A 492,554-nucleotide genomic window follows, 5' to 3' on the forward strand; every position below is an offset into this window, starting at 1 on the left:
ATTTATACAGCACAATATATGAGAAAGGCAAAGAAAGCATGATTTTTTATTGTTTTATCAATTGAACTTACTGTTGTCTGATTACAGAGACTATTTCTCATTTACTTTTGCTGCATTAAACTTCTTACCGTTGCATCTGATGCATTTGTTGTGTTACTTTCTTGAGAGATTCCTCCAACTTTACTGTCTGTGAGATAATCAAAGATTTAAACAAAATCTATTTGTGGGATATACAATTTAATTTTCATACAACAAGTAATCTAAAGTGTTGAAAGGCTGTTTTCTATGGGTTATAATCTTAGATATCATTGCTATTCCAGATTTACTGGGGCAAGACTATAGCTGTTATATGGATCCATTGAACAGTCAGGCTGAAAAAGTTATGATTCTTTTTGGCAGTTACAGACTTACTTTGATTACCTTTTGTTAAGAAGTGTGTTGGTAATATTGGGTAAATGAACACTAAGAAAAGTGCTTAAAAATAGTGTAAATAGTGTGCTTTTATTTTTCTTCCTCTTTTCAATATCTGATATAAAAGTTATGGTGCATTTCATATGGAATTGATACCAATGGAAAAGATACCAATAACTTTACAAAATACCAAATACCATGTTCCCATATTTCTCATTTACGATTCAAAATTTATTCAGTTCTTTGGGGTATCTATTTGTAATAAGCTTATGTGAAAAGTATTTCCTATTCCTTTATAGACACAACCAAAAATACCTCCATTGAAGTATCTTATGAGCTTGCAAAACTGAAGAACACTAAGGTCAAGAACATGAGGTGAGCTCCCTAGTATATGTATTTTTTTTACAGTCTTTTATTACATGATCATACATTATATTTTATGGAGGATGTAAAAACCTACTCGATAGCCTCAATACTGCATCTGTATTTTATCCTTAATTTCCACTGTGTGACCTCAGTTCTTCACTACTTCACACTATTCATGCTTTGCTTTGAAGCAAGTTATGAATTCGCTTGTTAACTTTTCATGCTTCTCACAATATTATTTGAATTCTTTAATAACATTATCTGATACACCTTTATAAAATCATATTGTTTGTGGGAGGCGTGAAACTCTGCAGAACAGATTAAAGAAAAAATCTAACTTACATAAGACCTGATTTTTGTATTTTTCCTTTTTCTTTTTCCTGATGACAGCTAGGTTTGATTAAGAAAGTGACCAGCAGTGATGTCAGGAACAACGTACTTTACCCTGTCACTCTGTAGGACTGGAACATTTTAAGGCCAGTATGTCTTAAAGAAGGTGAATAACTATTTAGTTTTCAATATCTTTGGGTCCTAGAACAACATGGGGTCTAGACTTGCCAGAAATACTGACGTCAAGTGCCCACACCATCTCCAGTATCCATACAACTCACATAAACGGCAACATAGATGCTTCTACCAAGGTCATCAGAGCTGTTGGTTGACAGTGACAAGGATGACATACCAGATATAGTAAGAAAGGGGACAACAAACAAGACAGCCAAGCATGAAAACCTGGTTGTCAATTTCCTTATGCAGTACTTCACCTTTCCCAAAGGCCAAGACCTTCAAAGTGGAAGGTGGCAGGAAGAAGCACTTGTGTGAAAGGGTAGATTTGTGCTTCCTCATCTCCCCGGGGGTCATTGCCATTTGCCAGACCGTTTTTACTGTGAATCATTCTTGCTCCATCCTGTTTCCACTCACCTTCATCTCAAAGCCAGGGGCAGGAAGACTCAGACAGAGATTATAACCCTGAGTGTGAGCATCTACTCCCACTCTCATCCCGTGTGCCTCTGCCAGCTGCGATCTAGCCTTCCCCAGCTCCTCCAGACTCCCTCCCAGTAGCCCTGAAAGAGGGAGCATGGCTAACTGAAACTCACAGGAAGGAGATGGGTATAGCATTGCACAGGCAAACTCCTCTCTTCCTTGCTCATCTCAGCCTCACTGTCAAACCATTTCTCCACCAAAACAGACTCACCAGTTCTAGCCATAGCTGCACATAGGGTGTTTAAGACAACCAACCTCTTCTGACCCTGATCCAATGCAAGCAGTTTTAAAATACTAACATAGAAATACAATGGACAAAAGAACAAGAAAAACACCCAAAACAGTGTGGCATTGAAATAGCAACCAGCTATAACTTCAGCTGTTTCTGTACTGTCACCTAAACACCTTCCTTAGGTGAAGCTGCATCCTTGAGTACTTTACAGTATGAATATCTTAAGAGTAAATAACTTAGAAACTTACCATCAAAAAGTATCAAAGCTCTGCACAGATTCTTTGGAGATAACATTTCTATTTATGAAAAATTCTGTTAAGAGCTTTATTTTACTTTGCCTACAGGTTTTAGTTTTACCACCCAGAATCAGTACAATAGATTAAAAGAGGGCATAAAATCAGGATTCCTCCATGGCCTGGCTTTGAAAGCAGAAGGACAGGACCTTGAAAGAACTAGCTACTACACGGTACACTAGCTCTGATCCCAAAATGCAGTAATGGAAAACAGCGGAGAATGAGACACAAAGCCCTTAAATTTCCAAGCTGTTCCATCCATGAGAACCATATCAGATGCTCTCCTCACCCACTAAATGGCCAGTTGGCCAGCTGTATGAGTTTGCCTCTGTGATTTCATACACAGGACACCTACTGATGGGTTGGTTCACCAGTATTGCCAAGTAGCTTTAAGTAATATACCTGGACATGTCCTTAGAAATGAATGAAACAGCCAACTATTCTATCAAATATTTATAAGTAGCTGAGAAATTAAAAAGTCGTTTTCTTTCTAACCTACAGAGGAAAAGGCATAGTCACAAATTCAGTACCTGTTCTGAACAAAATAATTAATTTGATTCGTCTTCCTATTGAGCATTCCCTAATTCAGGGTACTAGCCTTAGTCTTGTTCTCCCTTGCTCAAGCTTCTCATTCAGTTGGTCAGCCCTAGTCTTCTTTTCCTCTAGGTTTATCATCTGAGTACCAATCTCTCACCACCTTTTCCATTTTTTCCTCCGTACAGTGAATTGGCTTCTCCTCTCCCTGTCCTTTGACTCTCCATTGATTCTCAGTCACCCCACAACTAAAATCTGTTTTATTAAATAATAGTAACCATAATTAATAAAGTCCTCACAGATTTTAAACAATTAAAAGCTGGTATTTATAGTGACAGAAATAAGGTAATCCTGATAAATTATTTTAAGTATTCCACTAAAAGGTGAATATATTTTCAAAAAATAAACCAAAATAACAAGGCAAGCATAAGCAACAAAAATAAGAAAATCACAATTAGAGTTACCTTTTGTCTGTGGTATGCTAATAAATGTTTACGATGTTTTTCTTGAAATTCTGAAACCTAAAAATAAATAGAGTTATATTAAGCTTCATCTAATTACATTTATGCAACCTCACCAAAAATTGGTGGAGAAGATCTACTTCACAGCATTACCTTTTTTTCTATATTTTAGTAAGTATTTAATATATCTTCTTTAAATCCTGTCCAACAAAACATTTGAAGCTAATATCACTGATAGTCTTATAAAGTTTATTTAATCTAGTATGACCTACGCTAGTGTTGGTAGATTTATTTCACTGAATTTATATTTTAACACTACGTTCAATAACAAGGCGAAGACATTGGAAAACCAGTTTAGCTGCAGTGTTTCTTATTCATTAGTGCTAAGCAAACACATAAAATTAATGGCAACATAAAAAGTAATGTGTCTTACTGGCAATTATAACTTGCCTTGTAAAAATATCCCGTTAATTAAAAAATAATTGTTAGACACACTGTCTTGTGGTGTGTAAGCACTTCTTGTGTCCAAATGAGGATCATAAACCATGACAGCTTAAAAGTAAAAACATACAAGGTGGGCAAGACAAGAGCTTGAAGAACAAATTACAACAGGCAATAACTTACGAATAAATCTTTTTTCTTACGTGTAGGAAAACTGACAGAAAATGGTGGGGATAGAGAAGAAGAAGAAGAAGAAGAAGAAGAAGAAGAAGAAGAAGAAGAAGAAGAAGAAGAAGAAGAAGAACCAAGAAGAAACAGTCAGAGAAGATAAATCCATAGTGGAGTATCTAACTGAAATGGTTAATTTTTATTCACTGTAGAAGAGCCTGGGACGTTCCCATTGGATACACATCTAAGGATCAGAAGTGTCTGATCTGATGTAAGAAACAGCCACTCAGAAAGTAATGGCTCTGAGCTGCCTCCCACCACCTAGAAATGAGGTCTTGGCTCTATAGAGGAGAAATCTGTGAAAATGTCAATTCGGTGCACAGTATCAGTCAAAAAAAGTAAATCAGATCTTAGAAGTGGCTAAAATAGGAATAGAATATGGAACATCGTTATTCCACTTTAAAAAATGCATGTTACTATATCCTGAGTCTGCTTAACATCTAAGAAAGGATATAGTAGGTCTGGAAATAGTTAAGATTAATCAGACTAATCAGAGGTATGTAAGAGCTTCAGTAAAAGAATGACCACGTAGAGAATGAGTCTTAATGGCTGAAATAAAGACAGTTGAAGAAGGGATGTCTTAGCAGTCTAAAACTAACAATTAGCAGAGGAGTGCATGGGAATGGTTACTTTTTCCTCTAGAATGGGATTCAAGACTACCAAATGAAACTAGCATGTAGCAGGTTAAAACCTGAAAAAGGAAATCATCATCACACTGTGTATAACCTGTGGACCTCCTTTCTATAGTATGTGACAGATGCTGAATATTCAGAAAACAACTTGACAATTACTTGGGAAAAAATATCCACCAAAGGCTTTTAAATGCAAAGGCCCCACCTTGAGAAATCCCAGTGCCACAAACTGTTGAAAGCAAGGAGGCTGTACTGAAGACATATAACTACATGCCAGCCTTAGGAAAGCACCCACTGCTGTCACAGAATATTAGATTAGATAAACTTTTGCCCTAACAGAGCACAAACTGCTCTTATGTCTTTTGATGCTGGTAGAAGTTCTGAAGATACCTTAATGCCTTAATTACACTTCAATATGTTTCCTATAGGTTATCTCAGGCTGCAGAAAACCCTTAGTCTTTTGAGATCATGTCCTCTTTTTCCTTTCTTTGACACAAGGCCAGGCTGGATGGGGCTTTGAGCAGCTTGGTCTAGTGGGAGGTGTTCCTGCCCATGGCAGGGGGGTTGGAACTAGATGATCTTTAAGCTCCCTTCCAACCCAAACCATGCTATGATTCTATGCTATGTTGTGACATTGCAGAAGTTTGTATTCATGTGTGATTGGTGGTATAGCTGTCTGGGTTTGTTCAGTTTACAGAATAATTGCTGATCATCATACGTACTCTTATAAAGTGTCTATGGAAGGACAGAGGATGACTTCTTGTTTACCTTGTGTCACCTATGCATCTCAGGAGGAAGAGTGCTGAGGCAAGAGACTACGCTCAGCTTTGGAGTAGTTTGTGAAGCATAGAGAAGAGAAGAGCAAATGTGAATCCATAATCCCCATTGAAGAGAGCAGGTGATCTCCCCTGGGTTACTTTTCTGCTGGATAAGCAAGCTCACCACAGCATCAAACAAGTACCAGCCCAAGGGAGGTGAGAATACACAATGAAGGTTGCAGGTGGGTTGAGGGAGAATGAACTAATACAGTTCAACCTGGAGTGGTTGAAACTGCCACTGAATGCTCAGTTAGAGGGACAAGGAGAAGTCCCAAATGTATGTTACTATATCCTGAGTCTGATATAGATATATAGATATATATCTCTTCAGTCCAAGCTGAAGAGATGCAAAAAATGAGGAGGCAATGGGAATTTATATATATTCATTTAATCCAGTCAGCCACTAAAGCTCTGGACTGGAAACTAAGCCTGAAGGAAGGCATCCTGCCTGGAGTTTACAGAAGGCAGGGAGGAAATTTACCTTGAAATCTTTTATTGCATCTCTCTGAAAAAAGCAGACCTGTTTTGGTTTGGTTTGGGGGTTTTTTTGTTACTTTTTAGGAGTTAGGCTGTTCGTATTTTTAATAATGCCTAACCTTTGAGATCAGGGATCTTTGGTAACTTGCTTGCTTCGATTTAAAAAAAAAAAAGAAAAAAAAAGAGAGAGAGAGAGAGCGCATTCAGCTCAGGGCTTTAGCCAGCTCAGGTTTTCACTGTGTAACTTTTTATTGCTATAATTAGGGCACACTGTCTGGGCAGGTTTAAGGTTCTGGCAGATCTAATTTTTCATTGTATGGCATTGAAAGTGATTTTACATCATTAAAATAACTAGACTAGTGGTCCTTGAAGAGAGTTTGAAAACATGAACAGTGACCGTGATGAATAATTTATGCTTTCTTAAGAACTTTGAAACTGTGGAACTAAGGAAGTAAAGATCGTAACGGGCATAAATTCATTTTCAAGCATTCACTCATATATTTTTCCCATTTATATAAAAAATCAGTTCAAATTGCTGATTATTTTATAGAGTTAAAAAGTTATAAGGCAGATTCACCTGTGTTATTTCTTTTGAATATTTCTTGCATAACGTATCTATTCCCATGAACAGTGATTGAATATCAGGATTTGTCTACCAAGAAAAGAAAGTATACCAATGTTAGCATTTTCATTTGCAAGCTGTATTAAATAAAGCATTTTGTCAAGTGTTCCTTAAATTGATTGGTGTATACAAATAAAAAACGGATAGATCAAGAGTAGGATGATACAGAAATTGAAAACAAGCCCAGTTCTATTTAATGCCCTTATAACCATCTGAAAGGCTTTGTGCTTTTGTTTAAATATATTACACACATATATACTTATTGTAACTAAGACAATAAAAATTTCCAGAGGACATTCAAGGAAGATGTTGTGGTCCCCTGGAAGAGGCATTACCTTCAGACCAACAGCCAGGTTTCTGGCAGTCCCTTTCTGGGCTTTTTGGTTCTCACCATGCCCAGACACATGGATGCACCACATAAACAGTTTTGTTTCAAATTCCTTTTTCAGAAGGGTTCCAATGCTGACTGGGTTCCCTTTATCTCTCCTGCCTGTTGGGCAGCAGAATGCTTAAGAAAAAGGCCCCAAAATGCTAGTTGAATGTTTCAAGTATTTTAATGAGAGATCATGATGTGGCCTCACAAACAGCCATTTGTGTTTTTAGAAATTGCTGAGTAAATGCTCTGTAGCTAAGCTATCATTTTAATTCAAGAATATGTTTTTTATAGTGAGAAAGAAATGCTACAAAATATAAAGTGAATTTCGGAATGATAGTAACATTTGGACACCTATCCAAATCTACAAATCAATGTAGATAACTTAGTTCAGTGTTACTTCAATCCAGACTACAATTTAGTTCAGTGTTACTTTAATCCAGACTACATGTATTCCTAATTTATTAATAAGAAAAACAAACAAAATACAACCCCAAAATAGTTACTCTAGTTACAGTACTAAGTTAAAATAGCTATATTACTAAGAACTAACAATGATCACATTTCAATAAAAAGACCCCACATCTACCTGTAAACTGTAAACTGTAAGGTTCTCTTTCACATATTGCAATTGTATAATTAGAATATAATATAATTACAAATAAGGTAGGTTTATATCGAGCTGAAAGTTGAATAAAAAAGCAAAACCAATCCCAACACATTTAGACAATAAAAGAAAATTGTCCCAGAAAAAAGGCATTCTTCATGTAAGGAACCACCTTCCAAAATCCAATCAAAAAAACTGAAACTGTTTCAGGCAAAATGTAAATTAATCCCAGAAGTACTAAAGAATCTCAAAAAAGTTTAAAAAATTGAAAAATTAAAGAAAGGTGAATTATTGAAAGAAATACAAGTAGGACACCTGTGAATGAAGCAAGTCTTCTAGGTTACTAAGAAAATAGAAAGATAAGTGCTATCGCTTAAATTAAAAATATTGCATTGCAATCAAAAAGAATTAGGCTTTCATCCATTTGGAAATTCACAAACGTATAGAGAGACAATATTTTTACCTGCTCCAAAAATTGTATAACACTAGTATAGTCAAATATCCAAGACTAAATAACAGCTGCATTTGCCAAACTTATTTTCAACATGTGCTTATAATTATACATATTTTAGCAATAAGAGAATTGAGTCTCGTATGTATGAAAAATAATCATGTGAAGAGCTAAATCAATAACCTGGATTTGCAACAGGTTGATATCTTTTGTTCCCCATATTCTGACATCAGGTACTTCGATGTCCTGCACAGCAATTCAGCTGAACAAAGATGCACTGTTTGGTTACTGTAGAACTGTGCACGTGGCTGGCAAAGGCACTTCTGTATATTGAAGAGCTGTACTTGCACTTCTCTCACCAGGGGAACTAAAATGCTTTTCCTTGCTTTCCCCATCTACTAATTTTTATAGAGCTCACCGGAGGAAATTACTTGCATTTGAAACTTCCTCTGCTTTTTTGAATTTTGTTGACATTAGCCAAAGCGTTCAAAAATTTCCACAGGGTGAACTGGCAGACCGAGAAAGAGAAAAGCAGATAGACAGCACAGTCTAGTCTCTCCACAGTTTTTAAGTAAAGAGAATACAAACAAGACAATCATCTAGAAAAAGTAATGTATTCTTAAAAAAACATTTGACATCCTTAAAATTTATTCATTGGAGGCAAGATCTGGAAACCTATTTAGGGTCCTAACAAAGTTTTAAGAACCTATCAGATCTGAGAAAAATAAAAACCCACCAGGTTTGTTGCTCTTTAAAATAAAGGTTTGTGGAACACTGTTTATATTTTATCTGTTGCATGGAGGAGTAGCAGATGTTAACGTGATATTCTGAAATAATGAACAGTGAGATTCTGATTTATCATAGCACTTAACGATCCTCTGGGAAAAAGCAAGTGGGGAGTGTGCGACATAGAAGGAAGATACAAAGGTGACAAGCATGCATTACTGTAAAAACGAGAATATTTAATGTGTAGATGTTGATTGCCCCAATATGCAATTTAATGAGGAGTTTTAACACATTTATAGGACCTCCTACTCATTGGCAATTCTTCCATAGCAGCAAGCTCATAAAGGTTACCAGGTATATTTCTACTCAGGTCCCTGAATTATAGAGCCTTGACTTTTTCATATGCATCTTTAATTATCATTCCAATCATTTTATCTGTTCTTAATCAAGGCAAAGCAATCAACATTAAGGTTTTTTTTTTTAAAGAATATGGTAATTTGCTTCCTTCCAGGCCTCCAGAGCAGTGGCAGGTTCTAATGAAACATCTAATATTTTTGTTAGTATCCCAGTCATTGCACTCCTTCAGTATTTTCGTAGCAAATTACCAAGTTCTATTGAAATGCTGCAATTTAAGACTGATCTACCTTCAAAATTAGCTTTGTTTTGAGCAAGTTGTTGGACAAGATGACCTTCAGAGGTCCCTGACAACCCAAATTATTATGTGACTGAAGTTAATAACAAAACTTGCGGCCAGGGTAGGCTGATATTGAAAGCTTATTAAAATACTTCCTTTAGAAGTTTTATGAGGTGCTTTTGGATTTTTTTCTTTGATTACTGTGTGCATTGTTCCTTTGTATTATGTTCACATTCTGTTGTTTTGTTGTAAATTTTTATTTTTGGTAGCATTGTCTTCTTCACTCTGTTTCAGTTCTCCAAGATTCCATGTTTACAAATATGATATATAGTGTAACAGTTTTTTTACTTTTTTATATACAGTATGTAGATGTAGCGATTTCTGTATTTAGAGATACATCAGCTGAGTTTTAAACATATCTAGAGAAATCATGCCCTCCTTCAAGGTCACCGCTTCAGAGTTAGTTACAAATTGTCCTCTGTTTCATATACATGATTCCCTTAAAGCCTTGTAGGACTTGATGCGTTAGCTGTATTGAATACTTTCAGTATTTTTCTTCTATCATTGTAAGGCAGGCTTGTCTTGTAGGTAGGCATCAGTCTAGGAAAATGTAAATGTTTTCACAACCCATTTATAAAATCAGCTAAGGAGAAGAAGGTTCCTGGGAGAAATGGGAAAATTAAATCTTTATAATGATTTCTCAAGAAAGGGAATTAAAAGTTATTCATTCTCTAGTGAATACCAAGAATTCCCAACAGTACTTCAGATCCTCTCTTAATCACAGGGCCATGAGGAAAATAGTTAAGCTTAAGAGAAAACGGGGAAATAAACCCAATACACTTGAAAACACTGATGCGTCACCATGCAGATTTTCGATTCAGTCCATTACATGAAATAATTCATTACAGTCCACTTTTTCTGATGTACAAATGCCAAAGTCAATAAACATTTTTCCACATTTTGAAAGTAGTCACTGATGCTACACAGTAGCAGTCATGTTTCTTGAAAAGGTTGGAGTGATTTAGCAGAATATGAAAACCTAAAGAGTCTCTGTAGGCTTTTATTTGAAGAAATCCATAAAACTAAAAGCTGTATATTACATAAGCATCTAAGTATACCAACCTATCTTCAGTAAATATTCATGTCACAGTTGGCAAACAAAAGAGAAGTGTTTTGTAATGTAGATAATTTAGATGTTAAGCAAACTACAGATTAATGTAATACAACAATACTAAAGCTTCATTTACCTGTTTTGAAAGGAATAATGTACGACAAGGAGTTCTACAGATCAAACATTCATCTTTTTTGCCTGTAAGGTAAAGACACATTTAAAGTATACATGAAACTCAATAGATACCGAATACATTTTTAATAGAATTTTGTGCCTACACCTCTGGAGCTTGTGGAAGGAATCTGAAGGTTATACAAGAAACGCAAATAAACATGAATAAAGAATTTGCTTCTATAACCATTACACACAGTTGCACAGGGAAAATGTCTGTGAATGTCATCAGGTATAACTCCTGCAAATAAGCATTCATGTAAATGATTTTATGAATATCATTAGTGTCACTGAATGCAGGTGACTTTTAGTTCCTTTGATTTAAATAGGACTACTTGCCTGGTTTAATTAAATGTATGCTTAAGTGCACTAATGAGTTAGAGTCGACCAGATATATGACTTTTTAGATTGGGGCCCAGTCTGGCTCTCGATAAAATATATGAAACCTTAACTTCAAAGAATTAATAATTTTACCTTGTGAATTTTCCCAGTGAAAAATTCATCACATCCCTTTATCATTTTTTAAAATGTGTCTTTGATTACTTGCAAACATATTAGTGAATATTTCTAGTAAATACATATGACTATAACATTTATAATTGATAATTTTGCTAGCTGTTTCCTTTCTAAGGATTCTAAGGATCAATGTTTATAAATAGAGTATTATTACTAATAAAGAGTAAATATATTTTAAACCTAATATCAGGTTTAATGACTATTATGACTATTATTGAATTAACAGCAGAAAAATATATAATGTCTCAGGTTTTTTTTTGCCAAACAATATTAAAAGCAGAAAGGAAAGCTGTTGTTCAGGTTCTAGGAGCCTGTAAATTCTATTTAGAGGTTGCATTTTATGATCCTCTTTCCTCAACAGCAACCCTGTGAAAATTTTTAGTCAAAAGCTTTTAATTCTGAAATACAGGTTGATCATTTATTCTGTGTGCCCTTACAAAGACCAAGTCATTTAGCATGACCTCAAAGGGAAAACATTGATATTTGTTTGCTATTTTTTTCTTTTGAAAAGCAACTTCCTTATTGCACTGTCTTTTCCACAGATCTTCCTCTAAGCACATAACAGCAGTCCCAGAATATGACTCAGGAACTGCATACAACATATAAGAACAATGTTTTAAAACATCACCTCCAATCCTCCTAATGCTGCTGAAAATGTTCTAGTGTTTCAGTGACAATACTGAGATTCAAAATATCCTAAGACCATTAGCAAAACCTGCCCTAAACAAATCCCATGTTTTGAAAATTGCTCTTTCACTAAAAAAAAAGTATGCTATTTCCAAAATTAGACAGAACAGAATGCCATCTTATTTTGTTTTACAATGCAATCATGGATCCTAAACATCCAGATTCAACTTCTATTGGAGCCACCAGTTTTCTGTATCCAAGGCTTGTTCTCAAAGCCATATTGCCCCAGCCAGATTCTTCTGGAGACAGACACAGATGGTTTTATTATTTAAAGAAAACCAATAGCAAGAATTGAAAAGGTTTATCAATAACATTAGGCTGACTAAAAGGAAAGCTCAGGCCTTTCTTTTTTCCACAGAGTGAGTCAGAAATGCTAACAGTTAAGGTAAATGTGTGCACGCTGACACTGCCTGCCTCACTGAAGCAGAAGGCCAAGCTGCTTGTGCCTGCAGCAGCCATTACCTTTCTGGAGGCAGATCTCACAGATAACATGGCCGCAGCTTGTCAGGCTGAACCGTGGGGTGGGCTTGTGGGGCTCACAGAAACAGACGTTGCAAAAGACTGGGACGGCCATGGGGCGGAGGGGCAGGAGGGTCTGGCAGGGAGCAGGCGGCTGAAGCAGATGCCAACCCTCCTTGCCGCCCCTTGGGGTGAGGCCTACAGGTCTCCCTCCGCCATGTTCCACCGCTCTGAGGCAGCGCCAGGCCCTGAGGGGAGGGTTGGCAGCCCCCCACCACCACCACCCAGGGGGCCTGAGGGCAGCAAAGTTTCACCCTGACACCCCCAAAAAAAGGAGATTTTCTGGCATGTCAGTACTAAACTGGAGAGTGCAGCCACACAAGGGATCCTCTCTGAGATTTCCCCCTCCCTTCTTCACACGTGGGCAACTGAACTGGAACAACCACCAGGGCTCTGGTGGGTGCTTCACCACGAGCCCTGTCCTCCTCACAGAGGTGGCCGGCCGTGCAGCAGGGGCTGCCATTGGGACAGCAGGTGTGTGGAAACGGCAGTGGCTTTTCACTCTTTTAAAAGCAGGAATTTGGGAAGGTTGTTAATTTACTGTCACGGGCTTGTTGTTGCTTCTTGTGGTGGGGAAAAAAGTGCAAAATAAGGAGTTTTGATTTTCATTTTTTACATTGAAAAAGCCTCAGGGCTTGCTAATTTCCCTCAATGAAAATTTTAAGGGAAAATTCCCTTACAGACCTACTTGCTGTGCAAGCTGTAGCTCTGAGTATGACAGAGCCACAGACTGCATAGGAGGAGCTTTTAACTACATAAAGACTACTGCCCCCAAAGTTCTTCCCAAAAGAGCTGTGATTCAGATTCTGCTTTATAGAGTTAATTAAAAATCTTGAAGGTGACTGAAAACATTTCATCAAAGCAAAGATACATTATTATTATTATTATTATTATTATTATTATTATTATTATTATTATTATTATTATTATTATTATTATTATTATTATTATTATTACAGATAAAGAATGAAGTGCTCTCAAGCTATAGTCAAGGCTCCAAGTCTCACTGCTGGTTTGAGTATGGACCTAATTAATACTGAGGAGCATAAATTCTGACATGGTGCCTGCCCTTTTGGTTTAAAAGCTTAAGTGTATTGTAAGCGAGATGAGTTAAGTTTGTCATTGCAATGTGTTTAGGAGCCTTACACTAAATATCAGATAAAGTCTGAACCACAGCCTTGTAGCAACCCTTTATTAAACTTTCTTCTTAGACTTCATATGCCATATGGTTGTAACACATCTTTTCTTCTTTCCCACCATGAAAGATGTTATTACAAGACATGTTGTAAGTGTTCTATAAAAGTGAATTTAATAACACTTATTTACTGCCATTTCTAGTGACAATTCTAAAGTCTTCAAATTTCAAAATATAGGACACACCTCAGTGAGTAGCTTTATGAGATTTTATTTTGATTGATTTGGTCGTAGAACATTGCTTTTTGTCTCTACTTTGTATCAACTTCATGGATTCTCACATACTCACAGCTGTATTTTCTTTCCCGTACTGTAAACCTAAGTGAACTTAAAGGGCAATGTCATTTCTTTGCTAAGGAAAACAAAAGGTGAGAAGATAGAAAAAAAGAAAGAAAGCCGTGCCTTTAAAACAATAATTGGCCTACAGATATTTCAGCTTTCACTAGCTTTTAGACTAGCAAAAGGTCTGGAAAGACAAGTAGGAAGCCAAACCACAATATTCTGCTATCACAGTGCTCTCTAAAAACTTTTTCAGTTTTCATGCTTTTACATGTTAACAAAGTGCTGACATGGGTCATGTTATAACCACCTCCAGCTCCTTTTTACACTACTGCTGCTTTGTCAAGCTAATTATCTGAATTTTTAACCACTGCTTTTTACTTGTAATTGCATGATACCATAGCTACCTTGCTAGTTATACATAAACTAGCTAAATTAAGGCATAAAGATATATTCAACCAAGCTGCAATAAGTGAAATGGAAATACATGATTAAGGAAAAAACTGTTAAGTTCCTTAGACAGTCATGTTACAGTTGCTGAATAATTAAAAATAATTTTCCAACACAGAAACAGACTGAAGAATTTAGTGTAGGTATAACTTAAAATAAAATATATAGGCACAAATTCAGTGTTTACCAAGAAACCTGTAATTCGGTTTACTTTGGTATACTTCATAAAGACTATAATTTACATAAACAACTGTGGCAGAGGTCTGATCTCAGCTCCATAGCCTAATGTTTAGGGCTTATCTGGAAGTAAAAAGTAAGTACAATTCCAAATTGTTTGTCTGGGTCTCTCTCTTCCATGGTAATTGCTGCAGCCACTGATCATAATCTTAAGGGTGGGCTCCACTGCCACTTAAACTTTTAATGTTTTAAAAGAAAACAATCACAATTATATTTGAAGAAAAAGTAGGTATTATTGCACATACATAGGGTGAGGCCAAGACACTTTCACCAAATTAAGCACTGCAGAGGATATAGATGTTTCTCTGCCTAATATCTGACTCCTAGTCAGTCTCAAACACTGAACTGTTCGTGATAATACTGAATAAGATTACTAAGCAAGTAGAGAAATTTAAAATATTCAGAAACTTTTTTCAGATTTCTATTTTAGATTTAACAATCCTGAGTTGAACTTAAATGCAGCCTTAGTCACTGAGCCCTTCTTCTAGATTTAGCTTTACATCTGTAGAGGGAAAAAACTTAATAAAAGATGGGATTCACGGAGTAAAATGTAAGGGGATGCCAGAGCTTGTGACATAGATGGAGAAACCAGAGTTAGAGTAAGAATCAGAGTAGAAGATGAGAGAACTTGAGAGCTATATACAACCAATTTTCTCATAGATGCAGGGTTTCTTTCCTAGGTGTTAATATGGTGTGCAATTTTTGAATCTGTGCATTTACTTTTTAAGACTTAAACAAGCTTCTTAGATATGAAGAAATCTCTGAGAGATTTGATTTGCCAGATTCCAATGGAGATGAGGATTAGTGTTTGTACAATAGCCCACCACAAAATATTGCTGTTGGTTTCTTCGCTCGTCTTCCGAAATTTTTCTTCACGCTCCTAAAGAAAAAAGGAAAAACATAATTATTACGTTTTAGCATCTGTATGTTTCATGCTGCTATCCAGGTAACTAGACAGGCATCCCTCTTCTGCATAGCAGTGAGCAAACATTTTTTTCATGTTGTAACAATGACAGTTTGTTCTTATCCATAAGGTGGATATCTTTACAAATCAAAACTGAGAAGCAGACACACTGTACCCTGAAACAGAAAGACAAACAGAGCTTTCCCTTGTTCACGAAATATATATATATTACATAATTTAAATATTAATTATATTATTTATATATTATATAAATATATATATATATTAGCACAGGCTTAAGCCTTTTTAGGTTTACAGTCACTTCCATATTGCAGTCAAGAAACTTTTTGCAGCCAAATGTATTTCAAACACTGTCTGACTGCCTGCATACATATAGAAATGTGAAGACAATGGGGGTACAGTTGTTTGAAGGAGGGCTTTATTTCTAACTGCATGGAGATATGTAAATATGCACTCAGTCATTTCCTTACCCACTCCAATAAAGCTTATGCACACAGACCAGCCTGGAAACAACAGCTGGCAACATCACCAACAATGGTACCTGCCACCTGCTCAGCTGCTGTTACTGACTCTGAGCAAGAAAACTATATTTAGAAATTCCTGTTTAAAATGACACCTGTTGCTATAAGCATGAGTTCACAGTGATTAATTAGTTTTTATGTTACAGTGTAACAATATTTTGCACGGTAATGTAGGCAATATTTGTTAAATACCAATAGATTTTTATGAGATAATTAAAAATAACACTGCAATTAAATAATAAAACTCATAATACTTTATAAATCAATAAGCCTATGTACAACATTTTTAACAGTTCCATTAGGGAACATACATACTCTTTCATAGTTTTGTTCTTTGGATATGTGATGAACTTGCTCAATTAGATGTTCTAGTCTAAAGTTAACTTCATTCACTTTGTCTTTGGCTCGAACAACAGATTCATCCAAAAAATGTTCTCCAACTCTAATGTCCAAATGGATACGCTGCAAACAGAAAAAATATTCTCATTACTGTGTCTTCTGTGTTTTCAAAATTCCTTAGAAAAAAAGAAACAACAGATAATTTCCCTTTAAGCTCATTACAGGAAAAGAGCTTATAGAAATCCTTCCTAAAATGAGAATCAGGTGGGATATTTAAAGTGTTTCTTAATTTTATCTTTAAATTAATTATAAAAATTTAAAGTCTTTACTACTGTTAGGTCATTATTTTATGCTAGTGTTGATTCAACCACCACGCAAATGTTTCCTGTTCTTTGTCCAAACTAGTTTATAAAATGAGCACCATTAGGACTGCTCATCATATTTCACATTCATCCTAATATTGCAGAAACTACATTCTTTAGTAGTATTGCAGACAGCTTTTTATAGATGCGTTTCTAGGCTTCCTCCAATAACGGTTAGGAATATAAGACTGGAAGGAAACCAGCTGCATCATTATTTGCAGTTTATATTAGGCATTAAAGAAGGACCACCCATAAGGTATCTTTTTCTTTCTCCACACATGGTTTATCTGGTATGAAATACCTCCCAATATCCTATAAACTATTGTGTGATTTATATCAAAAATGCCTCAAACCTGCCAAGCAATAGACCTATAGAAAGAATTGCAATATTGCGATTATTTTGGCATGAATGAAAAACTTTACTAAAACTAATAGGAAAAGTTTCCCTAGAAGCCAATTTGTACCTAAGAGAAAATCAAGTTTTAGCCAAACAGATAATCTGCGGAAATCCTAGAGCTTGGTATTACCATGATAGAAATTTGGTCTACTCAGACATCAACCATAAATGAAGAACACATCTCCTTTTATCTCTCTTAGAGTTAGCTTACCGAACATGCAGGCATACATCTCACAACCCTATGGTAGCCTTTGTCCTTTAATGTATTAAACTTTGGTTTGAAGCGGTTCAGATAATGACCACTGCATCTGGTTCTTACAGAATACCACTTAAAGATTTAACTTACCTAAAGAATCTTTTTCCTTTTGTGATCTTTATTTCTGCAGCTATAACTATAAAGAGTTTAAGAGTGCTCTTAAGCTAAACAAATCACCCTATTTAATATTTGTTTTATTAATGTTATCCTTCCCTATGCCTGTTCACTTTTAACTAGGATGACCAGAACTGTACATCATGCATGCATAATGTAAAATTATATTAATGCATCTCCATCTATACCAGATATAAACCTCCTGGTGTATCCTCAGAATCACATTCATGGTGTGTAGTTAGCTATGACTAACAAATGCTTTATCCCCCTTACCCTCTCTAGTTGATGAGCTCCACAAATTTTTTTACCATTAGAATCTAAGTGCTTTTGCAATGTGTATGATTAATTTTCCACTCATTTCCATAAATCAATCCATAATAACACCTACTTATTCCAGTGTAATAGTCCCACTTCAGTACTGTTAACTCTTCTCTGTTCTGTGGCATATACATGTTTCCAAAGCATACATGTAGGATGAAATTTGGCCTACCTCGCTGAATGCATTCACAAGATATTTATATCTAGCTGGTTATATAACTCTTTTGCAGTCAACTGGGAAAAAAAAGCACCTCCGGAGAGTAATTCTTACCTGTCCAACTGTCTTTTGAGAAGCAGCATATAGATAATATTTTCAAAACAGTGTTTATGAAATTGTTTGTTGAAATAGATTAGAGCCATGATATCACCTCCAATGACTTTTTTTTTTTTTCAAGATCTGCATTAAGACCAGCTTCGTTGGTGGCACACAATATCAAGTATGCTAATATATTCTTAATTTGAATATCTTTCAAAAATTAAAATGTTAAATTTTGTTTAGGAATTCAATCTAAATTCATGAAGACATGGAATATCTTCATGATAAGTGTTTGTGTTAGTCAATCTTATGCATTTATCTTCTTGAACCAAATAGTTGTTCTCATTGATCAGAATCTTTCACATTCAAAGCACTGTACAAACATTAAATCACTGTATAGTTATTAGTCGCCTCTTTATTCTTGACTTCTTAAATATCAGAACAGACTCTTTTTGTCTCTTCATCGTCATAATTTTAGGTTTGTCTTCTTTAATTACTTGGAAATGTTGAATTATCTGCTTAAATTTAGACCAACTTCTAATCTAGTTTGCAATCTCTGCATTTTTAAACAATTAATACTAAAAAAACAAAGAATATTTAAGAAATACACCTACCAGTTTACTTCCTGAGAATGCTACAAATCTTGTGGAGTTAGACTGTAAACAGATAATATGCTCCCCAGATAGATGGGATGTAAAAGAAAATGTTCCTTGTGGCCCATACAATTTTGACAGTAGCACCTGAAATTTAGATATTATATATGTTGGGTATGTACATCATAAATATCAATAAAACAATCAAAAAACAGTACTGTAAATTGGATGTAAAAAGTAATCAATTAACCTCCTGATATCATTAAATTTATCCGAATTTCATAATAGATTTAGAGAAAAATAAACAATTTTAACTCACAGTGAATATCGAAATGCTATAGATTTCTGTAACGTACAAAACCCAGTACTCTCTAAAGCATTTAAAGTTTGAAAGGTAAAACCTTGTCTAGGCACAAAAATAAGTGGTCCATTGCTGAGAAAGCTGAGGACCTCATGGCAACGCAGGCAGTTGCTATGCGTGATGGCTATATGCAACTTTATCATAATCTTGATTTTTGCAGGTTAGTTTATCATCAGCCTTCCTTTCTGCTGCTCAAGTAAATTCTGTACTATTTTACTTAATTAGTGACTTTCCATTTTTTTAATCTAACCTGTTTTCTCAGTTGTCACCTGCTATTCTTAATGACTCAGTTTCCCAAATCCAGTAGTAATGCAAAAATTGTGCACACACATCATTATCAAACATTGTAATTTGTATTTACTTTGAAAGATATCACAAGGTTCTCATACCTTTAAGCATCAAAACACTGAACTAGCCAGTAGACTGTAGATTTACTTTTTCCCCAAAAGTGTTTATTATTTTTAGATAGTGCTGCCTCTCAGTCCCAAAAGTCAACTCGTAAATCCTACAGAAACATTCGTAAAGCATATTTACCTCAGCAGAAGGAGTCGTGACAGTCACAAACATTCCCAATCCAGGAGCAGATTCAAGAAATTCCTGTTTATGTATATCCCAGCGTTGTACTTTGTAATTCCCTGAATCAAAATATAGATAAAAATCTGCTAAATAAAACATAGCTTAATATTAAACGTCTTCATTGATTTTTCAGCAAAAAAATATCAAGATAAATGATTAAAAATAAAACAATATATGTATTTCATGTGCTTAGGATTAAAATTTCTCAGGGGGCACTTTATAACAGTGTGAAATGCAATAAGTTTTTACTACACTAGAAAATGTTCTAGAATACTACAAAAATGCTTGATTAACAAAGGATACTTTCTGATTACTCCTAATGCCCTGGCAAGATTAGCATACAGAAGGCATGTTGAGACCTCCAAAAGCATGTGTGCTGTATTCAAACTACATTTTTAGGATTGTCTTTCATGTTTATCACATTATTTATGAAAAAGATGATTATATATTATTTTTTACTACCCCTTCTGAACTTACGTTTACACTCTTGTAGATTATTTTAATGTGTTTGTGATATCCCAGGTGAAATGGAACTTTAGGACATTTTGAGTTGCTTCTTTCCAAACCAGTGCTAATCAAAAAAGTAACTCTCTCATTCATATGGGGAAAACCATGTTACAGATCTTTTGGTATGAATGAGTAAATCAGTCAGAATGTACAGAAGCACACATTGAAGCAGCAATTCCACTGTTGTAGAATTAGAAGATATTCTTTATCTTTGTCTAGTCAGTTAAGCACTCTGGAAACCTGCATTTCTTTATGTGATGGATACAAACAATGTGTGAGAACATTTTTTATTTCTTTTCAGTCTGCCCTCTTTCTTATCACCATGGTTTTACCATATTTATCAATCATAGATTTTCCTGCTACATTGCAAGCTATCTTTATTGTTGCATAGGTTAGATCATCACATAGCATTGATAGGTACCTACCAATTACCAATGTGTCCGTGGGAACGTCTTCAATTATACATTTCTCTTCTCTTTCTCCACTGTGAAAATATAAAGCAAGTGAAAAAGAAATCCAAAAGTTCATAAGAAATCCTATTAATTGGCTTTTCATGGTTTTTACGTATCCCAGTTGTACTGCTTTTGAAGGTAACCATTTACAAATGTATGTAGTCCTGTGGTCGTTCCTTGTTTGCTGCTTATCAGTGTATTTTTCAGGGAGAAAAAAAAACAAACCTGTGAGAAAAGGCAGCTGGTGGTTACACTTTTATAACTAACTACAGTATGTTCTGCAGAATGAGATAACATGAAAAAGATAACTTGTAAAATCTTTCTTCTTTCCCAGCATCTAGATTAAAATTTTATTTTATACACATATAAGAATATGAAACTGGAAAGGACCTCTCAGGTACTTGAAATCAGTTCCCTAGATTACTCTAAGCAACCACATTGGCTATTTCTTTCCATAAACTGCTCAATTTTCAACTTAAATGAACTTGTTATCTTATATTTCACATTTATTCTGTGTGATTATTCCAGAATTTTGCTCCTCTTTTATTAAGAAATCTTGTAATTTCCAACCTAAATCATTGGACATATGTATATACACTTGTACAAAACCCATAGAGACTGCATAAAACTGCTGAAAGAATTACAAAGAAGAAGAGAGTCTGAAACACTAATTAATATGACACAGCAGGAAAAAAATAATAAAATTAACATTTTCTGAATAAGACCTTTTTACATAAGAATGTCTTTCTCTTACATACTGCCTAATAAATTCTCTAAAGAAGGTTATAGTCTAAATTAAATAATGATAAAGGGGTTTATTATCACCCTTTGTATTAATATAGACCAAACAATCTATATGCCTGACAATGAGCTCAGTTACCACTCAAGTGTTCCTTGTCCTGTAAATTGAGATCACCATGTCTGAAAGGTTTGCCTCAATGTGAGAGGATATGTCGTCATTTTGCAGCAGGGAGGACCTACCTATGGGATCTTTCCAAAGGTGGAACCACCTTTGTGCTCATTTTCCCCTTCAGAAGCTTGCTACACTCCTGTTGTAAAACTCTGTAGTTTGATCACTGCCTCTCTCCAACCCCGCCAATGTTCCTCAGCAGCCCCTGGCATTTGCAGATGAAATTGTTCAGTCCTGTCCTTGAATGTGTCTTTGATGAACCTCTTAGTTCACTTCAGAGTTCTGTCATCTTGGCTTCAGGGTATGGGATATAAGCTACCGTATGCACACACATGCCATACAGTCAGTACATGGTGCCATAGACAGGGAAAACACTGTCTCCTTGCTGGAATTTTACCAGCATTTATTTTGCTTGAAAAGGTGGTAGTTGGATTTTATTTTATGTTCTGGTTTTATATAATTGTCAAGTGTTCAGCTGCATAAGTTGCATCCTGAACACTATGCACACACTGAAGGATCATGACTAGCCCTTTTCCCTTATTTTCCAACATCTCCGCTGAAGTCTTCTTTTAATTTCCTCATAGAACGTCCCATTTGCATTTACTGTTATTTGGTGACACTTATTTATTAGTAAATAAAACTGTTGGTCTTCCTATCCATTTCTGAGCAGCCCTTCTGAGAATCCACTTTAGCAGGAGATGCATTCTGCTAGTGCTGTTAGCTCTAGCTAGAATTGGCTCCATCATAACACAAGAACATGTATTTTCCTAGTATCAAGGAAGAAGGATGGACAGCAGATTGTGAGCTACTTAAACAATCATCCTTTCAGCTTTTCATTGGCTACTTGAGGTTTCCAAAATTCCATGTACCAGTGGTAGAAGACAAGGAGTACAAGGGGATGCCACTTTACCCTTCACCTGCCCAAACCAGTTGGGACAAACACATTACTTCTGTACTTTTGGCTAGCAAATGGTAACGTAGTAGGGCTGCTGGACTTCAAACAAACAAAAATAAGTCAGCCTCCAGGTGACCAGGTTGTCATGCAGCACATTGAGAGGTTTTTGTCTCAGGCATTCACAGTACCTGTAAGTTACCATGGATACAATTTCTGCGTACTACACCCTATTAAACAGGATCTGTCTGACTTCAGAATTGCTGTATCATGCCTTAGAGTTATTTTCTGAGCATGTTAAATATTGCCATGAACTAGGAGGAGTAACTTTATTATGTTGGATCATTCATGACAGATAAGATATTCCCTATGTACTTCAATTACCTGGGACTGGGAATATCATTAAATGTACTTTTTTGTCTTCAGTACCATGAGGTACTCTCAGGTCTTTTGCTCGCACTCCAGTTATAACCTGATGGGGACAGTGCTTATTCGGTGATCAGAAAGGCTGGCATATGCTTTCTCTCCCATTCTAGAAGTTAGGCACACATTAGTTTCCATGACCATGCTTAAGTTAGGCAGTGTGGCTAGGGTATCAGAGCTGTTTTTCAATGAATCCAAGACTGTTCCTCCCCAAAATGATCTTTAACAGCAGACTCTTTGCCATTTGCTATTTTGACAGTTGCCTACAACATTTCATAGCAGGCTTGGTGGACGAGATTCGGTCAGTTGGAGTTGGCCCACTTACACAATACGCTTATAGAGCTGGCCATCTGATACAGCTTCTCCTCAGTTGTGGGAAGGCATATTTACTTAGCAACATAGAACAAGGCTTCAAACTGTAGTTATTAAGTTTGCTTCACACACACACCCTGGGCATCCACCCTAGTCATCTTGGAGTATTTGGTGGCATTAAATGCCTGCCCTCTCCTTTAGTCCACCTAAGGCTCACATAACCACCCTTTATGCTGTGGTACCAGGGACAGGTTTTCAGTTTAGTTCAGATCAGTTCAGTTCAGTTCAATTCGTAGATTGCATCAGTCCTTCCTGTATCCTGACTTATCTATAAAAAGGACCCTTTTTTTCCTAGTCCTTAACCACCAAGGTACTCTATTGGATATCTGCAGATAAGCCAAAGACCATAGAAAAGCATAAATATATACACAACTTTAGCTGTCATTCCTACCTACTAGGAGGTAATAGGAAGAGCTTTCATATGTTCACAGCTAACTGTCCTGAAATTCCCAAAGGTACTGAACTAGTTTTTCGCAGTAATGAGGTACCCAATTCAGCTATAGGAATTGAATTTTGTGTTCACAGTTTTTTTAGTTCAAGTCTATGGTGACTTTTTTGCCGCTATACTTACCTTTAACAGTGTCTTCCGTTCTGCAAGAATCAAGGCATCAAAGCTCATTCTTCATATAAAATGTTCTTGCAAAAAAAAAATTTCTTTACAAATCCATTTCAAGTTTCCTCCCAAGGTGTTTCCTGAGATTAGTTTAACCTAGAAATTAATTTACCTGTTTCCTTCCCTAAATCTCATGTATTTAGGACCACAGCATTGTGGCTGTAAGGGAAAAGGAAGGAGGAGCTTCTTTGTGTTTCTTCGCTGTCCCAAAATTTTTAAGACAAATCCAAGACTGTGCTGAAAGTAGAAGCTACAAAGGCCTAGTAATGACCACACAGGGATCATGTACCTCACTAATCGGTTTAATAAAGATACGTTATGAGAAATATGCTCCATCATTACAATGTGCTTCAGTAGAACTCACTGTATCCACACTCTTGCCAAAAAATGTCTCTATCCATGGTGTTTGCAAAAGGAATACCTGGAACTATATTTATGGCCAAACATTATACTGCCACAAAGGCATCCTTAAAGTGTGCCATATTTACCAAGGTCTCCTGAAGTCACTTAGAAAAAAACCCATATCCAAATAACTAACTAGATAGGAAACTTCTGCTTGAAGGAACCTGCAGTGAATATTCATGCATGGTAGCACTCTAAAATAGTAAAATTATTTATCAATAACTGGAGTTTCCTGTAGTGTGTTGCCTTTATACATATTCACTTCGCCTTCTCCTCCACCTCTCCCTCTCATCCCTTGTCCTTCAGTGTCCATTAGGAAACTTTTCACTTCAGGAGTTTGAGTAAACACTGAGACTGCTCCACTACCAAATCACATCTTGTAGGACTGAAACCCTAGATTTGAGTCATGTATACAATCACAGAGGCAGATGCCTTTCTACTGGACCTAGCCCTTTAGTTGTTCTGGACATTTGAAGGAGCAAAACTGTAGTGTTTAGAGAATTTCCAGGAAGGTTCCTCCAAGGATATCTTATGATTTGTGGGTTTATTTTCCCTAAGTCATAATTTTAACTTGCATCTGTTTTCTGCCCTTGACCTTTATTGAGTTTAGACTGTCACCAGTTGATCAATCAATTTGAAATTAGTTCCTGTCCTCAGAGAATATTTAAATACATACTTCAATAGATGCCTAGGTTTCTATGATGGTGATAACCGTATAACTATATAGTATATATACTCAGGTCCAGAGGAGGGCCGCAAAAGTGACGAGAGGGATGGAGCACCTCTCCTATGAGGACAGGCTGAGAGAGTTGGTGCTGTTCAGCCTGGAGAAGAGAAGGCTCCAGGGAGACCTTACTGCGGCCTTTCAGTACTTAAAGGGGGCCTACAGGAAAGATGGGGACAAACATTTTAACAGGGCCTGTTGTGATAGGATAAGGGGTAATGGCTTTAAACTAAAAGAGGGTAGATATAAGGAAGACATTTTTGACAATGAGGGTAGTGAAACGCTGTGGATCATGTTGCCCAGAGAGGTGGTAGATGCCCCATCCTTGGAAACATTCAAGGTCAGGTTGGAATTGACTCTGAGCAACCTGATCTAGTTGAAGATGTCCCTCCTCTTTGTAGGGGAGGCTGGACTAGATGACCTTTAAAGGTCTCTTCCAACCCAAACTGTTCTATGTTTCTAAATAAGTTTAGCAGAAAAGAAAATACAGAATGACTAAAAATTAATATAAAAAAATAAAGGAAAAAAACCTGAAAAGGTGGAGAAATTAACTAAACACAAAAGATGAAAATGGTAGTGTAATAACAGTATTTCCATTATAGAATGGAAACAGTGGAACCTGAAAAAAACAGGTGTAATAAAAAGAGTAAGTGAAACAATTTTAAAAAATGGGCAACAGTGGGAATCTGAAGAGTGCAAGGAGTAGAAATTCCTATACTTAGCTCTAACTGTGTGTTTATCAGCATTTGCAGGACCAACTTAGTCTAGCCTGATAAAATTTCAAATATCCTTGGGTCTTTGAAAGATTTATCTCCTGGAAAAAAAATATAGAGAACATTTTAAATGTTTCAACGCTACAAGAATACAGTGTGCTCCTTTAAGTACATAATAAATTTTCTGTTATTTGGCATATTCCAAAAAGAACCTACTCAACACCAACATCTCCTGTTCAATATCTGTGCTGAATATTTGTAAAATTGCAGTGTGCGGTAAAAATTTTGTGGGCTGACTGTAAACATGTTCTATTGAACAGTGTTATTCCAAAATCCTTTTCCTAGTAGATAGCCGCAAGTCTTTATAAACCACGTTACACTCATTTTATAATTTTTTGTTATTGTTATACTTATTTTTGTTATACAAATTTTGTTTTTTGTTATACTTATGAAATAAGTTATTTGAGCATTAAAACTTGCAGTCAGCAACAATTTCTGACATACTGTGTTTTGTTATATCTGTGTATACCTCAGTTTTGTATAATATTAAAACATTGGTCAGTTTTCTCTGTAAAAAGTTTACAATGACACAAATAGCAGCAAACACATTTAAACAAACACAGACACATTTACTGCCTGTATAAAGACAATGATATAATTTATGTTATGGTCAACAGTGTTAATTTTGAGATAGTTGTCTCATGAGGGACACACACCAGCAGTCAGTAAGTTTTTAAATCTCAGCTAACATTTTTAATTAAGTTCAGAGGTTTTCTACTAGCATCCACACTTCTGATTTTTTCTAGTAATTCTGTTGGCCAAGTGTCCTCATGACATATATTATTCTCACTTCTGAGAAAAAGAGAAAAAGAAAGACATTTTCATGTATTCATAAGTCTCAGGAAAAGTTTACTCAGTTATATTATTTTTTTAACCACACTGCAAACATCTGGTCACTCTGATTTATGTAAGCAGTTTCTGAAGAAATGCATCTTAAACAAGTTTAGAAAGACAACAAAAATGCCAATAAATTATAAAAACATAATTTAGAGAAAAAATTAATGTCTAGGTATAAATAGCTGTAGATCAACAAATTACATTATTTAAGAACGCTACTAGTTTAGATTTTGCGATTGAAAGATTTTTACATGCATGAAGTATAAACTTTCCAAATGTCATATTTTCTACCACTAGAGGGTACTCCAAGAACTTACAGTATATTTATAGCAAGGATTTATTTGGGGTTTTTTGGTCTGTAAATAATCAAACACTGTTGTCACACTAAACCTTAGGAATTTAATCGCCCCCAAAATCTTGATATTAAAAAACAACTTTCAAAACCAGTATAATATACCTTTTCAGCACAATAATGCAGCATACCCAAATTATAAGGAACATTGACTCATATGTAGTTTAGATTTAGTCAAACTTATCCTACTTTTAAATTATCTAAATTATTATCCTTTCTTTATTTCAGACACAATTCTCTGGTTCACAGCCTGTTTCTTCATCCAGATTTGGACAAGGCATTCCATTATTGGCAGGCTGAAGAAGTACAAAACGAGTTCTGATCTTGGTCCCTGTTTTTCTGCAAAGACCTCTACAGAGACCCCAGGAAGACCATTGTGAAACCTCACAGTCCAGTGGTGTTTCTGCAATATACAGTAAAAAGAAAGGTAACGTCACATAAATTGTTGCTTAAGGCAAGTAAATAGTTGGCAAAGCATTAAGGAATGATGATCAAATAGTGTCCTTTCTTATATAATAATACATGTGATATTAATAAAATCCATACGTTGTCTCATAAATAAAAATGTCTGTTTTCAGCTCCTAAGCTCATCACCACTGATATTATTATCATTATTATTACTGCAGTCTAGAGACTCTCTGAGGTACTATGTCAGTAGGGCAGCATGTTATTTATTGAATTGAAAATATAGAATTCCAATCAAAGAAAACTATGCTTAAAATAATTGCATTCAAAAGATTGCATTAGAAAACATTTACTGTTTTATAATTTTATAACTCATTTGCCTTTTCATTGCTTACTAAGAACACTGGGATTAAAGCTTTTCTCTGGTTTATTTAGGTACACTTATATTTCTTTGCAGATAGATATTGTTCCTGTAGTTGTTCATATCGAATTCCATTTGACTTTTGTTCCAATTTGCTTCAGAAATACAGAAAAGTTCAATTATTTTTATCATTAAATCATCTTGCTTTTGTTTGGTATGTACACTACAGTTCCCTTCGACAATAAAGATATCCTGTCACTAGAAGCTTTTAAATACTAAAAGCATTTTCAATATAGTTTTAATTTACTTCAAGAAAAGAAGTCAGCAACTCTAAAGTACTTTTCATAATGTATACTTCCCTTGAAAATATCTTTCATAAAAATATAGGTGATTATTCCTTAGCAGGTTAAATTAAAATATTGCTTGTCACAGGAAATTGCATCAAAACTGTGTATTACAGCATTTGTGAGTAAAATGTGTGCACAAAACCAGCTTTATATGCTGTACTAAATTTGTGACCTCTGGTATCAATTTCTGGTATTACAGTGGAGCTCACCACTTCCGTTGTGATCATTCATTCCCATGTTTCTAGTGGGAAGGAAGGACACGGTCTGGTAATTAAATCTGTCCTTTTGATTCTGGAATAGGTTTTGAAGAGACTGATTTACTGGTTAATATACAATAAAGTGGGTATATATGATTTAAAATTATTTTTTAAATATCATACTTTAAATGCATTGTTTTAAATCTATATCCTAAAAAGGGCCAAATATTCCTTTCAAATGTTGTGGGAAAGGCATATGTCTGAAAATGAGGTAAGTAGCATTCACTTTGCATCTGTCTTGTTTACTAAGAGAAATACATTAAACAAATTGATAAAGAAATGCACTTATTAAAGTATAAATCATGCATAGTGAGGTGACTAGCACAGAGCTAGAGGCATACTGTCTTCAGACTTGTTCTGGAGAAGCTCTTCTTAGAACATGGCAGCTATTCTAGGAATACATTGGGGATTTAGCCTATTGCTGTCTCTAAAAGAGTATTTAGGATGTCAGTCTTCTTATTCTTAACGCTTCCTCTTACACTTTGTAAAAATCCACTGGAAAAGTATACAGATAAAATCTCAGTGGACACTGTCCAACTGCTGTCTTTCCCTTAGAGCAAATATAGAATTTGTTAATTTGTAGATTCGAAAATTACCCTTAAGATTGACTTGAGTCAGTAGTTTGTATGTCTTCCTACCTAAACAAGGTTATTAACTAATGTTTTTAAGAAAAGAAAAATGAGAGAGAACATTATTTTTATTGTCAGGATGTGTGTTTCTGTCCAGATATGTCCAAATCAATTGAATTATATTAGTTTTTATTGCACATAAATACCAAGCCCTCTAACACAGAAAGAGACAACAATAATAGTTCTTTTGCTCCATTGTCATGTAAAAACTTAAGGATGAGTATTTATTTCAAAGTTGCAAAGAAACTGGGAACTCTCATTCTGGTCAAATGTTGTTTGTTTCTTATAAAATTCAGTGATCTATGCTATGTTAATGCTTGAGTAACCCTCACTGTGGATATAACCCAAACCTTTGAACCATAGCTCAGATATGAAATCTCTTCCTTAGTCTTCCAGGGATTCTCTTTTACTTCAACTGGTTTTATTTCCTGTGTGTGAGTCTGGAAACTATTCCTATGCAGATGGGAGAATATTCTGCCTGATCACCTGTTTCATCCATATCACCTGCCAGATTTCCACATATTTTCTGAATGAATGGAAATAACAGAATTAAGCATAGCAAAGTACTAATCGCTTACCTGAGACAGAGTCTATTATTTCATTGCTTTTAGCTGGAAGATTAAGATAAGGTGCAGGAAGACCCAGCTGGTTTTTCTTTAATTTCACCATCGTTACTTGAGCGATAGGTGGCAAAATTTTGAGTTTGGGATAATAAAATGAGTTTGCTGGGTGACTTGGAGAGGAACAAGTGATCTGTGAAATAAAAAGGGGAACCTTAAAGAAACTACATCATATTAGTAAGAAGATAACTGTAAAATCATGTTTACATATCATGCTAATACTTTTTGGCAAGTGAAATGCATATGACTAGTTTCTGTGAACCTCAGTTCGCACAGCTACTGCTGGTAATCCCAAAATTTTTATGCAGAATGCTTTGAGACTGGGTACGATGAGTTGTGCCAGTTTTTGCATAGAGGACTGCGGTGGGAGGTACCGAAAACAGAGTAATGTATGGAATGGTTTGATGGGAAGTGGATGTTACTACAAGAAAGAATGCGAGAGTATTAAATAATAATATTCAGTATGCTATAGCAGCTGTCATACGGATATAGGAGGCCAAATGTATCGTTCTCCAGCTTCTCTGTTCCCTTTCTCATTACTCATTACACAGCATTTGGCTCTAGAAATACTGACTTAAAGAAAGGTCTGACTGAATGCTTATAGTATTCAAAACATTTGAATCAAAATGTTCTGTTCCCCACCACCCTTAAAGGACAAAAGCAAAGTATGAGGCATTTAGAATACCGAGCAAGCATAAGAGATTGAAAGTGGGGTCACTGCAGTAACAATGGAGAAGTTCTCTGCTTTCCCTTAGCTCCTTTCCCTCAAATGTAACAGTTTCAGGTTTCAGAAATGCTTTTAACTGAAAACTCCTCCCCACATCAGTATTCACTACTACGAATTTTCCTGTTTAGGTACATATTTAGTAACGCCAGGACTTTTTTGAATATTTTTATTTTCCTGGTGTTTTAAGAATTGTTAAAAATAATATGAAAATAGCCGGCTTTTACAGAAAATATTTTAAATTTAGAGCCAAATTTTCATGAACTGTGTGCATTTACCTAATAAATTTGAAAGATACAGAAAATAAACAAAAACAGTGGTGTTACCAGCTATGTAATGAATCCATATAGAGAGGATATATAGAGGACTGCATCAGCAGTCTCAAATACTGAAATGTTTCACAGAAGTCTATTGTGTAGTCATATGATAGTTATCTTTTAAAGGGAGGACTCAAAACACACAGGTATGAAGTGCTAAAATATGTATATACACCTACCTCTGTAACTGTGTCCTGTGGAATAGTGGCAAAGTTTGGGGAGGAAAATGTGAAACCACTATCAGTTCCGGCATCATATGGAAATAGATCTATTGATACTTCTTCCATCCAGCGGTCTCCTTCACAGAGATTTAGGCTGTCAATACCCACAAACCAGTCAGGGCTTGGAACAATTCGTACAACAAATGAAACCTAATGAAACAAAATGATCCATCAGGATTGCATCACGTACTTTGATATGCTCCAGTCCTGCTCATATTAATTTTAACTTGAAATTTTTGAAAGAATTGTCATTATGCTCTTCTACTTTATAGAACCTGTACAGTGCTCCCTGCAATGTGACATGCTTTTTAGTAACTCTTTACATTATATTGTTCCTACAAGTGAGAACTCAAACATTTAATTTTGGGTGCTAGTGACATAAAATAAACTTTTAAAATTAATATGTACATTTACTTACTAAGGGATGTCTTGAATGCACTTCTAATTCAGTGGAGGTTTGTCCTGTACCACTGGAAATGGCAGGAGCAGAGAAGATTCCATGTACACTCTGAATTTTCTCTCCAGCTTCTTCTATTTCTTTCATTAATACCCATGCTTCACCCTTTTCAGCAAAATCACGTACACCATTGCTGGCATATTCATTTTTTTTCCACATGCTGTAGTCAGAACTATGAGTAACACCTATTTGAGTGAATACATGGCATGACATAAAAGTCTGGTTTAGATTCTCCCTATTTCTTCAATTTCTCTGCTTTATTTCTGAGGTTAACAAAAATGTGTATAAAACTGAGTGAACACTAAAACATTTGGCTTATCACTGTTTATTTCAGCTGCAGCCAATTGAAAACAGAAGTCAATTGAAAACAGTTGTAGATTTTTGAAAGTATTGTGGATACTTCAATTTCTGCATTTCGATTTTAGTAACTTTGGCTATTTTTTTCCTTTTTCATTATTTATCTTAAAATTGACTATTCAGGAAAAAAAAAGATCACAGCGGTCGAGCGGTTTATCTGTTCTTAAAACTGTACATACTTCACTTACCTAGCATTGATGACCACTGTGCTGGGGGCCTATAAAGTGGATACTGCTTAGGAAAAGCAGTCTGACTCCATTTCCCGGTGAAGATTATGCTGTATTTAGCAAGTTCCTCTGCTGTGCAAATAGAATCATCACCCACAGGCAAGGTGCTGGCATAACCTAGTATTGTTACAAGTAATGTCCAGATAACTTTACAGGAGCAGTAGACGACCATCAGGTTTTCCATTCCCTTCCACACAAAAAGAAAAAAATACATTAACCATATTAGTCACTCTAAACTCCAAATTGAATAACAGTTACCTAATAAAATGTAAAGTACCGTAAATTATAACCATAAAGAAAGCATATATCTGAAACACTAAAAATTGTTATGCTTCTAAAAACATTATTATAATGCTTTCAGATTTGATATTTCCGTGCTATATACTACAAATCTGTAATTCTATCTGGGACAAGTGTTTCTAATGAAAATAAAAATATCTTAACCTTGTCCATAATGCTACCTCTGAGAAAAATCTGTTTCTGATTTTCTTTTGAAATCTTATTAGAGTCACATCTTGAATTAATTAGGGTAGCAACTGTTTCTGTGGAAAACATTAGTGGCATATTTATTCTTCTAAAGATTAAATTGCAGGTTACTTTGCCAAAAGAAATGATTTATTTTAAATTTGTGTTCTACAAAGGCTGTTTTATGGCATAACATTTAAGTCAAATACATTTCATATTTATATAAATTATTTTGCTGTCATAACTTGTGCATTAAAAATACATTGTAATTGCTTCAGATTGTTTAAGCTACGCAGTTGGTAAAAACCAACATATTTAAAAAGTTGCTGTCATAGATTGTGCAAATTTTGCTTTTAAATTAATATGGAAATTGCATCAGACTGTTGAACTTCAGCAATTGTTTAAAATAACAGCCTTAAAAACTTATTTTTAAATGCTTTTGTTCTTTGAGAAAACTACACAAATATAACTAAAATGCTATTAATATATTAATTTGTAAAAAGAGCTGTGAATACTCACTAAATATTTCCTCTGGAGCACTGGTAGGGGGAGAGCACCTGCTTTTGCTGGCAGCTGAGTTGGTCTGCAAGAGAAGACAGTAGGAGTCTTGCTATTTATGCCTGAAGAGGGTCCCTTTGGTCCAACAATTATTGTAATCTTTAGACTTTCCAGGTTTACAAAAAGCATGCCATCTTCTTGTTTCCAGTTTTTTTGGGTGGAATATCAGAGGTTTCCTATCTGTCAACTGGTTCAGGTTCCTATCAGAAGACTGTGACGCTGAATAGACGAAATGCTTTAAAAAAATACCTTGAATTCTTAGTAACAGTTCGAGTTTTCTGGTGCCTTTACAGTTCTCTGCTCTTATTAATGCCTCCAAGCTATACAAATGAACTGATTCCAACGCTGAAATAGTTCTAGTGAATACACTTTAAATGAGAAGCATGTTTTCTTGTAAGTTTTATTGTCTGACAGATGCTCCTTCCAAACATTTACAGAAAGCTTGCTGACTCTCACACACCATATGTATGTGTTCAAATAAAAGGGGTGAGGCAGCTAAAAAAGTCAAGAGGAAAAAAAAGTTACATTTCATAATTGCACATACTCACACAGACTGTCTCCTGCAAATATGAATTAATTTAAAGTAGTACAGTGTATATTTTTGTGTTCTACAGTACCGTATGCTGGATGATGAAAGGGCTCTGTAACATTGTGGTTTCTTTGGAAAGAGTGGTTTTGGGAAGCTCTGAGACTTTTCTTAGCTGTCTTCAGAGTAAAAACCCCAAATAAAAATCTTATTATTACAGTTAAATCATACATGCTCTGTAGCACAGTACAAATGCTTACTTCACTAAAATTATTAAAATTGTCTATGAAAAATTATGCATAATACAGTGACACAATTAAGAAATAATATGTATTTTAAATTATTTTCTCCACCACCTTTCAAACAGGGGAAATCAAGGGCTTTGTGCCATACCTATAACATTAACAAATGCTATTGTGGCTGATCAGCAATGGAAGTTAAGTTCAAAAGTTTACAGTGAACCATGAAGAAAGTCTTTCATAGAGTCTTCTTTTGCAATTGTGAGGAATGTCACTTAAGTACTTCCACAGATCTCTACTATGATGGTACAGCATATGGAAAAGAAACCCCAAGTTATTTTTCAGATTAAACTCCCAGGCCATCATAGGTATATAGTTTAAGCGACACGCTATTGTCCACCACGAGGGGGTTACCAAACAATCATTTTGAGCTCTGTGGCACTTTCTCTGGAAACTTATCCTTCCCTTCTGCCCTGCACCCCATGGTAAATCAACAAGAAAAGCCAAGAGATGAATAAACTGGGATGTCTGAATGGAATTTCCATCGATTATTCTCCTGGCAAAATGGAATCTATTGCAAGTTTCAACATTTAGCACCCATAACCGCAGTTCCTGCATATCTGGACAGATTATGGGAATTCTGCAGCAGGTTAGGCCATCTAGACATCGACACACCCTTTATTTCCAAGACCTCTTCCTCCATCCTATGTTAATGCAATGTTTTCTGTAATTTATTTCTGTTCCAGGAGCCAGACTCCACTAAGAAAAAGAGTAAAGAGACTGCATGGGTATATTTATACCAGTGCTTTGAGTGTTTGTTGAAGGATGATATTTGAATTACATCCAGCTTACTCCCTCCTATGCACAGAATTCCAGATCCATAGGTTCCTTAGAGAATTGAGTCTACTTATGACAGGAGTGGGTGATCTTTCCAGCCCATGCAGCCCTCTAGAAAAACTACACAAAGGTCCCACAAGTTTTAAAGTATATTGCTCAGAGCACTGTTAAAATTACTTCAGGCTTGCTTATTTATTATTAAATAGCTTTAAACTTCAGCAGGTTTTGTTGTTTATCATCACAACTACTGAACCAGCTAACTTCACATATTGAAACATACTGTGGCACTTCCAGGGCAACACTTAAAACGAGAACAAAGCAATGAGCTCTGGATCTAGCACAGAACCATTTAATGTATCAGACTAGCCTTTTCCTTTCGAAGAAAAATTACTGCCAAAAAGCACATCACCAGACTAGATCATTCTGGTTCCATGACTACATGTTATGAATGTATCCAGGAACAGGACAATACATGCAGGCTGCATAATTTGGCACAGCTATTATAAGAAAAACTTAGTAAATGATAAAAGAAACTGAACCGTTGGAAGTCATTAACTTGGGAAGTCATTTGAGGTTTCTAAGTACAGAGCAGAGAAACAAATATGAAAATCACAAAAGTTATATTTGATTCTCCCTTGGAATAAGAGTGCGTGATGCTGTACACTGAGCATCCAAGAAGTTTCGCAGTTCTACAATTCTGTTTAATCAGTTTATCCTTCTTCTAGAGCTCCATTACTCCAGTTTCTTGAGGTTATCATGCTCTTCAACATCAGATATGCAGTTAAGGGAATACAAACGAGTCTATATCTTTTACTTCACTACCTTACCAGTGTGGTAATGAGAGACTTTGAAGCATTTTCATTTGAAAAATCGAAAATGGATTATTTTCCCAAAGGCTACAGATACTTACAGGGAAACTGGATTATAGTCCTTATTCTTGTTCTCTGATCCTGGTCCAGAATGGAGGTTTTCTTCCTTGTGATTCCTACACTGGACCTTTCCCTGTTTTCAATGAGGACGCTGCTATGACAGATTTCTCAGGAAAGATTAAAATCTTCAGGACCTACAGCCTAATTCTTTTCTTTGTTGTATTCATAATTAAATTCTTAGCAAAATACAGTGACAGTAAATTTTATTTAATTATCTTCTCTTCTGTCCTCTCCCCACCCTCCTCCAATCCCATGGTGGAAGGGCGCGGGGAAAGAGAGATAAACATACCTAGTAATGTTGTCAGAAAATACTAACTTGGGGACTCCCAATCTTATTTATTTAAATAGAAACTGTGTTAAGCATAATCAGTGTCTGACATTGTGAAGGACATCAAAACACCAAATTTAGTATCTCATAGATGGGAAGAAAAAAAAAAAACCACAAGCAGAAAAAAAACCCAGATTTCCACTCAATGGATTACTTTCATGGCTGAGAAGCCACAGATGCCAAATTTCTGTGGGTCAGCAGCTGGAGAAAAAAAATGCTGTGGGATCAGAACCTATGCTTGCTTTCCTCCTTCAGTTTGTATGTCCTATTAGAAAGCAGCTGAAAACTCATGGAAAATTGGAAACCATTTAGAAACCACTTTACCTGTGTATAAAATTGGACTAATTCTTTCTTTTTTACAGCAAAATAATTTTTTTTTTCAAGTTTGTGTCTCTTCAGGTACACTTATTTAGGAGTAGGCATACAAAGCCTTTTTTACTTAAGCATCAATCCCAAAATGTACCTTCTGTTTAATTTTATTTGCAGAAGCGTGCAACTTCTGGTGTTTCGTGTCAATAAGAGAACAGTCTTACAGTTCCTGCAGGCTTTACCAAGATTCACAGGAGGAAATCTGGAAAGTATAAAACAAAAATGGTGTCCAGATACTTTTGGCTTTTAAATAACAGTCATAACTGTGTCTAAAATACTCTGTATTTTTTACTAACCAAAAATAATTAATAGAACAAGAAAATGAGGAAAAAGGCCCTACTTAAAAATGTAGGAGTACAGTCAATACCGTGTTGATTCTTGAATCATTTACACCACACAGAAATGCTTATATGAACATGTTTAGGCTATCACACAGGAATATAGCACATTGAAAGGGTGTAAATTCCATTATGATTAGTCAGAGAATAATTTAGCCCTTTCTCTGACAAGCAACAAGATTGGCATTATTAGTCATGATTTTTCTATTAAACCATAAGAGAAAGGAGATTTAACTAAAATGATTCATCTGAAGTTAGTTTGCCCACCTTTATTCAAAACAGAAGCTCCAGAAATTTTGTATCTGTAGTCCTGAACTATTAGCAAACACTAAATTTTTTCTAAAACAATTTCCATTTTGCTGGTAAAGAGTGTATCTGCAACTTTGATATTCAGAGGCTGTTTAATATGCTTATGACTGGCTAGCATCTCTTTGTCTACCAAGAAAAACATAACATTGTGTTACTTAAGAAGGATTATACACCCATACTTTCTCTCCTCTAGTTACCATGGATACACATACGATTATGGACACTCAGCAATGCCAAAAGGTTTACATTCAGGCAAAACCCTCTGAGCTCTAAATTGTAAAATCTTAGTGCCAGAGTGGCAAGCAGCAGAATATTTTATCATAGAGAAACTGTGGCGTTGGTTTAGAAGGTCTTATAAAATAGAGCACTTACATAAGAGAATAAAGCATTCCCAGTATTGGATGGTACAACAGTAGTGAAGGCAGCTTTAATCTTTATTTATCTGTTGGGATAAAAATTTATCTTGCAGATTAAAGTACCTAAAATAAGTGTATACATTTCATATGTAAACTGCCACTATATAATGGAGGTCTAGGCATTATAATCAATAGAATCTACAGAACTGTTCACCTCACCCTTTAATCCATACCTATATTTGACTAAATGAATAACTGATGAGTAGCTCTCTGGTCTCCATGAACTGTATTGATAAGCTTGACATTGACCAGACACCTAGCTCTCATGTAATCATCATCTACACATAAGTAACTGATTCAGGCATCTCTATCTTTTGCTGAATCTGAAGCCAAGTGGACTTTATTAGATGTTCTCACTGGTGACTATAATCAATATATATATTCCTGCTAGTAGGAAATTGCAAATTCACTCTGTATTTTGAGTTTAGAAATTCCCTTTGTAATGGTGTTGGCTTTGGGATTGGGGAGGGGGAGTGATTTGTTGGTTTTTTTTTCTAATTCAGGGCTCACTGAGAATTCAAGCCAAAATAAGGAAAAGGATAAGGAAAAATCAGTTTTATTGACAACAATGACAGAGATCAGCAACAAAAAGCTCTTCTTTCATCTGAATTTTAGTCACTTCTAGTACTGAAAAACCTAGTATGTAGGCCAGCACTGGATAAACAAATCAAGGTCCTCTATGACAGGGACCAGAGATTATGCTTCTCTTTGGGCTTCTTCCCCTGCCCACAGCTTAGGTTCCCCAAAAACTGTGCAACAATAGCAACTATATCTTTTCTGTTTTCCAAAACAATTTGCAAGATACTAAAATCCCACCCTTTTCTGCATCCCACCTTATTTTCATCTCCTTTAAACAAGTAAAAGATGGCTACACAGTGAGACAAACTGAAGAACTGACCCAGTTAATAGCAAATCTTTCTAAGTTACCTTTCAGTAAAATTAGTTCCTTCAATTGACTCACTGTTTGACACAAGAAACATAGCAGAACAAGCAGCTCCCAACAGAGAAGAGGGTGGGAGCACCCATGTCAGTGGCAATACAGGGTTTAATTTACATGAAAGTGGCAGTGCAACCATAGATTACACGTAGGTTAGTGAGACTAGGGATTGTATCTGTCAGTGCATCCATTGCTTGGGAGTCACCCGTTTCACCACAGTCCTTCAGGCATGCTATCTTTCTATCCACCAAAACTCACAGAGCTGCGGAAAAATCCTAGCTTCCTTGACCCATTCATCAGTCTGCTATTCTGAGCTGTGGGATGAGGGTCAGCTTTCAGAGCACTGTGCTAATCTGTGGACTGTCTGCACCAGCAGTATTAGCTCACTGGGCTGTATAGCATGCATGACTTTTAAATTTACTTCAGATATTTGCAGGAAAAGCTCTAACTGAAACAAAAACTGCCATGAAGAGAATCTAACACATAGTGTACTACAGCTTCATTATGGTACAAGACAGGATATTTTCGTGGTATTGTGCACACACAGAATGTAAAAAAAAAGTGTTTTAATTACCGTATTGCTTCATTCCATCATTCTGTGTAGAATCATCCATCAGCCTGTGTAGAAATCCCCATGGTCATTTCAATATGGTAGTTTTCAAGTTTACTGTACTTGTAAACACACCAGTTTTAGATTTTTGTTCCACCATTTCCCATGTGGAGAGGTTTTCTGTTGGGCTTTGTTCCTCTCGCATCCTTTTTTTGCTAATGGAATTGTCTTTATTTTTATCCCTTTTTAATAAATTCAACTTTTTAATAAATTCAAGTTTTCTATTACATCATGGAGAATATTTAAGATAGCTGTCTATACAAAGGATTAAGAAGAACAGAACGGAAAACTGGATGAGGAAAATGGGGGGAAAACTACAGCAGGATAATTAAAAGAATAAAAATTAGTTCTCATTTTGTGGAAAATATGGCTTGCATCTTCCAACAAATCAAATCTTCCTGTTATATCTTTCACTTCATTTGTAAAGTGAAATGAACCTGTACCATTAACATTTGGACTTCTTGTTTACCATTGAATTTCCACTGCAGAAACATTTATACACTAAATAATTTTACTCATACCACTACAAAGGCTACTTTTCAAAGTGTTGACATTCTTAAGACCAATTTGATGCTTTCTTTGCCTTGTTGAAAAGTCAGTCCTTCATCTCTCTGGCAACCACCAAATTACATTTCTAAGGTAGTGACTATCAAGGCCACTCTTTGCTTGTATTATTTCCTGCTTCACAGTCAGTTTTGTTGATTTCTCTTGTATTTTTTTCAAAGATCTTAAATATATTAAATGATAGCTATGGAGTTATTATAGTTACATCTTTAATTCATGAGAATAATGAAGTACTGTAAAAAATCAATCTATCTTTTCTGGGAAGACATCCATATATCACAGTCTGCACATAGCTCTATTTCAGTAAAAGTTCCATTATTTGCCACCATAGCACAATATCTTCTTCCCACTCCAGTACTGGTGAGGAGCCAATACAGACTGAAGGGTAACAGTGGAATGAGGAGTTGTGGTCCACTGGCAGAGTAAGATCACACTTTTGTAACCAAGATATATTTTTCGTCTTCCCCAGTGGAAATTATATGGGAAAATCAGGACAACTCTCTTGTTTAAGTATATATTTATGCCATTATTCCTCAGTTGGTTATAAATATGATCTAGTCACACTAAGAAAAACTAGGAATTTCCAATTTAATGACAGCTGATAAAAAAAGGTTATGTCACTCAAGAGCATAAGAAGATCTTAGATGTAGTAAAGATGTCAGGCACTTGCAGCACTGCATTCAGCATTCATTAGACCTCACCTAGAATGTTGTATCCAGTATTGTGCCCCCCCTTACGCTCCATACAAGAAAGACATTGATAAACTTGAGTCAGTTCAACAGATAGCCACCAAGTAAGTTTTGTTCAGCCTGGAGAAGGGAAGACTTTCAAGGGAACCTGATGTCAGCCTCCCAGTGCCTATAAGAAAGTCATCAAGAAGATGGAGCTAGACTCTTCACAGTGCTGAATGTTGGGTGGACAAGTGACAGGGCGTATAAATTGAAGGAAGAGAGGTTCAAACTGGATATAAAGAAAAACATTTTCGCCATCATAACAGTCAAGCAGTGGAGCAGTTGGCCCAAAGATGCAGTGCAGTCTCTGTCCTTGGAGTCTTTAAGACAAGACTGCATAAAGCCCTGAGCAACCTGATCTGATCTCAAAGCTGACCCTGCTTTGGGTAGGAGATTGAACTAGAGACCTCCTGATGTCCCTTATAACCTGAACTGTCCTATGATCTTATGAAGAAAATCTGTTTCTGATTTTATTCCAATGCTTCAAGTAACAGCAAAAAATTTTCACATGTCTAATAATCTCTCCACATTTGTGATTTCTCATTCATAAGTAATACTGGGAATGTAAACGTAAAATTAAGGTTTGTAAAGGGGAGACTGCAGGGCTGATTTCTTTGGATGACCTGAATATGCATCTACACTGTACAATGGAATTCAGTGCAGAACTCCTGAGTTAGCATCAACAAATTTCTCTCCAAAACTAGAGATACTAAAGTTAAATGAACGTGGTGAACATGGAGCTAATTACTTGACTGAGAGATGGGATCATTAATTCAGAAACAGGGTTGTGCAAACACAGTTATGTTGCTTTTGAGTTCTGAGAAAAGCTCCATGCAGCTATGTCTATACATTGATCAATGACAGCAGTTTCCACAGAAGTGTTCATGGGCTTGTGGAGGATCTCTGGATGAAACACAAGTAATACTGTAGAGAACTAAATGCATGCCCACAGAGTTTATTATGGGAAACTTCAAGTCTTTTGTGGCCCTGCTCACAATAAGTAATATTACAAGGCCCTTTTTTTACAGCATTTTATAAATGTTGTGAAGTCAACCCCTATCAAATGGATATTCTTAATTATCAATACTCCTATCATTATGCTTAAGGGATCAAATAGTCAGCCATCCTCATTTAAGACATTTGGAACTGGGAGGTTATCACAGAGACATTGGGCTGCACATATAAATAATTGTTTTGTAACTTGCCTATAAATATGACTCAATGCACATAAAGAAACTTTCAACAGAATTACAAACTCTGACAGCAGAAAAAGAAGTAACTTTCAGGACATACATACCCAAGAGCACAAAAGGTCTTTAAGCTAGTACAGAGCTGAAGAAACAAGACCATTACATTACATATAAGGCATTATTGTTTCTGACCACAGGGCAGTAGCTCTTGTCTACAGCAAAAAATTTACTCTTCTCCAGAAATAATGAATGAAATAAAATGTTCTATTCACCCTTTAGTTCTCAACAAGAGCAAGAGGAGTGCAAAATGAAAGATTTTTTTTCTAAATCACTAATTTTTCCAGTATTGCAGAAAGTTAAATTATATAAAAAAAAAGGGTTGCTATTTTGAAATTGTAAGAAAGCTGATGTTTAAATAATGGATTGTATCATTTCTTGAAATTGTTACTGCTGTTTCAGATCTCTGCATTATTAATAATCACAAGTGCCTGAGTGTTAATTTTATTTATTAATTATTACAGTGAAAAAGTGAATTCAACAATGAGATGACAAATTTAACTTTTCTCCATTACATTCTGCGTTAACTACAAATTATGGATAAATTTATATCAATTTATATTTCAGGAAGCTGTACTGTTCATTTACTTCTTTTACTTCTAAAATTAAATCAATGTCAAGTATCATGCTAGGCTGCACTGTACTGCTAGAAATGCTTGAATGGATTTTTAATTCTGAAACACTGGTATAAATACGAATTAACATCAACAGAAACACTCTACGATTATGCCAATGTGAACATAATCGGAATCTGACCTATTCTTTTAAAAGATGTAAAGCTCATACTGTAATTTCTTTTGTCAATAGAAAAGCCATTACCCAGACCACATTTTAATTAACAACCCTGAATTCTGTTTGCAGATTCAATTAAGGAAAGATATTATTCTTCACTTCTTGTCCTAACCTGTTCTTCAAAGTTACAATGCAGTTTACTGAATACATTATCAGTTATGGGTTCTGAGAAACTGCTCTGGCGGGTGTTTGGACAACATTTTATAATTATGAATAAAATGCATTTTTAGAAGGGAAAAGGATTGCATTGAAATATTACAGATACCCTTAAAACTAAGAGTAAATAAGCTCAGAACTGGGGAGAAACTCCAGTGATTATTTACATTCTTCTCTTTTTCAGTCCCCACATTTAGTTTGCTGTATGAACAGGGATAGCCCTTTTTGATCATTATTATATGACACACTTCTAACAGTCTCCAGAATCACTCCAAGAGAAAAAGCCAGACCGGTCAAAATCAGAAATTTAAAAGCATTGATTTACTCATCTAAATGACAGGCTCAATATTCTGTAATGAAACACTCAAAAAAAAGCAAAGGAAACTAAACACTAATCTTGGATGTATACAGAATGTAAAATCATGTTCTTTAATGATAATTTTTGACTCAGTAAATCTATGTACTAAGCACAAACATTCATTCCTAAATGTTTTGTGAATAATATTTAGTCAATTTATTTTATAGAATCATAGAAACACCAGTTGGGAAGGACCTCTGGAGATCTCTTGTCCATCCTCTTATTTAAAGCAGGGCTGACACCTAGCTAGGTCAGGCTGCCTATGTCTTTGTCTAACTGAGTTAGGAAAAGCACCAGGCGTGGACATTGCCACCAGCTCCAAGGATAACCAGTTGTAGTGCTGCACCACACTCCTTGTGGAAAAGTTTTTCCTCCTCCAGTTGAACCTCCCAAGGTGCAATCTGTGGCTGTTGCCCCTTACTACACCATCTACCATTACCAAGCCGAGTTTTGGCTTTGCTGTCTTTGACAGGAAGCATCCTTCAAGTGATTGGAGGCTGCTATTAGATTGCCCTTGACCTCCTCTTCACTGGACTAAACAAGCTCAGACCCCTCAGCCTCTCCTCATACATCATGTATTTTAGTCTAGCTTGTCTTGATAGCCTTCCACTAAATCCTCTCCAGTCTCTCAACATCCCTCTCAATTTGGGAATCTCAGAACTGAATACAGTATTCAGTGTCGCCTCACCAATGTTGAGCACAAGGCATAACAACTTCCCTCGGTCCGCTGTCCTTGCAACTCCTGATGTAGCCCAGTATGCATTTTGCTTTATTCACGATGAGAGCACACTGCTTGCTCTCATTCAGCTTGGCATCCATAGTAATCCCCAGGTTCTTTTCACTGTTGCTGCTATTCAACCAGTCAGTTCCTATCCTGAGTTGACATGTGGGGTTATTTTGCCCCAGGGGCAGAACTATGGACTCCTTGTTGAAGTTTTGATGTTGGCTGCCTCCTCAAGATTATGAAGGTCTGCCTGGAGAGCAGATTCATTGTTTGTCTTGTTGGCCTCTCTGCTGATTTAGTATTGTCATTGAATTTGTAAAGGGTACCCTGTTTCATCAAGTGCTATATGTTTATGGCACAGTGTAGTATGATATAAAGGCTTTTACCTTTTTTCAAGTGTGGATACTCTGCCTTTCTGGAAGTCCTGAACTCTTTCTCTGGGACTTCTCCTTTTAACAAACCTTTGATAGTTACCAATACTCTGTTCACTTCTTTTCTGTTGCATCTCCTACTTTTTCTGTTCGCTATTTTGAAAACTACGTCAGCATTTGCTTTCCCTGCTGTTCTAATGCAGAAGCAGATGTCTTTATCTTAATAGTGATTTTGACACTTCTCTTGGCTAAGTAACTTTTGGCAAATTAGATACTCTGATGCTAACAGTGAAAGAACTCTCAGAAGCATCAATCTGCCAAATTTTGGATCATCCCCAGCAACAATATCAGTGTTTTTCCTTTAATAATTATCCCTGTGTTGTAAAAACTGCTATAAATACAAACCGGCACGTCCTTGCATTTACAGGTAGTTATATCTTTCCCAATTCTTAGCATGAGATGCTTACAATGATGATGGGAGCGTCTGACCTGCCTTTTTCCACCATAATAAAATAAAATAGCATATTTCTGAAAACAACAGTTTGTAAAATCTACTGTGAATGGCATAATAATTTTTTAAGGTAAGTCTGGACATGTTACATCACAAACCCCAAAACATTATCACAGGAATCCCATAATTTCACAATATCAAATTCTTTGTGTGACACCTCAACAAAGTCACATCAAATATGGCAAATCAATCAGAATTATACTTCTTGCCAACCTTTACTCTCTTACACCAATCCATTGGCATCTCAGCTAGCTGGCGTGATATAACAGATGTTAACAACGCAGAGTGTGGTACAGCTTTGCTCAGAAGAGACCACGCAGGTCGGATGTGAGTTACAGTGCATCTGCAAAGCATGTGGCATCCGGATTGCAGTTTGTGTTCCGTAACACTGTCAGTTATCCCAAAACAGGAAGGGAAGGAGGTTCAAAAATGCATAAAGCTTTATGCTCAGTTTACAGAGGGATCAATGTCTTTTGTTGAGGGTTTGGTCCTATAGTTTATGCATTTATTTTCCTGGATTGTATTAGGATTGCTTGAGGATATAGGACGGCAGAGAACTTGCCTCACTGTATGGGGGACCACATGTCTATGAATTTGTTAATGTTGAACCACAGATTTTATACAGAAATGATGTCTTAAACAGAATAGCAAGAATACTTTGTTTGCAGTGTCCTTTATATGATAGGTGCTTTCTTGGAAAACTGAAATGTTTGATTTTCTCATCTGGAGATAGAAAAGCAGGCAAAAATTGAGGGAAACAGAAAACAGTATTAAAGTATACTCTCAAATCTCTTGTACTAACTAGAGACTAGTTGTCATCACTAATTAGATCAACTTTAGGAGTTTAAAAAGCAAGCTTATTTTTCCATGGTTTCTAGTCCATTATAGTAGCTATTTGTCTCTGTCTACCAGCAGGACTGGCCAAATAACTCACACCAAGGATAATTTACTAATATTTCTGTAGTCATTTCCATATAAGGAAGAGAGGCCCTCCGTCCCAGAAAGCTTATAGATAAACATTTGCCTTTATGAGGTTTTGATGTGACTCTGAGGAAGTCTGAGCCTTGAGGTAATACTAACCAAGCTTATCTGTAGAATGAGCATACCCCAAAACACTGAAGTAATTCTAATCTCTATGTTTTCTTAGAGCACAGACAACCCCTTAAAAATAGAGCAAATGCAGAACTTCTGGATGATGGAGATAAATAGAAGTTTTGAAAACAAATCTTCCCCCTGCTTTCTATCTCCTTTCAGAATGAGCCTCTCCTTCCAGATGCTCTGGAGCCCAGCAATTTGCACTGCCTTCCTGGGTCGCAGCAACCTTCACACAGTCTCCCTCTGGGTCTCTAGGAATGTATCCTCTCCTTGACCTCTGAGACTTGGCTGTAGATCTGCTCCTTTGCAACAAGGAAGCCATGTGCTTTTGTCAGGAGTCTTTCAGTCTGCATGCAGACATTGTAATCTTCTCCTTTCCCTCCCCCCCGTCTACCTGACACAGACTGACACGTCCAGGAAAAGCAGAGGCAGCCTTTCACACTACTCTTCTGTCACACCCTTTTAAAACAAACAAGAAGGAAAAAGAAAATTCAAGATAAAATCCTAAAATAATAAAATACAAGATTAATTCCAATCTGTGCAGATGAAAAACAAAGCATAACATTAGAAAGTTTCTACTTCCCAGTGAAAGTGGTGGCTATTACTGAATATAGGTTTTTGTAGGAAGGTGACATTATTATGAGTCGAAGTTCTCACCTGAAGCAGGGACAGTCTCTGGGATGTGCCACTGTTGGATCCTAGTGGAGAAAATAAACGAGAAACAGGAAGTGAACCCCTTCAGTAATACAATTGGCTCTCCCATAAACATACTTCACCTTTTTTGTAAGCTCTTCTTTTCAGCAGTGTTCATTGGCTCTCTCAGATTTCAAAATATCTGACAGGTAGGATAATCTACACAAAACTGATGAATTCCAAACCTTCTTTTCTGCAGTTTAACAGCTTAATTTTCTCTTAATCATGAAAGTAATTGCCATTGCTGGGGTTCACCATGGCCTGTGGATGCATCAGTCCATACCCTACTGCTCACTGCTTCATCTTGCCATGTGTTTCTTGTTGTCTATAAATTCAACAGGTAAATTAGATTCATCATGTCTTCACGGCATTTTCTTGTAGAAAGGCTTTTTCATTTTGAAAGGATGTTTCCTTCAGATACATTGCAAATTCTTTCTGAAGCTCCCTTGAAAATCCATTCTACTCTACTATTTTTTACCCATCGTAGCAAATACCTTGGCAGACACCAAGTTGTTCATGTTCATGCCCAAAATGTCAAAGACGACTGTGTTTTTCTATAGACACTTTCCATATGCCATTGATAGTGATTTTTCACTAAACCCCACTATTGTACTGCCATTATGAAGCCATTGCTAGCATTTAGGATATATGTCGGGTTGTATCAGCCTTTAATGAAACACATTTCCAATTCCAAGTTTTGCATTATGACAGCCATTCATAAGCTCCATACATTTCTGAAAAGATAAAGACTATTTATTAAAAGGTAAAATAAATCCCCATAAGTAAATGGTTGTAAGATCTGTAGATATCTTCATTTCGCTTCCCAGTCTTTCCATTTCTCAAGTGAAATCGAAGACAGAAGTTTCAGAGATCAGAATGGAGAACACATAAAATGTCCCACCTTTTATACCTACCCACTCAGTATTCAGAAAAGGGAGACAGTGTTTCTCTAGATAAACTAGAACAGAAGTCTATGTTAGAAGAACACAAAAATTATATGTGGTCTTTTAAATTTTAATTTTTTTTACTGCATCCAAGGTAACAGGTATCTAGATAAGCAGTCTAGGGAGACTTGCTGTTGATAAGTAGCCTTCTTTTTCCCAGGTGTTGAGAGATCCACACTTCTGCATAGCAAAAGAGTCAATACGGCTAATAAAAAGAAACAGAGTGATTTTTTTAAAAAAAAAAAATCTTGCCCACAAATCTGGAAGCCTTCACAAATTTAAAACTGGAGGGGAAGAGACACCATGTGAATAATTTCTAGTAAATGTTGTAAAATTAACAAAAGTAAACTGCAAGTATCCTCATCAATTGTAAAGGAAAAGTATATTTATTTTAGTTAAAAATATTTTCTTACACAGGGTAATGTGAAATATTAGGTTTGGACCTTGTAACTTACCTGCCAAGCTATACTAATAATGTAAATGGAAATGTGTTATAAGCATGGTAGTACTTATACTAGAAGGACAGCTGAGGTTTTCCACATATACAGTACTGAGAGAAAAGACAAGTAGTATGCTTTTATAGGCCTACCTTCTTCAAGTTATCCATCAGACTAGCAGACTCTGGAGGGACATATTAGGATATCACAAATCCTTTTGGCAGTAACATCTGGAAAATCTCTAGAAGTATCTTAATTTTCTAGAGTGAAAAAAGGCTCTCTGGAGTCCTTCACAGCATTTGGTACAAGTCATCAAGGCTCTAAGTTTTCAGTCAGAGACAAAGAGTGGGAAAGGGTATGGATTAAGACATCTTTTCACTCGAGAACAAAATACTCAAAACTTACTATTGTTTTCTCATAACGGGGGTCCTAAAAAATATAAATAAATACATAAAATCCAGATACAAAGAAGTATTTTTTTTTCATCTAAAATCCATATAGGTTTTTCATGTTGCATTACTAACCTCTGACCCTATTCAATTCATTTGGGTGTTTTCAGTATCTGTTGTTTATATCCTGTATTTTTAATTCTGATGTAATATTTCAGGGCATGAAAAGGCTATTAGGCTAACAACGAACCTTCTTTTTTTCCAGCATTCCTTTGCTGACCTCTCTTGAGTAATGCCCATGTGTATTTGTTACTTAAGTATGTCAGCATTACCAAAGCACAAGTAAAAAAGGGAAGAAATCTAGATAGCTTAGAAAATCTTGTACATCTGCAGTTGTCAGATGGACTGTTTTTCTTTGTGATTTTTTTCATATGCAGAGTGATGAAAGTTCTTTTCATAGTTGGAAAAATTAAAATATTTAGGTTAGAAATATCAGTTCGTAGAGCACCTTTTATCTGTCCATGATATTTCTCTGGAAAATACGAGAGTGACAAAATTAATTCATTCGAAAGACTGACACAGCAGTTAGTGGATTTATTAATTCCAGGAGAGCTTTGAAATGTTTACCCATCTGAAAATCTCAATCATATTTGTTCTTTGAAATTTTAATCTCTCTTTCACCTTATTGTATGGAAATGCATTTAATTTCATAAACGTTTTTTGTTTTACTCATATACTTAGTAACATTGAAATGAGACATTTCTTCCTTCATTCTCTCATCATATGGAAAATTCATGAAAATGTGAGAGCAATACAGTGGATGGAAAATTATTGCTTTCTTTCATAAACTTGGCCGAGAGAGATTTGGAATATTTACTAAAATAATCCCAAAATACAGCAATGTTTTCAAAGTTGGACAGGTGCTAAGTATTTTGTTTTGTTAAGTTGTCTAACATTTCATAAATCAAGTATATCCCTTCTCAAGCTAGTTTTAGGTGTTTCTATCCAGCTTTTCAATGCGCTACTACAAAACAATCTTACCATACTTTTCAGATGACCAAATCTGTTTATTAATTTTAACTTTTCAAACAAGGACATCAATATTCTACACCTTTGAAGACAGGAACCCAATTACTTATACAATTATTGGCTTGGTTCTAAGATTCAAAGAGTAAATCTACACTAACTTTTTAGCTCAGGTGTGGTCTTTTTAAGAAAATTTCCTGATCATTTCCATTTACCATGCTTTCATCCATACTGTGGAATGGTCTTGGAGCCCCACACAAACTGGATTTTTGAATGAAAGAGACAGGAGGTGGACTTTGACAAGGATTCAAGCCCCCTGAACTGTGCAAATGCCAGATCCTTAGTACAGACTGTTTCATTTTATTAATCTGCTTGTGTTGGTCTGTGCTACTTGCTAATGTGGACAGAGTTTCTATTTGGACTTAGACTTCGTAGACACTCAAAAGATGCAGAACCAAATTCTAAAGTGATTTAGGCAATTAAATGTCATTAAAATGTATATAGGACTTATGGATGTGATATTCTTTGGGAGTTACAAAAATTTTATTATTTGCTTATCTGCATCTCTAAATGCCTAAATATCTTTGAAAATCATAACCTTAAGTTTCTGTGCTGCAGTTCCACTTTCTTAAAGTGGGGATAAATAATAATGCCCAGTTTGACAGAATCTTATGAGGATAAACATATTAAAAATTGTGAGCTGCTCAAATCATGGAATTAGAAGTGCGCTTTCATATCACAGATCAAGGTTAAACAAAGGCTAAAGCTCTGCATGCATGATTTGCAAATGCAGTTATGCTAATAGCATGATGATCTTAATTAGATGATCAGCTGCGTATCTGACTTTTGATAATAAGTCCTAATGTGACTTGCTAATCAACGTCAGATATGGGAATAGAATGTAGAATTTCTGACTAGTGATTCCATGCACTAATTACTAAACCAGGCTGTCTCCTTAATGTCATCCTTCATTTCAAAATGTTCCATCTCCTGCTTCTACTCATATCATGTATTATTTGAACAGCTTTTTGTAGATCCACAGGCTGTTAAGACTGGAAGAATCCACTATAATCTTATTATCCAGCTTCCAAATAATATGCACCAAAGAATTTCTTGCTATTTCATATTGGGAAATTATTATTTGTTCTTTTTACCATAAATTAACATTATCAGTCTTCCTTTTTGACTGGGCTGCAGAATATTTTTTTCAAATGCATCTAATTTTGATTTCAATATTCCAAATGATGATGAATTTGTCACTTTCCATGGGAAGGAATGTCAATTATTAATTGCCCTCAGTATAGTGAGATGTTCGAAAATAAGGTCAGATTCATCCTGTTTTTAAAAGTTACATTTAATTGACAGTTTAAATGTTTCTGACTTCTGCTTTTAGCCATAGTTGTATCTTGCTATGCCTTTAACTGCTAAATTAAAGATTCCTACATCTCAGATCATAGATTGCTGTATAAAGGAGGCTATGAAAGAAAATTACTCACTTTAATCACATCGCTTAATTCACTGTGGGAAGTAACTCAGCTAAGAAAATAATAGAATTATTTTAGCTTCATCTGTTTGTTTGTGGGGATTTTTTCATTTAGCCATATTATAGACAAGTCTTAAAAAGGAACTGTTACAAAAACGGATTTTAAAGTAAAATGGAAAGATTTGCCTGGAATCACTGTTCTTTCCAATGGACAATCCCTGTACTCTATACCTGAAGAGCAGGGGAAAAAAAGGAAAAAAACCTTTTTTTTTTCCTGAAAGCAAAGTGTGTAGTTGTCAGCTATTTCTTTGGGTTTTGTCAATACATCAGAAAATCATCTTAACAACTGGGATTCCCATTAATTAACCCACTGGAATAAATACAGCTGTCAAAGCAAAATAGGGTATTGTGGAATTTCCATACACAATAAATCATTACCCCTTCAGTGCGTGAATGTTAGAATTAATAAAACTGAAGAAGTACATGAAGCTGACATGACAGTACACTGAATCTAAGCTTGTTTATATAAAAGTGTCACATGAAATAGCACCAAAATTTTATATTAGAATGATGCTTGTGTATAAAATTGCTATAAATTGAAAATATTTATATAAAACTGAGGAATAAGAACTTAACTTACAGAAAAGACAGAAGAAGGTAGTTTTCCTTCTAAATGCATAGTACTAAATGCAATGGTACATGTGCAATAGGTGTAAAGAACAAAATCTATGAAAAAATATGTTATACCTGTATTTAAGTTTATCACTACAAAATTAAAAGTTAATAGATTGTGGCCTACTTGTAACATGATGTGTTATTTTTCATCTTATGCAAAATTTTACTGGGGGGAAGGGGAAAACAGCAAGATGTTTCTCATTAAAAAAAGTGCATATTTGCTGCTGCAGCTGCAGCTTTGGCTTCATTTCATAGTTTGAGCTCTCAAAGGGCACAGAAAGGAACAGTAATAGCCACTATGGCCCCAAACTTATCACCTCCTAAATACAAACGGAAAATTTAGACAGAAATAAAATTATACTTGGTTTCTCTGCTGGTAGAAAACTTACACTAAAGAAAAAATATATGTTAAGTTACATAGTTAAACCATTGCTAGTGAACCAAATTATAGAAAAGAAAATAATAACATTTCAGTAATTTTGAAAATGTCTGATTTCCTTTTTCTCCCTTTGTAATGCACTTTTGCAGTCAGTTTCCTTTTCACCAGGAAAACCTGTATGATAAAGAACCGTGCAAGCAGAAGTTCAGCTCGCACAGAGGAAAAAATCCGCCATGTAATTCTTTTGAATATGTACACATGTATACCAAAATATTCCATCTAGATAGCAGTAATATTCACAGTATAAATTATGGAATAATATAAGAACATTAATTTATCATGAACTTTCAACTCCTCACCTTTGCTCAGCTCATGAATCTATTCCTCCTGGGATGAGTGGAACAGTACCAGACAGTCAGAAATCCGCCAAAAGTGGGAGTTGTATGACACTGAACAAGAAGTTGATTTGCAAAATGAAAATAACTGGCAAAAAAAAAATCTATAGGGAAGTTCTGAAAAGTAAGGGGAGGGAAGGTTTCTGCCTTTCTTTTCCCAAATGCAAGATTTGTTTCTTAGCATTTTTTCCTAATTAAAACACATGAAATAAAATACATTTTAAATGCCTGGCAAAACAAAATACTACAAACACTGGGGTGGATAATGGAAAAGAATGAACCAGAGATAAACAGCCTTAATTACAGCTCTTAACTGTATACTGGAAAGTGCTCAGCATTAGAAGATTAGTTTATAAATTTGAATGGCATGGAATGAAATCATATATGAAATAATAAATGAGCAACTGGAAAACAATAAATTCAGAAGACTCTGGAAACAAAAATTTTAATAATTTAAATAAAAAAAGGTCAACACATTTTTTTATTTAGATAGAGGAAAATCACTTTTTGTCCTGTATTAACTCATCTCATAATTCCAGTGATTAATATTCTGGAGAAGGAACATCTTTGTTAAATTTTCATTATGCTACAGTGTGAAAACTAGCCATATACATCCTATTATTATCCTTGCAGTACACCCTCATCCAAACCAGAGACCTGAATTGTGTTCCTAATATTTACAAGATTAAAAATAAAACATACTTTAAATTTATATCTGCTTACACCTGAAAAAAGATGACCAATTTTAAAATTCTACCTTCTAGAAAATCCCCAAAAGGCAGATGCATTTCTGTAGGAATTAAACAGAATTAGTTTGTACATAATTAAAACTCTGAAACCATTGCTTACTTACCAAATTTGACCTTGGTGCTTAGTGATAACGAAAGAGGTAATATCTCCTTTGTCCATCCATTATAAATACACATCAAATATTGCAGAGGGAGCATCTGGTTTTAAGAGGCACTTAGTTTGGAATGACAGACTCAGACATGTAATATACTAAAGTGATACATTTTGATTTCTATTACTGGCCTTCACAATTATCATCAGTATCTCTACAGTGTGTTTTTCCTATTCTGCCAAACAAACCATATTTCTGTTAATTATATGACTAAATTAGTCATTCCAAACTTAATACCTCCTAAAGCCATCAGCAGATGTTCCCTTTATAATCATTGATGTCATTCTATAAATGATTGAAAAGGAGATGTTAAATAGAGTGCTATGCGTAAATGCTAACTTTGGCGTTCTTCTTGTCTAACTTCAGCTAACAGCGCAGCATCTGGCCTGCCTCAGTCAAACGGGCTGTCTCCATAGACAGTGACACTTCCAAAAGGAAATTCATCCTGTTTAAAAACACACAGAAGAAGCAACCCTGTCTCACTGTCTCTAGCAGCCTGATAATTTAGCCCAAGCGAAATTTCTACCTTTTACACTGCAAACTGGTGAGACTGATGCCATGTTTTAGCTGAATACGGTGGCAGACTGCAGGTCAGATTCAGTTCTTGGTTTCAGCTGATCTTGTTTTATGTTTCAGTAAGATCAGAAACCTCCCCAGTCCTGCAGGAGAAAAGGTGTCTCTGCATGGTAATACTTGTCTCAGCCACTTCCACAGGTGGCTTCCCAATTAAATGCAACAGCCATTGCAACAGTCATTGCAACACACAACAGTCTCAGACACGAAGTCCGAGATAAATATTCTTAGACTGCTGATGCTTATTTTGAAGTCAAATTCAACAGTAATGAAGTTATCTCACTTATGAAATCAATATAAGTATTTAATGCAATATTTTTAAAACATGTAGGACACAAATGGAGCAGAGAGGCAATCGGATGAAAAGGGATTTACTTGGACTTTCAGTTGCATCCTTTAAGAATACATGTCTTTTTATTCTCTTCCTTGCTGCTCTATCAATCTGTACCACAATTTACTACTGAATGAGTCTGCAGGAGAAAAAAAAATTACTGTTTTCCCTCTAAATAGCTATCAGCATGTTCTTTCTCTATAAATCCTAGTGAGATCCCCGGTGGTGGCATAACTGTTAACAAATACAGAAAGTGATATGGAATAGCTCCATTTCCCCAGCATATTAAAACTACTACAGTTGTCAGCATTTAATGTCTCTGATATCCTTAACCCCCTACAAGTTGTAGAATTAGCTAAAGCTTTGCCTCCAGGTATCCCATCAGGATGCTCCAATACAGAGATTTACATTCAGTGTAACTCTCTAGGAGTAAAATATCTTTTTTGACATACTTAATGCGTCATAATAACTGCAAATTTATTGTATCAAGCATTAACCACTTTCTCCTTCATACATGCCTGGAGCAAGGAAGAAACATCACTATTACCATAAGTATGCTACACTGAATGAACAAATATGCAGAAGCCTTACTGCAGACTTCAATCATTTACATTCTTTTTAAATGATATAATTTTAAAATATGTTCTTTTTAGAGTCATAAATGAAAATGGAACAGATGGTTAGAGCTTAATTTAGAGTAATTTGTCTATTAAAATACACAGCATTGCCAGTGAGTCTTCATTATAACACTAACTCATTACAAGGGAGTTGTAATTTATGGGGTAGACGGAAAGGTATTGGACCTTTAGGAAAAGTTTACAATCTTAGAGGATTCACTCAGAGAAGTGAACACAGATGAGCATTTCACTATAAGATTTTTGAGGAAAAAATGGGAAAAGCAAGAAAGACTTGAGTTAAGATGTATTTGAACGCAGACTTCCCAGTGTTCCTCAACAGAAAGGATATTACCATACACAAACAAAAGGACCTTCTTTATATAATTTTATCCCTGGATTTCTTGGTGTGAACTGACTTTTAACTGTTTATCAACGTAGAAAATTAGTGTTTCACACTACAATGATGAAGACATTTTTATAAGTAACATCTTAGAAGTATTCTGAATAAGCAAATGATGCACACTGGAATTAATTATTGTATTGTTCTCGGTGTTAAAAACTTATTTTAAAGCTTTTTCTTTTTAGTGCAAAAGCCCAATAAGGCTGTTAATGTTTTCATTCTCTATTAGAATTAATTTTATGTTAATTATCTATCTTTAGGGAAAAGGAATGAAAGACAGGGAGGTGAAAAACATACACGGGATATAACAATTTGAGTTAAAGCTAAAGGTAATATGAGGGACTTTAAAGGGACATAGAATATAGAAAGCGTAAGTTTCTTTCAGAGAAAATTAACTGCCAATATAGTCAAACTGACATCAAGTGAAATAAATCCTCTGGGTTTTCATATACCTTTCCCATATCAATTTTTTTTTTATTCCAGGAATATCCTTGTGTTATTGTGATCAAAGTACCAGCAATTTTTGTTTAATACTTAGTTGTTCAAAAAATGGTGAGTAAACACGTAGTTACAAACACAATGATGTAGAAAATAATACAAAATCAATTATGATGCTCGTATTGCGTAACTCTACACACATATACACATATTCATATAAATATATATGTGTGTGTATGTATGTATATAACTTCTTATATGGAACTGTCATGTTCATGTCTGGTTGTGGACCAGCAGCAATAAGACAACACTGACAATGATTAAAAATATTAAAAACTGCAGTATCGTGTAAATGCTATAAATATTTAACTGTGATAAAATGTTACAATAATTGATTAGGGATGGTGCTGGGGCCACAAGTTCCTATCTCCTTGCAAGCCTGAGGAAAAGCAAAACCATAACTCACACCTCCTAAATGAGGGCCATAATCACAAACTCCTGGGTAGTTTAGTATTTTCCATCTTTCCTGTTGAAAGATACTTAATCAAACAATGCAAGATTCACTGGGACTAAGACAAGTATGGTTCTCTATCTAGTGGTTAGAGAATTATTTTAATGTGTCATTTAAATTTAATGTGTCATGAAAATTTATTACATCAACCATTAACCATTTTCTCTGTCATACTTGCCTGGAGAAAGGAGGAAACTAAAGTTTAGGACAGAAAAGTCCTAAACTCTGGTCTGCTCCCAGCATTAGTTAAGTATTTTTTCCACTATTGTATAACGTTAGAGAAATATCCACATATCCAAAGGCAATTTCTGATTGAGATATTTTAGAAGCAGGTTACGGACAAAGACCTGATGTGCAATGTCTCATTTTCTGGTCTTACATGAATGTTTTTTATTTGATGCAAGTATTCTGCTTTCCAAAATGATTTATAAATTAAAGCTATGCTCAGTTTAAAGTTCACACACAACTATTACTAGCATGAAATGGAAAAAATAAAGTAAAAATCCATACTACAAGGCTACAAATTTGTTTAAAAACAAAACCTAACTAAATTTCAAATAATGGTAGTTTCAATTGGTAAAAAGAGCCTCATCTCCTGGATTGTATAAAACCAGAAAAAGGAAGGAACAATATAACATTGTATGATTTCCTCTTCTCAAATTACTCTAAAGCTTGCCAAATATGTACCTTCTCAAGCCTGCTCCAAAAACATGAGTGTCTAATATTCCCCATAGTTTCTATCAAATGTATAAATATTTGTAGATATGTTTTATCTTTTTTCAAATATCCAGCCAATTACTGAAATTTAAGTCATGTGTGGTGACATTTGGTACTACAGTAAGAAAAACCATTTGAAAAATTTTATATGTAGTGTGGACTTTTAATTTTTATGTAGAAATGAGCAAATAAACACAAACCCCAAATGCCAGAACTTGATGAACTAAGAAAAAAGGCCGTTTAAGATTGTTAGGAATAAAATTTCAAGTCACTTCTTGGTATGCGTATGCTATTTTAATAAGATAAGAACTAATTTTTGAAAGTATATAAAAATGAAAAGAGTCAGAAATCTAGTCATATAGCCTAATGTAATCATTTTAGAGTTAGCATCATAACTCCTAGGTGGTCACCAAAAACACCCCTTCCACCCTGATTTTTTAGAGAAGCAGCAGTTGTTTCCTTTTATTTTAAGTTGGGCATATTTTATATGCAAGTCTCTCTCACAGTCCAGTTCTGTTTTCCCCTGTGGACTACAAAGGGAGCTTAAGGTAACTAGCTGAAAATTAAACATCTAACAGTTGGGTTCCAAAGTTCTGTGTAAGTAATCCCACTCTAACTATTTTTAAAATGTGGTTGTATTATACATCTTCCTTGCAGTATATTTAAAAGCTAGCTTTGAACGAGCCACCTTATTCCATTAAGTCCAATGCAAGCTATTCCACTCTACCTATCCTCTCCACTCTAGGAAACTATCATGTTCATCTAGTCCTCTCACTTGTACACACAGGGATCTGACTTTCTGCACGGTGATGCCTGTATGTGTTCCATGCTTACCTGGAAAACAATGTCTTCCACCCTAAATTTGAACTCCACTGACCTTGGCTAGCATCTATTGGACATTGTTATGTAGTCCTCCTTTAGAGGAAATATATATATACACATATATATACCCTGGTATCACATGCTTTTGCAGGTACTTAAAGACTAAATTCAAGTAACATCTTCAAGCAGTAATCTTGCAATAAGCTGAACAATAAGCTGTAGTTGTAGCTATTCTAATATTCACCAAGATTTTAACACATATAAAAAGTCTTCGTATGCTATCAATACCACAACGAGACATAGTCTTCCTTTAATAGTCTCATGAAATATAATTTCTTCCTTCTTAAGAAAATCTTTCTAGATCAAAGATCATGTTGGATGTTTGTCAAATATCACTTGCTGTTTCAATTGAGCAGATTCAATGATCTTTTTGGAGCCTGTTATTTCCCACATTAGAGTTCATTTCCTAGAAGGTAGTTCTGTATGTAGGGAGAAATAATTAGCATTAAGGGTATTAGACTACTTCCAGAAAGAATGAAAATATTACCAATACTGGTCAATAATGCTTCCTGAAAAATATATTCTGTGAAACAAACTTGACACCGTTGTATAATAAGACTAAATCTAGTAAAAAATTCAACTGTGTTAGGTTTAAATGCATTTAGGCTTATTTCAGATCTATACCTGTCTTCAATGAATGTCTTCTAAGCACACTGAGATCCTCAGATGAGAAAGACTCTATTCCATAAGTGGAAAAATACTTTGACATTATCTCAAACTTTGCATAATTCCCAAAAAAACCTATAATAGTTTGGCAGCTAAGAATATTTTATGTGATCTATTACATTGCCTGCAATAGAAATCTTGGCACTGTGGCTTCAGGGAGGGTTGCAAAGATGGCCTTGGTTGTCCCGATATTGAACCCAACCATTGAAAATCTACAAGGCTACAGAGGTACATGCTGAATGCCAGGATTGACACTCTCCAAGGATCCCCTCTGCACAGAGTAGATTTAGAATCAAAAAGTAGCTTCAGGATGAACAATGAAAGGATTAGTACCAGCCCTTAATGCTAAAAATAGTAATGCTGTGAGTGGACATAAAACCAAACCTATTTGTTTACCTATTAAATAATCCTCCCCAAAAAACATAGCATCCTATGTATTTCTGCTTTCCAAAGGTATCTGAAAATAAATCCAAATACAGACGGGTTCTGAAGGATGGAAATGGAAATTCCCTCCTCTTATGTTTGGCCTCTCTGGAGGATTCATTGTGCCAGGACTACTAATAGTGCAGCGCTCAGCACCCTTTCAGTGCGTCTTGAAAAGGCAGGGCTTCATTTAGGTCCAGGCTTGCAAGCAACTGTAAATAAAATGCTCTGCTGTTTCCTCTAAAGAGTAACAACACTCTAAAGAGTGACCATAATACAGAAATGTACCACAATTGGTTTCTGAAGAAATAATAGACTTTTATAAGTTCGATAGAAATTTGCTTTTCTGTATATTACTGGTAAAAATGATGGCTCCGGATAATTAAATGAAGTGTGTGTAAATATTCAGAAAGGTATTATAAACTGGAAAATTTTCACCTAGCCAAAACAGAGAGTTTGTTTGTTTGTTTGAATAGCAAATACACCATAGGATTTACTTTCAAAATCTCTTAGAAAATGGTCAGGGTAATGTCTTGTAGAAAGCATTTGAAAGTAAGACCAGTAAAGCACTTATTTACTCAAGTATTACTTTCCAACTGCTAAGCAATTTCAAAGCTACATTTTTCTTATCATTCTGCTCCATAGTTTGTATCTTAAAACATTCAGCTTACAAAAGCCTTCCTTTACAGAGACAGACATTAAGATTCATAGGAGCACATAACTGTGTAACGGATGGGTGAATATTTGTTTGGTCTACAGCTAAAATTAACATCTCTGCCTCCAATTTTAGTTATGAAATAATGGATGCCAGGGTGCAGCGGAGCCAGCAGATCCCTTAGGCTGAGCAGTGAGAGCAGCAGAGGGTCTCCACAGGGGCCCACAAGGCAGGGGTCACCCCACTGCCAGGGAGCAGGGCAGGCTGGGGGACAGCTGGGGGGCATCTCCAAGGCCAGTGCATCAGGCATCTCCCTGGGTACAGGGACAGGCTAAGGCCAGGCTGGGACATCAGCCAACAGGTCCAGGCCAGCTCAGTAGGACCAGGGTGGTGAGGGCAGGGCTTTGGCAGAGCTTGAAACTTGCATCCTACAGAATCGCTGGGGCAGGGACTTGATGGCCCTGGGTTGAGCGGAATTGGGATCCTGGGACCACGGATGGGGTATGGGTTGGGGGCCCAGATGTGGCTGCTCAGGGCCATTAACATTTGCTGGTGTCCTCAAGGTCCTGACAATGTAGATCAATTTTTAAAAATGAATAATGCAATAGAAAAATGGAAAAAGCAAAATGCAGTTAGCAAGAGGAAGGCTTTAAGTGTTGGAAGTCACCTGGACAGAAATTTTTCTTTGTCCTTGAAACCACTTCCTGTTCTTTTTCTTAACCAGAGTTTAAAAATTAAGTTCTAAACACAAGACTACAACCCAAAACTTTGAGCTGAGCACGAAAAGTATCATTAGCTGCACAAATCACTCCAGATAAAGCCACCTATTCTCTTTGTGCTCAAAAATTGGTATAGCCCATTAACTTACTTACTTGCTTTGCAAACTTACTTACATTGAACAGATTAATAGCTGCTGCTCCAGGATTTTTAAGTAACATCTTGGCCATTTGAAGCGAGACTCAGTGCCATTGACTCGATCCAGTGACCGTGAAAATACATTTTCCTCACAGCTTCTGCCAAAGCCTTCAAGCATCAACCTACATACTTTCTATGACAATTGATGTTTCTCTGTAATGTACATCACTCTAAAACATTTTACAGTGCCCTGCATCAGCCCTGAAGAACAAAGATAATTGAGAAAGCCAATATAAAAAGTACGTACATTCTAAAAATACTTCACATCTTCAATGACTGCGCCCAATACACAACCCATACATATTACTCTGAGGGATGATATTAATGTTAAAGTTTTATGTTACAATCAACAACAAATACATCAGAAAACTTTGATTTATGTACTCAATATTGGACATAAAATTTTAAAGGTGAAGGCTTTTACTTATATTTGGAGGAAATTCATTTAAATTACAACATAATTTGAAAGTCTTAACTCATTCCCCAGGAGAAGAGCTGCAGTCACACTTCACTCACCTCAGTACAAAGTTTGTGCATAGGTAATTAACTCTTAAATGCTTCTGGAGAAAAAAAGAAATTAGCATTATTTTTCCTCTTCTGCATAGGCTGTAAGACCACCACTGAGATCCTGGCAGCACAACAGTATAAAAATTTGGGGGTTGTTCAAGTGTCAGAAAATTAATTGAAACACTTATTAGCAGCTTTTGCACATGCAATTTAGTACTTTCATAACTGCGCTAGCTGTCCAAGTCATAACTGGAAGGAAAAACCTAGTAAAGGGAATCATTTAGGTTTGGAAACTTGCAAATCCCATCACTGTGAGATAGGTGGTCTGATTCATGTACCTTTTTCAAGCTATTGCAGAATATAGACAAGGTCAGTGGGGGCAACAAGTAGCTTCTTGTTTTGTTTAAGTCTTATTTTTTTTTCCGTAGGAGCAGTGACATTCCCTAGACATCTCTGTTTTTTAATAAAATGCCAGTTGCCAGGCTTGTTCTGAAGTGTTCAAAGTTTGAGAGAGCTGAAATGTCTCTGCACCTGCCTTATGTCTGCAGTGTGGTGAGGCTGATGACCTAAACATTTTCTGATTCATCTTCGTTGTTAGGCAGCCCTGACATAGACTAAAAATGGCAAGCCTCTGGAAAGCAGAGTATTTCTTTGAGGTGTACTTCATCTAGAATCAGATAGATTGGATAGAGTATCTAGCTCTTTGCTACCTGGACTCTAAGCCAAATTTATTAATTGGATGAGAAATAACCCACCTACTTCTGAGACACCAAAATATCATGTTAAAGACAGGTACTTTATCAGCCTCTGTCGTGGTTTTGGCCAAATTGCCCAATGGCCGGCGACAGATGCTCCCCCCCAGCCTCTCGTGCACGGGGAGGAGGGGGAGAGATAAAGAGACATTTATGAGTTTAGAAGAAACTAAACTAATGAAATATTAAGAATAGAATAAAAAAGGAAAACAATGAAATAAATACACTATATACAAAACCGTATTAAGTTCCCAGGATGACATCACCGGCAGGCACTGGAGAAGTCTCAGGCTGGACTCAGCGATGAGTGGGAACCGGGTTCCAGAGTTGGAGTCAGGAACACACCAATTGGGATCAAAGGCAGATGAACAGACAGAGTCCTCCTCAGACGTCAGCCATTGAAGGAAGAGAGTTGACCCTTTGATCCCTCAGTTTTTATACTGAGCATGGGGCAGATGGGATGGAATACACCTGTTGGTCAATTTTGGGTCATCTGTCCTGTCTGCTCCTCCCTGCAGGTGGGACCCCTCTATGCTTTTCTGCTTCTAACGCTCTAACGGGGCAAATAAAATTTGCTGAGATTGGTTGTTATAGTAATGAGTATAATCAAGAGCTTCTCTGCATACCATTCCTTGGCACAAACTGTCTGCACTCTGAGCAAACCACTTCAGACACAACATGCTGTTAATTTCAGAGAGTCAGAAGAGGCCTAGCTAAGAAATAAAATTACTGAATAGAAAGTTGGTTCTGTTTTACCTCCAACCAGGACAGCCTCTGAGTGAGCAATGCTGCTGAATGGTTTCTTTGACCATAGTTTGCTGCGTGTGCAGCATATTTTACACAGTATTAAAGAGGATGTGGCTGAGCAGGAGGGGAGACGACCTGTTTATCTTAACCTGTCTATACACACTGGATCAGAATGACCTCCCAGGAAGGAGAAGCAGATTTCTACTTCCCTGAAGACAAATGACCACACTGAGCCTGGAGAATATTTTAGAATGAAGGTAGGGAAAGATGTGGGAAACTCAGAGGTGATAGAAAGAAGATTTTCCTAGAAACACAAAACTGTCTGGAGTATATGGTATTTAACACAAAATATTCTAACTTTTGGACACCGTGTATTCTCCCAAAACAGATACGTATCAATTCCCCTAAAGAGGGTGGGCAGGATAAGTAGTGCCCACTACCAGAAACCTCATGAACCACCTGGTGCATAACTGAATGCATCCTTAGCACAGCAAAAAGAGTGGAAACATTCCAGGTCTCATTCTGCTTCAGATTCTTTTTCAGAAACATCAACACGCAAGAGAAAAAAATATTATAGCCTGCTTAAGTTCATAACAAAAGAAAAAGGATCCAAACCCTCTGAATATCTTGAGCTGCAAGGTACATTATGCTGCACATTACCATGTGAGAGTGACTGAGTGCCCAACACTCCTCAAGACACTGTTTTTCAGATGGGGAAAAAATTGTCTTACTACGTAGACAGAATTGGAAGAGAGAAACTTCAGCACTGGAAATAGAGGAAGACTCTGCTTGCAAAAAGTAATAAGAGTATGAGCAAAGTTTAGCAGAAAAAAAAAAAGTAATCTGTGGAAATGTAAGAGGGAGAGGAACTGGTTAGGTAGCAGCTCTTCAGAAATAAAGCTTAGGAGTTATTGCAGACTACAAATCATGTGATAGTCAATAATACACAGTTGTAAAATAATAGTAAACATCATGTTAGAACACATAGAGAGACATAAAATATTATTTAACCTCTCCACCCGCTGAAAAGGCCTCAGTTGGTGTATTACATCCCGGTTTAGACATATTTGTTCACGAAAGCTATAGATTGGCAAGACTGCATGGTTAGGTGCATCTGATGCCACACTACTTCTAATTCCTGACATAGCTGTTTGGCCTTAGTTTGACTGGACACAGAGCTACACTGATGTGCTTCTAGGGACTCAGAGCCCAAAACCAAAGAAAACGTAGCTAATATGTTACATGTGTGAATTTTCTTCTGATCACAGTTACCTATAGCAGACTGCATGGAACAGAAATTCAACATAAAGTTTTCCATAATAGCTGCCTTCAGTTCTTGACTTGCAAGACTGTGCAGCTTATCAAAATATTTGTCCTGCAGATAAGAACCTACCCTGGACAGCATATTGCCATTCGCTCTTCTCACAGAATCAGTGATTTTTTCCTCTGTACCTTGCAATACTAACAGTTCATGAATAGCATCCAGGTCTACAGTAACCTCGCCAAAAAATTATTCATGAAAAGATCATCATAACAACAGATCCAATTCAAGTATTTCTAAACCTCTTTGCTTTGCTAGGGCTCAAGGTCAAGAAACAAACATTCAAGTGCACTAAAAGTCTGTGCAGAAGAGCACTGAGGAACTGAAGGTCAGCAAGTGCTTATCTCCTGTGAGACATAATCCAAAAAGCCACAAGTCTCTCTATTCAGATTCAATTCCATCTTTCTTGAATTCTTATAATCAAGCTCAAGCCTATCTTTTTTACATCCCTAGATACAGTATTCTTGCCCATTGGCAAATTTCAGACATTATCTCAGCTTTTCAGATGACATTTCCACAGATTATTATGCTGCAAAGCCTTCAACTTCCAGTGTTCATGGTCTCTTGTGAATATTGTCCAACAGTAAATCCCTTCTAACAACCTCTGAGGAATTGGAAATATCAATAGAATAGCCTGGAGCAGGTTCTGGAAAATTTCTAAAGTGTCTGAAAATATGGCTCACGAAAAAAAAAAAACAACCAGAAAAGCAAAAAACAAACAAATCTCCCTGCCCCCATCAGCTGTTCATCTTGTTGGAATACTGATAGATATTTATTTCCACAAAGGGAAATGAAAAAAAAAATCCAACCTCATTTATGGACCACAGGCTGATGAATATCACATAAAGACTAATGACTGAAAAGCTAAATAAATGCTTTAATTACAACAGGGTTACAACTTTAGCTATTAATCCAGTCACATAAATATTGACTTCCAGCTGCCTACTGCAGACTAAAACTTCTTGATGTATATCCAGACTCCTTACAGTTTCTTTTATTTCCTTTTAAATACTGCATTTTCTGTGTCTTTTTTCAAGTGTTTGATAAATTGTTGGGACTACGGGTTACCGGAATGTAGATGATGTGAACCATATTGACACTGCATATACTTAACCATCACAATCCTCCCAACCTGATAGTCATCAAAGGGTTTCATGTCTGTGCTGTTATTAGTGGGAGTCACACAATTATTTATGTCTTCAAAGTGATGGTGCCCTAGTAATTCTTAATATACATTACCTTTTATATTTCTCCTGCACAAAGCCAAGTGATATCCGAGACTCTTCCTGGTCCTTTTGTGAGTCCCTCTGTCTGGCTGCCACTATCGTACTGTGGTTTTCAGTCTTGTAGAGACATTACAGAGTATTGATAACATTATCTCACATTCTATTGCACTCTCCATATCCTGGCAAGTTTGCACTACACTGCATTTCCACCATAAATTGCTTTTTTTGAGTAACTTTTATTCTAACCTCACAGCACAAAAGTCTTAAAAGCATGTATTTCAACCATTCAGGTATACTTGGTAGAGCTTTTTTATAGTCATTTGTTAATGACTCTGATATAAGACTCTAACTCAAATTATATAGTTATTCCAGGTGCATTTTCTGAGCATACTAGGTATCTACTACTAACAGCTTTGGCCTGCTAGTTTTAGATGAGTATTTTTCCCAATTTGCTGTTGAAATTTACACTTCCACTTTAATCACCCTGCAGGATAGTAGCATGATACTGATGATAATGATTTCTTTTTTCTTTAAAATATCTGGGGTTTGAGTGCTTGACAATTTACTTGAAGGATTTCTCACTAGTTCTAGATAGCTGTGCTGAAAATGTCAAGGGTTGAAATGACGCCTTTTTTGTAGGCAGCTACATCCATCTTTATTAGCTACAACAACATTGAAGACATTCTGTGTTCTTGTAGTTTTACAGACTATGTGAGGAACTATTTCTAGCTTCATCTTGCTTCTAGGTGTACCATTTCCTTGGTTTCCTTGTCTGTTGGTTCATGGGCTTCTTACCAAGAGTCTGTATTTGTCCACTGGCTCCTGAATGAGTTTATTGTAGAGGAACACTTGGCCTCACTTCTCCAGCCTAATGTTGCTGTTTACTGGTGTTCTTGGCATTAAATTGCACCTGGCTCCATAAACCAGTGGCAATTGAATTTAGTCATTGGTCTAACAGCATAGTTGCAAACATAGAAACGGAATCATTGGCATTCTTCTGGAAAACTTCATCCTCAGTGTCTCTTAGTCTTCTAAAGTTACACTGAAGTTGTCCTTCCCTTTGCTAGAAATCTTTACAGCCTTGGTGATTGTTACTTATTTTTTCCTTCTTGAGATAGTGTGACTTTAGGGGATAAGGTGATTCTCTTTCCCACACATTGTGCTTTATTGCCTAAAGACAGGGCATTTTTCTTTCTGCCTTTCTGCACATTGTTTTCCACATAATGTGCACCATGACAAATATACCTGTTTCCTTTCTTGAATCCCATGATTTGAACCCTTGCATTTTTAATTTATTATCCATGTAATTATGTTGGTGTTAATATTTTTTTTTATTGATTTATTGTCTTGACCCTTTTACTGGGGCTTACATTTAATGTCATGTAGTCTGGAATGACATCTCTTCTGTACAATCCTATCCCTAGTTAAGTATTTTTAATATATTCAAAGTCACATGTGGATATTGGATTTCTCAGTGGTGAGAAATCCTTTTTTAGCTTCTTGGTTGTAGATGTGAAGCCAGCATTCCTTTATACTCTTTATGTGTGTGTTGTTAAAATAGTGTGATCTTAGATCCAGTTCAAATAAAGATGAGGGACCTTTCTGCCACTTTGGAGCATTCCTTGCAGAGATACTAATTACCTGATACCATACCAACAGGGTATTAGATGACTGGGCCTGCAGGCTCCCCTGTGCTGCATCCACACTGGGGGTCACATTTGAAAAGTCACTGATTTGGACATGGAGCCTAGACTTGAGAGCAGCTTTGGAGAATTCCTTTAACTGTAGTATAGATGTATATAGTTAAAGATGTATCTATAGGTATGGATGCCTGAAATTAAAGTTAATTTCTTTCCCAGCAATTTAGGTATTTTTCCAGATAATGACATGTTGCTGACTTGTCCTTTTCCTATTTTCCTTCATTTTCCTGCCTTAATCCCTCACTGTCTCTGTACGGACACCAGTCCTTCTTCCCCATTTCTTTCATGCTTGTAGAAGGATTTTATCTAAACTTCATCATTCCCTGTGATTTGATACTTTCCATGATAATTCTTAGCTTTGTTTTCAGTGCTGATTTGTTTCTGTTTACTATATCTTCCTTTCTGCTGATGCTTTTGCTAGATTGAGCTCTGTTACAGTGCTTCATTTACTGTTTGCTAGCTAATAATGAACATAATTAAATCCTTGTAAAACTAAAAATAAGCCTGATATATGTAGGTAGCTAAAGATGAGTAAGATTAATTGCATCTAACCTATCAACTCAACTGTAATCTACAACAAATGCTATCAGGACTACTTTTGCACAGGCTCTTGACTATTTTTCTGGTTTTTATAATAAATTGCTCCCAGAGATTTGGGGTTTCTTCCTATTGTAAGTGTAAGCACTGAAGTCTTATAAAATGCCTGTATACCATGACCTTCTACATCAAGGCTTCTCATAGCCTGGGCTGCATAAAATGAAGCTTCACCAGCAGGTCATGGGAGGGAGGTGATTCTACCCTTCTACTCTGCTCTCGTGACACCCCAGCTGGTGTCCAGCTGTGGGGTTCCCAGTACAAGAGAGGCATGGATCTGGTAGAATGTCCAGGGAAGGGCCATGAAAATGGTCAGAGGGCTGGAATACACCTCATGTGAAGGAAGACTGAGAGAGCTGGAGTTGTTTAGTTTGAAGAAGGGTCCAGTGAGACCTTATTCCAGCCTTCCAATATATAAAGGGGCTTATCAGAAAGAAAGTAAAAAAGAAAAACTTTTTTACTAGGGCCTGTAGTGACAGGAAAAGGGGCAATGGTTTTAAAATGAAAGAGGGTAGATGTTCATTGGATATAAGGAAGAATTTTTTTACAATGAGGGTGGTGGGACACTGGAACAGGTGGATGTTGTGGATGCTCCATCATTGGAAATGTTCAAAGTCAGATTGGATGGTGCTTTGAGCAGCCTGATCTAGTGAAATATATCCTTGCCCAAAGTAGGGGGGAGTGGACTAGATGATATTTGAAGGTCCCTTCCAACCCAACCCATTCTATGATTCTGTGATTCTCTGTCACTTTTTGAAGAGGTTAACAACTTGTCTGATCCTCTGAGTGCTTACCTTTTACACCTCCATTCAATCCAAACAGTCATCAGGAATACTTTTGTCTTTTTGAGGGGTTTCTTTACTATAAAGTGTAGATTTGTTGGAAACAAAACTTTGTTAGTGATGTTGGTAATGCTAATTGAATAAATTTTTATTAGAAGTTGTTTCTGGTGCCCAGAATGAAATTCATAATAGACAGGAAAGTTGTTGTCAAAAGACTCATTTCACCTGTGGTACATCCAATCAAAGCTTACCTGATTTCAGTTAGGGACTTGATTCAGGAGCTACTTGAAGTGGTCATTCTACCACCAGGACCACAGTTAATGTAAAGTGGTATTCTCATTTCCCCTAACTGCAGCTCTTCCACATTGCATAAATAAACGTTTAGTGGAGCAGCAAATTGGCCAAGTGCTTGTCATACTCAGTGTAAGTTTCTTAACCATAGCTCTTTTAAATAAAGTGAGGAGAATGTATGTTTCTTGGACTTAGAACTTTCTGTATTGCATTTCTGTATTTCCAAAACATCTTCAGTAAGTTGTTTCCAATTTACCATTACCTCATTTTCAGAGTATTACAATGCCATTTAAAATTCAAAATAAGAGAAAGTTAGAGACTGCAAAAATTCAGGAACAGCTGAGACAACTGTAGAGGAAACAAGTATTATGCCTAGTAGAAACATGCTAAACCCCACTGATTTCTCCATCAAAGTTACATGCATGATAAATGTTTCATACAACATTGGTTCTTCACGGATATATCAGTAGTTTATTCCTCTGTACCCTAGTCTTAAGGAAATAGAGTAACACTTCACTGTTTTCAGTTATGGCTGCCACAGATCAAGAAGGCTGAAGCTGAGATAGAGATTATATAGAGGACAGTAACAATAATAATCAGAAATACAGTGTAGCTGCTAGTCTTATTCTTGTCCTGTTTTACGTTTAACCACTCAAAAAGTAGAAGCGTCCTGGTTTGAGATAGAACAAAACCAATTTTCCTTTTCGGTAATTTTAAGTTTCAGTTAAGTCTCTTCTAACTGAATGCACTCTCTGAAATTAACAGTATGTTTTTCAGACAGTGCCTGCTTCTAGCAGATAATGTCTGATGTTTATAGTGAATACTAAGGAATGGTATGCAGAGAGGCTCTTGCCTGTACTTACTGCTGTAACAACCAAGTTCCACTAATTTTGTTACATACCAAGTTGGAGGGTCAGAAGCAGAAGAGTGTAAAGGAGTCGCACCTGTGGGGAGGAGTGGACACAAACTGACCAATGGGGCATTCCATCCCATCTGCATCATGCTCATTTTAAAAGCTGAAGGATCAAAGGGGTCACCCTCTTTCTTCAATGTCTGGCATCCAAGGAGTACTCTGTCCATTCTTCTGCCTTTTGATCCCAATCTGTGTGTCCTTGAATCCAGTTCCCATCTGCCACTGAGTCCAGTCCCAGTGCTGGCTGGTGACATGATCATCATCCCGGGAGCTCGATATTGGTTTTACATATATTTGTATATATTTCATTATTTTCTTATTACTATTATTATTTTTTCTTTTTATTGTTAATATTTCATTAAAGCTGATTTTAGGGGTTTTCCAATCCATAAGACTCTCCTCTCCCTCCCTTATTCTCTCTCCCTTCCCCTTCTGGGAAGGGAGAGGGGTTAACAGAAAACATCTGTCATTCGTTTAGTGGCCAGCCCAGCCTAAACCTTGACAGGAAGCAATAACTAAAAGATTTCCAAACACCTAAATATTAATTGTAGACATCACTAAAATTCATATGCAAATCTTGAACAGTACTTGTTCCAGGGGTACAAAACACACTGTGTCAGTCTTTCTCTTTTCTCATCTTTCCAACCCATATAAGAATGCATCTTTTTGATCTTTTTATATGTCAAAGAGGCAACATGTTGTATTACTTAAGCTTGACCTCTCTTTTTATAGAATAGTAGTATTAGTGGGCATAAGAAAAAGTTCTTGACAGAATTATCTTGACTACAATTTTTTATATAAAATATATAAAAGGAAATACAGAGATCTTCTTGAGCACCCATATAATAACACACTGTGAAGAAACATAAAGGCAAAGGATGTACAGCACTATTAAGAAATGCATTAAAATGGCATTTTTCTTTATACACACTTGATATACACACTTGATATTATTGATATAGTTGATGCCAGAAAAAAACTCATTAATACATTTGGTAAGAACCTACAAGTTTAGAAGGGTAGTAGAAGATAATAGGAATTTAAGAGTGTGACAGGGTTCCTTAAATCTAACGCAATCTCAGAAAGGGGTACCTTATGTAGTTGTGTCAACTTCATACTTAGGTCAATTTTATTTAAATATATAGTCCAATATGCATACTACAAATCTTTAAACATGTGTATCTTTCATACTTCTCATGATACATATTTTTTAACAGTATACCACAGTGTTTTAAAGAGGCTGTAATCTCAATAAAGCAAATTTAAAGTGAAATACATAATCTGATCAGGATATATGATAGAAATATTTCCTGTGAAAGACTTGAGGAAGAGGAGGAAAAGGCAAGGACATAAATTATTACATGATGTCCAACACCCAAGCACAAGAACCGAAAAAAAAGCAATTGCTTGAATTGTTCCATTTTGCAATCGTTCCATTTTGGAACTCACAAGTGCATAGAGCAGTTACTATCAGTGATTCTGGTAAGGAAAATGTAGCACCAGCAGTCTCCAACACATGTCAAATTGAACACCAATTGCAAAAGGCAGCCAATTTCACAAACTAGCTTAGATACTGGAATATCTAAGTCATACCATTATCATTAGTGGGTTAAGATTACTTAAAATCTGGTTGCAAATTATTAACTCTGTTCTATATTTTATAGTAAGAAATTTTTAAATGTTTGAAAAATTTGTCTGATAGTAAAGCTGGCTCTTACTGATCTGGCACATATTAGACTTTTCATTTCTTTAAGCGTGGCACTCCCTAAAGCTAAGTCATCACAGCACTCTTGTACAGTTTTGTATTTGACACAATATTCAGGAGATAGAGGAAGTTCACCCACTTCTATGCACAGAAACTTCTAGGTTTGGTCATGGTCATTACCAGTTTGGAAGAGACATCTTCCTGTGAATAACATTAGTCACAGGCTCCTTAGCAGACGGTAACATACGAGACCTTATAACAATATAGCATTTATATGTTGTCCAAACAAGAGACACATTTGTATGGAAAAGGAGGAAAAGTTATTATAAAATAGTTCTTTCATTTCACTTATAGGGAAAATCTTTACTGAGGTCTGAGTTTTCTTTCATTTTGTCTGTTTCATCCCTTCCTCCATTCAAAAAATATTTGAACAAGATCATTAGGCTTAAAGATGTTTTTTTCAGCATTACTGACTGGACAATAATGGAAAATGATTTCACGCCGTGCTATGAATAGAATGAATCACAGCATCCTAGTATTTCAAGATGGAAAAGACTTCTTAATTGATGTGCTCCATCCTTTTGATCAAGAGACTACTCTTTGTAAAGCAAGGTCAGATTCTTGGATATTATATTGAACTGTTTAAAGTGTAGTACTTACATTTTTTTTTTAACATTATCTCCTAAGGCTTTATTTAGTCAAAAATAAATGGGAGTCTTAGTATCAAAGATGACATTTATGCTATGTCAATAAATAAGAACCAGAATACTACTAAGAAAAATGAGACATTTGTTTATTTACACACTCCTTTTGCTATACAATGCAAAGCAATGCAAAGTTTATGAGTAAAACATTAAAACAAAGTACATCTTTCTTTTGAATTTTGTTTGGTAGAACAGAAGGGAAAGGTCTCCAACCCTTGTGCTTTCAGTTCTGTTAAGCAGATGTGTTTACTCATGATCTCCCACTTCAAAGATTTTTCCTACAATATTTATTTATATAAATTGCTGAAAGTTTTCTAGCTGCCTTGTACTTAGAGCTACTGCAAAATACATTTTTAAACATCATAGGAAAGATGAGATGAATCATTTTCATTTTTGCTAGTTCCAAAGTATGTCATAATGACTTTAACAGTGCAAGAATCTCTGGATTACCTCTGGCAAGGGAAGGGGGTGGAGGAGGGAAGATGCTGAGGTTTTTTCTCTGTATTAACAACAGTGGAATCATCTGGAGTTCATCAAGTATAGGTCTGTTTCTAGTATCAGTATTTTGAAACATGCATATACGGTATGAGGCTACTCAATTGGACAAGCATTTTTTTTCTCATCTCAACCTCATTAACTGAATAAAATAGACTGCTAAGACCTTCACAATTTTTTCCCTATAGCTGCCATATCCACATGACTTTTCCATCCACAGATTCTTTCTTATGGCATCTGTCAGTATCAGTAGGCAACAGCCTTTCAAATTTCATGAGATACTACTTGGCAAAGGAATGGGACAATATTGTCCATTGTTCAAAATTGACAAAATATGTTTGCCACATAAAACCATTCTGTTGTTCATATATATCAACTCATCCAAGGGAAATGCTGGTATAAAATATTTTCAGCCAAACTGTAGCCCATTGTGTACAAAATAAAAATAAACTTGTGGTGGAACATAGCTAGTACCATAGTGCTGGGAATCAGAATTATTAAATATTCCTCTAATCAGTTTGTCCTGTTAAAATCGTTTTGTTGGGAAAATATTGCAACTAAATGGAGGATTTTCAAGGCTTTCTTGAAACCCTGTAGATTTCACAGTACTGGAAGAAAGCAAATACTTTGCAGTGGTAGCCAGGGCCTCTCTACACTACTGACACAGTAACATGGATCATTCTGAAGCTATGCTGCTGTCCGCATTGCACACATCTGGCCTGAATTCTGATTTAAAGAAAACATTAAAAGCAAAGCAGAGTCCTTACTCTGCACCACTCCATGAGGCTCAGAAGCCTTTTTTCCCCTCCTTTTACCATCCAGCTTTCCCATCAGTTTCTTTCAGCACAATGGCCAGGTGATGTCTTGAGGAAGAGTTTTGTTACCTTCTCCAGTTAAAAACATGAAGAATCTGCCCCAGAAAACTCTTCTTTGTACATATAGGTCCTGAAGAATTTCCATTAACTGACTATAAACTATGCCAAATTTTCCTGCCCTGAACACTAAGAAAGGAACAAATCTTTGGCTGACATCATCAATGTCATTTTCAAGGACTGGGACTCACAGAAAGGCTGACGTGGGAAAGCACCTTTGGAGATGATCTAGTCCAACCTCCCTGCTCAAGGCAGGATCAGCTAAAGTATATTGCTTGTGGGCATGTCCAGTTTGATCATTAATTTCTCCACAACCTCTCTGGACAACCTTTTCCAGTGTTTAACTATTCTCACAATTAAAAAAAAAAAATCTTACATTTAAACAGAATTTCCTGTATTTCCATTTGTGCTCATTGCCTCTTTTCCTTTCGCTGTGCAGCACTGAAAAGGGTCTGGCTCCACCTTCTTTACATCATCTCATCAGGTATTTATACACATTGATAAGATCCCCCAGTGAGCCTTCTCTTCTCCAGGATGAACTAAACCAGCTCACACAGCATCTCCTCGAGTGCTCAATGCTTCAATCCCTAAAAATTTTTGTTCATCTTTGCTGGACTTGCTCCAATAGGTCCATGTCTCTCTTTACTGGGGAGTGCGGTACTGGAATCTGTACTCCAGATGTGTCTCACCAGTGTTGAACAGAGAGGAAGAATCACCTTTCTTAACCTGCTGGCAATGGTCTTCCTAACACAGCTCTTACCGAGGTCCCTTTCTGCAAATCTGCTTTCCAGATGGTTAGCCATGCAGTCACGCTTGAAGTAGTCGGGATCTCCCCTGGCAGTATCATTGGTGCCCATGTGGAAGAGCAGCAGGATTTAATAATCCAAGGGTCCATTCAAGCCTAGGCAGCCTCTCTACAATGTCCCAGATCTGAACTCCTAATAACCAGCAAACCTTCCTAGACAGCAGGTCTGGTCATCATATGGGGCCTCCATCCCCTAAAGCAGGGAGCTGCCTACTGCTATCACTTGCTGCCTTCTCCTGGTGCTCCTGCATGACTCAGGCTCATAAGATTTGGTTGCTTTGTTGGAGTGAACTTCTAGTCCCTCACCTGAAGCCAGGGCACTGAACATATTCTGTAGTTGCAGATCTGCAAGTGGAGCACAAGCTACCTTCCTGATGCCAGAAGTCATCAGCTTCTAGCTTTCATCATCGTGGGAGTCTCCATTTCCCAACCTGATGAACACAGATTCTTCCTTTGGTGTACCTGGGGATTCAGGCTATTGTCTCTGCAGGATCTCTGAGAAGATCTGATCAATCCCTTTCTTGTCATCTCTGATGCTGTGCCATCTGCTGACCTCCTCCAATGGTTCTTTTACCTGAAGACACAGCGCCTCCACCAGTGCACAGCTCCTGCAGGCAACAAGACCATCTCCCCTTGCCTCAGGAAGACTGGAGCTTGTGATTTCTGCCTCCTATGTTTTACTTGAGGTAAAGTGGGTGTATAACATGTCAACTTCAAGACAGAGATGTTCTGCAAAATACAAATCTGCTGATGGTGCTGCACATCACGTAATGGTAACAGGATCTCCGTGGTGTAGCAATTTCAATTCATGTGTTCACTCACAAGAGCAAAATGGTTATTAAACTTAGCTTACCTAATAAGCAACACTGTCTGAACACATCACCCCCAGTCACAAGCAGGCATCCCATGATCTAGTAAGAACTGCCAATCACATTTTTGTATTTTCCATTTTTTTAAACCAGCTGCCTTGATTGCCTGCAGCCTTCCTCACAGATGTAGCTGTCACCTTCTCTGACCTCTGCTCTATGGTATTTCTCTGTTTATAGAGTCTAGGCACTGTGAATGTAAGCATCTTCTTAGATGTTTCGTATAACTTTATTGCATCCATATCCTCTTTTTTTTTATGTCTCATTGATCCCTGATCACATTTCTAACCTTAGATGAAACCGCATGTCTCATCTTAATTTCCGTTTCCCCAGACTGGCAGTTAAATAGGGTTGGGGTGAGACTTTTTTCTGTGTTTTTAATTCTCTGAAGTATTTTAAGATATGGATTATGAGAAGGAAAAAACAGTATGTTAAATACATCTGTTATCTATCCTTTTCACTCAGACTTGTAGTTTGAATGTAATCTTATATTTTGTTGATTATAAAAACCCATGATTTTATTAGTCATTGTAGTTCTGCTAACCTCAAGCACTGTGAGTAAAACCCCAAAAGTCATACGGTGAAGCTTAAAACCATGAAATCTAAAAATATATACACGAGGACATTCCATTTCCTGGGTTAAAGCCTTTAGGGTATATTGAGGTCAAATTTTCAAACTTTTTTTGCAAACAGGAAGACAATAAATAAATCCCTTTTAACAAAATTTTATCTATCCACTTCCTTTTAGGAGCACGGGCAATGAGAATCATACTAGTCATAGTATCATAATAAAAGCTGGCAATATTGACATTTTCTTGCTAGCAGGGTGAACAGTTTGCTGGTTTTGCTGCATGCTGATTTTTATTTTTTTTGCCAAGGCTTTGTTTATTTTAAGTTTGATGGACATTAGGTCATGTTCCAAAGGTAGAGAATAAACCTAGAGACAGAAGGAAAAATGAAAAGAAATACCTTCTCTGGTAGTAGAGATATTTATCTATGGAGACGATGCTCAACAGTATAGCCTTTCAATGGCAAAAAAGCTGAGACTGGTAAGGCTTCTGGAGAAGCAAGAGGGTGAAAAAAAGGACAGGGAGGGAAAAAGCTAACATGAAGTAGTGGAGTGTCATTTTAGAAGGTATTACTGGTAGAAAATCATCTCCGCATTTCATTTTCCACCATCTCAAGCTTTAGCCATCATCATTTGTTAATATAATTGGATAGTCAAGTTACGTACTTTGATGTTTTTGGCAGTTTTGCTGTCTCAAACACGACTTTCACAAGCTACATGGTCTCCCTGCACTTGAATGATGACTAACCAAATGGCTGTCATCCAATCAAGGAATGGAAATGATTATGAATCATGTGGGGATGTATACACACACATAATGAAAGTTATGTTGCTTCTGTAAGGCCAGACTCTCTTGAGTTACAGCAAGATCCCCCTCTTTATAAGGGGGAACAGAATTACAGGTATACTTCAGCTATTGTCATTCTGAACACGCAGTGACTGTTATACACTATCCATACTTAAGCAAAGAAAGTGGGTAACAAAAAAAGGAGAGTCTTCAGCACAAAGGCTCAAACATTTTATGAAGATTCAGATCTGCAAAAAGCAGCTGGAAGATATGCCATCCTTCTGGATACCTTGGGTATCCAGATATGTGGGCAAACACATATCTTAATTACAAGTTACAAAATACTCTTGGACATCTTCATTCCTCTCTAATGTTGCTTTGATTGAATCTATTTTTCAAGGGGTATCTTGCCTATGCTGCTTCTCTTAAATAACATCCAACTCAGAGAATCACCAGGTATAAAGGAAAAAAGTAGTCTATTTGAGCTAGAGCCACAAAGTTATTTACGAGCTGCAATAACGAAGCATCATAAATCTAATTTTTTTGGCCAAGCTACATTCACAACCCTGTATTAGGTGACCAGACTCCCAAAGTGGTGCCAGGGAAGTATTAGACATCTCAAAATGAGATTCAAAGCAGTGAAGTCTCTGGGGATGGAACCATCTAGAACTGAGTAAAAAGGAATACCGAAGGACACATCCTAAACTTTGCCTCTTTTTTAAACCAGCAGAAAAGTACCCCCCGAGTTAGGGATCTTTTCCTGAATATAGTTATCTACCACCTCTCTTTCAAAAAGATGAGCAGAATTATTCTTTTCTTTTTATGCTTAATGGGACCAAATTACCCCACCATTACTCCTCCTTCCACCTCACACTGTAAGCCCCAGTACAAATCTGATTAGTTTCCTCAACCAGGATATGGAAGAGACGGGCTTAAATTCCCTTCTCTGTCTGAGGACATTTCAAACCACATCCTCCAGCTTCTCTGGAGGGCATCTTCAGCACAAGACAGTTATGAACCAGTTACATTCTCCATTCCTCTGGTTGAAAATGCTCTATTGCTCAAGAATAAACAAACAAATCAAGATGCATTGGAACAGCCAAAGCAAAAAAAGAGTGATTCTTCATCCTGGTGTTCAGGACCATCACAGGAAGGGAACATTGTCAGGCTTCTTTTTCAGTCCCGGTGTCAAAGTCTGCTTCTGCATTTTACCCAGTGCTTGCTTCAGGTAAAACATATTTTCCATTATGAATTCACATTATATTTGCCATATAAACAAAGGATCCATTCAGTTTTCATTCATTACTCATTTTCTATATAAGGAAACAGGCACAAGTACAGCAACATGTCACTTCCTTGCAGAAATAGCATGGAAAAAACATAGAATTCCTCTACATCTAACTCACTCTTGCTATCAGTGAGCCAATATTTGAAAATAGGCAATAAAAATATCCATTAACAACTGACAGAATATAGCTCAGTTCCTACAACAAAGACCCACACATGGTTTTAAGGGATTGCTCCCTTCTTTTTTAACCACCTCTTTGTAATACATACCAAGCTGCCATACACCATAAAATTAGGCTTAAATACAGTGTTTAAGAATAAAGAATTTGCAAAACACTAAAATTCAGGCACACATTTTACCAAAGTAAGCAGTTTTATCTTTTTCTTTTAATGTACTCAAGGATATTTTCATAAATGTAAGCTAGCATCTTCAGAATCTAGGGATATATTGCGTTTTATTTCTAATTCAAATTTGGAATATAAAACAACAAATCTAAGAACAAAAAACTTACTAGATTTTTTCAGACTAAATAAAACCTTGAATTAGATGATTAAGGCTGGAAACAGACATTCTGACCTCAGCATAATTAAAATACCCTGCAAGTTATATAGTGAAAGACTGCTGGCTCTAGGTAGTGCTAGTTAAACGTGTTCTGTTCTTTCCATAAAATCATAATTTAATTTTCTGTATATGGTTTCAATTTGTTCAACTGTCTGTATAAATTACCAGTATTACATTTTGTTTTTCCTGGGGAAAATATAGTTGAATTTCACATCAAGAAAAGTTGATTTTTTTTATTCTTTTCAATTTGTTACCCCACCCTGCTCAACAGAGCTGCAGTTTTTCCTTTTGTATTTCCAAGTCAATGCCATCCAAATACAGGCTTCTCTTTGTTGCCATTTTTGTGTGTAGCAATGTCTCCTAGGAGCAGTAATAATCCTCGTTAGCCCTTGCACAACCCCTAATCAAAAGGAGCAAATTGTTTAGGCTTATACTTCTTGGCTCTCACTCTCTTCTTCATAAAATTTCAAAGTATCTCAAAGATCAGGAGATGAGCAGGTCTTTGCTTGTTAGTGTGCCCTTAGTTCCTCACATCCTAATCTCCTCCTTCCATAGGATACTGAGAATTCTTGCCCTAAACCCCCCAAATTCTTGAGTAAATCCAATGACATGAATGAGACTCCTGAGGTGCTGGAAGTTAAATATCTGCTTAAGTGCTCTGCTGGATAATGGCTGGAACATTCAGCATTATGTGGGACTAAGATCTAGGTGATTTCCTATACTTTTTATACCTCGAGAAAATGGCCAAATTGCTTCATGTAACAGCACAGAGATCAGCAGAAGGGTCTTCTGCCTGAACCAGGAAGTTTAGGATGAAGAAGGAAATATCATCAGCATTTTTCAAGAGTTAATTTCAGAATTTAAAAAATAAAATTAAAAAAAGCATGTGCTATATCATGTCTAGTTAGTAACAGGTCCAAATCAGAGACTTCTCATAATTTTAGGTATTTAAACTGTATAAGGAAATTAATGCTAACTCCAAAGTTTTGTATAGAAGTGCTCATGAAGTGCGAGGGTTTAGTTTGGAAATATTCCCATGTTACACTCTTTCATTAAATAAATAAACACCTTTGATTTAAAAAATTTGCCTTAGTCCGCCAGCTGTTCATTTTCATAGAATTGGATGCGATGTGCCAGCCCGTGGTCTCAGGATACACTAAAGAAAAGGTGCTGAAGATACAAATGCAAAGCCCTTAGGCCACTAACCATCAGTTAGAAAGTGTTAAAGGATTGTCAGTAGAATGAAGCCAGAAACTTTTAATTCAATTCACACTGACATCAACTGTCTGTATCTTTCACTCGGTTCGCTGCTTTGTAAGAGAGGTATAGCAGTACCTATCTCTATTCAGCATGGGATTTCAGGGCAAAATCACTATAAAAAGGGGACAGGCGGGAAAAGAAACAAGGCTTCCCGTAAACAAACTTAATAACCTGAGAAATATGGCGAGAAAAACTTGGCACATGAGGAAACAGCATCTAGAGACCTGATCCTGCCAACATGGAGGACCTGCTTTTCCACTTCCTTATGCTTTATAATGTCATGCTTATGTGAAGAAATTAGAAATTGCTTTACTCATGCTGGTAGCATTTTGCACTCACTTTTCACAGAGGTAAATGATGGCTCATGATTGAATGGAGAATGAGGTGTTCATCATCGGGCTTTTGCTTCTGCTTTGAAAAACAGAAAGTGTTTGAAAATTTCCCTATCTCACCAAGAGGCCAGGCAATGACTAAATATCTGTGTTCTTAATCCCTTTCATGTAGGTATGTAGATACATGTATGAGTGTGTGTATATATGTATGTGTGTGTGTATATATTTATGGAAAGAGAGAGAAAAGACAAGTTATTTCTGACCAAGGACTTCATCATCTGTCAAGTAGAAGAACACTCATTTGGCAGTGATTCAAAGCCAGGTTACACCATGTATGACCTCTTAATTTTTGAAATGCCCCTTCATAAGGTCTCTACAACTTGAGTCTCCAAACTGTACCTCTCTCAACTAACCATTCTGCTAGGTATTTTGCAAATAATTACCTGACCTGCAGATCCTTGCAGAGGAAAGGACTGAGACAGTCACATCTGTGGGTATTACAAAGTGACTTATAGAGGAACAAAGACATGTTTGAGTCATGTTAAAAATTATTGTTAGCTGACCTATTTAAATCTTTGAAAATTCTCCCCTCTCTTGGATTTTTTTTCAATACAAAAGTAATTCAATGCATATTTGCAATAGTATGATTACAAAAAGTAAATAAATAACTAATCTCTAATGGCCACTGCTGAAGTAATTCTTATCTGAACTGATTTACTTCTTCCAAGCCAGCCCCCAGGTACCTTGACAAAATATTTGTTCTGCACTAACAAGCTTCTGCCTCTGAACAGTAGTTCAGAAAGTAGAGTGCATTATTACAGCACAGGGAAACATTACAAACTAATGGAGATTCTTTACCCATGAATTAAATATAATGAGTCGATTCCATCCCTAATATAAACCCCTGAATGCTAGGATTAATTTGATCATGTGTTTATTTGTTGAGGAATCTAGGCAATAAGAAAAAAAGAGGGTAATGCCCAACTTGGTGTCAATAGCATATCACTAGAGATTGTCCACAACAGTTTACTTTTGAGAATTTATTACCCCAGCAACTCTGCCAAGACTGAGCAGAGCAGAGATTATGTGCTACAGATGCATACATTAGACTAAAGACTAGTAAAATTTATGTCCCTGGGGTGCCATTCTTACACCTACTGAGATTATTGACCACGGGGACAGGACGGTACTTTGTGGCCTAGTCACAAACTGGCCTTGTGCTATTGTTCCAGGTGGCTCCTATTCTCTCACCATGTAACTGTCGTCCTTTCAGCTAGCTGCTACAGCCTGTGCTGGACAAGAGACCTGCAGTACACTAAATTAACCCTGTGCTGATTACTGTGATGTTTTACACAAGTTGCATTGAGAAGGCATCAGACGTTTCCCATTCGGTTTATAACTTGTCAACATACAGATCATGTAGAGGACTTTGTAAACACTGAAAGCAACTGTTGTCCAAATCTGATGGCTAATGACTTTCCCAGCTGTTGGCTGGAAGTCAAGGGTAGTTTGAACAGCACTTAGCACAACGTGTATAGAGAACAAACACCACCCAGAAACTCCCTGGTAACTTATCAAACAGCTTATCCAGATATACAGCTGTTTCAGAAACACACATTTGCAGAATGCTTGATTATATTGCTTGTACCTTTCTCTGTATACAAAATCTACCAGTCTAAGTCTTAAAGAAATTTAAAGGAATTACTTATTTAAAGGAAACCGAAGGACTGTACATAGTTTTCACATCTCCCAGTTACCACTGAACTGTGGTTTGTTTGTGAAAATCCCACAGCAAGTTCTTGTAACTGACAGCTGATAAAACTGTGGATTATCAAATACTGAGCGAATGATTTCACAAGTCAAGGAAAGTGTCACAGAGTTCAAGCCTGCAAAACATGCCCTGCTTTTGCGTCCAACTAGAAAACATGTACTTAGTGATAAAAAGCCTGAGAAGTACCAATGATGACTTCCTGAGCTCATAAAATTGGTGCAAGATGGAGTGAACTGACAGAGTTCAATGTCTTTGCAGGAAGTCAGAATCATTCACTGGCTTGGAGGTTACTGTAAATCCATAACGAAGATCCAGATGACCTGTTGGTGGAGTTTTCTTTGCTTCTCTATCTATAAATACAACACTTTGTGAAATGTCTGCTGTGCAAAGCAGATACACGTTTTCTCCTCAACTCTTTCTTCCCAAAGCATCAGACATCCTACAAGATATTTCAATTCTGTAACTCTGTGTGAAACATCCATCTCCAAAAAAAATCAAGAGGCCCAAAAACATTGGTTTTATTTTTAAAAGATATTGTGCTATTTTTTTCTAGTGACTTTTGCAATAAAGGGAACAGGAAGAGGGTGAGCACAGGGGTCAGAAAGGTAAAAGTTGTGCATATTTGTTTCTAGTCAATGTTGTGAAACCGTTCCCCACCCCCTCCAAACTACCACAAATCAACTCTCAACTAATTGCACAACAGTGCTTGTTTTGAACTGGAAAGATCTCTTTCAGATAAGCAGAGAAAGATACCAGAAGATGTAAAACTAATCAAGACAAACAGAAATGGAGCGATACATGTCTAAGCAACAACAACCAAAGCTCTCACCCCATGTGCATGAAGCTGGTGTTAAGTGACAGAAGCAAAGGATTGCAAAGACAGCTTCCATTTCATGCAGCGGTTTTGAGTATACACCAGAAACTTTAGGGTATATGCTAATAAAGAGTGTCTTTTAGATCAATCTTAGAAAAGATTATATTCAGAAAGTAGATATGCAAATCTTAAGTTCAGAACAATGAGTTGTGAGTGAAAAGGAGAAAAAAATAAACAAAAAAAGGCCAAAAAAAAATCCCAAGGAATCAGTTTACAAGAAAAAAAAAAAAAACAGAAGAAAAATAAAAATATTCCAATGTGCAAAAGAAGAGTGAGTTCAGAATAAAACTCAGTTGTTTGCATATTTTATTCCAAAAGTTCTAGCTATCTCCACCCATGTACTAATGTGCTTTCCAGGTAAAATATATCTGCACAACAATACCTCTAATAGACTTCATGGAGCCAGCTGAACTCCCTTCCCTGTCATAGGCACCACTAAAGTCAGAAATCTAGATGTGTAACATATGGCCAGAAACTGGATTTTTCTGCTTCTTGGTGCCCAGGCAGATTAAGAGAAATAGAACAGGATATTAGATATTTCAACTTTCCATTTAAGCTAAATTATATTTCTTTTTAAATAAGCTCTTTGGATTCTTTCGGGGACTAGTGTCATCAAATAGGGTAAAACAAAGCTAGAAGAGCATTAACCACAACACAACCCCCCCAGACAGACATCACAGAAATGACCATTTGCTGGTCCAGCCGCATTGACTAGACTCATTGCCAGAACAAGCTGCAGTAGCCTGACAACTCATCTCACACAGTAAAACCTCCGCACAATGATTCTCCCTTACAGTAAAACTTTCATTCAAAGTGAACTATTTTTCACCATCGGTTATAAAAGGGGAAATACTTCTTTGTCCTTACAATCTTCCAAACATGGGCTGATATCACAATAGCTCGAAAGACAATGACCAAAATCAGAGGAGGCAAATAAACTCACTGGATTGTTTCCTTCCCAATTTATTTTGAAGCAGATAAAGGTATTTGGTTACACCTGTCCTTTTAGCTGTAAGGCAGTAAGGTGTAAGGGCGGCCTTAAGGTGAGGATCAAGGCCAAATTCCTCCAAGTAGTGGAGGAAGTTTATTGGTATTATTTATGTATTTACAGGTACATACATACATTTTTATGCACGTTTATATATTGCTAAAGTGTCCTCAGAGCCTACTGTGAAAGAGCCCATCTAGTGCACCCAGGAAATTAAATTCAGGTACCTGGTATTTTGAGATGCTCTCACTTTTACCTGCTCTGTCCTTGCTGGGTTTACATGCACAAGTCCTACTTGCCTTTGCAAGAATGCCACCAGGAAGATCAGGGAGCCCAGCTTTAATCCAGGCTGCCTACAAGGGCAACAGGTACTTCTGCACCAGCGTCCTACAGTGCCCTGTGTGAGCACAGTTACACCAGGTGTCGCCCTCTCTACCCAGCCCTGTCCTCCAACAGTACCCTGTCCACTTGCACACTCCTCCGACCACCCTCTGCACCCCTCTGAACCTCAGCTGTGGTGTCCTAATGCAGAGCTCTGGACATAGCTCATAGATTTTAAATCATTCCCAGGCCAAATGAACTAAGATACAGTGTAGAAGTTCTTGCTATATTTACTGCTGCTTTGGAAATTTCCATTTGAATAAGATTTTCATCAAAGAAAACTTCAATAGGCTTGATAAATTTTACTGATAAAATCTAGTATGTTAAAACATCTTTGCATGCCAGACTTTGTTAGGTTATACTTTGTTCCTTCTCCATTTCTGATAGCCTGTAAGAAAGCATACATGTCCTTTTGTAACTCTTTCCATGTTCCAAAAACTGCGACTAAAAAATTGTAAAACTGACAACTTTTCTTACTTGAAGTAAGTGTGACGATGGCAATGGATGGATCAGATAGATACAAATCTACTTTCTGCAGAGCACAGCTGTAAGAGTAGAGACCTAAAACCACAGAATCAGTGCAACAACAGCAGTAGTCTTTTTAAATCTCGGACATGTAATACTAGTTCACGGCAAGCAGCTAAGGTTCATGTGACCCATTAGTCTTTGAATGATTTTCTTCTTCTGGGCTTTTGAAGAGCTTCAATTCATTGCTGCCTCCACAGCCAGTTTTTGTTGTTGTTGCTGGGGGCTTTTTTCAGTAAGAGCATCCTGTCATGAGCTCTTTGCTCATTTTATTGAAGGGTATTTTTTGTAGATCATCTCATGGAAAAACTCCATTTAATATTTTTAAATCATCCTTGGGAAGAATCTCTTTTGCCCTGAGGACACATCACTGGAGTTAGGAAAAAGAGCTCCAGAGTTATAGCTACATCCAGAGTCCCACACACTGCATTCTCCTATGGGGTCCACATTACAAAAACCACAGAAAAGCCATTCACTGATATGTTTTTAATTATGTATATTTTTTACTTTACTTTGTGGTTTTCTTGTAGCTTTTACTTATGTGACATCACTTTTTCTTTTTTACATTAAAAGCCAAGGGCAGAAGGGGGAGCAGCCCCAATCTGCCAGAAACACTGGGAAGGATTTTTCAGATTAAGACAAGATTTTGCAACTGTTTTTCTATGCAGTTCCTAATGATGAAACGTATTACTCCGCCTCCCTCCCAGACTTATGTCTCTTCGGACATCTGTGCATCTGTACACTTCCCAGCACAGCCAGTTCTAATAGCATTAGACACGTTAACAAACAGATTGAATGATGTGTTGTCTTTAGGAGCTGATTATGTGATGCCTGAAAAAAGAGAGCTTTTAGGATGTTATGTTAAATTTTACTTACAAAGTAACCCGAATCAAAAATCCTACTTGCAAACTTTCTATTACTATATTTTTGCTGTGCAAAGGGAAGGAAACTCAGGATAGGTGGCACAGGAAGTACATCACAGTGTCTTTACCCTGAGCTGCTCCTGCACTTACTCCTCCTTTTACCTGCCTTCTTGCTGACAAAGGAGTTTGTCAGACACGTTTGATTCACATGTAATAAAAGCCTGAATAGTTGCGGTTGCAAGGAAATGTTAAAAGTCTGTAAATACCAAGTGTGGTTCCCATCACACATAAAAGAAAACAAACTGAACTCTATCTGGAAAATATCTTTCTCACTGTGCTTGAAAAAGGAACATCATGTCACAATGATTCACTGTTACATGCTGATTTTGAGCGAATACATGGAGAGTGCAGAAGCAAAACTCTATTATCTACGTACCATAGCATTGAAAAGGCGAGGGGCAGGCTATGCTATTAAGGCCTGCATTCGGTGCCCCAGGACCTACAAAGGGCGTTTCGGTCCACGCGCTGACTGCATGCCTTCCATTACACTTAGTGTGGGGCCCAGCATGTCCCCCAGCTATTTCATCATATCTGCCATTGCGAAGTTCTCCGAGCCAACAAACTCGGGTTTTTTCCTACTCTTTGTGATACAACATGAACTTTCCTTGTTTGGTTTATGTTCCAAGAGACAAATGATGGGGAAAACATTTCTGAAGTTCTTTCATTTGTCAATGACAAATGCAGAGATTTATATGAAAGACCAGAAAAATGGAAATATTGACTCTGATCCTTCAGTTCAGATGAAAAGTGCTACCTAGGTGAAAAGTGTCATTATTGTTATGAATCAACTGCACACACGTCACAGACATAACAAAGTAATGTTTATTGCTGGTAACCTTTGTAGTAATCATAGTTTCCAATGAGGACTCTTTAGTTAACGATCAAACTCTACGGGTGAGATTTCAAGAATTGTCTCAGTAAATTTGGTGCCAGCTCAGATGGAAAATTGCTGAGAAATGGGTGCCTAACTCCCACAGGGCCTTTGAAAAAAGGCTCATCTTGCATTAATTGGAAGTGGGGAGGAAACAGAAATTCAATATAGTATCACAACAAGAGGATGAGAAAGAAAATGGCATATTGAGCAACTTTGAAGAAAAGGTTCTGTGTCACTGAAGGACAAGTTATTGCAGAATCTTGTTATTTACTGGCATTGTACTTTACTTCACCGCCAGGAGACAGCAGAAATTAAAAAAGATGTCCTGCAATGTCTCAGATCCTTCCTTTCAGTTCTCCAGAGCCCTTAGTGGCAAACTCCATTCAACCACAACCCTATCTCCAGCATTATTCAGCATCTATAGAGAGTAAAGAGGAGTGACAGACAGATACCATGAGGATGGGACCAGAAGGACAGCAGTACACACTGCTGTTTGAGTTTCTCTCTGCCTCACATCACAATGTCATTGTCTATATTTTTCAGTATATACCTGGAGGGAAAGCAGCTAAAACTGTTGACTATAGAGAAGATCATCTCATCAGACGCTGATGAGATACATTTCAAGCAAAACAAATACTTTCCACAGCATCACCTAATATTTAGTCACCCATCCTCAGGTTGTTAAGTAACTCTTCAGGCCTTCTGTGCTTCTGGAAGTTCATTTAATGACAGCATAAAAGCCTGTGATTTACATCTGAAATGTGATCGAATACTGCAGGAGAGCAGATACTGACCCTCGCTTAGAGAGGAAAGCTTTTTTACTCCCCCGTAAGCTTTCCTATCATAGCTCTATCCCTGAAACCTCTTTGTTGTTTTTTTTTTTTAAACAGTTGAGACAGCAGCAGAAGTCACCACAGGAGCCACATGAGGCTTTCATCATCTGCGCTTACTCCCTGAGCTGCAATCCATAGACTGAATGTTATCTTGACGCCTAAAGTCCTCCCTAGGTTTCACTCTAATTAGCAGTTCCTTCCCTCCCCACTAATGGCTGTCCAAGGACATCTGCTTTTCAGTGGAAACACCAGTGAATGGGGGCACCGCTTCCTAGGGAGGACTAGAGACTGTTCAGGGATTGTGCACAGCTAGGAACTTACGCCAACAAGAACTCAAACAGCAACACAACTGTTACAGCAAACATGTTTCCTTGAGTAGATGAAGGGCTGAGTGAGAGTCTTACTGCTCTATATAGTTTTGAATACTTAGTGGGACAGATGCCACAATGAAAGAGGATGCCCAAAGAAGCAGGAGCTGGGGCAGAGTCTTTCATGTGACTCACTTGTACTTAATAAATGGGAATAAAGAATGGTGGGCATAAGCCCATGAATAAGGGTCTGCACTTAGACTGCGCTTACTTCTTAGTCAAAAATTCATCTATGACAATGAGATACAGGTTCTTTATTGCACTCCAAAGACCCTTTGCGCTTCTGAGAAGATAAAGGGCCTGAAATATAGTGAAAGTAGGCCCTGTAGTAGCAATTCAGACACCACTGTAACATTTTAGGTCATTTAAATTACTTTTACTAATTTGCACAAAGTCCATAATAAACTGCATCCTCAATTCTTGTTCTGCATCCATATGTTACACAAATATAAATTTATCACAAAAAATTATTTTTTTAATGATTTACTTTTCTCATCTTCCTGAGGTATTTCATGAGTCTCCAAATTAAATTTGTGGTAGAGCAGTGGGCTAACAAGGATTGTGCCCAGTTTATGTCAGGAAACAGCTGGCTGCAAGACAAAATATTTCATGGGAATGTTTGTAACTCTGTGGGTACCAACCCTCACAATTATTCTTGACCTTTCGCCTGGACACAGCTCCTCAACACACTCTAGCAAACGCTGCAGCTTTGCACAAGAAGAGCTGAAAAACCTAACAATGACCAACAGGCTTTTCTGAGTGTGTTTTTTTTCAGTACTTCATTTCTCGATCTTTTCTTTCCTCCTATTTTAAGTTGGTTTTGTTGAACTTCCAGGTTTTCCCCTTGGTAGGAGCCTGCAGTGGAAGTGCTCTGGTGCCAGAGAGTGGAGAGAGATGACGATGTGCAGCACCTTCTTGAGACTGACAGACTGCAATTAAAAGACAAAATCATTAGTTTCCATAGAGTCCCAATCCTAGCATTTAGATCAGGTAGAAAGATTTTTCCATTGCTGGAATTCAAAGAACAGGTAAATATCAATTGTTTTGCAACAGGGCTCCATTTTATTTTAAGAACAAGCACTCGTTTAAGTTGAAGACAGGTGGTAGTCAAAGAAAACGATCCTCCCTTCCAAGTATAGTATTAGGTTTTGACCTAGGTTTTGACTTAGAGATTACAAGATGGCGGCAGAGCTGCAAAGTGATGAAAGGATGGCAGCACTGCAAAACCAGAGAGCTGCTGTGTCAGCTACATGATTTCCATTTTTTTATCTCTGCTGCAGTAACGTAATGACACCAAGGTGGAAAATGCTGAGCTTGACCTTGCTCTGAGCATATGCAATCCAAACGCTTGTGGGCTGCTGCAGCCTATGCAAAGGGAAATGTTTCAGGCTTACAAGGAGACTGTAACCATACTGTAAACCCCAGATGGCCTTATCTGGATAAGGGCAAGTTTTCAGCTGGAAAATAAACCTGGAGCATTTGTGAATTACTGCACAGATAGTGAATCTGGGACCCTAAAGGGACACCCCTGTTTCCCCAATATTTCCTGTTTGAAAAAGGTCTCTGGAAAGATCTCTGGTGTAAGAAAACAAAATTGGTCTGGGAGAAAGCAGTGGAAAAAACAAAGCTAAAATTTTTTTCAGTAGGAATATCAGGAGTCTCAAGAAACCTCAAACCACTGTTTTTTATTTTAGCTGCATCTACTGATACATATTGACTGCAGGGAACGGTTTCTAAGCACTTTCCAAAAGTTTAACTGTCTATACATTTATACAGAATATACCAACATTCTGTAGTAAGGCAAGATTGGCAGCTAAATTTGAATGACTAGATCAAGGATTTGAGATCCAACATTTGCAACAATCTGACTGGGGCACTGAAAAGAAAAAAAACCTGTTTATTTTGCAAATAGTTCTTATTTCTAGAGCCAAAAATTATGTAAAAGAGTTAGATTAGTAACCAAGAGCCCAAACAAGCTTATTCAGCTTCTTTTACTGCTTGTGTCGATGACACTCTCTTTTGTCTTCATCCAGTAGTGGGAAGCGCTTTATCATCTTCTGGTTTGGAAAAAGACCCAAACAGCTAATGTAAAAAAAATATATTCTCCAGTAGCTGCAGCATGATTAATTTTCCACCCCACGAGATCACTGTGAGTTTGAAAGCACCCTAGAGCTTTATTTGCTACATTATAGTCATCAAGGATCATAAAGCATCTTCTTCCTTCCGCACCACTAGCACTTCAGAGAGCCAGTATGGTTGAATGGAATGAGCGAAGGGTTGAAAACCAGGAAATTTTTATTATAAACCTAAAACAGCTTGTGACTTGTCTTTGGCCTTGGTTAAATAATGCTGGACTCAGTTCTCTGAAGCAATACAGTCCTCTACTCCAGCTAAAGAAATTATAGACTCTGGCACATATGACACCCAGACACTGATATCTGCATTAAAAAACGAGGATAATAATACCGGTGTTTTTTCATCAGGTACTTTGGGGTTTATTGGTGAAGAGCACAAGGGAACTGCACAACATTTTAATTAAGGTCCATAAATCATTTTCAAAATAGAAATTACTTATTATAGCAATTCCCCATCATTCTCCACAGATAAGCACATGGAGGAAATCCTGCACATTACTTTTCCCTATTGCTATACTGAATGTTGACTTGGGGACTTCTCCGTTTTCCACATCATTGGGACAGTCCAATCCCAGCAGTAGTGAATGAAAAAACTGGAGTTTAGGCTGCCCCCCAACCCCCTGCAGCAGTAACCCTCCATACCTTACAGATATGGTGGTGCCTTAGAGGTATGGTGATACTTAGAGGTACCTAAGCCACCCAAAACAATAGCAGCCCTGATCACTGAAAAAATTTATAAGCTTACCCAAAAGAAGTTCAGCTCTTCCATTAATCTACAATTCTTCATCTCCTGTGGTGTAAAGGCAGCTGGCCAAATGGAAACACACTGTGGGCAAGACTGACCCCTGGGACAGAGAGGGAAAGGCTGAGGGACGGTAGGTAGGGCCATGAGCATTACCTTTACTGCTGCCACCATGGAAATAAGCCAGAGAAAAGAGTATGCGTCCAGATTGCATCATCATGATGGTACTACTCTTGAACAGACTCTAAGGATGATCCTTAGAGAAACAGTTCCTACTGGAGAATGTATAGAAGGGGGAACTTCAGGGAGAATGTACAGGGTCTATACACAGAGCTACTGTTTAGTGGATCCTTGCAACTTTCATATGCATTTAGAGAGGTGCAGTTTGGAGCAAGACAACAGATTTACTGCCCTCCATCACTGTGGACACAGACACACAGAAGCCATCGGATCTACTCACAAAAGCAAAAATTAGACAAGACTTTTCAATCTCAAGATCCCAGTGTTGACCTGGGTCAGTTCTAACCACAGTTGTGTTAGAAAGAAATAGATACGCAGATATATTCAGGACATGACCTTCAGCATTATTTTTAAGAAAATGTGTTTCTCTTTACCATCTTCTGGTTCTGCGTTTAATTAATTATATTTTAGACATTCTGTGAGGTGACACCTAAAAAAAACTTGTACAAATCATTTTCTTCATGTTTTCTAGGGTGGTTTTGTTTACATAATTAAAAGAAAAAAGTATGTCATCTGAAGTTAAGGTTCATCTCCATCTTTTTAAAATGCTATTATACAGAATTTTCTCCCATTTATTTTTACTCACACAATTTTTCCCATCCTATCCTTCCAGCTCCATGCTTCTCCACATGAATATTCTAGATGCCAGCAGAGATCTGTTTGGCTGCACGACTTTCAGTGAAAATGCAAAATAAAAACCAGCACTGTATGGAATATAAAGCACAATTTTAGCAGTGAGCATTTCTGAGGTATATTTCTCCCAGTGTGCTTTCTTATCAAAAATATTTCATTGGGTTAAATGTTGCATTAATCTTCATTTCACATATTGGATGCATCTTGCTGATGGCCTATAGTTGCGTAGCTCCCTGCTATACAAAGTCATCCCTTCAATTTACTTTTTGTTCACTTTGTTCATTTTCTGAGGTGATGAATTTAACACCTCATACCATTTTCTTCCTGCCTCTTGTTGTTCTCTTAAGGATATCAATGCAAGCCACAACCCGTGAGTGTTTATGTTCAGTGTCACCCCAGCACTGCCAGCTGAAGACAGCATTGCACCATTTAAATAGATTAATTTTCTTGAGATGGACTTTGCTACTAGTCTCTTTTCCAGCTGGACAGAATAATCAGGTTGTCTCACCCCAGCCAACAGAGAGTTTAATCCTGAAGCCCTCGATCTTCCATAAATCTGTCTGCAGAGAGCCACTGCTAGAAATTCTTTGTCGTTTATGTCATATCTTGTAAAATCTGTTGAGCCTACTTCGAGCATGTGTCTGGTTTGACTTTTCCTGAAGAACAGCCTCTCTCTAGAGGGAAAGTCTGAAGCGGAGCATTTATCTTTCCGTGCATTCAGATAGGCCGTTGTGAAAGTCTCTTTCTCATGGGGATATTTTCCAATGAGTCAGACTTGCTTTCTCTGGATTGACAAGTTCTGACAGCAAAGTATTAATACTATCTTGCAATATTAGTCAACTGGACTCCAACCGAGAGCTGAATAAAAAGACAGACCTTCATTCTGAAGCTGATTCCCAGGCAAGGCTCCCATTAAAGAAAAACAGGACCTTTTCCTGAGTAATCAAGAGGGACTAAGAAGAGTAGGCAGGATTTCAGGTGTCTTTGAGTGTACAGGAACTGGCATTTGGGCCCAAAAATTTTCTCCATAAAATAACCCTAAAACTTATTTGTGTTTAAAATATATGACAAGAAAAAGCACAAATGCCCTCTTTTTGATAATCTTGAGCAGTCAAAAAATCAATAATTCATTCCACTTCATAATCAAAGGCAGTTCACAACAAAAAGAGTTGGCAAAAAAAAAAATCTGAAACATCCTTTTCCTTATTTTTATCATTGCAGCTCAACACAGATAAATGAAACAGCTGAGCTAAAAGCTATAAAAGCAGCACTTCCTTCAGAGTGAAAATTGAAAAGAAAAACACAAGAAATGATCTTAATTGCTAATCCCCATTCATGCTGGATCTTTACCAGGTCCATACTAATGTCTTCTTGTTCTAAATAATTTCTGTCTTTCCTATCAACTTCTTCCTTTATGAGAACTTTCAGCATCTATGCATACGCCATATGCACTTCTGCATTTCAGATGCAGTTCTAGTATTTAAATAGGACAATACAGTGTCCAATTATTCAAAAAAGCAATTCTTAGAATCACAAAATCTCCATTAAATATTACAGCCCTTGTTTCTCACTAGAAGAACTGGAGCTTCATTAAAGAGAATCAACAAATGAATTCTTCAAATCCGAGAGCGAGATTATTCTTCCCAAAAGAATGAAAGTGAGGGAAAAAGAGAAAGAAAGAGAGAAAAAGAGGACATGAGAAAGAGAGAGAAAATTAGCAAACTCACTGGAACAATCTGCCCACACTTGAGCTCATTTCATTGAGTCCACCCAAAAAATAGTCACAACAGTTATGCTGTCTTTAGACTTGACATTGCTACTGTAAGAAAATTATGGTTGCGGGTCCCAAGAAGGAGAACTGGAGTTCAAATTCTTGCCAGCGAGCCAAGAAATTTAGACTGATGCAATGATTATCTGCAAGAAGCATACCTCAGGGGGAGGATTCGAGGAACATGACAGGGGAAAGGGCCACCCAGGGTCTGTTGCCATCCAGAAGTGCCTTTCTGCCTTCAGAGGGGCATGGAGCAGATCCCAAATCCATGGTACGGATCAGCAGGCTGTGGTTATGTTCTTTTCTTGGGATGTTCAGAAAGGATGATTCAGAATGGATGATTGAGCAGAGGGTTACAACAGCTCAGAAAAAGTTGTGGATTTCAGAGACTGCCAGCCAGACGTATGATATGGAAGTGACCTTTCCTTTGCACAGGATGAACACTCACATCTGTCTCACAAATTCACGTGGTCCCCTTTCCTCCTGCACACGAACACTTCCCAGTCTTGTTTATTTAGCCTTACAGCATTCCTCTCCATTTCTACATAGATTTTCCTTGGGCAACTAAGGCAGAGATATTAAAGGTTGCAGGAGGGAAGGGAAAGGGAGAACTGTTCAGTACCAAAGCATTGTTATTGGATCTTCAGAAGCGCCTAGATGCACGAGAAACACAAGAACCTGGGTGCAGAGGTGCTTATAAATGCTCCCTGCATGCCTACTGCACCGTGAAGTGCTTAACGCCTTTCCAAAACATGGCTTTCAAATATTTCTGTCAGCATGGTGAAGTGGAGACTGTCAGAGCAAGAAATCCAAAGTCTCATGCTGGCATTGACCATTGGTTCCTTTCTTTCTTTCCGCTTTTCTTTCTCTCATTTTGTCTCTCTCAGTGACCTTAAAATAATGTAGAACCAAGTAAAACAGAACCATATCTTTTGCTGGAAGAGGAGTAAAAGAATGGAAATTGACTCAGTATGTTCTGTAACAACTCACAGTTGAGATTCATGGAAGTTAAAATCAGACAAATTCAGACCAAAAATAAAGCTATGCCTTTTTTTTTTTTTTCAACAGTGAAGATGATTAATCACTGGCATAGCTTAAAGATGTCTGCAAGATTTTCCATCACTAGCAACTTATAAATAACATTGGCTGGCTTTTAAAAAGAAATGCTCAAGTTCAAGTAAAAATTAATTCAGGGAAGACCTATGACCTCTGCTACATGGGATCAGGTGGTCACAGTAGTCTTTTTTAGCTTTACAATCTATTAATTAGATCTTTCTGCTCCCTTCTCTGGGATCACCCTTTCAATTCCACTCCTTCTCAGCATCACAGGTAATTAATTCTTGAGTTCCTGTAGATTTTTCTTCTCAGGCACCCAGACAGGAGGCAGGTCTATTAAAAAATACCATTAACCCCTGCAAAGCTCATTTAGCTGCTTCCATTTCTCATGTGCATGCCACCTGCTCATCAGATGGCAGTGCAACATCTAGAGGTAAAGCCCAAATCCTAGACCAGCAATGCAAGTCCTGGAAAATCCTTGCGGGTATCGGGGCACCACCCACATTGTGGAGTACATTTGCAGTGACAATGACAGCCAAATGCGGTTGTAGCCCATTCTCAAGCTCAAATTCATCTTCCACATATAAATGTGAGAACTATGTATGGTTGTCACTTCAAAGTGCTCTTGAAGAAGCCAGCCTGAGCATGGATGGTAATTTATTCATAGAGCCTAGACAAATTAGGCACAGGCCAGTCCACCAGTAGGTATATGAATTCCGACTCTTCATAAGCACAGTATGGTTATTTTCAAGATGTCCTATAAGCAGCCTGGCACTAACACGAATAAGAAACACTTCAGCCCAGTATGTTTGATTGCGATCATCTATTCTTCACTTAAAGACAGAACCTTTGTGTAATTCTCACCGACTGTCCCCCGTAATCACAAATCTATTCATTCTGGAGTTTTGCAAGAGACTAGCTCAGACCCCATTGCCCTTAGCAAAAAGCTTTTGCTTTCAATCAAGTTTTAAATGGCTCAGGAATATCTGCCTTGTGATTTTTTTTTCTCAAGATGCCATATTTTAGTTTGCAATTACCATCACTCAACATTCCTTGCCACTCCATGAAAAGTATAAACTTGAGCCACCTTTTCCATTGGGCTGCACACAGGTACCCCATTCTCCCTAGAGTGCCTCTACATTTCGTTGCAGAAGTAGCTAAAGGATAGTACAGAAACACCCAGGTCTAAACTAACTTCTTCAGATTCTGTTGGTACCCTAGGGCAGCAGCATGGACTTCAGCGCACACAACCTTTTTCTGTACTGTGACTATAGATTAAGAACATGTTAGTCATCATTCAACACAAGTCGAGATAAGACTAAACTGATAATTCTACATGCATTACTCAGCCCCTGGGACAGGCAAATGGTTTAAATGATTTTGGGGTTTTGTAAACGTCATTTAAAGAGACAGCAGCAGTTGATAGTGTTATCCTTATTTACAGGGATACTTTTTACAAACGATGCATTAATAATGCACTTTTTCTTATGACCTTTTCACAGTAAGGGAAATTTTATTGGTGACTCAAACCTACAGCAGGTCATGAGGCCAGAAAGTAAATTAAAAGCTTCTCCCGGTATGAAAAATATTAGACATGATATTTTATATAATACTATTGCCCTACTGTTGGTTGCTTGGCATCAGAGGTAGACGCTAAGTGCTGCCAGGTCAAAATGCCTCCAGCAGGGCAAAATTAATCTCACTTAACTATATATATCTACATTTGAATGCCCATATCAGAGCCAGTCACCTTCAGTTTCTTTTATGTCACTACACAATTTTAAGTCTGAGTTCACCTGCCTTATTTCAGATGTCTACTGTAGGGTGAGATGAATCACAACCTAGAAGTGTCCATTTCTCCTCACTGGCAATAAAAAAGCCATTACAACTGGTTCAGCTGTAGACATCTGCACTGCAAACCTTTCCTGTTTATCAGCTTGTGTGGCTGCTGTCTCCAGCAATTGTAATTTTAATAGGTTGAGAGGACATGTGTCAAAATATCATTATTGAATAGCATTAATAAAATTAGGTAGGCAGCTAGTGTCAGTCACAGAGCAGATGTTTAAGTGCTGCAAAAATGCCTCGACTTTCTGAAGGATGTAGTTGTAGGTGGCCTAGAAAAAAAAATGAAGGTGTTTTTTATGCAGATTCCTATTTCCATGCATCAGTGTATGACACGCACTGGCTTAAATGCTGAGCTTGGAAGAATAGCCAGTCCTACAGAAGAACCGCAAAGAATTCCCAAATACGATTGTTATATTCACAGAGGTGTGGATTGCACACTGGGTACATTTATTGAAAATAAATAATTTTTTTTAACTTGGACTAAATTAAGATTATAAGAGATCTCTCCACACTGATTAAAATAATACATTTATCTATTGATTACTAAGCTATTGATTATTGTGAGAATGCGTAATATAAAAAACTTCAAAGCCTTTGAATCTTTATGTCAAATGAGTAGCTTTGAATAGTTTCCCTGGAAATATCTATTCAGTCATTGAAACTGCTGCGTTTTTGCACAGGTAGGAAACCAAAGAATTTTAGTGCTGTTTTTACTAAGCAATTATCTTTTTGACATGTTTTCTGAACTTGTATCTACTTTAATATAACAATCTACCACGGCAAACTGTTTTCCCAGCTTATAAAACTGCAATTCTTCGAAGCTGATAGCAGCTGTTTTGTTGCTGTCATACCATATAATATGGGTAAGGTCACTCCCTCTAGCAACCCTGTAAACCAAATTACAGAAATCAGTCTGGTGCCAAATTCCAAAAACAGAGATACCACATTATTGTGAACTGTGGTATCCAGAGTTTTAGGTATTTCTTATTAAAATGAATGGAAAGTTTATTTCAATGAGGGTTGGATCAATTCCTAATTACACGTTGACAAATGCTTCCCATATGCCAATTCCGGTGTTAGAACTGAACTGCTGTTGATTAGATGTCCTTATAATGTACTCTTCACTCCTGTGGCCAGTGAAACAATTAATTTCTGTTGTCAAAATTAAATTTAATTAAAACTACTTTTACTATTGAGCACCAGATAATTCACCCTGATATTTAACTAGATAGCAGTCTCACTTCCACTTCTACCAGCACAATTTTCCACATGTTGTAAGAGTGAAAAATTACTGGTACAATTTTTACACTAACTGCACTATCAAATTGTCTATCAAATTGCTTTGTAGAAACAGCAAGACTATAGCAATCCTGATTACAGTTCTTTGGATTCAAGAACATGATACATGGCCTTTTTCTATATCATATTTCTTCCCTTGTCAATAAGAGTAAAGGTTCTGAAAAATCTCGGACTGGACTACAGGTACGTGGTTATGTTTCATGACCACTTGAAAACATGAATCTGGATTCATCTCTTTCCAAAAGAAGCATGAGTCTTCCTTCTGATTTTAATGTAAGGTAGGTGAAGACATCAAGGAGATAAACACAAGAAATACTAAGAAAGCTCACAGATTTTAGATCATAAAGAATCTCTGTTTGATGTTACTGTGGAAAATGGCCACTTCATACCTGGACCTTATATTGGTCTGGAACTTTCTAAGAAATTCTTTTTTTATATATATTTCACGTTCTACTATGGGACTGGTCCCATGTATCAATGTGTGTGCGCATGCATGTGTGTGTGTGAGTATGTTTCCGTCATTTTTCTTACAGCTGTTTTTTGATGGTTAATCTTTTTTTTTCACCAATGAAACATTGTTCTCTTTTTTTCATTTTTGTCTCTCTGCATTTAATTTGTCTTCTGGGTTGGGGGCCACTGCTGGCTGAGGATCTATCCTCCTTGTAACTGAGACACAGCTATTTCTGTTCCTTAGCTCCAGCTGTGCCAGAGGATTTATTTGTGTGTGGCTATTTGTTTCTGGGCATTGGATTAGACTACTAAAGGAGCAGTTTGGGAGGTAAGGAATGCTGGGAACGGCTTTGTGTTAGCTCTGCCGAGCTCCACAGCCTGGTTTCCAAAGTCTTCCTTTTACCTAACTCAGATTTTCCAAAGCTAGCTGTTGATGACATGGGACACCACTTTTAGGAGATGTCTTTGCTCTGCCCATTTCATAGTAATCTTTCAGGCACTTCCTCTCATGTGCCTGCCTTGACTCTACATGGAGCAAAGGGTGAAGGTGACCTCTGCAAAATTTCACTCAAAGCTCAAACGGCACTACATAATCAATGGAATTAAGAGTATTTACATCAGGCGAGAGATTGCCCCATGTTGCTTCTAAGTATACGACAAAGAATTATGTTCGTTGACAGTACAATACCTTCATGTGGAAATGGAGAGGCTCTCATGAAAAAGAATAAAAAGTAAGGCTACAATTTAAGACTATTTGATTCAAAAAGCAGTCAGAATAACTTCAAAAACAGCTGCTCAGGACTTTAAAATTATTTTACCATCATCCATATAGTCTGGAGGAAATAAGAAGGTGTGAATTTAACTACCATAAGGGACCACAAGGTGGGCCCAGCAAGAATAGAGCTTGTGAGGACTGTAATGAAGAATAATATATACAAATTAATCAGCAAGTGTCACTCTGGCACAATAATCAAACACCAAATACCCACAGCACCTGGAGGGCAGTCCCACTGAAAAGAAAAAAATACATGAATAAGACCTTAATGAAATAAAGACTATGACATAGGCTATATTCAGTAGAGAATTTCAATTCTTTGGCATTCTTGGTAGAGGAAATTAGAGTGTTGCTCCAAGTGTTTCATAAAGCCAGCAAGTATGATCACGTGTAAAATCTAATACCTCCTTTCTACAGTTTTAAATCTTCTCTAGTTGGAAAATGAACAGTGTGATCTAGCAACCTTTTTCCTTCCTAAGGACAATGATCCCACATCACTAATGTTATGTCAATGCACTTCACAGTATATACATTTTGGTTTGCAAAGAAATGAACATTTAGCTATTTTTCTAATAGTATTATCAGCAGTGTTGCAAATGTATCAAGTGAGCTGGAGTGAAGAATGACCATAAGATAAGGCATGCATAGCGTGGAAACTAAATTAAACAAAGCAGGAAAGATTACATATGGTTCTAAGTAATGTTATTCTGCTTAATCCTCAAATAGAGTCACTAAATTACACTTCCAGATTTAGTTATGATATTTACAAATGACTTAACTGTACATTTAAAGAGGGGAAACTGGCTACAAAAGGGGGCAGGCTCATAATTTAAGGTCATAGTGGTGCCAGCACAGAGCAAATGCTTATTACTGGTGTATTTTTGGTCATGGGGAATTCTCTTTCCCTAAGAACAAATCCCAGAAAAGCATATTTTTATTACATATTCCAAATCTGGCATTCAGGCTTTATGTAAATATACAAGACAGAGGACCTTTCTTTTTAAAATGCTAGGAACTAGAGGCACAGCTGAGATTTGTTGGAGAATATTTCCTTTCAAATCATTTGTATGAGCAACACAAAAACTAAAATATTTAAAAAAATAGGTAAAGAAGAATGAACAGGAAAGTATTGTATGAAATACATGGCAACTTGCTGGAGGCTACATAAAATCACTTTTGTCTTCCTCCCCTAAACATAGCACCTCTAAGTATAAAAACAAAGAAGTTCAAAATAAGGTTAGCAGTTTTGTTTTTTATAACTGAAAACAGAAGGTGCATTTTTTTAAGATTGTATCATTCTTGAGTTCAGTTGCCCAATTGCTCTCAGAAATGCTCTCTCATCTTTTGATATCTATTGTCCTTTAATTTTCTTTCTCTGGAGTACCTTTCATCTAACATCTGTCTCCTTTTTCTTGGTAGAGAACCACAGTGCAGACCCAGACTTTGGAAGAGCTGTAAAGAAATAAAATCCCCAAAAACTCGGAGGTAGTACTGTGACTTACAGAAAATTAAACAGAGTTAATTTTGGCAGGAGCTAAATAAAGGCTATGTCATACAGTGAACTAAGCTGGGCAACACTCATAAAGGCTTTGGAGAGCAACTCGAGTCCAAAGAGCTCAGGTTAGTTTAATACAAGTTTTATTTTAGCAAGAATTTGGTGGGTAAAGAAAGAAAAGCGACAGCAGCAGCTCTTGGTGGTAGTGTTAGACTCTCCGGGTACAAACTATGATAATTTGAACTTACCTAGGTTTTGGGGATCTCTCTCCACCACATACGCTTTGCCAAAGAGGCACTGGCTACCACCCACCATATATTATATACTTAAAAAGATATACCGTCACATTGTGGTACCTGAAATCAGCCCCAAACAGATCCTTGCAGTTTGGTGGGAGATTGCCTAGGTGACAGCAAGAGCAGAAGCTCCTGAAGGCTTTATTCTTATATATCTTACTTGCATTCATTACTCCCATAGGAGAAAAAAAATAAATGTGCCTTGTGCTTCTGAGATTCATTTCTAACGATTCTTATAATCAGACAGCTTAAAGATGGAGAAGTTTCATCCCCGTGAATCAGCAGTGAAATACATGACGATGAAGTTGGAAACAAGTCCCATAGAGAACACAGAAACCAGTCTCCTCCCCTAACTGTCATTTAGGATTTCCCCCGGCACCCAGCTGTGCAAGCTGAGAGCAAAATTCAGCAAAAGTTCACTTCCTGAGTGTTAGTTTTCAGGATCATCCTCCAAAACTAACTTGGTAAGCTGAGCCTGCCTCGCCTCTCTCAGAAACTCTACTCTGAACCATCTCCCTCCTCCTTTTCCAAGATGAAAAATCTCACTTCTCACTCTTTTTTATATTTTTATTCTGAATTCCATCCCCCCCTTCCTTTTTTTTTAAAATCTGTTAATATTTCTATCAAGTACGCATGCGGCAATGCCCCAGTCCCCTCTCCTGCATTCAGTGGGATGAGTCCCTACACAAAACCCAGCTGTGCAAAGCACAACCCTCCCCTAGGAACAGCTTTTGGAGGTCACAATCTTAATTATGTTCCTAAACTTAATCCTTCTAGAATGTATACAAACTTCTGATTCTTACAACGCCTTTTAAAATGCCATAAAAAAATCACATATCATGAGTATTCATTATTGTCTTCCGCTTGCTTCTGTGTCTCCAGTAGAGACAACACATGACAGATTAATCACAGAGATCTGGAATTTGGAGAGCTTTGCCTAAAAGCTTTTCACACCTCTCTGTCCACGTTGGGTTAGCATTGGCTACTCACACCTTGCCCAGATCTAAAGGTTGGCACTTCTTGCCTCCCACCACTATTTTTGCTGCCAGAGCGAGGTATGTGGTATCACAGCTGCCACGCCACAGAGTCTGTGGGTCTCTGAGAGCAACAGATTTTTCTTTTCAGGCCAACAGATAAATGTTTTGTAGCTGGTAAGCAAGCACTCTGCTTTAATGCTCCAAATCTAATAACCAGAAGCTTTTTCCTCTCTGTTCCATGGAAGATGCTGTCTTTGTTCATATAATTACATCTTAATGAAATCATAAACACAGGGAGGATAAGCTTCCCCTGGTGTTTAGGACCAACCTTAAGATCAAGTCCAGATCTGCCAACTAGTTATTAAACAACACCACAGTGTGTCACGCTGATGCCCTCTCCAGCCACAACAGCAGCTCAGCGGAACTTTTGGCATGCAGAGGAGCCATCTCCACCCTCTTCCAGCTACCCATTTCTGCATTGCATCTGGGACTGGAGCATCTCCTGCCCCACAGCGATCACAAAATCCCCTGTTCTTCTCTTTGAAGCCTTCTTTTGCTTTCTCTACAACCCACAAAAAGAGGAAAGATCCCGTATGTAGCAATCGCTAGAAGAGGTCTGGAAAGGCCATGTTTTACAGCTGTATTCAAGAAACAAGAAGCCTATTCCATAGGTTACACAATACAGTAGAGAGAGGGAAGGGTATCCAGCGTTCCAGACTGGTCAAAGATACAGAACTAGTACTTAAATCTCAAATTCTTCTTTCTGAAAAATGACTGAGATAAAAAGTGATAATATAGGGTTCCCCCAAACTACTGTTTTTAAAAGAAGATGAAGAGGTCTGGGCTTTTCCTTAGCTAACAGCATTTTCATATGTATTGAAAAAATGAATCACTAAACAAACTATGCCAACCAAGTGCTGAGGTGTTTCTGGAATTGCATCATTTCTGTGAAGGCTGCAGCCTCAAATCCGGACAGTGAAAACCAAAAAGGCGAGTCTCCAGGCCTGTGTGCACACTTCATTTTTTGGTGGCTTTGCTGAGGAGGAAATTTCTCTATGCATGACCTTCTGGCTCACAAGCAGAAGCGATTCGCTTAGCTCATTGCGTTACAGAGTGAAGAAGTCAGTCAAAACGCTTGAGGTCTTTCCCAAAGGCATTGCATGACCTTGGGTAATTCCCTTCAAGACTGTTTGAAGATCTGATATTAAACAGCAGCATCCACATTCAGCAGCATCCACATTTAGTAAAATAAATAAGATGCTTTTATGCTAGCAGCTGGTGGGCAGCCTCACCTTCCAATGAAAATCTGAAGACCTTAATGAAGTGTGCTGGAGCCACAAGCCCAATTCTGCTTCCATAAAAAAAGAAAGCACACCTCGTTAGATGCCAATATAACCTTTCAAGTGCCCAAATTCAGAATCATGAGGTTTCTTTTCTTAGTACTTCTATTTTACCCTGTAAAATGGTGGCATTACATTTACCCATCAGACAAAACATTTTGATGGAAACTTCTAGAACTTTCATCTGAAGAGCCCCATCAGGGCTCACAGCTCGGAAATAATTGCAGATATTAAACCACATATTTTGCTTATGAATTTCAGTGTATAGGGCTTCTACAAACAGCATTGACAAGCCATAAGCAGTCACAGTCAGTCATGCAGGAAGGAGAAATGGAAATTTTGGAAATGGGCTTTTAGGGTGGGGAAGGTTCAGGAAGGGGAATTCATATCAGTGAAAAACAGAGACTATGCAGCACCTACCCATGGAAAATTACCCTACAGAGACCTCAATAATTTCAATTCAGTTATACAAAGCTCAGCACAGCTGTCACATAGGGAGAAACGTCTGCCCATACCTCATATGGTCCTCATACCATTTTCAAGTCTGTATTTTCCACTGATTACTCTGATTAGGAAGCCCACCTGTGCATAGGCAATGGTTCAGCTGGGTAGTTCCTTAGCTATTAGCTCCTGAACTGCTTAGTTTCTTAAGCAGAGAAGTTACAATGTCATGAAGATTATGAGTCACATTTCTATGCCCACATTCCTGCAGTTATCACTTTTTAAGGATGCTCATTGCTAAGCCAATGCAAATTGAAATGAAATTACAGACTGACAGAAGAAAAATAAAGAATGCAAATGTGTCAGTCCTGAGGAAACACAAGCAGTCAAGATCATGTCATAGGCTGTTGCAATCCAGAGAGTTTTCCTCAGAATAATACACTTAATTTCTGTTAATTCACAGTGGAAAAATTTCCTCTCCTTACATTTTGCTATGTGTCTTATTACATTTGGGAGGTTATCTATCAATTTATTAGTAATACCAGAAATTTGTGTTAGTGGTTTACTGTGCTGTTTCTGCCCACAAAGAGGTCAGGTCTCCATCTTTTAATAGCTCCATGTTTTTACCTTTTTGTCTCAACAAGCCTCCTACAAACTCCAACTGCATGTGGTTACAAAGGAACATGAAATCTAGTGGGAAGAGATCCATTTGTTCATACATCTTGCAGTCTCACAGTCATCTGCTTCAGTATGAAGCTGTAGGTATGTTTATATTATCTCTAGCAGTTGTAATACATTCATGCTAACCAACTCTCCCTAGTTTCCCTTTTTCTCTGTGTTAAATCCTACAATTCTGACCTTCACTGTAAATAAAACAGTTTTTTTCCAATAAGAAAATTATTACATTCTGTGTGACCAAAACTAATGAATATTTCCACATACAATTTTTAGAGTTTGGTTCCTTCTCCTTGATGTAACCTTGAGTCTGAATTTCCATGGTTTATATTATTAAGTTTGGATATAAAACCCCTATAATTTCTTTCCTGTTTAGTACTTGATGTATGTTCTCAAAATTAATCCCATCTTAGAAAAGCTTTTTGTCCTAGAATGTGGACAAATAAATCACTGTATTCTTAGATAATGGAAATTGTTGGTGATTAAATTCAATTTGATGGGGTATGAGTGAAATTTCTCTGACTAGTTATCAACAGTATCTTGATTTTAGGTTTGGCTTTATCGTTATATCTCCTACACTTACAGCTGCCTGTACTTTCCTTTAGCAGTTCTCCATATTTCATTTTGTAGATTGTTTTCTGCAGGCTTATGAATATATGGGTATTTGGCAGAGATTTTATAACCTATAATCAGAACTGAAAATTATAGTGATCCCATTTGTGTTTTTATAGCTTAAGAATGTGTCAGATTTTCCATTTTAAACTTTTTACTGTAAAGAATCTACAACTGGTCTTTCTTTACTGCCAAATATTTCTGCAAAATTTTCAATAAGAATAAATGTTATTTATTAATTTGAATTTTTTCTCAGGACTTTTGGCAGTGAGTGTGAGGAGATAGCATCTCCTGAAAATCAAAGAAAAAAAATATCTCTTTATTCAGTGACCACATTTTACCCCCAAAAAAGTTAGATGGGTCTCTTTTTAAGGACCTGTAGTATTAAAGCAGTAGTGGATAGAGGGATTACTGGAGAATGACTGGAACTATTTCCTTCCAGTGGAAACATAATATGTTCCTTCAAGATAGTGCCAAGATTTTTCTGCCAGATGAACAAGAGAATGGATAAGAGAATCAGCTCTCTATTCTGATCGCACAGCCTTATTTATTTTTACACTTATTTATCAAACAGATCTTCTCACACCCCACAACATCCTCTAGATGAGAGGATTGTAGATGCAAAAATCAGAAAGTGCTCTGCTAGGGTTGGGGAGGTGATAGGAGGAGAATTCTGAAGAGAAACCAAGGTGACACTGGCCAGTAGACACACTCACACCAGCTGCCTCCTTGACTTTTCCCACTAACCTGACTAAAAGCTAAGATCCCTGCTCTGCAGGCCATTACATCTCCACAAGTTGCATGCAAAATGTCCTATTTTCTCTTCTCTTTCTGCCTTCAGCAGGAGCAAAAAAACTGTACAAATACAGTAAAATTTGTCTCTCCAGCTTCATAAACCTATTGGTGACAGGGAGTGCACACAAATCTATTCTAGAAAACAGCAGACTGAGTAACTCTTAGCATCTCTCACCTCTTCACTTGAATTTTAGCTATTCTCAACTTCCGGACCTTTGTCCTGCCTGAGGTAGCATAATCTAATTTCCTTTAAGTTTCAGCTGCCTATTCTATCACCATCTCCTATGGGACCTTGGGCAAACAGTATAATCCATATTTCCAGGGAAGCAGGGAAATCACAGCACCCTCAGGGAGCTGGGAGACTGGCAATTTGTTCCGGTTTCTTGAGCTCACCCCTGAACTCTTTGGCCCTGACTAAATCTAGGCTTTGAGGATATCAGCGGTGGATCTCAAACACAGAGCAGCAACTAGCTGCCAAAAAGCTTTGCTATGTCTTCATTGTCTCCATACAAATGGGAGATTGCAACAATTTGATTGCAAGATCTCAGTGCTATGGAAATCGGTTGTACTGTAGAAAGAAAGAGTTCTGTAGAGGAAGTAGTGTGGGAAGAAAGAGAGATCCAGTTCCCTTTTGGGGATGCAGACCTCTTGGGTCTGTAAATAAATCAGAAATCTTGTGAGAATAGTCCTGGTTCTGAGGCTCTCTGTGCTTTCATTTCCACTAATGTATGGAAATTGTACAAAACGGGATTTTGTCTCCTGATATTTGGACACATCCAGCTCTGGTTCCTGTGTAGTGGGAAAGATTTCTTGCTGAGCTGGCTTTTTTGCCAATTACCTTGCATAAAATGCTGAGGAATAGAAGAACTCATCTTTTGACATACTTAGCTCATATATTTTACGTAAGTTTTAAAAAGGAAACAATAATTACGAAGATGACGAGATATCTTATGCCAGCTTTTCCACTACGAACGACATCCTGCTGTCAGTATTTCCATTCACTCTCATTGACTATAACCAAAGGCAATGAGCATAAACACTGGAAGCATAGTCTCGCCTTCGGTGGATTTTCTCCAAACCTCAATACGGCATGTCTGACGTGAACGCATATGGAACATCTATTGCCTTTGAACTAAAACCTACGGCGAGAGGTTCTTCAGAAATGCAGACGGTGAAGCTGCCAGCAATGTGAATGAGAGCTGGAAGTAAAGAATGAGAAAACTTTATAACCTCTCTCCTCTGTGTTCCCGGGTGATTCCCTGGCTGTCGTGTACAATCCTCAGCATCAAAGCCGGGTGGCAGAGATGAGAAGCAAACTGGGCAAGGCAAAAATCCCTGTCCTAACGGGCACGGCCCTGCGAGTTTTATTTCACACCTGCAGTCCCTCTGATGTCATTGGGTGAACTCACATCGCCTAAAACTCATCCATACAGCCAAGGGCCAGCTCTGGATCTTTTCCAACAAGTAAGCCATGCTTTAGACAGGAAAGAGGACTCAGTGGTAGGTTGGCACCACAACACACTTTGTCAAAAGCTGGCTGGCCAAGAGAGCCATGGAGGAGCTTGCCTGGGGTGAGTAAAGGGCTGTTTTTAAGAAGTTGTCTCTACCCTACAAAGTCAGCACTGACTCACTGGTTTCCCAGCGTTTTGCATTCATTGAGCAAACTAGAAGTCCTGAACCCAGTGCACAGACCCACAGGCGGCATTGCTTTCCCTCCCTGGGCAAAGAGCTCGCTCCTGAATAAAGCGTTGTAGTCACAGGAGTCATTTTTTGCCTGCAAACTTTACATTGGAAACACTCATGAAATGACTCAAGCTAAACAGAGAGAGTTCATAAGCTTTTGGGGGTAGCATATTCCATATTTTCCCTGCAGTTTATTGGCAAATTAATTCTAATGCATTCAAATTACATCATGAAGTGTAATGTAGAAATATTTCATGAAGGTTACCTTAATAGAGTGTGAAAACCTGATGAACGGTAATTCAGAGGGAACTGCTTGGCCCATCTCCTATTTACTTGGAAACATTACTGCCTTAAAAAAAAACCCTTCAATACTTTACTTGTTTTTATGGCTCAAAAACCTTTAATTTGAAGATTTTTATGACTGCCTTACAATACACATCGATTTTAAAAGTGTTTTAAAGTAGAACGGATCATTTACTGCCAACTGTGCTTTAGGCATATCATTGATTAGTCCAAGTGTGATAAAACAACCTTGTTTTTATTCATACTTTAAGAGAATAATAAAACCTGCATACTTGGAAATACTGAAGCAATATCTTGGCCCAGAGCTATTTAAGTATGAATTATTCAGATCTAGTTTATTTTTTTTCTTTTAAATTCATGAATCCTCAGAATGGTTTTGTAAAGTGTATCAGTGAAACCACATTTCTAATTATTAAAGGGGGGCGGATCAGAATGCATCATATATGTAAAGGGGTCATTTTTTATTTGTATTCTTTTGCAAGCCACTGTGAATCTCCTTGGAAATTAGTTATTCAATATTCACATTATATTTTAACTTGTGGCCCATTTAGATAGAATACAGATAGCTACTTTCTTCAAATAACTTTTGCAAACAAACTGATTCTCACATCCTGTAACACTGGAACTTCCTAAATATACCCATTGAGGGATTTCACAGACAACTGACTGGGAGCCCATTGCCCGGAACTGGTTTGGAGTAATCGGAGGAAATTACAGAAATAGAAAGCATGTTTTTGTATCTTCAGCAGAAAAGGCTCATGTAACAATGATAGGGTGTCTATCTGGATATTACACTGCTGCGAGTGGGACTTTTTCCTTAACTGCTGCAAAATGTCACAGACAGAAATATCTTTTGCAAGTGAAAACACCAACACATTAATCCTACTTTTGCAATCCTTCCATCCTGTGTAACCTAACAATGCTTTCTGCGTGCACCATGGTCTGAACCGAGACAGCGGAAAGAATGAGACTGAGATAATTCTTTTTCTTGTTCCATCACTGAATTTCAGTAGGACCTCAGCAAATCACTTCACCTCAGTGCACCTCCAGTCCCTTCACACACACACAAGGCTTTGTTTTATTTGGAGCATAAATTCTTCAGTCTAGAAAACACTATGTATTTGTATAGTAATTGTATACAGTACCCTGTACTTGGTAAATACTGAATTAATAAAGATTTTTTTTCTTATACAATCACAGAAAACTATATGGGTTGGAAAGGACCCTGGAAATCATCTAGCCCAAAAACCAGTTCAGAACGGGTCCAGCTAGAGCAGCCTACACAGTGACTTGTTGAGTCTTGCATTTCTCCAAAGGTAGAGTTTCCAAAACCTCTCTAGGTCCATGCTCCTGAAGTGATCAACCTCATGGTGAAAACCTTTCTCCTTTTATCTAATCAGAACTTCTTCTGTTTTAACTTATGTCCATTGCCACAGGACTCCAAGAAGTCTTGATTTGTCCTCTCTATATGCTTGATTAGGTTGCTGGACACAGCAGTAAGATCTCCCTTTCCCGTCTCAGTTTCTGCTCGTACTTCATGTTCTCCAGCCCCTTGACCATCCTGGGGACTCCCCACTCACTCTGGTATGCCCATGCCTTTCTTATACTCAGGATCTCAAAACTACACAGAACTCCAGATACTGCTTCACACGTAAGATGATGTTCTCAAAATCTTCTGATGTTTTACCTGTAGGTTTTCGTCTCCTTTAAAGATATTTATAAACAATACCTCAGAATTGAGTACAACTACTGTAGCTGTACACCAAGAATGATACTGTATATATGTGGCTACCATACCCATAGATAAAATCCTAAGAATACACCAAGTCCTCCACAGTAAAACAGAGGAAACAGAATGATTAAGAGTTACTGGAAGAAGGGAAAAGCCTCAGGTAGCAAGCAATGGCTTTAGATGCTGATTGTCTCCACCAACTTGAAAGGAACACCTCCCAGACAGCCACAGCAGATAAAACAGTCTTGTAGGATGGAAACCAAAATTAAGAAGAGTTGCCAGATACTCAAAAAATGAAAATTTTCTATGCCACTAACCACAAAGTGCCACTGTATACCATCCAGTCTTACAAATAATAACATTTCAGACAAAAATATATCATGGAATGGCTTTAGCAGACTGTGTGGAGCCTCAAATGGATCTATGCCAAGATTTGCAATGCTCACAGTTCTTCCTAGGACTTTCAAATTTATCTAAATATTTGTTACACCTAGATTTTTTTTAAGTCTGAAAAATGCCAAGCAACTCAGCACAGAGATTGTAACCATAAAATCTGCAAAGAAGCCAATCCCTTAACTTGGCTTCAGTGCCACATGTGATTGTACTCTCCAGATATATCTGTCATGCTGGGTTTAGCATAAAATTAGCCCGGCGGAATTGTGTCATTTCTCAGTTTTACTCCATAGCCAGGTGGGTTAGAGGACTTGTCTGAGATGGACGACATGCGCGTTTAAGTAAGTTAAGTTCTTTTCACTGCATGGCTCTGTCTCTAGACTAAGGTGATTCTTCTGTACATGCCTGCAAGCAAATGTCTGGAAGTCTGTGAAATCTTCAGTACGAAAGATAGGTGTTACAAAAGTATCAATCAACAACCAAATGGGTCTTCAAGGTGCTGAGAGTAGAAGCTTTAATGTGACTTACATTCTTCTGCGAATCTAGTGCCAGATGATAATCTTTAAACAGGCATTACCATCCTCAATACAGAACTGCATGTTTTAAAGAATTCCCAGCGCCTGGTTCAACTCATCAAAATCTATTCACCTCAAATTCTACATAAGTATAGTCCCATCACCATTATGGAACTTCTCTGCACAGTTTGAGGTAAACCAAGCCATATGTTTGAATATTTGCACCAAGGGAGTCAAACAACAGCGGTATTCTCACCTCATTGACATTTTCCTAGTTTTATTTGGCTCATGAAACATTAAAATGCTGGAATTGGAAAGTTAAAAGTATTTTAAGCTGCTGGGCATGATGAAAAGCAATGCCTTTGAGTAGCAGTTTCACGAATCTGTTGGGGAGTGATTAGACGTTAATAGCAGCTTCGTATACTTAATAAAGTTTGCATAGCCAATTTGAACTTTATAAAGTGTGGCATTGTTCTGGAGTGTGGCCCTGGCGTGGACTTTACGAAGCATGCGGGAGGCAGTACAGACTTTATGAAGTCCACATTGAAGATAAGTATCAAACTAAGCAGGAAAAGCACAACTAAGCCCTAATATGTCACTTGGAAACTCATGCCCATCTGCTCCCTGAAAGCTCCCATTTCACTGACGCCATACGATTGCACTCAAAACACAAGTCTTGAGCATATTTTACTAGTTTGTGAAATTATTTTAATCTTCAAGTGTTCAGAATCTTAAGTAAATTATAGTTGTACTAGATAAAAAAAAAAAAACAACAAAGAAACTGGAAAACAGGTATGAAATACACTAGTAGAAAAAAAATCCATCAGCATAGTAATATGTGGTCACTCGTATGGGTCTTTCCATAATAAGCTGTACAATATGGGAAAAAACATGACTGGCAAAACTGTTTTTCTGTGAGTTTTTCCTGCAGCCCTCCTTCTTCTGGCAAAAATTATAAATTGAAAACCAGACACCCATTATGGGACAACTGATAATTTGCAGAAGGAAGGTTTATAGAGCACAACAGAGGAAATATCTCTCAGGTGTAAGCCCTGATCAGTGCAATAAAAAGCCATGGACCTTCTAGGTCTTCCTCTAATTACCAGATTTTTTTCTTCATAATGGCACAACTCCAGCAGGACAGAGGAAGAGGAAAAGTAAAAAGGAGGAGGTGTGAACATCCCACCTCTTAGATCAGCCAAGAGCCTCTCAGTTGCTCTCAGAGGAGGCAAGAGGTAGGTCTTTGGACCCCAGAGGATGAAGAACGAATTGAACTTGGGTGTCTCACTTCCCAGGCAAGTGTTTTCTGACCTCAAGATATTTCATAGTATTAGAAAAAATAAATTTCAGCTTCTGAATGAGAACATTTTAAGGGTAAGTCTTCTGCTCTGGTCATTGGATGCAAATTTACCTTCAGAAGTACTGAGGCTGTTCTTGAGACAAGCATCTTGTAAAAAGTATACAGACAGGGCAGGTATCAACTGCAAAAGAACTGAGATATCCAAAACTCTTGGGCAGCGTGCCTGTCTTCAGGTACTGGAGAATGGATGAAGGCACCTCACTGCAGCTCAAAGCAAGGCATGTGGGGAGATAGGATTCAAGGTGCAACTTCTCTCTCAGTTTGTTCTTGGGTCTTGGCTTACATTGTTGGTTGTTGCTGAGGTCACCTGAAGGCACCCAAATCCCCACAAATTCACACTGTAAAGGGAACTGAAGCATCCAAACATGACTTCTGCCAGCCCTGTGCAAGGAGATCAGGCACCTAAGAGAGCACTCTCGTGCTTAAATGTTAGATAAATACACCCCTTCCTGACGTCTTGACCCCTTTCGGTCAGCAGGGCCTGACCATCATGTCTTTACCTCCAGTGAGGGCCTGCACTGGTTCTGAGTGGCTGTGCTCTAAGTTTCAAATAGGGCAAAATTCCATTTATTCAAAAGGAAACCCTGCTTAAAGAAGGGCTCTTATAAAAGTCACATGAATAAGACTGCTTATTCGCTCTTCCTCCTCACACCCTTATGATTCACTGTGCAAATCAAAATTTAATTTTGCGACTTTCCTTCAAAACATTACAAATGTTTTTATATCTCATTATAAATATAAACTATATTGAGTTTGGCTTGCAGTGTAGATAGAGAATGAAAGTCCCTTTTTCAAAAAAAATTTCTCAATGCAAGGATTGCCTGTGAGATACAGAAAGCAGATGGTTTATTAACAAACAGACACAAAAAATTAACAGCTCTAAACATGGTATGGATTTCTTTCCCTGCTCATCAAGCTATCAATTAGATTATCTTAACTCACTTTTGAAGACAACTGACCATTCAGATCCACATTTTGATTAATTATTTAACAAAAGCTCTTCATTTACCAATTAATCGTTTCAGAATTACAGTTTTAGTTGTCTTGCATGCAACAGTTTGGCAGGTTTTGGGTTAATACATTGTGGATCTTTTCCTTTTTAATCAAAAATTATTAAAGTATGGCATTACAATGTAGACGACACAATCTTTCCAGCTACCAAATCTATGAGCTAAGATGATTTTATCTAGTTTAAATCAGTATGAAATTGATTAAATGACCTGGCAAATCCTGTCATTCAGCTTGACAGAGGAAAACCCAATGCAATGTTTCAACAGCTGCTTCATTGCTCGTCCATTACTTAACAACTAAAATACAGCAGTTTGTGTATGACTAGGCAATATACAGATATTGTTTTAGAGCGTCATTATGAGTCTGGTAAATAGGTTTAGACTAAGGATATGTAAACAAACTCTGTGTAATTTTCTGTAGCAGTGTTCAAAGGGCTTATGATTGGCAGCATAACCGAATGTATTGACCAAAAGAGCTGTGGACATCTGGCTTTCTAGCCCTACAGATGAAAGACCATATGTTATAAAAAAATATAGTGTGAGAGGGGAAAAAATAGCTCTAGGCTAAATACATGAACAGGGGTCAAAACTAACAGAAATCCAACCCAGTCACCAACGTTGCTCCAACAAGGGGTGAATGATGTAGGGCTGTTGGGCAATGCAGAAATGTTGTTGACTTGTTGACCAACATATAGTTGAGCTGACAGCTGAATATCTCTGAAAACCTCAGGGATCTCACTGCTTCACCTTCCCTGATGCTGAGAAGAACGGTTTACATTACAAATGCCTACAGCTTACTGAAGTGCCTTATGTCCGTACTTTCATCTGTTTCACCAAGTTCCAACTGAGTATAGTGTAACTGTTTAAGATCAAATTAGGGCATATTACAATTTTCAACATCAATCCCAGTTTTCCCATATTTAGAGTTCTGGAAACAATGCATCCATTCAAATTTATTTCAAGTGAGCTATGAAGGGACCAAAGCCATAATTTACTGTTTGATGCCCTTTTTCCAAATGCTAATGTCGAAGTTGTGGTCATAAACTTAAAATCATTTGCTTGTGCTGTTTCCTCTTTGAGCTCACAAAAAGACATATGAATTTGATAGGCCCAGCTTACAGTGTGGGCTGTTAAAACAGCAATACCTTTACAGGTTTATGAAAAAAAAAAGTTATTTCTAAATGTAAAATAGAAAATAAAGATGTTCCTTTACATAACACCCAGTGCTACACAGTGGCTTATATTTAATTTTTGTCAGTGATCAATGAAAAAGAACATATATTGAAAATCGTACATGAAAATTGTGCTCAACAAGTGAGGGAAACAGATTAGAGATCTTTACTCTATTCTTATAGTCAGTATAATACATTCCAGAGACTAAATAAACAAAATTCACACCAAGTTGGCTGGCATTTTCAAAGGTGCTAACTCAGCATGCTGCTGCAAGTTTCTGCTGAATTGAGCACTTTTTATTCTTTGAAACAAACATCTGTGATTCAGTGTGATAGATTTTAATACAGTTAGACAATACAACAAGATGTGTTTTAGAGAAAAACATCAGTATGAATGAATGGTTCTTGGTAGCTCCACAATACCCACTTTTAAATTATATTGAATAATAGATTTTTCTCCAGATTACTCCTGTCAACTAAGAATAATCTTTTGTATTGTTAAGTGAAGTCAACAGAGCAGATAAAAGGCTATTTTTCCCCAAAACACAGTACCAACAATTTTAAATTGGAATTTTTACATAGTATACTAAACTACAGCATTTGTGCATGTCAGTGGTTTAAGGTGACTCAATGCACTGAATTAAAAGGTGTTAAGGCACAATACGCAGTCCAGCCAAGCACACTACAAATCACAGAATCATTCACTTCTATTGTTTGTTTTCACAGTCTCACTAGGTAAAGTTAGTCAAAGCGGTTCCTAACAGGAGCAAGGGGGAAAAAAAAAAAGAAAAAAAAAAAGTAAATTCATTCCAGGACCAGGAAAAGGATGTTATTCCCCATCTCCCAAGACAATTAGCAAATATGACCCCCAAGCCTGAACCAGCTTTTCCTAATCTAATTAATCCCAACCACCAGCTAGGTGTGGTCTTTTACAATTCTTCCCCCAGATTTCATGAAGGATTTTATGCAATACGGGCCCCAAATCAGACAACTGCTTTGATTTCAAGGAGCATAGGCTGTAAACAGAGCATACGGTCATTGCTCCTTGCAATCCCAGACCTAGCATCCTCAAGGAAGCGTGAAAGTTCTCTAGATACTTGCAAAAGACCATTGCATAACATTTAATTTCACGTTCAGTAATCATTTCGTCACTTGGTTCAGATGATAAAGTGGATACAGATGTTCATTAGCAACAAAAACATATGCAAACAAGGAAGCAATCCAAGAAGCTGCTAGCAACTGAAAAGTCCAAGGCTGACCGTCGCATGTTGCAGACTCAAAAACACCTATCATTAGGCCAAAAAAGAAGTCTGACCCCTCCACCATCTATAGGAGTTCAAATTAGGTTTTTCTCATCCTACCCACACTTCAAGGATAAGGCCATTTTATGCAAGATATATTTAAGCCTCAATGGTCTAAGCATGCAGAAGAGTTTGCAACTTTCCAGCCAACCAAGATTTGCTCCTACAAGTCCTTCCATACAAACAGTCCTCCCTATCACACCTTTACCCAAAAATCTCCACTGGCTGAGAGGGAGAGGCTCACAGCCTGGCTTTGCGGATCTTATTTCTGTCGGCAGCAATGGGTAATAAGAAAGATTCCACCTGGGGTCTTTTCCAGAGGTAATTTCTCTCCCAGCTTCCCAATGGAGGAGGAAAACACAAAGAAGATCATCTGCAGGGAGCGACAGCTTCTATTTGTCACGTCAAACATCCCAGACTCTACCCTTGTCCTCTGGAGGGAATCATTCACAGGGAGATTAGTCAAAAGGATTAGCATGCAGCTGGATTACACACACAGAGACCTCAGTCAACTAATAAACTAGCACCTTTATGCATTTTTTGCTTTTTAACCTCTTGGTTCCCGGACTTCTGATACTCATCCATTTAAGTACCACCATGTATCGGGAGATGCTGAATACACAACTGATGAAGATACGTTTGTGGCTAATCTGGCATATTTGAGTCATTTCTCATCAGCCACAAGATGTCAGTGTTGCTGAATGTTATTATTCTTACCTGCAAAGAAGCATCTATAGATGCTGAAGATGGCTGTCAATACTGGGCTTTATTCCGTAAGTCCAACAAAAAAACCCAAGAAATAACACACAATCAAAGCCAATAAAAGACTGCATGGCAAAGTGCAAATTGGTATAAACCATAGTAAGTAAAACTTGAACTACATGGTTATTGCTTCCACCTTCTCCCAACATGCAAATCCTTGTGTCTTTACACAAGTCCCAACTCATACAACACTTGAGCTTGGTAGACAGTTCTTGCACAGCGGCATCACTCGGAAAGTGGTAACCAGGGATGACACCAGAGCTGTTTCACCATGAAGAAATTAGTCCACCCCACCAGAAATGAGGCTGTCCAGGAACTCTGACTCTCCCAACTCTTACTAAATATTATATCTGAAATCAAAGAGCATGCTAATCACTGTCTCCCCATTTTACTCTTGGTATGTACTTCCATGCTCCTTTGGCTCTGGCAGCAAACTCTGCCCACACGGCTACATCATGGAGATCTTTCTGTGCGCAGACTTGTTTCTTCTCTGTACCATTTCCCCAGTTATATGAGCACACATTTTTGTAAAGCCAAACTACAAACCAGTTTACTGGACTACCTGGTTTTAGAACACCCTTTCCTCTTCCCAGCCCTTCCCAGAAGGCCAAGGTCAGTCAGAAGGGGAACTTTTGAACTCATATTGTTGTGGACTCAATGTATTGTGAAACTGCACCTCGGATTTCCTCTGCAGACCTACCAACCCCTATGTCGATTATTTTTCTGCTTCCTTCTTGGTTGCAGGAGATTTGTTCCACCAAACACTGACTTGACTTCCACTTCTAAGTATAGCAGAGCACCGGTACAATTAGCATGAGAATTCCTGTTTACATTATTTGCTGCCATTCTTGCCCTCTGAACTTGTTTACTTTTGAAATCGCAGGAAGCATGACTTTGGTGGGAGTGGAGACAGGACTGTTCACCATGAAAAAATTAGATGAATAGAGGTAGGTGAATTTATACACACTTGCAGTTATAAAAATATGCAATGGAAACACGGTTATTTGAGTTGGGAAGTTAAGCAGATAGTTTAATACATTTGATCCGTCTATACTTTCTTCTCAAAAAATATGAATATATCTCCCAATAGTAAATCCAAATATTTCAGTTATGAGGGACATATTTAGGGGAAAAGAAGGTTTTACTATTTCTTACAACCTTTTCCCAGCTGCCTTCCCTGCCCCTCTTTTTATCCCCCCAAAACAACCTGTTCTTTGAAAAATACTGCCGTAAGCAAAGCAATAAAAATAAACCTCGGGGAAAGTCCTTCCTGTTTCCAAACCTTCCCTCCACTTGTGCTGAACACCTCAACTAGGAAAATCCATTCCCAGTTTAATAAAAATCATTCTTCATGAAGACAACCCCTGACAGCTCCTCCCTGTTCCATTAAGCAGTCTGGTTGTAGTGACCATAAAGCCCTATATTTATCTCCGTCCCATCTTTGCGTTGTGTGGAAGGCACCGTCTTCTCTGCCGAAGTCAGAGACTCTGATTGCTTGACACATTCCCGCCTCCCCTGTTAGTGACAGCAGGCACAAACGTGCCAATATTCACAGGTCTCAAGTCGCTGGCGTGCCCGGCTGCTGTGCAGAGGCGCGGGCTGACTCCTCGCTGCGTGCACAGTGACCATTTGTCTGCACTTTCCGGCTGCCTGGAAATCTGGTAGATTAATGCCCAAAGTGGCAGAGTTGGCAGGAGCGCAGTGGAGAGATTCTCAGAAAAGCCTGACGGTTTCTGTTGAACTAGCTAGCCTCGTTAAAAAGTTGCATTTGCTGGGGTCATCTCAGGATGAGGATGACTGGGATTTATTTTTTCTTTCCTGGGGTCCCGCTCGGTTAAGTTTGTCTTCATGCAAATTCTAAAATTTCCAAGCTATTTACCAAAACTACGTAGACTTGCTGAGACTCTGAGCTACAAACTCTCAGGGAGATGGTTGTTAGCTTTTAATATAATTCCTGGAAAAGTTAAAGAGGTGACTGAAGCAGGGTTATTTGATCCACCTCATACGTATGTAGCTAATCAAGGTATTGTGCTTCAAATAACTACAGCAGTCTAAGAGGTAAAGGTTGGGATGGCATGGGAAAGGATTTCATCAGCCCTAAATTAATAAAGACAAGGGTGGAAATACAAGACTTAGAAACTAGAGAGTGGAGGAGTATCTTATTTCAGGCACTCTAGTGTAAAGGTGAAACTGCCTCATTAGTGTGAGCTCTGGCATAAGCCAGTTCTGGCATCAGCGCTCTGGCCTAAGGGTATGCCTTTTTCACCTGCTTTTGTTTTTCCTCCCCCCCTAACAAACTAGGGATTTGGCTGGTGGGAGGTAGGGTGAGGCATTTTTTTTTTCTTTTTCATTTTTGAATGGGGACTTAAGGACAGAAAAATACAATTCTTATTTTAAATTATAAAAGGGTGAACTTCAGCTGTATTGCTTAATTCAGTTTCACATGCAATAACCTTTCAAATGGTGCTTGAAAGTCAAGTCAAATTTCAATATAAATGATATTGCTAGGTTAATATTAACGTATGAGACACTGCCCTTTATGTTTCACTATCATCCCTTCGAATGTGTTGAACAGTAATTTTAATAGAATCATAAAAATCTTCAATTTCCTCTGTAGATTTAACCAATGCCAAGAGCAGTAGAAGAGTTATGCTTCTGTCTCATTTGTAAGGTTTGCGATTATTTTAACATCTCAGTTTTTGCAGGTCTTGTGCACTTAGACCCTAAGCCTGTTACTTCGTTGCTTAGAAATACCTTCCCAGTAAGAACTGCTCAAACTCTTTTGTTCTCACTTGCTTCTTCTAACAAGGATGTTAGAATTGGAAGCTACAAGTGAAAAAAAAAAAAAAAAAAAGGGAAGGATGGAAACGCCCTGATGCCAATGTGCTTCATAACTTGACTTCAGTGAATATTCAGTGCTGTGAATTAAACAAGGACACTGGAAAGTTATTTAAATATGTATCAGATGCTGATACATCGTCGGGTTTTAATGTGAGAAATTTAAGCCCACAAAGTAATTTCTTGAGAAACATTCAAATGACAGAAAACAGTGGGGAGAGCAAAGATGCAATCTCAGCTTAAAATACAGCCTTTCAACACACAGATCTGTTGCTGCAAGAGGGAAAATGTGTCACCACAAGAACCGTGGGGGCAAAGAGGGAGCAGGAAGGCTGCAGGAGAAGTGTCACCCCGCACCCGCGGAGACCACCTTTGGTGGCCCCAGCACCCCATTGCCTATGCAGCCACCTCGCTCTGGCACAAACGACTGTGCAAAGCGGTGGAAAATCAGTCACCATGCCAGCTGGGAGCTGGGGATGCAGCCGTTTCTGTACTGGATGAACTAGCAGTGGTGGATCAGGTGTGAAGAGCCTGACTCATCCTTTCCCGCAATGCGGCAAACTTGGCCATGAGCAACCGCTTTGTCTCCCCGGCCAAATGCAGCCCTCACCCAGCACAAACCAGCATCCAGGGTCTGTCGTACCACCCTGCCTTCCTACGCCCCACGCTTCCCAGCCTTCCCGCCCCATGAATCACCCACTCCAGAGGTAGATGTAGGGTTTTGAGCCGCCACCTCACCGATGCTTTCCTTGCCCGATTCGAAAGAGGAATCACTCGTACTGGCTGAGTGCCTTCAGAAACGATAAATGCTGCACAAAGGAATATAGATTTCCGTTTTTTAATTATTCTGCATTCAGGCTGTGAGCAAAACATGACTGCTCGGACAGAGGCAGCTTGCTTAGCACTTCATAATGCACAAATATATGGATTCACTTTTTAAAAATTTTGGTTGGGTTTTCTTTTTTGCCTTGACATGTCTGGGGAAAAGCTTTCATCAAAAGCTGCTCTGCTGTTTCTTAAGGAAAAAATATTGTTTTGGCCATGCAAAAAGGCAAAATGAAATATTTCAGTTCACCCCAATGCTTTGGGGGTCTTGAAATATGACAGGAGCATCATTTCAGGGATAGCAGAGGCATTTTGCTGCTGTTATGAATATTTGCCCAAACTTGGCCAAAACAGGCACTTCATCTTACATGGTTTCAGTCAACTCGTTAAGGTTTAAAAGCGCAACTTCCAAAAAACTGTGGAAGTGTAGCTCCAGTCCCAGTATGCAGGAGCAGAACTGGAGGTCCTCAGGCTTCTTCTTCTAGATATTGCAATCTGCCCTCAAAAAATGGATTTATTAGGCATTAAGCAGTTTCACATGTATTGTGGGACAAGTCTTGCATAGACGGCCACTGGCAGTTCATCTTATCTTTTCACATGCCTTACTACAGACAGCAGTTGCATGATTTCCGTGGATCTTTGCTTTGAACGTGTAAAGCACCATAGCAATACTGAAGGGTCTGAAATAGAGGATCATAACTGTCTTATCCTGGTGCCTTTTTGACACAGAAGTGTCTGGCTCCATTCAGTATCTGTATGATAGATCTAATACTACCTCTTTACAAGGCCACTGTGAACAGAAATGTAATAATTTGAGGGAATTGTTAGATACTGTAACAATGAAAAGGACAGAAGGAAGCCTAGGATGGAACTAATAATCCCGTATTAGTTACTAAACAAAGCCAGAGGCCACGCTTAATAACGGGATTAAAATATCGGCGATCACATCATCTGAGAGTTCAGCATGATGCAAAAGAATCAAACTGGGATTACAAGAAAAATCTTTAATTATGGTCTTTCTTAATTTTAAACACCTGATTTACCCTTAACATTCACAGACTGTAGGATTTTTTCTTGCACTTATACATTAGCTATGCAATGCGTCCTCTCTAAATTTGCAGCATTTTGATCTAAAACAGCCTGAATATTTGGAAATGATTGATTTATTGAGAGCCTAATGATTGAGTTCTTTTCTGATTATGGACTAATATTTTAATTTCCTAAGAATTTCCTTTAACGTTTTGCAAGGCAACCAATGATTTTGTACAATTGCATATCCTTACATTACCATTAGCTACAGTTAACCTTACCCTGGGCTTATTTTTAGTGGAAAATGTCCCAAGACTTTACCATTCAAGCATCAGTCATTCCATGAGACTAACCCACAAGAATAATCTGGATCATCCTTTTTTCAGAAGACCACATGCATAATGTCAGTAGGACATAACACTTTGAATCCAGAGAACACTAAAGTGTGTTTCTGAATTGAGGCCTGGATAACACATCAGTTATGGTTATTTGCAAGTCACATTTCAATATCCAGCTTTTCAGGCTGTGTGTTTTTGTAGTTGCAACTTTCCACCTCCCCCGCACTGATTTAAGTGATGTTATTCTTGGCTAATAGTAATTGTGGGAAAATTGAATTCCATCTGTTTCCACCAAAAGCAGAAAATAGAATGTGAGAATCAATAGAAGACTGCACTTGTTATACACATTTGTCACAATCAGTGACTTTGCTAACGAAACATGTCCGCAGGTATGATTTGCAAAATAAATAGCAAGTCACAGCATCTGATCACCAGCTGGCTTATTTTAAAGTCAGAGCCTCTTCTGACAGCTATGGACCACGAGCTTTCAGACATTGCACGGCCCCTCCAGACTCGTTCAAGGGGAAAGACGTCTTTCACCGTGCAAATGGACGGATGAGGATTTTAGTACAAGTATAGGTCTGGCTGTGCATTCATCATCAAAGTTTTGGGTTTACATCTGTTAGTTTCTCCATCTTAAATGATCGCTTTCTCATATTCATGCTGATTACTCCATATCCCTTGTAATTTCATACGCAGTTACTGTGCGTCACCAGAGATTTCTATATGACTAATATCAGCATCATTTCAGGTTTTCTCCCTAGTTAATGTTGTCAGAATTGAAATCTCTGTGGTTCCCCTTGGCTGAGCTGTCTCGTTCATGGTCATGACCAAACCACAGAGAGGCAAACACTCAGCACTTTAATAAGTCCTAGCAAGCCTGTGCTTCATGTACAGGCACAACACCACTATTTCTTCGAATCCATGTTCTATCCATAGACTAGATAGGACATACCTACATGTCTTGCCTGCATGTTTTTATCACAACCATAAGCTGGGTGGGTCATTTCAGGAGTCCTTCAGCAAGAACTGCCAGATTCCTTCCCAGAGTATTGTGTGTATAGTGTGTACTTTATCACTGTTTGCAACACCTTTGCCTAATCCTGCTACTGTCTCTGTGTAATAGAGCATATTTTTGCAGATGGTGCTGTGACACAGCCAGTGTCAGCTCACAGTCTCTTGCTGTGTCAACAAAACCCAGTTTTGTGGTGGTAGCAGAGCATCTCCTCCAGGCACCATCTCCCTACCCACATAGGCAGGGCACTCTCCGCAGCCTGTCCCACCCCCAAATAATGCACAGCTCTGGAGTGCAGGAAGGTAGGATGCATCTCCCACCATCCCAAGCTGCTCTGTAGCTTGGGATCTTCTCAGCACTGCACAAACGTCACCTTCAGGCCAGAGGCAGAGGGTGAAGCTGGGCTCACCTGCACCCACTGACACCAAGAGAAGGACAAAGGCCACCCCAGTCGCCCTAGCCAGGATTTCCTCCCAGGAATAACAGGCATAGCTTGTGAATTTAAAAGACGATTTGGGGGTTCCTCAGTCCTTATGAGACTTACAATCAAGTAACTATAAAGGTTTTCATAAAATGTGGATGCTCAACCTTAAAAACTCCAGTGCCTTGAGCTTCAAAGTTAATGCTTGTTGTTTGCCAAAATACATAGGAAAAAGGTGTGTTTGACCGCTGCACAGCAACAGTAAAAAGAAAAGTCATTAAAAAGGAGCATTGTTGGATGAATAATGCCATTATGTTAGTTAACAGTACACCTTCATCTGGAACTCTGTTTGCCATACCTGGACTTGAATTTTAGCAGAGCATATATGCAGTAAAACCTGGAAAGTCCAAAGTGGTTAATTACAATGTTCAGCAGTCTAAAAAGACTCCCATAGGCAGAGAGATTTAAGGCAGTATAACAGCCTTCAATTTAGAGCGAAGCAAGTAAAAGGTGACAGAACAGAGGAGTGTAACAAAAAGAACAACTTGGGAAAAATAGGGTAAAATCAGGTGTTTCAGTTTTCCTAGAGGCTTCCATATAGGTCAATGCAGTTATAAAATAAAAATTCTTAAATGAGTCCAAGCAATATTTTCTACAGTGCCTAACTGCTACGAAAATTTGGAGGAAACAAGGAGTCAACAGCTTTAAAAGAGGGCAGACACTTAAATTTATATCTGCAATTATCCTAACTGAAATAAAACATATGGAGATCGATCTGTGGCAGGGTACAGAACAAAAGCCAGTTGCTGAATTCCAAGCTCCGTATGATATGACAGTAAGGTCAGGCTCTTATAATGCCATAATAAGCCATAGTTCCAAGTTTTTCCAAGTTTTACTTTTCAAAATTAAGGGGGGTTACAAATGTTTGTAACCTATGCAGTAGTATAATATTCATACAGGTTACAGAAAGAACTGCAGGTATTATTCCTCTCTCGGTCAATGCAGAGTCACTCCCTGCCTTTTCCAGCAGGAAAGGGCCAGCTTAGGAACAGGGACAGCATGTGGCTCCAGTCAAACTGAACGTAATGGGAAATGGAAAACACTGAATGGGGCAAAAGTTCATGAGCTTGGTGCCAGTAATTGGATACTTCTAAGCTTGTTTGGGTTTTGTTGAAATTTTTTTTAAGAAAAAAAAAAAACAGCGAAATTAATCATATCTGGGAGGAAAATTAAGCTCTCCGAGGATGAAAGCATGAGTCAACTGAAGAGCCAAGATCTGAAGGTAAAAGCTGTGACAGACTGATATCCTGCATTAATCAAGCAGATGCAGAGAGATGTACCGTACTGACCGGCCTGTTATCTGCTTCCTGTCTCCAGAGGCAAGATGTCCTGACCACATGTGCCCTAGCACAGGCTGAACTCTAAACCAAACCCCACAAGAAAGATCACCAACATCTATCTTGAGAACAACAACCGAGGCCAGGACATCTCGAGCTGAACATGTGAGCCCCTACAGCCAGACGGAAAGGTAAATGTCACAGCAGGGCTGAAACAAAGCCACATCCTCTGTACTTTTAGCACAGAAGGCGGCAAACCTAATACATACATATCCATATATATAGCTATATGCACACACATAGATACCGAGCATTATGAACCCATTGAAAGGGTCAGCATTTTCTCAGGTGAGATTTCATTGCCTGCATGTTCTTCCTTTTAACAGCTACTGTAGATTCATATTAAAGCTTTTTTTTTTTTGAAATATTGCAAAAGATAGAACGACCCCACCCTTTGTTTAAAAGTTGCCGTGAGGGATTTTTTGAAACATCCTGGTTTTACAGATTTGGTGTCTATTCTTCCTACATGACTTTCTGACCTTTGAATCTTTAGGTGCACTCAGGTCTGATTTCCAGGTCACTTCTCATGACCAGAAGGAGCAGAAGCCAACTTGATTTTTAGAAACCAATGTTTTCATCAAATGAGCTGCTCACAGGAGCTAAAGTTTCAAGAATGGTCATTAAATAATGCAAGATTCGTAACTAGAATAATCTCTCAACAGTACCTCATCTGATTAAGTTACTTTAATCACTTTGATCCTGTCACACACAGCTTTCAGTGCATCTTGCTGGCGATCCAATCTGTGCACACAAACCCACCACCCTACCCATTACACTTTCTGCTGTTTCCCCACAAACACAAACCATTTCACTCACTGAAGGTCTAGAAAGGCCGTGTCTTCTGTTTCATTTCTGTGCTAGCCCAAAGGAATATAATCACAGGAAAGAAATTCATAGAATCATCATCCCTGTCTTTCACGTGTATATACACACACACATATCTTTCTATCCAGAAGGAAAAACAGGTTCCCCTTCTCTGTGCAACTAAAGCTTGATATCTTTTTTTACTATCATCTGCTTCCAGCTGCCTGGCTTCCCAGTCCAGTTTGCAGCAATATTTAGCCTTTCTGACCGCAGGCAGGTAAGTTCCCAGCATCTGCTGCAGCAAAACTCCGATGGTCTGATTGCGAATTGTGTGTGATTGTGTCATCAGGATGTTGGGACTGCTCTGGTTAGTAAAAAAAGACTTATATCAATCCAAGAAGCATCCAGACGAGCCAGTATATAAATAGACGGACTGATAGATAAATAGATGCATAGATAAGTAATGAGAGATTAAATTATGTACTTACACCTAAATGATGTGTATATATATTGATACTAAAAACACTCTGAAATGGAGGTGTGCTGGTTCATAAGGTCCTTCAAAACAGTTTTATTCTGGCCCAATAAAGCTGAATACTGACTTGGCACCCATGACAGCCATGTTCCAGTCTCCCAACCTGAATTAATTAAAAAGCTGCTCTCTAGAAATTTTCATGATAAAAATATTATCACCACCACAAGCAGCGCAGTGGGATGGCTGATAGACCATGCTGCTACACTAAACAAGACCAGTGAAGATAAAGAAAAGTGATGCAAGAGGCTTAATATTCTTAACTATTATGGCACGGGCTGTTGGTGTAGATAGGTGAGGGTTTGGCACTCAGCATCTTTTGAAAGCTTCATGCAACAGCTTGCACTTGCAAACTGTTGTCAGTGGTGCTGCCCATCATGCCACGAGCTGAACAGACTTTGTGTGATGTGAACCTCCTTGCAGGAGAAGCCCTGCTGGCTCCGGGAAATCACCTCTCAAGGGGCACTTTGCTACGCCTCTCTTCTTCAGCAAGTGTAACGGAAATAATTCACAAAGTTAACACTAATACCGAATTTCAGAGGTACATCAACAAGATATCAACGATGCTCAGCAACGAGGTTTGTGCTGCAATGTGTAGCTGAGTGTCCTGATCAAAGCAGCTCCGACTTTGAGTAATTTGTGAAGGACAAAACTGGTTCTGGCTCGTTCTTGCAAGAGCATCTCAGCACACAGCCTAGCCACAAAATGACATTTCCCATACTGTGATATTTGTCAGCTGAGCAATCTTCAGAAATCCCTGATTTTCAAGGGGAAAATGTGGCAGATTGTTTGTTAAACTCAAGTTACTAAAAGTGGTAAACGACTCTTTTTTTTACTACCTCTCCCTGATACATGCAGCTGAACACACAAATCACTGAGTTCACTGGAAGTCTGGAAAAACTCACAGTTCCGGAGTTAATCATTAATATTGTGGGGTTACAAGGAGGTATTTTTAAGATTGCCACAGCATGTGGGAAATTCCCATGTGCATTCCCTGCAGGTTTTCAAGAAATAGCCTTTTCTATTTGGCTCAGATGCTTTTGTAATTGTTTACATAAATTGAATATGAAGTATCAAGGTCAGATATTTTCCAGAAAGCCAAGGAAAACAATTTGCCATTCTGTTGTATGAGAAAACACTAGAACAATTCCAGCATTAGCCAACTTCCTTTTCTTTCTCTTGCTTTATGTGGTATTACACTATATGGAAGAAAACACTGAAACTCTGCTTACTTGAAAGAGTGTGCAATCTGCTGAATGCAGAAATCCCAAACAGAGAGGTAGCAACAAGTTTAACCTCACGTACTCAAAGCAAGGCTATTTTTGCTATTTTCCCTCATTTTATTTTCCAGATACCCAGCACAAGCTGCAGTATCATCTCAGTTCCAAGCAAAAGTTCTGGAACCCTAAAAAATTATATTCATGCAATTTTTGAATGGGTAGCTACCTCCCAGTTAACATTACCAGTGGAGAGAATAGCCAACAATTTCTTTGTTTTTTCCTCTCAAATTAATAACGTTCCTACCAAATCAAACCATTATCTGCTGACATTTTTTCCCAAAAAAAATTCACTCAGATGATGATGCTTGGTTTGCCTAACCCCAAGGGCTTCAGAGGTTTTTTTGAGTGCTGTGTAACTGGAAGTCATATAGTCCTTCAGCTGCTTTGGGAAGAGAAGCCCTTTTCCATCCTAACCCTACTTAACTGGGATAGAAACCTACCGTAAAACACCCTGGCTGTGACCCCTAGTGGGTGTTTTGCTACCATCAATGGAGGTTCCAGGATTAAAGTAGCGTAATACAAGCCAAAAATGTCAGTATTTCTTCCATGAGGGGAGAATCCTCTTGACCAACCCCCGTAATACATACATCACAAATTTTGTAGGGCCATTTAGCCGAAGTTTGCATCATAGCTGGCTCTTCTGACTTGCCCTCATGCTCAAAGGCTCACACTGGGAAGTCACTTCTGTAGATGCACTGCTTGACATCTTTAAGATTGGTACCTCTGTGTATTTTTACCATTTTCCTGTCACCTGCTTTTCCCATTTAAAATTTAGCACTTCTTAGGGAACCAGAGTTTAGCAAAGGTGTTGAAGCTCCTCTAGTCTGTATGGCCCATCCAAACACCAGATCACATCCAAGACTGGGCATTTACCAAAGACTGTTTTAACAAAGGCTCCTGGAAAATCCTTGCTGTAACGAGCAACACATCCCTTGCAAAACAAGTATCAGGATGAGAAAATGCAGCCACTGAAACATAGGTTTGGGACAATGCTTTCAGGAAGGACACAGATCAATTAGCCTGCGACCAGGAGGAAACAACAAAAACGAGGGAAGTTTTAAATGCCATAAATTATGAGGAAAGATTAAAAGGATGGGATTTGTTTAGTCTGGAAAGGAGAAAACTATGAGGAATCATGATAGCAGTCTACAGACAGATGGACTTGTAGCTGTAGAAGAAAGGAAATTAACATCCCCTGTGCTCCCTGGGAGCCTGGAAAGAAGCAACGGTATCACGCTGGCTTTGACAGGGACATGAACAAGGCAGTAGGAAAGCAGTTTCTAACATTAAACCAACATAAGCCCTGAAAGCATTTCCTAGGGATGTTGCGGGACCTCTGTCACTGGAGGTTTTTGAAAACATGTGAGGCAAACATATGCCAGGATTAGTTAGCGTGAAGCCAATCCCACCTCTGTGAGAAGATGGACCGGGTGACCTCCCGAGAGCTCTCCCAGCCCTATTTTCAATTATTCTGTTCTTCTTTTCTTAAGATGTGTGGAGTGGGGTGTAATTGCTTGTCACAATCCATTTATAAAAAGCAATTGTCTTACGAAATTCCAATAGGATACCCCAAGAAGGCACATTACAAGTAAATGCTGAATCTTACCTCATTTCTTTACACAATGGCCTTGACACCACAGACTCCATTGTCTGGTCCTGTTTTTCCTCTGGCTGTCACAGGTTGGCTTCAAGACTTTTAAAAGCACATTTAGAAACTCTGGTAAAAAATAAGTCTCTGTCTCAATGAATAATTAAAAACAAAACTCCAGATGTATTTAGAAATAGAAAACATGGGTAACTAATGCTGTAATTGATGGTAAGACATTAGGAAGGAAAGGCACACAGGCTAGGATATATCCTCCAGTTGTGTACTGCACTCGAAGATAACTAAATACACAAATGAATTCAGTAATTTGGTTTTCATGCACCAAAAATATCTCTGGAAAGAATACAAGTATACTGCTCATACGTACTCCCAACATTCTCAGTAATGTAGGTCTAAAACCACTGCAGTATTTTTAACTCTATTCCATTAGGAATCAGCTAGCTAAGCATCACTGCAGAGCTGAGCCCAGATTTACACATCAAGTCAAATGTTAGCCTGAAGCCTTCCCAAGGTTGGGTGGGCCATGGCAAGGCCCACCTAAGGACTCCAAGTGTTTTTTGCCCACAGCTGGGATCATAAAGGTGTTCTCTGAGAATATTTTACCTAAGAGCAAACAAATCCACCCCATAGCTCAACATTAAGTGCTCTAGCCACACTGCCAAAGTCGCAGAAGGCAAGGCAAGGTGTACAAATCACAGAATCACATATCCATGGGACCTGATGAGATGCATCCACAGGTCCTGAGGGAACCAGGGGAAGAACTTGTTAGGCCACTATCCATCACATTTGAGAAGTCGTGGCAGTCCGGTGAAGTTCCCACTGACTGGAAAAGGGGAAATATAACCCCCATTTTTAAAATGGGAAAAAAGGAAGACCGAGAGAACTACAGGCCAGTCGGTCTCACCTCTGTGCCCAGAAAGATCATGGAGTAGACCCTCCTGGAAAGCATGCTAAGGCACACAGAAAATAAGGAGGTGACTGGTAACAGCCAACACGGCTTCACTAAGGGCAAGTCATGCCTGACAAACTTGGTGGCCTTCTATGATGGCATTACAGAGTTGGTGGATAAGGGAAGAACAACTGACATCACCTACTTTGATTTGTGCAAAGCATTTGACACTGTCCCATACAACATCCTTGTCTCAAAATCGGAGAGATGTGGACTTGATGGATGGACTGGTCAGTGGATAAGGAATTGGCTGGCTGGTCGCACTCAAAGAGTTGCGGTCAATGGCTCGATGTCCAAGTGGAGACCAGTAACGAGTCGTGTTCCTCAGTGGTTGGTATTGGAACTGACACTGTTTAACATCTTTGTTGGCAACATGGACAGTGGGACTGAGTGCACCCTCAGCAAGTAGTGATAGGATGGGAGGTAATGGCTTCAAACTGTAAGAGAGGAGACTTAGATTAGACATTAGGAAGAAATTATTTACTGTGAGGGTGGTGAGACACTGGAACAGGTTGCCCAGAGAAGCTGTGGATGCCCCATCCCTGGAGGTGTTCAAGGCCAGGCTGGATGGGGCTTTGAGCAGCCTGGTCTAGTGGGAGGTGTCCCTGCCCAGGGCAGGGGGGTTGGAACTAGATGATCTTTAAGCTCCCTTCCAACCCGAACCATTCTATGATTCTATGATTTCATGCAGGCCTGGAGCGCTTGGTAAAAGGTCAGAAAACCACAACAAAAACATTTCAGAATGTTTTTCATTACTTCCTCCCACCTAAAAATGTTCCTCTGTTTTTGAGGCTATGATCTTTTCAGAAACTTGCACAGACTAAAGTCTTTCTTATTCCAGGTACACATCTCTTTTTTTTTTTAAACATCAGCTCCCTCATTTTTCAGAAATTCAGCTGGCAATTCAGTTTATTTTTGAGCTACTAAGTTATTGTACAAAGTCTACTAAAAACATCTGAGACAACCATACTGTTGTTTGCATGCAATGTCTGAATTATGTGCCTTTTCCTTTCTTTTTTAAGGGTTTTGCTGCTTCACATCTCCATTTAGATTTCTTGTGACTGTTTGGATATGTGTTGCATCCTGTAGACACTGTTCTCGCTTACAGGCTTTGGAAGATCAAAGAGTTATTTCTAGACTTTGAAGCTCACCACTTTAAAATCTACCTTCCAAATTACTAAAAGAGTTTTTTTTCAACATCCTGGCTTCCTATGCTACCTTTTTAAGCTTCCCTCCCTGACTCTACTTTAATCTCACCATCGATTAAATGCAATTGATGAAATGTGGTGCCTGTCCCTCTGCTTGGCCGCTGAAAACATCCTGCAGGAACTCTGCAATGCAAAAGCAGGTGGGGAGAAGAGGAGTTTCTCTAGGCTGTAGCACACAACATTCCCCAGCACCATTTCTATATGCCATGGTGCCTCCACAACCTCCTTATCCAGTAGAAAATTTTGAATGGTGCTACAAAGGTTTCTGAAAGAGAACGTTTTCATTCCGGGAGATGATTAACAGGTGGAAATGTAGTTTGCCACACTGATTGCCTACTTAGTGTCAACTCCAAGCGGAAGTCTCTTGTGAAGCTCAGTCTCAGACATCTTGCATTATAATTGATCTTACAGCGTGTTTTTTAACTTGGTGCAACCCATCACGGTTGGACTCTTTCACAGCCTGTGTGGTGACACAGGCTCACGTTTAGCCATCCATAACTTTAAGATAGCCTGAGAAGCCACGTGTGTTTCTGCTGTTTTAAGTGGACTGCTATTTAAACTTAAAAAAAATAATAATCACAACATCAGAATAACAATGGGAACATTTTAAACTAATGAAAGGACATGTTCTGATCATAACTCATTAACTTTAGAGTGAAAGTGCTACTATCCAATAATCCTAATTACAAGTAATAACTTCTTTCTCCTTGGAACCAAGAATTTCAATTCACTGCAAATTCAAAGCAATTTAACAATAAGACTGACAGCGAGAACAACAGAGGAGCCACATCTATTTAGACAACATAAAACAGCACTTGCTTTACAGCAGTGTTTTGTGACTGACTGAACAACTGGGAAAACTCGGCAGGGCTGCTTTTTGAAGGAAAAGGCGGATATACGTAAATTCATTTGGGCATGACATGCTGATAGTGAACGCAACAGCAACACAATTATCTGTCTTCAAAAGACAATATGGAAGGCACGTTTCTTTATTCATGTGATACCATTAAAAATAAACAAACGAACAAAGTGAAAAAGGCATGTGGGCTGCAGTATTATCCCACCACGTAACACTCACTTCTAGAGAGGCCTTCTGCAAGGACAGGAGTCCCCCAGGCTCTGCTGCAGAGGACGCAGCCCCGCGCTGCCGGGAAAAGCTCTTCTGCAGAATAATTAGACAACAAAACCAACTGTGAAAAGCTTTGGGAGTCTGAGTCCCCCGTCCTCATCCTTCACAGTAAATAAAGGGTAAGTGATTGCCTTCTTATGAAAACAACCTTCCCCTCCACATCAGAGAATGGCAAAGGGAATTACAGAATCCTGCGAATTCGTACAGATCTCACGGCACAATGCTGTGGCAAGGCAAGCCTGGAGGATTACGAGAGGGTAATTAGTCTCCGCAATAGTTTCTCTTTGTGTTGCTTTGCTCTAAGGATGCTGTACGGATTGCTCTCCTCTCAGTTCCCACAGCAAATTACCTCCTGCAGCCTGTGAGCCATCTCATCAGAGGCTTTTGGGATACCCTGGAAGAAAGCGGCTCAAGGCTGAGGTCTGCTAGGAACCTGGAGACGTGCGACCCGGGGCGTGTGTAAGTCTTCATGTGCATATTGCAAAACAAATGTCAAAAAGTTTTCAGTATTCCCAGACAAACACAGAACGGCCTTAAAAAAAAAAAAAAAAAAAAAAAAAAGAGTGTGAATAAATGCTTATGCTTTACTGTTTCTTCTCAATCAGGATGAGAGGACAGGCCTCTTCATGTCCCTGCTGATGCATCAAGGATCCCCACTTTTCCCTGTTCTCACTTTAACGCTGCACTCCACCCACCTCCCCATCTTGCTCCGAACCAAAGAGGACCAGCTGACATTTCCTCCGAGACCACAAATATTATACCAAGCACAGCACGCAGGATCACAGACCATTATGGAACCAGATTTTGCAATCCTTTTTGCTCCACTTCCTCCCTTGAAATTAAAGCCTCATGTGTCAGTGTCACACTACTGCAGCCAGAAGCCCTCTCCTCCTCCAGCCCACTTTCTTCTGCTCCGGCTGAAGACTGACACCACGGCTCATCGCCATCAAGGACACAGCTCCCTGCAGCAGTAGGTCTGAACACTGTAAGGGGAGGTTGTTTTTTTTCCTCTGTATCCCCAGTGCTAAACAGCAGAATGAATTCAATCCAGAACACAGCACTCTTCCCACAGCTTTTTCTGGGAATATGGTAGAGTTATTGATTTCCTCCGTTTCCTGGAAGACTTATTTCCTGTGATGAGTTTGAAAGCAAATTTAGAAAATAGAGTTGGCTGTATATTTTGTTGTATAAAACACGAATACTCTTGTGTCTGGGGATGGCAGCTGAGGGGGTTTTGAGGCAGGTTTCAGCCTAAGCAATGTCAGTCTTTGAAAACATTTAAATTACACTCTCCACAGTAGTTGGGATTAAATAGTCTTATTTTCTCAGGCTTTTCCCTTAGATTAATAGACTGCCAAGTGGAAAAAGCACAAAGGTGCTCATAGCACCTCATTTCATGCCATTTAAACGCCCTTGCTATTTAAGTCTTCCTAGAGCCCCTCCTGTAGCCAAAAGAGACCGCTATGAGCGGGCAGCCAGCTCTCCCTGGGCAGTGCAGTGGAAGCTTGCACCACTTTTTAGATGCCTGACAAGAGATCTTGCTTTTGGAAGGCTAATGTTACACGAGAGTAAAGGGGTGTTTTCACTGTAGCCTTAGCATCAGCTCGTACCCAAGTGCTTTTTCTGCTCTCATCCTCTCCTGTTTGACACAAGACATCTTGTACTCAGTCCTGCTGTGCCTTCAGCCCTTCCTGTCTGGCTTACTGGGATGAGAAGGGTCCCAGGTTCTGGTGGGCCATAAGTTGGAACAACTCTCAGAAATTAAAAAAAAAAAAAAACCAAAGCCAAACCAAACTCGTTCCATGAAGGCCAAAATGCTGCAATGTGGAAAGGGCTAGCAAACCAAAACCACACAAAACTCAGGCTGGTCTGTCACGGTACTTCATGTTTATGTTTTTGAGATATTTCAGTGACATACCAATATTTCATTTCTTTTTGTTTCCAGAAGGCATGTGGCCATTTCAGAATATCAATTTTGAAATGTCACTGTCTTTCAAACAGACCAATTTGCTGAAGCTTAGCCTTTCCTGCCAGTACTTTCCACTTCAAACAGTTGGCAGGTCCTGATGAAATAATACTTAGGTAAAAAAAAAAAAAAAACACAACACATTTCTGACTAGTTCTGATAACCTTGCAGAGCACACTGCAGCATGGATGTAAGCTACATCAGTCAAGTGCAAATGTTGCCTTGGTTTCTTCCCACAGCTTCCCAAATGAAAATATCAAATCTCTGTCAGTCCGTCCAGACGGCTGGGAAAGTGAGCAGATGACTTTGGGGCCCTTACCCCCCTGGTGAGTTCAAATAAACCACACAATAAAACAGCCAGGCTGGTTATGTTTCAATTTACTCTTTCTCAAAATATTGAGCATATAGAAAGCTGGTGCTCAAGATGGTGGCTTGAGAGGTCAAGTGAATCTTATTTAATCATGGTTTAGATTCTTTCTTGAAAGACATAGTCACTGGTAGGGTATCTTAACAGTCCTTCCTTTGGATGACAAGATTTTCTTAAGAAGATTTTTCTTCAAAAAACAAGCATTCATGTTCACGTTCACTCTTCTGCATACCGCACCTCACCCTTCCCCAGACCTTTCTGGCAGCTCTGTCCTCCCACTTGCCCGCATGTGGCTGAGCATGTTTCTGCTTTGGAGGGAGTGATACCCTCCCTGGCTGCTGCCAAAACTAAAAGCAGTTCCTGATACTAATTCAAGTTCTTGGAAGAGTGCATTATGCCCATTTGCAGCTAATTGTCAGGTTAGAGATTCATGATGGCAACTGATTCCAAAATAATACGAGAGGCAGGCACAGATGCACACATCTTCAGCAAGCCTATTTATGTGGCACAAGCCCTAACCCGACTCCAAGCTACCAATGGACGGGAGCTGCCATCCTGAAATCATTCTCGCAAATGTTAAGGGCGCAAGATAACAGCTCAGTCTGGGTGGCAGAGAGTTCAGAGGTTTGCACACCTTGGGGATGTTCTACTGCCTGTGCGCAGAACGGACACGGCGGCTGGGCTCTCTGCACCCCCACCTTAAGCCTGTGTGTAAGCGTGTGTTTATCTGCAAGCATAAAGATTTTTAAAATGCTTTCATTGGCTTGCACTGGGAGGTAGACGGCAGGATTAATAGCTGTTCTTCAAAGCTATAAACTGCATGGTGTGTTTGCTCAGACTTTGAGCCATGAGTTACTGCTGTAATTAAATCCAGAAGGAGAGACCATAATAACATTCTGACTTGATTTCCAGTGGCAGAGCACTGATTAAGAGAGCTACATAATAAATGCGAGGCATTTCAGAATCACACTGTTGATGTTATCTGTAATTTTTTTATAATTAGAAAAGCCTAAAGAAAATTGTATATTATAATTACATGCATTATTAATCCTACTCTCTTATAATATGAATTCTTCTATGATTACAGGTTGCAGCAAGCTTTTTGTAATTTTTTTAAAGAGGTCCAGTGTTTTGGTTTACAAAAGCCCTTGTAAACAACAGATAAATTGTACCATATTATTTCAAACCCATGCAAAAGCAGAGAAAGTTCGAGTTGATGACTCGAAAATCCAAAAGGGAACAAACAGCTTAGGGGTAATCGTTTTCCTGTTTAAAGTCTGTGGCACAATGGAAAGAACATTATGATTAAATACCAACGGTTTATAGTTCATTCAGCTCCTTTTGAGTAAAATGACCTGAGCACAGGGTTTTGTTCTTGAATAAAATTGTATTTACCATCCTATGTGACTATTTAGTGTACGTCTTTTCAACTCTCTTCACTTAAATAAGAAGGGAGTTAGCAGAAGATAGACAGACATCCTTGATTCACTGAGAAAAGTGACCGCAACATAAATAAAGGTCTGTATTTCCAGAGAAAGCAGAAACTCTCTAAAGTCAGGTTAGTTACGACAACCTCTCAGTCAAATTCACAACTGGTTACTCTTACAAGCAGTCCCACTGGATTCAGAGGGGTTGATTTCTCATATGAGCAACGTGTCAGCAAAGTGTGTAAAGGTTTAATCACTTGGACTAAATTTCTTCAGGTCCGATTTAGCCTAATTCGTTATGCTTGATGTAACAGATAAGGGCCAGACACCGCTACTCTTTTTGCCATTCTCCATGCCAACACTTTAGAGACATATTTGAAAGCTCATTTTTGAAGGTACCAAAAAGCACTGTAACATGAAAATTAACGGTAGATTAATAACTAAGTTGAGTCTTTCATCACCTATTTTCTATCCATAGTTTAATTACAGGTGCAAAACTCGTAGGATAAATAGTAAGATGGTAGGATGCACTGATAACGGTAAGATGCACTGATAGCCCATTAAGTGCCTGGCAGAGCATCTCTAAGGCTTCATGCGCTCGCATCAGGCAGCAGGCAGATCTCATACACTACTTGAGCTGAAGTGTTTGACGCATGTTTGGGTAAACTTCAACATATCTGTTAACGTCTGAGTCGCATTTTAACTACTTTGATGAACAAACTCCACATCCAAAAAGAAACACGAAAACTTTTACCAAATAGTAAAGCCAAAGCAAAGTACCTTCATCACCCTCATGAAGACAGAGATAACAGGAGCCTCCTGTAGTTAACCACAGACCGATCCTGAAACTTCAGCAATGAGAATATGAAGCTGCCAGAGCGTGGAAGTGGAAAACTGCAAACGCAAATAGGCAATTCTCTCATTTCTGACCCCACAACATCAGTAATCACTAAACCTCAGCAAGAACTGCCATTATGCAGAACGGATCCCAAGATCACTTCTTCCCAGAACTGAAATCCACATGCCAAGACCACCAACATCGTGGGACCACCCAATACCAGCTTTTGCCAGCCAGAACCATACAACTCCCATTTGGCTCGTGGAAATACGGCTACATTAATGCCTGGTAAAGAGTATTTGGAGAATTGTTAAAAGGAGGTTCTGAACATGTTCCAGTCACTGAATGTTGATTCTGGCAGGCACAAACTGAGTCATGGCTGGTCCCACACTGAGTCGTTGCACTGCAGTCTGGGGCTCCCTCCAGATGGTTACAGATGCCTCTGAATGGGGACCAGCTGGTTAATGTTTTCTTGCCTTGGTTACGTGCAGAAAAAACCATTTGCATCTTGGTTACTTTTGACGGAAAGTGGTTTTGTTTACTTCACTGTAGGTTCAATAAAGGGTGTTTTTTAGCTGGAGACAAAAGGGTTATTCTGGCAAGTTATGGAAATGTTTTGCAGATTTGCCTGTGATTTAAATGCTTGGTCCAATCTTGACTGAACTCTCTTAAGACAGACATAAATACCCCAAGTGGTACTGTCACACTAAATGCATTGGTTGTCTTGTTCACTTATTGGTTGCATTTTGCCGTAACACACGTTGACTGGCAACAAGCTTTGATTTCAAGACTTCTGGAGAGACTCCAACCTAGAAGAGCATTAGTCACCATCTGAATTTTGTCTTCACCAGCTTTGCATGGTATTTCAAGATGTTTACCTTGAAGAACAGATTCTTCTAGTCATAATTCTTGCAGACAGGAGATTTCCTTCTTTAATTTTTGTAATTATTCATAATTAAAAGGGATGAAGAAGCAATATGAAGGAGAAATCTTCTCGCTCCCCAACTGCCCAAGATTATATCAGAACAGAGGTTCACCTACCTGAAGCAACACTGATTACACTGGAACCTGGCATGGCATCTGATCTTACCTTCAAAGTTTCAATGCCAGATCTCATCTCCAGAATATAGCTGACTTTTATCTTCATTATAAAGTAATCCACCAAAGAAGATCTTTCAGTTTTTCCCTTTGTTGTGGGAAGAATTTACCTTTGTCTGACCTGCCAGATGCCGCTCTATCAAAACTCCCTTTATATAGGATTCCTCCATCCAAGAACGTTGAAGCATAGAGTTCTTCTTTATGGATTAACTGGGGTAACCCAACTCACCTGACCAGATTTAAATGCCAACTGATGACCAATCAATTAGATTTCCTTTCCTTAATTAAATGATTTTTTAAATATTACTATTAGGAAATTATTAATTTCTTAACACATTATTTGAAATGTTAAATATTAATATTTTCCTTGCTTGTCCACAAAAGATCAGGTATCTCATGCCCTAAAGTACTTCTTATTCCCCTTTGACGATGAGGTCAAGACACGCAGCATCAGGAGTGCAGACGTTTATTTTTGGTCAGAGGCATCCTTGGTGAATCTGGATTTGCATATTTGAACCTCGAGACATAGAAAAACAGGCCTGTTTTGAGCACAAAGAATAGGTTCCACAGTAACAAACAGTTAATTTCAACAGGAAGAAATGATTTCTTGTGAAGTGTTATCATTAACAACAACGTAAAAATAACCACAGATTACCTTACTTGTGTTAGGAAGCTTGCTTTGCTGGTACCCTAAACATGGAAGTGCAATATAAATTGTGTACATTTTCTTTTTATACTAACTGCTTTCTCTGCCGTAAAAAGAGTCTCTGACTGCTAAAGTAAATTGATTCCATGTGCCAACACCCACATAAAACTAGTGAATATACTCGTAGATGCACTGTCCATTTATGGAAACCCGTATCACTTACTGCTCTGGGAATAAGTCCGATGGGGTGATGCAAGACCATCTTATATAGCGCACAAGCAATTACTGCTGGAACAAGAACTCATTTTATACAAAGCTGTATTTATCCTTAGTTTGAAACGACACTGCTTCAAATTATCCCGAGTGACTCTATAGAGACTATGTTCAGGCAGTTAACTCATTAACATTGCAGTCTCCAGATGGGCAAAGAGAGATCACACAGATTTATACGTTTAATGAATAGCCAAATACAGCAGCTCCTTTAAAATTTCATCTAAATATTTTCTAACATAGCTAAGAGGTCACTCTGATATATTTCAGTGTACCGCTTACAAAATCTATACTGCCTTTGAAAGCAATCCATGGGCTAGTTTGTCGTTAAAGGTGCTGTAATACTTGCTGAATACAGTTGGCCACATTAATTGCCAAATTATGGTAAAACCTGACATCCCCTGAGTTTGAATAAACTTTGCTTCATGTGTTTAAGCTTCAAATGTGGCTAATACCTATGGTTCATCTGCATGTGGTTGTATTTCAGCTGCTGGCCTGAGTGTCCGAAGCTAAATCAAGTCTGATAGACTGAGATGTGACACTACATTCCTACTTAAGAGACTGTGGAGCTCCTCTTAAGAGAAGCCCAGAAAATATTTACTTCTGCAGTATCCCAAATTCTAAGGAAAAGGTGAATATATAGGATTTAACTGAGCCCTTTTGTAGCCATTTGTTTTGAAAATTAAAAAAAAAAAAAAAAAAAAAAAGATAAATCAGAATAGGAACATTAAAATACTTACAAATGCTGGAGTTTTCATCACTTGGAGGACCAGAACAGGGTACAAACATACTATCTAGAGAGCTTCCCAATTCTTGCATCAAATTCCTACACCAACAAAACAGTACTTACGCAGGAAGGCACTGTGCCCGTAAACAGACAGTTGTACCATGCAAGGCCACCACTTCTCAAGCTGTATTCTCATATGGTGCCCCAGTGCCTTCATTTAAGCCTTTTCGCAGAATAAAGCACACAGAATTTGGCCCGTAATTCGCTGTAGTACCCCAAATTGCTTCAGCAGAGATACAACCTGTAAACACCTACAGGACTAAAACCAGAGCTTTTCACTGCAACATAGCAAGATTCACTGCTCAGAGACTGAAGACAAGGAAAATCAAAATAATTATCATCATTATAAACATGTGTCTTCAAACAGCTGGAACAAGTTTCCCAGTGGTGGTAAACTCTGCCTCCTCCTGCGCCCTAGCGAAGACAGATATTGGTCAGAAATCAAACAGAAGTTACGGAGAAAGGATTCACTGGGTGGGGGTTGATGGCCAGGGTTCTGATTTTTTATGATTTGATTATGTGTTTTGGACCAAAAATCCATGAATCTAAATCTTTTCAAGTGTCAAGATTTTGATTAATTCATCCCTCTCCTCTCTTTATGACACTTTTAAGCAACTTGCGGGGCTCTTGCCTGATACTTTTATCTCTCCTAAGAGAAGTCTGCTGTTTCACAGAGAAAAATGCGCGAGGTAATTGACTCACATGTTATTGAAGCCTCTCTGCTTGCAGATGGATGCCGGCTCATATGTTGCCATGTTAACAGGAGTTACATGAAACATGGCCTCATCACTCTTTAGAAACTCCTGGAATAAAGAGGTTGCTTCAGCTACACGATGCTGATTTTTTGTGATCGCTGCACATCCCATCTGCATTGCTTTCTGACTCCAAGAGACCTATTGTGAACGCGAAGATCAGAGAGAGAGAAAAGGGAAACTAGCGCCTTGTTTAACTTCCAGCCTGATGCCAATACTCTTCTTATTGCAAGACAGAATAATCAAGGACCCAAAGCAAATTAATTCTCTATTCAAACATTCCTATCAGAAATTATGTATGGCAGAGTTCCCTGAAAATCATCAGCATATGGGGAATTTCTTCAGAGGTTTACAGCTCCCCAGGCTCTCTCAGATAAAGACAACATATTTAGAGAAGGGAATAGCAAGTAAAAGAGAGTGACAAACAGCATCATGTTGCCTTAACAGAATACATACCATCCAAATGATGGCATCTTTGATCAGTTGGAGCCAAGCCCTCCCATAACAGGGTCTGACAACTGCCCTCCCCCCGCTCACCTCAGGTATTTAATTACACATAAGTGAATAGCAATAAACGAACTGAATTATGCAAAGCAGTACCCTCTCAGGAAGGAGATAACGACACAGACATGAGAATTTCTCCCAGTAAGTCACTTACATCTCTAGATTTGCACAGAGCCATCAAACAATAGCCCGGGAAGGAATCAAAGATGCCTTTATTTGAAGGCAGCATTGGCGTAGGTCGTTCCCGACAGATGTTTGTTCAATCTGCTCCTAAAGACCACACAATCGTAAGAACTTCACAACCTCTACAGGCAACCCATTCCAGTGCTGTAATACCCTTGACCTTTGAGAGGTTTTCCTAACGCCCAGTTTAAATCTCCCTTATATTAATTTAAGCACATTACTGTTTGTCTTAACCATCACAAACACAGAAGACCTTCTCCCCCTTTGAAATGGCCCTTTATGCACCTGAAGGCTGTCGTCAGGCCTTGCTTCAGCCATTTTTTCCGCCACTACATAAGCCCCGCTCTTCCAATTTTTACTCATGGATCAGAGATTAAAAAAAGAAAAAAAAGAAAAAAAAAAGGGCAAAACCCCCACAACCTTTATTTATCAGAAGAGGACACTGAACTCTGTCCTGTCTATACACAACTCCTTTAAAAGTCCATTGATCAAAACTGGCCACAGTATTCCCACGCGGAGCAGAGCAGAGACCACTCCTGTCTGAACCTGGCAGCGGGATGTTTGTCTTTCTCACAGCAGCATGCCATCGCCTGCTTCCAGTTAATTTTTGATCGGTTATAGCAAAAGATACTTTTCTGGAGAACTGCTTTCCCACTAGTCGTTGCCCAGCCTGTTTGCTTAGCAAAGTGTTCTGGCTAAGAGTACTTTGCACTCATCCCCTGCTGAATTTGACCCTGGTTTTTTCAGACATTTCTTTAATATATCACGTAAATGTAACACCTTCCTCCAATATGCTTGCAGGCCTTCTCAGCTTTATGCCTGCTGCTAAGTTACCAAGCTAATTTTTATTTTTTTTTTTAAATCAAGCTATGTGACTTTTGTTCCTAATCCAGTCCACAAGGGTTTGATTTGAAGTAAAAGAAATTAAAATAAATGGTTTAACATAACTTATTTTTGACCAACCTGTGTTGACTACTATTCATCTTCCAATTTTATTTGTAAATGTTACAGACAATTTGTTATGGTTGATTTTTTTTCGTTTTTCATCTAGAACTGTTGTTAATCTGACTGGACTATAATTCCCAAGCTACTCTGGGAAAAAAAAATATTTTTTCTCCTTCTCCAGTATTCTTCAAGCTTTTTGTAATTATCTGCAGACAGCTTTCATTCTCCATTGAGCAGCAGACCAATCCCTCCTTTGATCTTCCTCATTCTATTAATGATTTTTACAGAATTATTTCTGGTTATCTTTGAGGTCTCATTTTGTGCCTCAGCCTTTCTGGTTTTATCCCTGAATGCTTGTGCTGTTCTTTCAGATTTATTCTTAGAAATCTGACCTCTTCTTTTTTTCTGTGTTTTTCTGTCTGTTGTTAAAGTTACAGAAAAACACTTCTTCACCAACCCAGCTTGGCACTTACTGAATTTCCTATTCTTTCAATGGCGCAGTCTGAATTGTGCCCTTAGCTTACTCTGAGGAACTGACAACTTTATTTTATCTTCTCTTAGCTTTACCACCAAATTTCATTTTATTGACATCTGCCTTCTTGAAACCCATTGCTTTTATCTTGATCTCTCTCACTTTCCCTTTCTGACACAGAAGTCTGGAGGCAATTTAAAAAAACAAAATTAGAAATCATCCGGTAAGTACAGCAGTCCCCCAATATTTAAGGGTAGGAAAGTAAAATCTACAGAGGAACAAAACGTAGCACGTCAGCTGCCAAGTAGGAAGAAACAGCAGTCAGGAGAGGAAGCTCTACGAGAAATGGGAATCTACCAGTACGTGCTTATGTAGTGTCAAAGCAACCCATAGCTTCAGAGAGCCTTAGAGTCTGTTTCTATCCAAAAAAGTGAGAAATTTTCTGATCCTCACTGAACGTGAGCCATGCTCTCACAATCATAAAGTTCTGTTCTTCTGAGTACCCTCAAAAATCAAAGTAATAATCTCAGCAGTGCAGCCAATACAAAAAGCCCGAGCACGATGCTTTTCCTTGAGCAGTGGCACTGTATTCCAACACACCCATTTGCATCCACAGCTTTCAATTTCTTCTGTGGACAAAGCATAAATTTTTAATCTTGAACTTCTTAAGACTCATTTCTGCAATAAAGCACTTCTCTGTGCCCCAGCACAGAAAGGGAGCTCATCTGGATCTCTTCTGAGGTGCCATGCACAAGTGGACGCGGGAGATTTTAAGCACTTTCTTGAAGACACAGGTCCCCTGATGACCCATTTAACCCCAAATGGAATCACTTCAGAAAACATAGCAATCAGTCCAAATAAGCCTTTGACTCGCAAGCATTTATCCACTACCCAGAGGGAGATATTTGAACAACTGTGGTTTTGAAACAGCATCCCCCCCAGTGCTTTAAATAACTCAGCAAGACCTCTCATTATAGAAATCAGCACTGACACCAACACCTTCTTCTGCACTACTTACTCCATACCAGCCTTTCTTTCCTGGACCTGCTGCCACTTCTCCATGGACAGAAAGTGATAGACGTTCACCATCTTCACAAGGGAGTAGGACCTGCAATCTGCCTGGCAGCTAAGCAACTCCTCATTGACATTTCATTCCTAGAAAGACAAGGCCCAGATGTGTAACAACCCTCTGGCTATTCTGCATATCCCCCTCTGCCTGTGGGATTGACCCTGGTGGCTTGCGTGTAGTTGCCTCTCCTCCTGATGCTGCCGAGAGAGAACCAACACCCCTTTTCAGCTGGTGGGGAAGGAACATGACTTTTGGAGGCTGTCAAGGACTGGGCATTGCGTGTGGCAGCTGATGTCCGTGGAGATGACGTCCGCCAGCAGAGCTGACTGCAGCATGCACTGTACTCCAGCAACGTACTAAACACACGTAGAGGTATTTCTGGGGGTGCCCTCATCCCCACAGTAGATGGATGCCTGTTTCAGGCCTTCCCCTCATAACACAAGGTTTATGACATTTGAGAAAGAGAAGAAAATAGGGACAAGGGGTGTTTTGGATGCCTGTAAAAAATTAAGAATAATCAAGTAGGAAAGAACCAAACAGCGTCAGCCTTTCTCTTCAGTATGCCTAAAAACCTATCAAGAGGAAATGTCTCTTTTTTTTGCTTTTTTGTGTAGTTAGACATTTCACTCTCTGGCCTGTGGAATACAGGCAACAGCTGCCCTTTTGGCTGGACAGATGAGCCCCAAAACACTGTAGGCACACCAATGGCCAGTTATTTCTGGGCAGGAGTCCAGGGGCTGATCTCAGTCCCCAGCCTTCTGCAGGTCTTGGGAGCAGCCTCTGTAGGCAAGCACAAGCTTCTTTCTCTCCTTTCGGGGTGATTATCAGCAAGAGCCACTCTCAAAATGCATCTCTCTCAACATTTGAAGAGGCAGCAGAATACCCTCAATGGAAAATCCCCACATCTGAAAGATCCTGTGCCTGGAAGCTGGCCAGGGCTTGCTGGCCTGCGGACCAGATTGCGAGATTCAGCTTTGCAGCCAAGAATTTTCCCCGCTGGACCAAAGAAATGCAGGAGTCCATTTCCAAGCAGCAGCAAGCAGAAAAAAAAAAGTGCACGGGGTGAGACGAGTCCCGGCAGTCCACAGCAGGCGAATGTAAGCTGATATTTTACATCTCTAGCCCCCGTCTGCTGTGTGGTCCAGCAGCATCAGTGCGCCCGTGTACGTTTCCCGGGAAGGGGACGGTAAGAAACAGCGGATGTTAAGAAGACAACAAACCTGAAGCCTTCCAGGGAGAGCTGCCTGCGCTGACCACAGGAAAATATCAAGGGAAGAACTGGGTTAAACCCCTCTTCCTCCTTCTCAGCAGCGCATACCACTGAATCCACTGACTCTGTCCCAGCACCTACGCACCAAATGGTCTCTTGAACAAAGTCCAGCCAGGGGAGATGGTGACTCCCTTTACTCGGTTATCTCTGGATAAATTACTGAGTTGAGACTTGGGTATAAATCCTAAACTAACCTGAGGTAGCTCAAGCCCCATCTTCCACAAACTGTGGAGTATTTGCCTGTGGGACTCTCTTAAATCCCTGAAAAATAGCATAAGCAGAAACAACTTGGAAGCAACTTTTCCTACCCCACCCCCTTTGCTTAACGTGCTTGTCAAGAGCACAGTCCTGTGTAATGCAGGGGGATTAGATCCTGTAGGCATCTGTTGCGGAGAGCCTGCTGAATAACTGCCTGTTTACAGTACTGACGTTGAACCCAGCCTGCGGCATCGGTGGGCTGCCTTGGCGGGGCCGAGGGATCGCTGCTCCACCAAAACTTCATAAACTCGTTCTTCTCGTTACCGCTCACTCCCCACAGCAGCTCTCATTCCAGCTGGGGAAGGAGCGTGCTGAAAAACTAATGAGGAGATTTAAATATCTGATTAAAAGATAGGTAGACAGAGGGAGGATGAGGGAGAAGGAGGATGATATGTTTTGGAGGGAGAACAGGCTTACGGATGCCTCTGGCTCTGTCACCTGGTAGCTGTAACTTGTCTCTGCAGTAAAGATGGGTCCAAACATCTCCTCTACATTAGAGGAGACCAGGTTCATGTCTGGATCTTGCTACTGTCCTCTATTTTCACGAGAGGTCAAAACTTCTCTTCCTGGCCTCTGCTGCTCGAACTTTCATTTAATATTTTCTCCCACTTATTTTTGACACATTTGTAGTGGACAATGCCAGGGGAAATTATGCTTACCATAACAGCATCTCTCACAGTTTACTGGGCCAGACCCCTGTGTAAGTTTTCATTAGTAATTAAACCAGTCTCATCACTACTTTAGGGGAACGAATCGATTGACCAGATTTGCAGGTACAACTTTGTGTGCCTGCAGGCTTCCATCGGTCACTGCATTGACTGCCTTCTGCTCAGAAAACTTTTCATCCATTAAAGCTGATCACATCTTTTCCCCTCCTTTGCTGAGAAAAGACAGGGTAATTAAAAAAAAATAACTAGTAGTCTGAAATAAATTAATGCTACAATAATGAAATAAAATTATATTAAAGGCAGAGTCTCATGTAGAAGGGCATGAGAACTGAGTGTTCAGAGTGCCACGCCGTTCCCAGTGGGCCTCCCCACTGGGTAAGCTCTATAATCAATGACACATGCCATTTCTGCAGAAGACAGCCCAAAGGCACGCTGGGGTGAATTAGAGAGACAATTTCAACCCTATCCCGATTTTCCTGCTTTTATGAGTTTAAATCTGATCTTTAATGTTGTTGGAACACAATTTTTGTGGTTTAATTAGATATAGCGACAATAAGTCAATAGACCAGTCTAACATTTTCTGGTCTCCAGCCTACAAACAGTGAAGCACCGAGTGCGTGGCAGAACTAGGAGTCTATCTACACATCTTAAAAGCCTTTCAAGCCTGCAGTTTAACTCACTCTTCCATGTGTACCAATCTGCTAAATTTCCCTATACGTGCTATTATTTTCAGACACCACCTTCTAAAGCTTGAAATAACATCTATATGTTTTTGTTCTAAACCCACGTCTAACAGTGTGCGGTTTGATAGTTTAAATCTTCTCTTCCATTTGTCAAGCCTGCATTAATTTGCAGGGGAGGCATGATTCAATCTGAACCTTATTGATAAAACCAACTAATGGCTGGAATTTACATAGAAATAATACAGGCATCAAAAGCTATCCAGGAGTTTGAAGCATCAGAAATAATCACAGTGCATTGAATAAGATCATATGAATAATTCAAGAGCTTCAGCATCAGTTTTGGATTCCTGTAAGATCACTGTTCTTTTTTCCAGAATGGTAAGCTTAAAAAAAATAAAGAAAAAAAGAAAAAAAATCACTTCGAGCCTTGTACGTTTATTTAGCTCATCTTAAAAAAATATTACCCCCCAGTAGCTTCCCATGACTGATAAGAGTAAATGTAGGTGGGTCAGATCAAAACCAGTACTTTTTCAAGATAAATTTTTCTAAAATACCTACTAACCACAAAGGCAGCGAATCTTCTGATGAGAAATAAAAAATAGGTATCAACCTTAAATACATTTTTTTTTTTTAATTTTTAACAATTTGCCCTAAATATTTCTGTCCTGCTCTACTATTAACCACTGTCACTAATGTGGGCCAAGGGCAGAGCGCCGGGCTAGCCCAGGGCACCCTCTGCCTACTATAAATACCCTTTTTCAAACGATCTCATGCAGTTCCTTCTGGGATGCAGCCTGCGTGGGAGCTACGCCAAAATACTTGTGGCAGCACCTGTGCCCAGGGGCTCTGCACTGCCCCTGCCCTCACTGGCTCGGTCATGTCCTCTCCCCTGGCCCAGCTGCTAAACAAATTTGAGCATCTCACACCTGAATTTCCACATGGCTCTATGGGCCACTTTTATTCTCTGTTGACCATTTTTATTCCCTATAGCCCTTTCCTCGGTGCTTCAGCCCTCGTTTTCCCAGTACTCAGCAGGCTGCTCCAGCCCTTGCATTGCACGGAAAGGGTGGCCCAGATTGCAGGAATTAGCTGCCCTTGGAAGAGGGGTATAGGGCAGGCCCAGGTTTCAGCCACGTCTCTAAATGTATTTATTATAAGAGATACAGCAGGATCTTGTTTGAATAGACAGTAGACAGGAAATTAACAGTTAAGGCTGAAACTCTAGTCCTTCATTCCTGTGATTAAAAGAAAACAGATATCATGCTGAAAGAGAAAGACAATTTCAGCTTTCATGTAGCACTGTCCTTCAAACGGTGCTTCACATCAGGCATTATTTCTCTGCAGAATTTAGCCATTAATTTCCTTCATTTAAAGTAAAAAGCATCCACAGAAGATTATAAAACGCTCTGTATTCCCAAACAGACAGATCATAATGGCTCATCCTGAATACGCCATTCTGTCCTTCCACACAGATATTAAATGGCTGAGATAAATCGTGGCTTGGGGGTTTAGAGAGGCATCATGTCAGTGATAGCAATGGATTACAAACTTCCTCCTTTAGACAGCAAACACCCAATTACCAGCATCATCTTCCTTCATGCTTTGAATAGTGAAGGAGGGGTTGGCATGCATAATTTTTCATTTCTCAATAGATGGAGGCTGATAGGGTAATGCAAGTTGCAACTGAACACATTGATATCCAAAGTCATTCATAAACCAAACGCCACATTGCGCAACCCGTGGGGACGTTACGGTGAGAGCAAGGAGTCTGCTCCATTTTTATGTCCCTGTATAGTGTGGGCATGCGTGGGGAGGCACGCAAACACTCTCGACGTTGCGCCATGAGCAAATACAACGCTTGTAATAAAAATATGTTCTTCAACATAGCACATACAATAACATGTTCTGATCTCATAGCTGACCCTGTTTTGAGCAGGAGGTCGGACTAGAGGCCTCCAGAGGATCCTTCCAACCTGAATTATCCTATAAAATGGCAGGGAATGGCTTATATCAGGCGGCTGAAATCAGCTGGGTCTTTAACGTTCGTTCTCTCCATAGCTCAGGTAAATAGAGAGTTCAGAAAAGGTAATTATACTGAGCAATAACAATTATATGCTAATTACCTAATGAGAAATTAAATGTTTATGAGGAAAGAGGGGGGGGTGTCAAAAAGCTCTGGGAGTCCTTGGTGTTTCCTTTTGGCCACATACAATAGCAAGGGTCTTTGAACAATGACCCTGGTGAACGGTCTTCTTCCAGGACAAACGAAAGGCAATACATGTCTTAATATCCAAAGAGACATGCCACCCTGAGCCTCTTGCCACAGCAAAGCTCCTTGACCCCTTTTCTTTCAGGGAAGGGTGCTGGAGGACCCAAATCTTTACTTTCCTATGTATTTTTTAAGCCAAACCCATTACATTAATTAGCAACACGCTGCATGCTACCATCATCCCTGCTGGGCCAGCTCTCTGCACAGTCTCACCAAGTTTGCAACACCACCAAACTGGATTGAGGGGTTGTCATGTTGGAGGACAGGGCTCTATTGAGAAGGACCTGGACAGGATGATGGGAACCTTGTCGAGTTCAACACAGCAAAGACCAAGTCCTGCATCTGGGATGGGGTAACCCCATACGGCAGTAGAGCATGGGGACTGGCTGGTACTGTAACTAGGGCTATGAAGTGCTCTTCTTTGGAAATAACCAGAATTTGACTGGGCAGAAGGAGGATGGCCCAGCTGTAAGCAGAAGTCAGACCAGATATCTTCCAAGCAAAATAATTCAGTGAATTCAACCCTTGACCTGCCCAAGAGCTCCAAGCATGGCAGAAGTCTCCTAACTGAAGTATTACAAGCTCTTCCTTGCTGGGTGATATTAGGCTTTTCAGTTCAAGCTTAAAAAATGTTCTTTAGAAACTTGCTAGCAATAAAACACAAGAGAGCTAGCTGGAAACAATAACTAAACATAAATGATTAAAAAAAGATTGATCCCACTTGCAAGCATTTAAATATGCCAGCTGCTAAATTACAACATTGGCACAGACCTGGGTGCCTGTGCCCATTTTAAACAGCGCTCGATGAGATCTGTGTGGATAGCAGGCTGCCCGTGCTGGCCCTCATCCTGTGAGCAGATCAGCATGCTTGAACCCTCAATGACCAGAAGAACATTGAAGTGAACCTCCCGTGACTTCACAGGGTCTCAGGATGAGACAAGTATACATTGGGATGACATGGACCACGGGATCACGACTTTAGACAGCCTGGTGCAGTTAGAGGCGCCTGCAAAATCTTTTTAAAGTTTCTGCTTAAGGAAAGCCACCCAAAACTTAGGAAGACGGGAATAGAGAGCAAGTGGCATCTGGAAGAGGTTGGTTAGCAGGTGGGCACATCTCTAATGCTGCAGCTGTAACCTACGCACATCAGTCACTCTATTGGAAGTAAATCCCACACTCAACTCTGGCTACGTCTCCCAACAGTTCCCCGGTCCCATTTTTCACTGCGCAGAAGTAGTCTCTATTTTGTTAAGTATTAAGGCACATCCCTGGACCCTTTACAGGCACACATTCCCAAGAACAAACATAGGATAAAGCTGCAGACAGGAAGGAAGCAATCACATACGTACATTAGCCCCTGTGAATAGGGGCCGCACATATAGGTTGATTTGATCCCATACTCCACCTGCTCCATTTGCAGGCTGAATCATTCCAGCATGAAAAAGAGCACTAGAAAGGGGACAGGGGCTCATATGAGGGGCCTCCGCTTCCAATTAGGGCTCAAGGCATTCACTGATTAATAGCTGAGACCATAGCACAAGATTTCTGTACGCCCACCCTGCCAGCTGGAAACAAAGGAATGATGGGCGCATACAGCCCGTCCTCGGGAATCATCTCATGTCCCTTTCGCCATCACTTCTGCTCACAGGCATGTATCCGGCTGCATGTCATATGCATCTCCTGCTTTTGTTAGTCATTTCATTTGTAGGCAGGGGATCACGTCTGTTGCTCCCTTAATTATGGAAAAGTTGTCTGTGCACAATTTAAACAAGCCCCCGTTCTGCTCTTTATCAATATTGAACACGCTTCCTGTCTCTTCGATGCTCCAGCTCGCAGCCACACAACATTTGTTCATAGCTGCAGGCTATGTTAGCGAGACTTTGATAGAGCAACAAAAGAGTTCCTCGTTCAAACAAACAGCACTAGTGAATCGACCCGAGTGTTGCAAACGCTGTCAGGATCGCAGCCGACTGGAGCTGCACCGGCTCGCGGCTGGAAATGGTATTTTTCAATATGTACAGTGAATACTCTTACAGCACCTGCATCTCCCTCGGGAGGCATTGCCAGTGCTCCCGTCTAACCTGGCCTTTAAGCTGTGAGTGAGCATCCGGGAACGTACCACAGCCCTTCAGGAGGCTGGGGTGCTGCTCTGCTAGACACTGCTCTGCTAGATATGGATGTACAGGAAAGGAAAAATCTCCCTTGTAACAGAGGGACATGCACACCAAGTACCTTGAAGGCCCTGCAAGTCCTTCCCACTCTCCACAGGGAAATCAAGCTCTGATCTTAGGCATCTAATTTAGGTTTGCAGTGCTCACCGCTGTAAATACCTCCAAGAAGCACTCACAGTCCTGCAGGACAGGGCACAAGCAGTGAGAACACACAGCCCAGGAATGAAGCGTTGCGCCTGTGTGCTTCCCAGAGGTTCCTTCTGACCTTCTCCCGACCTGTGGGTACCACCAACAGTGACCAGCAAGAAGAAACCCTGAGGATGCCAGGCTAGGTGGTTAGTGAGTGGCAACGGAAGATATCTGGGGGTACTTTTTGATCACAAGTGATGTATGGGGCTCCAAATTGTTGTAGTTTGGCTGCAAGGAAGACGGTTGTCTGCCGAATTTGTCCTTGCAGCTCTGGTGTGGGCAATGTAGACATACTGGGGTGGGTGGGAAAGCTGTGTCTGCCCCAAGAGCAGTCAGACTTGCTCAACAGGGTCTGCTACAGAGGCAATGGGCAGTTTGATTTGCAAACCTTTGCCTTCCACTCCTCCTCCCCAGGAAAACTGAGCTCTCTAGTTCTGGTTCACCTCCCAAGATCTTGTGTTTTGGGTGCTCCCTGGGAGGCCAGGTGTAGGCAATCCCAGTTCAAGGTCAGGCTCTGTCCCATGGAGGTGGGGACAAAGGCATGAAGGAGCCCAGGAGAGACGTGGCTGAGTAGGGCCTGGCGCTGGCAGCAGAGTACGGCAGCGGCCATCAACATCATGAGCAAACAGGAAGATTGCAAAGGAATGGGGTTGTGTCCTGTATCCCCCGACACACATCTCACCTTCCACCTCTCTGCACAACACGCACGGTCTGATCGGACACCCAACACAGGCAGAGACAGTTGAAAATGCTATCTCAACAGTCACAGAGGAACCAAAACGCTGCTTAGCCCGTCTTCAACAACAAAGGTATAAAATGTTTTCTCATTTTACTTCTCCCCAATTAGAAGAACACTTAAAAACAGGAACTATGCACCAGCATTATTACACACACCAAGAAACACTGTATTTATGCCTTGAGTCGTTTCATCTCAGAGGCAAAATCAGGCCTTTGCTGATTGCCAAATGCCAGGAAACTTTAATGAATCGGTTTTGTTATACAGGATAAATGACATCAAGTCTATCACACCATAAGTGAGGGCTTAACTTTCATTTGCATAATGATTAAAGCAAACTTGCAAATTGCATTTTACACAGGTAATAATTATCTGCAGCTTTTATGTGAGAGTTGACTTATTTCTGGCGGGTGGCTTTAGCACCGGTTTTTCAAGTGAACGGTGGTTTGGGACCTTTCTGTTTCGAGCTGCCCAGCCTAACCTAATCGTAAAAAGGCTTCAAAGGTCAGCACTTTCTGAAGTTGAAACCTGGCTGAAAGTATCCTCCTGTGCATACAGAAAATCACTGCTTGCTTTTTCAAACCCCAGCTGCCACTGCTCAGTCTCATGACCATATACAAGCAAGATGAAGGAAACAGAATATCTGTAGGCCACAAAAATGCTAGCAGGGTGTGACTGTTTTACTGCAGGAACAATACTAGGGTGTACAACAATATACAGAAGAAAAAAGACACTAACCAAGACAATCCAAACAAATGTCACATCCCTGAAAAGTGCTGGCGCTTGGATTTTAATTTACATCATTGGGAATTGCTGCCAGGTAAACTCCAAGTGTTAGAGCCTGAACATTAGTCAGAGCGAGGGTCCATCCAGAGCACAGTGTCTTGTGACTTGCACGGGGAAGGAAAGGACGTAACTTTTGGCCAAACCTCCAAGCTTCTGGCAAACCAGGACTCTAGCAACAGCTCAAGCAGGAGGTTGCATCTGGACCCCTCTTTTGTACAGTTGCCACCACGTACTGACCTTTTCACAATTTGTCAAAGTCCTTTCAGAATCTACCTTTGCTTTTGTAGCAGCCTGTGCCGAGAAGCTCAGTGACCTTAGTTATATTCTGAGTAAAAAGTACTTCAGTCAGATTGTTTCATTGCTACTAGTTCTTGCTTTGTGCAAAACAGCAGTGAGTCAAGATCATCACAGTCAGCTGAGCAAACCCTAACCCCGGAGGAGACCTCTTCTGAAGGCCCTCTTTCTTCCACGGCCATTACCACTCCTCAGATCTATTCCAATTCAACTTGGTGCTCTTGAGAGAGTGTGGCCAGATCCGCAGGAAGCATTTAAGCTGAGAGCATAATACGGCTTTGTACGATAGTGAAATGAGGGTCGTTTTACCTTGCTTGGAGGTGTTCAGGTGCATTTGCAGACACCTTCATATCAAGTACTTGAGGCCACAAATGAGTCTGCAGGTGCAAAAGCTACAGATTTATGTGGACTACCAGAAATTCTGACTTCAGGTCTCCACTGCACCTTGAAGCATAGTGCCAAGGGCCAAGAGGGAGACAATGCTAAAATTTAAATAGCACACTCAGCATGTCAGGGCCCATGTGCTTGCCACTGCTGGCTGTTATCTCGATGCAACACATCCAGCACTGCACTTGGGGGAACAACAAGCTTGAATTATCTGTTGGTGGAGGGACTGTTGTGCGCTGATGTGTCCAGAGCACATGAATGAAACCTCGGGTCCAGCAAAGACAGTCCAACAGATGATGTCTGTTCCTGCTTCCCTTCTGGATCTTGAACCGAGGTCGCCTTCTGGCTTAGTTCTGGGGTTTTACGATATGACTGATCAAGTGCTTAACTCAAAGCTCCCTCCCCGCGCTCTGCCTGGCTTTCGTACAAGCAAAAGCCAGAACGTGGAGTTTTAATTTATACCACTAGAATAACATGCTCAGTTGTTCCACCGACAGAGAAACACACGTCTTAGAAATGTCTTTTGCCAAAGTCTCTCTTTTTTTGCAACAAGCATGCTGGCCAATCTGTCGGCCCAGAGCGCCCTTCACTACTCTGCAGCAGAACCCCAGCTTCCCTTCTGGCACTGCATCTCCAGCAGAAAAGGCCAGAGAGGGTCACCAAGGCACAGCAGGCAACACAGCTGCCTTCTCCTGTGTCCCACCAGACACACATCCTCGCTACACCAGGACAGAGAGAGTCTGCCCCTTCGGGGCAGATCTCTGCAAATCCAGAGGCTTGTATGCAGTTTTCTCTTTCAGGATGACTGCGACTGCTAAATTAAAAATGACCATATGAGGAATGAGTCATCAGAGACATTTTCCACCACGCTGGGTGGGCAAGAAGCATGTACACACCAATGCCAGAGTTTCAGGTCCCTGTACCCCTGGAGCTGGGACAGGCACTGCTGATGTTCCCAGGGGGACTACAGCAAGCTCCCCACCAAGGGCTGACGAGAGCACAGCAAATGCTGTGTGTACACAGCCCCAGCTCCGCAAGCACGAAAAGCACAGACAGAATAACAAAATTGTTTAAGGTGGTGTAAGTAACCACATGAATATGCAGGAAGCCTATAAATTCTTTTCAGGCTGCTTTGGTGACCTCCAGCTTGCAGATTTCTCACGCAAGGAAAGGTGGGGCAGAGCGCGGTGTTTTATAAGCTGCAGATAAGGACTTGACTGGGAGATTTATTGATGGAAATGTGATAAACGGGAGTGAATGGCAGCACTGAAAAGATGGTCCCACTTCCAAAGAGTGGACAGAACAGAGTGTTTATCTGCCTTTGTAATCATGTGGCATTAATTTCTACCTGTAATTAGATATCACCTGGGGTCTCCCTCATCTGCACAGAAATTGGAACTAATACAATAAGAGGTCCCTTCCCATGTGCAATTTTCAAGTGCCTGCAGAACATTGTATCGCTCAGATGGTAGCCACCACTTCTGAAGGCATGTACGTCAGGTAGGAATGCTTTCCTTTTCAGATATGACTTGGGTCTCAATCTACCGGGTAGTTAAGCAGTTAAATTCCGGTCAGGCATTCAACTTTCAAAACATTAGCAAAAATCAAAGAAGTGGAATGATTAAATAGGAAAAAGATATCAAGAACCTTTCTGTACTGGGGTTTTATGAGTCTAAGTCGCAATGCTCTTCAGCTTGAAAGGGCTCTGAAAAGCCAAAACTGATTTCAAAAAATGGATCCAGAAACCATCACCACGGGATCTGTGGACTGACCTTCCCACTTCTACCACAACAGCCAGGACTTTCTAACAGCCTATCAGGACTCGCATCTCAGTGCCCTTGAAACCCTACGATGGTACTTCAAGCAGGGCTGTGGGAGCACAGGACGTCTTGTCTCTTGATTTATTCAGCAGTACTGGGACCTTCAGCTGTATGCTTCGTTTTCCTCCCTTTACATCCAAATGCTTTAAAACGACACAGCTAGGAATGAGGCAGCACTGACCTACCCCTGGTGTTTAAACGCCTTTGGTCTACATGAACTATCCAGGCAGAAAAGGGCTTGAGCAGTGGTTTTCTCTTTTCCTGGGCTATCTTAAGATATTTTTTTTCCACAGGGTTGCAGCTTCTCTCTAAGACCACTTGGAAGATGACCTTTCGGCACAGAAGTGTGCGTTGGAACACATGGCCAATCTTTATCTTGGCATGCTGGGGAGGTTAGCGGAGGTCGCTTCCAAACCAGGTCACTGCTGCGGCACACCTGCTGCCCAGCTGGAGCTGCTCTCACCGGACACAGCACAGCTCCGCAGCGCAGAAGGGGCCATCCCATGCACAAGGGACCACTGCGGACAATTTACAAAACCCCAGACAACTTCTACTTCCCAATCCCAATCTGCTCAGCTCCTCAACGCCTGTTTAATTTAGCTAACCACTCTGAAATTTAGGCTTGGATTTTGTTGGATGGGAACTGGCACTGTAGATGTCAAGAGCACGAAGGGCAGATTTTAGTGTTTAGCCTTTCTGATTCAGCCTGGAAGTCCATGTAAATGCTAGAGCATTTCATTACCCCTATAAATCCCAGTCAGCGAAGAGGGTTGCAGCTGTATGAAATCCTGACACCGCTCTGAAATTATATATCCCTGCAGTACCAGCCCTGCTCAGCATACTGGAATGTCAGCCCCACAGCTGAATCTTTCTCAAATGGTCATCAGATGATTCATGAAAATTTCTTCTTCAGGAAAATAACAGATGGGGTGGGTGAATGCAATAAAGGCCAAATAACCCACAGCAGACACATTTTCTGTAAAGCCTCGCAAATACAACCTAGCCCTAATAGATTGTGGCAATGCACCTGCCAATATAACACTTCTAGATCATCTCCTGGGGCCTAATATAGATCATGGCCTTAAGTGTTCTGCGCATTGAATGAGGTCAAATGCTCTTGGGGTTCTGGTGATACTGATGACTTGAGAAAATAGAATTTACATCTCTAGATGACCCTGCAGAAAGTCATTTATAGTCATTCAGGGAACAGCAATTCCCACACTCCTGAAGGTGCTATAGGATGAGCAGTTATTGTATGGGCCAGCCACCTTGGCTCCATTTCTACAGTGTAACTGTACATGAGCCCACAAACAGGCTACCCAAAGCACAGTGAACCCTATGCCCCTGTGTCATCAGCAGCCCACAGGCGTTTGTGCCTCCGTTGCAGATCCCACATCTTCTCTGCTCACTGTGTCGGAGGCTAGGAAAGAGCCAAAGCTGTTTTGTTGACATAATACCATGGGATATACAGCAGCCAACTTAAGTCAGGCCCTTACTCCTGACTTATCCCATAAGTAGGAACATACTTGGGCAACACAAAGAGAAGGGCTGGACCCAAGTTTCTGTCCCTGCTGTTTACAGCTCCTGTATACCAGTTCTGACCTGTACTTAAAAGAGCAACTAAATATGGCCTCTGGTGTTAATGGTCATAAAAGCACTTGAAATTCGACAGACATCACAGTTTTTCCCACTTAAAGGCAGCTTATTTTATCAGCTATCTGCATACTAGACTGACTTCTATTAGAGGCACTAAAAAAACCCATATCCCAACATCTGGAAACATCACTATCAAGACCAGTAAAATAAAAGACACTTAAAATACAGGTTAAGAATCAGGCACTAGTAGGAATGCAACACATGTATCAGTGCTTACTACTTACCTAATGGAAAAGACGGCTTTCGACAACCCTGTACAGACTCAACCGGTCAGTCAAGGCTGGCCTTAGCCCATAGGTAGACGAGCCGGTCCCAAGAACAGGCTGCCACAGCTCTACCACCTTCATTAATATCTCTGATGTGATGGCTTGGAGGAGAGAAAGTCTAAGAGTTGTCTCCTATCCTGCTGGTCTTTCTGCTGCAGCAGAGGGGCCAGGAAGGGTCCTTCCTGCTGGTTCTGCTCAGTGAACTGCCAGCAGGACCCTGCTCCAGGATGTGTCTCCGATCTCCAGGGCGGCCAACGAAGCTCTAAGCAGATCCAGCCTGGTGGGAGACATGATGGAAAAAAGGACCTATTTAGGGATATCCAGCCCAAATCTTCCCAACCAGCCTGGATTCACCCTTAACACATCTATTCTTCACAGCTTGTTGGTCAATCCTGCAAATAATGCATAACTCTGCAAGGCGTTTGTGGAGATGCTTGCAGACTGGGCTTGCTAAAACTTGTTATATTATTGGTAATCACAACCATCCGTAAAGCAGATCACTGATGTAGTTCACTGTTTGCTTTCCAGCATCAGTGTCAAGTTACTGTCTACTGTTATATTGAATTAATGACACTCAACCTGCTTTTGAGACACACTTGGAGCCTGGTAGAATAAATCCTCTATGCATAATAAATATTATGCATGACTTAAGTGGAAACTGTTTAAATAAAACCTGGTATTCCTGCAAAAAAAGCAACACAAAAAGAGAGATATTTTGAAACTGTGATCAACTGGAACTTACCTCTTAAGTAGATTTTCACCAAGTTCAGAGGATCAATTCCATAATACTTAGGCCAAGTTAACTGCCTGACAAGTACTGATGTGTGATTCCAGATGGAAACGAAATTGAGGACTTCACTAAGCAGGATAAGTGTCCAACTGTGCTTTTCAATGCCATGAAAAATCTAGAGAAAAGCCAAAGTGGATGGATTCCAAAATATTTTAAACAGGCAAACTCTTCAGTCCGGACAGCTGAGAAAGTCATTGATACATGATTAGAGCATGAACGACAACCTGAAAAACTGTCACCATACACCTTGGAGTCTGTGACAACTTAATTAAGAGAGTTCAATAATTGCTTTACAAGAAGAAAAAGGCAAGGAAGTGTTATGAAATTTGCAACTTTACTGAGTAATTTTGGGGTAGATAATTTAAAAGACCTGTTGAATCCTCTTGTAATTAGCTATAGTTGGGGTAAAAAGAGTGTCTTCATCTCACCAGACATCAGCATCTGTGGTGCAGGTGTCTGGCCAAACAGGACACTCTTAGGTACCCTCTAAGAATGAGATGAAGTGCTCTGACATGACATACTTTTCTCTCCATTGATCATAAAGGGAGTTTACATGGCTAGGAGCTCGAGCTATCACAAGTGTGAGCAATTTTAGACTACAGCAGAAGGAACTTCGGTAAGAGATAATTGGATTCAAAGATATCACAATTGCAACATTTGGAATATTGCTTTCATGTATTAAATTGCTTCAATATTACATGAAGAAAGCAAGGAAGAGAAGCTTGCCTCATGGTCAGCATGAAGGATTTGCTGATTTGAGCCATTTCTTCATTAAAAAGTAGCCTCTCCATCCTGTAAGAGTGTCTTTTTCATCTAAACTGTGACAGAAGGTCAATTTTCTTCCTGCACCTCTGTGTTGCCCAGAACATCTGTCTTTGAAATGTTGAGATATTTTGCCCACTTGATTCAACATCCATTTGTGTCCCCTTGAATTGTCAGGGTGTTGAATTGTCCTTCAATTCAACCTCTCTGAACCGCCTCTCTGGATGAAAGGTGTTTCTCCTGGCGCATGATGGTTATAGGACTCCCAGGATATCCTAAAGTTATTCCTACAGCTGGGAGGAATCCGTCAATGCTGCATAGTCCACACAAAATACTTGCCTAGCAGACAAAAATGGACATGTGAAGCACCTGAACTGCACCTTGCATGAGGTTCCCTGCAGCCCACATCAGTTGCATGAGACAAAAGCACAACATCACACCAGCACCGGGACTGGAAGACAGCAGGGAGGTATCTAGTTCATGCCAGTTGTAACTATGTCATACATGAAAGAAATCCATTAACCTTCCCTTTAAAGACACCCAGCATTGGAAACTCTACAGCTTCCTGAAGCTCCTCCAGTCACTCACAATTACAGTTGCTTCTGTTTTTTCTTCTAACATCTTGCATCTTTCTTGCTGACATGGCAGTCCATCCACCTTAGACATTAAGACACAAATTCCTTTGCAGGTGCATCTCACAACTGGTACTTCCCCCCATGGCCTTCCCCTTCCCTTAACCCCACCATCTTTACTGCTGTAAGCTGAGTAACTCAAATGCCATTTTTATTTTTAAAAACATTCAGGTCACCCACCCTCATCTGTGGACGCTATTGCTTTAGCTCACGGATTACTGCATGTAGTTTTGGCTTGGTTACACTGAAAACCGAGTCTTGCTTTAAACAAAACAGTTGTCAGACGCGAGTGGGGTTTCCAAGTGGTAGCACCTGATCCAGGAGAGGTGATCTCTGGGGATTGCTCTCTCAGCAAGACACAGAAGGCACCCCCTTTCCTTTTGCAATGAGCTGTATTCCTCTGGTGTCAGCAGCAACGAGCCCTCACTGCTCCCCCTACTATGGTAGAGGCCAAAGAAGCTTTGGTTTCACTCTTACTGGGGGTCTTCAGCATAACCATACCTGGGTTCAGGTTTGAAAATTTGCTATGAAATACAAAAGCTTACTAGTGCATAAGCAGCTTGTTGTACTTGGAGAACATCACCCCTTCCTTGCTTCTCCCTTCCAATGGGAAGACTTAGGATCGCCTTTTTTCCTCCAAAAATTCCTGCCACGATGAAAAGCACAAGCACTAACCTCTCAGGTGTTTCTATCAGTGACTGGTTGATTAATAGAAAATTCCTTCCTCGTGTCTGCCATTCACACAGCTCCTGAGAGCAGTAAATTAGAGAAGTAAGGAAAAAGCAGTAGGAAGGAGATGTTTCCAGGACTGTCCGCACGTTGTTGTTGGCACACCCATTTATAGGTGGCATTGATCCACAGCTAACAGGAGCCAACCGAAGCACAAAAGCTTAAATTGGAGGCAGCCTCCCCCGAAAGAGTTTGGACTCATTTCTAAAGAGATTTATTTTTTTATTCTGGTAGATCCAAACCACATTGAAAGATTTCGTTTCAATTTTACCAATCAAAGCTGGAATACTATTTTTTGCAGAAACTGCATTTTCCATCAAAGAAATTTTAAATTGAACATTTCTGATCAACTCAAATTGGTTTAAAAATTGTTTTTAACATCCCCTGTCAGTATCAGAATTGGTTTCTGGATATAATCTGTTTATTTTACCTTCTCTCTTAGAAGATATAAAATCAGATGCAGTTTGAAACTTCAGTAGTATTTTTATTGAATGCTGAGATTATAGATCTGCCAGAGACTGAATCGTTTAAACAAAATTTCCAAGGCCCCAGTGAATGTATCTCCAGGAGCGGATTGAGATGTCAGGCGAGCAAAAGCTACTTGATTTTGTAATTCAAGCATGACTTTTTACTCATATAAACTTAATGTAGCCCAGACAAACTCACAAAGCATTTAAACCATCTAACAGTTTAAATATCCAGTTTAATAATCTAGTTGGTGTTATCTACAATGTCTGGAAATGCAGTATTATATCTGGAAAGCATCTAACCAGGAATGTGGAATACCAAAGCACCATGCTCTTCTCATGCTCTTTTGGAACAGTCTTCAGTTAGGGAGGCTCGAAAAACATCACACTCTGTAAAAACACATATTCTTTCTTCTGATGTTGCTTATACTGTTCCACATGGTTTCAGATATGAATACATATTTGAATAAATGCATACTTAATATCTTAGATTTGACTCCTAGTTGTAAAGTTGGATTCTGTTGTTGCATTCAAATTTGAATATTTTCAGGCAAGCCTCATAACAACTCACCAGGCACATTTGTTTTCTCATCGTGGGACACTGATTAGACTTTGTCTTCTTGCACATGACCAAAACTTGAGCAAAGTCTTCCTGTCACACCGAGGTCACTGAGCAAATCCCTCTCAAGGGAGGAATTAACTGAGGAGGAATTCTGTACCAGCCTTTGACACTGAAGTGATACATGCTAAAAATAAACCCTCAAAATTATTTCTTTTAAGAATTTTTACCCCAAGTCATTTCAGAGAGACGGTTACAGGATAGCACCACCGACAGTTGTCTTAGCACGAATGTAGGGTCAGGAAAAAGTGGCTGGAGGAAGTACTTCTCAAACCAACTTTTCCATCAAAGCCAGGGCACTGTGGACAAATGCCCATCTTTACTCTCGAGGTGGTTTATGAGCCCACCACGAGCTGACCTTGGGTACAGGCTTCCAGACCTGACTGCGGAGAGCAATTCATTAGCGACCCGCAGTGCAGCTGGCAGGTAGCGCAGCAGGATATGAACTTGATGAAAGACACTGGCAGGCCAGGCAGATTTAGATCAGTGTTGGTGTGATAAGGCACTGACTGCTACTCGCTTTCCGCAACCACCGCTGCCCCATCAAAACATGTCCCTCCTGACACCAGGTTGCCTCCCGTTTCTGTGGCTGCTGCTGCAACCAAAGTCACAGCGTACCATCAGATCAAGTCCAGCACAGTAGAAAATCACTTCTTTTCTCCACCGCCCATCCAAGATGTTTGGGACTTTCCAAGGGACTGCATGCCACCTTGGCGTATTTACCTTTCCCCGTTGTGGTTTGCATACCTTGCTGGTATCACCTACCAGTAAATGAGGAAAACAGCTATTCACTACACCACTTCCTGCATGCTTTTCTGTTTGACACTTTTACACTGTTAACAAGTTCAAACAGCAGCCTGTGACAGGGTCATGGGTGTATGACCCCACCGGGCTAATGCTCAGCACATCCATGCTGCCCACGTGCTGCTGGAGGGTGCTTTCCAAGGCCCTGGGAACTCATCACACCTCTCTACCACGTACGTTTGCTGTCCTTTGCTACACGGGATGGACAAGGCTGAAACTCTGCTGCTCCAAATTCAGGTTCAGCCTCATCGGGTGAGAGTTTCTCACCTGAAACCTTCCTGGATGTCTGACCCTCGCTGTCCTGGGTCACCTCAAACAGCACTTTCAGCAGTACCACCACGTCTACAGACTGGTCAGACTTTATTTTAATTTTTTTTTTCATATAAACAAGAAAACAGCTAAATGATTGACTGAGGCAATCTCAGCCAGCCCACGCTCCATGCAGATGATCTGCTGTCACATATCAGGCCCTTTTACACCGAGGCAAGCAGGACCAGGGCCAAGAAAGTTCGCTCGGCCGCGTCCCAAGGGACAAAGCATTTGGGGTTTGCAGCAAGAGCCCTCGGTAGTAGGTGAATGCAGTGAGCAATTTCCCAGTGCAAAGCACTTTTCTTAAAAGCACGTGACATAAATCAGATTTCCGAGTGCTTCTCACCCTTTACTTTTCTCAGATCCTCCTGGAGAGGTACAAAAAGCTCAAGTTACAGAGTACCAGAGCTGCTGATTCACAGCAGAAATGAGCAACGACAACAGAAAGTGCCCGCTTGTCCGCAGCCTCCTCTCAGTGACTGCTTGCTGCCACCCTCTGCAGAGGGTCCAGGACCAGAGCGGAGAAACCTCCTACAGCCCTGCTTTGGTGAGGCGATGGAAAGTCCAACCCGGTCTATGTCTCACAATAGCATGAAAGTGGAAGAAAGCTTTTCTCCCCGTTGCACCATGCCTCAGCACCTCAGAAACTCGGTGCGGCTGCTGGGGCATGTGCAGGGAATCACAGGCGAAGCTGCTGCCAGAGCAAAGTCGCAGCATTTTACCCCGGCGATGAACTTTTCCTCTCATTTCCATTTTCACTGCAATATCAATTTGCATTTATTAAAAAGCCCTTACCCTCCTCTCCAGAAAAAAAAAAAAAAACACCCTGATCTAAAGAAAGAGATTGGTTTACATGAAATCCTATTAGTTTAGCTGATTGCTTCCAAAACATTTCTGAGAAAGCCTTCCATTACCATACAAATGGTGCTGGGCCTTTTTGCCGGCTAACTGCTAGATAGCATAATGATTTGGGCAAATATTCATCAAGACAGCTGCCTCTGCGAGCGCGCGGATGTAAGTCTGACGCACGCCATTTAAGAAAAGAGCAAGAAATAGCTGATCTCCTCCAGGAAGGCAGCAGCTAAATCAGCCGCAGCCCTCTGCCTGAACCCCCGCGGCAGCACCTGAAACACATGGGGAGAACACGTGTGGGGAGCCCGCGGCTCTATGGAAAAGGAGGAGGAGGAGGAGGACGGAGGTGATGGGAGAATTTGGGAGAAGAGAGGAGGCTGGTAGCCTGGCGTGAATGCGTGCAGGGACCGCGCACCGGAGAAGAGCAGCGAGGGAGCGTGCCCGCTGCCTTGGCTGAGAGCTGCATTCCTCCTCCATGTCATCATTTTCTCCTCCTCGCTGGAATAACCACGAGATCCCACAAGCTTTGTCTGGCGGATGAAGCCAAGAGAGCTAACAACGCTATAATTTTATAGACCTCTGTGTAAACAGCTCCTGGAGGCGTTTGCATTGGGTCCATCCCTGGGGCACAGCTCACTGGTGGCCTCTTTGGGATTGCAGGGTGCCACCCGGATGATGTGAAAACAGCCGGGAGTGAGGAGATCACCCCGGTGGCCGGGCATTGTGGCGGGCAGGAGATTCTCTGGGTTGGTAAAGAGAAAGCTCACCACTGAAGGTCTTGCAAAGTCTGCAAAGACTTTGCCAAGTCAGGGTTTCTGAGTGACCGGATAAACACGGTCCTCCGCCGTCGCGTGGGTGCCGCCTGCCCCTTTCCTGTCAACACAGAGCATCTCTTACGTACTCCCCAGGGGTCTGACTCGCAAAAGTGAATATGCGAATAAGGTGAGGATCCAGAGCTAAAACACCAGCACAAATTTGGAGGGGCTGATCTCAACCCTGAATATCCCAAATCTGGGAAAATAGTCTGCACAGGACTTGTTTTTTTACTTTAACAACAATCATTGCAATCACTTCTGAGAGAACAAACATCTCATTAATATTAGTCATGGGGTACAACAGGATGCCGTAACAATCTCTATAACCGATCGAGTGCAGAAAGCCACAATCGGCCTCATTGGCCTCAAAAAAAAACCCAGAGAGTGAAAAAAAAAATCAGTGACTACTAAAGATGCAGCATGAAAGAGCAGTAAAAATTTAAACATTCAGCAGCTATTCCACATAACATTTACATGTAATTTCCTGTTCCGATAAGCCAAAATGGAAAGAAAAAAATTATAGAAGAGCTACCATAGTAAAGAGACATCACCAGTCGATTCAGCAGCTCTGTCCCCATTCCAGTAACATTTTCCCAAAGACACCTCTTTCCTCAATTTGTAATTTTCTGGAGACCTACCACATCATTTGGGGGTCAAAATGGCACCAGAGCTGAGCAGGTGCCCTTCTGCTTTTTGGATGCAGGTGACACAGTAGAGAACGACCATCCAACAAGACAGACTTAATCACAACTCGCCTTAATCCTGACTTGCAGAGGAAGCTGCAGGGATGGATGTGTCGAGGGACAGCCTTCCAAAGCGGCAAACTCACGACCTGTGTCTGCCCCTGCGTTTATGCTGTAGGAGGTCATTAACCAGTTCAGCACAGCACTGTCAACACAAGCAGCCACTTCCACTTCCACCATTCCACTTCATGGCCACGTCTGCCATGGTGGGATAGCACAACACCTATCTGCAGGTGAACGGCTAACTAATCTTCTGTCAACTGACCAAAGCTTTCTGGAATTGTAGGACATGGTCTAACCAACCAGACTGGGCTCAGAGGTAGTTCTCAGACCTGGCACTGAAAGTCAGCAGATGCAGGAGGGACTACCAAAAAAACCATTTTCCTTTGCCTGCCTGCTCCCAGCCTGGCTCTCTCTGCAGCCGGGGTGTGTGGACGAGGAGCAGCAGACAGGCAGCAGGCACAACAACTTCCTCCTTCTACACACTTCCAACCCTGTCCACGGTTTTCCAACTGCAACCTGTCCCTGATGCCACGAGAGAAGCAGGGGGGAGCCAAAGGGAAAACCAAAAATGTCCTTCCTGAAGATAACAGGCCAGTTGTACGCTGGGAGGGAAAACCCTTGCCGATCCGAGTCCCCGTCCCATCTGCTCCATGGAGGTGACTGGCCAAGGCAGTGGAGCATGAGATTTGATTATAATTATTGTCTTAACGCAGAGCTGAAATTGTTCTGAGCACGCGGAGCTTCTGGGAATGGGCAAGCATCCAAAATAATCTTTGGACTGCAAGCTCTGTGACGAAGAGATGGCATAAACCGACAGACATCGCAAAACCCTTCGGAACCTTCTTCCCGTCGAGCAGGGTTGTCCCCGTCAGTCTGCAATTTCACCTCCAGACAGCTCCCGCTTTCGTTCCGGCCTTGGCAGACTCATTGTTTCTCAACAAGGAAAAAAATATGTATATCGAGGGACCATAAACCAGCTCAACCCAATTAAATCAAACCCGGTGGCTGCCGGGCTGTGCTTCTCTCCACATTCAGTTCCGATCTGGTGCTTGCCGTGCAACACCGGTGACATGGCGGACGGCAGCAACACAATTAGGACTGAAGCCCAGATCTACAAAGGCATTTAGGTGCCTAAGTGGCCTTTAGACATCTAAGTATCTTTGCGGGGTGACACGCAGTTCTTTGGGGCAAAAATAAGTACTCTTGCAAAGAAGAAACCAGCTCTATTCCCGAGAACTCCTACGTGGCTCTGTGCGCTGAGCAGCACCTGTAGCTCAGGCTGTGAGAAGCCAGGTGCACGGGGGCACACCACCTTCCCATCCACTCCCTTTTTCTCTTAAACTCCAGAAGTTGGAAGCATTTACGACTCCCCTGCTTCTCATTAAATAAGCCCGATTTCCTGGAGACTGTGCAAAGCTTTTAGTAGTCAGCAGCGCGCAGTAAATTAGAAATAAGGGGTTTGCTGGCTGGGACGTATCATGCTGTACATCCCTGGGAAACACGTTTGGAGCCATCCGCGTCACAAGCAGATGCTTTTTGTCTACTAGGTGGTTGCTGGTGGTAGAGCAGAACTTGGTGAGCATCGGGGGAATTTTACACGATAATTAGCCCGTGTGCACAAGGCTTAAGAGTTTTGGCTGTTGGCATCAGCGACGCAGGATTTGGTCTCTCCCCTGAGTTTTGCTAATACCCAGACACTGCAAAGGAATCTAAACGGCTTATGCTATTCCAGGTGGGCAAAGCACTGTGTAGGGTAGGAGCTCACATAAAGTCGATCCAGGAGAATTAGTATTTCTTCTGGCTGTTATATCCTGCCTAATTCTAATTCCTCTAGGAGTTATTTCTCCATAGCATCTGTACAATGAGCTATGAAATTCCTATTGCGCTGACTTGGCTACGGGCACCCCCGCAACGGAAATTCACTTAAAACACCCTTCAGGGTAATTCAAAGTTGGAATGGAGGAGGATAACCTGCGAGCAGGATGCACGGGTACTGCTCTGCGCTTTGAATGAAAGTTCCCCTCGCGCCCTTATGTTAAAGGTTTGGGTTTGTGTCTCTCAAGTAAAGCTCGGCCATGTTTCCCTCTTCCAGAGTGCTCCTCCTGAATCACATTTTCTCCTGGTATTTGGAAGAGCAAACGGCAATAAGAAGTGTGAAACCTCCGTGGCCTCACCAAGTGTGAACCAGCCTCCCTGCTGGGAAAGGTTCCAGGAAAGGACATTTTGGACAACGGAAGCAGGTGCTGCCAATACTCAGTTCTCATCTTTTTGTCAAGCGCAACATGTTTTTGTTAATTTTACGGCTGCGTCAGACCTGCGAGCTCGGCCTGCTGTGCCCGGGCTCCGCTCTCAGCCGTCCCACGCTGCGCAGATTTGTTTAACCTCTGCTTCGTGGCACATCTCTATTACTCCGCGCGGCCGGAGAAAGCCCTGTCTGTTGATTATAAATGCTGAACACCTTAAAGGTATTTTATATCCGATTAAGCGCTTTATAAGTCTGTTCGTGCAAGTAGCAGGCCAGACTTCCTCATTTTGTAGGCATAAGAAAATATTTTTTGCTTAGTTCAATAAAACCATTTGTATTCATCTTTACTGATTCCACTATTGTTTTCCCTTGCTCAGCAAGATGTATATTACAGTCTGTTTAATTGTGTGTTTGAGCTTTACTACTTAACCAGATCTATTTATCATTACAATGCATCAGTACGTTATAAAGCTTTCAGGCACATTTATCAGCATAACAAAGCTCCCACTACAGAAAAGTCCTCCAGGGAAATAAAGCAACAACGACGAATACTTTAATGCAATTCACTTAACAGCACAAATATTTGTAATTACAAAAATCTTTAAGTGTGCTTCTTCCATAAATGGCATGTTTTACTTAAAATTGCTTTCATAATATGAAAGTGCCTCCAATTTATGCAGCTGATGGTTTCCTCACAATGAAGAAATCAAGGCCAAGTTAACCGTTTTCTTATATTTTCCATTTTGCTAACGTGATGCTAAGTGCTAAGTTCACTGATGTGCGATTGAAAATTTGGTTACACCTAATAAAACGAGAACATTTAAAAAACAGTAGTGCGTGATTAATAACTGCTATAAATACATTACAGCATGAATGCCATGTTACAGATAGCTGCAAGCCATGTGTGAACTAAGTCTACAACAATCAATTAACCATTAATTGTAATGTCTGTTAATCATTGATTAACCCTTTATAAATAACAAATACATTACCCTTGCTGTAAACTGGGGCCACTGGGTCATATTACGTGGCTGTTCATTTTTCTCATGTCTATCAAAGAAAAATACATGTTGTCAATCTTCTCATGTCTATCAAAATAAAATACACGATGTCAGCCTGTTGTAATTCCAGCCCTATTTTTATATATTTAACATTCTTGGAAAATATGTTGTTACTCCATTAGCAACTTTTTTTTTTTTTTTTTTTTTTTTTTTGCTTTTGCCTTGTAGCAAATTATTGCCAACTGAAGGACGTCCCAGGAAGTCAGTTTTTACGGCTGAAACCTGTCATGTCACAGGGAAGGCCTGGGGATCTTTGTTTTTTCTTACCTCGCAGGGAGTCATACTCAGATGGCCTACGGAAAGTGCCCGACTCCGGCGTCGCAACTGCAGCTCTCTGACACAGCACATGGGAACAGGACCTGGTAGCACCGGGACCGACCTAAGAAGGCATCCAAGGGAGGAGGGTGGGCAGCCTACGCTGAGCTCTGAGCACCCTGTGCTTTTTGTTCCGAAGTCGAGGAAGCGCTCAGCACCACCTTTCAGCCCTCCAGCTGTCCTGCCACCTGCAACGAAGCCGCCTGCCTCCAGGCAGTGGCAATGGGAGGCTCACCTTCACCGGATCCAGCCACACCACTAATATAGCCAGAACTCCTCAAAAGAGCTAAAAATAAAATTATGACTACAAATACTAGAATATCAGCACTAAGATTCTGAAGGCAATTACTCAAAAGTTAGCAAAATCCAGACTTCCAATATTTTGTGAAACCTCTGTGCGGCCACATGAATGTCACGATCCGAAGTGACAACAAGCATCATGCTCTGTTTTCCATAGCGTTATGTATCACCTTCCATTCAGAAGACCAATGCTCTGTTAATAAATGACCAGTTAAAAATCTGCTTCGTGTCCACCGTTTCTGCTTAGACCTGACCTATTGCCATTCTTATTGCACTTAATTTTAACACATAGAATCATTTTAATGTTCAGTCTGCTGGGGAGACACAGAAAGAGAAGAAATCTAATTCTGCCCGTGTTTCTCATCTTTCCAGAACGGGAGATTCTCACCACATTCTAAGACATGGTATTTCAGATCATCATTTTGGGGCAAAACAAGTTCTCTGCTCTTCCAAGCTAAACCTTTGCTGAGGGAGAGGGAGTGAACGTGCCACTGAAGGCCATCGCAGGGCCCGGGTGTGCAGCACAGGAGTTTCGCATCCCAGTATCCATGAAGAAGAGGTACCGCTACCCAAAAAAGGTAGGATCAGCAGAGCAGCCAGGTGCACGGCTGCAGGCAGTACTGTTAGGGAACAGGACAAGGGCAGGACAGGCTTGGATGTGTGAAAGTTGTCTGAAAGAAGCCAGCCAAGAGCACTGCTGTCGCCATAGAGAGGGAACTGGAAACTTCCCTGTGAGGGCCCCTGAAAGCTACTGAGAAAACAAAAAAAAAAACCAGACCGTGATGGAAATCTGTAACTTGAGACATCTCCAGTAGGCAAAAGCACAAAGACGTATTCCACAGAGGACAAAATCTCACAGAGGCAGGATAACAAACAGCGTAATCTATGCCCAGGCTCTAGAAAATGCCTCGGGTGTTTATGTTTCCCTCTCTGTTTTTTAACAAGCATTCATACTTGTGCCTGTAAAATATTTGGAGCAGGGACTTCAAATATTCATTTTCATGTTTATAAATACAACAGAGCACTTCCAGAGCCTCTATCCTCAACGGGTCCCAGGTCTTCGAGATGTCTGTAATTTAAGAAGGGAAACAACACCTGAACTGGGATTCACAGGTGAGCCGGGACTTACAGAGCTTATTAACAGTCTCACCAGGCTGTTTAATACGTTATCCTCGTCAAACTCTGGGATATTTTGGCAAATTCAGCTGCTGAAATGCTCTGGGCAGGCTTAAACCCTGACCGACCCATACGTAATGAAGAACGCGCGCGTTTACAGGCCTTTAAAGTGAAGATTCTCCGTGTGCGGTATCTAAATACGCCGTAACACCTTATAAAAAAAATAATATTCTTTATAGAGACGACTTAGGACAGCGGCAGGGGAGGCAGAGCACGTTGCTGCTTGGATGCACGAAGTGCCTGTTTTGCCACCTAGCGGCTGCTGCGCGGAGATCGCCGGCATTTACGCGCCTTCCTCATCCGAAGTGCCCACCGGCTGCCAGACCTCGGAGGAAAACAGCAGAAGGAGACAGAAGAGATTAAGAAAATATAGCATATATAACAATCACAAACCAGATCGCCTGTAGTTCTTAAATTTAGCAGAGAAATCAGTAGAAAAGCTCGTGTATCCCAGAGCCAGGCCAGAGCCCCGGTTCGAAAGAGCGAGCAGCAAGGGATTTCTGAGGAGGGAATTTGAGAAAACAACAGTTCAGCATCTGACTTCGTTCCTATTGTAAAATGCAGAGGTTGGCATGAAACAGGCTTAGATCATTTGCCTCGCTGAAGCCAAGGGTTTGGGTTGGTACCGCAGCAGCTGCCACTCGGCACCTCCGCAAGCTCGGGCTCGTCAGATGGGAAAGCGCATTATTACATTGCATTCTTCTCTTACATTTTCATATATTTAACTTACCGCGAGGGTCAGACCGCAATTGCTATCCCCTGGCACGTTCAACCAGATGAAGGCTGCAGCTGGCAAACTTTAGCTCCCCAGGCTGAGCAGACACTACATTTCTGACAGTCCAGACCCCTGGAAAAAACGTACTAAAAAACAATTTTAAAAAAATAACATATCACAAACAACAAAACATCACCCTTTCTACCCAAGAATCTACCTCCCCAAAGGGATTTCAGAAGCTGATAGAGCTGAGACGAAGCATCTGTTTAAGACCGTTTCCAGCATTTTGAGTTTTAAACCGTGCAGTAATAGATATCGGGGGTGAATTATCAGAGGTGGATCACCAAAGCAGTTCAGCCTGTTTTTCAAAAACAGCACCATGGGTTGGAGAAGTTTCACCCTCCTGTGTCTTCTGGGGATGGGTTTGCGGTGGGCTGTAGGAATCTGTAGACAGAGGGGATAAGAACCAGTACACGGAGGTACCACCGCCCAATGGCATTTCATTTCTATAGTGTGCACTTCCTAAGTAAGGAAGCCACTTTGAAATCAGAAAATTAGATTCACCACCATGAGAAGTTTACAACACACACACTCGATCTGCAGAGACTCCCTGGTTTATTCTACTGTAACTTCAGGCACTTAATTGGAAAGACTATATACACAAAGAGCTCTTCCTCTTAAGCTTTCACTTAGATCACCGAAGACAAGCAGAAGAGGGAGCCCAGGCAGATGCCCTGGCAGATCCAAGAACAGCCACCATCTAATGGCTCCTCAACAGCCTTTTCAATGCAAAACCCGTGCTGTCTGCTTAGAGCTGAACTCGGCTGTTTTCACAAATAATCACAAACTACTGGGAGCCACTGGCAGCTGCACTGGCAATTAATGGCAGTTGAAAACTAAAATACTTTGGGAATCTCAGCCACATCTACTCCTTCCAGCAGCACTGGCCATAACGCATCGACAAAGTTCTCCAAACGATGAGGTTTAGTCCCAGAGCCTGAAATGACACATTTTGCTCCGGGATGCATATGAAAATTGACATGGGATGTGTGCTGCAGTCCAAGGGCTCACTATTTAATATTGCTTTTTCAGCAGACTTAAGACTTTTACTTTTCTGTAAAATGGGATCAATCTCAGCTGCTAGTTACATGGTGCAAAACTGCGCCTTTATCCTTTGAATTTACAGAGGCTGAAAACCTCTAAAAATTAGCTTGGAGTAACAGTGGAGATTTTTCATCTCTTACCTATGCTTCTTGCAATACCAGGGCTGTATCCTGTGCTTAAAACGGCTGGTCTGCAGGAGGAAAAGAAAAATAAAAAATAAAAAATTAAAAATTATAAAAAGAGAGCTGTTGAGAACATGAGTTCTTGAAAACCTCCAGTTCCAGCAATCCATTTCAAAGGACAGGCTTTCCACTTCATGCTTGGAATGGAAAGTGATGGACTTGGAACTAATTACAAATGGCTATAACTGAAGAGACAAAAATAAATCTATCACCATAACTTCATAATGCGATAAACACATTTCACACACCCTAGGCCTTTAAAATACATGGGCAAGCAAACAGCAAAATAACTGAAAACCCATGGCAAAAAGAAGTTGGAAGTCCCCTATCTCCATTTTAATATGAAAAATGCTGGGGCTGTTAACAGTAAATATGTTACTGGAAAACACCAAAAGCAGACTCTCTTTCTGTTGTGGTTTAAGAACAGTAAAATACAGCACGGACTTAGCTTTCTTTACTTGAGGGCTTAACTGAAATCCTACTAAATGGCAACGGAGACTTAAATGAGATTTAGTGTGATGCGTTTAGGTGTGCTGGAGGGCAAGTACTGCTGCTCGCTGAGCTCCCGGGAAGGGGAATACGCTGCGAAGCCGACAGCTGTGTTGGAGGCAACTGGCTTGAGAATTCCTTCCATTGCATCGGGCAGGACATTTTGAAAATGGCTGGAGGGCTTTGGAAACACAAGTCTGAGATGTCAGCTCCTCAGGAGATTTATTTTTAGATGGTGATTTGCTGCTCTAACTCCTAGGGTTCATCCAGGAAGGACCGGCTCCATTAGCTTTTCCCAAACTACACAAGAACTCTGCTTTCACAGCACAAAGAAATAGCGCTCTCACACTGGCACGTAACTGTCTACCTCTTAACACATCAAGTTTGATATGTAAAGAGGCTCTTGCGGCAATTTAAGTTAATAATTTTCCTCCTTTTTATTACTTTAAATCTTTGCAACTCAAAACATATTCAAGTATTTAAACGTATTGTTTTTAAACTTCCTTACTTTATTTCTTGAGCAGATCGTCAACGCTTCCAGCCAGCAACCGCTTGTCCTTTTTAGGCAGCACATGAAAGAAGGGAGATAGAGATGTAGTTAAAGACTGTGCAAGTAACAAATGTCTTCAATGGATTGGCATGCCCAGAGAATGATCTACATCGTCTTGGAAATGTCTCAAATGCCTCTAATCAGCCCAAGGACATAACTTTCGTCTGTTTGTGGTGGCCTTGATATAGCGTCACAACCCCTCCAAAACCAAACAATGCTCCTTCAAGAAAACACTCTGTTATGGCTCTGAGCAGAAATGTATAAGCAAAGAAAAGTGCTGAGACTAGATTTGAAGAGCCATACTCGTTTCTGTAGTACAGAAAATGTAGGAAGGAAACTCCAGATGAGGAACTGCATAAAAAAAAGACCGACCAGGCGATCCCAAGCCCAAAAGTGGGCATAAAAAAATAGAATATTGGATATGAGTTGAGTGAGGCAGCGTGCATGGAGGTCAGCCAAGGAGAGAGCTGAAAAACAACTGGTCTGTGTCAAACTGGAACTCACGGATGAAAAGTAGAACTCACCAAAAGGACTTTTTTTTCTAAAAAAAGAGAAGAATTTTAAAAGTAATGTTCCATGTCCCCCAAACGCTAGAAGGCAAGGAGGAAGAAGGACAGGAGGCAGATGTTTAGGGACAAACAGCACGATACGAGGTACAAGACCCAGCTAAGGTGCGTCCTGCGAGGCAGACACACAGCGGGGGCCGACAGGGGGATTAGAGCAAGTGCTCGGACTGCACGAGCGGCACCACTGCCTCAGCATCGACTCAACGCGGAGCTTCTGCAACTAACGAGGCGCTACCTAGGCAAATGCAATTTGAAGACCGAGAAGAGGATTAGTCAAGTTCTTTAAGCACTTTGGACTTTGCAGAAAAATAGCTTACCAAGGCAATGGCAAAGGCAATGGGGGCAAGAAGACAATAGCTGAAAGTCTCAGAGAAGATCAGAAATCCTGTAATTTCATCTGCAGAAGATAACCATATTGGACTATGTCATTCGAAAGGACAAAAATACAGAACCACAAAGGAAAGGATGTACAGTATAATAAAAGAAACTGGAAAAAACCCCAGATGAATAAGACAGTTTGGTCTTCCTGGAAGATGTGTCACTGACCTCAGAACAAAGGCAAACCAGCTAAAATGTGACATGCTCACTAAATTCAAGTCAGCCTCCATGACCTCATGTTCAACATGAAACAATAACTGGAATTTACAGACAGGGAAAGCCAAATTAAATAAAGACGTTTAGAAATTATAGTGATAGTTATCCCCCATTTAAACAAACTACCAAAGGAAACAGCAAAACCCCATCACTTGATGTTTTAATATAAGGGCTAGAAGTCTTTCTGAAAGATTTACTTAAGTCAAAACATGGTATTACGTTTAATGAAGAAGCTTATAACATTTAACAGCTTTACTAAGTGGTCAGACAAAATGATCTCATATTAGTCTCTGCCCTTAAAATCAATGACTTTTTTTCCCCCCCTTTTTTTCCCTCTTCTTTCAATTTACAAAAGGTAGAAATGTTGGAGTGAACTGAATAAAGGCAATACTGGCAGTGCTGCCTTCTCTTTCTAGCAGAACAACCGACATTTATTGAAGCATCCACTGAGATTAAACAAGAGGAGAAGAAAACCCTTCGGTGTGCGGCAAGGAGTAAGCTGCTAACAGCCAGGCTACAGCAGTCACAGTCATTTGGAAAGCCAGCCTTAATCATTTGAGGTGGAAGGCCGGACAAGAAAATAATAAGGCATTTTCTCAAAAAAACAAAACAAAACCAAACCAAAACCACCACACACTAAAGGAAAAAGCCTTGAGGCTTATTATAAAGGCAGCTGAAGTGTTTTACCCTGAATGGAAAAGGCCTCTAGTTGTTGGTTTGGTAGCAACCTTGTATGACCTTTAAACAACGTTCTCACATTTTGAATTGTAAAAACAAAGTTACAAAAAAAGAAAAAAAAGGAAAAAAACCCCAAACAACCAACACCCAACAAAACCCCGGACACAAAAACGAAACAAAAAACCCAGCCCAAGCTGGAGGGACTTCAGGACTGACTCCCAGTACCTCCAACTGGAAACCTGTCCCAGGACCTCCCCGCTGACAGAGGTCTTTTCCTAACCCCCCATTTATGCCTGTCTGCTCATATACCAGCATTTCTTTAACATATCTCCTTCCTCCTCCGCATTTACTATTTATAGTCATCCCCCCAACTCAACCTTCACTTTAAGACGAAAAAGCTGTTACTTTGATCGCCTCTCCCGTGATAAGCCCCCCCCAACACCTTCAGTCGTTTGGAGAGCCAGCCTTTGCTCCGACTTCAGCTCGAGCCCACTCTTTTGAAAACACAGGACCAAAACTATACATCAAACACTCCAGGTCCATTCTGATCCATTCTCATCCTCACCAAAAATACTGCGCTGGATGCATCTGCCATCACACTGTTCTTTTCCACAGCTCCCCCACGGTGACAATCGATCAGTCCTGCCATGGGAAATCACTTACAGCTCCTTTTTCTGGCAAGTTTTTGTTTTGACTTGGAACTACCCGACTTTGCATTTGCACAATTGGTATCTTTCTGCTTCCAACAGCCCATCCTTTGACACCATCAAATTCTGGTGCAGGGTACTGGTGACGCCTACAGTTTTGGAGCCCGCAGCAGTCTCAACGGTTGGCCTTCTTCTTGGCCAAGATCCTTAATTCAAATCACAACAATGAAAGGTATGACTGAGGCAGGCACTTTGATTACCTCCTTTTCCACCTTCCAATACTGCCTCAGCTCACCTCCTGTGGCCTTCTTCTGCCATTGCCTTCCTCACTTCATGCTTTCCCACTAACTGCATCTTCTTCTGTCTAAACTTTATTTAGCGCCTCCTTCACCAGATGGAGGAAATCTAATCACATTTCCACTACCCAACAAAAGCAGATGTAAAAGATATAAGGCTAGTCTGGCGTAACAGCCTTTGTTTATCATGGTACGCTTTTCCTATTACTCATTTACTCCAAGACTTTTTTTTTTTTTTTTTTTTTCCATTTTTTAATTCAGCTTTTCAGACCAAAATCCAGAAGTCGGCACCCATCAATCTTGTCATTGCTGGGGTGGCTTTTCTTTTCCGCCCCAATAGAAACAGGAAACTGGACGACTCTCCAGCAGTCAGACCCATGGATGATATTTCAAGGACTAGCATGAAAAATACTGCACAGGTTACCACCGCAGTGGCAATGCCCCACCAGCGCAGTATTTCAGGCTCAAATCCTGAAAAAGGCCATGCCTGAGCAAGCGCGGATGCCGCCTCAAAAATATGCTTCAAGAACAAACGCCAGCTTCAAGAACTGAGCCCGAGAAGTGCATGCAATTAATACTGCTGCCTTCACTTCTGCTTCCTCCATTTATTGATTCACTGGAAACAAAGCTTACTTACATAAGCCACGTCCAAATAGATGCAAGAAAAGGGGGAGGGGAAAAAAGAAAAAAAAAGAAAAAACCCTCTTGGTTTTCCTGGGGAAATTTGGTTGCAAATGAGACTGTCAGCAATTCTTTGCAGGCAGATGTTAAATGTTTGTTTTACGTATGCTAAAGATGCATCTTCAGCCTGACAAAAGAAGCATCTTAAAACATGAATTACCAATGAAATATGAAATCCTACTTCAACCATGTTTGATTTTTTGCAAGTTTTTGGCCGCAAAGATGTTAGAAGTGCCTTTGTTGGGATAACTTGCAACTTTAAGGCTGCTGGTTTGTTTCATGGAGGGAATAGGAATGGATTCACCATCAAATAAATTGCAGTGGATGACATTTTTGGCTCTAAGTGTTCAAGGCAAACACCTTCCTCCACTCTTCCATGGAGATAAAATTTCACTTTATAGAGTGCTCCTTGGGTACAGACGTGCAAGTTTCAATCTTTTTTGATTTGCAGCCTCCTAACATTTTCCTAACAGAAGCGGAGGCTGCCCTCTAGACTTGCAGGAATCGGGGACAGTAACTTCTTAAACTTTTCATAGATCCCGTAAGACCATCTCACTAACCTTAGGCACACGGTCACCAGTTCAGATCAACAGTGAACACACAGAGAAGAGACTACCGAGGAGGTTTACGTCCAGGTTCACTTTTGCCCATCCCGGATTTCCTTCTTGCAGCGGCTAAACTTTCGTCTTGCTTTTTTAACCTGCATAGGGATGAAGGACATCTCATCCAGGAGCACGGGAAAGGCCAAACCAGCTTCCAGCTGAAATCCAACCTGCCTTAAAACCACTTCCGCCCGTGTTCAAAGAAACAAACTCCTTCAATATAGCAAATACACTTACTTCCTGCTGCACGCTGCCATCGTCACAAAAGCAAATAAAACAATGGACACTTCTCATGTTGGACTTCGGCAAAAGATGTTTATTATTATTATTATTACTGTTGTGTTGCTGTTGTACCTCCTCTGCTCTGCCCACAGTGGTGGCATAAATGCTGTTACCATACTGTAGCTGATGATGCCGGTGTACAAATCAAAATCCATCTTAATTTCAAACTCCATTAGAAACACAGGAAAAAAGATCAACATTTACGAAATGTAAAGGGAAAAATGGTATGGAAAGAATTTTTTTTTTTTATTTTTCAAGCTTCCAAGACAGTATTACAAACAACAGAGAGCAAAGTAAAGCTAGAAATGAAATACTTGACAGCATCTGTTTAAAAATTACAGCTAAGAAACCTAATAAAAGTTGAATAAACAGTTACTAGAAATAAAAATTTTTACACATATGATATTTGTCTGGGATTTTTATTTCTTTAAAATAATTCATACAAATGGTTACAGTCACAAACATGATTTTAACCAAAAATATTGCTAGCCTACCACATTACCAGGAAGGAATCAATGTAGGCAATGAAATGCTGCTACTTTTCAGTAGTCTAGTGCCTTTTTCGCATACCACCAATAATATATACTTTAACTGGTGACAAAAAGCACAATGCTCGTTTATACAAAACCTTTTTTTTTTCCTCAAAATCTCTTTGCAAGGTTGTCTTCATTTTGAAATAAGGGAATTCATGCCAAAATTAGGAGAAACTGTTTTTCTTTTGTTTACTAAATTATTCTAAAAAATAAGACAAGCAGGTAGAAAAAACAATGCACTGTGTGGCGTAGAAAGAAAAATGGGAAAAATTCATTGTCCTGAGAAGTTTGCCAACTGCCTCATTTTTGGGCATGTTTTAAAATATAAAAGAAAGGATTTTTAATCTCAAAATCGGTTTGTTGAATGCCTCCCTTATGTTTTTCCTTGTTGACAGCTAAGCAAACAAACCCTTTTTAATGTTCTAAAAACTGTACACAGACAAGTACATTCATGATATAATTAACTACTAACTTCTCTTGCTTAACAAAGAACCCATAGGACACAGAAACAGTGAATCAGTCCACTGGACAGGGACAAACTACAATTTATACGGAGGAAAAAATGTTTCCAAATCTTCTTTTTGTCTCCCACCTTTTCCTTTTATACTGTATATTGGACCAGTTTCTAAAACAATAATCGTCTCCTCCTGTAAGTTCATGGTTTTGCCTTTAATCAAAATCCAGGGTTTTGTTTTGTTTTGTTTGTTTGTTTTCCACGCGCTGAAGCTGAAATCTCCGATGTTGGGAATGCTGTTTTCGTAGGCTACAATTGGTCGCTTGGGTGGTCTCTATCAGCTTCTGGTTTGACAGTTTGGCCGGGGGAAGGAGCATGGGGCGGGTGGGCTACAGCAGGGAGGCCATGTGATAAAGACATAGGGTTGGGGACTATTCCTTCTACTGCTGCAGGTATGCCAGTTGAAGCCACGCTTACAACGCCTGGGGGATACCTGCTGAGAGAAGAAAACGAAGAACGTATGTTAAAACCAAGAGATGACCGGCGGGAAAGCCCACCTTGCCTCCGTCTAGAGCTACAGAGATGCTTCTTTTGTTTTCAGACCAGTGAGAAAGACAGTTAGTTAAGCTCCAGATGAGGTACCATATGCAGACGCTAAATAAGGTAAAAGATGCTGTATTTTACCCAAATGAGAAATAAAGGTTTCCTAGACTGTTTCTTCAGCTTTCAGATAAAATAGCATAAGTGAGAGCACAGCAACGGAAACAACCTGGAAGTATTGCTCCTCACAACGTAGGTCTCAAGAAGATGTAACTCAGGCTAGGTCTGCACAGCATGTATCTGTCCTCTACGACTTTTCCTCAAGTTGACTTTCAAGGATTTTTTTTTCTCTTTCATTCTCATGTAGAAATTTTAAAATGTCACTGTTGCGGTTTGAAAAAATACTTCTTTAAACTACTCTTGCAGTTATAGCTTTCTGATAGCCCTCCAAAAGAGCAATCATACCCACACACTCTTAAGATGACAAATTCAAGCTTATTGCACCTGAGTAACTTTATCAGCATCAAACTTTCCACAGTACTTGTCTGAAAGAGAACCTGTACTGGTTATATAGAGGACAAGTGCTTTAGGCAGACTGCAAGAAAGAGAGATGCAAACACAAAAAACCTATGGACAGTTTTAAAGATCTCTTACTCTAGCTGGATGAACACTAAGGCCTAAATATTTTACAAATTCAATAAAAAAAGTTACCCCCTGATTCAGCTTGATTTTATGACGGCTCTGATATTATCAGGCTAAAATAAATCTTGCAAATCTGTTTCAATCCCGAAGTTCAGATGTAATTGACCAACGCTGGTATTTCACAGTGCTGTATATAAATAACAGCTACACAGGAACACTTTTAAGAAAAATATGATTTCTTTTTAGCCAAATACCTCAATACCCACTTGCAAGTTGTCTCATGCCGGCCACTTAACGTCATAAAAGCGGCACACTCATGCCTTGTTCTCTCCAAGCATCCTAGTGAGAGCGTTATCCATTTAAAAGGCTAACCACTTACCCACTGTGGCATTTGCTACCCTAGTATTGAACTAAATGCGAGAAAAGGCACTTATAGTCTTGTCAAGCTTTTTCATATATCGCATTATTCTGCTGTGGAATTTCTTCTCATCAGAGTTCAACTCTGAATGCATCAGGGAATTTCAAAGCATTTCAGTGGCATCTTTTCTAAAGTAATGCATGTTTGTGCTGCTCATCCTAAGTTCCCTCAAACTGAGAGAAAATTAGTGCAGAACTTATGCAAAACTCAGAGGAGGAAAGAGCTGGATGAAAGCTCATTTATTTGTTCTTTTTTCTTCCACCACAGCAACTGCTGTTTGCAAACACTGTGCCAGAGGGGCTCAGGATGGCTATCTGACATGGCACAGGGACCATGAAGGCACCATACACTGGCTTGGTCATCGTGGGAAAGATTCCTACATATCCACTGACTGTAATCTGGGATGGATAACCAGTATGTGAAAGATCACACCACCTGAAGGCCAGAGAACTTTGTCCCCAACTGTACAGATATTTACAGGGCTTCCTAAGCCAATTCCTCCTCCAGAGAGGTTCCTTAGAATTAATTTGCAGTTGCTAATGGACTTAGTTGCTTGTTTCAGTACCTGAATTTGAATCCTATTAATCAAATTTTTCATTTCCTATGAAAACTGTGTCAGATTGATTATTGTTTCACCTATTCAAATTTCATTTTGGAACAGCTTATCTGTTATCTAGGCGCTTTGCAAAAAACCACAACGTGACATGACAAAAGCTTCCATTTAAAAGCCCAACACAGCAACTGTTTCCAATACAGAATGTCTACTTTCTAACAACGTATTCCCTGAGCAGCAGCACGCCAGAGCTGGGAGAAATCAATGAGATGCCAATTCTACAACTGTGTTTCTCTCAGGAAGAAAAATCAGAGCCTCCCCTTGTGAAAACGGACGGTGCTGGATCAGGAGCATTAACAGTTACCTTACAAGCACATGAAGCAGTTCAAACTACACATCTGTAATTCTCCTTTGACTCCCAATATTCTTTCTGTGTATAAAAATATTCCCCTTGGACACCAAGTTGTAATAATTGGGATCCTACCTGCCAGCACCTCTCCTCAGACATAGGCTTCCTAGACTTTTACTAACATCCAAAAGCCTTACAATTGTTTTTCTTGTCCTAAAGCTACATAGTGGCAGTAGCCAAAATATAGTTAACATAGCCCTCTAGAGAAACTGTATTTTGCTTAACAACTCCTAGCCCTATTTTGCCATTCTTTTTCATAATTTTTGTCCCTTTTTGATTTAATCATTGGTGTGGTTCAAATCATATCTCTGAAAGGAGGGCACATAAACTCAACAGCCTCTATACAACCTTCCCTTATGTTGCTATTTTTTGCTTTTCAATTCGTATCCAGCAAATACATTCCCTCCAGCACTTCATAAAGGTGCTCCCGATCTTCCTCCTCTGGCAGCAGTAAGTTGAAACGTTTTCCAGGTAAAATGTCCACTGGATTAAATTTTTGCAAAAACGGCAGCGAGAGATCAGTTACACCTCCTCTGCTGTTTCGTACTCTTCCTTCCCCTTCCCCCACCTAATCTTAATTTATGAAGAAAATATAGTAGCCCTCTTGACTACAATTGAAAGCAACTTTAATTTCTATGTTAATCTCCCATATTTTTTAAACTACAGAAGCACGTTGAACTCACTATGTTAGCTCTGTGCAAGAAAGTGAGTCTGTCCCAAGAGCTTAAAAATTTAAGTGCACGCTTTTATCTTACATTAGATAGAGAGTCTGAAAATCACCAGTGAAATACCTCAACGTGAAATAACTCCTGAACTACCAACATCTAACTATTGTCACACAAGTACCTCCTCAGCACCTGGATATTCTCATCTTCTACCTGCTAGAAGGCAGAAAGATATGTCAACACATCTGTAAATTGCACAGTGACTGTTCACGGGTTGTCGGATTTCACTTTGCCTATAACCTGCGTGCTCTGTGACACAGGAAATGGCAGGGGGTTATTTAACAGGCAGCTCAGTAACAAATACACAGTAATAACACAAATATATTATGCTGCTTCACCTAGACTATTACAAATAGTTCCTCCTCAGGAATATCATTAATCTTTACTCATGGAATAGGTCCCGTTTGCTTGACCTTTTGTGTTGATAGGGTGTCTTGCATTTCACATAGTAAATGGTTTTGTTTTCCACAGAATATGATGATATTCAGAAGATCTAGATTATATTCTGCTGATGAATGCTCAATGTTCTTTGCTTGCGATAATATCTGATAATTTAAGAGTTCTGTCCTACATCAAAATACAAGTAAATGATATATCCAGAATGAAATAACCTCGTTAGTTTCAGTTCACTGAAAGAGCTATTTGCATTTTTTAACATATAAATTATTATCCCAGGTCTTATCTTCTAATGCAATTACATGACTATGATACAGTTATTAGCACATCTGAAACATCAAACTGCCTGTGAAAGACTCCAGAACTCAGCTAGTTGAACGTAATCTTAGATTGCAAAGAGAAGGCAGAAAAATTTGTTTTGAACAACCAATTCAAATTCTGTACTTAATCCAGGTAGAAATTAAGCATCAGCAAACACTGCTACTGAAACCAAATTCTTCATAAAGCCTGAGCTTCAAGTTATGCATATGTTATACTGCACAAATTAGTAACTGCCTTCACCCCCACACAAACACTATTCTATCACCCCTCCAAGAAGCTTTTAATATTTGTTTTATGACTAACTTCTCCCTCAAAATTCCCCAAATGAGTTTTATTTTGCATTTGAAAATAATTGTCAAGTCAAAATTTATTTATGATGAATTTTCTCCATTGAAAAAACTGACTGCAACAATGTCTAAGAAGGCATTCAGTTCTGTGGTTTATCCTGCTTAAATTAAATACATATGGTCTTTACCTTGTAAATCATTAACTCCCAAAACATTCCTAAGTTAAAATCCATTTCTAGCTGTGAAGCCTGCTTCTGCTGGACTTGTGACCCCCAAAATGAGAACAAACAACGGTATTTTATTTGGGCACGCAACCCTGTTCCATGACAGGGTTGGAGTTATTACCTGCCCCGTTCAGCAACACCTGCCTTTAAGCTTCAATTGCATTCAGCTCTACCCCGAGGACTCCAAACTGAAGTCAATGAACCCACATGATGTGTGGGGAAGAGAACACACGTGCTTGAACTTTTCATTTAAGCAAATAAAACCACTCTTCTTCAGATATTTAGGGCTACAGGTACTTTGTCAAAAAGTAAACATCTTGATGTGATGTAAGATATATGCATGTTGATCCAATCAAAGTTATTCTTTTCCTTTGGTGCACTTACAGCTCCTGACAAGGAGATTATGGCAGAGGGTGGTGATGCTCGCCCCGTCATCTCTCCATCACTTTCTGACGAGACTGTTAGAAGCTATTGGGAAATGAAAGCTTTGCTCCACTTCTCAGCACTGCACAGCTGGGTTCCCATATGGGGTAACACCAAAAAAAATATGATCTTATATCTATTAAAAGTATGCGGTAGCCCTCCTAAAGAAGGACAAAGATAAGAAAGACGTATGAAGGAGGACAGTGGAAAGATTAGGAGGAAGAGGTATAAAAAAATAATGAAAGGACTGCACTGTCCCTTCCCTCAAGGCATCGAGGGAAGCAGCTGTTCGTAGCTTTCTCAGCCACTTTCATCCCACTTATGAGTAAATGCCATACTGGAAGATAAAAAATTGCAGACATTTTTCATAAATAAAAATTGTGTGAAGCTGTCTACTAGGAAAAATCTGCTGCTAGAACAGCTGCTGGGGATAAAGGGACAGAGAAAGACTCTCTAGCAAGTAACTAAGGAACGTACATATTAGACATAAAAAAATCGCCTCTTTCTATTAATTATTAAGAGCTGTTTTCACAGTTAATTGAGAATACATAGATCAAGTCCCTCAAACGCTTTTGCTTAAAAATTGAATGTGTAATTTAGAAAACACTATTTTAAACATATTTTCATAATCTATTCCACTGTATTCACCCTGACTTATTTGTTCTCTCTTGTGTCTGGAGGCCACAAATCCACGTAACAATAGTTTATTATTGGAAGCCTTTCTGTAACCTCCTGCTGCATCATCACCTTCAGCAAAAGAACACAAACTTCCACTGCGCTCACTGGAGATGAACCAGAATTGTTTTACTTGAATATACAAAAAATTGTGTATTGTTCAGATTACTAACCACACAAAAAAAGATAAGAAAAGGAAACGTACTTACGCACTACATGATTGACTTCAACTAGCAAAACAAGATCATTGTCCTGAATGCAACAATTATGAAAACAATATAGCTGGGCCTAATCCAAAACCACTTAATTTTTCAATAGGAAGGTCTTTTATTTATTCTGGAAGACATACCTCTGAATTAAGGAGGTCCTTCTTTTACACCCGCAGCATGCTTACCTGTATGCAGCACCATTAAGCTCTGGATGAACAACTCCGGGATCCATGCTGGCCCAATGTGTAGCTGCAGTCAAATGATCTTTGTTAACACAGTTTTTCAGACTGTCTGGAATACGACCTAGGATGAAGCGAGGGAGAGGAAATAAAAAAAAAAACATAAAAATTGTATGCCTTATGCTCTTAATCTATGTTAAAAATAGTTAGACATATTTGCATATTTAAATCAAGACATAAGATCACACCAAGAGCTCCTTTTTGATCCTCACTGTTCCCCTTTTGTCTGGGACTTAGTTAATAGTGGTTAAATGCTCTACATAATTTTCATTTCTCTGTCTCTCTTTGCCTTTTGTATACAGAGTCTCAATAAAACCATAATCAACAAGATCCCTGCTTTCCAAGAAGCTAAAACCTGAATACAAAGCATGGCTGACAATCAAATTCAGTAATGTAGCCTCCTGCTCTCTGTCTTTAACTTCACTTTCCTCCTTTTCCCTCCTCATGTAACAGTAATAAAAACCCTTATTGAAGAATGTAGGATTCTGAACGGAATTTTGCCATAAACCTGAATACGACCAACACTTTTTTTCTGTCTTCCTGACCTTCCCCTTCTTGATCTCAATTGCTCTTCACATTTGTTTACTATGATCTGTTAATCCGCAGCCCTTTCTTTCGTTCCTACAAAAAATTAAAATACGTGAGAAAACTCCCTTCTTCATTCCTTCAAAACTTTTGCTTAACCTTTGAAGCATAACTGAAATTTTACGACAGAGACACTGGAAAATCTGTCAACCTGATTAGGCACATACTGGACAAGCCTCTGACTGTCTTCTGCAGAACTATCTCCAGCCCTGCAAAAAATGACATGAACAGATACGATAGACATTTTCTTCACAGCAACAGGAATATTTCCACTTATTCAACAGGACATCAATTGGAGGCCGTGTTTTTTCTGACATCTGTTTTAATGTATCCTTTCTAAAGTTTAATCTTACTGCGCGTTTGCACAGAGAGGTGGAAAGAGCTGAGTTTGAGTCTACCTCTGCCACTGTTGGCAACAGTACTCCAATATGCTTTCAAAAGCTGACTGTGCTACCTCATTGAAGAATTCAGGCTTTTTGTCTCCAACTTCCTACTGGAAATTTGATTAAGGACTTCACTACCCTTCGCCTGTTCTTTCTATCCATCGGCCTGGCCAAAATGGGGCTGTAAAAAAGCCTTTTCATAGAATTGCTTTCTGTCTAGTGGATACGATCAAATACTTGTTACTCCATGACTTGCACTTGTCACTAAAACTTCCCACGTCTCCTATGCACAAGCCAAAAGGGCTTAATTCAATATTGGACAAGATGAGGTACATGCCCCATTATGGGTGAATTCCTACTGTTCCCCTGATTAGAAATCATCTTCTAAATTTAGCTGAAATATACATCCATCTAAGCTTCTGCCAGTTATCCATAAATTTAAGTAATATCTTTCTTCTTCTGATGTTTATCCTTCTCAAGTATTTTTAAACTGCAATCATGTCTTCCTCCTTGCCCCTCTCATTCTTAATTTTACTAACTTCTCTAGGCATGTTCTAGTCTCCCCTTACAAAACACTATTTATTTATTTATTTTAAACTTTTTTCCTAATGATCTTTTCACTTGCCATGCTCACCCTCCCATTTCTTCCATTACTGTTTTCAGTGGTCCTCCTTATTTAATACTTTGAATATTTTGATGTTCAAAAATATATTTAATGGTATTTAGTCTCTGCTTATTGTTTTTATTTTATACATCAGAACGCCATTGACTTTTTGGGAACAGCAGAACCACTTAACATCCTTATAGTCAGATGGTAGTCACAGCCTGCATTCCCTCATTGTACACCTTTTTCCAATTAGCTTCTCCCTCTACACCCTCTCCTCTCTATGTTCCCCTATGGCTTTCATATATCCAGCTTTATCCCACGCTTCCTGTATCTTTCCTACATTTGTTTCACTGCGATTCAATGTCATTCTCACCTCCCTAATGTTGGCCTCCGTTTGATCTTACTACAAACCATGTGCAAACACTGAAGTGGTGACAGCTTCAATACAAATCAATGATTTAAATCGCTGATAGCACAATTGCACACTTAAGAAAATATAGGTCTGTCGTCCCAAGCACATATGTTTGGGCTATGGCACAATATTTAACATAAAACCAGCTCGGTATAGTTGACTCTTACTCAGTTTTCAGATCTCAGCCTATTAATGCTTATTTGCACATCAATCATCCCCCCAGTAGGTATCATATGCCAGTTTGTGCAATCGCTCCCAGAGCTATTTGGGAGCAGGTAATAGTTATACAACAACTTAATGAATGTACTATTAGAGTTCTTCTGGAGTATAAGCAGAAGGACCAATTCCAGCAAAGGGATGGTCAGACTCTTTAAGTTACCTCTAAACCAGAGAGAAATAGTCCTACAAAGGGCAATTCCGATCAGAAGTTTACGAGGTGCCTTTAATCACCATCCAGCGGAGAATTTTCTTTCCGCACAGGCTATAAATGAAATTAAATCGCCAAGCCTCTCTAGGCTACTGCTAGGGCTTTTTGTACAGCAGAGCCATGTGTTGGCACTGAGCTACTCTCAAGGTGACACAGATGGCCCTTCATGTCTGCAGAGCATTCAGTCTATGTTGCCAAGGGGGAAACAGCAAAGTCCTACTAAAGAGAGAACATTAGTGCTTAATGAATCATTTTCCAGTATGAAAATCCTTCCTTTTATTTAAGGCTACAAGGGATTCAAACCAATGCCAAATGGCTCACTCTTCTCATTTTATTTATTAGCAGTGCATGTTCAAGACATAACTGTTTTCTCTTATGTGAACAGTTTACAATTACATGGCAGTTATATAACAAAGCGACTTTGCTCTTTAAAATGCCAGACTTCTTCAGCAATGCTTTAAAGAGACGAATATCTATAATAGAGTACCCTCTCAACAAAATACTGAAAACTCCATTTTGATGTAGAAAATGAGTGGTCGAGATATGAGCATTACTAGGAACAGCATGAAGCTCTAGATGCTTTATCTCTGAACGTTACAGCCTTGGAGACACTGAAATTCCAGACTGTCCTCCAAGACAAATTTGGATGAACTTTAGAAAATACAAAGGTGCCAAAAAGAGAAGAATAAAGGAAACAGAACTGCTCGTTACAAGTGTATGGGGGCATCTAGGAAAACCTATGAAAGACACCAGCAGTATCTGGAGGACTTACAGTTAAACCCATGAAGTGGGTAATATTTAAAAGTAACAACAAGAAGAAAGTGGATTTTTTTATACATAAGTACATTTCTGCTATACAGAAAAAATACTTATTTTGCAGAGCCTGCCTTCTCTTTGTAATTGCAATGAACCTCCAAAACGATCTGTTCCAGTTCTGAGAACAGACTTAGCGGTTATTTGCTAGTTTCTATGTTTCAGATATTAGAAGTGGTAAACAAAATCTAAAGTTGGTTCTTTTTCAGCTTGTTTTAACACTGAAGAATGAAAAAGGTTGTTAAAAAGAAATAGCCAGTGAAGGAGGTAATAAGGTGAAGTTAGTACCTGTGATCGCTCTTCGGATCTCTCGTGCTGCTTCTTCCCGCATCTCAATTGAGGCTTGTTCACTATACCAGGCTGCATGTGGGGTACAGATCAGGTTTGGTGCATCCTTCAAGGGGCCCTGACTAAAGCTAAATGAAGATTTAAAACAAGATCAAATGACAAAAAATACTGGGGGGTTGGGGAGAAGAGGGGAGGGAAGAAGGGGGGGGATCCAGATGGACTTGCACATAACACAGATTAATTTCTACAACAGAAAAGAACTGCATTTCTATTCCTTGTTGGGTTTGGTTTTAATTCTGTCTGTTAATTTAATATACTATTCATGGTATAAATAAGCAACAATCACCACATAAACTCAAAGGGTAGAACCTAAGTATAGCAGCAACATTAGCTTCTGTCCAATGCACTTATTGCTAACTACAGCCACTGCCGCTCCAGTTCTCGTGCAGAAATACATATAGCAAGAACCAAATCAATTCAGGAGGACATTCCATTTGTCCATTTCATCAGTTTTACTTCTACTGCATTAGCCAACAAAGCTCTGTTCTCTCAAGAGTCACTGTCAATGTGACACTTAGTAATTTTAAAAAAAAATCTTACAATTATTTCCAAATAAGAAGCGTGTCCATCAGCAGCCTCAACTTTTTTTTTTTTGGTAATTCAGTTATTTTTTTATGTTATTTTTAACTGTTCCTTTATAGAAACTCCACAGAAAGAAGGAAATTTACTTTACAGATTGATTTTCAGGGAAAGCAATAAATCTGTGTAAAAGTGCTATCACAGATACAGAGTAAAGAAACTGAAAATAATGGAAACTTGCTCCTCCTATTTATTTCCAGTTTTAATAATCTTACAGTCAATTGTAACAACAGGAGAACAAATATTTTAAGACAAAAGCGTGCTTTCAGAGTTGGTCATAATTCATAAAATGATAGATTTCATCTGTAGTTCAATAAACATCAGAATATCTGGCAAAACTCTTGAATAAAGAGTTGCATGCTGCGATCAGATAGACATGCAGCACCGAAGCCAAAGGAAATTGTGGCTGTAATCCTGCAACTGAATCTCTGCAGATGGCATCTCCATGCAGTAAATGGGCTTCCTATGGGTGCAATGGTCTGCTTGTGCAGATCTGAGATCTGAACTGGGAAGAATGTACGTAGCTGAAAGTCCCTTGAGCAGTTAGACTCTGGCTTTGCACAGCACTACTGCATTGCAATGACTACATTTAGAAGTAAATGAATGCAGGGTATGCATAAATAAAATTAAATATTTGTGATGTGGCATTGTGTCTCAGTAGATATAAAAATTCTGCCTAAAAGGATACTATTCTGTTTTTTTTAAAGCTTCTATTTCCCCCCAACAAGCTCATATGAGAGAGACTGTCCTCTCTCCAGTCTTTACAACCTGCCCTCAAGTCCTGAATCTGTTCCTCTGCAAAAAATTATGTGGATTGTTCCAGTTAAAATTAACATCTCTCCCTGCCCATTCTGAACAACTGAAAAAGGCTTGTCACGTACAAGCAGTAAGCTAAAGCAGTCTGTTCTTATAACTGCAACTCAGAAGTCAGGCTCAAGACTCAAGGACTTATCAAACAGGCTCGTTTCTGATTAGGAGTGCGATAGCATAATGCCACACTGGGGAGTGGTGCATTTCTGCCTAAAGCACCGGACTTCTCAGTGTCATTCAAAAACTAAGGCTTGTGCTACCAGCTCTGCTCATGACAGCAGAGTTGCTGCTCCCCCAATAAAGGGTAAAACAAACCAAAACCTGCACTCTGACCACTTTCCTTATTTTTTTTTTTGCAACCTATTACATTTATGACTTTCCTGCAGAGGCAATCTGGACAAAAGTACGTCTTTTCCTCCAGAAAGGAGTCATGAAGTAGTAATTTCTCACACCGAATCTCAACTCTCTGCCCTCTGAAAGAGTCTCTTCAGAAATCAAGATTCATTGCCTCCGGAGTTGCATCAATGACAAAGGAGCATTCCCCTCAAAGCCATGACACAAAGCTATGCTCAGGATTTGAATCCAAATCGCTGCTATTTCTACTAAATAAACCCATTGGATTTTTTTTTTTTAAGGAATTAAATTCTTGGATGCCACTTTTTTCACTTCTGACCACATACACAAGCTCCATCTACATTTGCATTAGTCCAGTGCTGCACAGATTCACGTTGCTTTACTAAGGAGTATTTAGCTACCATATGAAGGGAAAACTCATTTTATTTGTTGCTGTTGATTGTATCATGCACTAAGACTTAAAAAATAAGAAAGTGAACAAAATAAAAAGAAAAGAAAAGGAAAAGCACCTGAATGGTTCTGACTCATGTACATCTAAGGCTGCCCCTCGTATCCTTCCTTCCTTCAGGGCCTGTGCAAGTGCTTTTTCGTCTACTAACCCACCTCGAGCTGTGTTGACCAGGAAAGCCCCTTGTCTCATCTAGGGAAAGTTAAAAACAAGAATGATGAAATAAAAATAAATGAAATAAAATCGTTGTGGCATTATTTTTTACTCAAAAGAAGCATCCAGTACAACAAAGGCTATTCAGCTGGTTTAACCTGTAACAGTTCTCTTCCCTTTCCATTGGAAAGTATGACAAAATGTGATGCTTCTAACATAAAATGCTATTTCACAGCACTTAATAACCTTTTGTTTCTTGTAAGTAGTGTCTTTTAATAGCAGCTTGTTTCAGATATTGTGCAGTAACATGATCAAAAGATACAACTGTGCATATGAAAGTGACAGATCATTTTATGCCTTTTTATTTCACTGTGAAATTGCATGAGACAGAAACTACAGCACATTCTTAAACAAATTCATATTTTGTGGTTTTCAACTTTCACACAAATAAAAGCCTACATGAATTTTTCAGAAAAATCAATGCTTTTGGATTTTCAAACACTTTTCCCTTAGTTGCCAAAACACAGTAGATCTATGTTTTATTTATTTTTGTTACTTCAGCTTCCTCCTCCCTGTGAGACTTTTCAAATAAAGGTCTAAAGAATGCTTATATTATTCAATTAAAAGGCATGAAAATGAATTTGGTTGAGAACGCTATGTGCCCAGGAGAGAAGCTGTGCTGTGCATTGCGCAGATTAGCATTGTAGATGACACTGTGTGCGGAGAACTACAAGAATTTACACCATAATATATCCACAACATGAAAACAAAGTGACGGTTCAAATAAGAGAGATGGTAAGGAAAAAAAATAAATTACTACATCCTGCTTCCAGCCACCCTAATACTTCATCTTTTACCAGATGTCTCGGACACAGCTTCTAATCTCGGAAGCATTTCTGTGCATGAAGGTAAGCGTATGAAGAGCAGGAACCAAGGTGAAGATGAATGATAAAAATCTCATTTTGTACTGACTCCATCTCTCACCATAAGAACAAGAAAACCCCAACGTTTTGACACCGAGTCAACTACTTGAAACCTACACATCTAACTAAAGCTTAGGTAAATGGATTCTTACTCTGAAAGACTGATTCAAAATGCCACATTCATGAACAAGGCGGTTTGGATGAAAGTCAGCTACAAGAATTTTTTTTACATGAGATCATAGGAAATAATAAACAATTAACATGCATACGCTTACAGTAAGGTCAGAAGAAAAAAAGACCAACCATATTTTACTGGCCAACTCACTGGGCTTAGTGTGTCCCTGTCCCTCTCCATTTGCAGACTCTTGGGCTTACAGGAGAAACATCTATTGGTCTGTATAGCAAAACCAAAGTCCCCTTACAGGAGCAGAACTAAGGAATACTTCTTTTAGTTTTATGTAATTAACTTGGGAATTAGGACAGTGAAGAAAGAAATGGTAGCATGATCTTAAGTTAGTCTAGTTAACAACAAGATGTTCCTGATGGGAACCATCACTGCATCTCCACTACTTGTCAGCTGTGAGAGCTACATCAAAACTGGCACAGGAGGGCTTCACACAAGTGGCAATCACTCTTTGCAGGCACATAAACTCATGGGAGCTTACACACCCCTTCCTATTTCTGTGCCCTTGCAAAGAGCTAACTTGAGTTTTAAGCATAGCCTAGTGTATTTATGTGCCTGTTGAATGAATTGAAAATTTTAATCGAAGTAAAACCTGCTAAAATCTTCCATCCAACCTTTATAACCTTGCTTCAGTTTTCATTTTAGGACTATTTACAAAACTCTAAAGCTAGTACTAAGACAAGTCCAAAACAAACAGAACATGGGTGTACAAATGCATTCTAGCGGGAATGAATTACATGACTCGTGATAAACTAAGGGTGGATGCAGCTGGAGATGACCCTTAACAACGGGTGGAAATTTGAAAGAGCTTCACAGCTAGAACTGCTGACAGCTGTTAAATTCACCTACACTAAACCTGCACAGTTGCTTTAAAAATATAGTGTGTTTAAAAGGCAGTCTTCTTCTCAAATCTGTAAAACTAAAGATGACCTCAGCTTCTCTTAAGAGCACTTGATTACCACGGGCTCAATAAACACAAGCTCAGAACACTTCTCTGAGCTACCCTGGTACTACAAGGCCAAGCACGATGGCTAAGCAGCATGCTGACTAATTAAGGGGAAAAGCTACTGAAAGCGAAAACCGACGTCAAATTTTCAAAGATATTTTAAGGTTATGTAATTTCAGATTGTAAACAAAATTCAGGGTGAGACTTCAGTGAAATGAGATGTACCACACTTCCCTGTACTTTGTTTAAAAACTGGTTATTACATGAGCGTGCACTATTGGACAAAAGTGGCATGCAATGCTCTCTAAAAATTTTAGGCCAACTCCAACATCTGTCAGCCTAAAAAAGCTATTCTGTCCTTTTTGATACATATTCAGAAGATGTGCTCTACACAGACTAAGCAGTCAGAGGTGTTACAATTTTATGGTTTGCATATCAGCTGTTACAATACAGACTGCTTCATCCCAACTTTTATCCGAAGCAAGAACTATCTTCTAACATTTCAATCCTTGCTTTAATCATGAAGGATAACAAAGAGCAAGATAAATGCTTACGATATCCTTCCCAGTACAGACTTTACTATATGCATTTCATTTCAGATGGTATCACTCAGTTTTAACCTGTCTGTTTTGTTTGGTTTGTTTCTCTGATTAATGTACTAAGGCCTCTGCAAAGCTCATTGCATTTACGCACCACCACTCAAAAACTTCCTGTGATACCCTGGCCCAAGTTTCACAGTCCACTGTATAATGAGTGGCCACTGCTAAGCCTCTAGATGGTCCCACTGAATTCAGTGTGATTCTGTTTGGTTCTAGATGTCTGCTTGCAAAGACATCTAATCATGTAATAACCATTAAATGTGCCTGAGCACACAACAAAAGGGAATGTTCAGGGCAGGGTGACAGAGCTCTGTTCTCTTAGAGATTTGCATTTTACGCTTCTTAATTTTTCAGAATTTTAAATCCTGATTTTATGTTGGGATGGACCTGCAAAATCCCTAAGCTCTCAAATCATCAGGTTTCTGCTGTGATCCTACGTGACTGTGGAATATGTTCAGTAACTACTTCAGTTCTTCTAAAGTTCAAGAGTAGTAGGTGCAAACTATTTCTCAGAAACCAATAAATGATTTTACTGAGAAAGAGTGCTATTGTCACTGTTACCAACACATACAAACACTACATATATAAAGACCATCAAAATCAACTATTATATCTTAGAATGTCTTTCCTGTACACTATCTACATTCTTACACCTCAATGTTACACCACTTCTTGTTCCCTACGCTGAGGCTGGAGTCAGAAGCTAGACATTTAATGAAAAAGCTTACTATCAAATAAATTAGTGAATAATGAAGCAGTTACTACACCTACATTTTGAAATTATTGTAATATTACCTAAAACTCTACGGAGAGGTTATTACTAATTCCAAGAAACATTATTTTTCCAAATAATGTAATGCTGTAAATGCAATCCATCCATGAAGCGCTCTGCAAGCATCATGACTGAGCACAGGGGGGAGCCATTTAGTCATAATCCTTAAAGTGCATCTAAAGAAGTCAAACTGAGGAACAAGAGTGAGTGGCAGAATTGCTACCTGAAAATACACAGGTAAAGGAAGTAGCTACTAGAAGACAAAGAAAAAGTGCTTTTACATAAACGCAACTTTATTAAATCCGAGTAACATTAAGAAGAGCAAATTATTTCCAGAAGTGCAATGTTACTGATCAAAAAAGACAATAAAAGCAACAATACGTAAGCCACCAGCTATTTCCCAATCATTTATAAACCTGCTTGATTTCAAAGTAGCAAAAGGGAAAGAAATTTCTTTCAAATGAGAATCCGCCTGTTTACATAAATAAACGCTACACAGTGTCAGCCACCAGCACCGGTGTGGAGGGCGTCCACAGAGATTATTACCTGCTTTATGGTGAAGTCATTAATAAGATGATGATTGTGTTCATTCAAGTTGCAGTGCAGGGTAACACAGTCACTGTGGAACAGCAGGTCCTGCAAAGTGCTCACCCGCTGCAGTCCCAGAGCACGCTCCATGCCATCTGAGAGGTATGGGTCATAGAAAATCACACTGAAGCCAAAGGCTTTGGCACGTAGTGCTACTGCTTGCCCAACACGCCCTAGAACAACATAAACATGCAATGAGAACAGATGTGAAGCAGCTGGTGTAAGGCAGCCTCCTCCTTCCTATTGCGAACGCTTGTATCAAACCATACTGTTTTGTACAGCGACTGGAAGAGGATAAAAAAAAGAGGCAGCTCCCATCCCACTTGAAATCATGACTAAAATCAGAAATGTTACATCTGGGCTGTTTCACACTGCCTTACTCAAAACAAAGCAAGAGGTTTGCACCTTTTGCAACCAGAGATCTGAAATGCCAGAAGATGTCGCGTAATCTGCAATAATGTGTGTAATACAAGGGTCTGCCTGCTGGGCCTGTTTACGGTAAAACACTACTGCTTGTGAACACATCCTGCCAAGGACTTATTCTTATCCATGTCGGACCAGCTGGCTTTAATAAAAAGCTATAAAATTAATCCTCAAAAATGGATGCAATAAAAGACAATTTGTTTAATCTGAAGCTCAACCATTCTCAATGCATGGAATCTCCTTTCTGAACCAGTATTTGCTTTCATTTTGAATAATGTCCTTTCAGCATTAAAATGCCTACAAGAATCCTGTCATCTCAGGCTCTAAAAAATTCTGTATTCATGTACCTAAATGATTAATAAATACAATCCATCATATGGCACCCAGTTAAGAAGAGTGCGGTACCATTTGCTATTCACATTGAACTTAGCTTTTCTCTGTTCCACTTTCCCTACTGTCATATTTCAGAGCTGTGAGCGATATTGCTGTCTGGGCATGACTCCATGCCACATGTATCAGGAGGTGTGTATTTCCCCTTGACATGCTACCAGTAAAACACAGAGGAAAAAAGTGAGTGAGTACATCTAGCGAGTAAGGGTATTCTGAAGAATGAGAACTAACAGAACTAACCTTGTCAGGTTACAACACTACACACTAGATGCTCACGTTAAGAGTATTAGAAATGTTAGATAAAGACATTTCAAAGGAATCACTAGACAGGCCATAATAATCATGTCTCATTTAAAAAAAAAAGTCAACAAGTTACAAGTTGTTACATCTGAGTTTGTTCAAAAAAGCATCAAATTAACAGAGGGAAATCCTGTCTCTTTCCAATTGTGCTTGACCAGATTTCCCTCTGCTTTTCAGTTTCTCTTTGAATAAACTTAAAAAGCCACAAGAAGAAAGGTTTTTTGTTGATCATTTAACCTGAACACAGCAATTCTGCAGTGCTTAGTGACAGATGTGCTTGGAATATTAAACAGTACGTCAATCTGATGGGGGCTGCCTGCTTTTCTTTGGGGACACCAAGTTAAAATACTCTTCAAAATCTTTTATTTCAATACTTGCATACGTGTTCTCTGTTTGCTTTTCAAGCTGTTTTTTATAAACTTGAATTAGACAATTTTCAGTACAAACACTGTATTATTTTCAAATTTTGGCATGTTCACAGCTTAAGGAATCAGTCACACAACTGTAAACATTTTTATTTTTCTTTTAAAGGAAGCATATCGCTTTTACTCCAGCTCCATTCATTTTCACACACAACATTCTGTCATCTGTTCTTTTTTACACTCTTTACAACACTAATACCTGAGGGGATTCGTGACAGTGAAATCTCTTACAACACACTCTCCAGTTAAAGCTATACTTCCCATTCATTGCAACCAGGCTAATAAACCAAAGCCACCTTCAATGTGCACAAAGTTTCCTTCTGAAACACTTGGGAATCACACAAGTGTATTTCTAGCCAGAATTGTCCTACTACAACTACTTTATGGGAAAAATTCTTCTGCAACTGACAGTTCATATTTAGTCTTAGTTGTTAAGACAAATACATAGGTGGACACACATAATTTCCCAATTCCTTTTTAAACTAGTCTGACAATACAGTACAACCACAAACCTATGATGTTTTTTTCCTTTCCTGGAAAACTTCTATTATATAAGACTCTCCAGGGTATAAGGGGTGGCTCAAAACCTACCTCAGCATATCAAGAACAACAGAACAGCACACAAAGCATCCCACCTTCGGAACAACTCTATCTCAAACACATATACAATGCTATGAATATTCATGGCTGCTTCCAGGGAAGGCAAATTCTGAAGTTCAAAATATCAAATTAACTTCTTGGTCTGTAGTGTGGGAAGAATGCAGAAAATGCATATTGCATACACTTGAAAAAAAAGCAGAAAGCAACAAAAGCCTATTTTAGAAATTAGAGATTATATAAAGCTCTAGCAAAACCCATCCATTATTTCAGTGATACCAGAAGTGTGAAGAGGGACTCATCAAAAACGCCTGGGTCTCCTGTTATAGTCTGACCCATTTACTCCCTCCATGTCTCCCAGTTTGTAGGTGTCTCTGACCTCGACCTTGCCAATGACCTGATCTGAGTGTGACAGTATAGAAGCTGCAGTTGCCAATGACCCCAGCGCCTGGGCAAAGAATGAGCGTCCTATGCTGGTATTACAAAGTTTTATAAAATGCCCTTGATACTGTGGAAATTTTGATGACCTGCCTGCAGACTTCCATGGAAATAAAAAGTGCTTTCACTTAGCAGATCTTTCCTGTCTATGCAACAGTAATGGAGAATCTGGGTAATTTTTCCTCCCTCTTGGAGAACTCTGAAATGTGGAGAGTGCCATTTTGTTGCATTTCCTGCTGAGCACATTAAGAGAGCTAGTAGGATTGCTAAGGGTACATCATTTATCGCATGATAATACCACCCAACTCTTTAGCCTTAATAATTGTTTGATAATGCAGATTGGTACTTTGGCCAACATCTAGTCAGGACCGTGGGACTGTTGAGAGAATATAGCAGGTGAGGAAAGACAAACTGAGTGATGACATTCATTATGATGCGGAGACAAATGTATTTGGAGGAATTTCACCTCTCTTGAGTGAGGAAATGCATTAGCTATTAGTCATCAGCATTTGTAACTGGAAAGGAAGGGGAAGGGAGTGTGATTTCACTGCCTTCACTGCTGTAAAATTATCATTACAGCAGAGCCAGGTCCAGCTATCTATTCATCCAAGTACTTACATGCTGCTGCTCATAAATATTCTCTTTTCTAAAAAATCCCAACACCTAAATGTCTAGATATAAGGTGAAAAAGTATTTTAAAAAAAAATAATGCAGGGCTTACTATCCAAGCTTGTGATGCATCACTTGAAATATAGGACACTGGATAGTAATAAAGATTAGAAGTGACAAAGACAGCTGTTTCATGATGTGATATTATTGTTTATGTAAGGCTCAAAGCATCACACACTTCATAAAGACAGAAGGAAACACAGGCTCTGCCCTAAGGAGCTCAGAGGCTAACCAAACAACAAAGCAACGACGGATGGTATCCAACAAGCACATGAAGGAGGCATTATGCTGTTGAGTCTCTGCTTATCTTCAAGCTCAATACAAGCAAAGGATGAGAGATGGGGTTAACTTTAAAGGAGGAGCATGGAGTAATAGGATTAAGCAGGACAGACTAAGTGTCAAAGCAGGAATATGCATGAGAGGAGGCAAAGAAAAGAGAGTGGGTGATGGAAAGAAAAAGGCAAGTGAGTCATGAAACTTGGCTAGACCAGTGGATAAGGAAGTGAGTAGCTGAAGCTTTGGAGGGAATGACATAGTCGTTCCCTAGCACAGAGATAGGCAAGAGCTAGGGTGTTTTCTCTTTGGCAGAGCAAGAGAAAAGCCCAGGAACAGATGTGAAAAGGTCCGGAGTTAGCTGTTGCAGAAGCAAAGTGATACATTTAAGCAACTCACTGCTGAAGAGACCACATGTTTAAGACAAAAACAGAGAAATACAGCTGTGGTTGAAATATGAGATGATCTCAGCCGCATATTAATGAGAAAGGACAGAAACAGCAATACTACACAGAACTAGAGAAAAGAAGGACTCGGTAAGAGACGATGAGAATTGTTTGTTTCGTGTGCAATACCTTCACTTCATAGCCTCTTAGTGGTTCATCGCTTCTGACATGTGTAAATAATAATATAATAAAATGAGGCAAAACTGCAGGCATGGGAAGAAGCCACCAGTAGAGAAACATAACCTACGGGCACCAGTCTGTTGAAGGTGGTTGTAAATACACATTTTAATCTAAAACCAGAGACAGGTAGCCTCTTGCAGTGATCTGTAGTAGAAAAGAGCATATATCACAGCCTAAGTGCCTGAAGTGCTCAAATGTAAAGTCTAGTACATCCCTATTTCTATATCTTCTAAGACTATATTTTTATTCTTCATTAATACATAGCTACACAGGAGTTTGTTAGAACTAGTTGTTGTGCCTATTCACTTACATGCACCCAAAGTGAAGTTTTCAAAACTGACTTTAAAACTTAATTTTCCTTGAAATTGTGAATATTCTCTTGTAGGAAAAGAAACAGGCACAATAAAAGGCTAGAGAAAATTACTGGTTAATAACTGTAACAGATGTGTACCTTTAAAATCAGATTTTACTATCCTTTTAATATACCATGCACACAAAAAGGCTTGCTTTTTAAAAATGAAACCAAAACATAGTGTTTTATGTAGGTTTACACACATACTGGCAATCTGATTATCCATTTGTTTCTTTACACTTTTCAATCATTCACAACAAAACCAACACACATAAAATTCACTTAAGGAAGTGAATAATAAATGACTTTTTTTCCTAATCTCAGTCTGGAATTTGTGCACTACAAAACTGCAATGCCAACAGGACAGAAATCTCCAGCAAATACGCACATAGCATGTGAGCTAAGGCTTAAGTTTCAAAAACTAGGTATGCATTTCCATTTTTAAAACACTTCAGGTGACTGCCTATTATTTATGTAGAGATGCTGTGACCATGAATGCAATAATCATTATGTGTTTAAAAGTGGCACACATTTACACGGGTATAGATTTGAGAAAGCAACTTCATGACTAACTTCTTGAAAGTCATATTTCAAAAGCAATTCTTTGACTGAAGATGTTTTTGCTGCCTTGCATGCTCATTTAAATGAGTACTATGTAACGGCAAGCTATTTTCAGCTTCCAAAAGTAAGTTTGTGGCTTGAGTTATTTGACAGCAATGTGTAACTGGAACAGTCATTTAAGTATGATGCCTTGTTGTCAAAATCATATTATTAATTCCTGTGGATGAATACCACAGCAATTACATCCACAATCTATCAGATCTTTGATAAGACAAGCACATGACTAAATAATTTTTATATAGAAACTGACTTGCTTGTTTTTCTTCTCTACTTCTGTAACAGACAGTAATTAATTCATCTCAAGCAAGCCTGTCCATCTGTTAGATGCTGAAACACATTTAGGGCCATTCAGAGAGGTAAGTAGGTGATTTTATTAGGTCTGGAAACATTTCAAACTTCCTTGCATATACTTTTCCTGTCATTTGAACCAAAATACAAATTCAGATGCAGCCCAACCAAACGCATGAAGTAACTGCTCTGAAGGCTGTTAGTGCAGCAAAGACTTTTCAGAGATGTTAAAAACAGTAAAAGGAAAAAAGCACAAACGGACTCAGATAAGACAATGGATGAGAAATACAACATATATATGTGACAACGGGTTGAAGTAGCAGGATCCTTGTCCTGGAAAAGGAAGTGATGGTGTCTCCTTCCCTTTCGACCAGCGTGCCTGATACCAGGCAACGCGGCAGCAGAAAGTAGAGAAACGTAAAGAATTGAAAAGGTGTTAGCAGCAAAATAAGTTGTCTGAGGGAAATGATGATGCATAAGGGGAAAACATTTGACATGTACAAACACCAGGAATGAAATGGTATTATAAAGAATGCTTCACATGGAAAGGAGGGAACTAAGTGTTCCATTTTTGTAGCTCAAATCTTCATGATTTTTTTAAAGCAATGGAAGGTGAGGAGTATTAAACCACCTCTCCAAGCCAACATACCTAATCCAATAATGCCCAAGGTCTCCCCTCTGATCCTGGCAGCTCCAGAAGCCACTTCCCGAATTTGTTCAACGCTTTGTACTCTCGTGCCTTCCCGCAAAGCCTGGTGAAGCCAGGTGGTTCGCCTGTACAGGTTCAGAATGTGGCACATGGTAGAATCTGCTGTTTCTTCTACCGAGGCAGCTGGCACATTACACACTGCGATTCCTGCAAAGAACAGGGGGAAAGGATACCAGTTGCCAAATGTTTCTTACTTTTTCCCATTTAACAGCAATTCAGGAGTATGACGTTTAAATTTACAGATATTTCAACACCTGTTTTGCACAAATACTACGTTTCTGACTGTAATGGCAGATGATAATCAACTATTATGTCACATATTCTATGCACAAACATATTTTTTTCTCATTTGTTATTACTATTTATTGTGCTTGCAAACTAAGGCAAACAGTAAACAGACCACTGAAAGCACAAAAGGAATGTACTGAACATGTCAGGTAGTTTAGAACACAAGTCTTGATAAGGGTGTTACATGCACACTGAGCTAGGTGTTTTAAATAGCAAAGAGAAATCTGCCTTGCTGTCAACAGTGCGGTTAATGATCACTGTTTAGAAATAACTGCATGAGTTAGAGTTAGCTTTCTATCACTGACCAAATATCCTCCCAAAAGCTACCTATACAAGTTATAAAAAAAAAAAAAATTTATAACGACAGCAACGCTTACAAAGCCCTCACAGGACAACTATTAGTGTTTTCAATTCATGTATGGGTAATCATGACGCAGGGAGGGACAATCTGTTTTGTGCTGCACACGGGTTTTATAATTACGACGAACAGAATCCAAGTCTTTTCCTGGTCCCTCTAATTAAACAGATAACCCATCTAATTGTCAACAGGGAAATACAAAATCCACTTCTGCATGGTATGTAAAGGTAATGCAAAATTAAGTCCATGTTCCTAATAGCTGAAAAGTTACTAGTTGAAAAGGGCATAACATGAAGAGACCGTTACAAATTTTCACAGAGAATTGTGGAAGGTGGATTGATTCAAGACTCACAGCATTCCATATTTTACTTCAAAAACAGATCAGGCAACAAGTAATTGTAATTGCATGCAAGTTATCCCATTCTGCTTTTTACCTTCCAGTACTCAATGTACAGCAGCTAAGCAAAATGTTACTTGAAAAAGTTTGTGTCCTTTTTGACTTGTCTCTCTTCATTCCTTCCATTTACTACATGTTCTCTCTCTAATCATCAGCTCCCACAAATGTTTGTCTCTCAGTTCTGCTGACTGAGATCACAAACAGTACACAGTATAATTTCACGGTGGAGAAAAAAAAGTGTTTTGTATACTAAAAAACACCCTAATACTGTTTTCACTGTCTAGTTGTTTGGGTTTTTACATAAATAAATATTCAATGAGTCCTCAGCTCATGCCAGTATATCTTATGAAGCAAGGAAGAAAAACTATTCTCTTCAGTAATAATAACAACAATAATCTGACAAATAATAAGCTCACACCATATTTATCTATGTTTTACATGCAAATGTCATCATTTTGCTGTCCAGTACTTTTTTCACAGCTTTCTTTAGATCAGTAAAAACCAACATCAGGAACCTACAGAACTATTTTTCTTTTCTTTGCTGTAGAGATACAGCGTCTGCTGAGTCATTGCTCTTAGATTTACACAAAGATAAAACAGCATCATTTACTGGAATATTAATCTCGGCACCCTGCTAACATCAACGGTAGAATGAAACTCACCATTTTTTAAAAATGGAAAAAAAAGTGCGAGTGGAGGGAAAAATACGAGACTAAAATGTAACATCTTCTTAAGTGCATCATGTTAAACAGCTGCATTTGTTTATACAAAAAGTCTTTTTTCATGGAGCAAAAATGCAGGTTTTAGATGGCAAAACAAATGTAATAAGCACGTCTTCTGAGAGCTGGCATCAACAAAATAATGCTTTAAAAGAAGCTTAAGATTTTATATTACGTATTTGGGAAGAGAAATAAGGAATTGAACTTGCCTTACACCTTCTTCCCTAATAGGTTTCCTTAGAAATTTGGGGTACAAGAGTCAGACAATTCTCTCCTCAATTGTAGGATTATTTTTTTTTTCCTATTTTCCCCCAGCTTTAAAAACAGCTAATTTCTGAAAGGCAGGGGCATGGTGAACCACAAAAAGCGGCAAGAGAAAGGCAAGATTATGAAGAGACATTTTACATAGGAAAAGATAGCACACTCTTATCTCATATCCATCGCTTCTATGCTCCCTTCCCTTTCCCCTTTCCCCACCACTTTCAGTGATCTGCACAGGCTCAATGCTGAAAAATGCAGCAGTCAACGGGCATAATCCTTGACTCCCACATCACTTGCATCCAGCTACACTCACAGCTTGAACATATTTTCAAGATTCTTAAGAAAAGTAAATACTACTTAACAGCAAAAGCTGGTAACAACCCCACGAGCCAACTCTATGAAAAATACTCAGAAAGTTACTATGGAAATTCAGGAATATGTCAGACTTTATCGTCTAATTCTACACTATATTTCAAGAGTGAATCACAGCTTTTTACAAAGAGCAATTAACTCTCATATTACCTCCTTGAGATTCATAGTGCTAGTTCAGCAAATGGAATGTGATTTGTCCCAGGAGTGGTGAGTTAGTATGTAATTCCAACCATTTCACCCTAACTATTAAAATCAGAGATTTTAGACCGTAAGCCTTCCAGCATTTATTGGCTTTTGACTGGCTGGACAACTGTATTTCATAAATACTGGAATGCACAAAGGGGATGGATCTAACTGTGTAACTCAGTCTAATCACATCACAGGAACTGAATGATTGGGAATGTGACCATGTCGTATCTCATATGAATGACAATATCCCAAATCTGCTGTACTCTGGCTTGAAGAACCATGTGGATGAATTTAAATTATAAGATTGGGTTACAATCCAGAGTGGAGACTTGCAGAAAGAGCCAACAAACCCGCAAAGATTCTCCTCTTATCAGGGATTCTCTGCACTAATCTGACTCCTGACTGGTTGGGGCCTTTCATCTGTACCTATGTTTTGACTTTTGATCTAGGATTTTACCCCAGGTCAATCTCTACATATATGTGTTTTCAGGGGCTCACAATGCACACACCTAACTTCAGCACTAGTTACAATACATAGGAACACAGCCATGCATGCTTTCAGACCTGATCTGTTCTTTATAGAAACTCGCAAAGAAGTTGTTAGCCTCTGCCTGCTCTGCAAACTACACTGCCATTAGAAACAGGTGATGATTTTACAATCATTTACTGACAAACAGACCATATTACAGCTTCGCACTACATCAACGGGGTTACTACTAACACTAAGCACTGTTACATTGAAGTAAATGTTTTCAAGATCTTCCCAGAACTTAATGGGAAACATACTTGGTCACCTTAATCTTAGAAAAGAAACGAAAAAAACCCAGATGTTTATCCCAAATGGTAGTTTGACCTGTATATTATAGGTTAAGAGATGGTTTATCCTAAAGTAAGGGTAGTACAAATCAGACTGTTACTTTTTTACAGTGAAACACTAAGCACCATCTCTTCACAGTTCCAGTATCTGAATTTATTCTGAAGCAGCAACAATTGATTCTCCTGTAAAATTGATATTTCTATTTTATGGAGTGGTTTAGTACTAAATCTCATGCATCATAAATAAGTCTCAGACAGTTGATAATGATCTCATTTTTAATTCAAACAGAAGTAGTATGCCATGCTGATAGAATTATATTTTGTGATTGGATTACAGCAGTAGTAGTTAAAATATACAACTGGGGTAAAAAGAAAGAGATGAAAAATTATGGCCTTACTCCTTGGATTTATATTGAACAGGCAGATTTGTCATCGTGTCACAAAGCTGTTAATATTATCACTTAATTAACTAATACTAGTATCTCCGTAATGATTTTTAAACACTTTGATGAGAAAATTATACAGCTTACATACTGTTAGTATAAATTACACAGAAAACATTAATGCAATGACTTAGATGCTATCGTATTTCTGGAGGCAAGTATAAGATGTAAAATAATGTTTGTAATACTCATACCTAAATCTCCAGCAGATTTGATGTCAATATTATCAAAACCACTGCCAATTCGGACAATTATTCGAAGTGCTTTAAATTTCTCCAGGTCTTCTCGTGTTAAAGTGATAGTGTGATACATCAGTGCACCCACTGCTTCATTTAGTACCTATAAATAAAATGGAAGAAAAAATAACTTTTTTCTTTTCTTTCATAGGATCTCAGATTAATCACGTGTACATATTTTCAGGTATAAAAGACTGTAAAAGCATTAAATCCAGGTCTTTTGTTTTAAAGGTTATTTCTCCAAATACCTTCCAGCCTCTTGTTAAGTCTTTTTCATCTGAAGTATCCATTCTAGCATGATGAGATTAGCTTTAAAAGATCTAAGTGACCTATATTTGTGTTCTTATTAAGAGGGAAAACTCTTCTCATTTCACAGGAGATGCTCTGCAATATCATACCCTAAGTACAAGCATCACTGGACCGCATATGCACATGCAGATGAAACACAACATGGCAGCAAGCACTCACTTTAAACAGTAAGTATTTTTATGCTTAGGCAGCTGGCATTCAGTTTTGAATGCAGTCACAGAGCAATTATCTCTTCACCATACACACAGTGGTACAGGCATTCACTGCACTATTAAAACACTTGATACCTGAATAGAAAACATTCAGTAATCATTACAAAACCCTTAGATAACAGAGACTCGAATATGTCCATTCATACACATGAACCAATTTTTTGTCCCTTAGTTTATTGATAACTGCAACTGTCTAAGCTCTCACTGATGGAAAACTAGATGTCATATAAATTGGTACAACTGAGATGCCAAAGTAGACATTACGCAGAAAAAAACATCACCTCTTAAGAAATAGGAAATAGTACTAAAGGAAAAATGTTGCAAAAGAAAAAAAACTTGCGTGAGAGATCACCAAAAAAGCAAAAATAAATTGTCAGGATCTGAAAGGTCCGAATATCTTTCAAATTATGTTAGAGTGCGTCCAACCTACTCAAGAAAGGTTAAGAGGAAAGGGGGTGGAGAAGGGGAAGAGAGCCTAGCACACTACGCTCAGCAGTTTCAAATTCTGCTACTAAACAAGCAGTGATGCTGCATCCCACACAACTGATACAAGTTTATTGTTCAGAAAGCAGAAAATATTTTCCTCTCTTTATATGCAAATTGGACAACTTCACTTCTTCCCAACACTTCTCTGTGTTTCCACCTTCAATGCAGTATCTAACATCCTAATCGTTCTGCAAGATACAAAACATACACAAATCACTTCCGTACCTACACTAGCTGTAATGGCTTCAAAACGTCCCTATGACGCACTTCACATAAAAGTTCTGCAGAGGCTCTAAATTTCTCATTCAATAAACTTTTGAGTCTGGCAAATGTACAGATTCTGTCATCGGAGCTATTTCTGCTCATACGAGCACCTTCTAGGGTACGGCAAGATCAGTAACAATAATGAACATCAACATAAATCATTAAAAAAAACTATTTCAGCAAACCAGTGTCTTCCCACACAGAGGATTACAAGTGTTGGAACCCAACATCTGCAGAAGAAATTTTTAAAATTAAAATATGCTAAGTAAAATTTTAAAATAAAATAAAAAACCCTCCATAAATATGAAAAGAAAATTGCTTGTTACCGAACACTTCACCAAATGATTTATGCTATTTCAACAGGTGTTTCTGGATTGGTAATCCCAGTTTAAATCAGATAAAGACCAGAATCCTTTGAGCAGAATTTGGATTTACTTGTAAGAGTAAGAACTGCAAAGAAATTAGAAATTACACATCCTTAAAGAATGCGGCTACAACATAATTCAAAGAACAGCTGTAGGCTCTGATCTTATAAACGATTATACACACACAAAACTCCTTGATTTTAATGGTACAAACAAGTCCTTTGGAGATTACATCTAGCAGTCACCAGTCAGAACGACTGCACTCATCAGAATGCATTTCCTTGTGCTGTTACATAGTGTTAAAAAAAAAAACCAGAACAGCTTATTGGTTTTGCTTCTACAGTGACATTACAGTTGGTATGGACCAAGTCAAAGTCCACACCTGGGGCAGTCTACACAAGACTCTTATAACCTGAGCGCCCACATAAAATGCCCTTAGGGTTTTTTTTGTTCCATTAATTCCTAAAAGAAAATTGCTCCAAAAATCTCACAGCTCCAACAATACGGAAATGTCTTCTAATTTCCAGCCCCGATTTATTCACAGCCCAATTTGTATCCATTTGTTCCGGCGCCAGCATTGGCCATTTGCTTAAACCATACTTTGTCTCCTTGGTGTTTACAATCCAAGTGTATTTATAGACAACTATCATATCACCTCTCAGCATTTGTCTGGCCAGACTTCACAAGCTTAGTCCTTCAAGTTCCTTCCAGGATGATGCCCTTCTACCCCCTTGATTGGTCTAACACTTCCTCCACCGTGCTCATGCAAGTCTAAACTCAGCTCTTCCGTGGGTGATCACAACTGTACCCGGTGTGCTACAGGAGGTGTCCCACCCCACTGCCAGCAGCAGCATACATACTGGAAATCTCTGCTAATGAAGTCTCACACGACACGTGACATTTCTGCATGGCCACCGTCATGCTGCCAGCTGATCCTTTGACTAACGTGTAAATATGAATCCTTATCCCTGAAGCACGTATTTCTGTCACCCTACCGTATTTATACTAGGACTTCTTTCTCCAAGTCACAGCACTTACTACTTCAACTCTCAAGGTCAAGTTCTTTACGATATCCTGGTCCTCCCCAAGTAGCCATACCCTCCATTCTGTTTTTTATCACATACATTTCTGCCACCCCTTTCAGGGTTGCTCTAGATGGCTCTCAGACAGCAGAAAACATCCTCTGTTTATTTATCAGAAAGACAAAAGCTGAAGTAGCTTAGAACTTACAATGAGCCACCTAAGGCTCCTACGACAGCCAGATCCTCCTCTACCAGACTGGAAAAGGCCAACTCTATGTGTGGTTTACTACGTGCAGACAGAGTGCAGTCACTACTTTAAGGACTGCATTAAATAGGGGCTAAAAGAGAGCAGAAGTGGCTCAGACGTTTGTGCTTTAAAATCACAGTGTTTCATTTGGGAAGCAGCTTTTCACTTCATAATCATGCATATTTTATTAACTCAGCCCGTCAAGACTGTAATTTGGACTCCAAGAGTGCCAGTCTGGACTCATTACACCACATTTTTGGGCCCATCTAGGTTATGGCTTGGCACTAGGAAGAGACAGAAAAGTATTGGGAAGCTTGGGAACGTGTTCAATAAAAGGAAAAATACTTCTCAGCTACAGCTTAATGCTGACACTAGCCATTTCCACAGGCAGTTATTTACCCATCATATGGGATATGGAACAAACAAATGCAAATGAAAAGTCTTTTAAAATTTTCTTTTTAGTATTTGAGGCTCTTCTAGGATTATGGACCAGTTAGCAAGGAAATGCATTGCCAAAAAATGTAATCTTCTGTGACTGTGTACTATTTCACATTAATTTGATAATTAAATTACGTTACTGCTTTTTGCAACTGGCCATGTGATTGACGTATGCCAAAAAGGCAGAAAAGAATAGCAAAAAATCTGAAGTTAGAAATATTCAGCATTGATGAATGTTAATAATGCCACTTACAGATTAAAAAAATTAAACAGTGAAAATTTCTGTATTTTGGAATTATTTGTATAAGTTATACTCTCAGTTATTACACATACTAAATGCACACAAGGAAGTCTGACAAGCTTGTCATTGCATTGAGTAAAATCAAAACTTGAACTAAATCCGAGCATAACACATGAATGTGAAATCCAGCACAAATGTAAACAGCTCTGGAAAATGAAAATCTTTACAAAAAGAATAACTGCATAGGAATAATTTACTGATCACTTGCAGAAGCACACTCAGTGGTGGATGCATGAGAGATACTGGGACTACACATGGTTTGTTTTTTTTTTTTTTTTTCATCATTTTCCATAATGAACTTGATTGATCCAACATTCACCAAATTCTAGTACGACAACTTTATTACAAAAATATCAACTTGTGTCAACTTGACTGAGATACATATTTAACAAGTAAGCCAGAAATTTCAGATCAGTGCCAAGTACACAGCAGTCAGACAATATTCCTTCACGATCTCTTGTGAGGAAAGGTAATAGGCAAAATTTGATAAGAGAACAAGCAGAGATGGCTGCATACCTTCAACAGCCATTCCTGCCTTCATCAAACTACAGTTGTGCTTTTCCGGAAGAAAGGATCTGAGATAAAAGTTCAAACACAGGACATGAGTTGGCTTCCTTCTGTTACCAAATGATTATGTAGCCTATTTGCATAACTTTTATGCCTTCAGAGTTACTGCCAGGTGAAGCTACAGCACACTGCTTGTTGAAAGCCTTTTTCATACCCTCTTCAATACGCTGACATCTAATCACAACGGCTCAGAAGGGTCTTTCTGCTGTTCTTCAACCTCAAAATGATCACACTGCTTTCACATCATGTCGGGTCTCCAAGGCTCTTCAAGAACATACGTAGGAAACATTGCTATTTCAAAGAATTTAACAAATATCGAGTACCGAATACTGCAGGTTGAAATCTTTTTTAAGTATCTTCCTATGTACTTTTTTCACCTCATTTCAGCCCCAGGCCATTTTAGCCATCATGCCAAACATCACACAGTCACCACTGCAACACACATGCCTCATATTATTTGGGGAAGAACTCTTAGCATCTTGTTTATTTTTACAAGAAAGTATAAACATATCATAATATGCTAAGAATAGAGCGGCAAGCCCTCCTCTTCTTTGGTCATCTAAAGGTACACTACTAGATTTTATAGTGAGAGACTGATCTCAGAGGCTTGTGGATCAAATCTACAATATAGAAACATAACAGTATGTTAAATGCTAAACTACTTCAATGCAGAGACAGAAAATATTTATAGATTACATATTGAATATGACAATATATCACAATGTTTTAAAAAGACTTCTAGCAAATCACCACTAGGAAGTCCTGTATTTCATCTGGTTCTAGAAACTAACGGGTATTGCATTTCTTGGACTTTGAGTTTGACATATCATCTCCAAAAAACATTTGTTCCCAGTGTCACCAACAGACTTGAGATATTTTGCACGTTTGCGGGGGGGGGGGGGGGGGGGGAGGGGGGAAGTACTTTACCTAAACTGAGTAGGCCTTGCATTATTTGACTTGCAAAAAGCAGCCACACATCAAATTTGTAGCCTGCTACACAGGGGATGGCTGCAGCTGCTCTCAACGCCTCACTACGGCATTACAAAGGGTCCACGTGAAACTAATGCCATTAAAACTAAAAAGAAAAACCAGTGCGCTCAAACGGTATTTAGTGTCTCCAAAACTCTGCTAGTTTGTACTGCTTTGAACTGCAAGTTCCTGTTTCTCTTTATGAGACTATCAGCTCAATGTTAGGTTCCTATGATCCATGGCGCTGTCAGTAACCTACCCATTTCATGATATGCACTTTATTCAGCAAGGATACTGTCTAGTGTAGACCCTAAATATTAATACTTAAGTTTATACTGTACATAAAACCAAGTAAGTATTTATATTTCATACACACATGAACAAAACTTATTTGCAGGCTCCTGAAAACCTATATATCCACACACTGTATAAACTACAGAAATAAATACATGTTACATATTGATAGTGTATTTCTAGTATTTTTAAAATATACTATTGTAAAATATACACACATACATACAAATACACACACACGACTATATAAATAACCTGCATAGCCTATAACAAACTTCCTTTTAAAAACTATATTGAGGCCAGTATTTCAAACCCAGGATTTACTAACAATTATATGCAGTTTAATGACAGAAGTCAATTTGAGAAGAGAGACTCTGAAAACACTCTTGCTAAATAAAAGGCTTCAATGAAAAAAATCTTTAACAGGAATTCTGTGTGTTAACTTGTATGTTCTATTAATAAGGCTGACACTTATTCCATTTCAGTTCAAGTTTATCAGACACTAGGATGGACTGAACATCTATACCAAAGGATCATTATGTCATGAAAGTCACTGATGACAACGCATCAACCCACGCAACTGTCTTAAAAAACCTGTTAATAATCACCAGCAATTTTCAAGCCCCAGTGATCCTCAGTAAGACCTGGTACTGGGAAATGAAAGAAAAAGCTAGTTGGTAACCAACTATATTAGACTCTAATCTGTCTGTAAAATTGATATATGCTGCTCGCTGGGTACAGCAGCACTCCCATTCTGCTTTTTAAAGGTTATTAGTTCAGAGGAGACACTGGCAGCCTGCCCCTTCATGTAATGCTGCACTTGACCTGTAATATTGCCACTGGCAAATCTGACAGATGTTAGTAAAGGGGTCAATTGACTACAAACTCTGATTTATTTTTTTTTTTTATACATCCTTACTGTGATAGCTGTATGTCAACTACTTTGTTGTATAATGACCTGTAAGAAGAGTTTTCAGGGTCTCTTTTTGTTTTGTTTTGGGTTGTTGGTTCCCCCCCCCCCCCCCGCGTAGTCTTTCATAAGGAATCTCATCCAAGCCTCATTCAGTTTCAGTAAATTTACAAGGTTTTGGATCAGCTCCAAGGTGACAACTTATTCCCATGTTCAGAACACGGCGGCTTCCTTTCAATCTATATTCCTTGAGAATTTAATTTTGATTGAAAACTAACATGTTGCAACTGCATCATGAATATAAACAGTACTGATGGTACAAATGCAAGATTGCAGCTTTACTACTAAACAAAGAAGAACCTGAAGCTGGAAAAATTATCTTACTTAGCCATTGATACAACAGGAACAAATCAAAGACTCAGCTGAACAGCACCACCATTCATGATTTGTTTGTATCAGTTTCAAAATATTTGTTGCTTTATGAAAGCTCTTCAGCTCTTCTTTGAAACAGTCTTAGATGAAACTGTAATGACTGGAACTGTTTCTACATGTAATTCCTGCGTAAAAGTGTGATGGAAAAATTTCGAGTCCTATGCCATTGAACAGGAAGTTCAGTTTTTAAATTTTTTTAACTTGAACTAAAAATATGGAAATGTAGAATCCCTATGAAAATGATTTTATTTTGTGCCTTCTTAACAGGAGTCAAGGGATCTGATACATTCTAACTTAATTCAATCACTTGTAAGGCGTGAGCATAGATTTGCCAGACAATTTTACCACTTCCAACCTTGTAGCCGATTCTCTTTAATGTTGTGGTGAACTGGGTATCTGCATGAGGCAGTAAATCCAGTAAAACACACACTTTTTTTTTCCTTTTGGCTTATTTGAGACATAATTACAGAAAAAGAGAATGAGAAAATGTACACAGCTTCAACCAAACTCTTGACTTCTTTCCAGTCTATACGTTTTGTTTTAAAGATCATTCCTAATCAGCTGTGCTTCCTGTCTTTCTCATTTTAGTTTGCAAGGATCACATTATCATCTCTCTGCTTGGTCCAGATGTCTATTACCAGATCTTGCATATTATGCTTACATTTAGCCCTCTGGAGCTACACAACGCGCCCCATGTTACAGAATACACAGCAGAAGTCACGAAGCCCAAAGAGAAAACAATTTGAACTCCAAAATCTTAGGCAACACAAAGATCTCAAGGGTGCGTTTGAGTCTGTGAGGCCTTCAAAGGTACAGAAGTAGAAAGAAGGAGCAGTATTGCAGAAGTCAGAAGTGATGGGTAGCCTGCCAAGGAGCCAGGAAAAGCATAAACCATGAATGGCACAAAGGAAGACGGACTGGGGGTGGGGAAGAGAGGGACAGACAACAGAGCATGAGACAATGAAAAAATGCAAGTTGACCTGGGATGAGGATGGAAGCAATCGAATTATTTTTAAATAATTTTTTGGATGAGCACCTATATTTTTGGCAGAACAAACCAAAACACCATGTATGTTTGGAAGCAGTCTGAGACAGTTACTGAGAAGACTGATTTAAACATGATTAACTGTAAAATAAAAACCAATTTAAACATAGTAACTTTTATTGACAGTAATGCAATCTCTATTAAGAAAGAAAGGTTACCACCAAAATCTTAAAATAATTTTTACCCTAAATGACAGGCATTTCCTGATAGGATGCAGTGAACCCAGTTCCCAGTCATCGCATTACACAGTTTGACAAATGTAATGCTCAACTTTACACAGCCATATGCAACATCGACAATAAAACAGAACTTAAGAGTCAAAGCATAAACATATATATTGCAGCCTTTCAGACTGGATTGAAAACAAACCACTTTTTCTAGGGTGGGTGGAGAAAAAAAAAATCAGTAAAATCTTACACATGAGTGATTTCTGAAGAAGTGTAATAAATGTCCTCTAACTACAAAGTTATTTCAAAACTTTGGGTCACTATCAGTAAATGTCAGTATTCACTTAAGCAACGGCAGCTTATTTTTCAAAAGGAAGGAAACATATCTTCGCCATCCAACTTGCCTTCCAAAGCAGCAGCACGAGGAATGAATGCTTTGACCTGAGATGAAGCAGAGTTCTAATACAAGTTATTATTTACTTGTGACCTTAAACAAGTTACTTATTTTCCATACTTTAATTTCCTCAGCCATAAAAAAAGAGAATGACAAACGAACTCTTTGGCATAAGGAAGTCGCTACAGATCTGCAGCTCAGGCATTACCCAATTTGGAGAAAACTTGCTTTGATTAGCATACATAGTAAGGTATAATAGCATTTGCTAACGTCCTGCTTTTGACCCTGTATACAAATGACATTCAAATCCTCAGCCTCCTTGCTTCTCTATGAAAAAACATCTAGATTGTGCTTTGCTGGTATCTGCCTCACAAGCTACTACAAATTCCCCTATTCCACTCTATTGCCTTTGCTGTCTAGACATCTTAAAACACGGTACTTTAAACCATTTAAACCTTCTTATGACCAGCAGAAATCCCTTCTCTTGATTCCAAAATGGTTACTGTTCTAACACTAACTGCTCACAGCCTCGTGATTAAAGCTCCACAACTTCACAAGCTGAGTTTATACCTGCTCTTGCTTTCCTAGCCATCCCTTTGTAGTCTCTCACTCCTTTCCTCATCATACAATTCTCAGTTCATGTCATTACATTCATCTACAGCCACCCATCTATCGGTATCAGACAATGTCAATCACCTCTTTCAAACCCCACCCTAAATTTCTCAATCTTTGGCCTGCCTCCTGCAACTTCAGACTAAATGTAGCTGTATCTGCTACCCTATAAGATTCGGTATCTCTTCTTAAACACAGGAAATACATCAAAGAAAAACTAAATTTCACCTTCTGCTTTCCGCAAGCTCTTCTCAACACTAAACCTTTTCCTGATTTTCAGTCATCTCTTCTTTCACAACAGGGAACAGCCTTTTGCAAATCAACATCCATTATCAAAATCTGTATTTTAATTAACAGGACAACATCATTTAGTACGGCCAGGAATGTGCGTTTATAAATACATGAACATTTTACATACTGCTTTAAATATGCAACTTCTAATTTTAAAACTTTTCCTGAAAACACTCTTATATTTAGTCAAACACCATTCCCAAATAAGGTATTATACAAGTAGCACTAACATACAGTTACTTATAACTCTAAAGATGTGTGGAAAACTGACATTTTTCACCGCAGATAAACAGTAGAAGTAAAAAGTAAATACGTTTCAAATGGAAATGAACAATGCTCAACACTTCATAAAACTGCTCTCTTAGCCTACCTTACAGTAACACAACAATATGATAACGAACTAAGGTTTGTGATTTTTGTTGCAGAAATTTGTTACCTGAGAGAACAGTGGTACTTTGCAAAAACAATTATTTTAGGATTGCATTACCCTTCAGACTAGTGAAAGTTTGTATTATGGTAATGTACTGGTTGCTAGTGAAAATTAATTTTCCAGATATCTTACTGAGCTCAGTGAGAATGAATTATTTTGGTATAATAAAAAGCACAGGATGCAAGCTTTTATAGTGTATCCACTAAAAAAAACACAACACTCTTGTGAAAATCAACAATAGATCACCTATGTTACTCATCAAGCTTCAATATATATTTCAATATATATTTGAGATACACACACTGAATTTCCATCCCAAGATCCAAAAAATTTCATTTACCACACCCCACTGGTAACACAAAATATTGAGTGTTTTTAAGGCAAAGAATTCATGTCACACAGGAGTTCCTCAGTCTCTACACATCATAAGTAAATTATGTTGATTTCAGTAAACAAAGCAGAGGACTATTCGGGTGATGCAGTTGCCAATATTATTATAGTGTTCACCTGAAGACTGCTACTATCTACCAAAAAAAGTGAAACAGCATTTACATTACTTATTCTCCACGTGTTATTTAGTCCTTGTAAATGGAAATCAGCTATTTCATGTATTAAACTTCTGACAATGGTGTAAGATAGGAAAACAGCATGATTAAAGCAACTTTTAAACATGATTAAAAAGTAGACCTAAATAAAGTATTATATCGCTTTTTAATTATTGATCTATAGAAAGACAAAAAAGAATTGAGAAAAAAGCCTGTTAACTATTTCTCTAAATAAAAGTATCATACTTCAATTATTATGGTCTTTGACCCTTACAAATTAACGTTTTTGTTTTGTGTTTTTTAAAAAAAAAAAAAAAGACAAAACCACTATCCATTTCTGTGCAACTCCAATTACCAATAAAGACAGAGAAGTTTTCACTTCTTTACACTTGTTCTCTAGTTACTTACATTTAGGTTCCCATTCACTGCCACAATATTGAGCAGTCTTAGTTGTATGCACAGCAAACACACTGGTCTTTTTAAAGAGGTGTTAAAGAGAAGGTTGAAATTTGAGTTAGGTTTTGGTAAAAACCTTACTGTTTCAAAAGTGAATGTCACAACAAAATAGAAGTTCAAGTTTTGAGTTTATGCTATCCCACTGACCATCCACTGTAAAGATGGACTTCTGTATGACAGTATAAATACATTAACAAAAAAAGGCATGAGATCAGAACTATAATATTGCCAACTCTGATTTGAGCTTGTAATTCAAGAATAACCTAAATCGAATAGTTTTGACTAGCCTGTGAGAAACAACTAACGAACTGAAACAAAGGGTGTTTAGACTGCCTATTAATTCCTAGTAGGAACTACTTTATTTTTTTTCCCATTTTCCTATTCACATTAGAATTTTATCTAAAACACAGCTGAACAAAACAAGGTAGTGACGTTAAACCAGTATTGATGCAGCAGAAAACAACCTTAAGTATCATTCTTGATTCTTGTTCTGACAACAGCTTATTCCTGTGTGGGGAGGGGGGCAGAAGTGTAAGACAGGAAATCTGAAAGTCTGCAGAGACATCCACTAAGGAACTAGCATCAGAGATATCCACCAAGGAACTACACAGAGGTCATCAGGAGAGGGAAGTCATCTCTTGTGTTTGCCTCAACCATGAGAATCAGCAGTTCTAGATTGCTGTGTTGATACAACATACAACTCTTTAGTCTTCTCTTCATTGTTTAAAAAGAAGAAAGAAAGAAAACCACTACCACTTAAAATTTTGAAAAGTTCTAACAATAAAAATGTTTGTTTGGTTTTTTTCAGAATAAAAATATTTTTAAGAAATAACAAGCTGAATAGTTGGATGATGGCTTCTCATCAGGAAGATGCTGACATGAAACGGCCTACAGAAAATTAGATTTATAATAATCTGATAACAGACGGGAAGTTAGTATTAATATTATTTTCAAGTAGCTGGCTTTGTAAGAAAGTCATCAAAGAAAATATTAAATCTTTCAACATATGCGGAGACTTTAAAATGTTTAACAATGCTATATATTACAAGAACATGAAATGTAAATAAACCATTAAAGCAGTTATGAATTTAAAATAGTGAAAAGCTTCTGAAAACCTGTCACAAACACAAGGGCTGCTATAATTAGTGTAAAACGAGTCTAACAAGCTATCTGTAGAGAAACAAAAATAATGGTGCAATTCGGTTCAGATGATAACCCCATAACACCTGAATCACACTCCGCAGTATACAGTACCATACGCATGAAAGCGGATGCAGACGCTCACCTAAGAAGCCTTCAAGTTAATATTTAGATCTGCACTTGTCTATCATGAACCTTGGCTGGAGAAGAAGAAAACAGACTCCCTTGGAAAGGACCCCTGATTTCCCTCCTCTGCACTTGGTTCCTCCTCTGATGTCATACTTACTGCATTTTTTACCCTCCATAGAAGCTCTAAGGCTTGTTTTCATCCTTTATTAGGCGAAGAAATATCTGGCATTTGAGGCTTACTCTGCTAGCCAACAAGTTCACGAAAATTAATTCTACCTCCACAGAAATATGGATGTGAAAAGGTTCTATTGCTGTCTAGCGAGCAGCAAGGATTTGTGGTAGCCATGAGGCCTTGATGCTGAAAGAAGTCTCTGAAGAGAAAATGTAGGTGTATTGAACCAGCTGGCTCCCTTGGCTATCATCGCAAAAAATGGGTATCCGTCTAAGAAAAGGAGAAAATCTCTGACAACATTAAGAACCACTAGTTGTTTTGTATCTCCTGAACCACCAGGAAGGGTGCAAACTTCTGGAACAACATACAGTTAGAATACTTTTTAAAATTAATTTTCTAAATAAATTTTGGTTTAGTATTTGTTTTGAAACTCTTCTGTAGTGTCAATTACCAGTGCAGAAGACCTCCTAACCCAATTTGCACAATTCCTTAGCTAAACAGAGAAGTTTAAGGAGTTCCTCACATGGCCAATCCAATACTGAGATTTGGCTTTCCAGCTGAGGGCTGAACAACAGTTTTTCCAAGAAGCATTTCAAAATATCATGTAATAATATGATTTTCCCCACAGGTGACTCTCTCCATGAATCTAATTCAGTAGGTAAGCACGCAGGCAACATCCAGCCAAAGATACACTGCACAAAAGCATACTTCAATAGAGACATTTTCATCTTTGTTTCATCATCATGTTGCACCACTTATTGGAAACAACCAGTAACTTGCTAAGGTAATGAACCATTAAAATGCAACAGCTAAACACATTGTCATAGCTAAGACAATATTGTATCTGTTCAGAATCATGAAAGTATTTGTGTTTTCTAAAACACTTTAATTATACACCTCTAAATATTACCTTTTCGTGAATTTCTTGTGTAGACTGAGCATCACAAAATGCCACTGTGGCTACATCCTTCAGAATAGGCATTTCTACTGTACAATCCCTGCCATCCAGCAACGCTACCAAAGGGCGCGGATGCATGGGCCCATTCATGATCGGAGGTCGAATGCCTGTGAAGAAACAAAGACCTGTTATTCAAGCCATGCAAATTTAATAAAAAAAATAGGTTATAGCTAGTCTGTTTGTTCTGACTGCAGAAAAAGATTTCAAGGACTGAAGCTAGTTAAACAGGAACAAGCTTATAGTCAGCAAACAACCAAACACAGAAGACCTAAGTAAAAAATGCCATGGAGGCTCAGGAGGCTGAACAATGGAAGATAGATAAAACCACTAAGGGAATAGTATGTTTGTTTTTCAAAGGGACATCCTTACTGCATTATCATGAAGTGTCTCTTCCATCTTAGCCAAGGTTAAGTTTTGATTGGATTCCATACCTTTGTGAGCTTTACACAGAGTGAGAAATATCTTGTCCAGGCTTGTAAGAGTGGAGCTTATGGAATATCATAAGCAACTCAGTGAGGATTTGAGTACGCAATTTACATATATGATGATGATCTACTGAGACTAAAGTTTAACTGAAAAAAAAGCCTACAACACCAAAATTTTGAATTTACTGAAGATCCAGTGCCCAAGTGTACAGGCTAATTGCTGATTTATGTAGGTCTTCTTAGACTTAAAAAGTTTTACAAAACAATTCTGTATAGCTTAGTCAAACAAATACATCACACTTAATCCACCATTGAAAACTCTTACAAAATATGAACAAAATACCCCTCCCTAAGTCAATATCACACTTGGAACATTGTAGAGACAAAGAAATACACACTAAATATCTGGGGAAGGAAAATCAGTTGAAAGTGCAGACTTCATTTATACCCTCTTTATGAAATCTTAAAATGAAAAGTAATCCTTGCAACAAGATAGTTAGAGAGCATCTTTTTAACAGTACAGATGCTATAAATATACGAAAGTACTCAAGGGAATAATGTTAAACCATTACATTTACACAATAGTAGTTACATGTGGGTGGAAAAAAAGGGACTTCCTCAAGAGGTAAGGAAAAGCAAAACCAAGAATAAAGTACATTATTTTTCTCCTCTTTTAAAAGTAGCTTTAAACACTGCAAAGTGAAGCAGTCTAGATATTTCTTGTATGCAAATTTCAACATACTTTTGTTGCAGTGTGAATTTAAAAACATTGCTTATTGCTTGATAATACAAGTTAGTCCAACATTAAAATGCAAAAGATTGAGGTTCCTCAGCTACCTTCTACAAGAAATCCCTGCATCTTATGTCCCAGCCTGTGCCAAGAAGCAAGCCCTGAAAGACTGTCATCTGCATTTTAAGTGGAAGGAAAATTAGTAGAATCCCAGCTGTACAAAACACCTGGTGAAGAAAAACAGCTCCTGTGGTAAAGACTTTCACAAGTCAACAGAAGCAGCATATTACTCCCCGATGGGGACCAAACTCAGGTCTGGGACTGAAGCAGTACAGCTAAGGAGACTGTTACCCTCGGTCTCAACTGTCCAGCCTGCACCCGTAAATTTCCAAGCCCACTCCTAACCAAGTCAGCATGACAGACCAGCCCGACTACAATGTGGCATTTAAGTTCTTTACCTATGCAATCAGGTTTTATACTTGAGGACGACTGAACAAGGGTCACTGGAACTTTTCCTATATGCATGCAGTTTCAGCTAATGCCCTATCTGCAAAACTTCTAGAAAATGCAGCTGGCTTTAATTTAAATGTAACTACACAATGCTTTAAACTGCTTTTTTCAGCAGCAAACAGCAAAAGGATCTTTCAGACCCAACGCAGGAGGACAACAGATCCTCACCAATCCCTCTGCATTTGGTCACTAAAGTACTTTTGGTTCTTTTTCTGTTCTAGTCCCATCATATCCCAACAACTGATTCCACCAATGGACTGCAACTGTAGTACTGTCACCGTAGCAGACAGGAATTCAGATGCGAAAACTATTCACCAGCACCCATTAAAACTATTCTCTGTTGTAAATCCACCAATCCCTAACCTCTACTTCAATAGATATGCTTAGAAATAACACACAGATTCTTTCAGAAAAATAGTGTTTATATCCAGCCACCAAAATTAAGTGTAAGCCTTTCTAATATAATTTTTAAAATTGTGCATCTTGCTAACTTACTACTGTTACCTGTTTAAACCAGAAACGGCCACATAACTTTCTTACAGTCCTTCTTAGTAAATAAACCACACACTAATAATGCAGTACAGGACACAAACATTACAATATAAATGTGACATAGTTATCCAGACAATAATGACTATCCTTTAATGGCGACTTTATTATAAAACCCCACATTAAATTTACTTAGAAACACCCTAAAATGAAGCATGTTATAGAATTGTTCATGTTTCTTTCAAAAAAGTATATGTAATAGCATTAACAAAATGCAATTATGTTTTGAAACAAACGTAAAAGTGACATTGCAAGTCCTATTCATATTGAATATAATAACTGTGCTCATTTTACAACTGAAATGTTATGGTTGTTGTCTTAATTGTCATTCCAGCAAAGCCAGGATTTTCAATGACAAGTTTGAATCCTAGCTAAACTAAAACTACATAAAGAAAACAGAACTTTGACACTAGAGTTGTTGAAGATGAATGAGGAAAAATGTCACAGATAATTCCCTTAGCTACAACTAAAGCAGCTCTGTCAACAGAAGAATGCACATAGTCCAAATAGGTAACAGAAGACGAGATTAAGAACTGTCACTTTTAAGAATCAGTTTTATCACTAAAGCTACCTCAGAAAATCATGAGATACAGTATCACAAAACACAACCCTCTGCAACAATGATTTCTCTAAAATACATAAAGGTGTGGTCTGGTTTTCCCCTCACGCCAGTGTATCTATCGATTTCAACCAAGTTACTAGTGTCTAAAGCTGGTGCTAAGTGGCATGCCAGAACAAGACAAAGCACAGAAACGAAAGTCAGAAAAACAATGAGAAGGATAAAACCTCCCCAGGAGAATCTCAGGCTTTGTTAAGTGTCCCCAGAACTCAAATGCATCTAGTGACCTTGACCACAAAAACCCTACAAAACATTGCTTGCCAAAATACTTTCTGAACTGCAGCATAGACTTCCTGTTGCACAATCTTTCTGCCTAAATACCGTATCACTGAATCGCAGACAATAACTCAACACTTAAGTAAACTTACAGTAACTTAATCACAGTGGCAGTCACTGTTTAAAGTTTACATTTGAAAAGACACAGTTTTCATTATGAATCAGAACCCTTTGAACAAAAACCTACTTCTTCCACCTTTTAGATACGTTCTGCCTGTTTCTTATCTAGAAATGTCACACTGCACCATGTGTTTGGCTTTATAGCAGACCCTTGGAGTGGCACGATAAAGCAACATGTATTTAAGAGCAGTATTTTCCACACCTACATTAACAGTAAATCATGCAGCTTGGTGCCAGAGAGAAATAACTGTAAACCGGTCAAAAGTGACATTCAACACCACAAATATGAAACTAATTAAAAAAAAAATAATTTCACTTAGCTGGTTTATTTAAGTATATGGTATAGCATTTCACATAACACAGATAACAAAAATTATACCATCCACCCCCACATCCTAGAACCTTTGTTATGGGAAAACAATCTCAGTTTATCCTAACTCGAGACTTTCAGGAACCCCTACCAACCTGACATTTCTTAATCTGAGCTTGATTTCCAGGGTCATGAATTCGATTTCTCAATGCTTTACAATCTTCAGCATTCTGAGGCAAAATAGCAGCCTGTCATTCCATCCTCATTTCCATGTCTTTATTTTTTCTTGCAGTCTCCTGTAATCTTGAACCAAAGCTTTTAAACTTCTTATCCACTGCAACCTCTGTAGCCTGGATGGTGTTCAAATTTTTACTAAAAATTAAACACAAACAATACATTAAAACAACGTTAAGGGTCTGACTTGTGCTCATAGAAGCCAGGAAACTCAAAGTAAAAGCTTCTCACTGCATCTGTACCCTTCCCCCTTGCGCTGCTGGCTTTCCACCACACCTGCTGTGCTGCCACCAGCCATTACCATACCAGGGAAACCAGTGGACTGTTAAGACACACACGGCACCTTGAGCAGGACAGCAGGTGTATTGTAAATAGACGTACCTGGAACAGTCGGCATCACTCAGGCGGCAAACGCTTTGCCTAGGTGAGCAGGGATCTGAGGATAGTCTGTGATCTCCAATACCACCCGTGCTGGAGAGCCAAGTGCTCCAGTGAGTACCGGAGATGGAGTGAGAAGCCTTAACTCTGAACTTGCTGGTTTTGTTGGCTATAAGTCAGGCCCTTAAGGTTATCTAAATGTATTTAAGAAAAAAACCCCAAAGTATCCCATGAGAACCCTAATCCAGCTATTAGTTTGGGGTGTTTTTTTTCCCCTCCAATATGGAAATAATCTGGTGGTGGAGCTCTTGCCCCAGTAACAGCTACTGTACCAGTGACCGACGGAATTTTTTTAAAATAGTAGCAGGTGTAAGTATGCACCGACAGAGCCATTGTCCATACGTACCAGCTATTCACCATGCAGCTAATAGACAAGTGCCTTTTCAGAGCTGCAATTTGGACTACTTTCTTGCTCTTAGAAAAAAAAAATTCTCAAAACCTTATTCTTGTCTAGCTTTTATGGAAAAAAATCTTCGAAATGTAAAAAGCAGCTTTTAGCTGCTGAACCCTACAGAAAGCTGGCCTCATGTACAAGGAATTCAAGCGATTGTGGCTCTTTCGCAAACCAGGGGATTAATGAATTTATCATCCAGCTTCGTAACTAAAATTGGAGAGGACAGCTTGTGAATTATTACCTCCATACCTCCGGCAGCATGGGGACTAACAAATTATCAGATCTACCTTAGCACAAGAGGTATATTTTTTAAACTTGAAAGAAAAAAAGTAGAAAAAAGCAAGCTACGTAAGTGGGAAGTTTCCTCCCCCCTCCCAAATCCTACCTGCACCTCCTGTTGCTCCTGAAGCCATGGTGGACCTTTGTGTACCACACTCCAAGGGGGAGAGGCTGAAGCCAATACCATTTGACATACTCACAACTGGAGGATAAGAAAGCTCTCCCTGACACCTTCTATCTATACTGTCATAATCTATTTTAAACCTTTTGTAAAACAACCTTTTACGTTATAAACTGACAGTAACCAAAGTGATCACATTGCACAAGTAACAGATATCTCAAAGCAGGCAGTGACCGTTTGCTGGCATTAGAAAACATACCAAAATGAACAAGGTAAGCTATTAATGATGATTAACAACATCACTTTCACATTTTTCTGCCACTGATTAATATAACATCATTAAAATCAGGAACGTCTCAAATAAGGCATACTAAGTAAAGGACACTGTCAGGTTTGTAGGCCCAAAATTTGACCTACCTTTCATTTTCTTAAATCTGTTTGCAAAGTCCATGTAATTCTTTAAATGTGTTTTTCTTTTTTCAAAACAAATGCTTCAATTCTTTTTTCTGAAAAATACATCAATGCCAAAAAGCACAACACTTATCAGTAACCCTATAATGACAAACCAATATGCACATGAAATGGAGGACAGCAGCCTGGCAAAGGAGAGTTTTCATTTTCACGTTTCTGGGCATTCTTACAAGTGCAAAGATTAAATAAGCAGGAAAACTCCCTTGACAATGTCCTTTTAAAAGAATTTGTCCTACAAAACTTCCTTTATGCACTGTAAAACATCCAAGTGACTTAAGTTTTTTAAAAAAATGCAGACTTCTGAAAAATCTAATCAATATTTACGGAAACAAGACTTGAAAATAAGAGTTTGGACATTCCGCTGATTTAAGTCTTGCACATCTAACATGAGACTAATCCCCTGTGGCATTTACCTTTATTTTATATTCTTACCTAGGCTGTAAATTCGGTCAGAGCTGCCACTTATTTACCATAAGCCCTCAAAAAAAATTCGTATGTTTTTATTAAAATAAATGCTAATATGAGTTCAAGTAAAGAACGAGTTGTCAAAACAAACAAAAAATTCCACTCATAACACGAACACAGAAGCTGTTACGAATTAGATTTGCCAATATGCACTATTAAAATTCCTAGATATGACATACTTTTAAAAGATATTTTAAGGTTCCTGACACATCATGCATTTTTAAATTTCGGACTTTGTTTTGATAGCCTCCTTGCTTTAAGCACCATGACCTCAAGTGAGATTTAGATTCAAGGCAGACCAAAACTAAAAGCAGTCAAGTAGAAATAAATTTCAAAGTACAATGCAGGTACACAGATCAGTTACACGGATGCAAGAAAAAAAAAAAAGAGCGCTTACCAGCCTTCAGTATTTTGATATTCAGCATATTTAGATGCTGAATATGCAACACAAAAATCTCATGATTCCACCAGAATCAGAGGCAACAACTTTTGACACCACCTTCAGTATGAGCAAGATGCAATTTCCCATGATCTGGGATGTGGGACCGAGGGGAAGGGAGGGGCAGAGAGGAGAATATTTTTAAATAAAGAACACAAACAAGGGTACATACGAAAAGGTGACAGATACCCTCAGAAGCGTGAATTACTTAGCAGATTAAATTTAATTTCATTTTTTTCTTTTCTCATTTAATGTTTCTAATTACACTTCCTAAGATTTTAGGAACCTGCTGCAAGTCTTACTGCAGTTAATAGGAACGCTCCCAAATCCATTTTCAAAGGAGTAAGATCTGGACTTCATTATACACATACAAGAGAAAACTAAGCATAAGCTGCACTTAAAGCATATACGCAGTCTCTGCTGAAGTCTACAGGGCTCACAGGTTAATGCTAAGCACACTGAAACTTTACTGGAAGAGCATCACTGATGAGTACTATGGCACTCTATGCTTTTTATTTACCCAAACTCAGGAAAAACAAGTCATCTTCCTTCTTTTCAATTTGCAAGAGACCAAGAAAAATAAAAGTGGTTTCCGGCGCTGTGTTGACCCAATGATGTGCACAGCAGTCACACCCACTTATATCCTCCTGCTAATTGCGAAGATTGAAATACACCCAGACCGCTCTCCAGGACATTCACAGCTCATTCCCTTACAGAAAACGTAACAAACACCACCAGTATGCAACTACCACCCTGGTCCATAGACTTCCATGGTACTTAGATTTATGCACATCACATCATTATTTTACTGCCTGTGAGAAATGAGTGTGGGTATTCAAGCAACTGCTACAACATGCAACATAAACGCCTCAACAAAGAATATTTTGAGACAACTATCTTACTTGATTTTCCCTTTTGGTAATCAAAAGAAAATAAGCCAATGATTTCTTTTTAGAAAATCCCACATTTCCCTCCATTACTGGAACCCGGGAGTCACGATTCTGCATTTCTTCTCCATATTCACATAGCAAGTAAACTCGCCGCTCTCAGATATTAGTCCGATTACTGCAAGGAAATGGGTTGCTGTTGTGTTTTTAAATAGTGATTCCTAAGCAGTCTAAATGCCTGTCAGGGTACAAAAAATGAAGGTCCTGCAAGGCTCATGCTGAAAGCCTATGATCAGAAATAAAGTTCTGTTTAGGGGAAACAAAATCATCTGGAAACATTTTCTATTACTACACAGGTACTTCAAACATCCATGTGAAAACCTGAAGTATTTCACATCTGTCAAAAAATTACTCAAATTACATATTTGGAGCATGCTATAATGATATGCCTAATCTTAACTAATAATTTTCAAAATAAGACGGAAAACAATATGATTCACACACTTAATGTCAAACGAACAAGGAATAATAGCAAAATGCGTTACTGTAAAACGTTTTAATTGTCCATCACAGTTTAAAAAGCAAACCAAATGACAAAATTCAGTAACAAATTTATCAAGTACTAAAATGAGAAAGCGTAAGTATCAGCAATAAAACATACATAAAAAACAACATTGCAGAAGCACTGTTTTCAAGTAAGAGATATGTGAAAGCAAACTCCAGAGAAAGGCAAAATATTTTAAAGGACTGAGCTTTCCCCGGATATGCAGCATTTCAGTGTCCATGCACAGTAAATACTTCACTCTGTTTGAAATATTTTTAGCTTTATTAAGTAATAAGTAAAGGAAGGAGGAGGGGGGAAAAAACCAAACAAATAAATCATCAATGGTGGAGCTGCCCTAGTTGAGTACACTCCCATTAATCCCAGCTTCACAGAAATTCTGGGTAAGGCTGCCAACTTTGTGACTTATACCATGAGTTTTACGGTGACTGCAAAATGCCCCTGCCCATGCATGCTGTGGCAAAAGCCACAAACTACTTGATAGCTTGCAGGTATCACTGCAGTGAAGCTCAGGATAGTACCTACATATTAGGCATCAAAGAACTTGAGAATCACAGAATGGTTTGGATTGGAAGGGACCTTAAAGATCATCTAGTTCCAACCCCCCCGCCATGGGCAGGGACACCTCCCCACTAGACCAGGCTGCTCAAAGCCCCATCCAGCCTGGCCTTGAACACTTCCAGGGATGGGGCATCCACAACTTCCCTGGGCAACCCGTTCCAGTGTCTCACCACCCTCACAAGAAAGAATTTCTTCCTGATATCCAATCTAAATCTACCCTCTTTCAGTTTGTGGCCGTTACCCTGTGTCCTATCATTACACTCCCTGATAGAGTCCCTTCCCATCCTTCCTGTACGCCCCCTTTAGGTACTGAAAGGCTGCTATAAGGTCTCCTCGGAACCTTCTCTTCTCCAGGCTGAAGAATTAGGATGCTCCAGCAGTCACATTTGCCCATAACTAAGTATGGACATTCATTTCCCAGTTACTGATGGGGCAGTATCCCTAAAACACAGAACTGAATGCATGAATCAAGTCCACATCAAAGATGTCCCAACAAGGTACCATACGCTGGGTATATATCAGGGTATACATTCACTGTCATCTTCTCCCAGGACAGCAACCATGAGTAGACTGATAATGGCAACTGGGAGAGAATCCACCTTAATACACCCAAACTCTACTCTAGAACACAACAGAGCTTATATTTCAGCCCATAAACTTTATAGGTTGGTGGGTGTGACTTTAAAAAAAAAGCCAGAAAACTCACGCTGACAGGAACTGGAAAAACAATCTGCTTCAGCAATTGTAATAGGAGCAGAATGATTAACTCCCTGAGCCATTCCAGTAACAATATGGATCATGCCAAGAGTTACTAAAACACTTTCCACGGAAGAAGCAGTCCTGGAGATTTTGAGGACAATACTTACAATACAGAACACAAGTGTAGAATGGGCTGGTGAAACAGGGCTGCGCTGCCATATGAAGTGAAGTACATCAGTGGCCCTTGCGCTCGCTCTTTTACCCACGTATTCAATACAAAGAAGCACGCAAGCACTGCTTTTTCTTTTTTAAATCATGTTATCAGAACTGGCATCTTGGCTGTGATTTTGATAAAAGCCAAACAGCCACATAATGTCAATTTAAAACATAATACACTCAAAGAACAACTCCTGATTTGCCTGTAAAATAGTATGTATGTGAACTATGAGGGGAAAAAAAAAGAAAAGAAATCAGTAATTTTTCCTCTCTCCTCCAAAAATGTTTCTTCTACAGCAAGTTATGTTATTCCAGCAGGTTTGGGGTTTTTTTGTTTTGTTTCAAACCACTGCCTGAGCTGTAAGTATGCTTTGGGAAAAAAAATACCACTTTTTAGTGTTGTCAATACAAGCACTTTTGGAGCATTAATTTCCCATTATGTTTTAAAGACACTGCCAAGCATTTATTACAGAATATAACTTCTGAATGTAGGCTGTCCTAATGGCTACTCTCTGTGCTTCTTTTCTCATGTTTTGGATGCTGTACAGGATGCTGTCTCAGAAAAAGAAACCAAATAACCCAAGCAAAGCCAACATCAAAGGCTTCCTTTATTCTGATCCCAAACACTGAAAGCAATTTCTCTAACAGCACACCTGTACTTTGACCAAGAACGTTAAACTATTACCTGAGGCACTCCTTATTTTCCTTATCAAAATATGAAGATAAGCAAGTGTGGGGCCTTGGATAATCAAATTAGTTTCACAAGGTTTAATTTTTTTTTTTTTTGAGGTCAGCAGAACACACTTGGATGACACTAAAAATAACAGTACAGAAGTATTTTAGATATTGAATACTGACCTCTCCATTTTCTTTGTAACATCTTAACTTTCTCTTTTTAGTTTAGGAAAGCATCTAATGTGATTCAGCATCCTCTCAGCTGAACATCACGGTGCTATGTGTGTCAGCAATCCTTATAGTGAAAAAAAAAAAATACTATGACTCTTGTTTAGGGATGGGAAGAACGGAGGAGAGCTAGAAACTTCTTCCAAGATATATAGCTGAAACACTTTTAAAAATCAAAATATATAAATATATACACATAGCCCAGACTTTTAAGACCAGCATAACTAAAAAGGGACAATTCAACATAGTAATTAAGGGAATTGAGGATAATAAATTTCCTCTTGAGTTACACTCTATTATGTTCTTGTGAAAACCAAAGCAACCCTGACAAACAGTAAACCAGTGCAAAGGGCTCCTTAAGTCTCCTTTTTCTCTCCCCCTTTTTGGTTCTTTCCACAGCCACTGACCTCTGCTGTTCTCTGTCAATACTAAGAAAATGGTAGGTGATGATTACAAACTAGAGAACAGTTTTGTTGTAAAAATGAGAAAGTCTGGAGCATAGTGAAATCAAGGTCCCGCATTCCTCATCCAGGGTCCTCTGCAGCCGAATGAAACTTGGATAAATAGGATTTTCTGAAAAGATGATCATTTTGAAGGTAAGCAAACAGGATATATAAAAATGACAAACTCACTGAGAATGGGCCAGTAACAACAGTCAAAGTGCCAAACAAAACAGGCAGTTTAAGGCAAAAGCTGGGTTTATATTATCATGTTACATTTAATCATAATGTAATAAAAGCATATGATGTAAGAGAGCTGTTCTACTAAGCTTTTCTTCAAGTAGAGTTTTGAGTTTCAATTACAAAGGCTCTAGTCCCAATATCACAGTTAAAGCTGTAGTGAAAAATACAGTTAAAAAAAATCAGGAGTTATTCCCATGACTTGATGAGAGAAGCAACATATTTCTTCCCACACATACCACATACTAAAGAGGTTTAGAGAAGGTTTTTGAACGCCTTAAGTTGTTTCCACTGAACTGATGAAAAGTCAGAAGCGTTTAAAAATGACCCATATTTGCTTTTTTTCACTAGGTTTTATAATGTTTCTTTTAGTCTCTGTAGTTTAACCATTTTCAACTTGAAAAGAGTCCATTCACATGTATAAAAATGCTTTGTCTGCAGATAAAGTCTCCAAATTATGAAATTTTCAGGGCACAAATCACGTTCTATCTCTATAAATCACAAGAAACATTTATTGGTGCTAAAAACATCAGTTGTAGGAAAAGTATTATATAAAGAATTATTGACTCCATTATTAAGAGTTACAAAATCTTAAGGCAAAAGGGTACTGTTCATTCTTCACGCAGGCAAGGTTTCTTAACAGGTTATCTCTACAACTGTATATTCTCAGTTTGATCGAGCACTGTATTTTGGAAAATGAATTCACTATTACATTTCCCAGTAAATGAAGTTAAGATGTCAGTTCATAGTTTTATTCTAGCCTTTTCTGTGTATGCTTTATCTTAAAAAAAATAAACTTGTTACAGCTCATGTGTCCCCCAATCTGCAGGCAGAGACATTTACAAAATCTGCCCACGGCACATATGTGCGTCACACAAATGTCATCTCCCCCTCTTGCAGTGACAGCCTCAGACTTCTGCAGCGTTACAGTTTATGAAAAATGGACAGTTACAAAAAATGGACTCCAGCAACTTCCTTTCAAAACAAAACAGAGATTGACAACAGATCGAGAACCAATTCGAACGGAAACCCGATCAATGTATTAGATGCAAGAATGAATTTCCAAAGTAAGAAACCTTAGTCTATGGGTTTTCTACATTTTCTGAAACTAGAAACAGGAGGGATGTCAGTAGCAGGATAAACAGCAGCGTGCTGAAAGGCTTGCAGGAGCATTATATTTCTAAAAGCAGTCAGTCAGAGGAAACGCTCAAGTGACTTGGAATTTTATCATCCAAAGATAATCAAAGGATCACCAACTTCATGCAAGTAAGCTCAATGCATATCTCAAAATTCATTCTGTTGTTCAGAAAATGGACACCACATAGAGAAAGATACTGGAAAGCAAGTCTAACTGCTTCCTGCTGGCTGTAATTTCCAAAAAAATGGGAGGGAATGACAACTTAAGGCTTGCCCAGTGCAAGACAAGAGCTATCAGATAACTCCCAGAAACCAAACAAGCATTATGACTACTTTCCAGAATGTTATGGGACAACATTAAGCTAATCCTTACTCTTGAGATCGAGAAACAACGACAGAACAACAGGTCTTCATCACATGTTATTTTCCTTATTTTCTGGATGTCAAGCAAACCAAATCAGTGCAGGCCTATCACTGCAAAAGTAGAAAAACCCCAGAAGTTATTACTTCTGCTCCCTAACTTCAGTTACTACCACTCTCTTCTTGCTTATTAGGTACTTTGATAGCACAATTGTTTTTTCAGAGGAAACTGTAGCTCTTACAGTATTTTCTTCAGATCAATCTTTTCATTCTTTCTACCCCGCCCGAGTAAGGACTGTCATCCCAGTTACAAATGGAAAAGAAGGAACAAGTGCTGAGAACAGCAGACAAAATCTGGGAAATAACTCTCTGTAGTGAAAATACTACATGCACGAGTAGCCCAGATGAGGATCATTTATTAGGTCTGCACTGTAAATCAGATAAAATAAGGTACATACCAATAGCGAATAAGCTGGTGCTGGTCAAAGACCTAAACACTTTAAGAGGCAACTCCACACGTGTGTTCTTATATTTTTGGAAAAACAATTAATTATCATTATTTCCTACAGATACATTGTGAAATGTGACCCTCGGGGGCTTTTCTGCGCTGCTACTCAAGAATACCGATAGCATCCAGGCTTCCCACCAGTATTTTCATCAGAAATCTGCTTTACAAGTTTTGAATGCTGAATGACTATAAAATTACACTGTAGCAAGCTGCAACATATCAACTTCTTAAAAAAATATCATTAAGACACTTTTTAATGCATTATTACCTTGCAGACAACTGTTGTTTTCTAGCTTCATACAATGCCTACCACAATCTCACAGCAGCCAAATAACTCGCAAAACAAATGGGGTTACTGAAAACTGCATAGCTAATAAAAGTTTGGCATTGTTCTCCTTTAAGGATATAAAGAACTTCTAGTGACACACTGACACCTGTCTGTTTTGATACATTTCTTTTCATACCTGTTCTATAGGCACTTTCCAGAATGCTTAGATAAAATACATGACATAAGCATGACTATATATTCCGTAAAGCACGTTATACTTCATATAAAGATAATTAAACTTTGGTGTCAAAAAATATTTAAAGGACAACACAATTAGTAGCTTAACTCTCTGGGAGGTCTGGCAAGAACCCACCACAGAATATGGGACAGCCTCCCAACCAAAGGGAAGCCTCTGGTTTCAACGAGTACCATACCCAACCTGCAGATAAATGAATTTGAGAAAGACACTCTCTTCCAATTCTGTGGGAGAGCAGGGATCATGCAACACCAAGTACACTTAACTTACTTGCTTTGTGCTGAATTTGAACTTACATTTAGCATCAGTCAGAACTAACATGTTGAGCGCTGCAGGACACCAACCACGGACAAAAATCTGGTTAAAGATTTAGAAAATATGTAGAAAGAGGATATGCTGATTACTGAAAATTTAGTTCCAGAGAGAACATGAAAGAAGAGATCAATCTAAGCCAGAAAAGTTACAATTCAGTACGGGGATTACGTCAATTAATAGTGTTTTTTTTCCCCTGCAATGTGGTTCTCACTGCAGCCCTTCCTGGACCAGGAGTGCCATTAAGCACTTCAGGGAAGGATGGGGAGGGAGAAAAAAAGTAGTTTACAAAAGCCACAGAAGTGCATCTTGTCTCCAGTTACTTTGACAAGTACACTGAGATGATAAAAGGGTGGGACCCATTTATTTTTCACTCTTCTCTGTTAACAGACCCATTTGTTTATTGGAGAACGGAGGGAAAGGGGGAGGAGGGGAGAAATGGTTCTGTTCTGTGCGTATGATGAGATACTGTCACACAGGAAGTGGCACAGCCTAACTTCTTTTCACAGCTGTGTCATGGTTAGTAAAAATTTGATCTGTAAACTGCCGAAAGCAAGGCAAAAAGCCCTCATCTTCTGTACTAAACTCTCTTTCTCAACTTCTGAGAATACCACTTGCAATTAACTACAAGAAGGTTCTGAACAGTTTCAGTAGAAGGGTCTGGTATGAAGCAAAGTATTTCCTTTTCCACCGAAATTATTTAAAGAAAATAATAAATGTGAAACCATAGGGATTGCACCTATAAGGTTTGTTTGTTTTGCTTTCTGATATTTTTTTAATTGTCCAGAGGGAACGAGCCATATGGTTGCTGGGTAATATTAGGAAATTCATAAAATAGGACTAATGGCATGAGCAATGTATTCCTACTCTACAGATCTGTAGTTCTTTTACCGATGTTTGTCAAATCCTGCATAGACTTATGCTTTTTAAATTAAACTGTGTGTACTTTAACTTACGGAATGAAGAAAACCGAATGCAGCAATACACCCAAATAGGCCAGATGAACCGAATGTTTATTATATATGTAAAATGGAGTTATGTGCAGTATCAACTGAATTTATTTGTTTTGCATCCTCCCTATGAAACGGTTAGTGAAACGAAGTGTTTGAAGTCTGGAACGGGATGAAGAAGTACGAGCCAAAGTAAATTAATTCAAATCTTGTTTTTATTCTGCATATCCAATCTGTATAAAGCTCTTCAGACAACGGTCTGTAGCTATTAGGAATTAGAATGAGATTAAATCTCATCCTAAAGAACTTGAAAGCAACTACACTGAAAGCAGACAGTCTGCACCTGCTTATAGCAGGTCTTAAATTAGATATTCAGTTATCTATACTTAAAATAGTATGTATTCAGGTACTGTTTCAAATTTCTATAGATGTGAACAAACACCAATAGTCTAACTGTTCTTCACAATGTAGATGTGTGATAGTGCTACTTGTTTTTCTCCAAGCAGCAGTTGCTACAGCATACGATCATGTCACCATGAATACTACTATAGTAATTATAAAAAAGTGTACAAGTTCACTTTTGCCAGTATTGAGATATTTCAGAAACTGCAAACTCCACTAACTAAAGTCACAACATATCAATGAAAGTATTGCGCCACTTTCATAGAATCACAGAATGGTTCGGGTTGGAAGGGATGTAAACGATCAGCCAGTTCCAAGCCCCCTGCCCTGGGCAGGGACACCTCCCACTAGACCAGGCTGCTCAAAGCCCCATCCAACCTTGTCTTGAACACCTCCAGGGATGGGGCATCCACAGCTTCTCTGGGCAACCTGTGCCAGTGTCTCGCCACCCTCACAGTAAATAGTTTCTTCCTAATGTCTAATCTAAATCTACCCTCTTTGAGTTTGAAGCCATTACCTCTCCTCCTATCCCTACATTCCCTGATAGAGTCCCTCCCCATCTCTCCTATAGGCCCCTTTAGGTACTGGAAGGGGCTATAAGGTCTCCCTGGAGCCCTCTCTTCTCCAGGCTGAACAGCCCCAACTGTCTCAGCCCATCCTCACAGGAGAGGTGCTCTCATCAGTACTGATCAAAGCAAACCTCTCGCCTTCAAGTGAAATTCAGCAAACCCCTACAAGAAAACAGGGCCATCTTCAAATAAAAAAAAGGAAGGGTAACATCAATAAATACATTAATAAAAGAAATTCAGTGGTGCAACTTTGCATTAATCATTAATGAAAAGCGTTACATGCTTTCTGGACTTAAACTAAGATTTGGTGCTAGTCTTTGTTTCACTGATTCTGTCAAGTTATACGTGTAAAAATAACTTTTATACAAAACACTGTCTTCTTAATACAGTGAAGATGATACAGCAGAGTATTTTTTCCTCTAAAAAAAAAAAAGTACATTTTGCCCTCTAAGACAGAAGGGAAGATAATTTACATTGCATCCGAAAGCATGCAAGTATTAATGATGGGGAATGATGAAGAACATAAACGGTTTCCCATTTTCACATTGAAAAACAAGTACCTGCAAATTAATGCTAAAAGCAATTGGCCTATAAAGGAGCCATGTTTCCATGCCAACTGATCACAGAAATACATATAATTCAACAAAAAACCGAATAAACTACAAAACAAGAAAATAAAAAGAAAGCAGAAGTGCTGGAAATCAAGATCCTGACCATACCCTACTATTTTACAACAATACCAAAGAACACAACAAAGGATGCAATTTAAGATGTGAATGGTGTACAGCTAATGGCACTTCATCATTACAATACTTCTAAAAGCTGTCATTCTCTAGTCAACAAGAAAAACAGGATACAGAACACCTCTATTAAGGAGGAGGGAACACTCGTACAATAGTAGCAATTCTTACGGACGTTTCACAGTTGGTAGACACGAAAGCGCAAGTTACTATTCAGTGCACATCTTTCATTAGGATTTTATTTTTTGTCTTTATCTAAGAAGGTCTTGCTTTGTTCCCTTATTCACACTGAATTGTACTGGTGTTCTACAATCAGTCAGCAGAGCTGCTCGCAGAGCAAGGCAGTCCACTATTTCAGTGTTAGTTGCAAAATCAAGGGCATTAGGAATGAGCACATACGTATCTGCACACAAGCAGCTCACATAACGATGTGCACACACATATCTAATGTAATTAAGATTGTGTATGAGTGACTTTAACTTCACAACTGATGAAAAGATGCTACCACTTTCCGTACTAAAGCAAAAAAAATAAGCTAGAAGTTCACACATATAATCATGGCATATATAATCCACACACATACACATTTGTATGTGGAAAAAAGACTAGGCAAGGAAGTTTAGAAATATTGAATAGAAAAGAAAGCTACAGACCTAAATACAGACAGTTCCAAGATACTGACATTTGTATGCAATAAAATCAGCAGTTTGATATTTGTTCTTTAAAACCTAGAGAAATAAATAACCCTCAACTAAAAGGTCCATAAAACCTGTGTTCTAAGTGAATACAAACTGAAGACAGGACAATAAATTTCTGCTTCTTAACATGTCTTTATTTTATCAGGAAGAAAACCACTGTTGCTTACTTACTTAGTTCTTGAAAACTTATGAAAAGTCATTAGAGATTTAAGACAGATGAAAAATTATGGTCACAGAACTCTAAGCTGGAAGCCCCAGCATTAATGCATTTCAGTGCATTTGAATTTTACTGTTTTGCTGCTTTCTGCATGAATAGAGAACAGAAAACAACAAGTGCTTGTACCCATCCTACAGATTTCATATTTAAGGGAACATACAGATTATGTAACAATAGGCCTACACACTGCATGGAAAAGTGCAAGGTTTACATAAAATGATTTTTAGGTTCATTTACTAGCTTCGGTCTCTGTAGGGACCTCAGTGAATGAAAGGGAATAATTATATGGCCAGGTTCCAGCTTATCCAGATAGCATGAAAGATTAAGGGTTCCACCAGACTTTCTTCCTCTGTCAGTTCAGAATTCACTAAGAATTGAATTTTTAGATGTGACAGTTGCTTGATGTCCTTTTAAACAAGCACTGGTAACAAAAAACATGCATTTTGTAAGAAAAGCCTTCCCATCTAAAGGTGTAAAAAAAAAAAAATAAATGGCGGTAGAAAAGACCTAAGTTGAAAAGCTCTTAAGTCACTAAGAAGATTTTTTTAATAAGAACAGTGCTTAGATCACAGCCCAAGTAAACATTCAGCATCTCTGAAATTCTTTATGTTTCTGACTACCTTTCCCCAACCTTTCCCCAGCATTACCATAGCTTTGTAGAAACTGAAAAACGGTAATTCATCTGGGTGAAGAGGTTACAATTTCTGCAGAGTTCTTCATGTATAAAATATTACTTTGAGGCAGTACAAACTAAATTCCTGTTTGGGTTCCTCAAAAAAAAAAAAAAAGAAAAAGAAATCTACACATACACTGAATATTCCTAATTGATAAAACTATCAATCTTTAATAATATAAAAATTAGCCCTACTCAAAACAGCAGCAGTAACTGAAAGCTGTCAGCCAGCCCCAGATCAGACAGCACCTGCACACCCAGCTCCACACTTCCCTGACAATTTATTCTTGCTATGTTTTGGAAAGACCAGGGGTGGCAAAAGTGAGTAAGATGAAAGTTCAGTTCAGCTTCTCAGACATTCACCTCTTTTCATGTATTGTCAAAGAGACTCTACTGTTCTACAAACACCTTTCTACTTTTTGGAAGCTTCAGAAAGTCAGTTTTGTACTAGCTACATCATTCCACTACCATGTATGAAATCATCTGTAGAGCACATTGATTTTTCACACAGCACTGCCTTGGGCAAGATCCTAAATGGCAACAGACCAGAAGACTTCATGTTATTTAAATATAAACAGGAGAACAATAATGAAATAAAAATAAAAAAATAAATCATTGTCAACAAAGCAACAACTGCAAGGGCAAACAGCAACAATTTCATGTTCAGCAACACTTCTCCCATAGCCTTGGCCAGCACAGTCTGTTTATATAAATGAAAGAAAGAATGCTGCCCTGAACTTGCCCATTATCCCACAGAAAAGGTATTGTGGGAATGTTAACTTTCACCTGGCTGACTTCCAGATGCCGGCAGTAAAAAACACCCTTTAAAAAATTTTAGCCAACTGAAAAATACTCCACATTTTTCACATTTTCCAATCATTCCAAGTTATGTATAAACTCACATAGGCCTTGAACCAAATCCATATAAAATGGACACAATAAGATGATCGACTACTGTGCAAAAGAAAGAATCAAGGGGTCTCGCGTCCAAACCAAACAGCCAGTATCATAGTTCACAAACCACGACAGCTTTTGAGAAAGCCAGCGCATTTCTAGAATAGCAGAAATGTTTGCAGCGTCCGTAAGAGCACTTACTGGACAATGTAAGCGGAAACTAAAAAAAGTGCTACCCCAATTTCAGCAACACTGCCTGATGCGGTGATGCAGACCTAGTACCATGTGACGAAGATGTCGTCGGAAGCCTGCATTCTGTCATACAGTTATCAAGAGAGAAATGCATCTAATATCTGAATGGGCCCCACGACAGAAACTGCAACACTGGAGACAGGCATAGCAACTCTGTGGACTGGAGAAGACCTCAAAGCAAAACGAGCTAAAAAACCCTTTCTGTTTTAAACAGAAGGCGTTTTTCTTGCTCTTTTCCATCTGGCACTTCAAGTAGCTGTCTTTACTTAACAGTCGTCTTGAAGTTTTTAATAGTCATACAATGTGCAAACTCAAACTGAAAGAAATTATCCCTTCCTCCTTCTCTTTTTAAGTTGAACTGTTAAGTAAAAATAGCTCGCAATCACATCTCCACTCCAAGGCTTCGTATCTCAGCAGGAGCAAGAGTACTCAGTGCTAGCGTAACATATTTCAACATACAGCACACAGAGGTGCAGCCTCATCACTTACCAGTATTTTGCTGGTTTTTTGTGTGCATGTCCTGTCAAGCTAATTGGTGAAATATAACTTCCTGATTCAAATATACGGGAGGGGTTTTTTGCTGTTTAAAGAGGAAAAGCTTTAATGGTGGAAAGTACATTTTTAATTTGAAAAAAGTAAGCCCTTCAATCACAGCAGAATGTTTTGTACAGCCAAGCCACAGGCCGTCTTTTTATTAAGTGGATTTACCTTAATTCAGTTCACAACTGAAAGCACGCTGCCTCCTAAACCATTTCGCTGTGATAAAAAAAAGATACAAACAAGATCTACCAAGCACCACCATTAACAGAATCCTACTCTAATCTGGTGCCATTTCCAACGTGCCCCAGAGTGCTTTCCCAGGTAACTTCACCATCGCTACCTGCGCTGAATGTGTGGTGAGACTGGGCACAGAAATATTAAGTGAATTATCCCAGATGACTCCTGAGGCTACTTGCAAGTGCAAGACCACCAAGACCATCTGGGCCATTCCATTGCTACTTAGAACATTTGCTAGCACTGCTGTCTCTGCTCCCCTCTCACAATTCTCCTGTCAATAATTAGGCCAAATGTGCCTTATAAGTCAGCTACCCTGCACTTCACTTGCCTAAGATTTTGAGTAATGAGAGACTTCTTGTATAACACAAAAAAAAAAAAAAAAAAAAAAAAGGACCTCAAGAAGGTGATTCAGTTCTCACATAGGATGTTTCCTAACATAGGTGCTTCAGCAAAGTTCCTTTTATAGAGAGGTATGAATCCGACACGAAGAAGTTGTATTTACACTCAAGTATACTTGTAAACTAGAACACAAATGTCTGATATAAAGTCATTGCAATGTACTACAGTTCTGTTTGGTTTTGCCGATTCCTAAATACCTTAATGCATATGTGAAATAAGCCTAGTTTACATTGAAACAAGAGTTCAAACAGGCTTGCACTAGCTTAACTAACTTGATTTAAAATTGTACTTAATTAAATGTGAGCAGTTTCCCAGGTATCATATGGCTTATTCATAGACTGTTTCTTTTACTATGCACTTTTGTGATCAAAGAAATCTTAGCTGTAACAGAGGAGGTTATTTACTATTTATAAAAATAATCACTGCTTGATGCTTTTTTTGAAATTAGTCTTCTAAAATCAAAACTAATTTTTACTAATTCTCTTTGAAAATCTGAAAGAGAATTAGATTATTTTTGAAATCCTTTTTTTCCTGCACAAAAAAAAAAATCCCCTCCTGCCAATAAATCTTTAGGGCATTTCAATAGCTGCTAGAATTGCGTGAACCACACTTTGAAAAATTCATCATTTCTGTAAGTACCCCCAGGACAGTCAAAAAACCCAAACTTTATTTTCAATTTCTTGGGTTGTTTGGTTTTCCGCCCCCCCCTTGACTCTTGCTGGGTATAAGAAAATATCTTCTATTTATGTATTTTTTAACTTTTTTTAAAAAAAACCAAACAAAGCCACAAGGTTCAGGGGGAAAAAAAAAAAAATCACCAACACAATTTAACAGGCTTAAAAACAAGTCCAGAGGGAAGATGCTAGCAAAGTTATGAAAACAAATGCAAAATTGCAATATTCACAGTACTTCAGGTTCTAAACTACCAATTCAATGCAATATACTGTTTTGTACTTTCTTTATTCACAGGACTAAGAGAATAAGCTTCAGGATTTTGGAGAGTCCTCATAATCCTAGTTCTTTCAACTGAGTGACAGAACTTGTTCCTCAACTGCAGGTACTGAGCTAAACCAATGCTTGGACAAAATTTTAACAAAAGGGTTCTCCTGTAATAACTTGGGCTTAGTATGTAGGATGCGGCCAGGATCCTAAGGATTTGTAAGCCCACTCAACTGGAAGCTGAGTAACTCAACATCCTGTGGGATCAATATCTGCTAGGAAAGAAAAAGTTGTGCATGCAGCTTACTGTTCTCCAAATTCCTACTTAAAATCCTTTTTTATTGCTTGCTCTAAGGAGATAGTTCTCACTGATGAATACATAATGCTAGATTTAAATTTTAGATGGCTGCAGGGTGGCCATGAGATAAATACCAAGTGTATTTGTATGCCTCTGTATTTACAGTAAGAAGTAAGAAAGTCATCTAGATTCAGGGATTCAAAACATGAAACCTTTTGAACAAAGACATGGGAAAAGAAAGCCTTGAACAGAGGACTGCTAAATACAAACAACATACACAACTAAACCCGAAAGGCAGTGTATTGTGAAACCCTTTCAAAACCATATGATACTATGGGAATTAAGTAAACTTAAAACTCCCCTGCAATACTCTCGTCATAGCTAATTTGTGATTTCCTGTACGCTCAGTACTAACAGTACAATGGAGCCTCTATTGTGAGCCTCCTCCCACAAGCTTTTAAAAAATGCAAGACATTCTTTTTATCTAGACTGGCGTGGCTAAAATACATCCAGCTCTACACAGATAAAAGGTTATTTTCTTAGATGTTGCTTTTGCTTGTAAAAATAAAAAATAAAAATCTGCTGTCTGGTTGTGCCGAGTTCAAAGTTCACAAAGGAGTAGTGCTTTGGTGGCTAAACTCCTGACCATGAATCCCAAGCACAGCAGACGTAAGAATCTGCTTTAGTTTTAGCATAACACGAAAAAATTCCACATTAAGAACGATCTGCAAATTCAACACAGTTCAAATAGGATTTGAGAGTCTTGCAGGAGATGAAAAATCAACAAAAATTTCAGAGAACCAAGGAATAAAGCAACTGAAGTACTAACTACAAACCTTGATTGAGGGTGAAGGTAGTAAGCCCTTTAGGTGCAAGTAACTGGTTTATAGAGTAACTGGTTTACTGAAAATTGATACTGCATTTTTTCATCTTAAAGGATCCTGAAAGCTAATGCAAACAAACCAAAACGAACCAAGACTTTCCACACCAAAAGCTGGAAGCAGAAATGAAACACGGTAATCCTGGCAACAAGGCAGTCTAGGAAAGGAGCGCAACTAGCAGAGGTGGACTTCTAGCATGCAGGAGAGAATTTGGCAAGGACGCAAAATAAAACCTAAAACACTGCAGTGGCTGCGGTCAGTATCTTAATAACCTGTCTTAATCAAGAAATAGTACATTAAGATAGAGCAAGACTTAGCTAGCCAGTTCCAGGCAGCATGGGAACATACCCACACAACACTGAATTACTGAAGATCACTTCTCAGTAATGCTGATTATATGAACAGGAAAAGCAACGTGAGAAAGGCTGATACACATTAATACTATTCAGTGAAGCACTAGACACGCATTAAGATGGTTGGTAGACCACAAATGTGAAAACGCTCATTATCTGGTTGAAAATAAACAGTTTAACATATCTGGTACAACACATTAAAGAGAAAAAATATTTAAATATCAGTTTAAGAGTTTGGAGACTGGCTTGTGGTTATCTCTGCTAAACACTTTTGTCCTGCATGACTCTGCAAAGACTAAAGCTACATACTCAGCAAGAGACAAACTGGCTGCAACCACCTAATGAAATTTGACTCATCTGGGAATTTTGATGAAGTGCTCCACACCATGGTTTCTGCTAAGACATACATTTTCTTTATAGGATTGAGACTGCCATGCCGCAAATATGCAAGGAGCAACAGTAATTTTGGACAGTTCATCCTAAAATAGAGGGCTAATTCTGAAAATCCATGCATTGAAGCCAACAGCAATTTCTGCAATTAAAGATACTGGGATCTGCAGCAACGGCAAAGACATTACTGCCCCTAGAAGCACCTCTCCCTGACTATACGTATGACTAACAGCTGCCTGGGGCTGCACTCCCTTCCTGCAAATCCTCCTGCGGATCAGCCCAATCTGACTGGAGAGCACGCATCTTAGTATAGCTCCTTTCTGGCTCATTCTCCCAACTTCTGACTCACCCAGGGGCTACGATGACATTCTGCAGAGTGAAAAAACGTACATGTAGTAAAAGATGATGAAAATACCCTGCAGTGCTGCTTCTCTCCTGGCTTTCTTCTGAGCTCTGACTCCCCAGTGCACTGAGTGAGCATGACGCAGGCCAGCACACTGGCCATGCCTCTGCTTGGCCAGGTACAGGGCTTTACAGCGCACGGTGTATGCTCCGGCCATAGGAAAGGAATACAGTTTGACAGGAATGCAGCAGGGATAGCCTTGGAGAGTTGGATTTGCCATTCCTGCTGTCATCAGAAGGCAGCCATGGGCTAGTTCCTATTCATAATATTTGGAGGGTGGGAGAGCAGGACAATCCCCTACGTGACAGCAGAAACAGCAGTCAGCCTGGCTTTCCAAGGCTCCGACAAGAGCAAAATAGAAAGCAGGACCACTCTTCTCCTGCCCCTAGAACTCGGCTTTCCTAAACTGCTATCTGCTTTACCTGTAGTTAAGACTTTGTTCTGACTGTCCAAGGTGGATGAAGGCCTACATGCCTTTTGCACAAGACCAGACACATTTAGGTAAATGTGCATAACACTGGGCTGCCCGTCATGGTTTCCCAACTACAGACATTTCTCGCTTCTGAAGGTCACGTGTCAACTGAGCACAGAAGGTGGTAAAAGCAACACTTGCTTAAAAGGCAGCAAAACAGCTACGCTCTTGTCACGTTCTGCATGGCAGCATGAGAATTAATTGCAAAGCTTCCAGCGTACCCTGCTGAGATGGACCTCTCACCACTCTTATGACAGGGTGTGTCCATGTACGACAGCAGAAGATGGAATCTATCGAAAAATATTGCGGCTGTTCAGGAAGACCGTTAGCGCACATCCAACAATAAGAAATTTGGACTGCATACAGGAATTTGGAATTGTGACTCAAGTCAAGTAAGAAATGTTTCTCTGCTTCCTTCCTTTTTTTGTGAGCTGGCATCAGAGCTCCCCTAAAGAGACTAAGAGGAGGGGGGGATAATGTGGTGAGTTCTGGCATACATACAGAGTCAGAAAGCGTGAACAACTTTCACTGCAGACTTATGTAACTTTGCCGGTGGTGACACAACTCGCTGAAAGTGATTTGGGCACGGGCAAGGGACATCCATTGACCTGTAAATAGAACTATTAAAATATGCCTTAAAATACCTAACGTAAAGCAAAATTATATAATCATATTACCTCATGTTTTAATGCTGGAGCTACAAAGCCTTCACATGTAACAGAAATAAAAAGCTTCCTATTAAAAAAACCCTCAACTTTACAATTACTCTGAACAATTGTCCCCAGCCCTGAGGCCAGCTCTTTCTGCTTTCTGTAGAGAGCCCCTTCTGGCTGACTACCCTGGCAGGTACACTGCAAGGAAGTTCCTCCAAAAGCCCCTTGAAAAAGGCAGGTACAATACAAGATGAAAAAGCAGAGATGAGCAACAGTCACCCAAAATAAATACCAACATGAAACATGCTATAGCATTAGCAACGTTTAGTTCAAAGAAAAAAAATAATCAAACAATGTCAATTTTCAATTATGTTGATTAGACACAAACCGGATAATTAGTAAATGCAATAATAATACAGGAAACATAATATGTTTGAGATTAAATGACAAAGATATTTCATAGAAGAGACGAGTTAATTTATAATCACCTTCCTCAAAAATTAAATTCTTGCTCTCCTGTAGCAAATATAAACATGCTATGCTTCGCACGTCAAAAAATAATTAACCTATTCGTCTAATACAGAAATATTTTTCAGGAGAGGTTCCTTTTGAGCGATTTCTTTTTATTTGGAATTTAATTTTACCTTGTAAGCTTTTTATTAAAAAAAATAATAATATTACTTCATTACTGTTTTTTTCTTTTTCCAAGGCGCTGCCTGTTGCAGCACCCATAGAGGTAAAGACCTCGGTGCAGGCAGCCGTCCCTCCATGAGCAGAGCGAGCAGCGCTGCCAGCTCCATCCTGGGCTGTGGTGCTGGCAGAGCCTGAGGGTGCGGCTGAGGCACACTGTGCTCCTGATACTGCCTGTCCCCGACCCAGCTGCAGATAGCGGCTACGAGGCAGCACAGATTAGACGAGCCCGGGGACTGTCTCATATCCCTCGAGGAACTGGAGAAGTCCTTGGTTGGGTTCCAAAACAATTTCAAGTTTTTACTCATATTAGCCATCAAACCAAAGCTGAACATCAAATAACAAGGCCCCACAAGTGCCCAAAAATGTCTAATCCTGGGACTCACAGCACCCTTTTTCACATCACAAACAATCTGAGACTCTTACTCTGCTCCCCCTCCCCGCAACACCACCGCATAAGGTCCTACATCAGTTTCAGACAGCCAACACTTTGATGCTGTTCCTGAAACACTTCTGAGCACGTTAATTGTTTGGGGAGATGGGCTGAGGATTACTGTGCATTGGAAAAGATCCTATTGTAATCACAGCTCAGAGATCCTAAAATGCCCACCACAACTGGAAACACTGCTGCACTTCTCCGGGTCTTCCCAGAGGAATACTGGCAAGGGAACAAAGGGTTACATTTCAGCAGGAAATGTTAATTTTAGATTTCTCTGTAGTGAGTGTTTGCTATCTTTTCCCGATCAATACATAGATTCAAACGAATCATCATCTGTGCTCTCAAGGCGGTAGAGGAGAAAGAGACCCAAAAACACAGCTGGGAACTTCTGTCTTCCCAAACTGTAAATCCCTTGCTACGCTGTCTGGGAGTGAGAAAGCATGTGCGGCAGAGGAACTAAGGCTAAAGGGCTATGTACTACAACTTTTATCCTCACCTTAAGTTTTAGGGCACGTATTAAAAGTGTAACTCCATCTCTGCACTCTCACTAAACAAATAATTATGGGGCCAGAAGGTTAGGGAGCCTCAGATGAGGCTGCTATGTTGCTATACTGCCAACTGCTATGGGATTTGAAAGCTTGACACATGCTGGAGAGTATCACCTCATCAATGTTCCCAGCTGGCTTGGGAGGCGAAAACCTAAATATTACTCTTAAAGGCAGGTCTCTAACACACAAGTAGTCAATCTCTCCAGATAAGTTTCACAGAATGTAGTTATTACAAATGCATGGTAGCTAAGGAAAGACAAAGCGGCAACAAGCAATTATAGTCCAAAATATTTGCCTGGCTTTGAGTTAGTGTTGTATTTCACATATGCAAATTAAAGATCATGCTGCTTCTCAGTGTCTTTACTTAAAAGACATTTAAATCTGTGCCCTTCCATACACTTATCCCTGTTCAAACTTTTTTACTTGTAAAATAAGTTTGGGGTTGGTTTGTTGTTGTTGGTTTGGTTTTTTTTGTGTTTTTTTTTTTTTTTTTTAAATGACATTCATGTGAACAGGTACTTTGGGATAACGTCAATTTTCTCCCTAAAAGGGGATTACTCAGCCTAGTAACCGATCTGCAGTAGATGTGCTAACTTGGTAAGGAGGGACTGACTTTACATTTCAAAATGTTGGCAAGTGCGCTACTGTATCTGTACGATAACACTTCACAGTAGCCAGCCCAATCCTAATCTCTCAAATCACACTTTTGGCTAAGTACTGCAACCACTCTATTTACACTGTAAATAAAACAATAACTCTTAGAAACAGAGCGATTAGTAAACTGAAGGATTGGGCATTTTTAACAAAGGGCAGATGCTATTTATCTTTATGATACAGAAGGACAAGTCAAGAGCTAACCAAACTGACAAACATAAGGGCATTCGTAATTTGTTTTGTCGCACTATCAGGAACTCCACATTATGAAAAAGTATCATAGCACATACAATATTTACGAAGATGAGCTTTTTACACATAGTATACTGTGTGCTCAAAAGCTGCACGCTCCAGCTATTCCTTAACTACATATGACAACACCAAACTGAAAAATTCACAAAGGTGACTATAGTAGTTTCATTTCAAAATAGTAGTTTCATTGACTAAACTCTTCTACTGAGCACGACTACAGCAATTCTCAGAGTTATTACTATTTTCTTTACCAATTCACTAATGAAATAACACAACACTTCACAGAGAAATACTGGATCTACATGATTTGGAGAGGCGGGTGGGGCGGGGTGGTGGTGGTTACAGAAAGCCAGAGAACACACCACTGACTCTGCACCAATTTATGCCCTCGATGGCATCAAACAAATGCAGAGAAACTCCACTGATATCGCAAGTATTATTTTACATTAACAACGACAAAAATAAGGAAACAGTTTAACTCTGAATTTCTCTCATCTGTTTATGAATGGCGGCCACCCCATAAACAGCTATTTCTTGGAAAACTGTGGCAGGTTGGGGGCAGGGGGTTGTTTGTTTCATTTTGTTTTGAAATACACTAGTGAATTGCAAGGTGACAAAATATTCTGACACTAGCTTAACTCTTGGGATGGCTGACATAATAATAAACCAAAGCGGATATTATTTGTCAAACGTTTAGGATTTCCAACATTGGGATCTTGCTGCCTTTGGGGGTCAATAAAGAGCAACATTATAAAATACACTGAAGTTAGCAGTTTGGGATGCTAATTTTACATGCCTGCTTCACCAACGCACAGCTAAAAATAGATAAAACGGATAAGAATACAGAACAAAGAGATGTACTGGACAATTATCTTTCTACTAGTATGGTCTACTTTATAGTGAGCTTTTTAACCCTTTTTATTTATAAAAGATACATATTTTCAAAGTGTTACTCAATGGGATTTCAATCTACAACTGAAATTATTTAAATATAGATTTTATTTTTCTTAGCATTTTCTTGTTCCCTTCCTAGTGGGATACAATAATGAGATTTAAAATATTTTAATAAGGGCATCGGGCTACTTGCCAGGGGGCTCAAATGCTAAATAAGAATATTTACATCTTCTAAGACCCAGAAGAAGGAATCAGTGCGATGCACTTGAAACATGTACATACACTGCAAATATGATAGTTAATTTTAATTCACTGGGAAAAAAGTACACATTCACTTCAGTTTATTAGGCCTCATTATTTTAAATGAGGCTAAAGGGATGATTATCTTTAGCTGCTCCATCATGGCCTAAAAGCAAACATTCTGCCTGATAAGGACAACAGTTATTAAAATATAAGGCAATGGTTAATTGTTTAAGTTACAACAGATGAAATTTTGAAAACCACCACTGATAACAGTGTTTTCTGCCATTATTCTGTCCAGATCGGTACTATGAGTGAAATCCTGACTTCTGAATTTAATTTTTTAGAGGAAAACAAAGCAGCATAGCAGACTGACTCATATCTACATGATAAACAGGCTTATTCTCTGCTTTATAGCCTTCTTTTGGTATTATTTGCTTACAAAACAATAATATTTATAAACAGAATCGACATTCTGTCTCCTTATGTCTGAGGGAAGGAAAAAAAAAAATCACCTTCAGATTAACATGATAATTTATGCCAAGCAATTCTGAAGGCATATCTGTAACATCACCCCATGCATATTATTCATGTTACCTTAAAAACCAGCAGCAATCCATAAATGCATTTGCTAGCACATGTTTAAAAAAAAAAAAAGAAAAAGAAGAGGGAAGAAAGAAAAAGAGAAATTCAAATTTACAGAGAAGAGCCTTACCTCTCAGACACATAACCCGTCCGCAGATTTAGCAAAATCATTTCAACAGCCAGGCCTTAAGCACTTTTTACAGCAATAAAACGCCGCTTTTAAACTTCCTGTTTATTGAAATATTAGTACAGCTTTCCCCCCCCTCCCCACAATCCGTGGCACTTGAGCAGCATTTCTCTGCAGTTAAAAGCCAGGGGACGGCTCAACCCAAGAGCGAAAGGGACCGGGGCACAAAAAAAAAAAAAAAAAAAAAAAAAACACCACCAAAAAAACCAAAACTGCCACCCCAAATTTACATTCTGGGTTACAGTTTTACCGCCGTTTGACTTTTTTTTTATTTAAGGATGAATTATACTCGCAACCGACCTCCAGCTCCCTGGTAGCGCCTCGCCTCGCTCCCCCCTCTCCGCGCTTTATTTTAATTTCTAGTTATTATTTTTTTATTCAAATACCGGCAGCCACCGGGCAAAGTTGCGCTGCCGATGCGGGGCCGTCAGGGGAGCCCGGCTCCCCGCCGCCGGGGGGGCTGCGCGGAGGGGCCGGCAGCAGCGGTGACGGGCACACAAAGCGCGGGGGCCGATCGGAACCCACCTCCCCTCACCATCGCCCCCCACCCGCCCCCCCGCAACCGCCAGTCGCCACCGCCGCGACCAGGCCGGCGCGTCGCGACACGACGCGACACGACGCCAAGCGAATCGGGGTTACCTAGAGGCAAGCCCTTGTTTAGGAGGTGAGAGCTGCCCATTGAAGCGCTACGTGCGGGCTGGCGGCGGGGAGGAGGCCGGGGGGGCACCGCCGCTCCGCGACGGCCGGGCCGGCAGCGAACATACGAGCCGCCGCGGCATATGGCGGCGACTCCCTGGGCGCCCCTGAAGTGAGGCGCCGCCGGCGCGCGCCCGCGCGCATGCCCGCCCGCGCGCCCCCGCCGCGCGCACGCGCGCCGCCGTTGCCGGGGTGGGGGTGTGTGTGTGGGGGGGGGTAGGTTAGGAGGGAGCGGCCGCTGCCACCGCCTCCGCCGCTGCGGGCGGGGCTTCCGCGCCCACCCCCCCCCCCCCGCCTTGATCTCCTGGTTCCAGGCACGCACCGAAGAGAGAAAGAGAGCGGGGCGGGCACATAACTGGCCCTCCAGCTTTCCGCGCCCTTCGCCGGGCGATTGGTTTGTGGCGGGCAGCGAGAGCTCGAAGGGCTCTTAGGGCCCCATGTAGTCACTTCTACGTGGTTTTGTTTCGTTTAAACTTGGGCAAAGTTAACGCCGGCGGCGTTCGACGTCCTCCCTGGCACCCCAAAGCATTGGCGCTTCTGGTGTTACGTTATTCTTTTCGCGATTCGGTTCTCAGGCTTCTCCCCGGATTAACAGGGGCAAAATTCCTTCTCTAAATTAACAGAGAAAAAAAAAACCAAAACAAAACGCCCCAAACAACCCCAGATTGCTCTTAATTTTGCACCCAGCGAGCGGAAGGGCTGGTTACCGCCTCCCGCCGCCCCGGCCCGCCCTCGCAGCCCCCGGCCCCCACTCCAGGCCCAACCCGGGGACGGGTTTCGTGGAAAAGCAGCAAGCTGAGCAAATACCGATATTCTTCCCTACCGGGGATGTCCCCACACCTTCCCACTGAGCCCAAAGCGCGGGGCGATCGGCGCCGGGCCCCCCCCTTCCCTCCTCAGCCTCTGCCCCTACATGCGAAAGCACTACTTTTATTAATAACGGGCTGCCTCGTATTTCTCGCTGAACCCCCAGCCGAGCTCCCCGGGTGTCCCGCCCCGCCGCTCGCACCCCCGTTCCCTCACGGGGTGTGCGTGTGGGCGGGAGGGTGGTGTCCCCGTCACCCCTTCACGGACAGGGGGAACGAACAGAAACTCAGCGTTTGGCCACTGCGTCGCCCAAAGCGGAACCGCGACTGCAATTTGCATCAGACACCAGGTGTCACCGCCAGCGCCCAAACGCCGGCGACCCCCCTTTCCCCTCCCCCGCCCCTCCCCGGGAGCCCGCCATTCGCCTCCTCGCCGAAACAGCGCTGGCGGCGGCGGACGAAAACCAAAGTGGGCGCGGCGCCCCCGCGGCCGCCCGGGTCAGCTGACGGCGGCCCCGCCCCGCCTCGCCCGGCTGAGGGAGGGGTGAGGGCGGCGGGGGCCCGCAGCGCCGCCATGGCCCCGGCTCCTTCCTGCCCTCAGCCGCGGGAGCTCTGGGGCCAGCCGTCTGAGAAACTTTTACGTCTTCTCCCACAGCTGCCACCTCATCCGCGGCCGGGAAGCGGAGCGGCGGCCAGGGACAGGCAGGGAGTGTTGGCTCGTTCCGTCCCCTTTCCCGCAAACAAGCCCGGCGAGCGAAAACCCCGGGTTTTTTCCTTTTTTTTTTTTTTTTCCCCAGCCATAAAACGCTCGGTTTCTGTCAGCGGTCACGGCCCGCGCTGCCACAGCAGCACCTCGGGGGTGGCGGCAGGCCCGACATCCCCTCAGAGAACGGCCGAGGAAGGGAAGGGAGGGTGAAACGGGGTCAACAGGTCAACCTCTGATAAAATTAAGATATTAGCGCTATTTTCTGAGCTCAGCCGTGAGCCAGGGCCTGATTCTCCTCAGACGGAGGGAAACGGCAAAGCTCTTACCGACTTGGAGGCGAGGGCGAGCGGGCTGCCAGGCTGGGCCGAGGTGTGGGGTCCGGCCAGGCCAGAGGAATTCGGGGTGCCCTGGCTGAGGGGGAGCCTGCTCAGCCTACGTCTGCCCCACTCTTCCAAGCCAAGCTCCCAGCACCGGGTGTTGGTACCTCCACTCACACGTTTGGGTTTTTTATTTTTTTTTAATCATTTTGCGGGATAATCTGAAGAGTTACTCCTGCTGACCGCACCGCTGAACTCCAGACCGACCCGGGGCGATTTTTAAAAACTTGAGCACAGAAAGGGAGGGGGGTAGACACAAAGATTCTGGATTCTGCACTATCAGCCTGCAATACTTAGGATACCCCTGGTGATGGGAATATTAGAGGTAGCTAATACAAATAGTTACAGGGACTCATTCATTAGTAACTCACTTTGATAAGTGACATGCCTGATACTAGGAGCAGATCATCTCTTCTGTGCTTCTACATGCACAGGCTGTAGCTTTTCCTTTGGGTTTTGGGGAGTTTTGTTTGTTTGTTTGAGAGGGGAATATATGAAGCCAAAAGTTATAAAGGGCGGTTTCAGCCTCCAAGTTGTGTGGATTTCAGGAATCCATTCAGGACACAAGTAAAAGATTTTAGCATATAGTCAGTCTTTAGCAACTTGGCTCCAGCTCCCTAATAACTTGGTTTTCCCCATCATTCTCCAGTAGTGTCCCTTCCATGGGGTTATCCAGCAGGATCAGGAGGTAACTCCCAGGACAAGTTTATGCAGCCTCTGACCTTCTTCATTTTCCCCCTGTATTCATGGGAAAGCCTTTTGTGGCTCAGTAGAGATGTCTCAGACATCGTCAAACAACAGTTTCTGTAGATTCTCACTCTGCATCACTAGGGCAGCACCTAGCCAAGTGCCTCCTGTGGGGTTTTTATAAATAAACAAATTTGGTTTTAATCACTTTAAAGTGGTTAACCACTTTATTGCCATTTATAGATGTTAGCAAATATAAAAATATATACATATCAAAGCTGTAAAAAACCCCCTTTTTTTCACTATTTAACTTGCCATGTGGCAAAGTTAAATGCAGGAACAAGCATTAGGGGTAGAACAAGCTTAAGCCACAAATGCAGTATCTGTGAATACCAATATGGATAGGGAAGTATCTCCAGGAAAAAATTAATAGTGGAAAGTGAAAACTCAGAAATGAAATTAAGAGTTCAGTTGCATTTTTTTGTTACGGAGAAACATAAACAGATACAGGCAATGAGACCATCTCCTTGGTGGGGTTACATGACTGGGCAAATGTTTAGTTCTAAACTGGAACTGCTGCTTCAAGGAGGGAGGGGAGTGTGGTACAAAATATTATGACAAGGGGAGTGCTCTAAGTGAGGATAAGTTGGCATGATGAACAGATGGAGTATTCAATAACAGGAGGTTATTAATACTGCAGTTTGGTATTCTCTACGCTACTTCGTGAAGGGATTCATATGCTTGCTCTTTTTCCTTTCTGATTGTACGCAGACTTAACAAATACCCATAGTGTAGGTAATGCCGGACTTATTTCCCTGCCTGCGCACGCATGCGCACACACACATCACAAATTCGTGTTTCCTGGGAAAGCATCAAGGGCTGGATCCGCAGCTGATTGTAACTGGACCAACTGCGTTCCTTTCAATAGCGGAGAGCTGATTTGCACCTGCTGAAGGAGAGAGGTTATCTGACCCCGTCTCCCCAGTCGAAAGGTCTCTCCACCTGGCTCTGTGACAGCTGCCACGGGGCACCTGCTCTAGAGGATAAACTATGAGGATTCTCAGGATGGAAAAGGAAATGAAATAACTCAAGAGCAACTGAAGTCTTCCTTCAGAACGCAATGTAATGCTCTTTCTGTTTAAGACAATCAAGCTTGCCTTCACCCAGAGTTCAGTCCTCCTCCCCTACATAGCTTTTGGTGGCCTAGTTTTAGCCTGGACACGGGAAAATCCAGGAGCAGACCAGCTGACTCCAGCCAAACCTTCTGCTGCCCCCATCCATTTTACTTCCTGTGTTCTCCAGCTCACCTCTGGGTCACCAAACATTCAGTCATTTTCACGTCTTTCAGACAATGGCTTGTACAGATACAATATAAGTCGATTGCCCACAAAATGGAACAATCCCCATCCTCTTATCACATTTTGGCACTGCTGCCACTGTGACTTTTTTAACAGTAGTGTTACACAGCTGAGTGTCTTCTGTGTTCTGCACTAAGAATTATGGCATTTTTCAAAGCCCCCAAACTGTTTGTTGGCTTCTTAAGAGTCAGCTGGAGGAGCACATGTGCTGAAGAGTAAATACATTGTTTTAAGTGTATCTGTTAACAGCCATATGTATAATTTAAGTACAAGTTTTATTCCCCTCAGAATGTCTAATCATAAGGGCATGACCTTGGACTTTCACAAATTAGATACATTAGGGTACGATATCTTTAGCAGATGTGACTTTGAAGATACTGAAAGAGGAAGTTTTACTGTTGTACCGTATAAGCAACGAGCCAAGATACGTGTTGAATGCTCTCTAAAGCGAATAATGTTTGACAATATTCTTACATCTAGATACTGAGATTGTGTACTTAGAAATTTTTTTTTTTAGTTTGTCACAGCTGTGCATGCGGGCTTTTTCATGCATGTTTTTGCTTCATTATCAAACATGCGTCATTCATTGTAACAGTTTTTAAAGCTGTCGTTTTAAAAGCTTTGTGCGTTTTTTAATCAAAATGTAAGATTATATTTCAAGGGAATATCTTAACTTTTGTGAACAGTAAATCTTGCAGATGCTATTAGGAGATCCTAAAAGGGATTTATGTCAGAAGAAAAGAATGGCTAGATAAGACAGACCCAACATTTAAACTTTTTGCTAAAAATAGGTCTTTAAAATGTGTAATCAAAATAAGTCAATACAATTGATTTAAAATCTGGAAAGAAGACTCGGAATTTAAATCCTTAATTCTTTTGCTTAGATCCTGAAAAGTATTTGTTTATAAAACACACACATAGGGATCAGTCTACTTTCATTTTGCAGTTGCATATTTTAATTAGAGCTGCTTTTTTTTATGTATAACTTCCTCTGTGTGAAACTTCCCGCTGTAGGAAGTTAATGCTTTCTGGTTGATGTGAAAGAGAAAGGCCATTTTGGAGAAACATTTTCAGCAGGTTCTGAGGGGAAAATGGAAAAATAAAATAACTGACAAAAGGGAAACACTTCATCTTTAAGAAATGATGGTCATCACAAGCATGAAATAAAATAGAGGACCTTCATCTACTGTTAAAAAGAAGGTTTGCTGGAGGATCAAAGTCGTAGATTAAAGTTCCACTTAATGAACGAGAAGTTCAGCTGTGTCAAACATTCAAAGTCATTTTTGAAATGCCAAATGTGCATTGCTCTTTTCTCAGAATGGAATGGCTATACTAGCTCTACGCTGGAAATAACAGCCGTACAAAAGTGAAAAAGCTTGCAGTGTGCTGAATGAATGGAAGAATAAATTCCCTTCAAACCAGTGCACACACAAAACCCCTCTCTCCTCTGATGTTATCTGTATTAAGTGACTAAGGGATTTTCTTCTTGATCTCACCCTCTTCATACAAGTGCTAAAAACACAAGAACCAGGGTGGAATTAAATCCTCTGCATTTTCTGGTTATCGTGAAATGAGAAGTATCATTTTCCACCTAGTCAGGAGGAGCTAACAAACCATTTCCAGGAAGGTCTGCATTCTGGCTGAAGAGAAAAAGAAGATAGAGGTGAACAACAGAAGAAACCTATCGAGAACTATTAGTGGATGTCAGCCATTGTCCATCTGTTCACAGTGGAATAAATCCAGACCTGAAGGAACAACTGCAACCTGCCCCATATGGCTCGCTCCCTTCTGTGCTGGCAGGGCTGCTTTGGGGATTTGACATTGGATGAGGTAAAGGAGAAGCAGCACAATCTGTGTTCCCAGGAACTAACAGCCAATTAACATGAAAGAACAAAAAGTGGGTTAGTAACCCAGGGGAAGGTTTTCACCTTCTCACCTGTCTGAAATCTTGGAGCTCATTCAGACCGTGTGCATTGCAAAGATCCTGTGCTGAGGCTCCACTACTAATGAGGTCCTTAAAAATTTAACTTCAGCTACTAATAAAATCATGTGGGCAGTGGACAGCCCCTCAATTGGTGAGTGAGATCACTGACCCAACTGTCTCCCAAGATGTTAAAGAAGGCATTTGGAATATATTACACTAAAAATTCCATTAAAAATTATAATGCAATATAATTTCAACATAATGAACCAGCATAACAACATTCTGCATTTACTTTTATAGAACTGGATTGTAGCAAGTTACTACTGAGTAGTAATTTACTTCTCAAGTTTTAAATCAGTCTGGGCCTGGTTATGAAGCAAAGTATTATTTTATTGGATGATTAAGGGCAGTAGGCTCAGACCCACGCAGAATAGTTATGACGTGATTGTGTCTTTAAAATTATAATGAAAATGAGATACTCTTTGCGATGCTGCATTCTGTATGCAAAGAAACAGACATACATACTAAAGCCAACTGAAGGGATCAAAAAAACTGCAAGTTTGTAATAGATTCAATAACCTGTTTGGTGGTGGTAATTTCCCAGGTACTAAGGAGAATAATTAACCATCCAGTGGCCTAAGCAGAACCAGTGGATGTTCTGAGTGAACCTGCTGTTGTGGTCGTGTCTTCAGTCTTCAGACAATCTGCTGAGAAACTGACTGGATGCAGAAAATCAAATTCAGAAGGTGATGTGCAAGAGGTGCCTTTGCCTACACAGATTCAAGGGCAGACCACTGCCCACCCCACTCCCAGAAGAGAGGAGAGATGCTGAGGCTGAAGGCTTGATCTCTGCTCCAGCTCTGAAACCGTAAGCAGTTCAGATTTGCCAGTGTTACTCCAAATGTGAGGTGATTATCTGCTCAGAAGTGGGATTAATTATTTTGGGCCTGGCACCATGCTAAAGCAGCAATAGGGGCATCTCTCGGAGATGCTGTACGTTCGTACCCATTTGGACTGGCAGTGAGTTAGTGGTCTCCATGCTGCTATGTCATTTGCACTCTATTATCCTCTACCTCCTCTTTAGTTCCCTTATAACACACTTGGCATCTTATTTTTGTCAAAGTTACACAACAAGTAACCAGGGAAAAAAGCTATAGTTGTACCAAAGATAATCTTAAAGTTCCCAAACAATTATATTCACACTTACAAACCTCATTCATTCACTAGGCGGCACAGAGAACAACATACTTCCTTGTTTGAAACACATAGCACAAAACTGAGGACCCCCTCAGGAATTATAAAAATGGTATGAAATCAAAGTAACATCTCACTAAGCATTTATCTAGAGATTTTTCTCTCAAACTAAGCACAAGGCTTACAAATCTGAAAAACTAGCAAGGATGCTAAAGGATGCAGAAAGCAAAACAATGTTTAATGTCCATTTACTGTCAAGGACCTTGAGCACAACCACGCCACTGGGATTATATACGTTTATGACATTGAAACGAACTCTCTTGCTTTGTCAAATTTGCTCGGGGTGATTACAAGTGATCGGTCTTGAATTTCATCCTCCTCCAAACTGAGCACTGGTTTGTACCCTGGTGAAATACTGCTCTACCAGCACTCCACCATCACCCAGCGCTAAGAGAAGAGAATGCTTCATTAGTGAGCAAGAAGTGACCTCTAGTGAATCATCGCACCAGCTCCTGAGCCACACAACGTCTCCCCGGCAGCGCCTTGCCTCTCACTGCCTGATCGCATCCACATACAATTAAAATTCGGTAATGCTGGCACCGTAACAGTAGTCAGCACCTGCACACCATCGGTCAAGCACTTCAGATACCTTCAGTAACTCACACTTTGCACAGTAGCTATAACACACGACAGAAAACATTTGCACGTCGAAAACCTCAAGGCATTTGTATGAACTCAATAAAATCTACCTACAGATAACTATTGAAGAATTGAATAGATGATGATAAAAAGTGTAAGCTCTAACTATGTTTTTTTAACTTGTCTTAATTTCATTTTAAAAGTAGCATATCCAGAATTTTGTAAACAAAATAAGAAAAACATCCCATTAACTATGTAAAAAAAAATAATAATATTCTCCATGAACAGCCCTTTGTACTCTAAGAAAACAGGAAAATTAGAGTGGAGAAAAACAGTAGCAAAGAGACAGGCAGTGAAAATCAATTCGCTAGTTACGACATATGGAACAATATACAGGCTAGGAAATCCATAACAGTGAATGGTGGATGATTTTAGAACAGTAAAAAGAAACTAGCAAGCTTTCATGAGTAAAACACAAACCCCATTGGCCGCAGAAACACATTTCATATGTTGCCTGCCTCCATATATCTAGCTACATACTAACAGTTTTATATCCCTCCTAATACGTATATATTTTTCTAACAAACATTTGATAGGCAACTATTGGGAGGTACGCCTTTTTTTCTTTTATTAAACCAAAATAGAGACTGTTGAGCAAGTTTTTTACTTCCTGTTCTCAGGATTTAAATCTCGATAGCTGAAAAGTAAACTGCAAGGAATCCTTATCCCGGTGCAAGACCTCTTAAGATACATTCAAATCCTAAAGGACATCACTTTACGTGCCAGGTTACACAGCGAGATGGTAACTTTGTGTGTATTGACAAAGCTCCCTTTGTATTGCTGTATAATGTAAAGAGAGAAGCGGACTGTTACCCTCGCATAAATGCTGCCTGAACATACTACTTATATTCATATAATATACAATTTCACTACAGAAGAACGTCAATTCAAACAGGTGATAATCAGTATCAACAGATTTACTGCCACTTGTGTTTATATTTATTGCCAAATACCCCGATTTACAGAGTAAGGCAGCGCTGTGCATTATGATAGGATGGTATTATTGAAAGATTATTGGATAAACTTTCCAAAGGCCTTACCATATTACATGAACAAAATGCTGCGGAGATAACACATCTCAGGAAAACGTTTGCTAAACCGTTGCCTTTGGAGTGGCTCAGCTCCTCCACAGAGGGAAACACCATCTGACAGAGATGTTTTGTTGAATTTGTATCACAGCGCAGCACAACTGCGGTCCTACAAGTGCCTTTTGGGAACTCCATCATCTCACAACGACCATTCCTCTCGACAGCAGACTCCTCGGTGCAGTGTTAAAGACAGTGCCTGTTGTGCCAGGCAGGCGCTGGCGAGGCGGCTGGGCTGATACATCTGCAGTATTTGTGACTCATGATGACATTGTGGAAAGCCCACAAAGAGTTCATCGTGAGCGGTAAACAAAAGGCATTAAAACAAGTAAAAGAACTTTCTGTGATAGTTTTAAAAGATAAATTTCCTAGAACAGACTGCCGAATAGAAGAGGATTTGGAACATTTTATCAGCTTCAGAAACTGGTTTCAGTTAATGCACCATGTTGCTTTTCTTACTCTTTTCAGGTTTGGGGTTTTTTTTTTTCATTTATTTCGTCAAGACGATTATTCAATCTTTTAACGTATACTGTCTTTTTATGAAGCAGAGTATCTAATACTGCTTCAGTGTAACGAACTATTATTTTTCAGTACACTGATGTGCCATTTGAACTATCAGGTCACAAGAAACAGAATAAACAAAAATCTGCAACCCTGACGCAAACAACAATGTTAACGTTTTCATTTTTATCACGTAATTCTAGGGAACATCTTAGGGTATACAAAAGGTTTTTGGTTTTTTTCTTGCTTCAAATTCTCATGTTTTATTTGGATCCTATTTACTCCTATGACCAGCAGAAGAGTCATTGATATTAGAATAATGTTTTATTAATTTATATTACTTTATGTATCTGAAAGAATGATCACAGTACAGGCTTGTACATCACTACGGGAAGAGTGAAGTTCAGCAGACATACACAAAAAGGGAAATACTACCATGCAAACAGATTGGGTTCTTAATTAAAATGATTTGATACATCTTATGAACAGTATAAGTTATGTCATAAATGATGAAGTTACCTTAGGAAAAAACTACTTTAAATTAACTAGTGGAGGCTAAAGACAACTGAGCTGTAATAATAAGTGAATGTATATAGATAATGTATAAATAATTAATTAGCTTTTCCTGAAAGACCTGGAAACAAATGAGAATACTGTGTGTATCGTTGTACTGAGCTGATCTCTAACTAAAGTGGCTTCTGAGACCCATGACCCAGAAAGGTTAAAGTTTGTGTCTTTCCCAGAGGCTGCACCTACGTGATTAACATTACAGAGAAACCCACATCAGAAAGGACTATCACAAGAGAGGAATGAACAATAATTCATGTAGATAACAAATAGTCTAAGGGGAAAAAAACCAACACCCTACCTTGGTTCAACAAGAGTATTTTGGAATGTTTTTCCTTTTAAGCACCACAACTGTAACTTCTACTAAACACCAAGTACTGAGAGGGAAGGGATGATTTTTTGTTTCTTGAGGTTTTACAATCACACCATCGTTAAGTGTTCTCAGTCTATTCCTGTATATTTCCTGACAAGGTATTTCCAATTGCGCTAAAATCTATGGGTGTTTTGAGATGGAGACAGATGTCTGCGAGGCCACAGGCTGAGGTCATCAAACTCATCTCATTTGTGACCTAAGCCTGGTCTCTCGTCTCTCTTAAAAAAAAAAAAAGGGGGAGGGGGGAGGGGAGGAGAGGTATGGAAAGAAATTGTTTGCTAATTTACCTAGAAAATTGTTCTAGTTAATTTTTCATCTAACAGTACACACAGATTTTAGTAACACACAGCCAACATGATGCACACTTAGAAGATCTATATTTGTTCACCTATCATTGCTACTCCTCAGTGTAATTATTGTTTCTGGCAACTGTCTATTATTTCCTGAACATCTAACCAACCAACTTTTGAAGAACTCATGTTTAAATCTCATTTCAAAGGCAGTTTTGCTGCATTAAGTGGGTGAAATTGCTTAAACTTACACATTTTTTACATAAATCTTTATTTATCAATGAACGGTTCAATTTCTCAGTTCTTGAAACACCCAAAGAAAAAAGTGCCACGTTGATGCTGACATCATTTCTGCTGCTTAAGGGAAGACAAAATTGGGTCTCTCAAAGCTGCAGGCAAAATACTACAATGGATAACAAATATTCCTTGTGTATACATGATTGGAGCGGCTGTCTCCGTTGGGCGCTGACTGTACGTTGCGGGGCACAAAATGGATTCAGAGCAGGGGGGTTTGTTAGAATCAGCTCATGTGTACATGCAGTATTCAAAGAGCTTATTTTACAATCACTGCTACCTGCTCCCTGACCCTAGAGACGTCTTCTTGCTTAAAACAACCATCAAACCTCCAAAACACTACAAAACTTCCACAATGTAAATATGTATATATACACACTCATTGCACAGGGGGCTCTATTTAAAAAAAAAAAAAAAGCAAAGATACACTGATAGTAAATTTTCTGAATCTTCTTCCCTTTGATGGCTGCAGGGTAGCCTGAATTTTTACATATAATCCACTGTTGTGATCACCACTGTTTCCGTTCTGCTCTTAAAAAAAGAGAAAAGGAGAAAAAGGTTTTGTACAGGAGCATTAATAGTTCCACTTGCCCTGTGGCAAATGGGGAAAATATGTCAATGTGAATTATTGTACTGTCTCCATGGATCAAGATTTCTCTTAGTGCTTTCAAAATTCCACTAACAGAAACAATTGCTAAGAGCATTTGCTACTTAGCCTGCTATGCTGGAATCAAATAAGACCCTAGGATCAACTAATGCTAAAATATTATCTTTTATATTGATTTTTTTCCCCCATACATTAACTAAGGGAAGAAACAGCTGAATAATTTTAGCTGGAAAGAATGGCATATCACTCTCACAAGGACATTCAAAGAATTTAAATAATCAAGATAATTGCAAAACAGAATTTTGATCAGCTTAGACTCCCAGAAATGTAAGAATATCACAGTGTAATATTACTTCATTCTGACCCAAACAAGTTGTACTATATATTCCACTTACTACACATAGAGTTACAGTGGGGAATGTAATATCGCTTCTCTACAGAACCCACACAGATGCATTAGAAAAAATAATTCTAGTTTTGTGCAGTTGTGCAAGCACATTGATATTCAAAGGAGTGAGCCAAACACTAATACAGAGATTCCAAGTCCATTTTCTTTACTGGGAGCCTATATTATGGGTACTTATTGAAATTTTTTTTTAAATATCTCTTTCCTACTACTAGATTTTAGTCTCAATTAATTAAGTACAATTGCAGAAATTCATGGGCCATTGGGCAGATCTGGTATGAAAATTTATTTCTAAAATTCTTGATCTGGCCAACAAGAATGCAGTAGAACAAGAATGAACGACTGATAAAATCAAGGCACTGTGTACTTGCACATTATTGATTATTTCTACCAAATAGCAAATTATTTTCACTAGAAAATATTCATCTTGATTCTTATATGTCGTGGTATGGGCCAGACTGGACATTGACATGAACAACAAAGTCCTCCTCGGATGCCAACCATTGCACAAACGGGGTATTCATCACCAGGATTCACAAAAATCTAACAAATTCATCTAAGGCAACCAGGAAGATGCAATAAAATAGAGCTTTGCTGGGTGTCTGAGTTAGCACTACTGACATTCTGTATTCATTTAAAAAGCGCTACACAAAACCGATCAAAACCAAACACGTATTAAAAGGATTATGAATCAGCTTAGGACACATTTGTCAATGAAAAACTCTCTCAGTGGAGATGTTTCTAATGGGTATCTGTCGTCACCTTCACCAACGATGTGGACATAGATAGAAAATCTTTGCCAAAATGACTGTGAACATCACAGAAACAATAATAACTGTCTGTAAAAAATAGTAGCAACAGCGTAATCGCACAGTCATTCTGGATCATGGATAAATGAAGATCACAGAAACAAAACGTGCTTTAATAAAACCAGGGTGGAAAACTTTGCCATTAGAAAAGACAGCTGTCACACTGACAGGGTAGTGAACTAATGCCTAAAAAATGATGTGCAACTCTGCGTGAGCTTCAAGAACCACACCTCAATGTAAGGAGATAACATTTTTCTTGAAGAAATGGTTAAATTCAAGTATGGAGGATTTTTTTTTGCAATTACGGATAGGATTACTGAGATTATACTTAGTTAAGTATTGCTGCCAGCTCTGGCATCCATGTTGTGTACATTCGAAAGAGTACAAAAAGAAAGACTCAATGGTGGAGAAAAATGCCTTGAAGAACACAATGTATTCAGATTGCCAACAAAAGACCTGAGACATAATACGATTATGCTGTATAAATACCTTTGTAGGGAGAAATACCAGATACTAAACGACTGCCTAATCTTAGAGGGAGACATAATAAGAAAAAGCAACTAGAACTAAAATGCTGTAGATTTACATTCAAAAACTGCATTTTCTAGTTGTTGGGGTTTTTTTAAGTGGATGTCAAGGGTTATGGCGGTGTGTTCATCTCCTGAATACTTCAAATGTCTTTCTAAAAGATAAACATCAGTCCAGTAAAAAAAACTGGGGCTGCAAAAGTATCAGGGATATACGTGATACAAAGGAGTTCAAGGTACGCTAGAAGTTCCCTCCTGATATTATGCTCTGGGGAGTTACAGCTCCAAAAACTTAAAGATGACTAATTGCTGATCATTGCTCTGCTCCCTATAGGAATGAACAGAACAGATGATCTCAGTCTTTCACTGAGCGTCATCTATTGATATAAATCTCTCCCTGCTGGTGACGTCCATTAACAGGAAGCAATTACTAATGAGAAATTGTGATGAACAGGGATATCTTATCATAAAACAGCTAAATTCCAGGAGAAAGTTCATGGTGATCCCACCGACAGCACTAGAGACAGAGTGGATAGATTTCAACTGGACTTCGGTGGGAAGCCCCACACAGCACATGAGATACCGAATACTCAAGGACTTTTATTACGAATTAATAACAAGTTGGTTTTACTGTCATTAAATAACTCAAAGACTTGGGGGTTCATGCACTTGTCTACCCAAGCGCACTGAGATAGGGATGTCTGGAGACTAGCAATGAATAACCAGATCACTGCCAGGTGCCAGAAGCGTGGTCTGCTATGAGCTGAAGTTTCTGTAGCACCTTCATCACACTACGTAGGGTACGTTGCTGGCAGAAGTGTTTTCAGTAAGAGGCGATGAGATGGCAATGTGTCCGTCTTCAGTACTGATGCTACTGCCACCTCGCTCGGCTTCAGCTCAGTTAGTGCTTCCCTAAGCACCTTCTCTACCACGCACTCCAAGACTATTCCTGTATCTGACAAGTAGAACTGGATGTTGCCCATCAGTTTTTGGTATTTAAGCTGCTGACATTTTAATTGATGAGACAGCATAGTCTTTTCCATTCAGCTTGCAAAAAAGTTGCACAAGACGGAGCCTAGAGGAATTCTGCTGGCAAGTGCTTTTGTAAGGGAAGTGAGGCATCTCGTAACTGGGAGAAATTGGAAGGATTAAGGCATTAGTCAAGATTCGGGAGAAGTACAATCAGTTCGTGATTCTGTCACCAGCCTCCTATCATCCTTGTCATCCTAAACCACTTCCCTTCTATGTATCCAGCTTCCTCATCTTTAAATTATGTATAGTATTCGCCTGTTAAACACTCATGTTTGCTGTGACAGCAAACCCATAAAATATTTAGACATCTAAACAGAAAAATATCTGTAGGAAGTCAGCTATCTAACCTGCAGTTTGCCTTCCCCCCTCAGCTCTGTCTCGTGCACCGATAGGTCTCCCAATGTTCAATTAACTGAAGTTCCTACTGCTAGCAGCAAAATATAATATAAATTTGCAGGCCTGTAAAATTGCATTTGATTTACTAAAACTACCATGTTTTGGAATATATCACCTAGAGCAGCCTCACAGAGAACCATGTGCATATTTTAACATACTTTTTTGGTGTCTTCTACTAGTGCTGAATGTTTTACTATTACATGGAGAGTATAGCAGAGGAGAGAGGAGTGGTCATTTATAAGGTAGATAGTTCTGGCAGGTCTAGATTAGGGGAAAAACTTACTTTCATTCTAACACAAAAACGCTGAATGTACTATAAAAAGCCAGTTGGGAAGCTAAACTGTCAAAATGATGATAGAATTCTGTGGGGCAAACCCTTGAAAGATTACCAAAACAGTAATAAATTAATCATCTGGAGAGACGGAGTATGAAAAGTAGAAATTAAGATCAATAAAAATTGTATTCATCTGTTAATGAAACATTTCCACCACCAAAAAAGTTACTGTTGTTAGAGAATACTGTCAGCCCCAGTCTGGTTTATGCCTTTTTTTTTTTTTTTTAATGATAGTTGTACCTGTGTTGTATAGAAGAATTAAACACAGCGGGCGTAAGACAATATTGCTTTCTTACAAGATAGCTATCTCTTGCTTTTAGCAATCTGTGTAACTGTACTCCAATCACAACCGTATCATTAATAATAGATATCAGTGCCTCCATCTGCCTCTGTGCTCTTCTCAGCCTTCACTTTGGCTTTACCCAGCACAGACGCGCGCGTGTTTAACTTTCACACACGCCGCAGGTGGTGCCGCAGACGTCCCGCCACTCGGGTCCACACACACACAGATCCTCTCGGTCCTGCTTAAACCAAAGTCTGCCACAAAGCTGACTCCCCATCGCTCCCCCCCAGTGCTACCATTAATTGCATAAAACACTTCTTGGGGCGGGGGACGGAACGGGACAGGACGACCAACAAGTTTTTCTGAGACTTGAGAAGCACAACGTACACTAATCACTTCTGCAATAATTACAGCACATGAAGTAAGTGTGAACTACGTATTGGTCTGCAGTTTCCCCAATCAATTTAGCTTGAAAACAGCGTTTTTCTGTTTTCCAATTTATTGGGAAAACTAAGAACTAATATTTGTTTCTTTATGGACCAAGATTTGACGTTATTGAAATCAATGAAAGTTTGCCATTCAAGTATACAAGACCCCACCACGCTAAGACTGAAGTTTCAAGTTAAATTTGTAACTACTTACTACATAAAATAACAATTAACACAAGCTAATTTCTGCTTCCCAGAGCTCTAAAATAATTATAAAACAAAGACCACTGTTATTCAGACATTGGTTTTCAGGTGGTTAAACTGAAAGACTAGAGGGATTCAATTAAACATTTAATAACCGCAGAGGACAGTACAGTTCAATGTGCCAAAATAAACTTCAGCTCACAGCTGTATTAAAAATTTGAAAGATTTTCAGTAAAATAAATCCATATTTTATTAACATGCTTACTACAGCTGAAGGAATAACATATGTCATCATAAAATAAATGTTCAAATCAGTATTGTACACTGTCTTGGATATTGCCTGCCCTAAAATCAACTATCTCTCTAACTCATTCCAATTTTTAGAAAAATAAAGATAATAAGAACAATCTTTTAGCACAAACAGTTTCTAGGCTAAGCTCTCTCTCCCATCACAAAATAGCTGTAAGTGAGATGATAGGAAAACCTAGGCATACACCCGGCATAAACAGGTATTTGTGGGATGAGAAGTTGGCATCTGTGTTGCTATCAGGCAGGGCAGCGTATACAAGGCTCAGAAAGCAGAAGGGGATGAGTTTTGCAATGGAGTAATCCTTTCTGGGAAAGTCCTTTTTGCTCCAGAGCTTGTCCTACCTGCAGCCATCCTGCCACCAGGATTTACCTTCTGCCCATGACCAGGTGAAGGTAGCAAAGTTGTGTGCACTTGTCCTAGCTTTTTACAACCTTGCCACCTTGCTCGTATTTCATACTTTAAACTGATAATTGGTTAATATTAGCTAGGAAATTCCCTGAAACTTGAAAGAGCTTCCAAGAGAAGGGTGCTCAGAAGTTTACTGGGGGCAATAAAATCTTCATTGGCTCTGAGCTACTCTCCTTTAGCAGAGCTGATGCTAACCTCTTCTCAGTGAAGACCTATTACACAACTAAATGAGTAAGACTCAGAAATACATACAAGCTTTGAAATCTGAAGACACTTGTTATAGTCAAAAGCTGCAGTTCAACTCTAATATCACTGGGTGCCTTCATCTATTACTGTTAAATGAGCAGGATCTTCTAACATGACGGACCCCTGCAATCCTCCATTTGCTGCCACCTCCAGGTAGAGTAGACCCTACTAAACCCAACTTCTGAGCGCCATCATCCAACCAGAGCTTTACCACAACCCTCCCACCACAACCTCCCAACTCAAATAGCGCTGTGGGAAGACGTGCCCACAACCTTGTTAAAACTGAGGGAAATTACGTCCACTGCTCTCCTCTTATCCCCAAACCCAGCCAGGTTTTCACTGAAGTGAATCTGCTCGGACAGGCAGGATTTATCCGTGCAAAATCCACGCTGACTGTTCCCAGTCACCTCCTTCCGCTTCACATCCCCAGAAACACATTCCCAGTCCTCATGCTACCAAGACAGAGGCAGAAACTTTTTCTTGCCGTTGACATTCAAGTCTCAACTTGAGCTCTGATTTTCTTAACGCCATCCCTGCGTGCCAGGGCAGTATTTATAAATTCCTCCTTTGTAGCCTCTCCCTCCTTCCACCCATATGATGCCCTTAGATTTTAAAGTTTACTGGAGGCTGTGTAAGGACTCTATAGATCCAATTTACACCTATCGTTTCCTCAGCAATTTAATCTAATGATTTGCTTCCATGTTTCATTCAAAAAGAAGGTTTTTCTCTTTTGAAACAAAGCCTAACTTAAGAAGCACTGACATCTGTAATGGGACTTGGATGGCAGCATGTGAGTAGCATTTAAAAGCCTACTGGGAGCAAAATTACGGCTCTTAAGAAGAGCGTGGCTTCTAAAATTTAATTTAACTGTTGCCTAGGCCTCTTCTTAAATTCTCATCTGTGCTAAACAATACAAGCAACGAGGTGACTATTGAGAAAGAAATATCCATTTTTATTTTTTTTATGTGCATTTAAAAAAAACAACCACACAGATTAAGAAGCATTTCCTAGAGTATTCTCTTCTGTCAGCCACAGAAATACCATCCCTTGGTATGTTTTTGTAAGTGTGATTATAGGCCCATTTATATATATGACATTTTAGTAGTAATTGTACAAGCACAGCTAAATAATTGTACTTGAAAATTTGATGATGGAAACAATTTTTTCTTTCTTGCATTCATCACTACTGAAAAAAAGAATGCAGTAGGGGTTTTTAATAAATAATAACCTAATTTCTGGATGTTCTGAGTACAAAGCTTGTGATGTAAATACAGTTCAGTCTGCTAAATGTTCCTATGAAAGAAGGGCAATTTAAAACTCCATCAAGAATAACTGATGACAAACTGATTTTTGTTTTAGTAAGGAGTTTCCTTGGGTTAAATACAATTATCTTTTTTTTTTTCCACGTTTTGCTTTATTTAATGGCAAATAAACTGCCCTAGAGATGAAAAATGTGGCCAGATTATAACATATTTCTTCATAAACAATGCATAAAAATATTATCAGACTGATGACAGTTGTTAAACTGATGGCCTTTTCATTCCTAATCACTAATTTCAGATAATTTTTTAAAAGCGCATTTCATGTAAGAGATTTTGATGTTCATCATCTCAAACCACATGGACAAAATCACAGAAATGCAGCGCAAAAGAGGTAAGATTTCTGACACAAATCACTGAATGGAGTTGGGAAATGTAGTAGGACACTATGCCAAGGTGGGTTTTGTACGTGAAATCGCTACACCTGTAACTTGTAATAACATTGATTTATTTAGATTTCTCTTTACAGGAAAACGTTTGAAGGAGGACTTTCCCTGCTTGCCTTTTAGCACGGGTTTGGGCAGGGTGTTACTGGCTGCTTTGCAAGAGAAGTCAATGAGCTCGGCTGTCCTCCCCTGGGTAACCTCAGCTGGTCTGCTCTTCCCCTCAAACTCCTCCCCGCTGTTTCCCATGTTGAAATACTAATTATTAGCTCCTCTAAACTTCAGTGGTTAAAATGACCTAATTGCAAATTTTGCCATCTCCATGAGATAGTACAAAATGAAAAAAATCCACAGAATAATAGAACAGTTTGGGTTGGAAGGCACATTTAAAGGTCATCTAGTCCAACCCCCCTTGCAGTGAGCAGGGACATCGTCAACTAGATCAGGTTGCACAGAGCCCTGTCCAACCTTACTTGGAATGTTTCCAGGGATGGGGCATCTACTGCCTCTCTGGGCAACCTGTGCCAGTGTTTCACCAACCTCATCATAAAAAATTTCTTCCTTACATCTAGTCTGAATCTACCCTCTTTCAGTTTAAAACCATTACCCCTTCTCCTATTGCAACAAGCTGTACTAAACAGTCCATCCTCATCTTTCTTATAAACCCCCTTTAAGTACTGTAAGGCTGCAATGATGTCTCCCCGAAGACTTCTCTTCTGCAGGCTGAACAACTCTCTCATCCTGCCGGAAGTAACATTTCTGCATCCTACTTCTGATGCAAGAAGATCTGTTGAATCACGATGATGTTACCGAGTGGACTTCATTTCATCAACCTCCCGTAGAACCAAACTGAAAAACAAATCTGAAAATTCTCCCAACAGTTTCTCAAAACATACACTGATTTATGCTTTCTACTTATTCTGCAATATGATCAGTTTTTAAAGGGTTAATTTATATAACAATTAATGAGTTACAATCATAGACATTACAGTAACTCTGGAAAACCCACACAAATTTCCCTATCCACAACACAGTAACAAAGAAAACACCACAGTCCTCTCACAGAAACACACTTCAAGTTTTGAAGGTATCCTAAGGATGACAAAATCTGGACTTTGATAAGAAAAGGAGCAAGTTCCAGAGCTCAGGACTATGTCCTCCTGCTAACTCTTTTCTTCTTTGTCCTTTGGTGGCTGCAGCTATCACTGGGAATTGCTTACACCAATCTGTTGCAAACCACTGCTTCGACAGTTCAAACTGAACAACATCCAGAGAGCTCAACATCAAACTTTTCTATCCTCCCACCTCCTGGTTTTTACATGCTGCCTTAACTCCGTAACGTTGCTCCCGAGGAAAGGGAGCAGAAAAGGCTTTCAGCAACGAAAAATGTTCCCTAGATGTCTTGCGTGCAAAACTGCATGGCTATTGGGGTTTCATGACCCTAACCTCATTACTGGTGCGTCTCATCCCACCCCTTAGTTCCAAGACTGACGCAGGGTCATGCAGGGCACCACCCGGACCAGCAGGAGGTCTCCATCGACCCGGTTGAGAATAATCAATTTACAAAGGGATATTTCTATGCTCTCCCACAGAAACCACGCAGTGAGGCGAGCCCACGTACATTGTACCCTGAGCGCCTCTTGCACCAACACATCCCAGACTGGCAAGCAGAAGCTGGAGGTCCTGAAGACCTGCTACGTTTTGGGTTTGTACAACCATACTTAAGCCCCTGTAATTGGAGTTTATTCATCTCCTGGAAAAGAATAATATACATTTCTATTCTCATATTTACAATATGTATTTGACAACAGGATTTTCGTCATTTCTGCCTTCACTTTAACAGCACAAATATTTTGACACTGAAGGCTGCAAAGAAGATGAGCAGATTTCATGTCAACATAGACAGGTATGAAAACAATACACCCTTAGGTCACCAGACTTACTTGGAGATTTCTTCCTGTGAATGACCACTTCATGTTCAAACTAAAGGGAAGGGCAACGCAGCTGTGTCATTCGATTAAAAAAAAATCTCCAGGAAGTAAATATTTGTTCTTTGCTGAATAACTGGCATGTTTGGAGCTTAAAAGGGATTTAAAGAGGGAGTGATCTACCTAGAAGATATAACCAGGTGTGTAACAATAATTTAAATAGTGACTTTTTGTACAGGCACAGAATATAGCGCTCCCAAAAACCAGACCAAAAATCCCCATTGTGTTGAATGTTGTGGAAGGCAAAGGAGAAGACTCTTAAAAGCTTTGTGATTTAAGTATAAAGCAAAATAAAAAGTAGTCCTCATGCTTCAGACATCAAATAAATGCAGAACAGTAATGGCCAAATAGCACCTCTCAAATCTTTGTGGGGGGAAGCAGCTTCTCCTACTGAAAGTGAAATATTGGAGCAGATGAGACACTACAGGCCACATCCAATATCTAACTCCATACAGCAGATGAAGTGAAACAGGCTACAAAAAATATATATGCATATATTTGTGTGTGCGACATGTCAAAAAAACAAACTCAGTGTTCAGGTACCAAAATTCAATGGATGCAGCCAGGCCGTCTCAAGGATGTTTCAAAAGCGTTTGTCATTCTTGTATGAGACAGAAGCATTACGTTATAATTGCTAACCTTTATAACCATGTAACAAAATACTTCTAATAACTGAAAGCACAAATGCGATGATTAAAATATAGTCAATCTTACTAAGTCGTCCTCTAGTCAAATGCAGGGAAGTAATTCTTTTCCTAAATTATTTACTAAAGACATTTGCACGAGGCAATGAGCCTGGGTAATGACCACTTCAATCTTTGTTTCCTTTCTTAACTTAGCCAAGGGAAAATCAAGAAGCTCAACTGACAACACATAATACGAAAGGAAGAAAATAGTGTTCACAAAACAAATACATTTCTCCCTTCTGGAATCTTACTAGGTATTAGTACTGTGTCATTCGGAAAAATACAATTCGACAGACCTTTCAACACATTTCTTTCCAGCTTCTGGAGATGCACAGCTTTGGTGCAGCTTTGCTTGTGCTGATGCAATACAAAATGTAGGTGCAAAATAAGAATGAAATTAATCTGTCAAACGGTACAATGAAATATTTAAACACACATCTAAAACCTTCAAACCCTGGATCTCTTCTGGCCAGGACGTCAGTTTTCTCCAGACTGGGGAACACGAGAGGCACGCAAGGTGCTAGAATATTATTTCCATCTGCAATATCCAAACATGGTGACAGACTGAGTCGTGCTGAGTAATATTCAAATGGCAGAGTTCAACTGGCAGCAGGGGCGGGGTTAAGTATTGACCTAGATACATAGTACTTTTTCTTAGAAAGCAATAAGAATTAGAGAATTCTTCATTACACATCCTACCTAAAGGTACCAAATGCCTCTCTTTCACCTAATTACGTATTTAATGCTACTCCTACTATTTCGGTTTTTATTTCTTCTAATGGCCTACATGGTTGATCAATCCATCAGTACAAATATTCAAGAAATGATAATAAAAAGTATTTCAAGAACAGTAGCATTGATAGCTTGAGAGAGGAAATTTAGTCTATTAAATAAAATATATGAGAGAGGGTCAAAAAATTTTAAAAAATTAGAAACAGCATCAACAGAATGTGAATACATTAAGTATTTTAAAATACTAATGAGAAATTAGAAAATAAATATTGAGCATACATTTGATTATTTAAAAAATATTTTGTGTGTTATATACAAAATAAAATACAATCACTGAAGTTTATACTTACTCCAAACATTTCACTACTTTGACACAAAGTATATTTATGTGAAAAGAAACTAAATCAAATAATAAAAAGATAATCAATAATTTCCTTGCCAGATGTAAAAGTTCTAAAGGTGCAACATGCTTTCGTCATCAATTTTCTTTTTTTCTTGTGTCTGTAATAGTGAGGTACGAAAAGAAGAACTTGTCATACATCGCCTGGCTGCCTGCACTGCACTCCCGAAACACATCGACATCTAAACGGTGAACAAGTGCATCCCTGATGGGCTGCCCCCACGGCACTACCAAACTGATGGACCAGACCTGACCCCAGTTAGTTTTTATGAGAAGAACAGAACCAAATAAGTCGGCCATAAAAATGAGAAAATGGATGTGGAGTTTGGGTTTGGCTGCTAGATTGCAATGTGAGATCCATAAAATTCTTCCATCACGACTTTGGTACTGACGAAGTGAAGAATGCTGTAACCCCAACGTACAAATTTGGAAAAGAAAAAACAAAACCAAAACCACTGATCTTAAGATGTTGAGGGAAGGAAGAGGAAGAGATGGAAAACAAATATTCTGCTGCAGGGAGAACACTGCCATGAAAGTTTAGGGGGAAAAGTACCAGTGATGAAGGCAACTCTTCGCTTTAATTACCATTGAACAAGTGTTCAAGGTCAGGCTGGATGAAGCTTTGAGCAACCTGATCTAGTCAAAGATGTCCTTGCCCACGGCAAAAGGGCTGGACTAGATGATCTTTGATGGTCCCTTCCAACCCAAACCATTCTATTACCGCAAGAACAGCCACAAGAATGGCTTCTGATCAACTGTAAATGGAAGATGACTCTGCCTAAGGCTGAGACACCATAATGAAGAATGACCTATAAAATAATCAAAGACCATCATCTCTATAAACCTATTCTGGATGCTTTCTGCAAACAGCACAGTGTGACCCCAGCACTAGTGGAAACATCAACCCGCCTCCAAAAGCCATTTCTCTTGACCTTGGTGCCAGGTTTCCACACTGACAACAGTCAGCAGGAGTCTGAATACAATCTTTAAAATAAAATCTTGGCAAGGCGACAATATTTTCAACCAGGCATTTCTATGAAAGTGTATTTCTTCAGGTGCTTCATCAGCTCTTTGACAGAAGTAGGGTTATTACACTTTTGCACTATAACACAGGCAGGTTTGGGGAGGGAGTGGGGGTTGTTTTCCTAGAGATGCTTTTTTTTTTTTACCTTTTTTTGTTTGTTTTTTAAATGACAGAGCAGCTCGAATCACCCTTCTTTCTTTTGCAAAAAAAAACCCAGAAGAAAACAGACAGAAAAACTGCACTTCAGGTACTCTGATGCAAGTTAAGTGGAATAAACAAAATATTTTTTTTTTTAATTGAGTCAGCAACTGCAAGAAACTAGCTGGCCTCTGAAATGAAACCCAATATGTACTTCTAAATAACAAGTTTTCACAGGGCTTTGTTTTACTTATTTAATTCCCACTATCTCTTTACCATCTGTCTGTAACAAGAAGGTTTTCTTCTGACCAACTGAGTAGTTAACGTAATGCAGCAGAGAGGCTGGCTTATGTGAGGTGGGGGATGAGGAACAACCTGGACGTCCTGACAAATGAGATAAATGTCCTGGCACTCATAGCTTATTTGATTATAGGGAAAATTACAGTAAAAAATGAATAAAACATTGCTGCTATTCCACATTTCTCCTCTTTTATTTCAGTTTTCCTGGTAAGAACAGCTTCCCTTAAAAGCAGATGCTATTCTATTTTATTTATTTAATATGAAAAATGGCAAATTTGTGTGCTGAAACTGTTATAAGCATGCACAAATACTTTACTGTATTTGCAAACACATTTAATTCTTAACATTAATCTTGAATCCTGGTGTTGGTCCATTATGTTTAAAGTGATATAATATTACTAGGTGGTTAAACCCAGACTAGTTTTATATCATTTTTACATGGTTTTTTTTGCTAGTTTTACATCAGTTGTTTTTACATCAACAGTTTAAAGATTTACAACCGTACAGCCATAAATAAAGTTTTACTCTCTGTCAATATTGTCTTTAAAAAAATAAGGAGAAATTCTGTATATCTAATAATGAAACATATTTTAGAAGTCTCATTACTGAGTTCTGCTTGCGAGCCAGTATTAAGGCACAACTAAAACTTACTTGCTTTTCATTGAGAGCGTAAAATGCCAAACACCTCTAAAAACAACTTTCCTTTTTGTTAAATATTTTGATCAGTACTAAAGAGAGTGAGTACTATATTTAGTAATGGTAAAACTCCATGACTTCAAGAATTTCTTGCAGTGTAACGCCTGCAAGTCTCAACCGCTACCTTACTCATAAAGAAAAAAAGTACTTGCAAACTACAGACTTTGCAGCTGAAGACACAGCAAAGGTGAGTAGGCTGCAAATGAGATGCATAAGTTTTTAGTTTCATAAATAGATTACATTTCACATGCACACAATGATGGTATGATTCGATTTTTGAGCCAAAGCTCATCCAATAAAAATGTGCACATGCAGGTTTTTGGATGGTATATATATATGCACAAATTCTACATTTAAGAGAAATCAAGCTTCAGCATGGAGTGGAAGGCACTTACACTGCAATAGAAGCCAAAATTAACTTGGAAACCTGCATTTATTGCTGGAAAATCAACCAGCTGAGAAATAGGGTATCTTAAAAATTTTCCAAACAACCTATTATTATCCCTATTCTAGTAACATCTAAACGTGCCAGATGAAATCATAGCCCCATGGCGTGAACTCAGAATGAGCAAATGTCTCTCGTTAAAGATGAAGCAGATAAGACAAAGGGAAAAAAAGGCACAGCCAGTCGAAGTGACTTGGTTGACGTCAACAAATCCATCACTGGCCAAACCGATAATATAAAGCCAGTCAGCTTCCTACACCAGCATGGTTAGGAATTTGACACCTCAAATTATTGACACCTCAAAGTATTTACAAATGAACATATCTAGGCATCCTACTTACTTGTGCACAGAATTCCCCCTCCTTCCCCACCCCAGACCCCGAGGACACTTGTGCAAAAACCAAGGACCAAAACACTTGATTTGTGTTTTTGGAAACCAACAAGAAGACTACTGTTTATGTTTTTCTTCATGCCTTTCCCCACTCATCTATAAATAAAAAGTACTTTCGTAAAAACCAAACAGCAATAACATTTATTTTGCATTTCTTATCCTTAACCCTTTAATCACCCATGGTACCACTCACGCAGTAACTGACAGAGGCCATTACAATGACATTATCAACCACATCAGGCTGAGAGAAAAGGGTAGCAACGAGCAATTTTAAAGTTCTGGTTCAGATAATTTAAGTTAACTTTCTTCTGGGGGGGCAGTCAGTACTAGGTAGCCCTTTTATGAAACACAACAATTCCTTTGAGCTCAGTGGTACGCAGAGCTCGGAGCCTCAAAGATGCTGGTTCCCAACGGAGCAGAGTTGGACCTCTGCGAGGCATTTCACTGCATAGGGCTCAAGAGAGAAAACAACGCTGGTTACGGCACTGCTGTCCCTAATACCAGCTTGAGAAAGGGAGCATTTGGAAGAGCATTGGCACAAGACACCACTTGAGTTGGCTTCCAAAGGATCTCGGTACAAGCACGCATCAGAAACACAACCGCATCGCTGAAAAACCATGCCAGAAATTCGGCCTCCTTCTTCCAGCTTGGTAAAACTGAAAGCACTGCACGCTATGGTTCTCCCTCAGTTATCTTGCTAGACCTGTGCGCATTTGGAGAGGGGGGAAAAAAGCACAAAATTAAGTTGCTAAAACATAATTTACATCAATGAAAAAGAAAAATAGGAGAAAAAATGGCCTCTATTTTATTAAACACAAATTTATCTGCAGCCTTTCCAAAGCAAATAAAAAAGGATGGCAGCTTATAAAGACGCACATTAAAGATTTAGGAAGCGTCTTTTATGCACAAACTCCATGAAAATCAGACTCCAAGCATGTCAGGGCTACTGCCTACTTAGCAGAGTAACAAGAAAGAAAAGTGGAGCTGCATGTTAGAAGCCTAAACCTCCTGTTTCGCCTTGTGTAATTTATGAAAGCACACTTCAGCTGATGGGAAACGATAATGTCTCTGAAGAGCAGCATTAGGAAGGCCTAAGTAAATCAGTCTTTCGTACAGCTGAAGAGAAAGCCAGAATACGTTATACTTCCAGCTCCAAATGAAGAAAATCTACTGACTTCTGGTATGATAAAAATATTACCATATACTGTCACTTTTTTCATTGCCTTCAATTAATTTTTCTCTCTGTCACATCCAGATAAATGCTGGCAATCTTTACTCCTCAAGCCTATAAGCTGTTTTTCATTTTTGATATTACAAAGTCTATATAATATGTGTGTGAGAAAGAATGTGATTTAAGAGTAGTGTAATACTTTAAAAATGTATTAATATATAATAACTTCTCCTATTTAATCCAAGACATTTTTTAAATTAAAAATACATCAAATAAAAATCTATGAGACTCTTGTCCAAAATTACTCAAACCACACAATAAATCCATCATAAAACTATCTTATGTGCATGACAGAATCATGAAATGACTCTGTCACATGCATATATAATTGTACATTTCAACCTTTCGAGGAATAGTAAAATATGTTGAAAACGAACTTACCACACAATTTTGAGAAACTGCGGTTCTGTAAGTCTAAACAGAAAGTGTAGCAAAATACTTGTAGCCAAACATATTAAAATTAAGCTCATTAAGTATCAAGCAATTAAGTACAGAAATTAAAGTAAAGCTATGAAAGCATCTAAGGGGAAGATAAATTCTTTGTTAAAAACCCAACAGAATATATGAATAGTTTCCAGTTGCGCTTCTCGACCTGCATTTGACCACTTTGTTGCTTCTCTTCCTCGGTTCCTGGGAATCCTCCTTTGCTACAGCTGTCTGGTACCTACTCATTAAAACTAGACGAATTCTTGTCCTAGGTCAGACCAAAGACTCAGACAGCCCAGCATGCTGTCTTTGGCCACAGCCAAACATGAATGCCTCAGAAAAGCACGAAGACTGGAGTATCCATTCAGTAATACTTTCCAAAATGTGCAGTAAAGTTGGCGCTCAGGGACCTCTACAGCAGAGCTGATGGTTGGAGGTTTACCAATACTCATCAGATTTCCCTTTCACTTGCCCAACTTGTGCCAGAACCGTCTGCAGCTCCATGTCGCCACCAAGATGCATCTTCCTCTACCTCAAGCCCCCCAGCACAGATCTTCAGTCACAATTTACACTCTACTCTTTGAAGTAAAAGAAGGGAGAGTAAGCTGAGCTCTCCTGGTACAACAATGATACTTCAAAAGCATGAGGAGAAAAGAGAGCACCAATTAACTTCATCTACAACCCCAAAGGTCACCCAGATTCTTCAAGCAGTGCACTTTTTAAGCAAGTGTACTATTTAAGTAAGGAGAAATTATCTTGGACTAGTAAGAAGTGGTTAGTGCTGGAAATATGTATAGTTAAGCCAGAAATGAAAAGTTCAAACATTATCTGGGAATCGGGAGGACAGACTGGGAGGTGCTTTAATTGCACAGATGGAGAACATACGAGGCCAAGAAATCAAGTTACAACTGATTTTTAAAAGTTGAATTATTCACCTCTTATAAGCATCTCACTAGAGTCTGCATTTTTTTTCTTTTCATTATCACACGTGTGAACAAGAGGTTAAATAATGGTGAAATTAACTGAGCTTAGAAAAATTTTCTGGGGCAGCACTGTAGGCAGATAAAAATCACACAGCCTGAAAGGCCGACTTTAACAATTTTCTACTCTTGAGCTTAAAAGAACCACAGCACAAGACAACAATCTCTTCACCTGGCAGTAATATGCATTTAAAAACAGATGAAGACAATTCTCTTCCAAAATTTTCTGGCTAGACCACAGTAAATATCCAAAGAGAAAGAGAAGGTCTGCCTAGAGATGTCTGTGTAGATTGCAAAGTTGCTTATTTGATTTACCAAGTATTCAAAGAGATTTAAACGCTTCACAACAGTTAGACGAAAGTCTGGTCAAAAGGTGATTTTTAACCCTGACAGAGGCTTTTATTCATTTTTACCTCCAGACCTGAGCCCGTCCCTCATATAGGGCTTCGCCTGCTCACCCTGCACTCACAGAGCCAGAAGGACGTCAGAGAAAGGTTGTCCACCTCCAAGAAGGATGAATGCTGGATATAAAAAAGCCTAAAACCCCAATGTTAACGTCACAGGTGTTCTTAGAGCGTGCTATTAATGTCACAGACGTTTAAAATAAAATGGTTTAGAGGTTGCAGTACTGAGATGTTTCGATTAAGGTTAAGTGGAGGACTCCAGGACTGGCATCTCAGGTTATATATTTCCTCCTTATTTGAAAGGTCATATCAGTGGTACCAGCTATTTTAAAACTTGCATACAGACAACACTCAAATACATTCTTTGTTAGTGTACAGAAAGGACTAGATGACCGAGGGTACTGGAAATTATATGCATGCTCAAAATACAGCTTGCTACAGTCCCACTGCCCTGACCTTACACCAGCCGTAGCCGCTGCATTTGGGGGGATTAGAGGATAGGTCCCCACCTACTGCTCTTACTCCCCATGGATCAGACGTCCAAGAGTTTGTTCTGTCCATTTTTCAGCTTTCTTGGCAGATATAATCTGCCTTCACGATTTCCCAAAGCAGCAAGGCCTAGATGTTCACCACTTGCTGTGTAACTCATTCATTTCATCTGGTTTATGCTGGTCTCCCATTAGATTCATTAAATTGCCCCCCTGCTTCTAGTATGGAAGGATTTGATGGAACAACAGCTCTGCTCAGCCATGTATTTACTGGGACTTGTAAAGAGTCTCTATAAAAGTGGCAGATTAAAAGTCAAAGTTCATCTTTTAGAAATTAACGCTTTTAAGAGGGGCTGTTGTACACATGGGACTCACAAAGCCACACACCCCAAAATCACCGCAATTTGCCTTCTTTAAGCAAGAAGTATCCATCTCTGGAGAATCACACGGTATTTTTTCCAAGTAAGACTGTACACTTGCACATTACACTGGGATTCAATGACAATTCAAATAATAACACATTTTTTCTAGCCAAGTGTTGGAAGGATGTGTGTATATCCTGCTTTTCCCCCACCTCTTTTCTGGTACGCTGTTACTTGAAATGTGCTTTATAAGGGACACAGCTTAGATATTTTCATACCCGCTAGCAATGGCTAACTGTGGAAATGTACATAAATTTAACAAGAGCACGACACAGTTTGCTATTTTTAAAGCTGGCATATTTTATACTGGGGTCTTTTACCACATTAAAACACAATGAAAGCTAGGCAGCTAATTATCTGAGAGGTAACAAAACTTTTAAACTACACACAGATGTTGAGCTGCACTAAAAGGACAATTATTTTGCCAAAATCACTGCCAAATTAAAGTTCCTATTTGGAAACTTTCACACACTTGTGTTTGGTGCAGCTGCAGCTGTTTAATTGCACATAAATTTTGTTTTCCCCTTTCCGATTGTTATTCAAATGACATTAAAGAGCAATTACAGCAGAATGACAATAACTAGTCCGTTAAAAGTTCAAATTGTAGAAGATCTGTTTTAATTTAAATTCAATAAAGTATCAGAATAGTAAAATAAACGGATGATCTCTCTGTATGCACATAAAAGTTCTTTTTCTTTATATACGCATGTATGGCGACACAGACATCTACAGTACAGGCAGCGGGCGTAACTGGCAGCTCTGCCTGCTGTAATCGTAAGCCGCTGGGTCGACGCTCAGCTGCAGATGGGCTGGCTGTGCGGAGAGAAACGGGCATTTTGGGGGAGAAATTTGTTTGATCAGCAACTTCCAGATCGAATGAGACACTCAGTGGCCCTGGGGCCACTTGCACGGACTACACGGGCATTCGGGGTGGCCATATCAGGTGTGTGTATATACATATTTATATATATATGTTATATATATACATATATATATATAGTTACATATATATATATATATATATGTAACTCCCATGCGATTCTGGACCCTGGTTTTGCCAGGGTCTGACCTCAGCGGGTGTATATTTGGTACGGATGCTGAGTCTCACACATCTGATTACCAGGCATTTCATTTAGCTGACTGCACAAATCTTCAGACCACAAAACTCTGCAGACTTCATCATTTCGGTATTTATACTGCACCTAAATACTCCCAACGGACTTGATTACCTCTTGTAGAAAAGCCCCTCTTAAAATTTAGCCTTGGAAACGGATCTGGAGGATATAAATCAGAGTGAATGAACCAGAAGAACGGACCCCACTGAAACACATGCTGGTGTAGCACCAATTACGTCCCTAAGGGTTCTCCTTATCAAACTGGGCAGATAAAACAGTACTGCGTAGCGTAAACCTAATGGATTTATGAGATTTTCAGCTGTACACCGACATCACCATGAGAATTTCTAACACCAAGATGGCAAAATATTCATTTTCACCATAAAAATATTTGCTGTGTATTGTTCTTTAGCCTTGGTAAGTAGAAATGAGGTACTCATTTATCAATGTTTAGTATTTTCATGACAAAGTTATGTTTTAAAACAGCAATTTCCTATTACATAACACTATAAAATCAAGACAAATAAGTAGCTACATTCTTAAATTTAGAAACAGACTAAACCTTCAAAGATAAGATTATTTTTTTAGGGATAATAGTTTTAAAACACTTATATTAAAGTTGGGATAAAACTTATAAGTACATATTGCTCTACACAGCCATCTGAAGTCAAAATCATTATTTAGTGTGTCAAGACAACATCATTTAAATGTCTGACAAATAAAAAACTTCTAAAAGTAATTTAAACAGTGAAAATGTCATCTAAAGGATATTTGGTTATTTAACTAGAAATAGCCCTAACATTTGATTTTAAGTAACATCTGTACAGGAAATTTTTTTTTTTTACATTTTTCTACTTTTATTAGAAAACTATACTTTACTAAAAAAAAAAAAAAAAAGCAGCTGACTTGTCTTTAAGTTGAACTCAGCCACTTCAACTTTCAGTCTTCTAAGTCTTATCTCTCCCCTCCCCAAACACAAAAATGACTGCCAATTAAAAAAGAAGAAGGAAGGAAAACTTCCTATGAGATAGCAGAGACACAGAGCAGCATTACTTGTGTAACCCGGAATATTTAAAATCTGCTATTCAAACAATCAAGAAAAAAAGTCACACTCAAAGATTTTTGGCTTCTTCAGTCTAGGCAAATTAGCTATTTTTAATAATGTTGCCTGGGGGAAAAAAAACCCAAACAACCAAACCAAAACCTCTTGCCTTAGCAATACCAATTCATTCCCATTTTACCTGTAAATCTCTAATCTAGAGATTTACACATCCTCAGACACGCAAATAGAATCACAGAACAGTTTGGGTTGGAAGGGACCTTTAAAGGTCACCTCATCCAACCCCCCTGCAACGAGCAGGGACATCTTCAACTAGATCGGGTTGCTCAGAGCCCCGTCCAACCAATACTTATAAACTCCTTCGTTAAAATGACTGGATTAATCCCATCCATATAGGTGAAAGCTATACATTTAGGTACACCAGATCAAATGCCCCAGTCTCCAATTTCTTAAATCATTATCTCCACTACTTATGTTGAACCCTTAAGGAGAGATTTCCTATTTCTTCTTCTTGGCTAAAGGGGATTGATCCCTCAGCAGCACAGCTATGAGCTCTCGTTGCCTGCAATATGCTATGGTCTAATTTCCCAGCTCATATTCAGATAAATTATCATTTTTTTCAAATTGAAATGCTTTAAGAATACTTTTTTTCAGACTCGGCATAAATTAGGCAGTATTCCAGTCCCTGAGAAATACTCTGAAAACTGCAGATAGCAAATCATTAAAATTTTGAAGACTCAGTAAAAACGGAATCAGAAGATTTATCAGTCGAAAATTGGTCAATCTAGTCTACGTCCTGATTCTGGAAATTGTCCAAGCACCTTATGTTTGAAAAGCAAATTTTCTTCAAGTACGGAAAAATTATATTTATTTCTGACTCACATTGTCAGTCCTTCTCATACCAAGAAATCAGAGGTTTACATCACCCCTAAAATTTTCATTTGCATACACTGTTTAATTATTCATTTATTTAATTATAAATTCTATTCTGTTCTACTCTTAAATGGGCACCCATGAAGCAGTTACATTTTAAGTACAGTCATTTCCAAGACCTGGCATCACGGCTTTTAGTGATGCCAATACCTAACCAGCTCAAAACCTTCCATCCCTTAGTAAATATGCATTTACACCAACCAAATTCGGATTATTTTTTTTTCCCCAGCTACTGCAGACTCTTTGATGTTCAGGGCTGCCGACTCTATTTGGTACTATGTTGTTGACAGATAAAGATCTGATACCTGCACGTAGAGGAATTGTCCTTCAAGAGCTACAAACTGTTCCCTACTGGCAAAGCAGACAGCTACAAAGAAGCAGGTATTCAGAAAACCAAGAATTACCTGCAAGTCCTGGGCTTCATAAAAAATGCCATGTCTTATAACACCATCTGATCCTGAGTTCATCTAGAAGAAATTGGGCACCAACTGTTCTTTTTCCTGGGCAGCCAATGAAGGATGTAACATCCTTCAAAAACACTTCCTGCCCATTTCTGAAGCTAAAAAAAATTTAGTTTCTTCTTGCAAGAGGGCACTGAAAGGGGATACAGAAGGGCAGAATGAAAAAAAATGAGAAAAGAAGAGGATATCGCACTTCTATCAACTCTAGGAGTCCTGTCTGTGGCCTTGAGACGATGTCAGAGGACGAGTCAAAGCAAGGAAAATGTTCTTCTCCTGTGTGAACCTGCCTTTCTGGGTATTCTCTAAATAAAGAATTGAACCAAGATTAAGATCTAAATTGCTTTCTCTTTTGAGATTCCAGAAGTGTGAGCGATATACCAATAAGCTTTTAAAAGTCCCAGCCCAAAACAAGTCACATCTTTTACAATAAGCATATCCCTCAAAGAACAAAGCAAGCATCAGCTCTTTTTTCTATATTATGAAATATTGTATAACCTAGAAGATCCTTTTGTGAGTACCAACGTAAACAGAGATCTTCCTTTGCCGTTCACTCCTCCGTTTCAGAGCCTGAAGAGATACACATACCACCTCCTTTCCCACATAAATCAGAGATGCCAAATTTTAGTATCTCTATACAGCAAATTCATCTATACATTTAGCAGCATTGTTCCAGGAAAAGAAAAAAAAAAATAATCTTATTTTACTAATGAAGCATGGTCATTAATAACTGTAATTTGTGAGCTCTCTCCAAAATGTGTCTGTGAAGATACAAGTAGAGAAGAGACTATGCAATATATGAAAGAAGCTCATTTCAAGGGAATCTTAAGTTTGTTCATCAAGAGGTCCAGCAGCTCTCAAAAAAGCAGTGGTCATCAGGTATTAATGGAGGAACACACCTGGTCAGAGACAGGAAGATGGATACTGTGCTCAGTACCCACCTCAGTGCCACCAGCTAAAAAACCCACCCTGTTTTGAAGCATAATCCCCTGAAATAAGGGTGGAAGAACTTCCTTTACTGGGAAGGAGGAAGAAACGCTGAGGTTTTACAACTGTTACAAGATCTGGGGGGAGAAAAAAGAAAAAAAAAAAAAAGAGAGAGAGAGAACAGCATTCTCTTCACCAGAACTAATTTTGTACTCACTTGGTACTCATTTTTCCAGGGTTATCACAGAGGTGACTTCTAAACGGCAATGTGCCTGACATAATGACTTGCTAAATATCTCATATATCCATTGCCAGCAGAGTTACCAGCTAAAGCAGAGCTATCAGCTAAATCTAATAAACAGGAAAGCATCGCAGAAAAAAATAAGGGAAATAATATGAAAATAGAAATTATGAAAAAATATACTTTGATGAACGACTAACCATCTCTCTGAAGTTACTTAGAATATTTACATATGAAAAGAGGATTGCACACAGTTTCAGAAGTTCATGTATTATAAGCTCTGATGTTATATCCATCTCCCATAAGAACTAACTGAAGGATGGATGCATTTGCCCCGAGGTATTGGATGAGAGATAAAAGCATAGTCAAAATACAGATGGGGCTACAGTGACTATGGCTACTGAAAATAATGCCAACGTCCAGCAGACGAGTACATCCAATTTATACAGAGTGGCTTTCAGTGCCAGGGCACGAAGGCACCACACCCTAGGAAGAGAAAGTTCATTTTATAGAGAGTGTTTATTCTAAAAAAATAAATAAATGGGCTTGGGGAAATGCTGGAAAGCAAACACAATGGCCATTCAAAAACTTTGCCATAAACGAACCATTCTTCAGGCGTCTGTTGCTTTTAAATGACAAATTTTTCTGAAATAAAAGCCAGACTAACTAAGACAGGTCCGGATAACTGATGGTTTAGACCTCCAGGATTTCTTCAGAAAATCTCACATGACCACCAAAAAACCCACAACTGATTCTTTGTATGCCCCCTGACATAAAAAACATACTTTCTGCTAAAAAGGCTTAGCTAACACTCGCATTTGTTTCCACTCCATTTTATCATGCTCTCTGCCACACTGTTTGGAGGAGAATGATATATAACATTTTTCACAAACTGTCATATGCTTGCAGATCAGTGGGTTAATGTATCAGCCTTTCACCTTTGGAAACCACAGTTCAACAGCCTGAATTACTCTGGTAATAAACGTAGCATTGTCTTAGTTCAGTACAGACTTGTGTTTGAAGAACTGTAACAAAATATTTTTATAACCTTACGGAAAAGATAAGAAGTTGGCAATTCTCTTTTATGCCATCGATTTCCTCTGTAATCTCAAGAAAGCTAATTAAACCCAGCCTTTGAAAATAATCAGCTAACACTCTGATTTTACTAAGTCTGGCTTAAATAAAACTACTTTCTTTGATAAACTAAGCTATTATATGAAAGAAATACGCATGATTTCCATAAACAGGTTCGCAGCAGGTAAAATGGTTTATAGGCCAATAATAAAAAAATACATACCTATCTCAGGTAAGAGCTAAAAAAAATTATTTCTTTTAGAAATAGGGAGGGGAGAAAAAACATTGTTTAAAAAAAAAAATCAGATTTTCAGCCTGAAACCAGTTTTCAAATTTCAGTAATAAAGCTGTGAAAAACAGAGCTTATTAAAAAAAAAAACAACACGCACACTAGAATACCTTACAATTGGCGAAGAGTTAGTTAGCAACCCTGTAACAGCTCTATCTAGCAATTATTTTACTCATGGATATATATCACTGTGGATTTTAACTTCAGATTCACCCTTGACTATATATACCATAAAGCACAATGGTCAATGTACTCTTTATAAGCAGTATGTTTAAGGGATTTATGATATCATAACATCCATCCTTCCTTCCCAAAAAGTGGATGGATTTTTAACTTAATGTTGATGTTTTTAAGACCTCAGAGCCCTAGGCAGGATATATTGTTCCTTAAAAGAAAGGCAAAGCCCTCTAAACCCAAACACGCTGCAAACAAGTGCACAACTAGATAATTTCCTGCTTTCGTACGACTAACGGGCATGTTAATTCTTTTACTGTAATAGGGATTATAAAAAAACCCTATTCTATTGATTTTAATGCTGCTGTCACTGTAGCAGAATAATACTTTCCCAGTATCGCTTTGCATTACTGCTTCAACCTCTGATGACAGATGAAAAGTACTGAATCTTAGCCAAAAGCTGAATACGCCATTATCTCTTTTTGCACAGCTGCACAGACATATCCTAATACAGAGTGGTGCTTTCTACCATTTTGTTTAGGGCTTAAACAAAACAAAATAAAATTTTAAAAAAATCCCATATCCTAAAGGCAAAAGACAACCTGAAACTTTGCTCAGATGCATGAAAGCACAATTCCTTTGCAAAATGTATGACTACCTTATAATGTCACATTACCATACATAGAGTTAGTAATGGGCAGCTGAGCTCTGAAACGTTGTTTGGTTTTTATTCTCCGTTTGTTCCAGTCAGTTCAGCAAATTCCAAAAACAGGATAAATAAATGCATAAAGGTTTATATTAACTCAGTCTAAGTTATAATGTAATTCAGATACTATTGGGAATAGGGGCACATAAGTCTGAAAGTAATCTTTTGGGTCACTGACTCTGGTTTTGACTACTATTCATACTTAGTTCATATAAACCCTTTTACAAAACAAATCACACTCCACTTTAAAGCCAGCTTGGTGTCCAGACCCACTGTGTCTGTCAGAGCGATCACTCATGGTCAGAAGCCCCCCAGCATCAAGCCTAAAAGTAGTAATTGTCAGTTTACATCAATTTATTTCCTATGCTAATGTTGGCATTCAGCTGAAGTAACTCCTCGCACTCCCTACTTCTTTGATTTTCTGATATTCTTGCAGACAGCAAACATATACATGCTCTCAGCCCACATTCCGCTGTGCTGCCAGCCACGCTGTCTGACCTTCTCAGGACACTCTGGTCCGTGGTTTCCTCCATCATGTTAATAGATCTTCCCTGCCCTGTCCCAGAATGAATTCTTCATTTGTGACTGTGATGACAAGAGCAACGCACAGGGTCTGAGATGAGACAAAAGCCTTATTCAACGACATTACGATCTCCCGTTCTTTAGTAGAAGTTTCTTATATGGTTCATCATACTTGATGCATAGCCTCTCTCATGGCTATATTTCATTAGGGGCTTGCAGTTAACCTGCAGTCATCTACCACTTCTCTTCCTTTGTCATTTGGAACTGCGGAATAGTATGAACAGGGAAGCTCATTGTTTAAAAAAAAAAAAAAAAAAAAAAAAAAAAAAAAAAAAAAAGTCTTTCAGTGCATATCCTTACAGTTAATGGTGTGAAATTTGATACCATTTGTATTTTACCCATCTCATCATCTTCCTACCAGATATTCTGATCGTTTACTATACATAGATAATTCTGTCCTAACTGACATTCTCAGCATATTTCATTCGAACAACCTTCCTGTAAGATCACTAATGAAAACATTAAATAAAACACACACCAAGACCACTTCACACATCACTAACAATCCCCTTTCTGCCTTACTTTCCTTTACATGAAGTCCTCTATCACACTCCATTCTTTAAGTAATTCTCTTCGTCTCCTGTTTCACTAGCAATTTCCTGAAGTGACGCTTATTAAGCACTTCAGTGAAGCCCAGACTGAGCAGAAGTATCAGTTACTTATTTTTAGTAAACTCAGACTATACTTTATGCCATTTCTATCTACTAGATCGGAAACTATTTATTTCCTCCAAACACTTTCGAAAGGATGTAACCGAGGTGGACCAACAGGCTGGCAGCCCTTTTAATAAGCTTCCCTTCTCCTCTGAAAATATTGGTTGTACTGTCCTGGTTTGACATTGTACACAAACTATTTTCCAATTAGCTATTACTGTTTCTCTATCCTCAGTGCCATTAGCCATCTTCTCCATCATTATCCTTTAGGGAAAGGAAAGAGGTAACTTGGGTATAAACAGTTGCATTTCATCTCAACTTCATCCAGAATTAAGGCAGTCCCACTTCTACTTTCCTCATTTTCTTTTATTAACCTCTAGCTATCATTTAAATTTTCTTTTGCAAGATTAAGTGGGCTTGATTTTCGGTTACTGTCTCTTAATCACTCCATCTCCAAGATGCCGCTTTTTCTTTTCTTGCTTTTGATTTCCCTGCTCAGCCTTCTTACATCCCTTGGAGGCCGCTCCTTCCCAATACCCTTCTACAAGCTGCTTTTCATCTGTGCCAGGCCAGAACACCTCCACTTTGGTTGAGGACATAAGATACAAGTAATGTTTCTAACTCTGACCTCCAGACGTTCTATACCTCCAAATTCGTTACCAATACACTTTAGCCTGGCTAACACCACCAAGTTGCTCTTTCAAAGTTTCTGAGCTAAAAAGCATACACTTTTTTTTTTTTTTTTAAATTAATTCTCCTCAGGACCACCACCAAGACAGCACAGATCCACACCCACGCCTGCATGGACATGGAGAAAACATCCATGTCCGTGTCTGGCAGGGTGGAACCCTTCCTCCATCAACATGGGGGTCCATAACACCATCAACCAGCTTCAGTCGTCTGCCCCAATATTTTCCGAAAGAGGAAGCATAGCAGAGGATGCTTCATTACCTGCTGTGTACATTTTTAACTCAGTGAGCAGTTAACACGTTCTTCAGCTATCATTTCTTCATGACAAGTTTTATTGCTGATACCAATACGAGGTCTACTGACAAAGATGACACAAAATTGAGCATTTAAAGCATTGGCTTCTATTCCCAACACTGTTTCTATCTAGCTGAGAAAGTAACTAAATCAGTCTACTTAACCTGCAAAAGCAGGTGGTTATAGTTACCTCTCTGGCTCCCAATGTACTACTAAATTCCACACAAATATTATATAGCGATATCAAAAAGGCCAGAAGAAATTAAAGCATTGTGGGAGACCCTCGTGTAAGCCAAGAGTATGTGATCGCTATTATAAATTGCAAGGGAACAGCCATCTCATCTTACTAATGAGGAACAATTAAGAATATTATCTTGAAGGTGGGATGTATCTTCTTACACAGCCGTACTTTGCGCTGCGGTAGCACAGCTGCTTTTGCGGTGGACTGCCACAGCACTTTGCTAAGACAGCAAAAAATATTTTCCAGAAAACCTATGCGTAACCTGAGTAACTATTTTCTCTTTCTAGGTAGGGAGGGAGACTGTTGCCTAGGTATCAAATGGCATACAGAATGAAGGGGGCATTTCATGTAAAAAAAAAAGCCCAAAAAATGCAAAGATAAATTAGCAGAAGTGGAGAACGTAGGGGAGAAAGTCTGAAAAGCAAGACTTCGACAAGTTTCCCTGTCTCCAGAGGATCTTTACTAAATTCTTACTCAGCCTGCTAGAATTTGCTGTTGGTACTATAAAGTAGCGGTCACAATATGAACAGTCCTCTGTGATATTTAAGTTGGTTTGGAGCAAGAGGTCTCCTGCAAGCTCATCAAGACTGAAACTTTTGGTAAGGTTGTAGACATACATAACTGATCAGCATCACAAAATAAATATGTTAATACTGTGACTAAAAGGCAGCACTCTCATTTCAACAGTTGTTCAGTAATTTATTTCTTTGTTGCTTAACAAGAGACTAAGAACTAAATTCACAGCCAAGAAGAAAGCACAGTCTTTGCCACGGTTTATCGATGGAAAGTCTTCTGCGTATCTGTGTTCAGCCACCTGCCTTCAGCAAATTATAGCACAACATACGTATATCCACACAGAACTGCACCCAGGTTAGTAGAAATAAAATACCACCCAGTGACATTGTCTTTGAAGCGGTTTGAGTACATAGGTCTGTTAAAATAAATGTGAAGAATAGGCTCAAATTATAAAAAGAAATCCCAACAAGCCTCCCATTCTTCATTCTTATGTACAAGGACAAATAGTTTCCATTCCCATATGCATATATATAACTTTTTTCTGACAAAATCATTTTATTCCACCAAAAATGGTATCAATATTCCAGTTAAATAGTCCTTTCTTTACAGAATGAGTAGCTGTAGAACTGAAAAGCTGTCAAAACAAACCCCAAAGTTATTATTGACCTAGTAGAACAGTTTTACAATTTAACCATCTCCTTAGAACAAAAATTCGGTTTTCCTACCAAAAAAAAAGTCTTCATTTTGTTGTTAATCCTGTTAGCAGCATCCTGCTATGCTTAGCAGCCCCCATCCATCCTGATCATCTTCCTGCACGACCAACTCAACCACCTTATCTTAAGCCATAGGGGGTGGGAGAGCGAACCAGGGGCACACCAAGACTCATCTGCAATGTACTGTGTCCATATTCAAGAGATGTAATAATGAAATCCCACTGCAGAGTGCGCAGATACATGTGGCTGAGGGTGGGAAAGCACTCCCCCTCCGCAGCCTTCCCAAACCCCAAAGCAGCTTTACCAAGATGGCACGTGCATGCGGTGCAATGGTTATCCTAGAGAAGCCACAAGCAGGAAGAATTTGGAGCTCAGTGTAGAAGGTCACGGTAGCCTCACAGTTGCAAGTCTCCTTGAGGTGTAATTCAAAAAAAAAAAAAAAAAAAAATAAGGATACTGTGCTGAATTCATCAACTGAGACGTCCGCAAGACAAGATTTGTGCTCCAAATTATCCGAAAGCCAAACTCTTCTGGAAGAGCAAACTGAATCAGTCCTTTCCCATGGGCACTTTTCCATGCAAAAGTAAACTGGCAAAAAGTTATGTCAGTCTACACAGAAAAGTGAAATCAACCTGGGTCCTGTCGGGGTAAAATGGTCATTGCGTGGAATGTTAGAGCAAGTGATGCACACCACTACAGGCAGGACTGGGAGCTAGATGAGACAGGTGGGAAACCGTGGCACTGTTCAAATTCTGAGCAAAAAAAGGTTGAAGACAGTTGCCCTCCCCCAGCTCAGATAAGTGCATTCAGTGTATTTTTATCCAACTATTTATCACGCTCTTTTGCTCCATCTGCTGGCTCTGTAACAACAGGCAATATATTCTACACCTACTACAATTACAATACTAATAAAAAATAAAGATAAAAATAAGAGTGAAAAAACATTTATCAGGGTCTACCTCATGAACTTCTATCCACATATTGTCTTTGCATTTATAGATACGTGTCTAGTTGTCTTTTACTTAAATGATTTTATTCTAGCTTTTCGGGTCATTTCCCCCCACTACTTCTTGTGAGCCTAAAAACCTATTTTCTCACTTACACATTCAAGCAACAGAAAAATCTTATTATGAGTATGAAGAGTTTTCAGAGTTCAAATTACTTCATTTCTCGGTGGCATAATGAAAAATGAGAAGTGGAGGGATTTTTTTACACCTTAAAATCATAGTAAGTCTGTGTACAAATAGATTATCCATATACAGACTTACATGGATACAGGCGCTTATTTAATAAATCAAATTCTATTAAGGAAAAGGGTCTTTCCAGGGTGTTTTTATTACTCCCCTAGAGGGTGTCATATTCCACTGCAGAATCAAAAACTGGGACTGGATGGGATCTAAAGGGGTCCTTAGTCCATCCACCACCTATAGTAACGCCAAAGTTACCCGTTCAAAAAACCTCTAGGTGCCACCAGCTCCTAAAGCAACTTATTCTACAGTAATACCAGCATCGAAACAAATTTGCTGAACAATTTTATAATTTTAAAGCTATAATTTAACACAATGTTCCACACACAGAGATGGATAACACACGAACACTGATAGTACATCATCTTTGGGCTTGCAGCAAACCAGAAGTCCCCGATCAGCACGTTAACGGAGCAACCTGCAGCCCCGGTGAGCAGAGGTCAAGTATGTCATACCCTCCTGCCACCCGGAGCTTATGGCACGGGTTTAAGTAGGTTAAGATGCACAGTGGAAAAGTGTACATTCTTTAAATACTATTCACTCTGGTGAAAAGGAAGAAATAAATCAATTGCCATGCCGATACTTTTTGGCTCTTCAAAGTTAAGCACATGCATAGCTAGTAAGTAAGGGATTTTTACTTTGTATTTAAGTCTCGCAATTTAATTTTTCAATTACCAAAAGCACATATAAATTCGACTACAAAGGAAGCCTGCTGTGGGCTGAAAATTCTGGTACTCTTGTGAATGACAGGCGTAAGGAGAATCTTCCAGTTATGCTCAAATTTTCTTCTTTCTATAGAAAGCATAAAGAAAAAAATATGAAAAATAAAGCCAGAGTGTAAAATCCATTTCGCAATAGGCTCTTAATTCAGATAGTAAAAATTTTATGGTATCAAGTTCAATATTATTCCAACGTTAGCCCTCCTTGAAATTTGGGGCTTGTGGAATAAATCACTACAGGCTTGCTCTAATCAGAAATTCCTCCCTTAGTATCTTATCCTTCTTGGAGATGAGGACCTGAGTTACTGGGTACTTTGGTTTGACAGAGTGCTGCCATTCACAACATTTTTATGTTCAAATACTGCGAAAAGATGAAGCTTCTAATTTGGTATTTAGATCCTATTAGTGGATGCCTTTCTCAGTGGCATGGGAACGTCTCTGGTATCCTCTGACAGAGGATTTTACGATGAAGAAGTTGACAAACAAAGTATAAAGAACAGCAATGACATTTTTGGGGAAGAGAAAACAAGCATTTGCTATTTCAAATTACATTATTAGATGGTTGCACAACTCAAATCTCAAAGTATATGCAGACCTTATAAGGTACCATATATTTATCTATCTGGAAGCTAAATAGTAACAGGGGATGTAAATGTAAAGAAATCAGAATTGTGTTTCTGTTGTCACCTTAGTGTGATTTCTAAAGAGACAAAAATAATTTGAATTTTATGCTTTAAAAGCTAGAACAGAGGAAAATATTACCTGACCTTAATAAACTTTTCTTCCGCAGGTTTTTTTTATAATGTGCCTAATTTTACACTTCAACAGCTCCCACATTATTCATTTTAGGTCATGCAAGAACATTACAAACAGAACAATGTTCCAGAGGAGTATATTGAGTAACAGTCAACATTGGGCTGTTTAACGAGATAACAGAGCGTGGATGCGGCAACACAAGAGCAGAATTTGCCTCTTTCTGCTGCCTGTTGTTAAGGAACAAAATAGGCTCCATCCAGACGAGTGTTCTCATAGCACCTCATCGTGCAGCTACAGGTGTTCACAATACTAGCTGTAAATTAAATAATGAGTCTTTAGGAAAAAAACAAAAACCCTAAATGTATGGGCTTGTTTTGATCTTTCCTTCAGAGTCACTGGGTGGCAGATGGTCTGTGCTACCTACCAGACCCCCAGCAATTCTGCACAGGGAGAGGGAGGTGAGTGAGGAAAGGATGACCAATGCCAACTTTAAAAACATATATCAACGCTAAGAGTTAAATGCCAGTTTTCATTAAGCTGTTTCATGTCTGTCCTCTGTTCCTCAGTTTCTCATGTGGTAAAAAAAGCTCACAGTACCTTTTATACCTTTAGAATATACTACTATATATGCGCTGCTTGCTAATTATTCAATACTTCTATTTATCCCTAAAATACTTGTCTAGAGTTTCAGCTGGTGGTACTACAGATGTCTGTCTGTGGGAAGTCAGTGAGACAGCAATCAGATAGAGGCTTAAATGAAAAGTAATGCATATAGATTCTATATTAATTAGTGACAAGTTATTTCTACAAGTAAAGATTTTCTTCCTCTTCCCTGCAAATATTTATGCACTCATTTAAAACCCGAGTGCAACTGTGTAATACAACCAGCTTGAAACAATACGACTGAGCTTGCTCAGAATACAGAACAATACGAAAGTAATTTTTGCAGTACTGGAATCTAACACACATTTTGAGGGAAACAAAGTAAAGCCATGAAGCACGACTCTCTCTCCTGGGCTTCAGTACTAATTGCTTGTGGACTTTGCAAGACGTTAGAAACTGCAGAAAACCACAGAGTCTTTTCTCAGTGGAAATCATGAGAAAAATATCGTTTCTTCTGACCACAACAATAAATGCTTTTAAACACACAAAGTCGTCAAAAGACTTTCTAAGCAACTCAGAAGAAATCACTTCAGACAGGATTACTACTTTATATGTATATCCAAAGCCCTGCAGGCGTACTAGAGTCGTATTTGTTAATTCTGCGCTAGTCTGCTTTGACTTTACCACGGGGCTTTTGAAACATGAAAAAAAAAAATCGGTTGAAAACATGAAGCTTAAAGAAAACTCATATTGCCTTATACTCTAAATATCCTATATCAGGAGCTGGGGACATTTCATGTCCTTGCCTTTTTGTTTGTCAACGATCAATCTGCACAATTTTTCTCCTTTTTTCTTCAATCCACTCCCAATTGCAGAGCAGCTCACTGGACAAGACTCACCAAAATGACAGAAAATCACTGTAACTGCCACAATGCAGGACCCTGCATGTGAGCATAAAGCTGTTCTCATGAAGATGATCAAATATGAACCTGTTGTGTTTAGAAAATCCAGCCCTTTACTTATTTATGAAAATTAGCACGGCCAGCACACCCAGTGAAATTTTGTATTTTCCACTACAAAAGCCCCACTCTTTCCATGTCTCTAATGTCTGGACTATGGGAGAAAAGTTATCTTCCATCAAGCCAGAGTCATGCATGAGTTGAGGACACTTACATTGGCATCATCCCCTCCCTGCCCCAGCTCTGGATCCTTCTTCACCCTCCAGGCACGGCTGCAGCACAGATGTGAGTTTTTAGTGCCAACAAGGTCTAAAATTATCTTGTCCCAGATACAACTCAACTAATCCTCATCTGGAGTTGGCCTAACCCCCAAAAATACTCATCTTCTCATACGTTCACAGAGCAGTACCAATTGGCAGTCCTGAAGGACTCATCGCCTATTGACTCTTTGGATAAGGACAGCTCTGCCCGACCTGAGCAACCTCACCAAGTCTAACACCTCATTCCCGAGAGCAAGCGCCTGCTTCTGGAGATTTAGATAATTTATAGAAAACATCGATGACACCGTGGATTGACTCACATCAAAGCACACGAGGTTTTATGTTCTTTCTTCTCCTATAGTCCAGCCCGAATATAAATGAGAAATAAAATCAAGGATTAGAATGATGATTTAAATCAGTCATTCGTGGGTTTATCAAAAAGTATGCTTTTCCAACAAGGATTACCTGTTTATTTTCAAACGGACATCTTTGTGTCTTTGAATAAAACATACCTCGCAGCCTGTCTTTAAAAGTACCTAGATGCATCCATCCATAAATACAGTTCAGTTTTATCCATATATTCAGTATATTTATCCATGAGCAAAGGATTTGACCAAAGAGCATTACTAGTCATGCGCATAACTAATGCATGAAGGAACTTAAGTAAAATAAACTTCTGGAAGGTTCTTATCAGTAAGTTACTTTGATAGCATTTATAGAAGAGAAGAAACAATCCTGGGAAGGTACTAAGAAAAGTTTTCTCAAGTCTAACTGCAAAGCTGAAGGCTGTGAATGTCACCTTGCAAAACTGGCAAAAACTTCTCCTCCAGTATTGGGACATTCAGTGCAGGAACACAAATCCTTTTAAAAAAAATGGCTTGGTATCCTCAGAAACAATGACTGTATTTTTCAAAAGTGACTACTGCTTGGGCCTGGACGTGATGATAATCCAACCTCTGAAAAATCAGATACTTTCATGTTCTCACACAAACTTAAAAGGTACCAAAATTTTCCGGTTAATTTTTAAAGCATTGGCCCAGAGGTACACTTTGGAGGTATGAATATACCGTTCCCTTCCCAGCCTAAAACGCTGTTTAATTGAGTTAATAAGTAGTCTACTTCTCAAATAATTTTAAAGCAAAATATACTTTTCTGTACTTTTCAGGATTTTCAGGTTTTCTAATGAGGAGCATTTTAACAAAGTATTTTCATAACCTAATCCCTTGATTTCACTGCACATCAGATGTACCACTGTTCCAGTCCATCTGACAATATACCTGTTGTTCCCAGTACAACCGCTGCTGTGACTAACAAGGCTCTGCTGTTCACATTTCAATTTAAAATGCCACATTCTGAATATCCTGAAATAGTTTGTTCTGATTTCAGAAGAAAAACACGTAATTAAGGACATACTGCAAAAAGAAATCATGACAGCATTATATGCACCAATTTTCTCTCAAAAAACAATTTTCACAGCCTCAGCTATGTACAGAGCTACGCGTTTATAAGGGTTCTGCAATTTAGAAAGTTCACAGGAAAATAAACTTCAAAATCTATACTTCCCAAGCACCCAATTGGTTTTCCCACAATAATATGTACACAACAAAATATACTCATACACTAACTATGCAAATGAGAAGCTCGCCTGGGCAATGAAGCTTAAACGACACCTAAACATACAACGATGGAGCATACAGTGATTTAAACATCAGCAGCAGTGGAAGTATGGAGCTAAATTAACAGGCTCCCCTTTGAAAATTGAACTCATTATGAAACCTCAGTTAGCGAACAACTTGACTGCAGCCTACCTGACCATATCTCATACCTTTTGTGTAAGCGTAAGCGGAAAAGATAAATCCTGCTATATGTAGAATAATACCCTGATTATTTATTAGAATGTGCTTCTCCCTATACAAATGTGTTAGATCCATATTAGGTTCGTTCCTATTAGGTAAAACTAATTTATTTTGGATAAGGCAAATGGAAAAAAAAAAACGAGACCATTTTAAAATTGCCTAAGGTCACTTCATGGGCAAAACAATGTATTTAAACTGCAGAGATGACAACATGCTTAATATGACTACACAGAAATTGCTTCCTTGATGACAATACATTAAAATCCTCATTGAATATTCATAGAATTTTTGACAAGATTGAGTGACACGTAATCCCAGCCCCAGCGAGTACCGACTTGATAGTCTCACTGTGCGAGGATGGATGCCACACCAGCCAGGTCATCTTTGTTCCTCCCAGGGCCAGGGACAGCTGTACAAAACATCCCGGTTTCCAGTTTTAATATCACGTCAGGCTGACACAAATAGAAGAGAAGGAAATCAAACGTACAAAGCTCCCCTCTACGTCGGAGGCCAGAGTGAGGAAGAGCCTTTATCACAACTGTACAATAAGTGAGTGGAAGAGCTGTCATTTCCACATAGCGTGGCGATGGAAAATCAGAGGAACTCGGAAGAAAAATCTTTCGAGTGACTTTCACTTACTAAGTTATGACCTCTGCATGATAAATAGGTAAGCAGAGTTTAAATGATGTGAAATATGTCAATTCAGAATGCATTAGGATGCCATTAACAGACAGTAGCTTAGACATCGGGAAAATATTAAGATGGATAGATCACTTAGCAACAATAGGACAAAGAAGGTTTTAATAAAGGCAAGGCAAGACAAGACAATGCGATACTAATACCACCGACGATCCAGAGTGCCTTTTTTTTTTGTCAGATGTGTAACAATGTGATAAAAAGCACTTATCGTTGAGACTAACAAGGGTAGAGAATTGAAAAACATTCAAGCCAAAGCCTTGTTTATTAGTCAAGTAAGAAATCTGACTACTAAATTCCCCTACCAGTAACAGAGTATGATTAATACTGTATTCCAATCCCATAATGAAATTGTTTCATAATTTCATAACTGCAAAAGCGATACATAACATATTCCTTATGCGATCACTTCCATGTCAGCCAATGTTTATGACACCATAACCTGATAAGATTTTCGGATGACCTAAGGCCATAGCGGCAAAGCACTTTTTTCCATCACGACAGTTCCCTGCTACCTGTACCCCACTGGAGACGGCACATCAGGCCGTGAAGCCATCGATGAAAGAGATGCGATAAACTTGTGAAACTGTACTACTCCTCTTAAGAGCAGCAGGATCTGACAGAAGTTTACTAAAGACAATGAATTATATATAAATGCCTCACAGGGTAACTTTAAAGTGATGCACTTTCGTTTGATTTTTAAACTTGGAAATAAAGGAATTTTTCAAATACTTGCAGAAGTATCAGCCTGGCACGGGGAGGAGTAAGGAAGACATGTATATAATACTGCACAATTAAAAAAAAAAAAGAAATAGAAAAAGAAAATTCAAGTAATTAATTTTATCTTGTTCTTTTCTTGTAAGCCCCAGGCTGACATATTTGCAACAACTCCAACCACACAGTTACACCTGGCACATGCAAAATTCTCATTTCAATTGTCATTCCAGATCACTACCGTTTACCTTTGATTTTTACACTATTGACTATTCACATGAGCTTGTCATCAAAACACCTTATCTACAGCCAATACGGGGGGTGTTTGCACTATACAGGGGTGCCCAGCAATGCCCCTCAAACCCATCACTTCTAAGTACCTGGACATGACACGCAACAGTTCAGAGACTGCTCTTGAATCCGCCTTCCCATTTTGCCAACCCCTTTCCCTGTCAGTCAGCCTGATGATGAATGTATGTGAGTGATGTTTGAGGATATTATAATTCCTCCAGCGCGAACCCTTCAAAAAAAACCCAACCAAACAAAACAAAATGCCAAAAAACACCCCACCAACTCTTTCTGCTTGGAAAATTTTAACATTCATAGGGAAAAAAAAAAAAATCATTTGTGACACAGGAGGTTTTGTGAGGCCAAGGCTCTGCCTTGTTTGAATAGGCCGTAACATCAGCAAAAACAATCGGGGCAAACATTTTGGACGTGGCGCTGTACAGCACAGCTGGCTGCAGCTGCAGTACCAAAGCCTGCCCTACATACCCCACACGGAACCAGGGTAGCGGGGATGGAGAGAGGGCAAAGCCTTAGGGGCCACAACCCCTCCAATAAATCCATTCCTCATTTTCAAATATATTGTTTTAAATAACTTTTTAAGTGAAGAAAAAAAATCTTAATTTGCCAAACCCTCAACTACAAGTGACAGGCAGAGCCCAAATATAGCAGCTTTTTTTTTTTTTAAACCACTTACATGACAACTGTTAAGTGCAGACCCATTAGTACATATAATGACAGTAACGCGCTGCTGTAAACCATGTGCCTTTCGTGGACAAGCTTTTGCTTTCATTTGATACACAATCCTGCTCAATGCCTCGCATAGCTGCAAATAAATAACACATTTTAGAGAAACGGCTCCACAATAAAGGTAAGGAAGGGACTGCTGTGCTCCTACAGACCACAGTGCTTATTGTTCCTCTGTTGCCAACTTCCTTCTAATAATTCACCTCTCACATCCCAGCCTCAATTCCCACAGACACCATCCTTCTGAAAAGAAGCATACATTACACCCCAGTTGGGGGTCGCAGTGGATGGGAGCAGAGTTTTGCCACCAGCCTTCATTCCTCATATACTTTGGAAGCAGAAATGGGTTCATCGGCTTCAGAAAATACCACATTTTGAACTGCAAGAGGAAGTATTTTAGACCTCGCCTACAACAGAGCACCCTGGACAACTGCTACCTGAGACCTGTCCTGGGGCAGGCTCACCCGCGTGAAGCCCCACCACAACAAGCCATTTATAATCCCATTGCTTACAGGTGGGCATGGACAACCCCGCTTTGGGGCTTAACTTCCATCGACTTCAGAATTTCAATTCCTCCCTGATGAAGAGGAAAAGAGCTGTTTTAATGCAGTTTTGATTTACAATACACCAGCAGGATTCTGTTTGGTAGATGTAAGAACACAGGGAATGTCCCATCCTCAAGCCACTACTACCCAGGCGGTTAAGTTCTGCCAGGTATCACGTAACATCAACTTTGAGATGTACATAAACAGCAATTACAAGCTTAGCTAGAAGGCTGTACCTTATTTTAGTGCAAAAGCTAGGCACTAAACAAGATACAACTTTGCAACTGCTTTGAAGAAATCTATTTTTTCCAGTATTTACGAATTTGCCTCTTGGAAACAACTGTTGTACCTAATATTGGTTTGTTTTCGCTGTCCTTCATCCTGCTGGGAGCAGAAGAAGGTGCATAGATTTAATATATTGCCTTATGCTCCTACTCCAGAATATGCTCTCAAGACTGTGGCTTCTTCTGCAGCGTGAGATGGAGCTCCCACCACCACCATCCATCCAACCCCTCCTCCGGTGCACCCCCCAGGAATATGGATGGAGATGATCTGTGGACGATGAGTACAGACAGCTTCATCTGAAGCAAACACTTTGGAAAATTTGAGTAAAATCAGTCCAACCACTTTTTAAAGTTATTTTCACTCACCCCAGATAACATGCAACGTTGCAATTGAAACTGCTTACAGAATTAAAAAATGGCTCAACTGGAAAAAAAAAAAAAGAGAACAAAAAAAAAAACCCAACCAAAACCCAACCATTTGGTTTGTTTTACAGAACTTGCCAAAAAAAGGACAACTGCTGATATCTATAGACAATCAACCTGATTACACTTAAAGTTCAAAACAGCTTTTGCATGGTATTTCACAGGGCTTTGAACAAAAAGCCACCCGCAACATAAGCAGACAGGGAAGCCTTTGCCAGGTCCCTCCTCAGTTAAATTATACTGCTTGTATTTCAAACTTCTTACAATCTTTTTCCCTTTTTTTTTTTTTTAACTTTCATTTACTAAAGATTAAAATGCATTCAGGAAAGAGGTGCTGAAAGTTGGAAATAAACCACGGGAAACTTTGCAACAGCAAAGGAAATGAAAAATTTCTGATCACAAGTACTTCAGTGAAGTCTACTGCAGCACGTACTAATGGGCTCTGACGCTTAATAATAGTAATTACTGATTTTCTTGTAATTATAGCCAATGTGCATTTGTATACTCTGAATCACCTTTACAGAAAAAAACAGGATAAACTGGAAAAAAAAATTTAAAAGTTTATCACTGGCACGCTTCCAAAAAGCAACACATAAAATGCAAACCCTGCCTGGCAATGGACTCCTAGACCAAGATGAACTGCATCTCATTTCATATATGCAATATTTTTAGCAATATTTTTTGCACTCACTAAATTTTAACACACTACGTTTACTTCTAAATAAACACTAATTAGTCATGCTAATGTTTTAGTTAATGTAGCATTAGATACCGCAAGTTTTTATCTGTTTCATTTCTCAATGTTAATTTAGCACTGACATTCAGGTTTTGCATTTAATAAATATACTGTTTTACTGCACTAGCCAAGTTCGTTCTTTACACAACATGAAAGCATATTCCCAGGAATCACCCGAAGCCAATGTTAACATCTGTGCAAAAATTTACTCTCCTTTACAACGTCATTTGGAAATTTTCCTCAGAATATACTCCTTTCCCTGCTCCTGAATACTCCACTGACTCCTTCCCTTCCCAAAAAGCCCCAAAACCAGTTCAGCATCATTGGCAGAGACTGACTATTGATTTAATTGGAAGTTGCTTCTCTGGAGAAAGCATCTTCATCAGTGTTAGCTGCAGGGTTTGCTCAGTAAATGGGTTTTGATGTATGCAGTAGTACATTTGAGGCACAACAAGAAGTTAAAACAAGTTGAAAAAAAAATATGTATCCTCAAAAAAAAAAAAATCAAATATGTCACTATTAGATGCAGAAAGGTTCCAGAAAAGATCAAGTCGGGAAGCCAAGGTTTTCAAGATAGCATCTAACGCCTGGCTAGGCTTACAGAGCCAAAGTTTATTATTTATTACTGGTTGTAATTGCAACAGCAAAGCCGTAGCTCTAACAAGACCGGCGCGACTGCAGTCATATTAACCAGCTACCAGAAACGGTTGGGCAAGTTTTCAGGGTGCACGTGATGTTTGCGAGCCTGAGGGTCTTTCCTGAAATGGCACATTTGGAAGAACGGTCTCGCAAGGGGAAATCCAAACTATGTTTTAGAGGCTTCAATTCAGAACAAGAATGTGAAAAAGAATCTCATTTTATATCGTTAAAACCGCGTTTTAGCAGGGATGGTGACGAGGCTGCCGTCTCATCACGCTGCCAGCCAACTACAGACACGAGGCGCAGCCAAAAGGGCTCCTGAATTACCCCCTCCCTTGGTAAGCTGATCTGCACAGGCTTCTGGCACAGCATCAAGATGTCATGAAGCTTTTTTTCTATCAAAAACTTCAGGAATAAAATCACAGAAACTCAAAACGCTCTTCCAAACCTCGCTCCGAAAGCACATAAAACCCCATTCATCACCACTCACTTCAAAAGCAGTGATGCTGAACTACGCAAAGTCTACAGCTATATTTAAAATAAGCCTAAGTAACTTGATTCAGTAGCTGCACGAGCTTTATGCTATTTATCCAGCTGCAGGGCAACTGGGAAAGTGTTTTTTTAAATACATGGATTTTTTGTAACAGCACTGATTGCTTGATAGAATAACATGATGCAGGAGTTGATAAACTCATTGCACATCTCCGAATTTGCCACCTCACCCTTTACCCAAAGCTTTCTCTTTGATTCTGGCCCTCAAACACACACAGAAAATAAACTGTGCATCTCTACAAGTAATTCACTCGATAGTTACCTGTGGCACATAAGCAACACAATCCCAGCAAGGAAGAAAGCCTGATATTAGCCCCCACACTCCAGCAATTGTATTATTACCGACACATTATTAGGCAGCAAATATTGATTTGTCTGCTCTGCATTTTAGTTGGAGGCTAAAGAAGATAATAGAGAGCACAGTTTACTGGGAAGAGGGGGCTGGTTTTTGTTTTGTGTTTTTCTTAGGTTTAAAAAAAAAAAAAAAAAAACAAACCTTAAACATTTGGTAACCCACAATTCAAAGCTTTTAACTTTCACTGTATAAAATAGTGAATTTTCCATAACAGAAAACATAAACAAGATGGGATTTTAAAAATTAAAACCCTAGAAGAAAAAGTAGCATAAAACCAATCAAGTATGATTTCCAACTGCAACGTGTGAGTTACAAGTGATCGATCACCTTTCCCCTCTCTGTAAAAGCTTCCAGGTCCACCTCAAATATCTTTCATGGTCTACAGCTGGGACAAGAGCTGGTCCCCAAATACACCAGAATTGGGGCACTTGACTGCAGCACCTGATGTCTGGCTGGAACTTTACACTTTCAAAAAGTTCCACTTTCAGAAAGTTTCACTTATTTTGGAATGGCACACAACTTGCACAGATCTGTAAAGAGCAGTCATGGACACTGGGGAGGATTAATTTCTAAGACATACGCGTGATACACAAACTATCCAACCCGTTTCTCAGATTTATACGTGGTCTTCTGCTTCTGAAGCTTCTCCTCAACTGTACACCCAAGGAAAGAAAACCTCTGCAGATATCAGATCTTTATGCTCCTAAAATTCAATCCCAGGTTGTTCTTACACAGCTGGAATTTGCAAATGCACACACAAGTTTCCTGAATGGTATCCGTATATATTATGGCTATCTCCTTTTGCAAACTCCTGTTACCTCTCAGTTGATAAATAATATTCACACTTTAATTGGAGAAAACCAATGCCTTAGCATAGATTACTAACAAAAAGTTCAGCAGCCAAGAAAGACAAATGACTATTTTTTGCCCCAGTTCCCTTGAGCAGAAGTAAGCAGCAATATATCTCCAAAAGAAAAAAATTTAGATATTAAGCCACAAGTAGGTACTGGGAGTAATTACAATCCGCTGACATGTGCGCGTGAAACACAGGAATGTAAACCCAACCCTTCAGTCTACATTGGCTTTTTAAGTCACAGATGGAGAAAGCATAAATACTTTCACTCATTCACCAAAATTCCACCAAATTTTTCAACCATCAGTTAAATGCATCATTCAGCATCCCTGTTTTAGTGTTTTCTGAGACATGATCTCTGCAAGTATCTGCATCCTTTATTTAAAATTACTTTCCAAGGAGCAGAAAAAAAATGAAATAAACTGAATGAATTTAAATTCATTACCAATTAAGTGTAATTTAATTCACGATTCTTTCAACTTTCTCCTGAGAATTGCGAGCTGCAGGAGGGATGCATACCTGACTGATGGGAGCTTGATTTACTGCTGCTGGTCCCTCAGGAAATCACATATAGCTATATATAGCTATCAGAAACGCCCTGGCCCCAAAAATAGATTTTCAGAACAACATCTGCGTAAGAACTGAGCATGTGTTTCTAAAAAGTTAACAGCATGCTGGTTTTTAGGAATTAATTAATTAATAATAAAACCCCCAAAGTTAGTATCCAGGGTGGTTAATCTGAGAGGCTCCCGTAGCGGCTCCAGCTCTCACTCCAGAGCTCGGAAACTAAATGCTTCCAGACGCAAAAAAGCCAGAAGCAGCTAATAAACCAGACGAGATCCCGATTAACCAAATTTCAGAAGGTACAGGTGTCAAAAATGTTAGTTGCAGGTACATAAAACGCTTTTTCCTGATTTCCACCTCTGTGAAGAACTTAGTAGCCAGTCAAGGTCCCTGCCTCACCGGGAGAGAACAGCACAAGCAGGTATGACCCACAGCCCTAAAAATGGAGAGAGTACCCAAAACCAAGGAGAAATCTCCGGCGACCTGCGGCTCAGCTGAATGCGGAGCATCGGAGCAGCTCTCGCGTTTTCACTTCCTTCCCGTGGCGCTACCCCATGGGTTACACCTATAGTCCCTCTGCCTTCAGAACAGCCCATGACCACCAAACGCTGCTGATGCTGGAAAACCACACACGCTGGAAAACGAGAATAATTATTTATCCTACACAAGCTGACAAATACATCATTAATTCTTTTGGCACAACTGTTTATTCCTCGGTCCTGCCTGGTTGCTTGTTTCTGGTGTAAGATATGCAACAACTTTTACCACCGTCACTCTCCGCCTTGCACCCACGTACACACCCAAGTGCTGCGAAATCTGTGATCATCTTGAGTTAAAATTTAACTTTTAGCTTGCATTTTGTAATGCACATTTAATAAATATTTTTTAAAATTTTTTTTTAATTAAAAAAATAAAAATAAGCAACTTCAGTGATTTACTCCTAGCCAAAGGAAAATGATACGATACTGACCCAAGCTCTCTTGAGGAGTTACCTCTAATAATATATAATACAGAATAATGCCTAAATTAGCTGTAGCGCACAGACTGGCAAGCACTTGTGGGAAAACAGGAATGAGGAACAGGAACTTGTGAGGGACGACCGATGAAGAAGATGCCAGCACCCCACAAGAAAGGAGAATCTCAGAAGGAAAAGCTTTGCCCAGCCTAACTCAGCCGCAGAGCCTCAGAAGGAGGTGCAAGGAGAGCTGCGGAAAATCTGCTTTGCGTCATTATTTCTGCATCCTTCTGAGGCATTTTAATTCTGCTTGCAGGGGCCGCGAGGACTGAAGAGGATGGTATATATAAAATAGATTTGTCTCTGTGGGTTCAAATGGAAAGCAGTAGGTACAGGTATGAAGAATCTGGTCAGGAATTAAATTTAACACAAAGTAATTTCAGAAATAACAAGATAGTGCACGTTAAATTCTGAGGATTCAAAGAAGTCTTAAAGTGAGACAGAGTTTTCTTCTTTTTTTTTATTTTTTATTTTTTCAAGCAAAGAACCCCTTCCCCTAGCCCACCTTTATTCAAGGTACAGAAGAAAAGATTTCACATGTGCAAAAGTTAGGTTTAAGACAAGTTTTCCTAAAACATGCAAAAGAATTATAGTACTGCAACTGGTCCCTTACAAAGTACAAGAATATTAAAAAAAAAAATTTCAGCATCTGGAACTGCTCCACTCAGCCCCTCGGGGCTGCTCAGATATTCTTCTGCTATCGACTCCCCACTCAGGTCTAATATTTCAGCAGAAAAAATGATGAAGTTGGGAAAACTCACCAACATTCAACTATAAACTTTGCAATAAGAAAAGCAGATTTTTCTTATTATCTAAGCTGTTATTCCTTTAAATTAGATGACTAATTGCCTGACTATTCCTTGAAATTAGATGACTAGGAACAAGAGCATTTTTAATTATAATGAAAAAGAAATCTCTTGAAAATACTTTGAACTCGGGTAGCTAAAATTCCCACCTTTAAATCCTGATGTCACACAACTTCATCATCAGTTACAAGTAACCTAATAAAGACATTGATTAATAAAGTTTATCTTTCACATCAAGAACCAATCAAAGCAGCAATTCAGCTGCAGAGTACTATTTTGCTTGTAATAATTCACGCTCTAGGGGCAGAATAATTTCTTGTTTCCTATAATAAAATGTCTATATTATATATAAATTGTTATATATATTCATACGTATTTATTTTTATGTTATGTGTGCATATACGTATAGATAAAATATATATGTATTAAGCTCAATATTTTTTCTTTTCCCATGATGCAATATATATATATAGCCATTTTAGTGGTTATATATTTTAATATATTTATTTTTATATATGTATATTTATATATACATAGAAAAATATGTCTATATAGTTTTTTATATTTATTCATGTATGCGTGTATGTATCTTTTTTTTTTGCCCATGGTGTTTATTTTACATGAACAACTGACACGCTAACGTTAACAGCATACTGGTAGTCACAAATCAAGAATAACATCCTTCCATCACGTATGTTGGATGTACCTGCATTTAGGTGCGTGTAACAGCATTGCCGGGGAGGGCAGCGGTAGCTGCAGAACCCACCCAAGAAGCCGAGTTAATGCAGAAGCAGCTCATCCAGACTGAGCTCGGCGCTGCCGTTTGAAGGGCTGCGGCATTTACGCCGTTTTATTTAAAACCAGCTCACTATGTTTATGGGAGCTGCAAAATACACCTAATAAATACCACACAGAGATACCCACCGTAACACTCCTACACTGCTGCCAGCACCAGTTACCTGGCACGGTATTTTCTTGTGCTGTGGAGATCTCCAGCTTGATAAAATTCAGCTTTACATTCAAACTTCCCACAAGAGCTTTTAGCAAATGGCTCAGGCGAACTTCAGCTGCACGTGGCCTTGCTTCACCACAAAAGGTGGGGTCCCCACCAGCCAGACATCGCTATTACCCTACAGCTCACGGTTTCACGGCTTCAGGTCTTCACGTGGAACGGCTGGCAGAAAATTCAGACAGCATTGCAAGTAGAAACTGTTGATTCTCCAATACTGGAGAGAAGCATACAAAATACAAAACCTTGCTAAACCACATTTTAAGTAAATTCTATGAAATCTAGCAATTCGTGTACATACCTCCAACATTTGTAGAATTCTACAATAACAAACGGTAAAAAACCCATCTGTAATATGAAACGGAACATGGTTGAGAAAGTACTTGCAATGTCTTAGGGGATTACTTAAGAGTTTTAACAAAGTATTTAACAGTCTGTTGTCTATTTGCTTAACAAAGACTACTTTTACTTAATAATGTGTAGAAGAAAAAAGGTATTTTTGGAAGTCTTTCACTTTGAATTCACTGGCAGCAGGCATTGGCATTACAGAATCACATTTCTATTACCAGCTGTTTAATTTGAAATCCTTGCATTCATGAAGTATTTACTGCCACGGCACACAAGGCATAAGTGCACATTTCCAAATATAATCCCCCATCTGATCTATAATTCATTTTTTATAAACTCTGTAAGTGCTGCAGTAATGCCGTTCAACAACCTTATTTTCAAGTTGAATCAAACTCTGTCCTATCATCTCGAAATAGTTTCGTGATCTCCACTGTCTTGTTCTCAACAGACCGCTGAGTGAGTTCATCTGAGCTGAAATACAATGTCATGAACTTAGTAGAAAATTTACTTAATGTATCTTCCATGTGCTTTCTCCATACAGAAGCCAGGCTGGATGACTTCTTTCCTTGTGGAAACAACTATTTACAACTCATGTGATACTCCCTGGACAGAAGTCACAACAATGAAAAGTCTTATTTGTTGTTCCACGTCCACCCTCTTCATGAGTCCATCAACAATGTCTACCAATATCCAATAGTGAAGCTAAAAAACTCTAGTTTGTCTTGCTGAACCTCTTCCCCAAAAGTGCTAACAGATAACGAAGCAGAGACTAATTGAAATTGATTTTTGTTGAAGCAATTTTGACATCTACAAATTTTTCTATGAAGACATCAAAGTAGCCGTTGGCAAACAGCTCTAGAGCAGCAGTCAGAGATGGTTAGGAATTCACAGGCATAAGAAGAAAAAACATTTTTATGTTTTGAATGAATTATCGTTTCTTAAAAAGAAACAATCTGGAAATTAAAAGTATTAAATCAAACAGTGGCGACCAGTCAAAGATGTTTGCCAAGTCAAGATGGTCTAAATGGTTTCCACCCAACTTGCTGCTCAGGTCCGCAAGGAGGGCACAGGCACCCACATTCCTGGCAGCTCTCACCTTGCAAACCCCTGCCACCACCACAGCCACGGCACCTCCAGCTGGGATGCTGAAGCTGGCAGCTCACGCCACGTGGTGCTCCTTGAACACCAACATCTCAAGTTCTCTCAGAGACGCTCCATGTGCCCACACAGGAGCCCACTCTTTTGGAGCAAAGCACAAAATTAGAAAATAAATGTTTTCGTAAGTACAATATTAAGTGATTATCTGCTCAACTATTAAATAACACTGCCAAAAAGATTTCACTCTCGGAAACAACAACGCAAACAGAAATTTCAAGAATAGAAGAAACACAAGGGTGGCGGAAAATACATTCACAAGGATGTTCAGACAGCTCGTTTCTACATTTTACCCTTATTCAGTAAAGCAATTTCAGTCCACATTTAATCATACTAAAGCATATGCCTGAGCGCTTGTCTTAAAGAATACAGTACTTCCTTGCACAGTTGCTGTGCTTTTTGCTAAAACAACTCCAAGTATCTTGTATTACAAGTTCAGTTAAGAGCATCAGTGCATGCTGTACAGACCAGAGCTTTGCAGTTGAACTCGACAGCTGGCTTTCCTCCTGAAAATTCCTCTGCTCTCTGCATTGCCTTGTTTTCCTTGCAACTACAAGGAATTAATGGCATAAAAATGAAATGAGAAAAAAAAAAAACACAACAACAACAAAAAAAAACAACCAAAAAAAAAACCAAAACAAAAAACCAAACCCATGTGCCTGCAGCAAGTATTTTTTGTTAGGTTTTAGCTGCTGCTGGTTCCCAATGCCAGCAGAGAGTGACAAGTTTAACTTTAAAATCGTAAGAGAACAAACAGAAAAATCTTTTCCTAGAAAGCTACCAAAAAACCTAAACACTGCTGTACTGCACATTATAGTTTTCTTCCAGGTGGGCTCTGGATACAAGCATAGAGAAACTAAAAAAATATCAATTCCAAAGATACCTAATAGAACTAGAACTTCATTTAATACAAAAGAACTGGGAGAAGAAAAAGAAGAAAAATGCCTCTCAACTGTTCAGAATTTCTTTAAAATAACTGGGAATTTTTACTGTAGCATATTTAAAAAAAAAAAAAACTGCTGTATAACCAAGTCTCATAACGCTATAGAAAAGGGTCATACCTTTTCAATATGTAAGGTATTAGCATGCATTCAGCTACCGAATGGAAGTTAGGGCTAAGATCAACAAACATCACTGGAAGTTACCACCACCCACCCAGAGCTAGGGAAGTTTTAAAATCTGTGCTTCTGTTCGGCAACAGAACAGCCAACTATTGCCTCAGAAACTATAATATCAACCCAACTTTAATGGAGAGACTCTACACCAGAGACATGAAGTGAAGGTCCCGCCACGGTACAGCTCAAAGCACTCAGTGAACACAACCCAAGCCCCGCATCTCTCCTAAGGTAAGGGGATGTGTTTGGCCACCCTCACGCGTTTTTACAATATAAAAAATATCAAACATGAAATATAGTTCCCTGATGTGAATATTAATGCAGTCATTACTTAACCAGTTTGTTGGAAGACCTTTAGACAACTCAGATTTGGGCAGACAATACAGCTTTTAAACAAAAAGAACTTTACAAATATTAGAGTGAGAGATGAATCAACTCCAAACCTCACTACCCAAGCCCTGTTTCACCTACGCCAAAACCAAGGAGGTATTAACAAAGAGTACTACACATCCAACTAAAACATCAGGTTTTTATTAACTTCCAAATGAATTAACAAGAAAGCATTAAATGGCTTAGCGCGACCCTCATTTTTTCTTTGCAGGAAAGTTAAGGCTTTTGGAACTCAACAGTCATCTACACAAAAAAAAAAACCCAGACAAAACCAAAGGAACTAAGTTACATTGTGCCTCCATGATTCTCTGTTCCCTGAAGATATAAACCCCAGATAGGTGAAATCAAAGTTACCGAGCACATCTGCTTTGTATTAAAACTATCATGTAATTAGGGAGTAGAAACACCTCTAACACCTAGACCACACATGCAGTACGACAGTGAGAAGTGGTCGGCACCTCCACATCTACATCAGCGTCTGTATTAACCAGTGACCTGTGAAACAAAACACACAACTGGTTATGGATCCACTGCAGCTGATGTTCCACCCTTATTCATTAATTACAGTTACCACAGCCTGTATTTAATTACCTTTTATGAGCAGGAGGCTCAATCAGATGAGTAAGGCTGCTATACAATAACACTCCAGTTATGCGGATTCTATTATTATAAATCAGAAAATTAAAAAACTGAGATAGCGCTTATGATTCCTGGTTAACGCTTCATAACAAATAACAGACATTCCTTTTCAACCTTGATCCCCACGTAGCTCTTTACCAAGACCCTCCGAGTCAGGCCCCCGGTCCTGCGTGGGTCAGTCCCAACACAGCAGTACACCAGTGCCCATCCCCGCTGACCCGAAAGGTATCGGCACCCAGGTGAAAGAGCAAACTCAGCGACAGCCCCTGTGAACACTAGAGATCACGTTGATAAAAGCGATCCGTTCAGCCTCCACTGAAGCGCTGCTGCCCCGGTCCAAACCCAAACCTACAGAAGATGGGGCTTGCTCGCCCTCCTCCGTGCTGTAGCCCAACAAGATCCAGAAAACTCAGGTTCAATCCCCTCCTTAGCCATAAAGCAAATAAGCAGAGAGATGTAAAAGACGGTGAAGGGACAGGAAAATCCCGTTTTTTCCTTCACCTGCAGCACGTTAAATGCTTTTTAAAAAAAAAAAATAAAATGTACTTTTCTGCATTTTACATGTAATGTTTTGAAGGTCTGCCTAAATTCAGATTTTTATTTTTTTTTAATCAAAAGTTTGCCAGTTTTTTGTCTTGTTTTGCACCGTGTCTGCCATGACACCGCTAGCGTGCACTCTCTTACTACTCTAAGTTTAAGAAAATAAAGCACTTATTTTTTCAAAGCAGAAAAACAAAGAACTTAACATTTACCATATGATGGTATCAAATGCAGGGAGAAAAAAAAACCTATGCATTGATTCCCTTTCTGGGAAATTAGGCAAGGAGCACAGGATGGTTTAGCACAAAGGAAAACAAGTCTTTCCCCAAAAGGCAATAACTGGGATGTATCCAGGGTCAGGGTTACAAAACCCCGGCAAAGGGGGATTGATTTTCCTTCCGTCCGGGGAGGTCCGAGCAGCCCGTCAGTCCCGGGCATGCCTCCGGCCCCATCGCTGCTTCTCACCTTCTAGACCTAAAGCCTCAGGGAACAGCAAAAGGTTTTCGGGTTAGCGATGAATGGTGCTGCTGTTTGGTTTTTAATTGGTGGGAAAAGCCTTATTCCCATTTTTCTGTTTGTTTTCAGTTACAAGTACCACTGGCAACTAAAAAAAAAAAAAAATCTCATGACTTGACATTCTTTAAGACAGCTGTAGTTAAAAGTAAGACAGTAAAACCAGTGCTATGGTACAGAATATATTTGCTCATTCAAGCACTGGGCTCAATGGGCACTTTGCAATTCTGAACTGGATTTACAGATTATTCCTGAAAAAAAAAAATATTATATCTGTAAACCTTTTCATAATTTTATTTTGAATTAAAAAAAAAAAAAAACACCACCCAAACCTATTTCCCGCCCCCCCCATTGTAAAGAAAGCATCCACATCTGAAAGAAGTTATTTTCCACCCACGCAGCAATTCCACCTATAATAAAAGGTCACTTATTACCCCACTTTGCGAACACAAAAGAAACCTCCAGCTGAATGGGGTCTCCACCGAGGGGAACAGATGGGCCAAGCCTGTAACATAGCACTGCTGTATTGACTGGTGATGGAACCGGAGTCGCATCGCCATGGCAACTCCTTTACTGCCTCCTCCCTCAAGACAACAAGAAATAGCTCACGAGAGGTATTTTAGGAAATCCATAAAAAGAGAAAAATTGTGTTTCTCGCTTTACAATTATTTAAAACGTACCCACAAAAGGTGCTTTCAGGAAACGGGTGAATGGCATTTGCTTCCACAAAGTGAAAAATAATCTTTGCCTGTGCCGAGAAGACTTGCAATGAATGCCGGGTATTGATCATCCTCCTAAAATGTTAACGGCAAACTTTATGGCGCTTCCACTAAAAATCCTTATGCTGATTTTCTGATATACCTGCTTTGGTTTTGTATTTTCCTAACGAGATAAAGAGAGCCGTTTGAAGTGAGGTCTAATGAAAACCAGCCTATTTCTTCTCTGAAAATAATCTGAATTTACCCAGAGGTGACACCTACCTGCGATGCTCGCACCATTTCTGTATCGTTATTGCATTTAATCATTACAAATGCTGAGGACGCCTCCCCCCCCCCCCCAAAAAAAAAAAAAAACCCTTAGAAACGCAAAGGGAGTAAGACTGCACCAAAAACAAGACCACACTCCCCAGGCGCAAGGGAGGGAACGGAAAGAGGGTGGGTGCCAGCAAACTCCCAGTTTCTTTTAGGCAGGATATCCCCAAGCTTTTAAACAATAATAAACGCTTAATTCTCAAAATACAGTTCTCTGAAGTGCTTGTTTCCTTCCAATTGAAATTAATTGGGTTTTAATTTTCAGTAGAAGATTCCATCTCTATTTTCAGACTTGTTAAAGTGATATACGTCATACAGACATTAAAACTGTGATATTATTTACAAAAGGATAGAACTCTGAATGCTAACTGCTTATTAAATAGTCCTAGTGAAATTCCTGCAGAAAGCTTAAGAAACTAATAAACATATTTGATTTTTATAGCATTACCTCAAAACACCAGGAACATAACCCAAAGCATTTCCAGCTGTTTCATGTACACTTGAATAATTTTGGAAACTTTCATTTCTGACGCACCCCTGAAGGGCCCCACTTAGATTGTAAATGTTTTTGTTTTGGTTGGCAGAAGCCCCTGTACAATCTCTGATTTAATATCAGCTTTAAAGCAATAAGAAAAATAATAATCTCACTCACACACCAAACCACCCATGCTGCTGCGGACCCCAGGGGAGGGACCGGCTGTGGGAATCCGGCTCATCGGTTCCCATCGTGTTTTCTTAACTCTCTGCAAATTTGAAGACGCCGTAATGGAGCTTTCCTCGCCCTGACCCCTGGGCAGCTGAATTCAGTCCCTTTCCACAATTAAGCAGTCCCAGCACTGGCACAGTAGGCTGTGTTCAGCTGTTGCAATTCGGGGTAAGAACGGCCAAACTACATGATTTCTAAAGAGTAAAGATTTTTAGGCAATGGTCACGAAGCTTCCCAAAGCTAGGTAGAGCAGGCAACAGAAACGTAATGAATACTTGCTTAGCTGCTCTTTTTTTTTTTTTCTTGCTATATTCTGAAACTCAATGAGTTTTTTTCCCCCCACATCTCAGAACTGCCACTATTTAAAATGTACACATTTTTTGCTGGCTTGTTTGCTTTTTCTTTTTTCTTAAGGCATCAAGCGTTCTCCTTCAAAAACAGTCAGAAAATGGCAGAAAATCTCCCCGCAGCCCTCCTCTCCCGCTTGCCTCTGCACAGCTCACCCTCCCTCATCTTTGCTGTTTCCATTTTACGACACACACTCGACAACAAAGCATTCCCACCCCTCTCCGTGCGGAACCCACCGGACAATGCTACTGTCACTGAGAGCTCCTGTCCAGGGAGCTGCAGATGACGGGACCTTTGCTTTCTGCTGCTCAGAAACATCTGGCTCCGTCCCCAAACTCTTGCACGCTCCTCCCATTGCTCTCTTGGCTGTGTCAGTCATCCTCTGCACACCCCTCAGCACTGATAAACTGATGCTTTCGTCTTGGGGTTAAAATTTACCACCTTATTTCTACCTTGAATTTGCCTAACTTATGATGCCTTGGACTTTTTTTTTTTTTTCTCTTGGGGTACCAAAGCATCTCTCTTCTGTCTCAGATGATATGTTTCCCAGGCCTTTAAACCATGCCTGTGCATCTCCTCCAAAACTTTTCCCACCTGATGGACGGTCCCACCTGCCTCAGCCCCTCTCGGTCCCACTGGAGAAGGAATTCCCTGTGCCTGAAACAGAAGCGATACCTCATTTTGGCCATCGCTCTGCAAAGCAAGCTCTGGAAGCTCACACTCATCTGCCAACCCATCCTAATTCGGAGTCGCTGCTTATAGCCCATCGTCATAAGCATGACATGCAGCTTTTGTCCGTGCATCAGACTTCATCTATCAATGTATTAAACCATATATTAAATTAACACCATTAAACCAGGTGATCCGAAGCCATCTGTGCCTATGACTACTTCTTTTCAGTAATTTCCATCTTTGTCTCAACTACAAACATCATCAACGATGCCTTTACAGTTTTTTTCCATATCACGGATAAAAATGTCAATGAGGATTAAGACAAAAATGATTCTCTACAGGACTCCGTTACAATCTGCCCATTTTTAATCCACTTAATCTTTACAGTGTTCATTTTGTATCATTCTAGTTTTCTAATTAAAATGTTGCATGGTATCAAGTCAAATATCAGAGAGAAACCTAGATTGTTAAATCAACACTATTATCCCCATTAAAAATAATCCTATAAAAAGACCCCGCAGTTTGATGATTTATATACCATAATCTGTATAGACTACTGTTAATGTGATTGCTACAGTTTCAACCCACACCATTATTTTTTTAACATGTGTCAAGCACACTAGTAGCAGAGGCAAAAATAAGTTGTAATCAGCAAAAAGTAATTTACACCATGGAAAAAAATTACTCAAAATCTTTTGAAGCTAAACCTCAGGCCGGGCACCACTGAAAACAGGTGTCTGAGTTGCAGCTATAACATAATTTTAAGAACATCCACCTCTACCAGTGACTCCCCTGATGCACCATTCACGCTCCCAAGGCCAAACCAGTTGTTCCCAATAGGAGGAAGACTCCTTATCTTCGAAAAATATCTTTTGGCCTCTTTATTCCCCAGATCCCACCGCACTAATTAAAAAAAAAATGGTTTTGGACTCAGTGGAGGAAGAGAAAGGCACAACAATATTCACAGAGCTGTGATGACATAAAGATGTTGGTACATTAGGAAACTTGTTTTGTCATTATATTGCACTGTGTAAATAGAAAACATAATTAATAAGGACAGGCATGTTAATTTCGGTCCTTTTCAAAACCTGGAGGCAAGGGGAGGAGAAGGGGGAATGACAATATTTGGCAATAGGAAGAAAAACAGTTGCAAATGAGACATTTTTCAATCCCCTTAACTAGTTTTAGTAACAACTGAGAATAAAAATAAATTTATAAACACTTTCATATCCTTCGGAGTGCTCAATTTAAACAGCATGTTTAATCTAAGTCATATGTAACATTATAACAATGTTCTTTTTGCCCTCAATATGAATTAACAATATTAAATATGTATGTGAAATAGTACCCCATGCTGGAATGTCTCCAGAATGAAATTCTCGAAATGAGGTTTTTCCTCTCTTTTTTTTTTTTCTTCACTTCAAGCCGCAAAGATATTTAGAACTAGGTCAAGCTTACAACACCCAACAAAAGTAAAAGGATCTGCAATTTCTTGGACTAATTTTTTTTTTTTTAAGTATCTTCCTTTAAAATTTACCATTAAAAGATTTTCTATTTCCTTTGTGAAAAGCACAAATACAGATACGGATTTCTCTCCCTCCCTGGAAACAAGCACACATAAAAGTAAAGTAATTACTAAAACACAGCTTTCTTCCTGTCCCTAGTAGGCACTTCTGCTCTGAAATTACATCTACTATCTAGTCAAGTCACTCAAACTATATGTTTGCTAGAGACCAATCCACTGTGTAAAACATACAGAAATTCTAAGAAATTAAAAGAAACAAACCAGTTCCATTTCTAACAAACACTCGCTAACCACTCTTTCCTCCATCCCCATTCATATAATGGGGAGAAAACACAGTGCTTCCCAATCACTTCATGGACCTCCACCCTTATTAAAAGGCACATTTTTCACCTTTTTGTGTAGAGTTCATCAACCTCCTTGCAAAAACCTGCTGGCCATTACATACGGCTCGCAGATTCCCTAAATTACAGCTTTCAGCGGAAAAGTGATTTACCTAACGAAAACCACGTTTGACAAGACAAGCTCTAAAAAAGTGTAAATTTAAAGTTTCGAATTTCATCTCTCGGAAAAAATGCTGCATCCAGATGAAAGAAATCAACTTGATCGGATTGCTGCAATGCACGAAAAACACCAACACGAACTCCAACTGCTAGAGCTGTGGAAGTGAAGAGGTGGGATGTTTGAGAGAGGAGAGGCAAAACCTGATGAGGAGGAGACCTGTAATCCACCAAGAAACTAACTTTAGCTTCTGTAGTAGATACCATAAGGATCTCATACAATGAGGACATGCAGCTATGGAAATACGGTATCAGAAATATGGAGCCTGGGTAGAGGAACGTTAGTGGTGAACCTTGTTTTTCACAGCAGTCAATGAGAAACGAACAAGAGAAGAGCTCTAGTTGTATTGGTAATGGGGCAAAGCAAATATTAATAATGATTAACAAATAAATGCTGGTCTACTAAACTGATGGTCAATGCTGAATACAGAGGAGTGGCACACCACCAGTAATAACCAGTGGAACATCAATAACCTGGAAAGAAGAAACAGGCAAAAAAGGATTATGAGAAAACCTTAGCATAAAGTCTTACAATAACTTCGGTTGGAAAGCAGCACAGAAGATTATCTGGTCCAACCCAACCTCCTTCTCAAAACAAGGCTCCAAAATGCAATTTCTACACTACCAATTTCTGATCATTTGGGAAACATACCTACTGGCTAGGAAGTCCAGGTAATGCCATGAAGCTATCGTACCACCAGTGACAGAAAGAAGCTGCAACATAAGTAACTAGAAGACCAAATCCAAGTTGTGGGCAAGGTTTATTAACAGCTAGTGATGGAAACAGTCAAGAGATTGGAAGTTATTTACAATGCTTAAATAAATCACCCTGGATTAGTGCCTCGTTAGCACAGTAGGTTTTACGCACAAGATGAAACTTCCTTGAGGCACTTGGGAAGTGCTGGGGATAGACAGGACAGAGAAGGTGCCAAACTGTTGACAGACCATCAGACGATCTAGTTGGATCGAGACAAAAACCAGACTTGCAAAAAGATCTAATAAATGAAATGAGGAGCTGGGCAAAAAATGCTGGATTCCTCTATACGGCTTGACATCCTCAACCACAAAAAAGAAACCAGTGCTGTGACAAAGCTAACCAAAGAAAATGTGTATTGACTTAATGGCACTTGTCTTGAGCTGTGTATTTCTGGTGTTAAAAAGCGGGAATTACACCATGGAGGGCCTAAATCAGTTTGTCTTTTCTCTCACGTGGTCTACAAACAGTTAAAACGAAAATCAAAATTCATGTTTTCTAAGGGACCAGCAATGCTGAAGCTGCTTGGATGAATGTGAAGGGTTAGCACTGGGCCAGGTGGGAAGGAAGTCAACTGGAGTTTCCAAATTTAAACAGTAATTTCCGAAGAGTGGATCTACATCCAAGAAAGCGCTTGATGACCTCGGTTCAAAGGCTCCCATCAGATTGTTTCCACCACGAGCGTGTGGGAATTCTGTGCCTTGGTCCCCTCCTGCAGCCTGATGGACCAGCAGCAGGAGTCTCCTACCACTGCCAGCTAAAAAGCCTTTCATATTAGGACAACCTTCTGTCAGAACCCTTTTGTGACAATGACAGATAATCACACTAAATTACAAATAAAAGAGGCAATGACTTTTTTCTGGAAAAGCACCAAAACTGAGAGGAAAAGGCTCATCAAAATATTTTCAAGAGATCTCTGAAAAATTATTTGTCTACAGCTTATCAGTGAACACATCTTGGCATGAGGAATGTACAACTCCAAGAGCATTTTTTTGTCTTGACCTAATTTATGTTTGTACAAATATATTTATATAATAGAAAAAATATATTTATATTGTATAAATTTATATGGTATAAATTTATATATCTATTTTACATATGTTTATATGTATATATATAAAAAACCCAACTTCTAGTTAGAAAGACACACAGCCAAATTAAAAGGGAACAATGTATAAGATTTAAACTACAGTTGCTATTCCGCTGCCTCTTGTACACGTTTTCCTGACTCGTGAGAAAAGCCTAAAGCAGCCCTCATACTTTATCCACCAAAATAAATCGCTGAAAAACTACAGCAACTTTCCAAGGCATTTCCACAACTCCCCGAATCACTACAAGCTTTAACTAATATCCCCTCTCAGTGCAACCTGGTTTGCTTGAAAAAAAAAAAAATTACATTGCAGTTATGCAACACTTCTTTAAGCCATGGAAACCCAGGCAAAATCTCGTTTATTGGTACCCAAATCCCCGTATAAAACAATGACGTTCAGATATTTCCTGGCAACCGGCCCCACAATTTACAAGCCCACACCACTTTGCAAATATATATGGCAAGATATTTATTGCAACCCATCCAAAGTTTCTTGACTGTTGATTCAGTATCTGCTTCCCGTAGTCCCGCTGAACGTTTACATAAGGCAATTGCTTTTAATCTTTAGATGTGCCCTGACAAGCACTTAGAGAAGTGGCATTTTCCTGACAAAATGAATCATTTGCCTTCTACCACCAAGTTGCAGGTCTTTGTTACCAAAATAGAAAGGCTAGAACATGCCCTAGGAAGTCTCTTTCTCCGCTTTGAAATTATAAGGAGCTATACTCAATCTGAAAATCCTGTGATAAAAAATTTAGAGAAAAAGAAAAAAGAAAACATTAAAAGTGACACAATTTCCAGAAGCATAGGAACAACATATTGTGATGAGTGGATTGCAAGAGGAAAAATACAGCATGGAATTGCACAATTCTTTTCCAAGTCAAAGTACTGACACCATGTTCTGCTGAGAAAACCTTTTTGTCCCTCTAATTTAATGATAAATTTCATGTGACTTTTCTTGGTTGGAGGAATGGAACAGAAACAAACCGAAAACACTGTCCTGACATGTTAGCATTAAACATCTCCTTTAAGAACTAAACTTCATCTCTTTTATTGTTACATAAAGTTCTATTTTCAGCCTGAACAAGGAGGGGGGGGGGGAAGAAAAAGAACGACTATCATCTTCAAACCAAGAATCCGTTAGAGATCTAAAAACATAAAACAGAAATCCCTTTTAAGGATGAACGGACTTTGATTTCCAGCCTTACATTCCAGTTTCCACCACCTTTGCTTGGCAGATGGTGGTCAGTGCTATACTCCTCCTCATCCAAAGCGTCTGTAACAGTCTCAAACTCCTCGTGTCCTTTCACTGTATTAACCACTTCTGTTTTTTTAAGCCTTGACCTTTCCAAGGCTATCCCTTCCTATTTGTATTTTATTTCTGACATCTCTCCCTTCCCAGAAACGAGTCCTCCTCCTCCAACATCCACCGAGGTTCAGATGTTGACTTCCTGCTTTCTCCTCTGCCCATCCTGTTCCTGGATCTGAGCAAACTCCATCACCTTTATGCTGACAGCTCAAAACTCCATGTTTCTCCAAGAAGAAACTAATTTTAAATTTTGCGGAGGTACAGAACATGCATTCTATAACTATCACTTCGCTCTCCACCCTCTCCTGAGACTTCATCGGTCTCCAATTATTTGTTTCAGCAGATAAGACCATCAGGCCGCTGCTTCATAGCAGAGCTTCATCAGCAATTTGTCTCACACTCTTCCAGGGCCATTTTAGCTACATGTAAGTTGTGCTACTTCCACTTTGCAATAAAATTAAAAAAAAAAAAACCACCAACAAAAAAAACCCTAACACCTGATGAGGAACACAGTTCTTTCTTATGACCTTTAAGTCACCTACTATACATTTTCCCAATGGCCCTGATGAAAACCATGTTCTCCCATCAAGCCTTTGCCAAACATCACTACTTGGCTATTTTCTTCCCTTGTTCTTTTCATAGTCTCTCTCTTTAAGCCCCTGAATTTAACTGTTTTTTGGCAACTCAGGCACAACTCAAGATATTTTTTTCCCCCCACTGCACGTAAAAGATGTAATTACAGTTGCTCACCTCCATTTTCTATCTACTAAGGATACATAAAATACCATTTGCCTTCTTGCTGTACTCGCCTTCAAGCTTTTTGGCTTTTATAGACAGCATTATTCCTAAGGACGTAATCTTTTTTCCCTTAGCAAAAAATCCCACTCCAATGTCTCTTTGTTATAATATCACAAATCATTATTATTAGTAAACAGCACAAATGTCCACCAACTGACAAATGCACTGGGGGCGGGGGGGTTGCTGAAAAACTATTTGCTTCAGAGTGGTTTCCTACTATTAGCTTACTTCATCTGCACGTTGAAATACAGAGTGACCTCTCCATATGGCACTTGCAACATATGGAAAAAAAATACAGATGCACAAATGTTTTGTACAAACCAGAGAGAAACTGCAAAGCATCCTTCAGCTCCAATTTATCTTCTTTGTACTGACACCATAATTTAGAAAAATTAAAATGTTCCAAAGTTTGTATTTGATAATAACTAACATTTCTAAAGCACTTCTTCAGAATGCTGTTTTTTGAAAGAATGGACTATAAAGGTCTTCAGTAGTAAGCAAAAAGATCTTTTGTGGAGGAAAATGCCAGTTACTGATGCCTATCAGGCAATCAAATGTGCCCCTGTGTGGGCACGAACATTCTTGTTCTCAGAACAGACCTGCTGATGACTGAGCTGCTGCTTTCAGAGAAGATAAGTTTTTTTTTCTTTCAAAATCCTTCAGAAAGTTGTTTTGACTTTTTTTAACAACAATTCCAAAATATTTCAAATCATGTGAATAATGATCTCACGTTATTTAACCAAAATATATCATAACATGGGTATAGCCCAGAGAGAATCGTCTTTTTACTTTCCATGAAAAGGAGAAAGGCTCAATCCCATAAAATTAGATCCATATGGAGAAATGGCAAGACAGAGTTTAATAATACGTTCTGAAATCTGAAAAATAGACTTGATTTAAAAAAAAAAAAAAAAAAAAAAAAAAAAAAAACCAGCCTCTCAGACTCTTCTACCTGATCCTCTGCATTCAAGAGCTTAAGACAAGAGATGTGTGTAGCCAGCTACTTTGTGATACATTAACACCGACAAGCAGATTAACAGACCTAAAAGCATGAATTTACTGCTTTCCTGGAGGCAAATGAAATCAAACTGTTTCTTCCCAAGGTGTCGCACTCCCACTCCGCATCAGGGAATAGCCATCCCATGCACTGGCAGTCCTCTGCAAGCCCAACGTCCACCCCCACAACAGCCTGTCTCCAGCAAGGGAGATGGTCTCCAAACAGCTGGCCCTGAAGGGTCCCAGATCGATGAAGTAAATCTCTGTAAGCCTCTACCACAGTAACCAGGACATGCGGCTCCCACCGACCGAATTTCCAAGGTGGCCAAGTTGAATGTGTCATAGGGATGTAAAAAGCTCCTGTTCAGGTGTTTCCTTTTCAACAAGATAAAAAGCTTTCCTTGTTGTATGTTCTCCAGCTGAAAAAAAAACAAAAAGGCACTGGTGGCAACACAAGCAGGTGACATTGGGAGAATATAATCCAAGCACAGAGGCTGTTGGGAATATTAATCCAACATCAAGAGAAGACAGCATGCCAGGACTCGGAAAGGACCACCAGCATCTGAGAACACGGCACTAGTCCTAACCACGACGCAGTATGGCCGTTTTATAGTAACCTTGCTCCAGCAGGAAAAGAAGAGTAAAAGCAAATGAAATGTAAACTCTGCAGAAAGCCAATCTGAAGAACGCAGGTAGTGTGTATTCCATCTTCTAGTACAGCAACATCACTATATGCTTTATAGCTCACATATTTTTTTTACATAGATCTACCAATTAATAAAAAAGTTCCTTAGCAGCAGAATACTCAAACTGTAACTAGCTGCATGTGTTATCTCCTTCTCCTTATCTTCAGATGTTAAAATTGAGTTAATCTCTCAGCAGAAATGCACAGATTGCTGTCCTTGTAACATGTGCACTATATCCCATACAAGCCTCATTGATGATATGTGATCACCAACCAGAGGAAACAAAGTACTGCAGGATAATAAAAATGGAGGCGCATGTGGGCCAGAAGAAATACTCCTTACTAATAAACTCAGAATCTTTGACATAAAAAAAAAAAAACGTCCCATTTTCAAATGGCACCGGTCAGGGTACTTTTCTGTCTGTTTCCCCAGTCATGTTCAAAGGGTTGATCCATCCTTTCCCCAACTGCTCCCACAAACACATACTGTCCCTTACTGAATTTGGTACATCTACGTGTGCTGCACTTCACCATCTGTTCTATTCCCACTTTAATCCAGCTCCCACCTGGCTGGCACGGCCCAAAGTCCTGTGACAGAAGATATCTGGGCACAGCAACCCGGGGCTCAGCTGGGAGCCTCCCGTTGAAAGACTGCCAACGTTTCCTTGAATCCACCCTTCTTACTACACTCTCCCGTACCCACCGCAACTGTGAAATCACTATTAATTACGCCCTTTCTCCTGACCCACTTATCTCGAAATAGCAGTATCTGAGATGGGCTAAAAACAGAAAAAAAAAAAAAAGAGGAGGGAAGCTGCATGTTTTGCTTCCTGGATAACTCCTCTTAGAAAAGCCAACTCTGTTCTGATTTTCTCCACTATTTTTTCCTCTTTGTTTCCTTTCTTCTTCAACTTCTCTTCTGTGTCTTCCTTTTGTTTCTCTCTGCAAGAAGAGGAATGAGGTTAGGAAAAAGGAACGATGGAGAATGCTGATCTAAATTGCTTCACATCTTCAAAAATGTGGAGAGAAAATGATGGGGCGTGGGAAGGGAATGGAGCCCTGTGGGTTTTCTTTTCCAGAGATGACTTTCTTTTTGCTTCTGGCTCATGATTGAAGGAGATATGAGAGAATAAGAACTGCTGGAGATTCTGGCAAATATTGAAAAAGGAGAAACATGCAACTACAATTATTTGGAGAATAAGAAGCAAATGCTGAAGAGAAATGAACCCCACAAATACAGACTATGGTCTCTTTCCAGAAGGAAAAGGCTTTATTCAGTCTGAATCAAATCTGTTCATTTTTCACATTAATCCAAGCATGGACTTCATATAAAATTCACAAATACGTGTGTCAAATACAGCAGCGTAGACCACTTCAGATGCATCAGAAAACATTTCTTTTATTATAAGAGGGAAGACACGCGGTTCTGTTTCCTGAAGGATGACAAAAAAAAAACAAAGACATAAAACCACGACCTTAATACTGTAACTAACCACGTTGAAATGTTCTTGTCTACAAATTCTGAAGCACCGTGATGCACTTTTTGTTTACACTGATTTTTGCAAGGCCAACTATATAGATTAAAACTGACCCCAGCATTCTGCACTGTTGTCTGAAACAAGGTTCGCTTCTGGTTCAGAAGAAAGGACCTTCATAATAAAAATAGGGTACACAAACTTGCCTGGGCTCTGAAATACAGGGTTTGTTCCTGCAGCACGTGAGCCGTTTCCCAGGTACTCGAGCAGAAGGCACCGTGCTAGAGCTGCCAACAGAGATCCGCATTTCTCTCTAAAATGGCTAGCAAGTCTTTCCTCATCACCCTGGCAAAAACCAACACCAGAATGAGAACTGCTAACCTACCAACACTGAATACGAATACAGAAAGTGAATATTTACTTAAACATAAACTGTTCTTGGGGCATCCTTTTGCGATTTGGTTTTCTTACTTGTGACCTTCGGGAAAGAAGGACATGTTCAAAGCCTCAGTCACTGTTCGTTTGCAGAGGTAATATCATTCATGTAATAGCACGAGCACATGATTATTTGCCTTCACCAACCAAACAGATCAGTGAAAACTTTTCCTGTTTGTTTTTAACTCATTTAAATTAGAGGTATCTTTCACCAAGTTAAAATTTTCAGGAGGAACGGGGTTTGCACTTAGTACATTTTCAGAAAGACATGAGAAATAATACTAAAAAAACCTACTATTTCTGCCTCCTGGTAGGCTTGTTAGAGTATTTTAAAATGGCTTTCTAAAATAAACCAACTCCTTTTCCTGCACAGATTTACCATCGGGGAACCAAATCCTATCCTTATAAGGTTACAACAAAACAAAAGTCCTGAAAAGAAGTACAAAATCAAGTCCATTTTTTTAACTGAGGAAACAGGGTTACTAAGATACAACAAAGTTTAAAATCACTTTCTTCAGAATTAGCAATAGTCAGATGCTTAAGAAAATAATCCTCCCAACTACCATCCTCTTGGCCTTCACCCTAAATCATTCCTCTCCATCTAGTAAGATCTTAACCTATTAGAGCTACAAAGCAGAGATTTTATATCTAACAGGCAGTATTCAGGCTTTACCCACTGACATATTTTTATACAGACAAACATGGTTACTTTTACCATTAAAGAATTCAGGCTGCTATGGCAAGGCAGAAATTACTTAACTTAGGCTGAAAGCACAGATTCTGACTCTATTAAAACCACAACATAAACAAAAAGAAAGGAAAAAAACCCTAGGAGAAAAGATCTTAAGAAAAATTGAATCTAAAATAGTTTACAAGAATCTAAAATAAGGTCTGGGCTAAGCTAACACAGAAATCAAACTATTTGAAAAGAAAATCAATATTAGGATTAATGTTCAAGTTCTCTCCAAAGGAGGACAAAACGCAGTAAAAAAAAAAAAAGCTTGAAGAGCTGGGGTTTTCTTTCCTATTTTATCAAATTTTTGCTGTGGATCTTACTCTATCGGCATGAGAAGCAAATTGCTCTGAAGCAGAGCTGAACCTCACCCAAGGTTAACGGCAACACCAAACGCAGGCCTTTGACTTCAGTTTCCTTTTATAAAAAGAAAATATTACCAAAATACAAAAGAAACAAAGGATGCTGCTATGGCGGCTCGTAGGAGCACATTACATTTCTGATGTCTGCAGTGTTCAAAGTCTGTGTAAGTAAACTTTAAAGGATATTGACAGAAGTTATTTTCACCCTCTTTTTCGTTATCCGACACTACGAGTCGAATCGTATATAAGATTTAACTGTATTATATACAAAAGCAGCGGCACACCAGTGAGCACTTCATTAATTAAAAGCCAGAAAAGGAAGTTTGCTAAACGAAGCAAATGTTCTTATCACTCCTATCTATATTCATTAAAACTGACAAGAAACCAAATATCACCATCTGTCTACTTGCAATAAAGACACTAAAAACAGCTCTGGGGTAGAAGAATAATATAAAGTATAAAACTGCAGTTTTTCAAGTTTCAGTTTTAAATGGACAAGAGAGAAACTGATGTCAGGCAGGGGAGAATAAAGAATGACAAGGAGCTCATACACAAGACTGGAAAAGAAATTGCATGTTTTAGAATATAAACTGAAGCCCCTTCAAAATATCGCAAAACAAACGACAAACCTAAAGTTTCCTCTGTATTTCTCATTCAGGTCAATGGGTCCGCAAAAACCCAAGTATTGCAACAGCAGCTTATTTGCCTATTTAGTAATAACTGCTACCAAAAACATTCGGAAAATTTTATTACGCTACATAAACTGCAAAGTTTAAATGCTCAAGCAAGTCCCGGGAAACACTTCTGCAGCTTTATTATGTACTGATGCACTGTCTTTATATTTACAAGAGGGGTTTTTTTTTAATTATTTGTATATTTGGATTTTGCTTGCAAGTCAGCAACTCAGTATAAAAGTTGAATAAGACTTGATGAAAGAAAGATGATCACGGAGGTACTAACTTAGCTCTGAAAAAACCACCAGGCTCACACCAGCGGTTGCAGAGGTCAACCGAAGGTCACTGATTTAAGGTAGTTTCCAGCAGTTGTGCAATTTCTACCTTCTAGTAATCACCCTTTTTTGCACTGCAGGAGAGAGGAAAGGAAAAACAAATAGATGGTAATAAGATATTTAATGACAGAAATGAAAATAAACTACTGCTCACATTTTCAACAGCAAAGCTCCGTGTTGTTAATTCTGCACCATACCCCAGCTGCATTTTGCATAGCAATGAAAAGCGTTTCCAGTTCCTCCCGATGCTGCATAAAATATTAGCTCTATAGTCACAGTTTTAAAGACTAAATAAGGTTAAAGTAATTTAAGGCTGCGATAAACGCAAAAAAGAAAATTCATTGTTAAAACTGCCACCCGGCTCCCAGCCCCCTGTTGTGCCTAGGTACCGGAGCACATATGGTGCGGAGACTTCGGTGGTACCTACAGGAAGCATAAATGGGGTTAGGGGAGGAGGAGCAACGGAGTTAAAGACCAAATCGAAGGCTTATTGATTCTTCTTCTTATGTTCCTCTAGAATGGTTCTCTCTCTTTTTTTTTTTTTTTTTTTTTACTTTTTTCTGGGGGGGAGGTCGTTTAATTTTGTTTCCTAAGAACAATAATTCATACACTTAAAAAGGCTCTCATTAATATTCTATGAGAATGCTTTTTTAGACTCAATACAATTACAGCACAGCAATTATTATTCTTCAGTTAATACTTTAACAATACTAACAGACCCATTACCAGCTCAGCAGAAGTATGAGAGGCGTTTAAGAAACAGAAGTGTAGGACTATTTCTGTTTACTAAAGAAACCACAACAAAATTATAGAAGGTCATAAAGTCCGAGTGTAAAAAGTTACTGTAAACTGAGGTGAAAATGTGCCACCAGATTCCTCTTCGATTCTGAGGAACCTTCTTTTGAAAGGCAAGTCAATCTATGAGGATATAGAAATAGCAAAATTCTTTGAGTGAAGGTTGAAATTCAAGGGTAAATTCTCTTTTATGTTAAATATATAACATCAAAATACAGCACATCCGTTATCTGTCCATGCCAATGAAATCATTGGGATGTTTAGAGAGGACTTTGCAAAGCTGGTAGGCAAATGTGGAGATGTGTATCAGAAGAGAAAATACAAAACCATCCATAAAAATTTCCTCTGTATGGTTTAGAAATGCATCCTCCAGACTGAAGCTGGAGAATGTTTGTTTATTCTAAAAGGGTTGGATGATATCTTTAAAAAAAAACAGAAGAAACATTGTTGCGATGGGGAGAAAAAGGCAAAACGTTGACATGTTAGCTTTATAAACCTATTAATAAAAAGCTACATAGTAACAAGCAGATGCCAGATTATTATATTTTTTAAGTTTTTATTTTACATACACCTTGTTAGAGCTCTTTTTTTTCCTACTGAGAGTAGAAACAGTGGAATTTGCATTTCATTTTATTTACTAACAGGAAGCACACAAAGACTCAGGTTCTTCGGGAGCACAGATAACCAGCAGAAAAGGTAAACTTTGAAGAAAGAGAGAGCACAATTAACTTCCTGCCACAGTAACAACAGGGTGTAAATCAAAGCACCTTCTATAGCACATATTTGGGAAATCCAGCACCAGACTCCAGGCTCCCTGGATTTGAGAGTGCCGGGCTGGGAAAAGCCTTCTGGGGAACTGAGAAAGCATCAATTGCCCATAATCCTCTTAGAAAGGTAAATGAAACTCAATCCTGACATGCACCATATTTTTCCCTTCAATTACATGAAACTTTTTTCTAATATAATATACACAATACTATCAATACTATTAACTTATAATAGGTTTATTTGTATACACATATATATCAAAATATCAATTTATTTATGACCACTCTGTTGGGGTTTTTTTGGTTTTTTTTATCTTGTACCTACCTTGTCTACGAGCTGAAAAACTTTCCTTTGCCTGGTATTTCCCTAGAGACGAAGCTATCCTTTCTGTAAGGTCACACTTTCCTCTGGTTCTACCAACCCCCCTTGCTCATAGCATTATGTACACTGTGTTTAAATTCAAGATGGTTTTTGCCCTTTTATACTCAAATGCATCATCTTCTCTTCATCCTGATACATACAATAAAACCTGAATTTGTTGAGTTTGATGCTAGCTTGCAATATGACTTATTTTGGTGAGCAGATCGCTGTGACACCTCCTCATCCACTGTAACACCTCCTCATTAGTATTATTCTTGAATTCACTTTAGACAGTCAATAACGGTTTTCCGTACACCTTTGTAAAAGCTGGCTAAAAATCTACTTTTAAGAAGTGAATGCTAAAGCATTCACAATATCCTAGTCACAACGCCTTCATGTCTGTTATTTAAAGTACAGCACCATTACATCTGTATGCCAGCAACGTACGGCTCATCATGCTTTTGCTCTATAGCATTAAAAAAAACAAGAACAAGACCATCCTAGGTGTACCTTTTAATCCACACAAAGACAAAATAATTTATTACTATTTACATTGCTTTAAGTATTTTCAAGTTGCTATTTAGATGGCCTTGGTAGTAATGACTGCAGCAAGCTGGAACAGGTTTGCCGCAAAACAGAACCCAGGCTAGCACTAAAAATAAAACCTGGGTGTCTTGAAGCCTGGGAAAAGTATGGCAACACTACAAGGGATTCAGTGCAAACCCGCAGAAGATACTCCCTACACATACAACTCTTCTTGTCCATTAATTTGAATGGACAGATGTTTACAGACTGAGAATAATCCAGAGCTTCTACAGGTTTCTTTGACACTCCCATCGCTCTCGTTCCCCTTTCCCATCTGTTTCTTCTCCCACACTTCATTGTTCTGCCCTCTAACATCTTTCTTGCCACGGACCAGGCTCAGGCCAGCTTTCTCCATGTCCTGGTTATGCCCTACTCTCCCCCGTGCCCAAATGATGGGACGCAGGTGATGCCAGAAAATCCGTCAGAGCAGGGTCTCAGCGAGCTCCGGCGCAGGAGGCCCCCGCCTCTTGGGTAACAAGACAACCTTTTTCTGCTGTTTCTATGTACTATGCAGTAACATAGCCCCTTTTTCTTTTTTTCCCCAGTCTATCACATTATTTGTCCCTATTTTACGTACTATCCATTACTTTTCAGGATTTTTTTTCCCTCTTTTATCCTCCTATCGCTATCATGGTCTCTAAGAGAAAGCCGAGGCTGTTAAGTACCACACATCTGTCATTTCAGCATTATGATTAGAAAGCAGATTCTGAAAATCCTGGTACCACCATAAAACTGGTAAACTAAGAAACCTCCCCTTAGATTTTATCACTTTATCACTGTTCTTGTACCCTTGCCTAGATACCTGCTGCTGATCACCATCAGAGACAAGGTTTTGAATTAGACATGCTCGATCTGAATCAGTACGGCTGTTCTTACAGATTTATTGCTAAAACAAGTGTTTCTGCCAGACCTGAGGAAATCAGCAAGAGGTAAAGTTACAGACTCTTGCATTTTACTACAAGTAGCTTTGCTGCGTGGAAGTCCCCGATTTCATCATCTACATTCTTTACACTGCTATGCAAACCGAGTTAATTCTGGTGACAATCAGCACATATGTAAAGTATTCAGGTATTTTCTTTGATAGCAGTAGGAAACATTAAGCATAGGAAATTTTGCGCAAAATATTTTTCACCTGATGAGAAATATGGGTGAAAATGCTTTGAACATGATTTCGTTAAAAGCATCATCCTTATTAGCATAAGAAAGAAAAATGATTTGTTGGGAAATAGCCACCGTTTAAGATATTTCATGTTGTTTTCCAATGTTATTTTCCCAGAGACACCAAGCAGGATTAGGTTTTGTGGTTTGGGTGGGGGAGAAGGTTGTTGATGGTTTGGGAAAACCTACCCAAATCTTGCTTTGCTCACTTGCTCCCGGATCCTCAGCTACAGCAAGAACTGGCTGCTGGAAGATCTAACTTCAAAGGCCAGCTGCAGGGGAAATTGTCACTATTTGATCCACTAAATCTAGAACTTAATATTTATTTAAGTTTAAAAACTTTAAAAAAAAATATTCCAACAAAGTAGCAGAAGGTTCCCTCAACGGCAAAGCCCCGTTGTCTAAACGCTTCCAACCATATACCCACCCTTGGGTTCCAGGTCCAAGTAAAACTCCACTCCTCCCCACCGGTTTTATCTCGCCAAATTCAGAGCGGGAGGAAAACACCGAGAGGACCAGCATCCCAAGGACGCCACCACAGCGGAGCACTGGCACACATTGGCAGTGCTCCCAGGAGCCAGCTCCTGCAGCTGGTTATTATTAAGGAACACAAACGCTTCTGCACTCCAGTCAGAAATATTCGGGGGCTTTAGGCACATGAACAACAACTCAATCATCACATTTCCTTCTCTCTATCATGAAATAAACACTCTGAGATACACTCTTTGTATTTATGTCCTTTCAAAAGAATTTAGGAATGGGGGTGCGGGGGCTGGGGGGGGGGGGGGTGGGAGGGGGGCGGGTGGTGTGTGGAATAAAACCACAAGTAAAGTGCACGGGTTCAAAATGTGCAGTAAATACTTTGGAAAGCAATGTTCTCATCTGGGAGTATTGCAACAGATGTTTATCATGAGCTACCGCAACAGTTAATCCCACTCCGAGCCAGATTAACTCTTTGCCATTGGAAACAAGCCTTTTTTCCACAGGCAGCCTACAGAAAACAAGGTGATGTGCCAGAACTACTGACAACAAGCGGTTAACTGAATAAAGGGGGGGGGGGGGGGGAGGAAGCTGTGAAGCCCAACCAAATAAACCAATGTCTGGCCCAAAAGACTTAGATGAACAGGTGTATGTGTGGGTGGGAGTGGGGGGAAAAAAAAATAAGGAAAAAATATTTAAACAAAGCCTCCACTGTCATTCTGGTCAGTGAAGTGGGTACACACAAAATGAGCCAAACGCCATTTTTGAACAATTCACCAAATAATGGATTTTTTTGTATTTTTGGAGAGGATAAGAAATATTATTATTGATCTTGGTTTTGAAAGTGCGGTACCAATGTATCACAGTAACAACTCAGAGGTTATTCTATTTAAAGATATTATGAGTAAGAATGAAAATAGGAAGGTACAAAACTACAATAAAATATGGACATTCAAACAGCAATTCAACGTTCGGAAACATTACAGTATTTCAAAATACTACAGATTTTAAAAATCTATTTTAGGCATCCATACATGAAACAGTGGTAGCCTACTAGACTACTTTTCTCTTTTTTCGTCTTTTTTTTTCTTTAAACTGAGTAATTTAATGGCAGTTTTTTAATTTTTATGTAACTATTTACAGCACTTGTGTAAGCAATCTGGTATTTACTCCTTAAACATACAAATGTAAATCACAAGTTAAAGCATCGTTATTTAAAGCTGAAATCGCAGCTTCTTAACCGGTGCAAATCAGACCCCTGTTTGCAACCTTTCCCGAAGGCAGGTGAAAGGCAAGTAAATCACTGCCCAGAGCTAATCCCTCTGCTCCTAATTCCACAGGCATTTAATTTTGGGAAATCCTTGAGCATACACTGGTCCCATGAAAAGAGTGAGCAGTCCAAGAGAGTCAGGAGAAAGCCATCCCCCTTCACCATCCTGAGGAGATCAAGCAGAAGAGGCGAGTACACGATGTTCACAATGCCTTTGCCTGAGCAACACCTACGGCTCCCACATCCCTGGGACCACACGGCGCCGTGGCCGCACCGGCATCCATGTAAAACTGCTGGGAAGCAGAGCTGGTCCGAGGATTTACAGCCTTGCACAGCTTGCAAGGCTACGCACAATTCTCATCTGAGGCACACACCTTCCCCTCCATGTGCCCAGTTGCGGTAACACAAGAATGAGAGTCGCAAATTCTGGAACCTTTGCTCTAAACTTCCTTCCTGACTCAAGAAAATCTCAGCTTGTTGGTTGTTTTTTTTCAAACAGAGAGAAAAACAAATGCCAATCTGTCAAGTGTAAAGACAATCTAAAGAGGTTTTGTTTATTTAATTGCTAGGCAGAACAATAAACGAATAAAAAGCTGTAGGAAGTCCTTAGGACTCCACAGTATTTCTGCTGGTAATGCAGAACAAGATTTATTCTTGGTATTACTCCTAATCAACAAAAGCAATGGCAAATACTATCAGTCCTTTTATATTTGGTGAAGAGATTGATGCTATTTATTCAAATCTTTACAAATATTCCTCCTATTCTAAAAAGACCGATGGCCACAAAGGCACATGCTGGCAGTAACCTCTTCCCAGCCCCTTTATCCCTAGCTAAAGGCCACTGGAACAGACACCCATCGGTTTGTTGACTAAAGTACAAAAGTTTGCAGCTTGTTTTGTTTTTTCCCCACAGATATCAAACGTCATAAGTGCCGAGAGGAAGGTTTTGTTTTCTAAATCTTTAGTATTCCAGAGAAAAGTACTGACATTACATTCTGCAAGTCTTGCCAAGAACGTCTTTTGTGTTCACAGCTTCAGTGTTGATGATAAATTTTGAACATTAACAGTACAAAGTATCATTTAAATCAAAGCCTGAATCATAAATGTAAAAGTAATTTAAACTAGTGAACTGGAAACCTTGATTTAAATAATTTCATTTTGCAAATATAGTTCTCCTGAAGAACTATTTGCTTTCAATGGTTGTTAGTTCTTGCTGAGTAGGTAAATAAACTACATGCATCTATTTAAATGATTATGAAGCCTAATACACTCTAGATCTTTTATTTTCACATTTTATTAAGTTGACAATTTACTAGGCAATTATTTTTTTAACTATGATTCCTAAGTGCTTCAGAAATATTTCTTAAGTCCTAAAGCACCTTTTATTATGATGATTATTCCCATTTTATAGAACACTAAACCAAAAAAGAGATAATTAACTAGTTTGGAGACTTTCCTTCACCAGATTAAACTCACTCTAAGATAACACGATTGATCTCCACTATAGCAGCAACCTGTTGCACGTAATTTTTCACTTTGACCTAGCAATCATAATAATTTGCAAAGATCAGTAAGAGAACAATTAGCAGAAAAGCCCCAGGAGGCAGCAGCAGAAGGCTGGGCCAAGCGTGTGTACACAAATGAGGAGGTTCTGCTGGGTGGTTTCACCAAGATAGAACACTTGGTATTATTTTTACTTCATCTTCTAAAATTTGGGTGTAAAGGTAACAGTCAGCACAGTCTGCTGCTATTCTTCACGACAACACAGCTTGCTTTATGAACAAGCTCAATTATTTTGCCATGAATAATCATGGCAAAACTTGCAGTGAGCATTAGGATCGATTCCACAGCCCAGACGAATTGTCACACCGTACTTTCCAAGCGGTACAATCTCTAGTTTGAGTACTCGTTTCTTAATATTGTGCCTCAAAATCCGCAGGACGTTGCGCCAACAGCACTTACTGTGAATGTTGCAGAACAATTTCCATGTACTGAATATTGCATATCCTGACAAGCCAGCTGGGTTGAGACCTTACACATTACACAGCTTCTGCCCTGAGGGACAGTGCCAGATCTGAAACATTTACTAGTCAAAGACAGGTGATGTATGAAAAGTGGGAGAAGTGGTACAGAATTATTTTTAAGGTTTTTCACAGTCTCTCACCATTGTGCCCATTTTCCACTGGTATGAAAAGCTACTTCTGCCCCAACTTGGCCCACGCTAGGAAACTGCATCCTTCCTAAAACACCTCCTGATCTTTCCCCACAAGCCATGTCTTACCGAGGAGGAGCATCAGTATCTCCCCAAGCTACTTTGTCCTCCTGTAAACTTGCTTTTGCTGTGATGATTACAGAGATTTTACCAGTTAGATAATGATGACCATCTCTGAGCTGTGCCGGGAGGGGCAAGGAGCAGAACAAGTGCTGGAGGAAAATGAAACAATGAAAGACACAGTGGTCCATGACGAGACAAATGTGTTAGGTGTAACCTCATAAAATGCCAGCTCTTCCCTTCTTCTGCCTGAAACCCTAGCCATCGCTAAGGGTGTGACCACTAACAGGCATGTAGAGGAGGAGGGTCTACAGGAGACAGCCCATCGCTTTGATGATGAACCCCACCTCTTGCAAGGTCTAGCTGGATCCATCCACCTCCTCATCTTCAGCTTCAGGAAATAAAGTCCAGACCCCAAATCCCACCCCACCAGGGTGCCACATGTCCAATCCATTTTGGTTTCGCTTTAAGCTTGGGAATTAGAGGGACACGGAGACAGCACAGGGAGTGAGAATGGGATGAGCCAGTTACAGGTCAGGGACCTTGCTGCCCCTAAGCCACTCACCTTCCTAAAATGAAACCAAAAGAAGGTTTTATACTGAAAAGCATCTGAATTTCCTCCACAAGTTTCCCAACAATATATATCAAGCGAATCACTTCACTGCCCAGGTTGCCCATCCCCGGCGCAGGCTCCAGTCCCTGCCGTGACGCTTCAGACACGACGCTGCCGGTCTGCGAAGTGAGCGGGCTCCGATGGGAACGCCGGCCCCCAAAGGCAGATGTTGTGTAAATTCATATTTCATAAACACAGTTAATTGTGACAAGAGGGCTATAAAAATCCTTGTACCGCTTAAATTATTTCTCCACTTAGAGCAACTCTACCACCAGAAAATGTTACACATTGCACTTTATACTGAACTGGCAGCGCTGGATGATGACATTACAGCTCTATTAAATAACAGATATAAAAATCACAGATCTTTAAAAACTGCAAATTAATTTTTCTGCTATCATTCAACATAACCATTTGAAAACAAACATGCCATGCAGTTGTCATTAAAAGTTTTCCAATCTAACAGTGTGTGTTTAAATATGAAAATTACACTTTTTGCAATAAACATTGCTGCTATCAGGTAAAAGTGCTACTATAAGTCACATCAGTATTAGACAGAAACTACCAGCTAAAAAGAGTCAATAATCCCTCATGCTTTACCGAGGAAATATTCTCTCTCCATCCAACAAAGTCACAAGGAAAAAAAAAAACACAAACAAAAAACAAACAAAAACCACCAACAAAACAGCTAAACGATATTTGCTAAAACTTTGATACTTTGATGCAGGCACATAGGTAAGTAAAAGAGAAGTAATTCAGAGACTGCTTTTTAATGAGTTCATGGTTTATGCATTTACTGACGCTGATCCTTCAGTAACCCTCGTTTAGCAGATTCATTGTATCCACATGAAACTCCTTGCGTACACTAGAGTCTAAGTTGTTACCCAACTCATATATTTCGGGGGGCAAAGAAAGAAAGAAACCCCCTCCCTCGAGTTTTAATTTTTTTAGCCTGATTTTTTTGTTTCATTATTTAAAAGAAAATATTTATTAAGAGTTTATTACCTATTTATAGTTGGAAAAGATATGTTTTTAATAACACACGTCTCCTTTCGGGTAATAGCTTACACTTGCTAACATTTACTAAGTTAAGCGCACGAGTAAGAAACAACAAGGTTTCCCTCAGCCCTGTGGGGCCGCTGGGTCTGTGCGTGGTACCAGAGCAGCGACCGGGTACCGCGCGAGAGGGAAAGAAAAGGCTTCATCTGCTCTCTCTCTCACCTGCCTGGGTGAGAAAACAAGCAGGAGGCGTGGAGGGGTAATTCAGTTCTGCAGCACTCGCGTCATCTTTCTTATTTCTGTTAGCACCGCAAGCAGGCGACGCCTGCCAGCCTGGCTGCAGCACTTTGTTTACATGCTATTAGAAATCAGAAGTTGCTATTTAGGCTAAAGAAGTCTCAGTAGGTATCAACTAGGCACAGACATTATTCTGCCCGTTTTCTCAGGATGCTCTGGGAAAGTTTATATAAAATAGGAAAATTATGCATGCTATTATGCAATGAAATCAAAATACAATAAAATGTAGGCATGGATAATTCTACTTTTAAACAGTAGCTACTGAACTGTAGCTGGCTTTGTTTTAAAAGTACATATCACTTGCATAAATAGTATTTATTTCATAATAAAAAAATACTTCCTACATAGCTATCCACATTTCTCATATTGAAGTATCCACAACCATTTGAATATAATGCACTGCTGAATTCAATTAAAACTCCCTAGACATCTATCATTTTAGACGACCTAAGAGATTTGGGTAGATAATCATAAATCTGCGGGTATGCCCCATTTTTTCTAGGAGCTGACAAATCGCCGGTGACGCAACAGGTGCCATTTCCATTCATCATTATTTTTTATGAAAAGGATGACCCTGGCACAGTCCCTGCCAGCAGTCGGGCTGCCGGTGTGCCCGTGGGTGCGCGGGCGAGAGGCGAGGACCAGTGAAGCTGCAGCATCGCAGCTCCTCCGGCTGCTTCCCACACCACAGAGGTGCAGGGGCTGCTCCTGCTCAGTGGGGCCAGACCGAATTTCTTCTGTCACTCCCTGGAAAAACCTTTACTGCTTCAGGCTAGCAACAAAAAATGAAGTTTTCAGGCCTAGCAATAGGCCTGGACCCACAAGCATCCTTCTGCCTCTGTAACACACAATAAGGGGTTAACAGCATCACGAGCAAACTCAGGTGTAGATCACACTGACTTCACTGGCAGTACCGCTGATTCTAACCCAAATTTCTACATGGGGCACCTTAAAGATTCAGTGGCAATTTTATTCAAAAGAAACATTCAGGCACTGATTTTTAACCCGCTCAAATGAGGAATTTGTATCTAAAATTTCCACTGTTCACTTGTATCGCAGAAATGATCACGCAAATATACTAGAATTTCAAGTACTGCCTCCAGCTGGGGATGCCACACAGTATATTTAAATTTCTAGCTATCTACTAGATGGCACAGAAATCACGCAGCCCAATCGTAACCGCTACGTTACTCAGGCAAAATACCACAGAGAAAAGTTGCAAAATCTGTCAGAAGATTTTTCGGTCGTAAAACATATCTCATACAGAAATAACTTTTGCAGGAAAACCGCTAGGAACCTCAGAACTTAATAAGGTGGATGCAGCTTTAATATGAGATGAAATACACAGAAGAAATATAATCAAGGCAGTTGACTGTAAAAAGCCTCACGAAGAATAGAGATTACATGTAGCGCAAAATAATACAGAGCCAAATTTGTCCCTGAACCATATAACAGATTTACAAGACAAGATAAAAATGGAGGCTATTTAACTTCGCATTTGTTATTTTAAACTTAAACCAAACAAAATACGTTCAGATAACAACACATCATCACGTCCATTCCCAATTATGCATAATCTCAGACTAAAAGGGAAACGGATATTTAGTGTTTAGCAAATACACAGAAATAACTTATGGGACGGAGCCAGGATTTTCAGCGGGGACCCGCCGACGGCCCGAGCCGACTCGGATCTACTTTTCTGCCCTTCGACGCACACGCGCAAACATCAATTTTTAAAACCAGAGAAAAACCCGCAGCGCAAAACTCCGCGCCCAGAAAAAGTTCGTGCGAGCCCGGTGGCCACCCAAACCCGCCCAAGCGCCAGCCGGACGGGCGAGCCCAGCACGCGCAGACGCGCTCCCCGCCCCGGTTTAAATAAAATTGAAATAAAATCGGTGACTCCAGCAGCGCCGGTGGCATCCGGGGGTCCCGGTGGGCAAACTTCTGCTGAGAAATGGCCTCTGTTCCCCCTCCCCGCGCCCCCCACGCAGGGACACGCACACACCCACGCACAAAAAACACCTTCCTACCCCCCTCCCCCGAAAAAATACCCCCCTACCCCGAGGCATGCTGTGGCAGGCAGGGGGTGGCCACTGGCGCTGCCCCCCTCCCCACGCACCGCCCCCTCGGCACCCCGCCCCACGCACCGCCGGAGGAGGTGGGGCGGGGGGGGAAATAAAAATCATAATTATTAAAAATAAGATTAAAATAACAAATCGATCCGGCCCCGGCGCGCAGCGCAGGGCCGGGGGCGCCGGCTGCCCGCCGCCCCCGGGGAGGGTCGGGGACCCCCATCCACCCACCTTGCATCCCCGCCGCCGGCTCCGCACCGGAATACGCCGCCGCCGCCGCCGCTGCTGCTACTGCTGAAAATACGGGGCAGGCGGGCGCGACCAATCGGGGCGGAGAGCCGCCCGCCCCCAGCCAATGACGGCCGCCCGCCGCCGGCCCGCCGCCAACCACAGCGCAGCTCATTACCCGGCCGGCGGCGAGGAGGGGCGGGGCGGGGCGCGGCGCGGCGCCGCCGCGGAGGTGGGGAACGTGCTGCGGGACCGGCGAAGGGGTCGCGGGACCGGCACCCGCCCTGCCCTGCCCTCCCCGCTTTCCCCCCCCCTCTATTTTTCCCCCCTTTCCCCCCCATTTATCTTTTTTTTCTTTTTCTCCCCTTTCCCCCCATTTATCTGTTTTTTCTTTTTCTCCCCTTTCCCCCCATTTATCTGTTTTTTCTTTTTCTCCCCTTTCCCCCCATTTATCTGTTTTTTCTTTTTCTCCCCTTTCCCCCCATTTATCTGTTTTTTCTTTTTCTCCCCTTTCCCCCCATTTATCTGTTTTTTCTTTTTCTCCCCTTTCCCCTCTATTTTTTCCCTTTTTTTCTTCCCCCCTTTCCCCTCTATTTTTTCCCTCTTTTTCTTCCCCCCCTTTCCCCTCTATTTTTTCCCTTTTTTTCTTCCCCCCCTTTCCCCTTTATTCCCCCTCCTTTTTTCCCCCTTTCCCCTTTATTCCCCCTCCTTTTTTCCCCTTTCCCCCTTTATTCCCCCTCCTTTTTTCCCCTTTCCCCCTTTATTCCCCCCTCCTTTTTTCCCCTTTCCCCCTTTATTCCCCCTCCTTTTTTCCCCTTTCCCCCTTTTTTCCTCTCCCCCTTTTCTATTTTTTCCCTTTTTTCTTCCCCCCTTTTTCTTTTTGCCCCCTCCCTTTTTCTTTCTTTTTTCCTTCCCCCCCCCCCCCTCCTTTTTTCTTTTTTCCCCTCCTCCCCTTTTTTCTTTCCCTTTTTTCTTTCTTGGGGGTGGGGAGAGGAGCTTTTTCCAGATTCTTTTGCATACCCCTCCCCAGCGTACATCATACAGACCAAAACCTTTGGGAACCCTCTGGGGAACTTGTTCTGAAAGGATGCCCCCGCATAAATCGACACTGATTCCTACCAGCACCAAAGACTATTATTTTAGAGAGTACAGAAAAATGAGGGGATGAAAACCCCAACAATTTAGTCCAGCTAAAATCTGAGGTTCAGAAGAGCATCCATTTAGCCACTGTTTTTTTAATAAAGTGATACACAAACACATTGCACTATCAGAACAGAGAACAGGCTCTTAGGGTGCCAAACCCAGCCTTTAAAAATACCAAACCGAAACCAGCAGGTGTTTCAACCACACAACTTCACTTCAGCATGCAAAGCTTTACGCTGTATCACCACTGCAAAATTATTAGCCAAGTAAACTTTCTTATTAAGTCCAACAAACTTGGAAATAAATATCTGCTTTACTAAAAAAAAAAATTAATAAAAGATTGAATGCATAGTCTTATTTTTTAAAGGAAATTTAAATTTGTTAACATTTGTTCATTAAAAATAAACTTTCCAGTCAACAAAACTCATGACTGCTGTATATTACAGCAGCAAACTATCAACTGCAGAAGAGGGGATAAAAAAGCTCAGAATTTTCTTTTGGTTTTCCAGTCTAGGCACCCTGTTAATTCCTAAACTTAAAGTGAACTAAAACAGTCAGAAAATCTGCGCCTCCCATTTCTAATGTTGTGCTCCTTCTGACCTCATCCCCAGCATTTAAAATCACTAAATTGTGTTTGCTGAAAACTCTTGCCTGAACAGGCCACGTTATTAATTTGTTCACAGCGTTTGGCTAATACAGGATAATACATGCCGTGAAGTGATAAACCTGATATCAACCCAAGGCTTGATGATAATTTACAGGAGAAAGCTTTTCTTTTGCAGATCAAGAAAGACTTATTTCTAAGGTGCCCCAAGAGCCAAGAACTCTGTGGTGCTACGAACTGCTGACAGGCAACCAATAACTGTGACAAATTATACATTCATGGCATCTGCAACAATCGATAAACTGACTCACCAAATTAATAAAATATAGATCACAAAGCATACATTTTTATTAAAGAATAATTTCATGATAACCAAGTAATGTGGATGCTTCCAAGCATAAGATTAAATTACATGCTGAGCAAATCTGGCATTTTGTGATAAACTGTGAAAATAGTCTTTGCAACAGCAACTGAGGAAGAACACTGCTGACATAGTCTATAAACATGTTTTATAAAGCATAACCGAAAGTAACAAAAAAAAAAAAAAACACACTGAAGCGGTGGTTAGAGAATTCACTACCATATCCGTAATAATTACTTTCTAGACTTCTCCTTGCTTTGTAATTTACTCCTTCAAATATGCTGCTGATTTTGGTGTTAAAAGTAATAAAAACAGATTACCTACATAGGGGAATATTTACACAAAATTAATTCCTTAACTAGTCAGACTTCAGCAGTCGTCATTATTGGAGTACTCAAAGATTTCTAGTACAATTAGGAGGATGAAAATTTTACTTAAACACATGAAGGCAAGTGTCTTACCTGAGAGATGGACATTCTTTATCAAAACTTTGTGCCTGCTGAGTAACTTTAAGTATTTGCTTGAATACAATGGATCCCACTGGACGTGAAGGTCTGAAGTGGTTATGTATTTTCCTGCATGGATATTTTCCACTACTGAGAAATGCGTCCAGAAGAGCTTTTCCAACTTCATATAAAGGCATCAGAGAAGCCGCTCCTTCCCCAAGGAGGAAGACAGAGCATCTCTTACAGCAAAGGCTTTACTTCTGGGAAGAACGCACTTGGGCACATCCTCAGTCTCCATTATCCTGGTTAGGTTATTGCTATAAAATAGGACAGCTTTGAAACACGTCCTGAACAAAGTATTTAAAAAACTGAGATCCTGTTTATTGAAGTTCGCAATTATTAGTTCCTGAAATGCCTTAGTACTCGGTCTCTACAGGCTAACTATGCCACATCAACAGCATTAGAAGGCTGTCCAAAAATTAGTTTTAATCCTCTAGAATGTCAGATGTGTAGTGCTCTCAGGCAGCCTTCACATGACTGACGTCTTGTCAGATCTTCTAAATATTTCTTTTATAGTAAAACATCCAGCATTTCCTGGAAGCGCACTCTCATACTTGCAGTGAGTATTTTACATCCATGATGTTTAGCCACTGTCTGAACTTCCATGGATTTCCTAGTTAAACGCATGACACGAGGTCTTTCCTGTCCTTCTTTCTAGCTAATAAATAATGCAATCTTAATTCTGAAATGCTGTCATGAAACAAAAATCAAATAAAGCCTAAGTAATAAAAAATTTGTTTATACTAGATCCATTATGAATTGAATTCCTTTTTTAAACAAATGACATTTAATAATATATTAAACACGTAAACAGGAAGATATTTGAAGTTATAATTCCATCAGCTCTTTCTCGTGACATTCATCTTCTCAAAGGCCATATCCACACTTCAATCTAATCATTTCTAGAACGTTGTTATTGTTAAGTTAATAAGAACAGTTCCTTAAAAATGGCTTACTACTTTGATAAGCTGCTGTCTTCCCCAACTATGGCAACCTAGATCAGTTTAAAAAAAAAAAATAAATCTATTCATATTATTAGCAACTGGAAATTTATTACAAAATGTTATTTTCTTTCAGAATGAAGTATCTTTATTTGGAAAATATATCCAAATATTCCTACTTACAAACCACCACTTTTTTCCATATTTTACAGATTTTCTGTACAGCGATCATTTCATTTACTAAGAAAATACCGAGATTGCTATGAATCTTTTCAGTCACCAAAACGCGACTACAGATAGCAGCAATGCATATTTTAGGGAAGCAGCAAACAGGACCAGCTTCAGAATTACACCCACCGCCCTCAAGATAAGATGAGGCAAGAGCGTTTTCTCTTGCCATAAATTACCACTCCCTCCTATCAGCAATTATTTAACTTTCAAAAATAGCTGCAACGCAGACAAATTATGAGCTATCATTACGCAAATTTATCCCTGGTAAATGACTGCATACATGCATATATGTATACCTACTTAGTCTATTCTAAAATGTATCTGCATGCATAATGTTAAGTATTATAATCAAATATACCAGGATATCTTTACCTTATCACCCAGGATAACAATGTTTCTATCCTAAATATCTGTAAGCCATTCCACTGGTCCAAAAATGCCCACTACTGCTTTTTATCTGTATGGTACCTGTCACTTGATTCTGGTGTATCTTCTAATAAACCTTCCTCCTTCCCAGAAAATAGCACGCAGACCTAAGTTCACAAGAGCTAAAAGGAGCACCAGCCACACTCCCAGAGAAAGGCAAAAAAAAAAAATATATATATATATCTGTCTATATATCTATCTCACTTCTTCAGGTTGAGAAGTCCATACTCTGAAAGTACGTGAAGCCTAGAAGTATTTGAAATACTGTACATAGTTGTCCTGTTCTTGGCTGTTGTAGGATACAGGACATTGGGCCAGGTGGTGCTCACGGTCTGATCTGGTTCAATAATTATTTTATGAAGTACTTCAAGACCAAGGTGCCTCATGCTTTTCTTGGAAATTGGAATTATTGAATATCTTAAGCCACTCTAGGAAAAGCAAATTAAAATTTGACTACTCCTGCACTACTATTCTGACACAAAGCAAGCACCTTCCGCTTTGCCAGGGGTCTTGGTAGACCATTGTTTCTCCAAAGAACCAACACTTCTGCTAAATCATTATGATGCTGCAAGGCGCTGCCTCTCAAACAAATAGCTGCATTTCTCTTGTTCGTACACCCAATTATCCAGATATTCGTCTTAGACATGGAGTAAGACTGCTGATCATTAACAGCAGCACTGCTTTAAGGGCATTGTTTTAACTTCCATAGCTCTTCAGAGCCTCTGGTCCTACCTGCGTGGCTTTAGATTCGGCCATTTACATCCCAGAGCCTGTTGGGTGAGGGAAGGCAGGTTGTACGGGAGGTAGCACCACAGGCAGGTTTGGGGTGGGGGCTCAACAATCTCTATACGCTCAGTCATCTCAACATCTCTGGTACTCACTTACTCAAACGTCAGATTTACAGCATTCATTGCGCAGTGAACATTATACAACAATGAACTCAGAGGTTCATTGTTTGTTTCTGTATTTCTTATTATTCTTTGCACTCTCATAGGGCTTAAAAATTCCAGATTCCCAGAGATCTAGGTTCTGAACAGAAACTTATCAAAAATATGGTAACCCAATATAGTTTGTCTTTTTCCACACTGTTTTTCAATGGTGATAGAATATATTGCTACAACAAAAAGCCTTGATACTTTCTGATTTAAAGCACAAGAACAAATGCTATTTTTAAAGGCAAAAATCTGTTATAATTATAGGGTTGGGGTGGGTTTTTTTTGGAAGAGCAAAGACTTTTTTTTTTTTTACTTACAGTGAAAATTCTGAATATTGTACATGCACATTCACATCACTTTGCAAAACTGTCAACACCAGATATACGCTTCCTTCTTTGAACTATCTCCCTGTGTTGCAACCCTCATCTAAATTTGAAAATATTTTGGTAAACATAGCTGATGTTTCATGGGTGTAATTTTGAGACCATAAGGAATTTAAGAAAACAGTTGATACTGTACTAAAATCTAAAATAGGCTTTTAAGAATTTATCAGCTTTCTCAAATCAGCAACTAATATGATAACCATCTAGAAATGAGTATCTGAAGCCCATCTAAATTCCTCCTAGATTTTTCTCTCTGGAGTTTTGGTTTGGAACTTTTGATCTCCTTTTGAAGGAGATTTTTCTACGTTTCTACAAAATTCGTACAACGATATTTGTACATTCTATTGTGGTGACATATTTAATACATTAGTTAAACATACTCATGTCTTAACATTATGCATTTAGCCTATATAATCAATGTACTTGTATCACAAATTTTATCACAATGGGCTTTTACTCCTAGAGCAGGTTGTCTCAAAGATGTAATAGTTGTGAACATCCACACTTTTCTCAGATAAAGAAAATAGTTTGAATAAAACATTACGAGTGCTACTGGCGTAACACATTTCTTAGAAGCACAGGTCTGAGATGTTATAGGAATTACGTAAAATAATTGCTTTTATGAACTTGAATTTTTTTTTTTTTTTTTTTTTGCTGTTCCCTCTCCCTGGAAAGCTGTGAGGGGATTTGGGTGCTCTGCCCATCAGGAATCCTCTTCCAGCGTTCAGCCTCAATTCATTCAGCATTTGTTGGTAACATTTTTTTCTTTTGCAGCCATTGGCTTTCAGTTCTTTTACTTTTGTGCTCCATACCATATCTGGTGTAAGGATGAATACTCTCTACTTCTCACGTCTCCCTCTTATATGATAGTCTCTTCACCTCACTCATTAAACCGTTCAGAAATTATGAACTCACACTGATAAAGCAGAAAATGCTGTTCACTTGTCTTTATGCACATCACAGGGACTGCTAAAGCACATCTCATGATCATTCGAGTACTATTTATCTATAATGAGGATCTTGTTGCAAGTTCGTATTTTACAAAATTCTGCTATTATTCACTTAGAAAATATGACCTTCGATTTTGCATTTTGAATTTGATTCCACTTCTATTAGCCCAGTTTTCAATGTCATCTCAGTTATTTCTGTACAATATCAGGATTCTCTTCTATATTTAGGATGCCTTCCAGTTTTGTCATTAGCACAGCCCCCCTACTTATGGCAGGTGATCCACATTAAGCAAGTCAGGCTCAATACTCCTCTGGTAACCTTTCCTGCATACCACACCTTTTCAAAAAATATTATTTCACTTTGAACAACACCTGCCAGTGAATTTATTCAGGAAGAAATAATTCTTTAGCTCAGTTTCCCAGCTGCAACCACTCTGCTTGCTTTCTGGTTCTTTTTTAGGCTGAGAGTTAAGATATATGGAATGAAATTGTGCCCTTGGTTGCTTACACAAGGACTGTGTTTGGCCTCCGCAACATCATTATTCAACAGATGGTCATGAGTAACATGTTCTGACTCAAGGTCTTTAAGAACACTGGGTGCGTACTGAGGAATCGGCCTCTGCGGTTGGAGTCACACACACACACTCATGCTTTGTGGATGCTTTACTCCAACACCAAGGTCCTGATGACCTTCAAGAGGCAGGCAAAAACCAAACCTTACCTTGTTTCTTCACTTCTGGTAGCTTATAAGGTAGTAGGCCTTGGTGGCAGTAAATACTAATTTTTATGAGTCTTGAATTAATTCACAATAATCTCCTTAGTATGCCATAAGTACTAAGGGCTGACCTGAAGCCTTTTTTTTTTTCTTTTTTTGGAACAAGAGATAATGTCTGGATTTCAAAACATGGTGGTGGTTTAGAAATCAAGAGTGAAGACGCCTCTAGGGAGGTGCAAGAGGCTGCCCCGCACACTGCACTGCTGCCTTTGGCATGCTGGAGTCTTCAGAACCTCTTGTGGAATAATTACTAAATTGGCCAAAAATACAAAAGTACAGCATTGTTCACACATTAAGGAAAGTCATAAAATCAAGAGGCTTCCGAAGCAGAATACAGCCACAGCTGGCACGTGAAGAATGCAACATCTGTGATTCCCTGTACAAGGTTGTTTGCGAAACTACACGAGGGATGGAACAGAACGCAATCGTTCCATGGCCTTCCCTTGTGATGAACAGCAGATATGGGGACAAGATGGTACTATGGAACAGATAAGCAGCCTACTCGCTACCCAAGCCAACATTTCATCAAATTTTGATGAAATTTGTGCGTTTGTGCTGTCATTTGTGCGAACTTTCCTTATTACAATGTACCAAAGCACACCTCCATCCCAAAGGCTATCTGCCCCCAAGGTGCAACCACTCCTCCTTGAGTACACTAGTCATAATAAAAGTATTAATGACTAAAGTCACTCAAACTCCACTTTGAAGATAAAAAAATAGTATAAAAATAGCCCAAGAGAGGGGGGTATTGGGAAGACACCATTGCGAACAAGTCAGGAGAACTCCATCCCTGACTTCCGGGACCAGTCGACGGGCTGAGCCTTTCTTCCCCCCCATAGGGACGCCTTTGAGTAAGACTTAGATTATACCGAGTGTTTCCTTGGGGAACTTAGAGATTTCTCTAGAGAATCTCTATCCTACGTTTATAGCCAGGCTGTATTGTTTATAACTTTGTCGCACATTTTGTATCCTTAATATCATCTTTATCGCCACGTGCTTTGCAGACAGTGTATTTATCAACAGCAATCCTAAGAACCTATATATCTGTTGTTTAAATAAACTGCACTGTTTAAGAGGCTAGTCGTTTTGGTTTCTCACTGAACGCAACCAAAGACTTGAGAGCGGCTGTGCTAGTTCATGAGGACAACTAGACTGAAGATGCAGTCCACTATTAGTGTATCCAAATCATCATAGTTTAATACATATTAAACGCGATTTGACTGATAGTGCTGAATTGGGCATCACTCAGGCACCTAACCTCCCACCGCAGTGAGGAGTGTTAGAACACAAGGGGGTTTATCTTCTGCCAAAACCACTTTGGCCCTTTTCACGTAACACCTCTAAAAAAATTGTTCTGCCAAAAAAAAAAAATTAAGTAGGTTTAACCATTTTTAGAAGCACTGCCAATACCAAGGTGTCAAACCGGAGTCTTTGCCTGTACCTGTCTCCCTATTCCTAGAACAATCAAACATTATCATTAAATCACACAGTATCGTTAAAGCAATTCAAGACCGCCCCGGAGGCGTTGGACCTAAGAGCAGCAGATCTGCGGGCTGTCAGGGTGCGATGAACCCACCACCTCTCCCCAGGGGAAGATCCTCTGCTTGAGCAGGCCAGCGCCCATCGTACTTATCGCCAAAAGGGTAGGATTTCTGCAGAGATGTCAGATAGATGTAGGACCTCTGCTGAGGCGTGTTCAACAAAATGTTGTATTTTAATTACACAGAACTCAAAGACCCAGCTCTGAAGTTTTGCAGATGCAAACCTCCTTCCTGGCACAACCTACTTCAGCGGTTAAGTTCTGAAGCCACATGCAGGGCAAGAAGATTTTTCTTAAACCCTTCCAACAACATCAATAACACGGTTCTAGTTATGAACTTCAGTTAGCTTTCTGCTCATTAAACCACCGCTGTTTCCCCTTGATGTAGTATTAGATCAGACATCACTAAAACTGCCTCTGTGTGTGTATGTACACAAATACGCTTTTCCCTTTGTTCTGCAGAACAAACTGTTAACAGAAAAGTGTTTATATTAAAACTAAGTAGAATTAAATGTCAATTAACAGTTAATAATAGTCTTAAGATAACATTTCAGATCTATCATAATCCCATAATAAACTGAATTCAGAGCTGACATTGTTTAGGTTTTTCAGCTATTGTTTTGACTTGGAAAGAAACTACCAGTTGATTAAAAAAAACTGAATGATCTTGTGCTTTAACATCTCAATTGAAAATGCTCCTGAGCTTCACTATGTGCTCACAAGGAGGTCAACACACCCCACTTGTCTACCTGCTCATCACAGCTCTGGATACATGAGGAAGGGTTTGGGGTTTTTAATCTATGTACATTTATCAATTAGTGCTTCTTTAACAAAAGCAGACGGACTTTTTTCCCACTCCTCTAGTCCTTCATAAACTCTTTGGAACACAGAAACACAGAACACAGCACACTACAACAGTGTAATTCATAGGAAATACTATATATGGCAGGACCTGCTATTTAGCCTATATGGAATGACAATACTGTTCAATTTGGATAACATAAACCTATTTATCCATGGAAGGGGTATGTTTGTTTTCAAAGCAGTCTGAAATACAGAAAACAATCCACTAACTGAAGAAATAAAGCAAGGTAAAATATGCAATAATTAACATCCTTCATTGCATTTTGCACTCACACTGTTGCTAGAGGACGACTTCTTTGCGCAGCCCATCTTGCAACATGAGCAAAAATAGAGCAGTTTTGATGGGTAAATCAGAAATAACAGCTTAAAATTTATTTTTAAGAACGTCCATTCCTGAGTGCCTTTTTGGAAGAGTTTATAGTCTTCAGAAGCTCTAAAAATGGTTCTGCCAAAAAATAAGCGGGCTTAACCATTTTTAGAAGCACGGGCAATACTAAGGCTTCAGGCCTAGAGCGTGTGCCTGTACCTGATGCTTCTTTCTGTGAATACAAGACCTCTGTAATTCTATGAAAAGCAGCAACTGGTACTGTAACAAAGACTGAACTCTACCATACTCTGAAGCATCTGATCTCAGTTCTTTGCTAAAATGTATTGAAGCTTGAATACGTTTCAGTTTACCAACATACTTCAGGCCCAAGTTCATTTCTACATGAATTTACCTTTAGCTTGTAGGAACATCTAATGATGTACCATGACAACTAAATTCCATACACTAGACAATAAGCATTTTATCACCTTTGGAAAAGGAGACAAAGCTCAACAGCTAGGTGTATTCATCTTTTTCCACAATTAATCTAACAAGAAAGGGGCAGATGAAGCTAGAGTGGGCTACAAATGCCTGCAGTATGGCACGCGTGTTCCGGGCCACTTGCTATAACAGGAGTGTGCATCCTTATTCCTTCTCCAAAAGACAACACTACTACAATCAGCTGCTTACAAAATATCTAGTATGTTATTTACAGTGAACACTGTTACAGTGACTGGAGTGACTCCTGGTGAACCCATAATGTATTTTACATGGAGTGCATATGGCCTATTAACACTCCCCCACGATCAGAGGTAAACGCTTTCTTTTAAAGTATCAGCTAACATGTGTTTTGTACACTCTTTTGGGATATCAAAAAATAGAAGTAATCCCAGCTGTAAATCCCCGCTCCTGACAGACATGTCTCTTCAACCCCCTGAATGAACCTACGATTGATGGATGAGGAAGAGCAGCTTCCATTGCGTCACAAAGACTTACATAGATGTGACTTACAACACTTAGATTATTTGAACTAGGTTATTTTTTATTTAATTACTGAAGAAAAACTCTATTGAGTTTAAAAGAAGAGTAATTTGGAGTAGCTTAACAAGGTAGAAAAGATCACCGCAGTAGTCCTTGGCATGGATGACACTTAAAAAGAATTGAAAAGCAAGAGCCATTCAAGAAGAAACTAGTTACAACTTGTTTAAACTAGAAACTCCCAACGCGAACTAAGCAAACATCCTTATCCTTTCAATAACCCAAACACTTGAAGCCAAAGTAACAAAGCAAACAAATATGTTCCACAGTATTGGGTCATTTTGTAGCATCTCACATACAGGGCACCCAGAATTTTCTGGATAACACTAGGAAGTATTATTATTATTATTTTGCACCAGTGAAGAAGCTAGAAGAAAGATTTCAGTCCCGTAAGAGAGTTCACATCACTTGACTCAGTCTCCACACATACAAACTTCACAGGGTATACAGACCTAAATGCCCTACACAGCCATTTAAAGAGCTATTTATATAATGATATTAAGTGTCAAATATGTTAGAATAAGAAAGGAGGGGTTTTTTTAAAAATCAGATTTAACAAGACATGCACAAAATTAAAAAGCTAAAGGACTGACTAATGAGAAGCAGCAGGATAATGATGGAAGAATAAAAATTAATCTTCATTGAAATTACTGCATTTTGTGCAGAAAAATCTTTGCAGACCACCATACAGCATGGTGGCCTTACAGGACTGACATCCACAGTACCCTGATAGGAAATTCGGTCTTATCCTTTCTCTTAAATCCAGCACTAACATACTTCCTACTATAAATACTTCAAACGTCCATAAGCAAGAGCAATATTGATGTAAGTGATTATAGGACAGCATTAATATGCAAAAATGGATTTTTATCTCTGTTATGAAATATGAATATCGTGCCTAAATAATTTCTGACTTCTGTCTAGAAAGACCGGACTTAAGTCTTTTATTTTTTTAAAAGGTGCGATGGGTACAACGAGAATAGAAGAAATTTGTCATATCACAATAACATTTCAGAGATGAAATGTCATTATAATGACATGGCATTTGATTATATAACATCAGATAAATCAAAAGCAAGAGACACTAAAAAATGTCTGAAGTTAAGCTATCCCCCTCATTTTCCTCAAACTATTTTTAATCAAGTTCTCATTTTAAAATTGTTCAGTTATTCCATTTGTTGAGCACAGTATATTTTGTATGTGACACACACAGCCCCCACAAAAGTGGAAATCCCAAAGTGGTAAACTTGTTCTTTACAAGCGACTGTATTTGAAAAGACCAAACTGTCCTTTTGGTCCACTGGGCTTTTTGGGGGAGGAGGAAGAGTAAACTATCTTAAATTTACAGCATCGGTAAACAAAAGCAAGAGAGATCTATATTAAATGGCTCACTGGAGCATGTAACATTTTACAGAAATGGGATTTTACAAGAATACAGAAGAGTAGATTTTCTGTATTTGAAGAGTCAACCAAAACAGATGGGAGAACAACCAAAAAAAAGATCTATCAATAGGGATGCAACAAGAAAGATTTCAGGTTTAATATACTTACTTGTAATTTTTTTAATTAATTAGCTAGGTATTGTTACAATGGAGATAACTGCTTAGAAAATTGTTTCGTGCAGGTGAATTAAAAATACATGGAATCACTTTTAATTCAGGATGAAAAGGATCTACACACACTCATATAGCTGGTACTTTAGCAAGTGATAAACACCTTAGAAAAACAAAGAAAAAAGAAGAAAAATTTATTTCAGCTTGCTTTATACTTTTTTTTAATGTAAAAGTAGATGGACAAAAATATTTACAACAACTTAAAGAAGCGGCAAAACTGACATTCAGCTTCAGAAGACCTACAGCATCAGCAATCAACAGGATCACAGCAGGCAGGGTCCAGCAGCAGAGCTCCTGCCCAGAACTACACGGTGTAAGGAGTGGAGCAAAGAACCTGCAAGATTACAAAAACTGACTTTGCAGAACAATTTGCAACGCTTTCTTCTAATCTGTCCAGCAATTGAAGAGCTCAGGATCAGCTACTGCAAGCCAATGCATATTTTGTACGATAAACATTTTTTTTTCTTTCAATTTTCCCCCCACTGAATTTACACCATGTTACAGTCTAGGTCTTAAAAAAAAAAAAAAGGGAGAATTGTCTGTCAAAAAAAAGACTAAGAATACAGAACCTGTGCTAAAGATAACATCTATGGTCTCAATAAAATATGTAAACCAACTTGTTATGGCCCATTGTGTTCTAGCCATGATAAAACAATTGCCTTTGAAGGGACTGTAAACAGAAAAAAAAAAAAGAAACTTACTGATTTAAAAAAAACAATACTCATTTGCCTAAAATTTTCTGGTCTTACTAAAGCTGAAGAGCAGAAACACACCCACATTACCTATTACTTACACAAAATGCTACTACTGAATCAGAAGTAAACAGAGATTGCATTAAATTAGTTAATGTTATTTTGGGGTTCTCCAATTTTCTGGTCACTGAAGTCTGTAGCAAGGACAGAAATGTGTATCTGTAGCACCTCAAGCCTGAGAGGGAAGATGTGTAACTAAGTGTGTCCTCTGGAAGCCAATGTAGTCACAAATGCTTTGAAGGTTTCTGACACTCAAGAAAACCAGAAACCAGAGTCACTGAGAGCTGTGAAGTACTACGTGTGTGGAAAACATTTTTTCATTCTGTTTTCCTACACTTCTCAAAAGTTTTATTGATTTACTCTGGATTTGAACAGATACATTTCTTTTGATATTAGTCAACCAACCAGTATCAAAACCATATAATTGAAGGTGTTGCATATGAATGTAAAATCTGCTATTGAGTAGAACTGACAAGAACGACTATAAGGTTCATTTGCTCTTGGATGACATGAATTGCTATGGTTGAATCTTGACTGTTTTCTTCACTAATGTTAGTAGAAGCACACATAATTGACATCAGTGAAATGAAGAAAGCATTGAACAGGAAGGATGAACGGTTGACATCAATTTTTCCTTCAGACTAGAACAGGTATCCAGTTACCTAAAGAGACCATGTTGCTTTCTTAGGGGACGGTTGACATGGCTGATGAGTCTATAGTGGATGAGAGAAGGTTGTATCAGCCATTGGGGAAATAAAGAATGACCAGGATCACTGCTAGTATCTATACAACCTCCCATATATATAAAGGGAAAACATGAAAGGTCTTGAGTTTCATGGCATACTCTAGGTGGCACTGAGATTAGTGTCTCCTTGAAGAAGAGATTTGAAGAAGTCTCTTCAGAGGTGAAGAAGAAATTGCTGTTAGGAAAATGGATGTACTGTCCAGTCCTAAGCAGATCCTACAGAATACAGCATCTCCCACAGAGTCCAGAAATCTAGCCCCATCCAAAAAAGTTGAGCATCCATTAATCTCTAAATTTAAAGGTATTTTTAAGCTTTTATTTATCTTAGTTGATAGGATTTAAAAATAAATCACTTAGTATACTAGCATACAGAAATTAGCCTAAGAACTGAGCTGCTCAATAGGCTGAATGAATCATTATTAAAATAAAATCTTGCTATTAGTACAGGATAAATACATTTCCCCATCTCCAAAAACCCTACAGTGCAGCTGAATTATTGAGACTTTCTCCTGTGCATTTCCAATGTGACAGGATGTACAGCAGAGACCAACATACCCAAGACTCTCACCCCATGTAGGCAAGCAAAGACTACCTGTATCCTCTCCATTTCAGCTGGAAATATTTTACAGTATCAACTTTTATCACCTGAAATGCCTTGCCAAAAGTTTTATTATCTCAAGCTCTGAAAACACGTTACAGTTTTCTTAAATACATTGAGCATCTAACAGGCCCCACATGATTTACATGTATTGGCAGATTTCAGATTATTTAAAATGTTAATTGGTAATTCAAGAAAATAAGTTTTGTTGAAAACAATAAAATTACAGATGCGCAATTTTGTCTTCTAATTATATTACTTCCTTTAGTCTGTTACATATTACGTATTTGCTATATTGCTCACACAACAGTGGATTTGCTGTTTCTGGAAACACACATAGCTGCATCTTCTTTCATTCCATGACAGTACACCGAGATACACTGTCTCTGTGCAAGCTCACGTCCATATACAAGAAAAAACTCACTCTACTGCTGGTTTTTAATGTAAATGTTAAGATCCATGTGCTCTCAAGCTCATTCTATTAAACTTTTTTTTTTCCCCCTGATTAATGGTTAACTGGCAATAAGTTTGCACTTTTTTAGTGATATTTATTGCACATTACAAGCATCGTGCTGAGAAGCACATATGTAATAAGGTTTATTTCTATTTTCATGCTATGCCTTGCCAAAAAAGCACGGTGAAACCCATCTGTTGTATTTCCTGGCTGAGGTTAGACAAGAAAAGGAGACTCTACACAGCACTCTATCACTGCAAACGATATTGATTAAAGCAGAGTTTGGAGATGGAATCCAAAGTGCTTACTCAGAGCAGGCATTCTGCCTCGAGATAGCCAGATGGAAATATATATAAAATATAACACATGCAGAAGAAATAATGACCAGGAGACATGCAGCTCTGGAATCTGGTCAGGCAGGTCCCTGAGATAGGGACCTAAGCTGACCGAAGCTTTAGAGAATTGTTTCTATACATTTGTCCACATATACCTTCAAATATGCGAATTTTTTGTACCAATGTTTTTCATTTTGTGCCAGTTTTATAAATGAAGTATCTACCTGAAAAACTGGGATGCCTTTTATGTACCTTGTACAAGCAATGCAAGTGCTCTGATAGGGCATGCACACTGCATTTTTTTTTTATTTTTTTTTTTTTTTTTTACTTTCTCAAGGAAAATAGATACTGTCCTCTTTCTTTGCAGGTGGCGTGCCTTTATAATGTTTAAACTGTACTAACTTCCTCATTCAATACATGAGAAACATTCTTTTATCTGTCAAGAAAACTTATGCAACACATAATTCAATGTTACTTCAAAATGCCAAATTTTGAAAAAACTGTCTGCAGTGTGGATGCTAATATCAACACGTTTGCAAAACCTAGATTTAGACATAAACACACAACATTTTTCCTCATCTTCCCTTGAAAGGTAAGCACCTGTGTACTACTTTTAAGCAGTGTTGCTCTCTGAGCTCCAGAAAGTAATGTTCTCAATAGTAAAAATACAGCACAGCCAAGAGCCTAAGAAACACTTGGGCTCCTTAATGGACTCTGACGCAGGAATAAGAGTTACCTCTACTGTGAAGATAAAGGAACAGAGCCAACAGAGTAGCTTTCAAGAATAACTGTCTTCCCGTCTAAAATTCAGATCCAAAGAAGTTGATCTGGGCCCTCCTTAGGCCTCCTTCCTGCCATCTAAAGCAAGTAAACAAGGCACCTTCCTCAAGCTAAAAGTTCCATTATATTTGATTGGAAAAGATAGAAACTTCAGGTCATGTCATCTCAAGTAAAATCCAAATCACTTTACAGACTACCTTTCTTTCTCCACTGACTAACAAGCTAGCTTAATTTTGGCTCATCACATCATTGCTAAATTCAGGTACAATATTCTGAATTAAAAATAAAAAATAAAGAGAAGTTCATACAGCAAACAGCAAATCTCCACAGAATTTGTCAAGCCTTCTTCTGCGGATCAGAGTCAAAAGGTACTTGCACCCCCATTGCTGCTGAACTGGTGTCACTGAAACTGCCAGCAGTATTATCAACCGCCATCAGCGGCGGCGAAAATGGTAAGGCAGTTTTGGTAATACAGACATTACACAGCATCTTGTCAAACCCCAAAATTTTGTATTAGTATTAATTATATTTCAACAATGTGAGAGATTACATTTCAAATAAAGCAGAAAGTTACACTTTAGCTGGAGATCGGGTTCTTTTATGTAGGCATGTTTGTTTTGATTTCTTTGACTCAAGTTCAAAAAAAAGTTTCCTTTTATCATGTAGATGTTTGGGGAAAGGCCAAAGCAAATAGTTATACCAGCTTCATTCCATCTTCCCGTCTCTCTAGCTCTATTACTTCTTGGACTGACATTATAGGCTCAACCAGAAATACCATGAGTTTAATGGATCTTTCCCCATTCTTCCCTCAACTTGCAGCAGAAAGATCTTGTTCCTCAAAAAAAAAAAAAACCCAAGTTAACACAATACTATATTTTACAGCCTATAGATCTGTTATGCAGATTTTACACGTTTAGGGATATAAAGAATGCTTGACACAAAGTTGTAATTGAGACCACCTCTGAGACCGATAAACTGTTCTAGAAAGGACACATCACTCCCTTCTTTTGTAGATACTTGCATCACTGTCCTTATTTTAGGGTATGATCGTCAGTTCAATGCAATTTACTGGTAATTACATTTTAAATTGTTTTCTAGAGATAAATATCATCCTAATGAAGCCATAGCTCCCTTATTCTAGTAGCTAAATCTCAGGCTGTTCAGAGAGATCACCTTCATGAAGTACTGGATGCAGTCCGAACCTAAGAAATGATTTCTGTGTACTAACTCTCAAACACGTTAGAAATCTTGGAGAACTCTAGAAAAGTGGTTCTTGTAACTGTATGACTAAAGCAATAAAATCAACTGAGTATTTTTACTATTTGTTTAGTAATAGCATTTGACAACTATAGAGCACTGTAACAGTAAGCTAAAATCCACTTATATTTTTATTACTTCTGCTTCAAAAAAAGAAATAAAAGATGTCACTTGTAAAATTCTGGTAAGAAGTAGTCATAAGTTTCCTCATTTTCCTGATGTATTTTATATAACTGCTGTTATACTTAGAGGCTTGATGAGGCAATATTTAAATGAAAGGACAAAAATCTGGACCGATAGAACCAATTTGTTTTTAAGAACTTTTGAAGTCATTGGACGCTGCTAGCATATATGAAGTCAGTCAGAAGTGTAACAACGGTTTCCATTTGAAAAATCCCGAGTATAAAAGAATCTGTCCTTTACGCATGATAAAATCTAGTGACACAGCAAAATATTGCTGCTGCAGTGTCCTCAAGGTATGCCCTTCGGAGAGTCCTGCGCTGCTTGCTCAGAAGTGCTGCAATAATCCATTAAGTAAAAATCATTTACATGCACAAAAACAGCTCAACTGCTGAATCAGGAAGTATATAATAATTATAGGTTATAGCTTTTTAGTTTGATAATGCTATTATTTTCTTTCAAATTTTCTCTGTAAATATGTTTCAACTATTCCTTAATAGACGCAGTTATTTGGATAGACAAATTATGAAATACTAAGTAGCATTATTCTATAATAGTTTGTTGGGGATTTTTTTTTTAACTATATATAGACTTTTCACCTTGCTGTAAAGCCGCAGACAGTAAAAGTATGATCATCATTTCACAGCTAAGGAAATAACTGCAGTGGGAAATTACTTCCACTAGGACTCTAAGCACAGCTGGTTAAGCCTTGCTCTGATCTCCTGTATCTTTAATCACATACCGTACCACTTCTAGAGATCTGATCATATATTTGTTACATACATCATCCATGTGTTATGCATTACCATAGGTAGCTGATGTAGAAGACTATTTTTTACTTTTCTTTATTTTTAGGTATCTTGCCTCCGTCTCTTTAAACACTGCAGCTGTTCCGAGTCAGACATGAAAACGCAAACTTAGAAGTGGTCTCTAAAATTATATTTCTTCCAACACCTATAAAATATATACCTGAAGTAGTCAAAAGCAGTATTATTTTTTGCACTGACAGGCCTAATGGAAAAGTATTAGAAATGTACAGCAGCATGTACCTGAGGTCCTAGACATCGATATGCTGGGTTAGTATACCAATGCAACACAAGTGGATAGTGTTACTTGAATTTTTGACTCTAATAACGAGGCTAATGAGGCTGTGAACCTCAAAGTACAGAATAAGGACCCTCCAAAGTTCTACTAAGTTTGGCTGAGTAAAAGAGAAGCCTTCCACAACCAAGGGTGCAAAAAAAGCTTGTGGTGGTTTCAGACCACAGGTCTATCTTGCTCAATAGTGGGTTTTTTTCCGCTGCTGCTAGATTGACGAAAAGAGCACCGAGAAAAAGAATGTGAGAAAAGGTCAAGACCAATAATTAATCTCCAGAACCTCTCCTCTCAATTTGTAATTCAGGAGGTGTGTGAATCAGAAGCGTTTCAGCAAACCCAGTGGATTTTGCTTCCACAAACATACCTACTCACTTTTTCACTAACCTGAAGTTTCACCATCGTGAAACTTTAGTAACCTACGATACCCTGCAGTAAGGAGTTTCATAACTCACCTGATTTGTGAAGAAATGCTTTCTACACCTACAGCGGCAGTTTCACTTGATGCCTGCTGGTTATGGCATTCAGAACAGAAACAGATTTGCAAAGATAACAGGCGAGGGGTTTCAGACGCATTTGCGGGAAGGAGAGCTGCCTTCAAACCTAGGGCTCAGAGAATATTTTAACTGATACACTTTCATTAAAGTAGGTCAAAATCTACTTGCTTATTCCCAGAAAGGGACTTGGTGTTCTGACTATCAATAGCATAGAGTGCAATGCTGACTCAGGTTCTTTTTCAAGCATAGCTCATGAGAAACGTTATTGCTCCCTACCCCGTTTGCCCGTTGGAACCACATACAGTCCATGAAGAACAAGAGAAACTCCAGGTAAGTCCTGAACCGCTCCCTAAAGGCGCCTACTTTCAACTACAACAGCCCTCACCAACCTCCCTAGTCTTTTCAGGATGCCACATGTAGCTTGGGTATCTGAAGTAGGCACCCTTCAAATCAAATCAGCAAACCTAAAAAAATCCCGAGTGTGTAACTCAATTCTGTAACTAGTTCTCATCTTCAAACCATGCTAGCTTTTTTAATTCTTGTTTCCCCTCATTTGGCTGATAGCAAACTCTGAACAGGCCAGAATAGAGACAGGCCAGTCTCAATTTAGGCTCCAGCTACAAGATCAATAATTAACAGACTGTCAGCAATTTGTGATTTAATTAAAATATCACAGACATTGCTGTGTTCCTGAAACATGGGGTTAGTATGTTTTCTCCTTATTTTGAAACACAGTAAAAAAAAAAAATGAAAATGAAAACTAGAAGAAAATAAGTTGGCCAGAAAAAATATCAGAAAGGAGAATAAGAGTTTCCCAATGACCTGATTTAGCTGGCAGCCAGCCATGCTTATGCTCAATTGGTACACAAAACATTTACAGTATTTTGTATATACCGTAGTGGAAGTAAAGATATCATTACAAATTCTGTAACTCTAACAATCGCATTTTCCATTATCACTTCTAAATTGACTAATGATGAATTCAGTGAATGACACCCTAGTATATCATGCAGTCCCTAATTTTCTTCCACTTCATTTTCAAGGAGTTAAAGGCTTTTGGAAAAGAGGTATTACCATAGCATTTGAAAAAAAAAAAAAAAAAACCCACACACAGAGAAAAACCTGAGGAGGATTATACCTAAGCTTCACAGAAAAGGAGTTCTGAAAACATCCTGTCCAGCATACACTAAATGCTTCTGTTGAGTTTTTTGCCATTTAAAAAAATATGATAATCTTAAGCATTAATGGAACATCTTCAAACAGTGATTGTATCTTAAAATAACCTAACTGCTGAAACCTCAAGTCTAGATACATTTTTGTCTTAGTAGCAGCTATGCTGATTCTCTACTTGCTTATAACATCATATGATCAATATGATTCTTAAATAAACCTAGAATGAGAAAGCTCTAGCTTACCGTTACCTTCTGTAGAGATCAAACAAAAAACCAGTCAGCAAGTAAAATAAAACTGAATCAGTGTCTCTGATCTGAGCTAAATATTAAAAAGCATTTGTTAATACTGTACTATTTGCAGACAACATATTTAAAAACAGAATTAGCACTGCAGGTCATAACTGATGATGGAACACTAAACCTATGCTTGAGAGTACCTGGTTCAAAGTCCTGGTTTTAGGTGTCATAAAAGACAAAATATTGACAATAATGTCAGCATTTCTCATTTCTTGAATGGTCATTGGCAGATGAACATTGCCTTTTTTTTTTTCATTAACTCCCTTCAAACTTATATTTTTATACTAAATACGTTTTTATTGTCTCACCCCATAATCATTTAATGCAACTAGAAGGACATAATGTATTTAAAATGTAATTGATAAAAAGAGAAATGGTGTCATTAAAAGAAAACACCAATACCATTATGCACTGATCAATAGGGAGAACAATGTTGTCCTGTTTGGGGTGATTAGGCAAAACAGGCAGGCATCACTGCCAATCTGCAATACAGATTATAATAGTAACGTCAAGGATATGACGATAGCCTGAACTTGCTTTTATTTATAATTTTATCTTTCCCTCCCTCCCCCTGCTCTGTCCTTCACAGTTAAGGAATGTTTGCGTAGAATTACTTCTCTAGAAATTTCCAGGTTTTGATACATTTAGTAAATATCTGAAGTTTTAGCAGTTTTTTTCAGGTTAAATTGTCTTAAATCAATTTAACCTTTCATACAATAAAGTAGGCCAGCTAAATTAAATATGAATTTACGGACTTCCAACAAATGATGAAAACTCTGCTTCTACTATTTTATAAAGTGTTTGCTTGAAAGACAATTTAAGGTTTATAAAAGCAGTGCCACCTGTAAACCTGGCAACTTAAGGCAGGATCTGTCCCATGCTTCAGCTACGTTTGAAAACTTCTAAAGGGACACAAAAAAGCCCACACATACTGCAGAAGGAAAGAGGAAGTATCCGGCAGCCTTTTAAATTAACTGCTACTAATAAATCAACTTCCTATTATGCAGGATGTAAGTGTAGTTCAATTATAGCACCAAATTAAAGTAAATAAAATTTTCAACAGAAAACACCTCTACGCTCCAGAAACGCTGACAAACCTTTAATTTCTGTACTTCATGGCAGTTCTGACCTACAGAAGTATTGTAAACAGGAGATGAATTCCAGGAACCAGAGTGCTAGCTTTGATAAAACAACAAGCTCTGCAGTACTCAGGCACGAAGGAAAAACAGAAAGAGGAACACGTACAAACTGCATCCAGACCAGAATACTGTGCAAGCAAAGCAGCAACAACAACAACAAAAGAATAGAAATAAACTCTAGAATCAAATCAGACATCACAGTAACTCCAAGACTAAGGAGACAAGTGGCAGCAGGAATACCATAACTATATGTTTAAACAAGGCTTTTTAATAAAGTATCTTATTTTTGGACACTAATTATTTGGTTCTCTTTTCAAGTGATCTATACTGTGTATGTATGCTCACATATACTTTAAAGGAGTTTTGAAGGAAGTATAAAGTTATTAAAAACAGGTACTCCAAAATATAAGTGTTCCCTTGTCTGTGCTAACAGGGCTCAATTATCACAAGTATTAATACAAACTTTTCCTGTCAAATCAAGCATTCAGAAGTCACTCGTATAGAATGAGGCTAAAGAATAGTTTTTTTCTTTGAACTCCATCGTCCTACCTGAAATCTTCTGGCAAATTTTATCAACACAAAAGGATAAACTTGCCTGCAAATCATTTAAAAGAGAGCTTTTAAAACTGCATATAACATCAGGCTTTTATCTGGAACAATCCAACAATCTTTGTCTAGCAAACATGTTTTCCAATTAAACAACTACATCATGTCAGGCAGGCACCAGTCAATCACGCTTCTGGAGCGCTTCATGACTCGGGGAAGACCAAAGCTTGTGTCTGACAAGCCATTGGCTCAATCAGTGGAGCTGACATGGAAACCCCATTGGTATTTCTTTTGTAAAAGGAGGAATCCACAACTTCGGGGCAGGAATGCTTTCCATGTGGAACTCGGAAGCAGAGGCTGAAATATATGCCTGTAGCATGGGTTTCCTCCAGTTAATCAGGCACAGACAGTACTAGAGATGGAGTGATCTACTATATTTGACATACGAGTCTCCAGGCTTGCTAGCTTTTGGAAACATAAGCCAATGTCAGTAGAGATGGTTGTTCCGGAATACTACTTGATGTTTTCACAGCCAAATCAGTCAATACCGCTTGTTTGCAAAAAGCTTCAAGTCTTCTTCATCTAAGAGGACTCTAATTGAGCATTCAGTAAACAGTTAAATATTTTTCAACTATGTAGAAAACAATGCTTTCAGGAACATATTTGCAGCACTTCCATTCATAAAGGACTAAGGCAATAAAAATCAGAGCAAATGAAAGATTTGAGTATTAAAATAAAAAATTAATATCCAATGATAATTGAAACGCATTGGAAATCCAATTGCATATCGCCAAACAAAATGAATATATCCCAAGGAATACTTTAAGAAATATTAGAAAACAAGGAATGGAAGTGATTTTATTTCCTCATTAGAAAAGGAAGCCAGAAAAACAAGGAAAAGGAGACAGAGTTGCAGGGGAAAAAAGGCAGTTAAGACCACATTTGACTGCAACACCACACTCTTTTCTTTATCAACAGATGTACTACTGCTATTACCTTGGTATACCAAGGTCTTTAAAGAGTTGCTTAAAGTTGATTTCACCAGCTACTGCAGGATGCAACCATGCATTTGTTGATTTCTGTAATCACAAGAAGCCCATAAAACAACCACTGATTTATGGTTAAGACAGATAAAGGGAGCAACACACTAAAAAAATTCTTCATTAGATGTTTTCAGCTCTGGAATGAACTCCCTTTTACTTTCATGCATCAACATCTTGGACAAAGGGCAAAACTCATCTAATCGTCTGACATTTTGGGAAGTTTCACAGACTGACACTCAAAAATTAAACAGGAAAGGATTTTGTAAACTTTAAGATTATACTAACAAGCATTTCAAAATTCCAGTGAAGGATTAGGACCCAAGAAAAGTTCAAACCAAGCTAGTGTCTATTTCAAAAACATTGCAATTTAGTTCTATTAAGATACAGCTAAGAGATAAGGGAAGAATGAAGAAAACATGGGTCTGGAGGTATGATATGCTGGTTTTAGGAACACATTATCAGGGCAAGTTTCTTAGTAGACTAGAGGGGAGGAGGGAGGGACAAGAATAGGCCTCACCTTGTAGAAAAGAAACAGTCCAGAGTTTTAAGTCTCCATCCACAAAATTATGTACACAACAGTACTAGAAACAAGGAGAAGCAGCTTGATTTTCCCTTCCTGAGTTAGAGCACTCACTACTGAGCTCAGTGATCCCCTTTTCTTTCTGGCACAATGCATTGATCTTGCAGTACTTGGAACACAGCAGCAAACCACACAGAAAAGGTAATGAACTTCCCTTCAAAAACGTAAACATCTTTGGATTGATCATGATCTAGAACACAAAGTCTCCCCGTTCCTGGACAAGCGCTTAGGAGCCAGTTAAACGCAGTGCCACTTTGCAGAAACAACTGTAAGACTTCCTGGTCTAGGGAGGGAACATGAGTTGAGTCCAGCGACAGAAGGCACTTCCTTAGCCAAGGAATGACCAGGTGGCACTTCTTGTTTCTGTATGTAATATCTGAGCACCTTTTAGACAGATTTTCAAAGGAAAACAGGCTTATGTAATTGTGTCCGTCCATCTACCCACTGGGCCCTCCTTAATTGAATCCTTAACTCACTAGCCAATTTCAAGCAAAAGCTGCCAGTAGAATTCGAGAAGAATTAAGTTCCTGCAAGTTTCATTAAGGTAAAGAAAAAAAAAAAAAGGTCATCCAAATGAGAAGACAGACTTAAATTAGAGGCCCCGCTTTGTGAAAGGCTGTGGTAGGACATGAGCAGTAATCCCTTCCGTGACACCAGCCGGTCCCCAGACACGTACTGACTCACCCGCACACAGGCATCTCAGGCCCAGCCAACTGTTGCCTTACAAGAGATGCTGGGACAGGAGGCCATCACACGAATTTCTTGAATAAAGCACCACCGTGCCTGGTATATTTGTGCAAAACTGGGTCCAGCTGATGCTGGACAGCATGTCTGTAATATCGGAAGGTCTGCTTGATGTGCACCTGTTTCCAAAAGAGCTAATTCTGTTTGAGAATCCTGCCTTGACTAAGCACAAAATGCACACTGAACGGCTCAAGCCTGCAAGAGGAGAGAAAAAGAAGATGATCTTGAAGTGTGGAAGAAACTTAACATTTCATGCATAAAGGGGTTTCAAGGTGCTGATGATTTTTGGTGGACTTTGAAGTACTGAGACACCTGCCTTCTCTGTAACTCCTAACTTTGGGTTGTCTTTATCCTTTAGCAGTTCTGGACTGAAGCATGTTGCTAGGCTGCCAACAACTGCCAGGCAACAAATCACAGCACGTAGATTGAAGTCGCTCTTACAATGCAACATATTGAGCATGTTTTATTGTTAAGAAATCGATAATCTCTGTTGCCATAATCAAATGTAAAATGTGATCATATTTTTCCCAGGGGGAAAAAAAAAAAGAATAAAACACCCCTGTATATTGTTCTTATTGCCCTTCCAAAGTAAAACTTATATACCCATTCTTCAATCTGTTATAAAATCAAATTAATTTCAATATTAATGAACAAAGCCACTCGCATTGCACAACATGTAATTAAGAGTCTTACTGCTTCTTTCTGAGCTCCTTCTATTCATTGCCCCACCAAATTATTAAAACAAAGCAGTTACTATGGTAACTAATTCATTCTCTGCATTATTATATTGTTTCTAAACATCAGCGTCTAGTCATTCTTACTTACGTGCCCTAAATTCCAGTTTGAAATTCTAAACTTTTGTCTTGTTCGTCAGAAAAGCCCTTTACAATCTATGCATTCATGCAGATAAGGATAGCTAGAGCGCAGCTGCTTTTGTTTACTGCAAGAAGAAGTAACTGTTCCTAAATTATTTGAGTTTGATAAATTGATGGTGCCTGCATGCAAGCACAGAGCAGCACTCCGGGAACAAGCACCGGGAGTTTGTGGAGCGCGACACAAACAGGCAAACATGACCATCTGCAGGTTAGATAAACTAACAACAACAAAAAATGACTGGCAGATGTTGTGGAAACTAAGTAACACCTGCAGAAGTGGTATTTGATACCCAGAAAAAAAACAACACATGGGTATGACTGATGCAATCTTCAAGAAAGAAAGGAACCACAGGGAACAAGAAATAGTGATAAAATTGCCTGGGAAAAAGTTTTATTAGCATTTAATAAAACTATTTCTTCAAATGTACACCCCTTGACAAAAAGAGACATTTATCATGTATTTAATTAACACTTATAATTATTCTTAATTACCAATTAAAAGGAGTCAGTCTATTTGTATTTGACTGTCATCACTAGCATGAGGAAACTTTCTGAAAAGTACAGGTAGGATCAAAAGAATTCATCTTTTGCTGTCCCACTATCATTGCCTGTAATTTTTATTGGGTTTTTTTGTCTGTCTCCATTTAATTGGCAAGAATGAGAGGTTTGAAAATTCACTGCATAGGATGCTGCTTTGAAAAATATGCATCAGGAAAAGGGAAACATGAGTAATTTTGAACAGCTAATTTCTGGCTTAAAAAAAACCCAAACACACATCTACTCAAAGTCACAAGCAATTTAAATTTAGTTCTCACAGGAAAGGAAGGAAGAGGGAACATTCTTATTTAGGCGTCTGAGCAGGGTCACAAACCACTGCAGAGCTCTGGATCTACAGTGGTACCAATGGGCCTGCTATTACCTGCTGCAAATGCCAGGTACCTTCAGAGTTAGCAAAGCCTCATATTTTAAAGGTATTCCAAGAGCATTACAACAGCCTGCTGTTACTTATATCATAGTAACTCTGAAAGTCTCCACTGACTGTTTTCTGTTTAAGAAAAAGAAAAGGCACAGAGGTGGAGAGGCAACTTTTGTTTTCTAACCTGCTGTCTGCCTTCGGAAAAGATAAAAGATAAACCACAGGTTTCTTAACTCCAAATGACCTGTCCATCAGATCACTGTGACTTTTCTAAAGAGGAGAGAGATCTCTGCACGATATTCTTCCTCTGGCAAAGCCTCCACGCAATTCCTTCTGTTTAAGGAGAGGCATCTTTCAAGTTCAGTACTGACCTCATGGAACAAGGACGGAATAGCAGATGCCTTCAGCACTAGAAGACTGTCTCCACTTTTATTTTCTTGTTTCCACTTGCATAATCACACTCCCATCCTGACTGCACTAAGGGAGGAAACAAAATAAAATCTTTTTGCATCTCAGACTGCACTTCCCTAAGGATGGGAACTGCCTCTATGAAAGCTGAACATGTCTGCTTTAATTAGACGACTATTTAAATTTTTTAGTATGTTTACCTAGACACTTAATCTTTGTACAGTTCAGTTTTCCAGAGCAGAATGTAAAGGAATGTATAGATCTAGGGATTGCAGAGCATCTTCCCTGACCCCAGGCAGAAATAAGTATATAATATTACCACCAAGTACTTAGCCTTCTAAAGCACTCATCTGCACTGTATAAAAGCTAAATATCTAGACCAAAAAGTTTTTTAAATTCTCGGAAGATTACTCAGGAATTAGATGACTAAGTTTGGTTAATTATTGGATTCTGATTCAAATATATACGATATTAAAAATATAATGATTACAAGCCCATAAACTCAGTGTCAAGCTATATTGTTTTACTGTATTTAACACTGTCTTTGACACTAATATTAAATAAAACTACTTTATTATAGCAGTAAGATGTAGTGCTCTGGATATATAGCTGAACTTAGCTGCTGTCTGTCACAAGCAAGCAGTGTATTTTATTTCAATATACCAGTGAAAACACAACTGTCAAATACATAATACTGGACACCACAAAAACACAGCTTTTCTTTAAAACATCAGTAATTTAGTAATTTAAATCAGTGACCTGAATGTTTCAGCAAAATTTAAAAATCTCGTTGAGATTCTTTTCTCTGTAGGTTCTCGCCCCCCCCAGTCTTCTTGTTAAAATAATGCTTTTCATTAGCAGCTACTGTTCAGCATCATTTAGGGCAAAATGGGCTTTTAAGCTAATTTTCTTTTCATACAGCTTACATTGTTACTAGTAATACCACTGTAACATTGTAGTAGCTTAAGTGCATGCAAATTCGAAACTGTTCAGGTAGCACATAATGAAGATTCAAATTACAAAAGCAGGTTACTGCAGCAAGCCAAAAGAAAGCCAAAACCACCTTGCACCGTAAATACTGAATATTAAGGACAAAGCCAAAAGCCAAACATAAGCCCATGCATAAGCATTTCGGTTATAACTGTAATGAGAGAAAGGATGTTTTTGCATTGGTGTAAACATACATTGGTGTGATAAGTGGCAAACGATCTTGTTATGTGATGATTCATGGTAGCATCACGTTCAGTTTATTATTTCAAGGTCAATTTATCTTAGTCCTCAGAAGAGCATCCCTGTTCTTTGAAGACAACTCTTACATAACAGACTAAATATTTTACCTAATTCTCTATATTTCAAGCTCATAAAAATATTTTCAAAGTTCTTACAGGCAAAACAGACAAATAGTGCTGAACTTTTAAAACAACCTTGTACGCAACACAAGAACATATCCATTTTTATTTTAAGACACTCCTATCAAAGTAACCTGGGCTACACATGAATATCCTGTTTGAGTTATTCATAGAAAACTTAAACACTTTAATTTGTTACAGTTGAAAGATTTGATGGCTGTTCCTGCAGAAAGGTTTTGGTAGCTTTTACTACCTGATTCCTAATTTAATTTGTACTGGATTGCTAGTGAGAAAAGGAATTTTCTACAGTTCAAAATCCTTATTTATTTGCTAAAGGCACTTAAGGTTAGAAAATCACATTTCTGTGAAGGTTAATTGGTACTTTATGAAGGAGCAACTTTCACTTAGGAAACAACAAACGATAAAATATTAGGAATCTTTTAGCTCCCTCTGCTGCCCTAATCCTTCAATAAGCCTTCTTCTAAAGTCTGTCAAAAAGACACCAAGCAACCAGGCAGCCCATTAATCTCTTTTTAAGAAAGACTTGGCATATTAGTATGCCTAGTACTAAGATCAGCAGGCATAAAGAAAACCCTATGAAGTACCATCTGATTTATAATTGTCTGCACGTTTTATTATTTCCTTTCTTTCTCTGATATCTGCAGTGAGACAACTATGAACATCTTCAAAACTGGATGTCAGTTAAGCAAATTGATAGCTCATTTTCCAAAGAACTTGACATCTGCAATTCCCACTTACATAAAAAAAGTAACATTTATTCCTCCTTCCTTTTATTTACAGATCAACTTACACGGCATGTACCAACTTGAGTAAAAATCCTTTTTTAAATTCAGGGAAAACCCAAGCACTGCCAAAGTAGGCCATCTCCCTCATTAATATGCAGAAAACTTGTCTTAACTGCCTAATTTCACAATTGCAATGGGTCAAAATCGCAGTTTACGCAAGCCAGATAGGGTCCATCGGCGGTCATGAAATAACACTTGATATTTGTCAATCTGGTACTTTCCACTTGTTAAGAAGCCAAGCTCTCTATTACACACACAAGAAAAGACATTTGGAAAGAGAATGCATTTTTTAAACTAAGTCACACTATTTCAAGATTTTTTTTTTAAATAAATTTGGAAAGAAGAAAAATGAATTAAAGTCATAAGTGCTTTTTTCTCTGCATGCCTCCTGGAGCCATCAATATACCACATCAACTATGAACTGAAGATTCATCTTATTACATCTCATGCTATATGGTACCACAAGCAGAAAAAGGAAGCTTTAAAAACACAGATGTTTTCTTATCAGGAAAGAAAGCCTAGACTACATCCTTGAATAAAAACCTATTCCTTTACCGCATGCTTTTACTGTCCTTCAAAGAGCGTAACATTTGGTTATTTGCCAGTAATCAGACCTTCCCAAAGAAAGGCTGCCCTTCATAAGAGCAAGAGTGAGAGATTTTATCTGAAATCTCAGAAACTCATTCCATTAATATGCACTTTCTTTTCCAATTTATGATCCCAACCAACTCGTCCTCTTTTCCTAATAAAGCAGCACTGTTAAAATAGCTAAAATACATTTCAGGTCTTCTTCTGGGCACTTCTAAAAAGGAAGAGGCAACCTGTGTATAAAGAATAACCTCAAGATGTATACCAGTGCTGCATAAAAAGGAAAAAAGATTTGTAATGATTGTCGAGAAGCTCTGGGGTGTTCAAAGCTGCTTTTTTCTTCCTCAAAACTAGAACTAGAAAAACACATAACATCTGTCTGGGGGCATATAGGGTCTTCACAGACATATTGTACTTGCATACACTACAGTCTTTGCTATAAATATCACATATAAGCTGCTCTGGAAAGAAATTTCTGGTTTCAAGCAATCATCAAACTGGGAAAGTCACTCTCAATTTTGCAGCTACGTTTCCAGTATTGTGTTGTAGCTGTTTAATCCTTAATACCTCTGTAAACAAGCAAGAAGAAATGTAAGAGGAGACACCCATCTCCTCCTCCCAGTTGCACTGATGTCCCTAAACTCTCCCCTTTAAAGAGCATCCCAAAGCTTGGAAACACATCAAAAGCAGTGCCTGAGTAAGCACTACATATAATACAATGTAATGTATTTAGAGAAAATTCACTATGTTCCTCAAGCCCATTCACAGACAGTTTAGACCAAGTAGCTTTTTCTTCACACTGCAGCCACCTTCTGTTGCCTTTCTACTTCATCTATTAGCTCCCAGCAAATTCAACAGAGGTCAGACATCCCCAAGGTAACTTCCAAGCAATGGTCAGTAAAACATACACACATTTAATTAAAGATTTCTAGAATATAAGCAAATACACAGCATTGTTTACAGTTTTGTTACAATATAAAGTACAATAATACCTTAATTAGAGATAACAACTTTTCAAAATGCCAAAAACATTTAGAATTTCTCGAATTACCCACAAAATGAACACATTTTATTTTCACACTGTGACACTTCCAACTGTTCTGCCAAATGTATACTACTAAAATTATGCTTTGCAATCACCAGCATCACCGGAGAGGGGGACAAAGAACAATATAATCAGTAACTAATTAATCTTTCACATGCCTTGATACTATTTATCTTCAAGGGAAGAATCCTAAACGTTATTTTATAAATTGTGACGCGAGTTTAATATTAGCATCTCAGCGTGCCTGGAACCACGTCTTTATGGCTAAGTGTAATCCACAGCTACTGGTGGAAGTTAGAAACCTGAATTTATTACAGGGCTTTTTCAAGAGACAGTCTTCAATTTCCATCATCTAAGTAAACTTGTTTATAGAGCTATAGAAACTGGGATGACAAAGCACATTTTATACCACCCTTTTGAGATGATACATGTAAGAACACGGCAGACCATTGAAATGTGCAAGAAAATATAACCGCAAACTGCTTCAGGATTAAAAGCAAATATTCAATTTCATACTTAAGAAATCACTGAAGGGAATCGTAGGTACCTCAGAGACAAAGTTACTTACTCAGCTACACTAAAAGAGAACTAATTGCTCCCAAAGTAATCAAATGAGGGGTTTTTTTCTGCATTTAGTATCAACTGAAATTTAGTAGTAGTACTACTACCATACTATCCTTAACTCACAAGGTAATAGTAAATCCAGTGATGCCTGTTCAATTCGTTGCTTAATTTGCATGATGAGTTACTACAAACAAGTGTGCAAATTACCTAAAGCCACAGGAAAGCAGTTCAACTCAAATAACATTTTGCATGCACAGTTATCTAACTTACAAGAGCATTTGTGGCGATCCATTAACTCCACAGCAAAAGCTGGGTACAACCCTGTGCGCACGTTCCTAATGTGAGCATTTCATTTTGAGAATCATGCCCACATCACTCATTTTTCAAAAACTGAATTTCAACGCATCAGCCCCTCCGCAAACAAGGACACAAACAGTAACGAAATGCTGTACGTCACCACCAGAATGACACTGGCATCTCTTTATGGATATAATAATGTATTAATGCTTGCCCATCACAAGTTTTTATGCTGAACAATTTATGAAAAAATAGTTAGTAATAGTACTGGTTAGTAAATCATTGTAGCCTATTTTTAAGTGGAACTTGCAATAAGAAGAAAATACATCTTAAAATAATTCTCTTCTGAGGGAAAAGGCTAAGAGAAGAAAGCTACACACAAATTGATGAACAAAAAACCTGTCAGAGAAGATAAACCACCTTTAATAGCTATACAGCTCATTGAATTTCATGGGCTTTGTAAAATATCACGCATATTTCTAAAATACAAAATATTTAGGTTGATATATGTGCCTTCCATAACACAGAGAACAACTCTGCATATTTAACTTTTAAACCTGAACAGGACCACATGTAGAAAAAAGCCTTTTTGAAACAAACCAACCCCCTAGTTTTTATCCCACTTTACTCAGTTGCAGGAATAGTGATTTTAAAACATCAGCTAGAGACATGTTTGCAAACCTCAAAGAACATTTGGAAATTTGAACACACAGACACTGAAGAGCAGAATACAGCATGAAAATTTTAAAGAGCCAAACTGGATTCCCATAACCATAAATGGGTTCCAGCATTTTTCCATATCCATTGTTTCACCCCCTGTTGTCTCGTTCATCTTCTGCCTGGTCTTCCCACTCTATTTTTCCAACACAACTATTTGTCTAGCACATGATAAATGGGATTGGGAAGCAGAGGTGGCAAAAAAAAAAAACACAACCCTTTTTTCCTGCATTATTTTTCAACTAGATCAATTCCCTACACTGCATGGCCGCACAGATCTCACCAGTAGGATGCAGTGAATTGTGCAGTGCTGGGAAAAACAAGCCAGACAAAAGGCGCTGACTAAACAGCATCACTAGATCTGAACACGAAGCCTGGGGGAAGCCATTGCTATTTTAAACAGTCACGGGGGCTACTAGTCTGTCACCTCTGTCCCTGACAACGCTCATTGCCACATCATCACAGACACTATTTCCCCTTACATCCTCCTGTTGATCAGTATCATAAGCCTAAAAGGAGGCTAAAATTCCACAAAATGGGTTGAGCTGATCTAGCTGCTGTCTGCCATCAAAATAGGGACAAGGTTCTCTGTCCTCCTCACAATTTGCCAATTCAGCTGACTAACACAGGCAAAAAAAAAAGTTAACTGTCTGCATTTTTTATTTACAGAGACCCTAGAATGAGGACCTGAGACTGGGAACAAAGAAGAGGACCATGCACAGCACCAGCACCGTCCTAGGTCATTTCCAGCTGATCTGACTGCACAGCTGCCCAGAAAGAAGGGCAGCCTTCCCAAACTCCCTGTCCTCAGCAGCCAGTTCCCCATTGCTCTGAGCAGGGATTAGTCTCCAGTGAGCAGATTCAACTGATAGCTTGGCCAACCAGTCTAGGTGGGACACAAGAACAGTTTGGACTTGGCAATGAGGGGTGGGCTTGGCTGGTTTTTGTAGAGACTGACAGGGAGATCAATCATCTAGACGAAATGTGGAACTGCACCCTTTGATACTTTGATGAAACGTCTCTTTCTCTGGCTACTGCTTCAGTATTAGACATGATGCAGAGACCATGCGCCCAGAAGTATCAAAATGGGTTAGTAAAGAAATTAACTATTCCCATATCTTTTAAGGAGAAGCTAACATTTTAATATAAAAATTAATTTAGCCCAAATCATTCATGTATATTCTTTAAAATAGCACACCTTATCCCCCGACTTGCTTTCACACCAACTCTAAAAGCAAATTAGTAAAGAATACCGTGAATATGCAACTCTGTCATTTGTGACTTAAGGTAAAACGACTGACTATCATGGAGTTGACTGCCTTTGTAGCTGCTGGTATAGTGCTACGTTTTGTATTTAGGATGAAAATAGTGTCAGTGAAACACTGTATTTTTTGTTGTTGCTAAGCAGTCAAGGGCTTTTCTGCTCCTCACACCACCCCACCAATGAGTAGGCTGGGCTGCACAAGAAGTTGGGAGTGGACACAGCAGGGACAGCTGACCCCAACTGACCAAAGAAATATTCCATACCATATGGCATCACACTCAGCAATAAAAAGCTGGGGGAAGGAGGAGGAAAGGAAGAACATTCGGAGTTACGATGTTTTGTCTTCCCAAGTAACCATTACGTGTGAGGGAGCCCTGCTTTCCCAAAGATGGCTGAACACCTGCCTGACAACGGGAAGTAGTGAATTAATTCCTTCTTTTGGTTTGCTTGAGTGCGCAACTTTTGCTTTACTTATTAAACTGTCTTTATCTCAACCCATGGGTTTTTCTCACTTTTACCCTTCTGATTCTCTCCCCCATCCACCATGGGGGGAATGGGCGAGCAGCTGCATGGTGCCTAGTTATCGGCTGGAGTTAAACCGTGACACTGACACAAATGATTACACTCCTTTCACTAGAATTCAGGGTATTTTTATTAACACTCATTAAAGTTTGTGGGTCTTCTGGGATTTTATTTTTGTTTTATTTTCATTTTATTTTCTACTTCCTTCCTACGGTCAGATGCAGGCTATTAAATCAATCTGTATGAAGCATGCCTGTAGAGGAAGACTCTAGAGAGCATTATATGATCATCTTATCCTTTTGCTATTGTTATTTTATGTAAAACCGCAATCTTTCACAATGTTTGGGTAGAATACTGTAAAATACTAAATTGAAAGCAAACAATCGTAGAATAGTACAGAGTTCACACACAAGTTTCTTTTATTTGCCCAGATCTGTTTTCACCCAAACCCAGCATTTGTGCACAGTAAATATAATCCCAACAGGAACTGCAACTCAATTAAAAATACACTAAATGACCAGAAGAAGAGAGTTCCGGTCTCCAGAAATATCAGTAATCCATGAAATTAACTGACGCAGCTAACGTTAGAAATTGAAATGTCTAACCTTCAAATATGCGATCCAGACGTTGCCGCTTCACTTTGTGTTTGTCCATTAGAGACATAAGAGTTGCAGCTCAAAGAACGTCTCCGCACAGCTTGGTGATGGTCTTCTCAAGCCAGCCACAAGTCAGAAATGCTTACTGTCTTTTATAAACTTATTTTCACCTGCAAACAGAAAGATAAATTTCTTAAACTTTAAAATGCAGATTTTTTTTTCCCCCACCTCTTTCCGGAAAGATGATCTGTATGTAATTTTAACAATTGAGAAAACACAAAGTTCTTAAATCACATTAGGTAACCTGGTGTTTCACAACAAACTGCCTTCTAAACACGTAGAGATGCAAAATGCACAGCACAGCTCAAACAAGCCAGTATAAGAAACGCTCCAAGACATCTGCTGTTTTCTGCCTTTTGGCTCTCAAATACTTTCCCCCCTTTCACTGAACACATCACCAGCTAAAGAAGGTATCTCAGGCAGGCACAGATACATGATTTCCCATAAAAAGACAGAAGTGTGTCCACCTGGAATGAAACTGGAAATCCAGACTTCTGCATAGTAATGCCCGCAGCAAGAGAAAATACTCTTTTCATTCTTAACCTTTAAGCTTTCAATGATAAAGCAAACCAGAGTTCGGTACTTGGAAGTTGAAGGAAACAATTCAAGCGGCCTAGACCCAAGGAAATGCATCACAGTGACAACACAGAACGCCAACGTCTATATCAACCAAATGGCATTTAAAGCAGGTTTGTGCATGACTAGGCAAGCTCTTTGGCAGCAAATACAACTAAGCACTTTTCAGATACCGTATAGCTGGGCAAGACGGCATAAGGGTATTGCAACAAGCAGTCTGCATTTTAAGCCAAACCACTGAGAAGCATGAAGGGGGGATGGGGAGAGACAGAAGAAAAATCCCGCAACAAGAATCTATCATCATAGCTGTAGATTACAAAATGCACACGAGCAAGTGGACGGGGTAAAACTAAGTATACAGATCCTCCAAAAATGATAATCAGAGCACCACTTTTATCCTCCTTTAAACATCTCGGTAGACTTTAGAAACAAACTCGGAGAACACTGTATTACAAGCACAGTGCATGTTAAAGCAAGCCAAATAATCCACTTCCCTGTTTCTTTTTATTCCTGCCCAACAGCTTTCAACATCAGTGGATAGCACTAAATGGCCTTCCAAGTGACTGAACCTAGAAATCTGCTTGTTTCTTTCTAGAACAACACTTTTCTAAACCAAACACGGGCACATTTCATCAACGTATTGTGAAAATTCAGGCACTCCGAGTGAAGTGATAAAGAAAAATATTTTGAATATCAAGAACTGCACATTTGCATTAATGCAAATAGGTATCTTTACCAACACTATGCTGCTTGGTACATTTGGACTTTTAACAAAGTTCCCTTCTTCGTGTTTATTCTCATTAAAAAATGGAGTTAATGTGCAATAGTCATCATGCTTTTAAACACTTTATTCAGCCTCATCCTCCTCTTCACTCCCCCTCCACACCTCATTTTCTTTACCCTCAAATTCAACATTCTTCTGCTGTTTTGCATAATGTCTGATTTCAGCTGAATATAACATCAAGAATGGGAGAAGAAAAATTGATGAAGAATGCAGAAACCTAGTTTGTTCTCTTTAAAAAACAAAAAAGTTGCCATTTTAGAAATTTCCTGTTACTTTTTCCAACATTGATTATTCTTACAAAATACAACATTCTTCAATATTGAATGTGGCTCTAAGGCTGCACAAGCATTACATCAAATCTAACATGCATTTTAAAACCTTAATAGCTAGCTATATAGCCACCCGCCTTCGCTTAAATCAACACTCCAAACCTGTACAGAGGATCAATTCCAAACTACTGTTGAATTTATTTGCTTATCACTTCTGTTTTATAACACACTTCATTCAATAGTCACATAAAAAAATCCAAGGGGTAAGAAACAGAAACCAGAATATAATGAACATTTTAAATGCTAGTCTTGGTTTAAATTTTTATAGCTTATTTAATTTCCCATCTTGTAGAAACATATATGCCTGCTGGCCTCCTTGTGCCGTTTTGTTTATTCATTCAGCAAAAGATTTTTCCACTGTAGTCATTCTACGTACAAAGCTGGATGACAGCTGTAAAAAACAGACCATCTGTAACTATTGACCTACCACTGAAAGTGTCACCAGATGTTTTCTATCTGTCTACAGTAGCTTCAAAGCGTACCATCTAAATCAAGTAGTTTTTCGTTTTAAACAGTGTTTTAAAATTATTTTTATTCATAGTAAGTTTTCATAAGTTTAAAAAAAATTTTTTTTAGCAAAATATTAAATTAACATGTTAACACACTTCTAAATTCTAAAACACAGTTTTATTATACTTCATGTTCTAACACAAAGAGAAGATGAGGATATGGGAAGTATTTCCCAGCAAAACAAAAGCCTTATAATTATGGGAGCATTAGTTACTGCAATTACTAAACCACAACATGAATAATTGTATTTGAGAAATTCACTAAAAATACAAGCACACTGCCTAACGAATTAAAAATCAGAACACAAAATACCAAGTAGTATTTAAGAGCAGACTTCTGTAGTTCAATATTTTAAGATAGAGAATGCAAGTGATGTAAGAATATATACTGCTTATCGTATGTCAAGCGTTAACTAAAAAGACATCTGAGATACCACCATACAGAACTCTTTTGAGCAAATTTTAGATTAGAATATACACTGTTGAAAAGAATATTAACTTTTTTTCTTTCAGTTAAGCAGACGATTCCAGTGCTTGAAAATATTTTTAAAGAGAGTATGCCTCTGAGTATTGCAACCTGGAATATTTAGCTCTTTCTTCAGAAAAGAAGAGCTTTACTCTTTTTGAGACTTCAAGATAAAAGGAAAAGGGATTCTCCAACATTTTTATAGTAGAGTGAGCAAATCCTAAAGGCCAAAACAGCAATGGCAAGTAAGTCAACTTCGATTTCAGTTTTCAAACAGGTAACACTGGTAACAGAGTAAAGGATAAACATAAGCTGTGAGTGAGATTTGAAGGAAGGCTCACTCAAAACCCATGATCTTCTCTCCAGAGAGAGATGAAAAGGAAGTAAACTTAAGAAATTAATTTTTTTTTAAAAGGAAACCAATAAGCTAGTTATACGCATACTTGTAGTTTGAGACAAACTCCACATTACTAGGGAAGAACTGCCATCAAACCTGAATGACTGCAGCATGCCATGGAGGACCAGTTCCTTCGCATCAGTCTAATGGGAGAGTTTTGCGTGGACCAGATCATGTTTCTTGTAAATTTGAACAGGTGAGGAAAGCCTACCAGAAAAATTCTAAAGTGTATCATGCATAACCTCTGATTAGTTCGTCCACTCACAAAAAGATTCAGAGTGTAAACTCTTCTGAGTACAGACTTTTACCTATGCAATTAGGAACAGCAAAAGGCTGATTTCTACCTTTGCCTCACCGTCAGCTTCCATTGCGTCAAAGGATTTGTAGGCTGTCTGAAATCAGATAATGTAGCGTAAGAAATCCAAACCAGAAATTAAATTCACAGAAGAGACTGATAAATCATGAATGCATCAAAAATAAGGTCATGAAGTTTCATGTTACCCTTAGGAATCTCAATCTTCATTTAACTCAATCATTCTAATATATCTTCTTTCATCTGAAACTACATTAAGTTACTGAAATGTTTTTTCTTTCTACTATAGACTTTCAAAACGTATAAAATAAGGCTATTGTAAGAAAAATTGTAAGTTTATATCCCATATTCCATTGCCATCAGTTTTTGATTACTTAAGATTTCTTTCCTTCCCACCCAAACTGATAAGATCTCTATCTTCCATGACAACTCACAAGCCTCAAAATGTCCATTCTGCAGAGCTCTGGAAGCAATAAGTAAAGATAATGAAAATGTTGTTCCTCTCATAAATATTTTCATTATCCTTTCATTATACATTTTACAGTAACTGTTCATTTCAGATAGTAAACAGGTTTGTTTCAGATAGTAAACAAATCATCTGCTCCAACCCTCTTGCCATGGGCAGGGACATCCTTCACTAGATCAGGTTGCTCAGAGCCCCATCCAACCTGACTTTGAACACTTCCAATGACAGGCTATTCACAATTTATCCAGGCAACTGTTCCAGTGTCTCACCACCCTCATAAAAAATTTCTTCCTCATATCCAAGTCAACCATACCTAAGATTTCATGGCAAAACAATGACAGCCATCAGTGAGCTGGATGGCACGCTCAGGGCAACTAGGGCTGCTCACCAAGCAGAAGGATGCCTTCTGCAATGATTGTTGTTGCGACTGTATGACCACCAGTGCAAATACCTTACCTCTCATTTGTTTACCTTAACAGGTAAGAAACAAAACAGGTTTGGGTTTTTCTGTTTCTCTTCCCCTCATCCATTGATGTTTGAATATCTCTTCCATAAAGTGACAAGAAGGACTCACAGGATGCACACCAGCTTCATGGCCGTACATCAGATATTCCTAGCATCTGAGATATTCTGTGCCACAACTAGTTCCCCAGCTTATGCAGATAAACACAGAGCACCAGGGTACAAATTTAAACCATATGCTCTAGAATTCTGAAATCCTTTTTATGGACTTCACTATGCCAATAGTATGAAGTAGTAAACTTTTCTGCAGACCTAACTCAATGCACAACCCACAAATAAGAATTACTCAGTCCACAACAATTATTGATTTTCCTTGGAAATTAAGCTCCAAGGTTGAGGTTTTCCCCTTTTTTGGGAAAAGAACAGGCTATGACATATACTTGAGACAACTTAGACCATGAAGAAAGCTACTACTGAGAAGTGGAAATTTACCTAACTTCTCCAGTATAAAACAATATATCTTATGTTTGGCAAAATAGAGGATACTATCAAGGTGATAAACAGCAGAAAGTAAACTGACATGTAAAAATGCTAAGTCAGAGAAATCAGCTTAATGTTCAAATAAAAATAAAGATGCATTTACATAGTAAAGAATGCAGCTTTCCGAGGCTATGGCTAGAGATGGGCTCTAACTCTGAGAAAAGGAAAAATACAGCTGATGATGTATGAGAGAAACATTCTACTTGAAAAACCTCTAAAATTTGTAGTTCAACATTTCTAGTGTCAGTAGCAGCAGTATTAGTTCTGTATAACACAAGTTTTGTATCAGAGGAATGGTGGTTCATAATTGAAGTTATGTGATGCTTAAGTCTTGTGAAGTTACATAGTGAACTACACAAACACATAATATAACTTTAGGTTAATATATGAACTCAATATTTTTTCTTTCTAAAGTTCAAAAGTATTGTTCATCAGTACTTACCACTAGGAGTTTGAAAAATCTCCAATAAAAAAAAAAATAGAAGAACCTCAAATTGGAGGATGAGAAAAAGAGGATGACTTTTGTTTGCATGTTTCTTCAAAATACAGTAATAATAAGACTGCTACAACAACACTGCAACATCCTATTCTGAAGTTCTGCAGGACAGCATTTGTTCTTACATTTTATTTCATGTTGCTATCCTTTTCTAGAGATACTGTGACCTGTACTAAAAACTTCTGCAGTATAAAACCATCACATTACTTTCACCGTACTCAAAACTACTCCCACAAAGATCTAAAACTACATTTAAAAATAACTGTAGCCCAAAGAGCAGAACAAAAAGAGATTAATTGCCAGAAGAAAAAGTATTAGGTCAGACTTCCTGTGCAAAAATTGAAGTGATTCCATCTTGTCTTACAAAAATTAATACTGAATTAAGAAGAAAATATATAATTATATTTGCCTGTCAGACAATTTATCTTACCATTAAGTATATTTAAGCCACTTTGCCTTACCATTAGATGTCAGTACAGTCAAAGAGAAACTGTACAGGGAACTTCAAGATCAATCAATTAATCACAAAATTGAAGCAATTACTGAGTTATCCACCAAAGAGAATGTTAGACGTTATTCAGAAAAGGACTAAACCACCAAACGTTATAATGGCATTACCTAAATCTAAGATGCGTCTATCTCAAAAAAGATGGAGAACTAGAAAAAGTGCCAGGACAGGCAGGAAGTACGTGGTGCAAGGCATGGAGTAGCTTGCTGAAAAAGGGGAAAAAGAAATGCACTGGTGTTCCCCAGTCTGAAGACGACAAGACCGTGGGGAATACAACAAATGCACATAAAATATGCACCGTGTCTCAATTCAATGTCTAGGGAGCACATGGTGAAATAGTAAGCCAGTATATTAAAAGCAACAGGAAGCTTTGTCAAAGAGCATGTAATTAAATTGTAAAATCAGGTGTCACAGGTATTGTGGATGCCAAAACGTTAAGTGGTTCTTAAAAGGAATTAGACAAGTTTATGGAAAACCCATCAGCAGTCACTGATAATGGCCACAATGCAAACCCAAGTCAGAAATACATAAGCAGGTAAATGCCAAAGGCAAGAAAAATGTCAGTGCATACTTGCTTTGTTCTCATATATAGCAATCACAGCATTATGTCACACTGACAAAATGTCCATTTAACTCAGTAGCCAATAGTTGTCACGAAATGAGATGCTTCATGAAGAGCAAGAGCAGAACAAACACAATATCTTCCTTAAGCATCCATTAGCGGCCACTCTTGGAGACAAGACACAGGATGCATGGACCTGCAGTCCCTTCTGACACATGGGCACACCTCATATTCTTAGGAAATGCAGAGATATACTACAAAAATTGACTGATCTCGCCATGCAGAAAGTGAGGGCCACAGTTCACAGGGATGCACAAAAACATCTTAAGACAAAATAAAACTGAAATGAGTTAGTACTATCATGCCTCAAAGATACTGCTGAAATCAAACTAACAGTCTCTCCAATATAGATCCTAAGAGACACCCAGAAAATCATCATAATTAAAAAAACTGCTAGTGCTGTAGACTCTACCACAGTACATGGTAAGCTCTTCCAACAACAAGTGTCCTTTATGACTGTCTGGTTTTGCTTAATTGTCAGTTTGGCTTAAACTTTCAGTCATCAAGTTTTCTTACAGTTTTGCCTGGCAGATGGAAGAACTCCCTGATGTTCTTTGCACAGGTAACTCTTAGGTATCACCAAGCCATCCCTTTATCTACTTGCAGAAGAGGCCAAGCTCTTTGATACTCTCTTAGAAAGTCATGTTTCTGATCCTAAATTGCATCCTTAAATTTAACAGCAAGTCACTAAAGTATCAGTTTGTGAATGCTAGAACAAGATAAAGCCTTGCAGGAGCAGCTGCATCAAAGTCCAATGTAGAAGAACCGTTACCGCTATCCTTCACAGTCCTCAGATACATTCTGGGACCACAGCTACAATGAAAAGCCTTTACACTTGGTTCAGCAGGCTATGCATCGCCAGTGCAAACAAGGCTGCTTCTCTTTAGGGTGGGGTTCTCTGCCCTGTGAGTACAGCCAACAGTCTCTTGTTCCGTATTTATGACCTAAAATTTGAACACATTTTGAGAGAGTACAGTTTATCAGAGCAAACGTGATTGCTCTGCAGCACTTCCATCTCCTTTTTTTTTTTTTAATTGCATCAGCAGTTTTTACTGTATTTATCAGTGAAGGTTTTTTCCTGTTGATAAAAATGGCTCAAAATAAGGCCAAGAGTGCCTCTTGTCAGCATGCCATTAAGAACAAAGCTTATGGGTTTTTTACCTATTGTCCACTGCTTTTTAATACTGTAAATAACTTTTTTGTATTATTTTATGTTTTAAATCAAATTACCTTAGTTCAAAAATGTAGTGTAATAATTTGATAAACATTTATTTCCATGGCACAAGATTATAAAATGTCCTTTTTGACAAGGAATATGGTGAAAACAGTAGAAGAGGTTATGATAGTAATTCTGTCATTATAAGCTTTTTATGAGATGCTTGTCTTCACCATAAGGTTTTTTTCCCAAAGCTTTTTTTTTTTTCTTAGTAGCATTCTCTCTCAATTATACATCTGTCCACAAGCCAAAAATTACTCACTACTGAAAATGTATTACTGCAGATGTGTTTGACTACAGACAGATGGGAAGCATCTCTGCTAACTCAAATTTCTAGGTCATGAATAAAACTTAATTTAGAAGCTCAAACTATCATTGGAAAATTATTAAAGACTACCAACCCAAGACACCTACATTTGAAGTAAAATTAAAAAGATGCCCTTAGTTTCAGGAAACACTCACTCCTTGGAACTAGAGCAATATTACAGATACACTTCTTACCAAACAGTATTTCCGAAAAACTGTATGTCAGGTATTCAGCACAAGTTTCTTCAGAAAGACTGACATTGTAACAAGCCTCAACCTTACTCATGAACAGATTTAAAGAAAATGAAAGTGAAGAGGCTGGTGTGGACTTTCTCAGATTACGAATCTGAGTCACTCCTATGTTGAATTCCTGGCTTTGCCTCTTACTCTCAGACCTGAGACATACAACCTGGTGGGTGCATTCTTTATTGGTTTGTAAAGCAACGCACATACACATACCCCAGCACAGAGATACTGTGATACCTACTGTTTTACAAAGTACTTTAAAACTCCCAAATGAAGACCATTTAAAAATGTCAAATAAGTCAGTTGTTAGATCAGTGTTAAAGTATTTTTTTGAAGTCTGAAATGAAAGAAAATTACATTGAAAGATCAATCTCCACTCATTTTTTTTTTTCTGAACAGGCAAAGTGCTGAAAGCCTCCCTCCTTTTTGGAGAGTTGAGTGCAAGAAACCAACATTAACTGTATAAATGCACGAGTAAAATCTTAGGGATTTTGAAAGATAACAGCAGTGAAACTAAACTGCCTCTACAGAAAATAATTCTTTCTCAAATATGAAAATCTTGTGTTTTGAAACTCAAAATTAAATAATATGTATTTAATATTTTAATGCACCTGAAAAAGCATAACAGGATGCAAAGAATTAGTCATCGCTTATGACAATATAAAGACTAATGCCTCGGTTAATGAATTCTCTAGGAAAGGAAACAATTACTGCTGCATTTCATGGATCTCCATTGCTAGAACAGATTCAAACCAGCAGGGAAAAAAGACTACTTTTAACCTTTTATTGATTTATTGTGTCCCCCTCCCCCTTTTTTTTTTCCTCCAAGACAGACACAAAACCACATGAAAATGCCAAGCACATGGACTGCGTGTGTATTCCACATGTGAAACCGGTTCCTCTGCCACAGATCCCCTACTATCAGAAGCAGCCCATGCATGTCCAAAAACCAGTGCTTTACAGATTAAAAATACTGATTAAAATAACATATGCTTGTTCAGTGGAAAAGAAAGAGTGAGGGGAAAAGAAATAAGCTATATTCTGAAAGTGGGTAAGAAGTCACACCTAAAGAGATTTAAGTTAGAAAGTTAGTAAAGGCTAATGAAGTTTAGAGAAAGAACCGTGGAACCTGTGTTGGGTTCTCCTCTGCACTAAAAAGCCCACTATGTTGTATATGTGCACACATACTGCTGTAAGAAAACATGGTAAGCACTAAGAAAACATTTTTTTGAGACTGAATACTTTACACTTGAACAGTAAACTGTTTGGGTAATATTTAAATATTACGATTGCACCTCATTTCTTCAAAATTGCTTTTATACCTAATAAGCATTTTAGTGAAATGACCTTATTCATGTTAGGCAAATAAAGTTCTTGGCCACATTTTTAGTTTGCCCATATTACTGCCCCGTGGCAGCAACATATCATCAGCGGTATCAATGTCACAACAACAGGCGCTTTTTTATACTGTTTACAAAACTTAGACTATGAACTTTTTCTCATATAAAAACTGACATCTCGTATTTTCAAAATGTGCAGTACTATAGCACTATATTGGATACACCTGACATCCTTCATGCAAAGCATTTTTAAGAGAGGCAAGTATAAATTCATCTTGTAATACTTTGTGTTAATTAGAACACACATTATAGACATAAAAAATGGAAGTTTAACTGCTTAACCAAGTAACTACTGCAGATACTACCATTTTGCATCAATTACTAGAAGAAATAAAAAAAAGAAAGACACCTTGCACGATTAGACTTACAGAGACTGTGTTTACAATTATGCTCTGGTTGAAAAAAGAAAATACCAAGGATAAAGCTTTGCTACTATAGCTCCTACTCTTAAACTATAGCAACTCATTACAGTCAGAATAAAAGATACATGGTCTGGATGGACCATGCCTTACTTAGGTAAAACTACATTTTTTAGTAGCACATAAATTACAGATATATTTTTTTAAAGTTGTACACAGCCATCCATAAATTACATGTGTATTTTTATTTTTAAAATGCAGTCCAAATGCTGAACCATTGCCTTCTCTCCGTTTAATGAGACAAGACAATTGCCACCACCTAAAAATAGTAAAATGGTAAATATCACATGCACTTACTCTGCATTTCCCAGGAATCAACTTTTAAAAGATACTGAATTGTGTAAGTTATACACAATCATTAATAACATTTAGCAATAGCTTTTCTAAATTTCTTTGATAATTCTGATATCGGTAGAATAACACATCTGGTACAGAAATCTTTTAGAAGTTTGTAGGGTGAGAAAACCTAGAGTTCTTTAATGAGCAGGTAAAGCTACATTAAGAATAATATTTTTTTCCCAAGTGTAACACTAGACATTGCCAAAATGTTTTCCCTCCTTTCTAAGCAACAAAAAGGTGATAAGACAAGAGACCAAACACCTGACAAGTTCCATTTACTTTAAAAGTATTACCCTTCATGTTTTAACTTAAGCCACCTTTGTGAAACTTTGCACCTTTACCTACAGTCCCATAAATGACCGAATGGTTTGGATTGGAATGGACCTTTAAAGGTTATCTACTTCCAATACCACTGCCATGGGCAGGGACATCTTCTACCATATCAGGTTCCTCAAAGCCCCATCCAACCTGACCTTGAACACTTCCAATGATGGGGTATCCGTGGAAGCACATCCATAACACATAACATGTTCCATTTTACAGATCAAAAATCAGCTTGCGAGGGCTGTAAATTGTAGCTATAAAAAAGAATCTATTAGAATATCCACTTGGCAAAACAGAAAATGCTACTGAACTCTAGAAAAATACCCTAAAGTATAATTACCAGAGTACTTCCCACTGCGCCTGCTTCACCACCGGGCTCCTGAAAACGGCTGTCTCCCCTCAAAGGCATCACTGACCGTCTTCTCGCAATCAGAACTTTCATACTCGACTAGAGAAATTGTTTAATTGGTAATTCTTTCCCCCACATTTTAGTGTCAATCTGCATCTCCTGACATGACATTTCATTAAGAAATTTCCAGCCAGCTACACTCCCATCTCAATCACAGTAATATAGAGCATTTTCACACCTTGCTAAATTCTATAAGCAATCTCCATCGCAATTACAGGAATTGCTTATGTAGAAGATTAATGCTAGTGGCTAGGATATAGCATCCTTTAACACAATTAAGTGTGGGAAAACAAAAAATTAAAAGTGCAATTAGATAGTCTCATGCATCTGAGACTGACTGACAATTGTGTGTGATATATACTATATTGTAAGCAACACTAGCATGTACTACTCATTTTCCAAATTGATTATGTTTTGCCTATATTCAGCATTTAAGTTCATCTGCTCTTTCTTTTATTCAGTAGTGGGAAGGCAGAGGAGAGAACTAGAGTCCCTACAGGCTGCTTCACTATGAAGTTCTGCAAAATTTGCTTTTCAGAGAGATATGGGAGGTACGTGGGTTTTTTTAATTGGATTTTCCCCTCTGCTGTCCACACACAGTGGTAAGGTGTAGTGTCTCTCAAGAGAAAGGACCTTAAAAATTTGGTAGTTGCGTTCTTTCAAAAGTCCCATTCAAGATCTCTCGAATATCACAGAGCAGCAGCTCGCTTGGTTTTCAAAATGCACCTCAACGCAAACCTACTTTATCTTTACTGTAAAACAATTTTGAAATTTGCAGGACGGGACAAACAGGCAATTATGATTTCACACACTGAAATCTTAATTTTTTTTAAATTTAAATTTAAAAATCTTAAAAAGCATCTTCATGGCTCATGTCAGGATGCAAGATCCCTACATTGTTTCCCAAAAATCTGGCACAGTAAGTCCAAATGCAACAAGCTATTTTGTTTTATTCCAAAAAGGTTTTAGCGCAACGACATTTATCATACTATCTCAGTATTTTTCTGTAACATAACTGATGTAAGTATAAATTTTCATAGCTTATTCTCTCTCATATCTGAGAAGAGAGCTGTATGTGCAGCCTGTTATTTTCAGTTTCCTTATTTGAACGTACATACTGTTTTGTATCTTGTTACAGAAGAAAGATCAAGCAAGAAGTGCACTTGGCAGCTGGTCTGGAAAGCGATAAGACCGTAATAGTCTTTAATGGAAATTCATTTCAATCCTACACTACACTAGGAAATAAAATTTCCAGCCTGTATTACCTTGATGGTTAGCTCTTGTTGATTAATTATAATGCTCCTGTTACTGAAGAGGGCAGTTTTCATCTAAAAGTTTTAAGCTATCTTGAGTTCATAACATTTCACATCTTAAAGATAAGGCCAAAACCCTAAACCTAACATCCTCTCTCACAAACTAAGCAGAGACTTTTAGAAAAGATGTAAATAACTGAAAGCTAGATGAAGTTGCTTGCATTTCTCAAGAAATGTGTTCCTAAATTCTGGGTGAAAGCCAACGATATGAGACAAAAGCAGCAGCATTGCACATTACACCCAGCACCCGAGCTGCTAGTTCACATCCTCAAACCTTTTAACCAGTTATCTGGCAGATGGCTATAACCTTAGTAAGAACTATTCCTTGTAGAAGAGATGTGGCGGTGGCATACTGTGTCACTATAAACTGAACGTGCTTCTTCAAGAAACTCTTGAACCATTTTAGCCTATTGATCTCCTGTCAGAGAGAAGCATGACATTTCTTGTCTACAAGAATGCCACACTGTCACCAAGATCACTTACCACCCATCAGCAGGTCCCTCAGTAGTACCCTATGCAGTTGTCCAAGGCACACTCTGCCATAACACTGACTTTTAAAAAGGTCTAGACAAAAATTTACATAAATTAGATTAACTTCCCATTGATTTCTGGTGTACTGTGAGCTCCTCCAGTAATGTCAAATGAATGACAGTTGGTTGGAATCAGAGCACCTGGAGGAAAAAGCAAGAGTTTTGCAGTATTGCATCCAGGACGAAAAACACAGATTTGTTCAATGTAAGACTCACTATGCTACTTCTGATTAGCAGTAGTCCAAGTTGTTCATAACTCTTCTGCAGGCCAACTACTCCAAAAGTACTACTCGTACAGGGTGTTTGTCAGAAGACCTGCAGGGACCACTGTGCAAAAAACTGCTCTTGGGATCTGCTTTCATAGCTGGGAAACCCCAAGTATTTCACATTTTCCTTATTTTTGGAGCTTCACAATACTTGCTGTCCTTTCTTCTCCTCGCTACAACTTCCTCACCTCCTCCTCAAAATGACTCCTGAACTCTCTGCAGGCTATTGCTTACTCCTCCTTGCTCCATCATGGTTTTTAGCTACACCACTGGGAAAACAAAGCTCCTAAACCCAGCAGCCTGCCCAGATTATCAACTCAGTTCTCTGAGTTGAGAGGTAAGAACCACATGAAACTCTGGTTCTCCTTTTAAATATGGAAGCCTGAATTAATGTGATTCAGAAATGGTTACCAATTGCCTTTTCTCCTTTACTTTCACAGCATTAGCATCTCCACTAAAATACTCAAACTGTTTCAAAGCTTAATATTGGAACCTAAATAGCTAGACAATATTGTCCTGTCTTCAGAAAACAAAGGAGACAAAAACCAAATGCAGCTTTTCTAAATACCAAATTCAAAACAAACATCAGAGGAGACAGTCCCAATGCTCCTTCAAAAACAAACACTAGGAGATGCTAGCATTACACTTTTACTAAGAAACAAGATATTTTCCTCACCAGTTTGCATAGTAATTAATTGTAATGCTCTACAGGAAGAAGGAAAAAATTACTTTCTAACTCTGAAAATATATTCTACAGTGCATGAAGTGCTGACCCGTTCTATGTGGGGAAGAGTATCTGTCATCCCTTTACAGAGAGCTCCAAGTTGCCTAACCCCAACTTTCATGGAGTTTTGTCATTAGGGCCAAAATGATCTGAGCAACTCAAATACGTAAGAGGTCAACAGGCAGCAGACCAAGCGTGAAGAGCATTGTAACACAAATCCATGGCCGAAGACGGCTTGTGGTGACTTTACTAAACCATATCTGTAATATGGTTATAACTGCAGCAATGCAAAAAAAAAAAAAAAACAAACCAGGAAAAGTCCTGTAAGAGATGACTCAAAAAAAGACCTTTAAATAAAACACAAAAACATCAGAATAGAGGCTTAGGCCTTAAAGCCTTTCACTGAAATATTCTGCTTTTACCTGCTAGAAGCAATAAGTAGTGAAATAACTGTCAATAAATCCTACAATCTCAAGAGAAGCAAAAGTACCAAAATTTTTTCATCTTTTATCAGAGACATCCAGTACATTTTACAGGTGTTTCATAAAGGAACACTAGACAGATTGCCTCACTAACTTTCTCATCCTCTTATTTGCTGCAATTAAGAGGCCAGTAAGAAAGTATACTTAACTATAAGGAACAAACAAAAGGTTTACAAATATATGTAGCTATAACTTTGTTTTTTCAGTTGGTTGAGCTGCTGAAAACTGATGCACTTCCAGCTTTGCCTCTCAAAAAGTAGGGAATAAATGATATATTGTTGTACTATTTTCTAATGGATTTAGTTTGCGAAATTGTTGAGCCCTATTTTAGCATGACATCTATGCAATTTTATGAAATATTCATAAAATAACACGTTTCTCATCATTGATATTGTTAGCTTATTGTTTCAAATCCATTTTCAGTATAACTGCTCACATGCCGCTGCCACTTTTCATTCACCTCACCACAACTTTACCTGTATTGTGATCAATTACTGTATTTCACTGAGAGAGACGAAAGACAAAGCAAGTAGTCAACAAAATCATTTTTTGTTTTTAAAACCCTCTTAAAACAAATAGACTTGAAACCAAAAACAAACAGTGGTCTACAACATGACCATAGGATTTTCATATGTAAAGCACCAATAGTGTGGAGTCCATCTTATGGTCTCATGATAAACATTATGATCTTTATGTTTTAATTTATTGTACATAAAGGAACTTAAAATCCGGTAAAACTATATTAAACTTAATAGTTATGAAATCTGCATATATGGAAAAACATGGGAACTGGGGGACTAATTTCTATGAAGGATACATAAATGTTAATCTTGCTTTGACTGCTGGTATCATTTCTCCAGAAGTAGTTCAAAGACTGCCCACAAAACATAAAGACCCTGCAAGCTTTTCCTGAATATTTTCAATATAATTGAAGAACAGCTCTCCCTACACATAATTAGACTTAAAAATGTAAATCTCTTTTGCTTGAACAAATAACATCAGGGGTTCAAAACTCCAAGATGTGCATATTTGCAATTATATTACAGTTCAAAAACAAATGAAAAACTGCCCTCTGAAAAATCAAGTCTTAAAACAAACCAAAAGTACAACATGTGCTTTTGTTTTATCTGACAGTGTTGCATATCTAGATTGATGTTGTTAGGTTCTCTGTGTCAAGACCTAGATGAAAATTATCTGTATAAACGGAGTAAAATGTTGAATTCTGAATTATCTGACAAGCCTACAACAGATGGCCTAAAATATTAGTGATCCAGTTGTTGTTGGCAGCATTCGGTCAGTTCTTCACTTGTTAATTAAGGACCTTAATTTTGAACTATTATTTTGCTATAAAATGCCCATTGTGCAAAAAAAAATTAGAAAATGGATGGCTAAAGATTTTATAAAGCTTGCTCTCCATTTTTGCAAGAATTTCCATTCTGGATGATTAACAAAATTCCCGATTGAAAAAAAACTCTCCGCTTCCAGTTGTTTTAATAGGATCCAGCTCTTGCCTTAAGTAAATATTAGCAGTATGCAAGTGCAGAAGTGCTTGACCCCATCCATTTCACCTCACATGCAGATATATTTTATAGTTTAAGATGCTCAGATCTAAGTCTCCAGCCTCTTTCTTCCAGAGGGCATACTCTGGGTTTGGGAAGCAAGTCACAGGGGGCATGACAAGAGGCAGCTAATTCTGCTTTGCAGAAGAGAGTTGCAGAGTCAGTCTTTCTCCACCACAAACTGGAGCTTGTTGGAAGTTCACTCATCAGTTGTATCACAAAGCTGTTTGTCTTCCTTCTGTCTCCCTGCATGCCAACACTGGATCTGCATCTCCTGTTTTCTGCTGCAACAGAAAACAGAAGATCTGATCTTCTTTAACTTCACCAAGTCCACCATGAGTCACCCCAAGCTGCTCAGAGAAGCTCTAGGCCACCCACAGAAAGGTCCCCGTCACACTCCCCCATCAGCATAGTCCCACATTCTGTTTTTCTAACTGTCCCGACAGGGAGCTAATGGACTGCTATGCTAGAAACTTCAAAAATATAACATTTAAATGGGCTACACACAACCAGGTTATTGTATTGGAGTGAACTAAGGAAAAGTGAGATGCCTGCAAGGTAAAATTCAGTACACTCATTCATTAAATCCCAGATCATCCTAAATTATATCTCTGTTATCCTGTAACCGAGGAAAATCAAATGGCAAGTACTAGCTACCCAACAACAAAAAAAATCCCTCTCCGCGTCCTCAATATTTTCTTCACATCGCCATGTCTTCTGGATGGAAATGCATTCCCCCAAATGACTTCTCTAAACTTGTCTGCATTTGCACTGGTGACGAGAGCACTTCACCATCAGTTACCACTGGGAGCAATTCCTTGAATCACTTGAAACTAAGGTTCGCTCCCTGAAGCATCAGTTTGTTACCTGATGATTTGAAATCTATCTGCAAGAATCCATACAGAATGACAGGTATTTGGGGTATTTATAAACTCCAAAAATATTAACGTATTTTAGAAAAAAAAAATTACAACTAAATAAACAAATGTTCACTCCCCATTAGATGTACATTCCCTGAAAAAAATACAACTAGGCAGTAATCAACCTTGAGAACATATTTTAAATCTAAGATATGATTACTTTTTTTAATAGAAATAAATGAAATTTTATATGAGTACATGATTTTCAAGTATTACAGTTAGCCAGAAGATGCATTTTAAGGAAATGGAAATACTAAGCTTGGAAATATACACACTTTGATAATTTGTTTACTTTACAACAACTAAAGACCCAAACACCACTCCAATACTATGGACCACTGCTTTACTTTTAAATATCAAGGATATCTTTGACTTCTGTATAAGGCAAACATCACAACCTCAGACCATTTAAGCCAAGTCTGGAAAAGTATTTCAAATCATTTAGAAGTTGCACTTACTGGTAGTTTAAATGAAACATTTTTATCAGGAAGTACAACAATCAACTTTTTAAAATGCGTCCTTTTAAAATAAATACTTCTTGACACATTTCATTTTGATTTCTACCTACGTACAAGGAGTTATCTAGTGTTACAACACAAGCTATATATGCAAGTCTAGAAATTATGTTGGTCAGACTTGGCAATGGATGAAACCACTGTTTCTTTGCTTTTTCTTTGACATTAGACTGCCATTTTTGCCATGGTGCATTAAGCTGGAGAAGTGCTTGGTGGAAACACAGTGGGTTCAGAAAGCAGCAAAGCATCTGCCACTGTGCCAAAAGTGAATCACTCGTTCAATTCTAGTTCTTAATATTCTATTGCTTATTAAAAATATCAAATTTGACAACACAGAAATAAACAACAGAAAAGTAAGAACCGACAAAACATCCTATAATGCTGAAAACAAAGGGGTGCCTAGAGATCCAGCCTGCAATTTTTGATCACAGGAGTTAGGATACTTTTTACTGCATATCCTAAGGACTGAAATAGCTATGGCATAAATTAATAATAGTGAGTCTATAAAGGTTGAATTGATACTGACATCTTGGATATTATTACTGTAAATGACAGATTAATGGACAAAGGCACGAGATCCCAAAAGTCATCCTAGGTATTTAATGACTAGGAAGTAACCAATAATCATATTAATTAGCACAGTTAAAAATCCCATAGAGCAGTAAATGATTTCAAAGGAAATTTTGGCTATAACAATGACAAGTTAAGTAATAACTTACACCAATGCCAGCACAGAATAAATGATTTAATGATCCCCATAGAAAGTTTTATTTTACTGAGATCAATATCTGACCCCTATTATACGCTAAAAGCCATGCCTAAAACCAATTATAAGAACTATTGTTGGGCGTCTCAATTACAAAGAAACTTCCTTCTAGATTGTCATTCTATCAAAATTAAATAGATAATACTAAACTAAATGCATCTTTTCAGCATCTCAAGAGCAATAGCAACTATTGATATTTTAACATTTTATTAAAAATAATTAACTGTAAGTCCTTGGTACTCGGCTTCCTGGATGATTAAAAAAAGAAAGCATTTTGCAGCAGTATTTGTTTCCCTACACAACATATTATTATCATAGCTAAGCGAACATCAATAGCCATAGTGATGTAATGTGGCATGCGAAAATTAAAGAAAATGCTGTGAACGTAAGGTTTTACATTATTAAAAGTGTATTTACAAAAAATAATCCCTTTCAAACTTGACTTCCATCAAATGTAACAAATACTCTATGCAAAACAAAGGGAGTTGTGATGAAGTAAAACTTTTTAAATTAATGCTATTTAGCTGTTCTCTACCTTTATGTAACAGTTTTCGAAGTCATACTCTTTGTACCTGAGTTTTGCAGAAACACCAGTTATTATCTAAAGATAAAGGAAGGATGGAATAGAGAATTATCTCTTAACTGTAAAAAATTAATGTCCACATGCCAAAATTGATAATTTTTAAACAATACATTACTTTTTGAAATCCTATTTGCCAATAAAACTGGATAAGATGCATATAATAATGGTAATATATACAAAGTGAAAAAAAGGTTAATATTTAATTGCATTATAAAATACTCCTATTCCAATTTTGCAAGCTGCCTTTGCTCAAACCACATTCTGTTTGTGCACACATCCTGCTTGTGGACGACACCACACAGTAATAAGGACAATTGTCACATGTCGATCAAATGTTACTTTAAAAAGCAGTTAAACTGACAAAATATGACCTGAATGATGGAATATTCAATTAAAAATTGAGAAGTAATGGAAATAAGATTCTCAACTAACTCACCTTATGTTTGTCATCATCTAAAAGCAGACTGAAGATACATATTACTGATCAGCTATTAACATGTTAATCTAAAATAACCTGGTTTTTACTTTTAATATACATGTGCATAAAGGGTCTAAATCATCAAATATCTTCATTATAAATTTCACAGAATCATAGTATGGTTCAGGCTGGAAGGGACCTTAAAGATCATCTAGTTCCAACCCCCCTGCCATGGGCAGGGACACCTCCCACTAGACCAGGCTGCTCAAAGCCCCATCCAGCCTGGCCTTGAACACTTCCAGGGATGGGGCATCCACAGCTTCTCTGGGCAACCTGTGCCAGTGTCTCACCACCCTCACAAGAAAGAATTTCTTCCTGATATCCAATCTAAATCTACCCTCTTTCAGTTTAAAACTGTTACCCCGTGTCCTATCACTACATTCCCTTATAAAGTCCCCTCCCCATCTTTCCTGTAGGCCCCCTTTAGGTACTGGAAGACCGCTATAAGGTCTCCTCGGACCCTTCTCTTCTCCAGGCTGGAAAACCCCAACTCTCTCAGCCTGTCCTCATGGCATAGGCACTCTAGCCCTCTGATCATCATTTGCTACTGGCTTTATGCAACAGGCACTTTAAAAAAAAAAAAAAAACTTACTGGCTATTTAAATCCACAGGCATTCTAATTCTGGCATTAGACCAGTTGATTCACACACTCATTCAAACATATTATTGTTTCTAGATTTACAGGTGCTACTCAAAGATGGGACAGAAACCAAAGTATCTAAAACCAAAAGCAAAACACTTACATGGCTGCTTTTCATGTCAATATTCAATTTCTACTAAAGTATTGTTTCCTTCCATGATCAATTCCCTTAAAAGCTTAATTTTTCAACCAAGTTTGTTTTCAGGAACAGAAATACAGCTTCCAGAAATTATTTGAAGAACAATTATTAATCTCTTTAGTACTAGGCAGGGTAGTTTTAAACTCTACATTAACCTGTAAATACACCTGGACAACCATTACGGAAATATGTGAACATTTGAGGTACTGCATCACTTAATAGAAAGACTCAAATAATTAATACAGAATTAAAGGTGAAGTTCTCTACTTCCATTGCAAAACTGAAATTTATACCGAAGTCAAACTTATAATGAATTTCAGAAACAGACTTTCCTACAGTGAGATCATTAATTGCCTTCAAGTTTTTTAAATGGACAAAAGATAAGCATAAAGCATCCATATAAAACATAACTGTAACTGTAAAATTCCTATATTAAAAGACATGTGCAGCAATTAATCTAGACAGTTCTCACTCTGATGCTACTTTACGATTATTGAGGTTAAAAAAACAGGAAAGAAGTTAAAGATGAATTTCTCAGAATTTTTTACAGCTGAAAGTAGACAACAATAGATGAACTACAAGGATGAAAAATCTAGACTCTCTATATTATATCAATTATTAGTTTGCGCATTGTGCTTAGCTTTCCATCAAACACTGTCCCTTAAAAAACCCTTTTTGTTTAAAGTTTTAAAGGCTACAGCTGTTCTTATTACTGGTTTTGGAAATCATTACTCAAAACCTTCTTTAAAATATAACATACCCGAAAAGACTCAGCAAAAATGGTATTTCTGAAAAAGCTTTTATCTAAAGTCAACTTTCAACATTCAGATATGAAAATAGCAAGAGCAAATAATCAGGATAAACACAACTGTTTAGAAAAATTTCAGGAAGAAACTAATAAATATGGAAAAGTGATTTAAAGAATTACAGGGAATATTGAACATTGGTTATTACTGAATATTGGAATATAAAGCACCGAAGGCTGTTCTTCTCTGAAAATATTTGCTTAAGAGAAGGATCTGTATATTAGATTTGAACTGTCATTCTGCTTACTCTGAAAGATAAATTAGAATGAACAATTCACGATTCCAAAATAACTTGGAGCCACAAGCTACAAAATACAATGAGAAAACGTTGGCGTTCATTTAATTCATCTGCTCCAAACTTTTTACTTACGTAGTAAAACAAAGTTTACACAAAGGTCTTTTGTTCCAAGAACAGCAATAAAGAAAATACATTGTATAGATTCTAAGTAAGTACATACAGCGGAAAACAGAAAGGATTTCCTATAGCTACAAACCGCCAACCTCCCCTCCTCCACATACAATATTTTTTGGTTTAATCCTCAAATATATAATAAATTGTCCTGGTTTCAGCTGGGATTTAATTTTCTTCCTAGTAGCTGTTGTGTTTTGGATTTAATACAAGAATAATGTTGATAACACATTATTTTAGTTGTTGCTAAGTAATGTTTATATTAAGTAAGGACTTTTTCAGCTTCCCATAGACAGGACAAGCTGGCCAAAGGGATATTCCATACCATAGACGTCATGCTCAGTATTATATATGGGGGCTGCCCAGTGGGCAGGAATCTGCGATCGCTGCTTGGGACTGGCTGGGCAATTGATCATCCAGCAGTGAGAGCAATTGTATTGCATCACTTTATTTTGTGTATTCTTTTACCAATATTATTGTTATTTTCCTCTTCCATTGCTGTCTTTATCTCAGCCCATGAGGGTTTGGGGTTTTTTTTCCTCCTTTTTCTTCCTCTTCTCCTTACCCTACTGGGGTTGGGGGAAGTGAGCGAACAGCTGCATGGTCCTAGTTGCCAACTGGAGTTAAGCCACAACACAAATATATAAGAAAGCATCTCTCATGGTTTTAAGACATAAAATAAGCTTGATAAGGTAATCAACACATCTGAAGCAGTCTTATTATAATCCTTACAATAAAAATTATACCTAGCAGAATCCGAAGCAGAGTAGCTTTATTGCTCTGAGGTTGCACCTGAGGTAACCAGGGAAGAGCCGTAAGAATTAACTGGCAGATAAGCATAAGGCAAAATGGCTCAAAAATCCTGCTCTTTGACACCCTGACACACAAAACAGAACCAAGTTTTTAGCTATTAAACAACTTCCCATTTATTGCTACAGGTAGGCAAAAGGACTGCTGGTTGACCAGAAGTTGCAGGAGTCCAAGTGCACAGCCCAGACTAATGTAACTTAATACAGCCTACAATTTGCTTAGACAATGTCTAGGAATTATGCTGACTATACCGCTTGTCATTTTGGTAAACACTACGAAAACTCTGGGAAGTGATATACGTAATTTTCTTTTATGTCAAAATAATCTATGGAGTTTTGTATACCCAAAGTGAGCTATTACTTCAGATCTGCTCTGCCTTCCAAAGAGGCATGGACCAGTTTCAGAATTCTTAATTTTTGACATTATGACAACATTTATATGGTCTTTATATCTCAAACAGATTATAGTTGGAGCTGTACAAATTTAACTGAAGCCCTTGAGGCTAATCCTCCGGGAATGTCTCCATGAAATTCAGAAGTCTATTGTTGTGAAGCACTTTTATTTCAGAGCACACTCTGATAATTTGTTGTTCCCATAGATCTACCAAAGGGACCTTTTTATACCTTTAAAGAGGTTGTACTTTTTTTCCCCCTGAAAATTATATGATCCACTTACTACTGATAAGATAACAAATACATTTTAATGTAGCTTTACTGTGTATAAAATGCAGTCTTTTGGTGTATGAACATTAGATGTAGAAAATAACAAAAAGAGCCTGTAAGCAGTGGAATCATCATTGCTAGACTGGTAGAGAGCTAGAGCCTATGCCTCAGTAAGACTGTTGAAAAAGAAGGTTCATTAGAAAATACACTGGGACAATAAAAAACTGGAAAATATTCTTAACAGAAGAGAGGGGGGAAAAAGCATCTCAATCTAACTAATCAAAGAGAAGAGGTTATAGTTTGATTTGTTCAGAGTAAACTTGTTCCAAGTTTTTCTAAGTATTTATGACAGATTTCCTCCCAGCATCTGCCATCTCATCAATACGCGCACCTTACGTACCTACATCACATTCCTTGCAAGAGGTTAATGAAAAGGTAAGATCTGCCAGTTTCTAGAACCATAATACACAGAAGTATAAGGCATGTTCCTATGGTTTTAGGAGGTAAGAGCTTTAATAATGATACTCAAGTAATATAATTTCTTGAAAAATTTGTGTAATGTCTCTTGTCAAGTTGTTGCCAAAAAATTAAGGAACTGCTTGATGCCAGCTATGCTAGAGCCTCGCCAGAGGACAATTCAAGCAAGTGAGGCAGCTGCGGTCTCCAGAGGACTAAATAAAGCCAAAGCCAAATCCAAAGAAGGTGAGGGGCTTGAAAAACACTGTACACCTTGTTATAGACCTCCTAGGAAACCAGTCGAGGAACAGAGCTGCTTCAGGAACAGGCAGCAAAGCCATGGATGGGCAATGAAGGCCCTTTCTCTGCAAAGTGGAGGCTTGAGAGGATGGATCTGTGCTAGGCAATGGGGAAAAGGGGGAATGTCATGGTGCTATTCTGCACATAGCAAATTTCCTGTGGTCATGCTGAAACGTTCGTCTTCAGTCTACTGAAACGAGTAACGCTTTGCCTCCCCAACAACACCCTGCTGTAATGCTGCTGAACAGCAGCCTCACAAACTCAAGGTGCAAATGTGAGCAGGTCACTGGGCAAACTGCAGATTTTTCCAGAAACATGACAAAGACTTGTTTCGTTGGGATCCAAAATTGTAACTGATAAAGTATTCCCACCTTTAGGAAAAAAAAAAACCACAACACAACTACAAATCTCAAATAACTTGCACCACTTCTAGTTTTCAGTACTAAAATCTACATGAAACCTCACAAAGTAAAATCTTAGAGGGAAAACAACTGTACTCATTTATGAAAACTCACCGATCCTTTTTCCACCATGAGGCAGACTTCCACACTAGTATGTTCGGTATAGTGGATTTTCAGGTGATCTCACGTTTATTACGCAAACTTAAAATTGTGCACCATGTGTAACAAGATCAAGTGATTGTGCCTGTATGCCCCTGATTTAGAATAATTTACACTCAAATTACTGTCCAACTGTTTTAAAGGTTTTAGTCTGAAGAAAAAAAAATCAAAGGGAAAAAATAATCAAGAGAGACATGAGTACAAGCAACTCAGGACTCCCTAGTTTTACATCATCCAGTAAAAAGCGCTCTGAGGAATGTCACAGCCAGTCTTCCTCTAATCTGTGATACCTTGATGTCTCCTCCTAATACATTTACTCCAGTTTAACAGTAACAACCTAATGTCGTGGTTTGGACTGAAGATGATACCTTTTTCCCAGCCCTTAATTGGGTCAGGCACTAAAGTCCCTAAAAAGATTAATATAAATTAAAATAAAATTAGTCACTTTATAAAGGCCTAAAACGTCAAAAATACAATAAAAAATACAAACATTGTACCAGTGCCTATATACTAGGATTGATTTGAACACAGCAAAGTCAAACATTAAGTTCTTACTTCTTTTCTTTAAATGTATTTACATAAGAGCAGCAAAGACATTGTATTCAGATATAATTATCCCCACAGACATAGTTAAAATTATTTTTTCAAAGATGGTGAAACTTTGAACTTCAGATGCCTATACATTAAAAAACCTTAAAGAAACATTCACATTCAAATATTAGTCTGATAATACTCACATTGACAACAAGGGAAACTGAATCAGCAAGTCACAAAAAAAACCTGGAGGCCACCAGTTTAAAATCTCAGTTTGCCATTTCTGCAATGATTAGAACTTTGCTCTCTCACAGCATAGATTCTCTCAGTGTGCAAAAAAAAAAAAAAGTTGAGTAAAGCAGAAAAAAAGGCCCTTACTGCTTGATATCGATCCTCTTACAGTTGTTCCAAAGGACAGTGTTTCTTCTTGAAGATAAAATATATACTGTCTTCTCTTCTCTTGACAGCCACACTAACTCAGCTGTCTTCTATTGACAAACATGTCAGACTTGTGCCTGCTAGAGCAGTTTTTTCCAGGAAAAGACCTCAGAAATGTATTTGTAATATTTTCAGTTATTTTTTCCCTCCCTTTCAGAAAAAAGTTAACTACATTTCATTTTTACCTTTTGTTGTATTTTCCTTCCTATCTGTCCTGTTCCTCTCAGCTACAAACAACCGAAAGCATCACTTGTAACTGAAGCACTGTAAAATGGTATTTTCTTCATTACTTCCCATCATAAACTACACTGTAATAATGCTGAATATTGTTCACAACTGGATCGCGCTCCAGAAATGCCTGTAGTACTTCCTTTTTGGCAAAGTAAACTGTATCTCTACATGGACAGATGTGCTTTTCGTAATCCAAAAAAACCACAGCTATAACAGTTACTGATTCAAGCGTTTCTAGCACATATTTATTGTGCCCTCCTTGTCCAAATATAATTTATATTTGGGGTGTGCTGCAAGAAAACAAAACATTGCAAGGCTAGTCTGAAAATAGCTAAGGCCTTTAAAAGCAATATCTAACTTCTGTAACCTGTTCAATCAACTCCAATTAAATTACTTTGTAGGGATGGATTACTCCCGCGAGGAAATACTGCAGATATTAAGTCATTCCACTTGTTTTGGGAAAGCGAGACACATTCGTGTATTCAGGAAATTTACAGAACAGTGCAATTAGGAAAGACACAGAAAAAACTTATTATAGCTGTGTATCATTGATAAAAACCTTAATGGATTAATAGTTTCCATTTCAGACAAACATAATTTTTGATGCATGAGCACAAAAAACTGAGTTCTGGAGAGATGTAATTGTATATACACACCTAATAAACTACCAGCAATTTGAAGATAAAACTAATTTAATCCACATGCTTCTGTTACAGGCATCAATTCTGTAAGTGTTTATTAGAATAATTGCAAATATTTTTCTCTCTTTCATAGTTACAACACACTAAATCGTTAAATTCAACAGAAAAAAATTACCAAAGACATTTCAGACATCCTTTGCATCCAGAAATTCCACCCAAGATGACTTTAGACTTGTTCTTATTGTACAACCTGGAGACATGAAAGACCTGTTAAGTCGTCTTAATAGAGAACTTGTCCCTAGGGTGTCTTCTGCAAGTGATTCATTTCATTGACTCTGATAGTAAAAGGGTCATAAGCAGAAGCAACAAATATCCAATATAGCACTGAATGTACATTCTGGATTTATTAGAGAAAATGGAAAGTACTGCAGCATCAAAACCTAATACAGCATTAAATACAGCATAAAACACAACAAATACCTCTATACCTTACTTTTATTATATATTTTAGTAATATTTTAAATCACAGTGGATTAAGCTATTTTACTTTCAGCACAGGGTTCTGGAGATGATACACGAGAGCTACAGCTTATTTCTCCACTTCAGAATGTTCTTATTTATATTTCATATGCAGTTTATCAGAACTTAATTTAAATAGCTGTTAAATAAATGTTAATCCACACACTTTTTGTTCCTCAACCCATTATATGCTTTCACAGTGCATTTGAGAAGCACAATACTTAGAACATCTAAGTTGTTTCTCTGTATATATACCTAAAAATACACAGGCTTTAAAAGGCAGAAGTCAGTACACATCATTCCAACATATAATAGCAACACCACATTTGTAGAAAGCATGACATTCAGCTTTCAGTGTGAAGAACAAAGACTGATGTTGAAATATGTTTCTTTTTTGTAAGTTGATAGGATAAACACACCCCTGGAACATTCCGTCCACGGCAAGAGATCTTAAAAAAAAAAAATTGCCAAATTAGGTGTTCAATGATGACAAAGTGAGTGGGACTTTGCCCAAAAAAAATCTCACATGCATTAGAAAAATTCAGTGAAAAAACAAACTTAGTACTACACATTCTTTGTGAAGAATGCATTTCAGGCTTCTACAGACAAACTCTTTTTTGCCCAGAAAAAGCTAAGAAAATGGCATGAAGCATTCTCAAACCCAGTGATGGACAAACAAAGCCATCTTTAAACACAACTGTGGAAACATAGTATGAAAGAGAGAATGTGCAAAACCTCTGAATTCGTCTGAAACCTCTTCAGAGTTTTCTGAGTAAAATGAACAAGAACTTTTAAATGTATATTCAAGTACTGACAAAAGGCTCAGTAGTCACAAACTTCATCTCTAACAGCAAATAAACAGAATGAATACAAGCAAAATTTTCTCATGCTGCATCATCACACAAGTTCAAATGATGCAAACTGAAAAAAAAAACAATCAAAACTTAAGCTGCTGTCTTCTGGAGCCTTTTTTACCTTGTCTTCTCAGAGATATTAGATTGTGTCATGACAAAGTAGTGCAGTTTTAATTGAGTTTAAAACAGCAGGAAAAGATTAATGCAGTAAACAGCTTTTACAAAGTTACCAGTAGCGTAAAGGCTGGAACTGGAAGCTCAAGAGCCATACATAACCACAAAGACACCCATGCATCTAATACAGCATCCAGGAGGTCTTCACACATTTGTTTGTTTATTGTTGGGGGGGTTTTACCCTAGATGCGCTTTTAGCTAAACTTCAGCATTTTGTATAGTTAAAAGAACTAGACTTACTCAATTCAGTTAATTTGATTTTTCTGTGCTGATTCTGAAGCACAGTCATAACCCTATCTAGCCAGTGCTTCAGCACTGAATACGGGAATTATAAAAAACTTCAGATCCTTGCTCATGATTTAGTTTTTTGATGACCGCATTTATACAAGATAGGTGCAACAGACAAAACATGCCGCAAAACAAAAAAAAAGCAGAGGCTTACAAAAACATTGATCAAAATCAAACCCAGTAAACTGACTTTGAATCAGTGACCCTCACCTTCTGTCCTGTAAGACACAAAAAAAGGTCACCAAAATAAGATGTAACATGCAAATGCCCCCAAAAGGTAAGTGTCTGCCTATGATGCATCAAAAAAAAAAATAGAAACCTGCTTCCCCATAACTACGTGTGAAATACCATCTGATTACTTTTGGTAGCTATCACCACATTTCTCTCTTCAAAAGCATTCACAAACTATTCAAAAACCTTCAACTGGGAAAACGTAGCTGTTTATCAAAACATTAACACTACGTTCCTATATTTCTAAGTCAATTGATTTGATTCTTTACTAGCTATACAGATAAAAAATAAAAATAAACTATTTTATGAACATCCTGCAGTTCCTCTGAGAGCAGCTGTTACTGTAAACATGTTTCACTAGAGGCAAATTCTGTTTTATCTCTTTTCATATAATTCCTGCCTTCCTCTAATTTTCAGGGTTGCTTTAGTAGGAATAAGGCAATAGGCAGGCAAGCCAGAAAGCACTGTATTTTATATTTTACAAAAATGTTTCCCTACACAGTAATATATATTTTATACATCCAAATCTTTCAAATCCTGAGAATGCAAAGTTTTAGTCTATTCTTTGTTTTGTTGTGGGTTTTTTTCAGGGAAAACTTTTACAAACCATCACAAGCTACACCGCTACAATACTGAAGCTACTCAGTAGTGACATGCAGTTTTTTGCATGAGCTTTTGACTTGCCATCTGAATTATGCTTATTTCAGTTACAGTTTTGTTTGTATAAACATTTTGCTTTATTATAAAAACAGGAAAAGTTCTAGGTAATTTTTCTAAATTCCCCTACAAAACCCAAGCAAAAACCCGCTTCTTTGTACTGAAGGGGAACTGGTACAGGAAGGGATTTAATATCACAGAGATCACTGTGTTTAATATCACTGATTATTTTAGCATTTATTAATATGACAATCATCTCACATTAAAGTATAGAGACACAGAAGCATAAAAACACATGAAAAAGGTGGTATTTATGTACAGTCAACATGGATTCACCAAGGACAAATCAATGCTTGACCAACCCAAATGCCCTCCTGTGACAGAATCAGAATGGTTTGGGTTGGAAGGGACCTTAAAGATCCTCTAGTTCCAACCCCCCTGCCATGGGCAGGGACACCTCCCACTAGACCAGGCTGCTATATTAGCCAAGAGAAGTCTGTTTTCACATCAAATGTATCTCCTGTAAGAAGAGATTTTCTCACGCAAGTACAATCAACTTCTGCTAAAACCAGACCTGTTAACTGTTTCAGGTATTGTTACTGAGAAAAATGCCTCCAAATTTCAGCTGTTAAGTAACTGGTACAGTAACATCTCCCTAAATCTAAAGCAATATTGCTGCTGGGTGGAAGAAACGTCTGTGATAGTTGCTACATCCAAGCAAAAGGAGGAACTGCAAATTTGCCTCCTCATCCTCCCCCAAAGCTTCTGTCTGTGAGAAATATTCAGCATTAACTGAAAGGTTGACCTTAGATTAATTAATTTATTGGCTTGTGGCACAGCGAAATATCTCAGTCTCTTGAGGATAAACCTGGACTGCAGGGTTTTTCTTTTTTTTTAGCTGAACATTAGTATGCATTTGTGTAGTAGGAAAGACAAAATTAAGTCTTGGTCACAGTAGACATCATCAACATCACGTTTATGACTTAAGCTTGTAACATTGGAGCCAGTTTTAGATTCAGGCCTCTCCGGGTGCTCACATTCAAGCTAGGTCTAAATACTGCCGATTCAAAGGTTTATAATTCATATGTAATTAAAATTCTAGTCCAGGCTGTCACTAACAGACACTTTCATTATTTCATTGTGTGGGGTTTTCTCTGACCTGAAAATACACACCTTCCTTTCTTCTAGCCTCCAGCATGCTACTATAAAATTTACTTTGCTTACCTTTTGAATATTTCATCCCATTTTCTGCCTGCTACCACTTCTTCTCTGTTACACTGAACACAAACTATTACATTGCACTCTGAAGACTTCTGTAGCATACACCAATGACAACTACTGCCTCTCACTCAATAAAAAGGCATTAACATGTTTTCCCAAACATATGAAGCCAGACTCCACCAACGAACCTGTGGCATTTTCAAAGAAGCACCTCTGACCTTTCTGCTCCCTCACATTTGGGAACAGCTCCCGTATAAACATCAATAAATTCACTTTGCTATGGTCGTTTGTGATCATGTACCAATCCAAACAAAATCTGGAGTACCACAATGCCCAAGGCTAGTAGGCACCCTCAGAGATCAACTAGAAAACCAGATGCTCCACAAGTAAAAAGGCAGAGAAAGATTTAGCACCATCCACATTTTATATCCAGCATCCCAAAATGCTTTACTTTAGCTGAAGGATTAAAACCCCCATCTCTCACCTACCAAAAGTGTTTTGGCAAAGGAAGTCTAAAATAGGTTACCTTCTACCCATCTGGTTACATCTGAGGAATAGCACAGGTAAGAATTCAAAGCTGAAAGGAGTGGGAGAGAAAGTATAAGAAAACTAGTCCGTAAAAAAGAGGACACCCAGCTCAGGCAGAGAACTCGGGTTTGGTTATCTGCTTTTGAAATGGTTTCAACATTTTGTAGACAGCACTCAGGATATTCAAAAAATAAGTAAATTTGTTAGTTCAACTTCCAAAGCAGGTTATTCAAGATGATTATACTGTTAAAGGTAAGGAGGCAGTGTTCATTTTCCTACTTCACGGTATACAGACAATTACTGCAAAGCCAGCATTCCTGGTGCCTTCTTCTCAGGCTACAGAAATATTTCTCATAAAAGTATCCCACTAAACCAGTAAACAAATACATGTTGCCACCTGCTAGAAATGGGAAACAACTGTTCACAGCACACTGTAGAAGTGTAGCACAAATCTCTATTTGTGCAATGTAAAGTAGCTGTAAACTACTTGTCTACCTTGGCACCGGGCATATTAGAGAAACTTTACAAGTCTTTGCACTTGTTTATGATGAGACATTAATTTATATCATTCCTGATTAGATCCACGCAAATACTCTTGATCTATAAATAAGACTCCCCATTGAAGCGCATGAAGCTAATTCAAAACAAGACATTCTTTTTCTGGAATGTGAGCAGCTGTGCAGAAAATAATTGGGATTGCTAGTCAAGGACTGCCATTTCCAAGTGTATCCCCATGTAAACATGGGTTTTTATTATTCTACTATCTCTACTATTCTACTCTATTATTCTCTATTGTACTTCTATTCACGGTATGATATTGTAACTCCCTGATATCATTAGAGAGGACTTAAAGGTAGAGAACTTTGTTTCTCTCAGCAGGGAGGCCACACCACTGTCCCATCCTCCCTAAAATGATCTTCCTGTTATAAAAGCCAGGATCAGCGCAGAAAGCAATACAGTTTCATCCCACAAAACGCTGTTATAGAATAATCACCACACGACTATAAAGAGCTTGAAAAAGCAAACTCTTAAATGTGCCCAATAGTGACCCTTGAAGAACTTCTTACTATTTTCTCTCTCAGCAAATCTTTGGATGTGCTTTATACCTAGTTTATAATCTGACTTTAATTTTCATTCCATTCCTGAAACTCTGCCATCTGTTATGCCTGAATTGCTGGATCAGTCTCTCTGTTATGATATCAAAAAAGAAAAGTTTCTGACTTTGTACAAGCCTCAGACATGAATTACAATTTCTGCCGTGAATAAAGCAAAAATTATATTTAACCTATCAGCATGATCAAACATGCTCCCAGTGTCCAGATATCTGGCCTCTGAAAACACAGATTTGTCTTCAGAAGATTTTTGAAAAATCAGCACTGGGAATCGGCATTTGTTTCCTCTGGCTGTAATCCTCTCTTTATTACTATGTCTCTTGGTAGTATCCGATTACAGTAGTAACACACTACAGAAAGCCAAGAGCTCAAATGAATTTTTCGTAGGAAGTTACAATTTTTGAACTATTTATTGATAGACTTACAGTTGTTCAAAAATACTCCAGGCAGTTTGGCCAAAAATGAAAGTGTTGTAGGGTTACTTTTCAAAGCAGCAACTGGACTGGTAGCTTCTTGTAAACGACTTGTCCAGAGAACATTCAGACCGAAGTTGGCAAAACGTCTGGTAAGTAGCAATAGCTTTGAATCTCTCTCCTTTCAAATTACTGGAAATCCAAGGCACGAAGCTTGCACACCAGGCTGGTCATGAGATGAACTCATCCCAGGCAGTTGTTACAGCCCTGAGCTTTGTTCAGTGTAAGTAATCCCAGAAAGAAGCACTGGGTTTAAGAGCATGAGAATCCAAAATTACAGCAAGGGAAAAGGAAACGGGGGCTAAAAGAACAAAAATGAGCACACAAGTCGAGTGTGGTTTTACTCTCACTCCTACTCAGTTTCACAATTTTGTCATCAAGTAAGAAATCCTGCAGCAACTGCTTAAACCAATTTGTGTAAGCAATCAAGAGATAGTTCCCCAGTAATGAAACTTCTGTCTGAAATCACTTCACCACTGGTTATAGCATAATTTTTTAGTTATTTTAATTTAGGTTTGTATTGTTTAGTTTTTTGAAAACTCTCATATTTAGCACCTATGTATTAAGGAGATAAGTGATTAAGGTGATTAAAGAATGAATAATATTCAACCAAAGAACCAGTAGTGTTTTGCATAGCTTACGTGAAAATGCATGTTAAACTTACCGACTAGTAAAAATAACATGGTTACTACGTGTATGCCAAATTCTGTTTTTAAGGTTTGTTCTTAGTGTGTCTTTTCAATTATGTTTTATTGCACAGAAAACTTACTCGACACAATTAAATCAGATTAAACGAACATGATTAAGGGCACAAAAATCAGGCATGCCAAAGTTAGGAAACACTAAAATTAGAAAGTAGCATGCTCGGCATTTTTCCAAATACGAAGAAACATTAAGAGAGAGATCCTGCCTTATTCAGCAAGAACTTGTTTATTGTACACTATTCAAACCCTGCTCTGAAGAAAGAATCATAGAATCATAGAATCATAGGGTTGGAAGGGACCTCTGGAGATCATCTAGTCCAACCCCCCTGTCAGAGCAGGGTCACGAAATTGGTAACGTGCTTTTCTTCGGCACGTTCCACTGTAATACCTGAATACTCATACATTCATTTATCTTCCTAAAATGTGTATGGTGAAGGAGTGGCATTTTCCAATCTGAAAAATAAGGAAACTAAGGCACAAGAACGTTAAGATCAAAGATATTAAACGCCTTCAAATAGCCAATATGAGATCCTAGACATGACTTCTCAAAGAACATGATATTGAGCAGCAATTCATATATTCAAATATTCAAGATCTGTGTTAAAGTACACTATACCATTCCAAAGGTATGGTCAGTCAGATAATAGTCAACCTAATAGCTCGCTGCTGCTAGAGGTGGTAATCTTCATTCCCCTCCCTTCCATTCATCCAGACAAGGACTCCACTCTTCACTTGTACAGCTTGGTATTTGACTATTCAGTAAATCGATATATCAAAATTAAAACACACAGAAAATTATTAGCTTCTGCTGACTTAGTGAGCTAAACTAGTCTGTCAAGCAGTCTAGCAAGCAGAAGATTTGATGCAAAGGAAGAAAAGTGATACAGCTACAGGATGGGGAATGGGATTTCCCTTCTTGGAGGCAATCATCTGTTGGATCAGGTCACACATAACACCCAGCTGAGTGACTGGCTTCTTTGCAAATCGGACTGCAATGGCTCAAGGACAGACTGCCAAAGTTGGCAACTATCCCAGGAAAGACTAGGAGTCACGAATCTTTCTAGCATTGCATCAGGAAATGAGATGGATTTTTCTTCCTTTTCCCCAGGAAACACATTTTGTGATTTTAATTCTAATACTTACCATTACTGCATTCCTAGGGAACAGATCTATCCACGAGAAGAACCTACTTCTTGGAAAACAGTACACATTCCAGTTTTTGCAATAGGAGGTAAAAGAGCTCATAAGCAATAACTTGTATGATCACAGTTTTGCACTGAACCTTCTACATATCTGACTGCTGGACTTCCACAAATAGGCTGCAGAGAAATCAATCACGAACAAAAAATGAAGCCTCCCGCACACTGAACAAAGCAGAAATACTGTTGACCACAAAATATATAGATAAATAATAAAAGATGTCATCATAGTGAACAGCAGATCAAATTTATTTTATCAGCATTCTAACATATATCAAGTTTGAAGGTTTTACTTGGGAAACTTCATAACTTATTTTAATATGTACTATGCATTCACCGAGCACCCCAGCACCCCTCTTTAAAATGAAGGGATAAAAATTCTGTCACACAGAATAGTCAAAAGTCTCATATTTGCCACAGTAGCTATGCCACATAGACAGTGACAACTTCGGACTGAGACAACAAAACAAACAGATATAAATTGTCTCTGGGCAACAAGACCAGGCCTTAGGGCTTCACTCCATAAATACTCCCAGCTATGCTGATGCAACTGTTCCCAGGAATGCACGGTGGAACACAACACTGAAATGTTGGGTGTTTTTTAAAACAACAGAAAACCTAACAACAAAAAACCACCAACAACCTTTTAAGCACAGTTTACTTCATTAGTAAAGTTTATACAGTCAAAAGGAATTAGACTTTAGTGGAGAGTAAGGGAGGAAGGAACATTAAACTGCATTTTTACATATGAAATACCAGAACCATGTTTCATTAGTCCTACCACCCTGTATTTCTTTTCCCCTGGTCTTGATTCAACATGTGACCTTCTCAGTGGGAATGGGAACAGTTAGGTAACTGAAAGATTCAATAGTCCAAACATTACTGTAATTTTCAACTCTTTTGTTCTTATGTTGACATCAGTGTTATTTTAATGGGCTACAAGTTCCTAGCCAGAACTTCACAGATTTCTTGAGATTTCTATTTGCACGCAGGGCTTTTTCAGGTTTTGATCAAAATCCTTGTGCTTGGGACAAATTCTAATAAACTAAAAACCAGATACAATTCCAAAAGCAATCATCCCAAATTTTTGACAAGCATTGGAAGGTCTGAACAACTCTCCTCCTTTTTCAATCATTCCTCAGTCACAGATACGCTTCATTCTCCTTACTCCCTTCTAAGATGGAGAAATACTTTCTCCATGGAATTCTTGAAAATATTCTTCAGATATTTCTAATTCCACATGCAGTTTCATTTTAATGACAATTTTTTAAGTTGCCTTTTTTTAAAAAAAATTTTCCTTTTGTTTTTTTATTTGCAGCATCCCACACTAGTATAAATTGGCTAATAAGTTTATGATGGATTCATTAGGCACAATCTGCTTGTTCCAACACTATTATAGGTGACATTAATGACCAAGTTGCAAAATTTCTTCTTAAATCAAATTAAGGCTTTTTCATTTACTTGTTTTTTAACAGCAAAATCCCTGACAGAGCTATATTACAGAAGATGTCTGAAATACTGGAAAGAATTTTAGTCTGCTGTTTCCATCCCTTTGTTCAACTTTTGGTATGGTAAATCAGATCAGCTCCTATGCTGATGTCTGGCAATCAATAAACAGTATCCAAGTCTGTACAATTTTTTTGGCAGTTTATCATCACTTTACTGGCTGTAATTAAAATAATGAGAAATCAAATAGTAATCTAAGTATTGTAAATACTGAAACACAAAACTTGTTAGCCAGCTTTTTACAGACCTAAACATCCAAGTGTTTTATATATACTTCAGGTACTTCCAGAAAGCAACAAGCATATCACAAAGTTTCAAGTTGATTTGTTCTACTTTTCACTCCTAGTTGTGCTGAGTTGACTCAAACCATCCCTCTTACTAGTCACCAATGAAAATAAATTCTTGTTCTTCAGAGCGCCTACAATTCTATTTCACAGAAGACTAGAAAAGCATGAAAATGCTTTTAGAATACTTGAGTTTTATTTTATAAATTCATTCTTAGCAAAAAAAAATGTATAATCCTCATAAAAATGTTAGCATTCTAAATATTTCAGATCAAGAGAAAAGTTCAAAACAAATGAGAACATTCTCTTAGATTGCTCCTTTCCCCTCCTCTTTAAAAACAACTAATTCATAAGGCTTCTTAGCATCAAATACTATGTACTCCAAACGCTTAAACTACAAAAGGTTTGGTACACTACTTAAAGTACTCTTCATCTATTCAAAAAATAAAAAGATATTTTAATATATGTTCAAACTTGAATTTCAAGCACTTGGGAATTAGACAAATTTTAATCACAGAAAGGAAAACTTAATAAATGTTTCTGAGACTCAGCATACTTGGTCCTGCAATTTCCCTGTAGCAATTTACACACTGAGAATGAAAAACAAGGAATGTAAATTTATGAGTAATTCTAGTAATACAATGACATACTCATTATTTTAAATTACAACATGCAAGAGCATTTACAAAACAGTCTGCAAATTTTTTTCCAGCTTCTCCAGAATAGAAGTGAAACAATATAAGCTATAATTTAAGATTTAGTTACTACATATATACATTCTTGGTTCATTTTTAATATACTAAAGAGGTTCAGCTGCAACAAAAAGTAACAAAAAAGACAAAGCAAACAACAAAGTAATACCACCTACATATTATTTTGGTTAAAGTTATTTTATATCAATTCTTTCTACAGGGGACATTTTCAGAAATCATTCTGCTAGCCTAACATGATTCATTAGGGGTCAAATGACTTCAAAAGTAGTACAAGAATTTCTGCATATCGTTTGTGTATTATTTACCTATTTTGTTTTCTAGTTAGTGAACATCACAGATTTATTACTACAACACAGAGCCATTGTCTGGAACAAGCCAGAAAAATGCAAAATATAGTGTACTACACTTAATGGGAACTCAATTTTCAAGCAACAGTACCACTTAGATCGATCTAGAAAATAGTCTGTAATAACAAGCAAGATCAACAGGACATACTAGCCTTCAACAGAATACAAGATAAAAAGCCCAGTCCATTTCTGAACTTGAACAGACTGCTAAGAAACCCCACATGCTTCTAGGGAAGATACCACATATTCTACTCGTTTATCTTTAAAATTTCTTGGTTAAGTGTTTCTACCTGTTTGGATATCTAGAAACATGCTTTCTGCTATAGAGATTTCAAAGTGAGAGGAGGAAAAAAAAAGAGATATCTTAGAAGCTTTAGGAGCTTCTGTGGGTATAAATCAGTTTTAATTTAGGAACAACCAAACGAATCCCAGTCCCTGCCATGCTAATGTAGCACATTACACATAGCCTTGCTTTCGATTTCAGAACCACATGAAGTACTGCCATGTTTCCATGGGCTATTTCGGCAACAGAAAGCAGACATTTCTTCACATAATCCAAAAGGAAGTTTTCAAGAATTTGACCCTGAGAAAGAGGCAGACAAAAAGAAACAGGTTTGAGAATACTAAAATTTTTTCACTCTTATGGTAAAACTTAAGAATTTAGCTCCCAATCCGCCATTGAAAACAATCTGGGAAATAGTCTTATTAAACCTTTGGATTACGGAACAGTTCAAACCACACAGTCTAAACAACATTTAAGTACAAAAGTTTGATATTTTTTTTTAAATTAGTGAGTGAATGCATTTCCATCCAGACACTTTTGAAGCAAATCTGCTGTAAGAAAAAAGGTGGTCTTTTGAGTACAAGTTTGCAGTCGATAAAAACCTTAAATTAAAAAAAACACACAATCATTTTTGGGTGCCTACTTTAATTAAAAGTTCGTTTGACCAATTTCATCAGACTATTTCTGCAGGTGGGCCTCAAGATCCAACTTAATTAGATGACACAAAACACTCGGGCCATGAAGAATAAAAGAAAGTTACAGTTTCTCCAGCTAACTTTGGGTTGTCTGTCCAGGCACACTATGAGGTAACCCCCTAAAAAAAATAATCCGTCAGCCGTAATACTATAGACAGAATTGTCCTTACAGACAAACAACAGACAAATCTAATAATCAAATTTTTGGGCAGAGGTTTCTGGTGGAACAGTAAATACAGTCATTCTCCTCAGGAGTCTCATTTGGTTTACTCCATGTGACTAAGACTACGCTGGGAGGACACTAAGATTTTCTCATTAAATCGCTCATATTTGAGGGGATGGGAGGTGAGAAACCCCAAAAATAAAAAAACCCAAGGGATTCTCAAATGCTTGCAGAAGTGCGCAGTGAAAGGGTGCAAGCAATGAGACTGGAACCTGGTCAATGCACCTGAATTCCCACCAACCTCTCCTGGAGATTCAGCCATCTAAATCAGTGCACGAGGCTGAACGAGAAGGTATGCAAATGCTGAGCTTTTATTGCGTAAGTAGCAATTGCACAATTACATAACAGTAGATCAACAGCTTTGGAAATTAAGAAGAAAATTCTTTAAAAACTCCACTTTCAGAGAAAACAAATTCATTCATGTGGAAGCATGAACATAATGAACTCCCAAATGCTTTAGTGATATAGTCATGAATAAACTCATGAGGGCTGAATAAGCATTTACACAAATGCACTTAGAGAGTTCATAAAATAGCAGGCCACACCAGATTAAAAAACCCACAGGATGAAAACGCTCCAGAGCTGTCTCTCATATCTTTAAAGCCAAACTGCAGAATAGGAAAAGCTGGCACATTCTGAAGAGAGATTTTTCAAAAGAGACGAAAACCGAAACACTGATCACACCAACTCATTGACGGGCACTCCTAAACAGCTGCATACTAATGTCCTTGCATACATTAGAAAGTATTAAAGAACACTTTCAAATGAGCAGACAACTTGAATCTTGGCAAATGAACTGATAGCATATAATACTTATACCTGCATACTGGAAAGTAGTTAAACATGCTAGTTATTGCTGACAGTTAACTGCCCAAGAATACAAGTGCCAAACAAACAAAAAAATGTTGACTTGAAGCTGCATCTCTTTCATTAAAAGCCACAATAAAAAAAGGCAAGAGGTACTGAAACTTTTCATGGTTGTCCTATTCTATTCTTAGGTTCATAGAAAAAGAAACTGGAAGAGAGAGCTCAAAAGGTCACCTGGCCTGCTCCTTTCCTGAGCCGAGATCATCTATACTTGCCTCATTCCTGACAAAAGTTGTCTAAACTGGAGCTTAAGATCTCAGATAACAGAGTGTGTGTAGGATTTCCAGGCAGCTGATCCCAGAGCTTCTGTATCATTATGCTTAAAAAAAAAAAATCTGTTGGTTTGATTTTAGTGAAGTTTAACCTCTCTCTTGCTGTGATCTGACTCTCTCTTGCTGTGATCCAAGTTCATTATTTTTTGTACTTTCCACCATGACTCTACAAAAACTTCATGCACACCTGAAAGCTGTTATGACTACCTTTAGTAACCTTCTCATCAGATTAAACTCTAATTAGTCCTTTTATTCCCCCTTTCAAGTCAGGTTTTCCAAGACTTAGGCCTACATGACAATTTAATAAAATCTTAATAAAATTTTGCATCTTGCTACTTGCAATGAAATACAGAGTCAAATGGAGTACCACGAAACAAAAAATAAAATATTGAAAGAATCCCAGAACAACTCCATGAAAAACATATTTTAAAATGCTGAACAGGAGAGATTAAAGGGTTTCTTTGGTCTCAATTACCTAACCTCAGTATCGTCACAGGTGAAATAATGTCACAATTTTATCAGCAACATTCACTGATAAAAATCATGAGCAAAGTGACAAGCCAAATGTGTTTTCTCATACAACTATCACACCGGCAAGCACCCTCTTACTTTCATTGCTCACCTTCCCTTATCCTGAAGTACTCATCTTGGTGGAAAACAAATAACTATAAACAGTTTGTCAGAAGTGACCAACCACCTATTTGGTACAGTTCCACAATTCATGTCTGGTGCGGAGCTCATGCATCCCTCTCACTAGCCATATCAGTCTATGTCACTTTGCAAAAAGACATGTCTTCAATTACAGGTTAATTTTCCTTACTTTTGTCTCAACATTAAACATACTCTACTACAAAAACACCTGACAAATAAAAGCCAAAAACAGCTGTTATTTTTAAGATAATTCTTCCAGAAATCCATCATGCAGAAATAGAAAAAGCTACAAAGATTCTTTAAAGCAGAAGCGAAAACTTTCTTTGTAATTTCTAAATCTTAGGTCATCGACATTGAAAATTTGGTCTCTAACTATTAGGTCTAATTATTGCCTGTTCTAGCTGAGAAAAGAACTTTATGTCAGACAGACTTTTATTGAAAACAACTTGCTTTAATACCTCCATTGATTTCTCACCAATATTCAGCTCTATATTTTTGGACAACACCAGAAAATACATCAGAAAGAAAAGTGCACAAGTTATTTCTGGTTGTTTAAAAAAAAATATCTAGTAAAATTAAACTGAGAAGGCGTACAAAAGAATCCTAAAGGCATTATCTTAATTTGGCTTGGCCATACCATGACTCACAACGTTTCTAGACCACTGAGATTAGCCCCTACTGATTCCAGTGGAAATGCATGAAGAAACAATATTCAGCTTTAAGAGCAATGAGCCATTACAGTATTGGTGATACGTTTTAATATCAAATAGAAGTTAACAATGTTTTCTATTGCTTGGCAGTGTATTACTATGCTATAAAGCTGACTAAGAAATAACACAGAGGTGGCATTATTGCCTTACCTCTCAGCTCTACCTCACCTTTGTAGTTCATCAACTATAATTCAAATCCATTAGAAGCATACAAAACTATACAGAAAGCTAGAAACACCATATTAAAGGTGACTATCAAGTTAACCTATGATCAGATCAGCATCAGCCAGGAGCTCCCACCCTCCATTTGATCTGGAATTAGAAGTAAATATAATAGTTGTTTCAACATCAGAAAATCAAGTATGAACCTCATCCTCCAAAACCAGTTGGAGGAGGGAACAAATTTTCTTTCTCCTCCTCCTGTTTCAGAGCTCACTAAACACTTAAAGCAAAAAGTTATATTGCTTCAAAATTTGAATATCACAGCATAATTCTTAACACAACGCACATGGATGCAATGACCGACAATGAAGACGGTCTACATTTGAAACAAGGCGAATTAAAAAATGACAGTATCCTGTTTTTTGGTTATTCTGCTTTTACATATGAAGTATATTATAGCATTAACAAAGCTAAGTTCACTCTTCTTTCTATCCCCTTTCCTCCCCTCTGCAATTAAGAATATTAAAAAAATATATGTTTGGGTCCACATCAAATTTTTTCTTTAACACCAAATTGTAAAACACCTGTCATAACCTGTCATATTAAGCATGATTGTGTCCAAATGCTTTATTACATTATTGATCTTAACACATACATCTCCAAACAATCTACATCATGAAGTCTTTCTTTATAATCCTGTGTTTAGAAAGCAAAAATAAGCAAAACCAAATGATTAGTAGTTTATTTCAAATGTTCTTGCAACAGTAAATCCCCACTGAAAAAGAACAGTATAACAGAATCATACCTAGTTTGGCAAACAGCAGCCACAAAAGGTGGCACTTTCCCTCCTGCTCTATAGTCTAAGTAACTCTTATCATATCCTCCCCAGATAAGGGACTTCCAAATATCAAAGAACCATCACTAACTAGAGAAAAATAATGTAAAGAATGAATAGGGAAGACTTCTCATTGGGGAGGACATGTTGCACCACCTCTCGCTATTTGAAGGCATAATTGTATTTCCAGGCTCAGACAGTAAATTTTCTGCTCTGCTTAAATAGGTATTAGGTCTTAGCAAGCAATCCATCCACACACCACATAGAAGGCAGAAGACAAAGACTGTAAAGTTTAGAGCTCTAGCACTAAAAGCAGTTGGTGAAAAGATGCCAGATGTTTTCTCTAGAGAAGAGGAAGGATCATAGAGATCATCAGGTGACTACACAACTTGCTACAGGACACTTTTTGCTAGGAAGGAGCAGAAAGGACCATTGAAACATTCTTCTCTAAGCCTCTACAGGGTACACAAACATCAACGAGGCTGAAAAGATATTTTTTAGACACAGCCTATAATCATCTTACCTGCACTCTCTCATTTAGTCCATCAGAGACCATGAAAGACAGCCTCTCGCTACCAATCAGCTCAGCATATCCACTGCACGTTTGCTGTACTTCCAAGCAAGCACCACTATAATTCATCTGCCCCTCACATCAGGCTTGCAGAGAACTTTCTGTTAATAGTCACAGTTACTTAACTACGGCTTGTGTGAATCTATCTTCTGTTTCCTCTTTCATACTCTTCAGGGATAAACTTTTTTCTTTAGATTGACATAGTGTCCAGCAGAACAGAAAACTGGTCAATGACTAGGTTTAATAAGGCACTATAAACAGGCTAAATATATATTCTGTATAGATTAATCTCATAGTGATTAATCTCATAGTGATTAATCTACACAGATTTCATATAGATTTTGCGCACATCTCTGAAAACAGAAAATTCTTCTGACCCTTTTTGAATTTTACCAGGATCTCTGAAAACTCAAACAATGGAAGCTTTTGGCCCGTCAGTTCAAATTCCAGATTCTTGATGGATCTGGGTTTTGCAATTGGCAATATGACAAATTCTTTTCCCACACAAGAACTGTAGCAGAAATTCCCCCTGACGCTTACTTAGCATAACCTTCCTAATTACTCAAGAGTCAATGCTGAAGAGGGAAGCCTCATCACAAAGTCTGCTCTGGGACATGCAAGTGCCAGTTACCATGGCATGTTTGTCTTTGACAATGTATAATATTTTTGGTTGAATGTAATGTTATTTCTTTTGGTAGCAAGACTAAAGAGGGACAGGATGTTTGTTCATTCTGCTGACAAGCTGCACCAATAAAGCTTAAAGGATACACCACATCTGACAAGAAAGTATTGCTGGAAACCACCTTTGATATATCACTGATTTGTTAAACCCCAATATATTACTCATTTTGTATACATACCAGTTTCATTACTCATAATGGTTTTATGAGAACTATATTCTTCCTTAGAGAATCAGCACACATATAATATAAAAGATAATTTCTTTGTTACTGTATAGTGATAATGTGCCAATATTTTATTTCATTTAAAATTTAAACTGAATTTAGTTTTAATTTAATCTCAAGTTAACTATCCTATCCAAAGATATGTATCCAGATGCTGAACAACAAAAATGGAATGTTATATTATAATCTAGTGCTTTATCCTACTTTTTTTTATAAGACTGACTTTTATTGTCAGTCTTGACATCGATGTGAACACCAATTTGAAAAAATACTGAATCAGGCTTCAAACTGTCTAAAATTTTCACGGCAGTGAAACTAAATAATGCAGCCACTAGTATAAAGAGAAATGGATTACTTTGACAAGTAGCTGGGCATAACACTATTTCTAAATTAAAATTTTAGTGCAATCCCAAGATGATTAAATATATAACATTTTTGCCATCAAAGTGCACCAGGTCTAAGCCAGAACTCTACAAATACCTCTTTAAAAATCATATTAAAATTATCTGATCTTTGTAATACCTATTGTTTACATCATGCTTTTCATTTCAAGGCTCTAAAGCACATGCAAAGACCACTAATAGCAAAAAAGCTCATTTAAGAGAAAAACACCTCACCAGATAGGTTCCTTATTGAAGGATAACTTTTCAAGATGACAGGACAAATTAGTATCTGCACTGCATATTTTTAGCCACTTTGCAGTTAATAGTCTGGTTTCGATGTTTTTATTGCATATTCAATGGTTACTATTTGCAACAATAGTGACTGTCATTTTTAATTAGCATTGGGTAACAGCCCACTAACATAAAAGACTTTCTAGACTTAAAATAAATAACTGTTGGCTCAAAAAAAGCCTTCTTAGCAACTTTAGGTATACATTGGCTTTGTGGACTTCAACACATACACACAATAACATCTTCCAGAATTATACAAACTTGATTACTGCCAACTAAGACCACTTTTATACCAATTACAAATTTCGGAAAGAATTCTGAAACTACAGCAGGCTTACTCCTACAAATTCATGCTTGTATCTCTAAAAAAGCCTCCTGTGAGGCTTAACAAAGATGGTAAATGGTAACATGTTTTAGTAATTAAAGTTTAAAGCCTAATGCTGAAATTAACTAATGCTTAAATTTAAGACAACACCTTTTAGGATCCAAAGTTATCCCAGTCTGAACATCACAGTTAAGACTCTACACAAACCCCCTTGCTTTTTATAACCCAAAGGCATTAAATTTATCATCAAGGAAAGATACTTTAACATTAAGGAAGAGTTGAAAAATTGACACTGGATATTAAACAAGTTACTGTCCCAGGTCCAGATCATTTCTTCTCAAACATTAATTTCTAATTATGACATTGTCAGAATTCAAAGTAAATAACATTATAGAAATGTCTGTCACTCAGAAGTGGTTTCCTGAAAATGACACGAGTCCAACTGTTCACACTACTCCCAAAACATACAGCAGAAATACATAGCATAGTGCTCTGCACACTTCAACCTTACCTTTCAAGTGTCAGAATATGTCATTGGCTCTTCTCAAAACATTAGAAAAGATTTTGGACTCTACCCCTATTGATATAATCTGAGGATCTCCAGCTGACAATACCCTATCTGATTCATCATTATTAAGCAGATGGAAAAATGCCTATAAAATCAAAGCATTGGGATAGAAAACAGCTGACAAAACGTTGTTTCTTGAGACAGAAGCAAACATAAACACACTGAGGAACTTTCAAGACTGTACTCATAATTTTCATTAGAACATGCTGCCCATATGTGTCGTGGTTTCAGTTGGGATAGAGTTAACATTTTTATTAGCAGCTGGTATAGTGCTGTTTTGGATTTGGGATGAGAAATACTTTTGATAACACACAGCTGGTTTTGGTTGTTGCTAAGCAGTCGAGCCCTTTCCTGCTCCTCACACAACCCTGCCAGTGAGTAGGCTGGGGATGCACAAGAAGTTGGGAGTGGACAGAGCAGGGACAGATGACCCCAGCTGACCAAAGGAATATTCCATACCATGTGATATCATGCTCAGTATATAAAGCTGGGGGAAGAAGGAGGAAGGGGAGATGTTTGGAGTTATGGCATTTGTCTTTCCAAGTAACCATTACACATGATGGAGCCCTGCTTTCCTGGAGATGGCTGCACACCTGCCTGCTTATGGGAAGCAGGGAATGAATTCCTTGTTTTCCTTTGTTTGCATGCGTGGCTTTTGCTCTACCTATTAAATTGTCTTTAGCTCAATCCAAGAGTTTTTCCTCACTTTTACCCTTCCAATTCTCTCCTCCATCACAACTGAGGGGAGGGAGTAAGGAACTGTGTGGTTCTAGCTGCTGGCTGGGGTTGAACCACAGCAATATGCTAAGAGAAGGGTCAGTATCCTGTACACCCCTAAACCCAGAAACCACTCACTTACATCTTCAGGCTTGCTAACAGACTATCTGTTTCTCCCAAGATGGATCTGGACAACCTCAATCTATGAATCACCTCAAGACTAGAGTGCTGAACCTTTCCTTACCTAATTCCGATATTGCTCCATCTAGAAACACATCCAAAGAAACAGAAAATCTTATTGGCATTTCTGGGAAACTTGTGACAAGCAGGCAAAGCTATCACCAATGGACTCAATCAGGGGAAAAAAATATATATACACATTTAGAACACACTACTACAAGGAAAAATACTATCAACCATAAACACTGAAAAAAACAATGAGGGACAACGTTAACTGTATAGTCAAATACAGAACAAAATAGCTGAAAATCAAGTGCAAGCATACAAAACTTAGAATGACATTAATGAGTGCTTAAAATATCTGCCATAGTTATCTATGTATCTAGTAATTTTGCTGCACAAAGCTAATTAGAAATTTGGAACTACCTATTCTTACAACTTGTGCACTCTGCTAACTTCTTGTCCTCTACAGGTTCATACTGCTTCCCTCCAGTCACAGAGGAGCAGTCAATATTTTCTGGACAAGTTTTTAGCACTCCCATAGATTAAGTCCTGCTTTAACTGGGGCTCAAGTTAAAAGCAATGTGACCTAGATTTAATTAAGTCTTATTCAAAGTAAGTATCAATAAGGTCCAGAAACCTTGATGCACAATCAGGATGCAACTGTGTTTATTTTTATATAGTCACGTGGAGAATCAGAAAAGACAAATTTTGAATTGCTCCTACAGGGATAAATACATCACCTTGGTTTTGACATCTTCACCAGTATAACAATGTAGGGCTGAAAGTAATACGGTATATCTTAAATAAAGGATTTCATCTGCTTAACTTTTACAGTGCAATGACTCTACCACAATCTTTTCTTCAAGCTGACTTCCCAGGAAGTAAAAATCTGCAAAATCAATTTCCTGTCCCACAGTTATTGAGTAGAATGGGAAATGGCAATTTTTTTCTCCAGAGAAACTTTCCCAGATACTTTGACCCCAAAAGTAAACAGGATCTTTTCTTTAATTTCTGTGCCAGCGTATGGGGAAACATATCAACCCATACCCAACAACGTAAGCGTAACAGAACTCTTCAACTTTGTCTCACAACCTGAACTGCACTGGTCACCTTCTCTCACAACTCACATTGAAGGATATCACGGACTTCATTTTTTGTATCTGTTTCTACCAGAGGGCCTGAGGAATGATATACTAACTGCACTAGATCAAATGCACACCACTTAGACGGAGAAGTCAGAATGACTGTGACCCCGGTATCACTCCCTCACTGCAGAAATGGAGGGTGAAAGAAGAGTAGATGTTCAAAAAAGGTACTATGTATAAAAGTACTTAGAGTAATATACTCTTTAAATATCAACTTCTATCTCTACTTGCCTGTCACAGTGCAGTATAAGCAAAGTACCAAAAGATAAGAGGTCATACACATACATTTTACAGTTCAAGAGGAGATATAAGAAAACATCATGCTGTACTCTTTCTGGAGGCATATCAGGAAGCAAAGCAGGGAAATGATGAAAGACCTATAAAAAAGGGCACGCAAAAGCTTTCAAACCATCATTATTTCCTAGCAAAATACAGGGAAGATATTCCAACTTGCACAGGCATTACCAGTTCACACCATTCTCGCTGGTTAACTTTCCTCTACAAAACCCAAGCACAGTTATCTGAGAAATGTAGATAAATACATTAACAACATAGCATAAGTTATAATGATTTCCACAGAAACCCCACCTAATCTTTCCTGTTCTAAAGGGAAACTGTCATGTAGTTGATGCTCTAAGATTTACCATGCTAACAAATGACATAATTTACTAGACAGAGCATGCATTCAGTTTCTCAAAGCTAAAAGAATCCTTCTACACACACACACACTTCTTACTGCGAAACATAAACAGAAGCTGTTTAGATACAAAAACTTTATTTATCCTATTATTTATGTGCTAAGACATATTCCAGGCACTGTGTAGACAGAAAATATCATTGTATAAACAAATTTTACAGACTAAGCCATATTGGCTTGTTCTCCAGATAAAGAAAAATATTCCTGTCAAATGGAAAACTGTTGGAGAAATTTGTTTTTAAGATTCTAAAGTTCTTTTTTTAGAATAAAATCTGGTTCTTTGAACAAAATACAAGTATATTTTTTAAAGTGTTTCAGGCTGTTTCAACTATATCCAAGAAGAGAAAACAGCAAATGGCCATTTTCAGTAACAAAACACTGACTCTCCTATCTATAAAGATACTAGTAGATTGAAGCAGAGTAACACATGAAGAAAGCTGTGGAAATTTAAGATGCAATTTGTACTTCAAAGTATAATTTCTTAAATTTTACCATCAAATTTAATATTTAACTGCTCCTCTCTGGCAATTGATTAAACTGATCAGTCCTTGGCAAGTCACAAACGATAAGCCTTACTGTGAACTGTGATGAATAACCTGTAAAGGCTGACAGTCCACCCTCATTTTTCCTAAACTTTCACACTTTTTCAGCATTAAGCTATCCCATACACCCTACAATGCACCTGAAACTAATGCAAATGCAGTAATAATTGTCTCTCCGAGATCTTAGTACACTTTAAACTTTGCATTGCATTGGAGAATTTCCATGACCATGCACAAAGAGAACAAGATAAATACTGTAAACTTTAATCCTGAAAATCCTTATTCAATTCAGTAGATGCAGTGACTTAAGTGAAAGTATTCAGCTGTTTGAGCACAAACATAGCCTTTTGCACTGGAATTCTCAATCTTGCATTTCTTGTTTTTGCAATCTACAAGTATCATCGAGAAGGACAGAAGTTCTCCAATACTACTGTAAATAGTCTCCTTAGGGAAATGGAGAGGGGCTTCTTTCCAACACCGTAGGATGCTGCTAGAACTACACTTCTGGCTGAATCCCAACAGAACAGCCAAACAAGTCAATTAAAGCACATCTTTTGTTTGAAATTTTAAAACAGACATCGATAATCTGTCAATACTCAATAACAAGGTACTAACCAGCCAGCTGGTACTCAGCTACCTACAAAACTTCTAAATTAGCAACAGGCTGGAAATACATTATCAGGGTTATCCCTCAGCTTTTTTCTGGAAACACTTTATTATCAAATCACTTGTGTTTTAATTTTTTTTAATGCTTAATGACATTTGATACAAATATTATATGAGTATGCACCATCTATTGGTCGTGTGTGCTGTTGTAAGACAAACTATTGCTTTTCTCAACATTTCATCAGTAGACAGTGAAGTACTTTAAAAAGGAATTACCATTATACCCCTTTCATAGACAGACAACAGAAACAGAAAGGTGAATTAACTTGCCCTAATCCAATACCAAAGCAAGGAAAGCCCTATTTGCTCCAATTCAACTGTCCTATCCATTAGGTTGCACAGTGTCCTGTGCCTGAAAATATCAGATATATTGCTCGTAAATATAGTATACCCTAATAAAGAAGGATGATAAAACAATTTCAAAATATATCGAACAATGAAATGAATTGTCACACATCAATAGCTATATCTGAATTTTGCTCTAGTTTATGGAAGTTTTCTGCTTCAATCTAAAACAGCAATCTTTATATAAATAAAAATTTTCATCTGAAATAATAAACTATTGTTAATGCAATAACAAAGTACCATTCCATTCAAATGTCAACTCCAACAATAGGGAAGAAAATAAAATATTTTTCAGTAAGAGCAGCAACAGAATTCCTTTTCCTTCTCTCCCTGTTAGGGCAGAGTAGAATTAGTGAGTTTTTAATACTTTTCAAGAAATCACAATTTTAATACAAAAATCAATAATTTTTAAGTTAATGGCTTCTATTGTAAAAGCAATTTGTAATGAATGTGAATTACATTGCTGTCAGGTGTACTATTTATCATTTTGCATGAAGTCCAATAGCGTACATTCCATTCACAGGTTTAATCCACATTGTGGCACCATAGTAGTGAACGCAGTCTCCTCAACAGGTTATCTGATAACACGCTCTTAGAACACTTGAGAAAGGAAAGTGTGGGATTATGACCCACAAAAAGATGAAAGCGTTTCCTAGCAAATCCACAAACACCTTAGAAGTTTTAACACCAAGTGTCTAGACTATGCTGAACTACGAGTTCCACTGTGGACTTCTCTTAAGACAAGTGCTTTTCAACCACTATGTTGGACAACGGAGCAGGGAAGAGGGGAAACTCAAAAACTTTAAAATATTTTGAGATGTTTCTAAAACATTGCCAAAACCCCAGTACGTTTCAACTTCTCTTATTGGAAAGTTGAACATACCTCATACTCCCATGATGTCTCTGCACTATAATAGTGAATATACTTTTCACTACTACAGGAAAATGGCCCCTCTATACTGGAAATTAAACCTGACCTCTCCCCTTTCTGTTTCCTAAGTATTCCAAATAGCTAATCGCTGATTAGTATCTCTGGTGGTTTTCACAGAACATATGACTTCCATGTGCAAGCATGACAATCCTTCCCATATCCCTCTGAGCTGATCAGCATAATCTCAAATTCTTCCCTGAAAAGCTCGGGTACCGCTGAACCCTCTCAACACAAGGAAAATCAGAAACGTGGTGAAAGTCTCTCTGGCTGCAGTTCAAACTCCCCCAATATTTACCAGCCAGAACACTAAGCTCTGATTTTATTTTCCACTTCATATGACCACCATTTTTGAAGTTTAAAAAAAAAATCCCAAATACATATCATATGCATGTTTAAAAATAGGAATGCTGTACAATCCAAATAAATCAATATCTCTTAATTCTGCAAGAACATAAAATGAGTTAATTCAGAATATCAGACTTTACCTGATTTTATGCAGCTGTCACTTGGTAATGTAAAAATCTATGCTGGGTTCTGTTTTTGTTTAGTTGAAGTAGGAGGATTATTTTAATATGGAGAGGATTGATTTCATTCTTGTATGCATGAGCTGCTGTTGATATTCCCAAACAGGAAGACTCCTTTCTAGAATTATCATCAATATATATTACAAGAGAGTGTTTACTTCCACCCTGCCTCTGTTCTAAAAGCCTCCTCAGTGTTAATTCCCAGAGCAAGGCTACAGGTCTCCTGCTCAAAATTTCTCTTTAGATTTTCTAATCCTTTCCTCCTTAATCTCCATTACACGAAAAGAAATCCACATATGCATGGTCTGTGAGAAGCTAAGTAACTTTACCTCTCACCATAGTTACCACATCTGATTTAACCACTGGCTCCGGACATTGAATCATTGTCCTTTAAGATTAAAGATTTTATTTGTGTATGCCTCGATACAGTCAACAAGCATAAAATCCTACAAACAGGCTGATTTTAATATCATTAGAAGACAATTACGTTTCAATTTATGCAACTGTAAGATAACATACCATCCACCTCTGCTATTTCTGTACTGTGTGTGTTGTTTTCCAAGATCTCAGAAGCTAAAATGTTTAAATGTGTTACTATGACTGTTATTAAAAAGATTTTCTGTCTAATTCAATTATTTGAATGATTCTGAAACAATTTTACATTCAGATTTTCATTAGTGTGCTCAACTATTCTATTAGACTTTTTTGTTTCTCATGGTAACCAATTTTATTTGACTTAACAGAAGCTGTTCAAATATTTAAAGGCACTCTGAGATGGCAGGAGTTTATCTAGGAGCATACATGTTGTGTCACAGATATTCCTTTCCTCGCTCTTACTCGCCTTTTTTTTTTTTTTCTCCCTTGCAAAAACAGTAGCAAACAAATGAGATCTCGACTAGCCACATTGTACCGGGAACGTGCTCACTTCATCTGTTTATGTTAATATTCAAGTTACAACGGGCACATTTCGAAATTACAAGCTCGGTAGTTAAAACAGATGCTTCTTACGTTCCTTCATATGCACCGTATCCCTGTGCCAGTACTGTCAGGAGCAACGCAAGAACTAAAGTATAAACATCTGCAACACCTCTCTGTTTTGTTAACATTCTTTCACACGTTTTCTTGCTAACTCCAAAAAGGCTCAACGGTGTAAAATAAAAACGAGTGAAATTGGAAACATCTGCGAGATAGCTACTGAAAACGGAATGAAACATGAATAAACAAAAACATGGCGAAAGTGGCCTGGGGTTGTTACACTGTCAGATCATTTTTCCAAGCCCAACATCAAGGCTTTTGTTACAACCAAAGCGGTCATTTGCATGGAGAACCAACAGGGTTTCTTCTTCTTCAGCGTTTCCCCGATCGTAACACACACTCGCTCGCTCTCTCTCTCTCCGATGCACACAGAGGCAAAACCTCCCCTCTTGCAAACAAACAACACGGCTAAACGCACACATATTCGCAACTACGGCATCTGCGGATCGCAAACAACGCTCGGCATACCGAATAGTTTGCTACCGAGACGTAATTTAGGTATAAAAATAACAGACAAACCTTTGGAGCGCTGCCCCAGCCGGAGTTCCTCTCCCTCTGCTCTGCTGTTACTGACAAGATCAGGCTGAGATTAACAAGTCCATGCTACTCTGACAACCTCACTCCTCTGCCTTCTGCACACACGCCGGGGGCTTTAAATCAGATCAAACTTTCAGAAAGTTAAAAATGGAATGAATTAAAGGAATGTAAAGGACAATGGCAGGAAAGCAGAAAACACTGCCTGGACAATTCTTGCAGCAGCACGCAGGGCACTGCTCTGTAGTTAAGGCTGTGTCAGCGCTTTCTTTCTAAACCCCCCCATTTTGCAGGGGGCTGTAACTCAGACAGAAAAAAAAAAATTTGCTTACGGCTAAAAAATTGCTCGCAGGTAAACCCCCTCCCCTTTGTATTTTAAAACATCCATTTAGACCATTCAGAAAGTTACAGGAGTCTGTGCACTTTATCACCAAGTCCCACGTGCCATTTTTTATGCAAATACAACTTTTCTTTTGGAAATGAGATTTCACAAGAATTTGATCTACATTGTGAATTCTGCCCCCCCCCTTTTTTTTTAGAAAAGCAAATTAATAAATGCTTTGACACTTGAAAACCAGTTTGTGTAAACATGGAATAATTTCTAAATAACTTTTACACACATGCATTGCCTGAAAGGTACCAGATTAGTAACAGAAATATTAAATTGTCTGCTCACACAGCTGATTCAGCACAGACAATGGCCTCTACTGAGGTCTCAACTCTAATCCATTATGGCAACTTTGTAACCTCAATTGCTGAGTACATCTACATTCTCCCCTGATAAGGAAAGTGTCCTTATAATCATGCTAAAATGAGGAAACAAAGCGTTTGATCTGCAATTACTACTTTACAACGATGCTCTAAACTCTGGCACATCAGGGCAATCTCTCCTGAGTTTGTTAATCGCTGGGTTCTGTTTGTGGGGTTGTTTTTTGTTTGTTGGGTTTTTACACTCTTGGTAATTTCCTCCAGATACAGAAACAAACCCACCAGCTACTCCAGCCTATTTACACAAGCCAGATACACTAATACACTTTTCAGTTATAAGCTTAAAGTTATGATATCAAAGAAAGATTATACGGTCACACTATTACTTTCTTTTAAAGTAAAAATGTGCATTTAATGTAAAAATTGTGTAACCGCCTAAGTCTGCTGGGCGAGAAAACTAAAACTTAAGTTTTGCTCCTTTTGACTGATACGGAACAGCCAAGGCAACAGACATTTGATCCTTACAAAACTCAGTATATCAACATTTGTTCATCAAAAGGTGTGTCTCCGCCCTCTATGAATTTCTGAGACTGCAGTACTGTTGCACATGTATTATATAAAATATATAATATCAAGTAACATCCATTAAAATGCAGCAATCTATTACAAATGCTCGGTTACTGTGAATAACTCAGTAAAGCAACAATTTCCCCAGTAAGGACTGTCTCATCCTCATTATCTTCTAGAAGTCATAACACTTACTGAATATCTATCTCAAGGCACCTAGTACTAGTACAGGTCATCTCGCATTTCTGTCTTTCAAAGACAGCTGCCTGGCATATTTTGAAGACAAGCTACTTTGATATTAGCAACTTTTCTGTCAATGCTGTGCACAGTAGTTGTTAAAAAAATACCAAAAATTCTCCCATTATTCAGCAGAAAAAAGTAACATAGATGAAAGATAAGGTCCTATTTCACAAACATCATAACTCACCAGGAGAATATAGTGAAGGCTTCTACTTCTCCATTACAAGATGGACAGTACAATCACCACCCATCTGCTGCTTAAGGCCAGTGGGGCTACCTGTGCTCCTATCTGATCCAACATAGGACTTTATATCACTGGCTTATGCCAGTCTCATCTGCCAAAATGGGAAGTGATGGTGACACACATTCACTTCTGCCACCCTGGCACAGAGGTTATAATGTCCACAAGGAGGAAAGAGAAATAAGCGTAGTAAAATCTGAATCCACAGCAGTTTTCTTCAGCACGTGGAACCAGGGCACTAAGGTTTCTGCTTTGCTCCACCAAATAACATACAGAGTATTTATGTTTTTGAAAGATACATAATTTGCATGCAATGCTTAATGGTAGACTGATGTTTTTCTCTAATAATTTATCTGGAGCAAAGCAGAGGACAATTGGAAATACTTTTAAGATACCGTCAAATGAGTAAGGTTTTCCTAAAGGTTTGGAGTATTCTGTATGCACTACTTTATTTTAACTAATCATTAATTCACATTAATAAGATATGAAATGAAGACAAACATTAATAGATTATGATTCAACTGGACAACGCTAAGAAATACAAAATGGAAGCTGATTTTTATTCCTCCTTTTACACCACTAGGGGACAAAGAAAAATAAACAAGATACGGTACACAAACCTTCTTAGTAGATCCAAATTTGTATTTCCTATTTAAGAATAAAGTGGTAGAATTTAGAAGAACTGTAAAAGCAAAGTTGTATTGGCAATTAAACTAAATTAAATTAAGCCTCAGCTTTATAACTTTGTATGGTACGTTAAGCAGAAGACATTTATTAACTTAATATTATAGAACAAAGTACAACCTCTGTATATGAATAACCATACCCAGGAATAACAATAACCATATTTTGTCAAATTCAGCAGGAAACTACAGATTTTATCAAGTTCAAAAGATCATTAGCTTAGTTCTTATCTCCACATTTATCATGCCAACATTTATATTATAAATCAACAGCTGCAACCTAAAGTTGAAAACATGCCAGAAATATGCATAGGTTGTATCAATATTTGCACATGGAGCCTAGAACATAAATTAGTTGACACTCAACACTTAAAGCTTCCTCTCTGAAGTTGCAATATTTAAAGGTTAAAGATTAGACATGCTCCCTCTTGTGTTAAACCAAGAATACACGGAATACATGCTGTTTTCCCTGACATGATGGTTTCTTGGCCATCTGTTCCATTAAGCAAACCCTTTAACTTTGGCTACTCGTGTCTGACAAACCTTCACCAATAATTCTTCAGTTTAAAGACAGATATAGTCTGAGAACATAACCTGTATCCATAAAATATTTGTCTTATTAAGCTAGCTACTGTAATATCAGAAAGGACCATTAAGGGATTACATATAAAAAAATCTATTGCAAATAAGTGTTTTGGACAAATACACATATGACTTGGTAAATTACATGTAAAGTCACACTTCTTCAGTCCCTATAAGTATCATAGGCCTAAAGAGTTACAAAGTGTGCGAAGTTCAGGCTGTTCAGTAACATCAATGATATGGAATATTGAACAAATTTCCATCTAAATGTTAGTTTACAGAATATTTCAGACAGACAGGAACAACAGGAAGAATTTACAATGCCACATAATTACATTTGTAAATACGGCAACAATTGAGCTAAGTTTTCAGTCCTCCACTTGACAAGCTCAGGTGAACCATTCTCTACGCAGTGCCTAAATGGAGTCAAAATCCTCCTTACACAAATCCTCTTGCAGAATCCAGCCCCAAGATCGTGTCTAGACATGAATGTTAATCCCAGGTGTAACTAACACTAATGTTTTTACTAATATACTTTTTAAACAAAGCCTTTGCACCTGGTGTCGGCTTGGCAAATTATGTTTCGGCATACATTTGCTGATTATGGTCAGTAGCAGACTGAATGCCAGGGCAGCTGAGAGTAAACACAAGTAAATAGTTTGCACTCCAAGGCTGAAGAGAATCTAACACTCAACTACACGACTTCACACATTTTCTTTTATTTTCCACCAGCTCTTTGTAATGGATAGATGTTCTCAGTGTAATAGGGTCTATGCACATTAGAAATAAATAATGTTACCAAATATTTTAAGAAACACACTTATTAAATATGACTTGCTCTTTCAAACCACAAAAGTTAAACATGTTTTATCTTCCTGGAAATATTTATGTTTATTTTTCTACAGTCTTCTGCAGACCAGAAATAATATAACCACAAAGTTTAGAAAAGACAGCAAAAACCACCGTGATTATTAATGGATACAGGTTTTGGGGTCTCTTTAAAGCTTCAAACCACAACAAGAGCACGCTGCCTGAAACATATCTGCTGACAATGGCAAGCACCTGCATCGAGAAACAGAACTTTTGCCACCAACTCCAACAACAGAAGAAAGTTTTTTATCGCCGCACATACAGCTCATGATCAGTACATTTCCACTTTCTTACTGTTATGCTGCAGAACTAACACTTTCAAGTGCCTTCCGTCTCACTCACTAAAGTGCTCAAAGCACAGTGAGAAACTTCATGCAGTGCACTAAAAGAGAGCACGTTCCGGTTGAATCTCAAGACACTGCCCTCTGCATATTACCAAGAAAGTAGCTTTGTATCAATAATCAGAAGATTAATACTCCAAGACTGCTCTTCCGCAGTCACACAAGTAGAGACAATCTGCAGGATCAGGCCCCCCCTTTTTTTATATGGAAACATTCTGGTATGCTCAGCGGAGGAATTATTGCTCGTTTAAACCAGTGCTTTTCACCTTATGGGCCCATCAACTGCCGTGGACCACTCTCAGGGACTGACCAGAGGTCAGCAAGACCCGCAAGCCTTTGGAGCACGGCGTTACACCGCTCAGAAGGATACACAACTCCCTCCAGACGCTGATAGGACCCCGCAAACCCAACCGAAAAAAAAAAAAAAAAAAGAGAGAGAGGAAAAGCCCCAAAGCTGAAAACCGCTGCTCTAAGCTCGCAGCGCACGCCGGTGCTCCGGGCACCGGGCGGTGAGGGAGGCCGGGGGGAGAGGGCAACGGAGGCCGGCCGTGTCCCCCCCCTCCCCGCCCCCATGAGGGAGCCGCAGGGCTGCGCCGCCCGCGCCCGCCCGGGGAGGCGGGAGAAGCCGTTCTCCGGCCGGGCACACTCCTCAAGGGCCGAACGGGAGCCAACCCCCCCTCCCCACCCTCTAACCCCCGCGGGGAAGGCAAGACCGGCTCCGGCTACTGAGGGAGCTGCTCCCGCCCCACGCCTCCTCTCACACCGTGGAAACTTAGCGCCGGGCCACCCGGGAGCGCGGCCCCGCCGCGGCTCGGGGCCGTCCCCCCGCCCCCATCCCCTCAGGGGTGAGGGCAGGCAGCTCCGCGGCAGACCGGGGGAGGGACGCCACGCCGGGCGCCTCCGCCTGCCCCGGCTAAGGGAGAGCGGCGCGGTGCCGGGGAGAGGGAGCTGAGGGGAAGGGGAACTCACGCTGTCTCCGCTATTTAAACCTCTTCCCGCCGCCTCCGCCTCACTGACTCTCACTCACTCTCTCCTCCCCGCGGAACTTACTAGGGGCGGCCCCCTCCCCACCCCGGCCAATATACACACAGCCACACGCCGGGCCGCCGCTGCCCCGCCCGCCCTCCCCAGCCGAGCCACCCATTCGCCCTGCTATCTGCCCGTCAGCAGGGCGGCGGAACGGAGTTGGCCGGGAGCCCTGCCCGTCAAAGCGCGCTCCGCACGCCCTCGCCCGGGCTCCGCCCCTCGTCCCGCCCCTCCCCTTCCCGGACATCTCAGGGGGGTGTTAAAACGGCCGTTTTAAGTCACCATCAAAATTTACTTTTAGGTCCCGCCTACTCAGCTCTAGAAAAGATTCTGATTGGGCAATGGGAAAGACCTCTCTATCGCGATTGGGTGGCTGGATGTCCATCACCCCTCAGACTCCCGCCTATCTCGGTGCCGTAATTCCTCTTGATTTGTCCGCGCCGGCGGGCGGCCCCGCCCGCTCCCGCACCGCTGCCCTATCAGGCGCGGCTTCTCAAGCTGTAGAGTGGGGCGTCACGGCGCACGAATGGAACCGCCGCAAGGGCGGCCCTCATTGGCTGTCGGCCTTCGCCCCGCCGTTGCTCTTCCGCCACCGCCGGCCCGCGGACCGTACCACACCGCCGCCGCGGCGGGGGCGGGGAGGGGAGGGAGGTGCTGAAGGGGGGGTGGCGGCGCGTTGGTTCGCCCCGTCTCCATTAGGGATGGGGCGGAGGAAGGCCTTTATCGCCCGTCCTGCCGCGCGCGCGCTGTAGGTAGCTCCCTCCGGTCCGGGCTGAGGGGAGGGCGGGGGAGGAGGAGGGAGGAGGTTGGTGCCCAATCCAAGATGGCGGTGCAGGAATCAGCTGCTCAGCTCTCAATGACTTTGAAGGTGCAGGAGTATCCCACTCTCAAGGTGGGTGCTGAGCTCCCTCCCCTCCTCCTGCCCCCGGCTCGGAGGAGAAGGGTAAAGCTGCCGCCGGCGGCTCCTGCCGGAGCGGTGCTGAGGGGGGAGGAAGATGAGGGCTTGGCCAGCCGGGGCGCCCGGGCCCCCCCCCTTTCCCTCCCGCTCCCCGCCTCGGGAGCCGCCGGGGTGGGGAGGGGTTCGGCTCGGCTCCCACCACGCCGCTGCCCGTCCCCGTTTTCCTCTGCTGGGGGTCCGGGCTTGTGCCGCTACGGCTTCTCCTCTTCCCCTCCCCCTCGGCGGAGGGCGAGAGACGTGCCTGGAATATGCCGCTCTACCCCCGGGTGGCTCCGTGCCCCGAGGTGAAGGGGGAGGCCCCGGGCCGCCCTAGGGGCACACACCGCGTCGCTGAGAGCTCGGAGGAGCTGCCCGAGGCGGGGGGTGAGGAGAAGCCGGGTCCCTGTGGCAAGGCGAAGCGGTGGTCGTAGCGGAGGAGGGTGGTGGGGGGAGAGGGCTGGGACGGAGCCAGGCGGGGTTTAGGGGCGTAGGAGCGATGGCTGGGGGAGACCGAGGGTTGCTGTAAATGCTCGTCCCAGATGATTAGCTGGATCGACGTGGCGTTGTTAGGAGACGTGTTAAAGGGGAGGGAGTGGGGGTGGCAGCAGAATATGGTTCCCTGGCTCCCTGGTCCCCCAAAGATGGAGTTGAGCTTAAAATATAAAAAGGGACAAACGTACTGGAAAAGGCTGGAGGCCTGTAGAAGGCGAATGAGCGAAATACTTACGGTTTGGTAAAAGCACGGAGTGTTCGATAAGGTACTGAGCCTGTCTGAAGGGTGGTAGCTTCCCAAGGCTGCATAGCTGGTCTTTGGCTTTAACTAGGTATTGTGAAGCAAATGAAGAACTCGGTACTCAGCGCTAAGGTCATCGCCTCCAAAGATTGTTGAACTGGAAGGATGATGCTCATAGGAATCAATGGAAACCTTTGTTTGAAGTCTTGTGTTGTATGTAGAATAGGTCTACCACATTAATAGCAATAACTGTGGGAGGGAGCTAGGAGAAGGATCTCTGTTGCAAAATGGTTGTTTAAACAGATCTCATGTCAGTATATCGACATTTTTTTCCTCTATAGGAGGTGTTTATGCAAAGTAAACTTTGTTGTGCTGAGATCATGCTGCACTTTTGTGCACTGAGTACTGTGTGCGCTTTGCAGTGTTTGTTTTGCAGGCTTTCTGGCCATGTTCTTCTTGTGCATGTCCTCCTTCTCCACTGTCCTAGCTTTATTCTACTCAGTTCCAAGAAGGAGAAGGACGGTGTTGATTCCTATTTTACATATGAAGGCTTCTTTCTGTCCTCGTGAAGTACTTTAAAGCTGACGGCATCAGGCTTGAATTTTGAAATAGCTGGAAAGAGTGCTCTAGCACTTTCTATGTCCAGAACAATGTGAAGGCATTTAAAGTTAAGAAGATCATTTTAAGACTGCATTTTAGATGCATTCCAGTTGTTATCACAGCTTTGCTTGTTACATTCCTGAAAAATTACTGGCAGTGAGGATCAGTGAGTTTTTGTTTTGCTGCTTATGACTTAAGTTGAATTGTCAGGGTGCCAGCCATTTAAAAGGTAGATAATATTTTGGACTAATTCTTTTATTTCCACAAGCATTCTTTTTCCCTGAAAAATATTAACAAAAATATACATAAGAGAATGGAATGTTGTTTGTAAAGTTGGGAAGCTAAATAGTAAGAGGGTGAGAAACTCTTTAATTTCCTCGCAAAGGTGGTGTTTGTTGATTCTTCCCAGAACCCATTCAACTTCTGAGTTGTTCCTGTAATCTTTAATAGCATTTTTCATTGTTTAAAAAACCTGCCAGGACAGTGTCTGCTCAAGTCTTTTGAGTGTGTCCTCTTAAATGTTCTTAACTGTGAGTCATATATCAAAATATTTTAGTGGTGGAGGTGAAAAAGCAGCAGGGAGAAATGAACACCAAGGCTAAAGTCTACTAAAGTAAGTTGATATCAAATCCAATTTTGTTCATTAGGAGGCAGGTGCCTGCAAGTTTCTGTGTGACTGAGCATCTGAATTTTTATTTACAGTTTATTCGAACACTGAGTGAAATGAATGCATATCATTTTTATTTTTTTATTTTTGCCCACCAGCGTAGTAGCTCAGACATTTCTCTTAGAGCTCTGGACACTGGTGATTTTCCCTGATGTGAGTGAAATATAAAAGATTGTAGACTTGTATTTATATCCTTCCTGTTTCCTCCCTCTAGCTTCCTCATGCCAACATCACTAGATAATAGTTGTGTAATAGCTCTACATTTACAGTGTGTTCCACAGAGGGCCTTTCATGTGAGAGAGTGTTTAGAACTGCAAAGGGAAATGCCTTTTCCATAGCTGAATTGTGGTTGCTGCAGGAGTGGAAATGCTTCAGCCATTCTTCAATAGTTCAGCTCAGGGGAAGTAAATAGACTTCTTCAGCTGAATCTAGGGAAGCTGTTTAAGTGTACAAAATAATATTTGAATATTCCCCCCAGTCCAATCCCTTCTCAAGGACAAGAAGATTGCCAACTATTCCTCTTCCAAAGTGCTGTAGAATTATTTTAATAATAATAATAAAAAAAAAAGCCTACTGATAGAGAATTATGCTAGTCTCATCTGAGAGCATGTAACATGAAAGCCGACAATTTAAAAACAGAATCACAGAAACACGGAATTTTTCAGAGTTGGAAGGGACCTCTAGAGATCATCTAGTTCAACTCCCCTGCTAGAGCAGGATTGCCTAGAGCACGTTATTCAGGACTGCATCCAGGCGAGTCTTGAAAGTCTCCAGGGAAGGGGACTCCACAACCTCCCTGGGCAGCCCTGCCACCCTCACCGTAAAGAAGTTTTTTCTCATATTTGATTGGAACTTCCTATGTTCCAGCTTGTGCACGTTAAAAATCGAATGAATGCAAACATTATTATTGTAGTTCTTTGCTGAGACACTAATAAGCAAGTGGTGACAGGAAGCTAGATAGTTCATCCGTGTCTTTAGAAGTGTGAATAATTATTAGCTGAACTAGCAAACTGTATGGAGTAAGACCCCAAAAGTGGAAGACGTAAGACCTGAAAGCAAGAATGATCACTTGTGAAAATATTCTTAACTGGGCTGTTCATTGGCAAACAGTATAGGGTTAGCTGGCCTGTGGCTGCGTTAAAAAACAGATCAAAAGGAGAGCTGTAGAAGCACAGAACACTTGAGCACCTTCTCAGAGCTGCTCTTTGGCTTCTTTTGCTGGCAGCTGTGGCAGGGGAAATACTGGCAGCAGATTTAATACGATACTAATTTCTCATGGAAATACCACGTTTACCTGATTGTTAAAGAGGGGAACAGGTAGGAGAATAGGATTACATGAAATGTATGTTGCTTCTGTCCTGAGTCCCCAGAATTGCAGAGTAGCTGAGGTTAGAAAGGACCTCTGGAGACAGTCTAGTCCGATAGCCTCCCCTCAGTGCAGGGTCAATTAGAGCAGGTTGAGGGCCATGTCCAGACTGTTCTCGATTATCTCCAAGACGGAGGTGCCAGCCTCTCTAGACAAACCTGTTCCAGTGTTTGACTGCTGTTATGGTAGTAAAAAAAAAAAAAATAAAATAAAATCTTTTGTTTACATGGAATTTTCTGTATTTCAATTTGTGTCCATTGCCTGTTGCCCTTTTACCAGGCACCAACTGGTGAGAGTAGTCTGGCTTCATCGTCTTTACTCCCCCCATCAGGTAATTATACATGTTGATAAGACTTCCCCCGAGCCTTTTTTTCTCAAGGTTAAACAATCCCAGCTCTCTCAGCCTCTTTTCATATGTCAGATGCTTCAGTCTGTTAGCTCTGTGGCCTTCTGCTGTGCTCACTCTGGTATGTCCATGTCTCTGTTGTACTAGAGAGCCCAGAACTGGACTTCGGATGGGTCTAACTCAGGATGAGTGAAGGGGAAGGATCACCTTCCGTGGCCCACTGGCAGCGTTTTTCCTAACACAGTCCAGGGTACTGTTGGCCGCCTTTGCTGCAAGGGCATATTGCTGTCTCATGGGCAGCTTGTCCACCAGGCCCCCTAGGTTCTATTCTCCAAAGCTGTTTTCCAAGCCGTGGGTCTCCAGCGTATACTGGTTTGTGTAGTTGTTCCTTCTCAAGTGTAGGATTTGGCATTTCCTTTTGTTGAATTTCATGAGGTTCTTGTTTGCCCGTTTCTCCAGCCTGTTGAGGTCCTTATGGATGGCAACACAACCATCTGGCATATTAACACCTCTTCCCAGTTGTGTATCATCTGCAAACTTTGGAGGTAAATTCTGACCCATCATCTCGGTTACTAACAAAGATGTCAAACAGTTCAGGTCAACTTCTTTTCCCACGGAAGCAGAGAAGGTGCAAGATTAAATTTTTGCATAATTGGTTGTACTGCTTTCTTTTTTTTTCCCCTGTTCATAAGCTTCACTAGTAAGCTGTTGGGTTTGAACTTAGCTTTGTACTTTGATATTATGAGACACATAATACTTTTGTCAAAGCTTTGAACATACAGCAGCAGAAGTTGTTCAGTGAAAGTGGTTCAGGCAGAACTTGAGAAGAAGTAACAGAACTTATAACATCCAATGCACTGTCAGTACATCAATGTACAAAAAAAAAATACACAGGGCCCTTCTAGTTATCACCTAGTGATATCTGTGATTATCACCACAAATCACCTAGATTTGTGAAGTGCTTTTCAAGTAGAAGGTTGACACAATAAGCTAGAGGTGGATATTAGTAACAGTCAGCTTGGTACTAACTCAGTGTGAACACTGTATTTCGTGCTAAATCCACCTTCACACTGGGTGCTCTGACTCACTGAGTGTGCATACCGAGCATTTGTGTGCTGCTGAATAATGCACTTCCTGTTTTGACACATCATGTGTGCGTGTCAGCAAACAAGCATGACATCTTTTGTACTGCTGCTGTTCTTCTGCACTGGGCTCTGTGTGCTGCTGGGTTTTGGGAAAAATCTGGTGCTGTCAGAGTTCAGAAGAAGTTTGACTTTGGAAAGCAGCTAAAGTAGGAGTTGGCTCCTGTGGGAATTGGTCTGTTTTTCACCCCTGCCCACTCACTATAAAACACATTTTAAAGTGATTAATGAAGGAAGAAAACACAGTAAAAGGCAATAAGTAACAGCATGGCCATGAGCTAGAGATGTTGCTTGATTATCAGTACTCCGTTGTGTAGGAAAATACTTTAAGAAAAACACTCTCAAACATTTTACAGAAGACCTCCTGTTAGTATCTTCAAAGTGAATACTTATCTGATGTTCCAGTTCACAGTTGCAGTAGGCTTGATTTGTAGCGTTTTCACGCGACAGTGCCCTGTGATCTTTTGAATTTGGTTTGTGTATGTTTTCTGGTATAGAAACAATATGTGTAGTAGCTAACATGTTGGGGTCTTTAAATATTGACATAAAACAAGAACATCTGTGAAATCTTTGATTCTTTGTATAGTGAATGTTTCCCAAGAGAGTAAAGATGAGCTTCAAACATTTGCTAGACATTGTAATAGGAGGAAAATACTTCACAACTTAGAGTGATAGGAGTGGAGCTCTTAGTGTCAGACACCCAGTGTCAGTTTTTCTTACCTATCTAAACCTCTTCCCACAGTCTTTTCAATTTAGTAGCTCCTACGTTAACCTGCATAATGGTGCCCATTTTGGGCCCAGAGATTCAGGGAAGTACTGTTTTGGCAGATGGGTATTTGCTATAAGGGCATGCTGGCAAAATTCATCAGTCAGTCCTTGTAAACTTAAGAAACTGCCTTCACTGTACACTTGGCCCCCCATAGCTTACAGCCTTAAGATACACTATATTGGAAGTATTTGCTAAACCAGAGTGTGAAATATGTTCTATTACTTGACTGCTTACAATACATTATTGCTTATTTAAATAAAACAAGTTTTTGTTGAGATATCTCTATTTTGATAGCCAGTAATTTAACTGTTTCACAACCTACTTTTGATTCACCTCAGCTTCTTCTTGAGTGCTCTTGAGTAGAACTTTGGTCATTCACATATTGTGATACAGGTCTGCTGAATCAATAATCCTTAATTATTTGCCTTAGGAGAAATGCTGTCGCTTCAGCTGGGATAAGTTATTTTGGGAGCAGTGTGATTGGAAATGGGATCTCTAGCCCAAAGGCTCCAGCCAGTTTCATGGTGTCTGGACTATGCAAACACACAGGAGGACAACGACCTTTTCCATTTAAAGACGTGATACTGTGATTAAAACGAACAAATATTTGGAGAAGAGAGAAGGATGAAAACAAATGAAGGGACTTGCTTAGGACAAAAACCTGCTGTGTGACCTTAGCTTAGCAATTTGACCGCTTTAGGTAGGGAGGAATGCTTAGGTTTTTGTTAGTACTCAAGTATTTCTACTAAAAGGAGAAAAGCGAAGACATTTCTTTTGAGGCATTAGTCCAAGATGGCAGCTATAAGCAAGTGTAGTGAAAATGACTGGTCTGTGATGTCCCTAGTGTGGCTTTAGACAGGACTCTAAAATGGCTGTCAATTTGCTTATGTAAGGATGTAAGACAGTTTTATATAACTGTAAAATGGCGTTGTAAAGCATCTAATTTTGTTGTTTGAAGCCTTGTTCAAAAGTTTGTAGTGTATTCAGTAATAAGTTGCTAGCGGTTTGTGTAAAATGATAATGTTTTGAAGGATTATAATTGTTTCTGTTGAGTAAATACGTGTGTAGCAGATGGATAGTCCAAGAATTTTCGCTGCTAATTCTCTCCTGTATTGAAGTAGCAGCTTTGAATATTATGATGATATTTTCTTTCTAGACACAGCTGCTCTAGAATATATAGGACTGTCTTTCGGAGTTGTAAAACTGACATGTTTTTAACTAAGGAAAACTACTAAGCTGTACACTTCAAAAACATTGAAACTGTTTTTAAGAAGAGCTATTGTGTTGTGTTTTTTTAAATCCAAATGATCTGCATTTAGGCTTATGAAATTATTTTGTCTGTTTTGATCTGTATCTCTTCAAGAGTTTATATGAATTCTTGTACCTAATTAAACCTAAATCTAGCCATTATTCTAAGCTTCTTATTCCTGAAATATACTACTTTTCCTTTCTTTATTTTCCTTTTCTGATTTTGCCTAGAACAAGGAAAAAAAATTACTATTTCCAAGACTTGATAAGAGCTACACATCAGAAGGATTCATTCTGTGAATAAGTGGTGATAGTATTTACATTTTGGGTGAATTCAGCAACAAGTAATGATGCCATCTCAGTTCTGAAATAATCCAAGACTTATAGAGGAAGAAATGTGATGTATAAAAATAGAGAATGTCAGTAATTCTGTATGGAAATGCTTAATTCTTAATCGTTTGAGGGAAAATTTGCAATAGTTTATTGTACCCTGCCTCATTTTTTCAAATGGCATCATGTATCATCCATGTTTGGTTGAAGGTGAGCATGGTAATCTAATTTAGTCTCAAGGAAGCAGCTTAATGCTCCAAGGTGTTTCTTGCTGGGTTTACCTTCTCTTGGGACTGTTTGTTTATTAAAACTACTTAGGAGATGCTTAATTTTTCTTCCTTATTCCCACACTTCCTCTTTTCTCTTGCATAAAGTAGAACTGAGCTGTCTTTGCTTCTGTGTTTTTTGAAAGAGAGTTTCATCACTGCACTTCTCACTTTCTTTTTCATGCCTGTCTGTGGCTAGGCTCAATTTCATATAAGGGTGCAATATGTGGCATTTGAAAAAGCTTATTTATACCTCAAAGTCTTCAACTGAATTATCTTGGAGACCTGTAGATTCATACAAATCTCTGGTGCTTTTCAGGTGTTATAAGCTAACACAATTGACAAGAGGAAGCACATCATTTTTCTGACCCTTGAAAGGAGAGCATAGTTCTGTAATGGTTCCCCCAACCTAACCTGGTAGGACTCTTATTTTATTTTTCTTGAAACTTTTTTTTCTTCTCACTAGTTTTCTGACTTCATGTGCCTGAAAAGATTTTTTTAAAAATCCATTTCAAATTCCCTCCTGCCTGTGATTCAGTTCATTTGAAAAGATGCACAATGTAGGTATTTGTGTTTAAAAAAAAAAAAATAAAAATATTCTACGTTTTACATGGCAAGGAGTTGCTTTCAGTATGAGACTGTAACGGTAAACAAGGGTGATTCACACAGACATCAGTAAAATCAGAATGTATAGTTAAAACTTCCCTGCATATGAGTTGGTGCTGCTGTCAAGTTAGACCTGATTAATTTCTTTCTCCAAAATACAGGAGGAAATTGGAAACCTATGTACAAGATGTTTGTTTCTGTTGTCTGTACTGTTTTCTGTGAAAACAATTTTTTAGAAAATAAACCTTTGAAAATTCTTGTTAACGGGAGGCTGGGGAATGATTAATGGTCTTACTTTCACCACTAAATAATTCTTCCTTCAATTGTGATGACTTTTTTGAAGTATCACTCATACTTTGTAATTTCCAACAGCTAAATGATAGCTATACAAACTGTTTTTTACTTTCTATTTCTTTCTGCTACATCTGAACTAGTTTCCTATATGCAGTCACTGTGGGGTAGAAAACTCTTTGATTAATGTTGTGGTCTGAAAGAGATGGTTTTGGTTTTAGTTTCCATTTTTATTTGGAATTCTTTAGTCTTGAATCTGCATAAGTGAAGAAGGAATCTAGCCTGTGTTGTAGGATGTGACCTGATAAGTTTGAGAACTGGTGTGCTAAAGGTCTAGTGTAAGGCTAAAGACTTGTGGTAGCATGAGGCTTACATTTTTCACAAAACTTCAATTATGAAATAAACATGTGCAGTTCAGTCTTTCAGTGTTACTGTGTACCAGTTAGGAAAACTTGTGGGCAGCATCAGGCTGGTATTTAAAGTTTAATGCAGTAGCCATGACACTTTGGCCTAACATCCTACACCTCTAAAGGAGCAAAAATGCAGGATGTAACGCTTTTTATAAATAAGCTTATTTGGCATAGGGAAAATCTTTCTCCTGTGTCCAGTCCTCTGCTTAATTCTCTGGAAATTAGCTGATAAATGCTGGTAAACAGATTTTTCCTGAAGTAGTCTGAGGATTTTGTTTGGATAGCTGTGGAAGAAAGACAAAGTAGAAGACTTTGTTTCAGTGCTTCTACCTTCTTAAGTAAAATTTTAGTGAGATTCTTAATACATGTCATTGATTTTTCCCTTCCAACCAATGGCTTATTGATGCAGAAATACTATCCTGACTAATCAAATATGGAATAATATACATCAGTTAATGTGACTCCTAAAAGGGAAAGTCCTGCCATGCAAAGATATTGAACTTCTATGTTGGGGGAAAAAAAAAAGAGATGGTGGTGGATTTGGTAGATAGTTTATTTGTATTAGTAGATGTTTTTTTGAAATATCCCTTATCAGGAACTCTTGAAAGAAAGAAGACAGAAGTCCTTATGTGGATAGGTGACTGGGCAAGGTAAGAAACAAACATCACGATTTAGTAGCTAACCTCTGTAATGGAAGAAGGTTAGTGTTAAGGTTCTGCTGGCATGTCTGCCAGTACTGCTCATGTTCAGCTGCTTGAACAGCCTTGGAGAGAGAGTGAATGCTGAGATGATCCAGTTTCCTTGATGGTACTAAGATGTTTGAGATATTACAGATACAACCCAAGTGTGAAACATTAGAGAGGAATAATGAGAGACTGAATGGATATTAAAATAGATTAAATTAAATATAGACAAGTGTAGTGTGATACAGTTTTTAGGTATGGTAGGAAGAAAAACAATTCTAATCTTACATATGCAATAACTGAGTTGGAAATGATCATCGTTGCTCAGTGGGATCTTGGAGTTTTAGTGGATGTTTCCTGGGAATGATCAGGTTAATGTTTACAAACTTAGGATGGAAGTGTTGGGAAAGGGAAGAATGGAGAACCTCAATAGGTAGCAATGAAAATCCATGATTTCTTATTCTCTCAAGTAGCATGAGTTACTCTTGTTTTCTCCCTTCCCTCATCCTGAAAAAGGATGTAGTAGAACTGAAGAATGTCTACAGAAGGGCAAGAATGATTAGAGATATGGAACGGCTATCTTCAAAGAATGGTTTAGGAAGAGCCTCTTCGATCTCAAGAGACATGAGATGTAGAAAAGAGTGAATGTTCCCTTTTTTTCTTCCAAAGAAGAATAAAAGGGTTACAAATTAGGCTAGCAATTGACAAACAACAACAAGGAGTGTTTCTTCACACAATGCATCAGGATATGAAATGTCTCACCACAGGATGTTGCAGTGCTAAAATTCTACAGGTCAACAACAACCATCAGATTTCATGGATGAGAAACATCCTGTGGTGTTTCTGCTGTAAAACTCCCACCTCTGGCTCAAGAAGCCCAAAGAGACTATTTGGGATTAGTAACTTGATGTTCTTGCCTTTTTTTTCCAAGTGCCATCCCCTTTCTAGATGTTGTCAGAGAAAGGATGGTGACAGAGGAGGGACTTCTGGTCTTACCTGGTATGGCCATTCATATCTTCGTGCGGAGATGAGTTTGGTGTCTAAATTAGCAATGGGGATCTATGATCCAGTCTCTTTCTAGTTGAATTCATAAAATTAAAGTAAGAAAGGACCTCTGCAGACAGTGTAGTTCAGGCTTCTGCTAAAATCTGGGCTAACTTCGAAGCTAATTTGATTCGCTTAGGGTCCTGTCTAGTTCTAAAAGTTTCCAAGGGTGGAGATTCCACCCCTTTCTGGGCTGCTGTTTCAGTGCTTACCAACTCTCCTGGTTAAAATACTTTTTCCTTATGTCCAGTTGGAATTATCTTTGCTGCCAGTTATCAACTCTGCCTCCCTCCTTTTTGCTCTGTAACTCTGTGAAGTCTGGGAGCTCTTACCTATGACCTTCACCTTTAGGTAGTGGAAAACTTCTATCAGATTGTGCTGCTCCCAACACCCTGTAACCTTCTCTTCCACAAGTGAAACAAGCCTTCCCCTCTCAGCCTCTCTTTGCATTTTGTATCCTCCGACCAACTAACCATTGTGGTGGTAGCCTTCTGGATTCTTTCCAGTTTATCAACATCTCTTCTTTTGTGGGGGAAAGGAAGCTGGGAGGGTGGCCTGAAGGCCAGACTTAGTATTCCAGATGAGTCTGCATGAGTGCTGAGCATAGAGAACAATCACTCCTCTCAACCCCCTACCTTTAGTCTTGCTAATGCAGCCCAGTATGTGGTTACCTTCTATTGCCAAAAGAGTCTGTTGCCAAGATTCATGTCCAACCTGCTGTCCATCAGAACATCTACATCTTTTTCTGCAGAAGTGGTCCTAGCCAGTTATTCCAAAGTCTGTGCTAATGGATGTGGTGGTTTTGTGCCAGGTACAGGGCTCTGTTTTCTGCCTTAATTGCATTTCATAAAGTTCTTTGTGTGTTTCTCCAGCTTGTCATGTCTTCTGAATGGCAGCTTTACCACCCAGCATTATCAAGCACTCCACCAGCTTGTTGTCCTCTGTGAGGTTTCTGATTGTGTGTTCTGTTCCGTAGTGCAGGTAGTTGAAGAAGGCATGTATGTTGGAACTGATAGATTCCTTGGGAGTCAAGCATTACTTGTAATTGGTCACCAGGTAGATTTTGAACCACTGATCAAACAGTGTTGTCAAGCAAATCTACCATGGCTATTCCCAGTCAACTTTATGAGCTTGGAAGTTGCTTCCATCTGATTATTTTTTTTTCCATAACTTTCCCAAGAACTGAGATGAGGCAAACCAGCCTGAGTATCCGTGATCTTCCAGCTTCTCTTTTTGGAAGAGAGGCAAGAAACTTGCCCTTTTCAGTCACTGAGGACTTTCCTTGTTCAGCATGACATTTCAGAGATGATACCAGCTTTGCAGTGTCATCGGTGAGCTCCCTCCCTTCTGGTCCCATGTACCTGTATATCTTCAGTTTGCTTTAGACTTGTTGTGTGAATACTACCTCGCACCCCAGACTCAGTTGCTCGTACATCATCAGGAAGGCGTAGGAGAAGACCTTATTAGTAAAGACAAAGAAGGCATTCTGTTGTCCATTGTTTCTAGGTCACAAACTCAATTCTGTAAATGATTTCTCTTATCCTCCTTATGCTGCTCACCTCTCTATAAAGCCCTTATAATTACAATTGCTTATTACCGTGAACACTAGCTGAATAAAGTGGATGTATGTGTTGGCCATGATGGTAGGGAGTGCTGCATTTCTAGCTGTGACTCAGAATGCTTTTCTTCCATCATGGCTGGAGGACTGTAACACCTCTGCGAAGAAGATCATGCCACAATTCATATTTCTTTTGTTATCTTTTACTTTCTGCCAGGCAGAGATCCCTTCAACAGTGTGTGTCTTCACTTTGTTTGGAAACCTCTAGTGCTGAGTGAGTGACTGTGTCTGTTGTGGAAGCTGTGAGTATGCATCAAGGCTAAAACACTGCCACGTTCTTGAGGTGCCATTAAGCTGCTTAGTGGAATTCAAGGTGAAAAACAGCATAAGAAGTCCAGTCTGGTTGTCTGATTCCCACCAACTTAAATACCGTTGAAGTAGTGGAGATTTTTAAGCTTTGATCACTGTCATTAATGAACTTCTGTGAGGGGAAAATGTTTTGCATTCTGCTCTCCCCTTCTATATTGTTAAAGGCTATAGATGATATCTTCTCATGGCATGCTTTTTAAAGCCAATTTTTTCTGAGCCTGTAGAGAAAAGCATCTATATATGTTTCTATATATTCAATTTATGGATGGAGTATTAAGTGTGTGTGTAGATACATTTAGAAAACCTTAAGAAGAAAAGAAAAATTAAGTATCATTAAAATGTTAATAATGAATGTAAAACCAAAGGTGGACGTGCATTGTGGGATGCTGTGTAGAGAATTAGCTGGTTTAACTTGATAGTATTTATATTTCTTTAAATATTTTTTTCTAAGACTAATAATAAATACTTGGGAAGTATATACAGTTTGCTAATCATCAGGATACAATATATCTAAGTAGTTAATACTTGCTTTTTTCTAGTTATAATATGTATTCAGAAAAATCAAGAAAATGGTATCACTTAGTAATGAATGGCTTACTGAAAAATTTATTTTGATGGAAATATGTTTAGTAGAGAACATCATTATATTTAAGGGTATTTCAAGTTAAATTTGATGTGGCTTATTAAAAGAAATATTACCTGCAGTTGCACAATTTGATCAGTTTTAGCTACTTCATTATTTTAGAACTAGTCAGTCTTGCCTTGGTACATTATTTGCAGTCGTGGGCTGGAAGAGGACTGAAGGCAAGAGAGTTAACATCACAGTTGTGTTCCTAAGTGTAAGCTTAAAAACTGTCTCTGACGTTCTTAGCTCTGCTGTTTTCCACTCCTTCCACTCAAATGAACAACCAAGGTATAGGTCTCATGGCAGTCCATCCTCCTCTTCCACCAGTTTAAGCTTTTAGACACAGAAGAACCCTCTTCTAAGTCTTGTCTCCACAGCCAGAGGTTGCTGGAGCATGTTCTGGAACAGCATACCAGACTTTTCTGGCTGTCTAAAACCAAAGTGAAGTAACTCCTGAAAATACTTGGATCAGATTATTCAGTTCTCTGCCTTGCTGTTAGCACTTATCACCTAGAAACAGTCACGCTGCACTTGCAGAAGCCTCCAGTCAAGGAGACTTTCCTTCACATCACGATAGCAACATTTTGATCTCAGAAAATCTTGTGTTACTGTAATTTTACCTCTTGTGTAGGCTGTTCTAACTTAAGTCAAATTCCGTTTCATTATGTTTAAGTTTGACCTATGTTAGTACATGCTTAAGTTGAATAGTGTGTCTGCAGCTGTGGAAGCTGATGAACAAAAAAAGCAGAATCTATTTAGTAATACTGGATTTAAATGCCCACTAATATTTTGCATCTCTCCTTTGTATCCTCTTGTATGCTCATGGTATGAGCCAACTGAGGTGTGGTTTTTCAAGCTCTGAGTAGGACAAGTTGGTATTGTGCTTTTACACGATACCTTCTGGTCAGTTCTTGCTGCTTTATTTCAAATTTTTTCAACGTTTAGTAGCTGGTTATCCTTCTTTCCTTAAGGTAATGCTTCCCTAGGGTGAGTTCTGTAGGCCACTCTTGTCCTTAAAGAATAACTGTGTAATCCAGGCTTGGTCACAGAATGGTACTGTCAGTAAAAACTGGAAGCCTCTAATACGCTTGTGGCAGCTAATGATATGTAAATTTTGCATCTGTCTCTTAGTCCAAAAAGTTTGGTGTCCACTGTTCTGGTGTCCATTATGGTATCTGAAAATAAAAGTGAAGCATAGTTAAGAATTTTTAGAATGACATTTTCCAGAGCATTGTTTTGTTACGTTTTTCTTCCTTCCATTTACTTTCATTATTGGAGGAAAAAAAAGTAAACTTATTGGTACTTTAACTTTTGAAGAGTTAAGTGGTAAAGCAAACCAATACTGGGGAGCAGAGGCTGTTTCGAAGCATAGGAGCTGTATGAGTAACAAAAGAACCAGCGGATCAAGATGCAGAGTCTAGATAAGATGCTTTCTTGGTAAGGAAGGTAGCGGTTGCAATTTCTTAACTTTGGCATACATAGAATCTAGTCTTGTAAAGTAAGTGTAAAAGCTGTACTTGGATACAATTTACAAATCTTCTCTAAAGACTGCTGGCTCCATAGTAAGGAACAAGTGCACAGGCAAATTATGAAAAACTCTCTGGTAAAGACATTTTTCAGTTTCAGTTGTGCAAATAATTTTATTGTACCTTTAAAGTCATTTCCCTGGTTATGGTACACTAACATTGTGTTTAGCAACATACTTATTTGTATTTACTTTCGGAGTATATGGTAATAAAGCAGTTCAATTCCTAGCCTCTCTGCAGAGAATGTTCTGATCTCTTTTAGGGGAGGGGAAAAAAAAAGGATAAAACAAGATTCAAAAACCTACTGCACCTAGACACAGTTAAATGATATATAACGACGCCAGCTGAAATTGAAAGTCCAATTGTTCTAAATGTCATATGAACACAGACCGTGCCAGAAATTTGCACACTAAAGAGACAGAGCATGGGAAACGGGAAGTGTTATTGCTCTTGTGTGCAGATAAGAAACTAGGGAAAAGGGAGATTAAAGCTAAGACTTTTTTTTTCAAACTGACTGGATCTGTGTGTCCAGTTCAACTGACTGCTCAAAATGTGACAAAACCACTTTTTTGTGGTCAAACAGATACTTCAAATCAGTAGTAGCTTCTGAAAGCCTTGACTGATGTAGCTTTTCAGTGTGGTGTGGAAAGCTCGTTAGCAAAGTACTTGCAGAAATTAAATTGAGTAGATGCAAGTAACTGAAGGAAACATGAATAGTAAGAAAATGCAGGGGAGCGGGGAAGGAAGACGTTATCTGAATGCTGCCTGGCATCAAGTCTTGGACTTGGAAGCAAGCTTCCATGCTCAAAAGCATGAGATGCCAAAATAATGGCCCCCCCAAAACACTCATTCCATCTGTGGGGCTTTAAAACCTTTTATCTTTTCGTTGGAAATGGAGGAGGGAAATAAAAGCTAAAGATGGAATAAAAGATGGTTATACAGACAATTAACTAGGTATTAAAGCCTATTAATTGTGATGTTTTATGTGGTTTGAGTTTTTGGGGGGTGTGGTGCTAGGATTTTAGGGGAGGATGTATAAGGAAAATAATTGTTTTAGCTTGATACTTTCTGTGGTAAAGACTTGTTCTGTCATTTGTTTGGGTCTCAGTTTGAGATGCCAGAAAGCATTAAATAGATCATTTCAGTCTTTCTGAGAGGAAGAGGAGCCCTTTCATATCTTATCAGGAGTATCTTTGTGTTATACTTCTGCTACAAGTAAGAACAACCTATTGTAGATCATACAAAGTCTTGGAAAGCAAGTACTTTGGCTCATCTTCTTTACTCTGAACCTAAACATCTTATCTGCGCATCTCACTGTGAATTGCAATGCTTATGTAGTAACCTCTCCTAATAGAGCCCAAAAGGAGAGTGGACCCTGGGGATACTTTCTTGCATGCAAATGATTAGAAGGAAGAAAATGGAGGCAATCTTGATATAATTGATTAGAAGTGATATACTTGAAAGATATGTAATCAAACATATACGTGATACGTACCAAACAGAACACTGATTTGCATTTCCTGTTTTACCTTTAATATGTATAATCTGATTGCTAGCTAAATTGTGCCTTTGATTAATGGAAAAGCAATCAAGATTATCGTAACTACCTGAAGGAACTTCTCATGGATTTTTTCAAGATAAAAGAAAAGGATGAATTAAGTGTATAACACTGGAATGTTTTTAGTTCTAAAATTCCTGTTTCCATGGAGTGATAGAACTTCCTGTCTAAATTGCTGATGCTGTCACTGTAGTGGAAGCAACATGATGGGAGTAGCTTAACATTTACTGTAAGTTTTTCCTAATTCATTCAGTACCCTAAAATTTGATCAGGCTGTAGACTGCTCCCATATATGTGTCCTTAATGGCCATCAGTAGCAGTTTTGATATGGCTGTCCCATAAAGGCATGGGACAAGTAGGACAGGAGACCTCTAAGACTGGGTAGTCTCTAAGGTGACGAATGGAGCCTCAGAGGAATTTAACAAACTTAGTTAAAAAAAGCCTACATTGTATGACTAAAAGAAAACTAATTCCAGTCCTACTGGAATTAATATTAAAAAGTAGTCTTTCATGGGCAGATACAGGTAGGAGACCTATTAGATTTCCTGAATAACCGTTAGTGTAGCATGTATAAATTTTTCAGTAACCTATATGCGTTATACAAGCTTTCTCAAACATAACTTTCTCTTCTTTTATGAACTCCTGGAGGAAAGAAATGTAAACTTAAAAAGCCATGTTCTGGTGGGTGATGTCTTAGTTGTAGTTAACTTGTAGGTTTCCTTTTTAAGATACACATTTATCTTTGCTTTCCGTTCTCCCTGAACTATTTCCATCAGTGCTTGCTGCAGTCAAAGCAGGATAGGTGAAACTGGTATCAGAAAAGAATCTACCAGCTTTTATTTCCTGTCACTGTTTTTTCGTAATCTTTGAAGTGTTAGTTCCTTGCTGAGAGGGCTTAAATAAGGGCTTTGATATGAGAACTCCAGTTCAGTGTCCTCTAGTGTCCTGAAACCTAGGTGGTGTTCTGACTGCATCAGATAAAATCATCAGTCTCTTTAGACTCTAGAAGATCTGACTTTTTAATATAGAAATTCTGATGACTTGATATTTCTCATTTAGGTGCCATATGAAACACTGAACAAACGGTTTCGAGCTGCACAGAAAAACATTGATCGAGAGACTAGCCACGTTACAATGGTGGTGGCAGAGCTGGAGAAGACGCTGAGCAGTTGTCCTGCTGTGGATTCGGTTGTTAGTCTCCTGGATGGAGTAGTTGAAAAGCTCAGTGTTCTGAAACGAAAGGTAAGTGTACCTTGTGACTGCTTTGTCTTTACAAAGTTAACACAAATAGTTATCTGCAATGCTGTTTGCTTTTACCACCTAAGAAGAATGAGTTAGAAACAAACTATATAGTATAAGCCATCCTTATTTTGGATGGGAATATTACTCATCCTGAGACTCATCAGAACACTTACTTGAAACAAATCTTGTAGAAAAATGAAAATAGCTCTGTTGCCTGGCTTTAGAGCAGTGCTTCTCCAAAAATAAATAGATGAAGCAAATGGTAGCAGAGTCATTTCATTAAAACTTAAATGAAATAACCAACAGATATAAATCTTGAGACTATATTAAGTGAAGCGTCAAAATACCTTGGAGGTTTGTAACATGAAAATAACACTGTCATGTATGTTGATTTGGGGTTTTCTGCTTGAACAGGTTAGCTAGGTGGTGAAAAGCTGTTCTGCAAAAGACTTCATAAATCTAATTGCTATTTTCATCTTTGGTTTGTGAGTCTTAGAGGTCTTGAAAGATACGTTTTCTTCACTTCTCTCTTACAGAAAGAAATTACTGCTATTTCTGAAAGAGGTGTTAGATTTTGCTTGTAGGTGTGTAGTAATGATGTGGAGGAGTAAGTTATTTACTTGTTAAATCTTTGCTGACTGCGGGGGTGTGTCTGAAGGCATTGCTGAATGTTTTGGGTGCAAGGCTCCATTTTAGTGTAATTGCTCATTTGTTTTTCACTGCCTGAAAGACTGTGGGGAATCTTATAGCTGCTCAGAAAGAACAAAAGGCAAAAAAATCTGTTTAACAGTAAAAGTCTTCTGAAATACAAAGGTCTTGTTTCTGCTCCAAACCCTCAACTCCAACTGTCTTCTCTGTAATCTCTGCCTGGAGCAAAATGATTGTTTTCTTTAGGGCCTTTGGACCCATGTGGGATCTCTGTTTCTTCCTGTGTTTAGACAAGGATCTGATGAACTGCTGAGATGGCCATAATAGAATTAGATGGTTCCTTTATTTAACACCTTAATGACTCCTAAAAATGAGCTTTTGAACACTGCAGGTTTCTTGGGTTTTCTCTTTTGTATCCTGTTTAATATGCTTGTTCCCTCAAGTTCTATTAATGTCCAGCTGGGCAAGTCCAGATAGACTTGCTTCAGAGGGTTTTGAAAAGGATCTGTAGCCTTTCTGAATGCACTAGAAGGATCAAAAAAGCAGCAAGAGCTGTGTAAGTCCAGATACAAAACCATATAAGGAGAGCCTTTTGGAATGAGAAGGGACTCAACCTTTGTGTCTGCCTGCCTTGAAGTCTTCTAGTTGTATTCAGAATAATTCTTGAGGTTGCCTTCACATCTGATAATACTGCAGACATCTAACAAGTGAAAGTGAGTTTTGGCTTGAGTTAGTATTTTCTTGTTGAATAGGAAAAGGCTCAGTTATAACTTAAAATAATGATCTCCAAACCATACGTTACAAAATAAAGCTCAATTCAGTAATAGAAGTAACTCAGATTTCAGGAATAAAAATAACTCAGGCTACAGATGTTTACATAAGTTTTAGTAAAAAAACCTGTGTTGTAGGATTTTTAGATACTAGAATTTGGTATCAAGGACCAGATCAGAGTCAAGCTTAATTGGGGCAAATGCTTGGTAAGCTCTTCTTGCACAAGTTTTCATGTATTTTACTTTGCTTACCAAATATTGATCCTTCCAGAACAAGTCTGTAAATAAGCATGCATGGTAAAGGTAATTAGAACCAACCTGTGCTTCTGGAGCTGGAACTGTTACCCAAGGATGATACTGTAGCCTGAATAGCTTGAGTACTGGGAAGGCAGACGTGCCAGCACAGAGTGCAAAGTGGGTTGCCAAAAGCCAGCCAGGTTATTTGGTTTGTGCGTGGTTGGCAAACCTGCATGGACTGTCCTGTTGCCATAGCTATGCAGTTTTTCAAACACAAGCCAGTGAGTTTAAAGTCACCACAAGTAAGGCAACCCAACCTGGAACTGCATCACTAGTGATTTATCGCAGATAGGAAAGGTGCTAAGCCTCCATTGTCTTCTGGTTTGCTTTTACCTTAGCAAGCATATAAAAGCACTGCAAGCTTTCTTGTGTTCTGTAGCCTGGCGTGACCCACAATTGTTACGTGCTGTATGCTGAGTCAGCTAGCTTTGGATTACGTTATGTCTGTAATAAAATTACTTGTTAAAATTTGCAGCATAACTAATCAGCCATATAACTTTAATGTTGAAGGAAAGTAAGTGTGACCTGAGTGCTTGTTTTTAATTAAAAAAAAAAAATGTTGTGGAGTTATTTTGGAGTGGGTGTTTTGCACTGGACATGCCAATATGTTTGCTTAAAAAAAAAAAGTCATTCTGCTTCCTCTGGACAAATTTATTTTTCTAAGTAAGGCTTCTAACAGTAGATACATATTTCCAGAGGAGCAGAGGTGAGTAAAATAATACCTGACGAAATAAATAAATAAAATAAAGCTGATAATTTTTGAAAAACTACTCTAAGATCCTTGAATTAAAGATGCCAAGAGGCCAAATGTTTATATAATTTTCATTATTGCATGACTGATTAGAATGGCTCCAGTGTATTAGAAGTAACGTGGGTTTACTCTGCATCACTCCTCAGTAGAACTAATTGAGTAGGACAGTCGCTTGAGGAAGAAGCCATGCATAGGTTAGAGGTGGAAATTCATGATTTTCAACTGTTTGGGCCAGATGACTGCAAACCTTCACAAAGCTCTTTGCAGAGCAGTTGGTGCTGTAGTTGATAACGTTGCTGTTTTCAGACTAACTGCACATTAAGCAGAAAAATGCATATGCTCGTAACATCAAATAAGTTGAAACTTACTTATATGCAAGAATATCTCAGAACTGGACCAGCCATGCTGAAACATGCAGTGCCATATGAAATATCTTTCTAAATAAAAAAAGCAAACGCTATTGGGAGTAACTGTATAATATGTAAAGAATGCTTACAAACAATTCTTTCTGTATTTTGCTTTAAAGGCAAATTGAAAATATATAGCTCTTATTTGTTCCTGTTAATTTTTACTTTTTAGGCCGTTGAATCAATCCAGGCTGAAGATGAAAGTGCAAAACTTTGCAAACGTAGGATTGAACATCTGAAAGAACATAGTAGTGACCAGCCAGCTGCTGCAAACATGTGGAAGAAGAAACGTATGGATCGTATGATGGTGGAACATCTTTTACGCTGTGGCTACTACAATACGGCTGTAAAACTGGCGAGACAAAGTGGTATTGAGGTTGGTAGCAATGTGCACTAATTTACTAATGAAACGGTAGTAAAGAGGAAGTTGGCAAATAAGAACAAGCTGCTTCAGCCCAGTATCAGTTATTTTTATGTATTAGCATGCCTTTATTAATAATGTTTATCTGTTAATCTTTCTAGGCCTGAGTTTGTTCTCATTACTTGTCATAAATTGTATTTTAATTTATTAAATAAGTCAACATTCAAGGCATAACTCTTAGTCACAAATTTAATGCTTTTAGATAAACACCTTACCCTGTTAGAATAATTTTCAGATGTCATACAGAATTTCTTGTTAGGGGCCTTTAGGGTGCTGATTAAGCAGTTGGTGGAGCTTCCCATCTGTCTAGCCACACTTGGATGATATGTGTAGGTGACCAGACTGAGCAGAATAGCACATGCTGACTGCAGGAACAACTGTTTTATTGTGTCATCCTATTTAATGCATCAAGAGGAAAGCTGGCTTATACTTTGGAAAACAAATCTTGATACAATTTGGGTTTTTTCGTAGCCAGTATATCTTGCATGGTCCACGGAAACTTTTTGCTGGTTTGCTTATTTCAATCTTTATGATTGTGGTTGTCACTTTCTTTTTCACTGGTTATCTAGTTGGTTTTGCTTCCATCTCATAATTGCTTATGAAGTGTTTGGAGTTTGTGCACCTTGGTGTAGCTTCTTTATGCAGATCAATGAATCCGCACTGTGGTCCTCTGACAGCCACAAGGACGTTGAAACTGATTCTTTAAGAACTTGCTGTTTATTTAGAGAAATTATGCTTTGCTAATTTTGGGTAGCGTTTGCTATTTGATCCTCAGTGATTCTTGAATCTTAAGTTCTTTTGATATTCCTAATTCCACAAGGTAGCAACTCTTCTGGTTAAAATCTTTCTCCTATAAAGATAAAAGATGCAGAGACTTTATTTGTATTACATGACTTACATACTTTGCCTTTCTTAAGTGACACAGTTGAACGCATCTCTCTGAGCTAGTTAAGGGGAAGAGATCTTTGTTGCTGGTGTCAAATTACAGCATATGTACCTGTTCTTTGTTTTGTGCAAGGAGCATGTCTGTCACATGTCTCTCTTACTCCGTGGCTGCTTTACCAGTCTGATCCTGTTCAACCAGCAGTGATTTGGTAAATACCAAAAATACCACTTCTGGCAGATGTTTCCCTCTGTTTTGAGCAGGAGCTCATCTCCTGCTGAATCATCTTGTTACCATACCTACTTGGTCTGCTGAAAAAGCACTATGGAAATATTTTCACTTTCATAGCAAATTCTATTATGCCTGATTAAGTAATGCTTAGCTTTGGTTTAGACATGAGCATGGAAGTCCATCATGATATACTGCAAGACCATGTTGTATGAAGGGTTTCACTTGTGTAGCCTTAAAGCTTTTGATTCCGTTTGCCAAACAGGAACTCTTGTGTTTAAAAAAAAAAAAAAAAGTTTTAAATAAGCTTATTTAACTTCTGCCTTCAGGCCTAAGTATTTTTATTTCCACAACATCAAAGTAACTTGAATAACACAGAACTCAGTTGCACATGTTGAATGCACTGAGGCCATATTTCTTCTATTTTGCTAGAATTATGCATTTTACTCAAAATTTACATTTCGGCTAAATGAGGATAGACTTCCCTCAGTCTCTCAACATTGTACTCAATCTGTTTTACTGTATGGTGATACTCATTGTGAACAGCTTTTACAATGGTAAGATACTGAGACTTGACTGTTACACAGAATTTGTGGTTTTGCTCGTTTAATAAGACAGCTTCTCTGGGGTGTTTTTGTTTCTTTCTTGCTGAAGGATATGAGCATTGAAACATTCTCTAATGGTTAATAATGTAACTTAGCTGTAGAGATTACAAAATATCATGGTATTCTTTTCTCATCCAAAGTAATCTTTGTGTACTGCAGTCTCAACTGCAATTTTGATAAATGTCTCCACTGCGGGGTTTAGAGGCACATTGCTATATGGTGAACCTGGTCATGTCTATTACCTGATTTTTTAATTTTTTTTGATACATCAAGACAACATTGTTACCACCGGGTAGGCACTATACCCCAAGTAGGAACCTGAAAAAGAGGTGATGCTGGTGGACAAGTTGAGCATGACCCACCAATGCACCCTTGTGGCAAAGACGACTCAACAGTACTCTCTGGGTTGCATTGGGATGAGCATCACCAGCAGGGGAAGGGTGTGGTGATCCAGCCCCTCTACTCAACTCTTGTTAGACTCATCTGGCTGCTGTATTTAGTTCTGTGCTCCTCTGAAGGCAGACTGAGGTGTGAAGTCTCCCTGTACTTGGAGATACTCAAACCCAGATTGGACTGGGAAAGGTCCTAAGTAACCTGTTGTAGGTGACCCTGCTTTGAGCAAGGGGACTACACAACCTGCAGAGGTCCCATTCTCAACCATTCTGTTTCTGATTGCAGGCCAAATGGCTAAAAGTACCCTTTGCTGCTATTTGAAAAGGCTGAATGAAACGGCTTTTTCCATTTCAGTTGTAGTTTGTGGATCCTAGGTTAAGCATCTTTCAGTAGCTGTTAGACCAGTCTTGGGAGCATGTCTCAGCCTGCTTGTTTTAAGTTCCTTTTGCATGGCTTCTGAATGCTAAGAGACCTGCAGAGCCGCTAAGGTACTTCATGGGTGGAAACAGTTTAGAAAGCATTCTGTTTCAGTGACCAAAAGCAAACCATTAAATCATTTATATGTTTGCCAGTAATACACAGCACACTGTTTGCTCAAAGATTGACTACGCACCATAGTGTCCAATTCTAAAAGTTATTGATGGGCTGTGACAAATTCTAGTCTGCTTTCTAAATTAACTACCTTCATAGGAATGATATTCTTGAATTCTTGTCATGGAAGATAAGCGCTTAAAAGCTGTGGTTATAAACTAGGAAGCAAACAGCTATGAAAAATGCTGGATGTGAAAAATTATAGGGAAGCTTTAATATTAGAGTTATGAACTAGCTCAGGTTAGGAATAACTTCTGGCATGCAGCATATATAAAGCATAATGTTATATGGCAATATAAGAAATAAACTACAAACGTATAATGTGTGTGATATGTCTTTAAAGAAAAGTAATGCTGTTTGGGAAAGAAAACCAAAATGTGAGTAATATTGAAATAAGAGCTGACAGTCAAGGACAGAAATGTCACGTTTGTGCCAAAGTAAATATGGCATGGAGGGGATTCTGGATTCTATTGTGGACTTTTTTCTTGGTGTGTTCTGGCTCCCTAATGATGTGAAAAACAGTTTTGGTTGAAGATATGAACTAGATGTTAAGTTTTTGTTATTGCATACAAATGAAGCTCATCAGTATCAGCTTGTTACACGTAATGATCTTATTTTGACTCTATTATGACCTTGGAGTGCAACACCAATATAAAAATGCATGTTTTCATCTGCAGATTCATATATTCACCTACCTGGCAGGGTTGTCTGTTAACTTAAACTTTGCTGTTCTGTGTTCTGCTACATTGGATGCTATCTTATTTCGGTGCCATTGATAGGCAAATCTAGATTTGGAAATACGTTGTTCCAGTAGGAAGTTGGTTGCTGTTTGTAGATAAGTTTCATAATGAGGTTAGGTATGTAGTGCTTTGTTTCCCGTTCTTAGGGGTGGTTGTTTTCTAAATTTTATGCTTTTTCTAGCCCCCTTTTTCATAGGCTAGGAAGGAAAAAAAAAACCATGTAAAGTGTCCTTATGTTCTTTGCTATGTAATAGCCATAGTGATTTTTGCCTATATGATTGAAAACAAACACAGATTCTGAAGCTGAAAGTCTCTTAAATGCCATAAATCCTCTTTCTGTCTTTGCTTAGTTTTAGTAAAAGAATATATGTGCTTGCCTTAATGCCTATACTGTACAAAAGTTGTACAAGTGGCAATGCTTTTTCTGTGACGAATCGATTAAATTTAAACCACGTGTCTGTGTGTTAGGGCAAGGAGCAAATGATTTAGAAATCTATAAACCACTGAGGGACAGAACTACTACACCCCTGGGAAGGTGGGCAGTGGCTCTGTAAGGTTGCAGGTATAAGAGAACGCTTGAGTTGAAATAACTCTTTTTTAAACAGCTTAAAATTGGTTAACTTGACCTTGCATCATGAATTATGCATGCCAATCAAAGTTTTGCAAATTAATGTTCTTAGATCAGTAATTAAATAGGTGTATCATTCTTCAAAGATACTTAACCTAGCTGTTTGCATTAATCCCACAGTATGCTTTTTGTTTTTGGGAATTGTTGAGGAAAAAAAATTAGTATTCCATTAACTTCAAAAGTTTTGTCTAGATATATGACCATTCTAAACATTGACCTGTATCAGAAGGGCTTCTTGACACTTGAAGCATTATTAAATTAATTAAGAGCAGTCCTAAAAAGATAACAGTTTTTTTGAAGCAGGAGTTCTGATCTTCAGTTTTTGTCAATGGTTTCCTTCTCGAGCGGAACTTCTAAATCTATGATAACAGTTTTTCCCTGGAGAATATCAAAATACAGCAAATACTACAAAGCCATTCTGAAAATATTTCACTGTCTTTCAAACTGGTATAGTAAATATATTATTTTTTAAAAAATTTTATTAGTATAAACGAAAGGAATAATAGTCACTGAAAAAAGCTCATTATCTTCTGTTCTCCCCTCTCTCCAATTTGGTCCAATTCTTTCTCTTTTCTACTGCATAAACACAGCTTCAGTTTTAATAATTTGGAAACCATTTTGAATGGATTTGCTTAACTGAGTATTTGGAAAGATACCTGCAATGAATTCAGGTGTGTTACATCATCTTAATTTTTTTATAGAAAGTCATGAAACCTTATTTGGTTGTCTTCTGGAATAACAGAAACTTGAATTCCTTGGGTCAAGCTGCATGGCTTTTAACCAAGTGCCTGATCTTTTCTTCATACTGTTCTACATCATTGTTGCTTTTTTCAACTACAAAGTTAAAGGTTCTTTCTTTGCTTTATAAAAGTGTTTCTCAATGCTGTGAAATAATCCTTCAGCTGGGACCTCAGTAGAAGGCCGCTGAATGATTTCTCTGTTATGGGGCAAAATCTTACTGAAGCTACCATTTTTGAAGTCATCCTTACCCTGAATAACTGTTCCTACTTGATAACTCTCAAAAAAAAAAAAAGGGGGGGGGGAGATGGAAAATGACCTGCACGTTTGAGCATCACAAACAGGAAGAGTATTCAGTCTTAACTCAAAGTGAGTGAAAAATGCTCACTGAGAGTACTATTCTAATCAAAATGTGATAGGCTTAGGTCTCTCTGAAGCTCACCTCCTGGTTGTTGACAGAGGAGAGCAGATGATATTGAACCCATAGCTGCTTGGATTTTTAAGGAAAGTTCCATATTCCATACTTAAGAAGCTGATTGTCTTTGCCCCACTGGAATGAACATTTCTTATGCCTGTGTAGCTGGTGTTCTTGCTCTGAGGGCTGTGCGGGACAAAGGCATTCTGTGGTCAGTGAATGTCCACAATTGCAGGTAGATCTGCATGTCGGGAGAAATGTGCAGGTAACATACTGTTTCTGTGTTTCTGGAGATTGATCTGTGCTCCACTGAGTCTTTTAACGCAGCTAGAGCTGCATTGCAGTTTGTGAATGAATAGACTGTTGCCATAGAGGACCAATAGCAGTATATATGCACGGAAGAAATAAGCGTGTGCTTTGTTGGTTACAGCTGTGTTCTACCAGTCCTTCTCCCCAAAGGCCTGAAACAGCTATTCAGATTTAACTTACATGGTTAGGTGAAGTAGGAATGAAAACTTAGGTCTAGAGTGAAACTTAAAAATCTAGGAAACTTTAAAAAAAAAAAATCTTAGTGAAACTTAAATCTAGATTTAAATCTAAAATAGTCATAACAAATACGCTATATAATACAGTTCAAGACCATTTGATCAGTAAACTCTTAATACTTGAGCAGGATGTATGTCAGTAATATGTGATTGCTTCAGTAAGAAATCGATATGGAAGTTTAGAAAAGCTTAAGTTTGACTGAAGGAAGCCATATGATCTTAAAATTAAAAGCTGAATAAGTACTTCTCTTAACAATCATACCAGTATACCCTTAGAAATCTTCCTTGTTAAGACATGTAGTCCAAGAATGGCTTGTAGGCAAACACACAAATATGTATTAAATTAATTAATCAAAACAAGTTTATATTCACAACACTTCAATTTTAAATAGGTAAATAATATTCAGCATAATGTTTGAATGTATTCTTTGCTTCACTGTCACGCAGATAGGCAAGCTGACTTTCTAAATGTGGGCTGAATGGCAAAAGGTATATTTTGTCTGGAGCTATTTGTGTCTCTCTCTTGTGACTTGCTGTTCCCACACTAGAGATGTTTGAGAAAGCTACATGTGAAGGAGCCTCTAAAATGGCACAACTTATTTAAAGGTGCCAGGATGTTAACTTGTGCTGTTTTGAGTTACCTTACAGTACTAGGCTACAGAAGAACAACTCAGAAACTCCTTTAAATGTGTTTTGGCTGTTCGCAGTGTAGGCATGGCAACTTTCGCTGGATTGATATAATGAATGTCTGGGTGTGTTCATCTGAATTTCAAAGTGCTGTAATTCCTGAACAGCCTTACATCTGCGGTTTGTCTCAAGCATCTTTGGGAATTAGAATTATGTAAATATGAAATAGTCAAGATTGCAGAATAACAAACTTTCTCATTACAAATCATTTGACGCTTCAAAAGCCAGCAACATGAAGTGTGCTCTGATGTTGAATGTCTGTTTTTTCAGTCCTTTTAGACAAAATGGATTACCTATAATGCATCACAACAGAGTTAATTTATTACAAAAGACTTAGTCTGGAAGGCTAGTGATTCAAGAAAGATTCTTGAATTGAAGTTTTATCTAAAGGGAGAATGGGTATTATCACCTGTAGATTGCCTAGATATAGAAGAGGTCTGGTTTCAGTTATGCCTCTGAGATTTTTCTTTCTGTACTTTTCCCTGCCAGGCATTCCTTCAAAGTGTAAAAATTACTTTACATTTAACACTTTTGCTTATTACAATACTAGATGATAGGAGTTCACTTTTTGTGATGTGTGTAGCTGCTAATACAGACTGATCCTGCTTGGGCAAAAGCCGCAGGGTTCGTTCTCAACTGGCAAAGGATTAGTTGTCTTTCCTCCTGTTAGGAGAGGCCACAACAGAAAATGGCCAAGGTAGAGCTAAGAACCAGAGGCTGTTTTTTCCCTGCCCAATGATGCATCTTAAGCTCCAGAGGCTTTGTTGCTTTGTGCTAGTGTAGTAATTTATTACTGTGCTTAGTGTGGTATAACGTACTGCTGGATAAGGTGCAGCCATTTGCTGAGCTACAAAAATTCCTGAGACAGGAGTAGAGGATGCATTGGGAAAACAGCTTGCCAATAACCAACCTAAGTGCTAGTTGCAACTGTGGGGCTCTACCAAAGTGGCTTATATGCATGAGCAAAAGTAGGCGGATGAAACATTTCTCTTTATTTGGCTCTGGAGCAGTCAGTACCAGAGTATGTATAGTTTTGGTGACCACACCTTAGGAAAGCTGTTAGAAAAATTGGATGGAGATGACTGGAAAATATAAGGGGGTGGGTGCTTTTGCTAGGTATGAGAGCAAAAATCATATACTAAGGAATTTCATAATCTAGTGCAGAAACACTTAGGGAGGAAACAGTACGCAGAATCAGAAGTCAGAAAAATTCAAGTATGAAATCAGACAGAAGGTTAGAACGTGATTTAATCACTAGAACCAGCTACCAAAAGAAGTACCAGCATCTCCTAATGTTATATAAAGACAATCTTCTGACAGATAATCAGTCAATCTAAGTTACTGAGGTCTTTCAACAATAACCAGGTAAAATTAAAAGGTCTGTGCTATACAGAGGCCGTGGAAGATGCTCTCATGTGAAAGCTCAACTGTACACCATGGGATACTGTGTTTACTTTGTAGACAAAAACTTTTCTGGCTCTTCTGTTGATGAATCTGTGGTTTGGCTGTCTGTCTCTGCTTTTTTTCTAATAGCTAGCTCTGCAGCTGCCTTTTGAGTAGGACATTCCATCAATTACTCTGTTTATTTTCTCTGTAATCCTGTTAATGTGTGTAGCATTATAACACTTAATAGTAGCTTAATGAACATCAGACAACATAATTTTATGAGCAGAGAGTAAGGAGGCATCTTAATGTTAGTTTGTGCATCATTTTAACTGACCTTCAGTAACTGTGATGTTGCTGTATTGTCGCTACCTATGCCATTGTTTTCTTGATAATTTGTGTTTCCCTTTGATCTCAATGCAGTTTATACATAATCTGCATTCAGTCTGAAGGATGTGTTGTGTAACGAGTGGCCTTTTTACTCCTCCCCTTTTATAGGGGCAGAGGAATTGACTGGAGAGGGAAAAGTATCTCTCCATGTTACTGCCATCAAAACCTATTGACCTGTCCCACTTTTCATGTGCATCTCATGTTTTTCTTTCCATACATGTTTCCTAGTGGGCAGTGTTACTGTGGTGTGTTCTGGTCCTCCTGCTGACTGACGTGTCTTTCACTGTTTGCCCACTGCGGAAATACAATAACCCCTTTATTCTTCCCCAGATGGTCCTGTTGTCTACCTTGTAACTCCTTGCATATGCCTTCTTCCCAAGTTGTGTAATGGTAATCATGGCATCTAGGTGATCCCTGGACTTGCTGTGTATTCATCACAGAGGAAAGTTTAACAAACTAATACATTAATATAGAAGACTAATTTGACCTTTTTGTTCATAGCTGTTCATTATTCCATTTCCATTTCAGTTCTATAGCTGCATCCTAAATTATATTGAAGGTTGCAGGTTTGAGGTTATGTAGTTCAGTATGTGAGTAGTCATTGAAAACTTAACACAGCTTTTTTGAAGTTGTTGTTTTAGAGTGGTCTAAGTGTTTATTGTATTTCATATAGAAGTAGTTTAAATAAATGCTTACTGTACTACTGAATGCTAAAGTAGATCAGCAAAACCTTTTTTAATATGAAGGTAGTGCTCTTATGCATGTAATACGTATAGATAGTTGGTCTCATTAAAACTGTCATTGGTACATAATCTTGGCAACAAGCCACTAATAGCTTGAGGCATACTGGCCTATTTTCAATTTAGTACTGCTGCTAGTAGGCAATTAAAAATAAACAATTTGCTTGTTTAAAAAAATACATAAACAGTATCTTATGATATTATGAATCACCTATTTTATACAACAAATAGCCTATTTTATGACTGATGGTATTTCCACCAAGGAAGCTTTCTTCTCCACAAAATGCTACCTTTCTCCACCTGAATCAAATATTTTCTTTTTTTTTTTTTAATATTGTTATAAGCCTGTCTTTTCTTTTTGGATGAATCATCTTGTTTTGAGATAGCTCATAAAGGTTTTGAAAATATCAAGTATTGCTTGTTTTAGTACTTGTTTCTGTTTGATTTTGAGCCTTTCTGAAGATTCATATTTCATGTGCAAAATATTCTTGATTTAATTTTAATACATAAATGTTCATGTGACTTATAAGGGATTTTATCATGCATTCCTTCTGACAGCTTTCCAGACTTGTGGCTGGAGATGTCATAAAATAAAAGTACTTCGACTCTTGTATATAGTAGAGACCAATGGAGAGGAATGACTGTTGACCTGACTGCTCCAAATCTTAAAATGTTACTTAAATTAAAACCCTCAAATGAACGTTACAGAAATTTTGAGCAAAAGCTGTATTGCTACTAAAGAAATGGTGCTTCTGTTCTTTTTAAGCCATTTTTGACATGAGATCAAAACCAAAGTTGACATTTTGTTGTATCTGGTGCTGAAATGTGTGAGCAGTTTTCTTGGTGAATTTAGAGCTGCCCATCTAGATTTGAAACTGTATATTGAGGAGTTTGGGGTTTATATTTTGGAATGGACTAATGAAAACATTGTCTTATATATTAAAGAAACAAAATCATTACTGACTCTTTAAAAACGATTTATAGGGAAGTTCAGTTTTTTTATCTGCTGTGAAACAGAAACTCTGCCTCTCATATATATTGCTGTCTTTTAGTTATGACTGTGAAACTAATGAATAATTGTGATTTTAGCTTGAGGTGTAGTTACAATGTAAAGACGTTTCAATTTAAAAAAAAAAAAAAATTGGATGAAGGCTTCTGGTTGTGTGCTGATGTCTGTCCTGGTTTCAGCTGGGGAAGAGTTAATTTTCTTTCTAGCAATTGCTGTGAAAGGAATGTCAATAATACCTATTGTTTTTAGTTGTTGCTAAGTGATATTTACACTGTTCAAGGACTTTTTTCAGCTTCCCATAGAAGAATAGAGAGAAGGATGGAATGGTCAATGAAATATTCCATACTATAGATGTCATGCTTAGTATATAAATGGGGGTTAGCTGGGGGACAACAATCCATGATCACTGCTCAGGGTGGTGCCAGTTCACTGGGTAGTGAGAGCGACCTGTGTCACTATTACTATTGTTATTGTTACTTTTCCTTTTCTGTTATTATTTCTATTAAACTGTCTTTACCTCAACCTATGAGGGTTTTTTTCCCCCCTCTTTCCCCTCCTTCCCCCTTCCTTCTTGGGGGGGAAAAAAAAGGGGTGGATGAGCGAGCAAGCGGAATTTCAAATTCATGCGAAGATAAAATATCTACCAGTTAGAAACAAATATCCTATTACCTTTGTATGTACCTTCTCATTATTTTGCAGGTATTATTCTTCATATAACTTTCACTGTGTTTTTTGGGAATCACTTTTTCTACCTTTCTGTAGCACAACCACGTGAATTCATTAAGTTCTGGGCCCATTTTAATTTTCCTCTTACTTTTGATGCCTGAAACTAGTGTTTAAAGTACTGATTGGTTTTGATTACAAAGCAGTTATTCCATGACTTCTAGAACTTGTGTAGCCTGGCTTGCTGCAGGTTTGTCCTATAGCTGATGTAAGCTTTCTTCTGAATTGTCCCCTGTGTGGACAAAGCCTGCAGCAGATCTTGCCAGTGTTGACTCTTTGATATCTAAATAATTAGTAAGTGTTTGCTGCAACCTTTCCCTCCAGTAAGGCCAGGTGCTGATGAAAACAGGACGCTGCTAAGGAGAGAAACCTGGCAAGGAGTGAGATCCCCTGGGAATTCTGTCCCTGTCGGCTCCTCCTCATGCTGACCAGAGGGTCCGAAGGTGGGGGGAGAGTTCAAAGGAGGGGACATGCACATACATGCTTTGGATGTTCTTAGCAAGAACCCATCTCAGAAAATGCAAGTGCCATACGGGGATATAGCTTTTACATTGGCAAGGACTATATATTTAGTAATAATCATCATAAAGGAATCCTCGTTCTTCAAAGTATTTTATACCTTAATAATTGGAGTTCTGTGCAGAATCATAGGGTTGGCAACCTCCCTCCCTGGAGGCACTTGCAGTTTAAAAAGAAGCAGTGATATTTTAAAAGCTATATATATGTAAATCAGGCAGAGTACAGGGTGATGGATAGATGTATTATTTAAGTAAGTCTCTTAAGTGTCTTCAGCCTTCATGGGCAGTTTTCTCTAATAATAAATGTTTTTCTCTGAAAGTTTGAACCATTGTAATGGAACTAAGTAGTCCTTTTGTGATAAAGTTCATCCAGTGCTTAAATAGCTACCCTTCTGATACCTGCTTAGTGGCTGTTGAATAGAAGGGAAGGTTAGTTCATTTTAGTCCAGTAGTGAGGGTTTTCTAAGCAGAAATGATGAAATCTAGGCGTTACTTTCTTTCTCATACTAGAAGGAAGAAGAATGCTTACGCTGTGTTCCCCCCTTTAGTGTTTGGATAATTGTCAGTAATACTTATAGACAGAGTTCTTCTCCTTTTTGAGCAATTTGAAACTATTTTTCAGAACAGTTGTAGAAGCCTAACTAAATGAGTTTGATGTTAATCAGTCTTCCTACCCCAAGTCAGGTATTCTGCGTTTGTAAGCAAGTTAAGGCAAGGTAATTTAGGCAAAACTATCATGGCAATGCACAAGAGGCTGGAAAGTCTGTGCTAAGAGTTGTGGTTTGATAACAATACTGAAATAATCTGTGTGCAGTACAGGGTTCTCCTATGCTTGTGCATTACTGGAAGTAAAATATTGTAATCACTTTTACAACATGAAAAGCGAAATTGAGGAAGACTTTACAATGTTGCAAAGATGGTAATTTAAAGACTTTAGAAATGCTTTTTAATTTGTATACAAGTCAGAAAACATTTGCCATGATGCTGAACGCTGTGTCAGTCGGAGGCGGAGTGTGCAGCAACAGATTTCTTGCTGCAGCTTTTTTTCCACCTGCAAAACTGGTGGTAATATTTCTCTAAAATTGTGTATTTACATTCACTCAATTTCATATGTAAACAAGTTATATAAGAGAGGTTGTTCCTGTTAGCATATTAAATCTTAATGCTGTTTTAGAAACTGAGAACATTTGTGTCATCTACACCCTATGCAACTCTGAATTGCAGAATACCTTCGGAAAACTATTCAGGATTGGGGTCTTAATGGGGATTTTTCTGACTGGAATGCGAGATACTTCTTACAGCTGCTAATGCTGTTAACTGGTTCCCATCCATACACGATGTGGCAGACACGTAGTACCCCAGTACTGGTCTGTGCAGGAGAGCTGTGCTTGTTTTGATAAAGCCAGATAATCCTCTGATAGTCTGTTCTTCTATTCCCTTAGTCCTGGCTAATGAAATACACCATGCAGAAGCATCAAGAGCAGGCACCACCAAAAATGGAAGATAGGAAGGCATGATCAGATTAAAAAAACTTGGCTGACATGAGCATGTGTGGGTTTTTTAAAAGGTTTATCGCCTAATTGTATCTTAGTATTTTTCTTCTATCAATCTGTGTGATTAAGACTTCTAACGACTTTTTATCAAATGCAAAAGCTATTTCTTTCCCTACAAATGAATTTCTTAATGGTTTTTTTTTATATTGTTCCCTAACTTTCTATCTAGTCAGCAGTGAAGAAAATCCTATTTATTGGTGAAACTTAAATGTGATTGTTAGTTCTGAAAGGAACTCTTTTAATTAAAAATGTTCTTCTCTGTTTTCTGGATACATACTGTCTATTTAATAGAGATGGTTGCCAAGCTTTGACTTCTTTTGGCAACTGCAAATCTAATTAGCATTTCTGTTCCAAATAGAACCTTTTTACTTTAAATTTGTAAAAGGAACGTAGGAATTCTCCTTTTATTCATGAGAGTTTTGTCTGCCTCAGCAGCAGCTACAATTTTTTTTGCTCACAGTTGAGCATTGCTACACTAACATCTGATTGATAAATACATATAGCTGGGATTCTCACACCCGCTTATTGAAATAAAACACATGCTGCCCTTATGCTTCTTTTAAAAAATAGAAATTTGTTTTGTGATGAAGCTTGAACTATAAAAAGCTAGCAAATTAGGTGAAAACAGTGATTTGTTGTCTGCCTAGCATATCCAGTCATTTTTTTAATGTAGAGGGAAACATTTCTGTCTTAATTTGGTGTAAAAGTAAATGCCGTTCATTAGAAGAACACATAGCTTGAATAAGCTTAAGGAGATGGGAGATGTATGGAGATGTTGTTATTTTTAACTCAAGTTGAATTGTCTTTCCATTCAGCAGCTATGTGGAAAAATATGCAAGCAAGATAACGAATATGGCTGCATTATATGTCAAATTGCTTATACAGATGAATTACATGGGCAAGAGGTTTTTATGTGGTCACCTTGTCACGCACAGGGGAATAATGCACTTCTCTTTTTCCACTTGAGCGTATCATCAGAAAAACTTTGAACCACCAAGGAGATTATTCTCTTGTAGGAAAAATTCCAAAAAAGAAAAACACCTTTTGTGGAATAGGTTGGCATTCTTTCAGTCCATTGCCAACACACTAATAGAAATTACTAAATTTTTTTTTGTTATCCTTAAGGGGATGGGAGGAGTCACTGAAAGTCCAATCTTAATTTTGTTCTACAAACTAGCAGCTGTTTTAACTCTGACCTGAGTCTGACTGACTTAGTTTTGATAACACTAGAACTGCTTGCAACCCTTTAGTCATTTGATGGTATAATGGTTTTGTTGCTGTGGTCATACAATCTATAAAATGTAGTTGCATGTCAGCTGCCCTTAATGTTTTGTTTTTAAACTTACCTTCAAGTCATAAGAGGAAAGCTTTAGAGAAAAGTTGCAACTTGTGCTGCAATTTAGAAATGCATGGGGCTTGTTTGTTTTTTGTAAATAACCATTCTGACAAACCTAGCATGATCTGGTCCACTTTTCCAATAGTACGAGACATCTTGTATTTATAAGGAAAAATTGTCTAATGAAATGCAAGATGTGAATGTGATATGCCTGATGCTACTTCTGTTATTTATCTTTGTCTCAGGGAGGCATCAATTCTAAGACTAAGTATATTCAGCTGTTCTAACAGCTGAAAATGCCATCTATTTCTGAGAGTCGTTTTGTTCACTAGAGCTACTGTAATATTTGTTGTATTCAGCTTCAGTTGCGTAATTTTCAGTGTTTTGCTGTGAAATCTACATAAAAATGAACTTGTGCATATTAATCAAACACTTAGTACTGCATTTCTGTTTGTCTATTGAATTATGGTTTCTCAGTGTATTTTTTTCAGCAAGGTAGGAACTGTCATAACATAACATATACATGGCAGCTCTGAAATAACTTCTGGTAGTGCCAGTTCAGAAAATGGATCCTGTTAATATCATTTGGGAAAATCTACCTAAGTCTCTTTTTCAGCAGAAAGATATGGGGAAGATAAATTATTTGATATCCTACTAGTTGTGTTTGCCTTGATTGGTATGAATGTGTCAAGCTGCTAGTAATTAAAAAGTAGCATAGGCATATTACAGGTTTGCTCCAGGCAAATTTGGTACTAGATCACTGCTTTTTCTTCAAAAACATCTGCTTGTGATAGGCACTTGAGGAATCTTGCCCACCCGTTGCCTAACTTTTTTTTAATATAATAACTTTGTTTTATCACCTCAGTGTCGGATGTTGTCAACAGAACTACTGTAAGCAATTGAAGGTGTAGAGCTTACAACAATAAGCAAATGAGAGAAAATATACTGGAGACCTGAGACTGTTGTAGGACTTTGCTTAAAACTCAATAGTTATAGATGGCTATGTAAAGTAGATTTAGATTCTCTTCTTTTATATAGTTCTTGCTCACTTTAGCAAATGTTATGACATTGTTATGGTCCAATTGACGTAGTAGGCCAAGCTTTGAGGAAACCAAGTCCTCCTGAAAGCGTGAGCTGCACTGATCATGGGATCTGGTCGCTTCCTGTGCAACGCTCCTAGGTTTAATCTTTACTCTTTCTCTTTTTTTCTAGTTCTCTTATATAAGTAGACTCAGAAAAATACTGTCACTATCTCACTATCAGAGTATCTCAGTGCATGGAATTGCAGTCTTTAAAATATACTGAAATGTCTTTTCATAAAGTACTGTCCTAAAAAACAAAGGTCTCTAGAACAAAGTCTTTTGTATATCTGTATTCTAGCTCTGTTGAAGAGTGAATTGCTGTGTAAAGTATCTGTACAACTTAACAACACCTGTTTTCCTTTTTGTTTTTGAAGGACTTGGTAAATATTGAGATGTTTTTGACTGCTAAAGAAGTGGAAGAGTCATTGGAAAGACAAGAGACTATGACTTGCTTGGCTTGGTGTCATGATAACAAATCCAGGCTCAGAAAAATGAAGGTAGGAAAATGCAATGTGTCTTGCTTAAATTGTTTTCTAAATGTTTTCTAAACTACTTGGATATTTGATGTGGTCAGTTTGGTTTAAATTATAGGTCTTGAATGAGGCCTTGTATAAAAGTAATGACAGTAAGTACAGAACTCTTCTTTTAAGAAGGTGTAGGTAGTTGGAGCTAAACTAGCTCACGCAAATGCCATCTTATGGATGCAAGTGTTGCTTGAACAAATGATGTTCAAATAAATAATACTGAGTTGGTTTTGGTGTGATTTACAAACATCTAAATACAGAAATGTGTAGTGTCTTGATGCATGTGAACTTAAATTTATAACTCTTTGCATCCTGCTGAGAATATAGCTCAGTTTATATATGAAGGTATTTTAAGACTGAGATTAATTGGTAAACCTGTGTCCTCAGGCTTAACACTGAGAGAAATTTCATACAGGTTTTTGTATTAGTATTTTTTAAGTGTTGTATATAAGACAATAAAGTTTGAGTAAAAAACTAACTTTCTGTGAGAAACTACTGTTGAAATGTTTGGTTTTTTTAAAAAACAAAAGCCAAGTCTAATCAAGTAATAAACACAGTAAGTCTGTCTAGCCATTGAATGCCATGACCTGAACACGCTGCGTACTTGTTCCTATGCAGTTGGTTTAAATTTCCTTGTCTCTTAAATTCTGCATTTCAGAACATGCTGTAATGTTTTATAGGGCTTGCAGAAATCTGTTTTTAACTGATATTAACCAAAATCCCTGCCTCCCTCAAAGATGTTTGTGTCTTATTTTTTTTTTAAACTAAGCGCTTTCTTTAACCAAAAATGTTTGAGTGCACTTAATGATAAGCAAAGAGTGACGTTCTCTGTCACTCAGGGGCGCCAAAATGAGAATGAACCGAAGATGGGACGCAAAAGTAAATCGGACAGTGATTACTCTAAAGAAAATGATGATCTTGTTATGGAAACCATTAAAGGAAAACCAGAATTGGTATGTAAACACTTGCATAATTATACTGCTAAAAAATCCCCCGTGTGTAATCTTAATATGTTAAGTAATATAAGAAATAAAATCTGAACGTCTTACTTTTTCATCACCAATCTTCAACAAACAATAAATAAGGAAAAATCTTCCCCATCCCTCTTTTTGGAAAATGACAACAACAACAAAAATCTATTTCTGCAAGCCCTACTTGTTGGTTTGTTTTTTTGGGTTTTGTGTTTTTTTGTTTTTTTTTTTTGAACAAACAAAGCTAAGGCTGTGAGAGATCAGAGTTGGAAGAAGAGAAATCACTATGCTTCTTATTGAAACACAAATAAACATTTCTTCTGTTTCTGGTTGCTTAGCTCCTCATCAATGTTAATGTTCTAAAATCCCAGCCACCACCTTGATGCAAGCCTAATATAAAAATTAAAGTGTGTTTGCCTGGGAAAGCATATGGTCCTATAGTCTTTACAGATGTGAGCTATCTAAACTCTTGTGAATAGCTGCTATGGAATTGTTTGAAGGTATACAAAGTTGAACTGTATGTATCATGAGATTGTCTAGGACTCTTTTCTTCTAGTTACACTTGTCTGCAGAACCCATACAGCCATTGGCTTGCAGCTTACTTGAAGATTCATAAAAACAAAACACAGACTCTGAGGATTGTTTTGGGTTGTGGGTATTTTTGCTCCTGAAACATTTTAACAAAATACTAAGCCCTAGGATTTAGTAACATTAACAATTAAAGAGCTTGGATGAGTTTTTCAGTAGAAATGAATTCAGCTAAAATTCTAAAAGAGGGATAGATGTTGATTGGTGTAACAGGGTATTTTAAAATAGTTAAAATATAAAATTTCAAATAAAGCAGAGAAGAAATTGTTATTCTCTGCTAAACATGGGCTTGAGTACAGAAAAATGCATAGTTGGAAAATTCCTTAAACAAGTCTATTTTAATATATGACAGAATGCATCATTTTTATGTTCAAATGGCTTACACTTCAAATCTTAAAATAAGCAATTGTTGTAGTGTGTGCATTAGTCACCCCAGGCAGTTAACTGATACAAATTTGGAGTTGCTCAAATTCCTACTGAAGTCACTGAGGAATTTTGATATTTCTGTGCTGATGGACAATAAACAAAAGGCAACTATTCATTAGAAGCATGGGGGAAGAAAAAAACCGTTTGCCAAATGGAGCAGGGTAACTCAAGGAATACAATTCTTTTCAAGACTAAAAGGACTTTGGGTATTTTTTGTTTTCTTAGAGTAATAAAACAGTTGACTGTGTCCCTGTAAAGAAGCATAGTGACTTCTTCTTTTATGGGGGGGAGAATCTTTTTCTTTTTAATTCCACATATTTAAAGTTTTTTTATAGATTTTGTGAACTGGTGATGGAATTTGATTTAAAGGGACACTGTCAACTTCATTAGGCTTCAAATTTTACCTTTTTCCAAAAACAGGTAAATGCCACTTGGTTTTCTTGTTTGAGACTTGTTTCCAGCATGGCTTTTAGATGTTTGACAAGAAGAGTGGGATAGAACTTTGAAGAAAGGGAGGGAGGGGACTGCAGCAACTTAAACTCTGTGCTGTTTTTTATTAATATTGGGGACTTTCAAAATAGTGTTCAAAGGTTTGTTTCTTCCTTGCAGTCTTCTGGGTAGACCTCTCTTGTCCTAAATTATCACATAGCCCCAAACTTCTGTTGAATCTACTACTTCAAATTGTAAGAAAGTACAGAGAAACCACCTGTTACTCTCACTTTCATCTCAGGCAATGATGCTTTCAGTTATTAGGAAAAAGTTCATCCCTGCTAAATACTGAAGTTTTGAAGGAGGCAAGAGGAGGAGGCTTTTGTTTGCTTTTAGGGAATTCTGTGCTGATGTCTTGTCCATAAAAATCAGCATTTCAGCTTTTTTTGCATGAATGCCTAAAAGCAAGCAAACAAGGCTGCATGTTATTAACACTTTCTTTTTTGTTGTGCACACGTAGTACTTAACATACTGTGCAGTGCAGTTTTGGCACCATCTAAGACCCTGTCTTGTCTTTAATCTCAGAGCTGTCTGGAGTTCAGCCTAAGGATTCAGGAGTTCATTGAACTCATTCGACAGAACAAGAGACTGGATGCTGTGAGGTATGAAATTAGGATCCTTACCAAACAAATTTTCTTAACAAGATGGTATTATGCTACATTAGAAACATGTGACTATTGTTGCAACAACCAGACACCCCACTGCTGTAAAGGATCTGGCTACTGTTGTGATCAGCCTTCGGATTTAAGCAGGGGTTGAATGTTTGTTTTGGGGTTTGTTTTTTTTTTTTAAAGGTAAGGTGTCATTCCACAGATGCACCTTCTTTAAAACTTAATATTGTTGCTGAAACTCTGTGTCTTCTTACTCTTCAAAATCAAGCTTTAGAAAGTTAAGCTGTTTTATAGAACAATTGTATTTTCTGGTGGCATACAATGTAATGAAGATATATACCGTTAAGTGATTTTCAAGAGGTACAGCTAGCTTCTCATAGAAACTCTCTGCAGTTTTAATCACAAAATATACTAAAAGGTTAATGAAACATCCATATAAAGCTTAACATTTCAGTTTTGACTGGATTCTCTTCTGTTTTGCTATCTTCATTAAACTTTTTGTTTTACAAGTTACGCTTTAGGCCACGTTCACCTTTTGTATTAAATGGATAATTTGGAGTTCTGTATTGTCACATTTGTGCGAATAACAAGCCACATTCTCTTACCTCCACTTCTTTCCCTGGGCCCCAAATGAAGAAACCAACCCAATATACGTTTTCACCTCTTTTGAACTAGTTCAGGGGGGACTACTTTAAGAAGAAAGTAACACTGCCCAAGGAGGTATGGATCCGTAACAGAACTAGAGTCAGACCTAATCACTGCCTGACTTCAACTGCAAGACACACTTTCTGGCAACACTCCAGCACATTAAGCAATTTATGCTTTTCAGTTAGTGTGTTGGAATGATGTTCCAGGGTAACATAAGAAACCAGTTCTGCTGAAATGAGTGGAATTTTGACACTGGGACTATAAAATGTGTTGATAATTCTGATAAGCAGTGATCTTGTCAGCACCAAGAAGTATGATGCAGGTGGCAGAGCTACTGAAGCTTACACATGGACAAGGGAGAGAGGAACTCACAGCAGGTTCTGTTTCATAAGAATATTTAAACCTAGGGAGAGATGACAAGTTTTATGGCCAGACTTGAAGCTTTGCTGATACATTCTGTTGATAATACTGTTGCTGTTTAACATTTCTGAGAGGTTTTAAGTTAAGGAAGTTGCAAGTCTTACTGCCTTTAAAGCCATGCTAGGTACTCCAGAAATTGAAACCAGCAGGAGGCTTTTATTTGTGGCAAAGCTACTTTTTGGTCAGAGGAGCACAGTTGTAGAAAACATAAAAAGTATAATAACATAAGCAAAGACTAAAAGCATTCTAATGCATTCCCAAGTTTTAGATGTAGAAACTCTTCTGCGGGGCAAACCACATCACATAACTTTTCTTGAATAGAATGAGTGAGAATTTTTTTAGTTTAAAAACAAGAATAAAGGAAAAGGTAGTGCACGTATGTGGAGAAGCCAGTCTAATACTAACACCACTCCCAAAATTACCTTAAGCTTTAGGGTTTCTTCTAGTTGTTGTTTCTAATTTAATTCAAATGTGTTCCTTGCTTTGAGCGAACTCGTATCATTCCTACTTTGCCCTACTTGCACCTAAATCGTCATTTTGGTCCTAGCCAATGCAAATGTGCAATCTGATAAACTCCAGCTAATTTTAATGTTAATAATTAAAAAAAAAAAATAAACCAAACCTCAAAAACGTGCATGCTAGCATTCAGAGCATTAGTGCACTTACACTTCAGTAGAGTTCTCAAATTCTAAGGAATTGTCAGGTACTTACGAAATGGATGGAAGACCCTCAACTACGTTATTTGTCTTCTGAAGCCCATGGTGCTCTCTATATCCAACAAATACTGTGCCTTTGTGCCTTTAGCTTTATTCTCTGCTAGGTTTGCTTCTTTGCCAAATGTGCAGTCATGCATCTTAACAATGAGTAGTCCATGCTCTAAAAACTATTTTCTTTGAGCTGCAGCTTCCTTATGTAGCTTGGAAACCAAAGGGCCGGCGTGGAGCTGAAATAAGGAGACAGGCTGAGAACTGGAACAAAGTAGATACAGTCATTCTGTTTTGGTGGTGGTGGTGTTGTTACTGGATATTTGTTTCCCTCTGATTCCATTTCCACATCAGAACTGGTAAAATTTGCAAGTTGTCACCCCTCAAGAGGACCCAGGACTCCTGGCGTGGAATAACTTGTACTATCATAGCCTCTGAGGTTTAAAGCTTACAGCTGCTATTTACATGGCAATAGGCCTCTATATTGAATGTTGTTAGGGTTGAAGTGTGTATATTCCATATACCTACTGAAATTCAGGATTGATGTATATTTTATACTTGGCAGTTATAACTTGCCAGTCATAACAATGCTGTTTTACCTTCATAACTTCTTATAAAATGAAAAGGAGCTACGGAAGTCCTTCTGTATCTTAATTCACTTGCTTTTAACAGGATGAGTTTTGATAATTTTGTACATTCAGAGTTCAAAATCTCAACACTTCCCTTAAATTATGTGGCTTAAATAATGTTAGTTTTCACCATTTCATCCTACCTTGCTTCAAAATAAATATGTAATTAATAAGGGAGTATATTTTGGGAAGGTGTAGCATAAATCTCATTGCTTCTAGCAAAACATTGCAACTTGGGTTTTTATTAGCTTGCTTCTGTTAAGTGCCTGCAGCATGATTCTTTCAGTATTGTGTCCGTGGTGCAATAAATAGGTCAGGCATCCATTAGAAAGCAGAGAAAGAGGCTGTTTACCAAGTAGTTTCCTGTATGAGTGGAACTCGGAGAACTGACATTTTGTTGAAACGCAGCTGGTGTCTAAATAAGTTTGAAAGCTTTGCTTACTGCCTGCGGAGAACCTCTAAAGTGACATATTGCTTTTAGGTTAAAATTGATGTGAGTTTAAAATTATACATCTTATTAAATAAATGTTTGAATTTCCGTAGCTTTGCAGAATATAAGTACAAACAGACCTTCCTCTAACGTAGCTTATCAGAGTAGTCTTGAAAGTGCAAGTTTCAAGAATGTACTATTTCTTGAATATGAAGAGTAAGTCTGTTTTGTATATCACAGTTTTTTGCCTAGTATCATTAGCCTTTAACTCTCATAGTCTCTCTAGGGTTTTTTGTAAAGCTCATACCTATTACAGTAACAATGAATGAACGATGACACTAATTTAACACTTCTGGGGCCCTCACAAATTTCAGTCTGGGGAATCTGATAGCATTCTGCTACTTTGCTCTTACGGGATGCTAGAGTTCTTAGCTAAAAGCTTAACAAAACACCCTATGTGCTTCTTGTTCTTGGGATATAAAGGACAGAAGGAGTAAATAAAAGTAGCTGATGGGCAGAGTTAGGAGAAAGTGGCCACAGTCTATGCATTTAAATAAACTTCTCTGCTACAAGGGTGAATAAACGCAGTTTACCTTTATTTTTATTATGGGGTGGGGTTGAACAGGTGTATAAAAAGAATAACAAAACTTTTTAGCACTTTGAAGTATAAATTTTGGTCACACCTTATGTTTGTGTTCAGTTATTGCTACTTCCTTATAAATATGTTCATTCTTGTATTCAGGCATATGTAGATATACACATATACGCTGTATAGCTTATATACTTTAACAACTTCATGTGTGCTTAGTAGTCAGTAAACTGTAAATCTTAAAGTCTTCATAAATATCCTTTCATTCTTGGATTTATCAAGTATAGTGTGTCTGCTGTACCTCTGTGGGCTGGAGGAACAGCTATTTCAAACAAAAGACAAAGGACTTTGCCCCCACAGAGTTCACAGAATTGCTCTGGGATTTGAAAAACAATGTTTTCTACCTTTTACTTTGATCTATCACAAGAATTTAGTTAGTGGTTTCAGTGATGGTCTACTGGTCATGATTTAAAAAGTAATTTAGAAAAAATGATTTAGCCCCCTGCTCTAGATACGCTGACTAGTGTGTGCTAATGGTGGTAAAAACATTTTAAATAAGCATTGTAAGGTTCGTATATACCTCCAAGAGCATAACATTTGCACAAAGAGATGGAAATAGCTGAACAAAAAGGGAAGGGGTGAATAGTGGCACGAGGGCAAATAAGGTATTATTTAAATGTTGTGCATTCATGAGTACTTGCATAGTACTGTTTCTTGCTTCCCAGTCTGAAGAAGACTTGAGTGCTATGAGTTAACAAACTTGCTTCTCTTTTAAAGGATATCTTGCTTTATTTTAATTTCTCTGTGTTGTCAGAGTTCAGACATTACCATGGCAGGCTTTGTGGGGAAAACTTCCTCGTTTTCTTAAGGGGCACAGGCGGAAGGGAAAGTCAGGAGTTGAAGCCTAAACAGGAGGTCACTCTAGAAAACCTAATTCCTTCTGGCTGAACCCAAAATGGCCACTGCATCCCAGCATGTTCAAAACTTTGCAAATGATGGAAGTGTTGGATTGCTGAGCACTTCTCCTTTGAACAGCTAGCGCACACAGTGATTATGTATCATACATACACAAAATTAAGTGTTCATTCTAGTGCTTCTTGAACACATACAGTAAGTATTTGCCAGTTGCAGCTCGGCCTTCCTATAAGCAAGGGGGACGTATTGTTGAAATGCTGTCTGTATGAGCCATTTATCAAGGCCTGATGGGAAGTAGGACCACAATACTAACAAGGCTGGTGCCAAACTGCAGTACCCCTTCTGTTTTAACATCACAGAACGCATGTGCACAGTGATCAGCTCTTTTAAGAGGATTTTTTTTTTCTCTGTTCCCTCATGCATGCACACATAGTAATTTAGCTTAACTGGTAGGTCTGAATTTTTTGCTTTGCCTAAGCCTTCTTTTAAATAGCTATCACTTTAATCTGCAGCTCTGCACTAGCACTAATTTTAGCTTTCTTCTCGTGTGTCCAGGCTGCCTGGTCTCTTCTCTCAGGCCGTGGGTTTTGCACTTCTGCTCTCATAACAGTAATCACCTGGGGAACAATATTTACATTCCTGAATTGCTCACCCAAAATAGGAAGTTGGGTGGAAACAGTCTGTCCTACATAACTTCCATTGCTTCCTGGTTTGGGTGGGAGAGGAAGTAGAAGTACTGAAACACTGCTGAAGAGACTGTTCTCATGGTATCGATGACCTAAGTGTAGTTAGTGGAACATGGAATTGGGAAAAACAAAAAAATCAAACTTAGCTAGATTTTATTTTTTAATTGAACCCATGAAATGGGCAACTGGAAGAAAACTATATGTTCCTAAAAGTAATTTGTGACTTTAGGTTTTTAACAAGACTCTTTAAAAGTTAAAAAGAGCAAACGCTTACCAGAGTACTTCAGAGATGACTTAGTATCTTCCCCATAATACAAACTGGAGAAAATATGGCATAGGGAAGACTTTTCTTCAGTTATGCAATGCCATAAATTCAATATAGTGCTGAGTCTGTACTCAGTCTACTATCCAACATCTGTTGGATACTGAAAACCGGAGCTTTTAGCAGAAATGCTGAACTAATCAGCCAGTTTAAAGGCTGGAGGGTTTTCCTGTACACCTAAACTCCAACTTGAAAATTGATGATCTTGGGAAGAATAGATAGGGGAGGCTTTCATACAGAGTTTTTAAGTAGTTGAATATCCTTATAATCTGATGATAATTCTCTGGTTTCTTGGTATTAATTTCCTGAAAAATATTGAAGTTTGTATTTTTGCTTGAAATATGTTTTGGGTAATTCTGTCACTTCTTTCGAATATCCAAGTTTTCAGCCTTGTGTATAATCAGTATGCATTAAAGTACAAAAACTTGTACTGAAGTTCTACTTACTTTTTCTTTCCCTAGCAAAAAAATTTGCTCTTAGCACAAGGTGTTTTCTGCTACATTACCCTGCAATTTCTTGTAGTCTGCACAGAAAGCAATATTGCCTTTAGCCTATACAAAAAAAAATTAATCAAAAGTAAACATTCTCTTAAATGTCAGTATAAACAAGGTAGATATTTGAACACTCTTGATGTTTAATGGTTTGGAATAGCTGATTATCAGACTGCATTTATCTCACTTGCAAGTGTATGCCAAAGGAGTGAGTGTGATACATTGAGCTTGCATAAGCAGAGAGACTTCTAATAATAATCATGGATCTGTCGTTCTAGATGTAGGTGAGGTAAGACTTCATGCTACAGTAAGAAGTTCTGGTTTCTAAGAAATCATAGTGTAAAATTGCTAGTTCTTAAAGTCATTCTTGCGTTCACATTTGCAGGATGTATTTTTTCAAGCCCTTCAGATGCATCACCTTTTGGAGTTCACATATTGAGAGCAGAATCCAGAGGTTTTCTCTGAAATCTCGCATAATTATGTAAATTTACTTGATTTAGAAACAAGGCTATCTAATAAAGGTATAAATTCTGTATTTCAGGCATGCAAGAAAGCATTTCAGTCAGGCTGAGGGAAGCCAGTTGGATGAGGTTCGACAAGTGATGGGAATGTTGGCCTTTCCTTCAGACACTCATATCTCCCCCTATAAGGTAACATTATGTTTGAAATCCAGTGGTACAGCAGAATGATAAAATACACGTTGCAGTTCTTTTTCTTTACAGGAAAATGCATTGATAATCTGAAGATCAAATGTTGTTCTAATTTTACTTTTTAAAACTCACCTTTATAATAGTCCTTAATTTTAATATCCAGCCCTTGCCAGTACATTAATCCAGGTAGTATTTGTATTGTTGCAGTTGGATCTTAATAGTAACAGATTCACACTGAGCTAAGCTTACAACAAACCCAGCACTAAATATCTGTGGGACTGGAAGCATGATATGGAAATATACATCAAGAGGCAGAAGATAGGGAAGTAGAAAGAGAAAAAATGAGATAGTTTTGCTCGACATACTAGCCTGTGGCTTGAGACTAGTGCAGTTCTTAATTCCACTTCTCAAATTACTCTTCTTGTGGTGGTTGGTATGAAGAAAGGAAAGATGACTTGAATGATCTGAAAGCAGTATTTTTAAGGCTTAAAAGTGTTAATTTATTTGGATTATACAAATTAATGTAAATATTAATGGTAATGTCTACATCTAAATTCGAATCAAGCAAAATTCATAGGTAGCTACTGTTTCTACATATTTTGAGTTTGTTCTGTGGTCATGTGTAATTCACTTTTTTTTTTTAACTTGGAATTGAAGGTAGAAGGTAGGCAAGAGTTGAGCTGGCAAAGCAAAACAAGAATCCTGTGAAATGCCAAGCCGATATGTGGCAATGCACGTGTCTAAACATATTTTTTAAACAATTGATGATTAAATCAATGGTTTAACAAAACAAACACACAAAAATACCCCAAGCCAACAACCCACAGAATTAATGTGTATATCTTTGGTAATCCTGGAGCCCTAGAAGGATCCTGGTATTTTGGATTCTATGTTCGATGCGAGTTCTGAGCATAAATGATAGATCTGTGTGTAAGGCAAAGCTTATCATTGGTTTGGTAGTTAGAAAGAAATAGGCAAGAAATAAAACCCCTGTATTTTGTTCTAAGGCCTAGTTTGAACAGAATGTTTCAATGAGGGAGAGCAAGGAGAAAAGCTAGTACTGTTTCATGTGCAACCACACAATTGGAACAGATTACCTGCTACTTTTTATGGATCTGACAAAACATTGCAGTTTATGGAACTTATGTTTTGGGTGCTCTAATAATTACCTAGATAAAGAGAATCATAGAGTGTATGCTTGTTTGGAGATATTTTGATATGTTAACTAGGAGGTCTGTGCATAAATGGATTCTTAAAATGGCTTTAAGTAAAATTACTTTTAAATCTGTGAGAAAGTTTGTCAGATCATTGTATCTCTAATCCATTGATTTTTATTAATCCAAGGGAAGAAGCATCCTCTATAACAAATGGATAGAACTTTTTCCAGCTTTTTCTATCTTTTAGGACTTTAAGGAAAATATATTTAATATTGTGGCAAAACAAGCTATTTTCTTTTGATGTCCTTTGAACAAGCTTGTGTAACTGTGCCTGGAATTATTCCAACTGGACATTTAGTAAGCTGCTACTTTTGTGTCCCATTGCCTAGGCCATTAATCATAGGCTTTTCTTAATCATTTGTAGTACTTTATCTCTTTATTATAGATCTGTTGTAGGCTCTGTCTGTTACATCTTTTAAAGAACTGCCTTAAGGTCAGAACAAAAGCTTCGTCCTGGAACTTGGGGAACATTCTGGCCTTAGATATGGGGCAGGTGATAGAGCAAACAGACATGCAGTCTGGTGGCAGAAACGGTGATTTTTGCTTTAGTTAAGCCAAGATACGTGTATGCATTTCCTTTTGCTCCCATCTGTATAGGTTCTCTGCCTCAGTTCTGCTTATTGGTTTGGAGCATTTAGAAGTCAGACAAATACTGCTTATGTCCAGTATTCTTTCCTGCGTATTTGCCTCTGAATCTTTCTGCCTCTTCCTTGTGTGAATTCTTCTTTCTTTTGTGCTGTTTTCTTCAACCATAGGCCCACAGTTGATCCAACTGTTTCTGCTGCAAGACTTTTTCCTTTTCTCTCTCGTCTTAGTATTCCTGGTGCCTTTTTTGAATCTCTTGAAATACATCATTTATACCTGTGCCCTTTTGCAGCTTCTGTGTAATTCCACTTTCTGAACGCTTGTCAGAAAACACAGCAGGACTGGTTTATGAGAGCTACATCTCTTCCCTCCCTCATCCAAAGATGTTCCCAGTTTAATGGGAGCTATTAAAACTCCGTTGAGCCCATCTCCGGTCCAACAGTCGTTTTGTCTGTGTTCGTGAAGACATGCAACTTCATAGCCTCAGCTAAGATTTACTAGTTTTACATAAACCTCTTCTCCCCACTGTTCAAGCAGTCAGTTTTTAGTTAGAGAGAAGGGATGGTGAAATAATTCTGCGCTTACTCAGACAACTGCTGTCAAAATCCAGTTTAGCACTTCTTTAAATGTTGGCCTCTTATAGTTCTACAAGGTGTTTCCCAAATTTATCTGAAATATGGACAGAGTGGGACAAGGTGGTCCAGAGTAAAGCACAAAGACTAGTGTCCACGGTAAAACCACTGCCTAGCATTTTTGGTATAACTTGTTTTGAATCTGATGATGCTACTTCGTGTATTTTCTGTCACCAAGTCTTTGATTTTCTGCAAAAGCCTACTTTATAAACTAAACCATATACTAAAATATATTATTGTTTCTCCCAGTTGCCTCGAAGTGTAGCACGCACAGTTGAAAATATGAACTTATTTCTAAGATAAATAAACATTGTCACTTCTCATGACCGAAATACAAAGGAGAAGGGGTGCAAGCAGAAGAAAGGATTAGGTCTTTGCCTGTGTATATAACACAACCCGTATATTTTTCAAAGGGTCTTCGCTTCTTACATGACTCTGTCACAGCATTACTTTTAGGGATCAATATATGCTTGACCTGTGGATTTAGTTCTTGCATCCATGAAAAAAACATCCCTACTTTAACTACTGTTCCCTGTTTTTTAGGTAATGCATAGCATTACAATATATATTAAAGAATTTTCTCCTTAATTGCATAGCTTACCTAAGCTTTCTCTAACTTGGGGTTGTGCCAGCTCTTCCAATTAAAACCTTTTTACAAAATTCTGTAAACATTATATGTTACAAAGAGGTTTCAGCAGAATTAGCCTGACTCAAGGTAAAAAACACTTCTGACTTTGATGTTAACGGTTTAGAAGCTGTAGAGCAAACATTCCACGACATTAACGTTGCTTCATAAGTAGGCCAGCATTCTAGAAAACTAAATGCAAGAAATAGCCGTACCAGGATTTACATACCTTAATTAGAACATTTGGTAGATGACGAAGGGAGATAGGGAGATTGAATATTGTTATGCCAGCTATTTTAGGTAATATTTGATTTAAATCATATTTCTAGTAAAGTAGTGCTAAAAGGTACTTTCTAAACAAGTACGTTCATAGTATGCATTAGCATGTGTACTTCTGTTCTGTGATGGATTCAGTCTAGTGAGTTTTGCACAATTTACCACTCCCAGGCTTTTCCCCCCGGGACAGTTCAATTGAAAGCAACTTACAGTTGTGTTGTTTTTTTAACAGGATCTCTTGGACCCTGCCCGATGGAGAATGCTGATCCAACAGTTTAGATATGATAACTACAGACTACATCAGCTGGGAAACAATTCTGTTTTTACTATAACACTCCAGGCCGGCCTTTCAGCTATAAAAACACCGTATCCTTTAATGCAGATACTACTGTTGAGTGCAAAAAAGCATTGTGGGTTTTTTCAGTCTATGGATGCTTTTCGAAAGCTCAAAGAGGGTAAATGATACTTGAATATTTTCACTCATGAGTTGTTTAAATGTAGTATGAATTGGTCTTCCCATTAAATTAAGGCGAGATTATAATAAATGGCATTATGGTTAAAAAATATAAAAATCTAACAAACAAGCCCAAACCAAAATGTTAAGGTGAAATCTACATTATGTTTGTATACTAGGCCATCTTTCCCTCTGTCTTAAGTTAGTGAATATCTCTGCAAAAGTTAGTGAACTGGGTCAGAATTATTATTTTTTTAAGCACTTACAAATTTAGCCTGTCTGGTTTTATGTGAATATTCAAGTGCGTCCTGCATCTTTTGAAACTTGCTTGGATTTGCTACGTGCTGTGGTGGGTTAGAGAAGGACTGGTGCTACCAAAGTGTTCTACATCAGAAACTTTACCTGTAGAGGGTGCCAGACACTTGTTGCTGGTTACTCAAAACAAAGCACGTGATTCGTATAAGTACACATTAAACTCGAATTAAATGGTGCTGTATGTTCTATAACCTAGGCTGTATTTGTACAGTTGGTTATCTTTTTTTTTTCCTGCAATGTATGTCATTAACTAATTGTTGTTGCATTCTGTGGTGGTTGTTCCTTAACTTGCTGTTAAACAGACAGTGTTATAAAGAGGATGGGAGCTCAAAAAACCCAGACTGCCCTGTGTGTAGCAAATCCCTGAACAAGCTGGCTCAGCCTCTGCCTATGGCACATTGTGCCAACTCCCGACTAGTCTGCAAGATTTCGGGGGATGTAATGAACGAAAATAATCCTCCTATGATGTTACCAAATGGATATGTCTATGGATACAATGTAAGTGTTGAAATCAATGACTTACTGAAGTCTAAAATAGCAGTGGTTGTAATGACTTTCTATTATTGAAACAAGAGCTTATAAACTCGGTCAGAAAGCCAGAAGTATCTTCTGTATTAACAGAAGTATCTTCTTGCAGTAATTTTTAAAGGACTGAATGCTTATGCAATTAAGTTGGTCTCTAAAGAAGCTAATGCCTGATTGAATATATGAATTTATAACATGAAATCAAATGGCATTTGATTGGAAATCTTTCCCTCTGGTGAGCGATAATGTAGAGTAAGTAACTTGTGAGCAAAGGTATTTTGACCTTAGACTATAACATCATATTCTTAATTTTAAAATAAGTTTGTTTACTAAACAGTTAAATAATGCTTTGAGTTGTTATTGTGAATATTACCTTTTAATTTCACTGTCTTTTCAGTCTCTGCTTTCTATTCGTCAAGATGACAAAGTAATTTGCCCAAGAACCAAAGAAGTCTTCAACTTCTCACAAGCTGAGAAAGTCTACATCATGTAGGTCCATAAAACACATGATGAAGTGCCGCTGGAATTTTGACACAGTGTATATTGGCATACCCTGTAAAGGGGGGGGCCTTAATGTGTGGCAAAGAAGCAAAACCTGCCACCTTGGGGATCAGACCTGTCGGTGGCATTATTGTTTCTTGCGACCAAAGATCAATGAGCAACAATAAACACTCTTTAAAAAAAAAAAAAAAAAAAGAGAGAGGAATTATGACTTAAGTTTGTACTTGAATAAAAACAAAAACAAATTTTGATTGTTAAGGTTTTGTAACGTAAGGTCAAAAATTGGACTCTTCTCAAAAGTACTTTCATCTTCTAAAGGATAACTTTCTTTAAAGATGGACACTTGCACTGGGGGAAAAGTTACAACAGATTCGAAATTAAATCCATTTTTCTTCCCTCTTTTTCACAATTGTCCAAGACCCTTTTGTTATCAAAGATTTCAGTACTACCAATATGTTCTCCTTTAAGCTCCTCTTTGCCTTCTTTATGATCCTCTCATGAAGTAATCCCCAACATGAATTATGTAACTTATTTCCATGGGAAGATATTGATGTCTTTGACACAAGACTGGCTTCTCTGGAGGATCAACTAGGGACTGGTTTGAAGGAGTATGAAGTCTTTTTCCAAACCCAAATATTTTGAGGAGGTTGCATAAGTATCAAGAGGAAGTGAGAACATTTCAGGCAAAATCCAATGCTTGTTTAAATGTTCTTTTTCCAGTCTACCATAGTGTTAAAGTCCTTCTAAAGTTATTAGTTATGTGCATAGGGTTCAATATTGAAATCATTAGTGCTACTGCCTTATTTCTTGCTTTGAGAATGTACTCACATGAAAACGAGCTGGTATTCTTAAGTGTTGGGCGAAGTTTCTGAAGATGCCTTGCAGGATGATTACATAATTTTAGGGTCTAAATAGTATTCATTACTGAAACTAATAGTTCAATTTTAACAACTACAGAACACATCCTTATGACTTTTCAAAAGAATTAAACCATTGTAGTTTAAACAAAACCATACTGTAGAGGTTTGTATTTAGCGCTTATTTTTGCATGTTGATGTTGATTAGCTAATAAAAGATTGTAAATGTAAAACATGTTAATAAAAATTGTTTTCCATTTCTTGATTATATAAAATTAGAAAGCTGCTTTGTATTTAAATGTAAAAAAATTAACTCTTTTATAAGGGTCTCTCTTAAAAGGAGCGCAACTAACAAGTGTGTGTGTTAGTGTTCTGCAACATTAAAAAAAACTCAACCCAAAACACAAAATAAACAAAACCAAAACAAAAAAAAAAACAAGCAAAAAAACCACTGCCACACCACAGTCATAAATGTTGTTCTTCGGGCTCCAAAATCAGAGCATCTCAGGCAAATAACTAGTTTTGGTTTAAACTTTTCATCTATGAATCTACATTTGATCTACATTCCTGTCCTTTTTTTTTTCTGTTGCTTCCTAGAAGACTACCTAATGTCCTAGAGACTTCCATTTAATAAAACTTTGTGGGAGATGCTAGGTGTAAGGTTTTCATGTGTGACTGGGTGCTTTAAAGAACACTAACAAAGAATAGCGGAGGGACAACGACTACTTCTGTTCATGTTCAACAACACTTGGAGATCACAGATATATAAACTAATTGTATCAGCCACTCTGAAACTGTAAATACAGTGGGATTTCCAGTGGGGTATGTCTGAAAAGGTTCCATTTTCAGTAAGCCCATATTAAAGTTGATGCTTTGGAACAGGTACATTTGGAATGCTGGAGAGCTGCCAGCTTGGCAGAGACCAGTGTTCCTGCACTTACCCCTGGAAGGGTCTGTTTCCCTCAGCATTTTCTGAAGTGGCAGATTTAGCAATTCCCCAGAACAAAAGCAATGTGGCAAGAATAGGTGGAGGCAGATAATGAGAGAACTTGCATCAGTAACTGGAGTAATTAGCTATCAGTTAAGCAGTACCTGATCTCTTCCTTCCTTGTGGGGCATGAGTTGAAGCATCGTCAACTCAAAACAGGGGAGGACGTCACCCTGGGGAGCAGCATTGCTGAAACCCAAGTGGAACCACGTCTGTTTTTCTTTGGCAGACTATTCACAGTGTCATAGCAGAAGGGCAAGGATAATTTTAAGAATGGCAACCTCCTTTTTTCCCTACTTTACAGAAAGGTATAAAAGCCCAAAGAGGGAGGAAGTGGTAGATTTCTTACCAGTGGTAACTGCTTAGCAATTGTAGGGCATGCAAATTGTTGCTTTTGCTTCTCTAAGTACTAGTTAGAGCTGCGGTTTCCTGAGACTTCATCCCTTTCTGCTTTCTGTGGCCTAAGCAGAGAAGTGGAGAAATCCATGCTCCCAAAAAACCTAGTTTGGGAGGGGAAGAGAGCAGCTGTCCTACAACAGGAGAAGCCTCCATTTATGGGAAGTGTCATTTCCGAGAGCCAGATGCCAGCGTGCGCTCTGAGGCCCTGATAATGTGTTAGAAAGAAGGTCCTCCAGAAGGACCCTAGGGGAGCTTCACTTGTTTGTTAGCCATGGTTGCTCACTTCAAAAATCTGCAAACAACCTATTTTGACTACAGTGAGGCCTCTTTGATGCCTGCAGTTGTAGCCTCCTGGCTGACCCTTGTGGTCTGACCGATACATGCACCTGTAAGCTGGCTTTAGAAACCTTCCAGCTTTATGAGGGTCAGAAATGGTGGCAGGGATGGATTGCTTTGGTACAGCTTGGAGTTCTGGTTTGTATTCCCTGATTGCTCTCTCTGCAGCCTTGAGCTCAGAATCCAACAGAGGTGTCAGTTCATAGCTCATATCATGGGTGGCTTCAGACATCAAACCAAGAGCAGTATGTAACTCATAGTAAGTATAAACTTACTGCCTATAAACACTATTTTAATAACTGTTCTCTCACTGCATTGATTTCTGCTGAGAGAGGATTTTGGAAGTATGGTTTGTATAACATCGGTGGAGGTGGGGCAGGGTTAGAGGCTTTCCTCAACAGCTGAAAGTTTGGGTAAAGATCTTGTTAAACCTGTCTCATTCTAGCAATATCTTGCATAGCAGTGAGGTCGTAAAATATAAGATGAGGGATCAGTTATACAACCTGACTGTAACCAGATGTGGAAACTTCAACAAATATGGCTATAACCTGCTATATAGAAACCAGATCTTTTCTGCTAATTGTGCATCTCGTCATGTTACCAGCGCTGCCTGTGTTTTATATCAATCAAAAAGTGGCCATCAGCTACTTTAGATGAGATTCTTGGTCTTTTTTATGGATAACCTGCATCGTCTAAATGCCTGGCAGTAAGTATGCTGACGTGGAAGACAAAAGACAATCAATTTATTTTCTTAAGAGTACAAGTTACTGCCTGTACAATGAAGTACATCCTTTTGAAATGGAAGAGGTTTATTAGTAAAGTGAGAACAATCTCCTCTCAAGATCTGTCTGAGCTGTAAATAAGCAATATCCTTTACTGTGATGTTTTTTCAGTCTTGACAAGCAATTTAACAAAATAAGACTGGAGGCCCCAGATTTTGGTTATGATGTTCCTGTTTGAAGGCAATAGTTTGTCCCAGTTGTGATCAAGACAGGTTTCTCTGATTTCCACAGTTACACAGAGGTTGAGAATTGCCTTAACTTTTCCTTCTACTTGTTGTCGTCCAAACCCCCAGTCTAAATGCTGAAGATTCTCCAATATTGCGAAAGGAGAGAGAGGGATTGGTAACTGGTCGTGATGCCATGGATTTCTTCAATACTTCTTTCAGCTTGAAGTATTCCGTTACCTACCAGGCTGAGAAGGGTTCAAGGTGCTCAGATCGCAACACTGTGTAGGTGCTACCATGTTCAGGCAAAATATTTTGCAGGAAGCTTTAAAGACTGATGGGCTGGTATGGTTTTGAGTGGGTTTTTTTAATATTACGAGCATGTCCTTTCCTACTCATTAATAAGATTACTTCTTGGAAAAAAATACGATTTGGGAGAGGAAGAATGAGAAAATTATGTACAGCTGGTAATCTGCCAAACGGAAGCCTTTGAACATTCTTAATAGCCCACTGTTCAGGGAAAATAGTGATACTCTGGCTTGCTTTTTTCATGCTTCGGACAGCCTGAACAGAGCGTGTTGGGAGACACACCAAGCACGCTCAGGGCATGCTTTGAGACTCGTGACTGTGCTGTGATCTTGTGCACTGAGTGTCCTATAGCACAATACAGAGGTCACTTAGTGTAACAAAACGAGTACTAAAATACCTTCTGTCCTGTTTTTCCATGTTCTAGAATGAGGTATCAGATTCTGCTCTGCATGTCATTTCTTCTTCCAATGTCCTGAAGTCTGCAGCACGATTAGCACTGTCCCAGCAGCAGGCTAACGGGCCTTTCTGGCTTCCCTGTTTCAGTCTCGTGGTCCTTAGGCCAGTTTTTGGTTGTATGCTCCAGCATACTCCCACCTCGAGGGCTAATTTTGTGGGTTTACCTGGCTCTGTGGTGTGACTTTCTGGCATTTGGTGCAAATAATTTGCATCTTCAAAGACAAAACCGGGCTTTAGTGACAACATGCTGTCCCAGCTGTCTAGCTCCATGCTTTCTGAATTAATGCACCAAATAAAGCCCGGCCCAGATCAACAGGATGGTTGATCAGATCCAGTCTTTATCTGATCCTTGTACAGATAAAACTGCAAGTTGTTTCTTCTGGTTATTGAATGCTGTAGTAACTATTTGTTTCTATTTGACGATGTGGGGCATCTGCAGGTTAGAGAGTGAACAGGACCTCCTTGCCATGGTGCTCTTCTGAAGATTCGGTGTTTAGCTGGTTTGCAATATCTGTAATTCCCAGCCACCCTGTAAGGCAGCATTTGTATTTATTTATTGATTTTAAAGAATTGGCCCTGTTAGTTAAGTTTTCTTGAAGTTTTCAGCAGCTCAGCTTTCTCTTGGCTTTAGGAAGAGATCTAGGATGGACAAAGGTGGACAGCAGAATCTCTTCTTGCCTCTTTACTAACATATATAGCCAGGTAGGTTCTGTAAGTAGAATAAAGTCTCTCTGGTATATAGTCAGGGGAAGAAAATTTGCGCTCCTGGCCAGCAAGAAGGAGCAGGAGGCTACGGATTGCAGGTATTGTTGGATGTGAGGGCTGAAGGGGCTTTTTGGTATGATAGCTATAAAGCCAACACAAAGTTGTTCTACGTTACAGCTGGCTTTTCTAAGATGTTAAACATGTATCTGAGCTAGTCATTGAAAAAAACTCATCTTAAGAGATCTAGTCCTGATTTCAGTTTGAACTGAACTTCTAAGACTCTGTAAACGGAAGTTCTTCATTTCAAAAATTAATTTATTCCTTATCATTACTAGGTAGCGACAAGTTAATTTCGCTGAGGAGCTCACAGTTTTGAATGTTACTTCAGACTCCACCATAAAATCCTGCTATTTGACCATGTTAAAATTATCCGAGATTTGTATCGTAAGCCAGAGGAAATCATCTGTAGGATAATTAGCACCTCAAGAAGAATGATAGGAAATAGCAGAATGACAAGAAATAGAAAAGGCTGCTGAACAAGAAAAGCTGTTTGTTTTGCCTTATTAAAAATGAGAACAAGTGGCAGGGTAGAGCTGAGAAATGCTATCAGCCTGCTATTTTTCAGAGAGATTAAGACAATGGCACAAGTTTTTAAAAATGCAAGTAAGAGGAAGAAATGAACATGAAACTACGGTGTGGTAGAGATCCAGACTTGATTTCAAAACTACACCCAGCACCTTGCTGCTGGCTCCTAGTAAAGCTGGCAGCGTTCAGCATCGGTGGCTGGGGTGGAGAGGGAGATACTGAGAAAAACTGAAATACCTTGGCAACATGGCAGTGAAATAAGGTGTGCATAAGTTATAGGAACCAAGTGATGGCTCTCCAGAATTTTTAGTTGTTCAGATCGACTGGAGAGCCTTTACTGCAGTCGCTGGTTTTTAAGGGGAGGGGAGATTAAAATTCAACCTGAAGGATAACTGTAAGTGAGCACGAAGGGGAGATGTTTGCTGAGCATAATTATGCCATACCGCCCTGATGACTGCTGTTGTTAAGATGAGTCTTCTCAAACAAAATCCAGGTGCAGTGCAGTATTACATGTGATGACGTGAGCCAACAGCTCAAGAAGATGGGAATTGCAAATTGCATGAGGATCTGGCTAAGGGAGATAGGATGAAAGGTAGTCTGAAGGGCAGGGTAACTGATGGGGTTCCTTGGGGATCTATCATGGAGCTGATACTAGTTGTCATTACTGACATTCCACTATAAGCAGGAATGTGCTGATGGGACAAAAATAGTAGAGAGCTTCATCCCAGAGGATGCTGGAATATTACACAGGAAGAAGAACAAGTAACCCTGAGGAGTGGACTAACAAATAAACCAGATTGTTTTAGCACTAGAGTTCATTCAGCTGTAGATTAGGACCTCGCCTGAAAGAGTTCTCATTATACATTATACACCGTGATCATGGAGGGCTTTGAGCCTCCAAGGTGCTCCATCTTTGAAACAGAGAAATGGAACCCTAAAATGGTGCCACCATGGGGACAAAGGAGCGAGGGCTGCAAAGGGGCTTGGTGCTCCTCTGCTGGAGGCTGGAGTACAGTCCTGCTTGCTCACGTCTGTAGCTCTTACACTGAAGCTGGAGCAGAGGGAGCACGGAGTTGGTCAGTGGAGTGGACCAGAATACTTTTCCCAGCCCAGCTGGCTCAGGATAAGACATTTCCTTCATTCCCAAACTAATGTGGAAAACCAAGGCTAGTTAAGTGGGGGATAACACCCAAGGGGCTGGAACCTACATCTGTATGTACTCCTTTGACCCTATTTCCTACCCCACAAGATTAACTTTTATGTTATGCATTGCTCAAGGAAATAGTTTTATCTACCCCCAGAGCAGAGGAGCAGATTTTCCCAGGGAGCTCATCTGAGTTCCCTGCCAGGACATTTTCCTGAAAGAGCCAGAAGGAAGAATGAGGACAGAAAGATGATAAAGCCTATTCACTTCAGGACAAAAAGATCGTTAACTAACTTAAATATTTTGTTCCCCACCCATGGAGATAAAGCAGGATCATATAGACAAATTCCCCAAAAGGAAATAAACAGATAATAAAATCAGTAGACAATTTCCTTTTCCTTTTTTACAAATCACAGCAAGACAAATTGCTCAGAAGAGGCAAGACCAGAGCTGTGGGAAGTTCTTCAGGGTGCACATGCATACCCCATACGGAGATGCCTACTCTGTTTGAAGTCGCAGCTTTAGGGACTCAAACCATGGAAATATTTTATTAAAATTTGAAGGGGGTCAGGGGGGAATTGGTCTTAGAAAAGCTCAAGTTGCCCTGGATGCAGTCATTAAGGAAAAAAATTATATAAGGCTCTGCATTAATTCTTGCCAGGTAGACCATCATCCCAGTGTTGTGCTGCAGTACGCTCAGCTGGAACCGGGCCCACTCCCCCAGCTCCATCCCCTGCTGACAGAATTGCTGTGCAGGAGGGTAAAAACCCAACAGGCAGGTTTTGAACCACCATCTGTTTGTTGCTGCCCCTCCTAATTCTGGGGGACTTGGTGGTTCCTGAGTATAAGCTGGTTTGCCTTGTGGGGTGGGAGAAGAGGCTGTTTCTCCATGAGGATGGTGACATGATTTTCTTTTTTAAACAGTGCACTCTCAGGTCGCTGTCTCGTTGTCCTGCTTGTCTGTGCACAGGATCTCATGGCCACCAGAAATTATTTGATCCTATTCACGGCCATAAGGAACTGCAGTTTATAGGGCTGACTTTCACCATAGCAAATTGAGAAGAATTCAGACCAGGTGGTGAGGCGATGCACCAGGAGAGTGTCTCTCTGAGTGGATGCTGGAGCGAGTGAAGCAGCAGCACTGGCTCGTGTTGTTTCTCTGCCAGCTGCAAAGAGATACCTGAGCCGTATGAGGATATACGTTATGGAGAGAAGGGTAATCTGCAGCACTGGCCAACTCAGTCTAGGGTAATATTCCCACTTCAGGAGTATTACAGCCTGCTTCCTGATTCTTTTCTGGAGCCAGCACAAGGCTTAAGCAGAATGGGCAGAATGGGCTCTGGAGTCTGCAAATGGATCTTGCCCTCAACGCATTTGTAACTTGACCACCCTGTGGGTACAGAGGGTGCCCAGAGCAGCCACGCTGCTGACCTGCATGCATGGAAACCCAGACACAGCCGGCTCCAGGAGCTGCTGCCCTGGAATGGGACGAATAGCATCAAGTGTGCGATTCCATCTCGTTAGATGATCAGAAAGTGAAGAATAGATGGGAAGTGATGTTGCTGATGCAAAGCTGTTGTGTTGGGTTTTTTTTTTTTTGCAGGAGCACTTTATAACCGTTGATCTCAGATACACTACGCTCTGATGATCCAGATTTTATGATATCTGTTTACTTTGAATTTCACCGTCATATCCATTGCCAGCTCTCTAGTTTCTGTGATGCATTATCCTACTTCAAAAAAATAGTGAATAAAAAGGGTGCTGTTTTTATATGAATTTATATAAAAAAACACAGTAGCTACAGCTGAATTGCTGGTTTGCTCCTTCAGTGAATAACACACCTTCTTTGACACACCTATCGTGCCTTAATTTTTATAATTGGAAAGAATGTCACCTGCCCTGTTAAGAGAGAAATTATCCTACCCTTGGCCAAAACATATTCCCTATCTCTATGTTTGGAGCCCTTCTCTGAGGAAGTAAAATTAAGAATTCCCCACTGATTCCCCACGAGTAAGATTAGCAGTTGCCGCATCCAGAAATACCTCTCTTATTCTAAACCAATTAGCAAAGGATAATGACTGGTTTCTTTACATCAGGAAACCATAAATAACATAGCCTGTGATCTCTGTGTTTGAGGATGTGAGATGCTGGATTAATTTTGATCTAAGGTATTTGTCTTCATTTCTTCCTTCCACCCCTTGTATTTCCAGGAACAGCATGAAAAGAAATCAGAGTGCTGGTACCATTTTTGTTGTCTTGGCTGAAGAAGCCAAGAATCTTTGGTCTCACTTGAAACCTCGCACAGAACCTTTTGGTATTTATTTAAAAATTACTATTGCAAAATAATACCTCCATCTAGGATCTGGCAAGTTTAAAATTTATCTCCATTTTCATTATTTCGCCCCACAAGAAAAATTGAAATATCAAAATTGTTCTACCAGCTAGAATAAAGATTATGGCCTGGTTGCATGTTGAAAGCAAGAAAACAGAGCTTTGAGCTCCTCCAGAAAGCCTCATGCTCAGCTGAAGTGATACTAAAATGTCTCGGCTAAAACATAAAGTCTTGTAGAGCAACGGTTTCCTGAGTGTTCTAAAACTCTGTGCAAATCCCTTTAAATATGCCAGTATGGATCAATTCTGTTAAAATCCCAAAGATTAAAAATGCAACCTCGTCACTTCATCTGCTCCAAGCAGTCCTCCCTGCTGAGGGCATGAAGAGGTGCTGCTCTTACGGCTTCCACCATTGGAGGGACCTTCCTATCGCCCTCACCTGTCCTTAGGTGATTTGAGTCTTGAAATTGGGAACATTCTCAGAAACTTACAGTAGTAGCTTTTAACTCGAGGACTCTTCAAAGTGCCATGATCTCCTTTTTATTAAACTCCATTGGCAAAATACTCTCCCTCTATCCTGTCCTCTCTCCAGGATCCACTGGCAGCTCCATAGCAGGAATAGCCAGGGCTCCTGCTTTAACATTCACTGTCTAACTGAGTCACCAGGTTTTTCATGTCCTGCCACTTCTGTTTTGTGTAAAAAGTCTTCTCCATAACCTAATGCCTTCCAAAAGAGCCAGGAGCGATATATCTAGTGTCCTGATTTTACATGTCGACTCTCAAAGCTATTTACAATCCAGAGTTGTTTGGTTAGAGCACATCTGTCAGAAAAACATCATCATGAGACAGAGAATCTGTTTCCTCACTGGTAAAATATGCGCCTGGTTTCCAGTTTGAATTAATCTTTTGTTTCTTGTGTATTTCACTGCTATAATCAAGATCATTTAATATGTGATATTTTCCCCTGAAGATCCTTCCATTTTATGAACAAGTTACCTCTCAATTTTGTTTCAGATAATAAAAACTGTTTTAAATCTTTACTTATAGGCACTATTTCAACCATTTCTTTTCTGCAGTTTGTTCTTGTACCCTTCCTACATATCCCTGATTTATTTTTTTTTAAGAACTTTGGAAAATTTAGATTTATGTCAGCTAAATGCCCATTACTTACAGCTTTTCATTATTGCTCTAAAACTGTTTAACCCTGCTGTTGCCACAGTATGATTCAACAGGATATAGATATATTTGAAAAAAGCTGATGGTCCTGAAATAGTTAAGACCTGCTGCTTTTCTAAGCACTAAGTCCAGAACATGGATCAATGTTAAATTATTTCTGTGCAGTTTGAGGCCAGTTACCTATGATACTTTCGAAAAGATGACATAGTGTATTTTTGCAACATACGCATTTGTTTTCCGAAGCATCGCAAACAGCTTTTTATTGCACCTTTAAAACAGAGTCCAAGCAGTGATTTAAGCATATGGAGATAAGAGAAATCATACTGATTGCAGATAATGTGGATTCCTTGTTTACAGTAAGTAAACTTATGCTGTGTTTACACACATGTAAGTGGACTTCTCGGTGTTTCCATCATTTGCTCTGGAGCTGCTGTAACCAACCTGTGGTTATGGTGCCTGTGGCAGCATTTTGGCAATTCAGTTGTGATTTCAGTTCACCATCATTGGCCTTTAAAAGTCATTTTTCTGCCAGGTGTAGTTATTTCAGTTTTAAGACGAAGGGAAAAACAAGTTTTTTCACCAGCTTTTTGGTGCAATCAAGCATCTTTCATTAATTTCTTAACAAGGCCAAATATCTTCCAGGCGCTTTTCTTATTGGCTTAAGAGTTTGGGGCTGGCGGGAGAGTGTTGTGGTTCTGTTTTGGTTTGGCTGGATGGTCTTGTTTGTTTTGGTGGTTTTCTTGGAGGGTGTGTGCTCAGATAAAAGGCAAAGTGTGCCACTAGAAACTTCTAATGCTTCTCTGTTTTTCTCAAAGTTTTACCACATCCATTTTCCTCTATAAGCACAGGGAAAGCAGTGAGTCGTTCTGCTTGGCGAATACACCCACCCTCAGTGCTTTCTCAGAGAGAAATGTTCTCTTTTTAATTGCCATTAAAAGCAGTTTCCTTGATGTGATACTCAGGAATGCCTTCTTCAAATGAAATCTGTTCCTTGCCTGTTTTATTGCAAGGCTCTGATCACATTAAAGACTCTGATGCATTTGAAGACTTATTGCTGGCCTGGAAATAGCGTGGCCTTGCACATAGATACGAGATGCAACAAGAGAGTGAGAATGTGTTGTGAGTGAAGTTCTTAAGCAATATTACATAGATTAATATAATGTGTGACATCTGTATTTACGTGGCATATGCATATATATTATGTGTGTGTAAATATATACACACATATATATAAAAATTGTAATTTCCACCTTTGGTTGCTGAAAACCCCTAGGCACTTGGATAGTCATGTCACCCCTAAGGTTTTGGATCTGGGACGCCAAACCCATTGCCACAAGTCAGTGCTACAAGCCTGTAAGTTCAAATACAATACTTTAAAATCAAAACTTTCCAGTACCTGAAGGGTCCCGATAAGAAAGCCGGAGAGGGACTTTTAACAAGGGCACGTAGTGATAGGATGATGGTCAATGGCTTCAAACTGAAAGAAGGGAGAAATTAGATATCAGGAAGAAAATTTTCACTCTGAGGGTGGTGAGGCACTGGAACAGGTTGCCCAGAGAAGCTGTAAATGCCCCATCCCTGGAAGTGTTCAAGGCCAGGCTGGATGGGGCTTTGAGCAGCCTGGTCTAGTGGGAGGTGTGCCTGCCCATGGCAGGGGGGGTGGAACTAGATGATCTTTAAGGTACCTTCCAACCCAAGCCATTCCATGATCCTATGAAAGCAAAAGAAAATAACTGACTGATAGTGAAAATGATGTGCTCCCTTGCAGGACACGTTAAAAATACCGAGCAGGATTTCTAAGGCGGTGCTTTTTACCAAGAAGAGCGACCTCAGAGCCAGCTCTTGCCGGACGGGCGACAGGTTTTCCTGCATTGCCATCTGCTGGGGGCTGCGCCCAAACGCAGCCCCAGCCGCCCGCCCCCGCTCCCGGCCGGCGGGGGATCCGCTGGGAGGGGATGCGGGATGCTCCCCGCACCCCACCGCCTTCCGTCAGCCCCGTCCCCAGTGGACGCAGCCTAAACTGCCCGCAGCCTACACACCGGCTGAACTGCCCTGGCCGTCTCATGTAGGGGAAAAGAAATAGGATTTGTGCGTATCGTTAACTAGGCACGCTTTTGCTGAAGGGTGGGGAAGCTCAGCGCTTTATAAAGTTAATTTTCACTCTTATCTGAAAATGTAAAGTACTTTATGCTTCTCCTAGCTCTGTGAGCTTAAATAATCAGTTATAGATTTTTTCCTAAAAAACTTCCTTAGAAGTTTTTTTAAAGAAATAAAATGATTTCGAAATAAATCCAGATTTTTTTTTTTCCTAAACGACCAAGAAGCTGTGCCTCTCAGTGGCTGTGCCTCTTTTGCAGCCATGTAGGAATGCAGTGACAAAAGCAACAACAGAATATTTATTTTCTGTGATTTAAGATGAGAGAAGGCTGTCACAGTTACCCAGCTCAGACCGCTGCTGGCAGTGCAGTGTCCTCTGCTATCCCTATAAATGTATCTTGTCCATTTGAAATTACTGAGTGCCAGATTTGTGTTTAAATTTAAAACAAAACAAAACAAACCAACCAACCAACCAAACAAAAAACCAAACCATTTTCCCACAATTCAAGTTACATGACCTGGAGTAGAACTGGACATTCGGAGCTCTGCAAGCCCATGCCAGAGGCTGTTGAAGGGGTCGCTCCAGAGCAGACTCATGCATATCCGCAGATCACAGATTCACACAGATCCTGCCAGAAAAAAAGTCTCACCCTGGCTACGTTTTACTGATGTATCAAGAACTGACCCATTTTTTTTATGGAGGAAATTATTAGGGGAACAAAAAGGTTGGTCTTTCATCTACTGTCCCTCTCGAAGGGGTTGACCTTTATGCCGCTCTTAATAGGAAGTTAAGAAAACTTTGTGTATAGTTTCCTGGGGCATATTTGCTGCCACTACTTTTTCAGTATTTGATGTAATTTTACTGTTACGACTTGTGCAAAGCGGAGCAATGATTCATTTAAGAGGCCTTTTAACGCTTGCATGAAACAAGCCGAAACACAAAATATGGGTGGCTGCATGAGCTCGCTCTAGGGCAGGGATGTGCTGCTGGAGGTGCTGCAGCTCAGGGGATGGAGTCAGCGCCCCAAATTCTGCACTCGGGTCTTCTGGGAGGATATCGCATGGTCTTCTCAAAATCAGCGTATTCTTTGTGTACGTAGACTGTATCTACAAGTCTTGTTCCTCGCTGTATTGAGGTTCAATTGCCTAAAAGTTTGTGCAACATTCTGGGAGTCTTAGTAGTGCACAATATAAAAGAATAGCTGTATGCTAGTCAGTGGGAGGACTGTCATGATGCGCTTGCTGCAGAAATGGAGGACGCGCAAAAGGGTCCTAATATATGAAACATGAATAAATATTTTCCCATTCTGCTCCCACTTACACACGGAGCCACAGAAGTGCAAAACAGCTCCTTAAAAGCATAAATAAATTAATAGCTCCACACAGTTCATAACACTTGCTACCCTTCTTCTTTTCAAGACACTTCCTTCTTCCTTTTAGTTAAACTTCAATATTTCCTTCTCTCTCAAACTGTGATCATTGTACTCTATTTATGTTTTAACTACCTCATAGTCCCCTCAAGCCAGGGACCTTCCTTCTGCCTACAACAGCTGACCTGTATAAATAATCTCTTCATAAAGACAAAGAGTTCTTTCATAACAACAGTAAAAGAAATTCCCTAGAATAGCTTGTTTTGATCCATGTGGCTTTCCTGGTCACTGCTCATAAAAGGTGATGGAAATATCAAACAGGCCGGAAGGCTGAGAGCATGCTCGTTTGGGCACTCTCCTGGTGCTGTGGGAATACGGTGGATTTTGACCGATTACTGAGGACTCGCTCCTGTGAATGAGTGATCGTAATATCACTGTGGGTTCAAGCTACCTGGTGCACGAACAGGGCAGAGAAATCTGAACTGGAAAACCACTGATCAGATGGTGTCTGTGCAATGGCATGCAACGGCTGTATGACACATGCAGCCTCACCGCCTTCCATAGCTGATGGTGATGACAATGGCTTCACATCAAGAACAGACTTCATCACTCCCATTTTAACTGAAGGCAGCACTACAGCTTTTAGCAGCTTCCTAGTGGTTCTCTCCTTTTCCACATCCTTGGGAAAAGAAGAAAAAAGTGATTCCTTTGGATATCTGAAGCCACAGCTCTGTGCAGTCTCTCATTTGGAGAAACCAGCTCGAGCGACTACAGTTCTATTACAGGCTGTGGCTTCCCAAGGACAGGACAGTTCAGATGTCAGGCAGAAAGAGCTTCAAAAACCTACTATCAATGAGTCAATGTGACACCCAAACCAGTCTCTTTAAGTTGTTTAAGAAACTTCTGCTAACATCCTGTTTGAATGCAGTCCTATTTGCATACGTGTGAAAGTGGCATTTCTGTCACTGTATGATTCAGCATCAGAGGGTCTTAATGCAGAATTTTGGGGTTCTTCTCTTCCTCTGCACTCTCCTTTTCTGCATTTTAACAAGCTTTAAGCTCCTCCTTTTCTGAACCACCTGATCTGAGTCCTGCCTTAAAGGCTGGTATCCCCAAGATCGCCAGAGACACCTCCTTGCAGTGCAATGGGATGTGTCTTGATCTTCTTTGGATACATTCACATAGAAATACTAACTTGTGATGTGGACGTATATTGTCTAACACAGAAAAATGCTCATTAGGTTCCAGTTAGAGTCTGCATAGATCTTTCCACAGAGGAAAAAGCAACTTACTCTCGTTGATACTAGTCAAGTGTGTCAATGTCAGCATGCAGTTTCAGGAAATGCTGTAGGATCATTTTTAAAAATTATTGTAGACGTGAATATAAGCTACATGTAGGAAGGTGCTCCTTGATTTGTGATGGTTCTCCTACAGCTATCCCTGCTCCATCCAACTTATAAATGGTTATTTAATTAGTGATCTAGACTGTACAGGGCAGGTTCATCCATCTCCTCCTATGACAGAATTATAAAACGTTACAATAGGTTGAAGTGTTGTCACAGTCAATATTTCACATAATTAGAGGAGGTCGCCAAGTATCTTTGACCTTGCATTATTGATGGTTTATGAATAGACTAATTTCTCCCTTAAGAACATCTGTTTAAATATAGTCCTCATCCCTTATGAGGTAGTTCACAGCTTTCAAATAACTGTCATCCTTTTGCTCGAATCAAACCAGTGGTTAAGTATCTATTTATTCATCTCACATGGAAGGTATTTGCTTTGCAACCCAACTGGCACAAACTCTGTGACAATTTAATATCAATGTTTATCATGTTTCTGCATCTTCAGGCCTAGAACCAATGTTATTTTAACTCCAAATTATTTGTAGGGAAGCTTTTTTTGCCCAAGTTCCAATTCGGCAGGAAAATAAACCCTCCTTTTTAATTTCATATCATTAAGCTATCTCAAAAGTTCAGTGGGATTTCTTTCTGCCTGACATGCTCTTTCATTGTGAAGTTGGAAAACAATCCCAGGCACAGAATCATCTAGTAAAATGGTGGAACTGTCTCCTGCCTAGATTTTTCTTTTATAAAAAGGCTGCACTAGAAAATGTAGTATTACAGAAAAGTCTGAAACTATCCTCCCTGGAGCCATCAGTTTGACCTTTTAAATTTGAGATGGAACAAATGGCTCTTCTTTAATGCAAGAACCCCCAGGCCCAAATAGTTGGTATCGATGGGTAAAATTCTGGAGTTTTCTTTGCATAAGTATTTGCCCAAAGATACCGGACCACTTGGCGGTGATTTTGGGGTGGACCAACTGGTCATGCCTGGAGATATCTTGTAGGAGAACATTCACATTGCAAATGCCTCTTGCCAGTGAGGATAGCATTGAGATCCTGGAGAGGTAATGGACAGGACAATATTTCTGGAAGTGTCTCTGCTCTTGCAAAGTATCAGTCACTTTGGAGAATGATGCACAAAGTGTAACTGAATTGCTTTTGCTGATCTCTCAGCACAGAGGTAAGAAATGCAACTTCTTGAATCAACAACCTGTCACGGTCCATGACATGTAGCAGCAGACTCAGGCTTTGCTGAAACCAGGTGTAAACTGATAGTAACACTCAACCTTGAGGCTTCAAAGGGGTAACAGGTGGTGTTTGGTTCTGCCTCTGCTTTACACAGTGTCCTGTGTTCCTCTACACTGAACAGCCCACAACAGTCGTGTCAGGGGAAAATCAATGCAGATGCAGAGTGGTTGTGACTTTTGAAGCTAAATGAATTCTTCGGTGTTCTGGCTCTCTTCAGCCTTTTATCAGGTTGGTCCAGATGGAGAGAGTATGGAAATATTTGAATGGTGGATATTTACCAAGTTCATTAAAAAAGAGAAGGGGAAAGAAACTCTGCAACTTGAGCAAACACAATTTTATGTAATTGTCTTTGATTAAAAAAAAATAATTAAATAGCTTAGCTCTCACTGGGAATTGCCTAAGGGACTACCATGAATGAGTTACACAACT

At 38.8% G+C, this 492,554-nt stretch overlaps 4 protein-coding genes across 13 annotated transcripts; 1 reads left to right on the forward strand and 3 right to left on the reverse strand.

The window, feature by feature from the left end:
• Positions 1-6,501: 6,501 nt before the first annotated feature.
• On the reverse strand, positions 6,502-20,728 carry LOC134516355 (transmembrane emp24 domain-containing protein 11-like). Its single transcript, XM_063336451.1, is given in 8 exon segments — positions 6,502-6,529; positions 10,538-10,599; positions 15,175-15,334; positions 16,216-16,362; positions 18,557-18,682; positions 19,431-19,531; positions 20,405-20,593; positions 20,596-20,728. Coding segments are annotated over 6 exon segments (846 nt in total). The 3' UTR covers positions 6,502-6,529; positions 10,538-10,599; positions 15,175-15,184.
• Positions 20,729-23,938: 3,210 nt separating this feature from the next.
• On the reverse strand, positions 23,939-36,953 carry SPON2 (spondin 2). The gene is made up of 8 exons (XM_063336930.1): positions 36,922-36,953; positions 35,997-36,104; positions 32,636-32,699; positions 31,613-31,838; positions 31,029-31,252; positions 30,569-30,760; positions 29,307-29,481; positions 23,939-27,132 (listed from the first exon to the last, which is right to left on the reverse strand). The coding sequence occupies exons 1-8, from the start codon at positions 36,936-36,938 to the stop codon at positions 26,954-26,956; spliced, it is 1,185 nt and encodes a 394-aa protein (XP_063193000.1). The 5' UTR covers positions 36,939-36,953; the 3' UTR covers positions 23,939-26,953.
• A 137,146-nt stretch (positions 36,954-174,099) lies between these two features.
• CTBP1 (C-terminal binding protein 1) lies at positions 174,100-423,843 on the reverse strand. 6 transcript variants are annotated; one of them, XM_063335175.1, is made up of 10 exons: positions 423,757-423,843; positions 366,746-366,906; positions 214,362-214,516; positions 201,213-201,357; positions 197,116-197,322; positions 191,026-191,240; positions 186,964-187,094; positions 184,652-184,779; positions 181,083-181,200; positions 174,100-175,571 (listed from the first exon to the last, which is right to left on the reverse strand). In XM_063335175.1, the coding sequence occupies exons 2-10, from the start codon at positions 366,801-366,803 to the stop codon at positions 175,385-175,387; spliced, it is 1,344 nt and encodes a 447-aa protein (XP_063191245.1). In that variant the 5' UTR covers positions 366,804-366,906; positions 423,757-423,843; the 3' UTR covers positions 174,100-175,384. The 6 variants fall into 6 exon arrangements, with proteins under 6 accessions (XP_063191245.1, XP_063191249.1, XP_063191248.1 ...); XM_063335179.1 differs by lacking the exons at positions 366,746-366,906; positions 423,757-423,843 and adding exons at positions 218,104-218,320; positions 244,227-244,455; XM_063335178.1 differs by lacking the exons at positions 366,746-366,906; positions 423,757-423,843 and adding exons at positions 218,104-218,320; positions 219,832-219,920.
• Positions 423,844-424,472: 629 nt separating this feature from the next.
• MAEA (macrophage erythroblast attacher, E3 ubiquitin ligase) lies at positions 424,473-476,933 on the forward strand. 5 transcript variants are annotated; one of them, XM_063336618.1, is made up of 11 exons: positions 424,505-424,561; positions 432,537-432,634; positions 441,947-442,129; positions 445,175-445,378; positions 460,985-461,107; positions 461,974-462,087; positions 464,134-464,210; positions 470,595-470,703; positions 474,271-474,404; positions 475,110-475,305; positions 475,730-476,933. In XM_063336618.1, the coding sequence occupies exons 3-11, from the start codon at positions 442,022-442,024 to the stop codon at positions 475,823-475,825; spliced, it is 1,161 nt and encodes a 386-aa protein (XP_063192688.1). In that variant the 5' UTR covers positions 424,505-424,561; positions 432,537-432,634; positions 441,947-442,021; the 3' UTR covers positions 475,826-476,933. The 5 variants fall into 5 exon arrangements, with proteins under 5 accessions (XP_063192689.1, XP_063192688.1, XP_063192684.1 ...); XM_063336617.1 differs by lacking the exon at positions 424,505-424,561 and adding an exon at positions 424,605-424,705; XM_063336619.1 differs by lacking the exon at positions 432,537-432,634 and having other exon boundaries at positions 424,473-424,561.
• The last annotated feature ends 15,621 nt before the right edge of the window (positions 476,934-492,554 follow it).

Source organism: Chroicocephalus ridibundus, chromosome 5, assembly GCF_963924245.1.
Source record: "Chroicocephalus ridibundus chromosome 5, bChrRid1.1, whole genome shotgun sequence".
Lineage (NCBI taxonomy): Eukaryota > Metazoa > Chordata > Aves > Charadriiformes > Laridae > Chroicocephalus > Chroicocephalus ridibundus.

Coding starts and splice junctions, on each gene's coding strand:
- MAEA (XM_063336614.1), top strand. CDS start 424,637: ATGGCGGTGCAGGAATCAGCTGCTCAGCTCTCAATGACTTTGAAGGTG. Junction 424,706..441,946: donor AGGAGTATCCCACTCTCAAG/GTGGGTGCTGAG, acceptor TTTCTCATTTAG/GTGCCATATGAAACACTGAA. Junction 474,405..475,109: donor CTTTCAGCTATAAAAACACC/GTATCCTTTAAT, acceptor GCTGTTAAACAG/ACAGTGTTATAAAGAGGATG.
- CTBP1 (XM_063335175.1), bottom strand. CDS start 366,803: ATGTCTCTAATGGACAAACACAAAGTGAAGCGGCAACGTCTGGATCGC. Junction 197,323..201,212: donor CAAATCTGCTGGAGATTTAG/GTATGAGTATTA, acceptor TGTTCTTTGCAG/GAATCGCAGTGTGTAATGTG. Junction 175,572..181,082: donor CTTAATGGTGCTGCATACAG/GTAAGCATGCTG, acceptor TTCTTCTCTCAG/CAGGTATCCCCCAGGCGTTG.
- SPON2 (XM_063336930.1), bottom strand. Junction 32,700..35,996: donor CAAATAAAATTAAACAGAAG/GTACATTTTGGG, acceptor CTTCTCTTGCAG/ACCAACTCAGCTGCCAGCAA. Junction 29,482..30,568: donor CACAGGACACAGTTACAGAG/GTAGGTGTATAT, acceptor TTTATTTCACAG/ATCACTTGTTCCTCTCCAAG.